The 490,162-nt window shown below is 48.3% G+C and overlaps 4 protein-coding genes and 3 long non-coding RNA genes across 16 annotated transcripts; 2 read left to right on the plus strand and 5 right to left on the minus strand.

Moving 5' to 3' along the window:
- Positions 1 to 7,935: 7,935 nt before the first annotated feature.
- Positions 7,936 to 116,884, minus strand: PEAK1 (pseudopodium enriched atypical kinase 1). Of its 3 annotated transcripts, XM_053954590.1 has the most exons (8): positions 116,786 to 116,884; positions 80,925 to 81,055; positions 67,828 to 67,998; positions 39,053 to 42,316; positions 32,663 to 32,779; positions 30,709 to 30,905; positions 22,671 to 23,419; positions 7,936 to 13,813 (listed from the first exon to the last, which is right to left on the minus strand). In XM_053954590.1, the coding sequence occupies exons 4-8, from the start codon at positions 42,202 to 42,204 to the stop codon at positions 12,659 to 12,661; spliced, it is 5,370 nt and encodes a 1,789-aa protein (XP_053810565.1). In that variant the 5' UTR covers positions 42,205 to 42,316; positions 67,828 to 67,998; positions 80,925 to 81,055; positions 116,786 to 116,884; the 3' UTR covers positions 7,936 to 12,658. The 3 variants fall into 3 exon arrangements, with proteins under 3 accessions (XP_053810565.1, XP_053810566.1, XP_053810567.1); XM_053954591.1 differs by lacking the exon at positions 80,925 to 81,055; XM_053954592.1 differs by lacking the exon at positions 32,663 to 32,779.
- Positions 51,800 to 55,450, plus strand: LOC128794571 (uncharacterized). Its single transcript, XR_008433191.1, has 4 exons — positions 51,800 to 51,930; positions 54,020 to 54,277; positions 54,407 to 54,477; positions 55,182 to 55,450. It is a non-coding gene; the product is annotated as an uncharacterized LOC128794571 (long non-coding RNA).
- A 417-nt stretch (positions 116,885 to 117,301) lies between the features above and the next one.
- Positions 117,302 to 292,706, plus strand: HMG20A (high mobility group 20A). Of its 7 annotated transcripts, none has more exons than XR_008433120.1 (11): positions 117,302 to 117,500; positions 138,249 to 138,341; positions 140,418 to 140,565; positions 141,923 to 142,138; positions 144,312 to 144,444; positions 144,823 to 144,854; positions 149,005 to 149,080; positions 149,914 to 150,129; positions 150,762 to 150,905; positions 235,425 to 235,597; positions 239,356 to 239,597. XR_008433120.1 is itself a non-coding variant. In XM_053954332.1 (11 exons), exons 3-10 carry the CDS (start codon positions 138,253 to 138,255, stop codon positions 150,896 to 150,898), a joined length of 1,047 nt encoding a protein of 348 aa, XP_053810307.1. In that variant the 5' UTR covers positions 117,303 to 117,500; positions 136,425 to 136,567; positions 138,249 to 138,252; the 3' UTR covers positions 150,899 to 150,905; positions 153,201 to 157,446. The 7 variants fall into 7 exon arrangements, 6 of the variants coding, with proteins under 6 accessions (XP_053810309.1, XP_053810308.1, XP_053810311.1 ...); XM_053954332.1 differs by lacking the exons at positions 235,425 to 235,597; positions 239,356 to 239,597 and adding exons at positions 136,425 to 136,567; positions 153,201 to 157,446 and having other exon boundaries at positions 117,303 to 117,500; XM_053954334.1 differs by lacking the exons at positions 235,425 to 235,597; positions 239,356 to 239,597 and adding an exon at positions 286,033 to 286,053.
- LOC128794466 (uncharacterized) lies at positions 246,678 to 250,117 on the minus strand. The gene is made up of 3 exons (XR_008433121.1): positions 249,874 to 250,117; positions 249,675 to 249,744; positions 246,678 to 247,646 (listed from the first exon to the last, which is right to left on the minus strand). It is a non-coding gene; the product is annotated as an uncharacterized LOC128794466 (long non-coding RNA).
- A 105-nt stretch (positions 292,707 to 292,811) lies between the features above and the next one.
- Positions 292,812 to 357,358, minus strand: LINGO1 (leucine rich repeat and Ig domain containing 1). Of its 2 annotated transcripts, XM_053954330.1 has the most exons (3): positions 357,276 to 357,358; positions 352,901 to 352,986; positions 292,812 to 294,747 (listed from the first exon to the last, which is right to left on the minus strand). In XM_053954330.1, the coding sequence occupies exon 3, from the start codon at positions 294,733 to 294,735 to the stop codon at positions 292,894 to 292,896; it is 1,842 nt and encodes a 613-aa protein (XP_053810305.1). In that variant the 5' UTR covers positions 294,736 to 294,747; positions 352,901 to 352,986; positions 357,276 to 357,358; the 3' UTR covers positions 292,812 to 292,893. The 2 variants fall into 2 exon arrangements, with proteins under 2 accessions (XP_053810305.1, XP_053810304.1); XM_053954329.1 differs by lacking the exons at positions 352,901 to 352,986; positions 357,276 to 357,358 and adding an exon at positions 308,968 to 309,154.
- Positions 357,334 to 434,929, minus strand: LOC128794464 (uncharacterized). The gene is made up of 4 exons (XM_053954337.1): positions 434,841 to 434,929; positions 434,344 to 434,506; positions 397,487 to 397,529; positions 357,334 to 357,421 (listed from the first exon to the last, which is right to left on the minus strand). Exons 1-4 carry the CDS (start codon positions 434,886 to 434,888, stop codon positions 357,367 to 357,369), a joined length of 309 nt encoding a protein of 102 aa, XP_053810312.1. The 5' UTR covers positions 434,889 to 434,929; the 3' UTR covers positions 357,334 to 357,366.
- Positions 434,930 to 454,496: 19,567 nt separating this feature from the next.
- Positions 454,497 to 460,626, minus strand: LOC128794467 (uncharacterized). The gene is made up of 3 exons (XR_008433122.1): positions 459,814 to 460,626; positions 457,560 to 457,699; positions 454,497 to 454,710 (listed from the first exon to the last, which is right to left on the minus strand). It is a non-coding gene; the product is annotated as an uncharacterized LOC128794467 (long non-coding RNA).
- Between the last annotated feature and the right edge of the window lie 29,536 nt (positions 460,627 to 490,162).

Raw genomic sequence — 490,162 nt, forward strand, 5'->3', positions numbered from 1 at the left:
ACTCAGGGCAGGAATAGCAATGGGATTGTTGATGATTAGTAGGATAAGAAGCAGGATTAGAAAGACCACTTTTAAAACTGAGGAGCTCAGTTCAGTTCAGACAACGTCCTGAGCCCACTGATTGCTCCCCGTAGAGAACAAGCTTGAAATCTTCATTCCCTGTGCTATTTAGAACTAATAAATATATCCAAATTAGAAGCTAGGGAAGTGCTTTCACATCATATGCCTCATTAAGACACTTTGGGGAGGGTGGAAAAGATAAAATTATTCAAAAGCAATCTTAATAACTGAAGCAATGTATTAAATTTGCCTGCATCCAGAGGGTGGCCCAAAGCTTTGCTTTCAGGGGCTGCGTGCACCCATGTCTGTGGGGGAGGCAGTGAGTGAACAGAGTGCCTGGAAATCTGGCCTACATTGTGTGAAACAAGAAATTAGCAGAGATTGTGTGGCTCATGTTCTGGTTAAATCTTTTGCATTATAACCTCTTTCAAAATTGCTGTGGATTTTGAGCACTTACCCAGCTATATCCATGGTAAGGCACACTTCTCAGATGCAGTTAAAACAAGCTGTTCATACTTTTTAATGAAATAACATAAATTCACAGCCATACCACTGTCTTCTTCTGGCAGTTTGGAGAAATAGGAAATATTGCAATCAGATGTTTCAAATTTAATTCAATCCCTCATTAATTTGATCTCTCCTTTAATTCAATCTCGGCCTCAGGACCTAAATAATTTGTATTAAAAATAACATAATGACCACTCTTTCTTTTAATCAATGGTGACTGCTTTAGGCAGGTATTAGCAGATAATCTGATTACTAAATACACAGTGAGTTGGCATTTATTTAATAACTAACAGGGAAAATTTGGAAAACAATCAAAGGAGAAAAAAAATAAAAAGAGGAAGAGAGCCTTACAAAGGCATGCAACATTAAAAAAAGTATTATGGAATAGTTATTTTTGCTGATGATTGTTATTGGTACAAGCCTCTAAGATGCACAGTCAGTGGTGTCAGCCATGGGTGACAGGCTCAGCCCAGCAGGGAGACTGCTCCAGAGTCAGGTCTATGGTAAATCTGCCACCTTTTCCCCTTACACTTATTTAAACTTACTAATGGGATTTGGAGGTTAGATGCTTACAGTCATTAGGCAGGCACAGCTCCACTGAACTCTGGCTACACCATTTGCAACCCTCTCTTTCTCAGTGTAGGTAGACACCATTTGTCTGCCCAGTAGCCTTTTTATGGGAAAGATGTTGGGAAGGCCCGTGTTGTCTGGCAGGAAAACTTGTGATGCCCAGCTTAATCCAGGTTGTACACAGAGCAGTGTGGAGCAGCTCTGCAGCTGCTCCACAGCAGCTGGTGGGGAAGTCTCCAGTCACCACTCCCTGGCCAGTTCTCTGATTGTCACAAGGTCCCCAGTTCTCTGGAGACTGAAAGCTGCCAGTGGCAGGACTGCCAGGTCTGGCAGTGCTTGACAGATGCTGACAGGGACTTCCTTTGAGGGGACAGTGCTGCAGCTCTCATTTTCTTACAAACACCATCTTGGCTCTGCATCTGAAGCAGGCAGTTTGTGTCCACTGTCTTTTCCTGTCAAATTGGCAATACTGCTGTAATGACAGCCCTTCTAGCGAGCCAGTAGTTCTAAAGGAGACGTGCACTGTTATTTCCTACCTGCCTCCCCCTCTCCCTGCTCCTGATGCCTCGGTGGGGCCCATGGTGTGCTGCTCAGCAGATGGCATTTTTCCAGTGCAGCAGTATTGGAAGGGTACCCAGCACAGCACAAGGGATCCCAAGCTGTTTCAGAGACACCTTTTGGCTACAGCAGAAGAAAGAGCCTTGACAGCTTGCTGTTTCCAAGTTACCCAATAGCAAAAGGGAGATTTACATGGTGAAATGACATTTTCCACTGTGCTGTAACTCTCTGCCCAAGTTCACTGGGGCTCTGTTCAGTGTATTTTACACTGATGTGGTGATGAAAGGTGTCATGCCATCTCAGAAGAGACCTCTGGGGGTGATAAGAACTGGATGTGCTCATCACACAAGGGCATTTGAAGCTTCCAGTAGAGACTGCTTGAAGTCATCAGCGTAGTAACACAGCAGTTACTACTGCTGGGAGTAGTTTGGGAGTTAAGAAATGCAGTGACTGGTACGCCCATTTCTGAGGGGTGCCAAGGCAGTTGACCACTGGACTACTATTTGTGTTAATGAGGCTCATTCCCAATGTCCTTTTTGTAAGAAAGGCTGCTTAGCAATACCTGGCAGTTAGGTTGGTCCAAGTGGGAAAGCTGCTCCAAAGCAGAGTTGTCTCCTGCAAACCAGAGGTATTGACACCTCCCTGGGAGACAGAAGAGGATGGTGAAGTGACAGAGGACTAGTCTCACATCTAGTCTCAGTCTAGATGTGTATTGGAGCTGAAATGGTAGAGCAGCTTCACCTGGTACTCCAGTGCTATAGCTTTGAACCCTTTTCTTTTGGGACTGTAATCTTGCTACTTTTGTGTTCGAGCAACTGTTATTAAAATCGACAAAACAAATTGGTAAGCCTATAAAAATCACACTGCTGATTTAATTGAAGGAGGCTGTCAAGTCATGATGGATAGTTGTGAGTCAGTGGTGAATAGAATGCAAACAGAAATACTGTAGGGGATGGTTTAGTTGAATAGAGCCTGGATTCCTGCATACTATTGCCCGCAGATGGCTTGCTGTGTCTTTTTTATACACTCCTTTGCCATGCTGTCCATCAGTTCCTGGATCTGTAGCATAGCAGTTAATTTCTTCTTGTAAAGTGCTTTGGGGTCAGCACAAAACTCACACTGTATTTTTATTGTACTTCTGGTGAGTGAAGAAAAATAAAACCCTTTTAATTGTGACAGAACAGATCCAATGTAACAAGTACAAATTCTTTAGGGAAGACAGACAACTGTGCCTAAGAACTAGTCTTAGCTCAGTGTTTCCAGTTGCTGATTTGCAGGAAGAAGTAATTAATCACAAAGTGAAATCTGTTCAAGATTAGCATAAATTGCAGAAAATTGTAAAATACTCCAGATGGATTTGAATTATTTGGGAAAAAAACAGACAAAAACACCAAAGGGAATGTTGAGTTGGATGAACACAGACTAATTCCTAGTAAAAAATAAACAGAATATTTTTATGTGAATGCCCAGAATTTTCAAGTCATGACTCTAGGCATGGACATGTCTGCCCAGCACAAGCAAATAGGGCGCTGATGGGCTGTAGATGAAATACATTCTGCCATTTCTACAGAATGCTGACACCCTTACTCCTAGCCCCTCAGTCTGAGCTGGATCACCTCTAAAACCTACAACAAAAAAGGTCTCACTCACAGCAAGGAAGAGATCAGGACTGTGTGCTGCAGTTGCTATGGAAGAAGATGTTGAGGCTTCAAGGTACAGGGAGAAATGCTTCCTGCCACAGGGAAATGATTTGAACAGTTAACTGCTGCAAAAGGGCCAGCGATGGTGAAGCTCTGTGTCTGGATGGTGTTTAAACATTTGTAACTAATGCCGTTAAAACATTGGCACGTAGTATCTGACAACCTCTTCTGACTTCCTGTTGTGTCGTCTTGTTTGAAGCTGAAGCACACCCTGGTGTCCTGTGATTGCAGCTTTAGCATTAACTCCTGTACGAACACAAATACATAAGATGAAGGACTAATATAGCAGAGCATAAAACCTTTTTTCCCCCAGTAATGCAAATGGAAAGAAGTTTCAAAGGAGACTTTCTTCCCTGGCCAAGAGAAGCTGCATGACTGGCTCCCAGGTTATGGGAAGTTCCTTTTCTTTCGATGGTTGCAGTGGTGGTTGTACATGGGCAGACTACTGGCCCATTTCCAACAGTAACTTGATTCAAATTTAGAGCCTATGTAAGAACCAGAAGAATTTTATTACCTTGATTTAATTCTTCATTTTCTTTACAAGAACATTTATGTCCTTCTGCACTTTGGAGAGGTGCAAAGTTAATAGCTTGCTTCTTGTAGATACACTGCAGGGATTTCATGGTTTTTTTAGGGTAATCTGCTATTCACTGCAGTTGATCTGAACCATTAAGATTCCAGTGAAATCAGACAAAACCTGGCATCTGACATGAGATCTGTAAGTGTCCCCCAGCCCCACTGCACACAAGTTCTGTCCCTGGGGCTGTCCTGTCTCACTGTGCTGTGCAGGGGAGTATGGGCTCCTCCCAGCACCTGTAAAACACCAGGCAACAGCTGGAGAAAGGAGCTTTCTGTGCATCTGTTGGTACGCCTGGTACCGACAAGAGCAGACAGGTAAATACCCGAGCAAGAAACCTCCCTAGTCCTGATCCTTCTCTTTTCAGAGGATAAGAAACAGACATTTGTGATTTTACCTTAAATTATTGCCTGTTGCTTCCAGTGCTTCCTTCTATGCATGTCCTGAGTCTGCCAGCTGCAATGTAACAAAAGTAACACTCTAATGACAGCAAAACAAAGGGTGAGAACAGGAGATGTAATAGAAAATGCACCTTTGGTAGCTATTACTCTGAATTCTCTGATTTTACACAAGCAAATCAGCTTCAGAGCCTCCAAGCTGCTTTCCCAGTGACTCCCCTGGTGTCTGTTTGCCAGACAATGACTTTTTGCTCATCTGGAAGCACTGAACTGATGACAAGGAGCCTGCCCCCATCTTCCATTGGGGTGGGCTAACCACCGCGCTCTAGTGCTGCCTCCTGAGACAGCAGCAGCAGCACCAAGTGCAGCAGATTTGAAGGCCCAACACTGGGTTTTACTGTGTATCCTTCTCCACAGAGCTACAAGCCTTAGCTCAGAACTGAAACCACAGCCTCTCTCTGCAGAGCAGTTTGCCTTGGGAACTGCTTCCAGCGAGCCTGGTTAAAAGCACCTCTGGGTAAAGAGGATGGTGTGATTCCTGTGGGGCACCACAGCAGCTCATGAACTGGGGCAAAAGCAGCAGCCTGCAGAGCTCAAGTGATGCAGGGAGGCTTTCTACAAAAGAAAGGTTTGTCATAGCTCCACTATTGGTTGAGTTTCTGAGTTGGTGAAAAATCTGATACAGACATTTTTGCATCAACTGAAACCAGGCATCTGTTCCACTTGTGTTCAAGTCTGGCACAAGCTGAAATGAGAACGCCAGACTGCAACTGCTTAAGGACACCCACAAGAGAGTTTGCACTAACAGAACTAAATTAATTTCAAACAGATTTTAGTTAAACTAGTATAATTATCATGTCTTGACAAGGGTTCAGTCTATTTTTGCGTATCTTTTCCCTGCAGAGTGATGATTGCCACTGACATAAATGGCAAAATCGAACTCTGTTTAGCTGAAGTCCATGGCACTTTGTTGAAGTGAACAGGGATTACTCTGGCAAAGCCAAAGTATCTGTCAGGCTGTTGAACATGTTGTGTATTTATGCGTGACACCTTTGGAGTCAGCTAGCTTTGTACTTTCAAAAGGATGAGGACAGTAGCTTAAACTGTTTTTGAAAGGCTTTCATACAGGGCCTAAGGAATAAATGTGAAGGGCAGGTAGTAGTTACACTTCAACTAATTCTGATCATTGAAACGATGACATACCTGTGCAAAGCCACTGGGACTGTGGGAAGAATAGAGCCTGCAGGCTGGTTTTTTGGGTTGTTTTCTTTTTATTTCAAGAGTATTTGTGAGCAGTGTGATTGTCATGCAGAGGCACGGTGCTGCTCCAACGTATATGGTGTCATCTGTTCTACGCTAATACATCAGCATCTGCAGCGACCATTGCTGCCTGTCAAATGTGGGTACAAAATTGAGCTGTTTGATCTCAGTGCCACTCAAGTGTGTCTGCACAACTGCAAAGATGCACATTATCCCATCTGTTTCCCACAGACCCTCCATCAGGTCGGATGCCTCAAGGTAACAGATCAGATGCAATGAATTCCACTGCAGAACAACTGCCTTGGAGGCATCCTCCTGCTTTGTCCCCGCATGCAAAAATTTGACTTAAGAGTAATTTTATTCCTTCACAGCAGGTCATTTAAACCTGTCCACTCTAGGGAAATGTCTAACTTTGGCTCAGCTCCTTACATGCCAAGGGTTGTCCCCAGTGTGGCCGTTGTCATTAATGTGCCAAGTCACTTCTCTCCAAGCAGGCCTTACAAGACACTGGTTCAATCAACAGCAGCCACTGGTGGCCAGTTTATTTTTGGGCTATTGCTGCCACTTGTCCAGATGGAGCTGAAACAGTGCCAGCCATGGTGAGGCTTCTGGGGCAAGTGCCAGAGGTGGGAGGTGGGGCAGTGTCCAGAGCACTGGCAGCTCCTGCAGCTGGGACGTGTGGCCTCGCCCAAGGGGGCACCTGCCACACCTGCACTGCTGCTGCAAACCCAGCTGCTTGTGGAATAAAATCCTCTGCTGCACTGGCCACATGCATTTGCCTCAGAAAGACACGTTCCTGTCTATTACCTAGGAAGGGAGAAAAACGAGGCAACCGCAAGTTTGATTTTGAGTGTAATAAAACGAGTTTATTTACACAGTAACATGAATGCCACGGAGTACACAGCAAAGTACCACAGCAAACCAGAGTGTAACTGCCCCTGATCACAAAGGAAGGCTTGAAGTTTATATACTTATTTATATAAAAATGTGTAAATATCAATATGAAGCACCAGATAAAGCAATGCAACCAGGAATTCCAAATACAAATTACCCACAAGAATGGAACTGAAAAAAGAAATTCCCTTACTCAAGGCATTTAAAGAAATCCCATTTATAAAAGTTCACTGATTTTGGAATCCCCAATTTAAAAATAAAGTTCCCCCTTTTATTAAAAACAAGAACATATTCTTAAATGCTCAGCATAATTAAGTTTTAAAAGAAAAAAACCCAAGGATTTCAACTGCAAAACCTTCTAATACCAACAATCCAAAGGACAAGGAAACAGAAGTTTTGAGTAGTTTTTGAAGAGGTGTTATTTATGAAATTACTATATTAAAATTTACACACTCTTAAAATATATATTATATATACAATATATAATATATATATATTTTCAAGCAAAAAGGGGCAAAGAATACTTTTGGGATAAAAAATTCATGTACATACATATATATTAAAACATGCCCAGATGCACTCATATATATATATGTATGTATGTATGTATACATATATTTATGAACAAATATTTCTTCCATATAAAAAAAAGCTCCAACTTCTTCTAAATCCCTGAAATCTTCCCCTTAAATTTATGGAAAAAAAAATCTTTATAGTCTGAAGTAAAAACCAAATTCTCAAATTCTGCAGAGTGGTAAAATGCTTATGTACAGGTAAGTTGATATTTCGTTTCTCACTGGCAACTCTGCTTGATCTGAAAGCATTCTGTGGTTTCCAGGTAAATGCTGAGTGGAGCACCAATGCAAGGAGACTTACAGGAAATTATTTAAATTACATTCTACGCCTACTCAAAATCACCATCCTTCTAATACTGCATCCAGGTGAATAAGAAAATCCATACCAATGTCTACCAGAAATTCTCTGCAACACAGCACGGAAAAAGACTTGCTCCTTTTGGAGTTGAGGGTGCCCTTATGAAATTTCTCCCAGTGTTCTGAAAAGTATTTTTTGTGTATTCTTCGCTTGAAGTCTTTGCAATCCACATGATTGTTTACAGAATATTTCCACAGGTGTATTTTTATAGAGGTATTTAAAATTCTGTTCTTTACTTTGATGTTATCTTACTGCATAACTAAATCACAATCACATCTCTCTCTGCGCTGGCTGAAGGGCTTTGACTGTGCTCCAGGTCTTACAGGAGTTTTAGCAGAACCAACACCACCTCTGCAAAATCAGAGTAAAACCGATGGTCTAGCCGTGCAGTTAAGTACTGTTTGCACTGAGAAACAGTCAATTCAGAGAAAGGGGGAAAAGAAAGTGCATTAAAAGGTCTGACTCAGTTTCTGTTGTATCCCTCAGAAAACTTAAAATTTATTTAAATAAAAACAGGATCATTTATTTTATATTTACATAAGGATTAGTTATTACAAACAAAAGAAATTAATTTAGATGGGAATCTCAGCACAAGAATTCAGAACCAGATACATTTTATTTCAGCAGCAAATACATGTTAAAATTAAGGACCTACAGTATGAAGCTGCTGAATAAATTTTGCAGGTAGCTGAACCCTAACACACATATTTTATTTAAATAATATATTTTTCTCTATAACATGTAGGAATTCTCTTGTATTAACATGTCAAGATGATCCATTCATACTTTGTGGGTAGGACGTGTGGAGCACAAAAGATTTAAGGTGGAACGTTTTTGTAAATGCTACCTGCACTCTTCTCTGTGGGGCAGCAGCATAGTATCCTGGCTGGAGTTACTGATTTCTGAATACTGAAGTGAGACCAGGCTTCTGTATTTGGACATTCCAGGGGCTCCAAAAGAAAATTCTGGATTCCCTCATTCCTAAAAATTTGTAGGCAAGCTTTTATCAGTAGAGTCTCTTTATATTCACCTGGTTATGCATATTGACTGGATCAGATCTGAGGTCTGACAGATAATTAGTAATAAGTAATTCCCATTTGAGAAATACAAAACTCACCCACCTTCCATATCACCTCAGGAGCAGTTCTTGTAGCACTCCTGTTTGAAGAGAGGCTTGCATTTCCCACCACAGCCCAGGGGTGGGTGTGCAGCACCTCCAGCAGCTCCAGCAGGAGCAGCACAATCCCCCCTCCCCGCTGCTCCCAGACCAGCGATCCCCCTCGCCAGCACGGAGTCTGCAGCAGATTGTCGGAGCAAGAGGCTTCTCCTGATGCCTGGTCAGGCTGGAACAACTGACTGGGTATCCACTGTTACTCTCCCTGTTCCAGATCCCAAACTTGAAAGCCCAGTTTTGTTACTTCAGGTTTATGCTGTACTACAAGGAACTTAAAGGAACCCGTTCACACAAATCATATGGAATGGATCAACCCAGTATCATACAAAGTACAGCATTTAATTTTGTAAAGTCTTTTGCATCTTTACATGGGCAGTATTATTTCTAGGGCTGTTACGAAAAGAATAAGATTTCCACCAACTGACCAGCTACATTTCAGGTTTTTGACAAGGCACTAAACATTGTGAATCCAATCACTGTGCTCTCTCTGTAATATTAGAGAGGGTTTTAATGGCTCTAAAAGGATCAGAAACCACTCATCATAATTCTTCAAACAAGCATTTGATTTTTCCAGAAATTAGTTTCCACTGGAAAAATCTTTAGAGTTCATGTTAAAAATATTTGAATGACAGCTTTTATTAATAGAAAAATATATATTTACAGTCAATACTGTTATCTTAGATTTGCAGCTCTTCCTGTTTCTTGAGCTCAACTGAAAGTGCGACATTGCTAAAAAAAAATTCAAGATCTGTGCACATATTCAAGTACGTTCTAATATGCACAGCCAGGGATTTTGTTCCTGCCATACACAGGATCCTGTTACAAACAGAGCGGGTTTTTTTCCTTTTGCTTAGCAATTATGCTGTAGCATTCTTAGGATTTGTTTACAATCAGTTTAATGCATACATTCGTGTGTATTTACGTGGCACAATCTGGTGCCAGGATGGAGAACCACCACAAAGACAGTTGCAATCATCATTTATGGGCAGATCTGTAAAGTCAGCCTCAAGTTCCTCAAGGAAGAACTCAGGCCAGATCAGGTTTGATTACATTGGCCATTCTTTCTTTTTTAAAGAAAAAAAAAACACACAACCATTACAAATTGCTAAAGTTTACCCAGTGCTGCACAAGAAAGAGGTTGGTAGTGAACATCTATCCATGCTTGATTATACTGCAGAGCTAAAATGAGTATTGGTTCATCACAAAAGATACAAACTGAAGTTAGATAGCTAGAGATACAAAGGCGTTGGACCAGCTGCATTAATACGTACGGCTGTACAACATTCAAAATCCAACTCTGCATGTGCGTGTTGACATCAAAGTAACAGGGGGAACACGTGTCCCTAAACATGGGAACACCCAGAGGCTTCAAGGGATCGCCCCACTGCAATGCCAAGTGGTCCAAGAGTTACTCCTATGCCTATGTGAGCTAGCTGGAAAGTCAGGCGCACACACACACACCATGGAACAAACACAAAACCAGACCACGGAGAAGAAGCCCCACTGGCAGCTCAGCACACTGTCACTAATAGCTAGTAGGTAGTACACAAGTGACTTGCCATGCTCGGTGTATGTGAACTATGGGAGCATTGCCCTCCTGTGTCCAGACAAAGCAGGGCTGCACTGAACAGGAGATTCTTTGTAAAGGTTCTTCTACAAGCTGCTCAGCAGTAGTGCAGAAACTTTCTTTCCTGATGTAGAGGAAGTACTTCAACTACAAACATTGCACTTGGGCTTTTAATGCACTGTCCTGTTTTTCTGCATCAATGCCACCATCCTTACTTTCTTGCCAAAAAGAGAAAGAAAAACATACATATCACATTAAAATACATTATCCTTACCCTTGCCTGATCCTTCACTGATACAGGTGAATCAAACAAAAGAATAATCAGAAGTTTCAATAAAAAATCTCCAGAAAGGTAACAAAGACAGTCTATACTACGGCACAATCAATGTAGGCTTCCACACGCCATTCAGCTGAGCTCTGAGAGATGCCAGAGAAGAACAACACAGACACGTCAGCCCCTCGATGTATGGCGTGGATCCAGAGCTACTCTCGCTGACTTTAAGCCTGCAGGACTGTTCAGTTTCCATGCATGTGGTCCAAGAATGCATATGTTGTATAAAGTGGCTATTTGTTTCAAGGCTGAAGTGAATTGATTCCTCACAGTTTTAACAATTAAAATGGAACATCAATCCATAGAAAGAACACACGGATATCTGCATTTATGTGCCAGGAAAGTAAAGGAAGGGGCTGCAGATCTAGCATCGGGTAAAGGCTGGTGTGTAAAGTGAACACTGTAATGTACAGCTTTAAAAAATAATACAAGAATTGCACATAGATCCATAGGAGAGAAGCACAGGCTCGTAACTACGGCTGTCTGCTTTCCATCACCCGGGTCAGAGTATTCAGGATCACTTTTCCCTCTGCATCCAGATCCATTCTTCAGAGTAACTTGGGAAACAACTCCTAGCCTACCAATATGAGCAAAGATATTGTCTGTACAGAGGTTCCATGGGAAACGGCTGTTAGGGCACAGAAGGAAGTCAGCAGTGGCCTCTAAAAGTGAAAAAGCTCCTTCAAGTTGAGGTTTTAAAAATTCTCACTGTTCAATCCTCACTAATTCCTGCTCTAGTCCAAAACTCTGTCTGTGATGCTCTTTGAGCTCTTCTGACAACATTCCATTTTTAGGGTGCTGTCTATAACAACATTAGAAAACACTGGTTACAAGAGGCAAGAGATGGGCAGCCAAGCACTTCTGCGGGAAATGTGGATCATGATGCTGTTGGTTGTGGCTGCCAAACTTACCAGCTCCCTCAATAATGAAACAACAGAGTTTTTGCCCCCTTGTTTTCACCCTTCAGAGAACTGTGTCCGCAGTAAAAGTTATCTCCATGTTGCCTGTTAGCTGCACACAGACAAGCTCCAAACATTTCTATCTCCTGCCAACAAACCTGCAAAGCCAATTTCAGTCTCACTTTGCAGTATGGCGTAAGTGACAAGAGCAGACCAAAACAAAACAGAAGAGGTGGCTTTTATTTTCATCCCTGATTCATAGCAGTGATTGTCAGAGAAGGTTATGTACGTCCCATCCATTTCAAATCAGGCTTTAGTGCTTTTTGCAATGGAAGGGGAATTTCAATGGTCCACCATGTGTTGTATTGTTCTTGTATAAATGTGGTTATGGCTACAGTACATCAACAGTCCAGACTGGTGAAAGTTGCCTAGGAAATAGGATAAAGTGTGCATATTCTGCTTTTTAATGCACAGGTCTCAAGCTAAGGGTAATGGTGTGATTAAGGCAGCATTGATGAAATCGTGGATCCATGGTTAGAAAGGACATGGGTAGGCAATGAGGCAGAGGAGGAGGGAAGAGGACTGAACACAGGTGCTTACTGCTCACTGACACTTGCCATGGTCAGTGGGAAAACCACATCCGGGGGGGGAAGTACAGGTGGTGTAAAGTATAAGAGAAAGATCAGAACCTGTTTGGTTGAGACCAAAGGAAAGAGGAGCACAGCCTGCTTGTGGGGGACTGACTAAGCTGAGAGGAAATGTGTGGTATGTGGAGTGAAAGCAAATGAGTGTTTTGTGGCATGGTGGATAATTCATCTCACATTCACCACTAATCCATCTCTGCTTATGGTCACTGCTACTCACTAATCAATGCTACGTAGGAAATTGCTACCCAGAAGAGGAGGGCAATTTGTTTACTGCAGTGGTAGAAATAGTGGTATCAAAGCTTGCTCTCCTTTTCAGCTAGATATGAATCAAGTTACATACTGTCTGATCCAAATGCAGTCGTGTATGTGATCAATCCCTAGCAGGCCTGGCAAAAAAGTAAAGTTTCTGTCATACTTGGTACAGGATGCAATTTCTCCAATTAGAACCTATTTGCTCAGAGTTGTTGGCTTCAACGTCTAGGCTGTTTTGTAACAATTGTACAAAGTGTGAGCCCTAGTGCAGGCTGGAGTGAGGGCTGGGGCAGAGGTGGGGATGCTTCACGAAAAGCAACAGGCTCTACAACTAGTGCTGCTTCATGAGTCTCACAATGCGATGAAGCGAGTCTGTAGTGGCAAAAGCCAGATATTGACAACAAAGCCAGTCTTCCAGAATAATTCCACAGTCCCTCTCCAAGGACTTCTCTGCAAATTTGATCATCAGCAGCGTCCTTTTTATATCGAGCCAGTTCTGAAGTATAGCATCTCTCCGTGAGGGGTTGGAAGATGTACTGAGAGCATGGAACAAGTCCTCACGTGGACCCCAAAGCAAACACTGAAGGATTCCTTTGGCTTCTGATATCAAGATCCTCTCCGAAGGGTTGGGATTCAGCAGGCAGCTGGCAAGCTGTTGAAGCCCTTGAGAGTAGAGGGAACGGCAAGGAATCTTGGGGAGATCAGCACAAGTGTATTCCTTCTCTTTCAGCTCTGGATTCTCATCAAAGGGGTTGGGTAAGTGCAGCATTTCATAGATGAGGATGCCAGTCTGGAACTCATCACACTTCTTGTACTGCGTTGCAGTGATGATTTCTGGAGCCAGGCGGGACTGATCCCGCAGGACCTCAGGATCCACCATATGACTCTTCTGCTTGGCCTGGGAGAAGTTGCTCACAATTAATCTGGCTGGGCAGGCAGTGTTGGGATTGGGTTCTGTGGCCTCGGGGCTCAGGGCGCTGCCTCCCGGTCTGGAGTGAACCAACAGCAGGTTCTCCAAGCGCAGGTCACAGTGTGTGATGTGATAGGGCTTCAGGTGCTCGAGGCCCAGGCACAGCTGCAGGAGCAGCAGGCAGACCTGTCTCTCGTACAGGTCGGGGCTCTTGCTGTGGCGGGGCGCGGACTCCCGCACGAAGTCGGCCACCGTCAGCTGCGGGACCTCCCGTGTGATCACCACCACGCGGCTGCGGGGCTTGCTGAGGGTGCCCTGCCTGCTGGGGCTGTCCCTGCGGGAGGCCTCTGGGCTGGAAGCAGCGTCTCTGCTCTTCTGCTCGGGTTCTTTCTGCTCTTCTTCCCGCTCTTCCTCCACATCCGGCGCGTCGTCATCCTCCCACGGAAGGAGGCGAACTGGCACTTCGGCAAGGAAATGGCCGCAGTCCTGCTGGATGTTGAAGTTGATAGCCAGGCTCTGCCGGATAGACAGGCTGTGGTAATACTGCTGGGATTCCTTAGCCTTGCTCTTACAAATCTGGGGGAAAAAATAAACAGAACAGACACAATTCTTTAATTTCTAAATTCGATATACATTTTTTAACATGTGCTTTGTTGATGGGATCTCCTGTCTAGGCCTAAACATGAGCAATGAACTTTTTTTTAATTAACTGACCATGGCAGACTGTCTTAAGGCACCCAGATTTCATTGGCTGGTAAGCAAATGCAGAGCAATACATGCAGGCATCTCTCTCTCTGCATAGATGATCCAATGGAAAGTACAATTCTGGTTTTTAATCAGAACAGCAGCTGATACATGGTAAATGTACAGCAAAGTTTTTTACAGTTACTTGTTTACCTGTATAATTTTATTGCAAGTTCTCTCAGCTTTGTGTGAAGCTTGAACAAGATAAAAATAATCAATTGTAACAGGGGATACAAGGAAATATGCATAAAGTATTTGACCAAACGCTTGCACATGTCTGAGTTAGCATGGCATAACAAGTCAAGCCCTGTCAGCTGGGTGACTGATGTTTGCTCCTTGCCCGTTGCAACTGGAACTGAAATCCATAAGCTGCAGTGGTGTGTCTGCAGTGAGGGCTGTATGTGTGCATGGCACAGGCTGCTTCCAGGCAGACTTGGCTCAGGTGATGAATGGACAATCAGTAGAACATGGTACCTTAATTGCTTTCAATCAATTATCAAGATCCAAAATATGGTTTGGTTTTTTGCCATGTATACTGTATTTATATCCAGAAGTATCTTATTGATATATACATTATCAACATATCCTTATTAATTGTGTGTGCTCCCATAACAACTGGCAGCTCCAACCCCTGACAAAAGTCACTGGACAAGCCCTATAAGGGCCTCTGTTTCTAAGGCATTAACTGATTAAAATTAAAAAGACTCAGCTGTCTTGACCTTTGCATGTTAACCTTAGTTCTACTAAATTCAGAGAGATCATTCACAGCATGTAAGGTTAAGTGTATGTTTTAATCTTTTATATGGTTAGAGTCTAAATATTCACTTGCTGTAATGCACCAACAGGTTTTAAGTGCAAACCTCAGAGAAGAAAAAAGAGGAAGTCATCTCTCTCCAGATGAAGCTACAGCTTCCCTTAGCTCATCTCTGAAACCAAGGAAAGCCAGATGACTCAGGTCAACACTTGTTATACACAGTCACCACCACCAAGAAACCCAGATCTCATCCAAATGTAAGCATTAGGTGACTTTTCTGTCTGTTTCTTATTTTTCCCCTTCTCAGAACTTCTGTAGCGAAGTTATAAACTCACCTTTCAGTAACACACACATAAATTTTTCATATTTTATATGCTATGTGGTTAAGAAATATAAATGTGAGATGTAATCTTTTATGGTAGTTGATGAGAAAACTGCATTGTCAGAGAACCACAGGAACTCAGACAAAATTTGTACCAACATTCTGATTGTCCTGTTGTCTTTCATATTTCCATACTTCACAAGCACTTACATTTCCCTACTCATTATGTACACTAAAAGTGCCTGTTTGTAACTGCCACAAACCCACAAAACTGATTTGAAAAATGCATTTTCTAGTCAATTTTATTTATGAAAGGAAATGTTGATCCTTATCCTGTTTATACAGTGGCTTTTGCTCATTTAAATTTTCAAATGTGTTTTACCCTGTTAGAGGTGAAGTGAGTTCTCAGTGGCATGTGTGTCCCCGGTCCCTTCTCTCAAGGGTTATAGAGGCAAAAATATAGCAAAAACCTTTGAATTATACAGAAAAAGAAAATGCCAGCTGATTGTCTTTGAGACTGAAGTCCCCAGATTGATTAAATACTTAATACTGCACAGAAGACAGAACTAGAAAAGCTCTATAGACAGACTCATATATATGTGTTGAATGTACACACATGCTGTGTATCAAATCTGACTGGGAGAAGAGCTATTAAGGAAAACAAAATTGTTCCACCTTCTATGCCCTTCAAGTCTTTGGCCTTCTTCTTGCACAGTCAGCCATGGGAATACTCAGTTCCAACTGCAGAAAAGGTTCAGCATGTTGTAATTCAGCCTTTAGTTTTTAAAAATACTTAAATGACCTAATAATAATTAAAAAAAAAACCAACAAAAAACCTAATTCTGAAAGAGTTTAATTTTAAAGTCAAGTTTACTTGCTGGTAAAAAATGTTGAGAACCACATTTGGCCTTAGCTACTGCACTCTATTTCTTAATCCACAGAGGATTTCTAGTGCCACCAGTCAGCTAAAACTGATATTCTGCTAGGAATATATAATCCACAAAGTATGTGCTCTGAAAACAATATACACATCTCAGTTTGGTAAATATAAGGCTTTAAAAAAAGTTTATGGAAAAGATTTCTCCTTGCCAACAAGAAAAGAAAAGCAAAGGAATCAAGACCTTTTCCTAGTTTCTAATTTTAGTGCTAGGCACCCTCATTTTCCTACTTCAGAGAATGTTCTCAAATTTACTACTATTTCAGTTAAAGTTGGAGATAGGATCTGTACCTCTCAAAATCAGCTTTGGTTTCCTCATTTCAGTAAGCATGGCCTATCCCAGAACTGTGAGAGTACAGAAGCACACTTTCATCCATGCTTTATGGATGTGGTGATGCTTTCTTCTCATCTAGAAATGGCTGGCCACGCACATCTGCATCCAAAGGCATCCAGCTGTTGGTGCAGAGGATGTTTTTCCTGAGCCAGTGGCCTGCAAGGCCAGTCTCATCCGTTTGGTCATCCCTGAGAAACACCTCTCCAGCCTACTAAACCCACCCCAAAGCAGTTCTGCTTCTTTATCTTCTTTATTTTTCTTTCCACTATCCAATCCTAAGTCAACTTTACTTGAAATTTAAGTGACAGCTCTTCTCCTAGCTAATTGGCTAAAAATTGATTCCTGATTCCCATCCTTGAATACGATACCTTTACAACTGGGGAAAATGTAACTTTTTCCATCTTTTTTGTTTATTTTTGAAAATACCCAGACCTTACTTCTTCTATCTTTACTCCTAATTTGCTGATTTCTGGATTCTCCCATGTATCACACCTTTCTGAAGAGTAGTACCTATAATGAATTCAGTATTGCAGCTGAGGCCTCTCCAGCATTCAGCGGAACAAAGCTTTGTGTCCGATGATCCTCGGAACACTTTGCAGGAAGAATAAGTTACATTACTAACTCCATGTGTTCTTGAAAACATTCAGAGCACTGTCCACTCTAAAGTAGGAAGCCACAGCAGGGCCAAACCTTCCCCAAAATCAGTTCTTAAATTTCACGAGGTCTTGCTTCAGACTCCTCTGTATCAATGAAAGGGAGTATAAAAGTTATCAACAAAGCAGACATTAAATACTAAATAGTATCATAATTAAAACCGGCACTAAAATGACGGCATTCATTCAAAGAGATTTTCCCTCCTTATTGTGCTGTTAAGGAATCTAACCAATATAGGGAAAAAATCTCTAATCCCACAAACGGCCAACAGTGATGGCTTTTGGACACTTCCAGTTCTCTTGTTTAATACAGAGAATTAGATGGGTACATGAACCTGCATTCAGTATCTACAAAGACAAGAGAGCGGAGATCTGATTCGAGATGTATTTTCTGCTTCTTGCTTTTTGTTTACAAACACCGTGAAGTGAGAAGTGGAAGAAGCAGCTGGGTTATTTCAGGCTGATTAAATTGCTGACTACACAAACCCCAAAATTTGTTCACTGGGCAGTCTGCAGCTGTCAGGAGGAAGGGAAAGCTGGGCTTTCTGGAGGCAGCACTCAAACTCAGAGTGTGATAACAAATTAGACACCTGTCTGAATTCATAAAGCAGTTTCTAGAAGACAGACCTGCAGTGATCTGATGTTCCTGTGTCTGGCTTTTCTTCAGGTAAGTCCTGGGGTTTTACACTGCACTATTCAGATTCTTTTACATTGCAGGTTCTACTCAGCAGTCTACTTTATATTACCATTTTGCAAAAGAGTAGTAAATACTGGTATTTAAGACCATCAATGGGAAATTATTCTCAACCAAGCCTTTTGTACTGGAATAACTCCACTATCACCTAAAACTACCATCTGAATGACAAAGATTTAAAACTTTCGAAATGGTTTGAGTTGGAGTCTAAGTTATGTGACTGAAGTCAGTATTTACAGTTGAAAAAATATAGGGAACAAATTGTGAAATTTATTGGCCTCCCTAGCAAGTATTTTCAACTGCTGGTGATGAACTGCTAAAGAAATGCATACAGAGCTGCTTTTCTGCTTGTGATGGTTAATTCTGTGTCAAAGCTGGGAAAAAACATATAGTCTAGTTTCCTTTGCATTTTTAAAACTTTTGTCTGTTCCAGTCATCTACTCAAAAAGATGGAAATCCTGTTGCCTTTTACATATAGAGTATGCTGAATACCTGTTTTTTGGCACAGGAAGAAAAGGTGAAAATACTTTGACTGAAACACTAGCACAGAAAGTAGGATCAATGACTCATTTACTATTTGCTTTAATGAAATACATCCAGCTGAGCTATGAAGATATGGTATGTGATAACAGCTGAAAGGAAGGGGTTGATAAGGGCTTGGCCAGCCTTATTTCATGAGCTGATAAAGAGCTGGTTGATCAAAAGATGAAGCAATGTTGGTGAAAAACCCTTCTGTATGATGCAAGAAAGCAATGAGAAAAAAGGAGAGTACAAGTAGGAAGGAATGCAAAGTATCCATGCTCCTTTTCACTGGAATGCACTGTCATCGTGTATATTTTCTTTAATGCATCCACGTGAACTGAATATCTGCCACGTTTATAGGGACAGGACAGGTTTCTTTATACCCTGCCATTTCAATTTTCCTCAGTGCTCCTAGCCCAAGAAGCAGGATTTGAACATTTCAGAGTTTCTACAAAATGTTCTGTGTTAGCTTTTCTTCTTCCTTTATGAGTCCCGTGGCCTACAGTACCATCAGCTGACTCTCACTTTCCCAGCAGGGAATCTCATTTCCACTCTGTCCCATGCATTTCACACGGTGACAGTGAACTTAAAGCACCATGAGTATTGTGGGAAATGAATTTACAAGCGCTGAAAATGAGAAACACAGAAGATCACAAAGACTGTACCATCTGTGCCACTTTGTTGTATTGCACAGAGGGACAACTGCAAATGAAATTCTGTGTGGAATGAAAGCTTGCTAATCCCAAACTGATAGCTTGTTCTTGGCACAACCTTGTTTTCCAAGGAGGCCAGTTTGATCTCTGATTGACCTAATTTTCTTGATCTGGCCTTGGAATACAGCTTTGACTTTTTAATGATGTGCCAAAACACAGAATTCTGTTTTGCTGTGACTGAACTGGGAATGGGCTGCAAGTTGAATGTACATTGCTTTGTTTTGATCTGAAGCACAAAGTTCTGGGACAACCTTTAACAATGCTTCTGACAGGAAGCTCCACTAGGAAGCTGAATTACCAAATAAAACAACCTTAGCACACCGTGACAAACTAAACATGACTAGGAAGTAATTGTCAGCTGCAATACAAAACTGCCAGCCAAGTTCAGCCCGGTGCTGCTTACTTCTGCATTCCTATGTTTTATAGCTGGGACACAAACCTTACCACGAATCCTAAGGTTTTACTGCTAGGAGAACTTCTGCTGCCCTGCAGCAATCAAAGCAATACATCTGAACTGCTCCTTCTGAGCTGTTTGCATCCCTGCAATTCCTGTTACCCCACCTGACCAGCACTGCCACACGTGCCTGTGGCCAGAGACAGCTGGGTTTTATGGCTGTTGTTCTATGTAGACTCTGAATCATGGCTTCTGTGAGTCAGCCTGTGATACTGGACAGTGTCTGCTTCGAGAGTTTAATTCTGAAAGTGGAACCAGTTTATGTCACTGACACACTAGGTTATATTGTCTGTTATTCCTTCTGAGTAATCTAATTTATTTATTTTTTAATAACAGACGTCCCTACCACATCAGTGCCTTATTCAATTTGTGTCAGGACACTGAGAAGAGAACTCATCCAGTCTGCTCTGTCCAAAGAGCTGGTGCTCTGTGCTGCTCTTACTTTGGTGTAACCTTTTCACCATATATTCGGAATTAGTGCTAAGACTGTGGTTTCAGGGGAATGTTTATCCATATTGCCCCAGATCTACCAACAGCTTGGAAGGTGGTACTGCACTTAGGTGAAAGAAAAACACCTCAGCGTCTGGAATTTTATGGAAACCTTTCTTGAAAGGGAACCTACATTTTTCCATTTGAAAAAGTACTTTTCTGGTCATGACTTATGCACTGGTTTTATTTCTAATGTTTCAGTCAAAATAATTTCCACATAGCTTCCTGCAGCTATTTTTGCACTGGGTGTTTACTAGCAGATTAGGTGAGAGTTGAAGCAAAAATCATTTCACAATAAAGTGCTGTGAAACAACACCCCCCTATGAATGTTTCCTCTAATATCCACCCCAACAGAACAAGCTGTGCTCGTTCTCCACCAAATTTATCAGAGCATCTTTTACTGGTGAAACCACCAGAATGGAAAAGTGCACTGGTACATTCACCTCTACAAACCATTCATTGTTCTAAATTTAATTCAGCAGTAGTTAAATGGTCAAAGCTGAATTCTTAACAATGCTTTTGTAATTATATTTTTGGAGATAGAATATTAAAATGCCAATTTTATGTATCAAGACTATTAGCACTGTTTGAGGGTGAATCTCTGATTTTCTACTAAGAGAATAATAATTAAAAAAAATCTAATTATGACATTGTTTCTCAGATCTAATATTAAAAACATAAAACTCTTAGGTTTTTTAAGTTTAAAAACTCTTAACTATCTGAATTGTTTGCCAGTGTTGCTTGGGTAGTGCTGCAAAACTCAAAAGAGCTACATTAATTTACACCGTCCAGAGATGTGGCTCCATATACACTTTCAAAATGTATTTCTAAGACTTGATCCAAAATAACAGGAAAACTGTTTTGGATTCAACTGGCACACCAGTAGTTTTCATCTCACTGCTTTTTCCACCCTGTTTTGGGGACGAGGGATTTAAAGTGGCAGGAAGACACAGGTTATTTGTTGAAGGTAGATTACTATGTAATTTGGCTCACACTAAATACACCCATGGTAGTAAAAACTAGCATATTTGTTAAAGCTAAATTCCCCAAATCTCTGTGTAATGATACAGCAATCTGTGGTTATGAGCTTTTGGACAAATCTGATCCTGGACCGATGGCTTATGAGGCCAAGATCAACTTGGGGCCAACACCGTCCTCTATCACATTAAGTGCCCGAGGGGTATTTTCAAGAGGAACTTTTCCTCTCATCGTAACACCACAACAGCTCCTGGTGACCTCCAGCTCAAGGGTATTTTGTGGATACTTCACTTGCATCTATTACAATGCAATAAACCTTGCTAGTCAGATAACTATTTTAAGAAACCTGAATTATGAAAAAGAAAATTTAGCACCTATTTGACCACGTTACCCTGCTGTTCTTTCTTCTCTCTGGCTTTCTACAAGAGAAACGTATTTCAGAGGACACGAGGTAACAGACCAATGACACAGGTCTTGCCTGTCAGGGAATATTTTAAAGGCACATCTGTGAAGTGCAGAGAGATATCACATTAGTGATAACTCAAACCTGCCCATATAGAAAAATACCACTTTGGGCCCTAGAAGCAATCATTTTGCATCATTGTATTAAAGCAAAACCCTCCAAGCCAGCCATGAGCAATGCCAGATGCTGATTCTGAACCACAGCTGACTGCCATGGTCTGGCTCTCCTTGGCTGCTCTGTACCACTGGACCTGGCAGCTCCAAGACATCCATATTTCATTTCACATCTTTTCCAATAAGAAGTCCTTAATAATTAACGCAAGATAAATGGTTAGACCCAGATCTCTGCATTAAAGATACCTCTTCAGGCCTCAGAAAAACATATTAGCTGCACCAATCTTACCTTTCAGTTTTTTATATCTTGCTTGTAAACAGTCATGCGGGAGTGGTAACAACATTTTGTTCCTGTAAAGCACCACCCTTGTGAGAATGTGAAATATAAGGAGTAACAGCTCAGGCCTCACATATCTGTGTCAGGCAATAAATGTTTTATCTCAGTTTCAACAAGGAGGAGTCAGAAGTTCAGTGATTTACTCAAGGTCACACAGGAAGCCTGACAGTGCTATGAGTCTCAGCTGTCCTTCTCACTATCTTCCTACCAGATAAACATTGAGAAATGCAGAGATACAGCACTCAGAAAGAGCAACCTATATAAAATTCCATGAAATAACAATATCTGGTGAGACAGCTGCCAGCTAGGCACTCATACATTAGCAGTAAATCTAGTAAATCTTGTTTCTTTAATATAGCTGAAGAATTTATAAGGCAAACACTGATGGCTAGGCAGAGCTTTTGAAAGGCTGGAAATGAGCACTGGTGAAAATCTAAGACCTTGTATGGGAATAGAAAGGTCTATTACCCTAGAATTTACATTTAAAATTACATGGCCCTGAAAATAGAGAACTTTTCCATTTCTTAGGAGACCTTTCCTAACTAGGAGCGATGATTTAATTTCCTCTGCATGCAGGTGAATCAAATGATTTTGTTACTGCCAGTTCCCAAAAAAAACTGCCGACACACGTTAAAAGAATACAGGTTTTCTTTCAAAATGTCCTTAAGCAGTGACCATAGCAAAGACTAAGATGTGTTGATTTCTCTTTCAGTCATTTTGGAGCTGCAATAAAAACACGCAATTAAACAGCAGGTACCAATGCCACAGATGGGTGTGGACGGAAGGAAGAGCCTGTATCTTGGGAGCCTTACTTCTCACCCATCTGCCAGCAGTAGGCCTATCACTACGGGATGTGGTGCAGAGTATGGCTGCTGTCACATTTTGCCACCGGTCCCTTGGGTTAGCATTTCTCCAGCCCCTCTCACCTTGACCGCGTAGTTGTTGAGGGGATCCTTCGCGTAGGACGCGGGGTAGTAAACGGCATCGCCCGCCTCGCAGCACGGCTTGTCGCTGGTGAGCCGGAAATCCGACCAGCTGTCCACCCCGAAGCGCAGCTGGTCCTTCTGCCCGGCCATGAACAAGTCTTCACATTTCAGCGCCAGCTTCTTCAGCGAATCAGCGTGCAGGCTCCGGATCTTGCCCACCACCTCCTCTCTGTTTTCGATGCCTCGATAAAGTGCTTGTCTCTGTGGCTTCTGCACGCCTCGGCCCTGCTTGGCCTGCGAGAGGCGCCGCCCCGTCAGGGACTCCATGCTGCTGGAACACCGCTCCTTAATACTGATAGTGGTTAGGCTGGAAACACTGTTCGTCGCTGAGGTGGTTGCCCTCAGTTTCTCTGTCGGCCTGTCCAAGGAGTCTCCTGACTCGTTGTCCAGGACCTTGAGCTCCAGGCTGACTGAGGAGCAGGCGCTGCTTGCTTCCCAGTTGGTGTCAATGTCATAGGTGGGGTTGGCCATGATGCACAGGTTGTTCTCCAGAGCCTGCTTCTGGAGATCTCGGGGAGTTGGCTCTGTGTTAGCTCTCAAAATTGTTTTCTTTGGCAGTGGAGGTGGTGTTGGCTGCAAGTTGTTCACTGTCTCCTGGTCTGCCAGCCCTCCAAAGGCAATGGCATCATCCAAAGCTCCCTTGGGTTGCCTGGGCTGTTTTGGAGGGATCATGGCTGCTCTGGACTGCCCTGTGGAATAAGAGAATAGTAAGAGAAGATTAAAGTACTTCATATGTGCTGCTCCTGTTTGCACTCTGCAAAGAAGTTTAAGGCAAAAAGCCCCCAAAACCCTGACTAGGACCTGCCCCCCTGCAACATTTCAAAAACCCCTCGATACATATAAGAAAAGATGAACTAATTAGAAAGTAAATGACCAAATCAGCATCATTATGTATCTAATTACATCCAGCCAGTCTTGATTTGACCTTGGCATATATAGTGAAATCAGCTTCAGTGCTAGCAGTGCTGCCATTTTACATCCAGCAGACCAATGATAAGAACTGCAAGCAGAAACCAAACCTCAATTCGACACTTTGGCCAAGTCCAGTTTCAGCAATTACAACCAGTGTCCTATAATTTCTTCTGCAGTCAACTGACTGTAATATTACTCCTTATTTTCTATTCAAATGTGCTAAAACTAAGGGTGGATAACAGTCCATAAAACAACTGGGAAATGCACTAGACAGGCTGAAAATCCTATTTCAGAATGGAACCCAGAAACTGCCTGACACAAATAACACAGTTTAGATGCTCTGGTGGTCACAGAAGGCAGTCAGGATTGCCCCAGCAGATTCACACAGTGAAATCAAGGAAGTTAAGCCAACTTTCACTCAAGTTGACAAGTGTGTTGCCATCAAGAGCAGGATCATATTTTGACAGAAATAGTTAATACCCTGCAATTAAAACTCTTGTGCCCTCCCCCTGATTGTAACTTCTCTAATGCATTTGCCTTCCTACCTTGCCATAGGTACCTTTGTTGGCAATGTTACGTTCAGAGATAACCAGACCCGCCTTCACTCAAGAGATTCCGAATGGCAATCCCAGCCCTGACACAGGCTGGGATTTTCTAGTTTCAGACATTTGTGTGAATCCAGGGAATATAAACTTCCTGTCATGTATTTTGGATGGCTTTTATCAGGGGCATTTATGTTTCAAAAGTGCCAGAGTCCTTGGAAATCCAGAATAAATAAAAGACAACAATATAAAAGAGAATAAGAACTAATAAACACACAATACAAATGACCAGCTCACTGCTCTGGGACAATTAAACTGTTGTTACTCATATCAAGATGAGATCCTTCCAATCAACTGCTATTTTCAGAGAAATTATTTTATAAGCTTTCTACTTCTCCTGGGAGGTTCACTGACTTGTCACGGTAAGGTAGGAAGCCAGCTCTGACAGTTGAAAACAGCAGACCTGAATGGATTCTCTGAGTAATTGCAGCTGAGCATCTTTTCTAGTAAGGGAACAGACAGTATAACTAACTATTTGACTATTTATAATGTACTGAATCATAAAATAATTTTGGCTGAAAAGACCTTTAAGATCAGAGTCCAACTGTTAACCCAACACTGCCAAGCCCACGAAATCCTCGTAAAGAGAGGACTAAACTGGAAGACTAGGGGGATCTAAGATTCAGATCTGAATTACATCACTTTAATCCATAATTAATAATTAATCACTTTGCAGTTTGCAAAAAGAAAGAAATATTAGCTTCCTTTGCATGTTGAGATATGTTGTTACAGTTTTTATGAACACTACTGAACCTGAAATCCACATGGCCAGGATGTACCAAACCCTGCAGTGCTGGGACAGAATGCTGAAATACACCTCCTAATTTCAGAAGATCAGAGAGGATCATATTTTTATATGTATCCTCAAAAAAACCAGCCTTACACTCTGCTTTTTTAACAATCGTTCTCTTTTCAATCTTTCCAAGGAGACAACATCCCAAATGAAACTTCTATCCCTATCCTTTGTTTAAGCTCCAGAAGCCCTCAGAAGAGCCTTATGGATTTAATGATAAGCCTGCCTATTCCAATGTTTAAAAAAACAAGTTCTGAGCAGGAAATCCTATCAGTTTTGTACATACCTGATATTCAGGGAAGACTGCAAATTATTGTAAAGGTTGCTGAAGAAAATGTAACTCTTGGAGGGCTTGGGGGACCCTACTGCTCCTTTGTATTGCAGCGAATGTTTGCTGTGCTGCAGCACCGAATTCTGGTGTCAGCTGGGCACCACAGGAACTCTGTCCTGAAGTTCCTTTTGCAGAGGTGAAGTGTGGTATGATTCCAAGTCGAAAGCAGAATTGATGTCTGTGTGCCAGACACACATCCAGATGCCTTTTGCTTAATCCTAAGACAAGTTCATTTCTACTTGATATCCAATTCTCTTACTCATGCAAACGTGTGTCCTCTTCCACAACTGCTCACTCTTACAAAATCTGTGACCTATGCACTTCTCCCCAGCAACACTGTGCTAAAGATCACTTGCCTATTTTCTCCTCCTCACCCTCCTCCCCACTCTGCTGAGACAGCCTGACTGCTGGGTTTTACAGAGACGCTGTTCAGGAGGCAGTTTGCTAACAGGCCTTGCTTGTGGGACTTGCTAACCCAAGGATGCACAGGTGCTAGAGGGAAACAGGGAAACAAATTAGAGCAAGATGCACACCCTGAGCAGCAGCAGCAGCAGCAGCAGCAGCAGCAGCAGCAGCAGCAGCAGCAGCAGCAGCAGCAGCAGCAGCAGCAGCAGCAGCCCTCTTCAGGAAAGGTAAGATTTATAACAAGGTTTCTGCTCGATTCTCTTCTTTTCTGTCTGCTTTAATGACTCCATCCTCCAAAAGCCACTCACACAGAGGAGAGTGTTGAGACTGCAACCAGTGTTGTTTTTGCACAGTTACTGGCACTGTGACATCCAAACAGAACTGGAGAAGGTTTTCATAACCAGAAGTTGTTTTTTCAGATGTCTGGAGGGGGTGGCAGGTTCCAGAGAACTGAATGTACAAGTCATTCTGTAGTTACTGTTGCAAGTACTCTCAGCTGAGAAAAAATGAGTTTGTATAACATGCTATGTTACAGTGTAGTTTCTTCCCACAAGAACAAGTTTTCCATATTGAAATCTAACCATCTGTATTATCCAGTTGAAAAGTTTCATGTCTGCACTGTTTCTATGCTGAGTTCTAGCACTGTACATTTCTTTCATAGCTATTGGGCCAGTCTCCAGCTCAGCTTTCCCCAAGCGTGGCAGAAAACGACACGGCTCAATTTTTATAAAATCATTGCCTAGCAAGAAAAAGATTGTCTTAAATGTTGTCCCTGTCAAAGGCACAAGAATGCAATTTTGCATAGGAATGCTAGCAGAGCATTAATTTCTTTTTCTTGCCTATCCTTTTCTTCTCCCCTTGCATGCTTAAACTATTTTACATTTATGCACTCGTCATTTCCTTACCTACTGCACAGACTCTCCAACATTGCAACTTCAGCCTGAGCCACACTCTTGGGAGGCAAAATGAAGAGGAAGAACAGGGACAATATTAGGCTACCACTTTGAGAGATCTTTGAAGTGGATTCCAGACTGCTCAATGACAGAAAAAAATTTAACTCTTTACAGACAGGATATTTCTAGAGAGCTTTAAATAATTCTACAGTTCAATAAGATCTTCCAATATAGAATCTCACTATACTATTTAAATATTAATGCTTAAGCTTCCAGATACCATGCAGAGTTCTGAAACTCTGAAAGACATCTGAGAAAGGCATTTAAATTTAATTTTTCTAGGTAACTGATTTATCATCAGACTTTAAATTGTAGCCTATTTATGTTAGCTGCTGAAACTATCAAAGCTGACATCACCCCTTAATAAACATTTATCCTGACTGATAAAAATAACCAAACCATGAAAAAAACCCACAGATGCATCAAGTACCTTCCAACCACAGCAAAAGCTACCAGCATGCTTCACAGCCCCAATTCCAATAAATGCTGTCCATGTATACCACTATCCTATAAAACTGTCCTGTACACAGATTTGCATTAAGTCCTCCATTGTTTACACATGTATTGTTAATTGAATAGTTAAAAACCTCAGCAGAATGATTATACATGCTAGAGACAGGGAAGCTGACATTTGGTAAGTATCACTGGTGATGCATGACCAGCGTCTCAGCAGTAATTTGGGAGCGGGCACAGGTCTCTTGCTAAGAGAAGTCTCACTTTGTTTGCTTGGTGACTTGTCAGGTCTTGCTGCCCACTCCCCATTGCACCATGTTAGACATTACCTGTGCTAATTATGTACTATCCAAAATGCACCAGACTGATGCTACAATCACTGTCTGTCACTGAACTGTCAGTTTTCATCAACAATGATCTCATTACTTTATTTACAGCCTGGCTAAAGCACTGTTTTCTGCCCTGGTCTAACTGACTGACTGAGGCAATGCCCCATGGCAGACACTGTGATTGGGATTTTTTTCCCAGTGCTGGCAATCACAAAGCCTAGAAACCCAGCCTCCATTTTCCCCATTTCTTTCCGTGTGAAGAGAAAAACAGCTGATAATGAAATAACCTATTCTTTTTTCAATGGCAGAAGTACTATCTCAAGTATACTGAGAATACCTTAATCTACTTACAGCCATGCAAATTTAATCAAGTCAATTTCCCCAACAAATTCAGACAAAGACAGAACAATTTAAAGATTTGTAAAGGAAAGGCTTTGTCTTCCTTATCATCAGTTACAGGGCTTACCTGAATTAACTTCTGTAACAATAAAAGAACCACTTACAAAAGAAACATCCAAGCCCTCCCTTACACATTTGAACATTTGTTTCTTCACCTTCAAGTGATTCAAGTGGCAGCCTCTGGATTTTGTTAAATAGTTGATACCACAGGTCTCCCTCACTGCAGTTCTGCTCACCACATGAGCACCCACACCATGATCAAGCCAGACTTTTCCTTTGATAAGCTGGATGGATTCAGACTCTGAATTAGTCCCTATGAAGTGCTTGCCACAATACCAGGCATTTGCAAAACTTTTCTTTAGAGCCTGTGCAATTTTTAAAACATTCTTCCTAAACTGTGGGCACCAGAACTGTGACCATGGCAGTCGAGAACCTCTCTTCTCCTACTCAAATTTCCTCCTGTTTCTACAGCCAGGAACACACCTTATCCTATCATCATAGTGGGATCTCATAAAAGCCCCAACTCTTTTATGTTGTACTGATTCCTGGAGGAGAATCCTCTGTTTTGTAAGGTTTGTCTCTTGGAAGGCCAAACCAAATATATTTGAGGGCGGTACCTGATATAAACTATTACCTGACTGCAGATGAAAATGTACCATGGCTTGCAATTATTTCTGTTCATGACACTTCATAAGTGCTAAGGCATCATGACATGTCAGAACTGAAGATTAGCCATTTATCAAAGTAGAGACATATTATCTGCTTTTTAATAAAAACCATGGAATATGTATCAGACGAGTTTAAAAGGTGAACATTGTGCATTATGCTGCAAATTGAGATGTTCACGTGATGTATTTTACAAACTACAAACTGTAGCATGCAGCTGTAATTGCAGCTGAGGCAAGAGTCAAATGTGATGTAACTTCTCATATTATCCTTTCTTCCAGTTTCACATACCAGTATTTGTTAATTCTGTAAGAGATAAGATTTTGCTGCCTAGGTGATGCAAGATGTGAAAACAAGTAGGAATTATTCGCTGTTGCTACCTAGAAATCTCTCTGCTGCCATCTGAACTAGAAAGTGAGGTTGCTTGAATAAAGCAGAAAGCCTTTGAAGGGCAGCCAGGGAGCTCAGTGCCATTTAGGGAAGCATTGCTCCTACCAGCAGGCAGCTCTCCCAGCCAGAGCCAGGCAATCCCCAGAGCTAACTTAACCCTTTCACAGCAAAAGATTACTTTGGAGACAGCACAGCTCAAAGTGAATGGATGGTGAGGAGAAGATTTTGAATAAATTGCTAAGGGATTGACTTTTTATGGTTTTAAAAAGAAACACTGAGACTTAGGAACAGCACTAATACAGGCCAGGACAGACAGAAGGGCTCTCTTGAGACAGTCAGGCAGGGTGAGCTGGAGCAGGTTGTCCAGATCCTCTCCAGTTGGGCTGTGAATATCTCCACAGATAGAGATTCCAAAACTTCTCTGAGCAAGCTGTTCCAGTGTTTGGTGGTATTTTGCTGCACGGGATAAACATGGTACAAGTTGTTCTGATGCAGCTAGAACTCAACTGCCTGGATTCTGTCTGCAATGTCCCTGTCTTCTAAATACAGCAAATATAGATGCAGACATATATCTCACTAAATTGAAAAGAATTTATTAGATCTATGAGTAATTCACCATAAAGATACAGATTTTAGTTTTCCTCCTTAGAGGAAGTATTTCTTGGTAGATGTTAGCATCACACTTGGACAGGATATTTTTCCTCCTTATGCTTTATAAACAACACCTAATTAATGTTTTAACAGTAGAATGCACTAATAAGCTTGCCACTAATTTGCATTTAAGCAAAAAAATGCAACACTTTCACTGAATGTCTAAAGAATGTATGCACCTGAGGGTTTAAAGTTTAGTCCTTGATCCCTAAAACCTGTGTGGACATGCCAAACCCCCTGCACTCGTGAGCCATCTCAACACAATCACTTTACTCTTGGCCAAATGCTTAGTAAGTTGCTGTGTTTACAGGATTGGGATGTTCAAAAAACATGTACTGGGATATCCTGGAATGTAAATAAATGAGAGATTTTGTTGTTCTAGAAAACCTGGCTGGAGGTATCCCTGAATTCACAGTACTGCAAATCTAAACGCTTCAGAAAATTAGGCTGATAATATTGATATTGTGCACCAGGAGATGCTGCTTTATCTTGCTCCCTTATCTTCCAGAGAAGCCTTGCATCCAGGGATCCCTTTAATGAGTCAGGAATTCAGTAATCTTTGAGTAGTACCTTCAGGACATTCATATCTCATTGGGAAGGACCAAAAGTAAACTCTCTGACTAGGATAAGAACAGTTTCAGCCAACAGAAGATGGGTACAAATATTTTAGCAGTTATTGATGCTCTAAAATAAAAAGCTCCATCTTTTGCTGAAGTTTAGAAAAATATTGAATTTCTCTTATTCCTTCTAAAGAAATTAGGTAGCTTGCTCTGTATTTTAAACCTCTTTGACAAAAATTCCTCCAAAGAGATAAAACAATGTTGATTTTAAAAATTATTTGAGATGTTTATCACTAAGGGCAATTAAAAGACTGTTTTAAATTACAGGAAAACAAACCTTTGAGTTTGTTGAATCTTCACTTTCTTGGTTATGATCTCTGAATGAGACCATGTATCTTTATTTTCTGTAAATCAACATTAAACAGTTAGGCATTAAAAGCTACCCTCATGAAGATGTATTGAGCTGTTCAGAAGAAAAGGCTCTTCACACCCTGGAAAGGTATCCAAAATCTGATCCAGTTCCTGTCCACTCACCTAAATTGCTGTAGGTAGCACTGCAGCTACTCAGATCAGGAGAATTTGGAGCTGCTTCTTTCTCCTCCTCGCCTGGTGGCCCGCGGGCGGACGAGACCGGGATGACGGAGGCGCTGCCCCCATTGTCCTGCTTCACAAACACAGCTCTGGGGACACGAGGGGACAGCTCCTCCAGGGTCGGGTCATCAGGCACTTGACTGAAACAAACACAACAACGTCACCTGGAGACACAAGCTGGGCACTAAGTATCTGCAGGAAGGGGAAAGAACCCTCCTTTTCTAAGAGCAATTATCTTCCTTAATGAGAAGAAACAACTTGTGACTGAAACAGTAACATGTTAGTTACTGTTATCATTATTATAATAATACATATAATACAATAGTTCATGCCTTTGATATAAAAACTACAATAAAATGTTCTACAGCTTGACTACCATCAACATCCGTACTCATAAATGTGCAGGCATGATTCTGGGTAAAGTGAGCGGGATCAGGACAGCAGCAGAGTTTAGGGTGTTTTTTGTCAGTGCAAACAATTGTGCCTCAAACAAATAGAACAAGGTATAGCGAGGGGGATTAAGTCCCAATAAATGCATAAAACTTCAGTGATACACTTTCATATCCTGGTAGGATTTTGGGAACTGACTCTGGGAAACAGACCTCATTTAGGCTAATAATCTCTTTCCCATATAAAATTCTCCACCATTAAAATCCATCTGCATTAGGCCAACTGCAAAAGGCACTGAAGACATTCCTCTGTGCCTGCTCTTAGCTATGAAGTTTTAATCACACTGTGATGACTTATAGCACAGAACCCTGAAAATTGTGCATTTATTTAGTTTCCATGGATATATTTATTGCAGTGTAATTTAAGAATTATGCATTATATGCATGAAAAAAATGTCGAGATTTAATAAAACCCCACAATCGTACTGAAAATATAGCAGCAATTATCAATAATATGCCACAAAAACATGTCAGAGCAAAAATATTTCCATGCCTTTATGTTCTCTCACTTGCAGAAACAAATACTCATTACAGGCCAAATCTCAAGAGCATATGTTTGCTGTTTGCTAGTGCTCATTACTACAGCCTGATCAAATATGCCAGGAAGAATTTGAACTACTTGTGACTTCCATTAGGGACAGGAGCAACACACTTCCATCAAAAAACAATCAGCATGTCATGTATCTGTAGAGATACTTAACTTTTGTGATAAGGATTTCAAACTTCCACAAAGAGTTAACATAAATGATAGGCATATGTCTATGGCAAAGCCAAAACCCTGAAAATCCTGGGACACAAATCTTGTAGCAACCCCAAGTACAAAGATTCCAACATGCCAATGCTGTGCATGACAAGACCCAGGACGGTGCAGTGAGCACATGCTGTTTCTGCTCAGACTCATGAATTTTAACTGCAGGCTGACACAAACCAAACTCATTAGAACTTGTTAGTGGAAGAGAAAAAATGGCGTAAGTTCAAAAGGATGTAATCTTTAATCAGCGTACCATTTTTTGTTCAGTTTTAGTACCATGCATAGGAATGGTGTGAAGAACATTCCATGTGCCATAAATATATCCACATTAAAGAGTTAACCTCGGTAATTTCAGAGTAAAGCAGACATAAAATTAAAGCAGTAACAAGGCTCTCAGGATAATTTAACTGAAGACTTGTAGTTGCTGTAAATAATATACATACCTGCATTCCTCTACAGGAATGTTTTCTTTAAGAAGAAATAGATTCTAATAGCTTCACAGTTCTGTCATTGCCACAAACCAGGAATTATCACATCTCAAAGTAACTTTTTAGTATCACTTGGTGAGGTAAGAACATACTCATTCTCCAAACCAGACACATGCATGCACATACACTAAACCTAAGCTCAGAAGCATTTTGCCAAAGTAAACCAAGAGCTAGAAAGGAAGAAGGAAAAAAAAAAAATACCAACTCACCCACTGTACTCACTCACACAATTCCCCATTAAAGGAAATTCTTTCAGGGCCTTCTTGAGTCTTTTAATCATGTCTTGAAACTCTGGCGAGCCATTGATTCCACAGTGTTCTGGTGTGCTACAAGTTGTGCAAGCTGTGAGCAAGAGGGCTGAACTCTGCACAGAGTGATACACCTACTGCACCTTAGTGTTTACCTTCGGGGGCTGGGCCCTGCCAAGGCCCCAGGCAGCCAGGCACATCCAGCCCTGCCTTCTTAACTCCTGCACTGCCTCCCTGCAGGGACACAGGGCACGGCTGCATCACTGCTCTGGAATGACGGCTATGGCCTTACTCATGCCTGCTGCTCCGGGAAAAGCACGTTCAGCTCTCCAGAGGAGCTTTAGGAAGTAACACTAACCTATTGTTGAAAGTAAGAGAGTATCTCAAATCTGCATTCAGAGCCTCCCAAGAATACATTTTGAACCACAGTAATTAGAGGTCAGGTCATGAAATCCATGGGGAAATGCCTCCCAGTATCTTAACGCTGAGGACAGAGAGATCAAGCTTATGTACACAGTGAAAATGTCAAGCCCTTCAGTGGCACTGGCAGGACACAGGAGGACTAAAAGGGGGAACCATCCTCACTTAGGGAGCTCCAAGAACCACATCCCCAGCTGCTTCATGAGCTAAACAGTTAAAATGACTGGTTTTTCGAGGAAAGAGGAGCAGCTGATAAACAGGCAGTTCTCTCAGATTAGAACCACTAAAACCTGATATGGTGTAACTTTCTATCTGCTTACTGGTAACAAGTCATACTTAAAGCTATCTCCTTATTTGGGATATTTATAGATATTTTGCCAGGATGGATTCTTTGATGCCTTGCATAAGAGCACATATTTAGCATCTACAACAGTGAGTGCAGCCTCCTCTGTCCAAGTTTTTTCTCTCCCCTTTTTTATTTCAAAAACAAACTTCATAGAATTTAATTATCTTAGAGAACTCTGCTCCTCGGGCACAAATGGCTGAAGCTGAACAACTATTCCGTTAGTGGAGGAAGCAGCCCTCTGCATGCAGAGAATGTGCCTGTTTTCCTAAGAAGCTGAGATTATGTGAAGCAAAAAAACTTGCCATAAAAATGACTGTCCTTCAGACAACACCCCACTGAATTTAAATACTTGCCATTCACGTGAGCACAGGCTCAAAACTGTTTTAGAAGTGTTATTTTTCTGCAGGGACAAATGCCTCTCTTTCCTTCAGGCTCTCCTCCTCCACATTTTTTGGAGGATAGCCAGAAGATGATGCAGTCTAACTCGCCTTGGTCTTTTGGGAACAGCAGGATCCAGAAAGATGCCTGTGTAGCGTGTTAATTTTGGTGAGGACACTGGAATCACAGCTCTTGTGTGACCTGTGCTCTCCTCTATTCAGAGCACGCCTGCTCAATTAGAGTGATTCATAAACAGCAATGAACAGGAGGGAGATAAAGTGGAACGCTTATAAGAAGTGATTGTGAGAGTGTATTCCTGAATTAGGGTCAGATCCAGAGGTAAAGGTGAGGGAACACAGTTCTGTACAAGATAGCACATAAATCCCAGTGGCAGGAATTAGTGACAGAAACAGAGAAAAGCTGATGTGGCCTTGGGGCCAGCACAGACACTGATCTCCTCCCCGAGTGGACATCAACACAGCAGCCATCAATGGCAGCTGTACAGTTGGAGATGGCAAGGAAGAGGACTTCATTTTACACACACAAAAAACCAACTGTGTAATTTGTAGCTATATTAGTTTCAAAAAGAGTGCTTTGAGATACCCTCAGGCCCTGCTAATAAAGCAAATATAAAGCCTAAACTGACTGAGTAATGCTTGAGGAAGAATGCAGAGGTTAATGGCTGGAGGGTGGTCAGAGGCCACCTTATCCAGGAGCTTCTCTTCAGAACACTGACCACTTTATTGCTGCAAAACACTGAGCAGAGACAAGCAGTGCCCAGGTTTCAGTCACAGGGCGCTATGGACAGAAAATATTCCAGTGGCTCCTGCAGTTCAGTCCCTACACAAATAGCCACTGAAGAGGAAAGTGAAACAAACTTCTCAAATGACAACCTGAAACTTCTAAGCCATGAAGTTCATTCCTAATTCTGATTATTGAGAAGCTGGCTTAGTCCTGAAGCTTGAGAATGGTTTTTTTTTTTTTAGATCTTGTATAATGCGATGTTTGCACGGATAAAGGGAGTACACTTGATAATCCAGTAAAGACATCCTGCTAAGCTCTTTAGTGTCACTGAAACTTAATGGTAATGAGTTTCACAGATTAACTGTGCATCATAAAGAAGATATTTTTCTTTATCCATTTTAGGTTCTCAGTCTTTCCGTTTTATAGACTGTATTAGAGGAGTTAAGAACAATAATACATGATTTACCATTGCCTAATCTAAATTTATAAAATAATAAATGGTAAAGTCCTTTCCACTTGGATCTTGAACAGTCCTCGGTGTTTACAAGTTTTCACATAAAACGTTACCAAACTTATTGCTTAATGCACATGCAGAATTTCCAATTCTGTTAGAATTGGAAAATGTTCCAGAGAAAAATCTCACAAGTTTTTAATTGATGAGATGATAGAAGATAGCTAGTTAATACTTTTAAAAGCACTGCTAAGCACTGCTGAGTAAGGTAGATAAAGCTTGCTGACACCTAGATCAGAAAAGCCCTAACATGGATTTGACAAGGAAGAGCTGATCCACCTTAAATTTTCAGGGAGATTTCTCCCATTTCAGTAGACTTGCTCAAGCAAGGAATTTCTTTCCATCTATATCATCCTTGAAAATTCTCATCAATTTACTCAGGCTGTACTTAAAAGGTTCTGGGTTCATGTGAGAACCTCACCCTAAGAGTTATACCAGAAGCCCTCCAAACTGGGAAGGGTTTTGTTTTAAACAGAGCCCTACTGCGATTTCACAGATTTTCTTATCCTCCCAAGCAGTTTCTGAAGCAGCTGTGGAATCTGCAGGACTGGATCAGTGACAGTGTGAAAGTGGAATGTGGCAGTGGTGGTTATTCCTGCCTGTCTCTGGATGAAATCCTGATCTTAATGTATGGCTGCATTTTTGTAGAACAGTGATTCCCATTGTTTCCACTGAGCGATCTGTCACAAGACTCATATTCCTCTACACAGAGCTCAGATCTATTAGTTATGAGCTCAAATCCTTTTGCAAAAATTAACACAATCTTAGGAATTAGATTAGCGATCACAAATTTATCTATGAAGAAATGCCTCCTTAACTAAAACAAAATAAATATACAGACCTCACTACCTGAAGGAAGTATTTCAGGAAAAACAGAGTTTTATCTTCACTGCATCCAAGACTGCCCCAAAGATCCCATAAAGGAAAGTTATGGCTGACTTGCAGCTGTGAAAGGAAATTCTTGAGTGTAACCTGTAACTGAAATGGAGGTGGCTGTGCCCAGATCAGATTAGTTCAGCTCTGATGTGCTTTATGAAGACAGCCAAGGAAGCAGCAGGACTGTGCTGCACTTTGCTTTTAGGAAATGTCTCCATCTAACCAGCTGCTGCTGGGTATGAGCAGTGATGTCTCAATGAAGGAGAGGAGAAGCCTTTATCTTGTGAAACTCCAAGAGGAACACTCTGATCCATAAGATAACAAAGCCTTTGAAGGATCTTTTTATTCAACTTGAGATGAGTGGATTGCACGCTGTGCTGTACCACCTTCATCAATTACAGTGGCTCAGGCCAGAAATACCACGTTATCCTTTGGTCAATTTTAAGTTTTGCACCTGAGAACAACTGCTGCTTCATGAACTAAAGGTGTTCTCATTCTAATTAATGATAAAACAGACATGACCGCTGATTTTTAGCAGAAATTAATCTGTCTACAAATTTTCAGTGAATTTAATATATCATTATTTGCTAGCCCCTTTTGAACCAGCATATCTGCATCCTGCTATCAAACAGAAACAATCACACTGACAAACCAAAACCAAGTTCCTTTGTGTAACAGAGAGATAATTTTCAGCTTTCTGAAAAACTGACGTTTTGCAAGTGTGTTCAAAGGGAAAACTGACCTTTCTAGTGATAACTTGAAATACTTGCAGCTGTTTTGTGGTTGTGTTATCAATCTTAAGCAGCTTTGTAATCCATTGCAAAGTAAGGAAATACTGGATCTTCATTAAATTTGCTTTCGAGACCTCCCCAGTAATCTGACATTTTTAAAGCTTATCTCATTTGCCAGGTCATCAGTTTGTTTTTTTCAGAGAGCTTGCTGTTCTTGGCATTCTGAGTTAGGGAAGTGTCCTGTTCACTGATTGCCATCTTCAGGTCATCCATTCTCCTCTAAGCCTCTGCAGGCTTAACTGAACATTCTAAACATCTTTTTCATGCACATATCTTAGCCTGAATTACAGCTAACCTTGTACTAATACCTGGAGGGTTAACACAAAACAAGCAAAGCTTCTCATGGGTTATGCCTCCTGCTTGTGAAAAAATGGCATTTAGAAATCCTGATTCTCACCCACCAGGATATTAAAAACAAAAGCCAAACCACTTAAACAACAATAAAAACCTTCAGTTGTGTGGCATTATAAAGTTTCACTTGGACTCATTAACAACATTAAAAAGTATTAAAAAGCTCTAATTAACTCAAGGCACCAAGAATATGAGAACTGAGGCATAAATCAGGGGAGCACCCAGTGCTCCCACAACTCAGCACCTCAGTGTATTTTCTTTGAAATTTGTAGAAACCAGGGAACAATATTGTCAGAAGATGAAATTCCAATTCTTAACATGTAGAAATTTCCAGTTTTCACTGGGGAAAATTCTGAGATATGGTTTTAACCAACATCCTCGTGACTTGAAGAAAACTAAAGAGTAAACACACATTTTGGAAAAAGTGAATGAGAGATCAGTGACCCAGTGCCTTCAAAAGGAAGGGCAGAACATTGCAACAGCACCATCTCCAGGGCAGTGCAAGGATCCCTGACAGGCTGCTCCTGCCCTCTCACCACCCACAGAGGCAGCTGCTCCCTCCTGCCCATCCCCTGGCACGTCAGCCAGCTGGTGTGGCTGAGCACTGACTGCCAAGTTCCTTCTCACCTGCATCTCTGCCCTGGCTCACCAGAGCACAGCACCTGTCCTGCCAGCACTGCAGTGGGGCACTAAGAGCTGGGAGCCAGGCGATCTCCTGATGGCACTGGAACCAAAATCAACCTCACTCTCCCCAGCTTGCCCCAGAGACAGGAGAAAGAATCCAGGTTCCTGGGCGCTGAGAGCACAAACTCCTGCAATCCTTTAACCTGCCCTCTCTACTACTACTAGTAGAGTCGTAGTACTAGCTACTTCTCACCAATTCATTTAGGGCAAATCTAGAGACTGCACTCCTATCAAGGGTTATTCCAGCACTCTTCTTGTATGGAGAAAGAAAACCAAGTTATTTTGCTTTAGGACAAGTGGCAGTCAGTTTATGGTAAACTCTAACTATGCTCACACAGGGATTTCTATTAGGTTAAAACTGTTTTTAGCTAAAAAACACTGCAGTTTTCTTGTACAGAATATGGAGAAAGAAAACCAAAAAACACTGTCATGATACATTTTCTGGGGCTCACACTTCACAAAATTTTTGATTTCTTCCCATTAGGTTGTTGTTATAATGAAATAAATAATTCAAGTTTGGGGCTACTTTGGAATTGGTTTGTGTAATAACATTGCAAGGCAAATTCTAACACATCCACAGCTGTGGTCCAGCACTCAGGGAATTCTACTCTGCCCACATGACTGACTGCAACTGATGTGACCAGCTCTTACTGGATCTAATACTGCCAGGGGACAGAGCACAGTCACTGCTAAAGGCCTTGCAAGACAGAGAAAACACTATTTTGTAGGTACCCTAATTCTGTTAGTACTTTTTTACAAGGTTTAATTTGGGAGTGCTGCAGTGATGCTGCAGTGTGGTTAATTAGCATCTGTTGAATTCTTGGGCACGTGAGGTAAAGTTAGCACAACACCTTCCGTGAGTCACAGAGCTTTTAATTTCTATTGTACTTCTCAATAGTTGCCTCCTGTTTCTGCTGAGAAATTCTGAAGTTTCCCATAACACAGAAACATGTTCTTAAAGCAGAAATTCAAGAAAATGGATGTGATCCAATGGAGCATGGCTATTGTGAGATGTTAGTGAGCCTGCAAGACAAACTCTAAATATCAGGTACTGCTTCTAGTAAATGTTTTGCATCTTTTCTGGTATCGAACATAACAGAAAGATTTTAAAACACACTCTAAGCTACCTAAAATAAATATACTTTGAAAAAATTGCATTCACGTAATAAAACTCCTTACTCTCTCCCTTTTCAGCAGCGTATACAGGACAGTTCACAACAGAGTAAGTGACTAAAACAGCCGAGTGGTACCTGGGGATTTTCTTGGGAGCCTGAGGTGGTGAGGAATGGCCGGCTATGTTTTGTCCCGAGCTCTCTGGAGCCTTTTCCTGTGCTTCTCCCTTGTCCTTTGCCAGTGCCTCTGCGATAGCAGACTCCAGCCCAGCCTGCTGCGGGAGCTCAGCCCTCGGCTCCGCCTGTGCCGGGTCACACCTGTACATGAAAACGATCGACGGCTTCTCGCTGGAGTCGGACTTGGCCTCGCTGAACCAGTGGTGCCGCTGCACCGGAGGCGGGGGCAGCATGTGTATAACAGTTCCATCCAGACCCACCAACTTCCCTTTCTCCCTGTCCTTCTCTCTCTCCTCCTCATCGTCAGCTTTCCTGCGGCGGAAGAAGCTCTTGAACGATATCCAGCGTTTGGGTTTCGCCTCGGGACGCCGCCCCTCCGAGTGCAGGATGGACTCGGCCTCTGTCGACCTGGTGGGGCTGTTGGGTTTGGCCCAATTGCTGAAATGCCTTTGCAGCAGGTTACTGGCATGGTAGGGAGAGGAGGTGGAGCGTGGAGGGGGGAATGGCGGTGCCTGCTCTGCCTGGGGACTCGTGGCGCTCGGGGTGGCTCGCGCTGGCTTTGGAGAGGGAGTGGCAGCTGGCTGCGAAAGTGGATCTTTCTGCATTTTAATGGCAGTGCTTTCCATCTTGGAGGACTCCACTTCAGGCTGTGATGTAAACAGAGATTTGGGTCGTACCAGGGTGTTTTTAGTAGCATCTCCCTCGGGGGGTAAGGAATACAGTTCTTCTACACTACAGGACTTGGGAGCAGACTGAGGCGTTTCTGGAGGAGACTGCGGAGGCTGGATAGAAGCCACAATCTGTGAGAGCACCGTGCTCGCGTTCTCTCTGCCACCACTGCTGCCAGTGGAACCATCTGGGGTTATGTCTGCTTTTGCTGCAGGCTCTTGCATTGCCTTTTGAACTCTGGATGGGGAGCTGTGGTCAGCACTGTGACTTCTCTGTGGGGATATCTGGCTTTTAGTGAGGCAGCTGTTGAACTCTTGGACCTTCTGAGCCACAGAGCCCAGCCTGCACTCAGAGCTACTGGCCACCCCTCTTGCTTGGGGCAATTCAGTGGATTTGCTGCCTATGGCTTCGGTGCTTTTACTTTCAGTTTCTATTTCTTCATAGGTATGGCTTATCACACTTGTAGTTTTATCTTTGACAGACAGCTCCCCAGTGGTCCCTAGAAAACTTTTATAGATTGCCAAGTTATCGTATGCATTTGGATTGATTACAATAGGAACCTTAATAGCATTTTTGGAACTCCTAGCATAAGTGGGCTCATCATGAATGATAATAGGGAAAGGTGGCATGCCAGCATTGTTGTAACTGTTGAATTTTATCTCAGACAAATTGGGAGACTTAACTGGGACAGTTTTCGAAGAAATGTTTGTAGCTGTAGGTGAAGTAGGAGCTGACTTGTGGCTTGTCTTCCTGGGAGGAACGGAAGGTCCTGAGCTGTTTCCAACCAGTTCCACCTTAGGTATTTTCTGTCTTGGACTAGTGCTAGAAGTCCACACTTCTTGGTATCGGATTGCGCTGGATTTTTTCAGATTAGCGTGTACACGTACAGGTGATGCCGCAGAGGATGCAACAGGTGTGCCCGGGGTTACTGGTGAGCTTGGGTTAGATGATGCCTTTTTGGTTTCTGAGGTTTCAGTCTGATTCTCTTTACATTCACTGGTCATGGCAGCTGATACATCCACTACGGTGTATGGCTTGCACACTGGTTGTTCCATGTTCACCACCCTGTAAGGTTTAGCTTGCTCCTCCACAGGCACCAGATTAATAGTTACGGCTTGACCAGCAACATCTGAAGAACTTTTGTTCTCCTGCGTATCCGTCTGCACAGCAATTTTGCCATCCTTCTCCTCCAGGCGAAGCGCAAGGACTGCTTTGTGAGTTTCCTGACTTTTCAGAGCATTTCTGGGTACTTTTGGCACATCCTTCACTTGCTGATTGTCACAAAGACTTTCATATTCTGGTTCAATCACTTTGAGGTCCTGAGGAGTGCTAGGAGATAACCCTCCATTACAGAGCTTCTGGGAAGAACTGCTGGCTGTCCCAGAACGAGACTCTTCCGTCAAAGAAGAATCAGGAGATGTAGAATCAGAAGATACCATGCTCTGCATGCTCTCTTGCCCATAAAGAATCACAGTCTCTTCCCCGTAACCATTTAAAATTTCATCATAACTGTCGTCATAATCCACGGCACAGATCCGCTGGAGAGACTTGTTCCGAAGGGGCACAGTATTCCATTTTTTGTCAACGCAGAACGGAACAGGAGACAGGGTGTTAGCTCTGAAATTAGCAAAGCGAGGTTGGCCCCTCATCCGGATTTCCATTGCTAACAGCTCTTCATCACTTTCATCCCAGCTCTCATGCTCTTCCTGCATGCTGCCAAAAAACGTGTCATCCTCACTCTCATCTCCACTAGACAACTCTGGATAACAGAAACGTCCACCTTCATTACTTATGACTTCAGTGCTTCCACTCAGAATAACATGCTTACTCTGTGAGTCCTTCATTCCACCCACCATGCAGCTCGGAGGGATCTTCCTTTCCAACGATCTTTTGTAACAGTTATTTATCCTTCCCAAGAAGGTTTCTCTTGAGTTGGTTTCATTTCCAGTGAGCTGAGGTGCGGTATCCAAACCTGCAATCTCCTTCAGAACTTCTGTCAGTCCGTTATTATTGTTATTCGGTATCTTACCCACGCCCTCGCTGCTGCCATAAGGCCTAGGAACATGGCTGTAACCTTCGATCTCCTCCTCATTGTTATTGTTCAGTGGTTTTTTGGTCAGGACCGCCTTGTTGCGGTTCCACCCCACGGGCAGGGGTTTGTTCTCGCACTGCTCCAGCGTGGCCAGCTCCGCGCAGAGCCCATCTGCCACCATCATGGTGGGTTTCACAGCTATCGTCGGCTTCTTGGCCACGGGCGGGCGGAAGCTGCCCGTGCTCCTCCCACGCTGGCTGCTGCTCTGGTTTGCATTGGGTTTCAGGTTTCCATGCGAGAGGGGCTTCTTCTCCGACACCGGGGGTAACTGGTGCAAGCTCTTGGGCTTGAAGCAGTTCTTACATTCACCGGGTTTCCACACGTGCTCAGTGAAAGTGTTGCAAGCAGACATTTTCCCAGAGCTCTGCGCCTGCAGCCCAGCTGCTCAGTGCATGGTAGGAGTCTCATCCATGGGGCCGCACTCTGCTCACCCACTACGGACACTTCCTTGAGCAGTGATCATGCTGGAAGAACACGAAACACAGAAAGGATGAGAATGGGGAAAAATCTGCTTGATCATTATGTTTTCCACACTAGGGATAATGTGGAAGGAGCAAGTAGCCTTCTGCTGACATCTTCATTTACAAAACTATGTAACTGAAATGCAAAACTAAATTGCAGCTATCATTCTCCTCCTACATAAAGAATTAAAACTTTGGCAGCTAAGTCCAATGTTACCTAAAGCAGAGGGAGGGAAAAATGGCAATGACTGAGAATTTAGAGTAATTCTCTTGACTAGTTCAGGACCATTGACCTTTAATTTTGTCCAATAAAACAAATGCAGGAAGAGGATATAAACCCAAAGTTTACCACACATTATGCTTTCACCATAACTACTCAAACATGAGATAGAAAAGCAAGAGTATGTTTACTCTCCTAAATGCAATTGAGATAATTTGTTCTAGCTTTGAATGTGAACAAGCTCGGCTTAAGTGAGAAAATGTGTTCAAGCAATCCCAAACTCTGCCACTTTTTTCATCAGAGTCAAATGATAACTGGAGAGGTATTTTGGCTGAACAGACAGGCTGTTCTGATGTCCTGGAAAAGTCAGATAACAACACAGTGGAAATCCTTCTAGAAAGTCACTGCTTTTTCTCCTTTTGCTTACTGTAATGGCAAGAAACCATTCTGATATCCTCAAAACAAAGCTAAGGATTTTTAGTCCCTGATTTCTTTCACATGTAGCTTTTCTACCTAACCCCTCCAGAAATAACAACTGAAGAAGAACTGAAAAACTCGTTCAAAGTGAATCTTTTTATTTCCTGAAACAATCAGCCTTAAGTAAAAATCAAACACGAATCTGCTGTGCTTTATAGTCACCAGAGTATCCCGGATTTGAGTGTTTCATGAATTAATGCCTGAAGATTTTAAGCCTTCTGAGCCAAATCCGCAAGTCTGTTCTCTTCGTCACTGTTGCATAACTCAAATTATCGGAGACATTTTACTGAGGTGAAAGGATCTCTACGCCCACTGCTACTTCTGTAAACACAGGCACTGGAAATCAATACTGCTCTATTCTTACAGGCCTCGGGGTGCAAATATCCTTGCTGCTCACCCAGGCACACGGCGAGGGCAGTGCTGACCCGCTGCAGCTCCCCACAGAGCTCAGCAGCAGGGAGGCTGTGCTGGAGCTCTCAGGGCACCACTGGCTTTCATCGGCGTGGCAAACAACAGGATCATTAGAGAGCTGACACCGGGAGGGGTTTGTCAGTCTCCTCACGTCCTGCTCTGTGTTTTGGCAAGGGCTGTCCTGTGCTGGCAAACCAACAGAGCAATCCCGATCCAACAGCAGATGGGGCTGAAGCCTAACTCTATTAGTGCCTGCAGGCACAGCCGTGCTACCAGGGCTATCACATTTCATATGCTGACTAAATATGTTTCCAGACAAAGCTTTTTGCCAAAAAGCCACTGCCAAAAGCTTTCTCTGTATGACCTAAGAGAGAGAAACTCTGCCAGACTGAGATCTGCCCAAACTTTTAGACTTTATCTTGCACATACAGAGTAAAATGCCTTTGTATGTTTCTTGATCTCTCTCAAGTTTTGTTGCTTCAACACCTTGCGAGGCCATATATTGTACGCAGAAAAATTACATTAAGAAATAGTTCTCCTAAAACCAGGGAGAGAGCATGTACAAGAATTTTATACTCTGGTTATCTCCCTCTTTTCATGTGTTTAAAAAATAGGAGTAAAGTTACACTAATGGGAATCTAAACTAAATGCTTTCTTGAAAATATATTTCTCCATCACATCAAAGCTTTGAACAACCAAATTAAACAAAAGGGTTAGTGCTTGTGTGTGGGTTTTAAGATTTGCCCATGTGATCTTATTTCTCTGAAATTGCATAAGCTGCACTTGCTCTAGAATCCCATCACAAGGCAGGCGGCTTTATGGTGTTCCAGGCATTTCCTGCCAGGAAAAAGGGGCACTGAGGAAGCTCTGCAGTGCCCACCTGCCCAGGGCTACATCCTGATGTGATGCCACCACTGCCTGTGTCACAACACACTGGGCACTCTCCTTTGCTCCAACACTTCCTCTAAGCCAGAGAAGGGTCACACTCAACTACAGGAAACTCAGCAGAACCACAGTTCTCCAGAGAGAGTAACAACTACAGCTCTGTGCTTCATGCCAGAACACCCCCCTTGTGTGCCAGCAGCGCTGCCTGCAGCACTTTACCTCAGCAATCACACACCTGGTGACTGTGGAAATGCAGATGTGGAACCTGGACACAGAGTACACACAAGCCACGGGTAGGTATTTCAGCTCTTTTGGCCTCCAACTGCCAAGAGAACTGGTTTGAACACAGCCCTGACCCCAGGATGATTTGTGACACCCTGGAACAGAAGAGCCACTGACTCCCTGGGTCTGTGAACCCCAGCTGGGTTTGCAACTGGCTTGGGCACAGCAGGACGAGCAGTTCCTGTCACAGGCCCTGACACTGCCTGCAGCTGCACCACAGAGGAAACAGCCACCTTCCAACTAGAGGAAATGGATCTTAAGAAAACAACCAAAACAATTCCAACACTGTGCTACTTTTGTACTTTGAAATCAGAAGCACTCCTACGCTATTTCAAATTAAATCCACAGTGACCTTTATATGCTGAAACAAGCATTTGCAATCTTAAAAAAAAAGTCAGTTTCTTCCCTGTTGAACAACTAAAAGCAATCTTTCTGCTGCTTTCCTCTCCTTTAAAAAGAATTACTTTTTCAACTACAAATTCTCTATTATGTGTGCTAATTATGGTGAGAGTAATTAGGAGTGATAAGAGAAATGAAATCTTTCAGCAGGCTGCTGCTTCCATGGCTGTCTCCAGCTGCAGCTTGGCAGGGGGCAGCAGAGGCCATCGAAGGGACTGAAAATGCACACAAAGACAGGGAAAAAATCATCCCGACATTGTTCATCGCTGGATTCCTGCACTATCTCCAGAACAAAACAGGGCAACGAGAGACCCAGGCAGTCACACCTCAGATCTCTCCAGCTGCAAGTGACCAGGTGTCTTTTCTTCCCTACCTTCCCTGCTTCCACTGACACTCCATGTACCTGCTAAGGAACAGGAATGTGCACCCTGCAGAGCTCCTGGCTCTTCTGAAATGAGTAGCTCAGGTGACAAAACTCATTTGAAGACGCTCAATCTATGCAAAATCAAGGCAATGACAAGATGTTACTTACAAAACAGCATCAGACTCGTAAAGAAAGTATTAATAGCAAATATGTGACATCAACAGTCTGCATTTCATCCCTGTATCTCAAAGCCTTTTATGTAAGTTGGTAAACAGAACTATTCACAATTTATACGGGGAACCACTGCAGTGCAGTGACGTTAAGGAACTAAAATTCACCAGTGAGTCAGTGTCAGGAGCAAGTACAGACAGACAACTTCTGCTCCCAACAGCAGATCGTGACACTTCATTCACTAAATGGTTGAGTCAGCACAGATAATTTATCAGCCTTAAAGGCCAAATCCTTCCATGTGTATATGAGACTAATGCTCCTCATTCCAGCAGGTACACAGCTGTGCACAGGAGGGCTCAGCCTGGCCCTGTTGAGTTGGCATCAAGCAGTCAGGAAGGCAAAAGCATATTTCAGTTTTCAGGTCAGAGGGAGAAGATGACACATCTGGAGTTGCAGAGCAAAGATGAAGCAGGGATCAGCTGAGATACCCTCGTGTCAGGAAGCTTGCACAGCAATGCAGAAATGTCTCTGTGGTGCTTTTATTTGTTGACATCATCTTTGCTGAGTGCATGAAGATAGTAATAAACATGCATTTCAGGCATTTTGCCTTTGTTCTAGGTAATTTCAGGCTGGCAGGTCTCCTTTGGATGCATGCTGGCTGAATCACAATGAAGGCCTTCTCCAGTAATACTTTATACTAAAATAATCCAATTAAAAAGAACTTAATTGGTGTGCAACATTCCCTACAATTTCAACATTTTAAAAATGAATAGTCTTGGTAAGTACCAGATGGTGACACGCACTAATTAATCAGGCCTGCTCAGTGAATGAGCATATGAAAATGAATGCACCTATTAGACATGTGCTTGCAATGCTGTGTGCTGCAAAAATCTCCCCCCACTGAAAGGCTGGGACTTTCCTGAGCTGCAACCAGCACCCTCTGGTCTCCTCTGGGATCACCACACCCTGGCACAGGTTTCCTTCGGTTTGTCCTCCTCCAGGGAAAATCCACTTACCTGTAGTGCTGCTGGCCCTGACAATGGGGCTGCAATTTTTATGCTGCAGAATAAACTGCATTGATCAGCCTTCTTCGGCACCAGTCCAGTCAGGGCTGCTGCACAACCACAAACCTCTCCCCACTGCCAGGCCTGTCCTCAGACTGAAAAAATCAGCAGTGGGAATTCAACCTGGGCTTCCTATACGGGAGTGCCCAAAGGCCACAAAACCACCAGGGCTTTGTGGTTTGTCTGAACCACTTAGAGGCATGTGGACAGTCACTGATCATCATAAACAGCAGTGCAAGTCTCACACAGCAGGGAAAAGGGGATGGCTATTCTTTGCCAGGGTTTGAGTTCTGTTTCTTTTAAATTTTAATGTAACCATAAACATTTGAAGAGCCTGTTTTAAAACCCGACACTCGTGCAGGTCCTGCTTGGGGGGCAGTGGGCTGTGGGAATGCTCCCCAAGAGTGTCCAGCACTCCCTTCACTCAGGGCGTGCCAGGAAAGCCCACGGCACTAAAGAGTGCAAGAAGCACTATGGGCTGGCACAACTTTATTCCCAAAGTGAGGGATATTTGCTAAATATCAGCTCACTGCAGTACCAAACCAGAGCTCTGACTCTGGCAGAGAGCACAGATGGACATTTCCATAAATGCTGGGCATTACCACTTCTGTTAAAAAAGAAGTTTTATCTTGCTGCAGACAGGGCTTTTTTTCCTGTTTTAATGTTTCACACTGTATTTCTTCTCCTTCAAAAAGAGCTCAAATTACATAAGTATTTCATAATACTAAGTAAGTGAAGGAAAACCTTAAATATGGGCTTTTTTTTCCTCCCTAAAACTTGCAAAGATAAAACGTGATAGAAATAACCAACAAACTGGAGAAAAAACCTGCCCAGGGCTAGACAATGTGGGATGCTTCAGAAGAAAACAGGCATTTCTTTGCAATTGACCTAACCCAAAGAGATAATGCCACAGAGCAAGGAAAAGGCAAGGAATATCCTCGGGACCTGCCCAGGTACTCTGAACAGATTCTGCATCACCACACTGGGAACACACAGAGCTGTAATAAGGCCAAGCTCTGCCCTGTGGTGCTGAGCCCAGCGGGCAGCCAAGGCAGGTATTTGAATAGGAACTCTTATGAGTCCCAGTAATAACAATTCTTGACATTCGTAACTGGAGATTTTTTTCCTTTTGGAAAAAGAAGTCATCATTTAGTATTAACAACATTTTAAATATATTTGGTCCATTTAGATATATATATATATAAATTCTTCTAATGATGATCACTCAGACACAGCAGCACAGTATATTCTTTAGGAATGCTTTTTTATTTACATGGAAAATTGATTTTATTTTCTACTTTTAACAAAGTGAAGTAAGCCAAACTATAAATGATGTGCTTTCTGAAAATGGTTGTACACCATTCTAAGATTTAGCAGCAAATTATGGGTAAGCATATCAGCTGACAGGAAAAAAGCACAATAATTATAATTTCAAAAAAGTATCCTCAGTTCTAGTGCATTTCAGTTTCTCCCTACTTTATTTAAGAAAAACTATGAGAATTAAGTCCCTCACAGCATTTTAAAAGTATGACTGTATCTTGACCAATCTAATTATCTTTGATTTACCCTTCCTGGGCCCACTTGAAATTCTGCCCTTTGATCTTTTTTCCTTTTGTTTAAGCACATGCAAACACTCGTGGAGAAGAATGAAGTTTACCAAACGTCTCCAGAGTCTGCTCACAACAAACAAAAAAGCAATACCTGAGAAACATTATAGTGCTTTTATAGCCAGAGACCTGGGAACAGTTGTGGTTATCCTTCTGCTGAGCACAGCCTGAGAAGGAAAACAGGGTGGATCACCCCTGGATTGTGGAGTCCAGCAATTCTGCAACTTGTGTTTGCTTCAGCCTCTCTCCCTTGCACTCCTGCAGGCCCTGGCTCCAAAGATCTGAACACCAGAGGCAGCAAAACACACAAGTGCCAACCCCCAAAATCCCCCCAAACCCCCATTTCAGTTTAGCAAATAACTTGTGGATATCAAAATACAAATCAGCATTGGAAAGGACGGGGAAGAACTGACTAAACAGGAACCAAAGACACATTGAAGTGTCACGGCAGGTAACTCAGGAGGGAGGGGCTGGCTCACAGCCAGGACAGCAACAGCTACAACACCGAGGCTGCAGCACAGTGGGCACCCTCCAGTGGTCCCAGTCCCCCCTGGGAACCTTAGGAGTCATTAAATAAAGACTTGGCAGGATTAAGTTTAAAAATGAACCACTAGGAGCCATTATTAAAAAAGAAGGTATTAAAAATAACCGATAAATTACAGCAACAGCGCAGCAGGACTGGACTGTGCAGAGGCAAGAATTGTGGAGAAATTCAGGAACCAGGTGGCTGAGCTGTGCAAAATTACAGTCCCTTATCAGAACCAGGCATCAGTTCAGCACATGGTGAAGGGACCTGCTCTTTATCATCACTTCTGCAAAGGAAACCTGCTCTTCCTACCAACCATGAACCAATGAGCAAAAGAGAAATGGCACAATCTTATTTTAAGCTTTTAAGAAGTTCTCTCCAATTCCTAATGGCAGAGCATGCAAATGGTGTCACAGCAAAGGCCAGGCAACCAGCAGATTACATGCTTTCTGTGTGAGAAAATCAATGACATGATTTACTGAGTATTGCACTCAGTTCTATTTATGACACCTCAGGAAGAAATGCTGCATAAAACAGCCACAAAAATATTTTAATATGGAAAGCTTTTCATCCCTTCAGTGAAACAAAAAGATTAGGATAGTTTAGTCAGAACTGAGACAAATAAAATAATGTAATAGTATATTAAATGATCCATCACATAAAGAAGACAGACTGGGTGTTCCCATTTAGTGTCTATCTCAAAAAAAAAAAAAAAAAAAAAAGCAATAAACCCAATGCAGCATATTTACATCTCCAAAAAGAAAATTATTCCACACAAAACAGTTCCTGAAAGAAGCTGGCACTGAGATCAAGGGGTCAGTGGATTCAGAGGAACAACCAGACATTAATACATGGGATGAGCCATGACACTTGTACGAGGTGGGGTGAGCCCAAAGCTCCCAACTTCAGAGCTCGAAACCAGCATTAACCATTCCAGTGGAGAAGAGGATTTGCTCATTACCAGGTTGTTCCTGTGCTGGCCACTGGAGAAGTCTGGGCAGGGTGAAGGGCAGGCACTGCTGGGGGCTGGGCCTGACTGCTCCTCCTCTTCCCAGATCCTGCTTTTTCAGTGGTTTTAGCTTGATCCAGCAAAATAACCCCATGGTGCAGGAGCACTGCGATCCCATCATCTCCCATGGTAAGCTCAGGCCTTTCTCTCCTCCTCCCACACTTTGTCACTCTGTCCCAGACTTGGAACTCAGTCCTGGGCCATCCCATTTCTTCCTTTTGTGACTTCATGTTTGGCACTGGGCAGCTGGGGCCTGGGGCTGTCAGTGCCTGGGCCAAGGGACTGTGTCACACCCACAGGTCCTGCAGGGATCTGGACAAACCCACAGCCAGGTCAGGCAGTGGGAATTAGCCAGGTGGAAAGAGATTACTAAAGATTAGTACTGTTTGAAGCTTGTCACACTACAGGTTAGAAACATCAGGGTAAGGTTACAGAGGAATGACAGAAGAGGGATTTTTCTCTAAAAATAACCTAATCAGTTTAACTTTTGAAGACACATACATTACTATTTTATGGTGGAAAATAGAAATAAAAATAAGCCCTATATTGCTATCTCATTCACTATGTGGTAGAGCAATGCCTGGAAAGGGCCTGAATCTTTGTAAAAACTCCTCCAGTTTCCCATTCCACAGCAACCATCTCCTCCCACTGCCATCTGCTTGGTGCACTCATTCTGCCTCATTCCTCACATCTATGATCAAAGACAGACATTCTAATTTGAGGGCCTCTTTGATAATCTTGAGAAACTAGCTACAGGTAATTTTTTGACCATCAAAGCTGGTTCCAGCAGCTTATTCTCACACAGGCTACTCTTCTAATTAGGGTGTCATTTATCCTTCCCAATAAGCTACTTCAGCAAGCAAGATGAATACAAGAAATTTTAATCTGCAGTCATAAGCCAGAGCAATGAAATGAGTGATGAGCTCCAAGTCAAAAGGTTAAAGATATTAATGTTTACTAATGTTGAAGTTTACAACAGATAATTTCTTTGCTTATTCTACTTACGCTTTGCCTAAAATCCATCCCCATAAAATGGCAAGCCACCACTGATAAGAATGTTATTAGGGATAAAAAGCACCAGCATAGATGAAATTCAGAAAAGGAATTAGGAGGTGCTGGCATTGGATGCTTTTAGCATACATAATAAGAATTGACTTCTTCCTTATTCTGGTGATTGTGTTGTGCCTGCCAGTCCACAACACCCCAGTGTTCCAGGCACATTGTGGGGGCTCTGTGTGCAGCCCTTTCCCTCCATGGGGACAGAGAAGGACTAACAGCCAAACCCAGGGCATCTCACAGTCAGTCATCAGCTTTTTAGCCTACCAAAAGAGACAAGATGTAGGGCAGGAAAAAAACCCCAACAAAACCCCAGTAATTTATTTTAGTTCCCAAAATCTGATTCCATACTTTAAAATACTCCACACGTGGAAAACTATGCAGTGAAGGCATCATTAAATATACTCAAGGACAGAATCAGAAAGGAAATGCAACAGAAATCCTGTGTTAGTTTTTATCTTTCCAGTCAATGACTGGTTTTTGCAGCTGGGGAATGTGCTCAATTTACTCCATGAGAGAAGAAATACCCTGCATTTCCACAGACAGATGTTTATACCTATCAAGCGTGTAAAACCACTCTAATTCTTAGCCAGTGCTGAAGGAGGAGCAAGGGGAGGCAGGAATGAGGAGCAGGCTGCTGCAGGCAGGAAATCCCTGCCCTCCTCACTGCCCATCTGCTCTGGGGCAGCAGGAGCAGCCACCTAAACGCCAGAGGTGGCTCATCCCAGAGCCCCGGGCAGGAGCCCCGGGCCGGAGCCCAGCCTGGCACGGCCCTGCAGCGGCTCCTGCCCGGCCGGCCCGGCCCACACCCGCTGCTAATGAAGCAGCTGCTAATGAAGGGGCTGCTGATCATACCTGGGAACGCCTGCAGCACGACACAGCAGGAAACAACAAAGCTGGAGCACAGCAAACGAGCTCTAGCAAAGGAAAGAAAATCACCACCAACATTCAATTCTCTTTCTTTACTTCTTCTTTACAGATAGAAATGTTTTCCTAAAGGACCTGATTGCCAGACGCAAATTTCGCTACTTGTGCTTGACAGAATCCTGAGAATGCGAAGCCTTTTGTAGCCAGAAAAAGCACAATGTGAATTTTCTACTCTTGTACTGCTGAGATGACTCAATACCAGTCTACAGGGGTCTGAAGGTAAAAGCAGAATCACACTCATCTGAATTCCTTGCCTTTCAAACGAGATTTTTATGACAAGAATACTTTATTAGCAAACTGGGCTGCTACAAGCCCACACCAGAAACCACACCAAGCTCAGGGCAATTACCTTTTGTCACTGCCATTCCGAGTGAAATGGGACAGGCTGCTATTACCAGCTCTCTTGGAGGGTCTTGAGGGAGGTTTATTCCTGCCCTGTGCAACACTGTGGCATTTGGAAGTATATTGTTTATAACAAGAACCAGCGTGAGACAACAGCAGCAGCAAAGCTCTGCCCCTGCTCCCTCTGAGCTCCTGGGCTCAGTCTCCAGGAGTGGCCAGGAGACACCACCACATTCCCCTGCCGGAGGGAACTGCTCAGGGACACAGCCCAGGCTGCCCTGCTGCCACTTCCTGCACACGGAGGGCAAGGTCACGCCAGGTGTCCCCAGGATGGTCACACAGGAGGCTCCACGCTCCCTGCACTGCTCAACCCTGCAATTCCTACAGAAAAAAAAGAGCCATGGCAGGTTTCAAAGTTCTGGGCTCAACCTTGGCTTAATTAGTGGTGGTGGCATATGTTCTGAGATGGTTACATAAACAGGGATGGCATCCCAACCCGTGGCCAAGGGGTTGCCACGGTAACCGTGACAGCCATCAACGCTGCCTTACTCATCGCTTTCAGCAGCACTTCTGCTTCTACTTTGCTATTTTCAAATACAAATAGGAATAAAGGGAGCTCTCTGCCCTTCTCTGGAAATGAAGCTGCCCACACCTTTAACCCCCAGTGCCACTTGTGACCTGTTAGCAGCACCCCTGGGCGCTGCTCTGCAAAGGCAGCGCGGGGTCCCACGCTGGGGACAAACACCAGCACAAGGCTTCCACTGCTGCAGCAATCCCTGCACACCTGGAGGCCAGGCACTGTCCTCTGTTATCAGTAATGATGTGCTCATGCCTTCCACGAGCTTCTGAGCAGCTTCACTTCTCTCAGTGCAATCAGGCAAGCCTGGCCTAAAATCTTTTATTCCCAGTTTACAGCTGTACATTATAAATAAAACGTATTTCCTCCATATTTTTTCCCTGTATAGCCAGTGCATATCTCTGCTTTCAAATCTCCTGCTCTCCCTATTTACATTTTCTTTCAGACTGCTCATAAAAACCCCTGACTAATTTTAGGACAAAGATTAATACATAGCATCCTGCTCAGTAGCACCTCCTACCTACAACCAGTTTCAGACTTGTCACTTATAGCCAGTCCTAACCCACAGAACATTCATAACACTCCACTTTCATCACTTTGGTTTCTCAGTATCAACATAGAAAAATGAAATTAAAACGTACTAGATTTAAAAGTTAATTTAGCCTTTTGTATACTTGTTAACCAAGTTATCTATTTATACCTCACTAAAATTCAGCATCTGCAAAGAAGATATACAGAGGCACAAGGAAGACAGGAAACATGGTTTTTCAAATACAAGGAATTTGTGCTTTATTTTAAAGCTGTTTTAAAAAGCAAGCCTTTTGTTTGCAATAGTACCCAGCAGTTATTTGACAGAAAAACCAGTCTCAGTAATGTGAATAAAGATTAAATGCTAAATTTTTTGGATTTCAGTGATTTGCAAAAATATTTTTTGCAGAAATATAACCAGAAAATGAGTCACTACTAACTTCACCTTCTATGACTGTTTCAAGTACAAATCATTTCTCATCTGACAATCACTCAGCTTTTAAAGCCAGCTGTTTTATAAAGCTTTTTGTTGAAACCTGGTATGTGAACAGGGATCCCAAAGCCTTAATTTTGAGAGAAATTGCAGTATGTCAAACTCAATAAAGGCAGAAGACTTGTTTGGATGCCAGAATTCTGTATGTAAAAAAAAAAAAAAAAAAAATCAAAAAGCTGAAGTTAATAACAGGAGATTTATCAGCTGCCTGGATACAGGTGTAGGATTGGCTTCTTGATTGCTTCATACAGCAGAGCTGAGAAGCTGAAGCAGATCTGCTCTGTGCTGTGCAGGTCTTCAAAATACATGTTCATACAGGAATTTTTGCTACATCAAAATACTTATTTCTTCTTTCTTTCTTTCTTTAGAGAGCAAAGTACTTTCCTTACTTCCATATGGTACTGCAGGAACAGGAAGAGTAAAGTGGAGAGACAGTGGCTGTAAGGAGCAGCTCTGCACAACTTCTGTTCACCCGTGGCTGTGCCAAAGCAAGGCTTGGGCTTTGGGTGGGTTCCAGGAGGAGCTCCTGCCCTGCCAGGACACACTGCAGCCCCAGGCAGTGCCACAGCCAGGCAGCCCCAGCTCCCTGCACTGCTGCTCCAGCCCAGAGCTCTTCCAAGGCCCAGGTAACCCAAGGCATTTACCAAAAGGACGGGCTCCCAATGCTCTGTCTCTAATGCCCCATGTTAAATCTCTTCTCTCCACATAAAGCCTGGGACATTAACCATGTCTTATTTTCCCATTTTTCTTTTCAGGGAGCCTGGATGGATTGTAATGCACATGGATAGACTGAAATGCTCAGCAGATGATTTTGCTTAAATCTCAAGTAAGACAAATGTGAGGAGATCTTCAATCACTGCCCTGGGATGTGTGGGCGATGTATTCCATTTCACAAGGAACAGCATTTGGAAAAATTCCACTTTCACTCCTCAGCCACTCTTTTAATTACTTGCTAAACTTGTAGCAAGAAGAATGGGAAAGGAAAAGGGCAGAGGAGACTTCCCAGAGATAATGAGATGGCTGCCTGCTGAAGTGAGGCAGCAGCATCATGAATGGCCGAGCTGAAGGAGGAGCAGGCAGATCCCTCACCTCCCCTCCGTGGCAGCAATTCCAGCAGTCACTGCTCTGCAGTCAGACACCGAGCTCTAGCAGCAAGATCCCTGCTTGAGTCAAGGCCTTTGGCTCACAGGGCAGGATGGAAGATTTCAGTTTGAGGCTCTGTAGTAGTAATAAAATAAATTCTGCCTCAAAAGTCCACAAACCTTTAATATGCCAGGAACCAGAGACAAATGAAAGTCTCTAAAGGTCCCTGGGATTTTACCACTTGCTGTGCCTATGCATTCCCTGGTGCACACTTCATTTTTACTAAAAATTCAGTGCAAAGAAATAAATTAGGAAGAGCTGTCATACTATTTTTTTTTTAAGTCTAATTTCAATATTCCCTATGAAAAATGTGATATGAAAACTCTTGTTTTATAATATCTTGTAGATATTATTATCCAAGGACTACAGGTTTTTTAATCTGTTTAGGTGGATTTGATGAGCTGCTCCACACCAATGTGGACAATACCTTTGTTTCCTTGTCGATGCAAACTTGGGAGCATTTTCCCAAGATCCTGAATTATGCCTGCTGCTAAACTCCAAGAGTTCTCAGGTGAGCACGTACTTTTCTTACAGAGGTAACCAAGTTCTGACTCTGACATGCTCAGAGGTCATGCATCAAGTTCAAAAGTTTTGCACAAGTAAAGCACAACTGAGAGCATTATTGTCTTTCAAAATTATTATTGTAATATCTAGTGATAAATGTAATGCCACAAGTGTACAGCTTTAATTGAAATGTAAACTAAACTGTTTGTTGATAGTCTCCTTCAATTGTCCTTTGCTAATGATGAAAATAATTCCAATAATTACTGTGCCCAAAACATCTGGGAAGGAGATCAAAATCACTGTCTGAAAATTAAGTACAGTAGTAGTTCAGGGGTTAAAGTCACATAAATGGTGCCTTCTTTAAAAATACACCTCTATAGTTTGCATACTGCTGTAGCAGAGAAGTATAAATTAGACATATTTATAAACACAGACACAAAATGAAGAAATCACAAGTATCAGATCCTTGGAATATTCTGGGTATCTTCAGACTGAGATCTACAGAAGACACACACATCCCAGGCAGAAAGCTAAAGTAAATGTGATCAGAGAAAAAGGGACTTAAAACTGAGAAAATATGATTACAAACCAGAAATATTATACTATTAATGAATTCCAGGGAGAATTAACTTAGCCAGCTGATCCAGGGAAAGATGTTACAGTGGGCATTGTTTAAAGCCCACCCCACAGAAAGCAGCCTGTCAGAACCCAGCGGGAGGGTGTGGAACACCCAGGCAGCCCCTGCTGGAGCAGATCCACGGGAGGTCCCAGGCTCTGCCCACAGCCCTGGGGTGATTCCCACTCTGATTTGGGGTGATTCCCACTCTGATTTGGGGTGATTCCCACTCTGCCCTCGAGTGGGTCTGCTGGACCAGCCCCGGCACGGGGGGCACTTCAGCAGCACATCACACAGACCGACACGTGCTGTGCCAAGCTCCAACAGGGAACTTCCAATCCACGTCGTGCACTCCAGCTTCTAAAAAACACTGAAAGTCTTCAATTCATGTAGTAACCTTGTGGACATGAGAACATGCAATTTATGGCAAATATTTTATAAGGGAGAAGGGAAGAGGTTACAACAGGATTATGAGCAAGGACTTCCAAACCCAGTTCTAAAATTATCTTCAGCTTTAGCAAATCACAACTCTAACCCCCTCTCCTTTTTGCTTATTCCTAAAGCCTTTCTTCTTTCTCCTCTGTGCTTAATCTGATCTAAATTCTTTCAGGATGTCAAGGGGAAAAATCTGCTATTAAGAGCTACTAGTTTCCATTTGCTTTTTAGAAGTGGGTGTGTGACAACACTCTGAGGCATTACACAGGCAATTAGGTATGCACAGGATGCCCTACTCCAGAGAGACAATATGCAGAGAAGTGGAGGCTAAAGCACTTCTGCATTAACAGGAGGACCCTCCAAGTGCTTTGCACAGTGTGCTCCAGGGCCACTCAATTGTCCCACAGTGTCAGTATTCCAAGCAGAAGACATTTCACTTTGTTTCTTCCCAGGCCAAAGTATCAACGCAGGAATCAGGTATTTATCCAATGCCAGTAACAAGATTTCTACCTAGCAATTTTCTGCAACTTAAATGTAAATGATGCATGAAAAATGCGTTCTTATGAGATATTAAACACAAGCCAAGTGCTTTAACAGAAAAGTAGGAAACACCCCAATGATCTCTGTGTTTTGTCATCATCAATGACTGCAGCCCCAAGGAGCCTCCAGCTCCTGCCAACCCAGTAGCAAATAAGGACTCAGTGCAGCTTCGAAGAAATTATGGCACTTTCTTATGTGCATTCAGAAAGAGACAGCCATGAAGCATTGCCTCGCTAAATGTTATAAAAGTTCTTATAAATATTCATGTGCAGCATTTGTACTCTGAGTATTTAATCATTTCTTTACAAGAAAGGAACAGGATAGAAGGATAAGAGGAAGAAGCTACTGTTTCTTCAATTCCAAAGAGATCAAGGTAACAGAAGAGGCAAACTTGTGCACAGGTGATCTATAAATTAGTCAGCACCAAACCTAGAAACCTACAAAAAAAGATAATTTTTCCAGGTAGATTTTCTTTTTTTCATTACATCTGAAGTTACACAAGAGTTTGCAGGTATTAACCTAATGATTTCTTCAATCATTTGAATTACTTGCATTTTGATCCTTTACATTTTTACATAAGTTGCTTTTGAAAAAATAAGCATGACCAGTTGCTTCTGACATTTGTGTGAAGACAGATTCAGCTGGCTGCACTCTGCACTCCAAAGGCCATGGTGCCAGGTAAACCCAACAGCAGGGCAGCAGCAGTGCCTGGCTGGAGAGGCTTTGCACCACTGGGCACTCGATCCATCCCCTCTAGAACAGCAGGACTGAGAGCCCTGGCAGCACCCCGTGCAGGCACTGCCTGCCCAGCTCTGCCCATGGCACGCAGCCCTGGATCAGAGCCTCCCTCTCACAGCTGAAGTTTATCAATACTGCTGAGAATTAATATAGATTTCTGTAACACGTGCTGACAATACAAAAGCCTGCTCACAGGCGGCTTGTGCACAAAAGAGAAAATACATTGCAAAACAGTTTTGATGTCAAATTATAAACCTAATAGAAAAGCCAAGAGATGTGGAACAGTAACACCTGAACTGCTCAGCAATCACGCAGCAGAGACAGCAGTCAGGGCTCCTGCCTTGCTGTGATGTGGCCTCCAAGCCAGACCAGGAAAGCCCTGGACACTTTTCCCTCTCCTCCCACAGCGGGAGCAGCAGTTCTGCTGCAGACACACGTTACACCGAGGCTGTGGGTACCAGTGCCTCTGCAGACACCACCCTCTGGATGCAGCTCCCCAGCCAGGATGCTGCAGCTCGAGGTGAAAATAACAACCTCAGCTGTTCATTACTGCAGGCCCAGCTCCTTCACACACACCTTGGCTGGCAAGCAGACCCAGTGCTGGCTGAACAGGCTGGGACAGCAGCAGTGACAGTGGAAGAAGCTTATTGCTGTGGTGCTTCTGGTTCCCTGTTGGATCAGGCAAGGCAGATTCCTGCCAGCTGTACCTGTCTGTGCTCTCAGGTGTATTGGACAAGTCTCCATGGAGTCACTCCAGGCCCATGCCATGTTTAGAATTACAAAGCAAAATGAAAAGCGGTGCTGCCTTTTGCTTCCCTCAGGAAAACTGCCTCTTGCAAATGGTTTTATCATTTTCATTATATCCTGTTTGATTTGCTTTACCATCTTGACTGGAACAATAGCTAAGACATAATAGAAAAAGATTTTTCCACAGGCTGGTTCTAATTACATTAAATCTCAAGTGAGATAGGACATTTAAATAAGAAACAACAACTGCAGAGTCTGAGATAATGACATACCGAGATACCAGGCTTTTTGAGAGTGCCATTAAAATGATGCATGAAGCATTACAGCTACTCCAATTGGGTTTCAACACAAAAGCCATTCCTTCTGTGGCACAGTGCTGCAGAGAGAGGTCAGCACTTACTGCACTCAATGTGCTACTCAACAATTAGGAACCATTATCCCTTACGCTGAAGTTGCAACATAGACACAGGCTTAAGCTTCTGTATGAGCTGAGGCAGTTGGGAAGGCAGGGTCTCTGGGATGAATCACCTCATGAACCACAAAACAGAGAGGAGGAGCTTCTGAAGAGCTCCTGGATTTTGCTGCAAGTTGCACCTTTAACATTTTGTCATCATAACTGAATTCTCTTAATTTCCTGGAAAACGTACCTTTAGACTTTCTGGAAACCACTGAAATGCAGACATACAAAAGGGAGACTGTGGCTGTGTGTCCTGCAAACGCAGTGCAGCCTGTCACAGTCCCACTGCTCGTTTGTCTAACCTTGGAGCCACTGCCCAGCTGTGCTGCCAGCACTGGGGCTTATGGGGTCCTGCAGCAAAGTCCCCTGCTGGAAATCAAACTGAGGAAAGGGAGCTGCTCTGGGGAGGAAAGGAGAAGGGTTGGCCTGAGGGGATCGAGGGCACCCTCAGCCAGGGGGCAGACAGTGCTGAGTGGGGTGGGAATGTTCTGCTGGAGGGCTCTGCAGAGGGACCAGGACAGGCCAGATCCAGTGCCAAGGCCAACTGTCTGAGATTCAACAGGGTGAAGAGCTGGGTTCTGTGCTTGGCTCACAACTCCCTGCAGTGCTGCAGGCTGGGGCAGAGGGACTGGAAAGCTCCCCAGCAGAAAGGACCTGGGCACAGCTGAACACGAACCCAGGAGAAGGCTGATGGCACCTGGGCTGTAGCAGCAATGCTGTGGCAGGGCAGTGAGCATCCCCCCGTGCTGGGCACTGCTGAGGCCACACCTCAGATCCTGCGGGCAGTTTTGGGCTCCTCACAACAAGGAGGTTTAGATTGGAAATTAGGGAAAAATGTCTTCCCTGAAAGGGTTGTCCAGCCCTGGCAGAGGCTGCCCAGGGCAGTGGTGGACTCACCATGCCTGGGGGATTAAAATGCTGTGTGGATGTGGCACTTGGGGACACGGGTCAGCGGTGGAGCTGGCAGTGCTGTGTCAGTGGTTGGACACAATGATCTTAAGGGTCTTTTTCAACCTTAACAATTCTCTGATTCTGTACTGGGGGAGAACAGTTCACCAACTGCCCTTACTCCCAGCTCATCACTAGTGATGAATAATTAACATCAAACCATGGCTAAGTGGCTCAGTGCTGTATGGCCAGAGCTGAGGCAGGTCTGTACTTACTGGCTATCAGTTTCTTACCCAGCCAGCTGGTTTTGCACAGCTGCCATAGGAACGTTTCAAGGAAATTAGCGAGATACTGAGGGTTGAGAGACTTAGTTTCAGTCAGTAAACAGAATTTATGATTCTAAATGCTATAATCAGAGAATATAAACTTTCACAGAAGCAGGTCAGTAAGTAAAGCATTCTTGTCGAAGTAGCAAAACATTAATTCTCTGTTAATAGTCAAGTGCACAAAAGAAAATTTACAAAGTTTATCTCAGCACACAAAATAAAATTATTTTCTTGGGTGTATATTCCACACTTGAGCCTTGCCCCACTGAAGTGCTGTGACACACAGATTGTCTGTGCTCACCCAGTGCCAGGGCACTGCAGGGTGATGGCTCAGACACAGCTCAGTGCTTGCAGTCCTATGCAAGTGGCAAAAGCCTTTGCTAAATGCAGCTCAGGTACTGCACAGCCACTGCTGGGGATGCCTGTCTGAACAGAGCCAGCCTGAACAGAAACACACATGCAACTATTACTGCTTGTGACAATATTTAATTTGCATTAAATAAAGAAGGAATTTAACTTGTACACCTTTCCCTGTCAACTACTGGTTTTGCTACCTTCCTTTAGGCCCTTGTAAGACATTAGGAAGCCAGAATTAGATGGCCATGCTCACCTTCATGACACCTCTCAACAGCCCCAGCTTTCAAACTGCAGCAGCTGCACCTGTGGGTGGGGAGGAAGGGTGGATTTCTGTCAGGTCAGGGAGTGAAGGACATCAGCAGTGAGCACCAACACAGGAGGCTGCTGGGCCTCTGCCTCCCTCTGCTCCCCAGAAGCGCCAGGGGAGGTTTCAGCAGGTTCATGGCCTGAACAGACCCTGTCCTGAAGTCCTTGGGCTCACACTGCCTGCCCTTTTTTCCCTCCCAGTTCCTGGCACAAACCTTCCACACTGGATCCCACTGAAATACCACCATGCAATTTTACATGCAAACTACACAAAAGGCTGTTTCTTCCCCAAGCAGAGGAATAATTTGAAAACCTGCCTGTGTTGCTCATGAGCTGAAATAGAGGCTGCACAGGTCATGATGACCTGAGAGCTGAAGGGAGCTGAGGAGTCTCTCCCCAGGCCAGGACATCCCTGGGTGCCAGTGCCAGCACTGCAGAGCTGAACTCAGCAGCACAAGGGCAAACCCCAGAGCCTGAAGTGCACCAAGGGGCTGGGATCTCTGGCACTGGCAGTGCTGCATCCCAGGGCACTGCCCCCACTGTCTGTCACACACACTCCTGATGTGCCATCCAACCTGCTTCCTGCACAGCCTGCTGCTCTCTCCTTAAGACCAACATTTACAGGGCGTATTTCAGCTTTTCTAAAACCCACTGTGCTTTCTAAAGATCCACCTTGTCTTCTAGGCAAGTGAAGTAACACTTTCTGTCTATGGCTCCTGGGGATTGTTTTCCCTTTTTATTTAAAAAAAAAAAAATTGGATTTTGCAATGCCTATTTCTCAGCCAGATTGTCATGGATGTTAATGAGATTTATCTGCACAGCCTCTCTCACTCTCTGCCCCCTTTCATTCTTTGACATACAAGTGCTTTTATGTTGCAGGAAATGAGGACAACAGAAAGCTGCAGATCCCATGAATGTAAAAATTGTCTTGAAGGCATGGAACAATCCAGCCCTAATTACAGCCAGCTGGAGCCTGCTCTCTTTGCACTGATACTTAGATAATTAACTGAATACTGACTGATGCAAGACTCAAGTATGTCACTACCACTCAGATATTCAAGGTTAATTTTTGTATCCATCACCAACATCAAGCTTAATGGGTATTATCAGCTAAACTCTTGAAAATCAGTAACACAGACTCATAGTCAGGACTATTTTTCCTTCAGTGAGCTTGGTGCCATCTTTCTTTAGCTGCAGAAGAAATGTCTTTTACATTAACAAGGCAAACTCATAAATTTTGATCCATTTAATACCTGTAAATTCACTCACTTAAAGCCTTAAATACACTGAAACCACAACACTGGTGTAATAAAATACACCCCAAACTGTTCCAGTGGGCATTACTGCAGTAATAACCTGTTTATTTCTCATAATATGGCATCTTTAAATTGGTGGGTGTGTGCATCCTCCTCGGTAAGCTTTATATGGATGCTGAAAGCAACCAGTTCTGTGCTGAAAAACAAATATCCTGATCTGACTGCCAGTGCATATATCTGAAACTATTACAGGAGGGGACAGCAGAGCTAGTGCTCAAGAAGCCTGAAATGTCTGCAAGTCAGAACTACTGATCACTTCTCCTCCTGCATGGAACAATACATGTTTAGATTGTGAGGTACCTGAACTGTGCTGTCAGCAAAAAAACTGAAAGAGGAAGTCAGTACCAACAGGAGAAAGTTGTCTTAGTTCCATTTTCAGCAGTGCTTTCCCTGGAAACAGGGATTTTGGGACAGATTCAATCCCTCTGACTGGTTTGCAGCTGCACTGATAGGAGAAAACAAGGTGTCACTACTTGCTATCAAGGGGTATTTTTATTCCTAGTTACTAATTCAAGAAATCACTGTGAAAAATTGGAAGTATTTTAACCCGGTAAAGATGTTCATAAGAACAGCAATACAGCACAGCAAAGCCACAGAACTTATCAGTAATTGTTAGAGCTTGGGTAGGGCCATGCAGCAGATAACCAGCATGCATCTCAGCAGCCTGCAGTGCTCTCCAAACATCTGGGTGGGGAGGCAGGAATCTAAAGAATCCGGAATAGGGATTCTTTTCATTTTGTATTTTATTTGTCCTCGCACCTTCTTATCTAGCAATGGAAAAATAAACAATCCCAGTTATGTTTGCACATGGCCGACCATACTCCTTCAGTAGGAAAAGTCTGAATTTTGTGAAATATCTTTGGAATGCCACTGTAATGTAAATCACAAAGCACTGACACCACAGTGCAAGTTAAAGTGTAACCTGCAGCTTTCCCCAAGAGAATACACAGAATTTGTATCACCAGAAATGGAAAGCAACAGAACAAAAATAAAAGCTTAGCAAAAAAAGTAGGTTAACTGATATAGAGAATGATACATAACACAAGGCTGAAAAAGAAAGCAAGGCAGGTATTTTTGGAAATATTTTGAAGTCTCTTTAAAGCCCTGCCTATTTGCCTGTGAAGCATTTCTGCTTAAAATATAGATATGCTAATGTTCATATTGAAGATAGCAATGATTGGGCTGAAAGAACTCCTCTTTGGAAGAGCAGAGGAAGAAAGACTGTGCATCATCAGCAGCTGGTTCTGAGTGCATTTTCAGACTTATCCTGGGGGGAGTTAAGGAATCACAGAATCATTAGGGGTGAAGGGGTGTCTGGGGGTCATCTAGTCCAGCTCCAGGAAAATGGATGTTTGAGAGGAAAAGTTACATTCTGGAGAAACTGAAGAAACCTTTGGAATCTGAGAAGCCTCCAAAACTCCAATTATTTTGTGTTAAAGGGGGTGTAAGAAGTGTTGCTGCAGCAGCTCCCTGGATGAGGTGGCTGCTGTAGTACCCAAGGGCATCCAGCACTGCCCAGAACCTCGGGACAGTGGCACTACCTGCATTCCATGGAAATGGTTATTGCCTGCAGCACGTTCAAATGTGTTAATTGTCTTTTTCACCTAGAAGTTCATCGTTTTCTTAATTAGCAGGATCTGAACTGTATGCAGGTTTCTTTTTTTGGTTTGAGATTTTTTTTTTTTTTGTTTGGAAGAATGGGAATGTGTTTCTTGCCAAAGCCACATCACATAATAACAGACTAGAGAAAAATGAAAGGACCCAGTATGAAAAATACAATGCAATTATCACCAACTGAGCAGCTGATAAAAGAAATGACAGAGTAAAATTCACAAGTTTCACATGATGGAAATTCAGGGAAAGTGAATTTGTTACAAATATTGGGCAAATGAAAAGAGGAGACCTCACCATAAGCGAGGCCTCTCCCGTGCCAGCCACTACAAATTCCCTCCTCCTGCAATAAGCAATCTGCCATCCCGTCACAAAAGGACCCCCAGCAGCAGAGCTGCTGGGATGGAACTTACAGTAGCATGGCCAAAATGAAGACCAGGAGCCCCACACAATTACAAGATAATTTTTCCATTTTGTCCTGTTTATTTGAAATTTCCAGCCATCACACCAGCATGAATTCAAGCAAACACAGCATCAGCTGCCTTCTATCAGCTAAACTGACAAGGACAGAATTTTTAACACACCTGTGATGGGCACATTTCAGAGATAAGTCTAAGTGAAAACAAAGACTACTGCAAGCGTGAAAAATCTGAACTGCCTTCTGGAAAGAAGTGCATATAAGGACATGGAATAAATATTATTAAGCTATTGTTGCTTAGTCTGTCAATGTTTCCATTTTGAATCAGCCTTCAGCTATTAAAACCTCAGCTGGAAAAGCCTGGTAGAACCTGACAAATGAACAAGCCAGGTCTCGGGAAGAAAAAAAAGTAGTTTTTCCTTAACCTCAAACACATCCTGACTTCTGTGTTTTCAGCTTCTTTTGAGATAAATATCCTCAGTTTTGCATCTTTCTTTTGTACACGTGTAATTGCAGTTCAGATGTTTCCCTATCTGTTCCCTGATTTACCCTGAGAGGGAAGCAGCTGGCCTGTTCTGCAGGGGAGCACACCCAGCACAGTCCTCTGTGCCCAGAGCTTCTCCAAACTGCAAGCACACAGAAACTGATACAGCACTTGGAGTCTGGAAAACTGTTCAGGAATGCACAAAGGAAATGCACTACAGAAATGTAAGATCATTAAAAGAACGTTATTATGGTTATTATCCTAAAAATCCATCTAAGCCAGTAGCTCCTGCCTGTGCCTGCAGATACCTCGCTTTATCTGCAGCTCACATGGATCACAACAGGCTCCTCTGCAGTGCCAACATTTTCTGCTCCTTCCTTGTTCTATGTGCCAAGCCAAAGAGAAGCAACAAAGGCTGGTGCTGTTCCTGGAAAGGACTGGCTTCTGCAGGAGTCAGTGGGCAGTCTCCTTTCATGCACCCAGGCTCGTGCTCTGTACAGCGAGGGAACCTCTGCAAACATGCTCCTGGTGCAGCCTTCTCAATGGAGAGCATCCCACAGAATGTGTGTGGGTCCTGTGTGTGGGACAGGAGCCTGACAGGGGCCTCAGGAGAATCCTCTGTGTGGCAGCAGAGCCAGGCAGGCTGAGGTGTGTGAGCTGCCCACAGCCTCCCATTGTTCCTGGGAAGGTGGTGACTTCCTTTTCATTGAATCTTTCCCCTTGCTTTGCTCTTCCTTCCTGATGATAAATGCAGTTTTTATTTTTCCAACCAATTCAACATTACTTTTAGAAATTTTATCAGTCATTCAGATTTCAGTCAGTGAGTCAAGCGGAAAAAATGCGTTCTCAAGCTGAGAGAAAACCCTCCCATTTAAAATCCCCGAGCCAAGAGCACCTCCCAGGCAACATCCTCCAGCTGCTCTCAGAGACAGAAGGAGTATGTGCACTCCATCACTTCCCACCTGGGCCAGTCCAGAGCATCTCCAGCAGGAAGGAGATCTGATTGCCCAGAGCAGCAATCCCTGGCTCTTCCCAGGCCTCATCCCACCCAGCTCTTTCCTCAACTACAAAAACCTCTTCGTGTTCAGCTGATTACCATCTTCCTGTGCCAGCAGAGGAATCTATCCCATAGCATTGTTCTCCCTGTTTCTGGGCCTCTGATTGTCACTTTTATCAGCTAAATAATAGTAATTTGAATGCAGAAACAATGATGGGAACCTGTTTGCTCAGCTGAAGTCCTCGTCCCCCAGCAGATTTACAGTTAGTGCTGTTTTGTCAAAGGCTGAATGCATGAAGAAGTTGCTCTGCCAGGCAGAGATGTACAAGGGAACAGACAAAACATCACCTTCCAGTTTCCTAGGAATGTTTCCTCTAATGATGGTGGTTGGAACCTGTTTATATCCTCTCCTGACCACCTGCATACAGACAAGCCAAGGTGGTATTTTCCTCAGTAAGAATGGGCAACAGTTTGTGACTAGGACTGCTTTGTAACTTGTGCTGCTCATATTTCTGGCTCCAAAGTGCCCTACAGAAACCAAACATCCTGCTCAAGTGCTCCAGCTCCAAAACTTTTGCAAAACAGACATGAGAGCTGGAACTGTCTTTTTCTTGTTCTCATTAGACACATGAGTGAATCAGATCTGAGGATCTGTGCACACCTTCAAAGAGAAAGGACTGCAGGGCTACAGGGAACAACAGAGACAAGGCATTAACGAGAACACAGTAAATCTGAAAACTTGAAAGAAGAAAAACATTTTTCTTTTAAGTTCTTTCTAAGCTTCATTTGTCACCACTGCAGACAGATGGAATCTGCAAGCCCTCCCTTCCTGCCAGAGCAGCAGAAGACACTGACACAGTATAGAAACAACTCTGGCAACAAACCAGGCAACTCCTAAAGAGGGAAACTCAGTGAGGGAGGAACCTGGCAGCCTCCTGAGCACCTGATGCACTGGCTGAGCTCTAAGCTCTTGGTTGGGAGGCTCCTAAGTGCTGGTCTGACTGTGCTCTCACAAGAGACACAGGAGCTCAGTGTGGATTTCAGACAGAATTGCTACATTAATGCTGACCATCTTCTGAAATCTCACCCTCAACCTCACAGAAATTAGGACAGCATTCTTCTGGGGCACTGACTGTTCTCCCAGTGAAGTTCTAACACAGACTATGATACAGGGGTGGAGTGAATACCTCACCTGGACTGGTAAATAAGAACAGATATATTTGTGAGGTTCAGAAATGCAAGTCTCATTTTCCTGCCATCAGTCACAGAGAACTACTGTCAGATCTGTTCACTCTCCCTCTAAAAAAAAAGAGGGTAGAATAAGAAAGAAACATTTCAAACAAAACCGCGGCACACAACGGATTTCCTTTGTTTTATTCATGACAAATGAAAGGAATGTGGTGAGATGTCAATTTTGATACATGCAGTTACATCACAGTTTTCAAACTAAGGCAGATTCTATTGAGCTGGGGTTTAGCGAGGCTTTGAGGAGAGCACAAACACCTCCTTTCACTCTCTTGTCTCAAAAGACATGGAAACATCATCTTGGTGTGGTATTAAGGATGTGGTAATTCCCCTCTACCCTTTTAAAAGCTTCTGTTTTTAGTGGCCAGCTCTACATTGTTACAAAGGCACAGAGCCCAAAAGGGGATAGCAAGACAGTGCTGGGGGGGCTTTCTGCTCCCAATTTAACCTGAAAAAGTAGCACAGTTTTGTATTCCTGACTAGCAAACTGACCTTAGGAAGACAGGCATAGAAGTATTCAGATGTTTAATACCCAGCTATGAATGGCAGAGAAAAAGATAAGCAAAAGAAGAAGAGTAAAGAAAAGAAGAAAATGGAAAAAGATTTTTGAGGAAATATTGAATGTCAGCAGAGAAAAGCAAACTTCCTGGTGTGCCATGTAAGCACGTCTTTCCACAGGTTTCAGGAGTCACACCAAGTACTTAAAATATAACAAAAACCAGGGACAGAGCTACTTCTACAACCTGTTCCAAACTGCAGTTTGCTGGGCATGGGGTAGGAAGGCAGTAAGTAATGGACAAAAATCTTCTTGTTTTTCAAAGATGAAGACATGGGATGAACCCACAGGAAGGAATTTCAACTACTGAATAAAACACCAGATACTAAAATTCCAACTTTTTGCTAATGAATGAAGTTCACAAAATCACATGTTTGGCTCTTGTAAGATTTCTCTATTTAAACTCTGGTAGTAGTAAAACAATATCATCCACAATCTAAATTATCCTACGGTACTGTACTGGAAACCAGAAGATGACAAAAAACAAGTTACCACTTAAGTCTGAGGCACTGAATCCATTCCCATGTCAACGGCTGGCTTGGCAAAACCTCCTGCAGCCACTGGTAGTAGATCCTGCTGAAAATTTCAAAACTTCCAACTTGTCCAGACAAATTTGCTTCACCACCTTCTCTTCATGACTGCTGGTCAAGGCAGGAACATTTTCTGTGAAAGACAGACAAGAAGACTATTTCAAACAAATTTCAAATCTGATTTATTGTAAATTTTCCTTCAGGAGTGACCTCCTGATATCTTAAATACTGCAAAAGCTGTGTAAAAAGACAGTTGAATTCTTTTCAGAATTCTGGCTGCATAGCTGGCACCCCAGACTTTTGTCCTTAACATTCCCATTGCTTTCCCATTCCCCAGGAGCACAGTGCTGGAGACTTCCTTTAACTTTATCTGCCCAAGAGCCATGTTACAGCTCTGCAATGAAGATAAGTTGGAGGCACAGGCTGAGGAACAGCCTGTGGAACCTACTGGAAGAATGAAGGACTTTTCCTGGGAAAAGGAGCAGAACTCTTTGGAGTTATTCAAGGAGACAGCACTGTCCAGTTCTCCCGGGGTTTTGTTGGTGGGGTTGGTTTTTTCCCCTCCTCTGGTATTCTGCTTCTTGGGACTTCAAGTGTGAACGCGTTTGTGGGTGACAAAGTTGGCAGCAAGAAAGCAAACACAAATTATTTGTGTAACAGAAGCCACAAATAACAAGGAGCAAAGCACTTCAACTTCTGTGCAACCCGGTGAGGGCACAGACTGAGCAGGACAACCAGAGTGCCTTGACAACGATTATCACCACAAAAGGACATTTTAGGACATTTGAAAGTAAGATTCTGAAAAGCTCTGTAGACTAGTAGCAACAAGTGAGATGAATAAGAATTATCCTAAGAGAAAACACACATGATGTGTTTGAAAATGGACTTAATGAGAAGGTGAACACCCTTGCATTGAAGGCAGGTAGGGGAATAGCCACTAAATCAGACTTAAACTTGTGCCTCATTGTCTAAATAGAGATATTAGAGATGAGTCAAAAGCTTACTCTGGATGGAGAAGATTGCATCTTCTCCTAACCCGAGTGTTACCAACCAATTTGCTTTTGCAGATGGGATTGGCCAGAAATAGGATGCAGGAAAAGAAAAGGAATGAGAACTGAGCCCTGCAAAGCCTCCAGAAGGAATGTTAAGGGAACACCACAATCCTTCGTAGTTCTGAGAACCTCACACAGCAGCAAAGTTTTTCTTTGCATCTTACCAAGTTCTTTGAAATAGAGAAAAGAGCCTTGAAGAAAAGAGAAATCAGCCAACACTTCGTGGCATGGAATGGCTGTACTGGAAGATTATTTAAAGTCTCAGCATAAGGAGATGTTGTTTGTGTAAAATTTTAGCCCCTTCCAAAATGTCTTTTTTGCTGGCTAGAAGAACAAGAGACTGGGAACTTTGTGGATTGAGGCAGGTTGCTGCAGTTCAAGCAGCTGGCTGGGGGAGGAGGGGGGATGGATTTCTCCTCCTTTAGTGCCCACCAGCCTGCAAAACCTGTTCCCAAATTGTGGGCACCTTTGGGCACGTCTCTATAGGGAACACCAAACCAGGAAACATTGCCAGAGCTGTAGCTATACAATAAAATATCAACAGTTACACACATTTTGAAATTTTAGCTGCATGCAGGTGTTTGTACTTCTGTCCAAAAATTCTGCAGGCTTTACCCAGCACTACGAAGGGCTTGCCTTGCCATTTGCCTTCACTTGTGGAGCTGCACTCCAACAGCTCTGGCACAGCTGGAGATGGCAGAGACTCACTGCCACAGCTGGATATAAATCTGGTATTCCTGTGGCTTGTGAGGATCACTGAGGTGTTTTATAGGTGCCACAGAAAACATTTTATCTCCAACATCAGCATAGTGCACATTAAATAGTAGCTAAGGCAACAGGTGGCACAGGGATCACAGATACAGTTGTCATTGTACTCACAAACAGCACAGGGACTTGAAAAACACAATCTACCACTCAAAAAGAAATGACTGAAGCCACTCCATATTCACTTCTGTGCCAGTGCCTGGTACTACAGATTAATTTAAAACATTTAAAGTTAATTAATGAAGATGATGTGCAATCCTTTTCAGCCACTGCTCCAAAGAGGCAATTCACACGGATGGAGTGAATGCTGCTGCAGATGAGTCCCTCCCTCCCCATTTCCCTTGGCTTCCCCTGGAGGCTGGGGCAGGAGAGGCCCCATGTGAAGAGCTGTTCTCGCAGCACAAAGGGCAGGAATGCTCAAGAAATGAATCACAGACCCTTCCTGCAAGCATCTCACAGACCATTCCTGCAAGCATCTCACAGACCATTCCTGCAAACATCTCACAGACCATTCCTGCAAGCATCTCACAGACCATTCCTGCAAACATCTCACAGACCATTCCTGCAAACATCTCACAGACCCTTCCTGCAAGCATCTCACAGACCCTTCCTGCAAGCATCTCACAGACCCTTCCTGCAAGCATCTCACAGACCCTTCCTGCAAGCATCTCACAGACCCTTCCTGCAAGCATCTCACAGACCCTTCCTGCAAGCATCTCACAGACCCTTCCTGCAAACATCTCACAGACTGTTCCTGCAAACATCTCACAGACTGTTCCTGCAAACATCTCACAGACCATTCCTGCAAACATCTCACAGACCATTCCTGCAAACATCTCACAGACCCTTCCTGCAAACATCTCACAGACCCTTCCTGCAAACATCTCACAGACTGTTCCTGCAAACATCTCACAGACTGTTCCTGCAAGCCTCCCAGCTCTCAGCAGCTGCCAGGCTGGAGCAGCTCCCGGCCTCTTCAGGCTGAGTGACAGCCAGGGGTAAAGGGGCACCTCCTCACAAGATTAGGAACAGGAAGGCTGTTTCAAACTCCTCCATCTGAATTATGATTGCTGACTGTGTAAGGAGGCAAAAATGGAAGCAAACCCACAAGGAAACAAAGCTTCATTTGGGAAAGGTTTTTCCTATTCATGATGATTGCAAGTGAATTTTTCCTCAGCTGCGAACCACTGGTGATGCTTTAGTGTTCAATACATGGCCTAATTTTATCATAGAAAAACTAATCCTGGCCTTCAGCTGGCTGTCAGATTTGCCAAGCTGGTAGGATTCTGGCAACACTTGTGCTGTTGAATATCTCAGCATGTTGTATCTTGGACACAAACCCCTGCAAAAATACCTAACTATAAATATTTATGTTCGTTATCCTTTTTGCCTGATACAGTAAAGAGAGGGGAAGCAGATTCTTTCCAAATGGACTGAATCACAGCAGCATGACAGCAGCACAGGGTCAGTACCCACGAGCAAAGCGTCCCATTAAAGCACAGGATGCCCTCGGTGGAATCCCGCAGCCCCTGCGCACCGGGAGCACGGCAGCTCTGCCCAGGAGGCTGCAGGGATCACCTGGCACAGCAAACTCTGCCCCCAGGAACTCCCAGGCCCTGGGCAGCGTGGGGGACATTGCTGGGGGTCGGTGCTGAGCTCCTGAGGCCACTCAGCTGGTGGCATTTTGAGGTGGCATTACACAGCCACTGACCAGGAGAGATGTGCTCTGCTTTCAGAGCAGTAACTTCTTCACTTCCAAACTGTCTCCCTGGGCACAGAAGTGCTGCACACAGAATATATCCACTCTTGGAGGAGACAGGGAAAGGGAATGCATCAGTACAGGGAATGTGCAGCCCTTGACAGATATGTTTGTAATACAAATTCATAGAGGTACACAAGAGACACCAAAAAAGTTTAAAAGTCAGAACTTTTGATACTTTAAAAAATATTAAATACATGATGACTGCTTAAAATAGAACTGATTCATGGGGAGAAAGGAAGTACTTAACGACTTGCTCATGCTGAAGGACTCTTAAATAAAACAAGTATCTGTTACTCACGCGTTTGAAGGATTTGCTACTCCCAAAACTACTGATTTGAAAAGCTTTTGACACAGCAAGACGAAGATCCCCAAGGGCTCCTGTGTGAACTGAAAGCCTGTGTGCTCTCAAACACTCTTCCTTTCATTGAAGAAGGGAAAGATTAGCAAGAGGAAGAAAAAAAAAAGCCTTAATTGTTTTGGCTTTGGAAATGAGATGTCAATAAGATTTCCTGGCCCGAAGAACCACCAAAGAACCCCAAATTATCATGTCAAGCAGTAGTGATCGAATTTGAGATCATCAGAGGCTATCCAGGCCCTCAGCTGCATCTCTCCTACTGCAATTTTATTCATTAATTGTTGGCCTAATATTAGAGACCCAATACCATTTAATAAGTGAAGAAAATTAGTAGAACAGACAGAAATTACAACTAGTCACCCTCCATCCTTATGAATGAATCATGTAGTACAAACTTCAAACACAGGGTTTTCTCAAGGCTTGGCCAAAATGCAATTTTGGCTATGGGACAGAGGCAGGAACAATGAAGCAACAGAAGCCTCTGCTCCATTTTTACTGCTCTGCGCTCCAACAAGCACAATTTCTTCTCTCAACAGCTACTGAAAACCTAGACTTTTACTGGTATTTCATGTTCCTAAAAGCATAACCTTCACTATGAATAGCTGAATGGGGCTTTCCAGAGGAGGGCTCTTGGCACAGCCACACCAGCTCAGGTAGCAGCATGGACACAGGGAGAAGGAAAAGCTGGCAGCACCGTGGCAACAGGAAAAACTGAGAGCAACAATAAACTGCCCCCAATGCCAAAGCCTCAAATGACTGTTTATGCAACTTTCTTTCACAAACTAACCCCAAAACTTGCACTGGGATTGCAATTTGCATTTCAACCCACTCTCCCCCTGCCCCCGTTTGCTGTTTGCCCAGTTTTATTAGAACCATCTGCAAGATCCTCCCCTTCCAGTTTCTTGTGTCGGTTCATCTGGCAGCTGCACTTTCTCATCTATTCAAAAAAATCTTTGTTTCAAAGTTGTTGAGACAGAAGGCCTTTGACAGGCTAAAAATTATCTTGAAAATCAACACAGAAGCCACATCATATGCTATTCTTTACAGATTGAAGGGGAAGAATGGAAGCTGGAATATATATATGTATTTTTTTTTTAATGGGAAGATAAATGGGGGTTTTGGGATCAAGAAAAATTTTACCAACTCGATTTATCTGACAAAAGCCACAATTTACTGAAGTACTGCAAGTTGCCACTGCAGAAGAGTTTCAGGCTCACCATTATTACTGACAGAAACAAGAGAAATGCAGAGAAGTATCTCCTTACAGCAGCTCTTGGCAAAAGATAAGCGAGGGGAGTGCAAAGGGAAGGAGGAATGTTGGTGAAGTAAGTAATAGGGTTTGAATCCTTTTCTTTAAACAGGATACAAGTGTTACAAGTTTTTGAATAGCACATGCTTTGCAATCCCCTTCACTGGCTGCTTGGGTTCCCATCTTTCTCTGTACGCCTCCTAGAGATCCCTGCTCCCTTCTGTGGACAGATATCCCTGCTGTCACCAAGCTGCCCATCCTGATGGGGCAGCTCCTGCTGCAGCACAGGGCAGGGCACTGCTGGGAAATGGCAAAATCCTGGGCCTTTCATTGGTTTGGATTATTTTTCTTCTCCACATTGTTTCTGCAGAAGCATTCACCTCGTCGCAGAAGAATGGCACAGCCTTCACTTTTGGGGATTAACAGAGAATTCTCTTCCAGATTTCTCCAAATCTTCTCATAAAGCACTTTTAATAAAGAAAATTCACATCAAGCACGAACACAAAACACTTGAGGAACACCACTCCTACTTTCCCATTTAGATTAATATGAACATTTTCTTTCTTTCTTATGTTGCTGCTGTTTAAAAGGTAACAAATAACTACAGACAATATTCACCTGCCACCAAATAATGCTTGCACACGTGTACATTTGAGGAATCTGTGACATGAACTGAACTATTTCCAGTCTCCCCAGGGTCCGAGCAATGCTGGAAATAACTTCCTCCACGTTTGCACAAGAACTGCCTTTAACTCTCAGTCACATCCAAGCCCTGCTGGCATCTCCCGTGACCTTTCTGATTCTTTTCTACAACCTCCGGCCCACGTCTTCTCTAAGCAAATTCCTAATCCCTTGTTTACCTAAACAAGCCCATTTAAAGTTTCTCAAGCACTCTGACAAGACTTCTACAGCTTCTACGCTGGGATTTGCCATTTTCTTCCCACACTTTCCTTTCAATCCTAACAGAACATTTTTGGGTTTAAATAACAGTATTAAGCAGGATTTCAAAATTGCCATGAACAAATTGGCTTATCTTCTCCCTTGAACTTTATCATAAAACACAAACAATTTAAATGCTTTTTAACTGCACAGGCTCTAAAAAAAAAGATGCAAATGTGATAATTTGAGTTGACAGATCATGCAAGGAAGACTTTAAAAGTATTTTCAGAAATACTGGAAACAACATTATCATAATCTAACTTTATAAATTTTATATGCAAATAAAAAATTAAAAACACAGACCTGAAAATATTTAACGAAATCCATACATTTCAATGACTAGTATAAAAAAAAGTAGATCTGCTCTTGAAAAAGTATCCTGGAATCTCTTAGGAGAATCAATGGAATAACCACAGAGTTTGTGCTTCTGTGATCAGCTAGCAGGAGAGGTTTTTATTGAAACACTTAACATTGCTTTTGTTAGCATAGACTTCACCCCAGTGGCTTATTAGAAATTTTGGTAAAAAGTAGACATCTTGTGAGAGCAAGAAAGCTGAACAAAACCAAAGTCTGAGACAACAAGCCTGAAATTTCTCTTTTCCCCTCCTTCCAATGTATTGCAAAAAAAATACCATCTTGATGAATAATCTCTTCCAAATCCTCTTTTCCAGTCACTTTTGATCTTTAGAGAATATATACACTTATATAAGGCAGAAACAACCACAAAAGCAATTTCAAACCCCCATCTCAATGCATACCCCTGTTTCAAGGTATCATGAATATATTAAGCTGAAATTGCAAACAAAGGAAGGGTTGGGACTATAAAAAAAAATTACACCCTGCTGTTAACCCATTTTTCTTGCTCTTGAATACGTGATGTCGATTCCCTGGTTTCCATTCGACAAATAAAGCTGTGAAATGGCAGTGGATTTTCTGCTCCAAGTCCAGGCCCACATCCAAACAATTCTAACATTAAAACTGTGGCTGCCAGCCTCAAGTATTCCCTCCCACAGGAAGAACCACTCCCGGACGTAGCACAGAGGTTATCAGAAAATCTTATTGAATTGGGGTTAGAGGAGAAAGTGGCAGACTGAACATGTGCCTGGCATTCTCCTCGTGGAATCTGCTCCTACAGAATGAAGTTCCTGAGAGCAGAGGCTGCTGTGAGCCTGCTGAGCAGCTTCGTGCCATGGACAAGGGCAAAGCCGGAGTCCCCAGCATCAGAGGGACTGCAGAACTCTGCACAGCTGCCACAGGAGCCCCAGGATAAACGAATGGCACCCCCCTTCCTGGCACAGCACCTGCCAAAGGGCAGGGCTTGGTTAGTGCAGCCTCTGCACCCCTGGAACTTCGGGGGACTCGCTGCCGTGAGGCTGCACCTCTGCGCTGGGAATGCTCCTTCTTTCCTGGGCTAAGGCAGAGGATCCGGCTCTTGATCCTCAATTTTGAGGACTCTCAGTTAGGAGCACTGCTCTCCATGGCTCTGTCAGAACAATCCTGCCATGCCCCTGGCTTGTCAAACACCGCCCCTCCCAAAACACAAGTATTCAGCCCGGGAAGCCAGCTCAGCATGAACCCAAACCCTCGCTGGAGCCCAGAGCCAGCGTGCCCCGGCAGAGAGGGCTTGTGGCCGCAGGCAGAGCGGGAACAGCATCTCAGACAAAGCTGGAACATTCCAGATGTGTGGCACCGAGCTCTTCCCACAGCTACAGCCAGACAAAGAACACTCACTCCGGCAGGAAGCCGGAGAGAAATGCTTTAGCTGAGTTCTTCTCATCGCTCAAGTCAGAAATGCAATCTTTACTTAAATGTTAAGCCATATACATGGGCCATTAGTCAAAGTTCCTGTTCTTTCTTAATAGCTTTACCAGGTTTGACATTTTGTAACGCTATTATTTTAAGTCTGGTCTGGACTAGAATTCAAATATTAGGAAAATGATTTTCAAAAGACTATGCTAAAATATCTTCCCCATATTGCTATCATTTGTCAAAGTTTTGCTTAAAAGCAGGTATTAAGATAAATGAAATGGATCAAAAATGGAATCCTTCCAGGAACATAAATGATGGTTAAATTAAGCTTGTGACAAGAGCCAATCCACACATTTTGACTTCTCAGTGAAGTACCATTTGACCTTGCAATGAGAAAGGCACTCATATACTATGTAAATCTAAAGGAAGAAAATACATCCAAAAGTGAACTGAATTGGTTGAAAGAGACAGAAGGCAAAAAAAGGCAACAAGTGGTGAAGGTGAGAGAGAACGTCAGAAATCGAAGAGCAGCTCAGTGACAGGGCCAGAACCGTAGGGTCAGTCAGCAGAATAAGCAGAGTTTGAAGACAGGTCAGAACCTCAGTGAGCTGAATACAAAACCTGAATGAACACTGACAAATTTAACAGAACCAGGACTATTTGCTGAAAAGCCTCCTTAAGGCTAACAGCACTGGGGTGACAGCAGTGCTCCCTGCAAAGGCCTGAGGGCATGGGAAAGAGGCTCTGTGATTCCTTCCTGGGCTATTTCTCTCTCCCTCAAGTACTTAGGGCATTTTCCCTTGTTCTGACTACGGTATAAAAATACTGATGGAAAACAACTACACTTGTAATAAGGAACTTCAAGTAGCACTTAATATTTCTGAAGTATTAAGATACAGAGTATGCATTTAAATAGCACAAAATGCAGCAAGTGTTCAGTGGCTCCAGATTTTTCCCCCAGTTACCTGAAATTCTCTTGCCTGAGCTGCATACAGAGCTGCACACATACTGCACTGCTCACCACCAGCCATTCACCCACTGCACCATGGTGCAAGATTGAATGCACCAGGCAAACCACATCGTAACCCAAAGCGCTGCCATCTTTCAAACACTGAAGAAAAGCAGGATCATTTCTTAACACTCTCTCTTGCTAGAGACAGGTTGGGCATTAGTGGTTTTGGCAGCTGTAGAAAACAGCTGCAGCTGGAAACAATTGGTGCTGAGCAATCGGAAACAGGCAAGGACAGGGGACAATACACGGCAAGTATTGCTCCCGTTCTGGCTTGTCATTAGACACATAGAGCCTGCTGCAGCCTCACTTCTCCAAGAACATTTGCTTAAAAAAAAAAAAAACAAACTGAAATTTAATATCAAGAGGAATGTAAGAGTTATGCACTTGCATTGATAAGTGTTGTTATGGAAAAGGAGACTCTGAGAAGCTTTAATTCTAAACTCACTTGCCACAGAAAAGTGGTTGTTTGAATCCTGCAGCTAAAGAAAAATCAGTCAAAATCAAAAGAGGGTAGTAAAGGGCTATCAGAAGAGTAATGCAGCAAATGGTGACACTCGAGAACATTCGCAGCTCACAAACAGTTCACTGGGAATATACACAGAAAGAAAAAACAGGTCTCAGCAGTAAGGGGTGAATTTTGGATCACGAGTAGGAACTGCTGGTGAACAGGAACCATTTGCCAGGTTGGTGCAGACCACAGGGCCAAATAAACATGGTTCAGTGTTAAAGCAACTGCCCAGGGTGAAGTGACCTCAGTGAGCGTTACACTTCAATAACACAGTTACCAAAGCTACAGAGGAATCTCTTAAATGCTCCTCTGGAAAATGAATTTATATGTTAGTTCAGAATAAAATTCCAAGTTGGAAAGGCTGAAGCAGCAAGTTACTTTTTCAAACATTTGACTCCTAAACACAAATTTAAGGACAGAGGAATCGACTGCCATGGAAAAGCAGGAGTGCTCCATCTGTGTAGGATGAATTATGGACTAGGAGGGAGGATGCAATTCAGCTGCTGACATTTGAAACAACAGAGGTAACAAACTGCAGATTTAGCAAAGCTGCTAAATATCAAAGATGTTGAGAAGAAGATCAGAAGGATCATAAATACCCCAAGGAGAGCCCCAGAGAGGACAAAAGTGGTTATGGGATGCCAGCAGCTGAGTCCAGCGTGTCCATTAGGCTGCTCCTGGCAGCAGCCCAGGCACCAACAGCTCCACCTTCCCCAAACTCACTCCCACCTCCATCAGCAGCTTGGAGACTTCTTTGAAAGAACTGGGGTCCCTGTACTTCATATTCTTGCATGGAATTTTCCTTCATAAATTCATCCAATTACCTTTTGAACCCATTTACAATCCCATATCCACAACATCCTGTGGAAGGACATTCCACAGCTTCTCAGCTTTGTGCATTTGTTTTGAGCTGCCAGGTTCTTGTCAGAAAACAAAGAAGAAAACAGATAAGAAACTCGGTTCCTTTATCACCTCTACTTATTTTTCCTATGCCACAATGATTTGTGATTTCTTGTACAGGCCCCCCGAGCCTGCCTTGCAGTGGAAGTGTCCTGTTGTGTGTACTCGTGCTGAGTGGATGCTGCTCCATACCTCCAGCTCCCCACCCTGCATTCCTCTTCTGCATTCTTTTCAAGTGAGGCTGTGTGTCATATTCAGAAGCTTTTGAAAAGAAGATGAAAGAATTCTAGAACAAAGAGGCGCGTTTGAAGGTAGAGAAAATTTATTTAGGAAAAAAACATAGGAAATGAAAGAAATTTCACTGTGATTCTACATGTTTGCAAGCAGAACCGTTCAAGCATTATTAAAAGATATGAAATAGGGAACAAACTGTAAGATTTGTAGTAGAAATCAGCTTATTTTTCTGTGCCTTCATGCTTTACAGAGCTGAAATAATTTCAGTCTGCGCTGTTTCCCCTTCAAATGAGCATTTCATCACAGTTTGTAACCTCCTAGCTCATCTAGAAAGGGGCACCAGTGCTAGAGGCAGAACTAATGAGCCTCTGTATTCTAATTGTATGAATGTACTGAAAGAATAGAAATAAAGGCAGTGAAACAGGTTGCAAAGAACTGGACAGTGGGTACTGGTAAAGGAGGCTGAAAAAGAATTATTGGTCATCAAAACATTTTTGATGTTGTAGGAGTAATACCTGGAACTCAACTTTTCCAGTGTTAAAAGCCAACTGGGATCTTTATCACTCACTTCCAAAAGTACAAAATATTCCTGAAACACTGGAGCAGCATTGTGATCTAGCACCCAGGTCAGGCTCCCCTCAGGTCCCACTGAAGCACTTTGGAGCTGCTGCTACAGGTAAAGTTCCTTTTCTCACCTTGTCACCACCACCTGGCTGCAGGTGGACGCTGGGCACAGCAGGAAACAGCTCCTGGCAGCATTTCTTTACTAAAGGAGTACTCAGTGCAGCCCAGCTGAGGTCAGGTAAGGTCACTGCAAGCACAGCCCCCCTTGGGGAAAACATCTTGGGTTAAAAGCTGCTGCAAACCACACCCATGGCAGGCCCTGCTCCTCTCTGGATCTGCTCCGAAGGTTTGGTCAGTCCAGACATGGACATTGTTTATTTGCTGCCACAAAAAGCATTCTATTAACATTTTTGAGGAACACCTCACTTGTAATCTCTGGTATGCATCTCGAATACCCAAAACTATATTATTAAAAAAAAAAAAAAAAAGAAAAGAAAAAAGCAAAAGGAAAAATTCCACAGGAAGCACACATGAAACAGTCCATGCTATTGCATCCCTGGGCAGCAGAATCTCACACATAAATTCTACAGTATATTTTTTCAGATCACAAATGTGCTCATAAATGTTGTGAATTGTATTTAAAATGTTGGCTTCCATTATTTAACAAAAAATCCCAGCAGGCGTCATTCATGAGAATATTTAAATTTTTGTAGTCTGCCACAGCAATCTTAATTTTTTTGTTGTTAAGTTGCACCAAGTGTATTTTAAATTTTCCCAAGAGTAAGACAGAGGAAAGGAAAAAACAATATTCCAGTACTACTCTGTATATAAATAAGAGCTTTCCCACTTAGAAATTCACTTTAGAACTGAATTTTGGCAAGTGTAAAATGTTTGCCTTCTTTGTAAAATCCTTCTAATTTGGCAGACGGTTTGAAGAAAAAAAAAACAACTATGTTTATATTTTCAGTATATTAAGTGTTCATAAAGTTTATTATTTACTAAATACATTTCAGGACGTTGGGTACTAGGGAAGGGGTATTTGCCCTTGATCATAGCAGGTCAAGACTGGAAGAAACACGAGGTTTTCCACATATGACTGTACTTGAAAACAGGCACATAAACAGGAGAAAACCCACTGATATTTGCATATCACGAAACACTTCTGATATTTAAAAACTTTTCAGCATACATGACTTCATAAACTTGATGCTGCTATGAAGAGCTACAGGCAGTGGAAATAAAATGAGTGCTGTGCTGGTTTGCAGTGGGAATTCTTCCCAACTCCCTGCTGCCCACTCTGCATAAACCCATCAAAGTCTGATGCTCTGCCATGATTTCCCCACTGTAATCTGCTGCCTATTATTCTCTCAAACCCCATCTGCAGGTCATTTTTCTATCAAATGAGCTGGTTAAAATTCCTTCTCCCTTTTTATTTAAACCTAGGGGAATTTCAAATAGTCCAGCACTAACCGACAGGAATTTATTTTAACCATTATTTAAAATACCAGCAGCTTTGCAGTGCTACAGTTTAACAGCTCTGATGGGTTTCGTGCAGTCTCCCTTCACTTTATCTCATCTGACACAGGCATGAGCATCCTGGGAGCCCAAGTATGGCTCAGAGAGTCTTTGCCATTGCCTTTATTCTCTTTTAGGCTCAGACCTCTTTCCACACAGAATGTGGAGCATTACACAAACTTTCTATGGACAGAAAAGCATGTACTAGTGTGAAATAGCTATATAACAAGTAAAAATATTTAGAAATGTACACTAAGGTCAATCCTCTTTCCCTTCATAATTTAAGAAATTTTGAGGTGATTTTCCTTATATAAGGGAAGCAAACTGATTATTCCCTGATCTTTGAGGAAGGTGATTTGTAAGAGTTAAAATTCTGCGTATGCATTTTGAACTGAAGTTTTTTTTCTCTACCAGATACCACTGTGAATGAAAGTGTCACACTTGTCAGCACTTACCTCCATGCCAGAGGGTTGAGAGGGAGCATGACCTGGATGGGATTGCTTCCTAAAGCCTGTATTTAAAGTGATCTAACGTGGTCCCGTGCAGACCGGCTGCTTCCACGCAGGCTGCCACACACACTCAAACTCTGCAGCCAGGAAAGAAAGAAGCTGTTCAGTAAGAAGCTGTAGAGAAATGTATTTTTGCAGACTGCAGCTTGAGAAGCTCTTGTAGGAAGCCAACAGAATAGAAGACAATGGAAAACTGTTGGCTGTGATGGGGCTTGAAAAGAATGAAGTTTAACATAGCTTATTTTTTCTTGTATGTGCGATGGAAGAGAGGCAGGTGAGAACAGCATGATGGCCAATGCTCTCACAACATGCTTCCCTAAAAAACCACCTCTGGAGCACTGTGACAAAGCCACCTAACCAAAGCATCAGGAGTCTGTACTTCAGTGTTCATTGCAAATGCTTATTTCTGAGTTCCATAAGTTACACTTATACTACAGGTTCACAATTCACCATAAAAATCAATCACAAAAAACACCCAGTACAAGCATCAGGCTCCTCCTCCTTTTTGCAAAATGCTCTTAAGCTGTGGGTCAGCAAGCTAAAGGGAAAGTAATTTTTCCTTTTTGAATTCTGAGCTATGCACAAGCTCTGAGCTATGCTGCAGCTTGGCTTGGGTTTGGTTTCACTGAGCTGAGAGCTGACACACACAGAGCAGCGAAGGTGTGACGTGCACAGCGCTGGTGCCACGCTCCTCATCTGCACCACCTGTGGCACCGAGAGGAGTCACACAGGCTGTCCTGAGAGATGAAAGACAGGATTCAGCCCTTTCCCTGCCTCTGCTGTCAGCCATGCTGTCCTGCTTCCCCCTCCGTGCCCACCCGCTCCTCACACAGCAGGGAGCTCTGTGCCCTTGCCAGGCTCTGTTCATGAGCTGCGCAGGAAATCGGCCGCAGAGATCTGAGGTGGCAGCACCCCCGCAGCAGGGGAGGAAGGGGAAGGGCAGAGCGCTCGGGAACTGTCCCAGCAGCAGCAGCAAGATCTGCGCTGGATCGTGGCCTTCCAGAGACTCTGAGGATGCTCTCCCCTCTGCTCTAACTGATCACTGTACAAGCCACACAATGGCACACACACACCAACATCTGCAGAGCTGCAAGCCTGGCTCCAGCCTAGAGAAAAACAAAGGGAACACCAAGTGGAATACCTGATCCACGAGGAATCCTTGTCTTCCTCATTTGCCCTGACAGACCCAAAGCTGAGTCAGGGGAGCAATGTGCACATGGGCACAGAAACTTCTGGTGTGGGTCAGAGGGCTGGTCCTGGTCAGCAGGGGCTGCACAAAGGGCACCCGTGACCAACACCTGCAGTTCAAGTACCAACTTCTAGTGCTCCTCAAAGAGGCTGCGACCTGCAAACCTGGCTCACAAAAGCTGCATCAGAAAAACCTCATTGCATGGAACTTCAGCAGTCAAGCAGTTTGCCTGAGCCTCATCAGCATCACTCCTATGAGTAGGCTTTGATTTAATTTATCTTAGTAAGGACCTGACCTGGGCTAAATCAACACAGAGATCTGAAAAAAGAGATCCTGATGGGTGGTTGTTGTCTCTTTTGTTGTGTGTGTCCCATGTACACATCACTTATTTTTAGGCAAAACCTTAATTTTTAGGCTGTGGCTCCATTATAACTTTATCAGCAGGAGAACAAACTGACACAACTCCTACCTCTTCTCCCCCAGCTGTTTGTTCCCATGCCAGCCAAGCCACCCAAGACCAGATGGGTTTATGCTGGCAGTTGGTCTTTTTGGCAGGATTTTCCTTCCCCAGCTGAATCACTTCCCTGGCTGGGTTCACCAACATGTGCTGGCACAGCACAGGAGACAGCGCAGACAGGAAAGGAATGACCAGGAAAAAATGAAAGTCAAGCTTTACTGGGCTGCAGTGCCACTACAGATGCAATCCCAGCTTTAATTAGCTTTCTGTTCTACCTGAGATGAGCTACAGAAACATTAAGAGATGGGGAAGAGCGACATTAAACTAAAGATGAGGGAGGGATTCGGCAATGACGAACAGGGAGCAGATTTAGAGTAGCAACATTTAAATGGCTAAATCTTGAGATGACATCTTTTAATCATCCCACAAGTCACACAGATTCTAAGTTCTGTAGAAAATTTAAACGCACTTTACTTTGCCAATGCAAATATACTACTTGATATCAGTCTTAAGAACAGGGTCATACAAAGTTGCCCAAACAATTTACAACTCAATGCCCAAAACCATTTCTAGGCTTTGTAATTCCAAGTTTGGCCACATTATCCTCCCAAATGTACAGAAAGAAATATCTCTTTTGTCAATAATGCCATTATTGAATGGTATCATTCCAAAAATCCATGCAAAGAAATGTCAACTTGGTTAAATACCAGAGTTCAAGAAAATGCCTTAATTTACAATAAAAAGTGGCTTCGGAAGAAGATGGGGATGGGTGTGGAATTAAGTATTTTGTATTTTTGGAGACAATACAGTTTGGTGCTTGCAAGAACGTTCTGAGGGATGCCAAAGTGCTGGCTGAGTTCCAGCAGAGCTGAGCACCACCCTGGCAATTGCTCCAGGAGCAGGGAATGCCCATTGAGGCTGTTACAATTGGTTTTCCCAATTTCCAGGGACTGCTACAGTCCCCCAGGAAGAGTGATGGGGACAGCCAGCTGCCTGGAAGTCAGGCTGTAAGGAAGCCTTTCTGATTGCTAAAATGCCCATTAGCTCAGCAGCCAAACATTTCCATAATTCCCTGCTTTTCAAAAAGGCTGTGGCCCACAGCCCACAGGTACAAGTTACTTGGGCTTAGGAAATGATCTAGCAATAAATCTAGGCAGAAATCCTTCATGGTCTCATTAAAGTTCAGCATTAAAGGGACTCCAATGAGACATTTGGACATCGTGGCAATCTGGCAGCTTTGCAGGACACGTTTGACTGCTGAGCTGTGCGATGATAAATAGAGAGACAGACCAACCCGAATGCCCCACATCCATGAGGCACTTACAGCCTCTTTGCCAACACATCAAACCAATAAACAGTGAATAAACAGGAGCATTTAGCACACCATCTAAGCTGTGCTGTCCAAAATGAGTGGCCAAACTTCTGATGACTAATCTGGTTCTTTTATTCCAGCGAACTGGAAGTACAATGGACATAGTGGCTGACTGGATGCTGGAAACTACAGCTCTTGTGTGAGCTAATCCTCTGGATCCCAGCAGTTCTAAGCAGACAGTGGGGGAAGGTCCCATGCTTATGACTCACGCCACCATTTTTCTCTCTCCTATTGTTTTGTAAATTCTCAGCTTAATCTAAAATCCATTTCAACTAGAGACTTCCAGGCTCACTGGAAAGATAATATATTCCAAACAAGTGATGCTTCAAAAGGGTGTGGATCCACAACCCTTGAAATCAATCTAAATCTGGGCTGGCGCTGCCTTGCCCTGCCCTTGTCACTGGCCTCTGCCCCTTCCCGTGCATGATCCCACAGAGAGCAGATCCAGATGTGACCCAGCTGGAAACCAGGGCAGTGCCACCACGAGGAGCCAGAGGGAGTGGGAGTGATGGAGGACATGTCACAAGATAAAGTTGTGGCAATCCAGATTTAGACAAGCCTAAGTGGAGGTCTACCACTAAGAGTTATTAATCATCCTGAACGAGCCATGTCTTAAAGGAAATGGGCATCCTGAGCTTTGGGTTTCATTTTAAGGTATTGATTTATGTCCCTAAAACATTTTAAACCTGTCCATTAGCAGAAAAGTTATCCTACATATACTGGTAATATATTTTCTTAATGGGATACATAGCAATGAAGTTTTGTCTCAGTAGATCTTTAAGAGCAGATTCAAACTTCAAGGATTATGAGCTCAGGCAGGATAATGCCCGTTTCCCTGCCTCATGGCTGGCAGTAACACTTTGAAGCTGGTTTTGACAATAGGTAGGATACCACAGTAGCCACACTCAACTCTAGGAATCTTTTCTGCTTCATTGCTTTAGCTTTGTTTAACAGCCCATTTTTGAGTGGTAAAACAGTAGTAGAAATGGCAATATATTTATGAAGACACGCTAAATAAAACTGTATTGCTTTTACAAGGAAAAGCAACAGATTATATCAAAGTTATAACAAAAATCCCATGCGTCTGTAAGAACAGCGAGAGAACTTCAAGACAGGATTCCATCTGCTTTCCAGGACAACTTTTTATACTGGGTACACATGGCATGAGGCCAAATACACCTTCAGAAATAAATGTCAAATCTTTTAACATCAGCTTTCTATGCAAAGCATTTCTATTGGCCTACCACCCTTTTCCAGACAGGGAAATTCCCACTAAATCATCCATAATACATCCAGGCAGCCATCAGTCCACCTGCTAATGAGCAGTTCTAGCACACAGCACCTATCCAGAGGAATCAGGCCTGCAAGATGAGAGCATAGCCCTTAATAATTTACCAGACTCATTAACCTTATCCCGAAAGACAAACAAAAAGAATGTGGTATCTACTCAGATTTCCAGACCAAGCCAAGATACAGTGTTTCAGAGGCCATTAGGATGCATCAGTCAATAAATACTCTCCAAATGTTCTTCTGTGGAATAACCTGGCAGCCAAAGAACCATCCATCCCTAAAAGCCTGTATTATTAGAGACACAACGTTAGGAACCTTAAGAAACTTGCACTGCTGAAAATGAGATCAAAAAGCTTTGAAAATTATTCAATATGGCAAATGCTAAAAAATCTTTCAAATTTGCTGTTTTAAGTGGACAAAACCAGTCTAGTCTGGTTCTGCATAGAATAAATACCAGCCCTCTACAAATGTCAGGTGTGCCCAGGGACAGAACTCACATCCAACATCAAATATTCACTTTGGCAGCACAACACAGAACCAGGAGCGGAGGGAAAACACAGCTCAGGGTCTTGTCCTGCAGAGCCACTCAGTTCTGCACCTGGTCAAGCAGGGGATCCCTATTCTCACCAGACATTCCTTAAACAGGGATTGGGACGAGTATCTGGGAAGGAACCTTGATGATGCAGTTTGGATCTGCAGTTTATGACTGAAAACCACCAAAAACAACCCTAACACAAATTGCTTGGTTTTCGTGGTGTCTCCTGCTACAAATACACACCTGCTTCTATAAAACTGCTTTTCTCTCTGTACAAACACCCTGTAGCCACGAGGGTTTGCCTCCAGAGGGAAGCTCACCACTTACATCTCCTCCTGTATCAGATTCCACACTCAGTTACCATATTCCTGTGCCTGCTTTGAAGTCTTCCTACAGGAGATAATCTAAATGCTGGAGGAGCTGGCTGGAACACCCAGTCGTGCTCTGTGGGAAAGGAGGAGGTCCTGTGCTCTTCCCTGGCTCTGCTAAGCAGGTGTAGGAACAGGAGCTGGGCAGCTGTAGGCGCTCCACCTCATTTCTCACTCCATTTACACGGATCATGGGGGTTTTTTCCCAGAGATTTTTTTTCCAGACATTGTATCTGAGCTGCTGTACCTTCCCTTCCCTCTCCACACGCCCAGTGAACTCTCCCTTCCAGCTACAAAACCAACACGCAGAACTGCTACATGAGACAGGCTAAAAACACTTCAAACCCAGATGTGCTTCTTCCAGCCCATCCTATCCCATTCCTTCAAAAGCCAGGACACAGACGCCCTTTTTACTGCCAGTCATTCCGAAATGGCAGCGATTAAGGAACATGCTATTCCCCTAATTACAATTTCCTTTTTACCAAATGCCCCTTTACTCACAGCAGCTTCTATGGCAGGCAGTGAAGCACAGCCCTGTGCTGCCTTGCCAAAGCCAAGCGTGTCTGACTAAAGCTCTGCCTTTGCACACCAACACCCACCCCTGAAGGCTCTTCCAGTGGGCCGTAGCACAGGGAGTGTTCCACTGTTTGATGACATTTTGGGACTACAAGGAGAAAAAACAGCACTTAAAATAGAACAGAAGGACCATGAATTAATAGAAAACAAGGAATGGGTAACTATATATTCCATAAATAGTGCTGATAGAAATTATCAAAAGAATAATGGTTATCTTCCTGTAAAAAGAGTTTTTACTGAGGTTTCATACTGCATATTCCTTTGAAACAGGATACAAAGATGAAGGAAAAGGTGGTATCTTTTCAAACTGTCTTTCACAATTAGAGTGTATCCTTCATGCTTAAACCTAATTAAACTAAGAACAACTTATTCAAGATTAGTAAAAAAATCCCTTAGATGAAAGGTGATCTGATAGGACAGAAGTATTATTTCAGTGCATGATCTGGGACATGCTGAAGATTAAATATTAGCAGCATACGTTCCTGGAAGAAAACTAAAAACATGGCATGTTAACAAATATAGTTTTTCCCTCTGGCTTTCATGAGGCTACATAAAGTTCATTACATAAAAAAACTTCAATTCTTCAAAATAAAAATTTGTATGTATCAACTTGTCAGACTAACACAACAATGTCTCAGCCTATAAATAGCACTCTCTGATGCACACAGTTGTGGCTAAATAAACATGATCCCTGTGTTTTAAAAGGAAAAGCTCCAGCTCTGGATGATCTGCAGGGTGACTGGGGCCAGTCTCCTGACAGAATTCCTGACTGCTCACTGGGGCAGCACTCACCCTGCCACACCCCATGAGATGAGCACAGGGTGAGCAGTGGATGAAGTATAAATACTGCAAGAAAAGCAAGTACTGCCAGAATAACACTGCTGTTGTGAACAGGAAGACATCCCTAAGGTTACTTTTAATCAAAATTAAAACCAGTAATTGGTGTAATTTATCTGGACATGTGTTCAGTGGTGCCACATTTCAGTCCCCACATACCTTTCTTCCACAGAAAAGTGCTTTTCTAATATCCAGAAGTAAAATAATTTTTGAAAGACCATTCTGTCTCCAAAGAGACCATGAGGATCAGTTTTCCATTCTAAACAGAAATTCCTATCTTCTCAAACAGCTCCAGCTCCTCCAAAATAACCAAACCATCCTGAGCTTTCTCATGTCCTCACCTGCCAAAAGCAACAAACGCTTCTAAAGGAGGAACAGCAGAAAACCGAGAACTATTCTTTAATGGCAGTGAAGTTTGAACAAGTGAAAATTATTGTTGCTTTTCCTGGAATGACAATTACCAAAAGTTTAACCCAGATATGCCTTTTAAAAAAAAAACCAAAAAACTAGACTACTAAGATTTGCTGCCTTTCTCCATTTGTTTTTTGTCACAGATCTTTAAAGATCTGCTACCTGCAAGTGAGAGATTATCTATGTTAACACTTTAAAGATTCGTATTTGTACGGGCAAATATTATCTAGAATTTTCTATACCAGTATCTCCCAAAGTTTTGAGGTTTCTACCTCAAAGTCGCAGTCCTCAGTAAGTTTTATTTGCACATCCCATTATAAAGCTTTTAATTTAAAATCATAAGGCAACACAGTCCTGTGAGGCATTTCCTAGCACAGTGTTGGGCCATAAACACCAGGTATTTTGTGGTATATGCAGTGAAGAAATGCACATACCACGTACACTTATTGAGAACGGGTGTAATTATGCACCAGAGTATCCCAGCTTGCCTCAGCCCAGCCTGCACACTGCTCAGCAGGGACTTCTGCAGTTGGGAACCTTATTTTTCACACACACTCCTCTCCTCAGGCACTAAAAGTTTTAGAACAACTTTCTCATTCATACCAGGTCAGAACATTTGGCTGCAGACCACACACAAACGCTCAGCTCGACAGCTCGGCTGTGTTGGAGGGGCTGAGATGCTGCTGGAAAAATCACAAAGGCCAGGGTGCTTCCAGCCCTCCTCCAGGACCTGCCCAGCTGAGGATGCCAGAATCCCCTCTCTGAGTCCAGCTGCAGTGGGAAATAAGGTTCCCAATGCACATTTATTGTCCTGAAAGTTACAGCATGGACACATTACCTTACAGGTGCACACAGAACACAAGACATAACTTATGACTGAAGAGCCCCGGGTTTTCCTATGGACAGGAGAGAAAGATTATGTGGACAAATTACTCTTTAAGCTGGCCTCCAGGTCAGCAGCTTTCAATACTAATTTTTTATTAGATACTTCTTTAAGTTATTGACAATCTTTATTTTCCTTTCTGAAACTGCAGAGATTTAATTTATTTTTTTTTTAACAGGATAAGGTATGCATTCCCTGAGGATCTTAAGTTACTTCATTGCTATAGATTAATTTTCTCTAATCTTACTCCTTTATAACTCATTCCTCTGTTCAAAGAGATTTCCTCTCCCCACGAAAAAGTAACGTAATATCAAAGCTGCAATGCTGTGCTTTTCTCAGTAATAAGAGAAAGCAATATGTGAGATACCAAATTTTTTATACTGGAATTTCAAGCGGTATCTTGTGACAGAATTTATGGCATGAAACCTTACAGAACTTTGAAGTTCTCTATTTTTTATGACTTGCAGGTACTGTACATGGCAACAAAATGAAACATATAAAACATACACCAACTTGATAAAAATCTGACATTAAATTCTCCATTTTAAACATAACACAATGTAAGCTCCTCTGCAAATGCCAGTCTGTCGATCTGTAGACACACAAGCTCATCTCTGTACTGCTGCCTCTCTCCTCTGTTGAAGTAAGCACTGAATTCAAATAGGAAACATTCTGAAGCACAATTGTTGAGCTGTTCTCAAGGGATAGTTACAGTTTCATGGCTTAATCACTTCAACTTTCCATTTTGTTAATAACATAGTTGAATAAAAATGATCCGATGCTACTTGTGCATTCATTTTAATGAGTCCCTGGAAAGAAATGCCTACAGTGAAGCATGCCCAGATCTCCTGAATCAGTGGGAAAAGTTCTGCACAGAGATTAGAAATATTTTCAGCTTCTATGCATCAGTAACATATTTTTGATCCTGAATCCCAATTCAGCTCTGAAGAAAAATAAGTTTAGGAGAAAGTTTCATAGTTAAATATGAAAATCAGTGCCTGAGCTAACATAATCCTCTAACCCCAGCTTCCCCTTCCAAATCTGAGCATATTAATCTCCTTTCCTTTTAGCTGCTCCAGTTCTTGCATAACAATGCCATTTCCTGAATTCAAATCTCCACAAATAAACCTTAAAGCTGAATAATACATTATTAAGCCCTATGAATATTCCCTTAAGCAGGGCATCCTTAAAAAACTGGGATACACTGTCACAACTCAGCATCATTTTCTTTGGACTTTCAGGGTAAGAACAAGAAGCACTGCAGCAGCCAACAAGATAAAAACGTTACTGAATCATAAAATTTCTACCCTCTGCAGAGGAGATTTTTAATAAACTACTAATGCTTTGTTGAAATCCCCATCCCTCCATACAGCAGTCACTTATTTCTCTGTGGACATGTAATTTGCACAGGCTCCCAGGGAAATTCTGGACTGGTATTTTTGGGGAGAGGAAAAGCACACTGCATCTCCACCTTCCTGCACAGCCCTGAGCCACACACCTCTCCCAAGTGTTCAAACTATCAAAGCTCAAACATTCACTAAATGATCGTTCCTGAAATATGAAAATTTAAAAGTATTTTACCTAAGAAGGATGCTCAGTTTCGATTTGCCTCCTCCCTCAGTTTTCATCTGTTCCTTTCCTAGTGCAAATGCTCGCTAGAGGCTCAAAATGGGTGTAATTACTGTGTTCAAGCTCCAAGCTGAGCACAGGCTGGAGAGTCTCTGCATTAGTTATTATCTCAAATGAGCTCCCTCAAGTGTGACTTGCTGGATGAGGAGGATGGCAGCTGATGGCAATGCAGACTGTATATGGACAAAAGTCTATCTCAAGCAAGGAAAAAATAAATAATCTTGAAGATCAACTACTATAGGGTAAAATGTACTGGATGACAGAAGGCAAAATTTATTTCCCAAATAGGTCATAAAAGCAAACTATTCATTATCACTGCTTTATCATCTACTCAAGACCCACGAGATACTTTTTCTCAAAGGGCTTGGAGAACACAAACAGTATTCCTAAGGAAAGATCAATTACCTGTTGTAAGCTAAACATTTAAAAAATGTCTTTGCAGTAATCCCGAGTAAAAAACAGACTGACATTCAACAGGACAAGACAGTGTTTCACACATGGAAATGAGACAAGTTCATTACACAGGGAACAAGAAGTAAGGCACTGAGAAGCAAAGGGACATCATCTCTCAATTTAAACATTTTTTTATCAGCCACTCAGCAACCGGCACGCAGTCCTGCCCCTGCCTGGTGGAGCAAGTGCTCAGTACCTTTATCAGCTCAGTTATTCAGCGCAGCAAATGAATGCTGAGCCTGGAGCATGCCTTGGCACGAGCAAATGCCAAGCAGTGAAAAGAGCTGAGCCAAAAGCACTCCGTGCCAGTCCAGCCTAAGCAGTGCTCTCCTAAGGAAAGAGGAACAGAAACCAACGCACTTTTTAAAACCTGATCCTGAACATTTACAAACCTGGAAAGAGACTCACAGCTCTTGGAGTGGTGCCATTATCACCAGCATCTTGTCACCTCCCTCCCCATGCCCTGGAAGATACATCCTCCAAAATGAACCTGAAAAATCAACTGAAATGGAAGTGAAGAATCTGGAATGGCAGATCCAGATCTTAAGGTACAATCATTTTAGGTAAAAAAAAAGAAAAGGAAGCTTGAAAACAAAATCACAATTAAATCCACCACATTTCATCCCACTGTGTGACACTGACACCTCTAATTCCAGTATCTCAGAAGTCTAGACATCTGTCTGGAACTTTTCATCTGAAGCTAAAAACTGGGCAAAACTGATGCAGTAGGAATACAGCAGAGTACCAGACTTTATGAAGAAGAACCCTTTTACTTTGGTAAGGTACAAGATGTGTTTACAGGGCATTCTGCTCCCAAACATCCAAATTTATTCAGTAGTAAGTTTACTCACAAAATGATGGATTACTCCCAACACAACTCCATTTAAAGCAAAGCTTCTGGAGCTTTGTTTTTCTCTTTAAAGTGTAAGGAAGCAGCTGAGCCATCCCGAGCCCATCTGCATGTTAACAAAACATTTCTTAAGGTAGGGATTTACAATCTGTGTAAGAAGATAAAAATCTGCACTTTTGGTCGAAGGGACTATCCCTGCACTTCTCTGGCAGCTGGAGCTGATGAAAGTGCTTGTGGGTTGTGTAATCAGCCTGATAGATGTGCTCCCTAATCTGGCTGGATACTAATCCCACACACAAGAAAACTTCAGATTCGTGCTTTTCATATTACTTCAGGTCAAGATCAGATACAAGAGGCAACTCTGATTTATACCATATCATTGCATTTTTTTTTTTTGGAGTTATTTCTGATCATGGAAACACATTTAGAGAAATGCTCTTCCAGAACTGTGGTAATTTTTAGGTAAAAATTTGAGTTGGGCATGATATATTAACATTCTCAATAAACTAACACTTATTCCACTGGACTAATTTTCTATAAATTGCACGTCCATATCGGTTTTCTAAGAAAATGAAGTTTATTGCTACGTGCCCTCCCTTAACAACTGCCAGCCAAATAAAAGGAGCATTAGAACTACTGCATCTTAAAATCTGCAAATTCTGGCGGGGAAAGTACCATCTAGTAAACAAAGACTGCTGAGGAGGCTTGACAGTTCAAATTCTGTCCTTGGCAGAGCAGACAAAAAGGCCACTGAGGGATGCACTGGGTGTGACAAGGGGATGGTGATGATGGAACAGACCAGGACAGGAAAATGAGGAACCCCAGGGAAAGTGTATTGGAACCTCAGCTCTCTCCACTACTTGGAGATGGTTAAAAAACCTCAATAAACCCCAGTTTTCCAAGAATTTGTTTTCTGCCCCTAACTGAGAGGGGCAAAAACATTGTTTTCAAGGAAATTAGATATTCCACTTTTTTTTTGGTTTTTTTCAGTGTTATGCTTACACAAAGTGATACCACCACACAAAACAATCCAAAGTTAACAGGTTCAACAAAACATATTTCAACTCCTTTGGGAAAAAAAAAAAAGGGAAAAACAGTATAAAGTAGCTCAGGACAATTAATGCAGTTCTGTGAATTGCTTTGGTCATAAAAATGACACTTCTCACTTAAAAAACGTTCCTCCACCTTTTCCAAACATGAACAGACTTGTATTTCCACTATAAATCCAATCTTTCCACCCTGACACCGAACATTTTCCAGTGACCTCAAGTGCTTCCATTTTCCTCTAAGTCCCAAAAGGACAATCAGCAGCATAAAAGCTCCAGCTGAGCAGACACCAGATCCATTACTCTAGAATGGATTGGATAACTGATCCATAACTATAAAATATTTATCTACATTTGGCACGTGGCTATCAAACACCATCAACTTCATTGGGCAGTCTGGCCCAAGGACACATTTCTTGCAAGAATTATTCCATGGTTTCACAAGAAGTTGGGGCATGTTTTCTATCACCACATCTTATTTAGAATATAATCAATCTGTGGAAAAATAATTGGTAGATCACCTAATCAAAAAATTCTGACAGAATTACCTCATTAATTCCTCTCTCCTACCCACACAGAGTAAAAGTCACAGGAAAAAAATGCTCACACTGTTTTAAACTGATCACTTCAGCTTTGTTTTTTTGTTGTTGTTTTTTTTTTTTTTTTACCCTGAATAGAAAAATGGAAGTAATTTTCTTAGATTGACAACAGCTTGTCTCTTGAATCCACATTAATAGTTGGCTTTCAGTTTTGAAGATCCAATTTGATTAGTTCTCTGAACAAAATCCAAAAATCAGCAGCTGGTCCCTAAAGAAACTTTCTTCTTTCGGGGAGAGATCTTGTCTCCTTTTCCCCGAGCCTCTCACAAAAAGGATGCAGTCACTACCAGGCACAGGATTCCAGATTGGTATTTTTTATGTAGCTCTGAGTTTGGACTGAGTTATTAGAGTAAGAAGCTCACTAAATCCATCTTCCAGATTAGCTAAACTGAACTTGTTGGAAAAGGACAATTTAGCACCTGGAGGCAGGTGCAAACTGAATTTCTCAATATATGGATAAAAGACAACCCACTTCTATTTATGTCTAAAAACCCAGGAAGGGGAGAAAAAGAATAGCAAGTTACCGAAATACAACTGCTGCAATACATTACATAAACAAATATTTGCAATCCTAGCCAAATTTATTTGTTAATATGTGACTGTATTTGACACATCAGAATGAAATCACTAAATAATCCTGCCAAAATGTTCTGGAGACAAAACTCCTTCTATGAGAACCTGGTGGAAAAGCAGACAGGCTTTTTGTTCTGCTTTTCATTAATATGCAAGCCCAACAAGCCCAACCAGATACTGCAACAAGTTACAGCCTCGCTTGTTACAGTCAACCATTACCAAGACTACAAAGATAATCAAAATCATCTGATGGACAATGCAACCTGGGAGAAAGAGTGGTTTTCAAGACAGATTACAGCTTGACATGTTTCACTTTTTTTTTTTTTTTTTTGTAGACAGCAGAGGAGAACAAGTCAAAAGCACCCCAAGAAGCAGCTTTCTAAGTTTCTAAAAATAAACAAATCTTTTCTGTTATACTCCTAATTCCATGAAGATGAAACTCGTAAAATTTTGAATGACTTTAAACTCCCAAAACCTGAACAAAAATGATTTCTCCAGAACTGCAGCACCACTTGCAATATACTCAGAAGACAAATTCTGCTCATTTTTCAGCATTAAAAAGCAGATGTTCTTCCGTGCATTAACAACACTTGATTATAAAATAAATTTATCCTCTGTGCAAAGAGGAGTGAACATAATGGCTCCCTGAAGGCACAGCTTCGAGGTGTGAGGGCTATTAGTTCAATTTCTTTTTCAAATGCTGCAGAGAAGGATGACAGAAAGAAAGCTTCCAGTTGTGATTCTCTAATCTGTCTTGGTCCATGGATGCCCTGACTCCAGAGTTCCCCAATAAACTCCATTGCAGCACAACCCTGCCCTGTCCTCACAACACACAAACTGCAATCTGGGTGGTCTAGTTAGAGAATAGCTCAGGGAAAGCATTTTGGGTCTCCAATGATTATTTTTTTAAAACCTGGGATAGCAAGAGAAGGTCATTTCATTTAAAGAACCCACAGGAACCTCATAACATTCCAAATATTTTTATTTGTGTGTGAAGATAGACATTTGTGTGGGATGTGGAAGGGAAACTTTGGGTTTATATATTAGTTTATTTGGGCAGAGGACGATTGCTGGTTTCCTACCAGTGTTTTTGCTAAATTGCTTTGCTAAACTCTCTGTAGCATTGATTACCTGTTAAAATATTTAACTTGTGCAATTAATGAAGCAGAAATAACACAACCTGGTAATCGGTCAACAGCAAAAATTATCAAAAGGGAAAGCAAATCTGTGTTGTTTGGGAGTGGGAGAACAACAAGTACCACTAGTACATTTAAATAGCAGAGATACTTTGAGGGAAATATAAATGCCATCAAGCATGTAAGAGGGAGGAAGAAAAGCAGGCAGAAGCATAAAGGGCAGAGGAATGAAGAGAATGAAGAGTGATTGAGTAACAACCCATGCAAAGAGGACCATCTTGGAGAGATGTGATCTAGCTGCTACAGATTCTTCTGCAGAGCACAGACAGCCTTTACAACAGACCACAGGACCTAAAATTCAAAGCATGCTGCAGTCACAAAGCCCAAGTCCTACAAAGAACTTTATTTTAACCACATCCTATAGACTATGTTTAGCTCACAAATGTTTCATTGCATTTTTCAACAACCAGTTACTGGCTATGCTTCCAACTTTTTTGAATTAAAGCATCAGAAATGTACACAGTGTGAGAGTATGGGTAATGAATATTTATTTTCTTGTGACAAACTCAACTCTGAAAATTGTCACCTCCCCACCCAGCTCTCTTAAAATCTTGCTGCTGCTGTTCTGCAGATCTGTTGCTCCAGAGGCACCTCTCCACTCCAGGTGCTAAGCCCACAAGGTTTCCACGGCCTGCTGCCCAGCACAGCCCTATGAACCTGTTTTCTGCACAAATGAGAGAGCAACAGATCTCTGATAAGCAGATGGAATGCAATATGGCCAAGGGGCTGTAAAAAAAAAGTTTGACATAACTCATTCCTGGTGATGCTGACATCCTTGTGCATGGCCACAGGTTGAACTCATCTGGGTAAACAGCGACTCAGCTAAACAAGCACTTGACTCATGCCCATTTTTTCTGGGATCCATTTCTGGACACAGGTACATGAGTACCTGTGCTAACCAAGGGACAGGACAGGAGGAGCAAGCAGCTCTTTAAAATTGCCTGTGCGAGACATCTGCCAAAACTCTAATCCGAGGGCTTGGGTAACCATTAGGGATTACATGGGGGATCCCAGAGCCATTCCCTTCTCTTCTGGCCCCAGAGCATGCCCTGTTTCCTTCCCACATGCCTCAGGATAAGCTCTTTCAGGGACAAAAAGCATCTTTAACAGAAGTTATGGTTAAGCAGATTGAAGAATTTCATGAATTTCACTGTGTTAAATACAGAGATTGCACAGGTCCCTCTCCCGTACCATGATCCTGGTGCCAGTGTGGCTCCCTCCTGTGTGCTGCTCCTGATATTTATGAGCCTCATCACTGAGCCAATTGGAATTGCAAACCTAGTGCTAAAACTCTCTTTTCTCCACTGGAGTAACTCGCTGTTGCTTTAACCAGTTGGCTCAAGTTCAGTGGAGGGCCCACAGGTGCTGGTGGCAGGGGAAGAAGCAGAGGCAGCTGGGGAGAGGAGGAAAGACAGGAGGAAGAACTAAGCCATTATTTTTGGATTAATTTAGGTGCTGTTTCATGCCACAGTTGAGAGAGGGAAAGGAAATAAAACCCATAAAGAGCAAAGTACTGCTGCAGGGTAATTAAGACCTAGGAGTAAATATGCCAAATGGTGTTTGCCACACAACAAACAAATGTGAATCAGAATGTGAATCAGTACTGGAGCAGAGGAGGGAATGTTTTCTCTGCTACTCAGGAAGCACTTCAATTGTTTGGGAAAGGAGTGAGTCATTAACTCTCGCATGTACAAGTGAGACATCCAAAGCTATAAATACTTGACATTCTTCAAGGGCTCTTTGGAATGGAAGAATGGAAATCTATACATACTTTTTCAAAATTACAGCAGCGTGAAGCCATGCATCATTTCACAGATTTTGATTTGTTGTGTTTAGGCTCTCCTGAATTGCATTACCCGAGCATGACAAGCTCTAACCTTGAAAGGCCCTGCTTTCTTGCTTCTGAGCTCTGGGTAGCTGAACAGCTCTTTGGGATAGAAGATGAGAGGTGCACAGGAACTGATGGAAAGTTATTTTAATGCAGCACTTTTCTATGTCTCAATTGGTTGCTGATCACAGCCACTTAGCAAAATTACCTTTCTGATGGCAACCAAGAATCTCATGGCAACAGTCACATGCCATAAAAACAAGCCTTCCTCTCTTTGATTTTGCATCTGCTTGCAGGAGCTCAGCATGAAGGCAGTAAGGAAGTTTTACTGCCATCTTGCAAATTGACTTTTATGGATTCTTCAGACTGTAACGCACTGAAGCTCTTCTTAATCTAGCCCTTAACATAATTTATCGCTCCTAGACACAGGTAAAAAGGCTGGTTGGACTTCAGCAGGGTTTTCATTCCCAGGTGAAACCCACCACAGACGGATTATCAAGTTGTGGTGAAGGGCTTGGCTCCTGAGCTGGATTTAGCCAGCCTGGCAGCCTAATGGCAAATATTAGTGTAATAATCCAAGTAGAGATCCCATCCCCCTTCAGATATGCAGCTTTAATATTTTTCCCTATGAACATCATCAAATTGAGATGGTATTAAACGCCTACACAATCCTTCTAGAGAATTTTTTTTTTTCCCCATGATGTGTTCTTCAGAATGATTCTTGCACTGCCTTTTACCTTGGATATCAGAGATCCCAAGGCATACTGATGGGCTGTATGTGATCACACTACAGGCACCTTCCAGAAGGGAGTCATGAAATACCCCACGAGTCCTGCCTAACCCAAGTCCAGGGAGTAAATGCATTACTCCACTGTGACTGACAAAGTCCTGGGAAAACAGATTGCACAACAGGAAGAGGGTAAAGCAGAGCTTAGGAGCTTGGACACACTTGAGAGTCATTCATTTGCTCCTGCCCCAAATCTCAGAACAGAAACAAGAGGAATGCAAAAAGAACACTTGGCTTTATGTAGGCACATGGAAAGTATGACTTTGCAGTATCATAAATGTTTAATTACACTTTTATGCAACTAGTGATATCCTTTCTTAATTTAAATTCCTTTAAAAATTCTCATTTTAAAAAACCTCTTTAGAACTATACTTCTATTTTTTTGTAATTTCATAAAAGGTTATGAAAAAATATTTTTATGAAGAACTTATTTTCTCCCAAAGACATCTAAGTTATTTTGTCCTCAAGAGAGATTGATCAGGTGTTCTTACAAGCCAAATGATCTGTCAAACCTTCGATGAAGAGCTTTCAGAATGTAGAAGTCTGCCCAGCCTATGGCTGCATTTGAAGTGCTGCAGTCTGCGTTTAACTGGTGCTACATCACCCCCAACTTCCTTAAGACTGGAAAACCAGTGTAGTATGAGGTGACATCCCTTCCTTTGCTAGCAAGTTCCAAGTTTTATTAAATTCTCTCACTCAGTGAAGGCTTTCAGTTCTTGAACACTTGGTATTACAGTCTTTTCACAAAGAGAACAACTTTCTGTACATTCAGTAAAAACCTCCCATGTTTTAAAAACCTCCAAGTCTGAAACAAATATTCCCACTTGCTGCTTCAGAGCAAGTAAATGAAGAAACAGGAGCTCACCATGAAAGGCTCTGCATGCCAGAGCTGCCCAGACTGCAATGTGATAACACAGACCCTCACAAGTACAGCTGCATTATTCTGTTGAGGTATTTGTGCAGTCACCAGGGTAATGCTGACAATTTATGTAATAAAAGACATCTAAAGAAAAATTAATTACCTTGCACTGTGGCACTGGTGCATCTTCTCTCCTCTGTCATCCCAGGAAGCAGAAGCACTGCTCCTGCACTGAGACCTGCCACAGCTGCCTGTGTCTGAAGGACACTGAGGCTTGAAGAGCTGCTGCTCCAAAGTCAGGAGCTACATTTGCAGCACAGTTCATACACTGGCTCTCCAACATGGCAGCAGTTAGAAAAACATTCGTTTGTCTCACTTTCAAGAAGCCTAAAGTAGCAGTAGGGCTTTTCAGCCTGGAATCACAAATCACTTAGCACTGTGCAATTTAAGAAGGATCTAGGGATGCAGGTTTGCCACAGCAGGGCCCCCTCGGGCTGCGGAGCCAGCCAGCAATCCGCCCTGATCTCCCTGGACACGCATCCTTGGACTGAAGTGCACAGAATGGAAAAAGCTAAATACCCAAAGAAGGGACACACGTGTATGAACACATCTGTGTTTTTCAGAGAGACCTTTCCTGAAAGTGTCATTCAAACGAAGGTATCACACTGAAGTGATTCTTCCCAAGTGACTGCAGGAACATAGCCCAGAGGTCCCTTCTGGGGTCACTCAGCAGAGGTTCTGTCCCCCAGGCGGGCACAGCCAGCTGCTGCTCCCTCAGCCTAAAAACTTCTGCCTTAAGGAGGGGTGTTGACAGATTTTACCACTGCATACACATATTCTTTTCTCACATAACCAGACATCTGAAGAATGGAAAAAAACCCACTTCATTTGTGACTGGGCTGAAGGTACCAGTCAAGAAATAAAAGCTCGCTCTTGTCAGATGGAGTGATCTATCAAGCTGCTGTCTCTCAGCAAGGATATGGAGAATGCCTGTGCAAGTTCACTGCAGTGCAAAGGAAAACGATTTAGATTTAAGATGTTTAAATCCCTAAGTAGAAAAAATCCGCCCCACTCTGTACTGAAATCAAGTAAGAGGTGTTGCAGCTCTGTCCTGCTCCGTGGAGCAGGGGCAGTAACCTGTAGCTGAGGGATGACTGACAGCTGAGGGACAATGTCCCCTTCATGGATTCCAACTTGACCTAGAAAGAATTGATCAGTCTGCATCAACAGAGTGCTGAACAGAACTGCAGGAGCACAGCTGGCAGGTCTACGGACTTCCTTAAGTTTCTGAATCAAAAATAAAATTATCAGTGTACAAAATACTCTGAAAAAATCTTTGTTAACCAAATTTTTTTTTTTTGTGGTAAGTACATAGCCTCATTTTCAGAAAGAGTAGTCACACACAGTGGTCAGCAGAACTCCTCCACAAGAAATATTTTGGGAACACATCAGTGTTCCAGGCTCTCAGCTCTGCCCCATTCCATTTTCTTCTTGATGTCAGTAAGTTATTCATCTTACTAGTTCAAGCTTTATCTTTTGATCAAACTTTTGTAATACATAATTTGAAAATTAGTTTCTTAGAGGGACAAGAGCTGTCAAATCAGATCGACCCCAACAAAGTGGTAACAGCTTAGGACAAGTCAGAGCCAAAGCTGGAATTTCAGAGCATACGTGCAAGTTATTGTCTAAAAACCACAGTGTTGACATTACAAGGGAAGAAAAGAGAGGAAAGATCCTATCTCCTGAGCCCTTGATCAAATTACTTCATAATTCACCCACTAACCCTATCCCCTGGTTCCCATAACAGACAACAATCTGAGACAGAGCAAGCCTGTGGATTTTAGAGCATTAAGGGAGAAAAGGGAACAAACTACAGTGCTGCAACTAAATCTCTCGAGGATGTACAAGCACTCAGAGGTATTTCACGTGGCAGAATAATTTTACAGAACCTTGCAGATATAAAATATGGGGACAACTTGAAATTAGCCATGTGCATGTCCATGTGCATGATATAAAAACTAGGAGCCCAGAACTATACAGTGTCTGCAGTTTCCTATAGTTTCTTTCAGCAAACTTTTTTCAAAGTAACTGTCAAAGATATTAGATTCCAGTATTTCGAAGATGGTATCTACTAGTTCTTAATTTATCCTAGCCTCTTATCTTTGAAGCAATTCAGTTTCTGTCTCAGTGCCTAATTTCCATTTTACACATCCTATAATTGTGTTTGTCCTTTAAAGTTGACTTCTAAAGATTCCCATCATTAACACATCTACCAGGAACAAACAACTTGCTCTCTGTGTTCTTTGGTTGAGATCTAATTATTAAAGTTATAATTATTTCTCCTTACAGATTTTAATAACTTGGAAGTTGCTTTAAATTGTTCTTTTACTGAAAGCTGTGGGCATGGACATTTCTTTCTTTAGGAAGGGATATATGCTTTGCAGAGGTTTCAGATCCTTAACCTGTAAACTAACTTGTTGCATGAGCTCATGCATTGTTCACTTTGCCTTCTATCAAGTCCTGGCTATTTTCAATCATATTTAGTTTCCCTTTGCATATTTAGGAACTACTCAGCCCAGAAATTTTATGCAGTGTTTCTAGAATTCCTTACTGAGATTTTTAAACATTTTACCTTCTCTCTCTTTTCTTCAATATCTATTTTCTTAATGGGTAAAGCATGAACTTTATCTTCTTAGAATATGGACATGCTAACACTTTTAAACACGTAAACCCAAGAGCTGGCAAGCCCTCTCCCAGATTAAAAAAATCATGAAAAATAACTCACAACATTGAGCTATGCTTATTTCATGACACAGACTCTTTTCTATACAGGAAAGTATAAATAGTGTCCACAGCTGTGCAATTTATCCTCAGCCATTAAATGTCTCCACAGTCTTACAATTCCTAAAAGTGTCTGCACTGCCTACAAATGAGCTGCATTAATATAAACAGCATGTGAATGTCCAGAGAGCCTATAAAACAAAAGCCCTAGGAAGAGACCTTAACTAAAAAGTGCCACTCTCAGATTTAAAAAATAAGAGCTTGTAACTATTTCACAGTTGATCAATTTGCAAGAACCCTTTCCAATGATTTGATCCCACAATCTTGAATCCCTGGTTTAGATACCTGGAGAGAAAACAAGAGCTTGTTTGAGAGGTCTGGAGCCAACCTGCTCTGTGCCCAAGTGCTGGGGTACCAGGCATCCTGCTCACAGTCCCAGAACTGCCTGGTTTCACCAAAATCCAGCACCCTCCAGACAGAGGGGATAAAATAACCTGCAAGGATTGACAGATTCAAACAAGGGGTCACTAACAGGTAGGAACAGGAAACACAACCAAACCTGGGTTCGTTGGCTCAGGTCCTAAATAAACACGCTCATGGTATAGATATATACTGTTATAAATCCAGCACCATTCACTTACAGTACTTTGCAGAGCAATATGTGAGACTAAAATAAGCTGTGCACAGTATCTTATCTCCATTTTAAGAATGAGCAGGTTTCTTAACCTCTTTGTCTCAGTTTCCAAGGCTACAAGTGAGGCATGACAAAGGCAGGAAGAAAACCCAGATATTTTTTGGCTCTCAGCTTTTTCTTTTTTTATTGTCGCTCAGTCATCTTCTCTTCCTAAACTCTGGGATTCAGTTATTTTAGCTTAGCTATTATTCTGTGTTCAGCCTGTTTTCTTGGTGATTCTAATCAGTTTTTCTCTATGCAAATCTGGCCAATTGTTTGGTGACTAAATTTGATCACTTCTTGTTTTATGCACATAGAAATAATCAAGGAAACAATACTCTGACCAGCACTAGCAGAGGAAAATACACATTCCTACAAAATAAAGTTAAACCAAGCTATTTTTTTAAAGGTATGCAAATGACGTGAGAGAAGACAGGAAACCACATTTAAAGTGTAAATCAAATCCATTCTTTTGTAAAATTTCTGGAAAAGCTTTGAAAAATGGCTTTTTCTACTTTTCTCTCGCAGAATTTTTTTGTTCCTTACAAAAGGAAAAACAAAGCAACAGGAAAATGAAGTGATGTTCCTCCTCTGGCAGAGAAGTAATGAAGTCTCCTCCCCCTTCCAAAGGGGATCACAGTTTGCCAGCTTTGGCAGCCACTGTAGCATTTAAAATAGAAATGAATCCCAAAATGTGATTTGGCACAGACCCGCTGCAATAATCACTAAGTCTGTTTTCCCTCTTTTTCCACTTCCTTTCTCCCACTCTAATAATACGGAGAGATGCTTGCAGGCACCTCAGGGATGAAAGGCACCCGTGGCTGACACCCAGAGAAGAGCCCCATGAACTTTAACACACATGGAACACAGGGATCAGACAGACCAGCTCCTTGTATGGCCACGGCCCCGAGCCTGGGACACGTCCAACAGCTGCTCTTGTTCTTACACACAGCTTCAGCTCCACGGGAGGCAGCCCTGTGCCTCCCCAGACCTGAGAGCATCAGTTCCTCCGGCACTGCAAAAAGCCAACAACACCAAATTTTGCAACAGGTTCCGGCAATTTTTCAGCACCCACAGACAGGACCATGATTTTCGTAACACTTTTGTTTTCACCTACACTGAGGTGAATCCTACAAGCCAGAACACACAGTATTTTATAGATATGCTGTGTTGAAAGAAAGAAAAAAGAAAATACAAGGGCAAAAGATGAGAGCTGAATCAAAGATGTGAACCCTCCAGAGGGATATCCAAATCCACTGCCAGAGTGAAGAATGCTAGCTGGAGTCGGTATGCAAAGACCTTCACTCAAAACAATTGCTTTGGAAAAACAATGACTTAATATGAGACACTGCTTGGCACTGGGTGGGACAATGAGCCAGTTGTCACAGATGCCTGAAGCAACAACAGAAAGCATGTTTGATTAACAGAGGCACTGAGCTCGAGGTGAAGGAACCATGACAGCTCAGCTTTAAAGAACTGTCTTCAACAAGAGGAGCAGATTTTGTAGCATCTGTAACCACTGCTTCACTGGGCTTTAAAACTACTGACTCCTCTCTGACTAGGATGTGTTGTATATTCATTAATCCATCTTATTCATTCACAGAATAAAAGCTATTGAGTAGCTGAACCCACAAAATGTTAGCTTTAACATGCAAGCAGCCAGCCAGCTGACTCATTCATACTATAGTCTCAATTTGAAAGGTGGGCAAAATGTCTCCAATATATTTATGCAATAGCAACACATTACCAAAGTAATTCTGTTCAGGATCTTGTGACATACCTCCAGAAAATGTCAGGACCAAAACTCTCTCATTTCAAGGGTAAAGAAACTTTCCAAGCATCAACATTTTGTCCTCTGTATGTTTTAAGCTTTAGAATTTTCATAATCACATCCCAAAGCCTGAGTCATTTCTACTTTGCCATCAATGAAACTGTTCAAAGGCAGCAGCAGGAAGACTCAAAGATTGATTTCACACATCATTGGTCCAGGCAGTGTTTGTAAACTGCTGACCCCAACCATGGAGAATTGCTAGGGCCTTGCAGATTGAAGGGAGACTTCCAGTTTAAAACTGATTTGAAACCTGAGGTTAGCCTGTCAGTTTTTCCTAAAAAAAAAACCCCAACCTTTTAAAGGAGTTCATTCTAAATGAGTCATATTAGCCCACACAAGCAAATCAGCACATTGTTCTGATTTCCCCTCCCTAAAATGCATCGTGTCCTCAGTACAATGCTACTGCACAAATAACTCAGGACGTGCCAAAAGCTACCACCAAGCTTTAATTACAGCACTCCTATTTTGTATATTGTCCAATCAAACAAGGACTAAATCAGCCTGCTAAAAACCAGCCAGTACTTCAAAATCTCCAGTGAAGACCAAGAAGTAAATCTCTGCAATAAAGCATTACCCAGCCCAGAAAGAGCCTCGTTTTCTTGCTACAAGATAAGACTGTGGTACACACATGAAAACTGCTGTGCAAAAGAAATGGCAGGAAACACCAATTAATTGCAACAAATTATTTTAATGCAGATCATTGCTACTAAATGTTTCAGACCACAGCATTTCGACTTTGCCTTTTTGGCTGCTCTTTCCAATTGATTTAGCTCCACAAGTGAGAATGTTTGCATTGTCAAAGTTTTTGTCACTGTCAGCATTTTGAGAACATTATGCCCCATTTCAGATTTCAGTATATTTTACATAAGAGTTAAAAATAGAGGGTGCATGTCATTCTGCCAGTCATTCTCCTCTTATTAAGCCTTTGTCATGGCCTGCCAATACCAAAATACTTGAATGCATTTTATTGTTTTGCAAGCAGACTGCTTTCTCTCTTGTCATAAATGATGGAAAATGTGATCCTGAGGTCAATGAGGAAAATCGTAAAAATGAGGCTTCCTTACTTACAAATATTTATTCAGCCTCTGACTTGGAATTTAAAGGTAGAATCTTCCATGCTCTAAAAATAGCAAAAATCTGTTTTAATCCAAAATTTTAATTTTTAGATGGGAGAAGAGCACCTAGATTAAATAATCTGAAAACTGAGCAACAAACCAAGCATCACCTCAGTTCCCAAGTTTTTCCCATTGCTGAACAATACAGAAATTAATTCCCAAGATGACTCCCAAATCACATATCAAGTATTCAGCCACAAGCAAAGCAAATACTCATCAGCAGGCTGGACTACAAGCTTCTGATATGCAAGGCAGCTCTTGCAGCTCCCAGACAGAAATATTTAACTGGCAAAATGTGTGCTTGCTCTGAACTGACTGTAACACATGACCTGGCATGTGCTTTGACAGCAAGTTATTCAAGAAAGATGACAATACAACAGAGTTACAAAAACAAAATACAGCAGCGCCAGGAGAAGCCTTTGGAAACACAATTTGTGATGTAAAGCCATAAATCTTTAACATTTGAACTAAAGACTTGAAGCTTTTAGAAGCAGCAGCCTCACTGCTATGGTTAGAAGACATTCCCATACTCTATTATGGCAACTAAATAAATATTTACCATGGCTCTTTTCAAAAGGCTGGGTTAGCAAAGTAAGACCAAGAGAGTGTTCTGAGTCCTCTTTTAAACACTAGAATAATTGACTTCAGACAAGCCAAGCTTTTAGTTTTCTTATTTGAAAAATCAGTAAATTATGGAGATCTGGGTTTTGATAGGAGTTGACTTAAAAAGCCATTTCATTCTGCTGCCTCTCTGCTTCCAACACACAGGCTGCTGGGATGCTCATTAGAAGTCTCCTCAACAGCACTTTAAAGGAAAAAATACTTTAGCAAACCCAAGTCCCAGCAAATTTTGGAAAGATGAGCACTTCAGTCACACTCTCCAAATAGTGAAATGTTTTTATATCACCCCTACCTTCTACTCTACTACTGTGAAGATAAAAATGGACTCTTCCCAAAACATGAATATAGCAGAAGACTCAATTCTACTTCATAAGCCAGCATTAATAGTCACTTCAAACAAATATATATATGTAAGATATACATACACACATCCAGATAAATCTGAGCAAAGACACACACCATTCTCAGGATGAAAACAAAAAATGTCTTCTCTTTGAATGAAAGGTTATACAACTTTTCTTTCCCCAACAACACAAAGAAGTTGATTTTGAGATAAAAATACTTTTTAAGCTGTACATTTCAGAGCAACATAGTGTAGAATGATCGCATTTGTCCAAATCTTCATGGCCAAAGATATTTACAGAGTCCTCTTGAACTACTGACAGAAATTTTATAGCTTAACTTCCACAAATACTACAATGGATCAGTCGATAACTGTTTCCTATGAAACTATAAACTTATTTATACACATAAGATATGACATCACAGAAGGTGGTGCATGGAAATGCCAGAACTAATTGGTCTGCAGAGCCAAACAACAAAATAAACCACAGCACCTACAATTGTTTCTTCAATTCAGGCACTTCTTTTTTCTCCACCCGAAACACATACTCTCTTTTCTAAGTGACTGCCTTTTTGTCAGATTCCAAAGCAGGCTCTTCAGCCCTGAGCTTGCTTTGTCCACCAGACTTAATTATGAAGTGAAAGAAGAAATAAAGCTGAGAAAATGAATAATTTGAATACAAGTTCCAAAACATAACAGCTTCCACAGTTTGTGCCAATATTTCTTCAGAAAGTCAATTTTATACATAGCAAATTCTAATGATTTTGAATGCTGTAAGTATGAAATATTTTCTACTCAAAACACTGCAGAGTTAAAGGTCCCAATCAAACTGTGGGTGATAGAGGTGTTACAGAGCTAGAAAAAAAGGGAAATGTATATATTTTTACATGGTTACAAGCAGCAAATGCTTTATGAATGCAAAGTAAAAACTTGTGGTCATGCTCAGAACTTAAAAAACTTAAATGTTATGTAATAAAAAGCACAAAGCTCAAGAGAGTTGCTCATCTGAAAAATATGAAAAAAACCCTTTCAAAACAACATATTTATTCCAACACATCTTAGAGAGGCAGAAGAGACTATGTTCTCTCTATCTGCACATTGTGTACAGCTCTTGCAAAGGGAAAGTTTATCCCAGGTCCCAGCACACGCTGTGAAGCAGTGCAGACACAGTAGGGTCACACCAATTAGCAAAGCAGCATCCACAAAGAGAGTTGTCTTCACCATGGGATGCCTTCACTTTCCTCTCCCACAGTAAAAATTAAGAAGACAGACTTGTATTTCAGTATTTTTTTCTTTATCTAAAGGCCAGACTGCTGATTTTTCAGGTGTAGCACAATTAACTTGAAGACTGACACCCCTTTTGTTCTCTGTATATTCTGTTCCTAAACTCTGCTGTCACGTGCACCCAAAGACCACGGCACTGAGGAGTCCATGTGGTTTACAGGGTTCCTTATTAGCCTGAGGAAGGCACCTCAGGAAGATATGATTGTCCATTCTCCTAGTTTTTAAGCTCTCAGAATACAACATGACTCTAGTTCATCTCTCAAATTAATAAGAAGAGTGTCTTTTGTGTGGCGCGACATCTCTCCTTTCTAGAGCTCCATCTCAACCCCACTGCCAAGAAAACAACAAGAATGTTCAAGAAAACTTACAGGTGCAGGCTGATGACTGCAAGTGCACCTCTGAGATTGCAAATCCCCTCCCACTGGCCCCCGGAAGGATCCAGGAGCTGCCCAGGCTTTGAGCTGTCATTTTTCAGAACTTTGTAGCACAATTTGCAGCTAGAGCAGATATTTTACTATTCATCATGCAATGAACATTTGTATGTCTGATACACATTTACCTTGCTTGCAGAACAATTACTCCAAAAGTCATGGAAAAATAGCGATGGAAAAGAAATCTTGACCTATGTGGCAAAGTCAACTTAATATAAGGAGCTGAAATCTATGGATTTCAAAATACCCTAAGTTACAGACATTTGTAAACTGGCAGGTGAAAGCCAAAAAAAATTGCAAAAAAACCCCAGCTCTTGCCTCACATTCACAATGGGAAAGAAACAAAGTTTTTAAATTATAACTGCTCCCATTTCACTTGAAACAGCAGCGTGAATGGACAATCATCTCACTATCAGCAGGAGAAACACAAGAGGCCACATCCATCTGCTGTAGAGAGACGGAGGATGGGACTGTGCTCCTCTACAGTGGTACACTAATGACAAGCTTTGGTTTTTGGAAAAGCAGAGCTTACCTTGGTTTTGAAAATGATACTGATTTTCAATTTTTTATCCACAGTTCAGGTATTTGCATCCAGCACAATCACTGCAGCTATGAACTGAGTACTGCCTGCTTATTTTTCCAATATATTTTCAAACTTCTGTTGTGTTTACTTGATTGAAAATGTACACCGACTCTTTTAGTCAGCAGAACACAAAAAAAATTCAATGTGTTATCCATGCAATACAATTTAGAGACTATTGACTGAACTTATAACCCCTCAGTGAGCTGTGCTTGCTGCTGAAAACAACAATATTCACGATATGGATTCATATTTCCTCCTGTGATCTCATTCCGTTTGGGTGTTTAAATACTTTTTAATGAAAGCACGCCAAGTTTGCTCTCTATGTAGGCAGACCAATATTGAACTGCAGAAACTGAACTCCAGGGGGAAAACTCAATTATGTAACATTTGATCTATTAAATCTAATGCCCACTTATTTAAATGCTGTTGCTTTGCTATATCACCTGTTTACTTTTATTTCTCCTAAGAATTATTAGTGTATGCGTGAATCTTCCAGCTGCCCCAGCAGTTGTGCAGGAATACTTTAGAAAATACCATTATTCCACAGCATTTCCATCATCCCCTCTGGGGGGACTGAGCAGAACTCCCTGATAACCTGTGCTGGTTTATCTTTTCCACCATGTTTCTGTACAACACTGCTTCTCACTCTGCAAATTTGGCTTCAAAAGGTCTGTCTGTTGCTATCTCCATTGTTCAGGAATAGCACTGTTGATATACACTGATAAACAAAGATAATGTACAACCATAAGCAACGAAGTCAATTTGCAAAGGACACAGTAGGAAAAAAGCCTCCAATGTTATCATTATCAAGTACTACAGAGAAAAATTACAGCCTTGTGGAAAAAAAAAAGATGAAGGGTGAGAACTGGGCACCTTTTTTTAATGCACCACTTCTTGCTGTTTACAACATGATGCAATCCAGTAGGATTTGCAGTTGTGTATGTAAATGTATTTACTGAATCCCCTTGTGATGCTGATGGCAATGCCCATCAGAAGGGAACCCGATTCAGCTCCTCTTTGAAAGCAACAACTGAACACTTCCCACACTCCAACAAGCAGAACAACAGAGAATTATGCAGAACACAGGAGAACTCACCACGACTAAAGCTCCAGTGAGGCTGAGGAATCTCCATCTAAACCACTCTGCAATCTCTCCTTAATGCTGCTGCAGGAGGTTTTTCATGGCAACTGTTACTAACAGTGTGTCTCTACCAGCTGCTAAAAACAGGTACTTTATGTACCAGAGTGCAACACTCCTCCCCATGCACCAGTTACTGAACAACTCCACTGAAAGAACCACCCTTGGAAGAGATCTGCTGCTGCTCTTGAGAAGGTAAGTGGTTAACTTGTAAGGAACCATGAGCCAGCACCCTGCCTGCCAAGAGGTTCATGGAGCAAGATGCCAGTGAGGATATGGCATGGAACTGCCCGAATCACGGGGTAACCGAAATACAGGGGAAGCTCCGAGCTCTGCTTCTGCTGACATCTTCTCTCACAGGGATGCTGCCTTTGCTGCACATGAAATACTTCCCAGGCAAAATCCAGAGGAACAGGAGCCTCAGAGAGCTTTGCCCTAACACGCCTTCGTTTTCTGTGCTTCCCAAGCAATCTTCTCTAGCCAAAAATACTGCCCTTTAAATCTGAATCTGTCTCACTTCAAAGCCTGCAATAACTCTTTCAAATTTTTGTTGTCACAATTGAAAGGTATGTTATTGACAACTTCATTAGCAGCACAGCAGATTTGAGACTTCTTGCTAACAATCTGATATTCCAAATTAAAAAAAAAAAAAAAAAAGAAAAATCATCATTTAAAAGCATGAAAATAAAATTTTACATATATAAAGCCCTAAAATAGTCAGCATTTTTGCATTGGATGTGTGTTTAGCACCAAGTTCAGTGAATTCTTCCACTAACTACAACATACCACAAGCTGTTGCACAATCACAGCATGTGCAAATGATCACACTGGCAGCTCTCTCATGTGCCCCCCACTCTACATCTTTACTAGGAGCTGTGTCCCTGCTTCCAAAAACTGAGAATGTCTACAGTTTATGGAACAAAAGTAATTAAATAAACTATCTCCTCCAAAGATCATTCCAAATGGCAGGAGTCACACTCCTTAACCATATAGCTACAGCCTTAGACGTCTCAGACTGGGGAATATTGTGCAACCTGTTTTTAAGGAAAACTACCCAATCTAGATGAGGAAGGCCCAGAAGGACAATTAGCAAGGTTTAAAGCAAATGGAAAAACAATTACACAACATGACTTACTCCCCCGTGGAAAACTCCTGGACTAATATTTATTCTCTCCAAGCTTGTATATATTTGCATTAAACTCCAAACTTTATTAAAGCAATACTGATGTAATTCTGAGCCTTTACAGAGGGAATCAGTGATTTTTAACAGGATGCCAAACAGGCTCAGAGGGCACTCTGCAGAAGGCTATTCGGGGCTAAAACAAGCTAGAGAGAAAGGCAGAACTGAGGGGGAGGAAAAGGTGCAAAAAAACTTAACAGTTACCCAAGGACAGCTTCAGCTCCACAGGCACTGAAGCTTGAAGTGTCTTTATTACCTTCACACACATGCTTCTGAATTTCCTGGCCAACTTCGGGGGAAGATTATGTATTTTTAACGCTGTTCTTCCTTCTTCTTGCTGCACCACAAAAGCCCCCAAAAAGGACACCAGCAAGTATAAAAGCAGAACAATGACACTCACAAAGAGGAAATTTGGCAGCTGAGACAACAATATGAGCATCTGTGATATGTACAGAGACTTATGCTAAGAGGGAATATACATGAAGTCAGTGTGGAAGGATGTCTATATTTGTTCATGTTTATACTGTAAGATTTAAATGTCTTTTAAATGTGTTTGAAGGCTTTTCTGACAGCAAGACCCTCGGAGCTGGAAGACTGGATATAAATATATATGTGCAGAACTTACATCTCCTGCATTGCAGACTGTCTTCCTCCTCTGGGGAGCTTTGTAGAGAGGCCTGTGTAAATACAGGCATGCATCCAAGAAGGAACATTTTGGGATTGAGATCAGTTTTACAAAAACATGGAAGGTCAAACTGTGAACACTAAACAGCTTCCTACAGAACCTGTAGCCAACAATACAATAACCCAAATCTGCTTGAACACCAATAATGTTGCTTTGGCAACTTCTGTGCTAGTAGCAGTATTTTCTGAAATAGCACTAACTTTATCAAGTCAGTGATCTTACTTTTTAGCACCACACTGAACTGGCATCTCAGACAAGATGCTACTAAAACAAGTATTGCTAGAAGCCTACAATGTTTAGCCTGGCATGATTTTTATCCATTTGTTTACTGTGATTTCAAAAACTTTGCTAAAAACGTCTCCTGCAGTCAACAGTGACTGCACTAAGACAGTTGAGCATTTTTCAGCATTTATATTTAAGCACATATAAGGCTTTTTAACTGAAATATTACTCTTAAGGAAAATATGGGATAAAGTCCACAAATGGAAAGATTTTAAAATGTCTTTCCCAGATAATATTTATATTTTTTTACACTTTATGTAGATAAAATACTTTCTCCCCCCCCCACCCATTTTCTCCACAATCAAAGACTTAAAAAAGGAAATCCATTACAGATTGATTACAAAACACTTCTCTAAGTGGTATGGCTCAAAACTGAGTTTGTCCTCATCCTACACAGCAATATGTGATTACTAGGAGGAAATAAATGATGACTGAGGATCCCAGAGGTTCTGAAATCCTGTTGTTCTTGTTGTCATCTGAACAGACAAACTCAAAAACATTTGTGGTAAAACCATTTTGTACCTTGGTGAGTTAACATGGTAACTTTTATAATAGCTGAATGCGTCCCAAAAGAAATTCAGTTCAAAGAAGGTGACCTCAGAGTTACACCCACTGTGTAGTTTTCCTCTAGCCACATTTTGCACTATCAGGCAATCTCAAATCAACTCAGTCCACTTAAAGAGATATGGGAAAAGAAATTGCTTGAATCACTCAGCTACTTTTCCATCTCAGGCAAAAGGAAAACTGAAAAATTCTTACACAGTTGATAATTTCTGCTTTTGATTTGGATAACACAGAACCCACAGCGCTAAACCACAATTTATGGAAATTGCAGCTCAAATATTGGACAACTAGTTAGAATTGTTACCAAGTAAAAACAAGTCATTTATCTTTGTCACTGATGTTGTAGAAATTCTAAAGCAGTCACATTCTCCTCAGTGTACACTGTTGACTTGCTCCACTTTACTCTGCTTTAAAACAGTGAAAGTCAACTAGCAACTCTTACTCCAGTTTGCAGCCTGTATTTTTCCACTCTAGGTTTAAAACTGTATGGGAATGGAAATTTTGCATGATTGTGCTGATCCATATGAAACAATGGAAGTAATTTCAGCCTTAGGCCAATGTAAATCCCAGTGCAACTCCTGGTCCCCACACAGCGGCTGTGTGGGAGCACAGGAAGGTGGGAAGAACTGGTAGTGCCAAGGAATGCTGTGCAGACAAGGTCCCTGCACCAGCCTGTCACAGGTAAGGCACTCACAGAGCTCCATCCATCCCTCCAGGTATCAGCATGGAGAACCCAAAGCCTTTTCCCATGGGTCTGGGGCTACACATCTCCTTCTCCAAAATCCACGGTACTTTACATACACAGAGAGTGGAATTTCCCTCACTGGTGATCTTTGGCTGCCACTAACAGCCAGTAAATTCTGCATATGGCTACAAATGACTTGACATTCTCTCTCTCTCAACTTTGCTTCAACTACTAAACCAAACTTGTTCTACAGATTATTACTTTTGTACTCAAAGTGGGTTAAAAACATCTGGAGGTGTTAATAGCAGAAAGATAAGAAAGTTATATTGTTAGTTTCCCTGTCAGTTGTTTTCTTTGCGCTCTCCTTTCACACCACAGGTACTCCACAGCCTTCGCAGCGCTTTCCAGCAGCGCAGCGCCATCCCCTCGTCAGAGCCGAGGCATTTGCATTTCAATGCCCTGCCCGTACCCGAATGTCAGCTCTGACACACCGACTGCACGGGAGGGAGCAGCTCGGCAGGATTCCTGCAGCAGCGCAGCAAGTGGGAGCAGTGCGGGGCGGGCAGGAGACAGCCCTCACCTCGGAGCCCTGCCTGGCAGTCCTCTGGGGCTCTCTGCTCCAGGGCTGGGAACAGAGGCTCCAACAGCTTCAATTACAGGAGAAAAAAAAAAAAAAAAAAAAAAAAAAAAAAAGAAAAAAAAAAAAAAAAAGAAAAAAAAAGAAAAAAAAGAAAAAAAAAAGAAAAAAAAAAAAAAAAAAGAAAAAAAAGAAAAAAAAAAAAAAAAAAAAAAGAAAAAAAAAGAAAAAAAAAAAAAAAAAAAAAAAAAAAAAGAAAAAAAAAAAAAAAAAAAAAGAAAAAAAAGAAAAAAGAAAAAAAAGAAAGAAAAAAAGAAGAAAAAAAAAGAAAAAAAAAAGAAAAAAAAAGAAGAAAAAAAAGAAAAAAAAGAAAAAAAAAGAAAAAAAAAAGAAGAAAAAAAAGAAGAAAAAAAAGAAGAAAAAAGAAGAAAAAAGAAGAAAAAAAGAAGAAAAAAAGAAGAAAAAAAGAAGAAAAAAAGAAGAAAAAAAGAAGAAAAAAAGAAGAAGGAAAAAAGAAGAAGGAAAAAAGAAGAAGGAAAAAAGAAGAAGGAAAAAAGAAGAAGGAAAAAAGAAGAAGGAAAAAAGAAGAAGGAAAAAAGAAGAAGGAAAAAAGAAGAAGGAAAAAAGAAGAAGGAAAAAAGAAGAAGGAAAAAAGAAGAAGGAAAAAAGAAGAAGGAAAAAAGAAGAAGGAAAAAAGAAGAAGGAAAAAAGAAGAAGAAAAAAAGAAGAAGAAAAAAAGAAGAAGAAAAAAAGAAGAAGAAAAGAAAAAAAAAAAAGAAGAAGAAAAAAGAAGAAAAAAAAGAAGAAAAAAAAAGAAGAAAAAAAAGAAGAAAAAAAAAAAAGAAGAAAAAAAAAAAAGAAGAAAAAAAAAGAAGAAGAAAAAAAACAGAAAAAAAATCAGAACAAGAGAAGCAGTGACACAGAGGAAAGCTCCAGATCCCTCATCCCTTCAGAGAAAAGGGCAAAGCCAACATGGGTCATTAGCAGGGATGCGATAGTGTGATCCTAAAGCGGGATGAGGGGCAGCTGGAGGGAAAAGGGAGCCTAAGAGCAAAGACTAAACAGGAAAAGGGAAAAGGAAAGGAGACACTCAGGCGTGTAAATTCAGAAACGAGGTAGAGAAAACATGTTACAAGTTGTTAACTTGGAGTAAGCTTTCCACATACATATTTTTCCTAGCAGGTTAACAGTGATTGCCAATGTCTGTGACCCTTATCAATAAATTATAATAGCCATCACAATATTTTACTATCCTGTTTAGGAAAAAAAAAATTAGTCAACATTTAGGAGTGATTTAGCCAAATAGCATCCCCCCCTTTATTTTTCTTTAAATTACTGATTCCAACCAATTCCCTTACTTGGAAAGTAAACAGGAAATAATACCTGTATTAGTAAACATGCCTGGAAATGGATTTTCTAAAGAGCTGAAAAGTCAGAAACACAAATTACCCAAGAAGTTGAAATGGTATTTTGTCTCTTTGCTGTCTTTCACTGAAAGAACCATAAGACTTGCAGATATGTAAGAAATGTTGTTCCTTCAAACCGTATGCTCTAAAGTAGAAGGAAATGCAAACATTGCATCTGTTATGAACTGCAGCTGAGTGAAAGTGCCTACCTGCAGGCAGGCCAGGCAGCAAAGTCTGCTGGCTCCTTGTTCTGCAGCTGGCACCTCCTGCCCAGGCCCAGGAATCACACCCCACCTGCCACTGCTGTTCAGGTGAGGAAGGTGGAGTTAGGCCAAGGAGATCTGTCCAAAAAGGTATTTCAGGAAGTCTGTGAATGAAGTTATCTACATGGGATATTCTAGCAATAAGGTAAAGCCATCAGGAAATGAATACATGAGATTAATCATGGAAAGTTACTCATGGAAAACTGGTAATTCCTTCTTGCATAGTTCTGTGTTTTAGAGACTAAAACAAAGTTTTCCTGAAAACACACTGAGCAGCAACTCTGCCAGGAAGATGCTTCATCTGGATAGAACAACTCAGCTACTTTACAGACACAAGCTTTTAAGCCAGTATGAAACTAGAAATTAGAGCTCTAACAATTCCAAACAACCAAGTACAATCTCCACAAGTATTTGCTGCTCTTGCTACACCCCTTGACTCAGACTGTCCAGAGGAGGTTGTAAGTCAAACAAAAGTCACACAGAAGAAAGTACATCCAGTTTGTCACAAAGGTAGTTGTTCAGCTGGCAATTTTAAGCAAGTTAAAGTAAACTTTCTAACTATAGAACCTAAGTATTGGAATTCCAAAAAGTCTTGGTTCCTAAAACAACTGCGTGTTCTTTCCTTCATGCCCATATATCTCTGTATGTTATTTTTTCTGTAAATATCTGGGAATAAAGTGTTTTAGCAGACATTAGACAGCCTTTAAGCCACAGCGAGTAAGGGAAAAAACTTTGGAGGCACTTACGAAGCAATTAAAGAAGAATGAGCTCCACAAAAGTAAATGACAAAGACCTAAAGTAAACAGAAATGAGGATCTCTGAGAAGGACCCCCTATTAAATTCGAAGTCAGAGATCCACCAGACGACATTCCCCCTTGCCCCTGCGCTCACCTTGGAGCAGCCGGGCCATTCTGCATCAGGTATCAGCTGCTCCACAACTAACAGACAACTGCAAAGTACCCACATCCTTCCACTTGCTGTCCCCAGCGCAAATCCCAGCTTTCCCAGCCCAGCCTCAACTTCACCCTCAATAAAAACCGGCAAACACACCGACCCACTTGCAAATCCAAAATAACCTTCGAGAGAAAGGACCGAGAGGATGGAATGCAGCTACACACGTACACGCCAGCACGTAAAGCCATTAATTCTTAATAATAACAGAGCAGGGACAGAGCCCCGGCAGGAACAGCATCCACCCGGCACCCACGGCAGCTTTATCCCGGGAAATTCCTCGAAGGTGTCAGCGCGGCGGCAGGCGCTCCCCGGCAGGGCGCGGGATCGCGCCGCACGCTCCCAGCCGCGCCGCGGGCTCGGGCAGCGCCCGGGGCTGCCGGCGAGCACCCGGGGGCCCCGCGCCGCGACCGGGGGCGAGGGCGCCGCACGGCCCCGTGGGGGCCCCGGCGCGGCTGCCGGCGCCAGACGGGCTCTGCGGGCGCCGCGGCGGGGCGAGGGGAGCCGGGGGACCCGAGGGGAGGGAGTGACGGGCAGGCGGCGGCTGCGCCTCGCCGGAGCCCTGCTCGGTGCCCCCGCCCGCGGCCCCGCTGAAGAAAGCTGACCGCCGCCGCCGCCGCCCCCCGGCCTCCCCTCACGGCGCGAGGGGTCGTCACCCCCCAGTCCCGCCCCTCACCTGGCAGGGGCTTTCCCGGCCCCGCGGCGCCTCCCGCGAGGAGGCGGCGGCGGCGGCGGCGGCTGCGCCCAGGAGGCTCCGTGCGGGCTCGGGCTGCCGATCCCGCCGGGCCCCGGCGAGGACGCGGCTCCCGGGACGGGGCTGCGACCGCCGCGCCCGCGCGCAACAACCAACTCCGGGTGCCGCCCCCCGCGCGCGCACCGCGGCGGGAAGCCCCGCCCCTCGCTCGCTCATTGGCTGCCGACGGCGAGGGGGCGTGGCGGCACCGCGGGGCGGTGCGAGGCCCTCGGGCGGCCGGGGGAGCGGCCGCGAGAAGACTACAATTCCCGGCGCGCACCGCGCGCGGGCCTTTAAATACGTACCGTCGGTGCGCGCGCGCGCGTGTGCAGAAAGTGTGCGCTTCCGCCTGCGGTGGTGAAGTAGTCCCGCAGCGTGGTTTGAGCTCCGGCCCCGCGCTGGGCCGCTGAGGGGAGCGGAACGGCGGGCGCCGAGCCGGGAGCGCTCTCGGCCGGGCTGGCCTTTCTCCCGAGGGGCTCCTCTGGGGGAGGCGAGAGGGCCGCGCTGAGGCGGGAGCGGAGGGATCCGAGCAGGCGGGGTTGTAAGGCGGCCGTGCGCGTGCGGGAGGCGCGGCGGCTGCGCGGGCTGAGGGGACCCGGCTGAGGGGACGCGGCCACCCCCGGCGACCCCGGCCCTGCGCGAGAGCCGCCGCCGGCAGGTCAGTAGGGACGGCCCCGGGCCCGCCGCCCCTCCTCGGCCGCGGCGGGCGAGGAGTCGGCGGGCGGCTGCGGGTGCTGTGGCCCGCCGTGAGGGGGGCTGGGGGAGCCGCCGGAGCTCACGGGGGGTGAGGGGGAAGAACCGGATGAGGGTCTAAGTGCTTGGCTTTCGGTGTTCTCCATTATATATCTTTCCACGGTTGCCCCAAAGCGGTATTTCATGGCTCCTTGGTTCTATTTATTTGTCCTTTCTGTAGGTCCACTTAAGGTTCCCTTGTCAAGCAGGTGATTTATTAGAGCATGGTTTTCTGATACTTCTGTCTAGGTTTCCACGTTCAGTTCCCCGTTCCTGGGGAACTAAGTCTCTTATTTCGAGGTGGTAAAACGAAGCCCCGACCCTGGGGCTGAAGACACCGGGGCCACGTGCCTTGCGAGGCGCCATTCATTCCAGTCCTCTGGAAAACCAGCGCGAGAGTGAAAAGGAGGAAGGGCAGGGTAAATATCAATAAAAGAGCTCCTGCTCTCTGGAGTAGCGTCCTTCAGCGTTTTTGGCTGCCCATTCCTGTCAATAAAGAATACTTTTTATCATGCATCTCTCATGTATGTAAATTTATTGATTCATCAGTTACCTACACGTAGCACTGTTCTGATATATGCATTATAAAACATACTCATGCATGGAAATTGAGAAAGGATAAGACAAAAGTGAATGGACAGTATTTTAAGACGTTATTTCATAAAGCTGCAAAAAATGTAGATTTTTGATTTGCCTTGCATATGACCCCCTTGACCACTTTTATAGCACATGTATGTTGTTCTGAAGTGACCATTCTTAACTTCTAAAGAATGTAAACATAAGCTGCCGCTGAAAACAAAGCCTTTATTTTTCATAGGTCTTCTTTTTTAATCCTGGCCACATGTGCAGGGGCACAGCCTATTTGAAGATAGTAAAATGATAGTGAAATGTTTTTTTACTTTCTCTTGGCTTTTTTCATACCTGTATCATGTCTGTTAGAAGGGATGAGATATTCAGTATTTCTAGAACTATATCACTTGGTGGAAAATACTGTAACTTCAGAGTTCAGGAAATTGGGGGAAACTGATAATTTTTTTTTCCTGTACTTGGAAATGTGACATGTATTGAAATAGAACTTGAGAAGTTTGGCTTAGAAATGGTGTCCAAAACAGAGTATTTGGAATAGCCTTTAAAATCCTAAGTTAACTTTTATATAGGATCCCAGCAGTTTTCAAAACAGAAAAATGAGAGGTTGTGTGATCTGACCACACTGTCTTGTTTATAAGTGGATTTTTTGTTCCTCTGGTTGTCCGTGGTGGGGCACACAGAGGGTATGTGGTGGTAACCTTTCATGGCTCAGAACAGGGAGCAGAGAATTGTGTTCCTCTAGCACCTGATGCTTGGGTCCAGCTCCTGTGTGTACCTGACTGTTGGAAGGTGACTCTAACAATTTCTGGTGCTCTGCAATAAAGCAGCCACAAGGAGAGAGAGTCTCCCTGTTTTCCACCTTCTGCTCTTGCAGGGGATCTTCCCTGGCCCAGCTCAGGCTTGCCGTGTGTGGCTGGCCAGAGCTGAGGAGAGGAGCTGATCTCCCCGTGCCTCTGCATTGCTGGATGCCAGCACTGACTGTGAGCTGTGCTTTTGTTGTACAGCTTCACGATGTTACTCTGAATACCAGAGCGCAGGAGTGTTGAGCATTGTGCTCTGATGTGCCAGGGTTGACTTTGTAACCTTTGTTAGCGTCTGTTCCCAGTGAAGTTAAATAAAGGGTCACTCGGTGTCCAGTGCCCCATTAACAAGGTGTGTCCCCTTACCTGCCACAGCAGCTCAGCCTTCCATGCTAATTGCTTCTCCTTGACTAAATAGGAATAAATAAACAGTTTTAGGACCAGTTATTCAGTGGGATTTTTCTCAAGCTTACAGGCTCATACAAGTTTGTGAATTCTTGCTGTTTCACCTTCCTGCCCTCTCTAGGCTGAAAAATTTAAGTGTTGCTGCTCACCATTGCTGCAGTGCACGCAGAGCTGTGCTTGGTGTTTTTGAGCGTTGTGGCATGTGCTGTGAGGAATTGTTAGGGAATAAAATAATAGAGACACTCTTGATAGTGATCTGTGGGAGGGATGGGTGACTCAAAGGAGCAGGCCTTTACAATTTTGAGTACAGTAGGTGAATACAGAAAGGTCGTCTTTTTTTTTTTCCCAGTTGTTCATTGTACCTTTAATAAAATGCTGTTTCAATCTATAATGTGAGTGGCTTGAGAGTCCCAAAATGAAGTTGCTCTCTGCATTCCTTCTAGCTTTTTTGGTTTTTTTACTTCCATGATTTCCCCTTAGAAAGAGAGGGGAAATGTTTCTTATGTTCATGGGAGCTGTTAAACTTCTGCTACTTTTAAGACAAGAAGAGCGATCAATAAACACACTTCATCATTCAGTGTTCATGAGGTATGAATTACTAAGTTTAGTTTGTTTTCAGAAGCCACTGTTTTTTTCAGAGGATTGGTTTATGAAAGAGGGTAAGGCTAGTTGATGGCTATTTGAAATACACAGTCAAGTGGTAGCTAAGGCTTTAGTGATGTAGGTCAGGCTCCATGGCAGGATGTGCAGTGTTGGCCATATTGGGTTGTTGTCTGACTCCAGGAGTGGCTCCTTCATGTCCAGTGGCATCAGCAGCACAGCTGTTGGCTCTGATGCAGCTGTTAGTTTTTACTGGGAGTTGGGCTCGACGGTTCATGTGGGTCCCTTCCAAGTCAGCATATTCTGTATTCTGTGATGCAGACCTGTAGTCTGATACTGGACCTTCAGTTCTGAGGGCAAAGCAGGCAGATCTGGGTTCGTGCCTCCTGCACTGCCGGTGTTACTGCCAGTGGGACGGGTCTGGTGATGAGCATTTCCTTACCAGTCTAGTCTGTTTTAATCTCTTGCATAATGGGATTGTTGGGATGTGTATGGTAAAGCTATTTGTATGCACATTAATCCCACCGATGACTAATTCTTGTTAAAGGAATAACTTGCATTGTTCATGGCTGTTAGGGGCAAAGCTGATACTGACATTTGATTTCTGAAGGTCTACTTGGTACCAGTTTGACAAGGACAGCTTGTGATGAATTGCAGCTACATCTACTTTTGAATGTGTTTATTTGTGAGAAATCTTCATTCTAGTTACAGGGAAACAAAACCACTTAACTGTGGAACATCAGAATTTCTTCCAAGTCCTAAATTTATTAGGAAATCTTCCTTGTTCCTTGACCTTACTTTTGCAAGTTTTGATGTACTTGGAAAAAAAACTGTCTTTCAGAAACATTAGGAACATTATTGGCCAGAGTGTTTTGGAGCCTGTGCTGTGTTGCCTTCATTAATGATTTTAATCCTAGAAACAAGTAATCCTGCACTGTTTTGCAGGGGACTGTGGCTGACTTTGACTGACTGATTTTAGTCTTTTGGACCATACATCTTTCCTGGCATACAGTGAACTGCAAAATAAACCTTATATTTCACTGTTTCTGAAATTCTTATGTCTTGGATTGTCTATACTGTCTCTTCATGTAAAAGGGAATGTAAATCTAAGACCCTGCAACATGCCTTTTGTGCATCATGGCTGGGATAAGTAATGAGGTGAGCAGTGGGCACCCTTAGCCTGCAGTTCAGGATGCTGGGATAGCATGAAAATGACAAAGGATGGTTTAGTCACAAGATTGAGGGGTAGAAGGCTTTCTTGCTGACAATAAAAATGTGTGAAGTGTATAAGAGAATGAGGGTAGTCAAAGTGTTGGTTATTAGTTGACTCCAAGAGGCTTAAGACTGACAGGATTTATTTCTGGATTTTTTTTTCCATTTTTTTTTTCCTTCCCCTAACAAGTGCAAAACACGGAGGATTTCTCAGCAATTTAGTGAATTAACAGGGGAAAAGTCTACTTTTGTTTTATTATTGTATTCAAATATGGAAAGATGATAAATCCATAGCTTTAATTATACAATGGTGTCTGAGGGATTGTTTGCAGCCAAAAGAAATTCAACAGTTTTCAACTGCCCTTCAAAATGTCATCCGTAGAACTTGCCAGGCTTTGTTTGGAGGGGTTCTCAGTCTTAACCAAATAGTGGTTAAAGCAGGTCTGACTTGGCTGTCTCTGTTCTATAGTTCCTTTTATTTCACATAAGTAGTATGGCATGAATTAGTGGGGGTTTTGTGAATTTTTGTGTTTGGTACTTAAGAAATAAACTATTTGTTCCTCTTGGAATTCCCTTGGCTGCTGTTTTGAAGCCTTGGATATAAGGTGGTGTGTTTCTTCTTAACTTTGGAGTATTGTTTGCTGAAATCCAGTAATTGACAAAACATTTAGTAATGGAAATGGAAGAGATTTTGAGAGAATGGATTTTGTGTAAGAATAGGCTAAGTCATTCCAGACTGATGTCTGGGCCATAATTACATGTTCATCAAAGCCTGAATATCTGATGTAACAGCATGAGTGTCCCATACCAGTATTGAGGATGTGCTGTGGCTAACAATATATGGAAAGTGTCAGTCTCCATAGTTGGGAAAGCAGTGGAGAGAGAGCTGTGGCAAAACAAGTTCTGGTAATGGTATGAGACTATACAGGAGAGAAAACAGATCAACACGGAGCGAAGTACTGGAAACAGTAAACTGTGAATCTTCTCTCACACTTTCAAATCTGGAGTGTGCTAACATTGCATTTCTGCCAGGAAAACTGGGGAGCGAGGAGGGTGTTCCCAGTGCAGGATAGTGGCACAGGGAGGTAAGAGAAGAAAGCTTGGAGTACAAGCTTTGTAGTTTGTAGTTTTAGGGGTGTTGTTTCCTTACTTTTATTCTACCCTGGGTACAGTGCTGCTCTTATGTCCCAGTTTTCCCCATCTTACTTTAAAAATAGTCTGCCTTGTTTGAATTTTCACTTATCCGGGACATTGACAAAGACACCTTCTGATACCTAAAAGATAAAAAAGTAAGACTTACTGAAGTAGGATATTCCCTTTAAAGCTACCATCTCTTCAAATATACAAGCATCATGTTGGAATACCTCAATAATCACAAATTCTGTGGGATTTCTAGAGCAGAGGAGGAAATCTTCAGTGTCTCCCAAAGTCCTGAAATGTAGGCATATGAGAATGCATTTTTTCCAGCCCTGACATCTAGTCAGTAACTATCATAGGAAACCTACTAAAATCTCTTGGAGCAGAGTGCTGGCTCCGGGTGCATTTACTGCATTATGTTGTAGCTGCTATTGCACATGACTCATGCTGCTGCTGAAATGAGATTGAGAGAACCAATATTTGACTAAATCCTCACTGTTTCAATATGTGGGAAACATGACAGAATAGACTCCAACTATCTTTGTTTTGCTTAAGATAAGAAATTGCTGCAATTCATGTAAGATATGACTAGCCAGTGTAATAAATAATAAGAAGAAATTAATCAGAATTGTAGAATTGAAGTTCTTTTTCCAGACTTATGGGGAAGAATCTCATCTTTCATTAGGAGAATAAATGTTTTGCTTTAAATTGGAAAGGCGAGAAAAAAAGTCATGTCAGTTTATGATATAATCCTATTTTTTTCTGGTAATCATATTTTGTCCCACTTAAGACTATTTTGGGGCCCTCTGTTACTGGAATAGCTTCAAATGTTCTTCGTTTCTGGCAGCAGCAGAATTTTAGGGAGGATTGAATCGCAGCCTGTGGAGTTATAGCAATGTACATCACTAACTCCTGGCTGTGTTACTCACATCCCTTTTTCTTCTGCCAGCTGCTTGTTGGATCCTTTGCTGAGCCATTTCACCCTTTCATTTGGCATAAACTAATTTGGTAAATGAACTAAATGCTCTTCTGTTTCTTTAGCATGCTGAACCACCATGTGATTTGTCCAGGGAACAGGTGCCAGGCTGAAAGATGATGCTCTAGGAGTACTTGGTAGCTCAACAGGCTTAGGCTGCAGTGAAACTGTAACCTTAGGCAGTGGACAGCTGGTGTCTGCACCTTCCAGCACCTGGCTTGTCTTCATGCAGGCAGAGGACCTTCCTGGATGCTTCTCTTGGTATCTTGTGAAAACTACAGCCCACTGCTGGCAGAACGAATCCAAAAAAGTTATCTTGGGTGATTTGGAGATGGCTCTTAAAGCTTAGTGTGACTTTACCACCCATGGCAGTGTGAGTTCCCATACACATTCTTTTTTAATTAGCTCTGGTATTTCTTTGAGCCCTTCCCTTCAACTGTGTCTAGTTGAAGATACTGAGCCTCCTCACTTTCCTGGGATTCTCCTAAAGGGAAGAGTTAGGGAGTTAAGTACCTCTGTAAAATGTCCAATAAGCTGTTATCAGCTGAGAAAGGAGAAAGAGGAAGGCAAGGCCTTCCTCTTTACAGCAGCAAGTTATTCCTTTGTAAGCTATCGAAGTCTAGGTTGTATCAAAATACGCAAAGCTTGAGCATAGAGAAATACAATTTTCAGGCCTCTTCCTACTTAGGCCACCAGTATTTTGCCAGTTTCCCATTCTGTGTCAGTTGATAGCAGTGTATGAATCATGTGGCATCATCAGCGTTCTGTAAATTGTTCACTAACACCAAACATGTAATGTAGAAGCGCAAATATTTTTTTTCTTAAAGCTCCAAATATAGGAAAAAGAAAGTGAGAGAAAAGCTTCTGAATCATATTAGTTTGATCCCTGCTTTTTAAATGTCAATTTCAAGTAACAGATAGTGCATGATTCATACTTGTTGCTGAAATGCGATGGTTTTGAGCAAAATGCCATCAATTTAAAACTTCTGGGTTATTTGTGGAGAGGTAATGTGACAAGTGCTTTTTCAGTAGTTGTGGTTGACTAACCTGGTTCAGCTTTCTGCTTTTAAAGGATGTACTCAAGCAAACCAGACTTGATATTTGGTCCCGTTAAAACAAGCGTAGCTCCGGACGGGTGTGGGCTGGGAAAGCCTCCTTGGAAGCATTGACATGGAGAGGTGTTGGGGGTGACAGGATAATCCAGCTTGGAACATTAGCATTTAGTGAAGCTTGAGCAGCTCAGCCTTAGGTATAAATAAGAGTACAGAAGAATCTTAACAGGCAAGGTATAACACGTGTCTCCTGCTGGCACTTGGAATTCAGAAAGGGTTGCTAGCACACAGGAAAAAGATCAGTTTGAACATGAGTTTAAGGTATATTTTAATTCCTAAAAATACAGGCAGGTGCAGCTTTGTTTAACTTCTTGAAATGATACATTTATCAAATAACAACTTAATCAGAGTTTATTGATACAGGCTCTTAGCTTATAGGGTCTAACCTGTGAAATCATAACAAAATTACATGACAGCTGCAGTAAGATGTTGTACAAATTTACTATGTGCATAAGTGCCACATGGGACAGCTGCTGTAGTGATGCTTTGTACTTTAAAACAAGACTTGGTAACCATGATGAAGGTTTGAATTTCTCTATATTTTTGGTTTTTAGCAGAGGGTAGTGCCTGGTGTTAAATGGGTCACAATGATTACAGTCATCCCCTCGGGCCTGTTCCTGTGGCTGTACTGCAGCTTTTTTTATAAGGAAATAAGCTTTTTTAATTCTAGCCCAGGACATTTTCGGAAAGCATAAAAACTTTGCAGGTATTTGTGTTAAACTAACCCAAGTGATCTTTGTCTTGACATAAGATTTGATTGCTCTTCTGTTTACATTTGGATATAAAAGCCTATAGCATTATTAACTGCAAATTATATTTAGACTGTGCGACTTTATGTGAATTGTTTTGAATGTGTAGTGATGTGAAAATTTTCCAAATATCAAAGATACTTTTCTTACTTGAGAAATCTTTTCTGTTAATATTATTTTGACCTTAAAAAAACTTAAAGTTCATTGCAAGTATGAAAAACTGTGAACTCAGTTACAGATGGCTTACTTCAATTTTCTCTATAGAAATACACTTTACATGTTTGGATTTTTTTAGGCAAGTTATTTATATAATTTTATTGCCTTTTGTAAAAACATGCATTCTGTCCCAAAGTCATTTCAACAGAGTATTTCTCAAGGGAATTGCAGAACAGACATTTATCAGGAAGGGTTTGCAAGGCATGCAGAAAAGAACTGATCACAAGGAACTTCTCAGCACGTTCTTCAAGTTTTTGTTCTCACATTGCTGTTACATGGAAAATTACTATATTCAAATAACCACATGCAAAGGGTTTACATTTTTATAGTGAGGAAGAGTGGTTCAAATGCACTTCAAATCTGGAAGACAGATTTCAAATGCATATTAAAGGCTGGATACTTTTCTTAAAAAGATAGCCTTCAGCTTTTATCTTAGTGTCTTTATATTATAGACTTCTGGGAATTACATTGGAAAAGTTAATTTTCTTTATTGATACAATTTCTTTATGGAGACAATTCCTTATTCACACGTCTGAGGTCAGTAATGTTTGTCAGCTCAGTGTCTGTAATTGACTTTTTATGGAGACATTTGAGTGATGCTATATAAATGCAGGGACCTGCTGGTCTCTGACTGGTGCGTGGTTGGGTGTTTTCCTTCCAGCTTGTGCCAATGTAGACCGATCAGTAGAAGACTGGGCAAGTGGTGAGTCAGGATTGTGGTAGTGCAGCAATACATTCCCTGAAAGCTAACCTAGAAAAGGTCTGTCCTGTAGATAAATTTTACTCAAATCAGTTGTCAGTCTGTAATAGGAAATGTGTCTGTCATATCTGTAGTTTTGAGACTTGAGTGTCTCTGCTTCTGAACCGCTTTGTAGCATCTCAGTTCTGTGGATGTATTTGTATACCATTGTAATTAAAAATACAGAAATTTGAGCTATTGGAGGTTTTGCAGATCAGATAAAGGAGTTTCCTGGCATTTGCTGTGACTTGAGACTGCTAAATAATTCAGCATTTAAAAGGTAAATGAAATGCAAAGAAGCACGACAGCATCGACAAACCAGACAAGAATTAGAATAGCAATTTATTGAAAGAGAAGTGTCAAATCAGTGAAACAGTTGACAAATCAGTTGCTTTTTGGGTGTTGAATGTAGAGGAGGGTTGCAAGTGTGTTAACTACTGCAGCAGTTATTCAGGTAGGGCTTGAGTATCACTGCAGAGATGGTTTCATGCTGCTGGTGGCAGGAGTGTTAGTTGGTGATTCATAATCCAGCTTTGGCACGGAATGTCTCTTCAATTTTTCATATGGTGCTGGCTATTTCTTTTAAGATTTAAAGCCCTTTTGTAATGCAGATAACAATATATCCTCTGTCAGGCTAGAAATGAGAACTTCCTTTGCTCATAGGCGATGAAGGGCTTGATGTTACATTATCTTCTTTGGTCCCTCAGTCATCTGTCCCTATAATCTTGTGAAAGTGTGTGCAGCTCATTTTGCTGTGCCTTCCACTTGAAGGACAGATTGAACAAGTGGACTAGTTAGTGGAGTGGCAAACGCAGCAGCCCTGAGCTAAGCTCTCCATTTGAAGAAAAGAAAAAGAACCTGCTTAAAGCTTCTCCTGAATTAAACCTACTGGAACTCTCTGGAAGTTGGGTTCTGTGAAGTGAGCCTAACGCGGGACTTCTCTTGGAAATGGCAGCTTGTCATTGTTTCTTACAGTTTGTTGAAGTGGTCTGAGGGGTAAATACTGCTTATTGTACTCAGAGTTGAGAGAACACTTGAGCTTCATTCAAAGGCTGAAGGGGTCTTTGATTAGGGTCAGTATTGGAAGTCCAGCTCTGCCTTCACTAATAGGAGAGAAGAGCTTGGATTCCTTGCTAAGGTTGTTCTTGATGGTTTTTCTGGTTAATAGATGAATAAAATGAAAACTTTCTTTCTGCTCTGGTGTTCTTTTATTCTCCTGTCCCTCCAGCTTTGTCAGGACTGGAGGAGGTCTTACCTAATACACCTCTGTTCCTATGGCCACTGTAAGGGCTTTTTCAGCTGCTTTTGTCCTGTCTTCCATCCATCGCTGTCTGTGTCCTGGGAATAAGCAGTGCTTCTTTGTTCAGCTCTTAGTAACCTTCCCAGCAAAATACCAAAGCAGTTGAGGGCATTTGATGATTGAAATCAGTGTTGATCAGGATTTGAGCCAGACAGTGTAACGTGGTGTCTGCCATAAAGATGACCTTCACCTTGGTTTTGAGTCGGTGTTGGGACCAAATAACCTCTAGAAGCCACTTCTAGTCTAAACTTGGAATCATTAAATATGAATGATGCAAGAGATGTATTTCTTGATTTCTGGGAGTAGGTTTAATTCAGTGTAGCAGAAAATGTGGATCTTTCTCACATTGTTTCCTTTTTTTCCCCTTCAGCTGGGCAGGGGCAGCCAGCAAAGAAACTGTGGTGACTGGGCATGTGCTTGGCTGGTTGGATCTTAATCAGAAAAACTAGTTGGAATCTTCAGAAATTTTTTGTATACTTAGGAGATATTTATGTATAAAATGTGTAGCTATTTGGGTGAAGTCAGCAAGTGTTATTGAGAAGGGCATTTTAAATAGGAATACAAATGAGTTCATGCTGATTAAGACATGGATACTTGAGTAGAAGAAAATTTCATCGTGAAGTGAATGAATGTTTTTGCTTCTTGTTAATTGAACTGTTAGCTGTAAATGAAAGACACTTCAATTGTCAAAAAAAGCCACAATTTTTACAAACTGAAATTTCAACCTATTCAGCTTGGTTACCTGGCACAATTTCAAATAATAAACTGCTTGTTTCCTTGCATGCTAAACTCCAAGAGCTGGGCTTGCTGTGCTGTGGATGGGAGGTGTTAAGTAGAGAGTGGTGCAGTAATTTCTGCCAGGATTCTTTATTTACACAGTGCAGCCTGCTCTGAGGTTTCCTCACTGCTGTTGCTGATCAGGCAGCAGTGGGACTGGTGACCTGTGTTTTGGGATGTCCTCACTGCCGAAGGATCAGTGTGTGCTGCTTACAGCAGCCAGGTAAGGCTTCACTCAAACCTAACGCTTCCTTCTGAGTGTCTGTTCTGTCATGAAAAACACAGTTCAGTTGAGATGTGAACTGAACATCCTGAATTCTTTTTGGTGATCTTACCATGGAGCTTTGGAATGCTGTGGCCGTATTTTGTCTGGTATTATACATAGATGACCCTTTCTAGAGGTCAGGAAACAGTTCCAGGGTGGGAATTAGCTGTTCTGGGAGACTGTTAAAGACCAGGAAAAACAAGCTTCCATTACTGTAATAAATGTTTTATCTTGGAACATCTATAAGCTCAAATATGATTGAAGTTTTCATAAAATCTGAAGACTTTTTCCTTTTAAAAATATAATGTTTAAAAAGCAGTATCACGCTTTTTTGCGTTTGTTTTGGGAGATGTAGGGAGGAACAAAACATAAATGAGTGCTTTTTCAGAGGAGTCTTTTTAAATGAAAAGGGAGTGCTGGTGACTGAGAAGGCAGTTGTCTAACTCAGAAAGCTCTTGAGCTAACTTTGGGGATTAAATGTGGTATTTGATCCTCAGCTAATCTGTGTGCTTACTTCTAACAGAATGCAAAAAGTAATCAAAGAATGTAACTTTTCTGTACTTGCACTTCTGTTGTAAAATGTTTAGGCTCCACAAATCCAAAAAGACAGTAGTGCCTGAACTCTTGTTTTCCACCAGTTGGCTTTGTCTGTTCTGCTCAAGGCAATGGACTTCAGGTTATGATATTATACTGAGGTGAAATCCATGTTGTAGCCCTTTTGAAAATAGAAATGTTTTTCCACTTTCCCACTGTTTAATGCTGTGTAAACCAGAGCGTTGCTGACCTTTTGCAAGAATCACAAAGACTTTAGTTCTTATTTCTCTTTGCAGTAAGAATTGCACGATGTGTATTCAGGTCAGAGTCTCAGCACGACTTGAGATCTCAGAAACCAAGCGAAGACTAACAATTAGTTGAGATGTCCAAAATAAAGGTTAAACTGGTAGTGCTTCAGAGTTTGTTTCTGAAGTTTGGTTATATTCTTAGCTTTGGGAGATTTCCTTTATGACCTTTAAACCAGCTGTGCCTCTCTAACCATATATAAGGGTATTGGGATAATATTTCTGCTTTAGCTCAGAGGAACCGTATTTACTTAACAAATATATATAGAAATGAAATCATGCAAAAGAAATGTAAAAGCAGTATAAATCTGCTGTTTACTAAATATGGTAAATACTTAAACCTGAATGCCAGATATCTTTCAGAACACTTGTAACTAAACATAAATTAGGAATCTTTCCAAGTGCAAGTGCTTGAAGACATTGTGTTGTGTGAGACCTCCGTCCTTATGTCTGTTCAATCATCAACCTGCTTGAAAAGATTTACATTCTCTTCTAGGGCTAAATTTATTGAGTGCTTTGATCAACTCTATTTTTCAAAGCTTGTGCATGTTTCCCACCTGCAGTTTCTTGTTTCCAGCATATGAGGAGCAGCTGTGGAAGAGGGAAGTTGGAAAAGCAGATTAAGTCTTGGACGTGCTTTTCCCAGGTGCTTCTTTGCTCTTTGGCTCCAAGCTCTAGACAGTGATACTCTGCTCTTATGGTTTTTCCCTCACCTCGTTTGCCTTCTTGCCTGTGATATGACAGGAGCTGCACAAAGAAGAGGCTGCAGGAGGAAGTTCACCACTGCCCTCAGAGCAGTTTCTTTGGGCTACTGGAGACGGTCTGAGGATCAGGTGCAATATTGCAAATGTTTAGCTGCTGTTCCAAGCACTCAGCCTAGGATATTTAGGCACACTGCTGGCATGGATGCTTTTTTCTCAATCCTACTTCAGCTCCAAAATGAGCTATTTTCATTAGATATGGTACAGGTGTTCCAAAAACGTGCCCTCTGCCTGCCTGCATATTCCCATCCCTCCCATGCATCTCTGGGTCTCTTATGTATTGCTTAACACTGGAGAACAGTCAGACCACTCCAGTGGCTTTTTTTTTTCCCTTGTTTTCCATTCATGATGCTAAATATTGTCTTTTCCTCTTGCTTTTGGATGAAGATGAGTATAGGGAAAGCTTTAGTCTAACTTATCTACATTCTGCTGTTGATTTAAATTAATTCTTTTATGGAGCCATGGAAGTACCTGGGTTTTGTATGATTTTAAAATTTCTGTGAGCTCTCCCTTTGGTGCAGAGAGGGGTATCCTGGTCTGTGCCTAGTTCAGAGCACAAAGTTTGTCTTTCTAAATTTTCCTGAATTTTTGTTATTGGTGTAGTCTTTTTCTCTTGTATCCATTTTAACACATTTTGTCTGTTAACTCAGACAGCTTTCAAATCTTGTTAACAGTGGTCACAGAAGCTGATTGCTGTTCCTGGAGAGGAAGGAAGGGCTGGACAGGGCTGTCTTTTCTGTTCCTTTTCTTTTCAGGAATCCAGACAAGGTTTTGTAAGCAGTGTCCACGGATGTATTGATGCTGACATGAGCCTCTTGTCTGTTCCTTTGTGCTCACTTTCCCTATTAGTTTTTCCATCAGTGTGTTTCCAAGGCCTTTACAATTTTTATCCTGTGATACCAATGGTACCATATGGGACTGCAAGAAGAACCTTGGCTGAAAAGAGGTTTTGGTTCACTTCATGCAATGTCCCTCCAAACTTTAATTTCTGATAGATGTTAAACTATTCCCAGAGAGTTTTAAGGCCAGATTAGAAACAAATGGCCCAACCCAGTTCTTCACTATTCTTGCTAGTAGCAAGTATTTGCTAATAGCAGTTCTGTTGTTCAGATTTATATGCCTGTTACTTTGCACAACTAAGGCTATAAAAAAATTGTAATTTCTTCTACATGATGGGCTTTAGGGTTCAAACTCACTTGTTTTATGTTGGAATGAAATGCCATACTTGTTTTGTTGTATGGCAAGAGCAAGAAAATAAGAACAAAAATGTATGGAAGCTGACATGTCATATTTTTTTCTAAAGATGAATCTTCTCTGAAAGCAGGCAGAATGAGTTGCTTGTTTTGTGTGAGAATCACTGACTCTTCCCACACTTCATTTCCTCTAACCTTTGTCCCTGTACCCATATCAGTGCATTTTAAATATCCAGTTCCATGCTGTCTTTGTGGCTTTTGAGGTCAGAGTAGATGCTTTTGTGTTGGGTCATGATGCCTGTGGTGAGTCATTCTTTTAAGTATATACTCAATTTCTTTCTCAGTGTATTCTCACATCCAAAGTATCCGACCCCATATTCTGTAAAGTGGCCGTAATGATTTGTTTTGGTGGGTATGTGCATGAAAAATTCCAATCTGTATTCCTCTGTGGCAGCAGCCAGAGCTTCCTCTTGCAGAATATAAGTGAGCTTGGAGTATATGTTCTACTGCTGTGCAACTTCTGTGATGAATAAAGCTTTGAGGAAGAGCAAAAGTCCTAGAATAGCCTTAAAACGACTTTCCAATCTCATCAGCTATATGCAGTCTTCAATGATTTTATTTTCAAATATGTGACTTTGCATTTCACTGGCCAGTCCCAATCAGGATTCCTTGACATTCAGTTATCTCTAGTTCAGAATACTTGTTTGGCATTTTAAATCAAAGTATTCCTCGAGCACTAATTAATACTGTTTCTTGTTTCACTGGTGTGATGCTGGTAAATGTTTGAACTGGGTAAACACCACGAAAAAACTTCAGTCTGTTCATTTACATTTTTTAATAAACCGCTTTGCTTATGGCACTTTTATGTTTGCATTGCACAAACAGTGAGTGACTGAGTCTCACAGACATAGAGGGCCAGAGGAACGGAGCTCCTGTTCTGAAGGGCAGTAACCTCTGCTCAGTGCTGGGAAGGTGGGGCTCTGGGGAGGGCTGGCTGAGTTGTGGCTGCTGGCCTTTGGGAAGGCTCTGTGCTCGGGCGCCGTTTGTGATGCTCTGCAGCTGCAGCTTGTGGGCTGTTACGGGCTCCCCCTGTACCTCCTCAGTGGGAAAGGAGCTGCTGGAAAACTTTGTCCTGTGAAAAAAACTGGGAAAACTTTGTCCTCGGCTCCCAGAGGAGTTTTCAAGTGGCAGAGCAGGTGAAGAAGTGGAGTAAATTGCCTGTATTTCTTCTGGAAATTCAGAAGACATTTTTATGGGCAGATTACAAAACCCACTCTCATCCCTGGTAGTCATCTATTGGGCTTACTTTAGGTAGAGTGATTAATGAAAAATAAAAAATTCTCAAGGTTTATTTTGAGACTTAATTTTTGTGATCTGAATGGTTTCTGTTTCCTCATGTGAGATCTGTAACACGATAATTAAATTCATTTTGCAGAATTGTATTTGTTAATGGTATTAGTTTAAATGGCAATTGATGCTATTGTGAACAAAGTTAATTCAGAATAAAATGAACTATCCTAATCCATAGGTGTGTAATACCTGCAGTGAAGGGCTAGATAGCAAAGCCTTCCCTCTGGATACCAGAGGTAACCACAGTTACTGGTTTAAGCTATCCAGGGACCTATAGCACAATTATTTTTCTCATTGTGGGCTTTCGTTTTCCCTGAAGTGATCTAAAAGCTGGTTTATTGGTAATGCAAAATTCCACTCATGTATTTGAAGGGAGAGAATCAATGTGGGGTTGTTCTTGTCTTTGTCTGGAGAATTGAGTATATACCTTTCCTGTGGCTTTTGTTCCAGAGAACAGCAAGGTTTTACACACACACACACACATATATATATGAGAGATATCTTGTATGTGCCTTATCCTAAAGCTTTTATGTAAATAAGAGGAGGATGCAGAATTGAACACTTGTGTTTTTAAAATACATGTTTGACAGCTGTTTCTAAGGTCAGAGTATGAATAGCTTGTTAGTGTTTGCTGCAAAGACCCAATTAAACTAAACATAAACCTAAGCTTTACATCTTTCCCTTCTTTCCTTAAGCTGCTTGGAAATGCAGTGGAACTCTGGATTTTTTTCCTACAAGTCTCTATTTTTGGTCTGTAGTGTTTCTTTGTTTTTACTGGCAAGAAGTAAAATTAAAAGCAGTTGGCTATTCTATGGTATGTATTTTCTGACAAAAACTTTTTTTTTTTTTTTTCAGAAAAACCTTCATCTCATTAGATTGAGCTTGCAATTTTCCTAGTCACAAAAACCTTTGTCCAATGAGTTGCCTGTAGGGAAAAAGTAAAATCTGAGGTTTTTGCAGTGAAGTATTTTGGATAATGTGCTTCTGCTACAGCTTGTTGAAAGAAAAGGTTCTGTCAGAGGGAATCTGAACTTCCTCTGACAGCTCCAAAAGCATTGTGGTTTTAATAGGAGATGGACTTACTTCAGGTTTGTTTCTGATGTTCTGGTTACATGTGGAAAGGCAGAGGAAGTGATGGTCCTGTGGGTTTTTTCTATCAGTAAATCATCTGAGTTTAGATTATTGTTTGTATTCTGAAATGCTCGGATTCTGATGCTGAGATAAGGAATACTGTGATTCTGCTGTGATGTAGCAAATGATTTTTTTTTTTTAATCTGTTAGCCTCTGAATGGTAAAATTTGGACATATTTACTCTGGTAAAGGGGGATGAGAGACTTGAGGAGAAAAATTCTCCACTCAGCAGTAATGTTTCTAAAACTAGAGCTGGTGATGAGGTAATTGGAACTCCTGCAGTGTTTTATAATAAGCCTGTAAGTTGGATTTCTGATGCTGACTTTATATTTAAATATGCTTAACCGTAATAAATAATCTTACCTTGTAATTGGATGGCTAAAGAGTTTAGTAATTTTTTTTTTTTTTTATTGTTCATGAGATTATCTGTTGTAATGTAGCCATTGAAAAGGCAACACTGTAAAGGGCTGTTCCCCCTTTTCCCAGCGTCCAGGGGCACCTTAGGCTGGCCTGGCTTTGGGATGGGAAGGGAGTCAGCGTGCGTGTGCCAGTGACTTCCTGGTGACCAGAGCTGTGCAGACGCTGCGGAGCCCGGCCCCTGTCCCTCACGGTGCGACTGACTGCAGAGCCCAGCGCCTGTGGGCGCTTTGTGGGAGCAGTGAACATTTTGGGGCTGCGGTGATTGCTGTGCTTAGGCTCCGGAGGAGCCCCGGAGTGCCCGCGGGAGGAAGGGCCGCCGGTGCCTTGTGGGGACAGCGCGACTGCCGCAGCTGCCTCCTGACACACGACAGTGCGGCCGGGCTGTGCTGAGGTGGTCTGCAAGATAAAAGTGTTGCACATTTTAAATGGCATTTTTGCTGTTCCTGATGCTTTGACGAAAAGGTTGACTGTGACAAATTTTACCCTTCGTTTATAGCGTGTATTAAAGGCGCTTGAACTTTGTCACGTCCTTACATGTGCTGCCCTATAGGGGTGCTGTGAACAGTGCAGCCACAGTAATGTTGTGGGAAAGTGAGTCATTCTGTCTAGCTCCAGCCATGGATTTGTTCTCACCCTGATTTCAAAGCTACCTGCTTCTGAGCTTTCCTCTCTGCTGTACAGATGTGATTGGAAATTTGATCATATGGTAGCTTTCAATCTATGCAAAATGTAACTCAGCTACTTCATCTTTACTACTAGAATAATAACTACTTTTCACAGCCTACAAAAGGTAATGTGAGGAGAAATTAAGAAAGGTTATTTAAACCATATTCTGGTTTTGAATGGTGTTTAATTGCCCACTGTTTGATCCTTGATGTGTGTAGTAGCACTTAGATCTTTATCCTGTAAAAGTTTTGCTGTCATTTCCGGAGTAATTCTGTGAGACCATATTGGTACACTCTGTACAATTTCATATAGGTATGATCTCTGTGGCGTGCAACCAAAGTGTCCAGCTGAAAAATTTAAACTGAAAGTTACAAAACACTGTTGTCCACTTTCTGTGTCATGAAGTCATAATCAGGAAAGAGAGGGAAAAGAAAAGATAAATTAGGCCACGTTTTTGATAATGTAGGATTTTTTTTCTAGGCTCATATAGAAGTTTACCTAATGCTACTATATGTGTTAGTTGAACCTTTGGAATCCTGTCAAATACTGCTGTTAATGAATAAATCAGTCTCTCTATTCATTTGTAGCTGGTTGCTTTCTTGAGCCAACACAGCCAGTAGTGTAGCAGTACAGTGAGCTCAGAGCTGCTCCAGTTTGAATTAGTTTTATTTGGAGGAGATGCTTCCCTGCATTGAACTGTAGGGCTGGTAGGGTTTAGGGTTTAACAGCAGTTTCAGTTTTGTTTTTGCACTTGGGTAGATAGAGTTTAAAAATGAAAATAGGGTATATGTGCTAGTCAATAGAAAACAAAATGTACATTGTTTCTGTTGCCTTGAATTTAGTTAAATGTGTTTCAGTAAACGTGGAGCTCTGCAGTGGGGCTGAAACTAAGGGGGTAGTGATTTTGGAGCAGAGGTATGGGAGGGTTGTCCCTGAGAAGTGGGGCTGAAAGACTTGTGTAGGTTCCCATCTGCTCTCAGTGAGTTTTAGGGGAGCTGTTTTGTTTTCTTGCTCTCTGGAACTGATTAAAAGTTGTAAATTCACTGATGTTACTTTTTCTTTAGGATGTGGGTCAACATCAGCGGAAATAGTTACTGTCTGAAGCATACGGGTTAAATAACAAAAGTGTATGTTCTCCTGGCTTCCTGTGTTTGTGTTCTGTTTATATGTTGTTAAGGTTGGTGTCCAGCTGCCTCTCTGCAGTTTGGAAGTGAGCTTGGGCCAGATGTGAGCAGACAGATCAGGACCTGGTGAGAAGGTCACAGTGGGCATAATTGCTTAGGCTTCGTTTTTTGAAAATCATAATTTAGGATTTTTGACTGATGAATATTGTGCAACATGAAGCAGAACTTAATTTGCCTCTTAGATGATAACTGCATGAAGCAATTTATGTTGTATGTTTAGAAGCTATGCTTAAGCAGCTTCCTGGGCAGTGAAGAGCATAATTTTCAAATCAGTTCAATTTTCAGGTTTCTTGTGATACATTAAGTTCCAGCCCTTATGTAGTTTCTTTTCTATGTGTGTAGATTCTTATCCATGTGTGAGGAAGTATTGTTTGCACCTTCTTTTCCTCCCAGCATTATATTATTTGAGTTGTCTTTCTTTTCCTCTCAGAGACGCTGGTATTTGAAAAAAAACCCATAATGTGGAGTTGTGATTCATAGAACTGCAGATGTTGCTTGGAAGGGACATCTGGAGGGAGGTCATCTTAGTCCAGCCTCCCACTCAGAGCAAGACTATTGCCAACACCAGTTTAGGTCAGTTACAGCTTTTAGCATGTAAAATCTGCCAGGATGGGTTCCACCTCTCTGGGAACACTTCCTGGTGTCCAACCTGAACCTGCAAAGCCAATATAGCTGGGGAGAATTTGGTTCTGTCATCTCTGCCACTTCCACCCAGTACCTTTAGGCTCTACTAAACTGGCCCTCTCTGCCAGACTGAGCAAGCCCCTTCCCCTCACCATCCCTTACAGGCCAGCTGCTTTAGATCCCTGAGCATCTTGGGAGCTCTTTTCTGCTCAGTCTCCAGCTGTGCCACAGCTCTAAGGCAGAGCCCCCAAAACTGTACTCAGTCCCTGGTTTGTAGAGGCAGAGGAATTCAGTTTCTTCACTCCTGGATGGACCTTTCCTGTAAACAAGTAAAGGTGTTCCTCTGCTAGAGATCAATGTCTGTACCACCTAGGAGCAGTCTGCTTAGCTTTAGTTATTTTCCAGAGGAGTCAGGATGATGGGATGCTTAAGGGTGGTCTAAGGATGTCAGCAGCTGCAAAAGCAGAAGAGAAAAGGATGAATGTCATCCATATCGTACTTGTGATAGAGATCTGCAAAATCTGTAAGATGCAAGAAACAGTGACCTCTGTCTGTAGAAAATATCTACCTTTGGAACTGGGGAGGGATGTGGGAAAACACATCTAATATTCAAAGCATGGAGCAGGACTTTATTCTCAGATCACTTGGATTTCAGTGCTGGGTGGAAAGTACACCAACCCAGAAGAAAGCAGTACAAGGTGATAGCTCTCCTCAGTCCCTCGAGGCCCAAAGCCCAAGTGTTCTGGATGAAAGGGATAGCAATAATTGAGTGGAGTATCTGCTGCTCATCGAAGGGGACTCTAAAATTGAAGGAACAGGAATTTAAGTAGTATGGCCCTTCAAAATGGCCTGAACTGGCAACTCATAATTGTAGAGTGAGTTTCTTAAGGGTTTTTGTTTTGTTGTTTTTTTTTTTTCACTCACATACAACAGTTTTGTATTTTAGTAAGGAATGGGATAAATTAATTAAGCTTTGGATTTCATCTCTCACATTAAATTCCCATAACAGGCGACAAGGTTATAAATGGAACTACTTCTAATTTGGGGGTAGTTTGTATTCAATGAGAAATACGCAGTCCTTAAACCATTTGCTTCAGCAACTGTTCTATGGGATTGAAGATAAAATACTCTAAATAGCTGTGTTCTCAACTGCACGTATAGATTAATTGTGAAAATGTGGGCAAGAAATTATTAGTACTATCTTAATTTGAAACTTCTGGGGGGACTTGGTTTCAGTTTTCTTCCGGGGTCAACACAAACCTCTGGTGAAGGGTGCACTGTGAGGAATAATCAGGCAGGTGGACTGGAAGAGCAGGATCTACCTACCTGTGTGCTGAGTAAATGAGGGTTTGTCTTGAGGGATAAAATAGAACTGCAGGGATTTCCAGTAACACTGTGGCACTGGCACAGGGCTCAGTTAAAATGGAAACTCAGAATTGAAGTGTCATTTATGGTCTTTGTTCACATCTGCCCACAGGATCTGTCCTGAAGCCAATCAGCTGGGACTGGCCAATTGGTCCATGAGATAAAAAATTCCTGGTGTGTTATGATGTTTGAATTGAAGGACTGCTGAAGGGAAACAATGACATAGTTAACTTAACATTTTTTACCTTTGTTTTTTTTTCCCTAGAGGTATGGAGAACTTGGTAGCTGGCTCCAATCTTCCTCCACTTTTTACAGATGAGGATGGATCTAAGGAAGGTACTGAAATTAATGTAACTGGGTGAGTAACTCCTTTTTCACCTTCAGCTGGTAAATACTACCTCTGCACTTGTCAGGGAAATCGTTTCAGTGGGAGGAAGGCGTTCTAAGTAATTTTTAAAAAGAGAAATAAACCCGACAATCCAATTCTGCAATGTTCCCTTGGCCTTGATAGAAGATCACAGGACTCTGTGCAGGAAAAACCAGAACTCTTCTGAACTGATGGTAGTGGTCACAAACTGTTCTTTAGTATCTTTTAGCTTTAAAAGGTAAATCCCTAGGATTTCAGTCTTAAGACAAGTGACATTATGGGGACAGAGAGGGAGGAAGTGTCTGTTGGCCACAGTAGACTCTGCCAAGTAAATTATTTCAATTAAAGATATACTGTTCATCAGTGATCTCTGAAACTGATCACTGAGACTGATATCTCATTTTTGTCAGTTCGACTCTGCTTTTATAAACTGCAATAATGGCCTCTTAAAATCACATTGCCAAGAGAAGTTTTCTTTTAAGAATACATGGAATTTTTGCTGTGTTTTGATAATAGAGGCTTCTTTTCCATTTTGCAAAGCACCAAACAGTAAAATTCAGACTTTGCAGTCAGGTAAAGCCCTGTAAAAATGAGTGTGAACACTTTCACTCTAAATGGGTCTGAATTTGGATTTACTTATCTGGGACTTCAAACTTGTTGGTGCCAAATTAGGTCCATGTTCAAATTAGGCTTGTGTTTAAGAGGTATTAATGTTTTGGCTGAGCTTTCATCAGTGTTTGCTGCAAATGGCTTCATCACATGAAATTTTTCCTGTAGGTATAGTTTAAAGAGCTTCTCTGCTAAGGGGGAATGGAGAGGAAAACTGAAATACTCTTCAAACCTTAACAGTGAATCCAGAGCTGTGTTGTTCCTATTCTTTTTGACACATACCAAATATAATTAACTTATGGGAGGGTGTCTGCTCTGTTCCCTTGGTCCCTCTCTAATTGTCAGTAATGTGAGCTCAATCTGGTGTCTCAAAGTCAGCCATGGATCTCTGCATCCCTTTTGTCTTTACCAGTAATTATGTCACAATTGCTGATTGTAGTGAGTAGTGAAAATATGCCGCTCTCTCTGAAGACAGATATTCCCATGGGCATTCAAGTAGCAATTCTGTTAATACATATCAAATTTTTATAGCTGTATTCTACATTAATAGGAACAGTTATTTTGGTATTTCAAATTTGCCGTAGACATGAGTAGCTTTAGACTGGAATAAATGAGCAAAGGAGACTTGAAGCATACCCTGCTGTTAAAGGAATTTTCATGAATGTAACTGGGTAAGACCAAGTATTCTTTAGTCTCAAGATGGGTTTAGAAATTGAGATGAGTCTAAAAATCTTACATTAGTTTGCCTACTGAGCACAGTGCTGAGAATGTCCAGGGGGTTGTTGCTCCAAAATGTGTGTTCATCACTGTCAGCCTACCTTCAGAAATACTTCTGCACGTTTGCTCTTCTTTTTTTGCCTGCAGACATCTTGCCCTTTTTTGGAGTAAGGTAGATTGATACAGCTCTTGCAGCAAAATTAAATTATGGCCATTCTGGAGCCTGTTGGGACCTAGTAATGTTTATGTTTAAATACCCATGTGTATGAACAGGAGAGTGTGTGGAACAAAGCTCAATCCAAGATCATACCCAATCACAGATCTCTACATGTATTTGTGGAGAAATAGATTAAACACATCCAGAAAGGTGTATCTTGATTGATGATGAAACTTTTAATTTCAAATTCTTTGTGGTACTTTTGAAGAAGGATTGGTTTCTGATGCAAACGTGCACTTGCCTGCAAGTTGTTTGTGTGATCAAATGCTTCACTAAAAATGAAACAAAAATACCACTTTCAAAAAATCACACTGGATCTGAAAGTCCATAGGAACTGTGGTAGTTATAGTGGTTGCTTGGATGGAACAGCCAGTTCTTCAAAAATCACTTCTAAATCCAATTTTTTCTTGCTAGTGTGAGAATGAATATATTTGCAACATTTTTGCATGTTTTAGAAGATTAGGGAGGAAGTGATTTAGGAATGATGATGAAATTTTTTGTTCTTCACTTCTGTGCTTTTTCAGATTAGCTAATTCGGAGAGTTCATTCAGTGGTGGAACTTCACAGCCTGTGAATAACCCAGATTTGGTGGAGGACTTGTCACAGGCTCAGCAGCAGCAAAATGAGACTTCTAATGCTGCTGAAACCACTGAGCAGAAGCCTGAGGAGGAGGTGAGATGAAATAATAGTAACTTTTCAATGAAGCAAAGGCATGGAATTTTGTCATTATATTGTCTTACCTGCTCAGATTTTATTTTTAATAGGATCACAAATTTTTATCTGTTTGCCATGTTCATCTTCTGATTCCCTAATTTTCTCCTGTGCTGCACAGCTGCACACTGAGAGCTGGCAGTTGGAATGTGCAGAGAGCAGCACATGGGACTCAGCTTAGCCAGAGGGGCCCACAAGCTAGTGCTGCATTCAGGACTGAATATTCAACTGCCACAACTTATCTTCTCTCTTGTGAGCCAGCAAAGTGAGACCATTGTAATGTTCTGGTAGTAACTGAGGTCCTTAAAACCATTATGTTTTTACTGCTTTAGACTGTACCTTGTGTACCATCCAACACTGATTTTTGGTGACTAAATCATGAAGGACCTGAAGTTGGACTAGGAAGTAGTTTGGGGGTTTTCTGTTTGTTTTGTTGTTGTTTTGTTTTTTTTTTTTTTAATAGATGTGTTTGATACTCTTTGTAGTTTGTTTTCAGCTGTGAGGTCCTTTTTTAATTAAGTAATAAAATTCCAGGAGGGAAACAAAAAGTAACATGATGGCAGGAACATGTTGATCTGGGGAAAGATTAGAAGTACTGAAAAGAGTTGTATGTACGTAGCATTACAAAATAGTGTCCAGAGCTTGCTGTAGAAATAGTTTGAAGCCAAGAGGATGAGTGATAATGATGTTATTCCTGTGAACTCACAGTGTGCCCCAGACACATCTTAAAATATTCCCTCTTTGGAGTTTGTTTGTTGCTCCATTGGAGGGGGTTACTGGGAAGGACAATCTACTGAACAGATGAGAGTAGAAAAGCCTGTATGCTGTCTTTACACCCACATTTTGGGCACACTGTGCATGAAGGACAAAGATCTGGAAGGTACAAAATAACTAGTTATCAATTATTAACTAGTACACAAAATCTCTCCAAAAGACTTACTGAAGTAAATTACTTGCAGGGGAGGGTGTGTGAGGGTGAGAATAACTAAAACCAAGCAAACAAGTAATAAAAAGTATTTGCGGTTGCATTAGTTGAGATGATCATGTTGTGGGTTATCAGTCCCTGTGATTTTACAATCAGAAGTTGATGCCAATTTTATTTTGTTGTCCCTGTGGACTAGGAGAAACTGTAAGCTGCTTTTCACAGTGAGACTTGTTTGGCTCTGTTTAGACAAAAGTCAGGATAGCGCTAAAGTAGGGTTTGAAACCTGTGTCCATGGAGAGGACCGCGGCCGTGTACTCCTGATGAAGTTGTTTATTCCTCCCAGAGGTGGTTATTTTCACTCAGCCTCAATTATCTTCCGTTTTCATCTTGCAGCAGCAAAGAACCAAACGAGGGGGCTGGGCCAAAGGGAGGAAGAGGAAGAAACCCCTCCGGGACAGCAATGCCCCCAAATCCCCCCTCACCGGCTACGTGCGGTTCATGAACGAGCGCAGGGAGCAGCTGCGGGCGAAGCGGCCGGAGGTGCCTTTCCCAGAGATCACCAGGATGCTGGGCAATGAGTGGAGCAAGCTGCCCCCTGAGGAGAAACGGGTAAACCATGGGAGAAACCACTGCACTTCCCTGTCCTTGCTGCATGGGACTGCTGCTACCTGGGAATGTTGTTTAGTGGGGAAGGTGACACAGGCTGTTGGTTGAAATCGTGTTTAGGAGGATATTTCAAAATGAAGGCCACAGGTTCACATGGTGAGCTCTGGCAGGGCCATGGCATCTCCTCCAGGGGTCACTTGAGGAGAACTCTATCCTCTAGGCAATGCAAGAATACATCCAGAACGGGGGTGTTGCTCTAATGACACATCCCACAGTTCGTGTGATCCATCTGGATGTAACTCTACTGTACCAACTCAGATACATTTGAGACTTGTAAGGCCAAAGTCTTGGGATGTGATGTCTTCTGACTGGGAGTCCTTGTGGCCTTCTGCACTATCTGACAAGTGAATGAAGCTCAAGGCCATGTTTGGACTGCTTTTAAGGAGTTTTTCTGGAGTGGACCTTGTTAATGGGTTGATTGCTAATGGATGTCTTACTGTCCACACCTGATTGGTGTTGGTGCTGGTGGTTGGAGATTACTGCAAAGCAGTTTTTAAATCACAGTGCTAATGAATGCTCTCATATTAATTTAATCTTCATATTTGAACTTTGAAATATACTTTAAGGGTGTAATGAAAAATGTGATGACACAAAAAAACCCCAGGATTTCCTTTTGTTGCTTTTTACTAAGCTTGTAGAATACCACTTACAGAGATTATGTGAAATGGTGCATAGGCACTGTGATTGAACCATAATAGAAAATATGTGGCAAGGCAAAGCAGTTGTTTTGGTAGCAGGGATAGTGAGAATGATGTTGCTTAGAGAAAAGTCAGGATTGCTCCTATGTAAGGCTGGAAATTTACATCCATGAAGAGGATGTCTTGCAGTGATGAAAATGTCTACTGGAAGAGAAGGGAAAAAGACATCTGTCCCTCTGTCCCCTGCACTTTAACATATTCTTATCATGTCTCAGGCAGATTTTTAACCTGAAAAAGGAAATTGAGTTCAAATCTCTATTCTGTATGCTGCCTTTTAAATTCCCTGGGAATCTGTCCCTGAGTAAAGCTGTAAGTTTCTAACTTAGAGCAGGTCAAGGGAAGACTGCTGAGCCCTTTCAGCAACACATTGCTGGAGGTGGAAAAAGAGAATTAATAGCTTACAGACAAATAAAATGTCCAAAAGCAATGCCAACCCAAAAGCATCACCAAATTTGCACCTCAATCCAAAATGTTACCACTGTCATCAGCAGGGTCAAAGCTGTGTTGCAAATGTATGGAAATCATAACTTAGATGTATTGTCATGATGACTTAAAGAGAATACCAGGTGACTACGGTTCACTGATTTAATTCTTACATTCACTGAATTTCAAACTCACTTGGAGAAAAAATTGGGAAGGCAACTTTTTTTCTTGAAAGGATCCCATTAGTAAGCATTGTGACCATTCATTAAATGTTTTTCAATTCACCAGTTCCCTTAAAGAATTTTCCAGCTAAGCTCATTCTGTCATGCAGATGTGTGAAATACCTTCAGGCTAATAAAAAAAGGTTTCTGTTAAACAAAATGCTGATGGATTATATAAATTAAAAAAAAGTTTTCTAATAACCAAAATGCAGATAGGTGACATCAATTAAAACCTGGCTCTTTTATCTGTACACTGCTCTTTGCAATAGCCATGATGTTTTGTTCACCTCTCAGATGTGCCAAGTGTGTGGTGGTGCTTTTTGTTTGTGAGGCATGAAAACAAGTGTGTATTTGGAACTCCACTGTTATGGGTCTGAACCATAAAGCATCATCTGATCTATCATCTGATAAGATGTTATTGATTGGCAGCACTTCCTCCTGGCCACAGAACAGGAATTCTGAAGTGTCTGGTCTGTAACATGTCGCTAATGTTCAGCTGAGTTGAGTAGCTTAGTAGCAAGTTACTCCTAGGCCTAGCAAAAAAAAAAAAAAAATTAAGAGAATAGTTATTATTAAAAAAGAGAGAAAATGAGACACCAGAATACAGTAATTTTATCCAGACATCTTATGTCTTTGCACCTCATTGTTTCTTCACTCCTCTCCTGTTTGCATAGGTGAAATGCTTCAGCACTTCATTTGACAAGTTGTTTTTCTTCCCTTCCTCCCGAAGGGGAGGAAACTCCCTGAAACCCCCCTTGGACTTTTTTGTTTCAGCGATACCTTGATGAAGCAGACAGAGATAAGGAGCGGTACATGCGGGAGCTGGAGCAGTACCAGAAGACTGAAGCCTACAAAGTCTTTAGCAGGAAAGCACAGGACAGACAGAAAGGCAAATCACACAGACAAGGTATTGAATGGGACAAAAGTGTGTGCCTAGCTAGAACAATAGAAAGTTCCCAGCCAGTCCTGTAGCCTGACACTCCCTTAAAGCCTTGGATTTAAAGGCTGGTTAAAAAGTGAATGTGTTCTTTCTGTGGTATTTACCTCAGCTCTGTGTAAAGGGAATTAGACTTATGTGAAATTAACTGTGTCTAGATTGTGTTGAAGGATATGCTTTAAGAACATCAAAGTTAGACACAGCTTCTCTGTGACTTTGGAGGAAAGCTGCACAAGTCTGTCTAGAATTGTTGCGTAATTAGGGTTGTGTAACTGCCTTAATTCTTTGCTTCTTGTTTTCTTAAATTGTGGTTTTTTTGAGAGACTTCTTGCTTGTTTTCTTTTTCAGATGGAGCAAGACAGCCAGCTCATGATCATGAGGTAAACCTCTTTATTCTACATTTACATCAGTGGGTAGACATTCAGGTGAAATAAAACTTCTAGTGAAGTCAAAACCCAGTTTGTCAGAACTTGAGTGTAAATTCTTCCTCTTCCTAATGCAGGTTTTGAAAAGTTAGAAACGACTGAGTATTCTTACATTCATTGGTATGACAAAACTATATTTGATAAGTCTTGGGTAGGTACAAATGATGAATGGAGCATAGAATACACATTACATTGTTTTGTAATGCAATGTTAAGAATTAAAAAATACTGTGAGACCTCAATAAGCCTGCCAAATTAGCACCTTTAGGTGGCTGTTTTCAGGTACTATTTTTTTGCAGTAACACAAATGCTTGTGGCTTCCTCGAGAAGAAATGGGTAAAGCAACCAAATAATTGGAAAATCTCTGGCTTAAACCTCCTCCTACCCTCCCTTGCCCTCTGCATATGTAAATATTGGAAAAGAGTGATAATGTCTGGAGGTAGAGCTCAACTACAGCACAGGCATCTTACCACAAATCTTGTGTGTCCTGGCTGACGGTGGTTTCTCTCTCCTTGAGAGAAACTGCAGCTTTCTCCAGTTGTATTACCTAGGGCCACAGTGCTTCTGTAATGGTTACCAATAAATTGCAAACAAAGAGCAATGAAAAAAAATCTTGATTATACACAGCCTCTTCACTTGTAAGCAATAGGGCTTTCTGAAAGATCTGTTTTTCTTTGTGAGGCTTTTTGCCTTGGGAAAGCAATCCAGTTTGCTTCTAATGTGTTCATTACAATAGTGACAAGGCTGAGCACTGCTGAGAGGCAGCTACTGGTCTTGAAGGAAAGTACGTTTCACTTTCAGGAAAATGTTTTGGTAGCATGTTTTTTATATGCCTTTTATTAACTCCTAAAGGAAGTGCTTGCAGTGAGATTATCTATTATCTAGAAGTACATGGTCCCCAAGTTTTCTGATTCTACAGTCACTGAATCCAAGTTTGTCTTGAATTGTACAAAAACTGAAGGCTTCAAGTTCTAGGTTGACTGTGACTGTTACATAACATTTAAGTTATACAAGTGGCAAACTACAGATTTGGAGTCTTCCCTCTTAGCCTTCTAATTCAAGCTATCATTGCTGATCTTTCACATCATAAATGCAGTTAAAAACACGTTCTGCTCACCCTGTAGGACGTTTAAGCTTCATCAGATACAGCTGAACATCAACCTGTCAGTCAGACATCCTACTCTGAACTGTGCCTTTGACTACTTGGTGTTTTTCACCTTTATGTTTATAAAATCCCACCTGCTTATCACCTGATGTGCTTTTGCATCTTTTGTGCAGGGAAGTGAAGTATTATAATCCTGTATAGGTGAGGAATAAGCAGAAAAAACTTAGATTGCTTTTAGAAGTGTCTGCTCAAGTTGTTACTGGAAGTGAGGCTAAAGCTCTTTGTTATCTTGCTGCTTTCTCCTGTCCACACTGACTTCTGTTGCTGTGTTTGTGTTTAGCAGGTACAAGCTGATGAAATTATTTCTTGAGAGAATATAAGAAAATAAGGTCAAAGAAAGCTTTTTTCTTTCCCTTCCTCCACTTAAGTGTATATGATGTAGTTTCTGTGAGTTGATGTTGAAGATATTTTCAACACTGTACATAGAGTTGACCTCTAAAGAGTTTCATGATGGGCAATTCAAATACTGATTATAATAAAATATAACTACAGGATGAGAGAGAACTTGTAATGGATATTGCCTTGAAAAACATGCACGCACTGTCCCCTGAGCTCATCTGTGGGCATGAAATAGAACATTTTTCTTCCTTCAAATTGTAATTTCATAAATATCACATATAGCAATATACACTGGAACTGTTGTCATCAGCAGTGACTAAACCCTTGGATAATTGTTCTCCATTGTTCTGTTATTGTTTATTTGCTCAAGCTGCTTGATTCCAAGTGGATCTGGCGTCATGCAGTTAGTTACACTTGTTACTGGAAAGCTTTCAAAGGTTTGTGCACGCAGGTTGAGGAGAGCAGGGGTTGCCTCGTGGTACCTACTCTGAGAACATTTAATGGAGTACTACATTTATTGTATGTGTTCCTTCCACTGTCTGCAGCCTGACCGTGGCAGCAAAGGTGAACTTAAACCCCCCAAAATCTCAGCTGTCGCATTACTATACTTCACCAAGTCTCTAAGAACCTCAAGCCTGATTCATTGCAGAGTCTTCAAAGTTCAACCTCAGTTTTAATAACCAGATGAGATTGTTGACTCTTGAAACATCTCAGTCTTATTTAAGGTAAATGATAGAAAGAATTTTGATTCTCTTTTGGTTTGAGGGATGACTGAATGATACGTGAACTGAACAGACTGGGTTCTTTCCAATAGGAGGGAATCAAAGCCTTAGGATTTTAATCTTCAGTGAACCTCAGAGTGCCTTAAGTACTTCAGGGTTCTCAAGAGGATCTTTTATGTGCTGGGTAATGTATTTTGTAATGGGAGAGTGCTGATGGTTTTAATGATCACTCTTCTGCTTAGTAGAATTTCTTGCCTTTTGGAAGCTGGACAGTTACATCTAAGCCTTAATTTTTTTTAGCTTTTACCTGAAGAACCTGTATCCTAGGGCTGCAAAGACAATATCTTCTTCTATTGGCAGTACTGTCTCCTCCACCATCTCTTCTGTAGGAGCCAGGGATGATGCAAGCCAGTGGCTCTTTGCACACAGATAATAACAGTGAGCATGAATTAGAATGTTTAAGATAGATGTTTTATAAGTGTTCTAACCAAGCTTCATAAATGCCAACATTTCTTAGTGCACATTAATGTTGAGATCCTAGGTTTTGGGGTGAAATTAATTCTTAGCCATGTAGGCAGTGTTCAGACAAAACAAATGCATTATTCACGCTTCTGTGTGTGACTTCTCTTTCTAAATATGCTCTTGAGACATTTGCCCTGTAGCAGCACTTATAAAAACTTCAGTGGAAAGCACTTGTGATCATGAACCCCAGATAAACCCTACTGTGCCTCACAGAGCTGGGAAGAGTTGCCCTTCCCTCCAGTCTTCCCTGCTTCTCATGTGTCTCCAGTTGATTCAGGCCAAGTGAGGTTTGAATTCTCACTCAGTAAATACAGAGCTCCTCAACTGTAATTGTGCCACACAATAAAAGCTAGCTTACCTTTAAAAGTAATCAGTGGACAGTTTGTCTCCTGAGGGAAAAACAGAGTAGCTGTAGTTCCATCTAGTCTTGTCTGTCTTGGCTGGCTGTCAGATGGCATTCAGGTGAGCCCATGTACCCCTCTGTGTGGCAGACACCACTGTGGTACTCTGAATTCAGGGGCCAGAATTCCCCTATCAGCTGTCAAACACTGAGGGTGTCTGCTGGAGGACACCAGTCACTGTAACACTGCAATTCTGGATGGTGAGTTTGTGGCACATTATCAGCCATGGTGTTTGAGAGCTGTGAAAAGCTTTTGTTCTCCACAGACACTTTCCTGCTTAACTTTATTTCTGTGTTAAGTTACAGGTTGATCGTAGTTTGCTGCAGTTTATCAAACCAAATTTGTGTTGGCTTTGTCCATAACAATTCAGGTGCTAAAACAAGCATTAATTCCTCTTGATTTAGAAGTGGTGACTGATGTATGTTATAGTAGGGGGTTTTTGCCTTGAGTCAAATCACATTTTGTACAGTTTTTTGACTAAATTGTAGAGCATTTCCTGATTTAAATGTGTTTCTTGTTTTTTTGCTTTGGTGTTGAAAGGCCAAGAGCCATGAAACTTATTGTGCATTTTGCTCATTCTGTCTCCTGTTTGTTGATATTCCTGTAAAGACTATTGCACAAAATGTCAGTTGGTTGATGGTGGAAAATATAAATGCATTCAGATAGGTTTTAAAACTGATTAATTCTCATATATAATGCCATTAGGATGAAAGAGGTGTATTTTAGTATGTTGTATGTCATTTTTTAATGATGATGTTTGATTAAACCTAGATCTTGAAAATCTAAGACATATCCTTTGGCCTTTCTTGGTAGGAGCTGGAAGTGTCTTTAATCCATACAGCTTTAGCTGCCTCAGGTGTCGGTCTCCTTGGCCTTTTATTCTCAAAATGATCAAAACAGTTAAATGAATTCCTGAAAACAAACTGTTTAGCTACATTATTACTCCTTCTGTTGTAGAAAGAAGCAGATACAAAGGAGAGATCTGTCTTTGATATCCCAATCTTCACAGAAGAGTTCCTGAATCATAGTAAAGGTAATTTTAACTTTTCCAGGACACTTTCCTCCTTGCTTTTCCAAAATTCTTGGCAAATTCTGTCCAGCTGAAGAGTCCTTGCACTCTCCTATCTCAGCACACGTAAAGACTTGGGTATAGTTTCTGCTATTACCTTACCTCTGTATATACACAATGACTGAAAAGCAGTTTTTCCTGGCATTGTCTTCCCAAATTAGACTTTTTTGAGAGTGTTTCTGATGTTTAGTCCAGCCAGTTCAAGCTGTGTCTACTGTTCTATAGGACTAAGAAGTATCTGAGATCTATCCTGATGGTGATTCCAGGCTGATTAGCAGTATTTTATTTCCCCCCATATGTGGAATATTACACTGATTTTCTGTTACTCTGGTTTTCATTTCTGTGTGTCTCAAGAGTTGAGTATTTTTTGCCAGATTTCTTGAAGACTTTCTTGACTGAACAGAATTTAGATTCCGATACTTTCCATGGTCAATAGAAGATTGTTTTTGTAACTGGTGTCATGTTTGCAGGATTCTTGGCACTGCTGCTAAACTTTGTCATTCTGATCGCATTTGAAATCAGTTTTGCAGTTTTCTTTCCTGATCAGTTCCCCCATTCACTTCAATTCTGATGCTTTGAATGTCTTCCGAGTTGTCCTTCTCTCTAGGAATGATCTCTGTAAAGTGCGGCTGTAGGTGCTGTTGTCAGTCCATGACGTGATGCTCTTTATCTCTAAACCACAATGGCACCATTTGCAATTATCAGCCGAGCACTCCAGAACTTTGTCTCATTGCCTGCCGGTCCTAGAGATGTTTGTAGCAGCTTTTGACTCTCTGGGAATGGGTTGATGTTCGCAGCCCGTGAGGCGGAGCTGCGGCAGCTGCGCAAATCCAACATGGAGTTTGAGGAGAGGAACGCGGCCCTGCAGAAGCACGTGGAGAGCATGCGCACGGCCGTGGAGAAGCTGGAGGTGGACGTGATCCAGGAGCGGAGCCGCAACACCGTGCTGCAGCAGCACCTGGAGACCCTGCGCCAGGCGCTCACCAGCAGCTTCGCTGGAGTCCCACTGCCAGGTGAGCCTGGGAGACGGAGCTGCTCGTGTTCTCGTCATCTCCTGGGCTGAGAGCACGCGGTCTGCTGTCGTACTTCTGCGCCCTCGGCCGTTTCTGAGCTGTTGTTGCATGGGATAATGAAATACTAAAATGCATGCAGGGGGAAGAATACTAAAATGCATACAGTCAGTGCCTTATTTCAACATGACATTTATTTTCTTATTACTCTTGCTCTTCCTAATAAAGTGAGACACATATTCAGTCCTGGCTCTCCTTCACTTGTTTTATGAAAATGTTACTGAATAGAATAGACAGGACTTGCAAGTTCCTTGATTAAAATAAAGGCTGTGTCTGTATTGTCAGCTGCCAGGGAACCCACAATGCCCAGCTGAAAGAGTTTGTTATAATCAACTGTGAGACCCGAATCAAAGAGAACCGTGCTTCATTAGTCCTGATATCCTTGGAGCTACTCACTTTGTGGAGTTAGGAGGACATTGTTTAGCAGAATCTGTCACTAGAGGTGGTGCATAGCAAAATCACCTCCTATAGCAGTTTCTGTGTTGGCACAAATTCCCCTTAGCATTGTGTGAACTTTTTGGAATTGCTGTGGTCATCCAAATACCTTGTGGCTCATTTCACTGTGTTCACTGTAGGCAGCGGGGAAACCCCCACGATGGAAACGATTGATTCCTACATGAACAGACTGCACAGCATTATCCTGGCCAACCCACAGGAGAACGAGAACCTCATCGCCACGGTGCGGGACGTGGTGAACAGGCTGGAGCGTTAGTGACGGGGTAGGTGTTCTCTCCCAGGCTGCTCGTGGGGTCTGCTCCCTGCCTTTGGCACCCGTTCTGCTGCTGATGCCTGTGCTGATCACCATATTGTACAATCAAAAAGGTTTCTTCCTCAAAGCTGCAGGAGCAGGTTGTCTTAATGAAAGTCAAATTGAGTTGAAAGGATTCCACGGCTTTAAAGGATTCTGAAATTCCCTTTAGCTCCAAGATCTTTATGTATTTGTATAAGGTGAGTAAGAGTTCTGACAGAATGGTAACAGGGTGACTAATTTAGAAGAAGGTTCCTTTCTTGAGTGAAGTAAATCTGAAGATTTTAGCAGTAATTGTAGAAACTGATGGCCACGGGGAAATTCTATTTGTCTCAAGAGGTTACAGGTGAACTCAATTCTCTTATAAACTGAAAATACCCTACCTCGGCTCAGTGGCACCTGTAGTCAAGCTGTTGTAATTAGGAAGGCTTAGATACAAATGGAGCACTGAGGTATGGTTCAAGCTGTACATAGCATTTGCTGGCACTAATGTTTATGTGTCTTGTGCATAGATTTTTATTGAGCTCGTGGTTCTGTATTCCTGCTGTTGTTTAACAGCTTAGAAAGCTGTCATAGAGAACAGAGTAGAAAAACAAATTAACAGAGAAGTAAATACCAGTCTTTCTGCATTACTGTGCTGCTTTGCATTTCCCACACCTCTCACTCCCCCACTTCCCCATGATGCACAATGCTAGGCAGCCATGAGGAGTTTGCCTATTTCTATTTCAACAAAGTACATACCTTCATTCTTCAGGCATTTATTATGTAGAGATCTACTGTACAGGTCTTGAATAGCGTTTAGAAATGCAAATAAAGCTGCCTTGTGCCATCTGCAAATATGAAGACAGGGCTTTTCATCCTTTCTGGTTCTGACCTTTTGTGGTGCTGTGTAGAACAGTTAATTACACATTTCCCATTATAGTGTGGCTTTAGCTGGGAGATCATTGTCCTTCAGGAGGGTAGCCAGATGGAACGGACTGTAGTTCTAAGAGATGACTGAGCTCCCAGCAGAATAAAGAAGTGCCTTTACTGCTGCTATTTGTGAAGGGAACAGCTTGTCGATCCAGGTCTGGGATTTTTCAGCAGCTCATCAACCTCCTCCTTTTTGTATACTGTTTTCAATTAGTTCTCAGGCTCAGAAAGAGACTTGGGAGGGGTGGTTTTACAGAATGGCTAAGAAGGAAAGCAGTTTCTCATCCATCAGTTGTTAGAAGGACATGCCAGGCCCAGAAATGGATATTTGTCCTTTAAGCACCTTGCTAGAAAAATCATATCGCAAAGCTAATAAAATCTAGACTTTCATTCTCTTGCCAGGTGGCTTCAGTTTTCCTAAAGGATGGACAATTCCTGTGTTCCTAAACATATGGATACAATTTTCTTGGATAGCCTAGATTTGGCTGTAATTGATTTAGAAAAAGTAATTCTTGCTTTAAATTCTTCCTTCCAACCTCTGTTTGAAAAATAGTAATTCTTTCCTTTCTTTTCTTTTTCTACCAATGCCTTCCTTCTTTTCAGCAGCAAAACAGTGTGAGGCAATTAAAAATGTGATTAATAATCACATAGTTTCACTGGATAACGACATGCATGTAACTGAATATAATGACCAAGTAATTAATGGGACTGTTAATTACACTGACTTTCACGTGGCAATGATTATATTTTGAGACAAAATTTTGGAAGGAAGATGGTTGGATTTTGTTGGATGCAAACCTAGAAAATGGTAGAGATTCCCTGGAAAACAAGGAAGCTTTGGATAAAAGGTTCATCCGGCACATGATAAACTGTCTCAACAAACTGTCATCATCAGTGTTCCTTTGTTAATGTGCATATGTATATATGAATGATAAATGTAATCTCTGTCAACCAAGTGGTCTGTTTGAGGTTGGGACACATCACAAATCAATACCACAGAAAACTGTGCCATAATGCTCCTGAAAACAGCTCTTTCAGAGATCTGAGGTGGGTTTTGGTGGCTTAGTACATTGTGTTCAGGGACTATTTGATCATACTGGTGAATATTTTGTTTTTTCTGTACTGCATGGTAAAAAACATCTTTGTGCAAACAGTATATGGGAAGAAGAGGAAGGGTTTTGTTATTTAGCACTGGATGGAAACAGCAACTCAGTTTGGTTGTGTCTTTAGAGGCTGCTTTACTATCCTGAATGTTGTGTTTTCAGATCAAACACCCAGAATCCCATGTCACAGTGCCTGTTTAGTCCTGGCACATTGTAGCCTTCTAACCCTTATTTTTCTGTTTCGTCTGCAGGTCTCGTGACCCGGGGAAGCTTTACAAAATTTTTTTTGGCCAGTGTGGAATAAGAAGCCATGGGGGCAAGCCTAGGGTGGGAGGCAGGATGGCAGGTTTGTCCTGGGCCCTGCCTGTGTGTTTTGTCAGGGAGACAAACAGATCAATGCATTAAGAGATCTTAAGAAGCCACGGACACCGCCCACTAAACCTTTGGAACTGTCCTCTGTGTGAACATTTAAGAGCATGCAACTTTTGTGCAATCTACATTTTTTTATGGAGTTTGCTGGGTGTGAGGGTGCCTGCGTTCTGTGGACTGGCTGGCTGTGGAGATGAAATCTCAGCTTGTGAAATGGAGTCAGCGTATATGTTGTAGTAATAACTTTGATGTGTTATATTGCCTAATGTCTTCTAGTGTCTTTTATTTTGTTTTCCTGTTTATCCTGTGGGGTTACCTTCCTTCACTTCAGTTGTCTTCTTTTGATCTTGTTCCCTGATTCTTGCACTGGATAGCAGTGCTTGTGTTCTCTGCTCTAACAGGGAGCTTTCCTTGGTGCACTGTCTTGTCCTACGCCTCCTGCTATGTTTATAGGAGCTTTTCTTAAGCAGAACCCTGTTTTTTTTTTTTGTCTTAGCCTGCAATTCCTACGATGTGAGTTTGCCCCTGCTAGAGACTGGCTGTGGTTGATGCTTTGTGACTCGATTCTACTATGAGACAGACTTCTTCTCTCCCCTCTCTTCAAGCACCTCTCTTGCACATTGCATCCTGCTCTTCTGTGAAGGTCTCCTGTTATCTCTTGAAAACGTTTGCTGGAGCATTTTACTATCACAAAGATCAGTGGAAATCAAGATAGAAAGTGAAACATTAGTTCCTCTCAGCAGGGAAAATGGGATTGTTCAGTTTAGACTAAACCCACAAAGCTTGCCCTTCCTCTGATACATTGTTCAGTCTAATTTAATGTTATTGCCTTGTTTTTGAGAGAATGATCTCATGGGGAAAGCAGTTTTCTATAAAAAGCAAAATGGGCACGGGGATTGCATTTTTTTCCCTCCCTGCCCTCCTGAAATGGCTGTGCTGGGAATCAATGTGTCTGGAAGCAGCACATATATTTTTGCATGTATTATTAGAGCAGAGAAGGTTATTAGCAGCTAGGTCCACATAGCCCACAGATCCCAGCATCACAGCTTCTTTCTGCTCTCACCTTTTGTACAGTCCAAGTACTGCCCATGGAGCCCGTAGCGTTCAGCATTTTGTGTTCCAGCTGACCTAAATGGCCTTTCACCCTTTCACTTGCATTGACTAGAGCTCTGCATGTTTGAGTCTGATCTTGCTGAGCTACACCACACCTCCTGGCAGAGCTGAGGCACCCACTGTCTGCACTGGCTTATGCAAAACTTTGCCTGCTCTTTGGTTCCTGTCAAATTGTTGATTCTGACTTTGGCTCAGCACTTGTTGGACATCTCTGGGCTTTATGGGGGTGGTTGAAATGCTCTTGCTCCCACATGACAATCTCTTTGCTCCTGCTCAAAACATCTGTTAGGATTCCCCGTTTGATGTGGAGGTTACTTTCGTTACTGGAGCGTGTTGCTGTCAGCATCACTTTAATGTACTTGTGACGCAAATATTTTGAAGATTAAAAACCAGTTTCTTCTTTTCCTGCCCTGTACACATGGACATGCTGGCCTGGAGCCATCTTCAGGTCAGCACCTTGTATGCCAGGTCTCAGCTTACTCCTGGGGTTATTGCTGTAGCCAAGAAGCAACGATTTCCATGTAAATCAAGTCTTCCTTCAGAGAGGAAACTCCTTTCTCTTGTTATCTGTTTTGCTTTCAAGATTTCACAAAAAGGAACCTCAGTTTGCTGCATTGACTTCCACTCTCCTTAGCATGGATGAGACCAGCTGATGCTGCCATGAACTTTTTTAGTGGGTTCTGTAATGAATGTTGTGAATCCTAGAGGTTGTTAATGCCTCCAGTAGAAGCACCTACACCTTCATCTCATGTATGTATCTTGGTTTTTTAGAACTGGTGATGTTTGACTCTCTGTTGAAGTGGCCAAAATGCGCTGCACAGCCAAAACTGATTTACAAAATCCTGAAGTTCTGTCTGTGGCATCCTACCTAGTACCTGGAGTTGTATCCCATAAAGACTCCAGAAATTCCATGTAATGTAGGCTGCAGTTCCAGGCTGTAACCTATCCAATCCATCCGTAGGGTCAGATGGCTTCAGGCTGCCTGCTTACAGAAATCTGCTCGTGGATACTGCTCATCCATCTCTGCTGAGAAGCATGCAAGTGTTGTGGGATAGGAAATTTAAGGTGATATTATTAGCTGGGGCTGACAAATCTCTTGCCTTTTCCCACAAGGAAGGAGGCGGGGTACATTATCCATCTTGAAGCAGCTGGGAGAAGACTGAGTTCTTGCTCAGTGATGATGTGACAGATGATGTTTTGTCTCATTAAGAAGCTTCTTATTTATGTTTATTAACCCTATAAAAATGGATTTTGTCTTTCCAGTGTTTTCAGAGTGTCACTTCAGTTTACAGTTTTCAGTGTTGACTGATTAAAAAAAAATGAAGTGGGTGTCAAGGAGAAGAGCGGAATAAAATGCTTTTGTCACTTGCAGAAATGTTAAGAGAAATATATGAAAGCAGAATCCATTTGCTGGATTAACATGTTTGGAATTGTTTAAATGCCAAGTTTTCTGTACGATGTTTTTGTAATTAAACTTTGGAGCTCCTTGGTTTCTAAGAAGTTGATGTGCTTGTTTGACACTGCTTCATTAAAATTGTTCAACGCTGAATCCATTCTGATTCAATTTAACTGCATTTTCATGAAAGAACTACTACTCCATTGATTTCTTGTCAGAGATTTTGGCAATTCCATGTTAACCTTTGAACGGAAATGTGCCTCTTCCACCTCTCCACCCTAAGTGTCTTCCTCTGGAAAAGCTGAAGGAATTTTGGTCATTACTTACAGTGGTGAAAGTGTCAGAGTTTTTGGTTATAGCTAATGGTTGTCAGGGCCTTTCCCCAGCTTGACTAACTTTAAAAATGTCATATCTCTCACTCAGCCCTTTTTTTACATCCTTGTCTTCCTTTATCCTCCCTAATTTCCCACCATCAGAGTGATTTTCTTTAAGAACCTTCTGTATCATAATTATTGCTCCCCACTTGATTTTCTTTTCCCCTATTAGATTTTTATCCTCTCTTTACCCACCTGCTGGCTGAGAATGGAACAGACTGTAGCCTCATGCCATTTGTACTTGGTGTAGGTGCTCTGTGGAGGAGTTTGGATGACTTCTGCCTCTGCTGATGCTCTTTCTGAAGTCACAGTGCTATGAGCAGCCATGTCTTTATGCTACATTTGTGGTCACATCTCATTATTTTGGTTGACAGATTAATGCCTGGTCTGTCTATACCAACAGGCTTGATACTGTCTTCTTCCTGGGACAGACTACATTGAGATTTAGAATGCTTTGGAGATTTTTAAAACCACTAATTGTGTAATGGTAAAGATACTAAAAGTAGAAGGAATGTAGGGAAAACCTGCATAGGAGAATTATCTGCCATGCGACACTGGCTGGATTGGAGGTGGAGACAGGAACAGCAAGACAGGTGCACAGCCAGAGGAAAGCGTAAGAGCAAAACAGCAGTGAGTTCATAACAAGAGAAACACCTAATTCCTTTGTAACTGTGCTCCTGTTTGTGGCACCAGGAGCAGATGGTGGTAAATCATGCTCAATTTGAGACAACGTGGTGTAATACTTCCGCTGTTTGTTCCTGTTTGTTCCCCCCTGTTTACTCTGCAGCTGGGCAATTGGACTGATGATTAATTATCATCTAAGGGAAGTTGGGGGGGAATCTGAGGCCTTTGGGCTCTTAAGAGAAGAGATCACTTCCTCTTTGCTCAGGCAGCTTCCTGTTGATAATGTGGAATGTGGATTCATTTGGAATCTGAAATTGGGTCTTTTTAACCTCTGCTTCATTTCAGTTGAATCCTTCAGAGTCAGAAGTACATTGATGCCTCTCCTTTACTTTTGCTATAGAATCTTTCTGCTTGGGAACCATCAAGAGTTTTGCTGCTTTTTTCTCCTTCATTGCTGATAGTATTGAGGTTTTTAAAATGTTAACCTTTTTTTTAATACATTCATGACTTGCTATCTTAATTGCAAAATCCCTGGATTTTGTATGAACTGTACCATTTCAGTGTGTGGTGAAGTATCCACATCCATTATGTAATAAAAGGCATAGCATTTATACTAACTGATTTATGGGTTTTATTAACTAACCTATAATTCTTATGCTGTGGAGGTTTGGGTGGTTTTGCTATTTACTTTGCAGACACTAATGGTTTGTGTGTCTGAAGATGTAAAAATGCAAATTATTCTAAGATGTAAGGTAATTGTAAGGGTCTCTGCTGTCTCTTCCTGTCGATTAAATAGCTCTTCTCCTAAGTTGTTAAATATTCTGTTTACTGAATGGTCATGCATGCTGTGGAAGGCAAAAGGCATTCTCACTTTTCCCTAGAAGTATGTCTGTGCACTGCAGTCCATGTGATCTTTTTGTTTATAAATTTGGATTCTAAAACCTTAATGAAAAAGAGTTCTACCTGTCCAAATCCTGGGCTGCTAGATACCATCTGGTTTCCTTAAATTGAGTGGAACAATGTTACACCCACTGAATATCTGACTTGCTGGAAATCAGAGTGAGAGTTCTAGTTTTTGTTTTGAAGCAATAGCCCTGTGGGGTTTCTCTTTCTATCTCATATCAGCAGTTCTAGTTTTATTAAATCTGTTCTAGTGTTAATCAAGAGAGAATTCCCTCATCTAATTTATTTGAAATACTGCTTAAGCCCAAGACACTTGCAAAGAAATCCCCAGCTGAAATTCAAGGCCTATAAACACTGTTTCAACCCCTCCCCCTTCAAAGTGGGTGTTAACAACTGTATCAGTATTTGGATTCTTCTCAGAGGAAGTTCCTTTTTCTCAATAACATTTCAAATTCCTGCCTATGTTGGTTTTGAGTCTTGAATATTGAAGGAAGAGAAGTAAACTGTTTGGGCTGGGGGGAAGATTAGCAGGAAATTTATCAAAAGTGCAGGCCAGCAGGATGGCTGACTCCAGGAAAGTGAAAAGCTCTGGAAAATTAATCTAACACCTTTCCCAGAAAGGACTGAGGTGCTTTTAGGATGAATGTTGTACATGCAGCAAAACACAGGCTGTATTCCTTGTGTTTAACACCTGCTTATGGAGAGTGTTGACATGGTCGTCCAAAGATTTTAGTTCTCTTAAATCACTTTGACCCAAGCAAAGCATCTGCTCCTGTAGGAGTAATTGCTGTACAGTGGTCTGTGGCTTTTAGGCACATGTAGGAACTTGATGTGCGTGAGGAAGGGGTTAAATTTCCTTTTGCTTACTGGCATTAATGGTGAGTGGCTCAGGTATATGTAGATGCACAGAGACAAATTCTGTTTACAGTCCTTGTTTTTTTCTTTTGTGATGAAGATGATAAGAATTGCCTTCTATCTTCACCCTGTTAAAAATCTGTGAAGGGACCTGGTAGGATAAGGACAGAAGAAGAGGATACAAGAATGGAATTTGCCTTTATTCTTGAGGTTAATGTTCACTTACTGCCAGTACAGAAATGATTGACTTTTCAGCTTCAGTAAGTTTGAATTCAGACCTGCAAATTCCATACATTCTTGAAGTGCTTTTGAGGAGGAAAAGTAGCAAATGTGAAAGTGCAGTTCTAGCTGCACCCTAGTTTCAGAACTTCACAGTTATGTGGTAAATATGCATTTCCAGGGATCTGAAACCTCTATCCACTTAGCCAGTTTCCTCCTGTGGGGACCGGTGCCCTCTGATGATCCATCCTGGTATCTCAGAATGAGAGTGAGGTGGCCTGGCAGTGAAGCCAGAGCTTCTGCATATGAAAATTTAAGTAATTTCCCTGGTTTTGTTCTAGGCATATGACAGTTTCTCAGGGTTTTGGTATCTGGGTTTGTTTTTTTTTTTTAATAGATTAATATCTTTGTTTCATGCAGATGCATTATTCTTTTCCTACCACTCTTTGGGAGCTGGTCAGGGTGAAAGTGGTTCAGCAAGTCTTCCTTGTTACAAGGAGAGCAACACAGAAAACATGACCTGAGTTAGCTTGTCTTTGAGGTCATCGTTCTGACAGCAAGGATGGCTGCGATAAAGATTTCTGGTTGGTTAAAGCTGTCTCTGTGTGTTGGCAAAATCAGCCTGGCTGACTTGGAGCTAGCAGGAGCTATGAATACATAAATCCATGGAATGGAAGCTTTGCAGCTGTTGGTATTTACACAGTACTGTGTCTTTGCAGAGCTGGTTTTTGTTCTGGAAGCCTGCAGCAGCTTCACACTTCATCAGCCCCACCAGCTCTCAGGTGTACAGCAAGGTGGGAGCTGCTTCTCTATGGTCTTACTCCAGCCAGGAGCAGCCCTGTCCAGCCCTGAGCTTCACGAATGCATCAAAATACTAAAAAACTACACAGCTTCTGGTTGTTGTAGAACGTTTTCTGTATTTTGTGAACTGGCTGAGATCCGTCAAAGTCTGGCAAGCACTAGGGTTTTTGTGAAGTGAGCAAGAGGATCAGAGAGGAGAGGAAGGGAAGCAGGAGCTGCTCTCTGGAGGTATCCTGCTTGCATTTTGGCTCCCAGTTTCATGAGACTGCACACTGAATTGATGTGGGAGCGCCGACTGTAGGGAGTTATCTCCTTTTCAGCACCTAGGGCTGTCAGTAAATACATGACAATCAAAATATAACTCCTGGCCTCATGCTGCTGCCCTTATCTGTATGTTTTTCTGAATGTCCTGCCTTTCTTTCTCTCTCTTCCCCTCTTCCTTTGTGCTGAGCTGTTTCAGCTTAAAACCAACTGAAATTGACTTAGGTGGCTCCGCCAAGAAAGATTTTTCTTATAAAGTCTTTTTTATGAATGTCACTGGAATGTCACTATCCAGTGGACTTAGAAGGGGCTCACAAGTACTGCAATTGAAGTATTTAGAAAAGGCAAAATTATGGAAATAAGTAATTTAAATTATCTTGTCTTTTGAGAAATGGGGGCAACAAATCAACCCAGCAACAATGCTCTTCTCTCTGGTTACCAAGCCAGATACTGACAAAACAAACTGAAGGGTTAAAAATCAAGGCTGCTTAATCTGGGGGAGGGGAATGAGGGGCAAGATCACGTTACTGATAAAAGAAAATATGTAAAATAAATTCCAGGCTTTCTCCCTTGGGGTGTGCATTCAGCTGTAGAAAGAATGTTTATGGAATAATACATTGTGTTTAAGCATGCTTCAAAGAACAAATCTTTTCTTACCTTGTAGAAATTCATCTCAGCTTTTCCTTTTCTTTCTTTTTTTCAGACCATAAGTCAGTAGAAGTGATGTATGTTACCCATGGGCCAGTTTGTACAGGGCTAGCTTAATCTGGGCACGTCCTTACCTTGGATTGGAAGTCTGTTGTATTTAATGGGGTGTTAACTCAGTTTATTCCCTGGGATTTCTGCAGTAATTTTATTGCCTGCAAAAGGAGCAATTTGAAGCCAGATGAAGTGAAGGTATGCTCTGTACCATACCTGCTGAGCCTTGGCAATGATGCCTGGACATGCTTACCTTATTCTGATGTTTCTGTTTTCTTCATCACATCTCTTGCATGTATTTTCCTGGTAGTACTGCTTTGAGTTTGAGGGTTATCTCTCTTCTTTGAGGAAATAGATCCATAGGCACTGCATCTGGTCTGTTCCCAAGTCTGTGTCAAATGTTCTTGGCAGTACAGGCAAACATAAGCGTAATGGATTCTGAAGTCAGATTTTACGAATGAGGCTGTTTGGTAGTTGAGTTCAGTGATACTGCAGCAGAACATGAAGTGAATTACAGTCTAAGACATTTATAATGTTAAAGAAATGGGTTCCTCTAATGCTGAAGCACTAACAGAACAAAGAGGAAAAATCAAAGACAAAGATAAAAAAATCATCTTCAAGTGGACAAACTGTGCAGGATGACAGACTTTCATAAAGACTTCTGTCAGAGGTGGCTGTTTGGTGAGGGAGGATGGTGTAGATCAGCATTGATGCCTTAGGACACAAAGCTCAATTGTTCAGTCCTCTTGCACAGGTGGTATTACAACTCCTATGTGGTAAAAGCACAGACAACAGTTTCATGAACACTAAAAAGCATTTGGATGTTAAATTACTGGGCAGTATGTGTTTAGTGTGAATGAGACACGATGTCACTTGTGCCTGGTGTTTTGGAGAACAGACTGCAGTAACTTCATCAGACTCTCCTGAAGCACAACTTTAGCCTGAACTAATATGAAATATCAGGTTGGTTTGTCCCAGTTCAGTTTGCTGTCATGTGGTTTTGACAAACTTATGCTGTAGGAAACACTTCACAATTAGATCAACTGTTTTCTAAAGCCAAAGCTTCGGTGGAAAGTTTTTGGCCCTCGTGAAATTAATGAAAATGTAGTTATTGACATTGCTGGAGCCAGGATTTCATCTGCAGTCTTCAGCGGTTATATATGTGGTTATGGATTATCAGTCCATATGGAAGCTGAAACTGTCTCTCCAGCTTTTCCTAGACTCATCCTGTGTCTGTAATGCTGCAGCTTCTCAGAGGAGTCTGCGTGGGGGTTCTTCCTGAGGAAAATCCAAGAGGAACTCCTGCAATGTATACCAGGCTGACAAAGCATATGTTTCTTCAGCTAAAATAGCACTGCTCTTTCACATATAATGGGGTCACTGTTTCTCTGCTGAGTTTCTCATGTTATTGATACTTACTAGCTGGCTTCCAATTTGATGATAAAATATCAGCACTTCAAAATCCTAGCAGTGGGAAAGCTTCACATCACCAAAATGTCAGTCCTGTCATTTAAAGAAACACTTCTGTTACTTTCTGTCACTGCTTCTAATTTTTCTTTTAGGATAGGGAATTTCAGCTGGATTCCCAAGTCCTCCACTAGCAATTTCACTGAATCCAGTATTTCACTACCACGGGCAAATGCAATGAAGGTGTTCTCAGGGTGTGGTGGGAGGACTCAGCCTGGATCCAGAGGATCTGGGTTTGGTTTCCAGGCTCCCTGTGTGTGACAGATTCTATTTCTACTTCATGGTCCAGTCAACAAATTCGTGAAAGATACTCAGTTCAGTGATGATGATGTTAAAAGAATTGATGGAGACAGAGTTTTTAGACAGTGGGCTGTTTTTGGTCTGCTTCAGTTCTTCATTGTGCAAATGAAAAGAGTAAACATCATCCTTTTAGACAGAGCTGCCTGAAAAGGGGACTGTGTCTTAGCCTCTGTGTCCAGGAACTACCACTGTGACCTGAATAGGAATCTGCAGGCTTTGTTCTGTTAATTCTCTGTTAAACTCCACTAATAGTTTTGGATATGATTAAGAGGATTTGGGGTTGGAAATAGTAATTTCTTGTTGACTTTTTAATTATTATTTAAAGTAGACTTGTGATGTCTTTTTTGCTTGAGCTGTACCGCCTGAAATAGTGCAACTCTTGCAGTTGAATCCTATTTTCATTATTCTTTCTCAAGCTCTGACCTTTAAGAGCACAAGTGGAACTGGTAGCTATACAAGGAGGTGGCAAAGGTCTTGTGTAGCTTCTGAAAACAGTCCTGTTTTGTTTGCATGACAGAGTAGTCAGAAAATGTATCAGGAAAGAATAGTGGATAAGAGAAAATGAATGACATGACTTGAGTGCAGTAGCCAGAAATAACCTCCTGCCTGGGCTTGTTCACCTCACCAGAAGTTACCAGTGTAATGGAAGTGTGATTTTACACCATCTTTAACTGTAAGGGTGTAGTCTGTGTAGACATACATTTATGTCAAAATTCTTAATTTTGGTGTGGATTCATTAATAAAATGATCCAATATAAAAGTCAGTGGCCATATAGTCTTATATAATTTAACTATATCAGTTTAAAAGCTGTTTATTTAGCATACTAATGAGTCCTGTCTGGGTTTGATGTCTACAGACAAGACTGTGCATAGTAAATGATAGCCATTGCAAAAAAAAAATTGTTTCTCAGGGTCCTAAATGCACCAGTCTCCACAATCTATATTTTCTATTTGTGTGCTACTTAATTTCTCCTGAATTTCAGTCTTGTTCCTCACTTGAGTCAGTGTGAGATGTGTTCCTACTGTGGTTTTTTTTAAGATTTAGAACAAATGACAGGCTGACCCAAGGAGTTTGACTGGAGAGGGAAGAACACTGAGCACTGCTTCAGCAAAAGAAATCTAGTTTTATTAGCCCAGTCTGACATTTGAAGAAGAAAACAGATCACATCTGGGCTTCACTGGTAGATCTAGAGCTGGCTAGGTTGCTGCCCTAGAGGGAAAGGTTCCTGTCAACTCCAGATCTCCCAAGAGACATAATTTGCTGAGCTGGTGTGATGAGAAGGTTCAGAGGTAGTGTCAGTCTGGATGGTTCATTAGTTTAAATGTCTGGTGTTGGTAGGTATGTTCTCAAGCAAAGGCTTCTAAATATAAAATCATCTTGTGAAGTTTTCATCTTATGCATATTCACTTGTTGAATTTACATTTTGTTTTTCATCTCTGAGCTCCTAGAACAGGGCCTTTCACAGAGGACAGCCTTCCCATCTGTCTGAATAAACTGACAGAAAGTTTTTGCAAAAACAGTCCCTTGTTAAACATGTCCATGCCCTCCAGCTAGTTTCTTTCAGAACACTTTGAAGACACAGCCATTGTCACATGCAAGCCTAAATGATCTAAAACTTGAACAAAAGTTTGATCTGTGCACCCTTGAATACAGTGACTGTATTTGGTGGGGGTGCAGGTGGAACCATAATACAGTTTTGCCTCAAGAGACCGAAGCAGTGCAGGCAGTGCTCTCAGTACAGAAAGTTCTTGGTGAAGCTGGGAGAGAGCAAACACATCTGTCACACACCTGTGGGGCATCTGGAATGGCTGTTTGGGAGCTGCAGGGATCAGCTGGCATGGAGGGCTTTCACCAGTGCTTGTAGAGATGTACCTGTGGTTCATCTGAGCCCATCATCTCTGGCTGTCCCTTCTCTGCTTTCCTGTGCACTGCAGTCACGGGAGAAGGCATGAAATACATCAATAAGGGGATGCATTCTTCAGCCCCTCCAATACTCTTGAGTTCTTGATTGCTTCTAGGCTTTGGGTTTTGTTGTTCTGTTCTCATTTACTTCTTTTTTTCAACTACATATCGTGATCCGGTTTCATATGGTGGCTAATGGAACAAAATTGATGCAATTGCTCCAAAACCAGGCTTTTAGCTAGTAGATTTTAATTAAAGCAACCCTTTTTTATTTTTCAGAGGGGGAAAAAAAGTCCTTCCAAGGGCCCACTTTCTTTGTATCAGATGAATATATATGTGATAATTTCCCAGCCTGATGGAGACAGAAGTTGAAATATGCTTGGAGCAGTTATGGCCAACCATATGTAAGTGCTGGCATTACCTGGAGCTTGTTTCTCCCACAAGGTGATATTTCTACCATGGTAATCTTGCTGCTTCCTGCTGTAGGCAGTATTAGGGAGAATGTGTCAGAAAATTTGTCAAAATGGCTTTTTCTCAGAAGATTCCATATTAGTTATGCCCATGGGGAAAAAAAAAAAAAAAAGTATAGGTTTGTTGAAAATTCATAGTTCTGTGATTTGGCCATCATGAGTTTCAGGGGCAAGTCCAAATGCCCACCTGCAGAATCTCCTGCATTTACAAATTCTACTTAGTGGTTCTGCAGGGAGATGGTTTCTTTGTTCTTGCCTGCTTTTTCCATGTGCTTGGTTGCTTAAACAGATGGAGGTGAGGAGGTTTGCTCTGCTTCCAGGAATAAAACCCCAAACTCCACACTTCCAAACATGATTAAAATTAACCAGTTAAATTTCACGTGTGTGGTAGGTTCTCAGTGGCCAAAGCTAAGTGGAACTGTGAAAGGGTGTAGTTAAGCTGCCTAGATATAACATGGACTGCTCACTGTGCTGGCTGGATCTAATCTGGTGGTGGAGGAATTACCTTATCTCCAAACCTCATCTCCCTTCCAAATCCACCCTGATGTCAGACTGAGAAATCAGTGCTCAGGAGAACAAAGACACAAATTCATTTCCACTCCAAGTGCCAGGAGCAGGAATTTTTTATTTAATCTTCCTTCCGTATTACTGAATCTGCTTAATAAGGCTTCCCAAAGTAAGTCATTGCCTGACCCCCAGCCATCCCCAGGAGGAAAGAGTGATGGAAGGAAGGAATTGCTGCTCATACACAGTAGCCTCAAGACCTGATGAAAAGGCACAGTGGTAGGTGTGCAGGAGGCTCAGTACACGAGCATCTCTGATTGTCTTCCCTCTATGCCTGTCTGTGTGCTTCAGAACCACTTTTCATAATTCCCTTACTGTCCTAAACACCAAACAGCCTTTTACTCCACATTTGGAGCATTTAGGCTCTCTATTCATGGAGAACCATTCCCTATCACTCCCTACTGAGCCTGAAAATCCTTCCTGTCCAACATTAAAAAAAAAAAAAATCCTTTCTCTGTCTGTCCGGTTCCTGCTGGCCCCCTGCACCTGAGCTGGCTGTATCTGAGAGGCTCGGAGCCTGTAAGTGATGCTGTTTGCCTCTGAGCCAGAGAGGCTTTTAAATCTGAGTGTAAAATGAGCCTCCTGCAGCAGTAAACAGCCGATCATACACCTCCTTTGAAGTTCCCATTTAAATAACCTCCAGGGCTTTCCTAATGCAGGAAGCCAGCAAGAGGAAGTAATTCCCTCCTTCCCCCCTCTCCAAAGCAAGGAAAATGAATTCCCTGGCAGAGGAGGGATGCTGGTTTTCAGGGTACTGCAGAGGAGATGAACTGCTCTTGTTTGCAGCTTAGTTAGTGAGTCAGCACATATTCATTCATGGGCACAGTTAATTAACCCGTGAGCAGTACGGATGATGCTGTTATCGCTGTCGTAAAGTCATTTCAATTTGTTATGTAATTCATAAGGGAGCTGCTGCATCATAGGGAAGCCTGTATCCGCTCATGTGTCCAGGTCCTGGTGTGATGCTAAGATGGGAAGAGGATCAGGGAAACAAAAAGGAAGGGTCTTGGCAGGAGTTTGGGAGCTGACCTGGTTGCAGATGGGGTTTTTTGCTGATTTCCCACCCCTGTGGGTTGTTCCTGGTGCTGCTGCTTCATTTAAAGGTGTCTGTGTGTTTTCAGGCCTGCAGCTCTACATGTGTATTGATGCTTGGATTTTTCCTGAAGGTGGACAGACACATAGCAGGAGCACAAGTGTGTGACATCTGACAGCACTGGAGGGATGTTCAGTGGTGTGTTGGAAAGGAGGGTGTCCTGTGCTAGATGGGATCCTGTGATGTTGGATATCAGCATTTTATATTCTTGAGATTATATTAGGGCCTTCTCTATGGACCGGTGTCACGTGGCTGCCAAATGTGAGAGTACAGTAAAATCTTCTGATACCTTTGTAGTTACTGTGTGCTGCAATGATTTAATGGGACAGCTTTCTAATGAGACAGCAGGTTTGCCCATTACTGGTAGGACTGGAAACTGGGGAACCTGGTGAAGTAACATTCCTACTTGCCTGGATATTACTTGTTTGCCAAGTAGGTTAACCAGTCAATACCTGAAATGAGTTCACTCCTTTGTTAAGTGACTTATTAAATAGTAAAGTTTATTCAAATAATTAAATAGACTTTACTAGTGCACCATCTTAACTAGAGAATGCCCTAAAGACATCTTAAGTAAGTCTGAAGCTAAACAAGCTGCCTGAGGTCGGTTCCTCCTGGGCTCAGAGGTGCAGAACTCAAGGATCCCTGCATTTTCAGACTGCTCTTAAACAGGTATTCGGGGTTTATCTTCCCCAAGGAGAAGTGTGTGCTTGCCTGAACATGCTGTTAGTCCTTGGCCTGACTGAAAGTGTGGGGAGTTCCAAGGCAATTATACCTGCACTAATCATAATTTGCTCCTTAATCTAGGAGTATCTGCCTCTATGTCCGTGTTTATGCTAAGCTGCTGAACAGTTTGATTAGGTGCTTTGAATAAACCTTGTAATTATGCCATAGATACTCCTGATGCATTACGTTATTTTTATTATCTAAGTTAACACTGCCCATTGTTGTAGCATGGTTACACTTAGAGGCTGCTATTAGAGCTGAAGCTCAGTTGTGCTAAATATTGCACAGACGTGCAGTCAGCTGCAGTCTCTGTCCTGGAGGACTCACAGCTTGGCTGTACTATTGTGCATCAGCCCATTAGAGCACCCTGAGAGGCATTAATGCCCCAAATAGTTCCACAGGTTCTGTAATGGAAATGGCCTCGTGGACCTTTTAACCTTTGAAGGCAGCAGCGTTCCTGAAATCAGCTTTGTCTGTGTTCTTCCATCATTATCACTGCTTGTTAGACAGAATTTTGGGAAATGATAGTTTCAAATGTGGTTGGAACTGGCCAATTCTGATTTCTCAGTGAGTCCTCCTGAGTGTGGAAGAGTAGAGCCAAGCCACCCTCTTTCATGTCCCCAGCATGGGTTTCTGTTTTGTCAAAAGCATTACAATGCGAGCTGGATTCTTTCCTGGCTGGTTTGTACTTCGCCAGATTTCCTTGACCTTGTGCCAATCAATGATGAATTGTACAAGTCCCCATCAAAAACACTGCAGAAGCCAGAGGAATGCCAGCCCTCACTGTGTAGTACATTAAGTCAAAATATTTTAGGCCTAAGACTGATGGGTATGATTCTTCTATTTCAATCTGCTCCTTCAGATTAAAAAGCTGCTAAAAGCTTCAGCTTGTCTTGCTGCATCTGCTGCTTCAAGACCAATGAATGGCATGTCCAGGACTGGAGGCTGTGGGTAGGAGGATGATATTTTGTGATAAATGTACCTGATGGTGTTTTATGTTCACAAAGTTTTTTAAAAGCCTTCTACAGCAAATGATCAATCTGTTAGAGAGAATACTGAAAGAGCATCTAGCACTCCTTTGACTGTGAGGAATAAGTAATGTTTAAAAAGACCACAGACCTCTAACCTCTGCAAAGTTATGTCACTTTTTGCTTACGTTTCCTTCTTGCCTTGCCCTCTGTGGTGCTGTTACAGTTAGAATGGCTATGACTGCAGGATATTATTTTGTAATATTTTATGTATTGGCTCTCTTACTAATTCTCTATCCCCTTTTTACAGTTTAGTGGCTAAAAGATTAAAACTGCAAAGCATTTATATGAAAAAACATAAAATAACAGATTATTGTTATTTTTCACTTGCTTTGCATTAAGTTTTCAGTGTCAAAATTTCAGTGAGGCAGATTCTGTGGTGATGGGAATCAGTTGGTGGTAGAGTTGATTGATTTGAATTTATTGGCATAAGAATATGAGGATTTCCTGAGTAAGCTGGAAGGTGGGAATTATGCTCAGAGACATAGCTGGTAGAGCCAGTCTGTAAAACCTTTGAAATGATGAAAAGGCATAAATATCAGACTTCTTCCTGTTAGACTACTGTGATCTGTCACAGCACCAGTGGTAGAAGGAGGAGAGGTGCAGAGGCTACAAAAGGCAGCTCAAATTTCTGGAAGTGGCTGGTGGGATTTAGAACTGGTTTTAGCTCACATGAAATTTTGGGACTAAGGCCAAGTGCTATTTCCGTAATTTGAGGTTGACCCGTGGCTAGGATTAAGGGCTTGAATTCGATTTACTTTAAATCTGAGGCTGAACTTGGTTGACACCTGCTGGTTGGGATTCTAGGAAATCAAAGGAAGCTTCATTGACTGACATGAAATTCCGCTTTCAAATACTGGTGAGAAATCAAATACTTTTCAGCCATTTTCCAACAACAAAATGAGAACTCAAACTGGTGGTGCTTAGGTCTGACCTCAGCACCCTCATTTCTCCTGTTTAAGAAGCTGGAGCTGGCAGAGAAGAGAAAAAAGACGTCTGACAAATAACATTCAATTGGCTTAATTTAGGGACTGTTGGGCTGCAGTGTAACTGGAGCCTCTTATTAAGAATCTGATGGCACTTCTAAACAAGGAGAGCTGCTCCCTTGGAGGGGGCAATCTCCAATCATATGCCAACATTGCTTTTGACATATTTATGACTCCAATAAAATCTCCCATCTGGTATATTTTAAAATAAAATTGAAAATTTATCACTTTGCTGTAGTTGGTTTGTCGTTCTCCCTGAGAGAAGATAGCCAGGCTGAGATTATTGCATTGGCAGCCTGTCAGCTGAGGTTAGGCTGAGGTGTGATTTAAATTTCAATACTTTCCACATTACAGCTGTCTGGGGTGGGGAAATTACAAGGAGAAAAGCAGAGAGTCTGTTATTTTTATTCATTAGTCTCTCCTGATTTGTTTTGTTTTTCTTTGTTTTGTTCTGCTTACCGCATGCAGCACCTGGAGGAAAAGACACTCCCCGTTTTTCAGGGTTTCCACAACCTTTGCTTGGCCAGAGTTGTTTGGGAGGGACAAGGCAGACCCCAGGTGTGCCTGTGTCCCTGTGGCAGTGCCATCAGGCTGTGACAGCCTGATGTCCATGTGGGGTACTGTGCAACTTTATAGCATTTAGAGAGATTGCAACTTTCAGCAGAGCTAAAGGAGCAGTGCTGATTCCCATTTCCCTGACAAGGGACCAAAGGAGAGGTGTGGAAGGCATTTTGTTTCACTTAACATGGACAGCTGTATCTAAGGAAGTCTAGATTTCATCACAGCAGAGAGAAATGTACGTTTCTGGGAGCAGAAGCAAACATGCTGTGCATGTGCCTTGCTGTTTCTGAGCCTTTATGATGGGCTTAGGTCGAGTACTTTTAAACGATGTACAATAGACTAAATGCATCACCTGCCACAGGATTTCTTTGTGTGTCCATAGCTGGAGTAGGTTTGGAATGTGGAGCAGCTGAAGCTGAGTCCGGTGTTCAAGCTGCAAGGCAGAATCTGCCTCTGAGTGGGTCACTGGGATTTCCCATTCAGCCTGTAGTGGACAGAAGCTGTGGAACAGGAGTGTTCTGTCTGTGTGCAAGCCTCTCTGGAGGGGAGGGCTGGCTGTAGGCCTCGGCAGGCAGCAGACTGTTCTGCTTCCTGCTTTTCATTTCTGCCCGAGTCACGCCTGGCTGGCTGCTCTGGCAGTGCCCACTGGTGCGTTTGATTAGGTGCATTTGTTTCTGTTTAGGTACCAATAGTCTGACTGTAAAATTATCAGAGGTCTTATCGGGCAATAAAAGGGAGTAAAATGCCTTTATCCACCACCTCCAACAGTTGCTTTGTTGCTCAGGCTGTGGCTGGTGCTGTAGTGGAACCAGTGGCTGCCCTCCACTGCAGCTGTAGAGGTGGTAAGGCAAGAGGGTACAGGGCTAATTGAGATGCCCATGTGAGGTCTGCATTAGTTTACCCTCCATAAAATCGAATTCTTGGGCCCCCCTAGACGGGGGGAAAAACTGGGAGAATTGCCAGTGAATCTCCAAATGGATTTTGGCAGTCCAGACACAGTAGCTTATATAGTTCTAAGATGGCTCTGGGGAATTACAGCAGCAGTACAGGTGCTTACTCTGGGAAAAGACTAAATTCTGCACATGAACTGTAGGCACTGAACCTGTGTGGGGCCAGCTGTGACCTCAGCCCCACTGCTCTGAGCTGCAGGGTGAAATGCAGCCCCCAGTGAGTGGGGATTATTAACTGCAGCCTGCATTTGAGAGTTAGGAATTATTTTCTGTGGAGCACATACATAACACTTCTGTGCATGAGTCGGGTATTTGTGTAGTGTGTTCCTCATTCCTAAAGTGTGCGTTTTTGACTCCTTATTATGTGTAATGGGCTTTTGTTCTTCTGATATGTATTTGTGCAGGTGAGTGTATGGTTAAGGATCTGCCTGTGTGCATTTGAGCACAACATAAGTGTATGGAGAAGTCTTCTGGGAATACTGTGTTTGTTTGTGGTGGGGTGTGCTTTCTCCAGTGTACATTCTGAGCACATACAGTGCCTGTGTGTGTTGCATTTCATTTGATTGTTCTGTTTTCCTGTTTTCTGGGCTGAACAATTAAGGGTGGTTTTTTGAGTGCATCAGAAGTATATTTCCTTTCACAGCAATTGTGCATTTGCTAATGTCAAATTTATTCTAAATGGATACACAGGTGCAATTCTTCATTTGGTAGACATAAATCTTTGTTACGTGGAATGAATGGATGTTTTGTCTGCGTGCTCGGTGTATGTGTGCTCCCTTGGTACAAATGCTCCTGTTGCCTATAGGAAAAGGTGTTTTGCACTGAAAATAATCTGTGCCTGCTTTGTGTGCTCTAAGTGTGTTTTTGTGAATGTGGGGATTAGAGTATGTGGGTAGGGTGTGTAGTAAATGCGTGGCTCTAAAAATCTATGTGCTCAGTTTAATATTAGTGCCAGGTAAGCACATATTTCCCTGCATTTGCTGGCAGACTTCCACATGTGTTGAGTCTTCATATTGTTAAAATAACAGAAGAATTGTCCACATATTTTCTAATTTTTAAAAAATGTCCTGCAGCTTCCATGGTTTGAATTTCTAAATGTCTGTCCAAGTGATATATGCCAAAACATCAGGAAGGATACTTAAGCAGTTATGTCAGTGGAATGAAACAAAGCCATGAGTTAATGCTTTTCTGATGCTATATAAAAGGGAAAATGGTGAAGAAGGGCCACAACTAAAATACAGAATGAACAAGATCAACCAGAATAAAGTCAGGTGGTTTGCTCTTAAACTGGAGACATCTACAGCAATAGAACTCACATGACGGTATTGCTATTTTTATGCCATCCTATGATCACACCATCCTGTCCCAGATCTCCCACCCTTTAGGGTCAGTCCCCAGGAACCAGGAAGGATGATGGAGCCCTCCTAACCTTGTTGCTTCCTCCTGTCTGTCCTGCCAGGTGCTTTGAAAGTGAGTCAAACCTTTCATTATCCCACCATTTCTTTTCAATGACATTTTAAAAGACCTGGCACAGTAGGAGTGATTGAAGTGCCTGCTGCTTTTCTCTGTAATTATCCAGTTTCCTTGTTGGGACTGAAATTATTGGCCTGCAAGAGGGCAGTGTCCCTATTGCCACGTAAGAGCTACACGAACCTGCTTTGCTGCCACCAGCAGCAGTCCACGTATCCAGACATAAAAAGGCTTTTCCTTGGCTGCTGGGCTGTACTGGGAGTGTGACCCAGACCCAACTGGTGAAGCTCCAGTTGGCTGAGGTGGTGATGTGCTGGTAGATGGTTACAAAAAGTTACCCCTTTTTTGTCTCCCTTTTCATGGCAAAAAGCAGTGCACTGAAACAAGGGACAGTGAGCTGTAATTAGTCCTCAAACAGCTGTGGATTGCCCAACTGAAGACCTTGCCTGTAGTCTGTGGCAGGAACAGGAGGACAAAACCCCTGAGATCATCAGTTCAGTTGGTTAGAGTGTGGTGCTGGTAACACCAAGGTTGTGGGTTTGCACCCACAACAACCTTGTATGAGCCATTCACTGAAGACTTTGATTTGAGGATCCTTGTGAGCCCCTTGCAGCTCTTAATGTTCTGTGGAGGAACAAATACAGGCAAAATGAAAGTTACAGGAGTAGGATGATGGTTGAGAAAAAGTCTCACTCAATTATGGAGCATCCTCTGTGACATTTGCTTTTTAGAGGGTGTTCAAGGAGTGTGTGCAGCTATTGCCAGGGGAAGTTAGATCTGGAACTATCAGGAAACACAAAAACTGGGAACAGTGAAGTTTCCTCAGCAAAAGGTAGGAGTGTGCCAAGGACGGTGTGAGACAGCAGAGGGAGCTGACAGGGATTCCTGTAAGTATTTGTTGGACAGCTGCTATTCAAAGCCTGAAGAGTTAACAAGTTAGTAGTCTCGATGCTCAAGGACTGCCCCTCTGCAGTCTGTTGAGTTCTCTGTCTTCACGTGGGCTGTAAATTCCTCTCCAGAATGGATGCTGGAGTGTTCATGGATGAGCAAGGTGAGAGAAGGGGGAAAAGAAGATCAGGTTGAAGGATCGATGAGGTAAATGATCCTTCAGCCTATGCTAAGAGAGCTATTTGTAATGAGCAAGGAGGCAGGAGGGTCCTGTGTAGCCTCAGGTGTGTGTGCAGATCCTGTCTCAGCCCACGGGGCTTTCCTGGAGCTCAGCTCATGCTCCAGCTGCCTGGCCCTCGCTTCCCCCTTCCCTTGGCAACACATGCTGCCTCTCCCCTGCCCCGTCTGCCTCCAGTTCCTTGTGACAGGCTTAGAAATCCTGGGACCCCTGATGCTGGAATGGCATTTTGGCCTAGCTGGGATTGTTTATAAGCACAGAGCTTTGATGCTGTCTCCAAAGCCCCTGGAGAGCTGAGAAGGGCTATTTTTCATCTGATGCTTTTGGAGAATGCTATGGGAAAAGGTCAAGGGACAGAGTGGGAACGAGTAGGTCACATACTCATTGGTTTAGGGCACCACGACAACTTTGGTTCTTTAGGATCTCAGAGGCTGCTTTGTACAAATAAGCACCTCTCAGAGAGCTGCCTGGGAAAGAGCAGGGCCACGCCTCCCGCAGCGATGTTCCCGCGTTCCTGCAGCTCCTGCTCTTGCCCTGCCCTTCGCTGTGTCTCAGCATCCCTGCAAACGGAGCAGATCCCACACACGCTGTGCAGCATCCTAAAAAGCCTCTTTGCCTTCTGCCTTCACCTTTGTAATGCAAGGAGATGTTCTGTAAGCAGGGGCCTTCTGCACCTGGCACAGATGGGTCTGGCAGCAATGCTGAAGGATTCCTCAGTCCATCCCATTGTCACCACCCTGGGTCTGTGTGCAAGAAGAGCTCAGGCTTGAACAGCTGTTTGCCCTTTGATCTAGCATGTTATCTTTCTCATTTAAATTGGGGTGGGGGGAAGCAGTCTAACAAGTCTTGTTTCCTTTTTCCTCCCCGATTCACACATACTTCAACTACCAGCCGGAGTGTGGGGGCTACGTGAAGGAACAGGAAGCAGAGGGGTGAGGTGGCGAGTCATTTACATTGGAAATATGAGCTGAATGTGCATTTCCCTACTGCTGCCATCAATCACTCAGATTTCCTGTACGCTACAGAACAGAGGAATGGAGTTTGCTTGCTTCCCACTTCCCCCGGGAATGGAAACGCTCATTTGTTTCACTGCCTAGAAATGCTGATCACTCAAAACATTTACTGTTTCAGAGATACATGCAGTTCTGAAGCTGAATCTTTCAGCTTTGTCTTATCTTCAGAAATGTCTTCAGATGTCCTGTAGACCTGGGGAATTACTCTGCTCTGGTAGAGATGTGAAGGTGCTGCTGCAGAAGCACAGGAAAGCCCACAGGCAGCGGAGCAGATGCTTTACTGCAGAAGCCTGGCAGATACCCTCTGGTCTCCATCAAACCAGTTGCTTCAGCTTGTTCATGTGGTCTGGCACCTGACCCAGCAAGACGAGGTTTTTAGAGTCCTAAGTCGTTCTTATTGTTGGAACCTTTTCAGTGACTATTTTATGGGGCTAACAAATCTGTTGAGTGAAAGTTATAGTGGGGAATGACACGGAGCAGACAAATCAGCACATGTTCACTGTTCGGCTCTGTTGGAAGGGATGGGGACAATAGAAGAAACAGAACCTAAAATGTGGAACTGAGAAAGGAATAGAAAAAGAAGAAAATGAGAAGGAAGCAGCAGGACAAACTAGAAAGCGAATGAATAGTCTATACCAAATAGCAGAAAATAACTAAGTGTAGAAGAATTCAGGTAACCTTGCACACCTGAAAGGTAAAATAAAAATGCCTGTGTATTCATTGCCCTTGTGATCATGTGAAGGTCTGGCATACTACTGCTGTCTTTGATGGGATCTGGTCTCTGATTAAGAAACATCTTCCTCTCATTTAACAATCTCTCATTAACCAAATTATTTTCCTGCAGAGGAAATGCTGACTTCATTCCAGCATAGGGGCCCTTGGCTGTGGACAGTTTGGGACTCATGGATAGCTGAAGGGATGGGGCACTAAAACTCTCGTGTGGTTCCTGCAGCCCTTGTTTGGTGATGGCAGGGCATCTCTGAAGCTTCTGTGGTGGTTGGGACTGGGATGTTGTTGGTATTCAGTTCAGTTGCTGTAATAAAGAGGCTGGTGAGGTGCCATGTCCTTGAAGCACGGTGGTGGCCAGGAAAGCTCTCCTGGCTGTGGGGGCCTGGAGCCCTGTTCCCTGGGGCTGTGAGCTCAGCAGCTTTTATGAGCTTAGCCACTGTGGGTCTGGGCAGTAACTCAGAGGGGACCTGTCGGGAAACCCAAGGGCTGGAAGGAAGTGCTGCTGGTGACTCAATAGGCAGAGCTCTTCCCTCTGTTGATGTTGGAGCTGAGCCACACAGACACATCCCTTCATAATTACCCACCAGTTACTTACAGTCCATGCTTTGTAACCGCTGGCATTCTTGTGTGTGGATTTGTAAGGCTCAAATCCATCCCGGGAAATCTGGTATCACAGCAGTGCTTGCAGCCTCTGAGAAGCAAGGATGTGTTTGCCTGTAGTGCGAGGTGTGTTTGGCCCATGTGAACACGTCTCAGGCATGTGCAGGTGTTGTAACCATGCAGACAAATCATGGATTCTGTGCTGCCTGCCCGGGAATGGCTGGTGTGGGATTACGTGCACAAAACCCCGCAGATGTGTCACTACCCGCTGGGTTTCAGCCTGGGAGGAGCTGGGAGGTGTCAGTGGCCTGGTGTCAGGGTGCTGCGGGATGGTTGGGCAGCACGGGCGGGGGAAGGGGTGGATGGACTGGGAGGACAAACATCCTGCCAGGAGAGACTTCCCCGCGGTGGGATTGAGCGCGGGGGACCCCTGGCGGGCAGCGGGCAAGCGGCGCGCTGAGCCCCGAGCCCAGCGTTCTTCTCCATGGGTTCGTTTCCATTAGCTCATTTCAGACATGAAGTCATGCGATGACTTCAGCTCGAGACATAAAACCCAGTTTCAGCTGTGTTAAATGCATTGAATTGTTGCACTTTTTTTTTTGTTGTTTCTTAATGATCCTCTTGGAAATAGGGAGGTGCTTTGTAAAGCTGACACAATTTTCGATTGCTGTATCGATTGCTGTGTGATATTAGTGTATTTTGTTGCAACTGCTGCCTTATGCTGAGAAGTTCCTACTTCAGACTCCTTGTAAATCTATCTGACCTGTCCTTGTGCTTCCATCCAGCCACAGTGGCTGCCTCTTCCCCCTTGCTCCCCACCAGTCCAGCGTAGTTGAACTCGTTAATGCCATTAATAGATCTGGTTCTTTCCTGTGGGGGTGGTGAGGCTCTGGCACTGGGGTCTTACAGACTCTGTGAAGCTATGGATGCCCCACCCCTGGCAGTGTTTGAGGCCATGGACTGTCCTGCTCTAGTGGAAGGTGTCCTTGCCCACGGCAGGGGTTTGGAATGAGTTTGTATTTGAGGTCCCTTCCAACCCAAATCCTTCTGTGATTCTGCAACACCCTTATCCAACTTGCTAGCAAATGCACAGATAATCTGCTTGCTCCTATCAGAGTTATTTCTGTGCAATTATTCTCTTTGCTGTGGCTGGCAGAGGGACCAACCCACCCATGCAGTGGATACACCCTGACTCTGCAACAGCACTGCCTTCCTGTCCTGTTTGTGAGAACAGTGTTCTCTAGAATGTTCCTAGGTAACAACCAGCAGCAGGAAAATCATCTCAGCACTCATGCTCTTTGTGGGATTTAGTCACTGCCACTTCAGAAGTCAGGGACTGAAGTCTTCCAGGGATCTGTTGTAGCTTGATGAGTGATGGGCTGGGAATTGGAAAAGATGGGCTGGACATCTCAAGGGGTGCTCATTTGGGGTAAGTCACTTTGGGCTAATCACAAAGAGATGTGCACAACAGGGATAATGGTCTGACTCACCTTTGCAGAGAGCTTAGAGAACTCAGATGACACTGTTTTTTGCTGACACTGTTTTTTTCTGCCACCTCCCAGCCCCAGCAATGGTTCAAGACCTCCCTTAGGACTCTGACAGCAGGAATTCTACTGGTCTATGAGGAATCACAGCAATATATTGCAGGGCTCCTCCTTCTCTCCCAGTGATGTTCAGGAGCTGTGCACAAGTTACCACAACATCATCATTGTCATCATTAGGATGCTGTGTGAAATCACCACTTAGTGTGTTCACTGAGTCAGCTCTTTCCCGGCTTCCACATTAGAGCTGACTGATCAAAACTAACACTATCTTGCAAAAAAAAAAAAATCTAGAAAGCTGAGATTTCTTTTCTGCCCAAATTCTCTTCTCCATTGTTATTATTATCTGTCAGTGCTCTAAGTAGTAAATTTTCTGAAGTCCTGAGCTGTTACAAGCTGCTAATGATGCTGTGTACAAAGAGCTGATGGAAACATGGGCTTAGAAGAACCATGGGATCCCAGACAACTTCTGGATAAAGGATTCCAGTAGAGACTGGACCTTGAAGTTAGTGTCTCAATCACCGCTGGACCTCTCCATGAAACTTCCAGCTCTCATATTTGTAGGAGACAACGAGTATGAGGCAAGGGGTTGTTTCTTTAGGGCCCTCCTGCACTGCTCCTCTCTCAGTTCTCCTGCTGACACAGATTTTCCTCGCTTGCTCAGTTTCAGTGCACCTGCTCATTTAAGCTAGGCTGTGCTGGGTTCTCTCAAGCTGAGCTTGTGTATGGTAGCAGAAGCAGCACCCAAAAGCACATTCCTAGGCTGAGAGGAGTCATTAGGATGCAAGGAGAAGCCTGGCTTCAGCAGCCCCACAGAAACCAGTCAGGAAGTGAAGGAAGTGCCTTTAGTTAAAGGTCAAGTCACCTGACATAGGAAAATGCGGGGATATTTTAGAGGGGTAGCAGCAGAACAGGAGGTTTCCCTATTGGATCTAGGTATTCACTGTGACTATAGATCATTATTATTGTCTTATGTACTCAGTACAGACCTATTTACCTGTGCATGCTAAAAGCTTTGCACTCAGATTCAATATCAAACAGGACAAATTGACTTGAAATGTGAATTCCCACATTGTTTTACTTGAGCCTCCAGGTCAACCTGCCTTGTCTTAGTCCTGCTTTAACCTGAGTTAAGTAATGTGGGTTAGTCAGTGTGTATCCAGAACATGTATTTTCTTGGTTTTTAAAAGCCATTTCTTGTGTAACCAGAAGGACTTAGAGATGGATAGGAAGGCCTCTGTCGTCAAATTTCAGGAAGCCAGAGTGTGCCAAGTGGGAACTGGTTAGAGCTCTGGAGGAAGCTAGCAAATAGCTGGAGAAGCCTGAGAGTTTGGGGGCAGCAATGTCCACTGGGCTTGTGGGTTGTTTTTCATCACAACTACAACACTTCCAGCTCGTTGTAGTTGTGATGAAAAATGTAGTCTCAGAAAGTGTTTGTGTGGCAGCTCGTTTGCCTTTCTGCAGGTCTGGAGAAGGGAGGTACTTGGTCAGAGGGATAGGTGCAGCTGAATTTATATCCAGCTGCTGGAACACAGATGTGATCCCTGGCAGGATGCTCTCACTCTCAGCTTTCTGTGTGGCAGAGCTCCCAAAATGCCCCTCCTGGCATGTTGCTGATGCTGTTCTGTGTTGTTGGCTGTTCCCCGTGGCTCAGGGCTGCAGCACAGTTCCTGAGGTGCCCAGTGCTCACCTCCAGAGCTTTGGACAAGGCCAGTGCCATCCAAGGACAAGCTGAAGTGCTCCCCAGGCCTCATGAGTGGACAAAGCAACTGTGGTGAGGTTCCAAATTCTATTGCAGGAAGGCAGGGTTTCTTGGAGTCTGGGTGGGGGCTAATCAATGTACATTCATCATTAATTTATGCATATAAGGGGCTTTTGGAGTGGAGTTGTCATGCTGGTTTTGATAATGCTAACTCTATCCACCCTGCCAGCTGCTGCAGTGTCGTGGCAGTTTGTGTTGCTGCATGCAGAATTATGGTGCTTTTGTGGGAATATTATGTTCCCTGAATAGAGCCCCACAGAGCAATTTGCTTCATCCTTACAAACCCATCCAAATAACTGGCAGTGCCTTACAAATACAAAACAATTGAGAAAATAAATGTATTATACTGTACATCTGTGACAAAACAATGCTTTCATGTGCAAAGAGAGAAATGTGTTTGTTTAACTTACGGTCTCCCTTTTGGAAATAAATGCATTCATTTAAATCAAAATGGGATGTTCTTCACTGTTACAGTATTTTGCACGCCAGATGTAAGAAATATGCTGCTTGAGGAGCAGACAAAAAACTTGGAGTGGTTGATCTTCCCAAAAGCATGTATGTAGTGCCTTATTCTAGACCCTGCCTCTCTTCCTGCAGCGTCTCCTCTCCTGGAGTGGGAACCTCCTGGCTTTGTGCATGAAGGATCTGTGTGCAAAAGCCTTGGGAGTGTGGCAGTCTGGTGTCCTGTTTGCACACAGGAGAGCTGCTTTTCCACCTGGGTTGTGCCCAGAAGAGAGTGCAGTCAGCAGCCACGCAGCAGAGCTTCGCATTGCCATGATCACGAGGCAAATTCCCTGCAGCCCAAAAGATCTTTGATCCTTTACAGTTTTTGTGTTAAAGAAACATTAGTTTCATTTATATGCAGCAGTAGAAGTGCTAGATGGGGAAACAATCAATAAAATACAGGTTGAATGTTCTAATATTTGTTTTAAAAATGTGCCCCATCTTGTAATTTTCATCTTTTTAAATGGTTGAGCTCTTGTAATGAAAGTCTGCTGCATTTCAGTTTACACATAAGCTTAACATCATCAGGCAAAGTTTGTTCTGGGAGTTAACATTTGCATTTTTGAAAGCAGCAGCCTAATCCAGAGCAAAACCAGATGAGAATATATTATAATATAGCACATTACCAGCTGTCTGTCGGTAGGTGTGAGAATTGTCAAAAAGGTGCTGAAACTTGATTTCAGTGGTTTTCCAAGTCTGTAGTTCTTCCAATTCAGCTTGAAGATCACTGCTACCCAGGAGTAGGAGTTGTAAACAGAAATTCCAGGAATGATTATTAGAAGGAAAAATAGCAAGAAAAAGAAAGTATACACCTGATCTTTTAATAATAATAATGCTTAGACCACCTTCTATGCTTCTTGTTATTCCTTAATTGAAATCACTTCTCAGATTATAGGTGAGAAGGAAAGAGTTAGGAGTTTCAGCCCCTTGCCAGTGCTGGCTGACACAAACTGCTCTGTAACAGCGTTTTTCACATGTATCATCAGGTCTGGGCAAGCATTTGATTGCATTTGTTTGAGTAGCTGGAGGGCCCCAAGTTGAGATTCCCAATTCAGCAAGTCTAGCATTAATAAATACTCTTTAATTCAGCTGGAAAGCATCATGGTCTGCATCTTTCCCATCTGAAGTGTGATATCTATCTTCCTGCTGTATCCAGCCAGCCAGAGGACTCCTTACAGCCTGCAGGAAACATGACACCTTTCTGAAAGCCAGCACCTGTGTATTGACTGATTGACCAGCAGGCTGTGCAGCAAGGGTAGTTTGGCCTAGCTCTCTTTTTCCCCTGGACTGATTAATCAAATACTCCAAATAATTGCTGCAGTTGTGATTAATGTCAACTGCACAGCTAATCTCCCAGGAGAATAAAGTGACTCTGTTTGAAAAAAAAAATCAAAATCCTGTAAATGAGTTAATTATTTACTCTGCTCACCTCTCCAACCTTGTTATGCTTGTAAATGAATAGAAATATTGATCTTGGAGCTGACTTTTGTGTTATCCATCTTGCCTCAGTTTAATTGGGGGGTTCAGTGTAACCCTGTGCCCTCCTTTTGACAAGGACACGCTCCTGCTGCTGTGATTGGTGTGACCTGTGAGAGCGGGGCTGGCAGGACCACTGGGGTGTAGCTGACCCCAGGATTTTTAGGGCATCCCTGAGTTAGTAGTTCCTACTCTCCACGGGCCACTGTGGCCCCTGGCAGCAGCACTCCTTGGCCACCTCTCTCGGTGGCAGACTCTACCACCCAGTGGCTGCCGCTGTTAAAACAATCTCGTTTCCTCCCATTAGCTTCAGCTCACATCCAGTTTTCCCATGTTCCCGGTCCGCCAGCGCATTGTCCCCCCCGCTCCACGGACAAAGGACACTTTGAGAGCAGCCAGGGCTGCAATTACAGACTTCTGCCCCTGGCAGCGCAGTGCAGGCTGGCTCACAGAGGTGCCTGCTCTGTTCCCTGCCGTGGGACAGACACCCCTGTGCGTCCCCACGGAGCTGCTGCAGCCAGGCCTCGTGTGCCCCAGCACTCTTCCGCAGCTCAGCAGTGCCTGGCAAAGTGTGGGACTCTCAAACTGACAAAAGAATGCCAGTTTTAGGAACATTAGCAGGGATGTACCACCAGCAGCAACACAGAAAGCTCCTCTGCTCTTACATTTGTGCAAATGTAAGTAAAGGAACCTTTAAAGCCAGCTGCTGTTTGTGGTCATGTCAACTCCCTGTACTTTCATTTCCTTGCAGTTTGGATTCCAGAAAAAGCTTGGGTGTCTCAGCTTTGGGAAAGCTGTTTTAGACACTGTCCAGAGACCATCAGCTTGTGTAACACAGAGCTGGGACAAGTCCCATGGTGCACAGGTACTGTTTGCTGGACACAATGTCATGTTTTCCTTGGGAAAACTCCATTTCAGTAAACAGGGAAAGCAAGTGAACAGTTACTACAATATCCCTGCATCAGATAGAATCTGAAAGGAGGCTGTAGCCAGGTGGGGGTCGGTCTCTTTCCCAGGTGACAAGCAATAAGACAAGAGGAAACAGCTTCAGGATGCACTAAGGGAGGTTTAGATTGGATATTAGGGAATTTTTTTCATCAAAAGGTTGTCAAGCCCTGGCACAGGCTGCCCTGGGCAGTAGTGGAATCACCATCCCTGGAAGGATTTAAAAGCTGTGTGGATGTGGCACTTGGGGACATGGGTTAGTGGTGGCCTTGGCTGTGCTGGGCAAATGGATGGACTTGATGATTGGAGGGGTCTTTTCCAATCTATACAATTCTATGATTGGGAAAAAATAAGACACCCCAGCACAGAGGGAACACAATGACTTTCTCTTCTGCATCAGACTGTAGTGAACACAAAAGGACAGGAGTTTCTAGCAGAGCTCTGGAAGAGACATTAATGTTTCCCAGCAAGGCAGACACAGCTCCACCAAAGCATCCTGATGGCCAGACACAGGAACGAGTGTATTAGAGCCAGACAAAGACTTTGTGCCAGGCTCCATCTGCAGTCCCTGCCCAGACACAAATGGTCTGAGTTGGTGCTGACACCCAAATTTTTTTTTTTTTTTTCCTTGGCAGCAGGAAGCTGAGTTATATATGTAGCTTCAGGGCTATATGGACTTGGTACAGGCATGGCTGGTGCTACAAAGATAAGTAAAATAAACAAGAAGCATTTTTGCTGCTGGACTCAGTGGCTTGACTTTAATGCCAGGTGCTATCATGGGAACTTGGCTGCAATTCAGTTGGTGAGACTTGATATGTTTTCTTGTAGCTTTTGGATGTGGCTGTATTTTCTGGCAGCTGGGGAAAACAGCTTTGAAAAATAATAGTGGCTTTTAAGTCAAATTAGTGTCAACATTCACTCCATGGTACTAGAAGCCAATCAGTTTAAATTCCTACTTGGCTAATGACATTTCTGTCTTGATGGCCACTCTCTGTAGCCCAGTTCTCGTAGTAGCCCAGCTACTGTAGCATAGTTCTCATGGTACTTGTTTTTCACTCCCTTTCTTTCCTTTTAGTGTCTGGTTGAAGAATTGTTTGGTTGCTGAGGTGTAGGATCTGGTGTGGTTTTGAAGGTACCTGTGCTTGGGCCTCTCTCCTTTTGTATAGGACCAGTCTTGCAGGAGTAGAGGGGAGGGGAAAAAAAAGCAAAAGCTGGTGAAGCTTTAACACCTGCCTTGGGCACAGTTCAGCTCATGAAAACCACCAGTGCCTGCTCTCAGCAAGGCACCTGATTCCAGCTGTCCTGCCTGGGCTGAGACAGGTGGGTAGTGAGGATCCACGGGGGAGCCATTACAGGCTATTCCAGGTGAACAGAAAAAGGAAAGAAGCAAAGCTGCCGGTGAATAGAGAGAATCAGGAGAGCAAGAGGTAGATGGGCTGCTGAAATAATGCTGCCTTTAACTGTGAATAAGTAACAGCATCACAGGATGCATTCAGGGCAGCAATTTTGGAGGGTTAAAAGGAAGGTTAAAGATTACATTTAGGATTAGGATTAGGAAAATTGGGACCCCTGAGGCACACTCAATGAATGCTGAAGATAAAGGCAGAGGCAAAACTGGCTCTGTCTGGAGTAACGACTGGTAATTAGGTGTGTATGATACACTTCATCATTTTTTGTATTAACACCTCTGTATTTAATATCTGTGGCATGTGCACGTACAATATACAATATCCATGTTATTAGCAGATTAGATGTTATGCAGACTAATTCCTTGGATTTATAAGTTGCTGTGCCAAGAAAAAGGTTTCCTCTGGCAGCTCTTTACATCAGCTCCTGTCCAGGAGCAGCTTACACACGAGGCTTCCCTGTCGTGCTGAGCCTGGCTGTGAATGCAGCCCTTGCTGAGGCCGTGGGTTTGGCTGGAGCTCTCCCGCCCTCCCTAAATGCTCAGGGATAATGCAGCCTGTGTTAGCACGCAATGCAGATGCTGGGGAATGAATAAAGTGGGAAAGGAAGGAGTGAGCCTGCCTCTGTCATCCTTTTCAGAGAGCAGAGGAAGGCATTAGCAGCCTCCAGAGGGAGTTTCACTGCTCAGCTGCTCCCTAGGCGCGGGCAAGTGGTGCCTCAGGGAATCTTGTGAGAGATGAGCCTGTTTTACTTAGTTCTGTCATGGCCCTTCAGAAGGCACTTGTTTCCTGTTTGGTTCTAAAAGATTGGGCTCACTGTTTGCTAATTTTGTGTGAGGGCATCAAACCTTGCAGAGGAAGTAATGCACCAGGACAAACCTGCTCCCATGTGTGCAGCACTGTGCCTGCCAGCCCTGGGCTCTGCCCTGGGGGCTCAGGTAAGCCCAGGGGTGAGACTGATCAGCTGCACCTCAGGAGCCCTGCGTGTGCTGTGGGGATCAGCTCACACAATCACTGCTTCCCTCTTCCAGAGCAGGGACAGCTCTCGCTGTGCAATGGTTGACTGAGTTGTTTTGTAAATCTCAGCAATAAAAACGTGTCCACAATCACCCAAATAATGGAAGGAAAAGATGAGAGCATAGAATGATTATACTGGTGAAAGAAAGGAAGAACTAGTGGAGTCTGAAAGAGATACAGGCAGGTGACCAATGGGCCTGGTGAAGCAGAACAAAATGCATTATTATTTTTAATGGAAATTCAGAAAAGGCTCTGTAGATGTGCTGGGCAGAGGGTAAGTAGAGAAATTGCTAATTCTGTACTGTTGGAAGTGAAACCAGCTTTGTTCCACTGCTCAGGCAAATGGATGTGGCAGCTGGAAAGGACTTTCTGGCAAGGGATGGGAGGAACCTCACGTGGGGATTGCCCTTCACACCTGCCAGGTTTCCTTCCTGTTTGCGCCACAGGAGTTCATTGTGCTGATGTGAAGCTCTGGGTCCCCTGCAGAGGATATGTCTCAGAAATTTCAGTGTGACTCTAATTCCAGGCTCCTTCCTGCCCCTCTGGCTTGCACATCAAACCTGGCCACACCTGTGCTGGTGTGTGTAATAGAAAATAGTGGTTGGGTTGTTATTTCTGGGGGATTTAACCATCCCAGATTCAATGACTTGGCACAGCACAAGCTTTCCTGGCATGAAGTCATGCTACATGTCTTGGAGATGCTGAGGACTCCTGAGCCACTGGGTAACTGTGCCAGCCAGGAGGTACAGGTGAGGGTGGTGCTGCTGTCCCCTGAGGAGAAGTAGATAACAAATGCTGTATCTCAGGGTGCACCTGATTACTTGTGCCAAGTCCTCTTTTCTGAGAGGTACCTGTGCCAGGATGGCCTGGGCAGTCTGTTGAGCTGCATGTTCTCATTCTGGCTCAGACCAATTTTCCCCATCCATGCTTGTGTAGTCTAAATTCTGGCCATCCAGCCTGCCCTTTGTGTGGCATTTCAAGGGTCAGTGTGACCAGTGCCAGGCTCTTCATGGAGAAGCACTGTGCCCTAGTACAAAACCAGGAGGGTTTCCTTTTCACACACAGCTCAAGCTGGATCTTGAGGTGACGGGACCGGGCTCACCTCCCTTACAACCCACCAACACGAAGCACTTGCTTTGTAATTGCCAGTGCCCAAAACCTGATTTCTCTGCAGGTCTGTAGAGAGAGGAAGCAAGAACAAAAGGAGAGTGAGGTTTTAGGATTTGCTTTCTCAGTGGCAGTTCCTTCTGATCCTTTGTGCATGTGCTTGGGGAGTAGAGGGGATGCCACTGCTTCGTTCAGTGCTCCAGAAGACTAATGGACCTTGACAACTGCAGCACAACATGGAAACTATTAGAAAGGGGGGACTGATTAAAGCCCCAAGCATCCCAGCATTCCCCTGGGCTCTTAACCCCGTGTTGGAGCTGAGCAGCCCAGCAATGCCTCCTCCCAGTCTGCACAATTAACATCTCTTGTCACTAATTGATTCCTGTGGTGCTCACGGGACAATTAGAATTTAAATTGCCTTTTACAAAGGTCATGAAAACATGATAAAAGACGAATCTATTAGGGAGGATCACTCAGGAGTCTCTCTCCTTTTCTGCAGCGCTGGCTGTTGGTTATCATACAGCCATGAGTGAGGGGAGCTGGGAGGGAGGTTCATGCCTTGGGTTCATTGCTGGATTGTAGTTCATAGCAGAGGCTCAGCTCTTTGTGACTTGTGAATATTCTTGTACTGAACATGGCATTTAATTTTTTACTGCCTCTTTTAGAAGTTTTTTGTGTCTGTGTGTGCTATGTCTTCTGATAAACTTGAAATGCTGGTTCTGTGTTTGAATCTTGAATTTACTCCAGAGGGGAACCGACAGTGTTTGCAATGTGAGGTCAAAAGATTTGCCTTTGCGGGGCAAAGGTGTCCTAGTACAAGCCTGTCCTGGTTTCCAGAGGGTGGAGTAATGGACTAAAATCTGCCATGACTCCCTGGAAAGCACAGGCAGGGAGGGAAAGGGCAGCTGAAGTGCTGTCTGCACAAGGGTGCACTGAGGATCTGAGTACTTGGTTCAGCAGTACTGTCACTCCAGCTTTCTGTAAAGCAATCCCCAGTGAAGAGGTCCTAAAGGAGAATGCATAAATATGTGTGTGAAGGCATCACTTCTAAGCCCACACTTGCAGCTTTCCCCATCTGCAGCTGGCACTTCTAGGAATGGCATGATGACTTCAGAAACCTCTGGAGCTCCTGCCATCACTTCTGAGCTGCTGCAAACCCTGCATCCAGGGGTCTGTAGCTTCAGGGCTCGGCAAGCTGTCAGAATTTTGCCCCCAAAGCAGAACATGGCAATTTGGGGTGAGCTTGCAGGGAGGGCTGGTACTTCACTGGCACAAGGGAGTGCAAAGTTGTTACAGCAACTCCCTCAAACCTCAACAGCGGGAAGAGATATGAAGTTGGTGTGTCAGGGTCAAGGCAGTGTCTTGTAACTGCAGCAAATCAGCCTGGCCTGGACCTTGGCAGTTCCCTAACTCATCTGCCCTCTCCAAGGCAGGATCAGCCCCACCCATGTCCCTCAGCTGTTAGCCAGGAAACCTCTCTCTCATACAAGCCTTTGCTGTGTACTGGGGATTGGGATGGGGGCAGGTCACCTCCTGCAGGAATTAGAATTCTGACACACCTGGTCCTGCCTCAGAGCCAGCATTGTGGACCAGCTGCATTTCAGGCCTGGGCACAGTGAAAAGCAGCCTTAAATCCTGCAGTTCAGTCATTGCTCTCCTGTCTTGTACGCCCCAAGTGTGGGCTTTGACAGGAAAAACAAAGTTTGAGAGCCACTACTGTGGTCCAGAACCCGCCTCATGTAACTACAGCAATATTTCATGCTGAGAGAGAAAATCTAGCCAGAATGTCCAACTGCCCATCCCATCCTATCCCAGTGGCATTCCCATTATAAAGAAAGCTGGCTGGCTATTTGAAAAACTCGTGTCCTTTCCAAGTCCTGCCTTTGACTTCTTGCTATTCTGGTTATTGAAATTGATTTTGCACTCCAGGCATGGGATTTTCCATTGCCAAGTTTAATGTGGGAGATAATAGAAATTATGTTTCCACTTGCACATAAATCTCAGGGCTGTTTGTGCTCAGATGACTGGACAGTAAGTACAGGTGAAATTGCTCCTGTGATTGTTTCAGTAAAAGTGTATTATTGTTGTAAGGTTTTATAAAGTGTGTTTAACTGGCTTACACATATTTCTAGCAGTCACCAAGTAGGTTTTTTGTTGAGTTTTTTTCCTATTCCAAAATAGAATATAAACCTCTAAGCAGGGCATCTAATTTCTCTTTTTGACAGGGTGGTAAATCAGCTGGCTTTGGCAGTAGGCCAGAGAGTGAGCAGCAAGCCCACCCAGCAGTTGTGCAGTGCCCCTCTGCTGTGCTTGCCCTGCAGTTTTGGGCTTGGAGAAGCCAACCTGTGCAAAAAAAAATCACAAGGATCTCTCTGCTTTTGCACACCTCCTCATGTGGGACAAGCATCAGGCTTTGTTCTGACTGCAGCACAGCCTGGTCTGCACTAAACTCAGCCATCATTAGTCAGCACACTTAGGACCTGGCTCTAACAAGCTTGGGGAAGAATAAGCAAAGGTCAATCTCTTGAGCTTTAAGGGCAAAACAGGCAGAGAAGGTTTCTTCAGCTCCCAGGAGCTCAGGGAGATAATGGTGTTAGTGTGAGGCCCACAGGGATCAGTCAGGGGTTGTGGCCTGAAGGCACTCCAGCCTTTGGGGTCCCCCTGTCCTCACCCAGCAGCTTTTTCTGCTCCCAGGAGGAAGGGCTTTTCTTTTTCAGAGTGCATGAGACAATCTCACACTTGACAAGGATAAAAGAGTGGAAGGAGGACTCCAGAGTGATACAGGGACTGAAGCCTACATCCACTTCAGCTCCAGGCTCCTCTGGTTAGTTGTGAATCTGCTCAGCTCTGCAGTCCTCACCTGGGTGACATTCCTGTCATCTGGAGGCCTTGGTCAGCTGCCCAAAGAGCTCCATGTAACCCAGCCAGCTGGCTGCCACCCAGCCCTGCTGCCATCTGCTGCCCTGGGCCTCTGTTGTGTCTGGGCCCTGGATGCCACAGATGCTGCCGTAGCTCCTTCCTGAGGGAAGCCCAGGCCCTGATAGCTCAGGTGTTCAGAAAATATTCTTCCTGCATGGAGTGCCAGCCCCAAGCAGCCAGGGCATGCTGTGTGTTGATTAGAGCACTGCAATGCATGCAAGACATTTCTTGGGTGGTTTCCTATCTGTCCTGACCCCACATTCTTTTGTGCTTTGCATGTCTTGTGTCCTTGGCTCAAGGAGTATCATTACTATGTGTCAGGTAGTGCCCAGCATGGTGAAGCCTCAGCCTGAGCTGGTATTTTAGATATTGCTGAGGAGTTAAAAATGCTGCACTTGGCTTATTTTTGTACTTGTATGCATTTGCCAGTGCTGCTTTGGTGTATCACATTTTTTCCCTCCCAGAGATCTTAACTTTGGCTGGGAGCAAAGGGACTCAATTTATCTATGCCTTGCCTTGCAGGGGTTTGGTGAAGCTCAGCTAGCAAAAACTTGTAAATTGCTTGGAGATCATTATAGGAAAAGTGCTGTAAAAGAGCAAAGTATTATTTATTAATGTGCCTCTGTCTTACAGTGCCAGAAATATCAAGGTTCTAATTGTGCAGACTTGTAATCTGAGTAACTTCCTGTTGTTTTTTTTTTTTTTTTTCCTTTGTTTTCTTCTTGGATTGCCTTGGTAAATAAATTCATGGAGCAGTCGCTGCACAAAGTGACACGTGGGAGTGGTGTTTAAAAGCCAGGTCTGTCAGATAGAAGGCAATGGGATGCCACAGTATGACTTTCAGCTTTCCTCTGGCTGCTCTAATCTTTATTGCCTCAGTCTTATCCTCTGCATCTAAACTTGCTTTTCCTCTGTCCTTGTTTAAAACCTGACCTCTGCTCAGGAGAGGAGTGTGTGACACAGTGTTACAGAAGTGAACAGAGACCTTACACTGCAAGGATCACTCCATCAGCCACATGCAGCCACTCCAGGTACGCCTGAAAATCTGCACTATTGCCACTTTTGGGCAGGAGATGAATGATGTGGCTGAAGGGCACAGAAGGGAGAAAATCTCCCCCCTCATCCCACTAGCTTCAGCTGGCACGGGGAGGTGGGAGCTGGCACTGCTGTGGGCCTGCCTTGCTCTCAGATCATGCCAACAGCTGTTGCAGCCAGTCTGAGGTGACAAGGATGGCTGTGAGCTGAGTGTAGCTACTCCAGGAGGAGTTAAATGTATTTTGGGTTTTCCTCTGCACAAGAGCTGTCTCCAGATGAGTTATATTAGGGGCATGATCAGCTGCCACCTTGCCCATCCCACACTTGGACAGGGACCTTGCACATACTCTGAGGCTGTGAAAAGGTGGAAGCCTGGTGTTGCTGCAGGCTGCTCTGCAGAGGCTGATGTCAGGTGCTGTGGCTGGTGGGATGGTATCAAGTGATCCACAAAGAGTGATGGCAAACACTGTGGTGTGTGGGTTTAAAATTGAACCTTTCTGTAGTATTTCTAACGTGCAACAAGGAAATTCCTTCCCCCTCTCTCTCAGTATCTCTCTCCCTTTGCCTCTTTTGTTTTTAGTTGCCTCAGAAACATGGCAAGGCTCAGCCTGCTCCTCTTTTCCCAAGTGGATGGGCATCTAGCTGCTTGCTCCTGCATTTCTAGGGTCTGGGACTGGCCCTTTGAATACATCGTTCATAGACCTCTGAGATCACCCCATTTCATACAAAATTCACCAGAAGCAGCAGCAATCTGTGTGTGTTGTCACTGTTTTCCAGCTGTGGCTGATCAACACCGGGTTTAAAATGTTCATATAGGCTGTCAGTGAAATGCAGAACTGGTCTCGAGACTTTCCCTTCTTCTGGGCTACAAGATATGAACAGCACAGTCTTCTGCCCTCCATGTCTCCCACACTTCTCTCTGATCCTTCCCAAGCTTCCTGGGGGATTCTGAAGGCTGCAAGATAACATTTCATTCAATGGGGAAACTGAACTCAAGGGGAAATTCAAGGGGATGAAATCCCATATGCATCAACATTACAAGGAACCCTTCAGGTTGGGTGGTGAGCATGTCTCCAGAGAGCCCTAGGGGGTTATGCCTCAGGTGTGGTGATCAGACAGCTCTTCTGTGGTCATCACCTGGGCCTGGAAAAGAGAGGATATCCACTGTTATGACCTTCACACCGAGGCCATAGCTGGATTGCCCCAGTCTCCAAGGGATGGGATTTCAGTTGGCAGCAGGATTTAGAACTGCATCTGACTTGGCCCTCAGTTGTAGCCATCTGCCTTTTCTGCTGGCTCACAGCCTCACTTCCCATTAGCAGCACTCCCCAGAGAACTCACCTGAGAGAGAAGGGGAGCAAATGGTCTGTGCTTCGAGGGAGAAAAGGGAATGTCAAGTCCTAATCCAAGGGCTGTGGCAGCCTGGTTTTTCCTCATGAGCCAGCACTTGCACTCTGTAGGAGAGGAAATCACCAATACCTGTCATTGACTTCCAGAGGGTCCATGAGCAAATGGGAAGCACCTGCAAATGCTGAGGACCATGAAATGTGCTCCAGGGAAACATCTCCAACAACAATTACCCATTGCTTGGGCATTATCACCCAGGCCTGTTCCCTTTAGCTATGCCAACAACCTTCAGAGCAGCGATTCATACACTCTTTATTTGGTTTCATATATGTGGCTGATATTGAAAAGGTGCATTTTAAGCATAAGAGGGCTTTAAGGAGCTGTGTTTATACCTAAGAAAGGAGATCCATGTTTCAAAGGTGTAGATGAAACGACATCAAAGTGGGAAAGGAAGAAAAGAGCACATTTCTTGACTCTACAAAGATTACAGCAGTATTTTGAAACCTAGAGAAACTCTGCACTGCAAAATCTGTTTTCCTTGTGTATTTTGGCTGAGATTTCCAATTATTTTTGCAACATGAGCACAATCTGAAGTCTGAAGAGAGAATGTGGCGGAGTGTGTTGCTGCATTCACTGGACAAGCCTCGGGTGTTGCAGGGGGAGATGCAGGTGAGGCTGCCAGAGGAAATTGTATTCACAAGGATGCCCTCCCTGTACAGCTAGGGACAGTGACTGGACCTGGCCTGGCTTTATTGAGGATGTGCCTGGAGTTCAAAAGTTGGCTGAAACAAACCCTGAAGACAGGAATGAAGACTGAAATCCTGTCCCGAGATCCTCAGCACGGAAGTGATCTCTGTGCCTGAAGCACAGGTGGGATGGCTCCTGGCCTGCTCCTTGGGCCTGTTGCTAAAGAGGTGCAGGCTGCTGAGGGCCTTGCTGAAGTCTCAGTTACTGCCTGGCAGGAGAGCTCATGCAGACTGCTCAGCAGTGATCCCACCATGTCCTGCCCAGCCCAGCTCTGAGCAGTTCTGGGCTCTCAAAAACGTCTCTATATTCAAGTTATAGAAACTTCACACTCTTGCTTCCATGGCTTCTACTCCCTTCAGCTGATGGCTGGTGACTGGTCCCTTTAGTGAGGAGCCTTTGAAGTTACTATGAGACTCATTAAGGTAATTAAATGGTTGAAGCCTACCAGGAGTGCTCATGTGGCCACCTCTGTTCCCACTGGTGCATAGAAGGCAAGAGGCAGCATTTTGTCTGGGTTTGTGGGGAATACTGACACCTGTGAGCACACTGTTGCAGCTCTTGGTGATTGCTGGTGCTGCCAAAAGACCCGTGGGCAGGCTGAGGAGCCTGGTGGTAAAAGCTGTGTGCACTGAGGAGTCTGCCAGCGTTCAGACTGTAGCTGAAATCAATCCCAGTCCCTTGAGTAAGGCTCAGCTTGGGACTTCCAGCACAGCGAGTGCTGCAGGCATACTCATAGTTGTGACTGGAATTAATTACATTTATATCAAAGAGCAGATGGAATAAGGCAAGAGGGAGAAAGTGAAGGGGCTGTGGGACAGATCTTACTCTCTTACCCTAAGGATCCCTGAAAGCCTCTGTGGTTGCTGTGGCTGTGTTCATGGGTGCTGCAGAAGTAGGCAGCAGAGAAAGGGTTAAGGTGGTGCTTTAGAAATCCAGTGTGGGAATAACAGGGGCTCTTAAGATGGAGACTAAATTGTTACGACAGGCTTATGTGGACAAAGCTAGTGGGGAGACTTCATTTCACCAGTGCTCAGGAATGGAAAAGAAATGAAAACTGGCACATGATTCTGTTTCCACTTATGAAGCACCCATCTGCCTTTTTAAAATTCAATTTCTGGAAATGGTGAGTAAGGCTGGGCCAGTTCATAGCTATTAGATCCATGCCATTAACATCCCAGCCCCTTCAGAGTATCAGTAGCACGCACAGGGCGAGGGACATCTCTCATGCAGGATTGGCAGAAATTGATATTAATAAATGGATCTAATATTCTTAAATTTGTATTCCTTCCCTAGCCTCACAGCGACCCCAAAGGGCAGGAGAAATAATAAGTAAAGGCCTAATTCATTATTTATAACCAGGCAAACCAGGGAAGTAACTCTGGGAGATTACCTGGATAATCCAGCATTAGCATCTTGTTTCAGATATCTTTATTAGGACTCAGGAAGGGCTGCTGGGAGACTGAAGACAGCATGGTAAATTCATGTGCTAGCCTTTGGCCCTGCCTGGTGCCCTGGCCTTCTCATTTACTTTGGGACGTGTGTGAGTTTAAGAGAAAGATAAACACCTTTGGGTGAAGAGAGAGGAAAGGAGGCTGAAGAGGGGCAGTGCCATTTCAGGCTGCCTGGAGTGGGTCTCAGAGCAAGGTACTCCTCAATCTTTTACACTGTTCCACAGAATGGAAAGAAAAATATCACATCCTAGAGATCAGGCTGATGAGATTAATGTTTATGTGATGCTTTGAGGTTAAAATACATTTGTTTTTCTAGTCCAATGTCTGTTATTCTTTCTCAGGGCAGGGCCAGTCTATAGGCCTTTTGAAAAATTATTGCCTTACTGTCCTGTGCTTTGTTGCTCTTGTATGTGGTATGTGGATGATTCTGCAGAAGGAAGGGACCAGTTGCTGTCTGAATATTGAGAACTATTGTCCTCACTGGGTTTTTGTTCTTTTTTTCCTGCAGAGGTTTAGAATGGTCTCAGGTTGCAGGAATGAGACGAGGTAAAAGGTCACAAATAAATTTTTGTGAGAAGATGTAGATGAGAGTACCATGGAACAGAGAGTGAGATCTTTCTTTTGAGATTCCCAGCTCAGCTTTGCAGATGTGAAATGTTTGAATAAGTTATGGGAGAAGAATTTAATATGTATTTAGTCCCGATAATGCCTTCAGCTCTTTATGGTTTGGTGAACAGCCCGTTATTGCATGAAGAGCTTTGCTTTTGTGTACTAATAGCAAGGCAGATGAGAGACACACTCCTTGGAAAAGTTGTGGGGACTCCCCTCTGGATGACTTTTTGATTGGGGCTGTTCCTCATCTTAATTCTTGGCATTCATTGTTGATTCAGGTCTATGGGCAGGCAGTTAAAAAGGAGCAGAGCAGGCTGTCAACAGTTAATAGAGCAGCAGTGCAACTGCTTTGCATTTATATTGTACCTTCCCTCAGAGGTTCTCAAAGTGTTTCCAAATATTAGTTAATCCCCACTAGGCACCTACCAGGTAGGTACAGTCAATAATAAGCCCATTTTAGATGAGGAAGTCTGAGGTGGAGCAGTTTAATGGTTCTGTAACAGATCAGTGGCAGTGCTGGGAATAAAGCCCAGGACTCCCAGATGCCTCTCCCTGGCTCTGATTCACTCTTCTTTGCTTCTTCCTCATCGCAATGGATTTACCCATCCCTAATATAAAGCAGATCAGATCACCTACCATGTCTGCTTACACGAATTTCCTTTAAACACTAGCTGTCAGTGGGCCTTTTTGTGAAATTACACGCAGAGAAAAGAGGGAATATTACCATCTGGGATATCATATCAGCACTTCTAGAGATACTCGGTACAGGATGTATCCAATTATAAATGAGCTAGAAGCCTACAGTCTGACAAAAGCACATGGAACCTTATCAGCAGCAATGAACAGTTAAGGGAAAGAGACTTAGCAGGATTATTAACCCTCATGAAATAGATTCTGTCTTCCAAAAGGAAAATAATAATGTCCAATACTGAAATAATTAACAGAAAAACAATTTGCAACACTTAATTAAATGACTTAGAATATGCTAATGCAGAGTTAAGACTGCACAAAGGCTTCTACTACATTGCATGCTAAGTATGCAATTTTCATCCGCTCATAACTCGGTTAAATCAAAGCCCAGCTTCTTCCAATTTCGGGAAGCAGAGGCTCCTCATTGAGGTGCCATGTGTCAGGTCTCAAGCACCAGCCACACTTTCTGGCTGCAAGGCTTTTGAGATTTGTTGGGGTTTTTTCCGCACCACAAAGTGTGCTTTTCGTCATTCTGTAACTCACAAGCAGCTGAAGAGGTTTTCCAGAGATGATTCAAAACTCTGCAGCTCTGGGAACACATGAAATTATGGGAGAGCTGTTGAAGCGTGTGCTGGAATGGCCTGGGAGTGAGAAGTGTCTCGTGGCTGTACCTGCTGCGGGTGCTGCCAGCTCCAGCCTGTCACCCTGGGCACTGCACTCTGCTGCACACTGTGCTGGGAGCCACGGGCACTCTGCTCTGCCACAGCTGTGCTGGCACCCCAGCCATCCCTGCTAGCAAATGGCACAGAGGTGACTCTGTCTTTATTGTTATGGTGCCAGTTCTGTGCCACTGTGTGTGACCCAGCTGTCCCACTGGCTGATGGAGCCTGGTCATTCCAGCTGAGGGCTGGCAGGAAAGAAACACCCAGTCTTTTCCCTGAAAAGGGCTTGTGCTAGGCTGAGAGAGGGGAGTGAAGTCTAAGACTCTTCTGGGGGGCCTTGAAATGCTCTCTCTGCCTGTCAAGGAGTGCAAGCTGTGGCCTGGTTCTGTCCTGTTCTGCTGGGCTGTGCTTGTGTCATGTCTCCCTGTCATAGGAGAGTGGTAAACTGGGGATGTTCTGCAATGTGTCTGTGTCAGTCCCGATATGGTGACCAAACTGAGGTGAGACTGAATCCAAAAGGTTCTGTGTGAGCAGAGCAGGAAAACGTTCTGCTTGTCTCTCAGGATGAGGTCCTTTCTGCTCCAGTCACTCACAAGAAGGAACTAATAGGAGAACATTTTAAATCTGCAGTCTGCATTTGCTGTCTTCTTTTCTGAGTTTCCTCCACTGCCAGCACAGAGGCTGGAGGTGCTGGTAGTGGATTGCCTGTGAGCATTTTCTGGTTTCAACCTCCCAAACATTACCTAGTGGTACATAGAATAATGATAATCTTCATAATCCTAATGGTCCTAATAATCACCATTGGGCAGTGTGTGCTTTTTGGAACCTGCTTGCCTTGTGCTGAGAGCTCTTTGGGGTTTAGATTGGCTTTCTCAGTGGTGAGAAGATGCCACTCACCACAAAAGCTTTTCCAAAAAAATAGGCCCCTATTTCCAAAGTGGGCCCTGCTCTGGGTTAATGGTGTTTGAAGTCCAGCACCCCTCCTTACATTCCAGCATCCCTCCTTACAGGGAGTGCAGGATGCTGGGGCTGATGAACACACGTGAGAGCAGTGATGTTATTCTGGAAAATGCTATTAAAGACAGCCCAAGAAAACGTGTTCTGGAAACATCAATGTCTGCTGTGGGATGTGGTTCAGGCCCTTTAAACTGATCCCTGATATTGCAGGTTTCTGTGCTGAGAGCCCCAGTCTCATTCCTTACATCTCCAATTCCTTTATGCCCGGAGTTAGCTGTAAAACAACCGGTTGTAAGGTTGGCATGTGGGAATAGGGGGATTTAGTTAGCAGGGGTGGATTGAACTGAGTAGCACGTGAGTGGAGGGCTGGGGACTTTCCAGGATGAGCTTAAACCCCTGCTCGTTCACAACACCCAGGCTGGCTTCAGCAGGTGGGGGCTGTGGGAGAAACATGACAAGAGTGTGGGAAGAGGCGTATATGGTTCTTGTGCTTTCTCTGCTGAGCTCTGTGCCTGCTTTTTATTGCTCGTGAGAAAGTTGGGAGAGAAATTCCTGCTCAAGTCCCAGGCACAGGGATTTTTTTAAGAGATGACTACAGTGACAAGAGGGAGAAGAGCACATGAGAATGGATTTTAGCAGCTCATTTGAGTCCACGTGACCCAGAACAGAAGGCTCTGGCTCTAGCACAGAATGACTTATTCCCACGTTGCCAAAATGCACACTTTGGAGTACACTATCTGCTGCTTCATGACTCTTTTAAAGCTGAAATGATAGAGACTCCTCTCCCATGGTAAATGATTGCTGGGCTTGCAGGCTGTTTGGTGGGTTGACACATCATAAGTGCAGGTGCTTAGGTAAATATTGCCTCTTCCTTGCCTGAATCAATACCCGTGCTGATCACTTTGTAAACGGATGCGTTTTGATGAGAGAAGAGGGTGCAGTTTGCCATTTCACAGTCATTCTGGAATATCTTTCTCTTCAAATTGTTTTGCTTTTATGAGACTCTGGCCTGTATTCTGCAAATAACCCTGGAATTTTAAATAGTTAAATGGAGTTGGCCAAATTCTTCCCTTGGAGATGCCCATGTGGTTCCCATGGCATTGCTGAGAACTCAGAATGCATTTCTGAGGACAAGCTTAAGCTCCACAGAGCCATTTCACTCCAGGCATAACACTGTTCAAAGTCAATGGAAGCATGATTTGAACACATCGTGTTTGTATTTTTACAAGTGTTTTTCTATATTTCTTTATTTCCAGGCTGGAATCCAACTATGCAAATGCCAGGCAGAAAATTGCTGTTTTCTTGTTAACCCTTGTTTTCCATGAGCTTTGCATGTTTTTGGGGAGGACTTGGATTTCTGGATGTGTTAAGGTTATCTGGATTTGTTCCTACTGAAGCTGGTTTGTAATCTTGGCTTCCCAGTGGCTAAATAAAGCTGGAGCAGAATGCCTTGGAAAAATCTCATTCCTCCCTGGAAAAGATCTGTTTCTGACCAGTTAAAATCCTTTTCTTCCCAGATGAGCTGTCTGAGGTCAGCTGTTAGTGCTGGTAGCCCCATTCTCTTGGCTTAAAGCACCTGCTTCCTTAGCTTCACAAGGTTATGCACAATTGCCAAAATTTAACTGACGTGTGTTAAAAATTCTCTGAGGGGAGACACAGCCTGCCTGGCACCTAGGCTGGGTCAAGCTGTCTGTGCTGAAAGTGTCCATCCTGGAAATTCCACTTGCAGTCCTGAGTCTTTCCTGTTTGCTCTCCCTTGCTGTATTGTGTATTCAGGGTTTTTACATGGTTCTCTGTGCCGAGATGCTGTGGGAGATGCTTTGTGGCCAGCTGTGGGCCAGTGTGGCTCTTGAAACGAGGAAAAGGCTTTGGAAGGCAACCAAGATGGGAGTGATTTGGACTGTGGAGAGGAAGCAATAGATGGCATCTCATCTCTGCTCACACCCACAACAAAAATGTGTCCAGACTGGGGAGAGCTGTCTGTGGTGACAACAGATGACTTGGTGCTAAATCCAGAGGGAGTGCAGCGTGCACTGTGTCCATGCTTTAGTTGCACAGCTCTCCTGACTCCACTTAAATAAGTTTGGGCCTGTCTTAGGAATTGATGTAACACCTGTGTGGCTCTGTGGGGAGAGCAGTTTAAGATGAGCAGAACCAAGGCTGTCAGTGCAGTTGGGCATGTACAGTGTGTCTGGGCTTGTGCAGCAAATCCTGGTCTTGGATGTAAAAAAATCCCACTCTTGGCAAATTCATCTGTCTCCCCAGCAACTGGCAAGCTGACAGGAAAATTGGCCAGGCAGATTTCCAGCTAGCTTGTGGCAGCCCTGATTTAAGACGAATATTCCCTGTCAGATTTATTTAGAAGCTCCAAGTACTCCTTCCTGGTCTCTCCTCATCCCCTTCTCATTGTTTTGTTGTCTGCTTCTCAGCATCTTATTTTCTGTTGATTTAAGGCAGCCATTGTTTAGGGTGAGTGCAACCTGCAGTTACACACCACCCCTGACCATGCTCACACCATTTCCCCTGGGAGAGGCTCATGCCCTGGGAATATCCCAGATCTGCCTCCCTGGGCCGTGCTACTTGTGGGGTGGCCCAAGTGCAGTTCTGGGGGGACCTTGCTCTCTGCAGGAGCCCTGGGCTGGCAGTGCTGCTGGCTGGGGAGGTCAGCTCAGAGAGCTGCTGTGCTGTGGGGAGGAGCCCTGGGAGCAGGTCACTGTGCCCTGGCAGTTCTGCTTTGACAGGTCAGTGGGGCACTTCAATCCTGTGACAGCTGTGCGTGGAGACACTGAAATGAAGCCAGCTCTGCTGGGCAGGAGTGGCTGGGCTCTTGGCCTGGCTGATAACAGAGCTGCAGCAGCAGGAGCATGCACTGAGGCTGTCTTCCTGCACAGTTTTTGATTGGTACACCTTGTGAGGTTTCCTAAGTGAGGTGTTGAATGCTGCAAAATGAGTTCTGGACTCCGACAGTGGGCCTGCTAATACGATTCAAAAGTAATTCCTGGGCTCCCAGGGGCACGAGGAGCAGTGGCTGAACCCTCCTCGTGTAAGGTATGGAGGGGGGCTGTGTCCTTTTGAAACCACAAAACTGCTGTGCTTGCCCCATGTGATTTCCTTATTGTTCAGCCTGAATTGAGGCCTTCAGGAAAATGCCAGAGACGCTCCAATGACCTACTTGCAGTACATCCCAGAGCTCCACAATCAGATATTAATTACAGTCAGGCTCTATATTAAAGCAGAGATTTGCCAAGTTACCATAGGGGTTTTCAATACTTGATTCACATTAATTTAAAGTGGAATTTAGAAATCCTCCCCCAGCAACTTTGGAAATCTCATAAAAAGCAGAAATGAGGAATTTTGCTGGATGTTCCCTGTTTAGCCAGGTAGCTATCTAGTGGGCACCTGGCTGAAGTAAAATGGGCTGTCCATTTTGCTTACTGTTTGCTCTGACCCTGTTTTCTTCTTTGTGCCTCCCACCTGTGAGCCCAGCTCTATTGCCTGTAGCTCTGTAGAGACTCTGAAAATTGTGATGCCTCCATATGCAAGGCCTGATTCACCTGTCACTCGTTTCAGTCCAGTGGTTCATGCTGCTCTCATTGTCCCCTGACACTCAGATCTGATATAACTTCTTGGCTTTTATAGCTTGGGAGGACCTGGCAGTGAGTCTCATGGGGCTGCAAAACTGTGTAACTAAGCAGTGATGTGGCTTTGTAGAGCTTCCACTGGGATAGAAACTGATCCTGGGCTGCTTCTGCAAGGTAAATCCTTTTTCCAGAGAAAGCCCAAATTTCACTCTAAGCATGGGGATCAGCAGGTGGTCATTGGGCACATGGGGAATTTGACTTTGTTTTGAATGCTCCAGGAAAACAAGAGCCAATTTATTTCTAGTTTAGTGAAGTAAGCTGTGTGAAACAAGAAAATCTCCTTCAAATTCCCCTAGAAGTTGCTAGGAATAAACTTCAGCTATCTGCAGCAAGAGCTGGTCACTGTAACAGAGCATCTGCTCAGCATCCTTGTGGGATCTGGGTCACCTCTCTAAATGTCCTGCAGCAAACTTTCTTCCTGGGATTCTCAGCAGAGATGTTGCCTCTGTGGTCCTAAGATAGATGCTCCCACTATGCTGCCTGCTGAAAGTTGTCCCTTCTCTCAATCCCAGTGGTGACGTGGGAAATGGGATCAGTGGGTCACAGAGGTGCTGTGTGTCCCAGCTGCCTGCCTGTCCTGCCTGCACTGGAGAGGAAAGCTGCTTTTGTGGCATGGCAGGGCTGGCTGGGGACCTCAGTGGGGCCTGGAGGAAGGGACACGTGCGAGTGTGTGTGAGCAGCAAGGATTTCCTCCTTCTGTCTAGTGATTATAATTTGTCCTCTGCCTTCTCTGGCTCTTAATTTCCCTTTTCTTCCCTTCTCTCATCTTCCCTTTCTCCTTCAGAGTCTGCCATTTCTTGCAGCTTCCTCATCATGTTCAGCTTGATATTCTTTGACAGCAGCTCTGGAAGGAAGGAACAAGTTCAAGCAGCCCTGTTCCCTTCAGAAAACTCTTTCTGAGGAGCAGGGCAGCAGAGCTGTGCCCTAGAACACAGTGTTTCCCTGTCAGGGCAGTGTGCTCTAAGAGGCTTTAATTGCCCTGATCATCCTCACCTGGGCCCTCCATCCACCTCTACCCATCAGCCCTGGAGCGCCATTTAAGGCCTGGGCCTCATCCCTTTCCTGAGTTTCACTGTGTCTGCTTCCAGCCCTTTCCTGATCTGAGGGTTGTTTGGATTTCCTGGACTGACCTCAGAACTGATTTCTTATCTTACTCTTGCCTGATGATTTATTAATAGACCTGTTTTTAACTGTGCTGTGGGACCATATCCTGTTGGGGAGGTTGTTGTCCACACCTCTGCTTGCAGGCTTGTCTGCATTTATGGAAAAGCAGGACTTTGCTGTTTCCTGACACTCCTTTGAGAGCTTCAGCTTGGAGTAGTTCTGTCTCTCAAGTTAGATATGGACAAAAAAAAAAAAAAAAAGCTGTAAAGCTTAGTCTTGCTCATGGACCTGGGGCCTGGCTGTACTCTTCTGTTGATGGCTTGATGACTGTGCTGTGTGTTCTGCCCTGGAGCAGGCAGCTGTGAACTGGCAGGCAGCAGCCACTGCCTGGACTCCCAGGCTGCAGTGCTGGGGGTGATCCCAAGCAGGACTAAATTCCATTTTGCTTATATCTACAAAAGCTGATGCAGTCAAATAAACCTGTTCTGACAGCAGCATTTAATAGCCATGCTGTCTGCAAAACCCTGGGTTCCTGTGCTCACTGGTAATGAATGTGTGTTTTCAGCAAGCTGAATTTATTGTCTTGGAACTGGATTTACAGCTCAGCATCTGCTGAGTACCTGTACACCCAGACTATAAAAGACACTGAAGGGGAGACAGGAGGGGGAGGTGTTCAGTGCTCAAGCAGACCCACGGGAGAGAAGGCAGCAGCTCTTGTGCACCTTGTTCTGCTGAAGCTGACATACAGGTGACTCCTCCATGCTGGGGCGAGCAGGGAGGCAGTGAAGGGAGCCCAAGCCAAGGCAGTAGCAGGCAGACATCTCCCCTCCCACAGTGTTCTTGTTTCCTGGAGTGTGGGAGGCTCGTGTGTGGGGAGGGATGGTCCAAGTTGCAGGGTGTGGAGCAATGCTTCGTGCCACGTCCGACGGGCTCTTCATCTTCCTGGTGCTTTGCTCTGTCCTTACAACATCCTCAACCCCTGCCACACTTACACCTGCGAGGAAGGTACAAAGGGTTGGTAGTGGGATGTCTTCAAGATGGAGTGTGAGCCTCTGAGGTGCCTTCAGCCCTTAGAGTCACTAACAAGGCCAGAGGCAAGGTTAATCACAAGAGCCCTGCTTTTGCTTTCTCGCCTCTAATTTTAGGAAAGTTGTGGCAGGGAGGAATTTTGGTGCTCTCTGCCTTGTTTCACTTCTGTCTCCTGTTGTGGCTGGTACAGTCATGCTTGTTTCTGCCTTATAGATTAGATGCTGTCACTGCACACAGTTGCATCCCACCCTGGGGCTGGCTGCATTTTGGTGATTCATGCTAGCCCAGAGGACTGCCTTCTTATTCCATCAATTTGATGGAAAGAGGCAGTTGAACTTGTTGTTTACATGATTACTAGAATGCCTGCATGGCAGAAAGCTGTATTTGTAATTAATATCTGTACCAATGGCCTAACAGTTAGTCATCTTTCATTACTGTATGGGCATTCTCTCTCCAGCAGCTGGCAGGGCCTTTCTTTGATGTTGTGGCTAACAGCCAGTGAGGGCAGCCAGCTGTCCAGAGAGCTCTTGGGCTCAAGCAGAAGTGGTTTCAGTGTGCTGCATGACACAGAAGGCATTGCAGCATTCCTCTTCTTGCTTTGTATCTAAATGGAACTTTCAATGAATGCCTCAGGGAGAGTATCAGAGATCTGCTCTGGCTGGCCCATCTCAGGCAGAGGGTTTGTTCTGGTGCTGTTCCTGGGAGCATCTCCTCTCCCTTTGGTGGGCAATTGGTACGGTGAAGACACAAACACTTCTCCAGGCCACAATGTTCTCTCAGGACCAGGGTTTCCTGGCCCATTCCACGAGGCAAAGTTAGTGGTGGGTAACTCATTCTCATTTTAATATCAAGGAAAAGGGACTTATTTACAGATCATTTCCCCAAGGACTTCATCAGGCTCTTGCTTTTCTCCTGCTGGATCCTTTGCCCTGCACAGAAGTGCACTGCTTGACTCCTGTGTTCCTCCTGCAAGCCCATGTTGTCTCTTCCTCCTGCCTCTGCTCTCCCTTCTGTTCTGCTTTTTGGTTTTTTCCTCACAGCTGTTTTTATTCAGGGCTCTCCTGCTGTGCCAGGCTGCTGGGTTATCCCTGCATGAGTTTCCTACAGCTCTCCTAAGTGTTTGTGTGCCAGCACATCCACAAATCATACGGATGTGTGGGTGAGAACTAGGGATGGAGCAGCCACTGGCTCCCATGGCATCACAGGCTCTCAGAGCTAGCAGAGGGAGAGGAAGGGCCTTTCTCCAGGGACTTTGCTGCCTAGGAAAGGGGAAAAGCTCCCTGGGTGCTGGAAGCAGCCTGTCAGCTTGGCAGGGAAAAGGGAGGAAGGGTAGAAGCCGGTTGGGAAGGAGCAGGGTTGGGCAGGGTGGGCTGGGGAACAGACTGGCAGTGTCAGGGGCAATGAGGGAGAGGGTATGAATGAGAAAATGCCTCCCTTTGAGGGCGGGGGTCTTGTCACATGGAGCCCTCGGCCATTTCCCAGCTCAGACATGCTTCTCCTCTGTCTGACACCGCTGCCCACGCCTGGCAGGGGATATGTGTTCTGCTCTCAAGGAATCCTCTCCACAAGGTCAGAAGCTTGATGCTCTCCTCGTTTGACTTCAGGCCTGGTGAGCTTTGGGCCACCCCTTCCCCCTCCAGCACTCGTCTCTGCCTTCTCAGCTGGCTCTTCTTCTTTCCCAACCACTCCTGTGGCTGCCACAGAACTCATGTTCACCTCTTGCCCCAGGCTTTGGCTCAGGCTGAGGGATGCGCCTTCTGTGGGCCCCCAAAAACATTTTGGTCCTGGATGTTGTTCTGCTGGAATTTCAGGGCTGCTAAATGGTGACATGTATGAGTGAAGGAACTAGAGGAGAAATACTTTATTGGGGGAGCAGTGGAGGGAATGCTGGTCTTGTATGGAGTTCTGAGGTAAATTTGTCATGGGAACAGCCTTGGGTAAAACAAAAAAAGCAAGCACAGCTGGGTTTGTAACAGGTCTGCCAGAAGCTTCACTTGCTAGTCTCAGATGTGCTGCCATTCTCACCCATCCCCTTGTGTGTGTGTTTTCCAGTCTCTCCCTCTTCTCCATTCACAGTGAGTGCTTTGGGACAGCAGCCTCATCTGCCAGTGTGTTTTGCAAGCACTTGATAGATACTTGGTGCTGAGTAAATTACTGCACTGTTGTTATTATTGCATCAATAGCTCCGGGCCCCTGAGCACACGCAAGGCCAGAGCGTCTCAGCAATCGGTTTATAGCGCGTGGCACGTCGAGGGCTCTCCAGCAAAGCCCTGGGCCTGCTGTGCCAGGCAGGAGGGGCTGGGCTGAGGTGGGCTGGGTTGCAGTGTGTCCTCCTGCCCTCCCAACTCCCATGCCAACCAGTGGCATCAAATCCTTTGGTACTTGTTCCTTGATTTCCCCCTCTTCCCCCCACTGGCTCACCTGACACGGTCTGCTGAGTGAACGCATTGTTTGGTCGTATCGTGCTGGGCAGCGACAGCAGGGGCACGACCTTCCCCCTGTGAGCTCTGCTATTCCCAGTTATTGGAGACAGCAGGGGCACGACCTTCCCCCTGTGAGCTCTGCTATTCCCAGTTATTGGAGACAGCAGGGGCACGACCTTCCCCCTGTGAGCTCTGCTATTCCCAGTTATCGCTTGGTCCGGAGCAGGAACAGATAACGGTGACACGGGACACAGAGTAAAACTGGATGGATTTGTTAGGTCCACGACCTGGGACCCCAAGACAAAACTCAGGGTGTCTGCAGAGGTTTTTATAGGAGGAGTGGTATAGGGCAACCAAGCAATGAGGGCATGGCAGGGGAGGAATCTGAGGCAGGACTAACATTCTATAAACCTATCAGGGAGAGCAGGGGAGGGGGATAATACAAAGCAGCAAATGGGGTATGGAATACTACAAGATAGACAAGGAACACTCTGGAAAAAGGGGTAGGGACAAGGAGGATCGACAACTTGGGAGGGAGGAAGTTAGGGAAGGGCTTGGGGAGATTGGTAACTTGGGAGGAGAGGAGATTAGGGAGGAGAATAGTGGGCAAACACAAATTTAAAGCAAAAACCACACCACAACAGTTTGGCCTAAGGGTTGGTGTGACTTGTTCAAGATAACACAGTAGTCAGGAGTAAACCCAGGGACTTTTGCTGCCTAGCTGTGTGTTTTAACTGCTCCTCTTGCTCCCCAGGAGGACACTTGGATCCTGTTGGAAGCACAGCAGATGGAGCAAGGCAGCAGGTCCAGCTCCAGCCGCCTGGCAGGGAAAGGGCGAAGCAGCAGCACCAGTGACCTTGTTGATTTATTCATTAGACAGTGCTTAGAAGAAGGGGAGGATTGATTTGTCTGTCAAATACAACACAAAACCATGTGGCCTGCAAGGGGAGGACTAATTGTGCCACTGACACACAGGCCAGAACTGACTCACGCAGTCAAGCACCTTTTTATTATGCTTTCCTGCTAGTCAGCTCTTCTTTTCATCTATCCTGTTATCTCAGGCAATTTATTGATGCAAAGTCAAATTTAAGTGGTTATTTTGCCTGTGAAAATGAGGAAAAAATGTCTGAACTGAATACCATGAGGTGTTGGATCAATCTCTGTTATGGAAACTGTTTGAAGCCATCCAGCTGTAGGATCCACAGTAACAAAATGCCTTTAAGGGGCCAAGAGTCTTGTTCAAAAGCATATTGTGGTCTCTTATGAAGTGTCCCAAAACAGTCAGGTTCTTGATTCTTGAATCCAATGGATTCTTGAAAGCACCACACTGCCTGCATGCCTTTGAAATCAGTGCCAAAGCTACTTTAAAGATTAAAAAAAAAAAAAAGAAAACTTTTTGTATGTACAGTGTGATTGCTCTGAGGTTGCTGTTCTTGAAAACAGGCCCAATTTAAATTGGCTGTTTCACATGCAAGAAGTGGCACTGCTGCAGGAGCTCTCCCAGGCAGCACAAGTGGGCTCTACCTGTTCTGTGGGCAGCTCAGGCATAGCTGAGCCTCCATCAGCACCGTGCTGGGATAAGGTGAGCCTGGCTGGGTGGCAGCACGGGACAGACGTGAGCTGTGCCTTGTGCTGTGCCCTGACAGCCTCCACTGCTGCTCCCTGAACTGCCAGGCACGCTGCTCTCCCTCTGTGCAAGAAAGATGTGGCACTGTCCTTCCTAAGGACTGTGACCAGCCATGCAGTCACAGGGGTCAGCTGCTTCTCTCAGTTTGCTGTCCTGCACTGCAGGAGGCTTTGGCCTGTTCCCACAGAGCTGAGGAGATCCCTGTGCGTGTGGGACACCTGCAGAGACTCCAGGTTTGGTCATGCCCTGAACAGCTCCTGCTAGTGATTCCCAGCCCAGGCCTCACTGGCAGGCATTGAGGGCCAGTGCAGTCCTTTGGAAGATTTCCAAAGGCTGCAGTGGGTGCTGAGCTGAGCCTGCCCCAAGCACACAGGACAGAATTCACTGTCTTTACTAATTTGGTTTGCATTCTCCCCCGCTGCTCTGCTAAATGGACCTCAACCCTCGTCTTGAAGCAAGTACTTTGCCAAAATTTGCACCCCTACAGGACTTGAATAGCCCCTCCTCTCACTTCCAGCCTCTCCTTTCCTTGCAATTTCTGTTCCTCCTCCACAATTTTTTGAAAGCCATTCATCCTCTAGTTGCAGAATGTGCCTCTCTCTCCCCTGCTTTAGCTTCTTGCTGCCCACAGGACGTTGAACAATATTCCATCCTGCACTGCAAAACTAATCACCTTTTAATTATGTAGAGGAGAGGGAGTTGGAAAAGCCTTTCAAAGCCTAGAGTCATCCTGCAAAGCAGAGGCAATGTGAACCTGGCAGTTTTTTGTATTGATAGTGAGCTGTTCCTTTAAGCCACACATTACACCTTCCACCAGTGTTTAGTCATGGACAGAAATGCCAACGGAGAGATTCCTGGGCTTTTTATGAAAGCAAAGGGGGATTCATTTGAACAAGAACTGGATTCCGTTCTCTTGGCTCCTCTCATCCCCACGGAGATAAATTAGGGATACTCTCAGCATGAAGGCAACACAGTTGGAAAGCCAACTGTTCTGCAGAGGGATTTCAGAAAATCTTGTGGATTTGGCAGGGAGGACATCAGTACAAATGGCCAACTACCTCCCAAAGGGTAAAACTCCTCTGGATCAGGGAAGAGCTGCTTGCAGTTTGTTTTGGTGCTTTCTGTCTCACTATGGGGCTTTTAGGACTTTGGAGGGAGTAATGAATCAAGGGACTCAACTTAGAAGACTTCCTTTTTGCTGTAATGCTCCTGTGAAAAAGTAATAGCAAAGGCCTGTGAGAGCTCCATTAATGTCTCTTATTCATACTGCCTGGTTTATGGGTAGTCACTAAATTGGATGCTTGCTAATCTTGTGCTTACTTCTCTTATAGCTGTGCCCTGCTGCTTCTCCCTTCATAGCTCCCATCCAAATCATCTATAAGAGAGCAATATTCTGCATTCATGTAGCACCTGGCAGTCACAGACAGACTTAGGGAGCAGCAGTGGAGTCTGCCATGGGACCCTGACTCTTTTCTGTATCCCAGATGAATTATCACTGGGCTGAATTATTGAGTCATTGCACAGTTCTTCTCACCTCCAAAAAAAAAAAAAGGAGAACACATTTTTTCCTGAGCCATTCAGGTAATTCAAGGGCAGATAGAGAAACAGGTCAGAGATCTCCAGTTGCTGTGTCATGTGTGTGGTAGTAGATCACACTCCCTGTGGTGAGGTTGGCAAGGAGCAGCTCTAGGCTTGGATACTTACCTGGATTTCTGTGAGTGGCTACTCAAAGGGAAAATCCAGTGTGACCACATGTTCTGTTTATTTTCTGCACCTGAGCTGTGACAAAGTTGAAAAAGCTACAGAAGTACAACTTTCCTACCAGCATCCTGGGGAGGCTGGGGTGAGAAAGCCCAGGAATGGGTAAGCCTGAAGGACAGACAGGCCTGGCAAAAAAAGACAAGCTGACTCGAGCTATTGGCATGAAGGTTTGGGTGAAAGGTGAGAGGGGAGCTAAGACGGTGAGGGACAGGAAGGAGGAATCTGAAGATTTCTGTCCCACCTCTGTACCTAGCTATAAAGACAAACTTGGGTCGGTGTGTTCAGCCTGCCTTGCCTCTGAGTCCTGTTTGGTACATGGTGGTTCTCAGCTATCCTATGGCTGCAGCTCTGCCGGGGGGACTGGTATCTGCTGAGTGTTGTGATGCTTGGAGTGAAGGAAGGGCAAAGTCCCCTTTATTGACACTATATTGCACCAGCAGTCAGCAAACAGCTGTGTTCAACTTTGGAAACCTTTCTGCCCCAAGAGAGGCCCACAATTAAATCCTCACCCGCTACCCTGAGGACAAGAGGGCCCTGGAGCTGAGGCAGTATCTTCCCCTGGCCAGGCTGTGTGCTGCAAGCCCGTGTTAGCAGTTCATTTACATGTTAGCCAGGGCTGCAGGCCTCACTGCAAGCCTGGGGGTCAGCCAGGGCAGCGATGCATTCAGCTGGCAGGCTGGGCTTCAAATCCTCTACAAGGCAGTTCATCTCTTGATCTCAAAAAGACAAAAGTAATGAACCTCTTGAAAGAAGATTGCTGTTTTTCCTGTTGTACTGCCACAACGTTTGGACACTGGTTAGAGGAGGCTGGAGTCAAAGCAAGAAGCTGTTGAATGAGTAAATCGGCTTAGAGGGCTTTGTAGCGATTTACTCCGCTCTTTGGTCCTTTGGGCTTGTGTGCAGCTCATAAACGAGCTTATTATTCTATCATGATTCATAGCTCTGTGGCAAAGGCAGAGGCTGGATGTGCCACCAGGGTCACCAGGGGCTGGAGATGGAGCACTGGAAGTGGAGATCAGGCAGAGGTCACCTGGAATGTGGGGGAGAGGGAGTGGCTGTGGCTGCAGCCAGCAGTGAGCGACAGGGCCGGTGGATCAGGGCTGATGGGTCAGTGTTGCCCTGATTTTTTAAAGTGTTAAGTTTGCTTTTATAGTTCTTTTGAAAGTTTTAAAGTTCTCGTAAAACTTCTTTAGCCTTTGATAATGTTTACATATTTGAGAATCAGAGTTCCCACACAATTTCATGTAGAAACAGAATAGTTTACAAATTTCTCTGTGGGTGGAGAGAAATGATTGACTGATCTTTGGACCAGTGTGGTTGGAGAGGTGGTAATTCCATCCTCCAATCCACTATCACCTTTGGAATTCTATAAATACCAGATGTTGGACTAAAACTGGCTCTTTTTCTCTTTTGAACTTCCCAAGCTTCTGTGTACTTACTTATTGTCCAGTAGCGACAGATCAGGGCTGATGGATCAGGACTGATGGATCAGGACTGAAGGATCAGGGTTGGTGGATCAGGACTGATGGATCAGGACTGAAGGATCAGGGTTGGTGGATCAGGACTGATGGATCAGGACTGAAGGATCAGGGTTGGTGGATCAGGACTGATGGATCAGGACTGAAGGATCAGGGTTGGTGGATCAGGACTGATGGATCAGGGTTGGTGGATCAGTGTTGGTGGATCAGGGTTGGTGGATCAGGGCTGGTGGATCACTGCACGTGCAATGCAGGCAGTGGGGAACAACCCTCCCTGATCAGGGTTTAATTTGTGGCTGCTAAAGCATTCATTTAAAGATATCTGAGATCTCCCAGTGACAGGAAAGTGCTTTGTACATCTAATGGTAGGAAGCTTAGCGATGGGTTACATACAGTCTGTCTTTAGGGAGACTTCAGCCCTCCCATCTGCATCCTGGGACTTCTCTGTTCTACTTCACTGTTCACAACAGCCATTTCAGCCTTTCCTTGTATCAGTGGCAGAGTTTCTTATTGGGATGTTCTGCTCTAGCACACACCAAGGCACCTCAGAAGTCCCTCATGCTCCCCTTAGCATGTATGACATGATGTCCTACTTACAGTGCTGCACAGCTGCATGTTGGGGGGCTCTCTGTCACTGGAGATTAATGCTGCAAAACAGGAATCAGCTTGAGATGGGGCTTCAAGATGTCCCAGCCCATTATCTGTGTGTCTGATCTAATCTGTCAGTCAGTCTCCCTGGCAAGGGAGCGACAGCATGTGCCAGGCTGCTTAGCCAGATGCTGTGGTATATTTGGTGTTTCAGAGCTGTCAAGGAAAAAAGGAGAAGCCCTGGCCTTTAGCACTTTCCTTAGTTTTTTCCAGAATGAGGCTGAATTGTATCTGAAGGGCTGGTGCTCAGCTCTGTCTTTAGAGAATGAGCAGGTGGGCTTTATTCTCTGTGCCCAGGTCACAGGAGCCTGAAACATGCTGTCCATGCCTAGTCCCTGTGCTCAGTGATGTCCTCTGTCCCAGAGCCCTCCTGAGCAAAGGCATCTCAGCAGAGCCTGACAGCTGCTGGTGCAGCTGTGGATGTGGTTTCTCAGCCATGACCTTGGGAGGCTTTCTTTGCACACCCTTCTCCCTAGAATCACACAGTGGGACTCTGATCATGTTTGCTTTTCCTTTTGCCAAATGCAGGGCTTATTTTGACCAGGAACTTGCCTGCAGTGGCCCAAGACACAGGAGTCTTTGAGAACAGCCCTTCTCAGGGTGTTCACAGAGGTGCTGTCCTGTCATTCCTCAAAAACAGTTTTGATGGGAGACTGAGCCTCCAGCAGTGCATTACTTCATCACACAGGGCAATGAGGTGCAGGTTCTGTTCTCTGTGTATATTGCTGAAGTTGGGATTCATCCCATCCAAGCTGAGGAATGCAGATAAACTGTGAGTGCAGCTCTGTTTGTTGGGATCACAGTCACGGCTCTCGGGGAGAGAGGGAGATCAGCTCATCTGAGGCCACTTGCCTTCTGGCCATGCTCTCCAACTTGCAGGTTGTAAAATGAGCTTGGGATGACTATTCTCCACTCCTCCCTTGGGTGTTGAAGGTAATAGAGGTAAAAGCAGGTCTCTGACCCTAGACAGGAGCTCTCTCTGAAGTGTTTCCAGAGGCAAACCATTCATCATGATACTGTGGCTCTTTGCTGTAGCTCCTGGTGCAATGTGGTGGTGGTGGGCAGCCTTGTGAAGGTTTGTTCAGGTGGTTTAGGTGTACAGGTGTATTCGAGGGTGATTTGCTTGCCTTAGCCTAAATAAGAGCATCCAGCCAGCCAAGTGTACCTTCTCCTGCAGTGGTAAATAGTGGATACCTACAATAGAAGATGAATGTAGGAACTGGATAAGCATGTAGTGACACCTCTTAATATATTCTCTCCATCTCCAGAGATATGACATTCTTAGCCAAATGACATTTCCTGCAATCAGTAGCTCTAGATGGAGTTTTCTCCCTTTCCAGGGAGAACATTTTGCCTTTCCAGAATTTGTTCAGTCGCTCTTTCAGCTTACAAAAATTTATAGCATCCAGCCCCCTGAAACAAGGAGTTCCACTGCTCAAATACTGTTGGTGCCCAAAACACAGGATTTTGTGTTGGCTTTTCTAGTAAAGCAAACCTAACAACTCAAAGAGATGAAGGTCCCTGGGCAGATATCTTTGATGCTTCTTAAACCTGAATGGCTTTCTGTGGAAGTGTGAGTCAGCAGAGTGTTGCTTGTAGCTTAGAAATACTTTCAAGGCTTCTGGCACAAATATGTCTTCTGAAAACCAGGCTCTGGTTTGTGTCAGCGTGGGCTCCAGGACGCTGGGAGTTCCCAGAGGATGAATCTGCAGACAGGCGTTTCTTCAGTCAGCTGGGAGCCAGGCTGGAAAGGAGAGGCAGTCATTTCCTCTTCTCATCGGGTCCCAGCTACTGCAGCAGTGCAGGCACAGGTGCCTTCTGCAGGTACGAGCTGTGGGTGCGAGGGACAGGCTGTGTCTGCCCTCTCCACTGCCTGTGGTGCTGTAGCAATGCTGGGGCAGAACAGCCAGACATTCATTGTGTGCTACACCTTTGCAGGAAGCTGAAGGGAGCACCGCAGCCTTTTGGCTGGGATGGGACTCACACCGAACAACGAGGGAGAGCACAGAGAGTGATTTGGTTGTGAGAAATGTAAATGAAGGCTCTGATGATTCCACAGGAGCTCTCAGCAGGCTCATCAATCCCTCTGACCCAACAGCCAAGCTGAAAAGAGTGCATTTACATTTCAAAGAGAGGGAGAAGGTATGCAGAATGAGGCGGATTCTTCATTTGGTGATCCTTGGGTAGGTTAAAGAGGCAAGAACCCTCTCCTCTCCTGTGCTTCAGTCACATGTGCAAACCATGCGACCGTGCTTTCAGAAATGCTTGGGATCCAGAGGTCTCCATCAGGAAGACAACTCCAATTCAGGGTGCACACAGATTGATGTCACTTTGTCAGAGCTGCACCTGCTTATGCCAGCTCTGAGGGTGGCTGAGGGCCAGGCAGCACTTGGGTAATCAGATGGGAAATAAGGAAGTGACTTTGATTAAAGCTGAGAGACAACATGTGGGGGAACAGTGGGAGGACCCACTCTGAGCCACTGGAAGGGAAATCTACAGGAAAATGTGCTGGGGAAGGATTTCTGGGGTTTGAATGGATGAAATAATAAGAAAAGAAAGGCTCAGAGAAGGCTGCAAATGTTTTGGAGATATGATTGTTTGGGACAGTAGCAGGAAAACAGCCAAATTCTCCTGTCATCGTGTTTCAGACCCACTGTGGGCAAGTGGCATGGCAGTTTTTGGAAGAAATGACAGAATACCAAACCCCAAAGACCTTTCCTAGCAGAGGGCCCCTCTCCCTGGGGAGACATGGGGAGTAAAGGTGGGGTCTGATCCTGGGATGTGCCAAGCACTGTTGGATGTCTAAGGTCCTCCTCAGCCCAGAGCCAGGGTTTGGCCCTGTGCTGTTGTCGTGGTTTGACACTGGTGCAATGCCAGGGCCCCCATGAAAATGCACCTTCCCCAAATAAATGCTGTGAGATGCGATCAGGAACAGAACAGAGCAGGCCCAAGCTTAGAAATAAAGGAGAAAGAACTTTATTAAGCTACTACTATGATAAAAGACACACACTAAATCCAGAATGAAAACCCTCCAAAACACTCCTCCTCCCCCCACCCAAACTCCAACAAACCACAGTGAGACACAACTTGGACCCTTAATCAAGTCATCACCCTTCAATCAGTACTCAGTCCCTTAAAGGAGAGAGGAGTCTTCTCTTGCACCACAGACCCCGCAGGAAACACAGTGGCCACCTCTTGTGTTTCCATGTCACACATGGAGAAAATCTGCCAGTGTGACACTCTCCTTTCCACCACCGTGCATGGACAGACTGCCCATAGGGCTCCTGTAAGGATGCTTTGCCACAGACCCGAAGATACAACAGTTCAGCTTCTCATCCTGGGACTACAGTCCCCCCCATTTTCCCCTGGGGCCAAGGGTCCAAGAACAGAGATCATCTTCTTGCTGAAGACAGAGGGCATCGCCATTCCCTCCTCAGCTTTCCTCTGTTCTTGCCATTCCTGTGCTGGTAGTTGCTGAAGCAGGTCTCTTGGCTCACCATTGCATCCCCCTAAAAATGCAGTCTCTGTTGCAGGAGAATTTGGTTCAGTCTATGGCTAACAAGAAAAGTCCAGCCAAAAGCCACTCCATCATCTCCTCCCACCTAGAATTTCTTCTAACATCTCAGGTCCCACACTGTCTCTCTTCTCTTTCAAATCAAGGAGGAGTAATATTTTACAAAGCCTTCATTTCCCAGGAAAGGGTTAAAAGTTCAGACTCCGCGGATGGCTGAAATCTCTGCCCAGAACTCCAACTCCCACGGCTGGGCACCTTCCCTCCCTTCTCCTTCTCCTTCTCCTTCTCGTCCTTCTCCTTCTCCTTCTCCTTCTCCTTCTCCTTCTCCTTCTCCTTCTCCTTCTCGTCCTTCTCCTTCTCCTTCTCCTTCTCCTTCTCCTTCTCCTTCTCCTCCTTCTCCTTCTCCTTCTCCTTCTCCTTCTCCTTCTCCTTCTCCTTCTCCTTCTCCTTCTCCTTCTCCTTCTCCTTCTCCTTCTCCTTCTCCTTCTCCTTCTCCTTCTCCTTCTCCTTCTCCTCCTTCTCCTTCTCCTTCTCCTTCTCCTTCTCCTTCTCCTTCTCCTTCTCCTTCTCCTTCTCCTTCTCCTCTGCCAGCAAGTTCCAGGTGCCATCAGGCTCTCTGCCTCTTTCCCTTTTGGGGGGGAACAAAGGTATCTCCATTTCTCTGCACCCTTCCCTCCGCAGGGGCCCGCCCGGTTCCAGTCCTTCAGCCCCTGGCCTACCTCCCTCAGGCCACAGGGCTTCCCCTCCCGCACCCAGCCCGTGCCCTGCCGGAGCCTTCCCCCAGATTGGGGTGACTCCGGGTGGTGGTAAAGTCTCTCTTCCAACCCGTGCCTTCAAAGAAAGACTCAGTAGTCTTCAGTTGTCTGGTCTCAAGGCAGTTTATTGCATGTTATCTCAAGGCACACAGACTCCCTGACATTGTCCCTGACTCCTTCTCCCTCTGCGTCTCTCTCCGTCTCCCTCCGTCTTCGTCTCCCTTCGTCTTCATCTCCCTTCGTTTTCTTCTCCCTTCGTCTTCTTCTCTGTCTCCGTCTCCGTCTCTGTCTCTCCCTCCCGAGGGGCTGGTGCCATCTTTTATATCACACATTACGTATTAGATGTTTATAGTTTTTCCCCAATGCCTATTACCTATGTTGAACAGTGACTTTCTACTCTAAACCAATCTGTGAGTGCCAACACCACCAAGAACATGGGGAATAGGAAGAAGAAAGAAGGAGGACAGGGCATGCCCAAATCCCTCCATCTTAGAACCTCTGACCCCCATGTACAAAACTCAGACCCCTCTGTACAAGGCCTAAAACCCCCCTGTACAGCACTCAAAAATCCTACCTTTCACTTTGTGACTACTTCTATTATAATATCTAAACTTTTGTGATTTCTTGTTCTTCCTGCAAGGTTGGTAAATTGTTCCATGGGTCAGACTCAAGACCACAGGGGTTTCTGGCTACCTGCCAGGGTCTCAGAGGCTTCTGCCCTAGACCCGGAACATCCAAGAGTGTCTGAGGGACACCTTGGGTTCCGACAGTGCCCGGGCAGGGGAGAGCCTGCACTGCACTCTGACTGGAACCAAAGAGACAGTTCCCCTGGGAGTTCCTGCTTTTAACCCCCTGTGTGCTCAGAGGGGTGTCCTGCCCTCAGTGGTCACTCCAGGTGCCAATATCCAAACCTGAGCACTGATGGGTTTGACCCAACTTTCTGAGAAAATTCACTTCCATGTCAAACCATGCCAGCTGTGCAAAGCTTGTGCTGGGGTATTGGTGGAGCCTCTGCTCCCCTTGGGGAGCTGGGGACTCCCAGGGGACAGTGACATGGCTGCAGTGGCAGAGGCAGAGCTACCTAGGGATGCTTCTCTGACATTGGTGAGCATGTCAGGCTCTGGGGCCAGAAAGCTCCAAGCCTGTGAATTTGTTCCTTCAAATAGCTTCTCAGCTAGAAATCTGACTTGCCCAAAACAAGTTTGCTTGTTGTTTTAGTGAAGGACGTTCCCTCTGGTAGCCAAAATGTGTGCAAGATGGCAGGTGTGCAGTGGGTGAAGCAGGAAAGGCTGGCTGAACAGACAGAACAGTCACCAAACCTTCCTCTAACCACACCTGCCAAGGTGGGACTCCTTAGAGCCATTGGGTTTGGACAGGAGGAGAGCTGGGGTGTGCAGCTCTGGGGGGACACAACCTGCCTTAAAGCCTCAAGCAAACCAGCTGAGACTCTGTTTGATTGAGTCACTCTGAAGGGAGGTAGAGTCTGTCACACATACCCACTGTAATGAGTATGAACAAACCCAGAACAGCTGGCTGGAGCATATGGAGCATCCAGAAGGGAAAAAAACTGAAATAATGCCCTTTTCTCTGCTCTTTGCTTACCCTGGCCCTGATTCAGGAGCACACTGGGGACTGTGCTCATCTTTAGGCCTGCACTTTAGATCCCAATGATTTCCTTTTCAGTTTTACTATCAACTTAATGAGTTCTCTGGGCAGATTAGCACCTGCCTGAGTGCAGTTGGGGTACAGCATCTTTAATCACTGATTCCATAAGGAATCTGGCTCCCCCATTACCAGCTGGCTCCTCTGTGGGGTCAGGTGGGAGTCCAGCCTGCACCCTTGCTCCTGGATAGGAATTGGGTCTGTAGATGGGCCTTGGTAAAGAAGGCAAGGAAGAAACACAGGAATGCAGTCATCTTGTCACTCAGATGCTCCTAATGATCCACTTCCTGGGTCCTTGTGTTTTCACTTTTCCTTAGAGTTTATCAGGTTTTTGACTTTGGAATCAAATAGTTTCCTTCATCTGTACACTGCACATGTGGGAATAACTGCTCCAGGAGGCTCAGAGGTGGCAGGTTTGCTTCAGAGAATTTGGTACATCTTTTTCGCTCTTCTCCATGGTTTTTTCCATCTCCATCAGGAGGGACAGAAGGGAACAAGCAGATAATTGTTCCCCATTGCCAGTATTTCTGTAGCAGAGCAGTGACAGAAGGACTGAATTGTGCCATAAGCAACATATATGTGTGTATGAAAAATGGGAATGTGACATAAATGATCTCACCCATCATTTCTGGCTTTGATGCCCAATAGAGGATAATTATCAGCTGCTCTTGCACAGAATGCACTGGTGAAATCAGGGGGAGTCTGTCAGAAACCAGTAAGAGGAGCAGAGGAATTCACAGGGAAGTTGCTTACTCCTTGTTGAAAATCTCTGTGTGTATGTGCACATAAGCACTGTGTGTATGGGTTTTGCACTTGCCTCAGCATTTCTGGGTGGGCTGTGAAGCAAATTTCCTAAGCAGTCTGCACCTCCTGCTAAGCAAAAGTTGGCCTGAACATTTGTTATGTTAGTAAAATGCATCTTTGTGGTACCCTTTAAGCAACTGCCTCATTTTAGATAAAAATCTGTTTGTGATTTTTTAGGGCTCTTGCAATTTATTGCTTCCTCTGATATCCTAAACCTATTAGTTCTCTACCCATCCACAGAACCTTCCAGAGAAACAGAATTGACAAGACCTGAATGTCTAATAAAAAAACCCCGAGCAGGAACGAAAACAACCAAGTAAAGTAAAAAAAAAAATCAACAAAACAAAAGCTGTCTTAAGGGTTTCAGGCTCTACTGTGTATGGCACAAGAAAGGGCTATAAAAGTAGAGCTGTTTTTACCTCTGCACCGCCCTTTTATTCAGAGCATCCCTGAGCTCCCAGTGGGCGGGCTGGGATTGTAACCTGGAAGCAGCCTGTGAGTGCTCGGGGCAGCACTCAGAGCCTGAAGTGAGTCAGAGCAGCTGCATCTTTGGTCACTCTTCCCAGGAGGTGCTGCACCTTGGGATCCTGTGGCCCCCAGCTCTCCTTTGGCTGCTGTGGAGCAAAGGCCTAAGGAGACAAGACAACCCAGAGAACCTGGAACAGGAAAGAATTTTTCAGCAACACCCAGCATTGGCACCACGGCACATTTCTCAGCTCACAGGCAGAAGCAAAGCCTTGCTGTTACCTGCTATTCTCAAAGGTGCATTTCATCTCTACTCAAATAGTCATTCGACACCGGATTTTTAAATACAGCCTCCAGAAGGCTTTAATGTTAACATTAAAAAGATAATGAAAACAGGCAAACAGACAAATCATGATGCCCAGAACTCTGCTTCCTCATTGATAAAACATGAGAGCAGCTCCCCCCTTGTAAGATTTTGCCTTTCCAGACTGCTAGTCATTTATGGTTTTATTTATGAAAAGAAGAAAAAATGAGTTTCCATCACAGCCCCTAAGCATAATAGAAAGGGAAAGCTTTCATGCATTCTGCATGGGGCTGTGCTGTCAGGCTGTGCAAGTGGGTAATAACATGATTTCTTTCGTTACAGCCCAAAACCTGCCTTCCAGTTCGATCACAGAGCTCAAAAATAAGTTTGCATTCGATAATATTCCTGTTGTGCTCATCCACAACTTCCTGCTTTGTACCTGTTTCCCTTTGCAGTGGTTCTGGGGTGGTGCATCCCTGTGCAAGGCACTGTTGTGTGCACTGCTGCTGTTAACTATTGCAAGGCAGATAATTATCCTAAGAGGTCCCAACTGTTCCAGGCTCAGTGCAGTCAGAGAGAGTCTCTGTCTGGGAAGCTGAAGGTCTAAATAGGCAGGGCAGATAGAAGTGTTATCAGTCTTACTTTTACTGAGAGCTTAAATGACCTGCCAGAGGGGTCACACAGGAGCCTGTGGTGGACTCACCTGGCATACAGATTTCCCAGGGTTTATTTACACATCTAACCCAGGCTCCTCGTTCAGGAAGGCAGTGTGAGAATGCTGCCTGTGTGTGTGAGCCTGCTGCAGTTGTGGGATTTGCAGGGGACCTCCTGGTCTGAGCGAGGAGCTTTGGGTGCTGGAATAAAGGCACGGCGAGCAAACAGCAGCTCCAAGGTGCAGCTGCCCTGGATTGCAGAGCTCTGAGCAGCTCAAGGACAGAGCCTTCAACAAGGGGCAGAGGTTGGTGCTCATACTTGGGCTCTCCCTGGGTGTGAGTGTTACACAAACCCGAGCAGCGAAGCACAAAGGGTGGGGATTGCTCTGGTTTCAGGCTGATGAAGAGCACAGTCCTGTGGCTGGTGTGCTTTGTTGTGTGGGCCTTGATGTTCAGAAGCAGCTAAGAGCCTCACATTTTGCATCAAAGCTAGTGTTTGAAGTGCTGTTGCAACATGTTGAAATGTTATGACAAAACACACTTTTAAAAGCACTCTGAGATGCACAGGTTCATGTGTGATGGGAGCCAGGCATGGTGAGAGCTGGAAGTAGAGGCCACCTAGGAAAACAACTGTCCTGCAGAGCTTCCTTCTGCCAGAATGGTCTGGAGGAAAGGTGACCTTCCCACCAATTCCCTCGTGCCAGGTCAGGAAGGTTCCCTGGGCTGTGTCTGTGCTGTATCTGAGGTGTGGAAATGACTCTCTGGAGCTGAAAGCCTGGGCAGTGTCGAGGTCCTCTGTTCTGTTCGGCTGTACAACAGTTTTGTCTGTCATTGATTGGAAACTAGACACAGTTGGGGCCCTAATATCACAGAATTAGCACATCTACCTTGCTTAGATAATTGTTTTAAGTGAGATTTTAAAGAACTGTTTTCCTTAACATTTCTAGTTTGCTTTTCTATTGTCTGCAAGTACAAAATTCAATTTTCTTAAGGGTCAATTTTTATCCAAAATAAAATACTCATTAGCAGTCTCAATGCATTTCAATGTAACTTTGTTTTTTGAAATGATTTCACAAAACTCTTCACATGTATAATTGAACTTGACTTTAATTTGAAACTCTGCCTTAACAGAGTACACTGCTAGAGCTGCAGACTCAGAGTTTCAGGGACCTTGGCCAGCTGTGAGTGTAGGATTTCTGAAGCCTGTGCTCGTGTTTTCAGCTTGCTCTCAGCATGTGCTGTGGTCAAGGTACACCTCCACAGAGCTTTTTGTGACATTTTGGCCTTGGAGTAGTAATGCTCATGGTTTCCTGAGAAGTAAACAGTTTTTATCAGTGGCTGAATTGGAATGAGGCACTAGAATTAATTGACATGTGAAGGCATATATTTGAGAGCTAATGCATAATGCTGAATGCTTTCCTTTCTTTTGGATACAATGTGTTCTGGGATTAAAGTTGCCGTTACGGTCAAGTAATTTCTCTTCAACTCCGTTTTGTAACTTAGCTGTAATGTGTTTTGCCATTGTTTTAATTTAAAAAAACTCTACCATTAAAAAGCTTTTAGCATGCTGTGAAAGGACCCTTAGTGTGGAGTACTGGAAGGGCCTTCCTGTGTTGAACAGCCTGAAAGAGCTTAAAAATTGCTGCTTAACAATCTGATCCTCTTCCCCTGCACCAAAGTCACATCCAGCAGCTTAAGAACATTTAAAAAAAGAAACCTTTTCAAATGTAGTATATGCAAGGGCCCTGTGGGAAAGCTGAATCACTTTGGGAGATGTTTAAAAAGATTTAAAACTTTGCAATGCAGCCTCCTTGATCAAAGGATGATATATCCATGGGAAACTTGCTGTATGATATATTCCTGTACTCCATTGGCCTTGGGAATTACAACTCTGTGCACAAATGAACATTACCAGTTACAAGTGGAGACACTTTGCCAATATTGAAATAATTGCATTACAGTAAATCTTTAACTTTTAAAAATATTCCAAATGGAGTTTCAGCACTGCTTTCAAAGTCATCATGAAGACAATGGGTTGCTTCCTATTCAGCTTTGGGGTTATAATGATTATTGAAAATATTTTTATATTTCCAAAGGTTGTAGTGTAGAGAGAGCAAATAAGATTGTCCTTTTCTAGGATGTCTTTATTTCCTGTACTGAAAAAGAAGTTAATATATTTTTGTCAATAAACAAAGATCTTGCCTTATGAAGATGCAGCATTTTAGCTACAAGTTAATCTTGTAGAAACAACATTATTTAATTTGCTACTGATTCAAGAGATCTCTGCAAACAACTAAATAGTGGTGTTGTGTGCCTTTGTGGTTTCACAGAAGCCGCTTTGTTACTCTGTATTTGCAGGCAATAATCCATTTCAGAAATGTTCTGTACTAGCCTTTACAAGGTTTTGTTTGTGGACTGTCTCTCATCTGAGTCTACCACAAGCAACAAAGAAACTTCTGCAAAACCTATCATGAATCTTGCGACAATTATAGGTACTTTCAATGATTCATGCAAAATAATTTCTCTACTCAGGTTAGAAAACACCAAATCTTCAGGAGATCTGTCTTGAGTTATTGCTGTAGTGCTGCTGGCAGTGCCATGAGGTTGTTACCTGAGCAAGATAAAGGGAAGTAAATAATTGTCAGATTAATTTTTTTTATTATAGATCTCTATTATTTTGTTCCAAGTCATTCTGGTTCATGGGCCAGCAGCCCTCCAGATAGTGGGGCTTTGGATTCAGGCCATGGTAAATAAAGGGGGGAAGATGATATTTAGAGATCAACGGGTTCAGAAAATGTGATAATCCAGGTGAATTTACCTTTTAAAAAATCTTGCTGTGATAGTTGAGGTGATTTCTGTATGAAATCTGTGAAGATTTTTAGGGTCCATTAGTCTCAAGGATATTGTACAAATATGAACTACTGCTGTTTGAGATCACTTACCCAACCCTTGATCTCAAACAACAAGGAAGTCTGGGGAAATGAAGCAGGCTTTGCAAGAAAGCCTGAGTCACTGCTCACAGTCTCTGGGGGAGTGAGCATTTGAAGTACCTTTCTCAGTCAGTTCCAGTCCTTCAACTTGTACTCATTGATTTTCTCCATTCCCAAGCTCTAACCTCGCTGCAGGATTGGAGGGAGGGCCTGTGCTGGCTTTTGAGGAAATCTTCCTCCCTTTTGTCCCCAAAACTCCTGTCCGTTTCTCATCCTGAGCTGTAAGGGAGCTCATTATTTCTGCTGTGCTGCAGCAGGAGCAGGTAGGAGTTCTGGGAACAGGCAGGAATTCCCAGCACAGGGATGGAGCTTCCCTCCACGCACAGGCAGCTGAGACTGGGCAAATATTGTCACAGGACTCTGGAGCAGCCTCCATTTAAAAAGTCTGAGGGCCCCCAAAGCCATTTTGCACATGACAGTGTTACATCCGTGCAAGAAAATGAAATTATACTTGCTGTGGCAGTTGTTTGCTTTTCTTATTGTCTCAGTGAGCTCCTGCAGGACTGTTCTTCCTCGCCTTTAGCGGTGTTACAGAGCCAGGAGCAGAGCTCTCGGGTAGCATGGAGCAAAACCACCTTCATGGTTCTCATTTCTGCTCTGGTGCAGGCTTCACACAACAACTGAAAAGCTTTGGCTTTCTCTCCATGGAAATGCGTAGATTAACTTTGCTAAAATTTTAGATACGTTCAGGTTGAACTCTCGACTGAGACAAGGTTTAATCAGCAGTTATACTGCTTTGTGGGGTTTTTTGCAGTTTTCCTTTGTTTCAATCTTCTTCTTTCTCTACTGATAAATGAATAAAAATGGGATATTTTCTAAAAGAAGGGATGCTGGGCTACTCTTTGCATTGAGATTAGCTGGAGGGAGTGAAAATGTACCCTGTGGTTTCTGTCCATTTCTGCTGTATTGGGAAAATGGATCAAATGTGCACTAGATTTCAAAGTGTTCTGTAATTCAGGCAAAATATATCTATATATCTAAATGTACCATTATTAAAAAAAAAAAAAACAAAAAAAAACCAAGCAAAAACAAAACAAAACAAAACAAAAAGACCACAAAGTAAAGGGAAATGTAGGCTGAGAGCTTAAACTTTAGATTTCTCCTCAGGAAAATAGTTTAACCCCTCCCCAAGTTTGGGGGGTCTAGAGTGAACAAAGTATACCAGTGAAATTCAGAATTTCTTATCATTGAACCACTTAAAGCTAAAACAATATTCTGAGAAAGAATCACTCACTGAAACATGCCTGAGTAGGAAATACTGTCCCTGTGTGCACCAGCCCTTCAGCTGTCCATGTCATGAGCTGGACTCCTTGAGGGGTTTTGTTCATTTGTTTTGTGGACGTGCTGGAAACTTGCAGCTCCTACCGAATTCAGCAGGTGTCCAGTGGGGTCCCTGGTGAGCTGACAAAAGAGGACAAGGGTAGTTGAAACATTTTTCCATCTCAGGCTTGCCTAAGGCACTGGTTCTGGAGTGTGGAGGTGCTAGTTGGATTTTCTGTCTTACTGCTGGTTTTGAAATGGGGACCCAGGCTTGGAGTAGCTGCTGAGGCAAGTCAGGAGTTGGAAGGAGAGACATTCATTGCCAAAGCTGCCTTTTGCCTGGCTCTGGTCCTCACAAGTATTAAAAGTTAACCAAAATTTTTTGACAAGAGAAAGATGAAAGCCAGCCAAGCCCTCCCCTGCATTACAGGGGGTTGCAATGGGAAGCAGATGTGCAAAGCCCTCCCAGAGGCAGGGACTGCCAGTGGTACCCAGTGGAACGTTCAGAGGGAGAGAGAGGACAATTTTCTTGCTGATGAAATGCCGCTTTGCTCAAGGGACCACATTATTGCTGTTATTTATGCACTGCCAAAGGTGTGCACAGTGCTTTATAGTGCAATAAAGCAATGACTGGTGTCCGGTCCCTCGGGGCGCTGCGCCACTGCTGAAGGATGGCACAGGGGCAGGATGAAGGGTTGATTGTCCCTCTGTGATGAGGCAGAGCTTTGTCACTGTCACGGAGTGTCCTCCTCAGCTGCCTGGCTGGGGACATTCCAGTGGCTCTGTCGCTGCTTTGCACAGTTGCCTCTGATGACGATTCCAAGGGCACGTTCCCTGTTTGATATGCACTCCGAGTCTGGTGGCACTGGGAATGAGTGAACAATACCTGGGGCTGGGACAGCGCCACTTTAAACATTTTTTTTTTTTAACTTTTTCAGATTCCCGGCCATCTGCTGCCTCACCAGCTGCTCACAGTGCAATGCAAAACTTATCTCCATTCAGGAGCTCAGCCCCTTGAGGAGGGCAAGGGCGATGGGTGCACAGCTGACCTCCTGTGCACTGTCTGCAGGACAGACCCAGAGCCGGTGCCAAACTCCAGAGAGATGGGGGATGAATGCAAGGGAAAGGTGGAAGAACAAACATATGGCTGCATGAACTCTTGTTCACCCCTTCCCAAATCCTGGCCATGGAGATACACTGGCCTGGAGAACTGTGGGAGTGAGTCTGGGGACTGAGAAGACCTCAGGAGGTGGTCCAGTCCCAGATTTGACACCCCTTTAGCCATTATTAGGTAGCCAGGAAGGAGGAAAAGACATTCCCCGAGGGCATGGAGAGGTTCTGGCTCTGGCTGTTGTGCTGCAGTTGCTGTGATGTTGCTTTTGCTTGGGAAGGGAGCCGAGGCCTGTGGCAGCATAACTGGAGGCAGTGGGGAGAAAGCAAGAAAGCAGCAAGTTCTGCTTCAGGGACCCTCAGCAGCCACCAGCAGGTGTAGGGGAACAGAGAAGGACACAGCTACTGGAGATCTGTGGGGCCAGAGGGCCCAAGGAATCCTCCTGCTGGGCAAGTGGCATGCATTATTACATGCTGTCTTTGGAGCACCTAGGTAAGAATTCCCTAATTTCATAAAATCTTGTTTTTATAATCCCCTCGGGATCAAGGTGACTGACCTGGATGCTCTCTGATCCTACCCCTCGATCTCCCCCGTGCCTGCTCCCCAGAAATGGGGGTGATGCTGGAGCAGGCAAGGGAGGAAAAGGCAGGTTGGCCAGTGGAGCCGGGAGGGAGTGACCAGGTTTCCTCCTCCATTTTCAGAGAGCTCCTGTGCTGTGCTGTGCCACTTCAGACCGCTCAGAGCACCCTCCTCCCTCCTCATGCTTTTATGCATTTTCCAATTAAATTTCTTCCACGAGAAGGAGAGAGGCACTCTGAATCCATTAGCATTAGTAATTATGCAAATACTTCAGGGAGTTGACTGCCCATCATTACCTATAATTAATGTTTCTGGTTATGAATGAAGGGTTTGTTACTCTTCTTCACCCCCCTCCCTTTTTGTGCTGGAATGGGGCGGGGTAGAAGCGCGGGGGGGGGGGGGAGGGTGGTGGTGGAGTGTGTGTTGGTGGTGATGATGTTGCTGTATTTAATTTGCATAATCAGGAGGTCTGATTGGGTATGCATGAGGGTAGGGGCGGGGGGACCTTCTCCAGCGTGCACTCAGTTAAGCTGCTGGCAAATCTCGGGAGGAACACGCGGCGTGTGGAGCGCGGGCGAGTGCAGCGCAGTGGCTGCAGCCAGCAGGCTCGGCTTTAGGCTCGGCTTTAGGCTCGGCTTTAGGGAGCAGCACCAGCAGGAGCAGAGGTGCCCTTGGACTGGCGGGGCTCTCTGCTCCTCCTGCCCTTTTGCTTTGCTCGCCTGCTAGAAATGGCGCGGGGATTCTGCAGAGGTTCCTGCCTCTGTTCTTGGGCAGCACGTGGGCACTGAGCTCTGCAGGGCGGCATCAGCGGTACCCGAGACAGCGCCGGGGAATGGGCTTGGCACCGGCAGCAAGAGGCACAGCCCCAGCCTGAGCCCCATCCCCCGAAGCTGTGCACAGACAGCTGGGTCTGAGGCTCTGAGCAGGCGTGCTGGTTCTCAGGGGGGCTGTGGATGCTCTGTGCTTCTGGAAGGCAGGGGCTGAGAGGGGAGGTGTATTGGGATGGACTGAGCTGTCCATGCAGCAGTGGTCAGGACAGACAGGGAAGTGGTAATGTGGTTGCTCAGAGCTGTACCTCTGTCAGACTTTACCTCCCACATCAAACATTACAGAAGTTGGGGGTGGAAATTTCCTCTGTGTGTTCTAGTTACAACAAATGCCTGGGAAACCTCCCTGGAGATTTCCCTGCTTCCTGGTTCACATGAAACAAATGCTTCCTGTCCACTGTAAAACATCTTTCCGTTTTCTGTCACTATCTCTTCACCTTTTGTCTCTTCTATTCCTCTTCTATGTTTCCTTCCCCAGGCAGCCTGACCTTGGTCTCCAGCTCAAGCCTATCTTGTGTCCTTTACCACAATCCCTGGATGTAGGCAGCCCATCACTGGCCTCTCCAGACTCCCATGGTTTTTAAGTGTCAGCTGCTGTGTTCCCTCACTCCTCCACTGAAATGATATCACCCTTGGTTTTGGCTGGAAATAGATATTCAGTGAAGGGGATCTGGAGTGGGGGAACAAAAAAAATTCTGGAAGCAATATATGCTCTTGGGATATAATGCCCTTGGGAGGGCCCTGAAAGTATCCAAGCCAAGGAGAGCACAGATCCTCAAAACAGAGGGAGATGAACCTAAGAGTACCAAGGAGACGAGAAAAGCAGGCCTGCAGCAGAGATCAGATTGACCAGAGAGTCTCTGTCAAAAACCAAAAAGGGGCAGCAATTGCTTAGATGGAGTCTGGGAAATTGTGTCCTCCTACTCTGTAACTATCATCATTTTCTGTCCTGATTGTAATCCATCCTTTGCAATGCAGACACTGGAAATTGGATAGATCTCTCCTGGCATCTCTCTCTTGGGTCACCATGGGCAAGGTGTGAGCTCTTCCCAGCAGTGCAGGAATTTGCAGTATCTCAGCAAAGGTTCCCAGAGCAGGCAAACAGGGAGAAGATCAGTTTGATTTCCTGCCATGCTATCCCCACAGCTTATAGAAATGTGAGACAGAATTCCAACAAAAACTCTACTATTACTTAGAAGAGGTGAGCAGTGGGACACACATAAAAGAAGGAAAAGATCCTGGAAAAATTAATGTGTTCCTGTGTATGTGTTTTTATGTGTGTTTGTTCTTAAAGCAGAAAGAAGTTCTGTGTGTGTATTTTTATGTATAAGCTTTTAAAGGAGCAGAAAAGTGGGAAAAACTTGAAACATTAAACTTCCAAAAATCCCTCAGACTCTTGACAGATGGCATTATGAACTGATACCAGTTTTGCTCTAAAGATTGTCTTTTGGTACAAGAAACTTGAGGCGGTGCTGGATTCTGTTGTTGTCAAGGTTTTGTTTTCTCTGACTGGAAGCTGCTTTGGAGATTTGTAGTTCTGAGGTTTGTGTTGTTCAATATTTTGTAAAGCATTTGTGCACTCGGCCTGCTGCTGCAGAAAACCACTGGGGATGACAGGTAGAAGCACCTGTAAAATCTTCAGTGTACACAAAACCAAGAGCTCTGCTGGCTCAGACAAAGAACTTCTCTTAAGGATGACAAAGGTACCAACACTGATGGGAAAGGTGATCCCTGAAGGATTGGGTGAAATCCCAGAGGCACTTGCCAGGAGTAGAGTGGAGGTCTTCAGGAATTACGTGATGAGCAGCTGCTGTAAAATCATAGCAGCCAGTGTTGGTGCTTCCTTATGTGATAGAGAGGGAGCTTTCCTGCAATGGAATGGGAAGATGCCAGCAGTTCTGCTCTGGTTTTGCTTCCTGTGACATTCATCCCACAAGAATGTGTGACCAGAGCACCAGGACAGTAGTGACCCATGGAAGCAAGGTGGGCCCAGGCTCTTGAGGTGGCCCATTTGCCCAAGCCTGGGTTTGTGCTTCCTGAGGTCAAATCTGCTGATTGTGCTGTGTCCTCAAAGAAGGCACAAGGTGAAGACCTCACTGTCCCCCAGAGCCACTACTGAGGTCAGCTGGGCCTAGAGAAAGGATGAGGGGAACAATTTCCAGAGCAGAAGAGAGACAGTGCTGACAGTGCCTGGAGCACAGCTGAGGGAGGGAAGGGAAAGGACAGCAAGTAGCAGGACAGCCCCAGACTGTGTCCCATCACCCAGAAGGGTGCAGCCATGGCCCAGGGACTATGACCTGCAGGAACAGTGCTCCCAGGACACAGCTGAGCTTGTGCAGGGCGTCAGCCCTGTCACAGGCTGCTCTGTGTGCACTGACGTTCACAGATGAAGTGCTTGACGATGTCACCGTGGGGGAAGGCAAAGAACAAGGTCCCCTCTGAGCTGTGCTCAGCAGTAACTCCACGTGGGTCACGTCACTGCTGCGTGGTGGTGCCATTTGCTGTGTTTCCCCTTGCCATTTGATTCATTTCTGTGGCCCACATGGGTGGTCAGGCTGTGTCTGGGCACAAGGACACACGAGAATACACCATGGGCACACGCTGGCACAGTGCATGATGCACAGACTCTGGAGATTGCTAAAGGCAGAAGTTAAATCCCACATCAAAGCACAGAGCAGCACTGTTCAAAGGCGCCAGCTTCCTTCCCGGGAAAGACAGATTGTCACTTTGATTAAGAGATTTTAACAAGAGACAAAAAAGGAGGAGTGAAAGAATGGAGGAGAGAAAAGAGGGAGTTTTCATTTATACCTTTTTTCCCCTTTGGCTATCCAAATAAGGTTTCAGTTTGATCAAAAAAGGACCCCAATTTAAAATAAGTTTAATGTAACAATGAATTATTTAAAGGAGAAGAAAATACAAGCTGCTGCTTAAAAAAAAAAAATAGAAAAAGCTATTATTGAAATGTCAGAACAAATACCCAGCTTGATCTGCATTAATATGATAAATACTAATATATTCATTTCCCCTGGTGCTTCTGGGCTTGCAGAGGTACATCTGCAGCACGTTGCTTTTGGTAATCAGGTCACAACTTCAAAGGGAGACACGCGAGGTACTGTGGGGGATGTTGTGCAAGCAGCAGTTAGAAACCTCCTGGATCATCCTGTAGACTTGAGGTGCTCTCATCAAGGGTCTCCTGGAAGTTCTGCGCTTGCTGAAGGAAACTGAACATCTTGTCATGTTCTGTGGTGGCCCACCAGTTGTGGGACAGCGCTGGTGTCTGGCTCTCAACTTCAAAGTTGCTGTTTTCCTGTAGACAGCTTATCAAGAGAGGAAAAGAAAATGAGAAAAAAAATGAGAAAAAAAGCAAATGAGCTTCCCAACTTCTATCCCTACAACCAAATTCCCAGCCCCTCTGTGACTGGGAAAGCTGTAGAACACAGCTGTGAATCAACCGCGTCAGCCTGTGCTTCCAGAGCTGCACAGTGAAGTTTTCAGGAACAATTCAGTGGAGCTGATAGTTTGAGCCTTGAAGAAGCTCTATGTCAGCATCTTTGTGTTTTTAGGATCTAGCAAGCTGGGAAGGATGTTTTGGATAGGGACATGCATTATCCTCTACTAGGCATCGTCTCTGCCTAGCCCACCCTTCTCATCTGCTGGAAAAGAAGTTCTGTCGTAATGTGCATCAGGCTTGCTGGTATCAGCACCACCTGTGCCCTTGAAGGAGTAACCTGGAGATCAGACCTCTTTAAGGGGGCCTTTTCCATAGCCAAGGACTAGATTTAGACCAGAGTGATGCACCCAGGTACCAAGAGAAGCCAACAGTTCAGACTTAGGAGAGCTTATTTAGGAGTGATGTGTGAAAGGTGTTGAAGTGTTGTTTCCTAACATTACTGCTGACAGTTGAGTGACAGATTGAGAGTGCAGTTAAATTGAGATGCAAATGAGTTAAACTGGTCTTCTGGTTGGTAGAATAATGACAAAATATTGGAGAGAAACAAAGGAGGGGCAATTTTACATGAGAAGGTTGAAATAGAGAGAAGCTCAGAGGCAGGGAGTGGAGGAGAGGTGTGTTCAGAAAATCACATAATATAGATACCTAATGTGAACCTATCATAGGATGGTTTGGATGGGAGGGACGTTAAAGATCATCCAGTCCAACCCCCGTCCCTCTAGCCCAGGTTGCTCCAAGCCCTGTCCAACTTGGCCTTGGATACTTCCAGGAATGGGGCAGCCACAGCTGCTCTGGGCAGCCTGTCAACATGGCAAGGTGAGTAAAGGTAAAGCCACGAGACATTCAGTTAGATTTTGACCTTCTTCATCGGGATGACTTGTTAAGCATCATTTCAGTTGAGATAGTTCAAATATAATTAATATATTGCTAAGCTGCTGCCACACTGAAGCTGTTATCTGGTGAGACATTGAGCCCCACGTCAAGGAAGGAGTGATTGCATCCAGGGGAATTTAGCTGCTGCTGGAGCCTGGAGTTTCCTGGTAGATAGAAGTGTGCCCAAAGCCCAGACAGGGCTGGTTAGAGGTCTGCAGGAACTGTGCCTGAGAGTCTGTTGTGATAATCTGGGCTCACTTGAGAAGCCCCTCTTCTGTGTGTGTGTGTGTTTCTCCATGAAATGCTCCAGTTTCCAAGGAGCTCTAATGTGCTTTTCCGGGAGATTTTATTCACAAATGCACAGTCTTAGTCTGTCTGCTTCTGTCCCTCTTCCCTCCATTGCCTGCATTTGAATGTATAATATTGGCTTTTGGGCACGAGTGTGCTGTGCCCAATTTACAGACCAGTTCCTCAATTAAAAGATGCATAAGCTTTATTATTTATGCCATTATTTTTCTAATTGTTTTGTTTTCCTAGAGATGCCCCACGGGGTCTACAGTTTGCTGGAAACTCCACCAAAAGCTCCTGGCTTTTGACTTCAGAAGGTTAACTCTCCCAATGGCCATTTTTGATCCATTCACTGGGAAAATGTGATTACTTCTTATTGACATTAAGTATTCCTGCTTGTAGCCAGTGTGGTATTAAAGTAAAATGTTCAGCATTTAACACGATGAATGCAGAGATACGAGGCTAAATGCACTGCATAAAATCTTTATGGGGCTGTAAACAGACGCCCAGAATATTTTCAACTGTTTTGTTGTGAGTCAGGCTGGGGTTCCCTCTCTGCCAGGCAGCCTGCCCCAGGTCCCTTGGGAATCAGCCAAGATGTGTCAACGCAGCCTTGGCTTCCAGAGGGGAAGGGGACTGGGGGACAGAAAATGAACAGGACTGCTTCTGGCGGGTGTTGCACTTGACAAGACTGGCCTTGGCCACACTTGGTGGCTGTTGCTGCATCAGTGCAGATCTGAGGGGTGAATGTAGGCTCTGATTGCTTCAGAGCTGCTTTCTTCAGTCTCAGATAAACAGAGCTCAAGAGAAAATCAGTTCAGAGTGAGTTTTGTCAGCTTCAATAGAGATTCATTCCTGCTGTTGTCAGTCACGGGAGACTGATGGCTGAGATTACTGAGGAAAGCAAGGCCTGTGGGCATTAAAGCAGATAATGTTACTGGAACTCAGGGCTTAAAGATGAGATTTAATCTGGACTGTGGATTTGTACAACATCCCTTCCCCCTTCCAGCTTCTCACTCAGAAGGTCTGGTTTCCATGAGCACACTCAGCTTCCAGTGCTCCATTTGCACTCATCAGCTGTCTGGTCAACACCAGACCTGCTCCTGACCTCCTGTGTGCACTGAACACCGAGGGCAAGGGTAGACCGAGAGCTGGGCTCTTGCCTGACCTTGTTCTTTGCTGGGGTGTGGCATTTGGGCTCTGTCCTCACCCAGGGATAGAAGCTGGGAACTTCTCAGCAAAACAGGCGCCTCCTGCTCCTGGGGAGAGCAGCTGGGCTCCCAGGGAGCCTGTGCCGGGCTTCCCACAGCTCAGCAGCTCTTCTGTGCTGAAACCCCACCAACACCTCATGGTGTTGCAGCACGAGGAACACCAGTCGTGCCTCCCAAAGCACGGCTTGCCAACCTTTGCCTGGGGCAATCCGTCCACCCTTGGGCATCTCGGCAAGTTCTAGGTACGGTTCGTGGTAAGTGAGGAGGCAGAGCTGAGTCACAAGCTCTGAGTATCTTTACTGCTTTAATAAAAGCCTGTGGAAGGTATTTAAATGGCCTCCTGAGGAGCATTCAAAGAGCTAAGTCAAAGGCCGCAATTCCATATTTAATGATACGGAATGAAATTGGTTGTGTTTGTGCTGCAGGGAGCTTCGCACAGCCCTGACCTTCCAGAGCTCCTTTCTGCCATGTGTGAGGCTCAATGACAAACCTGAGAGTTTCTCCCAGGGGCTGATTTATTTTTGATTGTTCCAAAACTGCGTCCTGATATTTGGAGTGGCATATCCCAGGAAAGTTAACATTTTGCAAGCTTTACTCTTGGTTAGAAGTCTGATGTGCCTACTGGGAGCAGCCCTGCCTATCTGCAGTGGAGTGATCAGGACAATTTTACATCTTTGCCCTCCCAGATTGCTTTGGATGCTTCACATTGGGGTTCCCTGCACAGGAAGGGCATCAACTTGTTGGAGTGACTCCACAGGAGGCCTCCACATGATCAGAGGGATGGAGCACCCTCCGTGTGAAAAAGCTGAGAGAATTGGGATTGCTGAGCCTGAAGAAGAGAAGGCTCAGGAGTGACCTAATTGCAGCCATCCATTACCTGAAGGAGCTCCAAGAAACTCAGAAAGGAACTTTGTTACAAGAGCCTGGAGTGACAGGACAAGGAGGAATGGATCGAAACTAAAAGAGAGCAGGTTTAGATTAGATATCAGGAAAAAATTCTTCCCTGTGGGTGTGGTGAGGCATTGGAACAGGCTCCCCAGAGAAGTTGTGGATGTCCCATCCCTTGAAGCGTTCAAGGCTAGGCTGAATGGAGCTCTGAGCAACCTGATCTAGTGAAAAGTGTCCCTGACCATGACAGGGGGTTGGAATTGGATGGTCTTTAAGGTTCCTTCTAACCCAAACCCCCTATGGCAGGGGGTTGGAATTGGATGATCTTAAAGGTCCCTTCCAACCCAAACCATTCTGCAATTCTGCAGTTCCTTGCTACAACGGTTTGTGTCCCGCATCCATCCCACCTCCCTCTTCCCCACTGCCTCCCCCTCCATTTGGTGTCTCTTGCCTCTAACATATGGCCAGAGCATATTCTCAGCGATGCTGACACTTCTGCTTCTTCACTCCAGCAGCCACAAGGAGCTGTGGGACGGGAAATCTGTGTTTAACTCCGCCGTTTGCAGTCAGTCAAGGAAGAGGAGTAATTACAGTGGCTCTAATTGGCCGACTGCAGAGCCCCTGCCCGAGCAGACCTAAATACTCCATGCTTAGGGCAGGGGAGGGATCACTGCCAGGGTCTCTCCTGCTCTTCTTCCAGCAGGCCGAATGCTGCTCATTTAGGAGGCTAACAAGGATGTCAGACTGCTGCCTCGAGGATCTGACCCTTCTACAAAAGAGATGCTGGTCAGCTGAAGTCCGGGAGGTCTCTCCTGAAACTCTTTCAAGGGATCCTGCCAGGACAGGCTCTTGGCAGCTCTGGTGCTGCCTGCTTCTGCCAGGGTTCCCTGCTTTCCCCTTATCCCGCTGCTGCCAGGCTTGAGCATGGTTTTTTTCATTAGCAGTGATGCAGGCAGAGCGGGGCCAATTACTCACTGCTTTATGCTGGCTGGAAAACCCACCCAGGACTGGTAATAGCCATTAAGTGAGGGTGCAGCTTTAACTATGTGCCATTACATTAAGTTTCAAGTTGATCTATGGCCAGAGCAAATTGAATTCCTGCTGCTATCCCGTCTGACATTTGTTACATTACAATGCCTGCTCTTTTGTTTTTGAGTCAATAGCTGCTGCTTTCGAGAAATATGGATTATTAGAATTTATAGCCCGTCCAAAGCGTCTTTTCAAACACTCATATCCTTTTATCATTTCGTTTGTTGTTATTCTGCCCAGCACAGTTTGTATTTCTTCAGGTTTTAGCACCTGGGACTCTTGATACTTGTGCTAAATCAATACTCTTTGTCCTCATTGCTTTAATATACACAACCATTTGTGTGATGCATGAATTGCAGTGGGTTTTCTACCTGCAATAGTCATTTACTCCTCCTGCTCAAGCATTCCTTCCCCTGTCTGCATGCAGGCCGTGTTTTGCAGTAAATATCACACATTTACATTTAAATTCCTTTATATGACGATTTCCAGGTACCTGGCTGCACATGGGAAAGTGAATTTGCTGGCTCCTTATCAGGAGGGGAACGCAGGTTTGACAGTATTCCAGGACCTCCTGCAAAGTGCTGGTGTGCTGAGTTCATAAAAATCCACCTTTTCCTCTTATTCCTTAGATTTAATGCAGTTACACCTTTCCATAAAGCAGATGTGAATACTCTCAAGATCAATAAGAGGGTAAAGGAGGCCTTTTGGACTTCTGTTCAGGTGTCCTCGGGTCAGTAGCAATTGAAGTTGTCACTCATCAGTTGGCAGTTCTGGAGACCCGTGGGAGAGGAATTGCTCTGATTACTGTCCCACAGCCAGGTGTACTGGAATGGAGGCCCCCAGCCTTGGAGTTGGATCCACCCCTGCTGCTCAAAGTGAATTTACAGCAAGAGCAGCACAGCCAGTGCTGTCAGTGCATCTGCTCTGCCCTTCTGTGCTGGTGGAGACGCTCCCGAGGCTGTTCATGGCACCCTTTGGATGTGTGCTGGACACTGCAGCATGTGCTAAGGTACGTGCTAGGTTTGGGTGTTTGGGTTCCACTCATCTGCTGACCCTTCTGGTCTGTTCCACTTTGCTGGCTCTGGGAGTCCAGGATGCGCAAGAGCAGCCAAACTGCACGTTCCCTCTGAATTTTGACTTCTTTTTGTCTATCAGGAAGGACAGGAAACAAACAGGAAAGGTGAAGGAATACAAGATGAGATCAGAGAAAGAGAAGGCTTAGCATGACCACTCAGCATTTCCCACACAAGAAGGAAAACCTTGCCCTCTGGCCATTACCCCTTTCCAGATGTTTCTCTTTTCCTCTGCTCCATATGCTGGCAGCCACACACCCACTTCATCCCCCAGCTCCCTGCCAGCCCTCCCACGAGCTGCCTGTACTTCAAGTCCTTGACTCAAGCTGCTCAACTTTGTGATTCAAGGCCCTGTGCTGCTGCCAGCCCAGCCCAGCCCTGCCACGGCCCCACAGCACCATTCTCCTGCCAGGCTGAGCAGCTCCGGGCTGTGCCTTCCTGCTTGAGAGGTGACAATTTAACTAAGAGCCATTTCCGAGAGTGATGAGTGTGATTTTGAATGTCTCATTGAAACGCAGGGCAAATCCTTCATCCCCAAAGGGAGATGTGTTAAACACTGCTTCAGAATTAATCTGCGGAGCGTGAATCTCCCTTGCAGCAGCGGGGAGAGGCACCACGGTGTCCTCCTTTGTCTCCGTGTTCATGGCAGTCTCCTGGTTTATCTCTGCCACTGCTGCTCTTCGGGGCTCTCCCTCCCCGGTCCTGCCTGTGAAAAATGAGATGTCAGCTCCCTTCAGGGCGTGGATATTCCTCATAATATATTTTCCATGTAAATAAATGGCAGCGATTTGCCTATCACTTACATTAATTGTAGTAGAAACTGGGAGAAGCAGGAGAAGGGGTGACCAGATCCTCTGCTGGACTGACTCCCCACTGCTGCACCCTGCTCCCAGGGGGCTGCAGTTTGGGCAGAGCTGTGCTCTTCTGCATGGAGCATCAGAGCTGCTGTCCTGCAGATCTGTACCAACATCACTGGAAGTGGAACCTAACTGCCCTGGCTCAGGGACGAGGTGAAGCAGCCCAGCATCTGACCCTGATGGATGCGTTCTCTGTGATTCTCAAGTCCTCCCCTCAGTCCCCTGATATTCCCAGTGCAGCCTTTTCCTTCATACGTGGTTTCAGACCTGCAGATGAAGCACCCATGTCGCAGAGCCAGGAGGCAGAGCCCAGCAGGGCTGTCAGAAGGTCCTTCAAAAATCTGTCGGTACAGGTGGCACGTGCCTGCCTGTTCCGTGAAACATAAATGCTCCTGACTATAAAGATTATTTACATTGCCAACCAAAGCTGCCAAACGCTTTTAAAATGCGCTAACGGTGCCTCTCTCTTCCCACTGCACTTGCTGATAAAGGGCCATAAACAAGCTCGACACATTTATAATAACCTTTCTCCCCTCCTCTACCTTGTTCTCTCCTCTTCCTCTCTTGCCTCTCTCCCAGGCTGCATTGGGTAAATTTTTATTCTGCTGCCATTAGCTGGAATATATTGTTTGATGGGGGAAATAAAACGTCGAATCTCATTTTATTTTTATTTTTATTTTCTTGTTCTAGTAGCAGCTGCTTCAAATGCCAGCAGCGGATGTTTGGTTTTAAAATTTTGTTTCCTCCAGCATTTTTTCCTTTTCTCTGTTCGTTTTCTTCCCCTTTTCCTGTATCTCCCTTCTAAAAGGTCATCTTAAATGATGCAAGGATGCATGCTTTTGCAGGTTGTTTTTATCACTTATCAGCCTGTTCAAAAGGCCATTTAGTCTTCTAGGCAAAGGTTGTAGCTTTCAGCCTCCACTTCCCATTTACAAAGGAAAAATGGATGCTCCATTTCTAGGTGTATAAATTAGGTATAGATATAGATATAAACCGAAATGCTAACCCGTGGAAAAGAAAAGAACCTTGTAATTTCTTTGTCTCCAGTCTGAAGAGGTCTCAGGTTCACCTTTTTTCATGTCACCTGTTCCTCTCAGAGATATTGATGGAAGGGCCTCATCTAACGATTCCTCCTCCATCCTGTATTGATGGTGCTGTAGAAAGGCCTGTGCTCTGCAGATGAAAGGCAGGGTACAGACTGCTCCTCTGGGGCTGCTCTGGAGGCTTTTGTGCTCAGGAACTCGTGGCTGTGGGGGAGGGTTTGTGGGCAGGGGGGCACAGGGGACTGCGCTGGGGGCCCGTGCAGTTGAAAGTCTGCGTTTCTGGAGCCGTCCTGGCTTTGCAAGTTTGTGCCCATAATGATGAAGCGCTCATTTGTTTCATCTTCCCTTGCAGCCCTGGCCAGAGGGAGAGAAATGGATGTGGTAGACCTGGCCTGGGATTGCTCATCCTCTGACAGCAAATGAAGCCAAGGTGAACTGTGCTCAGCTGCTGGCATTGGGAAAGCCTGGCTTGGGGGAGCGTTGATTCCAGGAAATCTGGCAAAGATGCAGCAACGAAGCTGTTGTGTAAGAAAACATCACCTAAGATATGGTTAGATAAGTGAAAATGTCCCTCAGCTCTCCCCACTTTGTCTTGCTTACATAATATGCATATAGTATGTATGTGTATGGTACTGGCAGGGCAATTAATCACAGTGTGCAGACCTGAGCTGGAGCCACTGTCAGGGCTTGAGACTTTCAGATGAGAGTTGAGGAAAGAATATTTATGTTTGATACATTAAAACTGTATTTTCCACTTCACTTGGTATATTTTGTTGTACGTGGTCAATAAATCTGCAGAGATATGCCTGTAGTTATGGAAATCACACAATGGAATAATTAAATGGCCTAATTGTAAAGTATATTATCTTCAGCATTGCACTCACCAGCTATTCTACCACACCTCATAGAGGAGGGCAGTAATTATGCAAATCTGACACAGACTTGTACTCAGCAGGTGAATCCAGCCAAATCCAAATGTGATTAACTGATCCCACCACCCGTGGGGATGGATCCCACTCCTCCCTCATGGTGGTTTAAGACATGGTCAGTGACCTAAGACATTGAGGGAGGGGATGATAATATACAAGGGATAAATCATGCAGCATCTGCAGCAGAGAAAGGGTGGGGACCATTTTAATTTTGGTACCACTTTGGCCTTCCAAACCTGTTCTGTGGGATTCAGGTCTGTGTCGTGTCCAAGCATTTCATCCTCTGTGGTCCTGGCTGGAGTTCTGTGAAAATATGCCTGTGGTAGATATCCTGGGGCTCCTGTCAGCACTAAGGGCTGATGCTGTCTAAAAAATGAGGAAGGAATGAAGTGTCCTCTCTAATATGACACAAAACCCTCATCATCCAAGCCATTTTCTAGTGTATTAATATTAATTTTGCACTAATGCAGGATGAATACATTTTAGTGTTTGACCAGAGCACATTTGTCATTTTTATGTCATATTCACAGAATGCATCAGTGTGATATATTATGTATTTTACCATAATAGTAGACAATATACCTCAGTATTTCATTTGGACAAGTAGCAAGTATGAGGCAAGGAGACAGTCACTGCTGGACCAGGGCTGAGTGCAGGAAAACAGAAATAAATTAAAACATATTAATCTGGAATAAAAAGTCGTTTATCCAGGAAATTAAAAGCAGAAGCCTTCACCTCTTGTTGAGTTGCCCTATTAGGCTGCCTTAGCGAGGCTTGGCCTGTGTGACTTCAGGCAGTGTGAGTTTGGAGACAGGTGGCAAAAGGCAGAACCTGAGAGTGACAGTGCCTGGGGAAGTGCAGAGCTGGAGAATCTGGGATGGAGCCGGGTGGGCTCAGCACCTGCTGCCAGGTGTGCCACAGGAGGCACCACCCTGCCTGTTGCCAGAGCACAGCTGGGCAGGGGGAGGTGCCTCTAGGTGCCTCTGGGTGCTGGCAGGGAGGGAGGATCCCTAGGGTGCCCGCAGACAGGAGGCTGAGGGGCAGCAAAGGAGGGAGAAGGGGCCCCAAAAGCACCAAGGAAGTCACAGTTACTGAATGGACTCTTCCCCACTGCTTTATTTGTTCCCGTGTTTTGCCCTGGGGCACTGATGTTTAGTAATTTAGACCAAAGGGATCTAAAGCGTTGCCACAAAGGGTAGTTCAAAAATCAATGGATGTTAGAAAGGGTCAAATGATGCCATAAAGAGATTAACAGCAGCATGGAGAGATAATATTCCCCTGACTGCAGAGCTGGCCCTGAGAGCTTTATGACAGGGAAAGAGCAGAGGCAGCCCCAGCACCTCTTTCCCTGCTTGATTTCTCCCCCTCCTCACAGCTCTCTTTGGGGAGAAGGAGGGTGGGACTGCTGGGGGCAGGGAGCAGGAATGGCTCTGGAGATGGGAATGAGGGCAGACAGGCAGGTGGGCCATGCTGCTGCCTGATGAATCTTCTTCTAATCCATACAAACTGCAGCTCTGTGGACAGTCCCTGCTAAATCACCCAGGAGGAATTACTTACTCAGCAATCAGTCCCAGGTTTACAGCATGAAGGTCAGATTTTATGAGGGTCCCCTGGAAATGCATGGGGGAAGCACAGCATGGCTGTGTGTCTCTTCCCCTGGCACGGGACCTAAAGCCAGGGCAGGCAGTGTGCTGGGCAGGGGACAGAGCCAGCCAGGGCAGCCTTCCCCTGTCTCTTCCTCCCCCAGCTCATCTGGATGGCCTCCTCACCAAGTTAGGGAATAAAATCAGGAGCCCAAGGGACCTGAGGGCTGAGGCAGAGGTGACATTTGGAGATGAACTGAATGGCCTTGTCAGGAGAAGGAAAGCTGTTCTCTGGGGATTTGTTTTTTGCTTTGTTTTCAGCTGTTCTTTGGTTCCACGGAATGTTCTCAGTGCTGACAATGCTCTCATGCAGGAGCACACTGGAATAAGCAGCTCTGTTTTCTCCTGTCACTCTCCTGGGGCACTGCCTCTCTCTATGGGGACAGGCAGAAGGAACCACTGCCAATTTTTGCTTAGAAAACACTGTTGATGCACAAAGATCTGTTCAGGACATGTGGAGGGGCCACTGCAGGCTTGCAGTTGACTGGGCTCATGGAAGGGCCCTGAAGGAAGTGAAGAGGCTGAAACCCACGTGTTCAGCAAGGATTGCCTGGGAAATCTCAGCCTGGCCCTCCTGGGAAGGTGTTCCCCTTGGAGAGAAGCCAGAGGCAGCTTCCCCATGGCCCAGCTGATGCTTGGGAAGCCTGGGCAGGAGCCAGTGATCTGCATACAGGGATCTTCCTTCAAAGCACGAGCAGTCCTTGTACACACAGCTCCCTAAGCCTTCCCATGGTGACAGTTTATGGCAGGATAAAGCCAAGGCAGATAAAATAACTTGTTTTCCTGGTATTGCACTGTGGATCTTAGTACTGCAGGAAATTAAAAATCACACCCAGAGGTACCTGCTGTTTCCTGGATAGAGGCTCCTTTCCCTGGGTGCTGCAGGCTGCAGGCCTGGCTGGCACCCAGAGGGTGGGGACTCTTCATGAGGACAGGCACCCTTGGGGTCTGCTGGGGACTCCCCGAGGTGGGAAGAACACATGAAGAATGGGATTGCATTTGGTGCTGCACTTAAACAAATCAATGTGTGAATCGATGTGACTGGAGGAGATGTGTTGAAGAGCCAGCTGACTGATGTACCATATTAGCAAATGTGAAGGGAAAGGAAAGAGATGGCTAAACCTTGGGAAAAGATGACCTTGATCCAGTGCCCTTTAAAGCCACAAAGGCATCTGTTTACTGGAAGAGACAGCTGCCATATTATGTGGGAGCATTGAGTCACCACGTGCAGAGAGGTGACATTCTGAGCTCTTCCTGCTGCCAGGATTGGGTGGCTTTAGGCCAGCTCAAAGCCCACTTTCCCCAGGAGGAACCTGCTGTGATTCTCTTGCCCTTGCCCAGAGGGACATTCTTCTCTCCCACTTCCTTGCTGAATGCAGCAGACCCTGGTGGCCATCAGGATGCCTGGTCCATCCCTGGGCAGTGTTGGCCCTGCTGGAGGCACAGCAGGGCATCCATTCCTATACCCCGGGGCAGAGCAGGCAGGAGCCCTGGCATGGAGCAGTGGTTTGACCTCTGGTCCATCTCCAAGGAAAGCAGCATTTCACTGATAGGCTTTAGAGTGACACGTGCTCTGTCATCTCTTCCCTCTCTCGCTCAGTTCCTTGATGCCTGGGTGTTGTTTGAGCTTGCTCCCTCTCTCTGCATTTCCTCTCCTTCTATAGCTTTGTTTCTGATTCTCTTCTGCTTCCCATTTTTTTCTCTTTCCCAGGTCCCGCTGACCCTGATCCTGCTCACCTGCCAGCCAGCCCCATTGGGACTAACTCTTGGGCTGCCCTCTGTTAAGATTTGTTTTCTTGCCTCTCACCCAAGTGACAGCAGATGAGAGAGTAGGGTGCTGCCACAAGATTCCTGTGCTTGCTTCCATCAGTGCTTCCTGCAGAGTCTGGGTGATTATTATCTCTGTAAATGACTGAAAGAAGTAGAGTGATAAAAGGATTAAGTGAGACGTAATTTATTTTATTTATTTATATCTTGCTGCTCCTCCTCCCATCCCCCTTGACAAGCTGTGGAGCATATTGTGCTGCAGCTGTTCCAGGGACAAGGGGTGACATGGAGACCAGGGCATGGTGCAGGACATGGAGACCAGGGAGGGGTCTGGGAGCAGGCAGAGAGCACAGATGGGTGTTTGGGCAGGGGGTGCAAGGGGCTGCAGCAGGAGGGCAATGGACCCCACTGTGAAGGGGCTGGGGATGCAGTGAGGCAGCTTGTCCACTTCTTTTGTCTCCTAGTCCTTCTTTTCAAGACAGGGGTAAAGAGCCCATGAGAATGCGGTCACGGAGCTGGACCTGGAGCTGCTCAGAGTGAGAGTTTCAGTGAGTTATGAACCAGGAGGGCTGACAGAGTGTCTCTGGACAGGAATTGTTGCACAGAAATCCCAAAAACTGCTGCTTGCCTGGGGCCCCTGCGTGCACAACGCAGGGCACAGCTCCGTTCCCGTGAGCAGAGCCTGCCAAGCTGTTCCTGCAGCAGATCCCTGCAGATGCTACTGGAAGCAGCCTATTCCCAGCTGAAGTTTATTTCAGGTCTCCATGTGTCTGCTAAATAGCTGCCAGCCTACAGGCTCACAGGGACAAGCGAGTCCTGTCTGGCAGCTCGCAGAGCCCTGCCTGTGTCTGTGGCCTCGCTACTGGCCCTTACAAGGGTTCCCATGGTCGGAAGCCCAGGTGACTTCCAGCCGTGCCAGTGGCATTAGAGACTGAGACAGAGACTCAGAGTTATATAAAACAATTTAGCTCAAATGTTCGGGTTTTGGTATTGCACCCCCTCCCAGCTCCTTGGCACAGAGGGAGCAGTATATGATTGCAAACTCTCCTAGGATTGAGCCCCAAGGAATGAAGCTGGAGATTATATTCCTGGCAAAGAGCCCTCTCTAAAACTCATTTGTACCAAAGCTGTATCTATTCTAGTAAATGTAAGGAGCCGGGATCCAGTCTGGTCCTGTGGGGGTGTGATGTGGTGTGGTTCGTGCTGATACAACTAAACTCTGGCCTCTCCCATGCAGTTCATTGGTGACAGTCCCTGGCTCATGCCATCCCCTGAACTGTGTCCAGGATCCTCTGGGACAGTGTTGGCCGGAGCGGGCCAGGGAAGCATGTCCTGGCTTGGATAGCCATGGCAGTGTCTGAAGCCTGGGCTCTGGCCCCAGCTTAGTTGCCAATATAGATCTCTCCTGACACAGTTTCACAGGGTAGAAGGACCTGCTGGTTGGAGGCAGGTATGTGGGCTGTCTGGAGTGCTGCTCACTGGCAGCACAGGGTTACCACATGTGAAGCAGGAGCCAGGGTGGGGTTGGAAGGGAGCAGGGGGATTTGGATGGGGAGGGAAAAGCCATTTGTGGCACACTGGGAAGCCTCAGCAAGCAGGAGTGGAGGCAAGAGGACCCTCCCAGTGTTTTCCGTGTAGTCTCAGTGCTGGCATGATCACACTGCCTGTACCAGCAGGAAGGACTTGGCAGCCACCATCTCACTGAGTGCTGCATGGAGACAAATCAGCTGCTGGGTTTGTGTGACTAAAGAGACCCAGGAGCACAATCAGTCAGGAAGTGAAACAAAAGGCTGGCAGCATTCAGGCCAATACCTTCAGGAGTCCTCGGGATATGGGAGCTCTGCAGGCAGGTGAAGCAGCAGCTAGAACTATGTGTAATGATTGCATGCTGCCCTGAACCCCTGGGATCGTGAACTGGCCCTAAAGGGGCCACAGCTGCACCATGACATTCCCTTAAGAAGTCCAGTCCCTGAGGTGGCATCACAGATATTTGCCTGGCAGGCATGTGGTGGCAGCAGCACCCCTCGATTAGCTCTTGCCATTTGTTCTGCCTCGTGCTGCAGCTGCAAAGCAGCTGATGTTCACTGGGCTGTTGGTGCTTCTGGACCTCGGCCTCCCTCTCTATGCCCAGGGTTCAAGGCCCTCTCTGGGTTTATGGTCAGCAGCAGAGGCTGTAGGTGGGACATGCCCCACCAGCTGTCACCCTGAGAGCCAGCCCAGGGGCTCAAGGCCAGGGTCAGTCTGCTGCCTCTGCTGCCTAAGGCCCCACCCACAGGTCTAAGCAGAAGGAACAATTTTGTCTCTTCAAACAAGGCCTGTGGGAAATGAAGCCACATCAGAAGGGTCTCCCATGGATTCTGCTCCACCCTTGGAGAATACAAGGCAGGCGAGATGGGCAGCCATCACTGGAAGGTCACCTGAGGAATGGACATCTCACAGCCTGACACAGCTCTGCCTAAAGTCAGTGACTCCCCTGGACTGACTCTTGCTATGGTGGCTTCTCCCCACAAATCCCCTCTGGAATTTGCTTTTCCCGACCTTCTCTGCTCTGCCATCTCTACTTTCCCTTCCACCATTGCCCACAATGAGCAGCGTGAGCAATCCAGCATGGCCCAGTTTAATATTCCACAGATCCTCACACACTGATAAATGAGAACAAGAGAGGGAAGGGGGGGATGAGAGCCTGGTGCATGGGGGGGATATAAAGCCCTGAGCCAGTATTCAGAGCAGCAGAGATAACAATAAGCGAGAATAATAGTCTAACAAGTCGGAAATGTCACACGCGATCGGGTGCCATTAACACAACATGGATCTGAAATATCACATAATTAGTTTTGTGCCTGTTGTTCTGATTTGGAGAGAAAAAATATTAAAGGGAAGAGATTTGGGGGGGCAGAGAGGAAAGTGCTAGCAAAGTGAACTCATAAAAGGGCAAAGCCTACAGCATCTAATGTTTCTGGAATGGTATAATAAAGCTCTATCTCCTTACCCATGTTTGAGGCAGAGATTTTTATCTGGCAGTACGGGATAAAAAGAAATGAGAACTTGAAAAGGGTAGATAAAATTGCGATTGATCTCTCTAGGGCTGCCTTGCCTCCTTTCAGGGAAGCTTGTGGGCCTCATGAATTGCTCCACTACTGAGACACACGATCCCCACCCCTTCCCGTGCCACCTCACTAAAAGATGAAAAAACCCAATGTTTTCAAGACTTCTTTCCCCATCTTTTTATAACCCAGTGCACAAAGCCCGTGTTTGAAGGCTGTGCAGTGACTCAGGAGCTGTTTGTCCCCTGAGAGCATTGGGGGACCCCCACTGCTCCAAGGCATGTGAGTGCCTGTGCCTGCAGACAGGCTCGGAATTTCAGGGGCTGGTGTCTGCTACCAGGCTCTCTGTGCTGCAGAGCCTGCTTTGTGCTGGGGGCATTTTGTCTTTCTGAGGGATACAGGCACTATCAAAGGAGACAGAAACACTCAGGTCTCAGTGGGCACTGCTTGGGGATGGTTGTATAAGGATTGGAACATGACTCTTCTCTGAAATGGTAGGAAAAGGGAAAATTGCAAATATCACAGGAGACAAACACTGTCAGTCCTTTCCTGCCCTGCAGCCTCTTGGGGTGTGAGGAAAGCGGTGTACATGCCAAGCTCTTGTGAGTCAACTCTGGTTGTGTCAACTCTACATCTGACTATTAGGTGTCTATATTAGGTGACTAATTAGACTATGATTGGACTATGAGGTGACTAATTAGACTATGATTAGACTATGAGGTGACTAGTTAGACTATTAGGTGACTGAACACTCCTCTTTTTCTGGAAGGAGCTGCCTCTTTCTGCAGGGCCCACACCTCAAACACACTTCTTCGAGACAGGAGCCCTTGAAAGAGGGGGTGGGGAGCGCACACTTACCCACCCCTCTATCCTGGAACAACTTCAAGGTCAAGTTGGAGTGGGCTTGGAGCAACCTGGTCTAGTGGAAGATGTCCCTGCCCATGGCAGGGGGGTGGGACTGGATGATCTTTAAGGTCCCTTCCTGTCGGAACTCAAAGTGTCCCTCAGACACTCTTGGATGTTCTGGGCCCAGGTCAGAAGCATTTGAGACCCTGGCATGCAGCCAGAAGCCCCTGTGGCTTTGAATCTGATCCATGGAACAATTTACCAGCCTTGCAGGGAGAACAAGAAATCACAAAAGTTTAGATATTATAGCAGAGGTAGCCACAAAGTGAAAGGAAGAATCTTTGAGTGCTGTACAGGGGGGGTTTAGGCCTTGTACAGAGGGGTCTGAGTTTTGTACATGGGGGTCAGAGGTTCTGAGATGGAGGGATTTGGGCGTCCTCCTTCTTTCTCCTTCCTAACCCCCATGTTCTTGGTGATGTTGGCACTCCCAGATTGGTTCAGAGTAGAAAGCCACTGTTCAATATAGGTGATAGGCATTGGGGAAAAACCATAAACATTTGACAGGTACTGTGTGATATAAAAGATGGCACCAGCCCCCGGGGCAGTCAGAGGGTGGCAGAGACAGTGTCAGCGTGTGTGTGTGCCTCTGTCTGACCTGCTGAATGGACCACAGCAGCTCAGGAAGAAAATCTTTTAGATAACATGCAACAAACTGCCTTGAGACAGGATGGCTGAAGACTGCTGAGTCTTTCTTTGAAGGCTCGGGTTGGAGGAGAGACTTTTCCACCTCTCGGGGTCACCCCAGTCTGGGGGTGAGCCCCATCACCTTCCAACCCAAACCATTCCATGATTCTATTAATTTAGCATTTTCATCATCAATAAGATCGTGATAGGGATGGGGATGGATTTCTTATCCATGCTTCATTTGAAGCATTCCCCTTTCTACATGCCTTTCCCAAAAAGTCCTTTAACTCTGGTGCTCACTGGGACATGAACAACCAGCTCGTTACCTCTCTGGTGAGACAGCTGGAGCTGCTTGTACATCATGAGGCACAGCTTTTGTTGTCTCCTCGTCCCCTTCTCCATGCCCCGGCTGTGGCAGGTTGGTGGGTGCCTCCTGCTCCTGTAGGCAGGCACTAACCACCCATCAGTGCTTCTCCAGGCTGAAGGACCTTGTGGTGCACAGCAGCCAGAGCTGGTTTTGCCAGCTCATTCCAGGGGCTGTATTTTGGAGGGGAGATGGGGAAGACATGTGCTGCTCCTGTTGTTTGCTCTTGCCCTGTCACCGCAGAGCAGCTTCACACCCACCCCGGCATTCCTGTCGCCTTTCCCCGGTCTGTGCAAAGGGAAAGCAGAGATGTGCTAACCCCAGATTTGAATTACAATGCCTAGAGCTCTCAGTCACTTGTCTACCTTCCAATTGCTAATCACTTTTAAACGTATTCTGGGAAAGAGGTGCTTTCAAACAAAAGCAGCACTCCTGTGCCCGAGGCATGGGTAGCTGTGTCCAGCTCCTGTCTCTGGAGGATGCCTGGAGGATTGGGATCCAATTAATTCAGCCCCAGCGGATCCATCGCTTTGCCTGCCAAGGGCCAGGCACTGACAGCAGTGTGACAGCAATGCTGATCTATTGCTGCTGCTCTGGCCAGTCGTGACAGGGAGCTGCTGTCACCTCCAGCGCCGCGGCTTTGCCGTGGAATGAGCCATTGGCAGAGGGCTGGAGTGCAGCCGCTCTGGGCTGGAGTGTGGCAGCTCTGAAACGGAGCTCCCCTCATTCACGTGGCAAGTGAAAAGTATTCCTGCATTTTGTTAACACTGAGCAGAAGTCGTAAATATTAGGACTAGCAAAGAAGTGAGTTTTCCTTTTGACAGGAAAGTCTGTGGCATCAGTTTTTCTCTTGACTCCAAAATGGATGTTAAAAATTCTGATGAAGCATATGTTCTTCCAAAATTAAACATTTCATTTCTATTTCAGCCTTTGCAGCTTGCCACTATTTTTAAAATTCAAACTAAATGATTTTGTTTGGAAAAATCATTTTGAACAAGGCGTTTTAGACCTCTCAAAATTCTTTGTTTCATTTTTTTTTTTTTATGGAAAAGCTATTGAACAGACTGTGTGATATTAGTATTTTCTGAGATGTGTTGATTTAAATACAATTGATTATTTTATTTTGGTGATAAGCAATTGTTGATGAAAAATTTCTGATCTGCTCTAGAAAGATGGACAAGGCCTGTATTATATATTGGTCTCTATCTATAGAATGAGACATTAGCTATTCCAAGAAGCAAAGGGAAGGTTTTGTGACCATTACTATCAAAAAATCCCTAAACACACTCCTCTGCATCATATGTCAATGTAAAATATTAAATTTCTTCCAGCAGCTTACAGGAAATTTTATCAGAATTATGCAAGAGAGAAATAGGCTGCAAGATGAGCTTAACAGTACTAACTCTCCCATCCATTTCAGTTTGCTTGAGTTCTCAGCAGATCAGCTCAGCCTGGACTTGTGAAGGTTCAAACAGAGCCCTAACTCTGTCTTGGTTTGAAAGACAGGTGTCTGCCAATGGAGCAGGAACCTCGCTTGGAATGGAGAATATGACCCCCCCTTCCCTCTGAATTATTGTAACTTTGCAATGAAGGGGCTTTCGGGCAGAGATGGCTTTGAGAAGGGGACAGCTGTGGCCCCACAGCCCGGGAGGAGCCGCGCCCGAGGCCCCGGCGGCGCTGCAGTTCCCGGCACGGCCGCAGGGGGCGCCGCTGGCTCCCGGCCGGGCAGGGCGGGCGCGGCTCCCCGCCGGCAGGGGGCGCTGTGCCGCGGGCTCGGCCGCGGCTCCCTCACGCCGCGATGGCGGCGGCCGCGCGGCCGGGACGGGGCGGCGGGAGCGGCGGGCAGCGAGCGGGAGGCAGCAGGGACCGGGCGGCTGTGCCAGGAGCCGCGGGGCGTCCCCCAGGCAGGGGCCGTGCGGCCGCAGCGTAGCAAAAACGCGGAGCAGCGACAGAGGAGCGGCGCGGCCCGGCTCCGGAACGCGGCCGGGAGAGCTCCCCTGGAGGGGGAAAGGGCCCGGGGTTCCGGGGTTTCCCCTGAGGCACCCGAGCAGATGGCCAAGGGTCCTTCTTCGCTGAGGGTGTTGGTAGGACTCCAGTGCAACAGCCGCTTCCACAAGCACGGCTTCGCTGCCGGTGGGAGAAGGCGGCAGGAGACGGAGCCTCGCAGCGCTGCCGAGCTGTCCCCACAGTGAGCACAGCGGCTTCTCCTCGGACGGAGGAGAGCACGAGAGCGAGGAGCTGCACCCAATCCACCTCCCCCGGGCAAATCTCGCAGCTTCTCTGCCCCTCCAAGAGAAACTCCTCAGATAAGAGAGTAGCCAGGTACACTCCTCTCCTTTCCTCCTTCGTAGGTACATCTTTTGTTGCTCTTACCTACTGCTTGTTATTGTTTCTTAGCAACAAATGGGACAAAATTCCATGAGAGAAAAAACAAAAGGAAAAATCCTAACCTGTAACAAACACCAAGGCAAATGTCTGCCTACAGCACAGCCCCCAGGAAACTGGGCTGCAAGGTTGCAATCCAGTCAGGATTTCAAGAGGTTTGGAAAGGAGCAAGCAGCTGGGATGTGTTAGGGCCCACGTTTCAGGCTGTAGCAAGGCCAGGGTGGGGGTAGCCCACCAGTGATGTCCCTGGCTCATCCCTGGTAATTGCAAACAGGTGGCAGCAACAGGGGGGCTGGCCAGGTGAGCATTGCTGCACCTGGGACTTGTAACGAGGTAACAGACCATGCTGAGCAGAGGAGCTGAGATGGTCTGAAGCACTATCTTCAGAAGAAGATAGGAGTCCTTCAGTCTGAAGGACAACCGGGGAGAGGTGTGTAAGCAAGGAGGAACTGGGGGAATGGTTCTGATGTGTTGCTTCAGCTTTAGAGGAGAGAAACCTCTGCAAAAGCCTTAGGACAAGTATGGATGTTTGATCATTTGAAGAGGAATGGCTCGGGAACTGAAGGTACGCTTTGCTTGGTGGTGGTTGTGGCTGGAAAAAGGGCTCTCCTAGCCCTTGTTCCTTCCCTCTCTCTTGTGTTGGATTGTGATGATGGATGGAGCGACACCAGCCCTGTAGGTAGGGCTGGGTGTGGGCTGGGGGCTGCAAGTGCTGCCTGGTGCCTGGGAACAGAGGTTCCCTGGCCTTGGGAAACAGAGGCTCTGCCTGTGCTGTGTCTTCAGAGGACAAAGAGAGCTTCACTGCTCAGGGCAGTGGGCTCTGGGGCTGGCTGCTTCCTTGGCTCAGAGCAAACATGCCTGTTTTTCCATGTTTGTGGAAGTGACATTCCCAGCTTTTCCCTGGGAAATGGCCTGCAAATTCAAAGAATAAAGAAAAAAAACTTGAAAAGTTGTTCCATCTGTCTTGCAGTCCTTTAAGGGTCACTCTTTCCCCCTGTAGCCATGAGGATTAGAAGCATCCTGTCCCCTTCAGTTGATGCAGAAAGTGAGGTTAAGTGCACTGCCGAAGACTCCAGGACCTGAGGATATGCAATTCCCTGAACTCATAAAATCATGACTTGGCAAAACTGTGCTAGCTGCAGAGCTGCTCGTGCTCTTAACCTGTATGTTCCCTAAGCCAATTAGGCTGAGTTTCTGGAGAGGGCAGTAATGGCTGGGCACACTCCTTTGAACCAATAATGAAGGTGGCTGGAGCTGACGAGTGGCCTGCTAATGAGGGAGTGCTGCCTGCTTGCCGTGCATAGCTAATGACCCTGGCTCCGGTAGTCCACGGCCAGGCAGAACAAAAAAAATCTATTTGCACCCAGTCCTTCACTACTATCCAGCCGCACTCGAGTGATCAGCTCGTTTGGTGGGGAGAGGAGATAACAGCATGGCTGTTTTCAGGAGAGGTAGCGTGGTTTTTCCTGTGCTACCCTGGGTCAGCCTCAACTCCTCTTTAGGCATTGCTGTTCTTTCCCCTCCCTGCCTTTGCAGTGGTGTTGCTTCAGGGATGGTGTTGGGAGTGAAACGAGTTGTGATATGTGCTGCAGGTTATGGTGGAGAGGAGGAATGCCAAAAATACAGACATTTTAGGGCTCCAGTTTGGAGATGCCTGCCTTGTTAGTGTCTGTCACCTCCCCAGCCTCTTCTCAGGGGATAACACCCTTCTGCATTTGGGGAGGGAGCTCGGGAAGTGGGCAAGCCCCCCCAAAAAAAGCTTTGTAGTACTTGTGAAACACAGATTTCTCCAAGATTGGTCCTTGTCTGATGAAACCAGCACCAAGGGCTACAGGCAGGCCTGGGCTGGGTCTGCTCCCATCTCTGCACTGGAAGAAGTGCCCACCTCTGGAGCTGGGATGGTCTGGCGTAGGGCAGGGGCAGGCACTGGTACCTGTGTGCAAAGCCCAGGTGTGCAGGAGGCTGTGTCAGCCTCCTTGGAAGGGCTGGGCTTGCTGTGTGTGAATCTCCTGATGTGTGGTGGCAGGGAGGGTGGGTAGGTGGGCAGGGTACAAAATCTGCTGAAAAAAATTCTTCCTTTCACCAGATTAAACTCTTCTTGCAGAGCCCCTGTGCGTCTTCCCTCCTACTTGAAATTATAAATATGTTTTTTCAGCGAGTTAGTGAAAAATTCAAGCTTTCTACTGTAAAGACCCCATCTTCAAACCAGGCCCTGTGAGATGTACATGTGGCAGTTGATTTAGCTTCATTGGGCTGCTGTGGTTGGTAAAAATGTATTGAGATGCTTCCAAGATGCTAAAGAAACATAAATGATTGCTGTTAGGCTAATTTATTACTATTTAGCAGAGAACAAACACATTTTTAAAGGGGTAATGGCAAATTAAAATTCCTGTTAGGCAAATTTGCTTTTCTAGTACTTAGTAAAAAGTTGGGCTTAGATCCTACAGTCTCTTAAATGCACACACAACTTTATGCAAGTGTGTAGGCCCAAAGAAACCTTAAATCTCTGTAGGATCAAGAGCATAGGTATTAAATAGAAAGCCCCCACCAAATTAGTCTTTTGCTCTTGGCACTGCTAGTCTGCTCCTTACTCACTGCCTTTGCTTGGAAAATGATAGTCAATGAGGTCAGTTTTACTTCTGTTTCTAGTCAGTGTCCAGTCGTTGCCCTCAACGCTGGTTTTAGCAGGAGTGTGATATTGATCCCACCTCTGATCTGCAGCATTGGGCATCAGCAGCCAGAAGGACGCAGGCAGTGCCTGTGTGTGCTGGGTCAGGTGGGCTGTGCTCTCCCTTGGAAGTGCACTGGGGATCTGCAGGATGTGATGCTGTGCCCTCAGTTACCCAAAGCAGGATTCACTAATGGAAGGTTATCCTGAAAACTCCTTTCTTGGGCTGCAGGATGAGCACAGTAACCTGTTTCAGCTGCTTCCTGACTCACCTGTCACAGCTGGGCAGCAGCTACAGCTCCTCTTCTGCTCTGTGTCATTTCCACATCCATGCTGAATGAACTAAAAGGGTGAGAATTTTGGTGAGGCCATGGCACAGGTTGCCCAGGGAAGATGTGGCTGCCCCATCCCTGGAAGTGTTTAAGGCTAGGTTAGAGGGGGCTTGGAGCAACCTGAGGAAGGCGTCCCTACCTGTAGTAGGATGTGTGGAATGATAGGATCTTGAAGGTCTCTTCCAACCCAAACCAGTCTGGGATTCTATGATTCTAATTAGTAGAAATTGGTCTTGCTTTCCTTCAAGTTCTAGTTTGTACTGCAAATCAAAGCAATTACCTTTCTGCACTCCTGAACTGGGGTTTGGCATTTGTTTGTTTTGTTAGCTACAGTTCCTCATGTGTTCTGGTGCAGATAATGGAATGACACGGTTTGCAGTTCAGTTGTGAGCAGGCTGCTTCTTGGGACGGGGTGTCACAGAGGTGGCCCTGCAAGGGACTGGCTGAGGTGTGTTGTGGCAGAGAGACACCCCAGAAGCCAGCACAGGTCTGTGCAGGAGTGAGCAGTGCAAAGCTGGAATACTGCTGGGATTGGTAATCCTGAACCAGGGAGCACGTACGGAAGTGTTTGAGCAGGGATGTGTGCCTGGGGTGGTTTGTTGTGAAGGCAGCTCGAGAAGGTTGCCTTGGTTCCACTGAAAGCTGGTAGCTGCAGCACAGACAGCTGCACATGAGGGCTGGAATGAGCTTCTGTGGGGGCTGTGATTGAACAGGAGGATGTGGGGGGAATTTCAGTGGGCTTTGCATGGCCAGAAGTGGTATGGTCTGCACCTGCACTCTGGGATTTGTAGCCTGTGGCTGGCAAGAGCTGACATGTGCTGAGACCTTTTAGGTGATATCTGGCCTAAAAACCGAATGTGTAGAGCAGTCCTTATTTCTGTTGATTGGAATATGAAATTGTGGGGGCAGTGTGAATACACAGTCACCTGAACCAACCATTTACCTGTGCTCTCGTCGTTGTCACCAGAAGATTGCTTTTCTCCACGTGAGCCTCATCCCTCGCAGATCTCGGTGCTTGCTGGAGTCCTTGCTCTCCTGTCCCCTTGTGCCTGTCACGCCAGGTGAGTCTGAGGGAAGGTCTGCCCTGCCCACACGGCTGGCCGTGGGGGCTGCCCCCCTCAGATGGGTGCTTACAAGCTCTTCATTAGCAGTTGACTTGATGAGGAAGGCCTGGGGGGAGCCGGAGGCAATTCTCGCCCCAGGCACCCACGGTTTTGTGCCTGCTCTGACCATATCACAGATTTGAGATGGGTAGTGCATGTTCTGGTTGGAAATGACATGTGCTATAATTCCTGTAGCAAAAATATACTTGTGAACGTGTTCCTCAGAAAAAGTAGTGAGTTCAGATGACGACGACTTTCAGAAATCCTTCCTCGCTATTTGTACAATGACTTCTATTTATGTGAAAGTACAGCTTCTGTGAGGACCTTAAATTCGAGAGGGGTTTGGTAAAAGGTTTTTTCTGCCAAGAGATGAATTTCTGATAGTCAAAACACTTTGTTTCAGATCTATGAAGAAGTTCTAAATTACCTTTTTTTGTCCAGATTTCCCTGGAACTACTCCTTTCTCTTGGATATGACATAGTTTGGGGAAATACTTGGATGTTTTGATACACAAACATTTTTCGATTGGGAACAGCCTGAGGTGTTTTTGGGAAGGGAAGCATACTCATTCAGCAGTCAAGGATTAATATAGCTCTACCTTCATCCCTCTTCTGTGCCAACCAGTCACTGCCTTCCAGTTCCACAGCAGTGGTCATCCAGACAAGGCAAAAAAAAAAAAAAAAAAAAAAAAAAAAAAAAAAAAAAAAGTGAAGATTTTTTGTCTCCGCTGCAGAGTGCAACTACTGAAATCCAAGGGAATTGGCCTCAGCTTCCCCAGTGTGATTCTTACCTGGCTGCAGAGATGCTGGGTGGCCCCTCATGGCCCTGGTCATGTAAGAACTGTACCTTAAATTTCAATGCACTGTAATTGAATGTGATGCAAGTCAAACCAAGAGATATTTTGATGCACAAGTAGCACCTTTCTATGAAAAGGAATCCCTTTTTCTGTTTTAGTGTGCAACAGTGTCATTGCAAGTGTCTTTGTGATGCTTTTGTTGTGATAGATCCACTGGGCAAATACACTTCAAAACAGGCTTTTATCTTCTGTGCTACAGGCAGCTGTTAGCCTTGGTGTGCAGGACAGCAGAGAGAACTCTTGTGGGGAGAGCAGGAGGCTGTTGGTGTCTGTGTCCTTGCCAGGCTGATGGGGTGGGTTGTTTTCCGGGATGTGGGAGTGGGGTAGGTGTGAGTCATGCCTTGCCCTTGTCATTCCCTTGTTTCCTGCGCCACGCTCGCTCATCTTTCTGAGCACAGGATGTGGTTGGCTTTATTTGGAATGTTACAAGCATCCCCGTCTGAGTTAATTGACCAAGACAAATTTTGTTAAAAAACCTTGACATTAATAATGCGAAATAAGAGCTGGGAGGTAAAACACACACTCTCTAGACAGGCATTAGCAGTAACCCCACCCTTCCAGACTCCTCCTGAGGTACTGTGGCAAAGAGCTTAGGTCAGTTGGTTTTAAAATTAACTTCTAGTCCTCAAGGCAGCCTTTAAATAGAGTATCTGAGCTGTGACTATTGCTAGTCTTTTTAGGCTGTGTAAGGGAGAGTGGAAGAGTGTAAACCTGGAGAAATCTTTAACTGCTGGTGACTGGTTGGTCTAATGACTGATCGTGGGCAGTCCCTTCATCTCAAACCCTCGGGCCCTGCAAGCTGAGCTGAGGTGCGGTGCACTATTTGGCACCAGGCATGGGAATACTCCTCTCTTCCAAGGGGGAGTCTCCACATGCTGTAAATCTGCCCTTTGCAGCTCAGATCCATCAAGGCCTTGCTGTGATAATGCAATCCAAGAGGATGTTGTTCCTGCTTCTCTCACCCTGGGCAGGGGTGTGCTGATGTGTGTGGAGGGACCCACTGATACTGCTTTGAGTACCAAACATGCCCTGAGAAGCTGCATCAGTCCATCTCAGAGGTGCAGAGCTGTTCCCTTCTCTTGGAACAGAGGGCTAAGCCCAAGAGATACACAGGTTTCTTGCCCGAGATAATTTGAAGGTGGAAAAATTAATCAGGTATAAAGGGAAAAAACAAAGTACCAGATACTCTGAATGCCTGGGAAACAAGGTGAGGCTCCTGAAAAAACACCTCTTTCCTGGACAGTCAAAGCTGCAGTGTGTCCTGTGTCAATGCATGGCAGCATTCTTCTGCCTCTTCACATTCCCTTCCCATGGGGAGGAGTCTCCAGCAGGACTGTGGCTGCTGTGCTGCAAATCATACATTTCTCCAAGGAAGCAAAGCTATCCCTGTTCCTTCTTCCAGACCCAGATAGGAATTTGTGCTGAAAAGATACTCCTGAGGGTATCAGGACAGCAGCAACAGGAACATCTCCATTTGCCTCTGAAAGCAGGCAGAAGCTCAGCGCTCGGGATAGCTCCAGCGCGGAGTCCCGGCGCTGCCCTGGCTCCTCTCGGGACGCGGTGCTCCCTCGCCGTCCCGCGGTGCCGGGGCCTTGCAGGCGATCATCAGCCGCACATCTGATCGGTACCGCCCAGCCTTGACACGGAACCAGCCACTCGTGGCCAGCTCATTACTGCTGCCGAGCCGCTCGCCTGCAGCAGCCCCTTAATAGCCCTGCTCGGCTGCTGCCGAGGCACAGCAAAAGTGTTGGGCTGTCTTATTTACGTGCAGCATTTCACCGGTCCCTCCTTCCCTCGCTCGAAGCTTGCCATCCGCTCCGGAGCCTCGCAGGAGACAGAGGTTGCAGAGTGGGGACAAGAGCAGTCGTGCCTGTGCTTTGTCTCTATGGTGACTGAGTGCTCTCCCTTGTGGAGGCAGGGGGGGCTGGTCCCAGGCCTGCCCATTTTAGGCCTTATCTGCTAAAAAACCTTTCTTCGTCCAGAAGATTTTGGTGGTGTGCTTGGCTATTATTCTGACTTTGAAGCTGATTTTACTTACAGCGGTTTTAATCTGCTGTGTGTTTCTTGTCTTGTCACTGTGTTTGCACTCTCCAAGGGGTGGCAAAGGCTTAGGATACTCTTCCTAGACAGGAGCTTTGAAATGGCAATTTATTATTTATAAATGAGGGGATGGATGAGGTCTGGGAGTCGAGTTCCTGTGAGTCTATTAGCTGGGCAGGTTGTGCCCTGTGTCACTGCTAAGACGCTTTCCTCTGTATCAGCAGCAAAGTCTTGGACTTGACTCCTGACCTTGGTCATGAGCCATTAATGATCTCTGAAGGAAGAAATGTACTGACACGTGCACTTTGGGGATATTTGGTACATCTGCTAGCATGCCATTGATTTCCATGAGCAAACTCATGAGGACAGGTTTCTTTTTAAATAGCTTTTACTTAAACTGGAGCCCAATTCTTAAACAGGAGATCCTCTGATTTTCATAAGAAACAATTTCACTCTGGGGAGCGAGGATGTGGAGGGTGGCAAGAAATGACATGTGCGTGCAGCAGCAGGGCTGGAGAAGCAGCTGGACCTGTTGGTTGTGGGGCACTATCAGGGACCTCTTCTCCTCTTCCTCCTCATGCAGTCTCTTACAAGGCAGTGTCACAGGCCGAGGCAGCTGCGGCAGATAACCCAGACAGAGCAGTAAGGGTGTGTTGGCTGCCTTGCTGGCTGTTGTGGTAGCTGTGATGCTCATTTGTGCTGTGGGAAGCCCAATCTCCAGCACTGCAGTGGCACAAAAACCCGAGGTTCAGCCCTGCCCTCAAGCTCCCTATGTGAGCACTGAGGGTCAGACCAATGTATGTACCATGGCTGCCAAATAAAACTGAGGTTTTCATGACTCTTAACTAGTTCACTAAACTACTTCAAGTGATTATTCTGTTTCTTTCCTGATTAGGGAAAAAATCTTTAAATGCACGAGACTATTCTTAGATGTTTGGGGAGGAACCAACAGTGCTGTAGAGTGAGTTGTGTTAAAGGTATCTTTAACTGGAATGAAGACAGGAAGCTTTGCTCCAGGAAGCTTATGGGCAAGGAATGTTTTCTAATCTTGTGTTTAGAACCACTATCTTAGGGCCTCTGTTTATTTTCGGTGATGAGAAAGAAATGAGTGGTTTAATTGCCTTATTTCAGTGTGTTGTGGTTTAACCCCAGCCAGCAAGCAACCAGTGTAAGCAGTGTTTTGAGTACCAAGATGCCCTGGCCAGTGGTTTAATGCCAGGGAGGGAGAGGCCCTTTGCCCAGATCGTGAGCTTGGTGGGGATTGGAAATTGGAGAAGGCTGGCAGGTAAATGTTTTCCTTCTTGTCAGGGTCTGTGGTCAAGCAGCTGGCAGACTCTGGGAGCTTGATCTTCATAAAGGATCAGGAGCAGATTTCTCCCTTGTGGTGGGGGACAGCCCCAGTGCATGCCTGCGCTGCACTCTGTGCACACCATGGACCTGAGGCACCTGACTCGGGGAAGTGAGGTTTTCGTGCCCGTGCCTTTCCACGTGGGGGTAGATACACTGCTCCTGGGAATGCTGGGTCTCTTGGAGTGTCAGCCAGTCCTGCCAGCCTCTGGGGATTACTGCTTGTCTGGTACAAAGCCCAGCCTTGTGCAGGTGCAGAGGCCACGCTCGCCCGGCTCTCTCCGCAGAGCCTTGGAGCTGAGAGTGCTCCCGCCAGGGGAGAGGCTGCAGTGGGAAGCTGGAAGCTGTACTGTGTTAGCTTACAGGATTACAGAGAGGATTATGGAGGGGACACTCTGAATGCTGAAATCACAGGAGCACTTCAGTCAGCATTTGTGCTTCCTGCCAGGGCAGTCACTGAGGAATGAGGCGGTCACAGGAGATGGGGCTGAGCACGGTGCCCTGAACCTGCCTTGGTCCTCTTCTCTTACCTGTCTGCCCTGCCCTGAAGGACTCTCTCTCACATCAGCTGCTAATGAAGGAGAGTTTTGTGTTTCAGAGTAAGATTTGTAGGCCTCTGTTTCCCCTCTGGATTTCAAGAGCTGGATATATGGTTTCACAGGCAAGGACTTTGTGCTGGCTTCTTTTGTGTACAAATGTAGCTCCAGAGACTTGGAAGACAAAGGCAGCCTGCAGTGGCTTTGCAAACCAACTTCTGTGCAGCAAAGACTGCAGTGAACCAAAGCTATTTATTGTGTTTCTTTCCAAAAAGTTTGCCCCATCCAAGTTTGAATTAGATTAATTTTCTTTTATGTGGGAAAAGTTGGAGCTTCTCTGTGGGGTGAAGTAAAAATAGATTATTTTGACTTGTTGCATCTTGCATAATTTCCTGGAATTTGTTCCCCTTGGAAAGGTTGTTGGGAAAAAAAACCACCCCTCCTTGGCTGGCTGAATGGCATGAAGATGGAAGGGCTGGGCTGGGTGGAGAGAAGACCTGGCTAACAAATCCCCTTGCTCTCCTGAAGACCAGCTGAAGGTTGGCATGTTCTGGGAATACCAACAACCTCGTTAGTGGGCAGCAACGGGTGGAGGAGGTTGGAATATCTATATATATATATATATTTTACTTTTTTATAAAGTATTTGATACTTTTTTATTAAACAACCAGGTTATTAGGCTTCTCATTTTCATGGTGCCAACAGCTGGATTGGTACATCCTTACCAGCAGGCTTGGCACTCTGGCTCAAGTGGGGCTGCAGCAGCACAGATAACACAGCACTGGGGTATAGTGCTCGTCCTCTCACCGAGGCTGGGGAGGTCCATGCAGTCCTGGGAGCCACGACATCAAGGTCTGTGCAGCTGCCTCGTCCATCTCCTCCTCAGCCAGACCTCAGCTCCCTCTGCTGCAGTAATCCAGATGCAATCAATCTGGCACTTTCAAATATTTATGAATCATTGATGGATTTTTTTGAAGTTTGAAGTTGTAGCTTTCATGGAATTTGGTTTGATTAGCTGGAAAGTCAATATTTTTGCTGTGCCGTGGCTGAGCAGCATTAATTCCAGCCCAGGCAGCAGCAATAACAGCACTGCAGTGCTAATGGCTCTCTGCCTGCCCTGGCTCGTGTTTAGGTAGTCTGGGATGAGCGTGGAGCATGCAGAGGAGCCTTAGAGAGGTGATAATAAAGCAATATAGCTCATGGTGAAAATTGGCTGAGGCAGGTAAAGAAAAGGTCTGTAGCAATGTTTGGGAGTCTGCAGGGTGAGGTGTTGAGGCTGCCTTTCTTCATAAGTCATCTGTTCCAACACATCCAAACAAGGTGGATTGCTTTGTACCACAGCTCCCATTAACTTGTTGTAAAAGGATAAGGCACCTTCAGCAGAGTGAATCAGAACCTCATGGGACCAGACCTTTATTCTTTTTAGCTGATGCAAACAGGAATTGGATAGGTGAGCCAAGTTTTCCTTGGCTTTACAGATGAGGGAGCGAAGCCATAGGGGAATTGTTTGAGCTCAGAAGAGGCACAGACACTATATCTTTCTGTCACTTCATGCCATGATAGTCATTGCTTGCACTGGAGAGCCCACCTCTCCCTCCCATGTCTCTAATACCTGTCCTGTTCCAAATAACCTGTCCCAGTCCTGTTCCAAAGGAACTCAACAACTCCCATGCTAATTTGATATGACTGAACAGGCTAAGAATTTATAAGCTCTTCACTGTTAGTGTGGGCTGCAGACAGAGCTTCCTGTGCTCTGAGGATGTCTATCTGAGGTATTTGAGTTGTGCATGACAGTGAACGTGTCTGCATCTGTCAGGGTCTGGGTATTTCAGTGTCATCTCAGGGGTTAAGTGCCTGCAGTGGAAAGTCAAGTTCTAGGATATTTCTTTTAAATGCATGCCACGGTGCATTTCTGTCACACCAGGTAGCACAAAGAAACCCAGTGTGTTTGCAGCAGATGTCTGATAACCTGTGCTCCCCAGGCAGCAGCAGCAGCTCAGCAGGGACTGAGGAGGTTCTGCTGCATATGGACGGGATCGGCCCTTGGGATCTTGTGGAACACTCTGTGGTGTTCCATGCTGTCTCCATCCTGGGAAGCAGCCTTGCCTCTGCTGCTGAGGCCACAGGGACATGAGGGCCAAGGCCTTGGGTCAGATTTCTCCTGGATCTCTGGATCAGGACCTGCGAGGCAGCTGACCAGCACGGTGTGGAAATGGGATTACAGAGCACTCAGGGTGCAGAGCATATTTTGGATAGAGCTCTTTACACACTCTAGGGCTGTCAGATTGCTGTGGTCTTGCTGAGAGGTGGCAAAAGGCACGAATAGCTGTGGCTGTGCTGCTGTTCTCAGGCGGGAATGAGCTGACATGCTGGTGTTAATAGTGTGGATCACAGGTGCTCTGATGGAGCTTAATGACAGCAAGGGATGTGAGGAAGCCAAGAGCTGCACTGATTGTGCCAGTGGCATGCTAAGCCTGCCTTCCAGTGCTCAGGGCCATAGCCTGTACCTTCCGTTCAGTTCCCAGCTGATCTTGTGTAAATTCTAGGGCACCCTTGTGGTGTTGGCATCTGTGAGAATGACAGAAGTGATGATAATCCTGCTTTAAACTTCACAGGCTTTTTGGCAATGCTAATGATGCCCAGTCTGTTCTGAAGGAGGAAATGCAATGGCAGGCTGTGGAGCCTCACAAGCCTGTGCCGAGGTTGTCGGTGCTGTGAGCCTTCAGTCTGAAGGAGAGTGTACAGATGTGTACATGTGTAGCCCATCCTTCAGGAGAGAAACCACAATAAGTACTGGTGGGAGAGATGGCAGATCCTCACAGATTGATGCTGACCATAGAGGTGCTAATGCCTCGCTTTTACACCTTGATCTTGTTGATGTCTTTTGTGGTGGGTAATAAATACAAGCCACTTCATCCACTTTGTCTCTTCTTTGGACCTTTCTTTAAATTTGGTCAAGTTCCTGATGCATGGATTGTCTTGACCTCATCATGAAAAGACCTGCCCTGGGATTACCCTGAGTCTCACTATAATTTCTGCTGCAATGCTTTATTTCAGTCTTCATTTTGGAGGGATAAGACTGCATTCAGTCATGCTCCACAGGGTGCTAAAAGCCCGTGGTCTGGGTGATGCTCCAGTGGAGAGGGTTTTGCCAGCTGACTGGGTACTTCTGAACCTGAAGTGACTTCCCTGGCATGATTCTCCTGCCTTCATTTCAAGTGTTTGCTTCCCATTCTGGGTTCTTGGAGGGCTTGGAAAACTGTGTCCCTGGGAGATGTATGTGTGGGGAACGTGCACAAGGATTCCCTCCGTTACGTGTGAGGGAAGTGTCTCTGTACCAAGGCAGCTGTGGGGGGCAATGCCATCGACTCCTCTGCCGTAGCTGTGGGATCGTATTCCCATTAGTCACCTCCACAGGAGCCAGATCAATCCCCTGCTACTTTGCAGTCTTCCCTGCAATTGCTGCCAAAGGAAAGGAAATGTCATTTATTTGGAAACTCTGCTTTCTTATTCTGGCAGTGGATGAACTTTCCTGGAACATCAGAGTTCCCAAGGCTGCTAGGTCCACTTCCCCACCAGCTCACACTGAGATAAACCAAATGTGCAGCCAAAGTGAAAGCCCAAGGACCACGTGGAGAATGGCTGCAAGCGTATCTTCCCTTCAGGCTAAAAATGTAGCTCATTGCAGGGCCTTGGCCATGGTTTTCCATAAAAAGACCACATCTGGAAATGCTGGCTCATTATTCTTGTGGGGCAGTTGTGCTTTGCTTGCATCCAATGGCAACTGGAGATGGGAGGTCCTTGTCTTGCAGAGTCTGTGGGTTAAAATGGTGTGAATTGTCACAGGGAAAGAGGAAGGACACTTGACAGCAGAATTGGGTGCAGCTGGTTGTGGGGAGGGCTTGGGAAGGCAGTTGGGCCAACTTTACGAAACGCGTATGGCGTGCACGGCGCTCGGATGCAGCCTGTGCTCGGCTGTCAGGACTAGCATGATGTGCTGCTGGCACAGCAACGCCTTCCCTGCTGAAGCAAGAGGCACTCAGTGTGCCAGCTGCAACGAGGTGACAGTGATGCAGGAGATAAAGAGCAGCCTGGGAGTGGGAATTCTTGTTTTCTGATCCTGTTCTGGGCCTTTGAGCTTGATACTGGTTCTGTTTGCACGCTGCTAGGGAAGAGATCCCTGATGCCTGCCTAATGCAGCATGCCTTGAACCCTACATGGTACTGTCACAGGGTTAAGAGCAAGAGGTCTCAGTTCCTTACAGCATCAGTAACCCTTGATATGCAAGAGTGGTGAAGCAAGACCCTGAAAACTTGTTCTTTCTGTTTGGACATTTGTTCTTGGACAGCTGATTATTCCTGCTGGAGAGAAAAACCTGGCCCTTGTATCGGCCCTGGAAAAAAGATGGTTTCTTAAGATACCAACATTTTCTAATCCTGTCTTCTAAAAGAACCTGCCAGTTCTTCCCACCTCCATGCTACCTGTGAATTTAATGAGTTTCCTTTTTGCTCCTTCCTCCAGCTCTGTAGCAAAAGCTCTGAAGAAGGCAGGTGTGTGACAGGTTCCTACAAAATCCTGTTTGTCGGTGTGCTCTGCCTTTGTAGCAGAGGAGAGTGCTGATATCTGCTCTTTACACATGGCTCTCAGAGCAGTTTTGTGCCTGCCCTGTGACTGTTTCTCTTAAGACCACGATCCCCTGGCTGATGGGAGTGGCAGCCTGGGCACTGTCAGAAGCCTTACTGGAGAGGAGGTGTCTGACAGGGAGTGCTGTGCCCAACGCCTGTTAGGCTCTTGGGGGAGGGAGATAGATGGGAGTGATGTGATTTGCTCTTGACAAGTCCATATTGGCTGCAACTCATCTCCTTGTTATCTCATTGATTTTTGGAGGGCTTGGAATTGGGTCTTTGAGGAAGCAGGGCAGTGTGTGTGAAGGTACAAGAGCTTCCTCTCTGCGGTACTGTGTTGTGTTGTTGGCCACTGCTCTTGAAGTGTTTCTCCTGTGCCCCAGATGGCTTTGTGCTCCTCAGCACCCCCGTGGTGACGGGGTGAGTGGTTGTCTGTGTCTCCCCCAGTGGTGTTTTGTCACACCCTAGTGGCTTGATGGCACAGTGGCCATGGACATGGCCCTGCCACAGGCTTCAAGGGGACTTGCTTTTCTTCCTTCCTTTGGAAGAGTGGTCTGGGATTCAGTCCCCTCTTGCTCACAACACGCTTGGTTGTCTGCTTGGGAGCACTAACAGTGTTCAGCCCCCAGATCATCCCACCTACAACATCCCTTGGGGTGCTGACCAGCTGTGCCAAGTGGAAGGTGAGCTTGTTTGCAGCAGCAGTTCCTTTCTCCTGTGTTAAGGATGCTGCTTTTCCCCCTCCCTCATGAAGAGGCTTGGTTATGGAAAGGCAGGATGAGGCATGATTTCCTTCATCCCTTTTGTCTGAGTTCCCATCAAAGCCATTACAGTGCCAGAAAGTGACTCCTGACAATGCCAGCAAAAATGGCAGCACCAGTTCTTGTCTATTTGGAGGAAAGTCTAGCTAAGACAGGTTATTTATTTACTCTTCTGTGGCTGCTGTGGGATCTTATGCATGGTGCTGGGTGAGATTTCCATGGAGGGGATCTGCTGAAGGCTTGAGGGGCTGAACCTAAGGCTCATTGCTGGCTCAGGACTGTTGTAGGGAGGGGATGGGGGCACTTGTACATGATCAGCTGATGGGTGGGACCTGGTGGTCTCTGTGCTTTACCCATCCTGGCCTCTCCAGGTCACAAAGCAGCAGAGGGATGCACAAAGCTAGCTTTGTTACGTGGGTGTTGATAGCACGAGGAGCGCTGGCAGGCAGTGGGGCCCATCTCTGAGAGCTGGAAGTGACTAGATCAGGGGCATGTGGGCAGCAGGGCAGAGGAGAAAGTCATTCCTCTGTTTTTTTAGAGTCTCAGAAATGTAGCTGAATCTGGGGCAAAACATCTGGGCTGTGCTTGCTTTGATTATGCTTTTTCCTACCCATATCTCTGATCAGAAGCAAATTTTGCACTTGACTAGAAGCTCAAGATGTGTCTTCACACAGGTGTCACCCGTGGTTCAGATTCCCCCAGAGGTGGCTGAGGTGACCTGGCAGACCTGCCCTGCAATGGTGCTCCAAAGAAATGTCAGCAGCCTCAGGGTCACGGAGGCTTCCTGCTGTGTCCTGTGGGGTCACTGTGGGCTTGGTCCCTGGGCTTGCTTGGCTGACACACCCTTGGCTTCCCTCTCCTCCCTAGCCACTGGAGAACAAGCAGAAATTCTGCAGCTACCAGCCACCAGGGAAGGAAAGCACTGGAATGCTTAAAAGCTAATTAATGTTTGCCACCACAGATCTAGCAGTGCATTGCTCTTTCCAGTTGCATTCCCTGCCTCTGCCCCCCTCACCACCTGCTGCATTTTGTGGGTTTTCTTTTATCAGTTGCTTTTCATTTTCACTTGAGCTGTCGGTGAGAGCTGAAGTTCAGATTAAGTTGCAGCTGAGATGTGCTTTGCTGGGGATTATGGAGCTTGCTGTGTGTGATGCTGCCAGGTAGGGCAGGAAAAACAAAGCTTTTTTAGCAGGCTCTGAGCAGACAGAGGCCTCTACTTCCCAGGGCTGAAAGTGGAGCTTCCAGGCTCCAGTCTGCACTGGTGAAACCAGTACCACTTCCTTTATGGAACTGGTTGATTCAGTCTAAATAGGACAGCTGGTCTGTGCTGACCTCCTTGGGGAGCTGGAGCCTCTGGGCTAGCCCAGAGAGCTGCCAGCACTGGTGGAGGCTCAGGCAGCACCTGGAGAAGAGCAGAGTCTGCTCCCACTGATGCATTTTGGTCTGATGCAGGTTCTAGGTGTCGTAGAGAGAAAAACTGAGGCTTTGACATATATCTCAGCTCTATTTTTTTTTTTTTTTTGTTTTGTTTTTTTTTTGTTTAGGTGAGTTCAATTTCTGTAATTGCTTCCTCCAGGAAGCTCCCTGTCTGTGTCTGTGAGAAGATGAGGCATAAAATGTAACTGCCATGATCTGGGAGGGCCAGAATGGGCCAGAGCCATCCATGGAGAGAGAGATGGCTTGGACACCAGGAAATGGACTTGTAGGGCTGGTCTGAATTTATGGACTGTACTGAGTTAAAATAACCAACACTGAGTGGCTGGGGTTTTTTTTCAAAATGTTAAAAATATCCCAGATTCTTCATAAATCCAAGGGATGCAACCACAGTTGCCTAGCACAAGTGTGGATGACTGTCTTCCCTCAGAGCCCTGGTGGGGGCTGCAGTACTTGTGCTGAGTTGATATTTTAAGGACCCTTACAGAGTAAATTGCCTGAATCTTTAGCTGGGCAGCTGGGCTGGCCCCGGGTGTGATGCAGAGCAGTGGTTCAGGGTGCTCTGCTCCTGCTGGTGGCAGGGTGAACTGACCTCATTCATTGCTCTCATAGGGCAGAAAGTCCACTCCATGGACTTGCATGTGGCTGGTGCCACGTGGTTTTGGCAGACTGCCCTGTTTCCCAAAGAGTCCCACAGACCTGTGAGAGCTTTGCCATGCCAGGGTGGCAGGCCCAGCTCTCAGGTTGCCCATCCCACTTTGCCCATCTCTGGGGCTCACGGGGCTGCGGTGTTGTCATGCCACAGCCCTGGGGTTTATGTTGCTGCTGTATGACAGGAGCACAATGATGCTGTGCCTCAGCTCTGCCCCTCATTTATGTTGTGTCATTGCAGCCTGCTGCCAGTGCCACTGGCATCCCCTCCCTCTGAGCCCCGGATGATGGAAGCTTGATTTCCATCCTGCCACCTCCAGGCCTTTCTCGCCTTGCTGCTCTCGTTTCCCTGAGTCTCTCCAGGAGAAATTCACCAAGGAAGCCTGCTATTGCTGGAAGGACTGCCATTTTCAGAGCTGTAATCTCCCACCTGCCCTGTTCTGAGCTCCCAGCGTCACAGGCGTAGCCTTGCTTGCTGGGATGCACTTGGCAGGAATGCTGCACAGCTTAGCAGTGGCCAAGGTGATCTCTAAAAGCATCTGTGTGTTGTTGAGATAGCACTTATCTGTTGAGAGAGTGAAGGAGTGAGCAGGCCTGACCTCCAGAGCACAAATGAGACTAAAACCTCATACGCGAATCTCTCAGATGATATCTCAGATCTCCTTCCACCTACAGAAACATGCAAAAAATCAGTAAATATGATAGCCAGCTGCTAAAAGATGCTTGATGGAAAGATGATTGTGCTAATGGGGAGCAGCGTGAGGTAGTGTGGTGCTTGCAGCCACAAAGGATGCTATAAATTGGGTCCTGTGTGATGATGAGCCACTGTCACAACATATGGCAGCCAGTGTGGGCTGTAAAGTCTGAGCCCCTCAGCGGGTGCCTGCTGCCACCCAAAATGGCTCACAGCCATCTGCTGGGGATTGCTCCCACCTCCTGCTGGAGGCATGGCCTGAGCCTGTGTTTCCTGCTTGGAGCCTTCACAGAGCAGCTGCATCCTTCCCTTGGAAGGGTTTGGAAAGTTGGACGCCCAAATGTTTCATGTAAACCTTCATGTCAACAGCATGTCCACATATCCATGTGCTGGAAATGTAACAGATGCTTCCTCTGCCCTCCTCAGCTGTGTGCTCCCTCCTGGAAGGGGTTGGGGTGCTACAAGTCCTGAGGGTTCATGTCCACTCTGAAATTCCTCAAACAAGGCACAACAGTGAACGCTTGTTTAAAATTCCCCACCATCTCATCTCCCCAGATGCTGGTGAGATAACAACATTTTTTGCAGGGTTACTCAGCAACGAGGAAATATTTGGGTCAAGTTGAGCTGTTTACATTCATCTTGGTTTATCCATCTTGTAGGGAATGAAACAAGTTTCTTGTTAAGTTTTTTCCCCTCTTCATTTTATTTTTATCTTGGTGCTTTGTATAAAAAGTATTCCACGTGAATCATGGATATTATGATTCCAGTCATGATGAAGGCCTTGTGACATCTCTCTGCTGTGGTGGTGGTACACAAGGGATGAGTAAGCTGTGCTCAGTGCAGTGAGACCCAGCCTGGTGTGCATCTCCTGCATTTCCTTGGTGTTCTGGTTTTGAATGGAGCAGCCCCAGATCGTGAACCTGTGTTGGAAACAGGAGTACATTTATCTCCTGTCGTCTAATGAGGTGCCCAGCGCCTCAGGGTTTCACTCGTGGTTCTCCAGTCTGTCTGTGAAAATGCTCTTGAGGGACCAGACCTGTTCTTTACACTCATATTATGTTTTCATGGACTCTTCACTTTCTGATTCAAAGTGAAGGTTCAAATAACAAAATGTCTTTCAGAAGTCAGTTTCTGATTTTTGTGTTATCACAAAAGAGACTTACCAAAGGATTGCTTGTGCTGGGCCTGCTCTTATGGAAGGCTTAGTTTTCTATGGGGATCCTAAAAACCATAATTTGACTGAAGATTGTCCCATAGCTTTAGAAGCAATGTCCTATGCCTGTTCCATGTATTGGCCTCTGATTTGTGCTGTGTCCTGCAGCTCTGTTGGTCTCATTGAATTAATGTGATGGAGGCTGTAATGCTAGAAATTAAACCCTCACTGAAGGAGCTCATCCTGTCTGTGAGCCCTCTGTGCTCACCAGCCCAGGAAGTTGTCCCTCCCTTTGGGCCTCTTTGGAAGTGTTGCCATTGAAAAGGATGGAGAAAAAGCCCCCAAAAGCCAGGCTGGAGACAGATGATGCTGCACCAACTCCAAGGAAGTGCCAGGCCTGGCTGAATAATCCGAGAGCATGATGTCATTTAGGTCAAGGCTGCTATCCTGACACCCAGGGGCCTGCCCCCTGCACGGAGCTCCAGGTGCTGCCCCAGGGTTCTGGGTAAGGGGTGGATGGCTGCTTTGGGAGCCATGGCACTGCCTTGGGAGGGGAGCGTGTCACATGCACATAAATGGAAGTAGGTCAGCACTGGGGAGCAGCTCTTTGTGCGGGCATTAATATGTTTGTGTGACTCAGGGAATGGAAAAAATACCCTACCAAAACTGTGTTTTGTCCTTTCCTTCCTAATGTGTGCTGTGAAGGGAAGAAGGGATCTTCAGGGACAGCAGGACAGATCCTTCTCTGGAGCAATTCTTTGTAGCTCTGTTGATTTAGTTGGCATTTCACTGATTAATACCAGTTGAGAATCCAGGCTGGAGTGTTTTGTATGCTTGTAAATAATTGAACGCCATGTGAATACAATGATGTAGGGGAGGATGGGAATAAAGCAGAGACACTGAGAAATTTCAGATTTTTTGCAATGAGGCTTTTATGTGGAAACACATTGGCATCTTGGCTGTGAGGCGCTATGGTCGAGTGTGAGGGGTTTTTATAGTAATTATAAGGACTAGAGCTGGAGAGCTGTTGAAAATGCAAAAAATGGCAAGCACATGTCAGATGTGGGGAGAGGGAGGCTGCTGCCAGCTGTTTCCCCCTCCCTCTGCCTGACTAGGTTTGATAAATATGCATTATTTTTTAATACTAAAAATGAGCCCTAGTTCTGGCAAGGTGCTAAGTTGAGAAACCTGGAGATTAAAGCCCTCGTTATGCAGGGTGAAGCAGCAACAGCACAAGCCTCCCGTGTGTGCTGAGGGACCAAGTTAATGCACAGCTGCTTTGGTAGAGGCCAAGAGACTCTACCTGTGGTGATGGTGTTTTGTGGTGTGGGCTACAGGCTCCTTTTACACACTGGCTGCCAAATCTCTGCCCATAAAAGATGTTTCTTAACAGCCGGGGTTGGTGGGAGCTGATGTTGACCTGTCCCTCCTCACTGGTCTGGGAGCAGTTCCCAAATTCGTGCCTCTCCTGTTCGCCCTGCGTGCCGTGGCTGTGACAGCTCCAGCCCCTGCTCCCAGGGAGATGTGAGGTTAGGAAATCAATTGATGTGTTTAAACCCATCTGCACATGTGATTTAGGGACAAGACACGAGCCAAGGCAGTGGCCTGGGCGCTGCTGGCTGCCCTTGGCTGTGACGCAGACACTCCTGGGAGCCTGGATGGAGGCTGCTGATATTCAGATGTGTGCTTCAAAGCCTGGAGGCTTCCCAGGAGCTCCCACGGGAGGAGGTGAGGCTGTGAGGACTGAAAGTGGGCCTGCAGATCATGTATGAGATTCCTAGAGCTGTGGGTTCTGCACGATCTGGTCACCCAGCAAAGAGGGGTGGTGTCTGCCTTGTATCTCCTCGTAAACCAGCAAGAGGAAAATGTGGATATTTGGAGAGAGTTATTCTTCTTTCTAAAGACGAACGACCGAGTTCCAGAAAGACTCAGGTTTGATTAGAGCCTGTGGGCTTGTCTTTTTGCCCATCACAGAGTGGAAATTAATGTCCCTGATTTCTCATTCCCTCCTGGGCTGGGGCTGAGCCAGCGTTGCTGCAGCATGAGGCAGGAGCTGGCTCTGCCTGCTTTCAGGACCTGCTGCTGCCATTTCACATCTTGCCCTGCTTGGCCTGTTGGTGAATTTCTGTGCTCACTCTCTTGGGGAGGCTTTATATTCTTCTTTTCTTTGTCACTGTCTAGGGCTTGAAATAAAAGTTGGGAACAAATGAGGGATTTGTGCTGGGTGTGGGGCAATGTTAGAATGGTGACAGATGCCCTCTATTTCTTGGACAATGGGCACAGCTCGGTGCCATAAGCCATTTTTATCCCGAGCTTGGAATTTTCTCAATGTAGTATTTATCAGTTGGCTATTCACTATATTGCAAGTCCCTTTCTGCTGCAAGATCTCTGGGTTGGGACAGCCTCACAGATTGTGGTGGCCCCCACTGCTGCCTCCAGCCCTTGCCCAGGAGGTGCTCAGATGGGAATGGAGTAGCACAGAGTGGTGAAGTCAAGATTAAGATGTGCTGGTGACAGATCCCAAAATCCCATAGACGGTTTTCCTTGGGATAGCGGTGCAGCAGCAGGTGAAGGAGCAGAAGGGGTGGTGCTCTGAGGGCAGACTGCAGAGCCTGGGTGAAATCCCAACTCTGAAATCCCAGGTGTGATCCATAGTAGTGCTGGAGGTCAGGAGCATTGCCTGTGTTCTGAGGGGAGGTGACACTTTGCACTGCTCCTTGTGTAGAAGCAGCAGTCCTGTCCCAGGAGGGCAGGATTTAGGGGCTGCAGAGGTGGTCACACCTGGAGCCTGTCAGAACGTTCACTGCAGGGGTAAAACCAGAGCCCGTGGGGAAATGTCAAAGAGCAATTGTTAGAGAATGTGGTGCTGGGAAAGAATTCAACCCTTGCCCTGCAGACTCATTCCAAAACACATATTAAAAGTTACCTTAATTATTAATTATCTTAATACCTTCAGCAGTGGGACCTTGAGAGCCACCCGGAGAACAAGGGACTTGCAGACAGGCTCTGATGCTGGCCACTAGCAGTAGCCACAGAGTAACATGCTGTATCTCACCTTGGCTTCACTCTGTTGCTGTCATCTGAGACTAAACTGGCATCAGGTTCAGCTCAGAGACTTATTGCTGCTTGGGGGGTTCTGGTGAGCCATTGATGCAGCATTGAAATATTTATTTCATAAGAATCCACCAGGAAAACTAAATTTCCAAACAAGCCAGCCCTGTGGGGGTACTCTTCAAAGGACACCGAAGCAAATGTTGAGCTCCCTGAAAAGCAATTTTTTTTTTAATGGTATTGGGACCATTAAATGGTCCCTACAGGGACAGAGGTGGGTGCAAAGCTGCCTGTGGCAGGAGTGCCTACTTTTCTCTGGAAGGCAACAGTGAGTCCATGGGCCAGGGGGTTCCTATCTAATTTAAATATATTAAAATGGAACTGGGTAACTAAGTCATCCTCATGACATTCCTTATACAGCAAAGACCTGATTTCTTTCTAGGGACCAGACTGAAACACCAGTGGGAATTCTATGCCCGAAGCATCAGTGCTAGGGCATTGCCTTGGCAAGGAAGGAAAACAGCAGTAAAATGCTAAAATGGCAAGACAAGCACTGCTTTCAAACCCTCCTTTGTAAATGGCATTTCATTTGTCTCAGGCTCCCCAGGGTCTGCCCTGCCCCATGAGCTCCCTGGGGTACATCAGGCTCATTCAGTGGCCAAGGCTGGGAGCAAGAGCCTGATGTGGGTGTCCTGTTTGTGACCTGCCTGTGATTTCATCAATGAGCTGCTCTTGGGAGTCCCTGGGACCGACCCCACACCACTGTCCCCACGAGGGGGACGTTGGGGTGCCTCCACATAGTTTACTTCCATTAAAGCATCAAGTCAAAGCAGGGGTCAGATCAGAGGGGATGCTCTGGGCTGGTTGATGGTAGGGCTGTAGATATCCAGGAGGGTCTGTCCTTGTGGTCCTGCCTGTCTCCCAGGTTCTGGCAACCCCTTAACCACAGCTTGCTTACTGCTGAGAGATGGTGGAAAGGGTTAGGAGGAAGGGAAGGCTTTTTTACTGAAATAGGTTGAAAATGCTCAACTGGTGATGTTTTCATGCCTTCATGTTGCAGGGGTACTTGTAAGAGCACTATTTAAAAAAAATATAAATCTTTCTAATCTATTATTCATTCAGGAAACATAATTTCAGTGTAAAATAAAATATTTTCCTTTTCCACCTCATTCTTAATATACTCTCTTCTCTCTTTCTCTCTGCCCTGCCTCCATCCACCCTGCAGTGCTCCAGGGAACAGTATGTATGAAATTATTTTGTAAAATCCAATAAAAATTTTAATCAGGTCAACATTGTTACAGGAAAGGAAAGTGATGGAGCTTTCGTGATCCATAAAAAAAAAAAAAAAAAAGAAAAAAGCATGCAGAGGAAAAAAAGCAATGTAAACATGCAGTTGTAGAAGGAGGAGCACAGAGCTTCACACCTGGACACCATGCAGTGCCTCCTGCTCCCCCTGTCTCCATGGAGCACAGTCTCACTTTCAGTCAAATGCATGCACACATCTCTCATCCTCTTGAACATACACCAAATATACTCCAAAGCAGGGGATCAAGGCATATTCTGAGTTGGAAGGGATTCACAAGGATCCTCAAAGTCCAGCTCCTGGCCCTGCACAGACACCCCAGCAAGCCCACCCTGTGCCTCAGAGCTCTGTCCAAAGGCTCCTGGAGCTCTGGCAGCCTCGGGGCTGTGCCCATGCCCTGGGAGCCTGGGCAGTGCCCCAGAACCCTCTGGGGGAAGAGCCTTTTCCTGATATCCAACCTACCCCTCCCTTGACGCAGCTCCAGCCTTTCCCTCAGCTTCTGTCACTGGTCACAGAGAGCAGAGATCAGTGCCTGCCCCTTGTGAGAATGCTGCAGACCCCAGTGAGGTCCCCCCTCAGTTTTTTCCAGGCTGAACAAACCAAGTGACCTCAGCTGCTCCATTCATGGCTTCCCCCTTTAGACCCTTCTCCACCTTTGTGGCTCTCCTTTGGACACCTTCTAAATAGCCTTATGCAGGCAAAAGTCCTTGGCCAGTGCCCTTTAGGAGAACACCCACCTCTACCTGGAAGTCTTGAAAGACCCTGTGGCCCATGTGTCCCAATATTGTTTATAAACCGTGGCTGGGAAAGCAGAGGGACCAGCCAGTTCTGTGGCAACTCCTCTTTTTAATCCCTGTCTCTCCAATTACCACAGAGGGGCATAAAAAGCCCTGGTAGCACACGGTCACGCTCTGAGGATTTGCATAGTGTATGAAGGTTTGTTAAGATCTCCTTATCCTGACATTTACAGAAACTGCAACTGCTGAGGCTCCTCTCTATCTTCCCTCTTTTAGATTGAATCTGAACTTCTAAATCTGCCAGGGGGAGCAGAGGGAGGGATTGGGAATATAACTGCCTGGCCTGAGCTGGGTTTGTTCCTGCTGTCTGAAACGAGGAGCTGGGCCTGGCGATAGGCGTGATGGATGTCCGTGCAGGTCAGAACCCCCGAGGGAGAGGAGAGACACATACCAAGCCCTAAAAGTAACATACTGTTGACTTCAAGGGATTTACAAAAGCCTCTAGGAATGAGTGCTTGGAATAATATATTTTTGCTATTGGATTCCTTGAGTGCAGGAGGGGCTGGCTACCTCCAACACCCTTCCCACTGAGGTCAGGGTGGTGCTTGTGGATGAGAATGGAGCTCTGGAGATGAGGAATCCTCAGATCCTCTGAGGAACCCACCTATGGAGGGGGAAACGTGACTCCTAAGATGAGCCCACTCCTGGTAAAGATGCCCATCTCTGCCCTGCAGGAACTTCTCCCATGGGGTGCTGCTTTCCTCGGGGAAGCTGGGGCCAGTGAAATGACCATGGACCCTTGTGCTTTTCTGATTCTGCTGGGACATACGGTTGTCCTGGAGGGCTAGGGATGGTTTTTGCAGTTCGGAGAAGCCAAGATAGGAGTTTTAGCTCTTGGGAACGAGGATGCCTGGTGTTTTCAAGCTGGAGACAGTTGAGGTTGAGTGGTGGTTGAGTTTACTGGGAGGGTGACATCAGCAGGAGCAGTGCAGGGACTGGTGGGGCTGTGAGATGCCCTACAAAAGGTGGATGAGTTCCACCCTGGCGTAGGAGGTGTCTGTGGGGGCTGCTCCCAGCAATGGTAAATCACTGAGGTCTGTCTGGTGCCAGCACTGACTGGCATCAATGTCCAAGACCAGGCTGGACGGGTCTTGGAGCCAGCTGCTCTAGTGGAAGGTGTCCCTGCCCATGGCAGGGGATTGGAATGAGATGGTGCTTTAGGTCCTTTCCAGCCCAAAGCAGTCTGTGATGTTGTGTGCTGCAGCTCATCACCTCAGCTGTCCCCTCTGTGCAGTGGTGTCTCCCTGCGTGCTGGTGTCCCGTGTGCTTTGTGGGGACGTGTGAGCTGGAGCCTCCACTCTCTGCCGGCAGATGGGCTAAAATAGGAGTCAAAACATTCAGTGCTTTAGAAAGAAAAATAAACTCCCAGGCAAGTGCCAACTGCAGCAGCCATTTTGGCAGAGCCGTGGTGCAGGGGGATGGGGTGACAGCCTCAGGGTCCTTGGGAACATCCCTGAGGAATGCAGCAGCCCGGCCCAGGCTGGGTGCCCGCACCCGCCCGGCTGTGCGGGCGGAGGCGGGAGAAGGCGCCCGCCCACGGCACACGGGCTGGCACCTCGCCTCCGCCCCGCGAGGTTTCCTTGCCACCCTCCGAGTACACATGCACACACATCATATGGCTCTGACGTTATTCTCCTTGGGTTGCTGCGAAGGACTCAAAAATGTCCATTTTAGGGTTTTTATATTTTGGGAGCCAGACTGAAAATTTTTTTCGTGGTCAGCGACAAGCAGCTTATGGGAAACAGATGAACAATACTCCCAGGAATTTCTCTTATTGCTGCCTGTGTTTAAAACATAAAGTTAGAGAGGGAAGGGAGGAAAAAAATAAAGTTTTTTAGGCTGAATTCCAGTCAAGTGCTACAAGACGTTCCCTGCAGTTCTCCCTGTAAGGATGTGGATCTCAGATGATGGAAGTGGGCATGGAAAGCTTGGCTGGGTACAGATCTGATTTGGAGTGAGGCCCTCCTTGGCTGCTGGGAAGTTGCTGGTCTTCTCAAAGTGTTTGGTCTTTCCTGGAGCTCAGAAAGAAAAGGCAACTGCGCCCTGAGGCCAGTGGCCATGAGAGTCTCTTCATGGTGGCCACAGCCAGGCCTGGTGGCTCTTTCCAGAGGAGAGCACATCCTTCTGATCTTCCCACTGGGGAGAAGTGATTTGCTTCCAGGGGGCTGGTGGTGAGGAGGACTTGGTGAGCACCCTCAGCCACCACTGCAGATGCCTGCAGCAGGGATGGACCACTTGGTTTCCACCTTTCCCAGTGTTGCAGATGTGGCTCTGTAGGTTCTACAGGGCCAGAACAGTTCGGTGTAGAACCTGCCTGGTCCTGGCAGCTGGATCTGATTTCTAAGCCCTGTGCTGCTGCCTGCAGGGCTGTGCTGGCTGTGTCCATAGGCTGCAGCTCCCTGTAATAGATGGCCAGAGGGACGGATGGCCCAAGGGGTAAATAAATCTTGTGGGCTGGGTGATATAACAAAGCACTTGACCTTTGCCCTGGTGGTTTATTTTGTAATCAGTGCCTGGCGATTGATTTATGGGATAATCAATCTTTGCCTCTCTCCCTTCCTCTGGCCTTGGCGTTGCCTGCACCATGGTCCTTGCTTTTGAGTGATGACTCCAGGCTACGAACAGGGACGAGGCTGCCCACCCCTGCCTCCTTCCTCCCCCCGTGCCCAGCCGTGCTGTTTGCAGCCCCACCTGCCCAGTGAGCCTTCATGAGGCAGCTCTCATCCCTTTGGCAGGGGCAGTCCTCCCCGCCTTGCCAATCTGCAGCGCTCCTGCCCTGACAACTGGCTTCCCAGCACCTCTGTTTATAACTCCTGCAACAAATTGTCCTCAATGAAAGGCTTTCATGCCTTGTGATGGATTTCCCTCACATAAATTGAGGCTGTGAGCGTCCTTGCTCTTCCCAGGGATGCATTCCACTGGGAAGCTGCAGTTGGAGCAGTGAGGCCTGTGCAGGGCTAGAATTCATGCCCAGGAGGTGCTCGTCCCTGGTGTGTGTTCAAAACATACCTTCAGGCACAGTGCAAAGCCAAAACCTTCTCAGTGACAGGTAAGTAACTTCCTCCCTGGCTACAATGCCCAATTTTTCATCTTTGTGCTGTTATTCTCCTTTCTTTTGTACCAGCTTCTGTTTTCTCTACTCAGCACCATGCTGCCTGATAGCTGCATGAAGCTGGGCTGGGGGCAGGCAGAGAACGACTGTGGTGTCCCTGGGGATGGGGCTAGAGAGGGTGAGTGCCACACCCTCCACTGCTCCCCAGTAAATCTGTCCTTCCTGGGCCCTGGCTCTCCTTTGCTCCCTGCCTGAGAGGCTGACTCGCTGCTCTGATAGCTGCCGTGTGCCCAAGGCTGCCCAGGCAATTGATAGGGACCGTGGAGTGATCTCATAAATATGGGACTGGGAGGAAAGAACAAGTGAAGGAGCTCGGCTTGTAGCGGGTGTGTGGCAGGGAGCAGGTTCACCCTGTCAGCAGTAGCCTGAGGAAGGCGTCCAAGTGTCAATTCCAGCAGCAGGGCAGCTGTGATAAGCCACGGAGATACGAGCAGAGGAGGAAAGCTCTGAATCTCACCAGGCTTTACTGGAACAGAGGTAGCAGGGCCAAGGCTCTTAAGTTCCTGAAAAGCTCTGGGAAATGCTCCCCAGTTTGGATAGCCTTAAAGTTTGGCATTTCTCATCAGAGGCCTATCCTGGCAATGCATGCTGACTGAGACCTGCACATGTCCCACCTGTCCTGAGGATAGGATGTCACGTACCCTGCTTTGAGCAGCCATGGTGATGTGGTGGCACCAGGAGAGCTGCTGGCACTGCTGGGCACCTGTGGGACAGACTAAAGGGAGCTCCAGCAGATATAAAGTGCTTCCAGCAGGAGGCTGCTGGAAAAAGAGAGTCCCAGCCCCTTGGCATGTAGGGCCAGCTCTGTGTGTATTACTAGCTCCATAATCCTGAGGTGATGCTGTGTGGGATGTGGGGCTGGGCTGGCTGTGATTATTCTAGTGATGGCACCTTTCCTCTAAGGTGTTTTTAAACATCTCCTTCTTCCTTACAGAAAGTCTTTCCTTATAATCTATTCTTGTCCTTCTCTTATTTAAGTTCATTCCTTTTTGTAATGCATCATTCTTGGTCAGCCTTAAAGGTTGGCAAAGCCTGAGGGAAGAGAGGAAAGACTTATAATGTCTGAGGGACTAAAGGTTTGATTTGGATGCAACCACATTTATTCAGCAGCAAATTACATCTTCAATCAAACCAATGCAAATCACGCTCCCAGTTCAGTCTATTTGTTTGGACTTAGTGAGTGCAGGGGGAATCATTATTTCTTGTGCTTCCCTCCATCCCTTTCAGTTCCTATGTGTTTGTCCAGACCTGCGCACACTTGCTGTAAAACCCTCTTGCCCCAGGGTGATGTGCTGTTGGGAATAGGTACATGATGATCTCTGGGTTTGGTAGAGCCTGTATCCCTTGGGAAAGCAGTAGAAAAACAGCAGTTTGCACCCAGTGTGGTGCTGTACCAGGGAAGGGAAGAGTACCTCGGAGCTGCAATTAGAGCTCTCTGAATAATTCAGTTTTTCAGTGTGATGTCTGAAGTAGAACAGTTAAAAGAATGTCTCTGTGAGACTGACAGTGATCCCTTTCTCCTCACACACACCCTGAGGAAGAAACAAACCATGAAAATCCATTTCATTTGTTTGGGGTCATTTCATTTTCCTTCTTGTTTGTGCATGTCGGCTCACTTCCTCAGTGAAAAGTCCTCTATTTTAGAAACATCCAGGAAAAATAAGTCAGGGCTGAAATTTTCATTTTCACTTCTTTTTTTCTGAAGTTTGTCCCCAAATTTGACCTGTACGTCTTTGGATTTGAAACCTACATTTTAAGGTGGAGAGGTGAGAAGAGGTAAATCTGTCACTTTTATGAACAATTTCCCTTGCCTTCATCCCAATCTGCCCTGTGTGTCTGTCCCTGCCTGAGTCTGCTGAGACACCCCTGTAAGTCCTTCTCGTGCACCTCGTGCCCAAAAGAGGGCTGGGGACAAGCCATCCATGCCATGCTGCAGCCGTGCTGACTTGGGAGGCACTGGCTCCCAGCACATGGACACAGCCCAAATGTGGAAGCAGTGATCTGATTTCCCCTGGGCAGAGGGAGGCTCCTTCCCTCGTAATTGTCCTTTGTTTCTGGAATGGCCATGACAAGTGTTTTCAGAGAAGAAGCCATTTGTGGGTTTGTGCTAGATCTGCCCCGACACACCAGGGGAGGTGAGTTGGGTGCCTGCCGTGTCCTGCAGTGCTCCCCAGCTCCTGGGTCTACATGTTCCTCCCCAGAGCCCTAATCATGCCCTGGCCCACGCTGCCAGATTCAATAGGACTTGACCAGGAAAGCTCAGGAGAAGGCTGCAAGGTCTGGACTGAAAGTGGTAAATCCTTTGAGGCTGGAGGCGTCTTTATGCTGTATGTGTGTCATGAGGGATTTTTGTTCCTGCTTGCAGCCTCCTGTTATCCTTGCCTACCAAGTCCTATCTGGATTCACTGCACAGAACGTTTTGAGCTGAAAACAGCTCAAAGCACCTCCTGGAAATGCTAGGAAAAATTTCCATACGGAGGATAATGAGCGGTGAGTGCAGAGGAGGGACACAGCGGGAATTCCTTACTCCTAGAAAGTTGCTCTGAGCCTGAATTTCAGTGCCACAGAAACCTTGGAGGATTTAATACATGGGTCTGGGTTTGTTGCTTTTGTTCACTCTTGAAATGGGTCAAAAAGCTTTGCATTTTTTCATGGATCCAAAATCACGCAGTGTATTCTCTCAGAAACACTGCAGCTGCTGTGTGCCTGGTGCTTTCCCAGCTGCCAGGGCTGCTCACAGCTTTGGGACCGGTTCCTTGGGGTTGGTGTTGTCTGGCAACGACGAGTTTCTCAAAGATGTGTTCAAGTAGTGCCAGGGAGGCTGGAGGCAGGGACACTCCTAACAAGTACAACACACATGAGGCTGAGATGTTTGCCCTCTCCTTCAGCTGAAGCTGAGTACCACCTCCTGCTTACCAGCAGGGTGGTGCGTTGACCAAGCCTGGCTTTCTTCATGGGTGAGCACAGACCTCCAGCTGCTGCACCTTGGTTCCTCCAAGGTTGTCTCCTGGCAGAAGCAGAGCTGAGGTCAGCCCCTGACTGTCAGCAAAGCCCACTGTGAACATCAGTCCTGCATGCAACCCGCTCCGAGCTGGCCTGTGGCAGCAGAGAAGAGATCTCAAAAGCACCAAACGAGTGCCTGTGCTTCCAGAGGGACACGTGGCTCCCAGTGTCAGCTGGCTGCCCAAGTCCCTGGACACATCCCTCTTTTCCAGACCTTGCTTACACTGGGTAAGAGGGGCTCTCGGAACTCCTTGTCTCTGTCCCAAGCAGCCTAGAAGTTGTTTATCAGGCAGATTTTCTGCCCTGTAAATATTTGTATGTAAAGCCAGAGTTATAGACCGTGTTATTTATGTGGAGGAAATGGATATTTAAGGCTGTTCCTCTTTGTTATTGCCCACATTATTTTCAGGATGCCAGACCCCTTTTTGTAGGGGAGATGCTGCTGTGATCAGCATTTCAGAGCTGGCTGGTTTAGGGCTTTAGCTGCTGATGCCTCTCACCTGGTGCCTGTGGGAGGCCTGGCTGAGCTTGAAGAGGAGATGCAGTGACTTTTTCCATTCATTGGGATTTCCTACCTCTTTCCCCTTTGATCTTTCCTTCCCAGACAGGCTTGGTTTTTTTTTCCCTTTTGCCTTGCACCCTGTCAGCTCTCACACACCCCTTTCTTCCCCCCAGTTCCTGTAGGTTTTTGAATGTGCTGTTGGTGACTGGTGGCCATTTCTGGTCCTCTGGTTCCAGTGCAGGGCTGGCCCTGTGCCCTGCTTTCCCTGATACTGATAAGCTCTCCTTGGCAACAGCTCCACACTGGCAAAACATTTCCCTCATCCTGCAGACCTCTTGAAGACCCGTCCTCCCCTGGTAACTCAGATCATCTTTCCTGGTTTTCTCCGTAGCCCTTCATTTGCCTTGTCTGTCTGAGGACCCTTATAATGCCGGTAAGATGGTTTGGGTCACAGGGATAGCTCCCCAGTGCCCTTCCTCTGCCTGGACTGGGATCTCAGCACCCATGTGCAAGCACCCCATGGGTACCTGAGGGTTACTCCTCTCCCAAAGGCCAGCAAAGTGTTGTCTGTGGAGGGGCCTGTGCTGGCCTGCCTCATTCCCTCACCTCAGGTTGCTGAGGTACAGCTAAAATTCTCACCCAGAGTGTCATCATCTCACGGCTCAATTCCTTCAACATCCTTTTCTCTGGCCTTGACAAATGCAATCTTCTCCCACTCCTGCCTGTTCAGAGCTCTGCTGCAAGGATCATTTTCTGCGCCTGTCATTTTGCTCATGTCACCCATGCTTTACTTGCTTTTGCTGATTCCTGCTGGCAAACAGCAGTTACCTGTATCTGCTCTCCAGCCCTTTCACAGCTTTTTTTTGCTGTTAACCCTGTAGTCCCTTTCCACACGTGGTTTCTCACTGTCACTCACCCTCTGGTGACAGCCTCTGCCAGCACTCGCCATTGTCTCCCAGCTCTTTGCTTTCTGCTCTGGTGCCTCTGGGAGCTCCTCTTTGAGCAAGAAGAGCCCCTCATTTGCCAGCTCCTGTCCCACATTGGTGACAATGGCTCGGGTGCAGGTGTAGGAACCACCTGTCTAGGAGGCAGTGATCCTGGTTTTTTTTTGCTGTTCTTCCATTGCCTGCTTAGGCTGAAGACCTTTGGTGCAGGACCTTTCTTTAGCAGTGTTTGCCTAAAGACATGCAAGCTCGCAAGACCCTTCTGGCTTTGTGCCTGTGTGATGTGTGCCTGTCCTGCTGCCATGCTTTGTGGAAGCAGTGGTGAATTCAAGCTGAATTTGGAATGCTGGCTGGAGATGTTGTGTCCTTCTGGGTTATATCTGGATACTGGAGAGGGAGCTTCTCTGGGAGCCAGGCTATGGAAGCTGGGTTTGTGCTGGGTTTGTACAGCTCAGCGCTGATGTGGAGCAGGCTGAGCCCCTGCCCCATCTTGCTTGGTGCCTGCTCCACTGTGCTTGGGGGTGGCCCAGGGGAGCTTTCCTGGTCCTGAACCTTGCTGCTGAACCTCCCTGCACACCTCAGGGCAGTATTTGCTGTTGCAGACCAAGTCTGGCCCCAGACACAACATACCTGGACTAATCTGGAGCAGGGGCAGGGTCGGGGTGATCCTGAGCAGCACAGAGAGCCCCGCTCGGTACTGCAACTGCAGGAGGGAGAGAAAAATGCATCAGTGCCTTCATCTGCCCTTATGGATTTTTCCACCATCTTTTATAAGCGTTCATTTTTATTTATGTGAGGTTAAAGTCAGTCCAATTTGGAAATCAACTTGTCTAAGGAGCTCCCCTCAGATCCTATTAGCTTCATGTTGTATTCCTATTCATTTTTGCTAATGCCATTCACCGGGCTGGCTGCGGTGGTGGCTGCAGGAGCTGATAACTCTCTCCTTGCCAGGCTGCTGGGGCCGTGAGCTGGTGGCTGTGGGGACAGCAGGATCTGGCCATGCAGTGAAGGGCCAGAGCTCCCAGGTTTCCAGCTTATAATAGCATGGGGGGTCAGTTTCTGACCTCTGCTCCCCCTTGCTGCACCCTGCATCACCAGGAGCCCACCTATCACTGCAGGCATGGAGGGCACTTCTACCTGAAAATCAGTGGCTGGTTTGGGCAGAGAGGAGTTAAGAAGTGCTCGGGCTATCCTTGTAATTAGAGAAATTCCTGGAAGAAAATAAAAATAAATCCATTGAAGGCTTTTAAAGGAGAGATAGGATGCCTAACTCAGGAAGTCTGTCAGCCGCAGATTGCCGGCGGCTGGAGGAGTGTCCTGGGGAGGTATCAGTGCACGCTTGGCCAGCTTTCACACCCATCCCCTGGCATTCGCTGCTGGCCCCTGCCAGGGAGGGATTGGCAGGATGGATCTCTGCACAGGAGCTGGATAAGCACCGTGCCCTTCCCAGAGGCGACATTCCGGTAACCCCAAATCAGCTGCCAGGATTGCAGCATGGAGGTGGGGGTCAGCACCAAGCAGGAGCAAGGGTGGCTGCCAGGATGGGATGAATCCCTTCTTTCCATTCCTACTTCTCCATGCAGGTAGCACAGCCCACCTCTCCTGAAGCATCCTGGCTGCCCCCTGCCTTTAATTATTTATTGAAGTGGTCTGCTACCAGGCGACTGTAATTAAAAGAAGAAAAATACACACAATGAAATGATTTCTAAAATGGCAACACACTGGATGCAGTGAAGCAAGCAATGTATTAAATATTTATAGCCACTGGTCTGCTGGGAGGGGAAAATTAAAATTATTTAGCCTGAGAAAAACATTTTAATTATTTAATTTGAGGGGAAACCTCCCCCACAGCCCTCCTTAGTAGTAAGCCCCAGACAAATGACAGCATAATGTAAGGTGTGATTAAAATCTGAATGGGTATGAGGGCCTGGAGATTGGAACAAGGAGATATGGAGCCACGTGGTTATCACACGAGGCAGAGGTCCCCTTGCTGTGCCGTGGCAGGTCTGTCTGTGTGGTCCTGCATCTTGCAGGGGAATTCTTCCTCTCCAGGTGTGGGCCATGCTTGGCAGCAGTTAGCCGGGGATTTGCTCTTTACATGGGAGCCTGGGAGCTGGACAGGAGTGCAGGGACAGGGTGAACCATCATGGGGTAGGACATGGAAGTGAATTGCCGTGACCCACGCCCTGCGGCGGGAGCTCTGTGCCCGTGGGTTGCTCTGAAATGCTTTGCTGGGCCAGGAGCTCTGCTGTGTCTGTCCCAGCAGTGCAGCTGCACCAGGCAGGTTCTGCTGGGCTCAGCCCACAGCAGGCACGTGGCACAGGGCTGCCTGAACGCCCAGGTCTCACGGCATTTACACACTGCGTGTGTGCGGCTTTTCCCGGGAGTCTCCGTGCCCCTCTGCAGGAATGGTGCTGCGGCTCGCATCCCATTGGCACCTCCAGCCAAGGCTGGAGCAAAGGATCTCCCAGCTGCATTTCAAAGACTGGGAAGAGCAAAGCGTGGGGTCTGGCAGAGGCTGACTGCTGAGAGAGGAGGGGCTGCAATCTTTTCCCTTGTGCCTCCAGACTGACAGTGTCTCATTATTAGCCCCCTAGAAACAGGCACTTTGACTGAAAGAGCCGTCCCAGCCTTCACTGTAACAATCAAAGCGGCTCAAGAATAAACATGGCTTGGCAAGAATAAACACAAATTGCAGTGCTTGCTGTGAACAGTGATATCCAAGGGAGCAAACATCAAATGAAGGATTATCCCTGTTTGCAAGGAAGCTCTTTGAGAAAAAGATTGAATAAGGACCATCTGCAGCCCAGAGCAAAGGGACTACCAGGAGAACCTGCTTGTGCCATCAGGAGCTCTCCCCTTTGAAGCCCACATGGTCTCCTTTAGGCACTGTCTGGTTTAACTTCATGTGCTCTGACAGCTGCTGGAGCCCTGAGCTCTTTGCAGCTTCCTCCAGCTTGCAGACAGTGTGGGCAAGCCCAGAAAGCACAAGGAGGGGAGTTAAGAGGGTCAGAGAGCTTCTTCCCTGATGTGGGCAGGTACTGGACCTGATGGAGACAGCCTGTGGGAAAAATGCAAAGCACCTGTTGGAGCTGGAGGAAGATCACATCAACCAAATCCTGCGGGAAGCTCTGCTCTCTGCCCCTGACACTAATGCTGCCAGTCTTAGAGCAGGAGCCCTAAAGGCAGCTCTTAACCAGTGACGTTCCCCTCACTGCCCATGGGAAGTGAGCACGAGCAAGCCCTGCTCCCCAAACCCCTGCTGAGAGGCAGCCCGCATGGCATAAATCAAATTTGGAGGCACAGAGGTTCCATAAACAAGCTTATTTTCTGAAGCCGGGTCCCATTATGTTATCTGTCACTTTATTGGGGTTTCTGAGCCGTTTATTTTTATGTATATACATCAGAGCTGGTGAGCTGGCGTTGGCCTCAGAGTATAAAGCTGACAAGACACAGTAGCAGCGTGTGAAACCTGTCAGCAGAGCAGCCGCCTGTGAAATGAACACGGGAGGCGACGCAGATGATTTTATTTATGGGGAATCTTGGGTAGTGCGTGCTGGAGTGGTGGTGCTGTCCCTGGCCCTCTGAGAGACCCGTACTAGACCCATTGCAGGCAGGGAGAATGGCTCCAGGCACCTGGAAATTAGATTTTCTTCTTAAGGAATGTCTTAAGCTGCTGAAATACTTTGGTAGCCGAGAATCTGTATCAAAGGACAGATTTTCTTGGGATGGAAGGTTGTGATGGAAGGTTCTACGGCACTTTGCTTTCTGGTGTTGTTCATCTTGGTAATTGTTCTCTTAATGTTTTGTCTGTTTCTTTGTATTTAAAATAAACTCCAGTTCAAGGTAAGGATTTGTTCTGAAATAGAAAGCTGGAGTTTCTATATCTTAAAAAAAAAAAAAAAAGTAGGGTTTATAAATATTTTTTAAACTTTTTTTCCCATTTTTTACACCCTGGAGCGACATTTTGCCAAACTCAATAGTCTTTACAAAAGCCTAAATGAGTAATTGTTTCTGTCATGTTCCAGGAAAAAAGTATTTAGATCAGCAATTTTTCCTCTCAGTCGGAGCAAACATTTCGGGTGTGAGTTTTACGGGTCATTGAAAACCCTACAGAATTATCTGGATTGTTATCAGGGCGATGGTACAAAACACGGACCCTGCTCTTAGAGCCTGTTGTGACCTTGCTCTGAGTCCTCTGCTTTAGCACAGAGAGGATGTTGCTGTCATGTTCTGCTCCTTCCACAGGCAAGAAGGGCTCAGTGCACTTGGAAAAGCAGCCAGAGGTTGTCAGCGCCGTGTTGCACACGGAAGTTGGTGCTCCCTGCCTACTCCTGCCATATTCTCAGCCTGGATGAATAACTTGGGCTTGCACTGTGCCACGTGCCAGCCCCGCTGCCCAGGGAGAGCAGGGACCCTGCAGGGCTGCTCCTGCCTGAGCAGGAGGTGCAGAAAACCTGGATGCATTCTGTTTGGAAGGAATAATACTTAAAATCTTAATCTAGACTCCAGTGTGTCGTCATGGTTCACAAGCAGTAGCAATGCTACTGGAGCAATTCCTAGAGCTGTCCAGGGAAATACCTCTGGATTTGCTGTGTGTCCCATAGCTGCCCTTGGAGAAGGCATGGGTTAGATGGTGGCATGTTTCTTCCTAAAAGCTGCAACCTCTGACCATCGGTAGGAAGTTTCTGGTACTGCTATATTGCCTGCTGAAAAACAAGTGGTATTATTTTCATCCTCAGCTCTTTGGTTTGTGTGAGGAGCACGTTTCCTTCCCTGGTTTCACTCACAGTCTCTTCCACCAGCATATCTCCTGCTGGCCAGATGCAGGAAAGGCCTCTTCACCCTTCTCCATGAGTGAGACAGGCAGCTCTGCCTGATTGATCTGCTGCCTTCCAGCCCGGATCATTCCTCTGCAGGTCTGTCTCTCACCTGCCTGGGCACTGCTAAATCTTCCCTGGAAGGAAGAGCTATTTGTCAAGTGAAATAGGGAGGGTTGAGTCTCATGTTCCCCAAGGCCACTTAGCAGGGCTCTGGCTGCTCTCTGGACACTCTCTTTGCTGTGCTGGAGTGGCATGAGCAGGAATGAAGGCCACGAGGCTTTTCTGCCTGCTGTCAGCACTGCTCCTGTGAGCCCTCCTGGCAAGCACTGCGTGTGTGTCTTGTCTTCCCCAGCCTGTGAAGGTGCAGCGTGCCTCGGCTGTGCCCGCCGTGGAGCAACGTCTGTGGTCTGCACGTCATCCTTCTCTGCACCAGCCCACTTATTGACTCGGAGTGTAATTGTGCTGCATCATGTCTAATTGGTTTGCTCTGTCGCTCTCCATTTGCTTTCCCTGTGTGCCCCCCGCTCCCCCCGTCAGCACAGCGAGCTGTGAGCGTGAGCGGGGCACAAGGCCACGCTCCTGATTGCTGCAGGAAAACAAGGCGCCCAACTTCCTCCTTTCTTCTCCTAAATTCAAATGACAAGAAACAGAGGCAAACAATTTTGCCAACCCTTGGCAGAGGGCCAGCGCTGATAAAGAGCCGTAATTAATCTCCCCAGCTTTATTAGAATATCATTACAATTAACTTGGCAATCTTCTGTTGATCAAAGCCATTGTTCCCTGCAGAGCAGAAGAAGCCAGCGTGAGCCTGGATTGTGCTGTGCTTAAAAGCACCTAGAGCTGGATCATTCCTGCCAGCCCAACAGCAGCTCCATCCCTCTGGCTGGCAGCACAGGGGCTGGCAGAGCTGTGGACACAGACCTCTGTCCTCAGCCGGCCTCTTGAGCCTCTTGCAGCTTTGATTTATTTTTTTTACCTTCTCGTCTCTGTTGAGCTGTTATAGCCCCGATCCTTCGCAAGCACCTGTGAGTCCCTCATTCCCTGTGTAGATGGTTTTGGGTCCAGCCTTCTAAGCACCAGGTTGATTCCTTTGTGTGTGTTCATAAAGCTCTTAGCATGCTTGCTTCTTAGGCTCAGCTGGAGCTACAGTGACTGCTGCAATGATTCACCTAACAGAGGCAGAGTGGGCAAAGAAACCAGGGGAAACATTTGTGGAAGCCACATCTGAAGGAAAGGAGAGCTGTCAGAATGAAGCTCCATAAGCTCTACAGTTAAATAGCCCAGGATGTGTGCTGTAGAAAAGCAGGGAAAATGAGCACCGTTAAACTTTCCTCCCTTTAAAACTGTTCTTTTAATATCGGGTAGTTATCTGTAATTTAAGCCTGTGATTAGTTTTTATCAAAAAGATAGTTCTGAGGCAGAGATTTTAGAAATGATTAGGTGTGTGTTTGAAAGACAAGAACAGCTCCACTTGCACTGCAGGATAAAGATGTCTGTCTGTTTGCTGCCTTGAGCATCCATCTGTGAGGGCCTTGTGCCAGAAGAAGCCTCCAGTTCCACACAGATCCCAGCCCATCTCAGACTTTCAGGGCACTTCTCATCCTCCTTAAAAGATGCCAGAGCAGGATCCTCTGTCACTGGGCAAGGTTGTCTCAGGTGATTTTATGTCTCTTCTTCCTCATCACACTTCTGCTTTTGAAGAATGCTCTCAGCTTTGGTGCTGTTGCTGGGGTCCTGACAGCACAACCTTGCTGAATGCTCAGTCACCTGCACCTGGAGCCACCAGCAACGTGGAGACACTGGCAGGTCGGCTTCAAGAGCATCCTGTCAGAGGGGTTTACTCTAGAGGGGGCTGGAGGGCCTGCAGCCACTGCACTCCTGCATCTTTCTGCCTGTGGCAGCCCTCTGCCAGGCTGGAGCAATGCCCAGGGACTCCTCTGGTGCAGAACCAAGGGGGTTTGCTCCAGAGCAAACAGCCTGGCCCTGCCTCTGTTCTCAGCCTGATGGCTTAGGTGGAGGTTTTATCCCGAAACTGACTCTGCCACAGAGGATTTGCATGCTGTGAGCACTCAGTGGGTGTGAAAACATGCTATCCAGGTACACAGAGAGAGAAGCAGGGGAATTAAAAAAGCTCTGGGTCTCTTCCCCTGTGGTTGTGGAGCAGACTGCAGTGGGCCAGTGAGCTGCTGTGGAGCAGGTGATGCTGCCTTGCCAGCCAGCCTGGGAAGGGTTCTTAGATGAAGGTGTTTGAATCTCTCTCACTTTTTGTCCTGAATTCTCATCCATATGAATAGTCAACACTTGTGAGCCCTGGGAAAAAGAAATGAGAAAGAAAAGGCAGGTCCAGGGTTGGGTCTAGTTGACCTTGGCATTGTCCCTTTAAGCAGCCACCCAGGAGAAGGGAGCAGCTGCTCCAGTCCATTTGAAGGTGCAGATATAGCGTATCCAACCTTGCCTGTACTGCCTGGCTTCACTGCTCTCTGCAAATCCTTAACCCTTCAGGCCTGGAGGAAAGGGAGCTGTATTTGCAGTGTAATTTTATATGCACAGTGCTGGGTGTGCTGAGTAAATGCACCTTGCTGGTGGCAGCAAGCAGGATCTGGGGGTGGCACCCACTGCCACAATTCCTGCTGCAGGCAGGGGCATGAGTACATTACAGAATGCAATCAGATGAGGCTTGGTTTGATGTAGGCTGCCAAGTTAGAACCCTCTTCCCACTTCTCCTTCTCTGCCCCTTCTGTGGCTGTGGATCTGAGGCACTAGAAAACACTAAGAACAACAAACCAAACCCAAGAGGCCACAAGACCTCTGATGGAAGGAGTTGTGGCTCTGTGTGAGGTCCTTTGGTGGTTGGTCCCTAAGGAGAGAAGTTGTCCTTTTGGCCACCAGCATTCCTCACCACAGGCAAGGGCAGGAGGGGCTGCTCAGCTTGCACTGAGCAGGTTCAAAGGGAGCAGAAATTGGAGAGGCTCTTCCAAAGGGCTTAAAGCAAGGCTTGTGTCCCCATGCCCTGCTGCACCTTCCCCTGCTCCTCCACAAATGGCTGAGGCTATTATCAGGGTGCCTCGAGTCCCTGGGTAAGATGCAGGGGCTGAGTGTCAGGTTGTTATTAAATATCATTAGTAAGTGCCACAACTGTGTGTAGCTCCTCAGGCACAGACAGTGTTTGGAGGAGGGATGGTTCACAGTGCCAGGAGATGAGTGAATGCTGAAGGTCAGGGACACCTCAGTCTGGGCTGCCTTCAGCTCTCATTAGCTGGTAGAGGCAGGAGGGAGGGAGATTTCCTTGGAGGGTGTGTGTCACCAGGAACTTCCGTGTGCTCACATGGGGAGTCCCCAGCATGGGCCGTGTGTGAGGAAGAAGGACCTGTGCAGCCCCCAAATCCTCCTCTTGTATCACCCTGCTCTGTAGAGGCTCCAAAATGGGGCAGGGCAGGCTCTTGCCCATCACAGTGGAGCTGCCCAGGGGAAAGACTGTTTTAGCCTCTCTTCTACCCAGCAAAAGCAGCTGAAAGAAAAAATTTGCAAATGTTTTTCCTGCTATTTTCCATGCTTGGCTCTAGCTTTCCCCCAGAGAGAGAGATGGAGATGGTGCACTGCTGAGGAGGCAGCACCAGCATCTCCAGGAATGCTGCCTACTTGCTTTCGTGCCTGGCTAGCAGTGGAGATCTGGGGAGGAGCTGGCTTTAGGTGCAGGGACACGAGCCAAAAAAACCCAGAAAGCACCTGCCTAAAGGGTGAGATGGAGGCAGAGGCACCTCTGGTGAACACGCCTGGAGCGGGAGCCGAGGGACGGTGAGTCGGTAATCGTGTGCCCGAAGCAATCGCGGCCTCAGCGGAGCACAGAGACATTCGCTGGCGTTTCTTTAAGGCGAGATGCCCTAGTTCTGGGCTTTCAGAGGAGTCCCTAATTATTCCTCAGTCTTTGTAGTCAGCTAATTAGTTTCGCAGCACTCAAGGCTGGGGAACACTGATAGGCTTGGGAAGCACAAGCTGAAGTGATGATGAGGAGGAGAGAGCTGGTGGGAAATGGCTGACTGGCAGATGGGAATGGCTGAGAGCAGGGCAGGGTTTGGAGAGCTGATGGATGATGGTCTGGGAGGATGATGGAGGAGGGAAGAGCCATAATCTCTTCAGGCAGGGTGCTGCAGTGTGACAATAGGGGAAATAGCGATGAAGCAGCAGTGGGTAATTGAGGGGGGGCTGGAGGTGGGCAGGGAGTGAGAAGGATGGCCCTGGGCAGGGCAGCCACAAAGCCCAGGGCAGGGTTCAGGGCTGGGATCCTGCGTGGAGGGGAGCACGGCACTGGGCAGGGCAGCAGCTGCTCCCTTACCTGGGTACTTCCTTGGGCAGCTGCCTTTCCCAGGTGCTGCCTGCAGGACCAGCAGCCTTTCCTGACTGTCCCGTCATTTTTCTAGCTTGGTGGTGACACCAAAGAGCTTTGCTGGGAGAGGCCAGCCTGGTCTCCAAGCTGGATGCTCGCCGTTCTGCCTGGTCAGAGCCACTCCTTTCAGAGAGAGCCACCACAGATAAGGTAGCCTGCACTGACACCCAGGTCTTGTGTTCCCATAGGCATTGTCCTCTGGCTGGTCTGTGTGCATGGATGCCTCCTTGCTCTGACACAGGGCTGTGCTCCAGAGCCCACGCTCCCTACATCTGCACTCCGAGCCCCAGGAGCACAAAGGTCTCATTCCAGTTCTCACTGTCTTTGGGAAGTTCCCAGTGGCCACCAAGTGCAGTGTGTGACAACTCTGAAGTGCCCAGGTGGCCACAGATTTATTAGGGTATTATTCTACTAGTGCTGCAAATGGTGTCATCTGTCTTCTAAACTTTGCACTTTATTTCAGAGAGAGAATTTAGTATATCCAGGCAATATGCTGTAGCTGTAGCATATGATAAAGCCCTGCTGGGAAGTGTAGTTTAATTGATTTTGTTATTAAAGTGCCACTGGAATAAATTTGCTCATTTGAATGAAATGTCTTATTACCTGGATCGTAACAGGCACATGATGAAATCTCCAGAGGAGCTGGAGCTACCCACTGCCTGGTGGTAGAAGCTGACATGGAGCAGCTGACAGGGACTCACACCTGCCACCCTGTTCATTGCAGGCTGGTCACCCTGAGACCCTCAGCATCCACCCAAATCTGCAGGGAAACTCTGCTTGGAAACATCAGCATGGGAACAAACCACAGTGGCAGGGCAAACTGTGTTTTAGTCACAATTTGTGTTGTTCCTCTAGTCCTTTTCTCAGGTAAGGACATTGCTTTAAAGGGAGCTGAGAAAAAAATCTCTTTCACAGGACAGTATTCCTTCAGTACCACCAATAACGGGGGTGGATTGAGAAATGAACCATTCCCCATTACACTGGGACTAACAGAACAGCCCATGCTTTCCAGTTAAAATCTGATTGCCTTGAATCCTGAGGATTATGGAAAATAAGAAAAAGGCCTAGTAAAATTTATGAGTTTTAATCATAAACTGATAGAATCACAGTAAATCTATCATAAGCATGCAGATACAGATCCAGGAAAAAGAGGGGAAAGCAATAGGCTTTTTCTTAGAGGAGCTATGTGTACCTTGGCAGGGCCATCTCCTCTGGGGCTTTGAGCCCCTGCACCTCAAATCCCTTCTCCTGTGCTGTGTCCTGCAAAAGCCTGGAAGCAGGGATTGCAGAGTCCCTGCCTTGTCTCTTGGCAAACTGGCTGGGCAGGGCTGGAGAGCCCCTGTGGAGATGGAAAAAGAGGCACAAGGCAGGAGATGGGGAAAGAGAGGGAAGGGAAAAAGGAGAAAAGGGAATCAAAGCCCAAAGATCTTTTTTCCCTCCACCTCTCTGTGTGCTGTTCACTGTGGTGGAAGCAGGATGAGACCCTGCCAGGGGAGGAGGGAGGCAGAAATGAGGGGGAGAAACTTGTGTTCAGAGGGGACTGCAGGAAGCACAGCCGTGGTGGATTCAGGAGAGCTCTTGACAGAGAGAAATGGCAGGAGAGCGAGGGAGCAGCACAGAAGGCAGAAAGTATTTAAAAAAAAAAAAAAAAGAGATAAGGAAGAAGAAGGGAGAGAGTAAAATATTGGCTCTGAAGCTGAGATAAGAGAGAGAGGGCAGTTAGTGAGAGAAGGAGTAAAATTAAGTGTGATAAGGCCTGATAGAAGTAGGGGAAGGCAGCAAGCCCAGGCAGAGAGCTGGGGGGCTGTGGGCAGAGATCTGGGGGGCTGCAGGCAGAGCAGAGGGACTGTGGGCAGAGCAGAGGGGCTGTGGGCAGAGCTGGGGGGCTGCAGGCAGAGCAGAGGGGCTGTGGGCAGAGCAGAGGGGCTGTGGGCAGAGCTGGGGGGCTGCAGGCAGAGCAGAGGGGCTGCAGGCAGAGCAGAGGGGCTGTGGGCAGAGCAGAGGGGCTGTGGGCAGAGCTGGGGGGCTGCAGGCAGAGCAGAGGGGCTGCAGGCAGAGCAGAGGGGCTGTGGGCAGAGCAGAGGGGCTGCAGGCAGAGCTGGGGGCTGTGGGCAGAGCTGGGGGGCTGCAGGCAGAGCAGAGGGGCTGTGGGCAGAGCTGTGGGGCTGTGGGCAGAGCTGGGGGGCTGTGGGCAGAGCTGGGGGGCTGCAGGCAGAGCAGAGGGGCTGCAGGCAGAGCAGAGGGGCTGTGGGCAGAGCAGAGGGGCTGTGGGCAGAGCTGGGGCTGCAGGCAGAGCAGAGGGGCTGCAGGCAGAGCTGGGGGGCTGTGGGCAGAGCTGGGGGGCTGCAGGCAGAGCTGGGAGGCTGTGGGCAGAGCTGGGGGGCTGCAGGCAGAGCAGAGGGGCTGTGGGCAGAGCTGGGGGGCTGTGGGCAGAGCTGGGGGGCTGTGGGCAGAGCAGAGGGGCTGTGGGCAGAGCTGGGGGGCTGCAGGCAGAGCAGAGGAGCTGCGGGCACAGGAAGCTAAAGGGCCAGCCTGACACCTTCTTCTTTGCCCACCCTTACCCCTGCATACCTCTGGTGATCCATGGAGAGGAGCTGAGTGGCACAGGGATCGATGGGGAGGGCCAGGGAGTTGGTGGGTGTCCTGCAGGGTGCTCATAACCCTGCTCCTGCCTGCCAGGCACCTGCCAGCCATGGGCCCCGGGCAGTGGGGGAACACTTGGAGCTGGTGGGGAGGGAGGGGCCTGGGCTGGGTGATGTTCCCAGGCTGGAAGTGCTGTTGAACTGCTCATCCTCCTCCCTGCTGTGTCCCCACACACGCTGCCTGTCATGAAGATCCCCATGGGACTCCCAGTCTAGGAAGCAGAGGAGGTAAGGCTTAGGTTTGCCCTCCATGCCCTAAGCACAGCTCCCTGGGGTTTTTGGCTACCTCTTTTAAACTGTTTTATAAAGTGCTTTGTATTTATTGTGATTCAAAAGAAGCAAGTGGAAACTGTTGTCTGGCTCTGACACATGGGCCATGGTTTCCTGAAGAGCAGTGCTGGAACCCAGCCTCTGCTTTCTCACTCCTGATTAAACTGCAATAGAAACAGACTGTAAATTTCAACAAAGGAGAGAAAGAGAGTCTATTCTTTGGGTTTGGGTTTTTTCCTTGTTTTTACCAGCTATGAACATGGCTGAGCTTAGTTGCTGGCTACTCTGAGATGCTTTTCTTCTGCTCCATCCATCTGCTTCAATCACATGGTGACTGGGAAAAAAATTATCTAGTTCACAAAGCATCGAAGATTAAAAAATCAGTGTGGGTAACAAAGTGTGTGGCAGTGCCACAGAGCATCAGGCATACTCACCAATGAGGGATTTGAGCTGCAGCTTGGGATTTAAGGCAGCAGTGTGGCCTCCCCCAGGAGGGTTTTGGGCAGCAGAGGTGGTGGGGCTGGGTACAGCTGTGGGGCTCTGTGACAGGGCTGGGCTGGGAAAATTCCTGAGATGTTCTACAGAGAAGAAATAATTTGCTCTCTTTTTTTTTTTTTTTTTTTTAAACCTTTTTTGACAATGAAAGATTTGGTTCCCCCTTTGCTGGGGATCTGTAATGTGTTGCAAATTCCTCATTGGACTTGGTTATTAGTATTTTTTTAAATCTATGTGTGTTGAATTAACTCTTTCCATTACAGCATTAAAAGTGATAACTGGAGCCAAGTAAGCAGCTCTTTTGGATGGCCAGTGCCTGTAGCTGTCCAGGGTCATGGAGACACCCCCCTTCCACCTCTCTGCTGAGCCACTGGTTGAGTTTGTGCCAGTCCTGGCAACCAGGCTCAGACTGAGCTTTCTGTGCCTAAAGTTCTTTCTTGCTTGGTTGGCATCGTCCTCCAAGGGCTGAGGCCCTTGTGCATCCCTGCCTGTCCCAGGGGAGTGCTGCTCTGAGTCCCTGGAGCAGGATCTGCAGTCTCTGGAGCCTGCCTTCAGCTTCACCCCTAGGTTTGTCAGTTGCTGTTGGCAGTTTTGTGCTTAGCTTGCTGGAAATATTGGTTAAACACTGATGGGAGGGAAGCCCATGAAGAACATTTTGCTTTGGCTCTTTTAAAAAGCAAAACAAAAGCCAAAGGCTTTTTAAAAATGTATTAGTTTCAAAGTTACAAAGGAAGGATGTGTTAGAGATGAGGAAAGAACAAATCAAAGCTTCTGAAACTTGCTGTGGAGAAAGAAACATAAAATGTTTTGTTTGAAGATGAACAGAAAGCTGAAATCAGCAAAAGCTCCCCTCCTCACAGCACAGATGCTTCAAGTTGGTTCTTCTAGGATGGCACACTGCTGAAAGAAAAGGAAATCCATTCTTTCCCCTATTAGGACTCCAGGCTCCTGGCACTTAGATTTTACCATCTTGTAGTGACTTTGATCCCTGGAGACTCCTTAGGTGCTTTACAAATCAAGAATGAAAATCTGGGCTTATCTGTCTAAGAAGTGTCACTGAGGCTGGGTGGGCCAGGGGGGTCAGTGTGGTGCCACCCTCTTGGTGGCAGCTGGGCAGGTTGGGAAGCACCTGCTGATTCAGTAAGGATTATAAAACCTTCAGTGCCCATACTGACACCATTTGCAGGGATGTTTTGTGTGTCCAGCCCTGGAAGCCCAGTGGCCAATTTAATCCCTATTTCTCTCCCCTTTTCTTGTGGAGATGAGATAAGGTCTCTTTCAACCAACCCAACCCATTCCATGGTTCTGTGAGGCAACCCAGACCTTCCAGACCTGATCCAAGTCCAAGAGCTGAGCGAAGGCAGGATGTTGCTGTGACCAGACCTCATGGTGATGGGCACACTGCTGCTAGGCAAGGGCAGACAGTGCCACAGCCTGTGCCTATTCTCTGCCTCAGCCTATGCCCGTGTTTGTAGACCTATGGAATGCCATTGTCAGACGAGGTCTCCTGTGAGCCTGAAGGCTGAATTCCCTTGGATGTGCCTGAGGGTGCTTGAGAGTCTGGCTGCCAGTGATCAGGTGCTGAATTACAGGCAGGTGGGGAGCAGTGCTGGGGCTGCTCTAGGCACCAGTTGCTGGAGGCATCCAAGTGGCTGCTGCCAATGGATGTGTCACATCCCTGCCCATGAGGACGGCTGTGCAGAGCACAGGAGCCAGCTCGTCCCCTATAGGAGAGGAGACACCCTGGTACTGCTACAAAGGCTGCCAGGAGATCCTCTCCCCATGTAAGAAGCAGTAAGATCACCAGCCCTGCCCAGGCAAAGCCCGGCCCCCCTGGCTCCTAGCCTGGAGGCCATGGGCAGGGCCAGCCCTGCAATGGGGCTCTGCATCCTCCTCCCACACAGAGGGCAGGAAAGCACAGCCCTGCTCCATACTGCTTATGGACATCAGTGTCACGGCCCTGCTCCACAACCTTTGGGGATGGGCAGGGGAACTGACTATAAAACGAGGAAAAATAGTCAAACCCATCTTGGTGCCACACAGGGCACCGCGGGAGGCGCCTGTGATGTCAGCAGGAGACTCGCCCTGGCCTGGGGTTGCTCTTGGCAAGGCATCTGGGAAGTGCCTCTGAGGCAAGAAAGCAAGCACTTGCCAGGTACAGAACTGGACAGATCAAGAAGTCAAAATTTTTCATTCCAACTATCTATAGGAAATAGGGTTTTTTTATTATTTCAAGTTTTCATAAAAATCCATAATTATTGAAATCAAAGTTACAGAAGAAAGTTCGTAACTTTTTTATTGATTTTATTTCTTTTTTTTTTCTTCCCCCCCCCCCCAATTGTTTTTCCCCTCTCAGAGTTATATCTGACACCAGAGTCCATCAGACAAAGTCCTTACAAACACAGGAGTCCTGAAGACATCGGCTGAATGTTTTCCTGGTATAAAGAAGAGGAGGAGGAGGTGGTGACAGTGCGGGCGCAGTGGGTTTGGACAGGGGCAGAGGGCACGGTGGAAGGAGAGAGGTCGGTATGTTTGTAACAATGTTTGTTAATTATTTTTTATTTGTTCATTTGTTCTTTTTTTTTTTAAAAAAAAACAAACAACACCATTATTATTTGCAAATTGCTGCCTGGTTAAATCATTTTCATATTAAACTTGCGCGGCGCGTCGGCAGAGCTGATGCCCGCGTCGGACTTCCGTGGCACGTACTCGATTTCAATATTGTGCTTGGTGTTGCCTTTCCCACGGCTCCACAGGAAGAGGAGCACCAGACAGAAGAGCACGACGCCCAGGAAGGAGATGAAGCCCATGGTGGTGGCGATGATGAGAGTCTTGATGTCAAAGGGGAAAGGCACGGTGGCGCGCGTGCTGTTGGCATCGCTCTCGTTGGGCTGGTTGGAGATGAACGCGAAGGTCTTGTTGGGCTGGTGGGGCCAGTCTGGGGAGTAGCTGCGCACGTGCAGGTGGGCCAGCATGGTGTCGTTGCCACCCGCGTTGCTGGCGATGCATAGGTAGGTGCCATTGTCCTGGATCTGGGCGTAGCGCACCTCCAGCGTGCCGTCAGGGAAGACAGTGAGCCGCCCGTTGGTTTTGGTAGAGATGAGGTGCTTCCGGGGAGAGAGCCACATGATGGTGGGCGGCGGGTCCCCATCTGCCCGGCAGACAAAATGCACCGTGTGGCCTTCGTCTACGAAGATCTGCTGAGGTTTGCGGTCCCGTATTCGTGCTCGGCGGCAGGTGAAGTAGTTGGGCAGGAGGACGTCAGGGAAGTCCTTGAACTCCTTGCCCTGGACGAACTCGGGGGTGGAGCAGGTGGGCTGCTGCTTGTTGAAGTTCAACCTCCATCGCCGCCGGAAAACCCAGAGCAGCCGACAGTCGCAGGCTAAGGGGTTGTTGTCGAGGATGAGCGTCTCCAGGTTGCCCACCGAGTGGAAAGCTGACTCCTCCAGGGTGGTCAGCAGGTTCCCTGACACGTTCAGGATGCGCAGGTAATTGAGGCCGCGGAAGGCGAAGGGCTCGACCGTGGTGAGCTGCCCTCCCACCAGCTGGATCTCCTGGAGCCTGAGCAGGTCATGGAGCATTGAGCCCTCGATGGTGGCGATGGGGTTGTAGGACAGGTTCAGGAACCGGAGGTAAACCAAGTGCCTCACCGACACGTACGGGATGGACGTCAGGTTGCAGTGGGTGATGGATAAGGAGGTCAGGTTCAACCCGTAGAGGCAGTTGGATGTCATAGTATCCAGGTAGGGCCAGTGTGAGATCTCGAGGACCTTGAGCCGGTACAGCCTCTTGAACGAGTAATCCCGGATGGTGTTGATGTTCAGATGGCGCAGGCGCAGCACGATCAAGCCGTGAAGGTGAGACAGGGCCTCCGTGGGGATGGAGGTCAGGTTGCATTTCTCCAGGGTCAGTTGCTCCAGGCTGTTGAGGCCACTGAAGGCCCGGTGGGAGATGTAGACAAGGTCGTTGTCACCCACCTCCAAAGACTTCAGGTTGTACAAGTCCTGGAACATGTAATCTAGGAGGATCACAATTTTATTCTCACTAATGTCTAGCTTGGTAAGGTTGCTGAGTCCAGTAAACACCCCCAAAGGGATCAGCTTGAGTCTGTTACTCCTGAGCCCCAGCGTCCTGAGGTTGAAGAGGTTGTTGAAAGCCCCAGGTTCAATGGCACTGATAATGTTCTCGTTTAGCTCCAGCTCCTCCAGGTGAGGGTAGTTGGCAAATTCATCCTGGTTGAGTGTCTTGATGCGATTCTTGCCCAAGTCCAGCAGCCTGGTCTCGGTGGGGATCCCCTCTGGCACGACCATGAATCGCTTGCGGTGGCACAGGACGGCGCGCTCCTGGGCAGAGCACTCGCAGCGCGGCGGGCAGCCCGTGGCGGAGCCGGACAGGATGGATCCCAGCATCAGAAGGAGAATTGGCTGCCAGCAGGCCAGGATTGGGCTGCGCATACTCGCCTCCCCAGCTACCATCCTATCTCTCACCTGCAGGTAACAGTGGGAGAGAAAGAGCAAGGGGCACGTGAGCAAACAACGGGCACGGCCACGGCGAAGGGTTTGGTGTCCCGGCAGAGGTGACGGTAAGGCAAAAGGCACCACCAATGCACAAGCAGAGGGTCTAATTTTCCAGCTGAAATGCAGCCCTTTGGCTTCAAGACCCTCTCTCCTTCCCACTCTCTGACTTTCCACTTGATGACTGAACGTGCACAGACTTTTGAGTGGAAGGCCTTGAGGAATCTGTGTCATACAGACAGATTCCTCTGCTTCTTAAAAAAATAATTTAATACGAAACACATCTATCTACATCCTATTTTAAGCTCTGGAAATTATTCTGTTCCCTGTAGATGGAGCCTGAATATAAAGGCTGCTTTGCAAACAGAGGAGCTGAGCACCGGATGGAGCATCTGGGGGAGCCCCACTTGGGGCGAGCAACACTGACAGCACAGTGGGAGCCAGCTCCCTCCCTCCTTCTGTGCTCCCCCATGGCCCAGCTGCTCTCAGTGTATCCCCAGGGCCAGTTCCTTGCCTCCCAGCATGCTAGCCTGCAAGGGCAGACCCAAACCATTCCCCCCACAGAAAAAGCAACTGGGCAGACACTGCCTACAAGAGCAAGCTGTAGCCTCAAGTCAGGTCCAGGGGGGCTCTGGATAATGAGGGAGCTGCCTGGTGTCAGCTGAGAAAGACCCAGCCTCCTGCTGATGTCCCTGGGGAGGGCTGGGAGAACTCCCTGGGGGCTCATGGTCTGGCTTGTGCCCCAGCCCAGAGCCATCCTGGCCCAGCAGAAGCGGATGCTCCTTGTCACGCTGCCTTTGTTGCATTTATTTCCTTGTTCAGGCTGTTATGAGGAATCAAATCATATCAATATTGCATATTAGATCTCTGGCTACTCCAGCCCTTGTTTATATCTATTGTTATGTTACTCTCTGCACTACTCCCACTAATGCTATTTATGGCTATCACCAAACACACCCAATCCATTACTTCCATTGGCTCCGTTTGTATCCATCACTGTATATCCTGTCCATTACTTTCCCTGCTCTAGCACTATTTATGGAGCTGGTACACGTTCTGCACATTCCTGCCATTGCGTCTGCTCATATTCATCATTTCATACAGATATATGACCCAAGGATCACTTTTGTTCCCAAAAAATTATTCAAAATTTCTTTGTAAGATACAAGGATGGGAGATGATGGACTGGTCATAAAAATTGTCCACAGCACCATCTTGGAAAACCCCAGCCTCATCACAGCCAGTGATGGGCTGTGAGGGCCTGGAGTGTCCCCAGAGGAACCCTCTGTGGTTTCCTCCCATTTCACTGTCCTCTTCCACCCCGCCCTTTCCCTGCTCCCTCGGCAGTGGGGCTGCTCAATGGGGATCACGCTGAACACACCACCCCAAAGTGAAGGGGTGCAGGGATGGGAGCTGGTCCTGCCGAGCTCCCCTGGCAGTGATGCTGAGCTCCCTCCTGCTGGCCCTGGGCCGCCATGTCCCAGTCCAGTGGAAACATTTCCAGTGGGAGTGCCTGGGCCCCAGCCAGGCTGCAAGGAGCCATTTTCTGGGTATTTACAATCCATCATCTCCCACGTCGTCACCTCCCTGGTGCTGGGCAGCAGTACAGATACAAACGGGGCTGCTGCTACCACTGCCATGCCGCTGGGTTGGGGTTGGGACTGGGGCCGGTGGCCCCCTGGTTGGCATGGCCCAGGCTGGATATGGATTTGTTCCCCAGGCTCATGCTGCAGCCCCGGCTGGGGCTGGGCTGCCAGTGGGTGCCCATGGCCAGGAGCCTCTTGGGCACTGCTCTCCCCCCACATGCTTGTTACTGAGCGCTGGCTCGCCTGCAGCCTTTTTTCTCAGAAACCAATTCCTGCTCTTCACAGCCGTGCTGAGAAAGCCATCAAAGACAGCAAAACACGGCACGCAAAACAAAATACAGTCTGAGGGGCTTAATTACAGCAGGACTGAAAACACTCAGCTCATTAAGAGTGCCAGGCACCAGCCTTGTTTGTGTGCTGGGCCAAACGCTCCACTCTGCCTGCATGTGCTGCTCTGTTCTGGTCCCTGTTGGGCATGGGGAACGGGCAGAGCTGAATCCAACTTCCCCCAGGCTCAATCCTGCCTCTCCACCAGCAGGAAGGGGACTGCACCTCCAAAGCACCTTGTCCAGTGCTGTCATCCCCAGTGCAGCCTCGGCGCAGCCAGAGCTGCGCGGTATCAGTGAGTCAAATATCGGCAAAGAGGCAATGGCTGAATGAAGCAGAATCTGTGTGGCGTTACCGACGAGCACAGCCCAGAATTAAAGTCTAGACACACCTCACGTGTTATTAGTTCTAGCTAAATTTAAATCTGTGATAAATACAATCCCTGACAAAAACATCCGTAATCTTAATAGCCAGAGTCACAGAAGAGCTTTGGGAGAAAGACAATAAATAAGCTGGAGAATTCTGAGCTAAGATGAGCTTTAAATCACTTCTGGCTCCCATTTACCTCTGCCTGATTCGGAGAGAAATAGTTGTGCCTCAAGGTGATGTGGATATTAAGAGATGCCCTTCTAAAAACGACTCAAACTGTGATTTTTGTGTGAGCTGTGGGCCAACAATGCATGCGTGGCTTTACAGCCCCTGCGCAACTGCTTTCCACAAAGCCCTCCCAGATTTACTCCAAGACCCTGAAACATACCCGAGCTCCCCTCCAGGGTGCTGGCCATGGCCCAGCAGGAGCTGCCAGGCAGGAGCAGAGGATCAGGCCACGCCCTGATGCACAGCCCAGCCCGTGAGAGCCACAGCCCTTGGCATAAGCGTGGTTCTCCTTCCTCAATCACAAAAAAAGAATCGACAAAAAAAGCAGCAGCTGCCGGACTCGCTGCCTTTAGGCGACGAGCAAACCCAGTGCAAGCCAAAGGAAAACTCATGCTCAGAGCTGTGGCAGCCACTGACCCCTGTCCTCACCACCTGCCACCCCGGGCTGAGGGCTCCGAGTACAGTCCCTTCCCGCGGGAAGGTCCCGGCCTCGGCCCCAGAGCGCAGATGGACGCACCAGAGCGCTGCCTTGGTGCTAAATACAGCAGGACCTGCCCAGTGTCCCTGCCTGGGCTCAGTGCTGGGAGGAAAGATGCCATTCTGGGCCTGTGCCTGGAAATGCAGCCTGGAGCCAGATTGAAGCGCTGACGTGCGTGGGGTTTGCTCCAGTGTGACAGGCACAGGCTGCCCTGGTGCGGGAGGAGCAGCCCCAGGAAAGCCAAACTTGGGTGATGACCCAAAAGGGAGCCCAGGCTCTGCCCCTGAGTGTGCTCCTGAGGATGCCCCAAGGGGTGGGCAACTGCCTGGCCACTGTCACTGCTGTCCCTGGGCTGTCCCCTGCTCCCCAGCCCACGGAGCAGGGAGCGATCTGCTGTGCTGACAGGGAGCAAGCAGAGGCAAAAATCCCCGAGTCAGCTCTAAGCCCACCTGGCAGCCATAAATTACGGGGCGGGAGATGTTCACCCTTGAACCAGATGCTTCTGAGAGCATCGAGCGACAACAGGCAATTTAGGACAAAGCAAGCCATACCCCAGCAGGGAGGGGGGGCCCACAGTGCTCTGGGGGCACAGTGTCCCCACCCTGTCCCTGCAGGAGCCAACCTCCTGCTCCCAGCTGTGCACAGGAGTGAGTTGGACTCAGCAGTGCTGGGCATCCTCACTGGGCTGCAGTGGAGGGGTGAGTTCAGCCATGGGCTCACCCCATCTTGCCATGATGGCTTCATACAAAGCCAACGAGACACTGCTCCTCAAGTCCATGCTCCTCTCTCCTCTAAGCTGCTCCAGCTAAATCACATTTTATTGAACTTCACTACATTTTAGAGACAAAGACTCCAGGTTTACAAATAAATATTTAACAACCTTTCCTGCTGCTAGAGGAGTTTCTTATCCAGACTGTGGGCTCTGCACTGTTTCTGTAGCTATCTGCAAAGCAGCAAAACAAAGGGAGCAGCTTTAATTTGCCAAACACGTTTGTGCCCATTTCCTCCTCTCATCATTTCCCCTGTGTCCAGTGTGCATTTGTGGGCCCTTTTGTTTGTCTCTCCCTCCTCTCCACCCTATCTGCTCCCTCCTCCTCCTCCTCTTCCCCCACCCAGTCCCAGAGTGCAGGCATTGGCAGTAACCACCCTTCTCCCCCCTGCTCAAGGATGGGCAGCAATGGGTGGGAGCATCAGGCAGAGGAGGCAGTTTCCCTTCTGGAGTCTCCGTGCTTCACATGGGGAAGAAGAAATCAAAGAGGGAGAGCATAAAGTGATTCTTGAGTGCTGTCAGGGCTGGCTGGTAGGCACAGCCAGGGTGGCACAGCACTGGCCTGGGCGATGGAGATCTGCCACCACACTCCTCTAGACCTTCATTAATGGATGGGCTGCTAAGAAAGGCTGAGAGGGCTGCCCTGTGTCCTGGCCTGGCCCCAGAATCATCCAGGAGCAGCACAGGAGGGTGAAAGAATGGGAGAGAAACAGGCAAAAGATGAGAACGACCCCTCAGGGTGGTGGGAACACACTAGCAAGTTGTGCAAGGCAGTGAGCCAAGGCAAGTCAGCCAGAGGAGTGCCCACCCCCAGCCCAGCAGGCACCAGCTGCCGGGGTCACCGCTCCCCTTCCCACAGGAAGGCACAGCTCTCCAGCTGGGAGCTCTTGCTCAGCCTCCTGGAGTATCTGCTTTCAGCAGCTCCGAGGTGGGAGCCTGGAATAGGTGTGATGCAACCTGATCTGCTCTGGCAGCTGCTCTGAAGCTGTAAAAGAGCACGAAGAAGTATTGAAGAGGCAAATCCCCTTCCGGCACTGACACCGCCCGCCTGGCACCAGATTTCAGCCATGGCTGGCCCATGGGGGCGCCCTGCAAAGGCACTTCCTCATGGAAACAGCCTCTGCCACCCAAAATGTGGTGTCCCCAGCACTGCAGTCAGTCAGGAAAGCACCAAACCAGAGGGCAAGAAGAGCAGAAAAAACAGGGAGATGCTCAGGGGAGGAGAAGAGGTCTAACATGGGCTGAGAGGCTGGAATGCTGGTAAGGGGAGGCTTTGGCCCAGCTGTCTACTGGTTTAAACCTGGCCTGTGGATCTACCTGACCCCACGCAGGGACAGCTATGTACAGTGGAGGGACAGCCAGCAGTGGCCCAGAGCCAACCTGGAGAGTGGCTTTCAGGCAGGTTATTGGAGCAGGACGATGGGAAGGAGATCCTGGTTGTCTCTGCAGGATGCTGAAGCTCAGAGCAGTTTTTGCTGAGGCTGTTTCTTGCTGTGATCACATCTGTGCAAGAGCTCCTCACCCTCCTCCTACCTGTGCTCCTTCGTTTTGAGCATCTTTTCTCTCCCTGGCTGCACATGCCTCAGCACCCATCAGCAGAGAAAACATCCTGACAAGGGATCAATAAGTAATTGCAAAGGCAGCTGTGGGTGTCAACCCTGAGCCAGCACAAGATAAACAAGCGGAGGTGAGGGCCCAGTGCAGAGTGGGGCTGGGGCTTAGGGCCAGCCACGCTCCTCTGCTCATGGGCAGAGGTGGCCAGGACATGGACCAGTCACTGCTGCCACAGCCACTGCCTGAACTGGTGGTTCACTGCTTCCTAGGTCGGGTGAGCCTGGAGAAGGCTCGTTTTTTATTACTTATGTGAGCCAAAGAGCAGGGGAGACGTGTTTGCCAAGGGAATAGCTCCCAAGGGTTGGCTGGAGACTTCTAGGGCTGGGTCAGGAAGAGATGGCTGGAGGCTGGTGGGCACTGAGAATAACATGCACCATTTGAATGGGGATTCTCCTTCATTTTTGCAAATTTCCTTGGGATTGCTGTCTCTGTGGCTATGGGCTGGGTCACCAGGATGTCTTAAGTGCTCACTGAAAGCAGCCAGCTCGCCTTGCACTCTGATCAGTAAGCACTGTGTAGAGGAGGCTCCAGTGTAGCATGAGGGTCTCCCTAGATGGTTCTTTTTCCCTGTCTGTAGCTGGGAAAGGGGGATGGAAAAATCCCAGGCTCTTCTCAGGGCAATGGAAACACTTGCCCTGAAGAGGTGAAAGCAAGTCCAAGGAGGGTGTCTGCTGGGAGAGGCGCCAGGGTCACAATGACATTGCAAAGGCATCCCCTGCGACGTGCCCATGGCCCAAATGCCTTCTGTGCTTCTTGAGCTCCCCTGAAGCGCCCTGCACGGGGTGGCAGTGCTGGGGCTGGAGGATGGGCACAGCCCTGCAGGCAGCCACGGCTCCGCTGCTGCTGGGGCGGCGGCGTGGCTCAGCACACGGCCCCAGTGCTGCTGAATCAGCCAGAGCCCAGCTGCACAGAGCCTGAGCTGGACCCGCGTGCCGGGCAGGACAGCACCTGACGTGGCATAAGAGCAGCTGGAACAAAGTCACCCCGCTGCCAGAGTGCCTCCCGTCCCAGCCAGGAGCAGATGGCATCGCTGTGCGGGCTTGCCTTGAGGGCTGGGCTGGGGACAGGGGCTTCCTGCTCCCCCAACCCCGGCGCCAGCCTGTGCCGTGGGCAGTGCCCCAGCAGCGAGGAGGACACAGCTCTGCCAGGCTGAGGCACCGCTCCTGCCCACCCACAAACCACACCCGGGGGCACCAGGAGGTACGAGCTACTCCCTCCTATTGCTCCCTGCCTGGGAACACCCAATCCCGTCCAGCTTCCAAAAGGCATCCCATGGCTCTACAGCTCCCTCAGAGCCCACAGAAGGGCTGGGGCACCAGCAGCTCCAGCAGCAGAAACCCAGGGCTAGCAGGCAGAGCTGGGGGAGCCCCACCAGTGCCTCCTGCCCTCATTTACCCAGAGCTGCCTCAGCAGGACAGCAAATGGCAAGCCAGCCCAACACCCTGGTCCCAAGGACCATCAGAGAACAGCGCTGAGGCTTTGGGATGTGACCCTCTCTAAATGCCACCACTCCAAACCACTGTGTCCCTACTGCATCCCTGCCACTGCTCAAAGGTTGAAACCCCAGATCAAAGTCCCAAAGGCTGGGGAACAGCAGGTCCAGGGACCAGTCACATTCCTTACATTTAATTTAGCTAAGACTGCACTTACAGCATCACTTTGGTTCCCAGGCCACATCCCTTGAATTCCCCTAAAACCAGCACAGGATACCAAGAAAAGTAAAAGGGCTGCTCCTTTCCTCTGGAAACCTTTGGGATAGTGGCAAGAGAACTTCAAAGGACATAGGACATAAAGCCATCAGCTTTGCTGACCTGCTGATTTATCCCCCTTTAGGACCAGCCCTGGTATTTTTATACTGCTGCCTAAAATAAGTGGCCTGGGAAGCCTTTGGGAGAAGCCAAGTGCAGCCCAGCCCGGCAGAGCTGGCTCTGGGATCACGCACCGGTGAGACAAGTGGCAAAGGTCAAGGGAGTGTGTGTGCCGTGCTGCCAGGGCTCCCATGAGCACTGGTGGCATCAGTAGAGCTGTCCTTGCTGCACACCCCACAGGGACACGGGGCAGAGCAGGGTGCCAGGAGCACAGCTGTGCTTCAAGGCACTGTGAGAGCTGGAAGCCCCAGTTCGCTCCATCCACCTCATTTCCCGACTCCTTCCCGCAAACCAGATCTCTCTCCACCCCCCCCCCCCCATTTATTATTAAGTTTTGTTCACATAATCACAAATTTGGTGCCGCAGGAAATTCCAGAGAGAGAAATGGAGAAAAAAGGGAGGCAAAGAAAGCATGAGCAATAGCAAGCACAGAGGGAAGATTCCTCTTCCCAGTCTGGTTTTCTCTGGGCTGGTTTTACAAGTATAATTCCTTTTTCTTTCCCCCTTTCTCACTTGTTTGATTTTTGCATTATTTATGGCTTGTCTTCAGGGCCTGTGTTTGCTGTTATTGTTTCATTCAACAATAAAATGTATTAGATAAAAACAAACTGTGCTGAGCCGTGGCTGAGCCTGCCCGTCCTGTATCCAGCTGAGTCCACATAGCCGGGCAGAGCAGGCAAGGGGTTACCAGCCCTTCCCAGCCCAAATCCTGCAGGAAGGAAGGTGCTGCAGGATGTGGCCTGGACAGGGTTTGGGCTGATAGAAATCCTTGGCAGGTATGGGGCTGTGCAAGGCACAGTGGTTCTAGTGCCCATGACAAGGGGTGTCAATGTCAGCACAGTGGCAGACTCAGCCGTGGCTTTCCTCAGCCCTTCCAGCACATGCTGAGCCCGTGGGCATAGGAAAAAAAGAGAGACCCTCCATGGGGATGGAGCAGCTCCCCACTGCCCTTAAAAGAAGGCAGCTGTGGGTGGGTTTGCTGTGTTTTGCCTGAGCTGAAAGCAATCCTTTCTGCCCTTTCTCCTCTCCCAGCACTGTGGATAATGACACGGAGCCTGCGCTCTGGGCTGTAAGTGAGAACAAAAGTAATCACGGGGAAATCCAGTGCATGGGAATGCAATCGGAAATGCGAGGCCAGGGTTTCCATTTCTCTGCCGCTCCGGTGCCGTTTCCCATTGAAGAGGATAAACAGGCTGAGGCACAAATCAGTTTAATGGCAGCACCTAATGGCAGCACAATTCTGTGGTTCCCGGAGCGAGCCGTAGCTCAGGCCCAAAGTGGCAGGGGGACACGGGCTCTGTGGGACAGCCACCCCATGGCACTGCCACCCCATGGCACTGCCACCCCATGGCACTGCCACCCCATGGCACAGCCCCAGACAAGCACCGGGGCCCCCAGGACTGGCTGCCCTGGGCAGCAGCACTGACACAGCCCAGTCCACCACGGCACAAGCGGACTGGAGTCCCTGCAGCCCTGGGGATGTCCGTGGACTGTTTGTCTGCCCGATTCCCAGCAGAAAAGAGGTGTCCCTGGGGGTGTCCCTCACATCCCTAAGGCCCTCAGACCCAAGGGGAGCCTGTGGAGTGCTGTGCCTTTCTCTGTGCTACAGCACACAAAGCACTGGCCAGCAGAACAAGCCACCAGGCCAGTGCTTTCTGTGATGCCTCCCCGGCTCCTCAGGCTCACATTTTGGGTAGACCAGATGGATCTGGGTCTCTGTGACTATTCCCAGTTCAAAGGAGGGGTGGAGAAAGGCTGGGTTCAGGTACGAGAGGGAGAGGTTTGGCTGCTGGAGGGTGAGAAGTATCTCTGGAATGCTCAGGCTTTGCTCACCACCCCCAGGTTGCCTCTGAGGTCTAAATTGGTTGTTTCCCATTTCACACTCGACATCTCAAATCCAAACAAAGAGCTGAAAGAATAGATCACGTCAAAATATTTCTGCTTCTCCCTCCTACGAGACTTCCCCATCAGAGACCAATCCAATTAAGGTGCAGGTTATGAAATTAACCATAATTACCAGAGCGATATTTAATGTTTTGCATTCTGATGAAGAAACAGAATGGAAATGACAAAAAAATTAGTAATTGTGGGTCCTACTGATATAACTAAGAGCAACACAGGGTGGGGAGGGAAAGGGCTGCCAGGGAAATGAGGGCTGTGTGGGGTGGCAGGGGCTGGGCTGCAGCAGGAACCTTACATCCCCAAGGGCAAGGCTGGGTGCTCAGGGGCACATCCCCCAGGGAGCCATGGCCAGCCTGACCCCCAGAGCAGAGGTCAGCCCAGTCTGATGGCAACCAGAGGCATTTTGCTATTTGAGCATCCCTTGGACAATGCTGGACCACAGGAATCATGTCCCGGAGGCACAGCCCAGTCCTGCACCTCCTCACTCTGTCCCTGCTCCCTGTGGGGATCCTCCAGCTCACCCAAGGACTGTCCCCACCTCAGGACAATGACCACAGCCCTGAGACAAAGGACACGAGTGCTTCAGTGGGGAAAGCCCTTGGCCTCTGCCAGGACACTCTGCCTGTGGAGCCCAGGAGAGGAATGCTCCTTGTACACGTCCATTGCAGGATGCTGAGGCACTGACCAGCACTGACACATGAATGCAATGATGGAAAAAGCCATGCAGGATGGTTCAACAGAATCATGTCTGTGCTTCACCATGAGAATGAGCAAACAAAGCCAAGCTCCCCAGCCCCTGTGACATGGACCTGCTGCCCTGCCTGATCCTTACTCAAGTAGGAGATGCTGTCTGGATGGGGTACGGACCTGGGAGGGGCAAGGGATGGTGGCCAAGATGTTGGTGAGGCCAGAGGGAGGACTGAGCCACTGGTGGGGCTCATGGCAGGGCTCCCCCAACACAGCCATGCTGCTCCAATACACTCCATGCATCCCAAGCAGGTCCAGAGAGGTCCCCTTGGGCTTTCCTGATTGCTGAAAGGTGGGAATCACCCAGGATTCACCCCAGCACAATGGCTGAGGTCTCTGCTCAAGGCTGGGCGCTCCCTTCGCTGTCCCTCCTTCCCGAGCCAGACTGGTGTGACCTCCTGTCCCCAGGGGTGGAGAGAGCCACACCCTCCCTGCCTGGGCTGAAGGGGAGATGATGATGTCACTCTCGGTGACATTTATCAGCATTTGTTCAATTGCCCGGGTCAAGCTGACAATTAACGCTGCTCAGACACGACACCTCTGTGCGACCCAGCTTTGTCCTGGTGACAGGGGACAGAGGCCACACCGTGCTGCTGACAGTGCCTGGGGAAGCACTGGGAAGGGGGGACTCTGGCTGGTGTTTGTCCCCTTCCCCAGATAAGCCCCATCCCCAGACAGCCCTCTCCCCCTCTGTATCACACATGCCCTGGCACTGCCCAACAGGCAGCAGGTTCAAGCAGCCACCAGCACCGGCTGTGAGTGAGGCACGTCCCCAGGCATGGTCACAGGCTGCTGGGACACACAGCAGAGGCACAGAGATCTCTCTCCCCACAGCCATTCCCATTTTTACTCTCCCAGAGTAAAAGCTCCCATTTTTACTCTCCCAGATGGAAAGAAAGTGGAAAAATTGACTAAGAAGAAAATTGAGGTCATGGCCTTCCGTTTCTTTCTCCCTTTGTTTTTCTTGGGTTGTTTGATTTGAGTTAAGCATTTGGAGCCCTTTTCTCTCTCATCCCAGCCTTCCCTGCTACCTGAAAAGCTCTTTTGGCTCTTTTCCCACCAAAAACCATTTCTGCTCATGGTAGGATGAACCCTGCTTGAGGCTCAGCAGAGAACAAAGGAGAGCTGCTGACTCAGTGCACTGGGTGTGTTGGAGAGACCAACCACCCACCCTGGCCAAGCTGTGAGTTGTATTTTCCACCCAAAAGTTCACAGAAATATGCCCACTGCCAACTCTGCCTCCAAGGACAGGGTCCCACCAAATAGCAGCACCCAGTGGTCATCCAATGTACCTCACTGAGCCCCAACAGGTTGTGTTGTGTTTTATAATTCAACAACTGTAATTACACTATAATTGTGGTGTTATTATAAAGTGATTTATCAACCTCTGAATTAAAGCCTCAAGTTAGAGGATTTTATACTTGTCACTTACATGGAGCAGCACTAACTTCAGCAGTGCTACTGTGGCTACGTGAAGGAGGACACTAAAGAAAACAAGAAGTCCTTCAGTGATGCTGTTAACCTTCCAGGAAACAGTGGTAATTAGAGGTATCACACAGTAATTACATTACAGGTGTAGAGTAACTGCAGCACAGTACACTGTTACAGTGGTACAGCCATTTGTTGAGTAATTAATCCGTCCATAAGAAGGCCTGGAAAACCTGATGCTTCCCCAAGAGCTGTAAAAGCAGCTCCACTGTCTCCTCCAGTCACCTCCTGCCCATTCCATGAGACCCAGCGAGAGCTGGGGCTGCCTGAGCACTGGAGCAGTCAGGTGCTATGGGGAACACCCTCTATGGGAAGATGTGGAGGCTTTAGCCCAGGGGCACATTTCCCTCATGGCCTTGCTCATCATGAGAGCTCCAGAGGCCCCCTCTCATCCACAGCATTCGGCAGCCGCGCCAACGGGATCCAGGAAGGAGCAAGAAGCAGCAGGTGAGAAGGCACAGCCAACCCAGGCACGTCCTCCTACCGTGCCCCAGCCCACCCTGCTGGATGGGCAGAGGGCTGGGTGGGGCTTTGGCACCGGGAGAGGGAGCTGGCCCTGCTCCTGGCACAGGCACAGGCACGGCTGCTCTGGCCATCTGACCTGCAAGAGGTCCAGGACAGGGACACAGCCAGGGGAACGGACAGGGAAGAAGCAGAGGGAGAAATTTTGGGCAGTGATGCTGGCTGGGATACCTGGTGTTGGGGTGCGAAAGGGCTGGGATAGGTGCTGTGGGGTGGGGACAGGCTGGGATAGCAGCTGTGAGGTGCAAATGGGCTGGGGCAGCTGCCTTTGGGTGGGGATGGGCTGGGATAGGGGCTGGGATAGCTGCCTTTGGGTGGGGATGGGCTGGGATAGGGGCTGGGATAGCTGCCTTTGGGTGGGGATGGGCTGGGATAGGGGCTGGGATAGCTGCCTTTGGGTGGGGATGGGCTGGGATAGGGGCTGGGATACCTGCCTTTGGGTGGGGATGGGCTGGGATAGGGGTTGGGATAGCTGCCTTTGGGTGGGGATGGGCTGGGATAGGGGCTGGGATAGCTGCCTTTGGGTGGGGATGGGCTGGGATAGGGGCTGGGATAGCTGCCTTTGGGTGGGGATGGGCTGGGCAGTCCTGTGCAGCCCCCGTGGTGGAGGAGATGGCCGGAGGCACGGCCACACTGCTGCTCCACAGCCGCCTCCAGCACGCGTGAAGGTCAGGTCAGGGCTGCTGCAAGGTGCAGAGCAGTGAGGAGAGGGTTAAGGCTGGCAGGAGGGCTGGGATGGGGCTGTGGAAGGGGTATCATTGCAGAGCCACAGCCGGGCTCTGGGAGATGGTGCAGAGGAAGGGGAGAAGGAGGCAGATCCATAGAGTGGGGCTCTTCCTGGGAATGCCTGAACTTCCCCCCGCGAGTCGAGACCCCGGAGAGCAGCAGGGCTGTCCCACCGATCCCCTGCTGCCGGCCAGCGGCGACAGTCGCTTGCTGGGAAAGGCGTTTGCTGGCAAGGAGCGCGGATGGCGACTGCTGGGGCGGCAGCTGGGGCAGGGACAGGCAGGGAGAGGCGACGCCAACCAGCCCGAGCAGACCCGATCCCACCAGAGCCCACGCTCGCCCGCTGTCCCTCCCTCCTCGTGCAAATCCCTTTCGCGGTACCAGCGCTCCCAGTCCTTCTCGGAGGTGGCATCTCCAGCACCTGGATCGAGTCGTGCCTCTACCCATCACTCGGGCTATTTATACATCCAAGGCGCAAGGTGAAAAATCCAATAACCTACACACAGTAACGGAGAGCAACAAGCACCGGCACCGCCCGGGAGGGCTCCCTGAGCCCTTCTGCCAAGCAGGCTCTGGGCATCCTCGCAATCCCCACTGCCCTCTGGAGCTCCTTTAACACTAACCGCTTCTTTTTTCTGCCAGACACAAACCGAGGGCAGAGCCCGCACCGGCAGCCTGACCCTGGCCCAGCTTCTCCAGTTCTCTGGGTCGGCTCCTGGCTCCGGGGTGTGGAGCTGAGCAGGGGGACCCTTCAGAGCCCCCCGAGCCCTCCCGGAGCCTGAGGAATCACCCCACTCGGCATTAGCTCCCCATGTCCCCGACTCACCTATCTCCAAGCTGGGGGTTGGTGACAGAGAGGTGAACCCCTGCCCTGAAAAATACCCCTTCCCCATGACTCCTGCCTCCAGTCTCAGGGCTGGAGAGCTGTCCCTGCCCGTCTTTAACCCTTAATGCCTCTGCTTTGGGGATGGGCAGAGGAACAATTCCTCCTCTTGAGTTAACCCTTGCTGGGCAGGAGATGGGCACAGCCAGCCTGAGGCTGATCCCTGCTCCCCTGCCAGTCCCGGAGGGTAGTGCTGTCCAGACTATCCGTTCCCTACCTGAACAAGGCATCTGCTCCAGGCCGGCCAATTCACCCGGGAACTACCAGGAGAGGAGGACGATACTCCCCATCAGGACACGGCCTCAGTCCCGCCGAGCCCCAGCTCCCCCGCTGGGACCCCGGCCCCGAATCCCGACCCCGCCTGGTTCGTAGCTCCCGCAGGGGCTGCGCCGAGGCTGCGGGAACGGTGCGGGGAGGAGATGGGCAGAGGGGAGCGCCCGGGCAGAGCGGGGCGAGGAGGCGGCAGCATCCGCACCGGTGGGGCTGGAGGGCGGCAGCCCCCGGAGCACACCGCTCCCCCGCACCCCCCGGGGCACGCACCAAGTTCCCAGCCCCGCGCCTTCCGCACCGGCGCGGGACCGGCCCCGAGGCAGCGCCGTCCCGGGGCCGCGGAGCCCCCCACGCCGCTCCCCGCCCCGCCGGTCCCGCCAGCCCCGTGCCCCGCTCCGGTCCCCCGTCCCGCTTACCCGCATCTCATCCTCGCCGGCGATCTCCTTCGGTCAGAAATGGCATCTCCCCCGGCCCCCCCGCCAAACCTCCACCTGCAGTAGCGCAGCTCCCCCTCTCCGCAGCGACAGCACACGGAGCGGCGGCGGCGGCGGCGCTCCCGGGGCCGGGCCGCCCCCCAGTCCCGCGCCCGGGGGAGGGAGGGCCGGGCCGGGCCGGGCTGGGCACGGGGCCCCGCCGGGGCCGCCCTAGGGCCGCGCGGCCGGCGGCTCCCTGCCCTCCGCGCCCGGGCGGCCGGCGGCGCTTCGGGGCGGCGGCATCGCCCCCGCGGGCGGGCGGGCGGCTGGCTCAGCCCGGGCTCCGCACGCCCGCTCCGCCGGCCGGGTCTGCCGCGGCGGGGCCGGGCCGGGTGCCGCCGGCCCCCGCCTCCCCTCCGGGAGGAGCCGCCGGCGGGTGCGGGGCGGTGCGCGGAGCGGCGAGCACGGCAGCGGCGGCCGCGGCCGGTCCCTCCTCCCGCCGCCGCCCCCGCTCCGCGCGGGGGGTGCGGGTCCCCGGGGCTGCGGGGCGGGGGGAGCGGGGATGGCTCCCCCGCCAACCGGGGCCGCTCGATGGATGGGGGCGCTCGCAGCCCCCGCCCCGCCGCCGCCGGTGCAGCCTCGCTGCCCGCAGAGGACGGACCGGCGGAGCTCTGCCCGTCACCGTCGCGTCGGTGCCCAGCCCTCCCCGCGTCCGCCGGGGGACGGTGCCGGGCTACCCTGAGGATTCCGGAGGGTCCGTCCTACAGCAGCTACCTCAGCACTGCGCTTTGCTCCTCTTTACACTGTCCCCGTACCCCGGCACGTAAGAGGGAAAGGGCTGCAAGCGGTGAGGGGACGCCTCCGAGGACAGGTCTGGGACCTGGTGATCCCAAAGCCCCCTCGGAGGGTCCGGCGCTTGCTGAGCTGATGGCCTTTCATTCAGGACTAAGCACACGACTTCCCGAGCACTGCCCACCGCTTCCCCCCTTCCATAATGGACACTCTTTATTCAGCAGCGTTAGATTTGCCCAGCGCTGGCTCTCGCAGCTGAGGCTGATTTCTCCAGCAGTAATGGACACAAACTTCCCTTGCAACGTGCGCTTTCTCTCCCTGCTTCCTCTGGGCTGGGCTCTCCTGGGGTGCTTCCTGCTCTGTCCTGCTTCTACCCAGCTGTCCCTGGCTGCCGGCCAAGGCGCACCCAAGGCAGGGGCGCTCTGCATTAGCACGGGCTGGGGCCACGAGTCTCTTCACTGGGTCCCATGAGCCTTCCCTTGAACGGCTCTTTGAGCAAGTGAGAGGTCTGTGCTGGCCCCAGGCCTCTCCCAGCCTGCCATGGAGCACAGGAGAGGCCATCCCAAGCTCGTGTCCCTGCAGTGGGCTACGAGCATGCCCCGGGAAGCTCGAGCCCCTCCTGGCACTCAGGCAGAGGCTGCTGCCTCCCCGGAGCCCCGTTATCCTCCTGCTTGGCACAGGCGAGCTTCTGAGCACAGGAGGAATAAACAAAGGGTGGGCACGGTGAACTCGGCAGCTGAGGGCTGAATCACTCCAGCTCTCTGCTCCCGCTCCTGCCCACTGCTCGGCTCCCACAGGCACAGACCCCGGCTCGGCTGGGAGAGTGGGTACCTGTCAGGTGTGTATCCCCTGCGTGGGCTTGGGCACAGCATCCTCGTGGCAAGAAACACAGTGGGGTGACAACGTGTGTGTTCGTGCACGAGCTCCCCTCCTGCCACCAAGGAAACTCAGCCCGGCTGTTCTCAGTGGTCCTCAGACCTTTACTCAGTGCGGATCGATGCCTCTTATTGTTATGGCTATGGCAGCAATGCCATCGATGTTAATAGCACTTCACAAACACAGACAAAGCCGGCAATCTGAATGCGGCCAGAAAAAAAACAGAGGACAAAAGACAGGCTAAGAGCTCTGAATGCCGTTTCTAATGCTTCCGTCCGTCCTCTCCCCGTTAAAGCCCCACTAAGGCGCAGGGCACCGCGTATTCAGCAGTAACACTCGGGAATAATTCCTGGAATTGCCGGTGTGTGAGGGGGGAAATTTCACCTCAGCCCTTCCACAAAGACACGGCAAGTACGCCATGCACGCAGCACTGGTGGCGTGTGAGAGGGATGCTATGCACTGCCTGGAAGCAGGGGGCCTTCCAAGACCGTCTTTCCCACCTCGGCTCCGACGGCCATCCCCGCCCTGGGAGCGAGCGAGCGGCAGAGGACGGGGCACTGGGTGTGCAGGAGCAGGGATGAGCTTTTGGGCTGAGATGGCATCCGTGCACACCTCTGCTACAGAACAAACCCTGCCTTCTGTGTACCCTCAGCGTGTGATTCCCTTCCCTGGAAGTGTCCAAAGCCAGCTCAGGTGGCTTAGGCTCTGGCCTAAGTGGAAGGTGTCCCTGCTCCTGGTAGGAGTTTGGAACTAGAGGATCTTTGAGACCTCTTCCAATGCAAACCATTCTATGGCTCCATGATTTTGGACCTGGGTGAAGGGACCAGGGCCAGCAGGGGAGGTGAGGGCAGCACAAGTGCCCCAGGAATGGCAGTGGGACACAGCCCTGGTTTGCTTTGACCGCTACATTGTGCATTTTGGCCAGCAGTGGGGAGAGGCAATGGGAAAGATGGAGAGTGCGGAGAGAAAAAAAACATCACCCAAGAGCTGCTCTGTCAGCTGGAGCCCCAAGGCCCTTCCTTGCCCACAGTGCCAGAGTGTAAGAGCAGCCAGTGCAACCAACCTGCCCAAGGAGCAGCAGTGCCGTTTGGGTTTTTCTCTCTTTAACCCTCAGCCCACCTCATGGGCAACACTTCTCACCCCAACAGCCCCAAGGACACATCGGACAAAGGCAGATCCTGGCAGCAGTGAACCCTGCTGGTCTCTGCCGGAAGAACTGCATTGGCCCCTGCTTGGAAGCCCCAAAGGCTCCAATGTTTCTGTATTTATTGACCCGTCATGACTGGTGAGCTTGCTGTTAATGTCCCTGAGGTGCTGTAGCATGGGTGACAGTGTGCTGGGGACAGCCAGAAGCAAAGAACCAAGGCTCACTGGAAGTACCATCCCCTCCTGTCCCCACTAACAGCCTGTAGCCACGTGCAGCTGACAGCTTTGCAGATAACATGCCTTTTTTCCCTCTCCCATCATCTCTACTGGCCTCCCCCATGTCGTAGAGACCAACTCCAGCTGTTTTGGGTCAACCTCCTTTTTGCAGCATGGAGTGACCCACTGTGCCCCAGCCCTCCAGGTGCCACTCTCCTGTGCTGACCTGCGTGCAGCCCCTGGACGCTGCAGAGCAGCTCGGCTCACACGCCCTCGCTGAACACGTTCCTCTTTAAAACCTGCAGGGAATGGCAAGAACATTTGGGTGTCCATCTGCGGGGGCTCGTCCCTCAGACAGATGCTCCAGCTCTTTGCCACTGCCATCCTGGGATGATAACGGGCTGTGGCAGATGGTTCCCTTCTGCTGGCATGAGGCAGGAGTTTATCCCTGCTCTCAGCTCCCTCCCAGAGAGGCAGCACCTGCACACTGCTGAGGGACCTGGGCAGTGGGAACAGACCTGTCCCTCAGGGGAGAGACTCGGGACGTGCTCTCTCCTTTGGTTTCCGTGCACGTGTCCAGGAATGCCGCAATAGGTCTAGAAAGGGCCGAGCTGGCAGAGGGGAGGTGGATTTTAATTACTCCCATTATTATTATCATTCCATTTCTTTCAGATTTTCACACTTTTGTCGTAACAAGCTGAGCTGAGAAAATACATGCAAATGCCAGGCAGAGATAAGATGTACCACACCTTGAAGTTCTGCCAGCGCTGGCTCTGGGAACGCCAGATCGGCTGTCTGCCCCTCCAGCCTCCTCCCTCTGGCAGCAGGAACGGGGGAGGGTCTGTCCCTGCTCTGCCCCTGCACATCCGGAGAGGAGGGTACCTCACGTGTCCCCTGGGCTCGACCAGCGACCAGCTCCTTGATCCTGCCCAGTCCTAACCAGTCCCTGGAGAAGGCACCATAAACTCCTGGCTGCTTGGGACAGGGAGGAAAGGTCACCCTGATGTCTTGTGCGTGCCTTGCACGTCACATGGACACAGACCTCCCCTACCCTCCTCAGCACTGCCCTGCTGGCAGCTGGACCTGTTCCTGGGGAGCCCTGGTTCCTGAGGAACCCTTGTTCCTGAGGATGGCTGCTCCACCGGGCCCCGGCAGATGCAGTCAGGGAGAAATGTGCTCCCAGATCACGTTCTCCCTTGGAGGTGGTGACATTTCTGGGTGTGTGGGGGGCGTGGGATGAAGAGGCAAGGCAGGATATTCCTGCTCCCCCGTCCCCACGGCCATCTGGATGTGTGCTGATGCCTCCTCACAGCAGGCTGAGTCAGTCCAGTGGCTTCTCATTATCAGCTGGAAGGAATCCAAATTCCGCATTGTATGGCTGCTCCTCAGTGAAACTGAGGATCCTTATCAAGTATTATCCTAATGCTTTCTCTCCGTACTGTCTTGTACTGCTCCCTGCTCTGGTCAGCTTATTGATTTGGAGCAGAACGATCCAAAAATTCTTTGACCCCAGCCATTCACTTGGGACAGCAGTGGCAGGAGCCACAGAATGTCCCCCTAGACATGGGCTGGGGCTGTGAGGCCATGGAGGGGATCCCTCCACTGTCCCCGCCACAGCCTCCCTTGCTGGATGCTGCAAGTGCGTGGCTGGACTCATCTCCAGCTCTCTGTCCAACTGAAAGTGAGGTGAGAGGTAGCAGATGCTTTGCTCATGCCTTGCACATCTCGAATCATGACATGACCTCCATGAAGCTCTGGAGAACAGGGATAAGGAGGAGAAAAAAGCCTTTCTGTAGGCTCCCTCAGCAAGTGCTACTGAAGATTGGGTAAGCTGCTGATACACAGGGTCTGCCTCAGCCCAGCTCATCCACGTCTCTGTCAGGGCACTGTCACCACCCCGACCCATCTGAATTCTGGGTGTGGAAATTAGACCTTTCTATGCAACATTCTGGAATGGAGAGAGGCCACATGTCCTCATGTCAGCCTGAGTCAAGCACTGATAGCTTGACTGAGCTGTCAAGCAGCCCTAACACGTGGCATGAAGGGCTGAGGGAAAAGGCTCCATTAAGTTCTTAAGCCCATTGACACATATATAGAAGGTATTAATAATATCAAGCACCTCAGTGCCTATTGTTGCCCACGTTCAGGAGATGAAAGATAATTTCTGGGACAAGGAATTTATGACAGTGACAGCTTTTAACAGCTTGGTGTAAGAATAGGAGCCGCACAACAGGACAAAGAGCAATGATTAAAGAATTTGGCACAAAGGAGAGGGGGCTTGGAGAGAGCTGCGAGTATAGAGGACAGGAGAGTCCTGTCAATTGCCCACACTGAAAAAGCAAAGGCTGTCCTGGGCATGGAGGATGTGGGAGGTGATGTGGGTGCCATTCTGCTGGGGCTGACTCACAAATACTTGGCAACTAAGAGAAAGGGGTCAGGGCGCCTGAAGGGGATGAAATGGGCTCCTCATCTTAATGCTTAAAAGAAGTTTGGCCCCTGCCTGGTTGGCAGGCCAAGGTGGGCATGGCTCAGCCGGGGCTGCAGCCACACCTGGCGTGGGGGAGCAGGGGGGAGCTGGGCTGCCCTGCTGGGCACAGGCCAGGGAGCAAACACGTCAGTCAGGGAAGGGAGGGTCTGGCAGGGGCGGGGTACAGAGGGAGCTCTGCTCCCTGAAGGCCCGAGCTGGAGAAGCAGCAGTGGCAGACCCAGCACCAGGACACTCTCAGGGCGTAATTATTACTTTGCACACATACGTGCTCCCCTAATGTACACTGCACATGTAAACAGCCTCCCAGTGACATTTGCATGCCCAATTACATCTGCATATAATTGATTTGCATGCACAGTTGGAGGGCACTTAAAACACTGGAGCCTGCTTTGCACTTTCCCACGGCCACCTCCCCGGAGCCACGCGGAGGAAAAGCCCCTCAAGCTGGGGCCAAACCCCATCCCAGCCCCACAGGGCTGGCAGCGTTTGTGTCCCCCCCTGCGGGGTGTGCCTGGTGCCGAGTGGGATGGGCTCAGAGCCATGGCCCTTCCTGCATTCTCCATCATCTGCAGCGACCCCAAAGCCAGCCCCAAACCCAGCCACAGCGCCTGCTGTTTGCTCAGCTCCTGTTATAAGTGACTGGCAGCATTCCAAAAAGGATTAAAAGCAGGGAGTGAGAAACATAAAAGCTCATGTAATTACGTGCAAAAAAACCCCTTAATAATTTATAGAGGGAGAGGGTAAATATCTTTGTGTGTTATTCAAGTGTAGCTCATTGTCCCGTCTGGCTAATACCCAGCGTACACGCATCACAGGCTTTATCCGGGAGGCTGTTTTGCCTTTAATACCTTTCATAAATTATTGAATTTATAAAGAGGAAAGCAGGTGTCATGTCACTCCTATAAACAGCTCGTTAGTTAAAGCTAACGAAGTTGGGGAGCAACAGTTTCCTCCTGGCTTGTCTGCCTCCCACCTCGCTGTCTGTGCTGTCACCTGTGATGCCACAAAGACCCTGAGCTGGGGCAGGGGACTGGTATTTGCCTAAAAAAATCTGGCAGCTGATAGATGGCCTGTGGCAGCCCTACCCTCTGGCTTTCTGAGGCTTTCTGGCTTGTGTGCTCGTGGAGGTGTGAGGATGCAGGTATGGAGAGGATCCTTTTTTCCATTCCCAGCTTGCCTGCTGCAGCATCACCACTTCCATGTCACCCATGGTCTTCTGGGTGCAGCAATGGACCATCAGCTCCTGGGGGTTCCTGAGGATGCTCTGCGCACTGCTCCTGGCAGGAGGGCCACATGAGGGTGAACTCTGAGGGCAGGACAGGACAGGAGGCAGAGATCTCTAAGGCAGGAGGGCTGAGCACAGACCTGTCTCACTCCAAAACCCACGCCTGTCCCATTTCCAGCAGCTGAGGGCCAGGACGAGCAGCCCAAGAGTCACTCCTGAGCGCAGGGGATGTGTTTTCAGGCTGGCTGGGGGAAGCACAGCATCTCCCTGGTTTCTGCTGAACGAGGCAGGGTGTTAGAAGGCCGCCTCTAAAAACAGCAGAGGTGTGACTGAGTCAGCAGCACGTGTCTGTGCGAGGGAGTCAGTCCAAGCTCAGGAAAACCGGCGTGCCAGCATGGCCACGCAGCCCCCGGGCAGCCGGGCCCCCCCAGGCTGTGCCCCCCATCCCTGCGCTGGCAGGACGGAGCTGCTCAGGGAGCAGCTGCTTCGGAGGCTCTGCTTTTGCTTTCGCACCCAGGAGAGAGTCAGCAAACCCCCACACGCAGCCTCTCCAAATAGAATACATATGCATTAAAGAACAGCCACGGAAAGGGGAGCCATCAGAAGTATTTTAGACAGTTTCGAGCGAGTGCCAGATCTGGATGAATAAGCTGAACGCAAAGGACCCACGCGGAAAACGCTGCCGGCAGCGCCGGCATCACGACGGGCACAGCACGGAGATGGGGACGCACGGAGCAGCCCAAGCTGTGACTGCCAGCAGTGAGGCACGTCCCAGCCTCATGATGAATGCTGGCCCCCGAAGAACACCCAGTAGGGCCTTGTGGGCATGAGGAGAGGGAACTCAAACTATTGATAATCAATTAACTCCTTCAATTACGGCAGCTTAATGAGGTAGCACCAAGTCAACTCTAATGAACATCAGTTTAACAGAGGCAGTTCCTCAGGCGCTGGTTTTTGACTCAATCTTTACAAGGTGGGGAACACTGCAAAAGTATCATGCAATTAACGCCACTAAATGAACACACTCTGCTCTCTGCAGAGCCCACGGCTCGTGGGGGGCTGTTGTAGCACGGGGTGTCCCTGACCCCTGGGGAGGTCCTGCCTGTGCCCAGCTGGACCCCAGCAGGGGGACACTGCCGGCAGCACGGAGCTCGTTTGTCCCGGCACTGAGCACACGGTTCCTGGGGATGCTGCCGGATGCGTTAGCTGCTGTGAGATGAAGCGAATGTCAGCGGGCCCAGCTCTCCCCTAGAGGCAGCTGTGTTTTAGGGTTTTTTTGGTGACGACAGCATAAGTGACAAAACAAATGTCACTGCCCGCTGGCCCCAGTGCCTCCCTGGAAACCTGCCGGGTCCCATGTAGCGCAGGGGGAGAAGGGGAGTGGAGGAGGGATGCAAAGCACCATCCCTAACACGTGCCTGGCACGGGGGCTGTGCCAGCACCTCGCTGCATCACGGCTTGCAAGCAGAGCCTGGGGAAGCCCCTGCCCAGCAGGACACTGCTGAGCAGGAGCTGGGGTGGGGATGCCCAGGAAAGCCAGGATCCCAGAGGTGCCATCCCTTCGGAAGCACCTTGCCACACCGACTGTGCTGGGGAGGGATTTACATACTAAGGAGCCTTCAGCAGAGTAAAGACAACCTGACATCTATTTTGGGTCTCAAAGCTAAAGGCTGTATTTCAAATCCACTGATCAGGTGAGAATACAGCAAACCCATGCAGAGCAGAGCTGGGAAGGAGGGGGAGCCTCTGGCTCCTGGCAGCATTCCCCACTCCACAGCCAGGGCCCCATGGCAGTGGTCCCCAGCACCCCATCAGCACCCACCAAACCGGGCTTCCAGGGGAAGGGACCCCTGTTCTCGTGGGGGCTGAACCCCAAACTCCTGCTGCACTGCGTCCGTACAGAGGGGCCCTTTCAGCACCTAAACCTCCATGGGCAGGGACTGCCAGGACCACCCTTCACCCAAGGCTGTCCAGAGCTGAACTGAGCTGCTGGAGGGCCACTGGCGGCGCAGCCCCTCTCCCCACAGTCAGAGCAGACAGAGGGACAGGCCAGCTCCCCGAGCCCAGGTGTGTGGTGCTGGGGCTCCTGTGCCTCTGGATGCCGTGGCAGGTGGAGGTGGATGTGGACTGCCTCTGCCTGCTGGGACCACACAGGGGCTTGGCCACAGCCTCCCTTCCCTGCTGATGGGCTTGGGAGCAGGCTGGGGGCACGGTGGATGGCTGGAAGGGCTCAAATGATAGCAGAGGCACAGGTCAGGTCACTCACTCACGTGGATGCATTTGTGAAAGCTTCTGGGTCTGAGCACCCTTCCCAGGGGTGCAATGTATGGGTAGGTGACCTTTGGTCCAGTTAGGGAGGGTAAAGGGAGAAGAAGACATTACTGCTCTCTCTGCCATTCCTGGGCAGAGCTGGGCCACACTTGTATGGGAAGAAGGACCCAGGAGACCCAGGATCACTGGAGCTGGCCAGGATGAGCCAGAAGGGAAGTGCAAGGCAGAGGACTGGACGGGGAAGGAGAGACATGAGTAGAGATACAGAGGTAACAGCCCTGCATGCCTGGTAGACCCACACAAAAAACTGAATCTAGGCATCTCCAGTTCCCATGAGCAATTTACCTGAGAGCAGTGTAACAACCCCCAGCTCTTCCCAGTCTGACAGCACTGACTGCAGATGCCAGCCTTGGGGCTATCGGACCCCACAAGGATCTGCACAGATCCCCCTGGCCCTGTCCAGCCTCTGGATGAGCAGGGGGTGCTCGTCCCTTCCAGTCCTCCCAGTGCCCATTCACCGTGCAGTGTGGAGGGGACACAGGGCGCTGGCTGTGGCTGGTCTCCCCCAGACCACTTTGTCACCATTCCTAAGGGCCAGAAAAGCTGCTGAGAGTGTCTTGGGAGTGTGAAACGCTGGGGGAGACGGGTGCAGGCTGCTGGACTGAGGATGCTCACAGAGCTGCTTTAATGACACAGCCACGCAGCTCCAGGCACCGGAGATTATTCTCATCTCTTTTCTTGTGTGGTCGACTTATTCAAAGTCTATTAGTGGATTAACTAAAATTCTTATGATGCTGGAGCAGCATCTTGGCAGGGCTTTATGGAGGTGGAAGGGGCAGTTTTCACGGGCAGCTTTCATGTTACCCTGGAGCAAGTCTGCAGCTGGGCGGGCTTGCCAGAGGAACAAGAAGAGGCTCAGAGTCCTGGCAGCAGCCACTCTCTTCTCCAAGCTGGCAGTGCTGTAGAGGAATTGTCTGGAGGGCAGCAGTGGCTGGCAAGCCCTGTGGTCCCTCCTGCTCTCTCATGTTTGTCTTGCAGCTTCTGGGCTCCATTTCACAGGGAGGGCTCAGGGACACAGGGGAGTGAGCCCAGGGATGGGGGAAGTCTCTCCACACCTTCTGTTGCTACATCCTCCTTCCCACAGGCAACCCCCACTGGGGCTGTTGCTCTTACAGCTCTGCTTCCTTGTCCAGAAGGTCCCGGGGCCGTGCCCTGGCATCCCCACAGCCCACAGACAAACGACCTCACAGCATCCCTTGTTTTCTCAGGCTGCCTCAGCGCGTGTGGCAGAGTCTTCCCCCTTCCCACCCCCTCCTCATCAACTGGCAAAGCCCCAGCGGTTTCCCCCAGAGAGCGCGCGGTGAGACACAGCATGAAACAACTGCACATAATTAGAGGATTGAATGGGGTATGGGAGCAGAGCAGGGAGCTTGCAACATCCATAAATAGCTCGTCTTGCCGAGCTGCTTAACTCCTTGCTTGTTCTCGCCAAAGTGCAGACCCCAAAGGGATGGTGCCTGTGCTTGAATAGGGGTGGAAAGTTCAGAAGTGTATTTTTAAACCATTCAAGCCGTACTCGAGCTGAGTGATACGTTATTGTCTCTGTGTGTCACTTGAAATGTCTTATGAATGCAAGAAATAAAAAAATAAAAAAAAAAGCCACCATTTTGCCTCTCTACACTCCCACCCCTCTGTTTCTACCCAAATAATGTCAGGCTGGAGCTGACAGGCGAAAGGAAAGCACCACAGGCTAAGGCTGCTTAAAAGCAGCCTGAAGAGCTCCTGCCTGGAAGGAAGAGCCCCGGCTGGCGGGGCCGGCGGGCAGTGGCACTGGCAGCAGGCGCAGGCACCCGCGGACAGCAGTGTGCCAGAGCCTGCCAGGAAAATACTGGGGACAGCAGTGTGCCAGAGCCTGCCAGGAAAATACTGGGGACAGCAGTGTGCCAGAGCCTGCCAGGAAAATACTGGGGTCCCCAAAGAGTGCCCAGCAAGGACAGCAGGGCTGTGTGCCCAGCAGCAAGCAGACTGGTTGGATATCAGGAAAAAGTTCTTCAGCCAGAGGGTGGCTGGCCACTGGTACAGGCTCCCCAGGGAAGTGGTCACAGCACCAAGCCTGACAGAGTTCAGGAAGTGTTTGGACAACGCTCTCGGGCATCTGGTGTGACTCTTGGGGATGGTCCTGTGCAGGGCCAGGAGTTGGACTCAGTGATCCTTGTGGGTCCCTCTCAACTCAGCACATTGTGTGATTCTCTGACTGTGGGTCAACTAGTCTTGACTATTGTCCCATAAGAACAAGGGACCTACCCCTGCTACCCCAGCCGGGGTCAGTGTAGGATGGCATCACCTCACTTCTGCCCATCCTGAGCTCTGAGGCCCCTCTGGGTTGCTGGCACTTTGTGACAGTCCTCAGTTCCTGGGGCTGGCAGCCAGCCTCAATCTGTGGTTGGAGACAGAGATCCCAAAGAGCCTGACAAACAGCTGGAGCCATGTTGAGATACAGTAGGACCCAGGGAAAACAAACCAGAAACTCACTGGGAAATCATTTTTCTTCTAAATGGGGCAGATATAATTAAGCAGCACGGGCTTCATGAATGATACCAGCTCTGCCTTGAAACACATCATTACCTCTCTCTGTTAGAGCAGGGTTTTTAAATACATATTTCCTCTTCCAGTGCTAGAGGAGAAGGCTCTGTGGCTGGGATACTGGGATATTTGCTAATCACCTCTCATTTCACCTAGTGGCAGGGAAGTGCCAAGCTCTGGCTTTCCTGTGCACACACCTCTGCTCCAAATCACTGCTGGCCGCTCTCCCCTTCCTCTCCTCTCTGCCACCATGGATACCAGAGGGGAGGATGGTGCTGAACCTGCATCCTCCAGGCCCAGAGGGTTTGAGCCTCCCTGTGCCAAACCTGCCTGGGATCCCAGTGCCAGAGGTCACCCCAAACCCCTCTACCCAAGCTATGTGAGCCCCTCCCCATATTGTTTTCCTTGTTTTACAGCACCTGGGGCTCAAGGGGATGAGATATCTCACTGGCTGTTGACCCAAGCTGCTTCCCCCGATTTGGCACCCTCTGTGCCCAGCAGGGTCTGGGTGTTCTCCTCAGCTTGGTACAATTTGGGCCTTTCTGTTCCCAAATGAGTCCCCCAGCCTATGCCACGTCTGCCATGAGTGCTCACTGCAATGGATTAGAGAGACCCGAGCAAGAACGAAGGGCTTTTGTACTAGAAATTGAAAGTTGATGGAGTGTGTCATGGGAAAATGACAACAACCTACTGTACCTCGAAAGACAATTATTTTTCCCTCATTGGAAGTGATTGAATTTTTCCATCAGTGACACCACCACCGTCGGCGACACCAACAGCTCTCTTATGGAAAGGCTCTTCCCCAGCTGCACACCTGAATTTTCTTACACCTGGCTGCTCCTCCCTTACCTGCTCTGTTTCACCTGAATTTTCTTACACCTGGCTGCTCCTCCCTTACCTGCTCTGTTTCCTGGGCTTTGGCAGGACATGCTCAGGTCGCAGCCAGTACAGAGACCATCCTCAGCTGGGTGTGCTCTCCCTCCCCCTCCCCGCACTCCTGCAGACCCTTGCTTCCCTCAGCTCTGCTCCTCTGGACTTATTCTGACTATTCTGTGATTCTGTGAATATGCCAGGGCTGGAAATCACACAATTAAGTCATGTTGCTTCACTGTGTCCAGCCATGGTAGCACGACCTGCATCAAGGTACCGAGGCCGTGCTCGGTGTCTGATGTAGGTACTCATACTGGAAAAAGAAAGAGCTGGGAGACAGGGTGACCTTCCTAGAGATGGGGAAAAGGGTCAGGCAGCACCTCGATCTGCTGTGGGATTGGAGTGTTGGAGAGCACCCTGGAGAGCCTGCTCTCCCTGCAGACGTGGAGCACCGTGTCCTGGACACTCGTGCTGGCCTGGGGGACACCCTGCAGCCACATCTCACCCCAAGGTGAAAGGCAGAGCCAAAAGCCCCTTCTCTGAGTGATTTTGGCCCAGAATCTGGAGTGGCACAAGCCCCAAGGGCTTTGGGATAGGTTCCTGTGTGTGCGTGGGGCACAGCTGTGCTTTCCACAGGCTCCTTCCCATTCCCAAGGCGCTTCCCCCAGAACCCAGCCTGAGTTACTCCCTGCTGGCACAGGGCCAGCCTGGTTGATTAAGACACATGAACTAACGAAGGAGCCACGGTGAAGCACCGGGAGCCTGCTACATCCCACTGCACCCACCTGCACTGGGAGCTGGGCAAGGCTCCTCACAAGCCTCGTCCTCCTGCCAGCACAGAGCAAACCCTGAAAGCCTGGGCGCGCAGGAGGGTGCCACCACCCCACACACCGCCTGGGGGGACCGCGGCCACGCTGGGCAGGGTGACAGTCGCAGGGGAAGGATCAGGAGGGCAGTGGCAGGTCGGGAGGTGGCACAGGCAGGACGTCACCGCGGCCGCTCCGTGGGTGCCGCGCGAGCCGGGGCCGAGGAACGCGCAGGCTCCAGCGGCGCTCGGAGCCCATCTGCTGTGTGGGCTGGGAGCACATATGTTAGATACACACACATCTACGTGTGCCTGCGTATATATATACACAGACATACATGAGGGAGACTATTATAGATACACATTTACATATGCAGTCAACAGCAGCAATTACTGCGGGATTTTGAAGACAGCAGAATCAGCCCCAGATATCAGAACATGCCTGTCTTTATCCCTGCCCTCTCAGCCTGTGCCTTTGGTCAGGCTGGTGAATGCCACGTGCCAGAGCCCCAGCTGGGCAGGGTGCTGGGGGGAAGCAGGGCTGCCCATCTCCCACACCTGCACTCTGTCCCAGGAAGGAGCAAAGCATCTCCCCTGGCCATGCACAAATCCTACAGCGCGGCAGGGATCCAGGGGGATACACCTGCCCAAACACAGCCTGCATCCATGGACAAGCTGGATGAACTGCTGTATTGCTAATGGAGAGAAAAGGCCTCTCAGGGGCAGGATTAATCTCATTCTAAGGTGGCTGCCTGAGAAAGGTCAGATGAATTTTGCCTGGACGTGCCTTTTTTCTCCCTGCTGACTATAAATGTCATCCAGCCAGTGGGCTCCAAGGCAGGTACCTACAGAGAGGCCACATGCAGACAAGTAACAGGGATTCAAGTCCATAGTTGCTGCCCTGGATCAACCCTGGTGCTGCACGGATCCAGAGGCAGGACAGGGAGACAAACCCAGCTCGGGATTTGAGACCCTGAGATTTCTCCCAGGCACACAGCTCAGCTGGTAAAAAGTTCATCTTGGTAAGTGAAACTTTTCCATTCATTGTCTGCCGTAGCCCCAAGCAGCATCACCCAGCTGTAAAGTACCTCAGAGTTGACTCAATGTCACATTTAAGTGCTGGAGGCATCAGAATTCAGGATGCTTCAGAAAGGTTATGTAAACCATTACATCAAATCCTGGGAGAGTTATTAAGGTGAGCGGCAGAGCATAGGAGAATGGGTGATTATCTCACAGCAGTGCTGTGGAACCACACCAGCAATGGCCAACAGAAGGATGTAACTCATTCTCCTTACAAGCCCAGTTTTGTTTCCCCCTAATGTGTCTTTAAAAAAAAAAAAAAAAAATCTGTCCACCAAAAAAATTCTCTGCTCTGGAATATAATTATTTGAGAGAGTCTCCAATGAAGCAGCTAAGGCACTGGGGAGATAAGAAGGTATGAAAAGGGGAAAGTTTCTAACTTTTATTGGACAAGTCTTCTATTCTCCCTCCCCATTTTAGAAATGTCGTATTTCAAATTCAGTGTGGTCTATTAACTCCAAATTTATTTTATTCATCTGAACTTGTGCCTTTGAGGGCTTGGGGGAGGCCTGCATGGTTAATTTTGGAGTTATTTGCTATGGACTCTTGAACCTCTCCGAAGTGTGTGGGCTCCCCAGGGAGGCTCTCCAGTCGGCAGAACTTGTCCTTAAGGACATGAAAGCATCTGCAGGGGCCTGCAATTTTTCAGAGTTTGGAATAGAGCCAGCCAGATTGAAAGACATTTAGAAATCTTCAGGATCAGCAAATGTACTTTGTAAAGCACAGAGCTGACCTGTTTGGGTTAAATAATGGTAAGAATTTTGTGGGGGCAACACAGCTGGGAATTGCAGGCCCACAGCAGCCAGCTGAAGGTTTAACATTAAGTCAGGAGTCATCACACTGAAAACCTGTGGTGCTGGTGGCATAGAGCAGCCAAGAAATGCTAATTATAACAATATCCCTGATGGACATCCTGCAGCATCCTGCCCAGAGTGCTCTCACACGGCAATGCTGCCTCCTCCTCCAAAAAGCCACAGAAACCAGAGGGAGACAGCCAGAACTGTCTTGCAGAACTCCTAATCCCACAGGATTTATCCCACAGGATTTACACACCCCAAATCCATGCCAGCAGCCTGCATCCTCTGGGTGAGCCACTGGGATGTTGCTGAGTTGTGCCCTGTCACCAGGGTGAAACAAGGAGCAGATCCTGCGGCAGACTGATCCATCCCTAGCACACAGCCCCAGCCCCAAAGCTTTCACATCGGAGCCTGGGAATGCAGGGAAGCCCATACTGGAGTCTGCACACAGGAATGGGGACAGGCTGTGTGCTGGCAGGCACGGCAGTCCTGGCAGCATCTCCTGCACAGGACACATGGGCTCTGCCTTCCCAGCCCTCCAGGCAGAGGAAAATGAGGCACTGCTGAGTAACTGGGTGAATTCCTGGGCCAAACAGGCGGCGGGAGGAGCACGGGGTGCCACGATAAGGTTCAGCCCTAGGGCTGTGCTGCTGTCACCCCCTCTGGTGGGTTGTGACTGCAGCACGTGCCACTGGCTTCCCTCCTCAGCGTGCTCAGCCGTGCATAGCCGGTGTCAGACACGGGGCAGTGACTCACAGCGGCTCTGGCAGCACACGGGCAGTGTCTGGGCTGAGCTGTGTGACAGTCCTGGAGAGCTGTGCCTTTCGACGCCACTGCAGTCCTCCTCAAATCCCGAAAATGCTGCTGCTGAATAACCCCTGGACGTCAGCTTGGCCCAGCCATGCCCATGGGGAGCTCTCTGGGGGCTGCTGGGGTCCCAGTCACGCTGTGAGAAGCAGCTCACCCAAACCCTTGAAGAGGGACATCTTGTCCCCAGAGGTGGCAGGGGACCTGTGCCCATGGGACACATGAAGGAGCATCTAGGCTGCCATCAGCCTCAACCTGCTCTATGCACAAAAGGAGCCCTGACTCTTGGGCTACCAGCTGGCACCTTTCACTGATGCTAACATTCATTTAAGAAAAATTACAAATACCCCCAACATGGGCTAATTAGCTAATGACATTATTTTGGCCTGATGTGCCATATAATTAAACAACTAATAAACGGCAAGAGTCCTGTGTTGCTGAGGCTCCTGAGTCAATACCATGCTATTACCACAGTGTAATTGAGTTTACTGAGAACCTCAGCACAGACATCCCAGAGCCCATGCAGGAATGGTATTGAAACAGCCACCAGAGACCCACCTGCTGGATAAAGGAGGAAGACAAATCTTTTAATCTACAATACAGCCTGGAGTCACACACAGAGAAGACAAGTTTGTGCTTCACACTGTGGTAAATGCATTTGCTAGAGGAGGGTACATGCCTCCCAAGAGGGGCTGCCCTGTGCAAGAGCTGCTCTGGCAGCACAAGAGGCTTCCAGAGCTCCAGGGAGGGTGGGATGAAATGTGGTTTGTCCTCACTTCCACAGAAGTGAGGACTTCCAGGAGCTTATTTCTATTTCATTTTTCTCTATCAAAAAGGTGCCTCTTTGGATGGACTTCTGATGACAGAACCAAAGGTGCTCTGGGGCTACTGAGAGGTCTCAGAGGTGGATCAAAGCTTCCTCCTGCAGCCCTGACCTTTGTAGACCAAGTGCCCCAACCTGATACTCTGCTGGCAGGCTGCAAATGGGCCAGGAGCTGGATTTAGTGCTGCAAAACCCTCTTTGGGATTTTTTAGCACTAGCAGGGAAGAAGGAGAGGAGTGGGTGGGCAACCAAGCTCTCATTTGAGTCATGAAGCATCTACAGATGTCTCAGTATAATTTGCTGTCCGTGGGGCGGGGAGGGTGATTTTGAGGTGCTCAGAGGTGAGTTTGCTGTGTGGACATGTTGCCAGCAATGCACACATGACCTTTGTGCACACACGGCCCCGAGTCCAGGCTCCTCTCCCGCGTGCTCCCCTCCCCGCAGCCCTGCTGTCGAGCTCGTGTCCCCAGATGCACCCGTGCTCCAGCTCACCCTCCTCTTGCTCCTCACCTCCCTTCCCTGGCAATACCAGGCAAGAGCTCCTTCCACTCCTGACCACTCTCAGGCAGGGCCTGGAAGCTCTGCACGGCAGCATCTGTCATCCAAAGGCAGAGGCACGGGGCTCTCTCCCCGTGCTGCTGTCAGCTCCCTGCACGGCAGCAGCGGGCAGAGCCGAGTCCTGCTGGCAGGCTGAGGGCTCGCTGGCCCCGCAGTGGCATCTCCTGGTGACAGTGCAACAGCAGGACAGGCCTCTGCAAGGGACGGATGTGGGGCTGCATAGCCAGGAGCCACGGCAGGGCTGGGGACCTGCACTCTTCACACGGGGTGAGACAGTGGCTGCAGCTCAGTAGGAGCAGCTGACAACCAGCACCTGCATCCCACACTGGATGAACTAAATGCAGCCCAGAGGAGCAGAAGCCTGGGCAGGCAGCCCCATCCCAGGGGCTGCAGCCACAGCTGGTACAGCCTCAGCGCTCCTGGAGAGTTCCTAGGAGTGTGAGCAGGACTGGCAGGCTGCAGCTGATGGGCTGGGTGGGCAGCACTGCTCTGAGCAGGGCCCTGGCTCTGCTGCCACCTGCATCTCACCATGGACTGCTCCGGCAGCTCATCCTCATCCCACAGAGCTCCTCAAGAAAAGAAGGCTAGAGACAGAGATGAGAGCCCAGAGGGACCACTCTCAGCCTATACTCCCAGCTCTTGCTTAGCACAAACTACACCATCCCCAGGGAGCTCTGCAGCAAATCCATAAGGGTTCCTCACTTCACCCGCTGCCAGTATTTAAAGCAGACAACCTCAGGAGCGAGGCTGGAAGCAGACAAAGCCTTGATCCTGGTGCACGAGGAGATCCCCAGGACAGTGGGAGAGGGATGATGGCTGAGGGACGGTGAGCAACAGGGCTACATCAAAAGAGGGGCAAGACCTGAGCTTGCAGGAGGGCCGGGTGCCCAGCAGCACCGTGGCTGCAGGCAGCAATGCGACGGGTGCCAGGAGCAGAGGCTGGTGGAGCCGCCGGCAGCTCCGGGGAAGAGGTGGGTGTGCAAAGGCTCAGCGACGGCAGAGCTGCTGCTGACAGTGAGAGGCAGCTCCTGTCATGAGCGTGAGCCAGGCTCTGCCAACACAAACACCCAGACTGCTGAAAACAAGATGTGCGGCCACGCGTCTTGGCTGTCAATCAGCAGCGCGCAGGGAGCGCGCTGCGGCCGCGCCGGCTGACGCGGGGGAGGGCTCGTGCTTCCCCTGAAATGCCTCCATGGTGGTCGTGGGCAGCCCCACCGGGGCCAGGAGGTGACGACCGTGCCCGGGTGGCAGGAATGGTCTCCGTCCTCCTCACTGGCCAGGGAAATCCTCCCAGCTCCCGGGCTGCAGCTCGGCCGCTTTCCTCCCGGGCCACAGCTCGGGGAGGGACCGAGGAGGAACATCGAACGCCCGCTGCTGCTTTGGAGAGGTGCTTGTGTGGAGAGTGATTCCTGCAATCAAGAATTACTCACAGAGCACTCAAAAGCCGTGCCGAGGGCAGGCAGGGTGTACCTGCACAGACAGGAGCCCACCACCGTGGGCCACTGCCTGCCATTCCCAGTGGCTGCAGCACAGGACAGCCTTGTCCTGGCAGATCCTGCCCAGCTCAGGGCATCCAGGGCTGCTTCCTCACATGCTAGAGGAACACCAGGTGAATGAATGGAGACCTCCCCCAGTGCTGGGCTGGACACCTGGTGTGACCCCAGGGACCCACCTGTACCAAACACCAGGAGTCCAGCTCATGGCAGGAGAAGACATCCAGACTCCAACCCGCTGGGATGGAGCCTGGGGAAAACAGGTGGAGAAGAGCAGGCAGTTAGCACACCAGTGCTGGCTGGAAGTCACCACTGGAAGTGCACCCATCACAGGGCAGCATCCAGACCCCTGAGGCACCACCAACCCCCCAAAACCGCCTGCCCATGGCTGAGCTCCAGTTCCTTCCCTCTGAGCCACAACCGCTCTGCTCTGCCATGAATGCAAAGTTTAAGCAGCCCCTTGTCTTCCCTTTTATCTTTCATTTCTATGCTGACATTTTGAAGGAAATTTGCTCTCCTCCTTGAAGCACGGAAATCCGTGTCCAAGAGTGCTCGGGCCCAAAAAGCTGGGAAGATAAACATATTTGGACGTGTGATTTCACAGTGGCTACGTTGATAGCTTTCAGAGGTCGGGTCCTGTCCATCAATTACCCGCAATGTGCATCCAGACGTGATATGGGAGAACAAAACCCAACTCATTAGAGGGGAAGAGAGGTGAGTGAACACCAAGACTGGTTAAAGAGAGCGGCTCATATCTCAAGGAGTAAAGGGAGAAACTTTTCTCCTGCTCTTTTTCCCCACTCCAACAGAAGGCTACAACATCTGGGAGACACAGCACAGCCTGTACAAGCCCACCATTGCCCCACAGAGCATTGCCACGTGGCATCAGCGTGACACTGGCACAGATGACTTTTGGGCATGAGATGTGGCATGGAACAGAATTTGCAGAAGAGACTTCGAAATGGAAACATTTAGAATGGGATTTTTAAAGATATTCAAGCCCCTCTCTCTCTTCCCTCTGGCCTGCAGGTACTTAGGAACGCTTTGCACATAAAGAATTATTTGTCTAATATATCACGTTAGAATGTGAGATGACATATCCAGGACAGACTTTTGTACAAAGCAGAGTTTTAAAAGCAGAATTTTAGCAGTCTCAGGCGGGACCAGGGCATATAAAGCATGCAGTAGGACGAGCGGTGATTTTTCTTTAGCCCAGGCAAGGATTTTTGTTTGAATTCTCTGTCCCTAGGAAAGACAATTATCACTGGCACCTCTGAGCCCTGTGCAGCCCCAGAGGGAGGTTGCAGAGAGCTGTGGTGGGTGACGGGGTGGTCCCCAGGGGTCACAGCAAGGTGGGGGGAACTGGTTGATAATTTCAACACTTTACAGATGGGAGCAACAGGCAGGGAGTGATGGAAGTTGGCTCTGGTCCTCCAAGCCCCTTGCCTTCCCTTTGGCTTCCAAGATTCAAGCACTAACTTGACAGTAGGATTAAACAAAAAGAATAATCACAGTCTCAGCTTCATCACTTTTTCCTGGGGATGTGACAGGTGATGCAGGATAGACCACCCTGTGCAAAAGGGCCCCACAGAGTGTGGGTGGGGCTGCTTGGCTTGGGACTTCCCAGGCAGGGGATGGACTCCAACCCCATCCCCCTCTGCCATGGGGGGAACCTTCCCTTCCCCTCTGTGCTTTGGCATCATCCCATCTGTGCCTTGGCATCCCAAACCTGGGGCCAACACGGCCTCACTGGACCCCCTTTGCAGGACTCTCCTCCTGCCCTGCTCCCCCTTTCTCCTCTCCCACCAGTGCTTCTCAGGGTGTTATTTCCTTTCTAGCATGCTCATCCCTCTCCTGAGTACAAACTGCTGCAGTCTTCAGAGGGATAGGGAAATATTTCTGTTCTACATACACCACAGCTCCTCCTCTGCATGGAAACGGACACTATCATTATGGGGATTTCTCTTTTTAACATCTTGGCTGAGGAAACTCTGTCCTATTGAGCCTTTGCTAAGCAGAAATGAGGGAGAAGAGGTGCAAACCAGCCAGGTTCCTGCAGCGAATCTCTCCTTGCTGCCACTCCCCAGGGAGTCTCCACTGCTTTCAAGGTGGAATTCCATACTGGAGGTGGCATGTGACATGCCCTAAGGCCCCTGACCTTGTGTGGGGACAGTGTGGACAGAGGACAGGAGCGTGCCCAGGGTGCTGTGGCAGGGCAGGGGGGCTCAGCTCCAGGAGCAGGTGGACTCCAGGGCCCTGCCATGCTCCCAGCTCCTCAGGGAGAGTTGGAGGCTGGGATCTTGCTTGCAGACCCTCGGTGCAAGGGGTCCTGACCGAATGGCACCTGGGGTTAAGACATTTCAAAGGCCAGTCCTGGTGGAGTTAATGCTGCGTGAGGGTACACAGCACTACCCTTCCAGGTAAATGGGAAGACAATCCATATATATATATATATATATATTTATATATTTATTTATTTATATATTTATATATTTATATATGTAGAACTGGGCACTCAGACCACCACAAGCCCCCACAGCAGCCCTCCCCTCACACCAGCAGCTCCCCAGAGTGGGGGCAAAGGCTGCCCTGCTTTAACCACCATTGCACCAACCTAGGTTTAAACTAATTCATCGGAAAATGGATCAGTTGGTTGAGGAGGAATTTAAATGAAGCAATCACACACATCCAGGCTCAAGGGCCTAGGGTTAGGCAGTGCTGAATGGTTTTGCCCTTTCTGGACCTGCGTGGATTACCCTGGCCAGTGTGGGGATGGATTCACTGGAAGAACACCGGGATCCCCACCTGGCAGGGAGCGTTTTGCAGGGATGGCAGTGCCTGCAGATAGGCAGGTGGCTGGTTTGAAGTTTTGAGCTTCTCAGGTAGAGGATCATATTACTCTGGAAATGGAGGATCAAATTATTCCATTATTCCCCAGGGAGGGGATTAAATTACCCTGGAATTAGAGGATTAAATTACTCACCAAGGGAGAGGATTGAATTACTTTGTGAGTTGTGGGATTAAAACACTCTGCAGGTGGCAAGCTCAAAATAGACCTTCACACAGAAGGTAGGATTAAATTATTCTATGGCTGGTCAGGGAAAAAAACCCCAAACCACCATACTCTGGAGGAAGCCATATTAAATTATTTCTGGAGATTAAATTGCTCCACAGGCTTGCTGGATCCCAGTGCTGTGGAGCAGACCATCTGCTTGGGAAGGTGTGTGGATACCCAAGCATGAAGAGCCATATGATGGGGTCCCGCTGGTGGTACCCAAGTGCTCCTGGCACCGCAGCACCCGGCGCCTGACAGTTTTGACTATATTTACTTGCACGTCAAGGTTGGGAGCCTGGCAGGGCTGGGCTCTGCTCCCCCGCACCATCCGGGAAATCCGGGGGGATCCCAGGTCAGCCGGGAGCACGAGGCAGACCCGGGGAACTGAGCCAAATCTTCACTTGGTTTCTTAAGGGAGGTTTTATCTTTCTTTTCCTTTTTGCATTGATGACTGCCTTGAGCAATGGCACCACTGTGTATGTGGGGCAGCAGATCAAAGCCCTCCTTGCTACCAGCCAGGAGCAGCTCTCCTCCCCAAATTTCTCACTTCCAGCCATCCCCTCTGATCCGTGGGCTCAGCTCTCCACCTGGCATCTCCCACGGGAGCCGGTCAGCAGCGGCTGGAGCGTGCCGGCGCTGTCAGCCCTGACTCACTCTGCTGTGTCTCCTTCCCTGGTGCCTGTCACTGCCTGTTCCCACTGATGGTGACAAATTGGCATTTGAAACTCGTATTGGTATTTTTTTATGCTGATTTCTTTCTGAGGCTCCACTGCTGAGAGTTCGAGAGAGAGAAAGAGAATGAGCATTTTAGGATAATCTTAAAAGCAGAAAAATTATTACATGTCAAACACCGAATGGGGACTTTAAAAGGCTCCCAGGTGGGCTGCAGAATTAAATGTTTGGAGGCTTTTTTTTCCCCAGTGAGGTAAGAAATGGCAATGTCACCATAGCAACTGCAGGGCACATTCTGGGCAGCAGCTCAGGCATCGTCAGGAGCTGGGGCTACCCCAGCCCCTCTGCACAGCCTATGGGGTGCAAGAGGTTGGGATGGCTCCAACCCTCACACACCTGAGCCCTGCAGCCAAGGTGTCTTGGGAGCCTGCAGGTTGATGGCATGAGATACACCTTGGTCAAAGGCTCCCAGAGACCCATGGGCTGGGGTCTGTGTTCCTGCTGAAGGACCCTCCTGATCACCTCAACCCCTCCTGGTTTCTCCATCCCACCTGCTCCGTTCCCTTGCACCAGGGCTGGATGCTCCCTGCATCCATCTGGCTGGGTTCCTCCAGGGATGGAGAGGCGGCTGGGACCCGACACTCCTGACTCAAACAGGGGCTCCAAGGTGCCCCAAACCACCGGGGAAAAGCAGCTGAAGAGCTCAGTTGCGTGGCCTGGGATCCCTTGGCTTTGTGGCTTCCAAACCACACAGGAAAGTTGTCACCTCCCCAGCTGCACAAGAGGCTCATCTGCCTCCTGCCTGCCACTGTTTCCTTGTTGAATTTCTGAGGCTGCTGTGAACAGGGGAAGTCATCATGAGCAACCAGGGGTTAATTGAGTGTTAGTTAACTCCTGGTGCTCTCACCAGGCCTACCAGGGTTGCAGTAATTAGCACAACCTGAGCCGGCTCATTAGTGAGCTTTGCAGGAGAGTCACAGGTAGTAGGGGGGTTAAACTGGCTTGATTACTTCTCTTCTCCATTAGTACCAGCCACTGAGAAAGGATTTGTGGGAGGAAAACTGGTTTCTCTCCTGATGAAGCAGGATATGCCCTGGGAACAGGGCTAATCCCATGGGAAGGGACAGTGGCAGCAAAGCTTTGCCCATGGCAGGTGAGGAGGGCTCAAAACCAGCTCAGCTCTGGGCTGAAAACTGCTGTGCTCCCTGTCAGAGCCGCAGTTTAGCTGCAAATGATGATGATGGTGATGAAGGGAAATGTTCAGCAGCTCCGAAGGGCTGTCATTTTCCAGGGGCTCCAATTTGATTTGTGATGTACACCCAGGAGCTCTCATGCCAACAGCAGCCTCGATGGCTCTGACCACGGCCGTCCATCAGACAGAGGGATCCCAGACAGAGATCATCCTGACATCCAGCTGGTGGCCACCACGTGAGGAGGGTGGCCCAGTGCTCTGCAGCTGGTGGCCTCCATCACCACCTTCCTTCTTCCCCACGGCTCCACAGGCTCCCTGGGAAGCTGGGTTCCAACTCCTCTTCTGCCTGCCTTGGAGTCAGATTTCCCATATGCTGGGAGATGACCCTGAACACTGGGTCCTGTGGGGCACCCAAAGCCATGCTGGACATCCCAGACTCACTGGATCCACCACCTGGCTCCAGCAGTTGCTCCCCAGATCCCACATCAGTTCCTCTGCTCTCCTGCCCTGCTGCTGCACACCCTGGCAGGGGTTCACTGACCCCAGCAGGAAGCTCCCCAAGCAGCACAGGGGCTGTGGCACAGCTGGGAGCCAGCAAGGCCAGCTGCAAACCCAAATGCTGCCCAGCAGGGCAGGGAGGGATTAAAGCCCTCCTTCCCTTGCAGGTGGCTGGGCTGGCCAAGTCGTGCTGGATGATGCTGCTGTCTAGAGACAGCAGGGAAGGTTCCTCTCAGCACCAGATTTATAGAGAGGCTGTAGATCAATAATCTGCAGCCTCTGACCTTGAAAGCAGAAGCACAGAGGGCTGTAGAGCATCTTCCTCCTTTTTCTGGGCAGGAGGTGCCCATTTGGGAGGTGATAATCCATGGGAGGGCTGCCAACAGGAACCCCACAATGCCTGGAGGGGATGCACACACAGAGGAGGTTTCCTCACATGCTACACACATGTTTCTCCTTCTAGAACCCCTATACCCTTGTTTTCCTCTTCCCTCATGCACCCAAATACACAGACTGGTCCCACATCCCAGGCAGGGGCAGGAATCAGCTCCTGAGCCTGTTGCAAAGCACCTGACTGAATGATGTGGCACACAAGGAGATGGGGGAGCAGGCAGAGAGAATGCAGCTTGGCTCTACCCTCCCTGAACTTGCAGATGCCAACAAAACCTGATTTTTGGAAGGGGGTAGAGTTCCAGGAAGTCCAGGGATATCCCTGATGAAAAGGGGATTAAATTAGATTTTGTGAAGGCTCGTCCTGGGGTGAAACAGTATAATTTGTTCCAGAAAGCAAGCACTAGCTTTGGTGCCAGCAATGGGCAGCTCCTGCTTCCAAGAGCATGGTGGAAGCATAGAGGTGGGCATCTTCTTGTATGGATGGTGGGAATGCCATCCCTTTTCCCAGCTGAAGGAGGGGATGTGGCACCCAGCTCTCCCCCACTCCACCTTCTCAAACACTGGGGCCTCAGTTCAGAGGGCTTTTTTTTTTTTTTTCTTCATGGGCAAACAAAGTGGAAAATGAATTTCTTTAGATAGCAAATGAGTTTAATAGAAATGGTGATGGAGTTAGGCTGTGCCAGGAATGTTAATCCCATACTCGATGTGGCCGGACTCTCAAGCAAGGCAGGGCGGGAGGAGGAAGGTTGCAATTAAGAGCAGAAACACGAGGTGTGTGTCCAGAGAGTATCCCCAGCTGCTGGCCACACCTTGGCAGGTCCTGGGGAACACCAAGCAGGACGGGACCCAGCTCTCCAGCCACTCTTCTTCCACCAAGGCCCAATACACTGAGACAAGGGGTGACAGCTCGTTGGTGCTTGCCTGGAATCAGTGAATTTTGTATGGAAGGGTCCAGAAGAGAAGCGAGTCCCAGCGCAGCAGGAGGGACACGGGGCAGCCTGGGAACTGGTCCTGGCAGAGCCTGTGCTTCCAAAGCCTGGGGCTCCTGGGTCACCAGGGAGGGCACTTGTGTGCTAAGTGGGAAAACCCACTGCGTGCAGCACAGCAGCTCTGCCAGCTCACAGACAGCTCTGGAGAGCATCCAGATCCACCCCAGGGCAGCTGAGATTTCGACTGAGGTCTTTGTAAACAGAGTAACAAAAACAAGATGTGAATGTCCCTACTTCTACTGCTCACTGAGAGGTGACCCGAGGCCACGGCTGAGCACAGCCCCAGGGCTGTGGAGCTGGCCAGGCACTACACATCCCCTGGAGCTCCCCTTTGGGAGCAGCAGGTTAAAGACAGCATGGGACACACAAGCTGCAGGGGACACTTGCTGGACCTGCAGCTGCCCTTCCCTCTTAGGCAGACACTGCTACCTCTGCAACCATCATCTGAGAGCAGCCTCCAGCCTCACCTCTGTCCTGGCACAGATTTCCTCCACCCTCTGCTCCTCCTGCAGCAGCCCTGTCCTGCTCCAGTCCCAGCCCAGGAGTGGGGACACAAAGGAAGACACCAGGGAGTGCCCCCCTTTCCCCTGCTGCCAAGGTGACAGATGTCCAAATTCAATAAAGCCTTTCAAAGGTGGGCTGGCAGTTCTCTGCACATGGTTTTTTTACTCATCCTTTTCATCTGGGTAATTTATTCCCCCTTTCCCCAACACAGCTTTAATTGAGTTCACAGCAGGATCTCGGCTCTGGAGCAAAGAACAAAACACCACCAGCCTCCCCAGGCAGGGACCCCACAGAGAGCTACTGGGCCAGTGCTGTGCCTGGCCACCTCCTGGCTCCTTGTGTGCCACTGGGCATCTCCTGCCTCCCTTGGCAGCCCCTGCAGGCAGGGCAGGAGCCACTCGAGCTGCCAGGGCTGGTACAACCTGGGGCTGGTGACACACAGACCTGATGTGCCCCAGTTTGTGGTAAGCATATTTCTCTCTCTCTCAGGATTTTTCATAAAGGTGCACAGAGAGAGAGAAAGAGAAAACAATTTCTATTTCTGCTCCTTGTTTTTCTCATGTGGAATGTGTTTGGAGAATTGTTTACCTGAGGTGATTGCTTGATTGGATTCTGGTGAGGATTGTTTGAGTCTGGTGGCCAAACGGATCCACCTGTGCCTGGACTCTCCAGAATAGGGTCACGAGTTGTTTATGGTAGTTAGAGAAAGTAGCATGTAGCTTAGTATCCTCCTTTACACAGTATATTAATGTATTATAGCATAGTTATAATAAAGAAATCATTCAGCCTTCTGAAACTGAGCTGGACATCATAATTTCCTCCCATTGGGTTCGCCTGCATTTTACAACACCAGTTCCCCCCCAGCTCCTGCCACACTGCTGGGGATCAGGGCAAGCACAGCCACCCACATCACCCCTTGTCCAAGCAGCCCTCCAGGGAGCAGGAGCCCCAGGGCAGGACACCCCCATGCACCAGGGCATGGAGGAGCAGGAGCTGCTGCCGCTTTCCTCTCCACTCAGGAGTCACCAGGAAAAGCCCACGCTTCTGCTGACAGAGTATATTTGATTCTTCTGCTAACCTGACCTTATTTAGTTCATTATAAGCCCCAGGACACTGCAACTGTAACTTAAAAAGAAAAAGAAAAAAAATAGCCTAACAAAAACACAAACCTTTCCTCTAATCAATAGTGCAGGCAACTGGAAAAGGTATAATTCAATTTGTCAGCACACAGTTATTAGTTACTGTGATGGAGCCCTTCCTCCCAGCCCCACTTCCCTTGAGGCTCCCGACGCCGCTGTCCCCGGGGCAGGGGAACAGCCCACGATGTGACATGGAACTCGGGGAGGGCTGAGGCCCAGCACAGCCACACAGGAGCTAATGGAGCTGTGACCTGTGAGCTGAGGCTTCACAGCACCTGGGAAAAGGCAAGGAGACAGAAGCTCCTGTGTTAAAGGCAGTGCTGATTATTCCTCGTTCTTCCATTGGCTTTGCAAACTCCCCTTCTGGGGCACACACAGTGTTTAGGGGTTCCCACACATCATCCATCCTAGCCTTTAAATCCACTGCTCTTCCCAAAAGCGTGTCAGTCGTCCCCTGCTTCACCCCTTTGTGATGCTAATAAAGCCACATCATCCTCAGCAAAAACCAGGAGACTGGTCCTGTGCAAGGGCTCTAAAGCTCCCCCCTTCCTTTTTCCAAGGGGTGGCAGGTGCAGGAGCCAAAAGAGGGGAGGGGGCCAGGGTCCCCACATGGCTCTGCTGTGGACCAGCTTGTGGCCAGTGAGAGACCAGCAGGAAGGGAAACATGCCAGAGCATGCACGGCCTCAGAGGAAATCAATTACCACATGAAACAAGGGGCCAGAGGCCTTGGGGAGCCTTATCACACACCTTCCACAGCTCTCCATCAGCAGCCTAGCCTGAAATTACCTCCCCTTGCTCCTGAGACCAGTGAAAGCGGAGGGCAGAGATGCAGAGCCATGGGGAGCTGTGAATACCAACGGCTTCTGTGTGTGCTGATCCTCCTGGTCCACCCCTTGGCACGGTGCCTCCTGAACCACCCATCCCAAGAGGCCACCACGGAGCCGAGCGTGGCCGTCGGTCCCCGCGGCCCCAGCTGAACCCTGAGACAGAGGCACTTCCAGCACCGCTCAGCTCAGCTCCCTGCCGCTCTCCTCCCCCAACTCCTTCACCAGGGAAACCTCCAGATATGCATCCAGAGATGTCTCTTTCCATTTGTTGATGTCGACAGGCATATCACACACACATTCATTATTTAATCTACCTTTGAATTGGGCTAAATAGTTCTAACGATAATTACAGAGCATTTGTATTTATAGAAAACCGTCGTGCACGCTCTGCATGCGCACGGATAACGCCGCTGCGATCTATAAATACGGAAGGGATGGTGTGGGAAGGCAGACGACGCTTCCAGGCGCCATGAAATGCAAAACGCACGGATGGCCCCACACACGGGGAGCTGTTACGGTTCCTCTCCCTCAAACGGAGCTGAGCAGCCACACAGCGTGGGAGGGACAAGGAAGGGGCCAGGAGCACACTGCCATGGGGCACAGCGAGGCCAGAGCAGCAGACCAGGCACAGGGATGCAGGACAGGGAGGGGATCAAAGGGAGCAGAAGCGGAGGGAAATGGGATGCACTCAGTGCTGCCTGGCACAAAGGCTCAGAGCCCCGGAGGGCGAGCAGGGCCAGAGTTGGGGAGCAGCATGGAAGGGGAGTAGGGAGAGAGGGAGGATTCGCTGTTCCTCTTCCCACAGCAATAAAAGTTTTACAGCAGCGCAGCCAGCACTTATGATTTTATAGCCAGCATTACAGAGGTAGAGCTTCTCCAAGCCCCAGCCCCTGGAGTCAAGTTAAGACCCAGGAAGCTTGGCTTTCATAAGAAACCAATGGAAGAGGAGAGAGGCCAGTGCAGGAACACCGGGGAACGTGCAAACACCCAGCTCCAACACCAGGCACCAAACAAAAGGAAGCCATTATTTTTAAATTTACTTGTTTTTAAAATAATTTTATGCCTATGGAGTGAAAGTGTGCAGAGAACAGGGAGTTGGACAGTCCTGTGATTTGGGAGGACTTGCAAGAGGCAGCATTAGCACTACCCTTGCTGAGAGTCTGTGCACATCCCTGTGATCCCTGTCCACTCCCCCATCCTCAAAATCTTTCGGCATTTCTCGGGCTTTAATTCCCTGCTGCCACAGAGCCCCCACTCAGGTGTGATGCAGACAACCCAAATGAGCCATGAAGCCGTTTCCCAGGTGAGCTCCAGAAGGGCAGGACCATAAGGAATGCTGCTCAGCACCAGATCAGGTTCGCTGCCTGTGCCCACACAGGCACACACACAAATTACGAGTACTTCTATTGCATTAGTGCCTGGAAATTTCATTCCAGTCATATCCCATTCAGTGAGATACTGCACAGATACAAGACCAAGCTGCATTTTTTTTAACCTAGAGAGAAAAGCTGTTTTTCTCTGCATATTGGTTTAAAGCAAACACAGCCAGAGGCTGCACACGCCTGAGTAATGGCCCGTGACTGTGCCAGTGAGGAGGGAGAGATGACAGTGCCGTGCCCAGGCTCGCTGGCTTCCAGATCTCCTTGTGCTGCCCCCACAATGGATCCACCCAGCCCTGCTCTGCAGAGACCATCCTGCACAGCAGGAAGAGTCCAACCCAGGCCTTGGGTTTCTTCAGTGCAGGGCTTTGCATCGCCTGTTTCCCATTGCTAATTTATAAGCAAATATTTGGCCATCTGGCAGCCCCGTCCAGCGGGCTTTGCTGTGGGAAGGACGAAGCTGACATTAAACTTCCATCCCGAATGCTGGGCACCCCCTTCTGACACGGCTTCCACCATTTGGCAAACCGCTCCTCCACCATCTGCCTGGAGAGCTCTCCAAAGGGCATGGAGCCTGCTAAATATAGCCCAGGAGCTTAGCAAACATTTGCAGCCAGTCTGAGACGACTTCTCTCAAAGTTACATCTCCCCCGGCCCATCTCCCTTGCCTGTGACGTCTCAGATATCCTTAAACCACCTCTGTGCTTTTTAGTCCCATTTCCTCTTTGGAGCCTTTCCCTTCACCGTTCCCTTCTCACCACCACTCTTCACCTCTACTTTTACAGCTGATTTCTCTTAACACTTTCCTTCACGCTCAGAGGAGGGCTCTAGATGATGCCAATGCTCCTTTCCCAGCCCACGGATCCTCAGATGCAGTGGGAGATGGCAAAGCCTGTGGGCTGACTCTGCATTCGCTTTTCCAGGACCAACTTCTGCACACAACAACCCCAACTTTTCCTGATAGCCCCATACAACTGACACAGGGTGCACACCATGTTGGCACGGGCACTCCTCTCTCTGGTAGCCCAGCTAGGGGCAGGCTGATTTTCCCACTACGGCCTCAGTAGTTCACCTTCTGTCTGACAATGGAGTGCCACAAGCCTCGACCTTCACATCCATCCACAGCTTAGCAGCCTCTTACTCCTTTTTTTCCCAGGAAAGCACAAGCCCAGCTGTCTCCTCTCTGGCCCAATTTTAACCTTTCCCACCAAGAAAGGTTACCAGGAGGGTACCAGGAAGGGACCAGGAGCAGTATCCCTCATGGCACTGCTGACCTGCTAAGAATGAGGAAACCTGTTGTAGTGTTGGGCTGAACAGCACTTACAGACTTCAGGCAGCTTGATCCCATTGTATCTGTTCCCTGGAAAAGGAAGAGCCGTCTACTTGTGTTTTATCATGGCAAACAAACTAAGCACAGAGAGAAAAACAAGCACCCATCATCCTGGGCACAGACAAACTCAGCACGAAGACAGCCCTTGCTGTTGCATGGGGCTGTTAACAGTGCAGCACCTGGAGCTTCCTCCTTGGGGAAGTAGAGGAAGGGAAAAAAACCACAAGAAAACAAACCCCCTTTAACAATGAACTCTCGTGTTCAGTCATACGTGAAAGACAGGAGAAGGGGGGGAGGGAGAGAGAGCAAAAGGGAAGGAGGAGAGACAACAGAAGACAGAGTACTATTTCTTCTCCAAATATTTATTTTCAGGTCTGCCTTGGAGTGCTGCTTATTGAGATACAGAGCCTTGCTGTGCTGCAGCCTGTAAGCTCCTGCTGCACAGCTCCTGGCACTGCTTTAACTGGAGCAGGAACCACTGGGGATTCCCATCACCCAGTGCCAGAGCCCACAGAGGGCAGCTCTCCTTTGGGTCCCACTCACCCCCAGGCATGCGACCACCCAGCTCCCCACCCTGAGCCCAGCACCACAGGTCTTCTCCTCTTCCAGCACTGTGCTTCACTCTACCTGGGAGCTCAGAACACACAGTTCAGCTCCAACCCTCGCTCTCTGGCCAAGGCACAGGGCTTGGAGCTGCAGCCTTGAACTGGCACTCCTCAGTCTTTTGAGCTCCTTCAATACTCACCAGTGCCCTCAGGGGCAGCAGAGGTGGCCTGCATGGAGATGAGAGACTCTCCAGCCTGTTATTCAGGTGAGCTGAAAATGGTGACCAATGCAAGGTGGCAGTGAGCACCAGCCTGCTGGAAGTGACAGGTCTTGGAGGAGAGCCAGAGCTGACATCCTGATCACAGATAGCAATTAAGAAATTAAGCTATCAGAGAGGCTTTTAGGGAGGGGTGAGTGTCTGGTTTGGTCAGATGCCAGAGCAGGTCAGTAACATTTGTCCTTCCCACTGCAGATGGAGATCCTCCTCCACCCCTGATCCTAACACGGTGGCACAGCTCCCTCCTCCTAGCATACACCATGGAGGGGCAGAGAGGGAGAACACCAGAACTCTGCAAAGCAGTGACAGAGAGGAGAGAGAGTGGACAGAAACCACCTGGAGAACTCAGACCTGGCAAAAACAGCTTCACCTGCCCCTGAACTACAACCCCAGCTGTAGATCCCTTCTGCAGGGAAGGATGGGAGTCTTCAGCAATGCTCCCAGAGCAGACACCAGGGGCCATTCCCCACACAGCCTATGTCCTCTGGGCAAGAGAAACACCATGGGCAACGACAGCCATGCCCAGGATACGCCACCACAGGCCACACAGTGCTGCATGCAGTGCATCCACAGCAGTCCCTGGGGAGGACAGTGAGAGCACCCCATCCATTCCCTATCTCAACCACTTCCATCCTCCAAATGATGGGGCCTGTGGGTCCTTAGGAAAGTCCTTCACTCTGCCAGAATCTCTGATTATTCCCATCTCCTGCACAGCTCAGCTCCATACACCAGGTGCCAGAAACCAGGACATGCAGAGTGCACTTGCTCTGCAATAAGCTCACAGCCTCTCTCTGGCCACTACATTAGACATCTTGAAATGGGAAAAACTGTGTTTCCTTCTCTAAAAGACTGTGCTGGGAACCCCATGGAGGGAAGCCCAGCTGTGTCACACACCTGAGTAGGATGGGCTCACCCCCAGAGCTCTCCTGGCTCAGCACACAGCACTGGCATGGCAAACACCGTGCCCTTCTCGCCACGTCTCAGCTCTGCCACCCTCCCAACCCCAGCCTCATGTGTGTGCACATGTGCACATCTGCACTTGCATGCCTGCAGCCACACACAGACAGTTTCCTCTCTGTGCCAGGCATGAGAAATATTGATTTCTTTCCCCCTGCAATATTTCGCTTGGCTGAGCAGATTTAGAATTGAAGAGTCAGACTCTGCCTAGGGACTAGAACCATATTTAATTCCACGGTTTAAGAAGCCCTAGAGCAGGTTATTCTTATTTTAAACTACTAGTGCATTTAAAAGCAAGTGACATTTTGGGGGGATGGGGTGGGAGATGGCTGGTGGCCTCTGCCTCAGTCCAGCCAGTGCTGGGAAGAGTTTTGCAGCTCCACTGCATCCCCACAGCCCCATCAACTGCTCTGCCTGTGCCAGTGAGAGGAGAGGGGTGGTGGTGAGCTACCCAGCAAAGCCCGGGAGACCTGCTTCCATGTCTTCCTAACTGAGGAGAATCCGGGCAAAAAGAGAGCAGAGAAAGGCAAGGTGTGAAAACCTCTGATGAAAATTGCTCGGTGCATTGAGGTTTCAGGATTCATATTGCCTGTTACTGTACCAGGCTGTGCTCATGGAGGCCTCAGCAAGGAGAAATTTGCAGATAGAGAACAAAGACGTGGTGCCTTGGCCAGAGGCTGATCCCTCACGGGGTCTGATCACGGAGCAGGGCTGCTGGAGGGCAGAGCCACCCCCATCCACCTCCTAGACAAACACACTACTCTCCACAGGCACACAGCCTCAGCACGGCCCTCCAGAGGAGATGCACGGGACTTCTAAGGGAGAAGGGGGAGAACACAACAGCAAAGGCTTGCCCAAAGCATCTGTGAGCCTCTGCCAAGCCCAGGCAGATGGACACATACGTTACTCCCTCCAAGCCACACGGAGCATGTCTGCTACCCAACACAGTGGCAGAAAAAAGCCAAGTGTCCCCAGGATGAAGGGTCCAGCTCAACAGGAAGGGGTGCAGGTGAGATAAGCCCTGCCAAGGAATGGGTAAAAGTATTCTGGAGAAGAGGGAGGGAAGCAGAGATCCCTACACACTGCTCATCTCCCCACATCACATCTCCAAGGGCTCGTAGCACAGGTTCAGCTGCACAGCTGTCACCCTGCCCGGGCTAAGGTGGTCTGAGCATGTCCACTGTCCCCTCTGCCTAAGGCACCATCTCCTGCTCCCTGCCAGTTCCAGCCAGCCAGCCATCCCCAGCGGCCCCACAGCGTGCCCACAGAGCCCCAGGCAGACTGAGAGGCTCTTCACAGCCTCTAAATAACGGAGATGAAGACACGGGGTGCCAGACACCTCAAGGGCGCTCTGGTACGTGTGTGCCCACGTGCACACCCGTGTCACTGAGCAGAAGGAGATCCCTGACACGACAGCGCTGCTCCCAGGGCCCCTGCAGCGGGCTCAGCTGTGAGCCCCCAGGGTGGCTCCTGCTCAGAGCACCGCAGAGCGGCTCCCCAGCTGGGAGAGAGCCCGGCAGGGCCGTGCCTGGCAGCCGGGGAGCTCCAGGGAGCCAGGACTCGCAGCAGGGCAGGCAGCAGGGCTGGGGAGATGCAGCGCCCACTGCAGCAGCCATGCATCAGCTCGCTGCACTCAGGGAGATGCAGTGCCCACTGCAGCAGCCATGCATTAGCTGACTGCAGTCAGGGAGATGCAGTGCCCACTGCAGCAGCCATGCATTAGCTCACTGCAGTCAGGGAGATGCAGTGCCCACTGCAGCAGCCATGCATTAGCTCACTGCACTCTGGGAGATGCAGTGCCCACTGCAGCAGCCATGCATTAGCTCGCTGCAGCTGGGGAAATGCAGTGCCCACTGCAGCAGCCATGCATTAGCTCGCTGCACTCAGGGAGATGCAGTGCCCACTGCAGCAGCCATGCATTAGCTCGCTGCACTCAGGGAGATGCAGTGCCCACTGCAGCAGCCATGCATTAGCTGAATGCATTCAGGGAGATGCAGTGCCCACTGCAGCAGCCATGCATTAGCTCGCTGCACTCAGGGAGATGCAGTGCCCACTGCAGCAGCCATGCATTAGCTCGCTGCACTCAGGGAGATGCAGCGCCCACTGCAGCAGCCATGCATTAGCTCGCTGCACTCAGGGAGATGCAGTGCCCACTGCAGCAGCCATGCATTAGCTCGCTGCACTCAGGGAGATGCAGTGCCCACTGCAGCAGCCATGCATTAGCTGACTGCAGCCAGGGAGATGCAGTGCCCACTGCAGCAGCCATGCATTAGCTCAGTGCACTCAGGGAGATGCAGCGCCCACTGCAGCAGCCATGCATTAGCTGACTGCAGTCAGGGAGATGCAGTGCCCACTGCAGCAGCCATGCATTAGCTCACTGCAGTCAGGGAGATGCAGTGCCCACTGCAGCAGCCATGCATTAGCTCACTGCAGTCAGGGAGATGCAGTGCCCACTGCAGCAGCCATGCATTAGCTCACTGCACTCTGGGAGATGCAGTGCCCACTGCAGCAGCCATGCATTAGCTCGCTGCAGCTGGGGAGATGCAGTGCCCACTGCAGCAGCCATGCATTAGCTCGCTGCACTCAGGGAGATGCAGTGCCCACTGCAGCAGCCATGCATTAGCTCGCTGCAGCCAGGGAGAGGCAGTGCCCACTGCAGCAGCCATGCATTAGCTTGCTGCAGCTGGGGAAATGCAGTGCCCACTGCAGCAGCCATGCATTAGCTTGCTGCACTCAGGGAGATGCAGTGCCCACTGCAGCAGCCATGCATTAGCTCGCTGCACTCAGGGAGATGCAGTGCCCACTGCAGCAGCCATGCATTAGCCCGCTGCGGTCGGCCCTGAGGCTGCACCCTCTTAGCTGTGGCGTTGCATTTTGACTGAAGCAGACAAGCAGGGCAATGAAAATGGATCCTTTTGTAGAAGCTCCCTGCACAGGCTGTAACAGCTCCTGACATCCTTGCCCACTGTGCTCCTTGCTGGTGCTCACGCACAGGCCGAGCTAGGATTGCACAGGGAGTGCAAACTGCTCCCAGCACTGAAAGCTTCCATTTGGGCACTGGGTAACCCCACGGGGACACAGGCACAGCGTGTCGGACAAGAAGCCTGCTTTGGATGTGGTGCTCAGCTGGCCAGCGCCAAAGACTGCAGGTATTGATGCCATGGGGGGCACAAAGGTGTGTCCTGTGGCACCTCCTGGAAGCAGGTCCAGCTTAAGCTCATCTGCCTGGGTAATACCAGGCACAGGCAGCTCCAGCAAGACTGGGCGAGTTCAGAACACAACAGGGCCAGGGCTGCTGCAAGGTCGGATGCAAGGAGGTCACATATGGGGTGTTGAGTAGGGACCCACTGTGCCTGGGGAAAAGTCTGAGTGAGGAGGAGGCAGGAGGAATGGATGAGCACAACTGGCTGTGGTAAAAGCCAAGGCTGTGAAAGCCCATTACCATTAGAGTAATTATTGCAATTATTATCTTTTCATATTTTTGACAATTCAGTAAGAATTAGCTTAACAGAGGAAAACATTTTCTGCTAAGTGCTGGTGAATCTAAAACAGAGAAGTAAAATGACATTTCACTTTACATCTGGACATTTCCAAGGATTTACCCAGCTCTCTAAAATAAAAGTCAAGGAACTTCCCAACCAAAGTTTTCTTCCTAAAGGAAAGTAACAATTAATTCCTAGAGAAAATAGCACAATGAAACCCCGGGACATTATCCTTTTTCTGCTTTTCTGCCCCAAACAAAGAATTCAACAAAACAGAAGCTGATCTCTGGGGACATGGTTTAGCAGTGGGCTTGGCAGTGGTGGGTTAGTGGCTGGACCCAATGGTCTTAGGAGGTATTTTCCAGCCTAAACAATTCTGTGATACCTTGTCCTGATCTGCTGAGACTGGCTTGTGTCACCAGAGCTACTGCCAGCTTTGGCACATGGGTGCAGCTGGGGCAGCCCCCTCCTTCCCCAATCCATCCAGAGAACCAGCACAGGCAATAAACACCCATAATGAAATGGCTTTAAAAGTGTATAGAAGGACAAAGCTGGAATGAATTAAAAAGAAGTATATAAAAATAACAAAAAAAAGAGCATTGCAATTAGCTAAACTGTTAAATGAATAAAAAGGTATTAAATAAAATTTTCTGAATGTCAAGTTGACACAGTTTTTTACATTCAGGCAAGGAAATGAGTCCCTTGAGCAAATCTCCCTGCTCCAGGGCTGGGCATTAAAGGCTTTCTGGTGGATGTTGCTGGCTGAGGTGCCTTTGATCTGGGCTGCTGGATGCAGCTCACATCTCCCAGCCAACCCAGCCCTGAACACAAGCCCTCCTCCCACACCCCCAGCCCGAGGACAGCGCTGCAGGGCTGGCCAAAGCCAGGGCTCCACAGGGAACAGGGAAGCTGAGCCTCTCCAATGCCATCCAAATGCCCCCAGCGGGTCTTTTCACCAGGGTGCCTTCCCACCCTGGTTTGCCATCTCTCCTCCAAGTAGGACAAACAGCAGGGCTGCTCTCTGTCACACCTCCACTTTCACCTCTCCCGCAGGCACCAGCAGCAATTTTCCCTCTCTGGGGAAAGCAGCCTTCTTTAGCAGCATGTTGCCTGTCAAAGGCTCTTCCCTCAGCGCCTCCTGAAGCCAGTGAAACCTTTATTTTTGGGAACGAGGGGAATGCTCCCTCCTGTGGCAAACACAGCGCCAGCCCCGCTCCCTGGCGTGAGGAGCCCCAAAAGGGGCCTGGCTCCCTCGCTCCCGGACCTACAGAACAAACACCCAGCTGCTCAGAAGCACCACGCAGGCTGGTGACATTATTTCCTGCCTGCAAGGTCATTCATGGGAGAGAACTGTGGATCCCGAGATGTACATATATGTATGTGCATGTGTAATTCTCGTGTGCATTGTATATAATAATAAATATATAACCCAGGAACTTAACCAGTGAGGTACCAACAAAGACATCAAACGAAGCAATTTGTCTCAGACAACTGCCTGAGCTGCCTCCGATGTCGCTGTCTCGCCACTGACAATGAGAGGCTCTTAAGTGTCCTGAAATTGTTCTGTGAGCTCCCCAATGCTCTCACTGCCGCCTCCCTTCCTCTCCCTCGAGCTCCTTCCTGTGTCTCTCCAGCAAAACACTTTCTTACGCAAATAAACATGCAGGGAGGCACAAAAGGCATTTTGTCTAGGATTTCAACACTACCACGTACTTCTCATTCAAATATTCAGCTGTATCCTTCAGAGATCAAAAGCACAGCACTGAAACGAGGCGAAGCACGAGCATCCCAAGCCAATAGCTCAAGCTTCCCTTTCATTCCTGTTCTGGCTGAGGAAGCAGCCAGATGAGAATTCCATCACTGTGGTGGCTCCCAGGTGTCACAGGCCCAGGACTCCTGGGCACACAGGTACAGCTCTCACACCACCCATCTCTGCACAGAGCTGCCAGTGATTGTATTAATGGCCATTAAAGTCTTCATGAGCGCTGCCTGTACAACCAGCAGGTGACCTATGTGCTGTGAGGTCTCCAGGGAGGTGCAAGCTGGGGCTGGCACAGCCTGGACCAGCTGGAGAAAGCTTGCTGCTCCCAGATACCTGGAGCGGGGTCTGGCCCAGGGAAGGGCGGCCCCGCGCTGCACCAGCACCCAGGGAAGGCACAACTCACTGCACAGCATCCTCCAGCACAACCAGCACTGGGGCATCCCTGCCACCCTCACACAGGGGAGCTATAAAGGGGGGAAGGGATAAAGTCGTGTAACCCTGACCCAAAAGATGCCCACAAGCCCCTCCTGCACCCCTACATTTCAGCCAGAGACCACACCTGTAGTCCACCACAGTCTCAGGTTTATTAGCAGGGACCAGATTCCCTGCACAGCCTCCTCCATGATGGTGGTGCCCATCTCCCATCCCAAACAGCCTTTCCCCATGGGAACACCTTGGGGCAACAGGGCTGAGCCCCAGCAGCTGCCCACTGCTCTCCCCACCTCGGTGAGGACGGTGCTGAGCAGGAGCCATGGGCTTGGGCATGTTTACTGTGTAATATATGAACTCATACCAGTTTTATAAGCCCCTCCTGGCTCAAATCACATTGTAATTCTGAACAGTCTTAAACTCATTTAAATCCTAATAAAAACACCGCCCTGCATTTGCATTCGCTGCTTGCAGGTCCCTGCGGCTGCCGTGACAGCGGCTCCTGTGGAATTGGGAATGCTGGAAGCCATCCCTCACAGGAGGGGTCAGGATACACACTGAACAGGACAATTAAAAACACAGATGCAAGAAATGGACCTCCAGACTGACCGAGGACGATTGACAGAGCAGTTGTGTGTCAAAGCTTTCACAGTAACACAGGAGAGCAGCAGCACCAGCACGGAAACCTCAGTGTCCCACCTCCTCTGGAATCCCAGAGGAGATCCAGGCCAGCTCTGTGGACACACAGGCACAAGGCACCCGCAGACAGCACCATAACTGGGTTTAAAAGAGAACAGGGAATGACTAATGGAGCACCAGGAAACAAACAAGGCTGCAGGTGCTGTGGGACGTGCGTGCATGAGCCACGCAGGTGCCCTGGGGCAGGTGGGGACAGATCCAGCAGGAATCTGCCCTGGCTCCTCACACATCCCAGTGTGCTGGAGACACGGTGGTGGGGGGGGGGGGGGGTTGCTGCCACACTTTGGGGGCACATCACACCCTGGGGAGGGCTCTGGGGCTGCATCTCAGCAGATCCTCCACCTGGAGCACATCCCCCACCCCAGCACCACTGGCACCAAGTGCCAGTCTTGCCCTTCCCTCCCAGCACAGCCCAGCTGTGCTCCAGCTGTGCCAGAGGATGCAGCGGGGGGCTGGCTGAGGGTCGCCCCATGAGGCCCAGCTCCCCTTCCCAAGCCCACACAGCTCTCTCACCCCACCACAGGCACAGCAGTGCTGACTCAGGCCCTGCCCATTGTGTCCCTCCCCAGTGCTGCTGCCCCACTGTTCCCTGCTCCACAGCCTCTCACCTCTCCTCCAGGTTCAGCCCTGCTCCATTCCCATCCCTCCAGCCCACTCGCCCTCCTCGGCACTTGTCCAGTGCTTTATGCATGCCTGGTTTTGGCAGTGACATTAATAGGCTCCCCTGAAACAGTGAGATTATGAGCTATACCCATCCAGCTACAGAAATACTAATTATTAGTAACTGTATGAGATAAATGGAAATATCAATGATGAAAGTCAATATTATTGCCTCCTTTGTTCCTGTTTGTTTTATTTGTAGATGAAAGGACCACTCAGGCCGTCTCCCCAGGATGTGGCCAGGAGCTGGAACAGCTCCTCTTGGCAAGCTCCTCCAGAGCTGCGCTCCGATAAGAAATCACACTGCACACATGCTTGCAAAGGGCTCTCTAAATCAGCAGCCCTCAAAAGCAGCCATTGTCTTTGATTGATTCATAAAACTGGAGCTGCTTCCATTCCCTGCTCCAGAACCAGGCAAGGGAGGATTTAAGGAAGGGAGAAGGTGTAGCGTGGGTGGCAGTGATTAATTGTGGAACATGGCACGGCACTGGGAACGCTCCATGGTTTGGCTGGCTTTGATGCTCACGCCTTCATCCTCCTCACTTGGTGGTTTAGGCACCAAGATGGGAACCAAGGACCCCTCCAGGGCTCTGACAGAGATTCTCAGGCAAGTCCCAGGGCCCTGCTGCAGCCAGGTGAGCACTTACAACATCAACATTGCCTTAATCAGCAAGTCTGCTCCCTCTGCATGTTCTGAGTCAGAGCTGCTGATTTTGGTGACAAGAGACTTTTTTTTTTTTTTGAAAGCCCTATTAGCCTTGCAGAGCTAACACAGCTAAGAGCAAGTGAATGGGATACTAATTTTGGATCACACCTCACAGCACTGGGAGTGCACTTCCTAGAGCAGCCTGTCTTCCTCTACCACCCTCTCCAGCATTGCCACGTGCTCCCCACAGCCATGGGGGGCAGGACAGCCAGGAGGGATCCATGGGGTGCACCAGGGACATTATTCTTGTTCCTAGTACACCCTAATGTGTCACTAAGCTGCCTCCATTCCCTTCCAAGCCCTGAGTCCATCACCAGCAAATATCAACAGGAACAAAGCAGCCCTCTAACTCCCAACTCACCATCTCCAAGGTCAATGCAGTGATCACCTCCCTGCAGTGAATACAAACCACCCAGCCCCTCAGTGCTAACCAGGACAAACACTCCTGCTGCCTCTCTCCATGTGCAGTGAGATCAGGAGAAGTGGAAGCCTTGCAGGAGTAATTAGAACAGTCTTTAAAAGCAGTCAGCCTATCCTAAATATTTCATGGAAGGTAATTTTTTTTTTTTATTTTAAATAAAGCTGCTTTAAAACCCCTCCTTGCCCCTTGGAGCATGTCAGGGTGCAATTAAGCAGAAAGTATCAACGCATAAACCCAAAGAAACAAAACTGCCATGCACATCCACCTCCACTCTCGCTTCTTCCCTGTAGTTAACATTGATGTGACATCCCAAAGCTGTGTGTGCACACGATATAATCTCCCACCCCAAGACAAGGGAGAGCTGGCTCAACTGGTAGAAAACCTCAGAAGCCTCCCAGTCTCACAAACACAGTGCCCAGACTCCTGCCACAAGGAGTCCCTGATGGTCCCCAGCAAAGCTGATGGGTGCTGGAGAGCCCTGAGCATCAGACACTCTCTGTAAGATCCCTCCAGTGGGCTCTCAGAGCTGCTGGACAGTGATGGTGACATCCAGCAAATGCACTCATGGTGCCACCCTTGGGCAGGACAGCCTGGTTCCCTGCCTGGCTTGGTAGATTTTTGCAAACTTAATAATTATTTTTAACAACAGAAAAATCTCTTAATAGCTTTGTTAGCCCTCGGAGGGAGATGTTTGAGAAGAAATCTGTTTTAATCCAGAGAACCAGGTAAGGCACAGAACAGAAATCCAGGGCTTCCCTTGGCCCTACTGGGGTGAAGAAGCCAACCTTCCAAAAGAGAGCACAGACACCTCCTCTCCCTCTGTGGCATTCCTTCCTCCAGCCCAGTTCTCTCTCTCAGCTCTCCCAAATGCTGTTTAACCACAGCATTTGGGCCAGCTGAAGCCAGGAGTGGCTCTGGTGTCCCCACTGTCCCTGGGGACAGCCCCAACACCGCTGCCACTCCTACACGTCCCTCCACCTCGTGGGGACACCAGGCTTTTGATGTAACCTTGGCACCAAAAACTTGTTTTTCAGTAGTGAAAATCCAAGACATTCCACAGGGGCTTGGTGGAAACCCTGCTGCAAGTCTGTGGCCACACCACCAGAGAGGACATGGGGGATTTTTTTGGGAGCATTTATGGCACATGCAGTCAGAGAGGAAGAGAAACATCCCTCAGAAACCACAGCAGTTCAAAGATCTACACAGTTTGAACACTAAAAATTCATGCATTACAAATCCACTCAGGCTCAGAACTAAATAAAGCCTCTGACCACATCATCCAGCCCAAGGCTTGCAGGCTCCTTGAGGAGAGAGCTTATGGGCCTACTGGATGCTCAGGCTGAGATCTCTGCTCCCAGCACCACATCCTGCTTCCCTCCAAGCTTTTGGGCAGGGCAAGAGTCTGTGGGGTGTTTGAGACTCCAGTTGTGCCTGGCTACCCTCTTCTTGCACTGCTTATTGGACAGAGCAGCCTGAGAAATGGACCACACACCCCTCCCTCATTTTCCCAAATTCCCTAGGAAACAACTTTTCTCAAAGGAAAAAGCAGAAGGAAAACCAAAACCATCTAGTTTTCTAAATACTGTTCTTAGGAAAAACCTTCAGTTTTTGCAAAGAGCACTCCAAAAGAAAACACCCAAATCTAAAAACAGAGCAGATGGCTCTTGGTGCTTACATTTTCAGGAGGACTTTAACCAGCAGGATCATTTCCCAGCAGAATTTTGTTTTAAGAGACAATCACTATAAATAAATGCACTTCAGAGCTTGCTGTTTCAAAGGTATTTTCACAGAAAACTGCTATTTCCATGGTCCCTGTAGCTGCTCTGTCAGCCCTGACACAGTGGGAGCTCCTCCTCGGAGCATCCTTCACACCCAGCTTCTCCCAGGGTCCAATGCACACAGAGCACCTGTGGGAGCAGGGAGGGACGTCTGGGCTCATTCCTGATTACCATAAACCAGGAAACAGCAACAAGAAGCTACAAACACCTCTCTGCAAAGCTGGAAATGCCTCTCCACAGGCTCCTCTCACACAGAAATGCGAGGCAAGGTAAGGACAGGTCCCTTTTTTGCATGCACCAGGTTGAGCCTATGCAGCCTGATCTTTGCTTTGAGCAAAGAACAACACAAGGGAGAAATTACATATCTGAGTGTGAAAGAGTTCTGCCTCACCGTTTTCTCTTTTCCCTGAACCAGGCATGGAGCACTGCCCCTGGGCAACCCCAAGTGAGCCCCTGTGCTCTGCCCCAGGTAGGAGTGCCCCTCCCAGTGCCACCACTCCTGCTGAACAGAGATCCCAGCACACTCCTCCATCTCCTACTACCTTGGACAACATCCAGCTTCAACAAACCCTCCCCCAGCTGTGGCAGATGAAAGATGCTTGAATCATCCTATTTTTTTTTTTTTTTTTTTTTTCATTAGGAAACCAAACTCTGCTCTTCACCAAGAGATCCTTTTTATTCTCTCTCGAGGACTGACATCCTGGGAAATTGCCTCAGCCCAGTCAGCTCTGATGTTTGCTGTCTCACGCACCTCCCGCATCAGGCTGACAGCTCACAGACCGAAGCTGAGGATGGGGATGTGCAGAACAAGCCAAAACCTGCTCCTGTCTCTTTTAACTGTCCCAGCAAGAGCGTGGGGAGGAGGCTGAGCCGGGGGAGAGCGTGCAGAGGCCGTGCAAGGAGCACAGACACATCTCAAAGGCACTGCTTTCTGAGGACCCTCTCGCCTGCCCTCTCCTGGGAGGTAAAGCCGCTCCTGCCCCGCATTCCCAAGCCGCAGCTTGGGATTCTGGCTGTCCACCTGAATCGCTCCACGTGGGCAGCGTTTGTCCCTCTCTGATGGAACACGAGCTGGAGCAAGCCCTGCTAAGCAGAGCCACACAAGCCCATCACAAAGCCCTGTCTCAAAAGCAGCACCATCCAAACACACGGTTCAGAGTCCTCTCCCCCTGGTAAAACACTCCCCTGAGCAGGCACCATGGACTGACTGAACACCTCCCACCTGCCCCAGGCCTTAGCTGGAACCCACCCTGCCTCACCCCCACCAGGAGGGCTGGGAAGCCACCCGATTAAGGGGGAAGGAAATGACATTTTTACCAAGCTTCTGGCAATGGAAACCAGTCCAGCCCTGGCACAGCAAATGCACGTGAGCATCACATGCACCAGTGCTCTGAGCTCGGGTGCACCTACCTGGGTCAGATGAAGGCAGGATGCTGGGGGATCAGATGCCAGGTGTGCACTGGGCTTTGGCCTCTCCTCTGCTTTCCACTCATGCACTGTGAGCAAAAGGAAACCAAAATTAGGGCTTTAAACCTGGCATTTGAGAGACGAGCAGGAGAGAAATTAAAAAGCTGTGAATGCTTTTTCCTCTCTCCCTCCCAAAACTGAGCTCAGGCGAGCTCAATCTCCATCCAAGCTGATATTTAAAAGTTATAAATCAGGCTGTAACAGACAGAAAAACACAACTACCAAAATTTAGTGGCCCTGCTGCTGGAAGGCCCAAAATGAACTGCTTAAGAGAGCCATTTTCCCACGGAAATAGAGCAGGTCTGTACTTAGTAGAGCATTGATCTGCTGACAGCTACCAGGACAGATTTGGGCCAGAGCACTTGGGAATCATTCGCAGTGATCTCTGAAGAAGCACATGCATGCAAAACCCCTCGGAAAAACACTGTTGTAAGGCACTGCTGCAGCTGATTACAAGTCTAGGTGTCACTCACTGGTCAGCACAGGCTTACACTTCCTTCCAAGAGCCTCCCCAGGCAGCTCAGTCCCTGGCTGCACCCCTGTATCCCAGCCAAATGCTTCACAGAGGACAGGAACTGCAAAACATCACCAAAAAGAGCCGAGCTGCAAAAGGCTCTCACGGCTCAGGACCCCAGCAATGAGGCACGAGGCTCACACTGGGGACACTGCACCCCACGGACCCAGGGGGCTTGAGGGCTCTCCCACAGATGTGCTGGGATTTGGAGGGGCTGTGTTACATCCAGAACCACTGCCACAAGCCCTGGGGACGACCGGCTGGTCCAGCTGAGGGGTGCACAGGCTGCCAGCACCGGGGTGCCCCAATTTACCCAGCCTGGGGCTTCCCTCCCGCTGCCACCGCAGCCAAGACAGTGCTGGAGATAGAAGAGCTCAGCTGCAGCCCTCCTGCAGGTGTGGGAGCAAGTGCCCCACAGTGACCATTTCCCAGCACAACTTTTGCTGTTTCAGGAGATGAGGTGAAAGCAGGGAGATGCATTCCTCCTTTCTTGCCATAAAAAGCCATTTCTCCGAGTCCTGAGCCACTCCACAAACAGGGGGCACAGAGGAGCCTCCAGGAGGCATGAACACTGCTGGAGGAGCTCCAGTCCCACATGGGACTCTGTCTGTCTTCCCAGCACAGGGACACAGTGTTGGGCCGGCCAGGAGCCTCTCCCTTGCCCACCAGCTTTCCTGAAGTAGTTATCACACCCAAAATAACCCAAGAAAAGCCAAAGCATCTGATTTCCAGAGGTGTTGAGCACTCTTGGCTCCCACTGGCTTCAACCCAGGTGCTGGTGCCCCAGCCCTTGGCTAATTCTCACCATCACAGGGCCCCCAGAGCAGCAGATGGCTCGGCAGACAGGTGGGCAGGGAGGGCACAGGTGAGGGGGAGGCAGTGCTTGCTCACTGCCCAGCCCCCTTGTGTACACAGCTCCTGCACAGGCAGGATATGTGACACCAGTTAATGGTTCCTTGCTTTTTGGGGGGTTATTCCTGGTACTGTCTACTCCTCCTTAGGAACTCATACATAAGCAGATCTTACAACAATCCACAAAGCTACCAAAAAAAGTCCATCTGTGTCAAAACTGGGAGTACAAAACTGGGAGTACTACTTTAGGGGAACAGAACATGCCCAATCATGCTTCAAAGGACATCTGAGGTCCTAACATTGCTCAAGATCCTGCAGAAGGCATTGGAAAAACGGGAAATTACTTATCTGGTTTATTTTTTGCTTTCACACATCACTTATTTTAAAAGACTAAAAACATGTTTATGAGTTTAACATATTTAAATGGATCAAAATCTGTTCAGCAAGGATGGAAAACAACTCTCCCACCCCAAACTTCTTGTGGGCTGGGACCTGCTTTTCAATCTTCCACCCACAGCAAATATTTCAAATCCATTTTTAAACGGAGAGGCTGGGGACAGATCGGGGAGAGGACCCGTGTGGGGAACTGTGCCACTGCTCTCCTCATCACCACCCCAAGCACCCCTTACCTAAAGTCACTCAGGGACACCTGGGCAAGGGATCGGCTGGGAACAGGGGACAATACAGGCATCTGTGTGTGGGGAGAGAGAGCATCCAGAGAAGATAAAATGAGAAGCTTTCCTTCCTCCTCCTCCATCAGGAGCTTTCCACAAGGAGGATCAATGCAGCCCACTGTAACTGCACCGTTGTTCCATTTTTAATTAATGAAAGAAAAAACTAATCATTGAATTAAACTTCTCATTACTCCAGCTGAATACCCTCTAAGTAAATTTAATTACTGTACGAATTGGGTTTCTCCCTGCCTGTTTCATTAGCTACTGATAAAGATGGAGGGAGGGGGGAAAGGAGAGAGAAACGAAAACAGAGAAAGAGAATGGAAGGTGGGAACACAATGCAAACCCAGAGGTACACGATTCTGGAGGTTTCAGGGGCTTCCAGTAAGGGCCTAGGGAAAGACTCTCCCAAAGCAGGGTGGAGGGATTCCCTCTGGGGTAAACCCACGGGACAAGGTCCTACCACCCTCTCCAGCATTGCCACTCACACCCTGGGGTCACGGCCACCTGCAAAGCAGCCAACAGAGGTTTGGGCACAACCAGCTTCCCTCCAAACAAGGGCAGACACTGATTTCAGACCTGCAGCAACCGTGATTCCCTCCTGATCTCACGTACCTCAGAACAGCCAGGTTTTTTTCCTCTGCAACAAAGGCAGCAACCCCACCACACTTCAGCAGGGAGCCAGTGCTGACAGAAGCACGGGAGCACGTGTGAACAGATCTGGAACACCTGCTGTCCCCCCACACTCCCAGACACCTGCCCGGAATGCTGTGTTTGAAGCCTTCCTGCTGGAGTGGGAGTCCTGCACGCCCAGGCTGTGGGGAGCCAGGATCCTCCCAGGAAATCAGCCCAGGATGCCTTCCTGCAGCCCCTCGTGGTGCTGCACAGATTGTGCTTATGCATGATTTTGGGGCTCTCCTATTCTCCTCCTGTGATTCAGCCCCTCCATTCCTCCTTCCTGACACAGGGCATGAGCCAGCACAGCCCCATCCCAAGGAGTCCAGCAGCCCCCACCAAGCACAGCCCCCTTTCCAGCACTTGCCTCCACATTCAGCAGTTCTGTGTGACTGGATAGGGTGACATTTGGGGTAGACTGGGGGTGGAGAGGATGTGGTAAATGGAAAGCACAGCTGTTTTCTCCAGCTGGGTAGTTTCAGCTGAGCTGGGTGGTGGAAGTGCTACCCAGGCACGGGCCGTGATGGGATTTGGGTCAAATCACCTCCTCCCTGCCATCAGGGGGCCAAGAGAAGCCCCATGCAGCCCCACAGGGGCTTCTTCTCCCCCCTCCCGGGTCCCTTCCTTCTCTCCTCCATCCCCAGAGTGATTTCTCCTGTTCAAAGAGAGCTACAAAAAGGTTCTGGGCAGACCAGAAGGTCCCTTCTGCTTCACATTTATCTCCCCAAACTGGGCTTTCCCAAAGACCAGATGGGGAAAGCAGGTAACAGGCACAGCCTCTGCTCTGCAGGGAGGGAGTGGCACTGGGTGAGACCTGCCACGCACCTCTGGCGCAGCTCTGGGCACGGGGGCCACCCCCACAGCCTGGGAGGACGCTGGCTCCAGGTGGGCTCAGCACAGCACACTCTCCTCTCCAGCACGAGCTTTCTGCCGTAGCTAAAATCGGCTCCCACAGGCTTCTGCCATCACCAAAGTCATTGGTACAACATGTTCTGCCACCACAGGCTCTTCCCAAACTCCCACTCAAAAACCCCCAACGCTGCGTGCTGTGGGCCCCGCAGCTCCCACTCCCTCGCACGCTTCTCTTTTGTCCTGGTGATTAAACAGAGAAAAGAAAGCAATTCAGGATGACCAAAGTGATTTTTTTCTTTGCCAAATTTTAAAGCTCCAGTAATAATTTGGGGCTGAATGAAACATTTTGTTTGGGCTGAAGTGAAGCTTTCATTTTGTTTGTAGGTGGCTTCCCCTCCACCCTGGGAAAAAAAAAAAAAAAAAAAAAGCTAGAAAAAAACTGAAATGAAATATCATCGTGAAACAGATGGCTGAAAGGTTTCATTTTGAAAATGTCAAAATCAAACTTTTCAGTGTTTCACTTTTTTTTTTTTCCCAGCCAAAGCCACTTGCTAAATACAACCTGAATTCGTGAGCTGAGTCTGTTGACTGAAACCTGAATTTTTCTGGTGCATAAGCTGTTCCCTCAGAGCGCTTTTTTGCAGGCACCCCACGCTGCGACCCCGCTGCAGCCAGGGGACACGCGTGGAGTCAGCGGGAACAGCGACGTGGAGCACGTCCTGGGAAAGGGAAGGGAGAGGCCAGCACTCACCGTGGCAGCAGCTCTCTGCGGCTCCCCAGCAGCGGGGGCAGAGCCGGGCGCTGCGGCCCCGCGCGCGAGGGACAGCGGGGTCCTGCCCGTCTCATGGGACCCAGCACGGAGCAGGGGGCACCTGGCTCAGCCCCAGACACACAGCCCTGCAAGACAGGAGGAAGGGGACAGTGTCAGTGATACCTTGGGTTGTTTCTGTTCTGTCTTGGTGTGCAGCTTTTAGGTTTATGTTGAGTGTTGCTGGGATCTTTTCACAGGGTGGTGAAGACAAAACAATCCTGTTCTAGCTGGAGACTCAAGGACAATCTCTTCAAACTTCAGGCCCAAAGCTTAAATAACATGAAAAGAGGAGGGCGGGCAAGCGAGCAAGGAGGATGAAACTTCATCATTTGAAGGTATTAACTGGACAGTTGGCTCCTAGATGCAAATGGACTAAAACTTATCAAAATGTGAGATCTTGTGACCAAGCCCTCTTTTGCTTCCATCTTGGAGCCCTTTGGGTACTGCCAGGGTGTGGTCTTTGAAGGCATTTCAGTAAATATCCACTTTATTCCTCTTAACTCAGTCTAGTCTTTGTTCCAGCTCCTTAAGGCATCATCAGCAGTACCCAAGGATCTGCCCTCCCCACAAGGGACTGCTCACTCCCACCTCTGGCCAGAGCTCCCTGCAGGGAGCCCAGCCCATGGCAGAATGGGCTTTGCTCACCTCGCTCCAGGAGGGACAATGTCCATCCCTAAACTGGTCCAAACCAAATCCCAGGGATGAGGTCTAACAACCAGGTTGGTGCTGATCAGATCTTACCGACAGCAGATCTCACAGCCTCTCTCCCAAGCCCTGGGTGCCAGTCCCCACAACTGCCTTGTGCCAGCACTGCTGCCAGGTGACTCCATCCCCATGCAGATGTCTGGGTGACAACGTGATAATGCAGGGCACCCACTCTCAGCAAGCAGGAAGCGGGTTTTGATTGCCAAGTTCAACAGTCCAAGAGTTTTCAAGCACATTGCAGCACCTCTAAATTCTGCCTTGAATGTTGGGCCTTGACACACAGAAGGGCATTGGAAACACTTTAAATCTGCTTTACATCTGCTATTGATTCCCAAAGAGTGACAAGATTGCCAGGGTACACTGGCAGAAACACAACAGGCTAGATTCATGAGGGTGCTCTCAAAAAAAAAAAAAAAAAAAAAAAAAAAAAACACCCCAAAGCTTTTAATCCAACACAAAATCAGTTATAAATTCTGATTTATGCTCCACAAGAAGCTGGATAAGGAAATGACATGCTACAAAACTCTATGAAAGCAGGAGTAGACACCTAAATCCAAAATCCACTAGAGTCCAGGTTCGAAACTTGTAGGTTCATTTTTTGTTTTTTTCCCTTTCACCTCTGGTTCAGCTCAGGAGCAGCAGCAGAGGTGCAGCAGGACCATCATCCTTTCCAGCATGATCACAAACCACAAAATGCCGAGGCTGGTGTCGGAAAACCTGTTTGTAGGAGATCACCAGCCCGATAGCTCCCTGAAAGAGGATTAGATGGAGCTTAGACTAAGCATCTCAACAGTATCAACCCATAAGAAGATGCTCAGCCGCTGCCACTGCTAAGGTAACATGGAGACGGATTTATCCACCGGGAGGGAAAATCTTACTTCTGAGAGCCTCTCTCATCACGAAGAGGGCAGTTTGCCGGGTCCTTGGCTCCATGTCCACAGGGGCAGGGCAGGCAGGAGCCTGCTGGATGGACTCACGTGGAACAAGAGGCAGACTGGCTCCAAACTCAAGCCTCCTCCCAAGTGCAGGGGGCGGCAATCGGAAATTAAGCCCATCTGTTCCTAAAACATTGCACTAGTGGAGAGGTAAGGAGGCTGAGAATCTGAGCTCCAAAGAAACTCAAAACAGAGAGACAGAGCTGCCTCTGAAGGGAGGGATGCTGCCTCAGGCTCACCAGTGCAATGAGTTTGGAGAGCTCAACCGAATCTCTTGAGCAAGGGAGGTGCTGCCAGCACCACGTGGGTCCCCTGCACCCAGGTGAAGGGGGGGGTGAGGCAGCTAAGTGCCCCAAACCTCATGGAAAAGCTACAGACAAGGGAAGAATCGATCACATATTAGGAAGGAATCCTTCCCTGTGAGGGTGGGGAGGCCCTGGCACAGGTTGCTCAGAGCAGCTGTGGCTGCCCCATCCCTGGAAGTGTCCAAGGCCAGGCTGCACAGGGCTTGGAGTGCCCTGGTCTAGTGGAAGGTGTGTCCCTGCCCATGACAGGGGGTTGTCCTTGAAGATCCCTTCCAACCCAAAACATTCTGTGATTCTATGAAGGGAAACTGAGGCGGGCACCAGGGGTACAAGGAGCTACTACCACAGCCAAACCCACCAGCAACAATTCCGGCCTGGAAAACTGGCTTTGTCACATGGAATGGTTTCACAAAGAGTATCAAGTGATCCATCAGCATCAAAGCAGCCAGGTTTTACGTGTTTGAAAGGAAATACTGCCTTTTTTCCCTCCCTCTGAGCCCACTTTTCATTTTAAGTCTCCTCATTTCTTTGCTACCCCAATCTAAACCAACTCTGCTGTCAAGTCCTTGCATTTCTGCCACGTTCACTCAAATAATTTCAAACCAAACCTCCACATTTTCCTCTTCTCCCTGGAAATAACTATGCTAAACCAGGAAACTGTTTTTTTGCCCAGTTCCTGCTAAAAGCCAGGACAGCAGGGTGTTGGCTGGGAGCAGAGGCATGGGAAGTAGCAACCAGGTGGGATTCGGAAGCGTTGCCTCCAAATCACCTCTTGGTTCCAGGATGTTCAAAAAAGTCATTTTGTGCAGATCCTTTATCCCTGAGAGATGGAAATAACAAGGGAGCAGAGTTGGATCAGGCATGGGGAGACAAGAGGGATATTTAACAACCAATCCCAAGCACCACTCAGGTTACCCAGGGTCAGGGCAGCAAAGGAGGCTGATTCCTGCAGCATCAGAACAGGGCAGGAGTACCTGGTCCCTCATGCTTCCAGTAGTAAACACTCAGATTTAGCAAAGAGTATTTATGAGTATTGAGGGGAAAAAAAAATGCCACAGGGAATAACGAGGCTTTCTTGCGGCTGGTAGCTGAACAGAATAAATCTATCTACTGGGTATAAATTGTTTAAGCAAAAAATCCCTCTCAACTGGAATATTTTGCAAGAAAATAGCAACAAAAAAAGAAAGAGAACTCTGAACCCTCATCATTTCTCTCCTCAAGGTCAGAGCTGTTATCCTCTTTCATGAAGGAGAAAAAAATCACCTTTCACCGGGAAGTTTCGCCAAAAGAATTGAAACATTTAGGATGTGAGTGCATTACTGTCTGGACTGACCTGCCCAGCTGGACTAGACTAAATCTCTCTATTTTACAGGGAGTTCTCTTTCAAAAGCATGTGGTGGGGAGGCTGAGGCACCCCGGGTAAGGGAAGCCATCAGCCCCTGGGACTACAGCAGTCAAGGAGAGCGCTGTGTGTCAGAGCTCAGGATCTAGAGCCTCTCTGGTTATTATGCAGAGGCTGTGCTAAGGTTGCTGCTTTAGTGCACTGCAGGCACTAAATTAAGGGGACATTTACAACCCACAATGCAGAAGCAGCTGCTGAAGGTGGCCATGGTGAGTGACTTCACCTCTGGGTGAAAGGCTCTTTGAGAGAAATCTCAGCCACAAGGGATCAAGATGGGAAAATGAGTTCTTCTATCCACTCACGGCCCTGCCCAGCGATGCCAGGACATCTCTGGGCACCCGTGGCAAGTGGGGACCAGGAGCAGCCTGCTCTGCCCAGTGCCAGCCAGGGTGCAAGACTGCCCTGTTTGGAGGGGATGCAAAGCCCACAGAATAATGAAGCTTGGCCCAATTAGCAGAGTTCTTGTGCTCCAAACTGCACCATCACCACCAGAGCAGCACTCCGAGGGATCTGCTCCCCAAATAAACTCCCAGACCAATCCCTGCCCAGACTGTGCATGGCACAGACCAACAAGGCAGCTGCCTACAGCTGTCAAGCAGTTTCTGGTGGCAAAACAAGTCCTGGTGCCTGCTCAGACTTTTTAACTGCACTCGATGGCCGAGCAGGCTGGGGCTGCCAAAAGGGGGGTGACACATGGTGACAGCTCCTGTGCTCCTCCTGGGAGCAGTCAGCACTGCTCCTTCCCTCCTCCCACACCCATGCCAAGCCCAGCTCACCAGGGCTTTCCACTCAGCACCACTCCTTCCTCCTCCTCCTCCTCCATGCTGGGCAGGAACAGCCAATTTCAGCACAGGCCAATTTCCAAAACCCAGTGTGCTGGCACAGATGAGCCAGCCCTGCCCTGTGCTTCCCCTCATCCGTGGTCCTGTGGAAGTACCCAGCTTGTTTCCTGATGGAAGTCACCAGGAGCTTTTCCTTGCAGGTCCAGGGACATCCTGTACTGTGCTCAGCCATGCAGGGAAGGGGATGGCTCTTGGTGGGATCTGGCACAGACCTATCCCTGCCCAAGGCACAGGGCCCAGAGGCAGCCACCTCCTGGAAGTGGCCATGGGAAGGGGAAGCAGAGGAAGAGCAGAGATGATCTGACAGACATGCAAGCAAGATGAGGAGGAAAGCATTCACTGGGAGTGGATCTCAAGGTCACAGCACACACCTTGGCTTCTGTTGAGAATTCCGTGTGCTGCATTGAGAGCTCATCTGTAGAGGGGCTGCAACTGGGAGCAGAGGGAGCAGCAGCAAATGGTGGGAGCACACCCCTGAACACAAGCAGGGCACTTCAGAGTGCTGGGCCCCAGGGAGACTGGCCATCCAGAAAGCACAACTGGCACCATGCTGACACATGCAGCTCACAGATCCTTTTGAGAAAATTAACCGAATGAATTTACACCTAAATCCCTCCAAATGCTGGGCGTTTCCTGCCTGTAGGGACTTAGAGCCACTATAACCACCTCCTCTTTGCCTGGAGGTACCATGCTGGGGAGAGCTGAACTTTCAGTGACCAGGATGAGCCCGGGCAGTGCCCACGATCCTTTGTGCAATCGGGCAGTGACACCCCAGGCAGGCCCAGGCACTCTGGGAGCACCCCTTACCCAAAGGGATTACTCCAAACAGCCCAGCTAGGGACAGATGGGAGCCTCGTGGAGACCCCTGCTGCCTGCCAGCAGAGACAAGACCCTGCAGCTCCCCTGTCTTTGGGAACCACGTGCCCAGAGTTGCTACACTTGACAAAGCAATCAGCCAGGGACAAGTTCTGGCTTCTGTTCCAGAGCAGGTCAGACCATAGTCATAAATCTGCCCCTCTGGCCTTTAAATATGCAACAGGTAGAATTCAGAGGTCTTGAACTCCTCTGATAGATGAGCCCTGAGCCTGGAGGGCTGCCCAGAGCAAGAGATCCTGCCATCTCAACCCAAAGCCTCCAGGTGAGCACGTCGCAGGGTGAGCATCCAATGAGCCACAGGGAAGCCAAAGTCACAGCCAAGGCCAGTTACAGGAATAGAATTGGCTCAGACTGAGCAAATGTAACTTTCCATCACTTTGCAAGCAGCCATCCATCCTGGAGGCCAGCTGGCTGCCATGTCAGAGCACCTCCCATCCATTTCAACTGTCCTGAGAATGCCAAAGCTTCACAAGACTAGCTCAAGAAGACTTGGGAGAGTTATTATCCAAAGCCAGGTGGCTGGACTTGACCCAAATCTTAGGTAAGTGATTAGAATGATTGGCATTTTTTTGGAAAGCAAACTGCTGTGCTGTACCTGCCATCCATCTTCAGAAAACTATTAACTGCACAATCACCAAAGCAAGCACACCTGTAAGGCTACGAAAGTGCCTGCAGACTGATGAAGCTCATCCTCACCTGCAGCTCTGGGACCAGCCACCCCTGTATGCTCCAAAAATGGGCTGCTTTGGCCAAGATGCTCTCTTTGAGCATCGTGGTACCGTGCCCAGACAGCTCTTGCTGCAGGATCAGGGATGGGATACTGAGTCGTGGGGATGGGTGTGGAATCGCTGGACTGGGATGGCTTTCACCCTGTGGGTGATGTGATGAGTCTGTTCTGGCTGGGAACAGATTGTCACAAAGCTGTCTTTGCTGAAGATCTGAAGTCAGGTCCTATCCAGGCCCCTCTGCTGCAATGGGACACTGCAGCACCACCAGCCAGCAAGGTATCATTCTCCCCCTTTGACTACATATGCCAAAAATAGTCTGGTTTTTTTCAGAGCGAAGGACACTAAAAGCAGCAACGTTTCCAGGTGAGCAGAGCACAAGAGCAGCTACTGAATGACACCAATCAGCACCCAGGGCAGCCCCCACATCCCCTGCTAGTGCTGTCCCCACTCCAGGGCAAGGTCAGGAGCAAGGAATGCTGATCCCAGGCCCACTGGGATCTCAGCCCAGCTTTCCTGCATGCCAGGGCAGGGGGACTACCCTCTTGCTTCTGGTTCAACACCAGAACCCCAAACTCAGCTGTTTCACGTTTGAAATCTGAATCCAACTCCAAAATTACAGCTGGAAGGAATGAAGAGAACAAGCCCTGTTCAATGAATGAGAACAGCACCCCACTTCTATTTGTTTCAGTTTGAACCACAGCGCCCAAAGGATGAGCAACCTAGGATTTACAGACAGGGGACACTGTGTGGAGTCAGGGTTATTTTGCATGTCCTTGTCCCTGGAGAGTCCATTACCCAGGAACCCTCCAGAAACTAAGGGAGGTCAGAGAGTTTTACATCCTGCACGTCCCCAGCCCATGCCAAATGCTCAGCTGGGGCACCAGCACAGGAGCTGCCAAACTTGCTGCACCAAGAAGTTGAACTGTGCTTAGATGGGGATCCCAAACAGGGTAAAATCTGCATTTAATACCTATTATCCTAACATCTGCCCATCTGTCCACATCCCTCACATGCCTGTAACTGCAGCATGCCAGGGCTGCCTCATATCAATGGCACTTTAATTTCATCATTCCCAACTTATTTGGAGCAATTAGGAGGCAATGAGCACACGCCAGGGGCCAGGATGCTCTTGAATAGCATCCAAGGGTTACCACAGTATCACAGGAGACTTGCAGATGGAATTATCAGCCTGAAAAAAAACTTAAATAAAAAGGAAGGCAGTCCCCAGAGGGAGGATAAGGTTCTTCTTGGTCCGACAGGTCCCTTTTTAATTTGAAATCAACTGACAATTATAAAGAGGTGATATTCCTCATTTAATTAGTGAAGAGACAGCATCTTAGGTTGGAAGACAGAGATAGATGCTTTGCCTGGGCAACTGGCTGAAGAAAGGATCAGGGGAGCAAGGCTGGGATTCCTGCAAGGGCAATTGCCTAATCCCACTTCAGGCAAGCAGGTTTTGCTGTTGACTTTTCTGGGAGAAAAGGTAAAAAACCTGAGCCATTTTGCAAACTCTGGTTGGAAAGGCGAGGCAAAAAGTGAGCTGCTTCTCCCTGGTGATTCCTGCTGGGAGCAATGCACAAAGCCAATGCCACCAAGCAAGCTACCAAAAAAAAAGCCAGCCAGCCTGCAGCCTGGCTTCCCAGTGGCCCCATTTCGTGGAAGGCAGGTGAGGTGCCAAAGGAGGGGACAGCTCCTCACTTCTGATTTAGCCACATGCCCACACTCCTCCCTCACAGGCTCTTTAAATGCCTGCCTGCGTGAGGAAAGCAATGGCCTATTTTTTTCTGAGCAGCTCAGTGCAGCCTCCACCTCGGAGCACAGTGCTCAGGTCTTATTTAGGATGCTTCAGACACATCCGGAGGGACTCTGGGAACAGTCTGTGGAAAGAGAAGACTGAGTGGGCAACCTGAGTCACTTCATTGCTTAAAGAAGTGTACACAAGCATCTTCCATTTGAGCAAAGCCCAGCACAGCTCCACTGGCTCTGGGGACCAGAGGGAAGCGCATCTTCTCCAGCACACTCCACCGGTGCAGAATGACTGCACACCACCTTTCCCAGCCAGGCTTACAGAAAGGGGGATCATCCCCCACAGCTACAATCCAAAGCTCTGATCCTGGCAATCCCTCTGCAGCACAGGAGGAGCGGGGAGCTGCTCTGATCTGCTCTGATGGCGAGGTCTGCAGAGGAGATTAGCTTCCTCCCGAGGAGGAGGAAGCACCACAAGGCTGTGAGGGGAGAGGTGCATGCACATGCCCTGGAGGGATATTTTACAGTTGGCATCGAAACTCAGCTCTGAACCCCTTGCCAAAGAGCCTGACTCGTGCAGAGAAATCAACCCAGACCCCAGAGAGAACACAGGCAGCCTTTACCCTGAGTCCTGGCCTCAAGGAAGTCACTTTAAGCTGTCAAACAAGGGCCTCTGCAGAGCCCCCATAAGCTGAAGCTGAGAAGGATTGTGCTGAGGCAAAGCCATGCCCTGCCATGGCGGGTTCCTCACGTTACTTGTCCTCCTCAGTGCAGGTAAGTGGTGCTGGTTGGGCCCTGAAAGCTCAAAGCCTCTGCTCATCTCCCCAGAGGCACAGCCCAGCTCACACAGGTGCGCTCAGCATCCTTCCAGTGAATTTCTATGTTTATCCAGGACAGGAGAGCAGCCATGGGCTCCCTCCCTACCTCACTTTTCTCTTCAGGCTGCTTCACAGCAGCACCACATAAGATCAGCTCTGTGGTGTCTGCCTGCTTGGACACCCTGAGCCAGCTCAGAAAAAAGCCCTTCTCATAACTGCTGCAAGATGCCAAAGGCTCCTGTTGTGCCCTGCAGTGACCAACATCACTCCAACCTCTTTCCATTCATTTCCCGTGGGATAAAAGCCACAAAGTGACATCCAGCATAGGCAATATCATCTCACAGGACTACTGATGCTGTCAGCAACCACATGCACAGCAGCACCCTGGGGCAGCAGGGAAGGGAGCTTGTGGGAATCCATGGAAAGTGCCAAAATATGAACTGCTAATAAGATGTATTTTCAAATATCACCACATCATGATCTATTGATCTCTCACTAGAAACTTGACTTCTTCTGTGTAACATTAATTTATGTCACTTGCACATTCCGGGAGCAGCAGATTGAATGAGTGCCATTACACTAAAATTAGGTACTGCAGTTATTAAGTGCCAGGGGCCCCAATTGTTGAGGTGCCAATCCAGAATTAACAGCACCCCTACAAGCCACAGGGAGCACCCATCCACATGGGATCCCAGCCCCCCAGCGCTGAGTGTGGCACAGGGGCACAAGGCTCACCACAGAACAGCTTTGCTCTTGGGTAGCAGCCCTGCCCAGGACCAGCCTACAAGATGGGCACGGGCAGGAACAAGAGCCAAGTCCTGCCCTGAAGCAGGGGAATGCCAGGCAAGGCAATGTTTCCAACCCCATCCAACACACAGCTAAGGCCTGATGACACCTCCCAGGCTGGCTAAAGCCCTATAGAGCACCTACAGCTCCTCACAGAGGTGATCTGAAACCCAAGAGCCCGATTCTGGTTGGAACTCTAGAAACAAGTTGTCTAGCAGAAGGTTTTCACAATAGCTGAAAATGCTCCAATGGGACTTTGGCCAAATATTTTGCTCCCTTTTAAAGCAGGGCCAATCCACAATCATTTCTAATGATCCCACTGCCTGCTTTTCAGAGTGCTCACAGAGACAAGTTGTCACCTTTAGGCCACTATATCATGGCTGAGAGCATCAAGTGGGGAAGATGATGAGCTTGGAGAGGAAGAACATCCTTCCTTTGCTCCACTTGAGCTGCTGACGGGTGTGCCAGAGCTCTCTAAATGGCATTACATTAGAGCTGCATAAAAGCAATAAAGCCCTAAAACACCCCATTACATATTTACTGAACTACACATCACACAGACTGTCCCCAGGACACCACACCAACACTTGGAATAGCAAAGCCAAGGGCTGTAAAAAGCACCACGCTGGGCAGACATCCACAGTGCCACAGCTGGGGTCAGGGCACACAGCAACACAGCTGTGGGGGGCCACAGAATAATCCAGCCACCACATCTAACCACAGAAAGCAGCACAAAGCACTGTCTCCTCTGCCAGAAACTTGCCCAAGTTACAACTGCTGAGCACAGAGATTGCAGAAGGATCAGCATCCAGGGTGAGACCTGCTGCTGTGCCAGTGCACAGTCCTGGCTGCTGCCTGCCTGGCACCAACATGCACTTTCCCCCTGCTGCTCTGGTTTTGCTCCCAGAACTTAAATTTTTACTGTTAAGCTCAATGAATTGTATTTTCCAAATGCCTCCTGCCTACAGGAAAGGGGGCTGCACAAAGTGCTGTTTGGTATTTCCCAGTAGCCAACACTGTGGCACAGGGCTGTCACAAAGCCTTCAGTGTTGCATTGTCATGACAACTTTGGTAAGGTGCAACGGTGTGATGGGTTTTTAAAGACCTTTTTCTCCCTCTGCTCCCAGCACCTGGCATATGGCAAGATCACTGGCCCTGCTCTGCCACCACAAAGGCCATCAGAGGCACCTTGGCTGGAGAGGTGAGGTCTCCACCAGCCAGCAGCCTGTGGCAGAGGACAAGCTGACAGATGTGTTGCGACAGAGCTGAGGACTAAAAGGGGTCAGAGACAGAGAGGGGAGACTCCCCTTGGTGCTAACACTGAGGAACTGGAGTCAGTTTGGGAACTTTTGGATGCATGTTCCCCACCCCCTCATAAGGCACAGGTTTGCTAAATCAGCACAGCTTTGCATGAGAGCTTTGCCCTTGTTAGCAAGCAGGAGGGGCACAGGAAAGCCACAGCTGATTCAGAATGCACTCTCAGCTGCTGGCAATTAGGGATGCACCCTCAGCCCCAGCAAGTGCTCTCCAGAAGGTCTGTGGTGACACCTGGGGCCTAGATCCAGAGCACAACACTGAAACAACCTCAAACTGGCCCCTGTCACCCAGCTCCCTGCTGCTGGAATCATGGCAGGAACCTGCCAGCAATGCCAGAGAACACCCTGACCACAGGCTCACCTCTCCCTCCTCAGACATGCAAGCAAAGCCCAAGTTCTGAAGGCTCCTTCTGGACAAGGGTTTCTCCAACCCTTCTTGCAGAGGTGCAGCCAATGTGCCAACCCACAGAGGTCCTGGCACAGCTGGAAAGCTCAGCCCTGCCCCAAGAGCACATGCAATGCAGCTCCCACCCCGCTGCAAGCCCACAGCCCCTGCACTTGGGGCCGGCAGCCAGAGATGCAATGCCCAAGAAGTTTGGTGAGTTATTGTGTCCCCACCAAATAGCTCTGACCTTTTCAATATTCCATATTTTTATTGGCTGCCCATTTCCCCCCAATCCCCACAGGCTCATTAGACAGCGAGCAGCTCCACAGCCAATGCAATTGCACGACACTGAAAAGGTCAGAGACATGGAGACTGAGCAGAGCCCTCTCCAGAGGGTGCTCAGAGCAGGACAGGAACACTCCTCAGCCAACACAAGCTGCAGACCAGGACCTGCTGCCCAGGGAGGCAGAGCTCCTGCTGCGGGGTCCCTGGGGCAGCAGCGTCCTGCACCACACCCATCCTTGCTCCCAAACACATCCTTGCAGCTGGTGCTGCGAGAGGACCTGGCCACGCTGGTCCAGACCCTCCAACAAAAACCTCCTGTCACAAGAAAGCACAAGCCAGGGCTGTGCTCCTACAGCACAGAGGCCAGAGCAGCAGGAAGGCTGCAGAAATGCCCTGACTGCTGCCACAAAAAGCCCTGAGGCTGCTGCTTAGGTAGGGGAAGCATCGAGATCATTTTCCAGAGCCTCTGGCACACACACGGGACAGAGAAGGCTACCCAAGGTGATTATCAGCCATCTTTGGTAGATGTAAGAGGAGACTGTGAGCCCAGGCCTCCCTCAAGGCATTCAGGGGAATGAAAGGAAAAACCAAGCAAGCACAGCATGCAGCAGCAGGGACAGCACACCTGCTTCCCTCCCAGCCTTTTCTTCAACCCCTGTCCAGCAAAACCACCTCACACGAAATAAAGCACGACTCCCCCTGTGTGGAATGCTGGCACTCCCTCTGCCTGCTCCCCAGGAGTTAACCTTTCCCACAGACAGAGGCTTCAACAGCAGGAGCTCCCCTCCTCTGGGGCCAAAACTCACCAGCTGGCTGCAGAAGCGTGTCCCCAGAGCACCAGGCTGCAGAGCTGGCTGTCCTGTCAGGGAAGGCAGCCCAGGGGCAGAGGGTGCCCTCCCTCCGTGATGCCCATGGCTCCAAAAACAACAGGAGGGAGCTGCAGCCAGCTCCAGGACCCCCAACAGCAACAAACGAGGTCCCAAAATCCACAGGTTGGAGCCCAAGAACACACATCCACCCGCCATGAAGTTCTGGAAAAGGATGAAGGGGCCAGTCCTGAGGTTAAACAGGGCTCTGAGCAGGAGTGGGGCAGCTCCAGGTGGGGGTGATTAGGGCAAAAACAGCTGGGAACAATTAGCTTGACTCGTGCCAGCTGAATTCTCTGTCCTGAGCTTCTTTGTAAATACCAAAACACGCCCCGACCCAGAGGTAGAAATATTAAAAGACAGAAATAAAGAAGCAACAGCCAGAAACACCCCAGGAGAGAAGAGAAGAGAAGAAGGAGGCAGAGCTGCCTAGTGTGGGCAAAGGCTGGGGAAGCCCTGGGGATGAACACCAGGGGTTAACACTGCAACAGCTCCTTCTGGAGAAGGGACCATACCACTGCTGTGGAAACACACACTCAGAGTTTTCTAAAATAATGTTAAATTTTTATTTTTTCTTTATAAAAAATGCATCTGGGCAAAGGCGTGCCTTGACATTAGTGACAGATGGGATGGAAAAATTTTTGTTTGGGGAAAAAAAAAAATCTTCATTTGAGTCACACATATGCAGAAAGGAAAAAAAAAAATCTTAACCCCTCCGGGCCCACTCCAGGGATTAGCTGTATCATGTCAGCAAAGAGCCAAATCCTGACAGACTTCAGATACACACACCTCTGCCTTTCAGATCACTAGAGACCACAGCTGGAAGGAGCAGAGATGAGTCTGCCCTACAAAAATGGTGTTTTTCTTCCTCGCTGGAAGATGGTGAAGGCAGTCACACCAGATGGTTTTGCTTGGGAAAGTTGTCATCCCTCACTTGTGACAGTGTCATGTCCCAGGAGCCACATCATCACCTTGGCTCCACTTGGCCAAGCCCAGCCCTCAGTGCAGGGACCACAGTGGCCCTCTGAGAGCATCCACGGCAAGTTGTCGGCAGGAGCTTTGCTGACACTGCAGACACCAGGAAGGAGCTCCAGAGACAAGTCCTGAGGAAGATGGGCTTCGCCTTGGGAAGCAGAGCACCATGAGCAGCTGTGTTTGCCCAGGGAAGGCGTGGAGAAAGGAGGAGTGAGGGGAGGGGGGATGGCCAGGATGAGGAGCGGCGCAGGGGAGGGAATTACAAAGTGTTTGCCCTTGTGGTGAAAACGGCTGGAGATGATCTCCCACTGCTCCTGTTTTGACAGCCCAAACGCACTTGCTCGCACAATATCTCAGTCTCGTTAAAGGTAATTACAGTTCTTCCTGTGTAATGAGATGGTTTTTAAAGGCCATTCAAAAGAAATTTTCTATAATGAGGTTAAGGGTTTTATGGTGTTATACATCAAGGGAGCTGGTAATTGGTCGGATCCAGGCAGCATCCTGAAGCAGGGAGATAGGAGGTTCCGTGAATAATAGGCCAGCACGGAGTGCAGAGTCTCCAAAATGTTTTGGTTCTGCAGAGGAGGGAGACTAGAAATTAAAGAAGGAGGAAAGAAAAGAGAGCAAGGAAAAGGCAGAGAGTTAGATGCTTCTGGCTCCTGCAGGACTGCGGTGGCTTCTTCCATCTTGCTCTGGGTGGGTTTTGAGGCGCTCCATGAGTGAAGAAGGTGCAGGGTCTGTGATTCCTGGCTGGGAAGTACCACCCTGCTGGCTGGCACAGGGACAGGCAGTGGGACAGGGCAGGGCCTGCCTGCAGCACAGGGCAGAGCTGTGAGATCTGGCTGATGCAGACTTGCAGCCACCGCCACCCACCCCATCTGGAGGGATGTGACCGTGCAGGGATGTCCCTGCTGCACACAAGAACATGGCTGAGGTGGGCACAATACTGTGTAGGTGAGGTGTAGCTCCTGCCTCTGACTTCCCCCCAACAAACCCCTGGTCCCTTCAGCAACCTGTGCAGGAAAAATCCCCTGCAGAGAGCAGACCTGTCTCCCAGCCCTCAGATCAAAGCCTTTCTCTGCTGGATTGCTCCTCAGTTATTATTGCTGTTGCTGCTGCTTCCGCTCCCTCCTGTCTCCTCTGTTCTTCCAGGGCCTCCCAGCAGCAGGATCATTATTCCAGGGCGTTTAGCAGCAGCTCCCCAGCGTAGCTGCTGAAGGCCTGCAGCATTTCTCCATATTTAGAAGCAGCTGATGGTGGCTCAGACACTGCTGTGGGTGAACAACAGGGAGCTGAGCTGGAAGAGTGGCTATTTTGGTGCCACCCCCAGCCCAAGAGCCCCAGGCAATAGCAACTCCATAGCAAAGCTTCTTCCCTTGGGATCTTCAGGCCACTTGAACTCATTGGAGTGGCATCAGAGAGACAAGGACCTGAACTCTGGGCAGTTTGAGTGCTCCTCTGATTGAAAAATCAGCCTGTAGACGTGCAGAGATTCACCCACCACTCGTGCTGGTGACACTGGAGTGGTCGTACACGTGTGCTGGTGATGGCAGGGCAGGATGCTCTTTGCATCACTGCCACCTTCCCTGGGAGGACTGCTGGTTAGGGGATCCTGACTGAACCCCAGCTTCCCCTAAAACCTAAATGTGCTATTCTTGCATAGCTGAACCTCCAGTGAACTGCAGAAGGTGTTTGAGTAGGGCATTGTTTTTGTTTTCCCAAGGGTTACCTGCCCATAGCCCCACTGCAGACTCCATAACTTGCCCACAGCCAGGCTGAAGCTCTTGACTGTGATCTCGTGTCACAGTGGGGCAGTGGAATTGACCTCCCAAGGCATGGATGGACTCCAGGACATGTGGTGCTGTGGCTGAAGTCCTCTGAAAACCTGTCACAGCTGGAGGTGAGAATCTGTGGGCAAATCCTGCAACATTCTGAGCAGATGCAACTTCACAGCGCTGCACTGTGCCCCCGGACTCAGACTCCTAATTTGGCTCTGTGGCCTTATTCCAGTCTGAACTTCCAAGTGCTTTTTGCCCCCATCTACTCCTGTAAATGGCACAAAAACTGCTGGACCGTTAGGAAACAGTTTTTAATGGCTGGAACTCCTGCTTGGCTGAGGCCACTGACAGAGGTTGGAGCCGGAGAACCTCTGGTGACCTTGTCAGCAGACACGGTGGAGGGTGTGTAAGGAATCCCACATCCCATTTCCAAAGTGAAAGCCCCATGTTTGAGCACCTACAAACTCCGTCTGGGAAGCAAAAGTAGGAAACACCTCCCAAGCCCTTGGTTTCAAACCACACTAAAAGTGCATTTTGCAGATGCCACCAGTCGTGGGTAACGTTCATTACTCGCCTTACTCTGCCTGACAAGTTGCATTTAATATCCTGCCTATTTATGTTTTTTAAAGACCAATTAAATATTAAAGGCATTTATCAAGGTTTAACGCTGCAGTGAGTCCAGCAGCACGGATGCCAGTGATGCCAGTGCTTGTGGTTTCTGTGGGGAGCTGCAAGTCATGGAGCTGTTCTGCTTCATGGCAGGGACATGGGTGGCCCAGGGGGACTCAGGAGGGGACACTCAGCTCCAGGTCTCTGCACAGAGCTGGAAAAGTCCAAGAAGTGCCCATTCTCAGCATCCCCACCCAGGGTCTAAAGCTCCTTGTCATGTACCTAAGCCTTCCTCCGCTCTGCTCTGGAAACCTGAAATCACAGTGGCTGGTTTGGGAATTTGTCAGCTCACTGTGTTTTCAGCAGTAAATACCAGTTTGTTGAAATTCAAAGTCTCTCAAAAAAGGATCAATTGTGACAAATTACCCACTTCACAAAAATCCTGGAAAAAGGCTCAAAAAGTCAAAATGTCCCATTTTTGATGCATTTGAAAAAAGAAAGGATAAATTTTTAGGTTAATAAATCTAAGATAATTTATAGTTTGCAAAAAAGAACTAGAAACGAAAAGCAACTATCAAAATGTTTTGAAAGCATATAAAAGCCCCTTATTCAGTGGAATCAAAAGGAGGGCTTTCAAGATTTTTTTTTTTTTCTTTTACTGATACTGGAATTTTTCATCTCTGGGGCTGTTGGAAACTCACTTCTTTTCTATCTCAGGAATTGCAGGGGTGGCAAGATGCTTCCTGAGCCACTTCTGGCCTCGCTCACATGGCCTCAGTTGGATTGTGGCTGTTACTGCCTTTAGCAGATGCTGGAGGCTCCAGGTGAGCTTGTCTGCAGACATCCAGCCCTCTCCCCCTCGGAGTGCCAGCCCTGGTGCTGCGGGGGAGCGAGGGAGAGCCACCAGATCAGCTGTCACTGTCACCACGTGCTGATGGCAGGGCAGGGTGCCGTGGGGCCCTGGCTGTCCCCGTGCTGCCCTCAGCAGGCAGAGGGACAGGCAGAGAGCCTCCGGAAGCAGAGCAGATGGTGGTGCTGAGTAGGGAGCAGATAAGGGGAATGCTTTCCTTGCCCTCTCTGTCCCCCTCAGCCTGGTTGTCCCCCTGGATGTGGAGCATCAGACTCCATGTTGGAAAGCAAGACCAAACTCCTAGGCAGCATAAAACCTGCAGGCCTAGGCAGAGGGCATCCTGGTCACCACCCCTGCGACTGTCCTGGGTTATTTCCCATCTGATAGAGCTGGGGCAGGTATCTGCTGTTCATTGGGCAGTTTTCTTTAGCTCTTCCACAACAAATCTTCCCTCTAGGAGATACCTTCTGTTACTGGGGCATTAATTGTTAATTATCTTCTGTTAATGGGCCATTGGGTGTCCCCTGCACCTGATAAAATTCCATCATCCCATTGGGAGAGGCTCTGCCCAGGAGGAGGAGCCAAGCATTCCTACCTGGATACAATCTGAGATTTTCGGACACCACAGCAGCCTTTGCCCACTGCGTTCCCAGAGGAGCAGCCTTTGCCCACTGCATTCCCACAGGAGCAGCTTTCTGCCCCACTGCATTCCCAGAGGAGCAGCTTTCTGCCCCACTGCATTCCCAGAGGAGCAGCTTTCTGCCCCACTGCGTTCCCAGAGGAGCAGCTTTCTGCCCCACTGCATTCCCACAGGAGCAGCTTTCTGCCCCACTGCATTCCCAGAGGAGCAGCTTTCTGCCCCACTGCATTCCCAGAGGAGCCCAGGCCCATCCACACCAGCCCTGGAGCTCCAGAGGAAAACTCCAGCCTTGTCCAGGGTCCTGCTCCAGCAGAAGCACAGCTGGCACTGCAGGAGGGCTGAGCCCCCATGGAATGGCACTGCTGCCACCTCCCTGACCCACAGGGTGTTCTCAGGGCCTGTTCTCACTCTGGCAGTGTTGGTTTGTACTATTGCATTTGTATTTTTAATTTTCCTAGTAAAGAACTGTTATTCCTACTCCCATATCTTTGCTGAGAGCCCCTTAATTTCAAAATTATAACGATTCAGAGGGAGGGGGTTTGCATTTTCTATGTTAAGGAAGGCTCCTGTCTTCCTTAGCAGACACCTACCATTTCAAACCAAGACAGTGCCACATTTGCTCCCTCGTGGCTGTCCCACCAAGGGCCCTATACCACCCCTGGTGTCCCTGTGCTTTTGGGGTGGGCTGTGCCAGGGCTGTTTGGGGCTGGGGGAGCGGAGTGCGGGTGGGCTTTGCAACAGGCATCTGTGCAGAGATAAAGGCAGCAGAAAGGGAAAATAAGCTGATAGAAATAAAGGAGGCTGAGATAATGAAGCAGCAGCCCATATTTCCCATGATGGGTAAGAGGCACCCTGTTAGGGGTACAGTGAGAGAGGGAGACCGCCAGTCCCTCCCTCTCCCTGCACACTTCTTCCCCCTCTGCCCCCCTCCTCCCTTGCCCTATTCCCCCTGAATTTTTCTGTCATCCAGAATAACGTCTCTCTTCATAACCAGAGAAAGAATGAAATATTTCACGAGACTACCGTCAATCTTGCAGGGCCCTTCTGTTGACATTTCAAACATATATTTGACATTGCTTTCTCATTCCCTCCTGGTGGAGCAGGGAGCTCTGCAGAAAACCCTCTGCAGGGAGCGGACACTGTGGGCTCTTCCAGCCACCCTCCGGGGAATGAGATGGAGGAAGCAGCCTTTTTTATCTCCCCTCCCTTTCCTTCTCTGTCCCTGTCCTTCCTCAGCTCCCCCAGACCATGGGCAGCCCCTATCCTCTGCTTTGTCCCTTCCTTCTATCAAAAGTTGAGCTGTCCCCTAGCTCCAAAACAGGGCCTAAAAGCCACCAATTCTGCAATGCTGAGGGTTTGATAAAGCTCCATCCTGAGAGAATCCCAGCCCCTCTGCTGTGTGGTACCTGTAACAGCCCTTCCCTTGTGGGCACAAGGCAGAGGTCACAGGAGGAAGAGGATATGGGCTGGGGTTCCATTCTGCTGCCACCCTCAGGTGGACATTGCAATCTCTTAAGGAGGTTGATAAGAAACCTTCTTCCCCAAATCTATATCCTCTGCCACTGGAGGGAAGGAGGCTTGAGAAGCATGAAGCCAGGGTTAAGCAGCAGCAGCTACAGGGTCTGATTGCTCCATGAGACGAGTCAAGGTCGCCTTGCCAGCCCGCTGGGGAAGGCTGGGAAACTGCCAGGAGAAGCCTGGAGCCGTGCCATTCCCCAGACTCCTTGTGCAGGGAGTCTCCCTCACAGCTGGAGCACCAAAGGGTGGGGAACCCTCACCCCCACACAAGAAAGAGGAGAGAGGAAAGTGAAGGGACATCCCTGTTCCAGCAGCAGCACATCCAAGTGCCTGTCAAGCATGTAAACCATCTTCAAGAGCTTCCCAGGTGCCAGAAACCCCAGCTGCTCTCGGGGCTGCTTCCAAAACCTGCAGTGTTCCTCTGACATCCCAGGAGGCACGAGGCTGCAGCAGGGCTGGACAGGCTGGGGGCGCGTTCCCACTCGCAGGGTGCCACGTCCCAGCTGTCACCCTGTCAGTGCTTCTCTGGCAACCACCCCCAACCCTGCAGCTCTTCACTGTCCTCTCCCAGCCTGCCGAGAGAGGGGAGAATGGCAAAGCCATCCATCCCCAGGGCCCTTCTGCAGCACCTCAAAACAAGGAGGTGAGGAAAAGAAGCTGCTTTGCAGCAGAGACACAAGGTGATGTTTCCAGAGCAGAAAGAAGATCACCCTCAAAGTCCCACCTCTGAGCTAAGGCATCCACTGCGCTTTCCATTCCTTCCACTAACACGAGCCTCCTGGTGAAACTGAGGAAACTGGGAGAATCAGAATTGGTTATGAGGAGGGACCCTGACTGCTTTTCTATCCCACATCACAGCCCCAGGGTGCCGGGATGCAGCCTGTGGGGCCTGCAGGCTGGTTACTGCTCTATGGACACAGCAGTAAATCTCTGCAGACCAGAGGGAGAAGGAAGGTTCAAAGTTCTTCAGGAAAACTGGATGGATTTGCAGAACATTCTCCTATTTAATGAGGTTTTACAAATTGTTTCTAAGGTTCCTACAACTCCTCCGGTGTGTCAATTGAACAAATCCCTTTCTTCTTTTTAAGTTCTGTATTTAAAGATACATTTAATCTTCCTGTTAAAATATTTTCCATTTCCTCATAAAATTACAGAACTAAGATTTTCATCTAGCTCTACTGCTCTGACTCAAACTCTTGCTGTAATCTTCTTCAGATCACCAGAGGTTGATGCCTGCAGATCAAACAGAAATATTTATGATCACTGGTGTTTCCTTTAGAAACACCCACGACCCTCACAAGCTCACGGAATGAGATCCAGTGACTCCAAGTCAAAGCCAGGCAATTCCAGGTGGGAAGAAGATGTCAGTGGTTAAGAGCAAAGGAAACGGAGTAGCAGAGCTGTAGGCTGAAGAGCACAATCTCCTGCCCTGCAGGGCCCAACTCGGCATTGCTAAAAGCAAAGCTCTTCCCTTGAGCATGCCACAGGGACCCTCGGGAGGGCAGGAGCACCAGGACCCCCCAGCACGTGTTCTGGGGACCACAGCTCCAACACAGGAGCCATGGGGGGCCCAAAGCCTGGCTGAAGGCCTGCAGTGAGCTTTGGGCGGGAGGGTGAGCTGAGATCTCGCATTGATTTCTGCTGGCATTAAAGCTCCAGGAAGAGAAAAACACCTTACGCTGCAAGGAAGCCTTCTGCAGTGAGGCGGTCATGTGCCAGTTCTCTTCCCTGCTCATTTCTGCTTTGTCAAAGCCACTGGAAAGTATTTCTTATGACTGACAAAGCAGTGGGATTTATGAATAGGCAAATTAAGAATAAAGAGGGAAGAAATAAGTCTGTTGATAAAAAAGCTGAATAATTCAGTTGAGGATCAGTTACTTGAGTCGATTCCCCCAGAATTTGAATGAAATATTTTTTACTTAAAGTAAGTTTGTCTTTTGGTTTCAAACCCTGTGAGCCGGAAAGCAACATATTTGCATTTTGCTTTCCAATACATAAACCGAGACTTCATTTTGTAGGCTTTCTTGTTGAATAATCTGCTCTAATTTAATTGGAACTTGAATCCTATAAAAAGCATTTTCTGCTTAGTTTTCTACTGATCTTAGGTATTGAGATTTTGTGATCTGAAAGAGCAATATGTCTGCATGTGCTGATTACCATCCTCAGAGGAGCTTCATTGTTTTCGTGTTTTGTGCTGAATAATCTGTTGAATCTAAAATGCAGTTTTGACTTAGCTCCTTATTGATATTTTTATTTTAAAATGCTCTGATATGAAGAGCAATTTGTTTGTATTTTCTGCTGGGAAGTGTTTCCTGTTGAGGAATAGGAGAGCTGATTCTGTCAATGTTTACAGGAATAACTAAGTCAACAGAATTGCTCACACAATTAGCTTTACTTGGCCCTAATGGCTAGATATTGAGACATTTAAAATGCAGGTCAGTGTCTATGGGGCAAGTGAAGAGGGCATAGCCACCTCATCTTCTTCAGCTTTTCTCTCCATCTTTGACTACCTAAATACCTAAGATCACTGAACTCGATACCCGGAGGTCCTGTCCAACTCAGGATACTCTGTGATGTTGTATGATACCTTTATGATTCCAGCCCAAAGTTCATCATTCTATGGAAAATGGGAGAGGTTGGAAAAAAATAAGTGACAGTAAAGTTTGGCTTTGTTTCTGGATGCCCAAGAAAAGTCACTTGCTCCTGCATGCCTTGGAACAGATAATCCCAGGGCATGGGGACATTCCGGCATTGAGCTCAACACCAGCACTCAAACACACTCAAACACTGAAACCAAGGAACTGTAAGCACTGAAATCCCTCTGCAGGTCTGGGACAAAGCCCTGCGTGGGAAAACCACTCCTGTCTCATCTGTCAGCCTCACTGAGCCAGGCCCTGCACATTATCTCTGCCATGGCTTGTAGTGCCTAATCACTACCAGGCTACGTACAACCTAGCACATCCCTTAATCACAGCAGCAATCGTGAGAAATTAAAATAAATTTATATATGTAATAATCACTCAGCCCTGGGTGATCAATAATACACGAGCAGCTTGTGAGCGAGCAGGCGGATGAATGAATCCATACCCCAGCCCTGCTCTGCCACAGCCCATCAGAATTCCCAGCAGCAGGCAAGCACCGCTGCCCGAGCTGCTGCTTGGAAACAAAACGGACAGCAGGAGGGCTGGGGGGAATATAGCATTTCATTCCGTGCATCAACAGAAATGGATTAATATAAGACAGGGATCCTCTGAGCAATGGCTGGGTAAAATATCACCGTGAGGACAGGAAAGCTACATTGACCGTGAAATAATTCCAAAGGGCAATATCATAATTTCGGTATCCCTTCTGTCCCCTGGGTGTTATTTCACCACTCCTGTCATCAAAACAATGCTACAGACCAAATTCAGAGCACTGGAGTCTTGCAGACTGATTCTCCCAGCCAGGCTGTCGCACTTGCAGGTGTCTGGGGCTCCCTGCTGCTCCCCTGTGTGAGCTGGGGTACCAGGGTGGAGTCGGCGTGGCCTTGGCGGGCACTGGAGATGGGCAGGTCTGCGTGTGGGTGAAGGGCACCAGCTGGATTAGCCAGATGCTGAGGGCATTGTGGCACGACCTTCAGCAGGGGAAGAAAAGACAGATTTGGCTCTCTTACAGGCAGCCACAAATCCCCCTGACCTCAGTGGCAGCACGGCAGCCGTTCTGCAGGGCACAATTTGATTTCCAGAGTTTAGGAGTTCAATGCCAACTGTTCAGACATGCATAATCCCACACTTAACGGAGGGCGACCACATGCTGGCGTGGCCCAGAGGCCTTGGCGGGAGGAGCCTGGGATGCACCCGGCTCTCATCAGATGCAGATCCATGGCAGGGCTGTGCTGAGCCCTCTGATGTGCCCTCTGAGCCCTCTGACGTGCCCCTTGTCGGTTCTGTGGCAGTGAAATCCCCCTCCAAAGGCATCCTGAGAGCCCTTGAGCTCATGGGGCTACTTGTTTGCCCCAGGCTTGCTTTTCTACCTGCTTTGAGAACCAGATCCTCCTGCTGCATCCCCAGAGCCTGCCATCTCCAGCCACCACCCATCCTGGTGTAACCCAACAACACCCCAAGGTCTCTCCAAGCGTGAAGGACCAGCCCCCAGGCACGAGGAATCACGCTGGCAGCACACATTCATTGTGCATCCCTGGCACACGGGTGCACACCCAGCTCTGCAAGACGCGGTAGCAGAAAGCCCATGCTCCAGACTTCAGGCAATAAGCAGATGGCTCCCCAGCACCATCATTTTACAACATTACAGCTTCTGCTCTGCTCACGCAGTAAACATTTTCTGGCTTATTGCATGAAAAAATGTGGCTACCATGGCTTTGCAAAATTCTACATTTTCTACATTATCTTTTTATCAAATGCTTTCATGATGGAGGGAGGGAAGAGCATTTCTATTTTCCATTTTCATCCTGCAGGACACAGCATTTTCTCTGGATCCCAGTGGGTTTTTGCTTCTTGTTTGCCTCCTTCCTGATTGTCATAGCTCTGTCACTGTTTGTGGGGAAGTGGGAGATGGAAAGCTGTTATGCAGACATCAAGGGCTTGCAATTGCATGCTGGTAAACATGAGAGCAAGAGGGATTTCTGATGGTATTAGAAACCACAAGATACCTGCAGATGTCAGCGTTCCTGGAGGCAGCAGGTCTAGCTGTTAGCAGAGCAATTAGACCCGGTGTTATCCCAGCCCTGCCACTGCCCTGTCACTGCAGGGAGGGGACAGTGCCTTCATCCCCATCCACCTGGTGGCAGCTCCATGGCACATGTGGGTCCTGTATCCCACCCTCCAGCCAAGCCACTGCTCACTTCCACCTAGGCCTTACAAGCTGGGGGAAGGGGGAAGGAAATGATCTGGAGGATATGGCACGGTGCCTTGCTTTACATGTACAGCAATTACCATTCTGGCATTTTCCCTGTGTTCGGAATAAAAATGTCAATAAGGAACAAGTTATTACACCAGAAAAAAGGTGGAAATGGCAAGAGCTCACACAGCCTCGAGGGCTTGGGCATTACTGCAAATGCTGCCCATTCCTTCTGTGTTCCCTGAACTCTGGGATCAGGCCCATCCCTCCCTTCAGCACCATGAGACCGACCCAGCTGGTGCTCCCCAGCCCAAGAAGGCACTTGAACAAACTGGGATGGTCAGGGCCTGGAGCACACAGTGCACAAGGAGATGGGTTGTCAGCCTCCAAGCAGACCTTACTGCCCTCCTCTGCTCTCCGCAATCCTGAGGCTGCCCCAGTAAATAAAAATGTATTTTTCTCTTTTAATGAGACCTTTCTGTCCTTTTCACTTTTGCCTTTTCCTTTCCAAGCCTTTCTTTGGTGCCCTGATGAGCTCTCTGCCTCCACCAGCCCCTCCAGAGGCCTCATCAAGGAATGATGTTTCCAAAGGAAGCAATGCAATTCCATCCTGAACCTCAGGGTCCCTGCATCCAACAAGGCTTTTGGCAAAGGGCACCCCCAGAACTGTGAATACCAGAGGAGACCCAACCATGACACAGGATGAAGGAGGAGGGTGACAAGGGGAGAGGGATGCTCACAGCTAGAGGAGGGTATGTTTGCCCACACAGATCCTGGCAGTCAGGATGAGAGCCAAGGCTGAGGGGCAGGAATCTGCGTGCCCATAGCCCCAGCAGCAACCACAGCCCAGCCCAAGGAGCAAGGGCAAGGCAGGGCACCCATGGCACCCTCCCGACCATGGATGGTGAAATGATTCTGACTGCACCTCTGCTATCCTGCACCTACACTGCCTTCCTCTCCCTGCTTTCAATTATGAAAGCAAAACAACACACACCAATAAAACAAAACCAAAAAAATCTCAAAACAAACAAACAACATTTTTTAAAAAAAGTCCTCCAGGAATTAATTAATGATTCATGTTGGATCCTTGGCAAACCTCGTTCTGCAGAAGTTCAAAGCAGGAACAATAAGTATTTGGCAAAGAAGGGGCAGTGGTGCTTGGCGGCGCGTGGTGCGGACTGCTGGCAGCATCCTTCCCTCATGGAACCGACACCTCGGGGAGCACAGGAAAGGCTCTGCCAGGCTGCTCCGAGCCAAGTGTCACATCCAGCCCCAGGGATCAGCCACAACCCAGCTGTGAATAACTGGGGACAGGGGCTTGGGAGGAACCTGCCACTGCTGCCTGCGGTGGCTGTGCCTGCCCTGCCTGCCTTGAGTGAGGTGCATCCTCCGTCCCGTGTGCTCACACGCACATGTGCCCTCCTGAAAACCTGGGCCTGAGCCACTCCAACTTGGCATCCTGGAGATTTAGGATAATGAGAGATCTTTAATGCAATTAATAGATGTCATGGGACATGGTCTTGTGAGTCTAGAGCAAATGAGGCTTGGATAATTGGTGCTGAAACACATATATCAGGGAGATGATTTTCCCCCCCCGCCAGAGCTGGAGGCTGGAGCACGCTGTCGACTGATCCCGTACAAATGTGTTTGGCTATTCGCTGGCGGCAGCTTCCAAAGTTCTAGTGTGGAGCCTCTGCCAGGCAGGCCTGCAATCCTAGCAGCAAACAAGCTGTCATTTGGTTGTTAAAAGGACTGCCTGGAAAGTGGCTTTATCCCCACATGCATGCACAAACACCCACGCACGTGCTCACGTGCATGGAAGCAGCCAACAGGCACCGGTGGCGGCAGCAGCTCTTCTGGTCTTTGAGCTCTGCCTTCCCTCAGGGGGGGTCACTGGGGGTGCAGAGGAGGCTTTAGTCTGTGGCACCCCCCACCCTCTTATGGTGTCAGCGAGAGCAGAGTGGTCTGTCTGTCTCACAGCAGGGAGAGGGATGCACCCCATGGCATCCCACCACAGGGATGTGCCACCTCCCAGCACCGTCCCCAGCAGTGGACCCGCAACAGCACAGGACATGGTGCTCCCCAGACACCTCCATCCCTTGGTGGTCTGCTCAAAGCCATAAATAAACTCTACATTGCCTCAGCAGCACCTCCAAATACCAGACAAGGTCACATGGTGCTTCCCCAGATCCCCAACCCTGCTCCGGGGTATTGCCAAGGCATGTGTAAACAAACAGCCATGAATTTTCAGAAACTGCCTAATAGGAACCAATATCTGCTTTGTGCAAGGTTCCTAAATGAAAAGCTTTGTCTTGCACTGAACTCAGTGAATCAAAATCACTTGCAGGACAGGACTCGGAAAAACCCAAGCCCTGGCATTTCACTGGGAAATATTCAGGAATTTTGCCACAGTAAGGGGAAAAAGTATTTAATTTCTCAAGCACGAACCATAATAAAATGTTAAATACAACCTGGATATTAAATTAAAACATAAAAGTCAAAACACATCAAATCAAAGAGACACATTTGAATTTTCTGGACACTGTCAACAGACAGAAGCTAGAATTACTTGCTTCAATATTCTCCCACCTGAATGTTGGCTCCATGGCTACATGCCGATTCTGATAATGTAGTTTGATAGAAAATACATTTTCCAATGGAAAATTTTACCCCTGGCACCCTCTGCCTCCATTTCCAGAGTGTCTCATGGATGATGCAGGGGAAAGAGGTGCTGTCACTCCAGGGCAGGTCCCCAGCAGAGAGGGGACCAGCCTTTAGATGCTGCCCCACGCTTGGCTTGCACAGGACCAGGGGAAATGGACCCAGCCTGCGCCCCTTAACGAATGGGAAAGCATTCCCATGGGTTATTAAGCATTTGTGTATGGGTTTGGAAACTGTAGCCGTGTCACCACAATGTAATTATGGGTAAACACAAGGCGGATCATCAGAGAGCAACCAAGCACTAGGCTGGAAGAAGCCCCAGCCTCTCCCAGAACTCACTGGGAACGAAGGAGATGGCACTGGGCAGTCTGAGCCATCAGCTCTGTACCAGAGCAGCTCTGCCAACCAGCCCTGGGCACTCCTGGCCTGCCAAAACCACACTGGCTGTGCCAAGGCAAGGACTGTGAGAGCTCCCTAGGGACATATCACTTCTGACAGCAAAAGAGGGAATAAACCCTGGCTGAGCCCACTCCTGGTTGTCACTGGGCACCTGCAGTGCAGCCCCAGCTCCTGCAGATGTATTTGTGGGGCTCCAGCCCCCAGGAGCAAATCCACAGCATCGGAGACAAAAAGCAAATGTGAGGAATGGCCTTGGTTTACTGCTATGCAGCCCTGTGCTTCTGTGGCAGAGGGAGGGTACCAGGAGAGGTACACAGAGCATTTAATGAAGGTCCAGCACTTCATTAGGCAGCCATGGAGCCCTGTGAAGCCTATTCTTGCTCTGGATCAGCAGTGCCAAGGGCACCCAGCTGGTGCCAGGGTGTGGAGAGACCAGAGGGCCTCGAGCACCCAGGGCCCAGGACATGGAGATGCCAAGCTGTCCTGCCAGGCAGGGCTCCCCACAGGACACTGGTGTGTCCAGCCCCACGCGCTGCTGGCCATGGGGACCCTCCTGCCTGTTCTGCCTGCACCCCTGCCCACTGTACAGCAGCACAGCACCAGAGCCCCCTGAGGAGAGCAGAGCCCAGGGATGGCTGCTTTCTGCAAGGCCAGGGCTTCCCCAGGGCCCTGGCACCCCACGCTGGCACAGACCACAGGCACAGGCTGGCTCCAGATGCAGAGCAGACAAGGCTAATGCATGCAACACCTGGGAGTCAGAAGTTAAAGAGCAGCTGAGAGGCAGCTCTGTGGCCATCTGCCAGGTGATACAAGCAGTGCTTTCATAATTCAACAGGCAGTAAAGTGTTGGAGCAAGGTAAGGCCAGCAGCCTGTCTCAGGGAAGGTATCTTGAGAGCAGGGCTAGCACCTGAATCCTCAAGCCTGCAGGTGTGGACATGCAGAGGGGAAACACAGATGTCCTGCAAGGATACTGAAAACCTCACTGCAGGATCAGGTTCTCTTAGGTGGAAAGGCAAGATGTGGCTGGGGTGTGTATTCTGTTGCCATCTGATAGAGCTGGGGCAGGTATCTGCTGTTCATTTATCTCTTCCACAACCAATCCTCCCTCTAGGAGATACCTTCTGTTAATGGGCCATTAATTATTAATTATCTTCTGTTCATGGCCATTGGGTGTCCCCTGCACCTGATAAAATTCCATCATCCCATGGGGAGATGCTCTGCCCAGGGGAGGAGCCAAGCATTCCTACCTGGATACAATCTGAGATTTTCGGACACCACAGCAGCCTTTGCCCACTGCGTTCCCAGAGGAGCAGCTTTCTGCCCCACTGCATTCCCAGAGGAGCAGCTTTCTACCCCACTGCGTTCCCACAGGAGCAGCTTTCTGCCCCACTGCACTCCCAGAGGAGCAGCTTTCTGCCCCACTGCATTCCCAGAGGAGCAGCTTTCTGCCCCACTGCATTCCCAGAGGAGCAGCTTTCTGCCCCACTGCGTTCCCACAGGAGCAGCTTTCTGCCCCACTGCATTCCCAGAGGAGCAGCTTTCTGCCCCACTGCATTCCCAGAGGAGCAGCTTTCTGCCCCACTGCATTCCCACAGGAGCAGCTTTCTGCCCCACTGCGTTCCCAGAGGAGCAGCTTTCTGCCCCACTGCATTCCCAGAGGAGCAGCTTTCTACCCCACTGCACTCCCAGAGGAGCAGCTTTCTGCCCCACTGCATTCCCAGAGGAGCAGCTTTCTGCCCCACTGCATTCCCAGAGGAGCAGCTTTCTGCCCCACTGCACTCCCAGAGGAGCCCAGGCCCATCCACAGCAGCCCTGGAGCTTCAGAGGAAAACTCCAGCCTTGTCCAGGATCCTGCTCCAGCAGAAGCACAGCTGGCACTGCAGGAGGGCTGAGCCCCCATGGAATGGCACTGTTGCCACCACCCTGACCCACAGCCTGCCAGGGCCTGCTCTCACTCTGGCAGTGTTGTTTTGTATTACTGCATTTTTATTTTTCCTAATAAAAGAACTGTTGCTCCTATTCCCATATCTTTGCCTGAGAGCCCCTTAATTTCAAAATTATAATAATTTGGATGAAGGGGGTTTACATTTTCCATTTCAAGAGAGGCTCCTGCTTTCCTCAGCAGACACCTGTCTTTTCAAACCTAGACACAGGTAAAAGCAGGTGCTTCTTTCAAGGATTAGATGTTATTGAGATGAATGAGAACAGGAAATAGAGTCAGACTAATGAAGCCAGCAGTCTGGAAAGTCCTCAGCCCTTGGGGGCTAGGCTGAATAGCTGGAAAGAAGATTTACCTGAGATCTGCCACTTTCTGTTAGACTCGTAGAGCAGAGCAAGTTCTCCTGCGCTGGGGATCCATCAGCTCCAGCTGCCAGTGAAAGGGACCCGGGATGCCTTCCTGAGGTGTTCCTCCAGTTCTGCCACAAGTTGTCGACAGAGCAAGAGTTCCCTGTGCAAGCAGCAAGTGGCTTTCTCAGGACATCATTCCTGCAGAGCACAGCTAGAGGTCCTGGAATTTGTGGCATCACAAAGCCACAAAGATGGCACTGGGCTGTCCCATCCTGAGGAGCTTTGGAACAGCCTGGATCTCACTGGGTGACTTGCCAGACCCACCCAGAATGCTCCCCACTCTCTACAGGCTGCCTTCCTAATCTCTAGCTCTGCTGACCCAATGAGGCATTGGGACCAGTGGTGACAGAATGGAAAGAAAGCGGCAGCTGGAAACCACGACTTAAGATATACCCAGGAACCACCACTTAAGATGCAGCCCAGCATGAGAATCCCAAAGGCCTGACACTGCCCAGCAAAAGGATGTTCCTAGCTGGCACAGGCAGCTCTCCTGCCCAGGGAGATGGGAAGCACCAGGAGAGCCTCGGAGGCACAAGGAGGGTTAACTCACAGCCACGGGAGCAGAAAATGAGGTTCCAGTTATTAGTTGATTTATTGGTCTGTCCTCAGTTGGCACTCAGGACTCAGAAGAAAATGTTCCACTCCAAAGCATTAAGCATCTTCAAAGAGCAGAAGCATTAAAAATTGAAATCATAAAATAGACATGTAAATATAGCAGAGGTAAACGGGGCAGCGAGGAGCGGAGGGGAGCGGAGCCAGCCCCAGCCGAGCCTGCAGGGCAAGGAAAGGGCTGTGCCAGGGGGCTGGAGCCATGCTGGGGTGGCTGCAGCCCCCCAAGCTGGGGGGATAACCTGCAGGGAAGCTCTGGATAGCTTCTCTGGATGACTGCACTGCTCACCAAGATCTGCAGGTTGCAAACACCAAAGGGCAAAGCTGCCTTGCTGGATGTGTGCAGGAACCTCAGTGCACAGCCCCTCACCACCCTCCCCTGGCCTACGCCATACTCCATAGCTCTAGGGGTTTTTATTCCCCATCTCCCACACCAATCCTTCCCAAAATACTTCAAACATGGCAAGAGAGGGGGAGTGGGGTTGCCTGCCAACAGTTCACCAGGTCGAGCAAACCCAGTGAAGTCAATCAGCTCTACATCAGGAGTCACAGCTCGATGGCAAACTAATTCTTTAGGCAAGAGCTGTTGGTCACATGCAGCATTTCACAGAGTCAGGGACAAGCACTCCCTTCCCTTCTCTCCTAGAGGAGCAGGGCAGAACAGACCCAAACTCCTCTGACCAGCTACCTGCAGGGCTGAAGGATGGTGTCACCCTTCCCCAAGCACCTACCAAAGCACAGGGCTCAGCAGCACTCCCCAAACCTGAGGATGGGCTGCTGGAAGTGCTGGTCCCTTCCTGGGCATAGAGAAAGGGAAGGGACTCCCGTGTAAGAGTCTCTTACTGGGCCTGGGAAGTGGGAGCTAAGAACTGCTTCACGTGTTGCTCCAGCATCTGGCCCAGCCTAAGGCACCCGCTGCCAGCAGGGGTGGCAAGCCATGGAAAAGATGTAGAAAAAGGAAAAAGGAGGGTGGGGAGGACACAAAACCTCCTTGCCACAGTGGGAACATGCATCTGACTGGGGACTGGCATTTGTGGACAAGTGTGTGGCAAACCCACCCTCCTTACGAACGCCAAGCGGTGCCTCCTTATGAACACCGGGCTGCCTGTTGATGATATTTTCAGAGCCATCTGCAGAGATACCAAGCCCTCCCAATTTGCCACTGCTTTTCAGGAGGGTGCTGGATGCTCAACTCCTCTCCAAACCCACTTTGCTCAAGGGCCTTGAACCTCCATGAGCAGGAAGTCTCTTCAAGGAGCAGCAAACCAGCCAAACAGGAGGCACCAGTGGTCAGATGAGCTCCTAAGCTTTCAAACCTCTGGAAGTACAACCATCATCTTGGGAAAGGTCTCCGGTGAGGAGCTGGGAAATCACCACATCCTCCAGAGTGCTGGAGTCCCCAGAGGGCCCCACCCCACGTGTGGTCAGCAAGAGGCACCGCCACCACCGCCCCTCACCACGCTCTGGCACAAGCCCAGCTCTCTTGGCACCCATACCTGCTTTTCCTCTACACACAATTTTTTCTTAATTGGGAGCTTGTTAATTATCGCAATACTTTGCAGAGGAAATAAACAGCAATTAGAGAAATAAGTGGTATTTTTATTCCCTAGCACTCTGGCAGAGCTCTCTGACGCCTCCCATCCCTCGCTCCCACACGGGCACATGTTGCTGCCTGCTCCGGCGTCGCTGCCCGAGTGCTCTGCTCCGTCTGTTCCCCACGAGCAGGGCACTGTGCTGGTGGGCTGCCTTGCTCTCCCCCGGGGAGGAAGCGTTACTGTGTGAAAGCAGCAGGCTGTCCCACTCTAATCTGTTTTAAAAGTCATAAATTGCTGAGAAAAGCCAGTTTTCCTGCACAACAGAAGGTTAGCGTGTTTAAAGAGAGCACTGGAACTGTTTTTATTAATCAGAACTGCCATAAAGAAAGCATTTTAATTAACATAATTATCCTGTTTGAGAGAAGCAGCCCATACCTCACAGATACTTTTCAAACTGAAGATGCAGGCTGTCACAGTCAGTCATAATTAAGCAAAATGAGCTGGTTTTCCTTGCTGTATGTCTGCCTCTTTCCAGCCACATGCTTCCCCTTTCCTCTTACGCTCAGTACAAGGCAAGCAGAGACAGCATCATGGGGGTGGCAGGGCAGGTCTCCATCCCTGCATCTCAGTCTCCAGCACGGAGCAGCTGGGGTTAATCTCCACCCGAGCCAGCAGTGCCGACTCCGGGCACTGACCAAGCTGCAAACCATCAACCTGGAAGATGGAGGTGGCTGTAAAAACCCACAAGATCTGTACGACTCTGTTTGCAGCACAGTCTCACAGTCAACAGATAAAAGATTTATTCTCATTGAAAAAGACAAAAAGAAAACCATAAAAAGCCTGGCACTGGGCTGCCCGCCAGCACTGAGAGAGAGGAGCGGGTAAAGGGAATAAAAGCTGGCACGGGCAGGCAGCTGTGTGGGTCTGGGTTTCTCTGAGAATCCTAAACACAAAGCTGGCCCCTGGAGGGCAGCGATTTGACCAGGAACTGCAGCCTTGAGCAGCAGCCCTCGTCCTTCTCCTCCTGCCTGTCTCTGCCTGCAGCATGAGGCTCCACTACAAGCCTTAGGCAGCATCTTCCATTCCTCCCTACACAGTAAGAGGCTCAGTAGCTCCCTTGGCACAACCCTGCCCGCCCTTTGCTCCCAGTGTCCCCTTTCCAGAGGGCAAGACAGGGCACACCTCCAAACTTGATGTTGGCCGTTTCAGCCGAGACATCCTGCACACCTCCAGTGTCCTGCAGGAGGACACAGACCTTTGGCCAACCAGCCAAAATCCCTTAATGGCAGCACCATTCAGTATTTTAACAGGTACTTCCAAGAATGCTCTGCTATTTGGCAGAATGTGCATTCTATTAGACTGCTAACAATTCATGGTTTTAATTAAAACCTCCTTTATTTATAAAAGATGGTTCTGAGTTGATAGGTTTGCCCTGAAAGAGCACAGCACTGCTGGAGATGCTCGTGTCACGTCCTTCATTCACACCCGATGTCATCTCAAAGGGACCAAAGTCACCATGCTGAGTTCTCAGCCCCGTGTCCCCAAGGACTGCAGGGACAAGGACACCCATCCTGCCCACACAGCACCCAGTGCTGGGTGTCACCACCCTAAGGCAGCCCACGTTCCCTTACTGCCAGTCAAGAGCTATCTGCAGGTAGAACAAGGCAAAAAATCTGAAAATAGGTAATTTTAGATCTTTTTTCATTTTTTTTGTTGGCTTCCTTAAGAAAACAAGTCTTGTGCCATCACGTGCTCTACGTGTTGTCTGTCTACCCTAATTACTCTCTGACTCAGCAGTCAAATTCAACAGCTTGTGAGTGACAGCTGAAAATCTCAAAGTTATTAAATTCCTGGAGGTTTCATGGAAATAGCCAGGCAGACAGAGTGGAGAGGTCTTCCTTGGCTCAGCTGAGCCAGGCTGCAGCAGGAGCCTGGGCTGGCAAGGCACCAGAGGATCCACATCGGAGAAAGGAAAAGCACAAAAGCCCTGATGATGCAAGGAAAAGGCTGAATCAGAGGATGTAGCATGCTAGATATTGAAATCAGTCAATCTTCAAGTATTAGCCCCTGGAAAAGCAGCCTTCTGTAGTGCTGAGTGGTGTGTTAACAACCTGTTTTCAAACAGGAAACACAATTTCCATGGGAGAATCAGGTTTTCTGTATGGAAGAATTAAAATATTCAGGGAAAAAAAAATCATTGAGCACACTTTTCTTCTTTGGTTCAACACAGACTGACACATTTCAGGTGACTAAAAAGACATCTGGGACCCACCACAGAAAGTCTAGAAGCATCTCCTGCATCAAATTTTGCTGGGCAGGGGTCAGAACTCGTGTCAGCCTGCTCTGGGTGCCTCCAGGAGAGCTGGCCAGGGACACGGAGCAAAAGGAGAGCACAGAGTAGAGGCAGCAGGGCAAAGCCTCGGGCTGGCTGCTGTGAAGGGCTTTGTGTGGCACATGGGAGGGTTTTATTTCTACGCCGACTATGAAGCACCCACTTAGAGACGTCTCAAGACCTACTTGTAAGACCAAATAAAAATATCTCTCCTGGTTCCCGATTGTGAGATCTGAGAAGGAGGCTTCCAAAACTGGGTTCTCTCCCTGCCTGCGCAGAGGACGGGGTTGTGACACCCCAGAGAAGCTGTTTGTAGGTCTCCGTTTGCAGGCTAGCAGGCAGGCAGCCTCACCCTCCCTCAAGCAGGGCACCTGCCTTCCCCAGCTGGCGGTCCCCGGCAGAAATAGGACTCCTTGCTGGCAGCGTTTGGTGGGTGGCACTGCACTGCATTGCAGCGGCTCTCCCAGCCTCGTCCCCTCCCTCTGTGGCCCTGTGGCTGTCCGGACAGACCCCAGAGGGTCGGGGCGCCTTCCCCCCTGCACCGCCCGCCCGCTCCCCTCGTCGCAAACCAAAGCTGCGGCGAGATGAGGCGACGCTTCTAAACTCCTTAGCAGGGAAATGTTAATGAGCGCTGGGCGGAGGGTGAGAAAAGCCCTTAATCGCATTAGCTCCGCTGCCAGAGCTGGTGAACGTCCCACAGCCGGGGCACGGGAGCGGCCGGGAGAGCCGGAGCTCGAACGGCCGCCCCAGCGCTCGGGCAAGGAGGGAAAACAGTCCTCCAAGCCACACTGATCCCTGCTTAACCTTAGAAAAACACTTTCTGCGAGCTGATGGTGCCCTCGCCATGCGGCTCCGGGATCCCATCCCGCCCGTGCTGCCGGGAGTCCGGGCTTCTGCTGCACAAAGAAGTAACGCGCCAGGTTTTATAGTGGGAACTCGGTTTTGAGCTTGTGTAACTCTCCGATGTTTTTCCTTTTTTTTTTTTTTTTTTTTTTATTACGCGGCCAGGAAAGTGCCATATAAAGTGTAAGTATAAAAATAACGATTTTCCTCCGCTGAGCAGCCACGTGAGCGGCTCCGCTTGCGCCGCCCTGCTCTCGAACGCTGTGTGCACACACATGTGTGCTGCTCCGTGACACACCGGGACATTTGTTACGGTGACAGCCTGCCGCTCCCCCTTGGGGCGAAATGTGGTTTAATTTTTAGTATAACCTTAAAAAAAGGAGACTAGCAAAGCAGCTCTCCCATAAATTTTGTAAGTGACATTTATTTCTCGGTGCATTATCGCTAGTGATGGACAAATCTGGAATTTAGGGGAGCAGCCATCTTCTCCTGCCAGCTCCAGTGTGATGATGTGGTTATCCTTAGGCTCAGCTCAGGCATTGCCTGAAAAATCTCCAGATGCTGAGCCCTCTTCTCCCTTCAAGACCTCAGAACAAAATGTAGCCCCTCTGTGCCTTAGGGGGGCTCTGGGTACTTCCTTGGGTGTCTGGAGACCCCATCTTTAAGGAAGCTCCCGTGGGCTGGATACCAGCAGTAACACAGCAGAGTTTCCCATCCAGTCTCACCAGCTCAGCCCATGAAAGCATCTCTGGCGTGCTCAGATCCCTGCCCATCCTGCCTGAGGTATGATGAGTTCGGTTTAAGAGCTCAACAGACTTTCCTGGTCACCGAGGCGAGCTCCCTGCTAACTCAGCCTGCCAAGTCTCACTTTGAATACACATAAAAGATCTCAACAGCTGGGTGTTTAATGACAGGGACTAGAAATCAAGCTCTGCAGAGTCACACCAGGTTATTTCAGCTCCCTGGAGCTGGCTTTGGGGCGTGCCAGGGAGGCTGCTGCTTCCAGCTCTGTCCAAAAGTGCAGTGGTTCAAGGAAACACAAACCATTCCAAACCCCCACACAAACCATGCCCAACTCCTCTCAAACCATGCTCAACACCCAAAGGCTGAGCTCAGAGGAGCACAGGTGGGGGACTCACAGCACAGCCCTCTCCAAAATGTGGGTGCAGAGGTTTTGCACCACTGGGTGCCAGGGTGAAATACCATTATTTGTGCCCTGACAGAGGAAAGTGCAAGATGCCACTAAATCCATTACATCCATATGGATTGTACAAGAGACAGAGGGACAGGAGATGTCCAATTTACTACTCTGGGGATGGACTAGACCCAAAGAAACTCTTCCAGTTCCTTCACACTGACAAACGATCAAAGGAGCAGTTGTTAATGGATAGCAAAGTTGATGTAATCTGTGGCACAGTTATTTGCACCTAGGAAAAAGCAGGCTGGTGTCAGCCCTGCCATGACAAGTCCTTGAGTGGTGCCCTGCTTGCTGGTACACAGGGATCTGCAGTCAGTTACTTCGAATTTCTAGGGAACAGATCCTTTCAGAAACTGTACTCTGAATCCTAAAGACTTGGCACCTCCAACTGCAAAGTGCTTCAAAATAGCCACAACAGGCTTTCCCCAGGCTCCAACAGAGTCTGGAAAAGCCTTTTCTTTGGGCAGACAAGTGCTTCCCTCTGCCGAGGTGGCGCAGCATCCTTGGAGGATCCCATGTGCTCCTGGGGACGCCTCTCTCTGCCATTCCTGGAGCGGTGTTTGGGCTCCCTCCCAGCCCAGGGGATGGGAAATGCTGAGCAGAGCCAGCAGTGACTGCCCAGGCCTGACTCTGGCAGGAGGTCCTGCCCTGTCCCAGCCAGCTCTGTGAGACCTGGGACTGACCCTCAGCGCTCCTCCTCACACAGCCCAAGCAAAGGCATCTCTTGGAGTCTCCCAGCATCGGTGTCCTCTGCTCCAGGCTCCCCAGGAGCTCTGCCTGCCACCCTCTCAACACGCTCTCTGGAGACTCGAGCTGTAATCTCCTAGGCCGTGTGACCAATTCTTGCTCCGGTGTCACCACACATCTCCAGTTCCCCATGTCACATCTCAGCTGCTTCCCAGCTCCTCCCTGGCCTCTCCACTCAACAGCGGGCACAAGCCAGTCATGTTTTGGCAAAGGGATGCCTACAAAACCTCAGCTGCAGCCCTGACTTAAAAAAAAAGGGCATAGGAAAAAGATAAGGCAGCCTCAACAAGGCTGAGCAGTGCTGACCACCGGGACCCATCACCATGCCACCAGGGTTAGGGGTGGCACCCATGGGAGCCCTTGCCTTGGCAGCAGCTCACTCTGAACATGTAACTGAGCCAAGAGAACTGTAACTCAGTGCTGACTGAAGGCTGCATCATCCCCCAAAGGCCCTGGGGGAGTTGAAATAAGGATGAACATCAGGTCAGACATGTCTCCTGCTCCCAGGCATGCACACATCTGCCTCTCCAAAGAGCTTGGAAACAGAGGCACAAGCACAGCCCAGCCCTAAAATCCACTCTGAAGCATGCAGGTGAGGAGGGAGGAGAGCTCCTGTGTCAGCACAGCAGGCTGCAGGGTCTGAGGACGAGGCTCAGAGATGCTCAGACTGAGCTTTCCACTGTCTCTTGCTCAGTTGCCCATGACTGCTGGTGCCCAGTGGCCAGAGACCCCACGGGTCCTCACAGGCACAGGAGACCAAAACACCCCTTCTCCCTCCTCAAAACACCAGTTTATGGCTGATCTAAGGGAGTCCATGCCCTTGTAAGTTAAGATTTAAAGTTTTAACAAAAGCCATTCACCGTTTTGTCTGGGCAAGCTGCTGGGAGCACCAGCAGCTCAATTTTATTGATAAAAGCCTCTTTTCTCTAAAAACATGGGACCAGTTCTCCCCATGACAGCAAGACGTGAGCAACACAGAGCTTCAGACTGCACAGGACAACAGTTTTCCAGCATTTCTGCCAGGCTGTGAGGAAAAAACCCAGACCCAACAACATCTGCAAAGAGAGTTGGTGTGAAGCCCTGAGAGACCAGTGGGCAGAGCAGGTTTCCAGCCTCTCCCAGCAGCTGGGAGTGCAGCAAAGGATGCCACCAGTCACTTTACAGGGCATCTGTGTGTTGCTTTGCTTTGCTGTCCATTATTATACACCCCCAAGGAAGCACCTGCTGTGCTGTCAGCAGCCCCCTGCTAGCTCCAGGAGAGCAGCCCCAGTGGATCTCTCCCAGGGTGCTCCCATCGACTATGGGGGACAAAGTAATGAGGAAGCAGACAAGGAATGCATGACTTTCCCATCGTGCAGGGACTGCTGGGATTTGCTGGAAGGCATCCAATTAGTTAACGAGCACTCCAGAGCTGAGTCTGGTCTGGAATTAGTAATTAATTACCACAAGACAAGCAAGAGTGAATATATTGGAGAAACCCACGTCTGTCCTAGGGATGGACTTAGGAGAAGAGATTTTGCCCAGCAAACCCACACTGAAGTGGAGAGGAGCAGCTGGCAAGCAGGATGATGTGGATCCCAGAAAGATGCACAACACCAGGAGTGAACATCACAACTGGCCCCCATCCTTGACATCCTGTACCAGGAACTGGCCCAGCTGGAAGCCCTTGGCTCTGGAGCTGGTTCTCCATGCTGATCCCAGCCCATCTCAGGCACCACGGGCACAGCCAGTGAACACTTTGCTTCTGATGAGCAAAACTGGAGCAATGAAGTGAACAAGACACATCAGCCTGTCTGGCTGCCTCCTGCTTCCACCATCCACAAAGACCATAGCTTTGGAAGTCCTGGAATAATTCCCTCATATTCATTTCCTTCATTAGTCTTCTGCTCCGGGTTCCCGAGCATGCTCCGGTGCAGGAGGACACATCAGCTTCCAGGTCCGAGGTGGCTTGGAGGATCTGGGCTGTTGCCAGCAGCATTAGCCCTCCTGGGCACTGGCAATCTCCCACCAGGTTCTCCTGGTTGAAAATCAGTGGCTGAGCTCTGGGGAGGAGGAGAATGTGTCCTCCTGAGCATTCACTCCCAGGCCCCACAGCTCCTCGTCACCATCTGCCTCTCCGGAGCATGTCCCCATGCGGCAGGAGCTGCGGAGCAGCACTGCATCCAGCCCCTGTGATAAATTAGCCAGGGATTCAGGCATTTCAGCGCAGCTGCCTCATCCTCTGCCAGCATGACAATGTGATTAATTTTGGGTGCAGATGAAGCTCATTTATCAGAGGCACGTGATGGCTGCGCAGGCTGCAGGGGCGTGCGGGGAGCCCCGGGGTGCGGGGCCGAGTGGGAACCGAGGCAAAAGGCAAGAGGCAGGGAGGGAGAGTGAAGAGCCAAGCCCAGGGCTTCTCTCAGGAAGGCACATGATCTCACACTGGCTCATGATTAAGCATGCTGGGGAAGAAGAGCCCGTGTGGGAAGAGAGCTTTTATCTCTGCTAACACACATGGCCACGTCTGGGGAGAGATGTGCAACGGGAGGGGTGTAAGAGGATTGGGGAGAAGAAGCCATGAGCTGATTACGTTGTGTCAGGAGAGGCAGGTCTACCACCATGGCCACTTCTCCCCCACTGCCCCCTCCTCCAAGCCATTTTCCACTTTCTCCCCTTTTTGGAGGACCAGTGGGTCCTGTCTTGCCTGTCCTCACTCTGCAGCTACAGACACTTGCTTTTTGCTGCTGGAGGGAGTGTGGCCAGAGCTGTTCCTGCAGGAATTGTCTGGGAAGACAGAGCTGTATGTTCACTTCCCAACACAACACAGCCCTGACACAGAAAAATCCCTTGATTGGTTCATCAGCCTATTGGCTGGAGTTTCTCCACGTGCTTGGAGTGTGGCAGTGCTGCTTCCTCAACACAGCACTGCTCTCCCAAGGGCCTGAGCTGCTCCCAGCTGAGGCTGCCAAGGTCACGAGCAAAGCATCACGGATGAGGAGTCTCTGCACAGTTTAGGAGTGAGGAATGGCTTCTGGGGTAAGCTCACACCATGCCCGATGCCCTCTGGTGAGATGGATGCACAAGGAGAAGACATCAGGGCAGGTCCCTAGGCACCAGGATCCACAACCTTCGCTTGCCCCCTGCCATGGTTACATATGCCCCAGACAGCGGTGTCCCTGTCGTAGAACAGCTCTGTCTCAGAGCAAGGTCATGCCAGCAGCACCCCAAAACCCTGAGATCACCATAACAATCCTCCCTTCACTAATTTGAGGTCTCAAATAGTGAACCATTTGCAGCTAAAGAAAAGAAAACCCTTCAAGTTCAATGAGACTATGCAACCTGGGACATCAGTGACAAACCCTTGAGCACATGGCTGATGTCAATGCCTTCCATGGGACTTAATTTTCAAACCAACAGATAGCATCAAACAAAGAGGCTGTTTCTTTGGATAAATGCATACTTTTTTTAAAAAACGCGTCAAGAGGACAAAGGTTAAGATGACACAATAAGCGGTAGCGATGCTGATTGCGAGACACCCCTGCTAATTTACCTCAGCACAGAACCAGGACCCTTTCTGCTGGGTTAAAGGTAACGTTAGAAAACCCATGGGGACTTCAGAAGCATGAAAACATCAAACACTGAATGGCACAGGGACTTGAGCCTGAGAAAGCCCAGAAATGTTATCCTTCTACCCACTAGTCCCTCAGGAGAGTCAGCTGGGTGGCTGGTGGCAGAGAGGGTGGCCTGAGAGGAGCACATCCCTGGAAAGGTTACAGGTGACAACACTAGCTTGCAGCCAGGACTGCAGCTTCTGACATGCACGTTTCTTCTAGGTCTGAAATGCTCCTCTAAGCCTGGCTCCTGTGCAAATGTCCCCAGACAGGTTGTGCTCTCCTTCCACCCATCAGTTCACCTTCTTATTGTTCCAAAGGTCCCCTGAGTCACACCCAGTGGAAATGCCTCCCAGCTTTTATTACAATCATCATGCCAATCACCAAGGTTTCAGTTCCCGTCCAACAAAGATTTCCCAGGAAGGATTAAAGATGCCCACACTGATTGCCTTCATGGACTATGGGAGGGCACTGACAGACTTATCTCAGAGTATTTTCACACACAGGGGAAATAATTCTGGGGTGAAGTGCAGCAGGAACTGGCTCCTTAACAGGGGCATACTCAGGTTCTTCCACCTGCCTGGGGAGCAGTGGTGGTGCCCAGCCCCAGTGCCCTTCCAACCCCATGTGACACTTTCACAACAGACGTGAACTCAGCAAGGAGAAAACACAACTGCACTTACCAGAGCTGAAACCCTACAAGGACCTGCTGGTGAGGCAAGGAACCTGCAAAGGAAGAGAAAAAGAGATGTGGTTCAATGGGTTGGCTGTGGACAGCAGCAGGGGAGTGTTGGTGCAGCCCAGCCCTGAAGGGGTGGATGGGACAGCACGTTCAGACAGGGCTGTGGCAGGTCACCTACCCTTGCATTGCACCAGGACCATCTAAATTGATCAGGGCCACCTAAATCCAGCCAGCCCCACTTGCCAGCCTCTCCAGGTGCTCAGCTGGTGCTGGCAGAGCTTCAGCTGCTGCACACAAGAGGAATTCACCACGGGATTAAGGAGCCATTTCCATCATTACCATCCTGGTAGAACGCTGGGCTGCCCCATCAACGTTCCCCTCTCATCAGCTCCTGGAGCACGCCATGCAAATCTGCGCAAAGGAGTCACAACAACGCACCTGGGAAACCATAAATATCTGTGAAAAGTCTCCCCATAAATCCACAGGAAGGGGAATTTATGGTGCTTTCTTTGGAGATTTCTCTGGGTGTTCCCTATTAAGCCATTGTGCTTGTTTGCATAAGTATTCCTCAGACAGTAAAGTCTTCTCTGCCATCAGTTATCGGCTCTGCAAACAGGAGCAGCACCAGGCATGGGACGTACAAACACCCAGCTGTAAAGATGAGAGACTGGCTCCTCACCTTGTGAAGAAATAAAGGGTATTAATTGCTTAGTGCAACCACGGCACACTCCCAGCAAGGACAGGGTGAACTGGCAGCCCTGACATGTACTGCGAAAAGGGAAATGAGCCAAAAAACTCTCTGTGTACTGTCAGGGTTCATGCCACACAATGGCAAAGCTATGGAAAAAATGAGGATTTTTCACATCGTTGGGGAAAAAAGTATCAAGTGGACAAGAAATACACAAGTGCTGGAATCAGCCCCAGCTACCCAGAGAAATTGCTATGATGTATTGTCCAGCCACATACCAAGGCCACTACAGAAATTAGGTAAGGAAGTGCCTTGCCTGATATAGCAGCAATGACTGCGTTTGTTAGTGATAATACATCAGTTACTAGGCTGGGTAGAAGCCTTTCCCACAAGAAAGGTTGACACTGGGCCTTATTAAAGAAGGTAATACCCAGTTAAGACACCTACTGGTCTCATCTGACGAATGGTTGACACAATGCATCATATATATGCAGGAGGGGTTTGAAAATAACAGAATATGCTCCATGGTATCAGCCCACACCTCTGGAAATACGGGTCCATGATATACAACCTGGAGATGACATTTTAATTAACATGTTCTCATGAAAATACAAACTGGAACCCAAGTGGGAAGCACCATATACCATCTTACTATGTTCCTATTTTGCTGTTAAGTTTGGGAAAAGAAAGATGGATACACCATTCTCCCATCAGGCAGGTGGTAACCAGCCAGCCAGCTGACAAATGACTGACTCCTGGAAAAACTCTCACATCAGCTGAGAACGAATGGGACATCTCACTACTCTTGGTATTATTGACTCTGTTACTGCTGCAGCATGGCTAAGGATAAAAATGATGGATGATCTGGATTATTGGAAAGTTAACAAATCCAAAGGGAAGATAGTTTTCCTAGATTATATAGGAACAAGGTTCCCAATTCCTGAAACACCTGGCTGGTGTCCATCAGATAAGGTTTATAATTTAGCCTGGGCAGAGGTAAGCAGAAGGACAGGTCTCATTGCATGATAATACCAGCTGCTGCTCAAGACTTAATACCAGTTGTTGCGTGATGACAGATAGTAGTTTAAGAAGTAATAGTATACAATTAACATCACTTGTGAAGTGTTGAGCCAGGAGTGATTACCCTTTCCCTGCTCATCCCCCTTCAAAGCAAACAGGGAGGGATGCAACTGGTATTACAGGGACAGGACTGGGAGTCCTAAATGGTATAGATGTTGAAGTGTTCCTAAATAAACTAAGTGCAACAACAAGTGATTTAAGCAAATTAGAACACCCATTGCCATCCTCTTTATTAGCACTGGGGACTAATCAAAGGCTCTTGTCTGATACATTGCCTCTGTGGGAGAAAATTAATGAGAGAGACCACTAGCTGATTGTAGAGGCACTTGGAATGGCCCAGGGCAATCCTTCACCAGCTCTTAGATGTATCCACACTCAACTGTGGATGCACTCCACAGTGGCAGCAACTACAAGGGTAGGCAAATGCAGCACCTTACCCACAGAGGTTTGAAAAGTACCTTGGGACAATACAACTGGAAGAGAATTTCAATCCTGGTGGTATTCGGCCAGTGATGACCCCATTAACAATAAGGTCACAGTTTCTGTCTTAATAATAACATGCTTCAGTATACAGCACATAGCCAACTGTTGCACTAAATCACAATACAATCATCCTCCTTCCCACAGAACATAAAGTATGGATACCAAAAGGTGGACACAGGTAGAAAACAGTATATGGGAACAACAAGGATTCAACTGTGACGGCGTTAAACCCCAAGACACGTCTTGACACTGAGCAAAATGTTTGTCATTTTGAAACACATGCCAATGAAATCCCTGCAACTGCACTTATGTATATTGGAAAAGGATAAGTTTTCTTAAGGACCCTTTGTGGTTTTATATTAGTAGGTGATATTATTGCAGACAAGAGTAATCATTCAAGTATTTGCATTCATAACTTTAGTGGAATTATAGGGTATGATTTTAATTATACAGCTCCTGTTACGTCCTGCCAGTTGTTACAGTCTAATTATACACTAGTTAAAGACTTGTTACCTACTTCAACCGGAATTAATCTTAATGCTGGTAAGGAAATTATCACAACATGATGACTTACATCAAGTATTAAAACATATATGAATTGATAGAAAGAAACTATAATCACTGTCCACCATAATGGGGATGAAATGCGGCGTGTGTTCAAAAGAGGAAAAAAAGACGGAAAACACCACTGGTGGGAAACTCTCCCGGGGTGGTCATCTACAGCCACAGGAATTTATAACCTCCTGCTCCACCCAGTGGTAATCATACTAGCTTTGAGTCTATTAGGTCTGGTGCTTGTGATCATTCTGTATATAAGATTATGGAAGCTGATCGTGCTTTTTGAAAGGCTTTGCAAGCTTTGCTAAATGTATTAGCAGGGATGCTTAATAAAAACAAAGGGAGGGCTGTAAAGAAGTAAAGGCTATTAATTGCTTAGCATAACTTGCTTAGCATTAGTAGCTAAGATGTGCTGAAGCTTTAGGCCTCACTTTGAGCAGATTTCACCCCGTACAGCTTCTGCAAGGCTGCCTCGGTTAATTGGCAGGAGAGCAGGCTGTATTTCAGCTATGACATTTCTCTGCATGTTTAACGTATCCCTATCGTGGCTCCAATGCACTTCTGCAGAGATGGGTGGGAGACTGGGGAAAATGAGTAACACGTTTTCTTCCAGCATGAAATTGTGAGAGTGTCCTCCACTGAGTGCAATTACTGCGTATGTGACTTCTGTAGGCTGCCTAATACTGCTAAGTATACTGGAGATTAAGGGATTTGGGGCTCTAAAGTCCATTTCATCCATCCAGGCCTGAGCAAGGCAATGAGAGCGGGGAAAAAGTCTCGCAGGAACCACTGGACCAAGCAGGGTCTGGCCTGCAGGTGACCATCCCACCACGTCCCCTTGCTGCTCTCAGACCTGTCCCAGGCATCTCTGAGCTCTGTGGGGGACATGAAGGAGGGGAACGCAGATGCCAGGGCCAAAGCACCTGCAGTCACATCCCCAGGGCTGACCCCTCACCAGTGGCTACCAAACCCAGCACACCCCATCAAGGATGCTCCTGAGCCTATGCCAAGCACTGCTGTCATGTTCCTGCATGGCTGAGGCCTCCCCAGGGTGGCATGTCAAGGACACAGGGGACAGAGGGAAGGACTTAAGTCATGGTGCTGCTTCTTAGAGTGCTCAGGAGGCAGAGGAGAAGAGCTGTTATCCCTGAGCTGGAGACCTAATAACAACACTGGGGCATTCCTGCTTTGGCCAAGGCGATGGCATCTCCCTGCCCCATGGAGAGGGAAGCTGCAGTGCTTCCCATGGGGCTGGACAGCGCTGCCAGTCCCCAGCCCTGCTGCACCTTGGCTCCTCATCAGAGACTTACCCTGGGGGAGCAGGCTGAGCTCTACCCTACCCCAGTGCTAGAAAAAAGGAAGCCTCAAAAATAACTCTCCTACAGAGCCAGCATCCTGCCCAGTTCAGAGCAGGCAGAGGCCAAGTCCTGCTGCCGCTCCTGCCCAGAGGGGAAGCCATGGCAATCTCCCCCCAGTTCTTCCAAGCCAATGGAATATGAAGCAGAGCAAATACTGGGCTGTTGTGAGGGCATTGAGGAGTGAAGCAGAACAAGGAGATAGCTTTGTGTAGTAAAAGCTGCCCTTACGTTATGAGCTCAGACACAGCCTTGTGCATCCCCAAGCAGCAGAGGAGCCATCTCCACTTTGATCTGAGTTTGATTTAAAATGGAGCATCTCCCTCAGCGTCACCCACGGGGCAGCAGCGCAGCAACCTCATTTTCCTCTGCTTTATCCCTTTTGCCACCTGCTGTGTGCCCAAGGTCCCAGGGCCACTGGCTCCCTGCACACCCTGGCCATGATGTTCTGGGGCACAGCCCTCAGCTGTGGGTGCATCCTGCTCCCTCTCTGCTCTGGGGTGGGGATGAGCCAGCACAGAGCCAGGGAAATGAGAACTTGCTGGGGCATAATGCCAATTCAACGCCCATTAACTTCCCACAAATCCTCTGCTCCACAGCCTTATCTTCCTCTGCCGCGTCCCCTTGCTCCCCCCTCTCCTCCTCCTCCTCCCAAGCTAATGGTCCTTTTCGATGTGCAGACAAGCTGTGTAGGTACTCTTGGCTGTGCTTGGGAGCCCTTCAATGGCAGTATCTGCAGGAAGGTCTGATAGGAGACATCCCTGACACCCCTTGGTGGCACCTCTGAAACCCCAGGCACCCACAGGCCATGGCATGGCCCCACACAGCACAGCTCATGGCCAAATGCTCTCCTGCTCTTGCAGATCGAGTATCAGGCTCTGAACGTTAACTTTTACAGCCTAACATATCCTGCACCAACCCACATTGCCAGGAGATACCCCAAAGCCATCACCTGATCTGGGTGCAAATGGTTGTTTAAACACCCCACACAGTCTTGTGCATACGGAATAGATTTACTGTCACTTCTTGTAAAATTAGGAAGGGATAAAACCAAACAGCTGAGCAGCAATGTCTGCTGGGCAGGGGGAGAGCAACACCAGCGTGGCTCAAGGGCTTTGGCTAGAAAGGGAGCTCCAGAATTAACACCAGCACAGCTCACCATGAGGCATCTTTACTTGCAGCTCCTTCCCCAAGAGTGGATTTGACCTGGGAGCTCTCCTGACCCGCAGCAGCCTGGCAGAGCTCGTTTGAATCAGCACTTTCTGGAAGCAGTCATGTTTCAGTGCTCCTTCATTGCAGGGCAGGAGGGGCAGGAGAGGCAGGAGGGGCAGACAGCTCCCCTGGGAGCTCCAGTGAAGTTCCTCAGATCAACAACAGATGAAAAGCACTGACAGTGGAGCTCAGCCCGGCTGCCCTCGCTGCCAAGGCTCTCACTGCACTGCTGGCCTTGCAGGAAGCCAGTGGCAACACAGAGCCAACAGCAACCCTGCCACTGCCCAGGAACAGCTTCAGGTCCCTCGTTGCCCTTGACCCGAGCTGTCTGCTCCCCACCTTGTCCCCCTGGGAGCTACATCCATGGGCTCACAGCACTGGTTTTGCACCTTTTCAGCAAAGAGCCCATATTTTACACAACAAATTGAACTCAGCCCAAGCCTTAGTATTCCACCAGAAACTGTTTGCACAGGAAGTTTGTGTCCAGTCCGTTCCATCGAGAGGCACAGCTTCCTACATGAGGAAGGGCTTTGGAAAACAGAGCATTCCTCGAGGCAGCAGATAAATGCTGGACCAGAGTTAGTGGCTGGAGGCTGGAATCTAGGCAAACTGGGACTAAAATAAGGCCTGACTGCTGGACAATCACAAAGAATATTGCAGCAGCTGAGTTAGGAACAAGAGGAATAATCAGCCTTCAGCTATGTCAAGGGAAAGCGAAGCTGTTTCTCCAAAGGAGGTGCCACAAGCAACATCCAAGAGTTCCAAGTGGAATACAACTGTGGAGGGGCTGGTTTCCACCAGTGCTACAGACCTGTGACACGTGCCTGGGGATGGTACAGCCACCATGGTCTCAGGTTTGGCACCAGCCTTTGCTCCAGCCAGCAGGTCACATCCCTCTCCAGCCATGCTGAGGCTGTGGGACAGGATGGGAGGGGAAATGCATTCCCAAGCCCATCTAACCTGCCTATGAGAGCTCAAAGCATCCTTACATCAGTAATCAAAACTCCACAGGATCTCCCAGCCCTTCCAATGAAGGGCAAGGAAAATTCTCCTTCATTGCAGCTCCCACCTTTTATCTTTAAAAACCACAACAGGCAAGGTTAAAAAAAAAAAAAAAACATTATAAATAATCCAAGGAAAAGAATACAACAGCCTTTGAAACCCCATCCTACAGTTGAAAGGGAGGGATGGAGGCAAGGCAAGAAAGCCAGTGTAAAACCTCATTACCATCAGAAATCCTCTCTCCCTGCCCTTACCTCCCTGCTCATTTCCATATCACAGGGGACACAATACCTTTCTTCTCTTGAAAAACATCCCATTTTTGCAGAGGCTGTCCCCACCCCCAGCACTGGTTTATGGAGCTGGGGAACAAAAGCCATGCTCACACCTGCCCTGGCAGGCAATGCCAGTGTGTGAAATCTCCAGGCCTTTATCAGCCTCTCGGGAGCAGTTTTTACCATTATTATTAGTAGTATACTTGATCTTTTTTTTTTACCTTTAGCTTCAAGATCCTTTAGTCAGTCAAATTACACTCAGAGTAGCAGAAGTGGCAGAAAATAAAGCATTATAAGGGGTTCAGAAAGTTATTTTCATCTCAAGGTGCTCGTAAGAAAGGTTGACAAGTCTTTATTCTGTTCTTATGGGATAATCTGTAGGTTCCCAGCTGATAGGGGGGAAAAATTAAAAGCATCAGGAGAAATTGCAAGAAGAAGTAAAACTAGGCCTCTGCATAAATTGAAGTAACGTGCAGCTTGGCTGACAGCTGAAAGCACTGGAGGGTGAAATGTCAGCGCCGGGAAGGAAAGGGGCGGCCACAGGGCCTGGGCAGGGCTGGACAGAGGGTGCTGGGTGCAGGGCAGGAGGGTCACTCAAGCCCCCTCCAGCTGGTCTTTCCTCATGTTAAGTGGACCTGTCACATCTTTCCAGTCCAGAGCATCACTAACAGAGCAGGCGGAGAAGGGAGGGGAAGCAAAGCAGCTCAGCCATCAGTCGGCCTCCCCCATACTGCCCTGGATGGCTGGATTTGTCCTGCTCCTGTCTGGCTGCTCCAATAAAAGCTACAAAGCATCAAGTCAGGCACGGCAAAAATTTTCTGCCCAGACTTCAGGCTCTCACATTTACACACACAAGGCAGGGCCCTGGGAGCTCCCAGCATCTTCCCAGCAAGCACTGAATGCCGGGCTGGGAGCAGAGCCAGGATGCCAAAGCAGGGGCCAGGATCACAGGGAGATGCACAGAGGGAAGAGAAGAAGTGGGACCATCAACTCCTCTCTGAGCCATTGGCCCGTGGGGATTAGAGATTGATGCAGGCAGTGCTGGATGGCCAAGAGTAGTAGGGACAGGCTGCAGGCAGGCACGAGGTAGCAGGGTCCTGAACAGCACAGAAAAGGTGCAATAATGCATTTGTGGTGTGAGACAGCCTTTCCCCTGTCGGGATCTGTGATATTTAAATGATCCCGAGATATTAGAAAGTCTCTGTCTTTCAGCCCCGCTGCCAAAGGAGGAGTCGTAATTCGTCTGTGCTGGTTTTCAAGGTTGTTTATTCTTTCTTATCTATAATAGTCCTCTCTGACCTGCAGCAGGTCTGTCCTGCAGGACAGCGTGCAGGGCTCTGCCCCTCAGTGGGATGTTACAAACATTCTGTACTAGAAACTACGTGTGCTATATTTACAATAATGTGCCAATATCCATCACCCATGTTGAGCAGTGTGTCCCCAGCCTGAACCAATAGAAAAATGCCAACAGCACAGTGAAACATGGAGGGCATGAAGAAGAAGAAGAAGAAGAAGAAGAAGAAGAAGAAGAAGAAGAAGAAGAAGAAGAAGAAGAAGAAGAAGAAGAAGGACGAGGCACGCCCAATTTCTTCCATCTTGCCCCCTTTGAACCCCTTATCTAGAGTCCTAAAATTTTACTTTTGCACCCGTGCCGCACTAATTTCTGCTTGTGTCAAACACTCAGAGCTTGTAATTCATCCTGTAAGACTGAAAACTCTTTTCCATGGACAGACATCAGAGCCAGTGTCTCTCGGGGCTCCGTACAGGGGGGCTCCTGACCCCCTGCCAGGGTTCCAGACCTTCCAGGGCAGCCACAGGGATGCCGGCTGCTGCGCGGCTGAGCCACGCGGAGCCGAGGCGGTGCTGTCACCAGTGATTGATGGCATGGTTCAGCAGGAAATAAATTCCCAGGCTTTTGCAGGAGGTGAACTGGGGGGTGTATCCATCTTAAAGATGCTTAATGAATGTGCCACAGCCCGCGGAGTGGCAGCAGATACATCTCTGCAGCCAGCTTTCCCCACGCTGTTCCTTGCGAGGTTCAGGCACAATTTAACAGGTTCTTATTGATTTTATTTATGTTTCCCAGGCCCTGGCAGTGCTTAGATTGCCCCAGTCCAACAAGAACCCCATAGTCACAGAGGCGACTTGCACTTGATTTTCCCATCCTGTTCCTCAACGCTGGGGACAAAACCTGGTGTTTGGCCAGAAAATATGGAGTTTAAGTCTCATATGGGCTTCAGCTTCAAGGAAGAGGATGGTGCAGGACAGCTGGGGTGATGGTGAGCACTGGCACAGCACTGGGGCAAACACTGCTGCCACCCACCCACACTGCCCCAGCACCAGGCTCTGGGTTTGCACCTTTGGAACTCAAAGCAAAATAAGGACCTTTCCAAAGACACCCTTGCAAGATGGACTTCGGAAAGTCCTAGCTTTTATGTAGCTTAGCACACCTTAATTTTCAAGGCAAGAAAAATGGCAATCAGCAGTTCTGGCATGTGACTTGGTTTTGTATTTCCCTCTTCCCCTTAGGGAAAAAAAAAAGGGGGGGGAAAGAAAGAAAGAAAAGCAGCAAAGAACAGCAGAGACCTAGTTGACCTTTCCGGCTAAGAGACCTTGTCTGAATCACTGGATGGTAACAATGAATGAAATGCCAGTGCCCTGCCTTATAAATACCAGCTTCCTCTTGGGGTGAAATGCCATCTTCCAAGCATGGAAAAGCTGCAAAGAAAATGTCACCCTCGCCAAGGTGTGAAATGCCAGCCTGCTCCAAGATCCCCAGCTCAGCCGTGGGGAGATCGGCAGGCTAATGCCTGCTGCTGGATCTCCAAATTCCTCCTGTCCAGGGCCTCTCCAAAGCTCCATGGCATGAAGGGGACAGAACTTCAATGTGGGACAGACAGCCAGAGCATGAGTCTTCCAGCATTACCTCCAGCTTCTCAGCAGTAAGCTACTCAGAAAAGCTTCCTGGAGGATTTGGGTTATTTCCCTTTTTCAGTGGCTGTGAGTCAGAGGGCCAGTAAGATAAACAGATCACCTTTCAAGAATGGCTGGACAAGCCAAAACAGTTATTTCCAGTTTTACCAGTGAGATGAAAAAACAATTGAGCATAAGGAGATTTTGTCATCTAAAAAGTTTATCACAACCCAAACTCCTAGTTCCCAGCAAAAGCTGTTGTTGCTGGGTTTAATCCTGTTTATTAAACACGGGAAATCATCCAACATACTGTCCTTGTGTGAAAAATGCTTCCAATGAAGCTGGTGATATTTGCAATATCTCCCCTACCCTTCTCAGGGCCAGGTTTGGCTTAATCAAAGCCACATTTTCCAGAAGCTCATCCTCCCTTTTTCCCCCATTTGGCATCCTCCTACCCCAGTTTCCCGGTACCAAACCTGTTCCAGGTTGGGGCAACACAGCAGGAGGGACACCTTGGACCATCTCTGGGAACTGCAGGGCTGCAGAAATGCAACCAAGCCTTCCTACCTGATGAAATTACGTCGGGAAATGAATGAAGTTGCTTTTTGTCTTCTGGGAACTGGAGCTGTTCTCTTTCCCCACACCCACACCTTCTTTTTTTTTTTTTTTTTTTCCATAAATGTGTGAAATAATTTCACCACCATTTTTTTTTTCTTTCAGTTACTCCTCCTCCCCTCAGATCTCGCCTTTCCTGGCATTTGAAAATAGCTCATGAAAAGGAGGAGGAAGGAGGGGAATGAAAGGAAGTGTGTGGGGATGCAAGATGGAAGGGAAGAGAAAGGGAAAATACATGAATACTGAAAATACATGTTTTTCAAAGCAAATCAGAATGGCTGATTGCTTCGACTCCAGAAACCATTCTAAGAAAGGGCTGATAATCAAGGAAGTTTTCTAAGGCTCTCTGCATCCTCTCAATTGTCAGGCAACACCTAGGAAGAAAGTGGCACAGCACGGCTGCCTGCATCTGCCTGTACCTCATGTGCAGGCAGCCATCCCAGCAAGGAACAGCGACCTTCCAGGGACCCAGACACCATCTGTGCTCAGAGCCGAGCGGGATCGCTCTGAATGGATTTTTTTTGACCTGTGCAACACTTGTGGCTGGAACAGAAATGGCTGGAAGAACCTCCTCAGGTTTGACAAGCCGCCGGCAGAGCGGCATCTTGGCCCCACAGGACCCAGGGGCGCGGTGAGGGAAGGGTCTCAGCCACCTCTGGCCTCAGAGGGGCTGCAGGCTGAGGGCTGGAGGGCTTTTTTCTCCAGCCAGCTCCAGGCTGATGACCAGGATGCCCCCAGCTTGCTGGGCAAGCCATTAGTGCTGGAGCAGTTCCAGGGACAGCTTTGTGCCCGAGCCCTCTCCCTGCTTGCCTTGTGGAAGATCTCTGTGGGAAATGGTTTTAATGCATCGGCACCCGTGTGCATCGCATCCAGAGTTTTCCTGCAAGTGCTTCTCTGTAATGGATTTAATCCTTGACCTGGAGTGATGCTGCTCTCACAGGTCCCCAGGGAATCTGAATTCCAGTTGCTGCACAGCTTTCCAGCCAGGAGAGGCAGCGGGGCAGCAGCACTGCACCCCTAATGTAAATCTCCTCTCAGCCTTGGCAGTGGTGGGAGGGAGTGGCACAGGGGGAGGGATGCTCACTGCTAGGGGAGGCAGCCAGGGCAGTCTTTTCCTCCCACACCCCTTGTCTCCACTTGATATCTCTTCTCTCCCTGCACAGCACCTTCCCCTTCCTTCCTGCTCCTGTTCTCTGGGCAGCACTTTTGGGGCCAAAGGCATGCTTTCCAGTGTTTTTTTTTTAAAAAGCCCCTAAAACCTGCACGTCCCTAAACCACTGCATGCCTGTGTCTGCCACAGAAGGGACTCGGGGATTTACGTTAGTGGTGGCACGAAGGGGAATCTGCAGCTGGATCTGCAGCAGCAGGAAGGCTGGCATTGCCAGCATGGCTGCCGCTGGAGCCCTGGGGAGCCACGCCATGAGCAGCACAGCTCTGCAGGGATGCATTGCCAGCTCCAAAGGAGGCTTCCCATCCCAATCAGGAGCATGACAAGCACTTCTCGCCTTGACAGCGTCAGAAGCCAAGAAGGGAACTACGCCTCATTCTGTGCTACGCCAGCAGCGGGAAAGCTGAGTTGGGCTGAGCTGGGGGGAAGTGGCAGCACACTGAGGAGAGCCTCGCTGCTCTAGGGGGCTTCAGGCCAGGCAAGAGCACCCCCACACCCCCCAAGAGTGAAGATGGGGGGCTCTGCCATTGTGTGCAGCTCCCTCGGGACCTTGGAGGGGATGAGTTGACCAAACCAAACAGGCAGTGCTGCCTCAGGCCAACACAGTCTGCAGAAGCCCAACAGGACCACCTTGAGAGGGCAGTGGGACACTGAACATTGCTCCAGCTGAACTTCCCAGCCCAGCAATCCGCTTCTTTCCTCAGGAGATGCCACCCTGTGATGCTCTCTCTTCCCACCCTCCCACAAGGACACTAATTTTTTCCAGCTGAGCTGAGGAACAAACAAATCATCACCCACTCCAAGTAGGTGGGTTGGCCACGGTCAAGGAGAAGATGCTTTGTGTTTGGAGCTAAGTCAGCAAAGCCAGATGACAGGCAGCGAAGCCACCCTTTCCAATAATAGCACTGTGACACACGGATCACGCTGCTCCAGAGGTCTCCAAGTGTGAACTTCATAATCCCCCTGCTTCCAGCACACAGGAATGCTGCTTGCAAAGCTAATCATCCTCTAGGGCATCTTCATTAGCCCTAGAGCACTCTGCTTCTGGCCTCCTGCATGCCCATGGCCCTGGGCCATGTCCTGCTCTCATGTACCGCAGTGTAAATGTGTGTATCCACACCTGACATCACATTAGGGATATTTCACTGGTGTCCAAACGTGCTCTTGGAGGCTCAGAAGAGCAGCACTCCTTTCACTTCCAACGTGACAACAAGCCTGCAAGACCCCCAGCCCACCTTGTGGGTGTAACGTGGGCCTGACGCAGTTCCTTTTCTACAGCCCCACCTTTTACCTCCAGCAATCTGCAGCAATCCCTCCTCTCCTGAGCTCAACAGGAGACATCTCAACTACTGAGCCTCAAAATCAGACACAGCACATTTTACCCACACATCCCTGCATGCCACAGACCAAGAGGCAAACACTGAAATACACCTTAATCCTCACTCACAGAAGCGCCTCCTTCCAGAGCAGCAAATTATTTTATTATAGGAAAAGTCCAACCAGGGACCACACTGAAAGCCCTCACAAGCCATGTGCAAATAACCACACATTAACAGCCAGGCAGGCACTGGAGCAGGGCAGTGCAATGTGGGCTTCATGTGGGAATACCAGCTCTGCCCAAGGCATGGCCGGCGCTGGGCTTTCCATGTGTCATCCTGAGCCCCCCATCCTCCTTCCTGCTCCCCAGCACCTGCCAGTGGGGTCCCTTTATATTTTACTCTGCTCTGGGGCTGCTCCCAGGGCTGTTTGTGGGGCAGCTCTCTCTAGTCCAGCCCTGAGAGTCCACACTCCTCTGCACCAATGTGGGAGCATCAAAAGCCTCCACAGGTTTCAACACAGAGTCCCACAGGTGTTTCAGCTCGGCCAAACGAGATTTTTTCCCAGGAAATGAAGTTTTGATGGACATTTTCCAGCCACCTAGAAAGGCACACTGTGCCTGCCAGCACTTGCACTGCTTGGGTGTTCCCCAAGGATCTGGACCAGACCTGGCACAAGCGTAAAGCAGCATCTACCATGGCTGGGAGGAGACTGGCTGCAAACCTGGCAGCTCAGCCTTACAAAGCTAGGCCAGACACGGGGTTTCCATACTGCATAGCTCCCAGCCCTGCCACATTCTTCACTCGGGATGTAAGACGGCACGACGGCCTCGGATGAACCCAGCTCTCCCACCGCCACTGGGCTTGGATGTGGGGCTGATTAGAAGGATGAAAAACCAGTTCAGCAGCGGGCAGCAGGAGGGATGTGCTGGCAAGGCCCAGGCTCACCAGCCTGTGGGATGCCATGGGAGGCCTTGAAAGGAAAGAAAGATCTGAGCGGGCATCGCTGCCCGGCTCCCTCTGTAACAAGGGACAGGAACAACCTGCAGTTCTCAAAGAGCTCCCAGATGAAAGCAGCTCCATCCCCAGGATCTTGTTATTATTTCACAGATGTTTCTCACATACCTTTTCTTTACTGTTATTTTTCTATAGTTACTCATTGCTCTCGATAAATGGGGCCTCTGTGGCTGCAGGCAGTGGGTGGCAGGAAAGGCAGGGCAGCTCTGGGGGGCTGCCCATGGCACCGGCAGGGCCAGACACTGCTGAAACACACAAAAACCACCGCTAGGGATGTACATTTTATGTGCACCAGCAGGTATACCCTGCACAGGACCTCAGTCCACCTCCCCAGCTCCTTCTGCTCCTCGCCAGCAGGATGGGCTTTGCAATGGCTGGTTTCTCTGGGAATTGCTAAGAAACCCCAGCATGAAAAGCATTAGCAAAGTGCAAACTCTTGTGACCCAGCCTCTACCTCTGCCTCCGGGCAGGATTGCCATAAGACAATCAGAAATCCAGGCTGAGGAGATCCTGCCTGGTCTGCCCCAAATCTGGCAGTAAAAACAAAATCTCCCCCTCCTTGAAAAGCTAGAGCTACTAAATGGCAGCAGGCCAAGCTCTGTCTTTGCAAAGCAGCCCTGAGCAGGACAGCCCCAGCCAGGGTCAATGGGCAGAGGGACCATGCAGGGATGGGTTGTCTTCCTGCTCTAAGCTGGGCATGCAACCTGGCCCTTGGCCTCTCTCAAACCCTGACTGAGCTTTGGCAGGATTAACACGATGGCTGAGTGACAAGAGAAGACTGAAAGGGGGAAAGGTAAAGGATTAAAAATAGATTCCAGTTTTGTTTCAAATATTGTAAAATAAAAGGTCGTGCAGCAACTATTGTGGAACCAAAAGCACGCCCGCATCTCGGGCTGCGAGGCAGCTCAACAGCAGATGTATTTTTCATTAAAAGACTATTTAATATTGCAGGTTCCTGCTGAAGACCTGCTTTCTTGGTTCTGGCTGATTGCCGGGGAGACACTTCTTCCGCTCCTTTGCCTGGAGGAGCAGGGATTTCCTCCCACAGCCCCGAGCAGTCCCTTTTGCACATCTCCCTGCCTTGACACCCCCAGGAGCATCTCTATCCCCCACCAGCACCCCCAAGCACACACCCAGCACTACAAGAGAGCTCCACATCCAGCACACAACCCATGTATCATAGCATCAACCTGGCAAGCAAAGGTAAATAAGAAACAAATTATCAGGCATTTTTAAAAAGGCAAAATGAAGGGCAGGAGCAATCCCAATGGCACAAGCCCAAGGACTGGCAGTAAAGGGAACTCCTTTCCCCCTAATGAGAGACATCTAGACTTTGTTAACTCAAACTTTCTCATTTATCACCTTTGCACTGCCTCTGTCTGCCTCATGGCTGTCAGGCCCTGATAATGTATGAACAGCAGTCATTTATCCCTCAACATCTCACTCAGTACAGATGCACTGTGCTGTGGGAATGGATTCACCCCACGCCCAGTTCAGCTCCCAGCACAATAAGGCCAATTTAGATGTTTAGCCAAATCCTCCTTTCTCCTCTGTCCTCCTTTTATTTTATTTTAAAGCCAGCAGGTGCTGGGCTCAGCAATTGGAAGTGACAAGCAGCTGCAGGCAGATCGCTGAGTGAAAGCTTCTCCTCTCCTGCCTGCTTCTCTGTCTGTGATGTCCCCCTTGGGCACCCACCCCAGGTACTGGCACCCTGGGGGGCTGCACTGGAGCACCTGGTCATGCTCTTGGTATTTTCTGGGCTCTGAAAAGCAGCACAGGAACCACCGACACACAGAGGCATCTTAGCAGTGGGGCTCAACACAGGCAGTGACCTCTCTCGGTCCCCCTGGAGTTGGCTTTGGTGTCCCCAGGTTTCCCAAACACGCTGTATTTGGTTGGGATCATATGCAGAGCGCTGGCTCTGCCTCCCACGCAGCTGTTGATTGTGCAGCAGGGCTCTGTTTGTTCGAGATTTGCAAGAGGGAAGGAGGGAGCAGCAGGCAGCTCTGCAAGTGGGTACGTGGCTAGATCCTGCCATTTTCAAAAAATAAAGAAATTGCCATTAATTAATTCTTAATTAATTAACAAAGGTTTCAAGACTGAGAGATGCAGAATGCCTAGAAGAGAAAAAAGAGGCAAAACTCCCTGGCTGCGGGACACATTTCTTCTGGTAGAAAAGCTTTTTAGGAGATTTAAGAAATGCACATTCAGATGATTTTGGAGGAGGCATGCAGAGCTGGCCAGAGCCCTGGTGGTGCCACCCCCATGGGTGCTGCCCCTATCCTGTCGGCTCCTGGTCCTCCAGCCCAGCCCATCCCTCTCAGAGGGACGTTGCCTGCGATCAAAGGAGCCGCCCACAAAAGTCCCCAGGGCTTGCCGGCTTGCTGGGAGAGGAAATATCAAACCTGTCTGGAAATCAAACAGCAGAGTCAGAACAGAGGGAAGAAAAGAAAAAAAACACAGGAAACGAAACCTAAACTGACATCCTTTGTAACTGAAAACACCCAGTGCAGAGAATCATCGCTCAGGGGACAACACGCTTTCTGCAGAGGAAATCCAAAGTGACTCCGACCCCGGGGCAGCTTCCCCAGACACCGCCGGCCATCGGAGAGGGCCGGGCATGAGGAGTGTCACTGCTCTCAGCCGCAGGTTTCCGGCGACAAGCTCTGAGCATGCAGATGCCACTGTGTGTGTGATTAAAACCCCGTGAAGCTTGTGCCAGGAGGACTGGAGCAGGCAGCCCATGGGCTCTCCCACCACCAGCAGTGGCCAGGCAAACGCTTCCCTGGGGACAAAGAGCCTGGCCACTGGAAGAAATCTTCTTCAGGGGCTCTGATGGAGCCCAAATCTCATGTTTCAGCCTTAAGACGCTGTCCTCTCTGCTACCCAGCTGGCAGCAATGAGCAACGAGCCAGAGAACCCTGCTCAGAGGTTCCAGCAAACCAGCAAAGCACAGAGGAAAACCAGCCAAAAACCCCTGAGCATGCAGATTCCATTGCTCACTAATACCTCACTTGAAGGCATTATATCCTGAACTTTAATGAAAGCTATGTATAATAATAATAATAATAATAATAATAATAATAATAATAGTAATAATAATAACAATAATAATAATAACAATAATAACAATAATAATAGTAATAATAACGGGTATTCAAATTGAAAATGGGATGCCAGTTCTCTGCTCATCTCTGCTGTGGTCTCTTGCTGATCTCCAAGTGGAAGCCATACTTTAAAAATATTCATATGTGCCAGACACTCTGGAAGCAAGACCTCTGGCAATTTGCCACAAAAACCCATACGGGAACTAGAAATCACAGGCAACAGAATGCATTTGCAGTCCTACTGGGAAGACCAAGGCAGGTAGAAACAGAAAGTGAGGAAGGAGGGACAAGGCACATGCTCACGTTCCCTACTCCAGTCTGACCAGTCTGGGGCAGGCACCTCCAGAGCAGAGCAATGTGGCATCCCTGGAGTGCACGGGGCACCAACAGGGACTTCACAAAGGCTTCTCAAGCCCACAAAGGAAAAGCATGGGAGCTTTTACCCATGACATGAGGCTTTCACCCTGGCCTGCTCACAGCAGGCAGCTGGAGGGTTTGCTGCTGGGCTGGATCTGAGCACAAGGAGATGGCTGCAAGCGAAGGATTCACAGCCATGTCCTCAAGCAGCCCTTGCTGCCCCCACGGCCCCGTTCCCAATCTCCCAGAGCCACCACCATGGCATGGGCAGGGATGGGAGATGCTCTGCAGGCGGGCAGCCATGGGAGCTGGCGCTCCTCCTTCCTACCCAGCTCCGTCCCAAGCAAGACAGTGGAATTAAGCGCAAGTTATAATTAAGACTGGATGTTTGAAGAGAAACATAATCTCCGTTCCGTGGGATTCGCCGGCACAACAGTAATTAACGTCTCATTAACATTCGCCTAATTAAGCAGTTTATGAAAGTGGATAGATTTGCATACTGCTCCACTTCAGCTTCAGTGCATCCAGTTATATCCAGGCACCAGAATTAACCCTTCCAGGGCATTTCCAACCAAGTTCCCAACCCTGCAAGTCTTCCCAGCCTCTCCCTCTGAGGACACGACCTGCTGTCACTGCACATCTCTCTGCACAGTGCTACCCAAAACCTGGCAAAACATCTCTCCATCACCTCTTTTCTAGCCAAACACCTCCTCCCTATTACCTCTTTTCCAGACAAACCCATCCTAAACCTCTCCAACTTTGCCCATTGGTTATCTGTTTTTAAATCCCTCAACTGGTTTCAACACTTTCCCCTAAGTCCTCAACACATTCATAACGAAGCAAAGAAGATCTGTAAGAGTTTCTGAAGATAGGGAGAAATGTCTCCTAAAACATTTCATGCTATACTCATTCCCAAATGTTCTTTAATGTTTAAAAACAATGACTTCAAGATTAAAGAGATGCTCTGAATTCTGAACACCAGTTTAAAAGCAGGATGCAACAGGAGCTTCCAAAAGGGTTTTACCATAGGGAATATGTTCCCTCTCTTTGAGAGTCCTCCTGTCATTGAGAGGAAAGGCAAACCAGCAAAAGCAGTGACAACACCCAGATGATGCCCTGTCCCTCTTGGGGACAGCAGGACACCATTCCCCATGGATCCTGGAGCAGCCCATCAAACAAGACACATCACACACGCACCCCTTGGCAATAAGTCACTTGAACTGCTGGACATAACATTTTCCACTGCTAATACCGGCTTTCTCTTCTGGTGTTGGATTAGTAAAGCTGCTGCATCCATCATAGGCTTAAAAAGACCACGTGCAAACCTGCCTCCCCCTGGGGCAGCTCCTGGGGGGCGAAAAATGAGCTCTCTAGTTAGTGGTTAATGCTTGGAGACCAGATGCAGCTTTCCAGCAAATACAGTGGGAAAGAAAAATTCATGACACAGCCTTTCATTGAAAATCAATAAAGCCCAGACCTGCCTGTGAAGTACACACTCAATTTATTCCTCGCTCAGCTCCCTGCGTCTTCACCACCAGCCTTCTCAGATCAGTCAGGTCCTTGCAGCAGGACACAGTGTCCCTGCCCACCTCTGGGTCATGGCACTGGTGTCACCAGAGCCACATTGGTGTGTGGCTGTCACCTCCCTGAGCCGGGCAATCCCAGGCCCCCGGCTGGCCCCAGGCCATGCTCCTGTGGCTGTGATCCAGCCCCATAGCACCCCTCCCCACAAAATGTCCAGGAGAGACAGCCCAGCTGTGTCCAGTGGCAAAGGCAATTCCAAAGTTTCCTTCCATCTCCCAGCGGGTTCCTACAGCTACAGCACAGTGCTGTGCCAGAGAGACGCTCTGGATTTGCACTTGGAACACCTCTGTCTTGAAAACACATCTTAATTTTCCCCTCTCCCCAGCAGCCAAGAAACCTTCCTGAAAGTGATGATGGAATGAGCCATCCTCCTGAGCCAAGCTAGGACATCCTCTAGTCCTGCCTGAGTCCTATCCACAGGAACCCCATCATTTGTCCTGTCCTGCTCCTCCTTCCCCTCTGAGGAGGCTTTGAAATCCATGTGAGACACCCAAAATCCCTGCAGATTTAGGCATTTACCTTTAACCATTTTTTCTTCCTCCCCAAATCTCCCTGACAATGCAGGAAACAGTCCCAGAAAGGAGTGGGAGGGAGGGGGGAGGGGTCATGTCCCTGAGCTTTGCCCACCCCCAGCTAGTGGGAGACCTCAGAATTCTGGGGAGATGGAGAAACAGCTGCTCCTTTCTGATGCTGGGGTTGCATCCTACATCCCTCCTGCAGCCAAATCCTCCCTGGGTGCAGGAGAGCAGCTGAGGGATGCAGGCAGGGGAGATGCAGCACAGCCTCCCCTCCCTCCCTCCCGCTGTCCTCCCTCTAGCTCTGCCTCTCCTCCTGCACGGATCCCACACTGCCACCCTCACCCAGAGCCACCACAGCAGGACCAAAGAGCCGCCCGGACACCGGGGTGAGGGGGGGCTGATGCCAACCCAGCCCCACAGCAGCTGCCTTTGGTGCTGTGCCTGGCTGTGAGCAGAGAGCTGAGGGGGATCTGGGCAGAGAGAGGTGGGTGTCCCGCTGTGCTGGGGGCTCGAGCCGGGCTCTGCAGCACAGCCTGACCTACTTTCTCGGGCGGTACAGTCACACCAGCCGCAGCGGCAGCGCGGGGTTTCTTTTCTCCTCCAACACATACACACGTCTTCTTAAAAACCGGCAGTGGGATCACGGCGGGGTCCCCTCTGTGCCACCACCTCAAAGCAGTGGCTGTCCCCTTCCTCACCTCCAGCCAGTCCTGCTGCCTTTGAATGGGTGCCCTCCTTTCCCTACCCTTTCCCAAAAAATTCACGGCACATCTCAGCCAAGAGGAGGATTTATTGATCGTCTTATCTGTGTCTAATCCCAGCCGGAGCGCTGCGATAAACGAAGCTGGCTAAATAAAATGCCTTCCTGCAAGGTCTCTGTGTCGAGAGCAGCTGGCTGCTGGCGGGGTGCAAAGTGGGGAGCAGCCCCCAGGGTCCCCAGACACACCCGTGCAGGGAAGAGCAGCCCATGATGGCAAAGGCCTTGAAAGAAGGAGAAATGTGCTGTGAACACCCATCCAAAGCTGAGGACAGGGGTGGGGCACAAACCAAACCCCAACTACCCCATCTAATCGATGGTAAGCAGTTTAAATGCTCTTTCACTGCAGTTCAGGGAGCCCTAATTCCAGGCATGACCTGAATCTCTTTAAAAAGAGAAGAGAGGGGAAGCTGGCAGGCAAGGAGTGGGGAAAGCCAGAAATGCCAGGGATGCTAATTTGTCCCTGTTTCCTCTCTGCAGAACAGCATCTGGGAGAAAAAGCACCTGCTAAAGAGAAGGGATCCCCGTGGAGCAGAGATCCGGAGGCGCGTGCTCGCAGCAATCCCTATTACCCAGCCTGGACTGGAAACGCTTGACGCAAGAGCAGGATGACGGATGCTTCTGTCTTTGTGAGAGCAACCTGGGGTGCCAATGAGCACTGACAAACCAGCCCACCCCAGCATAAGGAGGGAGCAGGGGAGCTCAGCCCAAATGCGGTGTGGCCGTATCCAGGTCAGCTGGTGAGCCTGCTGGGAAGCACGGGCTATAAAAAGCACAGGCAAGATGCTGGGATCATCCCAGAGCAGCAAGGAAGAGGTGAGGATGGCCCTGCCCTCTAAGTCAGCAGTGCCAGGGTGGCAATGGGCTGCAGAGGATGGCACCAGCCACACAGGACCGTGGGCAAGCACCCTTCTCCCTGGGATTTCCAAAGTAATGGTCCGTGAAACAGCACTGACTAAGAGTTATTGCTGGTTCTCCAGAGGGAGATGGGGTGTGGAGGAAGGGGGACTGAGGTGGCCAACAAGGCAGGGCTTGCAGATGGAGAGATGCAGTTTGGCACCCCCAGCCCTGACCGAGCAGGCAGAGGTGAAATTGCCATCCCCTGCATCCTTCTGTGCTTGGTACAAAGTGGTTGTGCTCCTTCAGCAGGGAGATGCCATGGGGAGCACCAGCCTGGAGCCCCACTCTGCATGGAAGCACCAGCCCGGGACCCCATTCTGTATGGAAGCAGACATCCTGGGTGCACTGGAATGGGGACAAATCCACTGACCAGACAAGCCTGTCATCTCAGCCTATTCCTGGACAAGGCACATGCATGTGGCCAAGAGCTTTCCTCTAGCTCAGCATAGCCCCAGATCCCCTACAGACAGTGGACAGAAGCAGGGCTGGCTACACCGGGCTTTCAGCTCAAGCTGTTCCCTCCCACCCTGCTGCTCTCCTGCCACCCAGTGTCATGACATTCCCTCTGCTCTCCCAAAGAGAATCACAAATCTGCCTGAAATCCCTCCTTGGAGGCCTGAGCTTTGCCAGACCCTCTGCCAAGCACCACAGACCAAAGGGTTAATGGGTGATGAGGGGAAAAGGCTTCGATGCCTGTTCCCCACTCCCCACCCCGTGTTCCCCTGCAACGGGACCTGTATGGGCAGCAGTCACTGCAGCCCTGCCCCCCAGCCCCAATTTTGGTAGAGCCTGGCAGGGCACACAGGGAGCTGTCAGGCCCTATCATGACTCACACAATCATTTCTCCCTTCAAGCCAGGAAAAAAAAAAAAAAAAAGACATAATAAAAAAAAATCAGACAAACGTTTGAAAAACTGGAGATAAACAGAGGAGAGAGGAGATGGAGGCAGCTAATGAGGTCCCTGGCCCCGACAAGAGGTGCGAGGAGAGCACAGATGCTCCTTGGCCGGCAGCGATCCCACCTGTCGGGCACAAGGAGCACACAAGGGACAGCCCTTCCTGGCACAGCCCTGGCACGGCTGGCAGGCACCCGCGGGCAGCTCCGGGGAGCCGTCCCCAGGGTGGCAAAGCAGCCGGCCCCGGGGCCAGGACCCCCGGCAGCCCTGGGGCGGTGTCTGCACAGCCACACACAGCACAGGGATGGCAGGATACCCTGGCCCCATGGAAACCTCACCGAGCTGCAATGAGCAGACCGGGGGCACTCCCAGATTTATTTTTCTCTCCTTGCTCTATGAAACACCCATAAGCTTATAAATGCTCAGTCAGGAGGAAGCCAGAACCCCAAGCCTGTTCCCATGCAGACCCCCAGCTCCCCTATGACTTAGCCAACCCCTGCCCTAGGGACTGAAAAAGGAGAAAAGCCGAAAAATCTTGATTCTTATAGCTAAAACCAAATGTGTCACCTCAGTAACAAACTGGCCTGCTTGCCTGGCAGAAATTGCTCTGTTAAAATATATATCCATATTATTCTTTTTGAGCTGCCTTTCCCAAATCTGTTCAAGAATGTGGAAGTTTTCAAGTCCCCATGGACAGCAAGTCTTTCTGCTCCCTTCCCAGCACCCAGCAAGGTAATTATCTGCCAGGAGCCCCGGGGCTGTGCCACGGCTGGTTACACTGCTAATTAGTAGAAACAAGCCAGTCCCCCGGGGCACACCAGGTCCATCCCCATTCCTCTCTGCCTTCTTCCTCCTCCTCCTCCTCACCCTGGAGGGCATAGCAGAGCATCTTGTGTTTAGCACCAGGGGGTCCTTGTACTCCTCCCTGGGTGCCAGAGGTGCAAAGGTACTCCTGCCCACCCAAGAGACAAGGGACAGAAGGACCCCAGAACACCCATTGCCAAGAAGATGCTCCTTGCCATGAGGCTACCGGGCACGTCAGGACACCGTGAAGAGCACTACTTCTACTGGTCCCAAGAGACTTACTACGTGCGTAACTTAGAATCTGTTTCAGCCTCTTCTGGAGGGATACTTAAGAAGTGGAGCCTTCCCAAGAAGTCTTCTCTTCCCAAAATGAAAGGAAAAAAGCTCTGATCTTGGAGGCATTTAAATCTCCCCCCCTGGACTTCTCTAGTTTTCGCTCCTCACTAGTTTCCCTGTCTCCTCACCAGGCAAAAGTCACATTTAAATAAGCCACTGGATTTCCCAGGAGAAGGGCAGAGCTGCGTGCTGCCAGAGTGAGTGCCAGGAGGCAGGAGCAGCACGGGAGGCAGGAGCAGCACGGGAGGCAGCATGGGGAGCGCTGGGAAGATGCCCCTCGTGCACGTGATGCGTCGGGAGGAGCATCCCCCAGTGCCTGGCCCAGCGAGATGGGAGGGAGCAGTCAGAGCCCAGCCACCCTACCAGGATGGCTTCAGGCTGCCAGGATGCCACACCATCATCTCCTCGCCCGCAGCACCAACGGGAGCTCAGTGGAACGTGCCGACGGGCGTGTTCCCCACCCTTGGATCACGGAGCGCACAACGGATCGCTGATCTGAGGAACGCGGATGGCAGCTCGGGCTCTCCAGATTTACACCCCTCCCTTCCTGATGCTTTGGTGCAAGATGTCCGGGGCCCCACACCACCAGGAGCAGGGACCTTGGATCCCAAGGGAGCAGCAACAGCAAGAACTGGGGCTGTTCTCAGCATGTAAGCTGAGAACCAGCACCAAAAGCTCACAACCTTCACAGCTGAAGCTACTTATCCAAAGCTATACCAGGACACAGAAAGGAACTCCAGATCATCACTCCAAGGGATCCAAGACTCTGCTGGACAGGTTGTCCTCCATCCCCCAGAGGCTCCCTGCTTGGGCTGGATATCCCACCCTGCCCCGGGGAGCCCTGGGTAGGGCTGAAATAGCCCTCAGCCAGCCAGTGCAAGCCCAGAGCTTGTGTGTTCCCAACGTCAATCCCTGCCCACTGCCTGCTTGTTTCAGCTTCCCCAGGAGATGCAGAAGGGGATGAGGCTGGTCCTGCATACCAGGGCTTCCCCACAGAAAGAAATCAGTGGGGCATCTCCTGCTATTAATGAGCAGCATCCCAGGCAGCCCCTGGAAACACCAAAGGTGGATTGAGCACAGGACTCATTCCCATCACCATAAGGAAGACAGGACTACCCCCCCACTAACCCCCCTCTTAATGCAAGACTCTGGGGGCCCCCAAATGTGTGGAGCTCCTCAAAGGCTGCACCACCCCAGATGGACAGGAGGAACAGGCACTCACCCGGGCGCCGTTCCTGGGAAATTCGAGCTCCTCTTCCCATTCCCCCCACTCAACCAAGAGCGAGACCAGCTTGCAAGCCAGCCCCCGCTGCTCCACGCTCACCTGTGCTCTGCCCCGCCAGAGAGCGGCTTGGAGCTGCTCAGCCTTTGCAACAAACTCCCTTCCGCAGCAAGACATCAGCCTTTGGGTGCTGCCTGCCCCTTCCACGCGCTGGCTGCTCTGCCTGCCTTGGGGATTTTTTTCCTTTTTTCCCTTCCACCCCGTAGCGTTTTGAACGTGCAGATGCCCCAGCTTCTTAAAATTCAGCCTGGGGGCGTGGGAAGTGTTTTGGAACATGCCCAAGCTGTCTGCTCCGTGCGTGCGCGCTGCTAAAAACGATCCACCTACTGCCCCCATCTCCTGCACCGCTTGTCAGCGCCGCCGTGCCTTTCCAAAGATAAGCAAGTTTACACACGCAGCCCGGGAGCAAAGCCCCAGGAGCAAAGCCCCGGGAGCAATCCCATCGGGGCAGGGGGGAGCTTCTCTGCTCAGGCACCAGGCAAAGTTTCCATGTAGAAGTAGACAAGGAGCAGGGTGCCAGGCCTAGTGGAAGCTGTCCCTGCCTATGCAAGGGTGGTGAAATGAGATCTTTAAGGTCCTTTCCAACACAAACCGCCCCATGATTCTGTGATGGACAGCCTTGGGAATAATGCCCTACCAGCCAGGCAGCATTACCTCCATCCCCTCAGCATCACAGCGAGGATGGCACAGGGAGAACACATGAAAAAACCAACTTAGTTGCTCTTGAAGGATGCAGCAGCAGAGGAGCACAGCCACCCTCATTACCATGAGGGCAACGTCATGGGCTGCACTATGAGCACGTCGAGGACACGCAGCTCGGCAGCCCTGCCCGACAGCTGAGCATCCGCGTGGCAGCACAGTCCAAGGGAGCGGAACGCATCTCCTCCCCAGCAATTCTCAAGGGCTCCACCAACAAATAATCGAGCTACAGAGATTTGACAAATTAACCTGTAAAACATTGCTGGCAAAGCCCAGCTTGTCTGAGACACCAGCAGGCAGCTCTCAGTGGGGCACCCAACCAAGGTAACGGAGCAAGGCCGACACACACCAACTCAGAGCCTGGCTCCAGCCACCAGCATGTTTTTTAAAAAAGGGTATATAAACCACTGAGGTGGTTTGGGATTTGGTCAGGAGAGGTGGGCTGAGCCCTCCTGCAACATGCACAGTGTACAATGCAGGCTCTAGGTCCCCAAGGGAAAAGGACGGCAGGGCCAGCTCCAGCCCAACAGCCTGGCTCTGGATTCAAACACAAGCTGCCCAAAATCAGTGACGAGGCTGCTTTTTCTTTTGCTTTTAAATCCCTCTGGCAATCTGGCCTTCAAGTGTTCATCAATCCGTTCAGGACTGTCTCCCCCCCCACCCCCACCACATCAGTGCTCTGCAAATTTGAGTGAAATTGATATTTTCCTATCAGAAACATGAATTTTCAAACACACAGAACATTGGATTTGAAAGCTGACTTTTGTTGGGAAGGTGCCTGTCTCTTTGTTCACAAAAGGGCTCATTTTTCCTGGAAAAGGGCCCAGATTTTGAGTGAAAGATCAATAACATGCAGAAAAAGGGTCCTTTTATTTAATTGTGCCATGATACCAGAAAGAAAAGAAAGAATCCAATGCTGAGGCTGAATGACTTCAAAATATTTTGCATTTGTTTACCCCAGTGCTGGAGCATCTATTCAGAGGAACTCAACGGGAAGGATGCAGCCTTTGGGGCTCCCCTAGAGCATCCCTTTATCACCTGCTGGTACCCTACTGGGACAGCATCCCTGGCACTGCTCCAGTCCAACCCGAGTCCATTTTTGGGAGTATTATTAGAGATTTAATTGCTGCTTCCTCTGCCCTGCCTTGTCCGAAGAACTCACTCACCACAATGTTCACGGATGAGCTTCTGCCTACGCTAATTACAAGAAAGGGTGAATCAAACTTAAATTGCAATTACAGCCAGGGTGGGGGGAATAAAGACCAAAAAAAAAAAAAATTAAAAAAAAATACACCACGAAGACACAGCATTCAAGATGCCGTGCAACAGTCATGACATGCTGCATCCTCCCCATCCATATGGGGGAAAACTAACACTTTGGCAAATTTATGAGGATGTGTGAAAGTGATTATATTCCTGAAAATATCTCAAGTGGAACGGCCTACCTGGCATATTTTGTTAGTCATGAAACACGCTCCTTCCACCGACTGTAGTTTGTGGCTTTCCATCTGCTTAAATACTTTAAATACCGAAACTTTCTTTTTTTTTTTTTTTTTTTTTTTTTTCTTTTTCCTAAGCTGAAATAGCATGCCAGCAGCAGAGTGCTGACTCAGGGGCACGGGACGAGGACGTGCTCACCACCAGCAAAGGGATGTAGAAGATGCCATGCCACAAGGGCAGGAGAGCAGAGGATTCACCACCACGTGGGTGGTAAGTCCTGCCCCTGGCCAAGAAATGCAAGAGGTCAGCTTGTGTTAATTAATTAACTGAATTAATTGGATTAGTGTCCAGCAAAGGAGCACCAAGAAAGAATATTATTTTGGGTCAAGTATGGACATGAAAGGGGAAAAGTTAAAGGACAGAAATGGCACTGGTTGGCCATTTTAATTTCATTTGGCCAAGAAAAAATAAACAACAGTTGTAAAGGTTACAGGTCACTGCTGCCAAGCCCAGATTTTAGCAAGATGGGGTTTATGGGCACTTGTTCCAGGGCAGTCAGCATCCTGATCCCCCCAGTTCCTGCTTTCATGGGGAGTGATGCCCCTTTTGTCCTGGCAGAGCTGGGGAAAAGGCTCCAAGGCATCAAGGAGATCCAGGCCTGCTTCTCTCCTGCCCTCTCCTGCTCTTTAGTTAAGAGTTTCTATTTTACAGCCCTGGCTGGAGTTTCTCTGGCCACAGTGGGGTGGGCCTGCACAGGGATGCAGCCAGAGCTCAGCACTGGTGCAGAGAAAACCCAGCCAAGACTCCCAGTGTCGAAGGACATGGCCAAGGGACAGCACAGCAGCAGAGAAACATCCCCCAAAACATTGAGGGCAAGCCCATTCCCACCAGGGAGGTGCCCTTAGATGTGCTGGAGGGTGGGGAGACCCTGGCACAGGTGCCCAGAGCAGCTGTGGCTGCCCCTGGATCCCTGGCAGTGCCCAAGGCCACGCTGGATGAGGCTTGGAGCACCCTGGGACAGTGGAAAGTGTCCCTGGCCATGGCAGGGGGTGGGACTGGATGAGCTTTGAGGTTCCTTCCAACCCAAACTGATTTTTCGATTCTACGATTGCGTTCCCTGGGAAAACTTGGAATATCAACACTATGATTTATCCACAAAGGGATCGTTTTGAGTCATCAAAGCAGTTATCTACTTGTTGCATAAGGCAATGGCAATTGTGCCCCTCAAAGCAACAGTGAACAGCACTCACAGTGTAACTACAGTGCAACTACTCTTTGCCTGATTACGGAGAATGATCAAAGCACGGGAGCATCTCCCCCGGGGCGTCCCCAGCCACAGATACACATCAGCTGGAGCAGAGACCAGTGGAATATGATGAGCATTTTCCCAAATGGCAGTGAAAAGCTGAATATTAGGTGATTTGTGGCAGATTTCCTCCAAGAGAAAATCTCTCCTACCATAGCGGTAAGGTTTTCACAGCTCATTTGGCTTTTCATTTGCTGAACAGCTTTGTGGCTTCTCCCTTGCAGGACAAGGCCTCATCATTTGTGTTTTCTAACAGGTTTGAGTTTGGTTTTTTTTTTTTTTGCCTAGGAGAAAACCATCTTTCCTCCTGCTCTCTGTGAGCCTAATTCTGCATCTCCAGCTGACATTCAAGGGTTTTGGAGTTACTCTCACTTTTCAGGGGGATAAATCATCTTGGAGAGCAGGGTTTTTTTTCAAGGTCCAGTACCTGGAGAAGGAGTTTCTCCTTCCAAATGCAGATAGTCCCTGAGAGAAATAATCCCATGGGAAATAATCCTGTACAAAGAGGGTTTATTGCATCTTTTCACAGGCTCTTTCTCACTGACAATTGATGAGTTCATAGCTACCAATATCCATTAGAGGGTTTATTTTATTTCTTGTTAGCAAATAAAAAAGGCAGAGCCTAAGAAGAGTAAAACCAGCCACAGAGACTGAAGACTGACAGGAGCTGCCTGGCAGACAGTGAGTGAAAATGCTCTGACAAGATGAAATGTTTTTTCTTTCATTGAAATCACTCCCTTTCCGAATGACTAATACACAGCTATCGCACCATGGATATTTCCAGAGTGATGAGATGTTTTTAAAATATCTCACTGTGCCTCAAAATATCTCACTCTGGCTCAATAGATCATCCAAAACACCACCCACGGAAATCATAAATAAATAGATACTATAGTGCTGTGAAAGAGCAGACTGGCCAGGGCCAGGGCAGCATCCTTCATGGGCGAGTTCAATGAGGCCACTGAACCCCTCCTGTCAGCACGTGGCTCCTGCAGCCAGGCTCTGTGGAGGTGGAGACACCAAGCCCTTGCAAATGGAGCTGGGCACCTCCTACTCTCCCAGCGCCTTCACAGAGCTGTCCTGTAACTCCTTGATGACACAGATATCTCCTCGAATGAGCAAACTGGATGCAAGAAGTACAGTGGACTCCATGATCCACTTAACCGCCCGCACTCAACAGCACAGCGGAAGACAGGTGACATTCTCTGGCACAGGGGCCACCCCTGGAAATCCATGTGCCCTCTTGGGGACCCCCACTGCCTGCACAACAGCTTCAAACCTCAAGTTGCAGCAACCAGAAACACTCCCTCCTACTCCCTACCCCGAACCACATTGCTCCCATCAGGAAAGGGACACCCACACCCTGGGAACAGCTGGCGTTGGGTGACGTGCTGGAGAGGGTGACTGCCAGCCCAGCAGCCTCCACACCCCCTCAGCCCGAGCAGCAGGGACCAGCCCTGCACAGCACCGGCTGCAGAGCCAGGAAACTCCCGTTGTTCTCCTGACAAAGGGATCGAACCAAGCCAGGAAGCTCCTGCTCTCCTGACAAAGACTCCGAGGGATTGAACCAAGCCAGGAAGCTCCTGCTCTCCTGACAAAGACTCCAAGGGATTGAACCAAGCCAGGAAGCTCCTGCTCTCCTGACAAAGACTCCGAGGGATTGCAAGGACTGAACGGTTGCAAAGCCGCCCCCAGGCAGCTGATGTTTTACACATTTGGATGCACTCGCTCCAGGCTTGGAGAGGGGAAAAAGCAGCGAAATGGCAAGAAGAAATCACGGAGCAGGGCTGACATGCCTTGCACATGCTCCATTCATTTTGTGTGCAGAGAGGAACTCATGCCAGATCCCCATGCCATTGTCCTCCTCCCTGAAGGGAAGAGACCAGAGTCCCATCCCAGGCTTGGATCCCCATACAAGGACAACTCTGCTTGGCAATTCAAGCAAAACTTCCAGAGAGTTGGAGTGCAGACATATTTTTGAAAGCGCCCTGGATCCCGGTACACACGGCTTAGATCCAGCTGTGATTCCCAGAACCTCAGCCCAGCCCCGCCTCAGTTCACTCTGCAGAAGCTGAGTGTCCTCTTCCCTAGGAATCAGGCATCACTCTTTGTTTTGCTGATTGAAAGCAAAGAGAGCAAATCGTTTTGAAGAGCTGAAAATGGGCTCCTTTGCTTTTCTCAGCAAGATAAGAAAATGGTTCAGATCACCCAGGCTGTGCTGTTCCTAAGTTGTTTCCTCATTAGTAGCATTTACTGAAGTACATTTCGAAACTTTGGGTGATGAAGCAGCTTTTCAGAACAGGAGTCAGAATACATCCATTGGAAACCACGGACAGTCTGATACTTGCAGTCTTCTTTTCAAAAGGGCTGAAGCTACTTGTTCAACACAGCACGAATCGGTGGATTCTGTGGGTTCAAGGAAGGAAAACACCTTGCCACAGAAATTCAATCCTCCTGCTGAGGTACATGGGAGGATGGGAACCCAGCAGCAATGCAACCTTCACAGAGTTCTGCCAGCTCCTGTCCTTCCTGTCAGCTTCTGCTTGGTTTTTCCCTAAATTTCCCCTTCTTCCCACTGGGAACAGGCAGCACTGAGAGGCTGCAGAGATGACAGAGATGCTGCAAAGGCAGTAGGGAGAAAGACAAGGCCCTGCATTTCCAATGAAGACAGCTCCAACATCTGTCCTCAGCCACAAATGTATTCACCCGCACAGACACACTCATCAGATGAGGCTCTAAAATATTTACTGCCCAAATATCAATCCTCATAAAGCGAGGCAGCCATTTGGGCTTGGGGAGGGGGAAGGAGACGGGGCGGGTTGTCAATAATGTCATAACCACGGGCAATTTTATGTATCTCTGGAAATGGCCAAGGAACACGCAGCTTGACAGATGTGCAAACGGGTAATGCAGGCTCCCTAGTTATGAGCATGAGGATGTCAAGAGGAATAGATGAGCAGTAATTCAAAGTATATTGGGCTTAGAGAAGTACATGGGCACCGTAATGAATGCGGGATGGGCACTGCGGTGGAGGGAGGGCTGAAGGAGGATGAGGAGGGAGTGGGATGCTGGCCAGAGAATGCAGCCTCTGTAGTGCTTGAGAGTGACTGAAGGGACAGGGGACCAGGCTGGGCACTTGGTGGCCTGAGTCACCTATACTGTAGCCATAGGGTGCTACTGCACCGAGGGATGTGTCAGCCTATCTGCTGCTGCCAGAGACTGGACCAACCTCCAGGCTCCTTCTTCCTCCTTCACAGCTGCATCCCTACACAAACCTCTCCCACCATTGTGCCACCTTTCCTTTCCCTTGCTCTGAAACTCAACGTTTTAACCAAATACCTATATTTTTCACCAAGAGTCAAAAAAAACCTCACCAAGGAACCAAATTATGTTTCAAGTTTCGTCTCAGCAGAACCACAGCTCTTTTTGCCTTCATCTCCAAACTAGAAAACAAACCCGACACCGCAGCGAGGGCTGCCGCCGCCCCCGGCGCCGCCTGCGAGGCGCAGGCACTGCTCACACCTCTGACTGTGCCTCGCCCGGCATTTCCCCATCCCACCCCGGCGGGCTTTAAAAAGCAGCAGCGCACAGACGCACACTGCGCCCCCGGCCGCACGCTCCCGCCCCAGAGCCACGAATCCCAGGCACACCACGGCCACGGAGGCTGGCCGGCTTCCAGCAGGAGGGGCTGGAAAGAAAGGGATGGGATGCTGGGACTCTTCTGCTCAGGTGTTTGGTTTGCCGGAGGAGTGGGGCAGCGCGGTTCAAAGAGGGCCATTAGCCAGTCCCAACTGGCCTCACTTGGCCAGCTCAGAACAGCGCACAGGGACATCTCAGCTCCCCTCATTTTTCCGTAAGATTCGCCTCCTTCAACACTTCTGGCAGTGAAATTCCCCCTCTCCCACGTCCTCCGATGCTCTTTGAAGGGACGCAGTCATTGGCTGCGGCGGTGGAGCCACGCACACCCTTCCTCCCTCTCAGCTCCTCCAGAGAAGTTCATCATTTTTCCACACTCTGGTGCTTTTGGAGCTGGGGGGAATTACTCATGAAGGCAAGCAGGCACCCCACACACCAGCAATCACCATAAAGGTGGTTTTTCCTGTGGAAAAATCCATGAATCACTGTAAAAGTCAGTCAGGCTCAAACCAAGCCACACTACTCACCATTGTTTATTAAAAAGAATTAATCACCAGTCTTTTTCTTGGCCGATTTTATGAAATATGACTTATCCCAACCATTCACTCCCAAGCTGTTACAATATCCAGCTGCAAACATCCTCTGTGTGTGCTCTGGCAGCCTTCCCCATGGCTCACAAAGTGACACAGTTCTGTTAGGTCAAATGACCAATGACTAAAAAAGCTTGTATCTTGAAGGAATATTTCCTACAAGTCTGAGGCTCCAGATTTTCACACTGCTGGCACAGGCTGTTCCTGCGAATGCGTTGCTCAGTGAAAAGTCCCGCTGGAGCTGAAGAGCCCTGGGCTGTTGCAGCCCTGGGCAAGGGGTGACACCACGAGGAGGCCAGGGCACAGGCAGAGTAGGAGTTGACACACACACAGAGCACAGGTCCTCTGCCTTCCATGACAAACACTCTCTGCCACCATCCCAACCAAGCCACACGCAGGCAGGTGCCAGGATGGGGAGGCAGGGGGTGGCATCACGCTGCATGGGCAGAGCAGCTCTGACCCAGTGAGACAACCAAGTGGTAACAAATCCTTAATGAAAAAAATCTCTTCTTCTTCCAAAAAATGTCCTTGTTATAATTTCTTTCTCCTGGCAGCACCCTCCTGTGCACAAGAGCTTGGCCATGACATGGTGTAAGAGCAGGAAACTTCAATGCCCACGGTTGCGAGAACAGAAATGAGAGATAATTGCACTTCTTACAGCAGCACTAACTTAAATTGGGGAAACTTTCCCTGCTAATGAGGCCATTCTGTTCAGACATTCAGCAGAGTTGAGAGGGCTGGTGCTGCTGCCAGCCCATCGTGGGTGCAGGCTGAGGGCAGGCAAGGGTGGGAAAAGCAGCCCAGGAAACCATCACCATGGTCCCAACCTCATCACTTTGCAGCTTACTGGAACTCAGTTTTCCTCACCTGGCTTTAATTTATTTCTCTTCAAAAACAACAATAAGAAAAAAATCCCACTATATCAGCTATTGTCTGCTCTGCCTCCTCTGGCCTTTGGCTACATGCTGGTTTCAAGGCATCTCCTGGTAGAGCTGCACCTGCCATCCAATCCTAGGCCTCTGCAAAGGATTTTCTTTCTGCATCGGTGCCCACACCCGCACAGGTCCTGGGGAGCCCGTGGCTAGCACTGCCAGAGGCAGTTGGGGACAAGCCTCTGTGTTGATGAGTGCCAGCTGCTGAGCAGGATGCCTGGGCTGCGGCAGCTGGAGGCAGAGGTAGCCATTTGTGTACTCACCTGGAAAGGCAGACATCCTCTCATCCCTTGCAGAGCTGCTGAGAAAAGCTCCTGGCTTTTTTCCTAGGAGTTTAACATCACCATACTCCAGCTACGAGGAGCAGATGCAAAATCCCCTCTCCCTTGAGTCCAGAGAACCCCACAGCAGGGCAGAGGTGAGACAGCTCTGCAGGAGAGCCAGCTTCCAGGAAAAATGCTTGGAAGGTGGCAGTTGCAGCCAGATGGGATTGCATCTCGTTTTGAAGGGAACCATGGGACAGTGCCTGCAGCGTGGCTCTGCTTTGGCACATCCCAGGCTGAGCTGCCAGCGCCAGCCTCGCTCCTCATTGGCATGCCAGGCACAAGTATCCCAGTGGCATGGGGCTGCTCTTCCTGCAATCTGTGTACCCAAGCAGCAGCACCAGGAAGGCTTGGAGAAGTACAGCAAGAGTGGAGAAAAGGAGGGAAGAGAAAGAAAGCCACAGCTGAGCACAGCACCACAGCTTAGGCCACAAAGCCAAGGCTGGCAGTGTTGCTCTAGTTGCCTGCACGACCTTGACAAGCTGCAGGGAGGAAGAGGAAAGCCTCCAGTGGCAGCTCTGTGTGCTAACAGGGACAGGGGAAGTCAGGCAGGGGACAGAGGGGTGGGTGCCATTTGGGATGTGCCACCCCAGCAACAGAGCACACCAGATGGACCAGGCTGCTTTTACCTCTGTCTCAGCCCCAGAAAGGCAGCTCACAACCCACACCTTCTTGGGACAGCATTCTGTGGGTCTTGGATTTGTTCCCATGGGAGCACGTGTGTAGGAAGAGGTGAACACCTCGTGTCACTCCTCTGGGACCCAGCACAGGGCAGCAGGAGGGGGAGTAGGCTCTGCCAGTGCTCCCCGGAGGGAAGGGCAGCCAGCCCTGTTCTGCCAGGCAGAAGACACTACCAACACAAAGGCAGGCCCCCAAGATCACAGCGTGTGTATCTTGAGAGCTCAGAATAAATATTTAAAGGTGGAGGGAAAAAAACCCTGCTTGTCTCAGTGAGGAAGTTCTCTGTCTTTGCTCTGGGATTTGAGACAGAGACAGAAGAATGACAAAGGAGACACAGGTTTCATCAAATCATGGGCACATCAGAAGCGATGGCTTTCAGATGCCGGCTTTGCTGCAAGACAAATTCTCTCCCGGCCAGATGCCTGACAATCCCGACAGCCCTCGGGGACTGCAGGTCTGTGTTCCCTCAGACACACAGGGTTGCAGTGAGCCCACCTTCTTACACCGCTCCACTCCAGCCAGGGATGAGAGACAGGCTGCTCCCCAAATCCCTTTCCAAGCCAGTAAGAGCTGGTCCTGACCTGTGGGGACATGTGACCTGTGACCCCTCCTTGCCCCATCCTGCGAGGATGTACAAGGTGATGGGTTCTGCATCACAGTGTTGGACAAATGTTCCCAAATCCCTGTCCCCACAGCAGAGCACTGCCAGAGGAGCAAACCATGGCTCAGCTTTCTCAATGCCTCACATGAGCGATGGCTGGGGGGAAGGATGGGAGGTGACAGCTCTGCTCAGCTCCCAACAGCCCTGTGCTGGGCCATCGCTCAGAGGCAGTGGCCAGAGCAGCCACAGAGAACGGGATGTTCTGTATCACAAGGCTGTCCTTAGGATGCTTTTATTTCCAGAGAGAGCTCATTAGTTCTGGTTGTGCAGGAGTTCAGGTTTTTTTTTCTCCTTGTTACCAAGAGCTGGAAAACTCCACTGAATAACATCTCTGAGCACGGGTGGAACAAAGACAGGGCATGGCGGGGAGAGGAGCAACTAAACCAGAGATAATCAAAGCTATTGCTGCAGACTCACATCACTTACAATCTCCATCTCCTTTGGATTTCCCAGCTGGACTGGTGTCTGCTTGCTCAGCCCCACTCACCATTGCACCAGGGCTGCAGGGCTTGGCTCTGCTCGGCTCCAAGGGGGAAAAGATGCAGAGGAGAGTTTGAGATGGCAGGGAACTGGGCTCAAGGCAGCCCACTGGATCAGATGGGATGCCAGGAGCTAAAGGGACTTGCAAATTCACTAGGCAAGGAGGAAGGCTCTGTCTCTGGCACTGCCACAAGAGGGGTTTAATTCAGGGACATCCTACCCAGGCATGCTCCAGCTGTGATGCCTTGCTGCCATCAGTCTGGAGCAGCTGCCTCCTTACCAGGCCCTGGCACTCCTCTCCCATCACCACACAGTTCAGCACACACTGCAGGAGATGCAGCCAAGGAATCACGTACCAACAGCAGGAGATAAGCCACCTTCCCAGATATGATCACAGGCCCCATTATCTCCTTAACCCTTATGCATTCACTTATCCATCCCAGATCTATTCCTCCTTATCTAAATTCTCCTCCTGTTCATTCCCATCTCTCACCATGGCTGATCTTGGAGCATCACAGCCTCTCCAGAAGCACTGGATGGAGGCAGCGGGAGAGGCCGATGCCCCTGGCAGCCACTCACCACAGATAATGGGATGGGCTCTGATTGACTGGCCCCGGTGATTGAAAGTTAATAAACTGTTAAAAGCAGCCCTATAAATCACCCATGCAGGAAGTGACCTGGACAGGAGGCCTAACGAGTTAGCAGAGGTTTTATTTAAAAGCCATTTGTCTGAGAAGTGCAACGCAAAGAGTCAAATAACTCTTAGGAAAACAGCAGTGATGGAGCTACTGGGAGGATTAGAGCTGGCTGGATATTTATAGCCTGAGGATGTCAGTCCTCCCAGTGCTAACTGGCCTGTGCTTCCCAGCTGGAGCATCCCAGCTGATCCCAGCTCCAGGTAGGGAGCTCCCAAAATGAACCAGGACAAGGCAGACCACAGCTCTGACTCATACTTTTAGCTCTCTGGGTTCACTGTGACTTTCTCACAGACCTCTCAAAACAGGAGTCTCATGCCCATGTCCACCCTGTGACAAGCTGGTAGCATCCTCATCTTCCTCCAGGCCCCAGCTCCCCTGCCCATGTGTGGGATCACACATGAGGAAGCTGCTATTCTCATATGCTACTGCACACAGCTGACATCTCTGTTTGCATGGAGAAGCTTGAAAACAAGAGGCCCCAAAAATCTCAAACTCCAGAACCACCCCAGAAATCATGTTTTTTGTTTCTAATCCTGATTTCCACTCCTCTTCTATGAGGAGGGCAGCTGGGCCACATCAGCCTCAGCCCCTGCTCACTCTCCACAAGCTGAGCTCTACTTTTTTAACTTTAAAAAAACCCTACTGTCAAGTGCAAGGAGCAGACAAGGGTGTTTCCCTGGGAGAGGGTGTTTCCCTGGGAGAGGGACTTGGCCCCCTCCCAAATGCCCTGCCACAGCCATTCCTTACTCTCCCATCACAGGAAGCCTCCAATACCCTAAAGGCCTTTTACAGTTGGAAGGAAAGGTGCCTTGTGCTTGGAAGCCTCCAGAGCATCGTTAAGAGGAAATTATACACAATTATCCTCAGAGGTACATCAGGGAAGCTGAGGCAGTCACAGGGCCCCAGTCCCACCCAAGCCTGGCTCCTTGCAGCAGCAGAGTAGTTTCTAAAACTATGAGCACATTCCAGTGGGATACAGTCTGCAAGCAACAGGCTTCACCAGCAGCTACCCCACCTTCAAAATCACCTTTTAATTGCACGAGAAGTTCTCATCCCCAAGCCAGCACCTTTCATCCCAGCAAGACGAAGGGGAGAGGAGTAGGTAGGAGATGCAAAGACACAGCAACAACCCGATTGCACTTGAATTTTCCAAGTGAAATTGGGTTGCCTTTGCTTTTCACGGACACCCTTACCTTGGGAGGGATGCAGGAGGCTGGGTGCTGGTGCAGCCGGTTCTCCTGGCCAGCGATGAGCACCTTCCAGGGGAGCAGGGAAGCCTAAGAGTGCCGGGGGGCTGCGGCTGGGAGGCTGCTCCGGCGGCTCTGCGGGCGGCTCATGGCTCCCGGGCACAGGGGGCTGTGGGTGGGAAGGCACAGAAGGTGTCAGTCTGGAAACACCACGCAAACCTAACCCCACAGAAAGGCTGACTTGAAAGTTAGGAAGGTGAGGAACTTAATATATTGATAATTTTCTGTGTTGCTCTTATTTTCCCTGCTCCCCATCAACAAGGAGAGGAAAGCAGTGGGATCTGCTTAGATGTGGACACTAAGCAGATGTGGATACCTGAAGAGGTCCAGCACCCACCAAGGGGCTCCTGCCAGGCACAGGGCAATTCTTGGGAGCAGTTTCCCAGAGGGTGTTATATGCTTCCAGCATCACTACTGGGGAAGGAGAGAAGGCACAAGCTCACCTGGACAAGCAGCCCCTGGCCTGGGCTGATGCACACAACCATGAACATGCAAGGGAAGGACCCCCCAATTCAATAGGCCCAGCCAAAGGGTCTCTCTCACAAGACAAGGGGAGCTCTCTCCATTCCTCACAAGTCAAGGGGTTCCACTGGCACCTAGGAAATGCTAAGAGAACACAGATCCTTGACCCACTGATCTGTGATCACTACTCCCAAATTCAAAACTGAAAGGGAAGCAAGACCCTTTGCTGATGGAGGGGATACATCCACCCATCCTCTAACCAGCTTTACCTTCACATGCAGCACTCTCCTCTCCAGCAAGAGTTTGATTTAATACATTTATTTAGTGATGAGGTCCCCAAGGCAGAACTCACATTCTCTTTTTGCATCTCAAACAGTTTTGAGCAGTCAGTGTTTAACAAATTAATAATATGATGGCACCTTGAAAAATAGATTGTCCTGTCCTCAAAAAAGGAGCCACGTTTCCCAGTTACTCCAAAGGGCACTGCTTCAGACCTCGCTGAGCAAATGGCATTTAGGTGCAGCCACCTTTTAATGGCAATGATGTGATCCTGCTACGGCTGCAGTCACAGAACTGTTAGGGTTGAAAGGGACCTCTGGAGGTCACCTAGTCCAAGCCCCCTAATTAAAACAGACCCTGAAAAATTATTAAAAGCACTATTACACATCTCCCAGATGACGGTATCACTGAAAACACAATGAAATAATCCCCACCCGGCCACAAGGAAGGTGAACAATGCCGGGGCAGGGGTCGGGCACAGCGGAGCCCCCCCGAGCCCGCAGGCCCCGGCGTCCCCCTGCAGCACCGGGGGCCCATTGGTACCCAGGACCAGACTTTGGGCCACAGGGGCCAAACCCATCCCCGCTGCCTCCTGCCCTCCCATCCACCGGTGACATCAAAGGCCACTGCAGCTCGAGCATCCCTGTGGGGACCCTTCCCATACTCACCCCGCGCCCCACAGAGGGAAAAAGCAGCTGTGGGGGTGCTCGCCCATTCCCCCTGTCCCACAGCCTGTGGGTGCAGCATGGCAGTGCCCACATGCACCGCCCAGCATGGGGGTCAGCTGTATTCCATCTCCACCTATCTCCACACTGCACAGCGTGAGGGCAGGGGACAGGAGGGGTGGAAGCACATTAAAAAATACCTCTTAGCTCAGGTATTTTTTAGCAGCCATCCCCTACCTGAGGTCTGCCATCCTACCCCAAGTTGGCAGCTAAGCTCAGCATCTCTCTGTCATGAAAAGTATTCACGAGGTTTGCGGTGGAGGCTGGCAAATATTTGCCAAGGATTCTTCCAAATCTCCAAGCCCGCCATGAGCTCGCTGCAAATTTGTTTGCTGATCGTGGTCCTTGCACTAATTTGCAAATGGAGAGCAAAGAAAAAGGCAGCTGTACAGTGTAGGGGAAGATGAGCAAGCAGGGTCCTATTCCATGAGGAAGGCAACTCCACCGACACTAATAAGCGCTCATTAATTAACACCTGCAGCACTGGTGCAACACCCTGATGCTGATTGTGGCCGGGGAAGTGATCTCTTGGCACAGGCAACACCAGGGAATGGGAGGATGCTGCTGAGGATGGCAACAGCAGCACCTGCAGGCTGTAAGACCAGTGCTAGCCCCAGTCTGACCTGTCTGTGTGGCAAGTTGTAAAGAGGTGCTGGGAAGGCATCCTCTCCCCTTCCCTGCTCCCTCCCCAGAGCGGTTCCAACCAGAGTTTCTTCTGTGGCTTCGCCTCTGATTTTGGCACCTCACCAAGTTCCAGCCCAGGCCAAGCACATTGCTAATTAGCTGCACTAATTAATCACAGTTTCCATTGTTTATTCTTTTGTTCTCGCACAAACGCCCATGCTGCCTGGTTCGTGAGCTACCATGGCATTCAAGGAGCACCAGCACAGCTGGTGGAGCTGACCCCAGGGAATGTGGGTCACTAGATGGGCTCACCACTGGAGACCAGAACAGAACCCATCCCTGGTCCTGCTGGAAAGTGAGTTAAAAGCCAAAGCCATCAATTCTGGCCTGAAACAGTACAAAATTCACAACCCCTCTCACTCTTCCAGCCTGGAATTGCTCATGCCAGCACAGCTCAGACCACATTTCTGAAACATCCAGGAGGCCGGGAGCTGCTGGGTGGGTCATTTAGTCCATTCCTCCTTTGGGAACTGGGATTTACTGTGCCTGAAGCATGCCCAGTCATCAAGCCTGGCCTCCAACATCTCCAGCAAAGCCAATTCTACAGCCTCCCTTGGCTTCCTAAGGCTGTTGCCACCACTGTCAGGGCACAGAGTGGGCTGCAGTTCACTTGCCACCATCCTTGATCCCTCCTGCAGCCATCAGTGCCACAGCCCATTCTTCCTCTCTGCAGCCACCGGGATGGCTGCCTGGCTGTGACTCCATCAGATCCCCCCAGGGAGACACCCCACACTTGCTCCCAGGAGTGAGCACGGCAGCCGGAGTTGGCACACAGCCCCAGCGCAGAGGCAGCCATCCATCCGCCTCTCCCCGGCTAATCCCACCGAAATCCTGCCTTTGTGCTCATCACATCCACTGCCTGAGCATTAGGCACCCGCCGAGCCCGAGCTAATCTCCGGAAAGCTCCCTCACCCAGGGGGGTTCCCCTTCCCTGGGCAGCCCTGGTACCCCAGAGGCATGGGGGGACAGGAGGACATGCCGGCTGTGACTCCTTGCCAACACTGGCATGATGTCCTGGGAATGAACCCAACAACCACGCTGCTCGCTCCCTCTTGTCAGGGATTTTTTTTTAACCAGGTATTCTTTGCAAAAAAAAAAAAAAAAAAAAAAAAAACAAGGGGAGAAAAAAGAACTCTTAGTCCAAGGGAGTCTGTGTTGTTAAATACAGAGAAATCCAAGTCTGAAGTCCAACAGAGGCCAAGTTTTCTGGGCTTTGACACAGCTGACAAGCTAGAGCACAATGAGAAAATACACACACAGAAATAGCCAGGCAGGATAAAGGATTTACTGCTCCTTTCACAGAAAACAAAAGAATAGGCTTAAACACTCCATTTAGGAGTGGTAAAAAAAAGAATAAAAGAAAAGAAAGATAAAAGCCAGATCTGCAGGAAGAATATTTGAGTACAGGATTACCAGGAGGTGAAGGAAAAACCAGATCCTGCCTGTCCTGGGTGCAGCAGGGCAGCAGCATCCCCAGGCCCAGCAGCAGTGTGTGTGTGCAGTGAGCACACAGACAAAATGCCAGGTCTCACCTCAGAGCCATCCAGTCAGTTCCCTCCTGCCCTGGGTCACAGCATCCCACCACAGCCCACATTCCAGCACAGCCAGCTGTCATGCCAACATCTGCACAGTCTCGCCTCTGGAGCGTTTCTCCTGCACTCATTCTGGCTGTAGGATTGCCCTCTTCACTCAAATCCCTCTCCAGGGTCCACTTCCCCAGGGCCAACCACCCCAGCTAATGAGGCTGGTGCTCCCTGCCTTTCAGACAGGCTTTTCCATGATAGGAAGGCTACAGGCTCTTGGCTGCCCTCCCTTTCATAAGGAAGTTATCCCAGAACACCTCTTGGGACCTCAGCTGTGGAGGCCTGATGGAAAGAGAGCCAGGGTTGGCAGGGGCTTTGGAAACAGCTTCCTCCCATCATCTCTCCAGGTGTGTCCTCATTGAAGAGGGAAGTTTTCAGTTCCCTCTAAGTTTCTTCTAACTTGTGATGAAAGAGAAACTCTTTGGAGAACAGACAGAAACCCAGTTTGCCTGATGAAAGTACCACAGTGGGATTTTTTGGGTTTCTTTTCTTTTGAGGAGCACCAGCCAGAACAGAGCTTTGCCACCAGACAGGCAGAAGGTCTTACCCTTTCCATGGCAGGAGACCAAGTCTCCCAGCTGGAGACCAGGACAGAAACCACCCCTGGTCCTGTTGGGAAGTGAATTAAAAGCCAAAGCCATCAATTCTGGCCTGAAACAGCATGAGATTCACAAACCCACTCACTCCATCAGCCTGGAATTGCTCATGCCAGAGCAGCTCAGACGGTCTGTGTGGAACTCCCAGGAGCCCGGGGGCTACTGGTGGGTCATTTAGTCCATTCCCCCTTTGGAAACTGGGATTTACTGTGCCTAAAGCACACCCAATGGCTACGGTCAAGCCTGGCCTCCAACATCTCCGGCAGAGCCAATTCTACAACTTTCCTTGGCAGCTTACAAGCTGCTTAATTGCCCTGATAGTTATGCATTGAGTGGGTTTTTTTTTTTTTTTTTTTGTAAAAAGCAGCTGATTTCTCAGCAGCAACAAATACTTGGGAAAGCTTTCTGTCTGGCAAACTCTCTCTATTGTTCATCTCTTTCACATAAAATGTTCCTAATGAAGAGGGAAAGCAGGATCTTGGCTTCTTTCAAAACAATCTGAAATATTATATTAAAAACATGCACTGAGTGTTGACATATTTAGTGCATTGCTTTATAAAGCAAATTGCCCAAGCTCATTCAGAGCTTGACACCATTAAGACAACACAGAACTACATGACTGGGAGGATACCACTGCAAGAAGTGCCACTGGGGAGCTGTGGAGCACCTTGGAGCAGCCAGACAGTCTTGACTCCATCCTAGTGAGAAGTGGAAGCCACCAGCATCATCCCATAAGAGAGGGATGCACAAGCACCACTCAACATGCTAATGTGACAGCTACAGCAGGTTTCAGACCGTGAATCCTCCCCACCCAAGCCCTCAGCTCTTCACATAGGCATCTCCAAATATCCAAGGCTAGGAGGACATGGTATGTACGAGACTCTCAGAGTCTCGTACATACCATGGATGGATCTGTACGTGTGGGAGCAAAGCTGTGGGAGCAAAGCTCAGTGTGTCCCTAACACACCAAGCCAAATCCCTTGGAAGTAGGAAGCTGTCTGTGGTGGCCAGCCACGTTTCTCTCCACACCTGGCATAGGCAGGGTCCCTACAGAGCCCCCTCCTCTCCTGCGGTGTCTTTGAAGTGCTCCAGGCTCTGCTGCAACAGGATTTTTCAGACATTAAACTGATGCTCAGAAAACAAACAGGCATAGAGAAAGCTTTCATTACAAGGCTGGTTCATGTCCAAGAGCAGCCCAGGGGCCAGCTAAGATAGGCAGTGTTGCTTTAACAGCCTCTCGCCAGAGGCCAGTGTGAGCTATGGCTCCCTGTGGACTCCCAGTCCATGCCAGCACCGCACTCACTTTGCAGGAGCAGGGCAGGAGAAATGAGCAGGTTTTATGGCACATTGGCTCTCCTCCAGGGACCGAAAGCTTTGATGCTGACAAAGCCACTGCATCCTCTCCTGCTGTGAGGGTGCCCAGACAAGACATTTCTGGGTGCATCTGGAGATGCTGCTGGCCTCAGTGGGGACATCTCAGGGGTGATGACCAGCATGATCCCTACCTGCTGTGGGTGGTGGTCCCGGGGGATTACATCTTCCCCTCCAAGCAGGAGATCAGCACCTTAGGGGGTCTGAGCACAGGGCAGGGAACACTGCAGCCATAGTGTGCATGGAGCATGTTCAGGTTTGTTTACCCGTGACCTAACTCCATCTGCAGCATGGGCAGCTGACACAAGGGCCTGGTTCCCTGGGACAGGTTGGTGCAGAACCAAAGACAACAGCTGCCCCATGCCAGAGTGACACTAAAACCCCCCAAGCAGGGCACAGACCCTTGGAAAACCTGGTGTGCCTCAACCTCCTTTAACTCAGGACCTCAAACCCCCCAGGAAGGTCCAGCAACTCCTCATGACTTCCACCATCTCCAGCCCCCTTGGGTTTATCAGCACCAGTGAGCAGACAGGCTCCCTGCACCGAGATCCACTGAGCACAAGGCACCACAACAGATCAGAAAGACCTGGGGCTCCTCCTCATTGATATTCTCCTCCAGCCACAGCCTTCAACATGGCTGAGGAAGGCAAGGCAAGACAAGGCCTACTGAGAATGCCTAAAGATTATTTCTCTCGGATTCCAATTTATTTTCCATCATTAATGTCTTTGAAAGCCCAACACGTTCTGCGGACAGAAAGAGCATGTTAAATGTGCGCGTGATGGAGATGCAAAACCGCGCTGAACACGTGCCTGGCACAGGTACCCATCCCACCAGGGAGATCAGCACGGCCAAGGGAAGGGCTTTGCTGCCAGAGCATCGCCCTTGCTCAGCAGAAGCTGTGGTAGAAGCCACTTTTTCCCCCCAGAGAGGTCCCCACCGTGCACCACTCAAGCCCAGAAAAGCAAGAGCTTCATTTGGGAAAGCAGAGGTACCACCAGCCCCAGTGCTGAGCATTGCACAGTGGCAGAGAGAAGGCAGGGCTGGGGGAGAGTGACTTGCATGAAGGATGAGAGGAGCTGGAGTCTTCCGTAATGGAGAGAAAATTGCTTTCGCCAACTATCTGCAGTTTTAAAGCAATTACATTTGGGGGGAAGCCTAGAGCATGCCTGAGCGCTAGGCGCGTGGCGGGCATGTTTTGAAATACAAGAACCAAGTCAGGAAAAAATAGAAAAAGAAAATGCCATTAAAAAAATATTTGATGCAGTAGGCACTGAGAGGATAAAGTATTTATAACTCAGGGAGGGGACAGATACTGGAAGCAGCCAGACATCCCAGCAATGGGACAACCGAGAGAGGAGGTGGGGCAGCTTGCACCTATCAGTGGTCCCCTGGACCCCTGAGAATGGGAAATCTTCCTTGGGAAGGATTTCCTCTGAAAACCCAGCAGCTGAGCGCAGCCTGATCCGCAGAAATAAATAAAATTTGTTCTAATTAAAACACTGCTCACCCTCCGCTTCATCTGCTCATGCAGTAGGGACAGTAACAAAAGCCACTGCAGTGACATTAGGGTCAGGTCTCCGTGGGCTGGGAACGTGCTGCCCTCAGCTAAAACACGGAGCTGCCTTAATACTTCCCCTCACAGACCTGCAGGCTGACCCAAAACCCAGTAAGCACCCAGCAGCTACCAGTTAAAGCCTTTTCAGAACCAGATTCAGCCTGGGAGGCAACAGCTTGATTTGGCCACAGATAATAAGTTCCTTCAAGCTGTACTAAATACTGCTGACCTTCCCTGCAAGCCATCACCTTTCACCACCATCCTTCTCCTCTAATCTGCTGGAATTAGGAAGGATCCCAGGCCATAAGCACATCTCCTCTAATGACCAAGGTGGCAGGGCCCCAGCTGCCCTGATCCCCAGAGCTGCTGCACTGACTGCTGCCGGCTCTGCTCAGACATCCAATTTATCAGGAGGATGTCCCTTTTGCTTTCTGGCCACGCGCCTTTCCCTTGTCTTTATCTGCTCTGGGGACAAGTGTGGGAAGCGGAGAAGTGGCATCCAGGGCTGCTGGTGACAGAGTCCCTTTTCAAAGGATGTTGTTCAGCTGTTATTACCAACTCTCGCCAAGTGGAATTGAGACATTGAAGTAGATTTGTGCCCAAGATAATGGCGTTTATTAGACAAGCTATTGAGGAGAAAACAAAAGCTAACAGTGGAGAGCCACTAAGAGCAATGCCTAAAGAGAATTCATCACGAATACAAAGAGAAGAAGTGCTAATAGTTAGTGCTTCCCATCAATGATTTGAAACCTCAAGCAGTCCCTTAACGACTTGAGGAGAGTGAAGGTTAGTGTCACCCAGCAAGAGGTGACAAACAGCACCAAGGCATCCACGCCCTCAAACAAAGCAGCATCCAACCCCTTCTGCTCTGGTCAGATGTGGCTGAGCATCTCTGCCCCAGGGTGGCAGCCCTCAGCTTGCCCACGACCCTTCTCCTCACCTGTATCAGCATCACATAACACCTATTTGACACAACGCCTATGCTATATGCTCCTAATGCACACAAGGATGCTCCAGAGCAAGGATCCCAGGAGGACTTCCCCCCACATCCTGACCTCAACAGGATGGCAAGGAAGGAGAATTCCATCTCTGCATGCCCCTGCAGCAACCAAGCCCCTTTTGGTAAAGCCCCCTGGGAAATGCCTTGAAAATCATGGGTCCATCTAGATTTTCCTGTCAGAGACCATCCCCTTCTTTCGTCACCAAAGGAGACATGCTCCTGCAAAACCTTCCAATAAAAAAATGCATTTTTAATGGGAATGAAAGTCTTCACTGGCATGTTGGTTCACTGCCAGCCAGCCCAAGCCCCTGGTGAGATTAGCTGGAGCCCAGCACAATGCTCACACTCTGAGGCACAGCTGAGATCTTTGGGAAAATGCAACAGAGATCATGGCTGCAAAACAACAGCTTGTCTGGGTCTTTGACAGATTTCTACTTTCCAATTTCCAGCCCAGACAAACAATATAGGAAGCCCCCAAATCCACACTAATTGAGGCTAGCCCAAAGAGACCACCAATTTCACACTCTTCATCCCAACCCTCCTCTCGTTTGCTCGAGGGCCGAGCTGGGGCAGCAGCACAGGGTGATGCAGAGGAGAGTGAGCCAGGCAAGAGCATGAGGGCATCCATGCAGCCCAGAAGCTCCTGAGAAATTTATTGCTTGTGACACGCTGTCAAAGCGAGGCGCATCTCATTAGTCAGAACCGAAGCAAATGAGAGGGCTCCTTAGCCAATTAAAAGTTAAATAAATAAGGAAGGGATGCTCCATGGGGCTCACCACATCCCCTTCGGCCCTGCTGGCAAGTGGGAAACCCAAGGCAAGATGTAACACAAGTCTGAGTCACAGCTTCGTCCCTTCCCAAGATGGTGAATTTCCCACTTCCAGCGAGCAGCTGGGAGCAGCCAGTGACCACGGTGATCCAGCCTGGCTGGATCTGGCACAGCCAGATGGAAAACAACAAGCTTGAGGAGCCACACCTGACACTCAGGGAGTTGGAAAAGGAAAGACTTCCTTTCACAGCCCCTGGAGCGTTTTGTTTCCCACCTCTTGAAACGGAGCTCATTGACTCCTCTGAGTGTCATTCTCTGCTAAAAATTTCTATTTTTAACAGCTTTTCTTTTTAAAATTACGTGGTTTTCCTTTGAGGGTTAAGCTAAGCAGGCACATGACTTTTTTTTGTTGGATTTTCTTTGTTTTTTTCCTCCAAGATTTATCATCCATTGGAGCAGAGGGCATTACAACTCTTCTCCACCTTGATGGCAACAACAACCCTCTGGAGTTTTACACTGCCCTCCTCCATGCCTCCTTGTAGCATCGAGGAGTGGGACAGCCCATCCCAGATCCCCAAACACAGGTGAAGGGACCATTTTGAGCAGGCACTAGAGGGCAAAGTTCAGTTTCCCCATCATGAGCCAGCATGAGATTTTACAAGAGCACAGAGGTGCCTGTTAGCAGCAAACTTCCCAGCTCACCACATTCCAAATGGGCGCTGGAGGAACCTGAGAGCTGCAGACAGACACACGGGTGTTGGATGGATTGGTGGGGGCACCTAGGCAGAAAGCAGGTCTCACCTCCCAGGGGAGGCACCCTGAGAAGAGCTCTCTCTCCTCCACCCATACAGGACCCAGCGAGGGAGGGATAGACCCCAGGCCCGAAGGATGCCATGCCCAGGAGAGACCCCGGCCCAGGGCAGACAGGGACACCCCCTCTTCCCACAACACTCCCAAAATGGACTCCGTAAAAAAACAGCACAGACCTGAAACATGAGCCCAGCCCAGCAGCATTTCCTAAATCAAACAATAAACAAGGAGCTGTTCGTTGCAGGTTTCCCTTACGCTGCAGGTCCAGATTAATCCCCACAGTAAACACAATGGAAGAAAACCACCCTAAGGGGGATGCTGTCTGTTTAAAGGCACAAATGGATGGTAAAAGTAGACAAAGAAGCCGAGCAGAGGCATAGCAAGTTTGGGAGCAGGAGAGGAGTGGGGGGAGAAGCCCATGGGCTCTGGTGCAGGAAGGAAGAGCAATGGGAATTCTGCCAGCCATGCCCAGCAGCCCCTAACACCTGGAGCCATCCTACAGTCCTTGCAGGATCTGTCACACTGGCAGGAGGGGGCATCCCCTCACCACCCCTAAAACATCCCAGCCCAAACAAACTCTCCCCTCCTAGCAGTCCCCAAGGTCAGGCAAGCTGGTTGGGGCTCTCAGGACACAGGCTCTGGAGGAATGGTCAGGCAGCAAAACAACACCTCCTCTTATGGAAAAGGGCCATGACCCTGGAACTAACCCCCTGTGCCCAGGGACTAATGCTGCACAAGGCTGGTTTAACAAGAAATGGACATTTGAAGCTTAACAGCTCCTGCCAGCAAAATCCCCCCTCTCTTCCCACTGATGCTGCTTCCCATACGGCACACCCAGCTAATTAATTACAGAGCACAATCCAATCAGTCAGGCCATCCCATTGCAGTTAAAGGCATTTAAGAAATAACACCATGAAACTCCAGATGGACTGGCCTGACCCCACACTCTGACACCACTGGGGTGCTCTGGCGATGCTGTCGCTCCAGCTGATGTCCCAGGTTCAAACATGCTGGGAAAAAACCTTCAGCCTTGCAGTGCTCCCTGGGCTGGGTTTGTGAGTCTCTACTGACTTTACCAAGAGATGTGCTGGCCTGGTCCACTGGCACTTCGCCCCAGGGCAACCTGGGCTCGCTGCTGCCCCGTGGAGCACACACCAGCCTGGCTCAACACAAGCACCAGCGAGAGAGATGCCACCTGCCCTACTTCTGGCTACGAGTTTACTGTCAGCATGGCAGAAGGACAGATCTGAAGGCCAGATGCCAGCCCATCTTCTCCCCACTGCTGCTACACACACCCCACATAGTCAGCTTCAGCAGTGGCTGTCTCGGGGTATCGTGCACCACTGATGCTGATGTGCCAGGACAGCCTGATCCCTCCACACCTCCCCATACACCAATACCTCACCAGCAGCAGGGACTGGCCTCACTGGAGAGGGGCTTTGGTGGCAAGTGGATGTAGGAGAGTGGCTAAAGTGATGGGATGCTGTACTACCAGCCTTTACTGTTCTTACTGTTGGCACTGATGTGCTCATCTGCAGGGAGGATGTTCTCAGCTTTGCAGGGATGGCCTAAATCTCCTCCCTGGGCTAAAAGCGTGGGTGTTCTCCCTTCTCAGCACTTCAGTTGTTGGTTGAATTATCAGACCCTTTTGACAAAGGTGAGGGCTTGCATTAGCTCAGCCAGTTTGGTCCAGAATGAGCCACTGTCCTTCGCAGAGCCTCAGCAAGAGGTTCTTTCAGCGGGTGTCCCCTATACCACAAGCAGCCTTTGTTTCTTCATCACACCCATCTTGAAGCCCAACCCCATCCACATATGGCTGGGATCCCTGCTGATTGCCAAGCTGCTCACAGTAAAGGTATTAAAGGAAAAACCCATGGTGCCAGATCCTGAGCATACTCCCAAGGACTCAGTGTGGTTATGCTGCTCCGTGCTAGCTGTGTCCCAGCCCTGATGTTTGATGATTAAAGTGGCTGATTCTGTGATTTACCTACCCTTGGTTAGTTTTCCTACCCAGAGTGAGGATAAGCTCTTGGATTTGCAAACATTTTGAGGATTGTGGTTTTAATTTTTTTTTCCCCTTACTGTGTGTGCAAGCATCAAAAGCTCTTACGCCTTGATCCAAAGCCTGAAATCAAGGCGGGGGATATATATCAAGTCTAAATATGTTCCTGTCACAGGTGGCACCAAAAGACTGTTTGAGTTGAAATGAGGGTTCTGCTCTTACTTGGTCCAGCCCATCTCCCATCTCCTTGACCTCCAAGGAGAAGTGAGGAGGAGCCTCTGCTCCTGCAAAATGCCTTTGTCAGAGATTTAGGCACAATTAACCATGACAAAGGACAGAAAGCCTCCTCTCAGAAAGCCTCCTCTCAGAGCTGCCCTCCCTCGAGCCACCGCTAGCCAGATACCCAGCACTCCTGCAAGAGCACCAGCCCCACACAGGTCACAGCACCAGGAGCATCCAAAATGTTTTCACCCAAGCAACAGCCACCAAGTTTCACAAATGCAGATTTGCAAAGGAGGGATGTGACTCTGGCAGGACTGGAGCATGGCTACAAGCAAACGGCAACATTCACCAAGCACTAGCATGAAGGGAATGATGCCAAAATGACATTTAATAACTGGGTCATCCTGAAAACATCATCTCAGCACAACTACAAAACTCACCATGTTTACTGAATGTCCTCTCACAGTGTCAGAAAAAGACACCAGCAATTAGCAAGGGGGGCTAGAACATGATTGCTGTAGATGAGACAGGACCAACCCCAGACCTCTAACGCCAACTGCTGTTTTGTGCTTGTAGGAACTGCACGAGGGCTGGCTTGTTGCACCCAGCACTGAAAATGAAGCACAGCTAAGTCATTATGTTGGACCCTAAAACAAGGAACCTAACTACAATAGCACAACACCATGACTTCACCAGAAAATCACGATACCACGTTCCCTCCAAGGAGCAGAAGAGATGGAGGCATGGTTTCTTTACAACGTGTGTCCCATGGTCCCCAGGGAATGAGCACAGAGAAAAGTTCAGCATATCTGGATAATAAAATAAAATAAAATAAAATAAAATAAAATAAAATAAAATAATCCTTCTTCCTCATGCTGGAGTGTCCCATACCAGACTGATTACAGGGTCCGGACATAGGTCTCATTTTGTGGTAGCAATATGGCCATTGTGGGATGCCACAGCTGGAGGAGGTTATGCTTTCTGATCCAAATCTGGCTCCAGGGGCCAACAACCATGGCATGCATTGGACTGGAGATGAGGAGACAGATGCTCCGTGCATCCAGCACTGCAGCCCAGGCAGGGTGGAGACTTCCCCCTGGGAGTCAAATGCCCATGCCACAGCTGCTTGGTGAGCGAAAGGGCTTTTCTCCGTGGATTCAGAGAATTGAAACTCTTCAAATGCTTGAGGGCTCCTGTAACCATTTCATGGGTTTTGGCAGGAAGAGGGAGGAGAAGCTGTTCCATAAACCCTGAGGCCATCACACCTCACTTGCCCAGGAGACAGCCCCAGAGTGCCCTGATTCTGGAGTAATTAACTCATTCTCAGCTCTTGGATGCCCCATAGAACCGGGCACATCTCCCAGTAGCCCTGCAAGGACTCTCATGGGAACCGACTGAAAAGCTGAGAAACCAAGTGAGACTGAAAACATCAGCACCTCGCAGGTCGCAGGATGGCATGGACTCGAGGTTGTGCTACCAGCCTGGAGCGTCCTCTCTGCTCCAAACCCACAAAACAATGCACCAGATAAAGTTCTTAGCCTTCAGCATCCATTTTCCCTTCCCACAGCTGCAGCAGTGGGATCGCTGCTGGAGCCTGCACCGTCCCATTTTCTGTACCCTGGTATGAACCCTTCCAATTAAACCACTGAACTGTTCCCAGCTCAGCCTCCCATGCATGAAAACGTCCTGTTATTTTGCACCTGCCAAGAGCTGTGTCCCAGCAGATCTATCTTGAACTGACACTTGAGGATAATTAAACCTCTCTCTCCTCCATTGGCAGCGCAGCAGATAAAAGGAGAGCCCCGGGGCCCTCGAGTCGCTGTTGTGGTGGGTTGCTCCTGTACAAGTCGAGGAACACGAGATGAGACTCAAGTTTCTCAATAGAGACATGGGCAAGGGAGCAGGGGGCCAGCTTGGCAATTTGCCCTAATTTAGCAGAGGAGCAAGATGTCAGAAGCACGCAAACAGCTCCCCTAGCCGGGCAGATCCTTTGATGAACAGAAAGCTGGAAACAAAGTGCCTGGCTGGGATCAAATCGAACCCCTGTTGTTGCTAAACCTGGGGTATCATCCATCATGGAGCAAGCAGTCCTTAGGGACCCAGCTGTAATGTTCCAGGCACCCTTGGCATCTCCTCTAGCTTTAGTCCGAGCAAGGACTGGCTCCCACTGCCCCCACCAGCACCACTGGGGGCCAGGTGCCCCACAACATCAGCCCAAAGTTGGCTGGTTTTGGGGAGCAGGCGGCAAGATGGGAACCTGTCACCTCACACCACACTCTGCCTATCTCCCGCGCCAGCTGCCTGAGGTTGCTGGATGCATCCAACCTCAAAGCCGAGCTTCGATCGGGGTGGTTTTGAGGTTGGCACTGAGCATCTGCCGTCGCTCCGAGCTGGGCCTCCAGCCCCTCGGGGCATTGAGGGGGCCACAGCACGGCGACCCTGTCTCTGCCTGCCCCACAGAGCTCTTCGCGCCGGGAGAGCCCTTCACTCCGCGGGGGGACCCTTCCCTCATCTCAGCCCCGCTGCGAGGGGATCGAGTCCCACTTGCCGAGTGATGCGCTGCAGAGCCGCAGGTCCCCAGGGACTATGGGTGTCCCCCCCCCGCCGCCGGGGGGATGGATGTTCTCCCCCCACAAAACCCCATTCCTATGCCCCCGATCGCCTCCGCCGCCGTTACCTGCGCGGGCTGGGGCGGCGGCCGGGCGGGACGCGCCGCGCTGCAGCTGGGCTCGACTCCCCGGGGCTCGGCGCATCCTCCGCCGCTCGGGAGGGCTCGGCCGGGCTCCCTCGCCCCGCTCCCCGCCGCTCTCCGCCTTCCTCCGCGTTCCTCTCCCGCTCACCCGCATACCCCGGGGCTGGCGGCTACTGCCGGGCTCCGCTCGCCGCCGCGGCGCCGGCCACCTCCCGCAGCAGCCGCCGCCGAACCGAGGCGCCGCGCCCCCCGCCCGCCCCCGCCTCCTCCCCGCTCCCGGCCCCGGGATTGCTTTAAAGGGAGAGCGCCTGCATAGAGGGAGCGCTGCTTGACGTCCCCTCCAAAATGCACCGAACCCCATGGAGCTCTCCATCACTGGGTGTGCCGTGAGGATGAGTCCCAACAGCTGGACCCAGAGATGGCCCCCGTCCACCCTGCAGAGCCCGTTCTAGTGAGCACGTTCGTCCACTCACCCAGAAAATTCTTATCCCACTGGCTGAGTTTGCCTTACCCCTTCCCAGGGCTGCAGGGAGTGGAGCCGCCAAGGACTCGGCACACCAGACCCCGTCCAGGAGAAAGCTGTGAACCCCTTTCCCAAAGCTGACACCCTGCCACACCTCTGCTTCAGATATCATCAGATGTTTTCATTTTCTCCTGCCAATATTATCCTCATCCTTATTCAAGCGGGAGCCGATGCTTGCAGGTCTGTGGGTTTTAATCAAAACTGGAATTCTCTTCACAGAGTCACTTATCTCTATTTGTCTTGCCGGAATGAAGCAAGGTGTTTTAGAGCATTCCGGGATGTGAGTGCATCCCTGCCCCAGCAATCTACAGCCGCCACAGTGAGGGCAGGACCTGGGGGCAGGAGCAGGCAGCCGAGCTGGCAGCTGGCTCAGGTGTCTAGAGCTGGGATCAGGGCGGTGGATTTGGGCTCTGCAGCATCCCACAGCCCTGCTGCTCGCTGCTTTCCCGCTTGGTGTTTTTCATCAGCGAGCACCATCTGTACCAGAGCCGGCAATTGTTATGACCTTTAAGGCTCCATCCAGTGGCCACTTCCTTCAGATGCTTTTGTGTCTTACTACGATCCCAGGCATGCTGCCAAACTCTAAACGCACAATGAAGGCAGGGAACATCTTTCCTCCAGTTTCAGAAAGGAGAAATATCATCCAAAAAACCTGCCCAGATGCCAGGATTGGGTCTAGAATTATTCCTGTTCCATTAATACTAGAGATGAGTGAGATAGGAAAGCGCACCTGGTAGGAGGATTGTAAAATAATTAATGCATAATGTTAATAATGATCTTATTCCAGCTCTGCTTATTACCACAAGCTTTGCTTGAGTCCACCATGATGTGCTGCATAAAGCAGATATCTCCTGAATCTGATTTCCTGTTTGGAGATGATCTCTAGCTGAGAAATTACCTGCTCTCAAAACTGATTAGAGTCCTCATCAGCAGATTCTTCACTCATCCTTTAGGCAGGCCCTAGAATATACAAAGAATTGAGAATAATTTCATGCAGGAAGTAAAATCTGGAGTTGGTGGCTCAGGTGTATGCCATTCCCAGAGAAAATCCAGACCAAGCAGTGATGGCAGCAGATTTCCATCCCTAATCCAGGTGCTCTGAGCTGCCCTGCTCTGATCAGTGGAGGCTTTGCTCCTGTGGCATCTTCCAAGCTGGTAGACACCGCTTGCTGCCTCTGGTTCATTACCCCTTCCACCCTGAGCACTCTGGGGGGTTGTCCCAAGTGCCAGGCGCCTGCCAGCCCCTGAAGAGAAGGAGACTGGTGTCAGCAGGGCCTGCCTGCAGAACCAGTGCTCCCTGCCTTGGAAAACTGGGACCTCTGAAGTTGCTGGCTGTGCACCATACACCCAGCCACCCTGGAAGGAGCCTGGCACAGCAGGACCCTGCTGGCTCCCCCCTCCAGATCCCTACAGTTGCAGGCAGCTGGCTCTCTGCTCCCTTCACATGGTGGTCCAGCTCCATTTGGAAAAACAATGAGGTATTTTTCCTCCTCTGCTTCCCATGGTTAAAAACTGTCTCCTAATTTCCAGCCTACATTAGCCAGTTTAAGCTTATTTGTTCTTGTGCCACAACCATCTTTTAGCTTAAATGGTTCCTTTCTGTACCTGGTGTTTACTGGCCTGATATATTTATGGAGAGTAATCATATTCCTGTTTTGCCTTTCTTTGCTGGGCTAAACAAGCCAAGTGTTTTCAGCTTCATCTTACAAGACAGGCTCCCCATTCCACCCCATGCTAATCGCCCTTCTCTGCACCGCTCCCAACATGAATTCATCTCGCTGGAAGATGAGCCACCATGGCTGCGTGCACCTCCCAGGGCTTGGCACAGCCACCAGTGCCCGCCCTGGTGCCACCCCAAAGCAGGCAACCGCAGCTCCAGGCATGGTGGTGCTGCACATCTGCTGGCCTTCCCCCCACCAGACTGTCACCTCGATGAGGTGACACTGGCAGGAGACGGTGTCTTCTGCCTCAGGCTGGCAGCAGAAAGGCCAGGTGTTCCTGCACACTGAGAAGAGCTGGTTTCTCCCCTCTCTGCCACACTGCCTTGGTGCACAGGTGGAGCTCTCCCACAGGGGGTTATAAACTTCCATAGCCTTAAGTGAAACTCACAGAGGACGCGCAGACTCGTCCCACTAAACGCAAGAGAGAGATGGTATCACCATGCTCTGATGGTCACTAATAACTTTACCTCTCCTGTGCTATTCTCAGCAGAGATAAACTTCCAGTGTCTGATGAGCCAGAACAGAAATATCCAATGGCTTTCTGTTCTTTTCTATTTTTGCTGCAAGCTGGTTAACCCTGAAATCCAATTACTGCTCATTATTCAGTGGAACTTGCTTCTTATCAAATGGACACACTGCAGGGCTGCTATGCTGACTCCCAGTGCTAATGGAGCCACAAATTACTCCTGCCACGCTCGTGGACCCATAGGTGTGAGCCTGGGGCTACAGCTCTGGTACCCCGCACACATGCAGAGCTCCAGGATGCTGACGTCTGCCTCCTTTCCTGGGTTAGGCAGCCTGTGGCTGCTGAGCACACCGGCCATGGGATAATGCAACCACACACTCCCCAGAGCTGCACTAGGCTCCTGAGGTTGGTGAGGCATGGTCTTGCTGGAGCACCCTGCCCAGCCACCACCAAGGGCCAGTCCCACTCCCCGGCACCGCACAGGCTGAGCGGGCAGCGAGCAGCCTTTAAGCTCCGGGGGTTACGCACACAGTGTGAAATGCCGGAGGCTGATCCAGGCACGCCCCGGATTAGCCTGGGAGGCTCGGAGTGCGGGAGAGTCTGGCTCCCTGCATTAGCACGGGAAGCGGGCGCGCAGCCAAGCCCAAACGCCGCCTAATTCGCATTCGCTGCTGAATTCAGCAGGTGGGGAAAGGAAAAAAAAAAAAAGGCTTTGCAGTTTTCTTTGCTGATTAAAGTCATGGCACAGCAAGTTTCACCTACGTTCGTTATCAAGAGGGGAGGGAAGGGGATGTTCCCAGCAGCAGCTGCTGTGATGCTCCCCATGCTCCCCTAGCATGGAAGAGGCAGCGGGCATAGATCAAACCTTCTGCCTGTGACCCTGTGCTCCCTGGGCTGGATGCAGCCCCAGGGCCTGCATCAGTCTTCCTCTCTCTGGCATGGCCTCAGGGACAGTGTCTCTGGTCAGCCTATCTTAAACAGGTTCCACAATAGTCTCTGTTTATTTCAGATGGTCGGTCAGTCCTACTAAAAGACAGTTTAAGCCGATCCCCAGCAGACACAGGTGATAGGAATGGCTGGGGATACTCCCACTGAGGTGTCCTGATACCTGCCACACTTTCTGGCACTCACTGCTGCAGCATCACTGGGTTGCTGGTGAGCCCTTACAAGCCCTGCCTTGCTGCTCCCCCCCTCCCCACTTCTCCCTGCCTGCAATATCCACCCTCAAGTTTCTCTTTGACCGGACCAGTGAGCGATTCGGTGGGGACCCAGACCAGCCATGGGCAGAGGGCAGCATCACAGCCTCATTACAGTGACACAAAGCCCCAGACCAGCATTCACCTGTTCATCCTCACCACAGAGCTGCTGCTGTCAGCTCTTCCCTGCTTCCCCTGGCTGCAGCAGCCTTTTATTCATTACGCTGGCCTCCCATGCCCTTCAGAGAGATGCTCATGTGAAGTGCCATCCATTCACACCCGAGGCTTTGTGGCTGCTGGAGGATGGGAGCAGGATGCTTGGGCAGGATCATTCCCAGCCAAATTTCAGCTCCTCCACCTAGTCCTCCACTTCCACTGCTTCCACTTCCTTCTGCCTTGTCAGCTCCAATTGTCCTTATTACAGTTGATTAACTCCCTGCGCCACCCTCCCGGTTGGTTAAAGGAATTAGCACCCTGGGAATGACACCAGGGATACCCAGCAGTGGTCTCCCCTCCACTGCAGGGAATTCATCCACACCTGCTGGGTATCCACAAGAACAAAAGCCTTCAAGGTGGCAATCTGAGCTTCCGTGGGACACAGCAGCTCCTCTTGGCCCATGTCTGGTCCACACTCTCCAGCCCTGGCTTAGCTTCCTTCTGCTCCAGCCAAAGGCAGAGCATCCCAGAGATTTGCCGGAGGGGGAAGGAGACAAAGAAACCAATGCAACCCAGTAAGTGAAAGATTAAACATAATGCCAAGTAAATTAATATACAAGAAGGGAAGGCAGGTTTTAAATTAACTCATTATACAGCCTGGTTTTCCAGCCCATTTATTTATCCCATAGGTCCTGCAGCTTCATATGGAAAATGGCTTCTGCTTGACTGCTATCAGAGCCCAAACGCAGCACGATGTGGCTGCGCAGCGGCCGCCCGAGGCTGGCAGGCGACACCTGAGCGTGCCCACAGAGATGTGCGGGGACGGGTAATTGCACATGCAAAACGTTCGGCTGTGACAGCAAACAGGACAATTGAGCAGAGAAATGGGAATCCATTTCCATGCACAATTACCTGGGGAAGGCTAAACCATGGCTCCGGGAGGCAACAGAGATAGGTCCCCCCCCCTTTTCCCCTCCCAGAGCCGCCTCCTCTCGGTGCCTGCCTGTTTCCCTGGGGAGCAGGGCATTTCCATCCTCCCAGGAACCGGGGGATGCTGTGCTGAGCTGGATGAGCTCGGTGCTTATTACGGGGTTAGTCTGATTACGGAGCAGACGGCTTATTGAACAAGCTGTTCTTTGGGGTGGATTTTCTGGGAAACGGGGCAGGGAAGGAAGTGAATAGTCTGAGCGCCTTTGTTTGGGAAGTGGCTGTGATCAGGCTAGGCTTTTCTACAGCGTCTCTCTTATTCAGGAATTGCTGTTCCCAGGTCTTACTGATGAGCTGGAGCTGGTTCTTAATAGAGGAGAATAAATAAAAGGGCAAGGGGAAAAAAGAAAAAGCCCAGACCTCATTCTCTTCCCAGTGACTCCTCTTGAGCTGGCAAACAAAAGCCAAGCTGCATGGCAGGATGCTCAGAGCTCTGGAGAGGTGGCTGGTGCTGGAGGCAGATGCAGGTTTCCTGGGGTCTCTGTGGGCCAGGGGCAAGGTCTGGTGCTGGCTCTGCCAAGGGGAGCAGCAGGGGCCAGGCCATCAGCCAGCTGGCAGCCTGGCTTTCTCCCCACTCACTCCTGCCTGCTGGCTTTACTGCACTACAATTCCCAGCAGCCTGCAGGAACTGTACGCCTTTGCCTTGGAAAGCAGCATCTGAGCAGGTCACAATAATGCACTTGGGGGGCAGCAGGCTCAGCACTGACTGATGGAGGTGGATGCAGGCAGTGACACAGCACCAGGGTTTTTAAGGGCAGGAACAGGGCTTGAGGGCATAGCTCTTTCCCAGCAGCACTGCAGTGGGCAGGGCAGGACTGAGGGCAGGGTGACAGGATCACCCCTTGCACACTCCCATCTCCTCCCAGGATGAGGATGATGCTTTGTTTCACCTTCCAGCAAGAAGGATCTGCTGCTCTACTGCCTGGACAGGGCAAGGAGATGGTCCCAGATGACCCAGAAAAGGCTTCTCCTGGTCTAGTCTGGGGGCCCGCCTCTGTGTCCAGGCAGAAGCAAACCCATCTCTCCAAGGACTCTGAGGGCTTTTGAGTCCTGGATTCACACGGGAAGTCCTAGAAGGAGGCAGCCCCTAAGCCCCCTCTGAACGTGCCTCTAATTATCACACCTTCAGCTCCAGGAGCACCAGTCCTACTTTCCCCCATTCATAATTCAGCCTGACACAGCCCAGCAAAAATCAATTCACTCTTATAAGAAAGTGCCAAGGCAAATTATTTCCCAAAGCCTTCGACAGGGCTTTCTTCTCTCCCAACGACTGTATCTTTGGTGCTGAGTCCTAAATTACAGATTAACTCTTTAAGCTCTTCCAGTTTGCCAGGGAGCACAGCCAGACAGGTGACTAATGAAGCCCTCAGCAAGAGCACCTTGTCACCTTGTTGGCCATCCATTAAAGGATGGGCCCATCTAGCTGTTAGTCCATCCATTTGTCCTTCCCTAATTCATCCCTCCAGACATGCTATCAGCTGTACAAGCCTTGCCATATGACCTTGGCAGGGAAGCAAGTGAAGCAAGGACTGCCTCAATTCCTAGAGAGGCTGTTCAGGCACTTGGGTGTCTGGAGATCCCTGTCTGGCCTTCCCCAAGGCAGCTTGTGGCCATCAGAGGTTTGTTTTTTTTTTTTTTTTTTCCTTTTCACCATGTCCTGGTAAAGTCACCGTAAGGGAAAACCCTGCTTGGCATCCCTGCTGCCTTGAAAGCCACATGCCAGTGCCAGAGTCCAGTCCTGATGTGCCCTGCAGCACCCCAAGTGACATCCCTGGGAGTATCCACCAGAGCAGACATGGCAAGAAAATACCAGAATGCTAAAAAGCCTTCAAATCTGCTCAATGAAAAGGCTTTCCCCAGCCTTGGACCACAAAGGTTAGAAATCAGAGGGAGCCCATGAAAGAGCAAATCCAATAAAGGGAGTTTTAATCAGAGCCAAGAGAAGGGGGTGAGAGAATGGATCAGAGTTGTAAACTGGCTGAAAATCAGTCCCTTCGTTATCACAAACACATCATTGGAACTTAATAGTATTTGACATCTCATTAATTTAAACCAGGAGTCTGGGGAATAGAAAAAGAAAAAGAAAGAACATTATTAATTTTAAAGACCTTCTCCTGTAAGGGCTCACATTGAAAAAGAAAAGAAAAATGTCAGAGGAAAATTGTTTCTTTATGTTTTTCCTCACTTTCCTGCCCTGTCTTTTTTCCTATAGTTTGGAAGAGGTTGACAGGCATGGAGAACTCTGGTCGAGGATTCTCATGCCTTCCCCAGCCCCAAGCAGGGAATGTTCAAAGGCCAGCCCAGCTCTGGGCTACCCACGGGGTGGATGTGGGGGTGGGATATGCACATGGCAGAGCCAGGTGTCCCTAGAGTCACCAGCAAGAGCCACGTGCTGTGAGAAATTCACGGACAGGCTCACACAGCCTCGGGATGCTGCCCAACAGCGTCCGTCTGTCCTGCATCCACCGCTGGGAGAGGAGCTGAGGACCAAAATAGCCATCCCCAAATCCAACAGCGTCCTCAGAGGCTGCGGTGAGGGGGATATCTGCTCCCTGCTCCCCTGCCAACGAGGAGCGGAAGGCAGAGCTGCCAAAAATAAAATGATTCAGGACACCGTCTCTATTGTAAGGGCAGATGGAAGGCGCTGGGGCTGCGCTTGAAAAGGCAGATCTAAAAGGATGGAATTAAAGAGACTTTGGAGAAAGAGAGGCTTTCTGCTAAAGCCGATGTGCTGCTCTGCAGATAAGGCTCCACAGGTGGAGTGGCAGGCACTCTTTGGATCTAATTGGGAAAGGCAAAAACCCACCTCAACTGTCCCCAGATGCCTTTGGCAGCAGGAAGGTGGCTTCCCTTGCTCCTCCAGCTACCACTGCCAACTTTTTAAAAAGCACTTCTGCATCTTGGCCTGGTATTTCAAGAGAATTCAATAATCTTAGGCAATTATTTCAAAGGATTTTTGAAATTGTCCTATTTTTTCCCCTTTCAGTGTGGCTGCACATCACAATGCCCGAGAAGGCCCGGCTGCCTGCGGGGTGGCCAATTTAGCTCCATGGATTTTGACTGCTTTCTCAAGTCCCACTATTGATTTTCTGCTGGGTCCAACTGAGAATTCAGCTTATTATAAAATCACAACTGGGGCAGAGCAATGTAGCCAGTGCTGCCTCTAGATGAGGCTTCCACCTTTCCTGAGAGTGGGTCCTGCTGCCCTGCGGGTTCTGTGCTTGTAGGGCTGATGGGGTGATGTGGCCTGTTGATAAAGGAGACACATTTCCCTGGCTTCCCCAGCGATGCCCAGGGTTTGCTCTGTGCTGGCAAATACCTGTTTCCTGTCTCATGCCCTGTTTAACAGCATTCACCCTCACCTGTTTCCTGCACAGACAGTTTTAAGTCCTCGATTTCTCTCTTCAGCCAAGGACTTCATTTGCTGCCAATGAAGCTGGTGGTTTCAAGAGCTGGGCCAGGTGACTTGCCTTAAGGCAGATGTTCAGTGTTACTCAGCCAGCTGAAAATGGGGAAATAATAGGAAAAACAATGACTTCCACGCTGAGCCGCTTGTACTGGCTCCCACCCTCACAATCTCATGCCCAGAGGACACCCCCGTGCCACCATCTCCCCCCAGCTAACTGAGCTTTACTCCTCATTGCTATTCAACCTGCCCTGGAAGGGGTAAGGAGGCATCAGAAATGCTGAAGCCACCCCACAATGGCTTTGGCTTTTGTTCCCTGTCATTGCTGCCTCCTGACAGAGCAGGAACACAGAGGGGATATTTATGAGCCCTACCAGCAGTGGGGTTGGCTCTGGGCTGTGTTTAAAGCATCTCTGTGTTTTCCCAGCTTTAACCACCTCCCAGATATTTACAGCATTTGACAGCTGGAGACAGAGTCAGGCTAAAGTGCTCATCTGCTTCCATGAACGGCCTTGCACCTCAGGGGGAAATTGTTAGGGGATACTGGAGGAGAGGGGAGGGCAGCTCCTGGATGGAAACATGGACATTTCTCTACCACAGCAGGTCCCCTTCCCAAAATTCCCCAGGTGAGCATGGCCAGGAGGAGCTGGGGAGGGATATATTATACCAGTGTGAGGGACCCCCTGGTCCCTCGCTTCATGCACAGGGGCCAGGCTGGTTGGGGTTTAGCAGGTTCCCTCTTGCCTTCCCTCTGCTTCCCATCCCAGCTACAGATCTGCCTCATTTTTCTCTCTCTCCCACACCCCCTTTATCTCCTGTTTATTTTTCTTCACTGCTTTTGCATCCTATTCATCTGCCTTTCTTTCCATCTCATCTCCTCCATCCTGAAAGGCTTGTCAGGAGAAGAAAGAGCAAGCCCAGCTTCTCCCAGCTCTATTTGCCAAATAAGGCCTAGAGTCAGGTTTTATTTAACAAAAAGAAAATGAACTGAATGCAAGTAGGCCAGAAGAAGCGCCTGTGGATAAAAAGGATGACGGCAAAGAGAAGGATGAACACGGCAGAGGCAGAGCATCCCCCTGGGGTTCGGGACACAAGCTTATTGCCAGAGCCCAGGTCCAGTGCTGGGGCAGCCGCCGGCCACAGCCTCGGCTGTTGTGCTCGTTAGCGGTGCTAAAACAGCGTGACAAATACCGGAGTGTCACAGGAGGTTGGGGAGCCAGTCAGGTGGCTAATGAGCTGGGTTAGGGCGTCGTTATTTGAAGCCAAAGCAGTCTTTTCTTTCCCCCCATTGGCTAGAATGCAATTAGAGAGGCAGCAGCCATTGGGAGCGGCAGCAGCAGATGTGGGGAAGCGAGGAGGGGGAGAAGAAAAGCTGTGGAAACCCCTCCTGCTCCACGCCATGGCGTGGGAAGCACAGCCTTAAGAAAGAGAAACTGCACGTCAAGCTAGAGTATGGTTTGTCTCCTCAGGCCCCCAAGGACATGGAGCATCAAAGCCCCCAAGCAACCTGAGGACGAATTCAGCTCAGCCCCGACCTGCAGCACATCTGTCCGGACTCTCTGTCCCTAAATCTCAGCTCTCCTGGTGCCTCCCTTCCAGCCAGGGGTGTCTCTTGACAGAGCAGGAACACAGAGGTGTTCCATCCATCTTGCCCTCGGACAGCACTGGGCACAGAGGGAGCTTTGCCTTGCCTGACAGGCAAACCCTTCTCCATGCCCTGTGGGCTGCAAGGCATCCCCCACCTCCCTCCAGCCTTCCTCAGTGATGCTGGAAGAGAGCAGGGCTGGGAGCCCTTACAGGGCCCCTATAGTGCTCATGGGGCTCCTTCAAGGGATCCAGGGGGGATATAAGGCCAGCTTCTCTCAGTTTGCACCCCCTCCTTCAAGCCCAGGCTTTCAGGGTTCTTCCTGCACACAGTTCATCTCAAGCAGGCTCAAGCCAGCTGAATCAAAAGCAACTCAAAATACATTTTTGCAGCCTTTCTGGAAAAATAGCCTTTAAAGAGGGGCCTGGCCCCGTGCCCAGGGAAGTTAACTTCAATTGACTCGGCTGCATTTCGCTCCAGGCCCTCTCTGATTTTTCTGGAGCGCCTTGTAATATCAAAGTGCTATTGCGAGGAAATTAAATCCACGGCACTTAGCACCAGTGTAATCTCTTTCCGCCATGCCACACTCTTACACAGGCACCGGAGTATCTTTACCATCACCGACCTCAGCCTGCATCACTGCAAACAGACGTCCCACAGCATCTGCAGGATCAGGTACACAGCTCTCCTCCCAGGAATCTGCTGGTTATTCACACCCCTGACTCCTGGCTGCACACCACTCGCCAGCCTTGCTCCCGACGTGGCAGGAAAAGAGACCCACAGCAGAAACACTACTGCATAGCGCTTGTTGTTGGGGTTTAGGATTTTTCCTTGTGCTTCTGTCTCTCATGGAATTTCGTCCCAGCTGTCGCTAAGAAACCGTAACGACCAGTACTTAAGAGAGACAAAAGAAGTTGCCACGGGGAGGGTGCGGCTGGCTACTCTCTTATCTGAGGAGTTTCTCTTGGAGGGGCAGAGAAGCTGCGAGATTTGCCCGGGGGAGGTGGATTGGGTGCAGCTCCTCGCTCTCGTGCTCTCCTCCGTCCGAGGAGAAGCCGCTGTGCTCACTGTGGGGACAGCTCGGCAGCGCTGCGAGGCTCCGTCTCCTGCCGCCTTCTCCCACCGGCAGCGAAGCCGTGCTTGTGGAAGCGGCTGTTGCACTGGAGTCCTACCAACACCCTCAGCGAAGAAGGACCCTTGGCCATCTGCTCGGGTGCCTCAGGGGAAACCCCGGAACCCCGGGCCCTTTCCCCCTCCAGGGGAGCTCTCCCGGCCGCGTTCCGGAGCCGGGCCGCGCCGCTCCTCTGTCGCTGCTCCGCGTTTTTGCTACGCTGCGGCCGCACGGCCCCTGCCTGGGGGACGCCCCGCGGCTCCTGGCACAGCCGCCCGGTCCCTGCTGCCTCCCGCTCGCTGCCCGCCGCTCCCGCCGCCCCGTCCCGGCCGCGCGGCCGCCGCCATCGCGGCGTGAGGGAGCCGCGGCCGAGCCCGCGGCACAGCGCCCCCTGCCGGCGGGGAGCCGCGCCCGCCCTGCCCGGCCGGGAGCCAGCGGCGCCCCCTGCGGCCGTGCCGGGAACTGCAGCGCCGCCGGGGCCTCGGGCGCGGCTCCTCCCGGGCTGTGCGGCCACAGCTGTCCCCTTCTCAAAGCCATCTCTGCCCGAAAGCCCCTTCATTGCAAAGTTACAATAATTCAGAGGGAAGGGGGGGTCATATTCTCCATTCCAAGCGAGGTTCCCGCCTGCCTTTCAAACCAAGACATTTGTACATGATATATTTTATATTTACACCCCATGTGTATCGTGCCTTCTCCCATCAATACGCAGCAATGGGAGCCTTTGTGCTTCATTTAACTTAAACCCTAATTTACCCATATAAGTAGGACTTGGATGCAGAGGCTGTTGAATCCTGTGGCTTGTTCCCATTCCCACTCTTATTTGCTGTTCCTGGCCATTGCCAACTACCTGGCCCCCTTGGCTTGATTTTCTGGGGGCAAATACAAGCCTAGACACCTCCTAAGAAGACTGAAGTGTGATGCAGCTTTCAGACAGTTGGAGCAGTGGGGCTGGGCGACATCCCTGGTTGGGGGGCTCTGGGATGCTCTTGGGGAGTGGATCCTGACCCACTGGAGGTGCAGCACCCAAAGCCTCCCATCAAGGAAGGGGCTGCATGACCAACAGCCTCTGCTCCCAGGGGAACCTGCTGTTTCCTTTTCCACGGCTGGAAAAGCTGCCTGGCCAGCTCTCTGCCTTGCCTGAAGTGTAGCACTTCTTAAAACAAAGGCATTTGGCCTTAAATCCCCTTTTACTCCTCCTCGTGACCAGCTTTGCTCTGGGAGCCGGGTGTGCTCAGCAGCAAACCCACGTACAAGGAAAGCACACCAGCTCCTGGTGGGAAAGTGAATTATTGAAGCTGAGGGAAGCTGTGACGAAGCAATCAGGGTGGACTGCCGTATGGTCCCAGTGAATTATTCAAAGCTTAGTTTTAAAGCAATTCCTGAAATAAAGATGACAGAGAAATGGGGGTGAAGAAAAAAAACACTGTAAAGGGCCACTGTGATGCCTCCCTAGGTGTGGGGACCAGGCCGTCCCCTCCACAGGGTGCTGCTGCCTGGTAGAGATGGGCTCATACACGAAAATACACCCTGGATGTATCTTTTAATGCTCTTTTTTCCTAAAGTCAGACAATTTAGGCTGGACGGGCTGGTTTAACCCCACTGGCAGGAGAGCCAGGCAAAGAAAAGTCCCTGCTTCAGAGGACATCCTGTGAATTTATTTGATTTCAACAGACCTGAAAGCAGAAGAGCTAGAAGAGACGTGCGGTGCAGGGAATGGGGAAAAGCAGGCTGAACTGCCTGGAAGGCTCCTAAAGAAAGCCAAACCACAAAGGAAAACAAGAAGGAAAGAGAAAATACTTTATTACATCTGTTTGAAGTGAGGAAGATACAGGAATGAGCAAACACTGAACTGTTTTGCTTCTGCTCACAAATGAACACACCGCTGAGCCTAATGGGATTTTAGATTAAAAGTTTTAACAAAAAATAACAACCACCTCCACAAATAGAGTTTTATAAGGTCAAATAATAGATGCAGTGGAGTAAAAACCACTGCCAGTGTTTTATCTCCTTCTGTAGGGATCCTTCTCCCAGCCTGAGCCCCTGTCTTCAGGTGTCCTCCTCTAATTCCTGCGTTTATTCTCGGTGGTTGTGTTTCCTGCTGAGGATGGCTGGGGAATAATCCTCTGGCATCCTGTTCTGGCTGCCTTTTCTAGGCAGGGCTTTACAAGTAGTTTGGCTCCCATGAGCCAAGGCTACCTCTGGGGAGCAGCAGGGCTGGGGACGGGCAGCAAAGATGGCCTGGGTGACAATAGGATGCTCCACAGGGAAAGACACTTTCCCACGGGGATTCCCATCACTCTTGGGGTTTCTCCAGCAATGCAGGGCTGCAGTCTGCCTTGGCATCGGTCAAGGGATCGCTCCCCAACACCCAGGAGGGTTCTGACACCCCCTTTGCTAATGGGAAAACATCCATTCCACACGCAGCCTGGCCCTTTACCCACCTATTTCTGCTGGGCATCAGATGCACGTGCCCCATGACGCATTTTTGGAGGTGTCAGGTACTTTCAGCAACAACTGACTTCAAGGACATTGGGGGTTTGCAGCACCCTTGAAAAATTAGGCAACTTCTGCACGCCTAAATAGATGCTTAATGACAGACACTTGTGGGTGAGCTGTTGGCAGCGGCCCAGGGCCGCGGTGAATCAGACAGCGCCGGGGTGGGTGATGGGTTTGTCCCTGGAAGTCCTTCCCTGCTGCGCCCTGCACGGGACAGCGTGTCCCGGCACCCAGCCCCTCCCGGCAGCGAGGAGGGGCTCTTCCAGACCACATCCCAGACTCGCCAGAGTGGGATCGCGGCGCAGAGAGCGGGGGGCACGCAGCGCCCTCCTGCAGAGGGGTGCTGGGGTGGAGCATCAGCGGATCCGCTCCCCAGCCCGCGGTGCGGTGGTGGCCGCCCCGCGTGGGTCGTGCCGGGGCGCGGATCCTCTCCAGCAGCCGACCCGGACCACCGGGTGATTGAGAAGCGTCGTTGGCCTCTCCAGCGCTCTCAGTCCCCCTTCTTCCCTGCTGATTGCAATCAACACCTCATTCATACGCCTCTGTTTACCAATTTTCCGGGAGGTATCATGCTAATGAAGGGAACCAGGCAATCAAGCAGCCTCCCTAGAAGTGGGGGAAAGAAGGAGGAAGAAAGAAAGGGCTGCTGCCGGGAAAAGGGGGAATGGGCCAGGAAGGGCCGGGAGAAGGGAGGGGAGAACCAAATGGGGTTCACTCTGCCCCACTACCAGCCCTGCATCCCTTCCTGGTGCAGCTGTGAGGAAAGAGATGCTGTTACCTGTTGGGCAACATCTGCAGCATCCTCGGCAGAGGTGCTGAGGTAGCTGGGTACCACACTGAGGAAGATGAGGATGCCGGCCACAGCACTGCAAGGAAAGTTTACAGCTTCTGAGAAAGTTCAGCTCAACCTCTGGAGCGCACACAGTGCTGAGCCCGGGCTCCCGGGCGCTGCTCTGCAATAATATCTGCCCCAGGAATTACAGAAGTGCTGTACAAGCAAGGGCTCCGTGCAGGTCAGAGAGTTCAAAGTGAGTGCCAGGTCCTTCAGGACACCCTCTTGGCTGCCTGGAGGTGCCATCACCAACGCCTGTGGTGTGTTTACCACTTCTGTTTACCTGGTACAATGGTGAGATAAGTAGGACAGTTTGCTCCCTTCTCACTGAGATGCAGAATAAGGGGTATGATCCTCTGCCCAAAATCCTACTCTGGCAGTGAGCCTGAAGCCTCCTTGGCCAAGGGGGTCCCCAGCCAAGCCCCATCTCCATATAGCACAGAGGCTGGAGACCAGCAGATCCATGCAGGCAGAGCTGGCAGCAGCAGGGTGGTTTGGGGCTGGATGGAGAGGCCAGAGGAGTGGTGGGCAGGGCTGTGTCCCCTCCATGTCCCCATGCCTTCAGCTGTCTGATTCACGCAGGCCAGGAGTGACAGCCTTGCCAGGCACGGCAGCTCTGAGCTGGCAGCACCTGGAACCCTCTCCCAGCTCCCAGTGTGCTCACCCATCAGTCAGCAGGGAGGACAGGCACAGGCAGGGCAGGACTGCCCCCCAGAGCCACCCAGAAGCAGCAGGGTGTCCTTGTCCCACAAGGTCTGGTGCTGAGAGGAGCTGGGAGGTGTTGAGATTACCCTTAGGGTGTCTCTTCCATAACAACACAGCAGCCATAAAGGTTTGTCCAGCAGGGTTTGCAGAACCCAAACTGCCCATAAGATGCTCTTTACAGCATGTTCTTGTCCCTTCTGGCAAGGCTGTGCTTGGCTGACTGCCCGGGGGCGGGGTGCAGCCCTGGCCTCGCCGCAGATGGGGACAGGCTCTCCATCACCTCCCGCTGCTTGCTGGAGCGAAGCTGCCACGGGACAGCTGCCCATTCCCTGCCTGCTGGCTCCTTTCTGCCAGGACTACACGTTTAGGGAGGATTTTTGAGGCAAGGTCCTGTTTTTCAGAGCAGAAAGCTCCTTGGGGCAGGATTTCCAGCACTGGTGGACTGGGTTCCCACGTGGGGAAGAGGGACCTGAGGGCGGTGCTGAGGCCGTGCAGCTGAGGACATCTCCTTGTCAGGAAGCCAAGCAGAAAGGATGGCTTACAGGTGGCAATCGGGCAACAAATAACACAGCGGAAGACAGACGTGATTCCAGCCAGATGGAGAAACAGCAACAAACAATCTGGCAGAGGGGCCCCCACAGCCCCAGCCGCCACAGAGAGGGGAGCACCCTTGAGGAGAGGCGAGCAGGGGCTTTGCCTGGCACCAGCTCGCTTTGGAGCCCACCAGGATTTTGACACCTCCCCACCCCGCTCTAACCCCGGGCACCACCCCTTTTCCCGCAGGAGCTGGGTTTTGAGGCGCTGAGAGCTGCCTGTACTCCCCCCTTGCCTGCTAAGCCCCAGGCGCAGCTGATTGATGAATGGGCTCTCGACATGATTGATCTCATTGACAGTGTGAAACATGGTGATTACCTGGTGCTGGCAGATTTTCCTAAGTGTAGCTCATGCAGGCACAGGACGTTTGTGCCATTATCATTATTAACTCCATTGTTAACGACTAATCTGTGCAAAGATTTGGCCTGGCCTCTTTGAAACACAGGAGGCGGCTGCTGGAGATGGACCCTGCACGAGGAAAGGGGATTTTTATCCATTTAATTTTCTTTTCTTTTTTAATTTTTTTAAATTTTATTTTCAGAGTCTATTTATGGAGGTGAGCATCCCCCAGGCATTCCTGCTCGCTTCCTTGTCCCTTCGGCCCTGGGGGCTCAACATTTCTGGGTGGTGATGACAAGGTATTTCAGGAGCTCTGCCCCATCCACTCCCATTAAAATCCACCGCAGGTCTCAGCTTTCCCTGAGAGAAAAAAAGTCCAAACACCTCTTTTTAAAATGTTTTCTTCTCAAATATCTACTATTTGCCAAACCTAAATTTCAGCCCAGAAACTGAGCCACAATAAATGAGCCTTTTGCTTGCAGACCCCCCCGGAGCACAGTCGGCATTTCCTCCTTTGAAGGCAGCAGTCAGCTGAGACCTAATCAACGTCTTTCCAAAGAGGGAAGAAAAAAAATATAAATAAACCCTGCACCAAGGCGTTGTAGCTGATGCTCAAGTCAGGGGATCATTTAGGGCATGATTTATTGAATAGCAAACAGGTAAAAGGGAGATTGGGCTAAAGGGGGACAGGCACAACAAAACAGGAGGGATTTAGCAACAAGGTAAAAATAGCCTGAAAATACGGCAAATGAGGAAATAGCGACAGTTGCCATCCCCACAAGGATGAGTTAAAATCCTGGCTGGTGTAACTCAGCAGAGAGCCCGGGAAGCCAATGGAGCTGCAGTAATTTACAATAACTGCTAGTTTGGCTCAATTTAAATAGCTCCGCTTTATGAATACCAGGAATACGTGTGTGAAAGAGGAGAGGAGAGTTGGGAAGGTTTTATTTACACTGCAGCTTAGAAGCTGCTTAAACTGATTTGGAAGCAGGTGAATAATTAATTGCATCTTTAAGGAATCGAGCTGTTAATAATACTCCCCACAGTGGCAGTTTATAAATGTTCCTGTCAGGGTGGAACATGGAGCATCGCAGAGGGAAGGTGGTGCGGGGAGGAAAAGCCCCGAGGAAACTCTTCCCCCCACTCCCCTGCCTGCAAAATGAATTAAAGTTGCCATTTTTTCTGTCACCCAGCTGTTTCTGACACCTGGATGTCAAATCAATATTATAATGACAGCACCACAGCAAAAAAAAAAAAAAAAAATTTAAAAGGAATCCGTTTTAAATGTCCTATTACTACATGGAAAATATTTGTATTGCCTCCCACTCTCCAGGGTACAGCCTGTTAATTGGGCACAAAGGGTAGGATCTGCCTGGAGCCTGCAGAACCCATTAGGGGAGCAGCTGGTAATGTTATGATGGAATTGGGTAAACCGGTTCTGCGAGGGGAAGAGGGTCGTGAGCAGTGCAGGGGTTGGTCTCTCCTGCTTCTGGACAGCCCAGGACCTCCTGTTGCATCCTTCCCTTCTGTTCTTCCATCCATCCATCCATCCATCCATCCATCCATCCATCCATCCATCCATCCATCCATCCATCCATCCATCCATCCCTGTCACCAGGAGGTGCCTGCAGAAGGAGGATGGATGAGCAAACAGGTGCCTTCACACCTGTTGTGATGCCCAGCCAAGAGAATCCAAAGCCAGACCAACCAGCACGGCCAGGGCTACAGGGATGAAACCAGCAAAAACCTCCAGAGCCAGGAGTTCTGGGAAGAATATAAATGCTTACACTTCAGCACAGGAATAAACCGGTGGAGTTGGGGAGGACTTGGGAAGGAAATAAGGAGTTGGGAAGGAAAAGCTGGGAGAAGAGCTGTTTCCCTCAGGGAATCTTAGGCTGGGAGAAGGATTTTGGCCATGGAAAATGGTGCAAGCAGCCACAGCAGGGCAGGGGCTGGATGGGGACATCGCCAAGCATCCCCAGCCCTGGGGTGGCAGCAGCTCCTCCATTCCCACCCAGGATGGGAGCAAGAATATCCAAGGTTTTGCTCACACTCTCTCTTGGTGTTTTCTTGCCTCTTTATTCCAGCTAGGGACAAACCCATCACTCACCTCTCCGATCGTTCCAGCCACATCCCAGGACCTGTGTGCAGGGTAGGGGGTGGCAAGGGAGCTCCCAGCCCACCTCTGAGGTGGAAAATCAGCACCTGCAGAGCCCTGCCTCATTTTCCATGATTAATCAGTTTGCTTGAGAGCAGCAGGACTCCCACCCTCATCCATCCCCCCCGACAGCCACGTGTGAAGGCTGACGTTAATCAGATAAATTCCTTTGCAGTAGCACCAACAATTTTTCTAAAGCACAGTCTCCCTGGAGCTACTAATAATTACTCCAGATCCAGACATTAAAGCACCACCAAAAAAAATGTTTTTAATTAAAAAATTAATTTTTCTGACAGACCCACTGACGCTAAACGTGGAGCAGCACAGCATCCATCAGGAGGGAAAGGAGAGGGATGGCAATGACCTGCTCACCAGCCTCTGCTGGGAAAGGGAGAAGAGTTGTATCCCTCAAGGCTTTGGAGAAGCTATCCCATCTCCAAATGCCCTGTGATGTCCCCACTCTGCACAACACATCTCAAATGGGGCAGAGTTAAGGTGGTGCCCAGCCCGGTGATTGCAATCCCAGTTGCATCTTTCCGAGAAAACACCTCTGTGCTGCTGGCAGGAGGAGCCAGGAAAGAACTGCATTTCCAAGTATCATCTCCCTAAGCCTCTGGGAATGACATCCCACTGGCAGGACACCCTCAGCCTCACCAGGTACAGGAAGAACTCTACAGAATCATCTCCTTCCCTGAATGCACCTGAGCACTCCAGCCAGGCTGGATTCATTATCCCTGGGCTGGGAGGGGAAAAGAGGAGAGAGAATGGAACTAAAACATGTCATCCATGGAAAAAACATCCATTACCTTAAAGGGTTTCTGATGGGGATAAAAAGGTTCAGTTTGGCTCTTTCAGGCCCAGTTTGGGTAGCCAAACTGAGATGCAGCCACAGTAATACAGTGCTGCAAAAAACCCTGGCATGATGCTCCAGAGCAAGATCTATCCCATTTCCTGGGGTTACAGCCCCAACTTTTTCTGACTAAGCACAGCAATGCTTGAGCTCTCCTTCCCTCTGGCTGCCTCTCATCCAGGTGGCTCAGGCTCAGAATATAATGAACCTCTTTCCCTTGCCCTTCCCAGCACCAAGGTTTGCAGAAGAGGGTAATGAACGTCCCTGCCTGGCAGGCTGTGGGGATGTTTCACACCTGCCTGACGGAGGAACGCGGCCGGCAGCGCGCCGCTAACAAAAGAGGCTTTATTGCAGCAGAATGAAAGGCAGGATGGATCGAGGCAGGGGCTGGATTAATTGGATATGGGAAAATACTTAAATATATACATGGAGGGGGAAGCAGTGAGGTGCTCCTGCAGGACTGAGTTCAGGAAAAGCCAAACTGATGTGCTTAGATAACGACGCTGAGAGCAGATTCCTCAGCTGCAAGTGGTGCTGCCAGCCTTCTGCAAAAGAGGTGAAGGCAAAAAAGCCTCCAAAACCACTTAAGATATCCCCTGTACCTTCCCAAAGGGCCCCAAAGCATCATGGCAGGTGAAGAATACTCACCTCCAGCGATGAGCCTGGGGCTCAGGCAGGACCTTCCCTCCTCCTGGCCTAAGAACCCACTAATGAATTCAATGAAGTCAGTCCAGAAAATCTGGGGAACACAAAAGGTTGAATGAATTTGAGTTGCTTAACCCAGAGAAGAGAGTGTCAAGGGCAAAACTGAGTCTGCAAATGCAGCTGGTGATGGCTGCAAAGTGGGAGAGAAAGCTGTTCCCTGCATCCAACGTGAGAAGGAGAGGAAGGGACAGGTTAGATGTTAGCAATCCTCTTTCCAGCAGCACTAGGGAGGATCTGGGCAGCCCAGGTCCCATCAAAGGGTAGTTCTTATTGAGGAAAGCTGCAATTTTTGCAGTTCCCCAGGCAGGTGGATTGCTGGTATGTTGTGGGTAATTACACCAGTACATCTTCCCACAGCATCCCACACCCAAACGCAGCAGCTTGGCCTCTGTCAGAGCAGGGATTGGAAGAGGAATATGACTTGGTTTTCCATCAGCTCACCAAAGAGGTGAGAAAATAACATGCAGAGCCACTGCCCTTCACATACAGCAAGCAGAGATTAATGGGGATTTATCTCAGCACTTCCCCTGATAAGCAGCCCCCTCTCCGGGCTGGATGCAGGGGAAAAGGGAGGAAGGCAAACACCTGTGGGACCTTGAGAACCACAATTCACTGCTTTTCGCCTCTCACTGAGGTTAATTCAGTGGCTAGAGCTCTTTTGGGGATCTCAAACCCATCTCTGCCTTCCTGTGTCTCACTTCTGCCTTATTATGGTGCATTTCCCTCTTCTTCCCTCAAAAAAAACTCACCCCAACCCTTCAGCTTTTCTGTGATGAGGCAAGAATGTTTCTGCTCACCTGAAAGCCTTCAAAATCAATACATAACTTACCTGTAATAATCCCACACTTCAGAAAATTGCTTCAAATCACATCTATTTGGGGGAGACAGTAATTTAGACTGGCTTCCCCCAGGAATTTCTCCTCTGCAGGCACATGGCTCAGTCCTGGGAGCAGCAGGTTGATGGAGCAGGCACATAAACACCCCTGGATAGAAGCCTGGCCCTGTGTCTCACCCACCTCACAGCTGGCCATGCCTCTCCTGGCTGCAGCCCCAGCTGATTTCCAGGCCTCCATCACTTCCCAACACATTTTTTTTTTCCCCTGGATTCTTGAAATTAAATGCTGCTAATTTATTTTGCAGAAAACTCTGCAACCTGCTGGTAACGTCTCTGCCAGCTGTGACCTCATCCCCCAGTGATTGGATTTTGGAGTAAATTAATAGAACCAGTTCATTAATTAATTGCAACTAACTTGTGCGGTGAACTGGACCCATCTCTCATGTTCCCAGGCTGCCCAGGAACCGCTCCAGATTCCAGCTCAGGAAGCACTCACTGTGTTTTCATTTCAGCTGAGTGGTTTGGATGATCACTTCCCGGTGTTCCAGCTGTTAGCAAACAGCAAACCTTAAATTACCCCCTGCTCAACTCCTGCATCCCACCCCCCAAAATAACGGGGGAACCCTGAAAACAGCATCCCCAAAGCTTCTACAGCCAAGGGTAATACTGAACATCTACATCCTATTGTAGACAGGAGCTGGCAGAAAGTGAATGCTCCAGCGAAATCTCTAAACACTGCACATATATTTTAGGTTTATTTGCTGGGCTTACCACTGAATCTTATTTGCTGGCATGGTTCGGGTTGGTTTGTTTTTTGTGTTTTTTTTTTTTTTCTCTTTCCTTCTTTCTCCCTGGGAGAACTTAATAAATCTTTGAAATCATCAAAAAGAAATGCGGCTTCAACACTTAGAGAGCACGGTTAAGTTACTTCCTGGCAATATAAACTAAGGCTGTAAAGTCAAACATTTCCATGCCATAACACAAGGCAAAAACGAGGGTTTGGGAACAGAAGGAGCATGTCCAACCTCAGCTCTGCCCTCACTCCAGGACAAACCTGGAGAGCTCACGGCTGGCTGGAGGTGGTGACAGGGATGTCACTGTCCCCCTCCCCAGCTTTTGCCATCGTTCCCCTCCTGCCACGCGCAGAATTTCAGCTGCTCTCCTTTCGGGGGCTGCCTTTGTATGACCCCACTGCGAGGTGGGGTTGCCTTGATGAATCTCACCTGCACCGAGGCACAGGCACCGGCAGCAAGGCACCGGCAGGGCCAGCGTCAATGACCCGGGGTGCCACCTCCTCCCTCTCTCTCTCGCCTTCCATCGCTCAATAACGTTTTGTGCAGTGCTCGCAGAGACGGGAGAACCCCTTTGGAGCCCCGAGGGAGGAGCCTGGTGGCACTCACCAGCTGCAGGACCAGGCTGGGATGCAGACAGGACACAGTCAGGACCACGGCAGGATGGAGACAGGCAGGACCAGGGATGGATGCAGGCAGCATTTCCATGGCAACACAACAAAAAAAAAACCAGCATGGCCACAGCTCCAGGAGGAGAAAGGGGTCAGGAGAAACTTTGTTGCCATGGAGGGCACAGGGACACAAGCGTTCCAGCTCCTCCAGGGAGGAGTTGAGGTTCCCACGCCAGAATGTGTCACCCACCAGCATCTCGGGGTGCTATGGGGGGCCCAGCTGCAGGTGCTGGGGTCCCTCACCCTTTCCCGGTGCCAGGGAGCTGTGGGTAATTGTGATGCAGAGAGCTCAGGCTGCACCGTGCCCTTGATTTACTCTCTCCAGCCTCCTGCTTTCTAAATCTCTCTTTATTAGTATCACCGCACAGCAGAGTGCAATTAGCAGTATATTAGCAATAAAAAAGCAGCCAGAGCCAGAAGTGCCGCAGGTTATGGCTGTAAATCCTGCCTCTGACAGGGTGGCTGTGGACATGCACCCTTCCCGTGACCCCAGCCTAGGCTGCCATGCCACCCGCGCCCACGGAGCAGGGGAACCCCAGCACCCCTCCAACAGCTCACACCCCCCCTCCAGAGCTTTTCTAGGTGCTGCAGCAGAGCTGACACTAGTCCTGGCCACATTTAACCATTTATATTGATTACCCTGTCAGCTCATTTGAATAATTAAAACCAGATGGAGTCCTTTTAAGCATTTAAGGGAACGGCACCGGGAGCATCCCCGGAGCTGTGTGGTTTTGGCAAATGGGTGCAGGGGAAGCTGGGCAGCTTTTGCTGTCAAACCTTCCTCTCGGTGACATCTGCCACCCTGTGTGGTACCTCCCATGCCCCCGCTGTCAGGGATGGGGTGGTGGAATCAGCACGGTTCCCACCCCCAGGCAGATTGGTGGGAATAATTGCTCTTGTACACGGCTACCGCTCCTTATATAAACAGCATTAAAGCTGCCAGCCAGCCACAAGCCTGATTAACAGCAGCAAATAAATGAAGCCAGTGCCAACAGCCCAATGTTCCAGCGTGTGTAGGGAGGGGGGGCCCAGCATCCAGCCCCACCTTGGCATCATGACCCCCAGCTCCTGTTCCAAATCTCACCCACCTGCAAAGCTCTTACACCAGGCCTCTTGCCAGGGACCTCTGGCTTCTTAAAATGGATGGGTGACGCCAGCTCAACTCTGGTTACTTGTTATTCCATCGTCTTTTCAGAGGGAGTAAAATATTCCTGGCGTGGTGCTGGTTATGCACTCCTGCCATCACGCAGGGATGAGTTATCTTTACAGAAAGAAGCATAGATTAATACGTCAAATGAAAATGAACTATCGGCAGAATAAGATGAAAATGCAATGGCCAGTGACAGGGAGGAAAAGGAGAGAAAAAAAGAAAGTGAGGCTTCTTGGGAGGACAGGAACATGAAAAACCGAGGAATTGATCAGCATTTGGTGAAGTTGGATAGAGCTTGAACACCCTGCACAGGGCAGGGACCTTTTTCTCCTGCCCAGAGCAGAGCTCCACAGCCTCACCATGACTGGCCTTTGTCCTTGAGACCTGGTCCCACCATCCCCACCTCTGCCCCGAGGTAAGGGGGATTTCCCAGGGGCAGGTCAGCAGCTGGGGCAAAGCTGGGGTGCTCGGAGCAGCTCTCCTCTTGCAGCACACCACTCCTGACCCTGAATCTGCTCAAAGCCTCATGCTCCAAGCTCCTTTGAAGCTTCTGGACCAGCTGCAGAAGGTGACCCTGTTGGTGGGTGTCCATCCCCCCATCAGACATGTGCCCCCTTTTCCCCAGAACCGCCCTGCTCCCTGCTCTTGGCTCCCTCTCTGCCCCTCACTGCACCATCCAGCCCTGCTGTGATTTCCCAGCCACCAAAGATAAATACCACTCCAAAATGTTTTTCCAAGTAGGAATGGGTGTGCTCCAGCAGTGCATCACAGACACGTCACAGTTTACAGGTGTTTATTGTCTGGGGTGAGCAGTTGAGCCAAGCTGGTTTTATTTACACATACTTCCAGTACCTGGAAGTAACTATTTCTATGTCCCAGTGTTTTGACATGGGTAGGTGCCTGGATTTTGATGGATCAAACCTGCAGCAGGCTGGCAGGTCTCTGTTTCCTTTCCTCCCAGCAGATTCCCATGCTCAGGCATCAGGGTGGGAATGGGGAGCCCCTCTGCAGGGCAAAGTCCAGCAGCCTCCCTTACTCTGCAGCTCCTCAGCATGGAGGAGAGGCCAGAAAGATCCCTTTTCCTGCCTGCTGCTTGCTGCCTCTGTCAGAGATAAGAATTAATTACATTTCCCTGCCTTTGTAACTGCCTGGGGAATTTTTCAGCTCCCTCCACCACGGGGTCCACCTGATTTAAGGGGGGAACAGGGATGTACTCTGCTACACGTGTGCTGATATTGCAGATGGGATATCACCCCGAGCGCTGAACACACTGCAACAGGAATATTTGCAGAGCTGCTTCTTCATTCCCCAGTCCCTGGGGTGCCACAGCCCCCTCCACAGTCCTGGAGTGGGCAGGGCCCAGCCTGACCATAAATCCCGCAGGCCTCCACCACCATGGCCAGGCAGGAGCTTACACAGCAGAATAAGGGATGGTTCCCTCCCAAAATCCATCAGTAATTTGGCTTCCCCTGCTCTCTGGGACTTTCAGAGCTGATGGGACCCTTCCAGAACCACGGGGGTTGGTTCACCCACACCACAACGCCAGCAAAAGGAAAGAGAGGCTGCTGGCAGCCAGAGGAAGAGGACCAGACTGTCCCATCCCCATGGGACAGCTGATGCCACTCAGAGCCACCCTGAAGCTCAAGGGCTTCAGCCCGTGGAGACCCAATGTGCCAGCATTCCCCCAGCTCAGCACAGCCACCTGTGCCCTCAGCCCCGTCCTTGCCTGCCCAAGGGTGGCAGGGCTGTAAATGCTTTTGGTGGAGGGAACCTGCCATGAATCACTCTGGATTTACAGCTGAGCTGCAGGAAAGGGAATTATATAACTCTCAGGAGACAGGCTGGTGTGGAATGAACATCCATCAAGCACAAATTCTGGGTTATTTACCACTGCTGGATCGTGCCAAGAGAAACACCCCCCGCACCGGACAGCCTGTGGATGGATTCAGCCATGGGGGACTGTTCAGATGGAAAGTTTCCGTCCTCCTTGTCAGAGCAAGCTGGGATGTTTAGTCCCCCCTCTGCCCATGGGATGAGCCCAGTGCCCGGCAGAGGATGGGTCTCAGCTCGGCACAGCCCCATCTGGATCACGGATCCTGGAGCCAGAGGAGTCTGGCAGCAGTGCCAAGCAACCCTTTTTATGAGCAGCACTTAATTATTCACCCTTTTAAAACGTTTTGCATCATAAACCCGGAATGGAGCAGAGGAAGGTGATTACTCTGCCACTCGCTCTCCCCTGCTGGAGGCCAGGGCTGTGTGCTGGGAACGGTGGCCACAGCCTGGGGATCCCATCTGAGCCAGCACCCAGCCGTGGTGACACCTGCAGGGTCATTTTGCACTGAATTAAGACCTGTACGGGGAGATTCAGGGAGGTGAGATGTACCTCAGACATCACAGACCATCAAATCCTTGTGTCCTCAACACCAACAGCCTTAAATCAAGGCAAGAGAAAGGGGCAGGAGACACTACCCAGCACAGCCTGGGTGGCCTCAGGTGTCCCTGTGATATCCAGAAGCCATCTTTCCAGACACAAGGCTGTATTTTGTTCTCCCTAGGTCCTGGCCGTGCCAGGCTGTTGATCCCACCTTTTGGGAACATCGCTTTTCCGCCTGGCTGGTTTAGGAGCAGACCAGCGGGGTGGCCCAAGAGCTAAACTAAACCTTTGACACATAGATAGCCCCCTAACTGTGCCCTGTTACATCTCTTTAACTTAAGGGAAGCGTTTCCTTAGCTAGAGGAGGATTTGAGCTTTACTTTTGAGGTAGGACTTGCAAACCCCAGGAAACCTGAGCACCCTGGCCTAGTGGAAGATGTCCCTGCAGGGGGATTGGATCTTTAAAGTCCCTTCCAACCCAAGCCATTCTGAAATTCTATGATGTGAGCCATCACAACGAGCTTCCCAGTCTCCTCAGCCTTTGCAGAGAGAAAAACAGATTTGATCTGCCCAAACGCTGGCTTTTTAGGAGGGATTTTGGATCCTCTCCCAACCTGGAAACTTTATATCAGTTCTTTGTCGTTTTCCTTAAATTGGCAGTAAAAATTGAGGGAGACTAAAAGTCTGTGATTTGTACTTTGCACATGGGGAGCGGAACAATCTTTTGTTCATTTACTGTGACAACTGCAGCTCAGATTTAATTATTTACGATAATGTTCCAAGGCGTATTAGGGAACGTTCTCTTAGTTCATAAAAAATAACGACGCCTTGGTGCTGAGTGGCACCTAGCTACAGGCTCTGCTACTGCACTGGGGGAGGCACGTGCAGCTCCAGCAACGGAGCAGAATGCTCTGGTCACACCCCATCTGTCCAGCACAGCCCCCCCCAAGCCATCCAAGCCATTCCCACGTGTCACATTCACCACCCAGAGCCCAAGGCAGGATCACTCCACCAGCAGCACCCCGAGCTGTTGCAGCCTCTGCACCGGCAGAGGCTCCTCTCCAACAGCCTCAGCTCCCCTGGCTGTGTGCATGGGTGTATTTTTATTCCCTTCTCCTGAAATACAGCCTGGAAACCCCCATTTCCCTCCTGAAGCTGCTGGCAGCCCTTGGTTCATGTTTTCTCTTTGTCCTTGTCTAAACACTCCCTGCCCCACCTCAGTCTGTCTTCCAGCACTTTTTACCATGTCCTTCTCCATTAGTCACAGGAATCAGGGGAGACAGTTGGTATTTCATCATTAAATGTCTCACATCCAATAAATAGATCATTATTCTCCTCTGATTAGCAGCTCCACTTCCATCAGTTCAGAACAGTTACGGGTTTTTTCCCTTCCCATCCTCAAGGAGTAGCACAGTTTCTCCTAAGATCTGTTATAATCAAAGGATTAGAGCTCTGGAAATGTCCTCTGCATACACAGGAAGGTTTTTTTCCTGCTCTCCCTCTCTCAGAGCGAGCATGCTTTGAAACTCTGGCTCCTGGCTCCACGATACTGCCTGTACCTGACCTGGTTTAATTTTAGTCTTGCCCAAACCTGCCACCAGCTCATTTAGCTGCAAGCACTGAGAGCTCTCTATGGAGCTGGCCACAGGTCAGCTCACATACTTTTATTACAATTGCAGAGTCCAAGCATATCCTGCAGCTCTGACCTGGCTCCTGGGTGTTGGACACCTTCCCTCTCAGGGCTGCAGACTCCCTCTCCTCCAGCCAGCCAGCACCACTGGGATGGGAGGCAGGAGCTGCACCCCGGGCACAGCTCCTCTCTTCTCACACTACAGGTGTCAACATCAGGTTTCACATCATACCCACAGCTTCAAAGGCTGCAGAGAAAATCAGAGGTGGATGCAGTCTTTTGGGACATTTCCAGTGTTTCTGGCACAGCAAACAATGCCCCGGAAAGCGCTGACCCAGCTGCCCAGTTACAGCCATGATGGGCCAAGCAAGACGTAAGAGCACGGAAATTCCAATGAATATTCATTTAAAAACTTGCTCAAATATTCCCAAGGTAAATGTGGCTCTGTATTAATTTCACTCTGCACACTGAGCACATTGTTATTGCAGACAGAAAGCTGCACAACCAGATAAAAATAGGTTTGGGGTGCTCTCACCAGGGCAGGAAAATTTTAGGAGCCCCAGGGCTGCACTTCCTCCTCATGAGCTGAAGGACCATCTTTGCCTGGGCACGGCTCAGCCAGGACTGGAGCAGCAGGTCCCACCAGGCTCAGAGGAGAGGGCAATTCCCTTTCAGCTTGCATTTTTCCAGAGGTGTGGAAAAAGCCCACTCTGAAGAGAGCCACGTAAACGCTCTCGCAGGACATTCAGTTCCATCAGCTTTGCTGACCTCCCAGGCAAGGCTTCAGGCCACGAGGAACAGGGCAGCACAATTAGCCAGTGAAGTCCAGAGCAGTGAATCCCAGTGGGAGGCAGATCTCCCCCCAGTAAACCCAACCACTCGAGCTTCTCCTTCAACCCCAGCTCCTCCTTCACTGAATCTCTGGTTTTTCCACACCTGAGGCCTCTCCATGCAGCAAACCCCGGTTTGTCCCACTCTGCTGACACCCCTTCCATCCATTCCCATTCCTCACACCCTGCAGCTCTTCCCAGGCCATAACTGGGACGATTTGCAGACGTGTCTGGCCTCGAGCTCATCCTTCCATCCCCTCCAAAACACAAGAGCCGTTCCTATGGATGCATCCGTCATGCCCGTGTGCTGCTCTGGCACTGATATCGCTGTGAGGGGCTCTGCATTACCTGGGAGATAACGAGTTTGCATCTCTAACAGCTCCTCCAATATGTGTACCCGGCTCCATCCCCGCCTGGCTGGACGTCTCCCGTTCCAGGAGGTCTCCAGTTGCTGTGAGAGGTGTCGGTTCAGCCGGCTGATCACAAATCACTCTGTCACAGCCAGGCCCTCCAAGCGCCACCTTGGGACCAATTCGCTCCGGTGACATCCCAGACAGCTCCGCACAGCCCCGGGAACGGGCAGGAGGACGGGAGGGAGGGGCACAGCACAGCGGGGACCTTTGCGGTGGCGTTTTTTTTTTCTCTTGGGACTGCTGAGATCCATTCCTCGAGCTTCATTTGCAGCATCAGCCTCATCGCATGGTTGAGACAATAGGAAGATGGCAAAGCTCACGTACAGCCAGCAGCAGCCAAAGGTTTCTCTGTTACAGAGCATCTTAAGAACTTTTTAGCTAATAGCATCTTGCTAAAGCTTATAGACAGTTGTTTTAGCCAATTATTAAAAGCACACATACACCTGCTTCACACAATTGCTTGTCTTCTTTCCATTAAAAATACACAATACTCCATTATTAAGCTTAAAACCTTCTACTATCTTGCTAAGCATATTTTCCTGCAGTCTTAAGGTCTATCTTAGCCAAGCCTAAGACTCAAGCTATTGTTTAACATCCTTGTTTGTTATACCATTGTAACTTTTTCTGCTTTCAGACTTTGCAGCTGCAGCTTAGCTCTCAATTTTCTGTTCTTTCTGTTTCTGAGGCCTGCTTTTACAGCTTTCTAAAAATCTTCTTACCTTTATTAATTCCCACAACCAGGATGCAGACCCACAGCCAGCACAGCTCTGCTGTGCAGGGGCTCCAGCAGCTAAAAAAGGACGTGGGTATTGGTGCTGGGCAAACCACAGGAACAAGCAGCCAAGCTCCAGTTCTGCCCCATATCAGGAAGTGTTACAAACCTAGATACTGAGAGTTTTAAACTTTCTGTGCTGAAAAGCACAGACCCCAAAGAGAACACTACATTTAACCTGAAGCCACAGAAAAAGCTTCCAAAATTAAATTTATAAAACTGAGATTAAGAGTGTGTAGTTTAAATAGAAGTGCGTAATATCACATGGTAGAAAATGTAGAGTTTAAAGCTTTGGAATATAGTAGTATATCTAAAACTAAGACGTTTTAAGGCATTGACTAGTCCTTCTTCACGAGTTTAAGTAGTGTTTTATAATTAAACAGAAAAGTCCACATTACAAAACACAAAAAAAATTAGTTATTGAGTTAAAAGTTAAAGTGATTTATTAAATAGTTTAACCTTAAAAAACCTTATAAAATAATTAACCATTTTATACCTTATTAGTGAAATACTACAAAACTCACAGCTTATAATTCTGTGATATAAATAAAAAATAAAAACCAGCTAAATCTAAACACAAAACATCTTCTCAAACACTTCAATCCCAACCTTAACGAAAAAAAAATATATATTAAAAAAAAAAGAGAACCAGCATTTAGTGGTGCCCCAGCGTGAATCTCTGCCTTCTCTCAGTGCTGGAAACCAATCCCTTCCACACTCAGGGCCAGCTGCTGCCTGGCTGCTTGGCTCTTCTTCATTCCCATCAATCACAGCTCCTTCCTTTCCACCTGTAAATTTGGGGAGCAGCACCTCGTGCTCCATGGGTTAAAAGACACCATGAGCTACTTGGGATGGTGGCTGGGCCTCTCAATCCCGTGCCAGAGGGTAGAGGTGGCTACCCTGGCTCTTCCCACATCCCATGAGCACCAGCATGAACCAGCAGTGAAAAAACGATGCTCAGCCAGGAGGGATTTGGGGAGGGGCTGGGACTGAGCCGCCCCCAGCCCTCCCCTCCACCCTGCTCAGGATGCTGCAGCTCTTTCCTCATCCCACTCCTTGTTTAGTGGCTTGTTCTGCTCCGGGCTCAGAGGGTATTTCAGCCATCTCAGTGCTTCTAATCTCTTTGGGAACATTGCTGAGAAACACAATTTCAAGCCTCCCAAGATGTGACATGACTTGTAATTTGAGGCAGAGGTGAGAGCCTACCCCCCAAGGGACAGAAAACAAACTGCCTCTGCACAATTCTGCTCCCAGCCCTCCTCCCCTTTCCAGCCCGAGCCCCAAAACCCGGGGCTGGGGTCTCTGGGCAGCCCCCTCTGGCAGGAGGGGGGTCTCTGGCCTCCTTCCTCACACCCAGCACGCCAGGAGAGCAAAGCAGAGGCTGGAAAGCTCGTGGATGAGCAGCAGGATTTGTGGGGCACGGCGAGGATGTGCAGGCAGTGAGGGGGATGGAGGGCAGGGCTCGGGGAAGCCCCCTGGGAGCAGCCCCTGCAGAGCAGGAGGCCGAGTGGCACATCCTGGGTGCCAGCTGCTGGCACCCGGCCCCGCCAGGAGCCCCCAGCACCCGCCAGGCTCTGGTTCTCCAGAGCAGGATCCCTCTGCAGGCACCCGGGGAGCCTCACACCCCCAAATCCCACCTGCTGACCAACCCCCCCTTTTGCCAAATGCCTTCCCACAGCTCCACACTGGGATTATCTCTCCAGGAAAAGAGCTGTTGGATCAGATCAAGGCCCCAGCTCTCAGGCACGGTCTCTGGCTGAGCATCTCTTGGGAGCGCTCCCCAAAGTGGGGCAGGGCTGCCCACAGCAGCACCAGGTAATTCTGGAACCTTCCACCCCAAGTCCCAGTGCTCTGGTGGGTGGTGCTAAAACAAGAGGAGAAATAACACTGCCAGCTTCACATTTCTGGAGCCAAAACAAGGGTGAAGCACAGGAGTGGAAACAAATCAGATATTGACCCTCAGCACCAGGCAAAGCCAGTAAAGCTTCCCAAATTTCACTCTTTAAAAAACAAAACAAAACAAAAATCTATTATTGATTTTACTAGAGAACACAGGGATTTTGCAGATCCATGGACAGGTGCTAGCAGGATGCATCCATGGATCTGCAAAGCCCTCAAGCCCCCCATGAGGGCCTGCCTGGCTGGCAAAGGCTTGGAAAGGAAATGAGTGGGATGGAGCTGGCCATGCTGGCACATGTGCCTTTGTTTCACATCAGAGGAGGAGATAATAACCACCTGTGATCCTGTAAATTTTGATTTACACTCCAGCATCCCAAGCAATGCTCTGTTCATGGCTCAGGTGTTAATTGGGAGATTCCTCCTCATTTGTGAATGTAGCAGCTCCCCAGCTTCTTGGCTGGGTGATGGTTTCATTATCATTTCCTATATGTTAGCTTTAAATCCCCAATAATCCCACACGACTGGAGCCCATTCCAAGTGAGCAGCGAAATCCAATTTAGGATCCTATTCTCTCGGACTGTGTAACCAGAGCCTGCTTCATGCGGGCACAAAAATCCAATTCAGCCTCTTTGCCTCTCCACAGCTGCCCCCATGAGACTTTTCCAGATGCAAAAAGCACAAACACAAAACCCCACAAAGCCAGACTTGGAGGTCTGAGCCCCTCTGGGAAGACAGGCACTGGGGGAGGGGGGTGTGGGGCTGCTCCTGCATCCCTGCCCTGCCCCCAGAGCTTCTGCAGGGGTGAGGGATGTTCTCTCACATCATCCCCCAGCTCCCCTCACCATCCATCCCCAGGCACTTTCCAGATAACGCATCCCCCTTGCAGCCTATTCCCAATGCAGTTTAGTCCTCCCAGGTTTCTCGACCATTCTCATTTCCACTAATCCCCATTAACCACACAACACTCGCAAGTCACTCCGGTGCAGAATAGTTAAAGCTTGCCCAAATTCAGGGACTTACCTTGTGTCTGTGCCAGGCTGAGGATGCTCCCTACATCCCAGGCTTGGAGCCACGCTGGAAAATCAGGGTTGGGAATCAGTGACAGCACTCCCAAAACCAGAATTTGGGCAAGACCGAGTTTTCAATAGGACTGAATTTCCAGTTTCCTGAATGGTCTTTTCAGGGTCCTGGATTTCAGACAATTTCTTGCTAGAAATGATAGGAAAGGGCTTTTGTCACCCAAAAGGGCTGTTGTCCTCGCTGCAAAGACAGAGGTGGCCAGGAAGGGCTGCAAGGAAAGAATGGGAGCCAAACCCACCCCACGAGAAATCCTGACTGGATTCAGTCATCCGGCTTTGCTCCATTTTTCCTCTTTAGATGTTGCACGGCAAACTCACTTTTCCTAGGCAAAAAGTCTTTTGAACCAACTCTTCACTGTTTTGGACGCTTACAAATCACAGGAATGGACATTTCTGAGTGTTTCTGGATGCCTGCTTTCAAACTGGGGAGATTTATCGAGCCTGACCTTCCCCACACACTCTGTTTGACAAAGGAGCAGTTTCCAAAAAACACAACCCAAAGCTACTCCAAAAATCCATCCTCACAGCCTCCCTGCTCTCTCCCCCTTTCTTTACAGCTGGCTCATCCTTTCTTCCTCCTGCTTTACTCTTCCTCCTCCGACTTGAGTTCTTCCTCTTGTGGTTGATTCCCCCAGGGTCTGGGTTCTCTGGGGATCATCTGCATCCAGATGAAGATTTCTCGATCCTTTCTCCACATCCTGGCAGCCTTGGCTTTCACAGGAAAGTCTTCTGGCATGGCCCTTCTAACAAGCTAGAAAATAAAAATAATGATTACTTGTACAGGAATTGAACTTGATATGTCTCCCTGAGGGTCTGTGGAACGAGCAAAGTCGGCAACAAGGGGGAATTTTCATCCACTTAAGGAGACAGGAGGAGGAGAGGGATGGATGTTTTTGTGGAAGCAGGTGCATCTCCTTAACTGGGGGTTCTGATGGGGTAAGAGAGGCTGGGAACGTGCATGGGGTCAGCTGGAAAGGTTCACAGGATGTAGGAGAAGGGGGGGAAGAGGGACATTGACTGGAGAAGGCTGAGGAGGTGATGGAAACCCAGGCTGAAGCAAACCCATGCTGCAGGGATGGGGCTCTTCTCTCACCTTAAGCATTTTTACCCCATTTCCTTCTCCAACTAGTCCGTCTTTGGTGGCTCTTGACCCATTTCTGTCATTTCTACTTCCCTGTCTCCATCTGCAGTGTGACCCAGGCGCACTCAAGTGCACACAGCCAGGGGTTCGCCAAGAGCACAGCAAGTGGAAACACAACAGAGGATGTTTTGTCTGGTTTTTTCCAGTGAAACAGCTCTATTTGTGCCATGTCAGTGGATGACAGCTTTCCAGGGGCTCAGTGGAGCTGCTGGTGGGCTGCAGGATCCTGGCAAGAGGCCAGCTGAGCTGCCAGTCTCCCTGACATTTTTGGTATGCCCAGAGAACGGCTCTCCCACGTCTCGTGGGCACCACCAGAGGTTTCAGCAAGGCTCCGAGCTCCCTTCCTGCGTGCTCCAGTCCTCCCAGCACCTCCCCACACACCGCACACCCATGGTCCCGCCAGTATTTGGAGCTCAAAGAGGCTCCAGACACCTCAGGAGTATTTTTCATGGGTAAATAGACCCTTTTTCCTCCATGTCACTGGCTCAGCCCCAGCCCAGGGTCAATGGAGACAGAAAGTCATTGCCAGCTGATGAATTCATGCAAGGGAATAAGGCATTGGTCTCACTCTAGTTATGAGGAGACAGATATCCACGTTGCAGCTGCTGCTGTCACACCACTGCTAACCATCACCTTCTACCCAGGCCAGAAGATTCCCTTCCCACCAAGACAAGTCTAAGTACCCACAAGGGGATTATTTCTGGAAGCATCTTCTCCACTGCCCTGTGCCTTCACAAAAAAAAAAAAAAAAAGCCAGTGGCTGGTTCCTTCCCACCAGCACATGACCTGGATCCCCCTCATTACCAGTTTTTATTGGGAATCAGCTCTGCCTGGTCAGGCAGGGAATGTTCACAGAAGCCCTGCCTGGTTTGTGGGGAGAAGCTTATCCCCAGGACCTTCTCTCTGAGTCTTTCCATAGATTCTGTATTGACAGGAAAATGTCACATGCTGGGATCCACAGCTGGCCCTCATCCTCATTCCTGCCATCTAGAAACTGCTGCTCACCTTTGTGGACTGAAACAGCTCATGGCAACTCCAACATTTCACCCTCCAGCAGGAACAGACGATGGCCCAAGCAGAAACCACCCTGTAAGCACCTCCCTCTCACGTTAGCGAGCGCAGACACCAGAGAGTCCCCACGTGCAACTGAAAAGGCAGTTTTTGCCCCAAAAGCCCCAGCTTTGACCCCTGGATCTATGGGACCTCCTCACTGCAGGACTTGGGTCCTTGGAGCACCAGTCCAGGTGCTGCTGGGGAGAGAAGGAAAGGGCACAGAGAGGAGCCAGGACACTCCTTGCTCCGTGGAGGACACAGCCCCACTCTGCCACGCAGCCGGGGGGACAAATCCCGGCAGAAATCAGCCCTCGTTACTATGGTGATTGGTGCTGCCTTGCAAATACAACCCTGTGCCACCAGCTGGTTGTGGTGGGCGAGCAGACAGGCGAGGGATGGTCCCAGGCACCCTGAGCCCTCCCTGATGGGGACAGTGCAGAGGAGACTCCTGGCAGAGCCCCCTCTTCCAGCCCCCAGTGACAGGGCTTGGGGGCTCCAGCTGACAAGCAGGTTTAATTGAATGTTTCTCTCTTTATGTTTCTCTTTCCAGCAAATAAAACCAGGGCAAGATAAAAATATATGATGCTTAAAGGGGACACTGCCAAGGAATTTTTATCCGTTTTAATTTGCATTTTACTCTTCATTTGTTTGCGGCACTGTGGCTGCAAAATTGCATTTTTTTAAATTTTTATTGCCTTTCCTGAGTTTAGTCATGTTTCCAGCTGGAAAATAGTGACTGAGGCCCCACTGCTGTCCCCCGGGCTGCTCCCACCTAGAGAGAGGTGCAGGTAACCCTGCAAACCACAACAGGGTGATGGGGTTTGTCCCAGCCCTGTTGTTATTATAGCCTCATTTATACCCTGGCTCCTGCAGTTAACAACTGGAAGGAGGATATTAGCCTTTGGATAAAACCCCAATGCTTGAAAGATCCCAGCTATTCTGCCCTGTAAATTTTGATAGAATTTATTGCTCTCTGTCGCATCAGGGCCTGGAGGTGGAAATCCAAGGCTCTGGTTTTCTTCTCAGGACAAACTAATGCCAAGCTAGAAATAGTCCAGCTAGAATTCCCCACAACCTCTACTTAGAGCTCCAGGACAAGCCCAATTTCCCTCCTCCCTGCTCGAGCCCTGCTAATTTCCCCAGCCGCCGTGATAAATGGCTGTGCCGGCGCAGTGACATCTTTCTAATCTGCTCCAAGACAGATGGGTTCCTCTGCCGGGAGAGAAATCCCACGGCTGAACCTGACTGGGAGGGAAACCACAGCACTGGAAGCTGGAGCAATGTGAAAGGGGGGAGTGCTGGGGTGGTGTCATGGCATCTTTCTCTGCTTATTTAGCCACACATTAGATGGGGAGGAATAAGAGCTTTGGGGGCTCCAGGCACCACGAGCTTTGCTGGGGATGCAGAGAGGGAGGACGAGCATCTTCCCTGACCAGGTCAGCACACCTGGAGCAACCACCACCTTCCCAGGTAAAGAAGACACCTTCATCTTCCTCCGAGAAGCAGGTGAAGCAGCAGCCAGGGCTTTCCAAGGCTTCGAGCTGCCGCTGCTCTGGTGCTTCTGCTGTGCCTGCAAATGTGTATTTGGGAAGGCAGCACCTGCACACCTTCCCGGGCTGGTTTAATGACAACAGAGATGGACAACAAGGGGCCAAATAGCAGCAAGGTAAGACCCTCCCAAATGAGCACGAGTGCCAGACCAGGAGCAGGGGGATCAGTCGCCAGCGTGTCCCCACCTGCTTAGACCTGGGAGAGACAACGGCCCGAGCTGGCAGTGGGGCCTGCACGGCCCCTGGCCGTCCCAAAGCCCCGGAGCATCCCTACCCTGCCCTCCAGGAGCATCCATCCATCCATCCCTCCCTCCCGTCGCTGGGCGGGCGAGCGCGGAGCGCTGGTGCCATCTCCTGGGCTGCGGCCGCTGCCAGCGGCTCCCGAGCCCTGCCCGCTGCGGGAGGGTCCCGCATCCACATTCCCGGGGACACCGAGGCACCCTGAACACACGCAGCCGAGCAGGGCCGCCCCAGCCTTCCTCCTGCAGGCACCACCCGCATCTTCCCCAGCTCCCAGCGCTCTCTGCCAACAGACGCTGCCGGAGCCTGCCCCGGCCTCGGGCTGGGTTTTCATGGACTTTAGCTGTGCCTCGGTGAGGAAGAGCGTTTCTTCAAGCAGACACTGTGCGTGACCCCATGGAGTGACAGGACAAGTGGGAACGGCTTCAAACTGACAGAGCAGCGTTAGATTGGCTATTAGGGAGAAAATCCTCCCTGTGAGGGTGGTGACACCCTGGCACAGATTGTCCAGAGAAGTTGTGTCTGCCTCATAAAAACGTTCAAAATCAGATTGGAGAGGGCTTGGAGCAACCTGGGATTGTGGAAGGTGTCCCTGCCCATGGCAGGAGCTGGATGACCTTTAAAATCCCTTCCAGCCCAAACCCTCTACAATTCTACTATCACAAGATTCCCAAGACCAAGCCCAGCCCTGCCACAGCCCAGTCAGACCCTGAGACCTCACTGGACACACACAATCAGCCTGAGCAGCCAGCACAGCTCACCACTGCTCTCCCACGTGCTCCAAGCCCTTCCCATGCCCTCAGAGAATTCCTCGCTCACACAGTGGGGCATTAGTTCCTTGAGAACACATCAGTCAATATCTCCCTAGTGTTAAAAGCTGGTTCCTCTGCCTGACATGCCCTGGAGAAGATGGTGAGCCTGCTGCCTCCAAATCACAGCTCAGTTCCTCTTCCAAGGCATCCTAAATCCAGGCTCAAAATAAATGGGCTGTATTGATTTCCTTTTTAAAACTAATGCTGGGGAGTGATGTGCTCCATGCTCAAGGAAGAGCAAAAAGCATTAGTCACAGGGAAGCACAGTCACAGCCCTCCAAATCCCCCACAGCTGTAAATAAAACTCACCTCACATCAAATTCACCTCACCTCACATTCACAGGGTCTGGGCGAGCAGCAGCAGAGCTGTGGGGCTGGTCCAGAGGGGCTGCCCCATGGTCCAGCACAGCTCCAAAGCCCCAGCACGTGACTTTTCAGGGACTTAAAACCCCATCCCTGTACAGAGGCTGCATGTGAGGCACTCAGGTGGCAGCAGTGCAAAGTAGCACCAAGTGGAGAGACAGGAGAGGTTTACTCACCATCCCAGTCCTCTGAGGGGAAGGGACTCCCCCAAACTGGGTAAGGGGGGCAGACCCTCTGCCCAGGCCTGGCATCTGCCCTGTGCCACAGCACAGCTGTAGGGAGAAGGAGCAAAAGCTGAAGGCACCTGAATTTAAGGGCAGCTGGGGTGGAGGGCGTGGTGAGAGCCCAGGTGCAGCTTGTCAGGACAATTAGCACCCCCTGCCCAACTGTCTGTCTCCTTAGATTAACAGCACAACAAGGACAAAGTCTGGTTTGTTGGTGGTTGCAGACATGAAACAGGCTCTGGACTGTGCTTCTCCCATCTAATGCAGAGGCAGGCAGTATTCCCAACTTCCCTGCAGCATCCCCAACTTCCTGCAACACCCCCAGCTGCCCCCAACATCCCCAGCTCCCTGCAGCATCCTCTTCCTCCTTGACTTCATCCCAAGACCCAACAGGCACGTCAGAAACACCAAAGAACCCCTGTGACATCCCGTTCTAGTCCCCTAGATGAGGTGAGCCCAGCACATCTGCCCAGCTGTTCCCAACCACAGACACAAGGTTCACGTTGCTTTTGCCCCGAGCACCCCGAGGGAGCCCCCCTGCTCCTGGGGGAAGGGGTGCATGGCCAAGGCTGCAGATCTGCCACCTTGGGCCGGGCCCACCCGCCGCCTCCGGCCAGGGCATTGCTTCAGCCAGCTCAGATCCGAGGGCTTTGTTCCGTTTCCTTTTGTAATCCCTCCAGCGCATGGGAAGGCAGATGCTGAGAAGCTAAATCCCAGCAGCATTCGTGAATGCGCTCTCTCCTGCCAGCGCCGGATGGGATATTCCTTCCAGGGGAAGGAATGGGATATTCCAGGCGCTCGCTCCAAGCACGCTTGCCGCTCCCCTCCCTCGGACGGAGCTGCTTCCCCAGCTGCAGCCCCTCGCAGCATCGGGGCACCCACACCTCCTGCTGTGCTGGTGGCACAGGGGAGCCTGGCCCTGGCACAAGGCCCAGCCAGGGTGCAGGGTGTAGCTCTTGGGGGGAAAAGGCAAGTAGAGGAGCTGAGCCCTGCCTTATTGAAGGGTGCACAGGGAGCCTCTTCTCTGCAGGTGGATGTTGGCGTTCCAGGGAGATGGTTGCCGGGGATGGCTTTGCCCATGCCAAGCAAACAGGCCACAGAGCTGTCCAGAGAAGGGGCTCTCCCATGGAAAGGGCTCTCAGCCTGGCCAGCCCACACAGGGCTTAGATGCAGAGGGTGAGGTGGGCTTCCCGTGACAGATGGGGGTGACCGAGAGGTGCCCATGTGGGCGGGGTGCCCCGCAGGCATGGCAGGGCTCTGGGCGGAGGGCTGCAGCTGTGGACCCCCTCGGCAGCCCTCCACACCTCCCTCCGTACCGGCTGCCCTGGAAACACATCCTAAATAAAGCTGGGCTCGGATAAATAAATGCGTCCGGAGGCCGGCGGGTCAGCCAGCACGGAGAGGAGGAGGGGAGCAGCCAGGAGGGATGGGAACAGTGGCTGCCTCAAACACCAGCCCCAGGACTGCAGGGGAAGGAAAGAATTTAATTTTTCTTCTTTTTTTTTTTTTTTTTTTTCCCCTCCTCAAAGTCCCCCCAAGCCTCCAGCCCGTCATGGTGGGCACTCACCACAGGACGAGGGCTGCAATGGAGCTGGCACTGGCACTGGCATTGGCTCCCCGGGGTTGGAGCTGCTTTGTGGGCAAAGGACGAAGGTCCCCCGTGCAGAACCAGGCTGCCAGCCCTGCCCAGAGGGCAAAGACACCGCTCCACACTGGCTCTGCCCCTCTGCCGCTCAGCCAGATGTTGGCTGGGAAAGGGAAAAACAAATCCCCCGCTGCTGCCGGGGCCTGGCTGAGGGATGGGAAATGTGCTGGCCAGATGTGGGGCACAGGGCTCGGCGAGGGGGGCGGCAGAGGCTGCCGGCGGCAGGACTCGCTGGGGATGTTCCTCTGCATAACACAGGAAGTTTCAAGCAGAAGTTGTGATTTCCTTGTTGGAGGGGGGGAATATAAAAATTTGATTACTTTAAATACTTTAAAATTTAAATATTTTAAGTATTTTTAATATTTAAAAAAATTTTCAAGCAGTGGAAGTTTTCCTCTGTCCTTGCTGTGGACAGGTTTGTCTTGGATATTTTCCCACCGGGCTCCTGCCAGGGTGGGAGTAGACCCTGAGCATCCTTGAGGGGGAGGATACTCAGGTTGCTTGGAAGCGTTTCCTTGCTCAAGCTGTACTTGCTGCCCTCATCCAAGTCAGATGCTCCCCTGGCAAAGGGTGGTTTGTTCCCAGTGGCCCAGTGAGCAAAGCAAACCTGAGGACAGAGGGCCTGAAGTAAAGCCAGGGATGCCTGTTGGTGGGCTGGAGGTAGGCCCGGTGGTCTGGGGATTGTCCTGGTGAGTTGGAGGTGGTTCTGGTGGGCTGGAGATGGTCCTGGTAGGCGGGAGAGGAATGGATGTGCTCAGCCCACCTGTTGCCTATGACACGATGGGGACAGTAGAGCTCAAACTCCACCCTGAAGGCCAAAGCCCTGCACCCCCCTCTTCCTCCAGCAGCCCCTAAGAGGGGCAAGGAGAGGGGATTGCTGAGCACAGACAGAGAGAAAAGTCCTCCCAGAGCCCTCAGCAGACCCTAAGATAAAGAGCAGGAAAGGGAATACTTTGCAAAATAGAATCTGTACAAATCAGCCAGCCTGGCTAATATGAAACCCCCAGACTAAACAGAATTAGCTAATGAACTTACCGAGCCCCTGGCAATTACTCAGAAAAAGTTACTGAAAAAAACAGAGCATCCCAGGTTTATTTAATGTCTTTATTAATGATCTGAAAGCAAAAGTAAACAACAAATTAATTATGTTTGCAGATGACTGTACGCTGGAAGGTGTTGCAAATGCTGCCAGAGACGGCAAAGTCACACCAAGGGCCCTAGAGGGGTTAGAATTAACCCAGCAGGAAACAAGCCACATGTAATCCATCAGCCAAGCATGGCACGGGGGAAAAGGGCCTGAAATCCAGACATCCATGAGGAAGGAGGGGTGTGCTGAACAAGAGCCAAGGAGGAAGATGGGAGCACCTTTGGATGGGGTTGGAAAGATGGGAGAGGAGCAAGGAGCAGGGAGCCAGGCTGGGTCTCCAAAGGGTCGTGGCTTTGTCCTGAATCAGCCTTGCACCGGGAGGAGAAGCTGGGAAGTTCTTTCTCCAGTGTTGTGCTAACACAGTTGGAGTGCTGTGAGCCCTGAGTGCCAAAGGCCATCCTGATTGCCAGCTGAGAGAGGTGTGAGGTTTGCAGGGCCACTCAGGAATAGGGCCAGGGGTGGGTAACAGCAGCTTTGGGACCGAGTCACTGATCTGGGTCTGTGTGGACACCAGGAACTGGCTTTGCTCCCTCAGAAGTGCCAAAGGATCTGTGGAGATTAGCCC

Source organism: Vidua chalybeata, chromosome 13 (genome assembly GCF_026979565.1).
Source record: "Vidua chalybeata isolate OUT-0048 chromosome 13, bVidCha1 merged haplotype, whole genome shotgun sequence".
Classification (NCBI taxonomy): Eukaryota; Metazoa; Chordata; class Aves; order Passeriformes; family Viduidae; genus Vidua; species Vidua chalybeata.

What these genes read in the sequence shown, in the direction of transcription:
- LOC128794464 (XM_053954337.1), bottom strand. Translation starts at nt 434,888, where the DNA reads ATGTTCATGGTTGTGTGCATCAGCCCAGGCCAGGGGCTGCTTGTCCAG. An exon ending in GCCAGGGGCTGCTTGTCCAG is followed by an intron (nt 434,507 to 434,840) that starts GTGAGCTTGTGC and finishes TCCCACCCACAG; the next exon opens with CCCCCTGTGCCCGGGAGCCA. An exon ending in CTTGTAGGGTTTCAGCTCTG is followed by an intron (nt 357,422 to 397,486) that starts GTAAGTGCAGTT and finishes CCTGTCTTGCAG; the next exon opens with GGCTGTGTGTCTGGGGCTGA.
- PEAK1 (XM_053954591.1), bottom strand. Translation starts at nt 42,204, where the DNA reads ATGTCTGCTTGCAACACTTTCACTGAGCACGTGTGGAAACCCGGTGAA. An exon ending in GCTCCCAAGAAAATCCCCAG is followed by an intron (nt 32,780 to 39,052) that starts GTACCACTCGGC and finishes CACAACTTGTAG; the next exon opens with CACACCAGAACACTGTGGAA. An exon ending in TCAACAACTACGCGGTCAAG is followed by an intron (nt 13,814 to 22,670) that starts GTGAGAGGGGCT and finishes TTTTTCCCCCAG; the next exon opens with ATTTGTAAGAGCAAGGCTAA.
- HMG20A (XM_053954334.1), top strand. Translation starts at nt 138,253, where the DNA reads ATGGAGAACTTGGTAGCTGGCTCCAATCTTCCTCCACTTTTTACAGAT. An exon ending in AGCAGAAGCCTGAGGAGGAG is followed by an intron (nt 140,566 to 141,922) that starts GTGAGATGAAAT and finishes TTCATCTTGCAG; the next exon opens with CAGCAAAGAACCAAACGAGG. An exon ending in AGCCAGCTCATGATCATGAG is followed by an intron (nt 144,855 to 149,004) that starts GTAAACCTCTTT and finishes CTTCTGTTGTAG; the next exon opens with AAAGAAGCAGATACAAAGGA.